Source organism: Schistocerca gregaria, chromosome 2, assembly GCF_023897955.1.
Source record: "Schistocerca gregaria isolate iqSchGreg1 chromosome 2, iqSchGreg1.2, whole genome shotgun sequence".
In the NCBI taxonomy this organism is placed as follows: Eukaryota; Metazoa; Arthropoda; class Insecta; order Orthoptera; family Acrididae; genus Schistocerca; species Schistocerca gregaria.
Genome location: NC_064921.1, coordinates 941,315,036 through 941,891,751, shown reverse-complemented (window position 1 = coordinate 941,891,751; position 576,716 = coordinate 941,315,036). Strand labels below are relative to the sequence as shown.

Here is a 576,716-nt window from a genome sequence, read left to right as displayed (position 1 = left end):
ACTTAACAAATGGTGAAAAGAGTGAGCTTTAAAAACAATAACGGCGGCTTGGCACCGTAAAGTCAAAGAACCTCTTACAATAGTGCGTTTAGAGTTTACCCAAAAGACAAAATCCAATAACAAGTTAACTTGCCATTACAATTTAAAATGATTTCTATAAAAACCTTGGGAAAGATAATGGCGCTTGGCACCATAAAATGAAAGAAGCGCAACACACAACCAATAAATATAATAACAAAATAATTTGATACAACAGAAGGACGAGGGCAACTCCCAACGCGACCACAGACGAGCGAGCTCTCAACACTTCGGAGCCTTCCCACTAGAAACGGTTCAAATGGTTCAAATGACTCTGAGCACTATGGGACATAGACCTAAGGACATCACAGACATCCATGCCCAAAGCAGGATTCGAACCTGCGGCTGTAGCGGTCGCACGGTTCCAGACTGAAGCGCCTAGGACCGCTCGGCCACATTGGCCGGCCTAATTTTGGAAAATGCCTGATTCTTACGTGGACAACTGTATGTGGCTTGCTCACACGTCGGGAAACCGTTTGTCTTTTTCTTGCACGCACCAGACGGAAAAACCAAAAATACTGCCTACCGAGAAGCACTTCGATAAACAGATTATGAAACCAAACACCTTTTTCTTTCTGCGGTATTGCAACGCATCCCGGGTGCATCTAATAGTCTATAAAAACTGGGTTTATTGAAAATCATTACGGGGAACTAATTTCGTAGCTTTATATTGCAGTATTATTACGCAATGTCCTCGGCGTACATTTACGTCACCGAATATGCTCCTCTTTCAGAGCGGGCAAATACAGAATTTACCAAGTTAGTCGAAATCGTATGGCCAGAACTACCACCTATCCTGCAGCATCCTAGCACTTTGGTATTCCATAGCTAATTGGTGAGAAAATTGTAACTTTCTTTCGACCTGCATATGTATTAAAAACATTATGGGAAATTGGTTGTACATATAGAAATATAAAGTTAAGAATGTTCGTTGTGAAATGCAAACACAAAAAGATTTTTTTAAAAACGACTAAAGAGAATACACAACAGATCTCACCTGTAACACAAAGCTATTTAGCGAAGTAATAAACATAATGAGGGAAATAAAACGTCCCTCAGTTCGCAAAATAATTACTCTCTAAAACGAGTAAAAATTCGTTAAACGAAACGATTCCATCGAGCAATGGATTACTCGTGACACGCGGAAATGTTTAATTCAGCTTTGAACAATATATTTCTACCTGCGGAATTCAGGATTAAACACAATTAGATGAATCGCAGAGTAAGTCCGAGACCACAAACATTCACGATAGTCGCATTACTAAACAAAATTCCAAAATCCGAGACTTGGTTTCGAGATAGACAAGCACATAAAGCTACACGTAAGCGACGTACGTCTTGAAACGTCCCCTTTGAAAAATTCATACACGACTGTGCTTAAACTGACACACAATAGTTTTTAGCGCAACGCAATTTGACTTCCAACAATCCCTACGAAAGAATGGCCCTGACTAGCATTAACCTATACGTTTCACAAATCACTTACGTCACAAAAATCTTCGTTACTCAAGCTACTGCAATACAGCGAGCGCCACTACTGCCAGCTAAATAAAAGATTCAAACTACTGAAGGCACTAACTACTGATAGGCATAGTTAGCAAATGAAAGATTTTAATAGAGAACAAACAATGTATTTACCTCACTAGTCATAATATATATAGCAGTTCATGACACCAATTCTTACAAATTTCAAAACTCCGCCATCTCTCTCCACGTCTACCACTGCTGGCGGCTCACCTCCAACTGCGTAACGCTACGCGCTGTTAGCATCCAGCTGCCTCTGCTCAACACTACAATGGCAGACAACAATGCAAACTAAACACACACTGCGCACAGCACAGCCAGTGATTTTTCATACCGAGCGCTAAGCGGCGTTACCAATAAGAAAACCTAAACAGCCTACTTACAGTCTACTTGATTGCTCTGTAATTCATACTCGGGTTTCTGGCAGAGGGTCTATAGAACCACTTTCAAACTGTTTCTCGACCGATTCACTGTAGAACAGTATGTGGTAAAAGCGAACACCTAAATCTTTCCGTTCGATTTCCAACTTCTCTTATTTTACTGTAATCTTAATTTCTTCCTTTACTAGTGGGACTGCTTTGGCATTCGGAAGAGAAATGGAAATTACATGAAAAGACCTCGCAGCCAGTCGGCCGTAGTGGTCGAGCGGTTCTAGGCGCTACAGTCTGAAACCGCGCGACCGCTACGGTCGCAGGTTCGAGTCCTGCTTCGGGCATGGGTGTGTGTCATGTCCTTTGGTTAGTTAGGTTTAACTAGTTCTAGGTTCTAGGGGACTGATGACCTCAGATGTTAAGGTCCCATAGTGCTCAGAGCCATTCAGTCATTTGAGCTGGTCCATGTACGACGGTTGGTCGTGGCCTGTCTTCATTTGATATCCTTTTCGGCGTATCTGATAATAATGTGATAATCTGGTTACCTTTCTTTCCTTTTTTAATTAAACATTGGAAGGTGTGATTAATAATTAAATAAGTATATATGATGTATTGACAGTTATTTCCATAGCGATTCACAGTACAAAACTGCAGGTGGAAGGTATTATTGAGTAATCGTAACTGATCGTCTATTCATGATCGTTCTCGTAATCAGTGGTGCCAAAATTATGATAGACACAGGCAAATCATAAATATTTCTCGCACCTTGTGAACACACGAATGAAATATCGCCGCACTGACATGTTCTCCGGTACATTGTTCGTGGAAAACATGTCTGACTCACGTTGATAACAGATTAATCAGATGTCAGTTTGGGCGCGTACCGTAGATATGAAAGCATATCTTCAAATACAGACACGGGCAACTGGTTGTGGACCAACGGATGAATTTTTTTAGCATCCGCTCTATCTTGTGATTCTCTGCTCTGCTGTGATAACACATTATTTTGAAGTAGTGCGATGCATTCTTTACCTGTCAGGGGAAGTAAACGTCACACGGCTGACAAAGAGAGGTACGTATGGAGGTATCACTTTCACGGTGCAGATCGGCTGAGCGTCATCACCTAGGAAAATCGTAGCGCGTCATGTATCACGATAAAAATAACTGTCAGTACATTGCATATGCTTATTGGATTATTAATAACATCTTCTAATGGTTTACTTAAAAAAGGAAAGGGATCGCATTATCAGAATGTTATCAGATACATGAAGAAAATTTCAAATAAAAGAGAGCCACGAGCAAAGACCGAACATGGAGCAGCAGTTTGGTCGTCTAATGCCTTCACCGCTCGACTGCTGACCCTGAGCTACTGGACACACAGAATGGCGGATACCTAAGTTGCAGCAGAAAACATGAAAACTTTAATAACTAGAACGGTATTAAATTTGGACCCCACATTACGTTAACAAAAATGTTTGTTTTTAGACGATATTTGATGAATAGCATTGAAATTTCAATTTTCCGCGATTTATTTTTCAAAAACTGGGGAGTGGCTAGCAAAAAGCCGAAACACCCGTCTCTTTATTTTCAATATAGAACGTTCTTGCAAAACGTGCTCAAAATCGGTGACGCAGATGTCAGACTCTGGCCTTGCAAGATGACTCCTCAGATTGTCTCCTAAACCGTTTATATAGATTCAAGACAGCAGAGGGCCTATAATACTTCCTGCGGGAACCCCAGATATCACACACGTTTCACTAGATGACTTTCCGTCAGTTATTACGAACTGTGACCTCTCTGACAGGAAATCATGAATTCATCCGCACAATTTAGACGATACTCCTTAGGCTCGCACTTTCATTAGAAGACGGTTGTGAGCAATGGTGTCAAAGGCCGTCTGGAGGTTCAGGAATGTGCAGTCAACTTGAAACGTCCTGTCAATAGAACTCATTTCTTCACGTGAATAAAAAGCCTGTTGTGTTTCACAAGAACTATGTTCTATGAGTGTGTGTTAGTTGTGTGTCAATAGATGGCATTCTTCAACGTATTTCATAATGTTGGAGTAAAGTATATGCTCCAAAATCCTACTACGCATTTATCCTACTTTTCATGGAGTGAGCTGTTGTACTCGGGTGCTAAAAACGGAGTTGTTTCATCATCGTACTCCGAAACGAACGAAACTGGCCTTTAACAATCTGGGCCGTGGGCCGTGAATTGCAGCTCATTCGTCCTTGCTGCCGCTGGCGGTGCGTTTGAAAACTGATTTGGCGGCGGAACACACGAAACGTCATGAGGAGAGCGCGGCAGGTGGCGGTGGAGCCTCCACAAGTCTGCGACAGGCAGAAGCGGAGAAATGGACGGATGTGGGATTGGGAATCGGCCAGTGAACGGAGCACTACTCGAAGCATCGATGGTAGGACCTCTCCCTGGAGAGGCTAAGCAGGAAATGTGTGGTCGAACAGCGAGGCAGCCTGGCGGACGGCCGGCCGAGGTTGTTGGCCGTCGGCTGTCAACAGAGGGCATCGTTCCGGCAGTGGACGGTGATAGGCTTTCTAAACATTTATGGTGGTGTCTGTTCGTTCTAAACCGTGTCTCCCTACCACTTTCGCGCAACGACGCTCTGAGCATGTTTTTTAGGGAATTAACTAGTTTGAACCTGGGACCTGTTGCTGGTAAGGAGACGCCAGACCACACGTGACATGTAGAATTCAGAAGAGTTCAGTGAGACTAGCGACGATATAACCAAATACGAAATGATCTCAGCGTCAGCTCCACTGCACTCCCTGTAAAAGAATCTTAATACTAACTATATTTAGTGGAAAGGGTTCAAGGCTTTCCTATTTTTAGTTAGCTGGTAAAATAACGTCGAAAAAGCAGTTAAGTTTACCATTGGAAATTTTATTCTACTCACAAAACATCATTTATAAATTGCACTATTGATAAAAGGAAATGTTTTAATACAGGATGGTAAAAACCAACTGCGTTCAACAAAAATGTGAACGAATATTCCCTGAATGGGTTTCCAAGTTCTACAATCGATCGAAGGATGACCTATGCCATATCACATCTATAATCTAGGTTTAAATTAAGTTTCACAAAAGAGCAAACTATCAAAATGGTCTACAGTGACCCTCAATTATCTTCAATTACTTAACTAACTTGTCGTAAATTACAGTGGCTGATGTGGCTTCTCAATAACTATATAAAAGAAAAATTATCGCGTTTCAGATCTGTTCTTCAAGTGGCAAATGTGAACACCATGAGTTTTAATTAACGATCGACACTAGTATTACGCTAAAAAGGAGGTGTAACAGATGAGACTTCTGCAGTTCTGACTGAAGCCTTATGCGCTCAAGAATGCGGCATCGCGTGCGTTCATTACCTTGTCGGTGTTTAAGCAGCGTCAGGGCGGCAGCGGCCGGCGCAGCAGCCATCCAGCTCGCCGTCTCGGAACCCACTCTCCTCTAACTTCTCCTTACTACAATTTACCGAAGTTGGTTTAAAAAAACTATCTGGCTATGTTTTCATCTGACCAGTCAGGGTCTCAATGTTAACCTTAAGCTCCGCCTACAAAAATCCTGTCTATCCAATGAGAAACGTTATACTTTTCGTGGTGGGGCAATGTTTTTAAAGTTTGCAACGTAACAGAGACGCTAAAAAGTCTCACGCTAAAACCTGCAACTGTTGTGGTCCTTTTAGCGTTATCGTAAGATATATACTGTTCTTCTTGAGGGCTCTATCTTTTAACATGGGCTGGAGAGTGATCCTAATGTAACAGACACGCGAAAAGGCTCACGCTAAAACTTGCGGGTGGTAGTGGCCCTTTTTGTGTTATCGTAAGATCTATACTGCTTTTCTGGAGGGCTGTAGCTTTTAACATGGGCTGGGGGTTGTCCTTGACGTACCTGAGACGCGAAAAAGTCTCACGCTAAAATGTGCGGGTGGTAGAATTACAGGTAGGCTAGCGACGTGGGTGTCCACTCCGTCCGTTATCGTAGGGTCTTCTAGCTTAACATGGTTCTGCTCTCGGCTTCTGTCCTCGTTTCTCCCCTCGGAACTGCGTCTGCCTCACGGTGGGAAGGTACGACATGCATTTAGGCATTCTTGTGTTAGTCTGTGGTATTCCATTTGCTCACTCGTTACTCGTATTACTTTGGTTAATTTAATGTCACGATTTATTCCGAGCTATGTGACATACTACTGGATTTACTTATTATGTCAGGGTTTTCATGGAAGGTGTTGCCTGACACCTTACAGCTTCGCGAAACCAAGAAATGCACGACTGGCCTACTTGATTTTTCAAATGGCTCTGAGCACTATGGGACTTAACTTCTAAGGTCATCAGTCCCCTAGAACTAAGAACTACTTAAATCTAACTAACTTAAGGACATCACACACATCCATGTCCGAGGCAGGATTCGAACCTGCGACCGTAGCGGTCGCGCGGTTCCAGACTGTAGCGCCTAGAGCCTCTCGGCCACTCCGGCCGGCTGGCCTACTTGATGTGCCTATTGATCAAGTGGTGAAACACAAGGAAGACTAGTTTGTTCAAGAAAGAGTATTAAATGATGGAAGTGTGACTAGTGAAAACCAAATTGTCAATGCTGATGAATGTTATTGCCCTTGCTTTCTGATGTTCTGTGCAGCAGAGCATACGATAATTGGTTTTATTGTGAATTTTGTCTCTCTTGTTTCGTCTGTTTGGATTAAGTAAGATGTCGGCTTTCGTAGGGTATTTTTGAAGCTTCGTTCTTAAGTGAGCTCTGATATTGGGTGTCTCGTATGCTTTCACTGTGCGTTGTTATTTCAGTATCTGCATTCATAACCCAGTTGTAAGATTATTGTCATATTGCTGGCTTAGTTGTGGAGTATCTTTGCGGGCAGCCGCGTTTGTAGTGAGTCGAGCACGGGACACGGTACTGTGATGTTGTGTAGTGTTTAGCTCTGCATGTGAGAGGCTTTTTTTAGTGTTCAGGTTGAAGTGTTGCTACAAGTGCTGTTACAGTAAAGTGATGAAATATGCAAGTGATTCAGAGGAAAGTGCGTCAAGAAGTAATTAAAAATGAGCAGTGCCGTCGATAACGTATTTATGTTTACTCTCGTTGCGTGTCGCACAGCATCGATCATTCGCACCCTGTTCGGTCTTCCAGAATGAACCAATGCGAATCAGCAAAAATTAGTTACCATAAAAGAGTGCAGTGAAGTACCAGTGTCTTGTAGCGAGAGTGAGTACGTGCGTTCGATCATCGTTTCCGCATCATCAACAATTAGCCGCGGCGCGACGGTTACGCCCACGCTCGTACAAGTGAGAACTGAGAACGGAAAAATTGACTTTACGAAAAGTGTTATGTCATTACTAGTGACAAGGAGGATCGTTACCAGGTATAGTAGTAGTAGTAGTAGTAGTAGTAGTAGAGGGGTTTTGGGCGCACGACAGCAAGGTCTTCAGCGCCCGTTCAGTAACATAGTGAGACGGGTGTCAAGAAAAATCCCAGAACAGGAATATAAAACGAAACAGAAAACCTGGGTAACAATCTTTGAAAAACATGTGCTCACCCACACCAAAGCGTGGGATGAAGCAGAGCGTCAGCAGTAAAACATGGACAACACAGGAAGAAAATGATAGAGGAAGCTAAAACAATGTAGCAGATGGAAGTGGCTGGCTGACCGCAAGGAAAAAAGGGGAGGAGTCAGCCACTCTGAAATACACTAAAACCTACAGCCTAAAATTTTAGGTCAGAGTCCAGACACATCACAAAGCTTAAAAACCCTAGACACACACGTCTCATCATTAGCTAAAACAGAAGGCAGATCCCCAGCAACTTGTGCTTCTGCCCGTGCATCACGGTATAAAATGCAGTCTGTTAAAATGTGCCGGACAGAGATGTGCACACCACAAGCATCACAAAGCGGTGGATCCTCCCGCCGTAATAAAAAGCTATGTGTGAGAGGACAGTGCCCGATACGAAGACGTGTGAGGGCGACCTCCTCCCGCCTGAGCAACCGGCAGGAGGAACGCCACGGCCGAGTGATTGACTTCATCAACCGCAGTTTATTGGCCGTCACCGCCAGCCATTCGTCCTCCCACAACGCCATGTACTTCCTGTGGAGTGGAGCGATGACTGACTGCAAGGGAATAGGACACTGGACCACTTCCTGCTCTCTGCAGGCCTCCTTGGCAGCCTGATCGGCCTGTTCATTGCCCCATATGCCGACATGACCAGGCACCCAGCAGAAGGATACTTCTGTACCCGCCGTTGGAGCCTGTTCATTGCCCCATATGCCGACATGACCAGGCACCCAGCAGAAGGATACTTCTGTACCCCGCCGTTGGAGCAAGTACAGTTGGTTATGTATCAGCTGGACCATCGCCTCAGTCGGGTACAGGTTCTGCAGTGATTGTAAGGCACTAAGAGAATCGGAGCAGAGAAGAAATAGATCGCCCCGAACACGATTCATCTGCTCCAGTGCCTTCAGGATCGCGTGGAGCTCCGCTGCGAAAACGGTATATTCAGCAGGGAGGCGAATCCAGGTAACTTGATCAGGGAACACTACAGAACAGCCAAGGAAATTCTCCTGTTTGGAGCCATCAGTGTACACGACAATGAAACCGTGATGCACATCTAAAATATTAAAAAACAGAGATTGGAATGTAAAATCTGGTGTGCTATCTTTCTTAAAATTAGTCAAATCTAAAATAAGTTTGGGTCTTCGGAGGAGCCAAGGTGGAGATCTGCTCCAACAGCGACGCAAAACACGAAGACCAGCCATAGACATCTCAGCGAGGCAATCCTGTGCGCGAATCCCATAGGGCTGCGTCGCACGTTGCCGGTTATGAAATAACTGTGCCAGAGGAGGCTGAGCAACGGCATGGTATGCAGGGGTGTATGGTGTGGACAAAGTTTTATGCGCCTGGCGCACTGTAAGTAACCGTCGCCGCATATGAAGTGGCGGTTGACCAGCCTCTGCACAGAGGCTTGGTATGGGGCTAGTTCGGAATGCCTCAGTGGCCAACCGAAGCCCTTCATGGTGCACAACGTCCAACATCTTTAAGTAAGAAGGCGTCGCAGACCCATACACCGTGCACCCATAATCGAGCCGAGATCGCACACACGCCCTTTAAATTACCAGGTATCTGTATGAGTGACGAGCGTAAGAACTTTCGTTCGATCATTCGGCTTCCGCATCATCAACAATCGCCCGCGTCGTGTCGGTTACGCTTACGCTCGTCTGAATTATATTTTGGACTGTTAATCATCAAGATTGTTAACTGGGATAAACATTTACGATTTAGAGTGTAAACAGCGCAACCTGTGGTTTCCACATCGTCTCAGAATAGAGATGTCCATACCAGACATAGGACAGTGTTGTGTTTTAACGTTGAGTGGCTCCCCTAAACCCGCTTTCATATTTCGATAGATAATTTCAGGCAAGCCAACAGCAGTGTGGGGCAGAACAGTACGACCGCCGCGGGATTACCAGGTACGTGGTGTGTGGACAGAGCGCACGGTCACGAAACGACAACCAGTTAAAGGTCCCCTACCCCTATTTGTACTCTCGGGCGTGTTACACCGTGTGTAGCGTGAATTGACTCAGAGGATCTGGTTTATTTACATTCTATCTATTGTATTAGGTACCGTTGTGTTGTTAAATTGTGACTTCATCTGTGCTCTCTTATTGTAACATGGATTGATTTTATTTGAAAGTTAATTAAAAGTGTGTTATCTGTATTAGTTCATAAGCCATGTTTCGTTTTCCCGAAGGATGAGTTGTTTGATTGTGCTCTTACGCCTGCGTAAGAAAAACTTATTTTGTCATTCTGAGTGCTAAGTTCTTTGATCGTTGTTTATTCTGCATGCTCTGTGGATTATTTATACTTATTAATGAACTGAATTACATTTGCTTAAGAATTTATGCCAACACAGGGTCCAGCCACCTACCACCCACATTAGCTCCACCACCACAACCGCCAGACTTCCCTTAAGTGACTTAAGTTCCTTCAGTACACCGAGGGTAACAGTTTCCAAATTACTCTTGATGGCAGCTACTCGTGATACAAATTCCAGAATATTTGCTGCATCTTCTTTGTGGAAGGAATTTTGGAAAACTATATTAAGCAATTCCGCTTTAGTGGCGATGTAGTCTGTAACATTACCATTGCTGTCAGGCAACGAAAGTATTGATTGTGTTTTGCCGCCGGTGTGCTCTACAAACAATCAGATTTTTTTTGCATTTTATGCCAGTTTTCGAGATAAGGTGTCGCTGTGCAAATTATTAAAAGCTTATCGCATTGCAGTGCGCGCAAAGTTTAGAGCGTCTGAAAACAGTTGCCAATCTTGGATACTTTAATTTTTTTAAATCAGGCACGCTTTTTTAGTTGCTTCTGCAACAGTGTTAAGACTTGTTTTATGTACCATGGGGGATCTGTTCCATATCTCATTAATTTAGGAGGCCTAAAACTCTCAGTTGCCTTCAACACTCTTTCTCCTAATTTAACCACATCTGGTCGACGCTTAAATAGTTATTGGGAAGGAATTGAGACTTTTTCTTAGCAAGATGTCAAGTGAATTTTTATGTGCTTCTTTAAATGTACGTATTTTATTCTGATTTCTTATGGGTTCCATTGTATGATATTCAGTCCCGTCACAATGAAGAGCTCTCTATTTGTTCATGATTGTTATCGCTAAGAGGTCTAGTATGTTATCGCAACCACTTGCACTCCATGCTTCAAATACTCGATAACTGCTTCAGATAACTTTCGGAGAAAGCATTTTGTACAATTTCGGAATAAATTTTAAGTCTACTATCGATTTTAAACTTGTATTTTGGCCACCATATCGATGCTAGATTGAACACATCACCAACCATAATGATAATTAGTAAATGTGCCCCCCAATAACTATTTGAGTTGCTTATAATGAAGTGCGTTACATAAAACATAAGGGTTAAACTCTTGTATCTATGGAAAAGTTCATATTTTAATGTCTATTGATGGGATGGAGACTTGAAGAAAGATTTTCCCGCCATATGATAGTAAATGTTGCTGCGCCCCCAGGTTAGTAATGTGGTGTTGTTTCGGAACGTAGGATTAAACCATTTGCTACCCCTCTTCAGTGCACGTCTTAATGAAAAATTTGAAATATGTAGGCAGATACTTTTCCGCCGTGACCGAGTTCACTTGTAGTTTCTTTTGCTGAACTTGTTCTGCTTGACCTATAGTAATTAAATGTAATATCAATAGAAGGCATCGATTGGGTATATTTGTGTGCTCCCCTCTCCCTTTCCATAATTACGTGGCGACAGTGAATCCTGTTGACTAGAGAGACAAGTTGTGATGATTTATAATATGAGGACACGTGCTGTTACATAAGAAATGTTAGTAACTATTCAAATAGACACACGGCTAATTGTTCAAATGCTATAAGTAGTCAATAAATATCAATTAATCTAGATCCTCTACTGATTATTTCCTCCCTTTATCATCAACAACATAAAGGATAGGTAAAACCTAAAGTTTCCAAACCTCTGTAACAAAATGGAAAATAGGATTGAGAAAATATCCCTTAGAGGTGACAGGCAAACCCCCACAAATTAGTCCCTACCCCAGTTGCAGGCTGGGCCAACGTATAAAAATAAATAAAAGCTCTATGCTCACCTAGCTGTGCTGGTACTGCGACATTCTCTTGGATAAAATATTCTGGAGGTAAAATAGGCCCCCAATTGGATTCTGGGAGGGGACTAGTCAGGACAATGTTGTCAGGAAAAATAAGTCTGGCATTCGACGGGGCAGAGTGTGGAATGTTAGATCCCTTACTTGAGTAGTCAGCTTAGAAAATTTAAAAAGAGAATTGGTTAGGTTGAAGTTAGATATAGTGGAAATTAGTGGGCCGATATCACTGTCCGTCTTGATCGCTATTTACATCTTTTTTTCAAAAATTTAATAAAACTTAACGTGTTTCGGCAACCAGCAATCATCAGAATCACATTTGAATACTCGATACGCTGCATCGTGTCAGTTCACGTTTAAACTTCAACCATGAGTCATGGTACAAGTGTACACGTGAATTGACGAGATACACTATATCGCGATTTAAATGTGATTCTGATTATGGCTGTGGTGGAAAGTTGTAAATTAAAATAAAATGAAATATGAATAGCGATCACTTACACTGACTAGTGATAATGATCGCAGATTTGTACAATGACTTTATTTCATTTATGGATGGAATTACTGACGTCGGTGGCTGGATGAACAGGACTTTTGGTCAGGTGAATATGGTTATAACTGGAAAATCAGATAGGGGGATCGCAGGAGTAGGTCTAATAAAGAATAATAAAATAAGAATGCGAGTAAGCTGCTATGAACGACATAGCCGAGAGAGACACAAGCCAACAACCACCGCAGTAGCACAAGTTTATATGCCTACTAACTCCGCATATAATGAACAAATTGAAAGAATGTGTAATGAGATAAAAGAAATTATTCAGACAGACAAGGGAGAGGAATTGTGATGGGAGGAATGGAATTGATAGTAGGAGAAGGAAGACAACGAAAAATATTAGGAGAATATGGACTGGCGGAAAGGAATGAAAGAGGAAGCACCTGATAAAATTTTGCACAGGACATAAATTAATCATCGCTAACCCTTGGTTAAAGAATCATGAATGAAGATTGTGTACATAGAAGTTAAGGAGATGGGGTATAGATAGATCGAAAGAACTGGAGTTTGTTGATAGTTTCAAAGGGACCACCAGGCAACAATTGGCTGAAACAGGTGAAAGAAAAGCAGCAGAAGACGAATGGGTAGCTTTCAGGGACGAAATAATGAAGACATCAGAGCATGAAATAGGTAAAAAGGACAAGGTGTAACAGAAATGACAGGAGATACGCAGTTTAATTGATGAGAGGAGAAAATATGAAAATGCAGCAAGTGAAGCAGGCAAGAGGGAATACAGAATCTAAAAAATTAGATTGACAAAGAGTGCAAAGTGGCTACACGGGAATGATTAGAGGACAAGTCAATTCTGTAGAAGCATATATAACTAGGAAAATGATAGATACGGGCCACAGAAAAATTAAAGAGGCCTTTGGAGAAAACAGAGGCAGCTGTATTGAAACAGAACTTACTGTACCATTACATATTTTTCTCAACAAATTTCTGGTACAAGAGAATTAACAGCGAGAGTGTTTTTACTCATCAGAAATAAATCATTGAGTTACAGGCAGAAGAGAATGGACCAAACGGTGTTTATTTATTAATTTTATTTCGCGTGTGCCACGTTTCCCTGCATACTTCCCCTTGTGCGAGCTGGGCTGTATGAATGGGAAATTACGTGAAGTAGTAGAAAGCTTGAGTCAGAGATTGTAGCAGTGCATGAGTAGAGTGGTTCTGTGGGAGGGTAATACCAACCCCTAAACGTGAACAAGTTTGGCAAAGAAAGTGTGCAAGTCAGGTCAGAGAGGTCGCGAAAGTATGAGTATAGACTATGTCAGGATGGCGAAACCAACCCCTCCACCCCTGCTTTTGAACGTGAAACGGTTAGGCGATGTGGTCTGCAGGTCAGTGGTTCTTGGGTAGCGCGCTGCGCAAACGTTGAAGACTTAGCTCTCGATTTTTTAATAATATTATCAGAAGTATTAGAATGTTTCAAATCTGATAGTTACTAAGATCCAGATGTTGAAATCAAGTGTGAGACTACCACGAAACCCCCATAAGGGGTTTATATTCGCAATCTGACTAAATTTCAGTAAGAACATTGCCCTTATGCCTTGGCCAGGCACGCACCATGGGCCTTAAGGTCACGGTCGTATTATTGCTCTGAGCAATAATCATTTAATGTATTTTAATGTGGTGTTACTTTCACAGTGATATTGTGCGGGATTTTTTAATAATTTCTGATCTGTTTTCTGTGTGTACTTGGTTTCCCGCCTCGTGGTCGGTTGGAGCAACCACCACATTAGTAAAGTGCAGTTTCGTTTCAAAAAATGTATAGGTAGCTTCGCTACAGTTTCTTGTAGTCAATTCGGAAACAGTAAATTTGTGCGGAGAATAAGAACTCTGAATCATGAAATCTGCACGTATTCACTTTGGCGCGAAACTGTGTCAACGGCCGTTAATAGAAAAGTGGGCCACATCAATAGATACAAGGTACGAGTAAATAATTGTACGGTAATGCGTGAGTGTAAGATAGGAAAGAAATAATATTGTGTATCAGAATTTTTGCCTTTCTGTTGGCTGCCCAAACTTGGCCTTGTGTGTGAACTAGCATTAAGGTGATAATTAGTAAATGTGCCCCCCCAATAACTATTTGACTTTCTTATAATGAAGTGCGTTACGTAAAATATACGGGTTAAACTATTGTATCTATGGAAAAGTTCATATTTTAATGTCTATTGATGGGATGGAGAGTTGAAGAAAGATTTTCCCGCCATATGATAGTAAAAGTTGCTGCGCCCCTAGCTCAGTAACATGGTGTTGTTTCGGAACGTAGGATTAAACCACTTGTTACCCCTCTTCAGCGCACGTTTTAATGAAAAATTTGAAATATCTAGGCATATACTCTTCCGCCGTGACCGAGTTCACTTGTAGTTTCTTTTGCTGAACTTGTTCTGTATGACCTATAGTAATTAAATGTAATATCAATAGAAGGCATGGATTGGGTATAATTGTGTGCCTGTATAAAATTCCACTGAAGCCAGGTTTTCTCTCCCCTCTCCCTTCCATAATTACGTGACGAAAGTGAATCCTGTTGACTAGAGAGACAAGTTGTGATGATGTATAATATGAGGGCCCGTGCTGTTGCATAAGAATTGGCAGTAACTATTCAAATAGACACATGGCTAATTGTTCAAATGCTATAAGTAGTCAATAAATAACAATTAATGTAGATCCTCTACTGATTATTTCCTCCCTTTATCATCAACAACGTAAAGAATAGGTAAAATCTAAAGTGTCCAAACCTCCGTAACAAAATGGAATATAGGACTGATAAAATACCTCGTAGAGATGAAGGCAAACCCCTACAAATTAGTCCCTACCTCAGTCGCAGGCTGGGCCCACAAATAAAAATTAATAAAAGCTCTATGCTCCCTATTAAGCCCTGAGTAGGTGACGTCTGTAGTGGTTAAAAAGATTGTGTTATCCGTTGCCTTCAAAATTTTACCGGTAGATTAAACCCGCCCCCTAGAAATTATTAATGCCCCAGCAGTAACTCGCAGGGGTCTGTAATTCCGTGGAGCACACGAATTTGTTAAACCGGTACTACAGAGGGTAACTTTGCAGAAGCAATTGGATAAGACAAGGCAAGGGACTGTAAACATCCTGCCCGGTCGAATTATACCAGTACCATCGATAGGGTGCTTACGTAGCAGTACGGATATCTAGAAGCGAGACGGAAAACCAGTACTAAGAAAAAAAAGGGAGAGCTGAAAGGTGGACGAAATAGATAGAGGAGCTGTAGAAGGAAAATGAACTCCAAGACAATATTCGACAAAGGGAAGAAGAAGTAAATGAAGATGAGATGGGATGTATGTTAAGTGCGAGAAGAATTTTAAAAGGCAATGGAAGACTTAATTCGAAAAAAGACCCTTGGAGTTTACGACATTCCCTCGTAACTATTGATATCCATAGGAAAGCCAGCCAGTACAAAACTATTCCGCCTGATTACAAGATGTATGAGACGGGCGAAGTATCCTCAGGCTTCAAGAAGAATGCAGTAATTCCAATTACGAAGAAAGCAGGCGACGGCCGGTGTGAATATTACCGAACTATAAGATTGATAAGTTGTGGTTGCAAAATACTGACACGAATTACTAACAGGAGCATGGTAACATTGGTAGGAGCAGACCTTGGGAAAGATCAGTTTGTGTACCGGAGAAATTTGGAACACGCGAGGCGATTCTGACCCTACGACTTAACTTATAAGGTAGGTTGGATAGACATATGTTCATACCGGAGGGATGCACAGAACTCGGTCGGCTAGTCGCATATGACGTGGCATTGATCGGAAGGCGATCCGTCGCTCAGCCTTTGTTCTTATAAATTAAAAAAAAACAATTATTCGTCTTTTATTACCTTCTCGAAAGTATACGGCGTGCAGTTTTAGAGCTTAGTTCTTTCGAGCCACACCAAATTAGGTAGCTTGCGGGCTGGGGGATCGTAATTCGGAATAACAACTTGTCTCAAGGCACGTTACTTTTGAACTTGGGCACTTGCTCAACAATACAGTCGTGGCAACAAGAGCTGCACTTGCGTACGCGTGGAACGACGCTATTTAGTCAGTAGTTTATGTAATTCACGGCATATACCTTGCATCGGTGAGCTTCATTGACTTACGCATCAGTGCGTCGAACTTTTTTTTGCGACGAGGGTAAGCACCATTTTATGTACTTCTTTGAACGTACAAGCATTTACATCATAATGATCAATCAATTATAATATAAGAAAACTTGACACAGTAACTTTCTTGGCGTACTAACATCTTTGTTCTTATGTTGAAAATCATTGGTGTGAAGGTCTGAAATTAAACCTAGAATGGATACTCAGCACCACGTAGGGAGCGCAAATTACCGGATGGGGAGCAGTAGTTTCGGGATAGCTGGACTGAAAAACATTTTATGTGCAATTAGTGAATAATATCATTCGTCTTGTTTGCAAAAGTGTCGTGTCCATCCAAAAAGACTACAGAGAATGAGACACTATGAGAGTATGCACTCTGCATTTTCTGAATCGCCAGAAAAATTACGTATATAGAAAATTTATTCTGTGAAACGAGAATTGAAATGTCAGCAAGGAGTTGAAATGCCAGGAAGCGATATTCAGAAAACCTATTAAATACTCGGAAACTGCGACAGAAATAAGTTTTGAAATACCTCGCCTTGTAGTAAAAGGTTGCTAGCCATTTACGGATGAAGGTTTTGTCTGTTTCGAGGTAGCTACTAAGAAGATTTTCCCATAAATAGTTAAACATGTTGAGAAAATTCAGCTAAAGCGGATGACTGTGTGAAGGAGGATTACTGCGATGTTGGCAAATACAAAGAACCAGTTATAAAGGTGCTGAAAGAAATTTGGTACCTTTTCATTAGCTACTGACGCATCAGCTGACATTACCTCCACACCACCGAATTAGTATTTGAACGTGGGATAACGCACGAGTTCGAAGTATGTGAAGAATTGATTGGAATGACTTCATTGTCAGGGAAAGATAGTGGCAGTGATATGTTCAGTGGGCTCTTGGAACAGTGTTCGAACTAAATTAGTAGGTATTACAACAGATGAAGCGCCTTCCGTGGTTGGGATTAATTCTGAATTGGTTCCATTACTAAAACAGCATTTAGAAGTGCGCAGTGATGATTGATAGATTGCACTGTATAATCCACCGCGACACTATGTGCCCAAAGATAATAGGTTTTGAACATGTCATGAAAGTTTTGATTAAAACAGTTAATTTCATAAGACCTCATGGTCTCAGTCCAGTCGGTTTAAAACCTTTCTTGAAAACATTAACGGTGAATATGGTGATTTGATTTTCTACGCAGAAATAAAATGGCAAAGCTGCGATTAAACACTGGAGCGGTTTCTGAATTTAAGTGATGAACTGAAATTTTCATGATTGAAAAGGACAGAAATACTTCTTTGAATAAAGCAGGATTGTTATGTGACTTAGCATTTTTCAGTGGCATTAATAATTACTTAAGTACGTTAAATACGCGGCTTCAGTGGAAAAAGCAGTTTATTTCTCAACTTTGTGGTCATAGTACAACTTTTCATTGTAAGATAAATCTGTATCAGACCCAACTGAAGTTGGTCAACTACGTCCATTTTTCTAATTATAAGAAAGTTTCAGAGAAATCAGAAGCAAATTTTAGGAGCAGGTGCGTGAAAATCTGGTAACTAGATATCAGCACTAAAGGCTCCTTTCGCTGATTTGCACAAGGTAAAGCCAATGTTAGATTTATTTAGTTATCCTTTTGCCATTTTTCCTGGGAATGCACCAGAAGCAGTGCAGCTGGAACACAACATGCAAAACAATGAAACACTGTGAAGCAAATTCAATAAAGTAAATGTATGAAATTTCCTTAGATATGACGGTAGAAACAGTTAGTGTATAAGTCGATAAGCCGATCAACTTATATATGTGAGCAAACTTTTTCCAAAACTGATATTAACAAATTGAAACATAGGAACGACTAAGCTGGGATTCTGTGCCATGTCTTTCTTGATTTCCAGTAAGATCATATTTACGCTTTTCTTAACTGCATGTAAAACTTCACGTTCTACATAATATGAGCAGTTTTCCATTCAAAGAAGATCAGCAAAGGCTCAACCTTTCTTTCTTAAGCTCTAGCCTCTCTCATATTCAGCCAGCGTAACTGCCACTGTTCTGCCTGATTGATCACTAAATGGTTTTCTACCGTGTTTGCATTTAATTTTATATGCACCAACCTGTACCAAGTGTAGTAATTTGTCTTTACTATTATAAAATGCGGGTCTGGAGTAGCGAGACTTTTAAGTCTTTTGTGAGGTTATCTGAAATATTACAAATATATGGGATGATGAACCAATTTTGTAACAACTGACTGGTTCCGGTTGTCCAACGTAAAGCGCACACATTTTCTTTTTTTAGTATATTATCAATAACGGTCTACATGTTAGCATTTCTGTATCTTATGTGTGAATAATATCTGGGTACTCGAACAGTCCATAGGTGTACTACCGGTCCATAGTGTCCAACGGGCACAATATTTCGGCGATCAGACATGTCGCTATCTTCAGGTGCGCTGACGAACTGGGTTCCTGAGGGCGGGCGACCGTCCTAAATCCCCTCCTCTAGCGAGGCGTTCTCTTCGCGGTCCGCGCCCTCGCGTCTGAGCTCGCTGAGACGCTGACGTCAGCATCTGTGGTGGCGTCGGTGTAATTGCCTCGTCCACCCTAGTCGTCCGTTCGTGTCCTTTGCTGAGCGTCTTCTTAATTAGACTCAATGCTGGTTCCCATGCGCTGCTGAGGTTGTAGCCGCAGTCTCGGTTGATGAGTCCATCCCTGGTACGAATCTCGATAGCCTCTCTAACGACGCTGTCCCAGTATTTAGATGTCTGTGCCAAGACCCTGGTTTATTGATAGTCCATTTCGTGATTTTCGGACGAACAGCGCTCTGCAACCGCCGACTTGTTGCGATACCCAAGCCGAGTGTGCCTCTGACGTTCTCGGCAACGATCTTTGATAGTGCGCACTGTCACATTGACACATAATCTGGTATATGCCGGCCTTCCGCAAACCGAGATCGTCTTTAACACTTCCCAATAATGTTCGTGTTTTATTTGGGAGCAAAAGACAGTTCCTACTCGGTGTTTTCTCAATATTCGTCTTATTTCCCCGATAGTGCGCCAGTATACGGTATACAGGCAGTGGCTGTCTCTTTCTCCGTGATTTCTTTCGTCTCCACACGCAGCCTCTCTGCGTCAGAGACGGTGCGTGTTTAGCACCCCATTCCTCTGCGCAGGGTGGTGACAGCTATCCGCATGCAAAGGCAGGTCGGCGTGCGTTTTCTTCCTGTATACCCCGTGGTCCAGGGTACCATCCGCTCTTCTTTTGACCATGATCTCAAGGAATTGTAATCTTCCTTCTGCTTCGATCTCCGTAGTGAGTTTGATGTTCGGATGCATGGAGTTCAGGTGTGTAATGAAGTCTAGGAGCTTGTCCCTTCCATGGGGACAGATCACGAACGTGTCATCCACATAACGTAGAAAACATGTAGGTTTCCATTTGGATGGCGCCAAAGTTTCCTCCTCGAAGTACTCCATATATAAATTCGCAACCACAGGCGAGAGTGGGCTCCCCATTGCGACTCCTTCTGTTTGTTCATGGTATTCTCCATTAAAGAGAAAATACGTGGAGGTTAGAACGTGCTTGAAAACGTCGGTCGTCTTACCGTCAAATTTCTGTGCAATATGCTCAACTGACTCTCGAAGAGGCACCCTGTTGAATAATGAAACAACGTCAAAACTCACCAGAATATCTCAGTCTTCCAGCTTGAAGTCCCACATCTGCTCACTTAGCAACCCCCAGTTTTGTTTTGGTACTGAAAGCCAATTTCCCATTGGTATAGACACTACTGTGAAGACAAACTGATTGTAATCTTGTCATTTCAGACACATTAGAAATGTTTTAGAATTTAATTTAATTTACCAAAAGCATAAATGTTACCTATACTTTACGCCTAATTTCCACCCATCCATTCATTGTCTTCAGCTGCCCTAGGTACGCTAACTCATCAAGCGCCTCAGTGTCTTCTTTATTAATTTGTACCATTTATTCTATATGCCGCGTGGGGTAGCCTTGTCACGGTTCGCGCGGATACCCCCGTCGCAGGTTCGAGTCTTACCTCGGGCATGGGTGTGTGGGTTGTCCTTAGCGTAAGTTAGTTTAAGTTAGCTTAAGTAGTGTATAATCTTAGGGACCAATGACCTCAGCAGTTAGGTCCCATAGAACTTACCATAAGTTAATTAATTTATTCTATACTATGATTAGATGTTGTTTTGGTCCCAATACTCGCTTTCAAACTTAATATGTTACGTTATGACATTATTTGTATATCTAGGGTGTCACAAACACCTTGGGTCAAAACTATACAGAGCCGTACATCACCATGAACTGAGTGCTTCCAGATTAAGAATTAATGCTCGAAAACGAAAATTTCAGTTGCTACAAGGTCTTCAAGCGCAACTCATCCGAAGCACAGGTAACAGAAACTTGTTTTCTGTCACTCGTTTCAATGGATGGACACGATGCCTTATCCGCGATAACGGTGTAGAAGTTGTAGGCTGTACCACTTGTTACCAGAATGTAGCGGAGTATGCGCTGATTTGAAACTTCCTGCCAGATTAAAACTGTGTGATGGACCGAGAGCAAACTCGCTACCTTTGCCTTTTGAGGGCAAAAGCTCTACTGACTGAGCTATCCAGGTAGCTTACTACTCGCGACCTTTCCTACCTTCCAAACTTCACGGAAGTTCTCCAGCATGCCATGCCGGACTAGCACTGCTGGAAGTAAAGATATTGCGGGTAATAAGTTTATCAACAGCCTAGGATACTGTTTCCACAAGGAATCTTTCGCTCTGCGCCCGTGAGTGCAGTGATCTGAAAGTTCCTCGGTCGGTAGAGCATTTGCCCGCGAACGGTATATGTTCCCAGTTCGAGACTTGGTCCGGCATAGTTTTAAAGTGCCGGAAGTTTCGTACTACTTGTTGTGTATAGTCTGTCTGTAGTGTCAACACAGTCATGCACAATCCGACTTCGATATTAATACCAGTGAGCACATGAACAACTGATTCTCTGATTGCTGTATCGGGAGGTGAAGTACAGTCCTATGACCAGTGCGTTCGCTGGCACTCACTCCTATGGATTCTTTATTATGGGGTGGCATGAAATTTGTGATGTATGTCAACAGAGAAGTAACCGAAGGTTTATTTTATTCTAGTTGCCTGTCTCATTATACAACAGAAAACAGGGATGTTTGAGAGTGGGAGCTGAAGTTTTGTGTATCGGAGAGACTTCCGATTGCGATTTTGTACAGTTGCTCTTATATTACATTACTGTTCTAAGGCTTAATTTGTTTAGACTGATTATTCAATTCCGCAACACGTTCCTTACATCAGTGTTCTTAGTTCAAGTTCATATGTGACTCTGCGTTCATTTAACTCAAATATGACATTAAATTAGTGGGACTGACATGTCAGCACAGCCTTCCAGTTATTCTCCTTCCAGCTGTATTGAATGTTTAGTTCACCTGCATATCTCTTCGTAGGACAAAAATATGGTTCAAATGGCTCTAAGCACTACGGGACAACTGAGGTCAGAAATCTCCTAGGCCAGGTATTCCCAAAGTTGTCAATATCGACCCCTTGGGGTCGATATCGGTTTCTTAGAGGTCGACATAAACCAAAACTGATTTTGGCGGTCGACGAGGTCTAAAAATCGACCCCTATTAAATTAACACAAGTTCTTATTTAAAACTTTCAAGATAGGCAGGTACTGTGTTGTTTATGTTGTGTTACGTGTATTAAGAATAATCAATATTTTTGTTGGAAATAGCATTGTTGTGGTAATGTAAAGTCTCAAGTTCGTACAAGATGAAAAACTCGGCAAGTCTGTGTGGACAAGTTTGTGCAAGATAATGAATTCTAGCGTACGTGTTTCAGGTGCGCTTTGACTTGCTCTCTATTTGACGCTTACGCGATTTAACACGAACGAATTCATGATCAAGTCCAAACATGTTCCTGATATTTTACTATTTAACGAGCTTGCACTTAGGTTGAAAGTTAATTTGCGTTTTGAAATTCGTTGGAGCTTGAACGATAACAACTCATATAAGTACTCATTTATTTCAAGAGATTACAAAGTTATTACATAGCTAAATTAAGTGAAGTAAAGTGACTGAAAAAATGTGATAAACACAACATACAACATATTTTAAATAGGTAGGTATAAAAGTATTTGTAAAAAATACTTACACTTGAGTTGTTAAGTAGGTAGGTACCTAAACTTTGAAGTGTTCAGTTTGCTTTAGTTTTCGTTCTTATGCTGATACGTACCTACTTACCTAATACGAATTTTCTATACCTAATTACCTACTATAGTTACTTACCTAATATAGGTATCCAAGTTTATCAATGAGTAAGTCAGTAATACCTAACAAGAATCCATTACCTGGGTGTGATAAAAATAAGATAGTGTGCAAATTTAACAGTTTATTATTGTTTTTATTTAGGTAGTTTTTTATTTGCAGGATTACTGAGAGTTTTATGATGGCGGACACGAAAAAAAATGCAGACAATACAGTTTGGACTACTTGAAGTTCGGATTTATTGCATCTCCATCAAATCAACACTTGCCGATGTGTCTCATATGTGAAAAAGTATTCATTAACGATGCCATGAAGCCTTCAAAAATGGATGACCACTTATCAAGAGTACATGCTGACAAAAAAGTAAGCCCTTGTCATTTTTTCAAGCACTTAAAGAAAAACTAGACAAAAGGCCATCCATAAGATCGATGTTTGCGTCATCGTCTATTAAAGACGAGGATGGTTTACTAGCGTCCTATAACATATCTTTACTAATAGTGAAATCGGGGAAACCTCACACAATTAGAGACACCGTCTATGGTTGGTCGCCATTGTGGTTTTATAGATCACTTAAAGCGACAACTGCCAGATTTTCTGGTCATTCACTGCGTGATTCACAGGCAGCATTTAGTGGCAAAGAAGCTGAGTCCTAGATTGCATAAGTCTTTACAATATGTAATAAATGCTATCAACAAGATTCGAAGCAATTCTTTGAACTCTCGGTTATTTGCTCAGCTATGTGAGGAAAACGACGAAGTCTTTATTCGATTACTTCTGCGGACTGAAGTTCGCTGGCTAACAAGAGGCTCTTGGGTAGAACGATTTTCAGCCATTTTTGAATCTGTGTTGGAGTTTTTACAAGAAAAAGATCCGAATTTGAAAGAAAACCTGAACAATTGTAAAACAGATATTTATTACTTGACTGATATCTTTGGAATGTTCAGCAAAGTTAATTTGCAACTGCAGGGTGACGATCTTAACTTGATTAAAACAAAATCAATAATATCGGCCTTCGTGGGTAAACTAATCCTTTATAAACAAAATTTAGGCAGAAAAGAATATTTGCAGTTTCCGCATTTGTCAAAATTACCAGAAATGCTTCAAGAGGATGACATTTTGTTATATGTCACTCACTTGGACGCATTACACAAGAATTTTACAGAGAGGTTTGAGGATCTTTTAAATTTACAAATTCCTCAATGGATAATAAATCCGTACAGCGCCACAGCCATAGAAGAAGCCAATGTGATAATGCAAGAAGAGTTGATTACCATCAGCACAGACGAAGAGCTTAAGCAGAAGTTCAGCCAAGGCTATCAGAAATTCTGGTTGCAACACAACATTGAAACACAGTATCCTACATTGTGGAAGATTGCTAAAAAATACCTTATCGCTTTTCCATCATCATACCTAGTTGAAAAAAGCTTCATTGTGGTAACATACATTTTGACGAAACAAAGAAACCGTTTGAAAATCAACGAACGTGGAGATTTAAGGCTGCAGCTCACCAATATTGAACCGGATGTAGCTAGATTGGTAGATAGTCACCAGGTTCATCCATCACACTGAATGTTTTATTTTCTCTTTGCGAATTAATACTTTTTTAAATATAATTTCCTACCTACTTAAGATTCTTTAAGTAATTAGTTTGTAATAATCATTATAAATTAAACTTGATATTTACTTAATTGTATGTCTTTTTATTTTGTTAAATTTTGATGAGAAAATGATGTCAACTTTACTCACTTAACAAAGTGTAAAGTTTTCCAATTGGTACCTTAGTATCTAGGTATTTTGTATCAATAGGAAAAAAATTAATTTGGGCCCCCTTATTTATAATAGTCTGCTAAATTAAAGCATTGCTAATTCTCACTCTGTGTTCTTCTATTGACCTAAGTCACAATGAAAAATAACACTCTGTAGCAGCTGTTTTAAGTTAGCGAACCATTATGAGTAAGGGGGTTGATCTTAAAAGTAGGTAATTTGGTCATGGGGGTCTGAGGTAACAGTTCAGTTTGTCATAACTAGTTTGGGGATCCCTGCCCTAGACTTTCAACTACTTAAGCCTAACTAACCTAAGGACATCACACACATCCACGCCGAGGCAGGATTCGAACCTGCGATCGTTGCAGCAGCTTGGTTCCATACTGAAGCGCCTAGAACCGCTCGGCCACAGCGGCCGGCTTCGTAGGACATAGTCAAGATATTTAATCGATCTGGGAAAGAACAGAAGCTTAAGAATAATCCCGTAATATCAAGCCATTGCATTTATTCTCCTTTTCAGGTGCATTACATTCCGTTCAGACACAGGACCTACCCGAAAAAAGTGTCCCATCGTGCAGAAAATATTGAGTAAACCATGTAAGGCAAAACAAATTTCATAAGCAATTTTTTTCGGCTGAGCCTGAGATACAGTGTCGTGGATCTTAAAGTGCCAAACGAACAACACCCGCCTGGCTGACGACCTGTTCCGTTTGACGTTCCATGCCGAAATGGACCAAGGCCAGCAGCACCGCGCCAGAGTTATCTGGGAAACAGATTTCCCAGGAGATCCGCAAAGCCCGTGAGGAGAGCCGAATGAATGCGCGTGCTAAACCGGACGACAGAAAAACTGCGTGAAAAGACAGAGTTACTGCTCCCTCCTAAAACAAACAGCATCTACGTAAATCACAAGGCTTTTCTAATAATCTTGGAGAGTTGATGTCAATTGTTATCAAATCATATTCCTCGCTTTTCGAGGATAACTTCCCTTGTCTGAAAACTTCACATTTCTGAAGACGACTGCGTTGTCAGGCGCTCTGATATTCATACATTTGTGCTGAAAATGTAGCTAGATATTTTTTTCTGTATTTTGAGGAATTTTGGATGATCATAACATCTCGCATTATGTGATAAACAGCGACATACAAATAACATACATTGTCTCAAAAATAAAGCTCATCTGGATTTAAATGTGTTTTTAACAGAGGCAACATATAATACGTATTGTATTTTCTGTAATACGTAAAGCGTCACAAAATCAGGACATTTTTCGAGAGATACTGAAACATTTGCTATTATTTAAACCCCTCTATAAGGGAGGTGGTAGGAGACTTGTCAAATGCCGACCCGTTTCTCTGCTGACCTCCATTTCAAAAAATCTGAGAAGGTGATGTACTCCAGAATAGTATCCTAATAGAGCGACGATAATATCGATAGTAAATCAGAGTTTGGATTTCTAGAAGAGTTACTCAACTAAGAATGCCAATTACACGCCCACTGACCAAATGTTACAAGCATTACTAAACAAAATAACACCAGTTAGTATTTTCTGTTGCCTAGTTAAGACATTTGGCTATGTGAATCACAATATTCTCTTAGATAAACTGAAGTTTATGAAACTGATGGTATAGCAAACCAATGCATAACGTCATATCGAAGCAAAAAGAGTACAGAATTTTGTGCTTAATAATTGAAGCAGTGTACGCAGTAGTGATTCGTCTACTGGGGAAAAATAAGATACATGTTTCCACAATTTTTAATATTTCGTCCACTATTGCATCTCATATATGTAAATGACCTTCCATCTAATATACGACAAACACAATTAATTCTTTTTGTAAAGGATTCTAGCACTGTAATCAAACCAGACATATAAACAGCAACAGAAAAAATGATAAATAACGCTCTTTATAGTATTATTGAGTGGTTTCCAGCAAAATTTTTCACTGACAATTTCAGAAAAGACATAATTAATTCAGTTCCTCACAGCTAGATGTACTGCACAAATGATAGACGTAACACATGGCGAGGAAATAAGAACTAGGATGGACACTTAAAGGTTTTTAGGGACCCATATTAATAAGAATTTACGTATTTTCATTCAGTGATATACTATGCAATGTGCTGTGAGGATAATATGTGATGCTCACCCACAACTATCTTGTAGACGCATGTTTAAGAATTTACGTAATTTCAATATTGCTTCACGATACGTGCATTTACACATGCAGTTTGTTGTAAATAACTCACTAAAATTCAAAAGAAACGATGTGTAAAGAATTATAAGAATTTACTCTCATTCTGCTAACGGCCTTGTCAAAGAGGACAGAGGACCGGACAGGTTTTCGAGGCACTTTCTTGCCCTTGGGGTGCGAAACTGACCCTAAAGGCGGAAGAATCACCAACTATCAAGAGCAAGAGGATGCAGTAGGTAGTGGAAACCACTGCATCAATGATAGAGAATGAGTATCCACAGGACATGTGATCCGTAATTGAAAAAGTGTCATGATGATCTCTCCATTGGTAAAAGATTCCAGCCTAGTTTCCGCTTCGGAACGTTGGCAGTGGACTGCCAAGAGGGAGGTGGCCATGAGGAAAAGACTGAATAACCAACGAAAGGATACAGTTCTACGAATCGGGACTTGGAATGTCAGAAGCTTGAACGTGGTAGGGAAGCTAGAAAATCTGAAAAAAATTTCAAATGCTCAGTTTAGGTATAGTAGGGGTCACTGAAGTGAAACGGAAAGAAGACAAGGCTTTCTGGTCAGATGAATATAGGGCAATATCAACAGCAGCAGAATACGGTATTATGGGAGTAGCATTCATTATGAATAGGAAAGCTAGACACAGAATGCGTTGCTGTAATCAGTTTAATGACAGGGCTATTCTCACCGGAATAGACAGCAAACCGACACCGATAACTATATTTGAGGTATATATGCCGACGTCACAAGCTGAAGACGAACAGGTAGAGAGAGTATATGAGGATATTGAACGTGTAACGCGGTACGTTAAGCAAGATGAAAATCTACTAATCGTCAGGGGCTGGGATGCGGTTGTAGGGGAAGGAGCAGAAGAAAGGGTTAAGGGGGAGTACGGTCTTGGTACTAGGAATGAGAGAGGAGAAAGACTAATTGAGTTCTCCAATAAATGTCAGATAATGACGAATACGCTGTACAAAAATCACAAGAGGAGGAAGTATTGCTTTTTTTTTTAAATTACATGCTTTAGATGGCGTCCTCCTCTACGTATGCGTTCGTGAAATCTTCTGTTGAGATTCCTCATTGACAGCTGCAGCATCTCAGCTGGGATAGGATTCTTGGTAGAGTCGTGTAGACTTTTCCCTAGAGGCAGTCAAACAAGAAAAAAAATCACAAACGGATAAATCTGGCGATGTTGGGGACCAGGGAATGTTAACGAATCATGGGATCACACGGTTGCCAAACAGTTCTCGTACATATGCCATTGATTGCCGTGCAGTGTGTAATGTCGCTCCGTCCTGTTGAAACTAGGCTTCTTGAATGTTTGGAAAATTGCTCAGTGCAGGTGTAACATTGGCAGTTATTCTGTTTCCCTGTTCTTTTGCGAAAAAAAAAAAACGGTCCGATAATCCCATGTGAAGAAACACCACACCATACTGTCACTTTACTAGCGTGTAAAGGGTGCTCATGAACGTAATTTGGATTTGTGTTTGCCCAGTAACGGTTCTGTTTATTTACATAACCTGTGAGATAAAAACGTGCCTCATCTGACATACACAACTTACTTAGAAATTCATCGTCATTGTTTATTTTCGTTATCATTTGTTGTCAGAATCCTAATCGTAACCGGTAATCATTGTCCTTCAATTGTTGCACCATCTGTAGTTTGTACCGATGAAATTTTAAATCGAAATGAAGAATTCTGCTAACACTCTCCCGGGACAGTCCAACCACTGCTGCTTGCTTATGAACTAAACGCCGAGAGCACCGCATTACAGAATCGCGTTCAACATCAACGTTCGCTGGAGAACGCACTCTTCTCGGCCGTCCTGTTGGTTTCTTTTTGAGGGCACATCCAGTTTCTTCAGTTATTAATCCAACATTTTATCGCGTGTTTTGATGGAGCGGCACCATGACGTCCTAAATTATAAAAACGTCGAAACTCCCTCTGCGCCGCTGTCATTGCTTTTATAAAACATTTTTATGGCTAACGCACGCTGTTGCCCGTTCCACTGTTCCATGAGTACTGAAATGGCGTACTGTTTACTCGCTAACTGTCACGAACCCACAGTGCTGCCACCTGCCTATGGCTGCCCCTACTCATTTCAAACATTCCCGTTATTCTGTGTCACCCTGTACAAGTCACTTAGCAATGAGACAGGAAGTGCAGGGAAGCAGAAGAGAAATGACTCCATGAAAAATATAAAGAAATCGAAAAAGAAATGGTTGGCGGAACGACTGACTCAGCATATAAAATGGTTCAAATGGCTCTGAGCACTATGGGACTTAACTGCTGAGGTCATCAGCCCCCTAGAACTTAGAATTACTTAAACCTAACTAACCTAAGTACATCACGCACATCCATGCCCGAGGCAGGATTCGAAGCTGCGACCGTAGCGGTCGCGCGGTTCCCGACTGTAGCGCCCAGAACCGCTTGGCCACTCGGCCGGCTTACTCAGCATGTAGAAAAGTTCTGCGTTCAAGTTGCCGACAAGAATAATATACATAAGAATGGGAAATGAAATTGGGGGATGTTTTAGATGACGATCAGTTTGGCTTTAGGAAAGAAAAGGCACCAGAGGCATTTCTGACGCAGTTGGTAATGGAAGCAAGACTAAAGAAAAATCAGGACACGATCGTAGGATCTGTCGACTTGGAAAAACGTGTAATATACAGTACATACAAATGCTAAGGGGGAATAATAAGATTGGAAAACCAAGAGAGAAGTGCTCGGGTTTAAAGTGGTTGAAGACAAGGATGTAGTCTTTCACCCTAGTGTTTAATATGTACATCGCAGAAGCAATAACGGAAACAAAAGAAAGATTCAAGAGTGAAATTAAATTTCAGAGTGAAAGGACATCAATGATAAGATTCGCTGATGAGATTGACATCCTCACTGAAAATGAAGAACAATTACAGGATCTGCTGAATGTGACGAATAGTTCAATGAGTACAGAATGTGAATTGAGAGTAAATCGAAGAAAGACGATATAATGAGAAGCAATATAAATGAGAAAAGCGATAAATTTAACATCAGAATTGGTGTTCACGAAATAGACGAAGTTAAGGAATTCTGCTACCTAGCCAGCAAAATAACCCATGACAGATGGAGCAAGGAGGACATAAAAAGCAGATTATCATTGGCAAAAAGGGCATTCCTGGCCGAGTGAAGTTCGTTAGTAAGAAACATAGCGCTTAATTTGAGGTAGAAATTTCTGAGAATGTACGCTTGGAGCACAGCATTGTGTGGTAGTGAAACACGGACTTTGGTGGAAATCGGAAAAGACAAGAATCAATGCATTTGAGGTGTGGAGATACAGAAGAGTGTTGAAAATTAGGTGGACTGATAAGCTAAGGAATGAGGATGTTCTCTGGAGAATTAGCGAACGAAAGGAACATACGGAAAACTCTGACAAGAATGGACAGGATGGTAGCACATCCGTTAAGACGTCACGAAATAACTTCAATTGTACTAGAGGGAGATGCAGAGAGTAATAACTGTAGAGGAAAACAAATATTGGAACACATTCAGCAAATAACTGAGGACGTAGATTGCAAGTGCTATGCTGAGATGAAGAGAATGGCACAGGAGAGGAATTCGTGGTGGCCGCATCAAACCAGTCGTAAGACTGATGACTCAAAAATTGGGGTTGACTCTGGCACAAAAGAAGGAGATGCATGATGCTGCAACCGCAATTTTTGACAAATTACATCAGGATAAAAAAGTCAGAGATTTAGCGAAGTTAAATTTGAAAACGAATTGAAAATGTTTCTCCTTGAAAGCTCCTCCTACTCCGTCGTAGAATTTCTGTGTACGTAACATGTAAAATTTGAAGGATAGGAGTTAATAATTCACAGCATCAAAAGACATTTTGTCAGTTGGTTAGTTACTTTTCTGTTCTGTGGATAATTTTCAAGATTAATCGCAGTGATGTGGAACCTGTAAATTTTACATTCACGTTACACCCCATATGTAAATACAAACACTTTATAAACTCTTATAAATGGTTAGCATGTGTAATATGAATGTAAAATCCGATCGACAGACCATACTAACAGACAGTGGAAAAAGTTCTGAAATCCAATATAATCGTCCTTGAGAAAGGAAGGCGGTTCTCGGAAATTATTCTGTGGAGAGGGACTGTAACATATTAGTATTTTGCCTTATAGTAAAGGGAGGGAAGAAACAATAGATAATGTTCTTTCCCATTATTCTACACATCTCTTCTCATTCTCTCTCTCTCTCTCTCTCTCTCTCTCTCTCTCTCTCACACACACACACACTCACTCACTCACTCACTCTCTTGTCCAAAAGCGGTATGCGGTACGAACCGGTAAACTGAAAGTAACCGTCTCCCACAGGGTGTTCTATTGATAATAATGTTATTCTTAACTATATCCACTATAAGCAAATCTAACAGAAAACTATATGCCACTGCTTTTAAGTGACCTCTATGAGTAGCAGTTTCATTAAACATTGAACCATTCACACGCATAACTTTCTTATAATCGTTAGGTGAATCATCTCAAATTATCAAGACCAGCTCGTACAATCATTCACTGCGGTCATTCGCCAAGGATCCTGCTGACTCCTGCTGCCTCGGGACGAACTGTCAGAAAAAGGTAAGAAACTGAATCAAAATTCTCAAAAAATTTTTAAAAATCTAAATGAAATGGAAAAAATACTTTACCGTTTTATTTTTCGATTTTGTACTTCATGTGCGTGTGCGAGTGGATGAGTGCATGTGTAAATAGATAAGTTTTTAAGTTTCACCAACCTCTAGCTAACCACGTCATACTAGTTTTAAGCGTGAGTTCCACCCAGTTCATTTTAGTGCAGCTGTTTGGGATGAACACTTTAGAGCCATCCACTTCATTGTATTATTAAATTATTTCAGCTGCTTGACGTGCAAAATGTTTAGAGCCACCCAGTTCAAAGTATAAATTAAGTCTACTGTTAGGGTGGAATTTCACTAGTAATAGCATTAGTGTAAGAGAAACTATACCTCTGCAATAGCTGTAAACAATACTGCAATTTTTTCAATCAGTACTATCATTATTTTAAACTATGAAATGTATATAAAAAATTCAAACAGTAACAAGAACTGTGAATTTCAAAGCAAATATTACTTCGTGTATTGTAAAAACAACGAGATTTGTGGATGTAAGGCTGTATTACTGCTGTGAGTATTTATGTCTGAATAAAAAAATATTATTCTTTACCATAAGTCTTTGTTGTTATATCACAAATCCCTACCCTTACAAATGAATGTAAATTCTGTACAAGATGCACAAGACAGTATTTAAAAGCATGAGAGAAGTGACGGTTAAGACGAAAGAACATAAAATCCATGTAATGATTGAGTGGGATTCCGCCTGTCACGCTGCACGTATTGGTTTTTGGGAACATGCGGCGCGTGATCGTGTCCGATATACAGCAAACATGACTGAAATTATATCTCCTGTGCTTGAACGAAGCGACAGACATAGGATCTGGACAAAGCTACATGCTGTCTCAGCCGGAGCTAGGTAGGAAGAAAGAAAAACACAGAATGTGATGTAAAAAGCCATTTATTTTCATTAATCCAACATAAAGATACACTAATGGCCCTTAAAATTTGCTACACCAAGGGGAATTGCAGATGATAAACGGATATTCATTGGACAAATATATTATACTAGAACTGACAAGTGATTATATTTTCTCGCAGTTTGGGTGCATAGATCCTGAGAAATCAGTACCCAGAACAATCACCTCTGGCCGTAATAACGGCCTTGATGCGCCTGGGCATCGAGTCAGACAGAGCTTGGATGGCGTGTACAGGTACAGCTGCCCATGCAGCTTCAACACGATACCACAGTTCATCAAGAGTAGTGAATGGGGTATCGTGACGAGCCAGTTGCTAGGCCACCATCGACCAGTACATTTCAATTGGTGAGAGATTTGAAGAATGTGGTGGCCAAGGCAGCAGTCGAACATTTCCTGTATCCAGAAAGGCCCGTACAGGACCTGCAACATGCGGTCGTGCATTGTCCTGCTGAAATGTAGGGTTTCGCAGGGATCGAATAAAGGGTACAGCAACGGGTCGTAACACATCTGAAATGTAACGTCCACTGTTCAAAGTGCCGTCAGTGCGAACAAGAGGTGACCGAGACATGTAACCAATGGCACCGCATACCATCACGCCGGGTGATGCGCCAGTATGGCGATGACGAATACACGCTTTCAATGTGCGTTCACCGCGCTGTCGCCAAACACGGACGCGACTATCATGATGCTGTAAGCATAACCTGGTCATCCGAAAAAATGATGTTTGGCTATTCGTGCACCCAGGTTCGTCGTTGAGTACACCATCGCAGGCGCTCCTGTCTGTGATGCAACGTCAAGGGTAACCGCAGCCGTGGTCACTGAGCTGATAGTCCACGCTGCTGCAAGCGTCGGCGAACTGTTCGTGCAAATGGTTGTTTTCTTGCAAACGTCCCCATCTGTTGACTCAGGGGTAGAAACGTGGCTGCACATTCCGTTACAGCCATGCGGATAAGATGCCTTTCATCTCGACTGCTAGTCATACGAGGCCTTTGGGATCCAGCACAGCGTTCCGTATTACCCTCATGAACCCACCGATTCCATATGCTGCTAACAGTCATTGGATCTCGACCAACGCGAACAGCAATCTCGCGATACGATAAACCGCAATTGCGATAGGCTACAATCCGACCTTTATCAAAGTCGGAAACCTGATGGTACGCATTTCTCCTCCTTGCACAAGGCATTACAACAACGTTTCAACAGGCAACGCCGGTTAACTAACTGCTGTTTGTGTATGAGAAATCGGTTGGAAACTTACTTCATGTCAGCACGTTGTAGGTGTCGCCACCGGCGCCAAACGTGTGTGAATGCTCTGAAAAGCTAATCATTTGCATATCACAGCATGTTCTCCCTGTCGGTTAAATTTCACATCTGTAGCACGTCATTTGGGTGGTGTAGCAATTTTAATGGCCAGTAGTGTAATTTTACATTTTGAAAAGCAGACATAACACTACTTTCACACATCTTCGTCTTCTTAAGCTTATGGATAGCAGGGCACCCGTAGAATTCCAGGGCTTGAATAGATGCAAACTTGAAGATCCGCTGCATCCATGCGATCTTCTCCTCGCCTTTGACGTAGATGATGGTCTCAGGAGCCAGCCGCTGTGGCCGAGTGGTTCTAGGCGCTTCAGTCTGGTTCGAACCCTGCCTTTGGCATGGATGTGTGTGATGTCTTTGGTTAGTTAGGTTTAAGTAGTTCTAAGTCTAGGGGACTGATGACCTCAGATATTAAGTCCCATAGTGCTCAGAGCCATTTGAACCATGTGAACCTTGAATTTCGACAACGACGTTCACACTGCAAGTCGTCATTGTGAGATGCTCTGGGCTTGCTACAGCATTTGGTCATTTATACAGCACGCTGCACAGCACCAGTAAGTGAGCAACAGTTAATCACACGGTCATGTGCAACTAGAGCATTAGCTGCAGTGTGTTCTGGGAAATTAAATGAAGATTCAAATTCGATTCGCACACCTATCGGTCCTGATTTAACTATCTCGTTCTCCTTAGAACAGTCTATCCAATGAATGGTGACATCTCCTTCAATTTCTGTGGACCGAGTAGGCATCCTCCCACTTCAGCACCTTCATGGTAAAAGGCACGGAATCTTGCATACATGTCAAATGCTAGAATGTATACATTCCGATCCCACTGTAGCAGTAAACTGTCATACGGATAGAATTCTGAATTCAAGTAGACGCTGGCATTGGTTAAATTACAGTTGTAAAATACGCGGTGGAATCATTTGCTAAAATCCGCCTTCTATTGGTCTGGAATGCAAGTATGATGAATCTTAGTGTTGCCAGCTGTACACAGGTTTTGATAGCCCATGTTTGTCTGCTCGCTGTCGGTAGCACTTGTGGTGTCACAAGGCTTAGGCATTTCCCACCTCTCATTAAATCGACCAAGACTTATACTAATAATTGTAAGAAGAGTTATTATTATTATGTTCTTTAATTTTGTTTTTGGGTTTGCAGAAATACTGTGGGCAGAAAGTTTATTTATGTTGCAGATAACGTGGAAGTTCGACGTAGCGGCAAGTGCGCAAGGAATAAAACGAATGCTGCAAATTACCGCGAGCCATGGAAGAGCCTGGGCCGCGAGGGCGTCAAGCTTCCTAGGTCGTTATTGGACAACGTCAAAGGAAGAGATATTCTGCTTTCTCTTTGTAAACAGATCGATCGGGTCTTGAAAGGTTCATGTTAAACGTGTAGGCGGGTAACACATTAGGTGGGACCCGATGCCTGTAATACTTCCACAGTTATTAAAAAGGTGTTAAACGGCAAAACCAGCAGATCATCAATTATATAGATAAAAAGTAGTAAAGATATAGGAAAGGAAGAGTTGCGGCGCCAGAACTAAAAGTGATACATAGCTCAGCAACGAAGAAGGACGTAAACAGCGGGCGCTACGTGGTGAAAACAAATCAACTGATAATATAGTAAGTCTGTAATTTAGCATAAAGCCACGTAACACTGCACACTGGGTACTCACAAACCTCCCATGAGCTGACAGTTAATGGCAGATGTGGACCGGTATTTAGAACTTTTAAAAGCTTCAAACGCTCCTCGTCTATGGTACTATCCATTGTGTTGGAAAGAATGAACAAATGGCTGCCTTGTCTTAAAGCTGTGTATAGAGACTTGTGGAGTATTTAATTATCCATTCTCTCTGTCTGTGGCTGCTTCTATACCAATATGTAAATGTTTCAAACCACTAGTTGTTATATTGCACACTGAAGAGAAGTGTAGTGATGCTCAGGGCTTAGTTGGTATTTTATCATCCACTACATCCTCACTCTGTCTATGCAGTATGACGGGAATATTCTGCAATGGCGCGTATGATGGAGGCCAGTACAAACCTGCTGATTATGACCTCCGGTGCACTTCAGCGAGTCAGGGGCTGGCTGGGTGTCTTCAGCCGACAATAACAGCTAGTTGTCCTGCTCCATGAAGCTGACGTGCGAGACAGGATCCCAGGATTCTGTCACTTTTGCGGGTCCCGACAGGCTGGGACACGTCGCTGTTGGAGACCCTGACAGGCTGCAGGATTCCGCATCCGCTGATGAGCAAAGAAGAAAAACCGTTACAAGCGATGACAGAAGCACAGAGACCCTCACACGGGAGTAAACACAGACGATAAACAGGGGTACTTACCCTTCTGCTGCTTCTTCGTATTCCGTTGCTGCTGTGGCGGGACGCCACTGGACGATCTCGACTGACGCTTCATTTTGGGTGACTTACGCAACTGAGGCTGCAGAGCTGCCACGCCTGCCTTATATCCCCGCTGTGATCGGATGCTGCATTCCTATTGGCTACTACCAATTTCAAACGCCTCTAGTGGCTTAATTGTCTTGGGGGAGAGGGGGTTATACTTCAGCTTTCCGCCCAGGAGGACCAGGGTAGGAAGGATACCGCCAATTTTATTTTCCCACCAATTCCCGGGTGGGGTTGGATGTCAACACAGCCCTGCGACAAAGAAATTCCCATCAAAATTCGGAATTCCCCTACAAAATTCGAAATTCCCGCCATTGGATAGGGTGAAGCGGGGCGGTGGGAGGGGGGAAGAGGGTGGAGGGGGCTGGGGCACATGGGCAGCTGGAAAACACGTGGTGTAATTTGGGAGCGGGGATGGGCGTGGTCGGGGGCGGGGGTAGGGGTGATTAATTGATCAGGGTGGGCGTGGTCGGGGGCGGGAGTGCGGGGGGGTGAGTGTGATTAATTGATCAATTTAATTAATTTGCATATCAGTTTGATATTAAAAGTGGAGAGACGCCGTCAGTTCCCTACTACTGATATCGAAGCAGCTGAGAGGCCGGCTGCTAGATTTGTTACAAGTAGGTTCGAGCAACACGCCAGTATTACGGAGATGATTCGGGAATTCGAATGGGAATCAATGGAAGGAAGATGACGTTCTTTCCGAGGAGCGCTATGGAGAAAATTCTACTGCCGCCAACGTACATTTCTCTTAAGGACCATGAAGATAAGATGAGAGAGACTAGGACTTGTTCGGAGGCATATAGGCAGTCGTTTTTCCCTCGCTCTATTCGCGAGTAGAACAGGGAAGGAAATGACTAGTAGTGGTAAAGGTACCCTCCACCTCATACCATACGGCGGCTTGGAGAGTGTGAATGTAGATGTAGATCTTCCACAGGTCGCCGCCTACACTGCTTCACAGAGCGGGAGAGTCTATGACCTGCAGTTTCTGCGATAAGGCAAGGGTCCGAGACGTTGTTCGAACTTACTGAAGTCTCCTGACTCACACATTCTGCTGTCACTGCTTCTCTACTGATAAGGCGTTACTCCCTGTCTCCTTTTATACTGGTGTCACACCTAGTGGTCAATCGGCACTACATATCTGTGTCTGGATGTCTGCATACTTTTGATAAGAGAGTGTAAGCAACTCCAGCAGAAGGACTGATCGTTACAGGCTGGTGTCCGGGAAAGAGCAGCTCGGAAACAGAGAAACTTGTCAGCTATTTGCGAGCTACTGTCTCCCTTATTGCGCTTAAGAAAACGCGAAGTGCGGAAGGATGAACGCATTTCATAGCATTGTGTATTGCATATAATAGACGAATGTTGGAAGACGTTTCGGGATTGCAGCCGGTCGTCGTGAACTGAATGGTTTTTCCACTGGACGCATACCAGTTAACTTCAGGTGAGCCGTCAAAGACGTATTTTTTTTCTTTTTCTTTATCGTTATTTTGACACCTGATACAGGTAGGCCGGCAGCGGCATACTACGCCACTCTTCGGCCACAGAGATGACAAACGATACATAAGGAGACATCGAAAAACAGAAATGGTGGATAAACAACAGTAGACATACAAAATTAAAATACACAGAGCCGTTCATTGGCGCAGTGTCCAAAATAAAAAACGTTCAGAAACGTGTATATGCACAGAAATGACAGAAATGACACATGCGAATTATGGAGCACAAACGATGAAACACTGGAACACGAACACAAAGGCACACACACAAACACTAGGTGATGATCTCCGGGGCGCGAATGTTAACTGTTCGTGTACGAGTCTGGGGACCTGCCAAAGGGGAAAAGGTGGTGGAGGAGGGAGAGGCGGAGGGTGTAGAGTCGAGCGACAAAGGAGATGGGAGGGGGAGGAAAGAGCTTGAGGAGACAGAGTCGGGAGCATGCCTTGGCTTGGATAGTCCGGAGATGGGGGGTCCAGGAGAGGCAACTTGAGGGTGGGGGTGAGGGTGATACGAAGGGGTGGTTTTGCTTACAATGATCGCCTGGTCGAAGAAGGTCTCCGCTCCAAGTTATATAGCGCACTTGGGAGTACTGCCACGCATGCGTCATGGTCACGGTGACAGACGGACCACAGTGGCTGGCGACAGCGCCCTCACTGGTGGAACTGCAAAGCTGTCTTCGGTGTTGCTGGCCGCTGTGGTCATTGGAGTATTCTGGCGTCTTCGCCTGGAGCAAATCTCGGAGGTGACGGGATTCCACATATTATCCAGCTGGTAGCCGCTTTCACGGTTCATTAGATTTTCCATGGTGCGTATTTCAATGGACTTTTTTTTAAAAAATAATGGAGTCCCAAAAAGATGTTGCTGTGGCCAAAATTAATATTTTTTCATACTCCACTGAATGCCCGTTGAAGATACAATATTCCACAATTGCATACATACTGGGTTGCAGAAGGCGAGTGCATCGTTTATGTTCTGTGCAACGTTATTCTGCTGTCCTCGTTGTCTGTCCTAAATATATGAAACCACATTGGCAAGGTATTTTGTAAATTCCCGCCTTCCGCAATAACAAACAATCCTTTACTGATCCCAGCAGGTCCAAAATCTTAGATGGTGGGCGGAAAATCACTTAAACCTGAAAATTACTAAGTATTCTTGCTATTATGAAGGAAATCGTTCCAACGAAGGGAAAAAACTAGGGAGTTTGTTGGCGCGTTCTCCTCTTAAACCACTTTCCGGTTCTTGGTTTTAGCTGAGAATGTCTTGTTAATTTTCCAGATCGAGTATGCACTATCTCTGAACACTGTCTGCAAAGGTGCAAGCACTTTAGGCAAACTATCTGCATCCGACACTGTATGGGCCCTGTGTACAAGGATTTTAAGCACACTCATGGTTTGGGATGGGCTATGGAAACTTGGAAGAGTGCAAGTAGGTTTACGATGGGTTTACGATAAACAGAATGTCCCAGAGAGCCGTCACTCTTCCGTCTAACCAAAACAGCCAGGCATTGGAGACAACCATCTTTCTCCATTTCCGGAATAAATTCAATGTTCTCATGAATAGAGTTACGATTACGTAAAAACTCCATTAACTTATCTTCTCCGTGGGGCCATACTATGAAAGTTTACTGAAATGGGCTGGCCTGCCCAGAGGCCATATCTGAACTCAATGGAACACTTTTGAGATGATTATTGAGACGATTAGAACATCGACTTTGTACTAGACCCCAGCATCCAACATCACTACCTTCTTTGGCTTTGCTTCTTGAGAAGAACTAGTTACTGTTCGTCCACAGACATTCAAATGTTTCAATGAAAATGTTCCCAGTAGAGATGAGGCCGTTGTAAGTGGACACCCCATGTTAAAGTCCATTAACCTGTGCCCGAATGCTTTTAATCATAGTGTACCCCTACAGTTTTCCCCATTTGCGTCCCGTATCGTCGATAATGGAGTCTCTGTTAGTGCCCTATCCTCACCACATTTGGTGCTTGTAAGAATACACGCGGCTCTCAGCGTTCATAATGTTTTGATGCATCAGTGTAAGATTGAAATAGTGCCCCAATGGGAGGGGAGTGGCGAACGATGTTTTTTCACTCTTTTCATGAACACTAAAGAGAAAATATTTCAGAAAAACATGGATAAAGACAGTGATCAACTTCTTCAATTTGAACTGACATCACGAACGCAAGTGCTAGCTCCTTTTTCTGTAGTTACAAAAGAAACATACATACGAGGTGCGACAATAAAGTAATCAGACTGATTTTCTTTGCAATATGTGGCAACCTTGCAGGCTTGCGTAGGCACAATATCTTTCATCTTGGCCTATAAGCTGCTTCTAGTCTAAGTGGCACATCGATGCAACTGCTCAGTCATGAGTTTTGCTGCAATAAGTTAACATGTGTTTGTGTTTCTCTTCACGGAAATGGAACCGCATAATATTGTGCAATGGTATGCCATTTCTTTTTGCGTTAAATTGGGTGAAAACGCAACGACAACTTACGGTAAGCTTCAGTAGGCTTTTGGAGAGGAGGTTATGTCAAGAGCTCAAGTTTTTGTTGGCATAAAATGTTTAGTGAAGGCAGAACGAATGTTGAAGATGAAGACTGCAGTGGACGACTATCAATGTTACGGACGGATGTCAACTTGGCCATGGTATGTGAACTCGTACGCTCTGATCGAAGATTATCTGTGAAAATGATTGCAGAAGAACTGAACATCAATCGAGAACCGGTTCGTCTAGTAATAACTGAAGATCTTGGTATGAGAAAGATTTGTGCAAAAATGGTCCCCAAAAATCTCATACCACAACAGCGAGAAACACGAAAAAATGTGGCAGCCGATCTGTCAGAGCAAACGGAAATCAATCCAGAATTGTTGGGCCGTGTTAACACTGGTGATGAAAGTTGTTTTTTTCAGTACGAGCCAGAGACAAAACGCCAAAGTTCGCCATGGTGTTCAGAGGGATCACACAGACTAAAAAAAGCTCGCAAGTCAAAGTCAAAAGTGAAACACATACTTGTGTGCTTCTTTGATTCCAAGGGAATTTTTCATAAAAAGTGGGTGCCTCCTGGACAAACAGTTAACCAATATTACTACAAAGAAATGTTTGAAGGACTTCGTAAAGGAAGGGAACTACTTTGAAGGAGACAACACTAAACTTGACTAAAACGGTAAGCAACATTTTTTTTTTTTCACATCAGTCTCATTACTTTATTGTCGCACCTCATATAATTCAAAACACAATAAAACTTGAAGGTGACTAACATAAATTGGGTTGTGGAAACTGAGTGTCGCGCATAAGTCTATGACACTGCAGAATACAGATTTACTCCAATAGAAAGTTGTCTGTGTGTAGCAATTTCTTTTGCCCAAAAGAGTGTTCCGATTAACCCTTTTCTTGTACTTCTAAATCGTGTGCAATATTGTTGACTGCAAATTGTGGTATATGTGGCTGTCATCCTAACTTTAATCCGAAAAGGCACGGATTTAAATTAATTATGGAAAGAGAGCACTCTACTTGTAATGCTAGTTAATGTCACACGCCTCGTACCTTTATGTCACTTTGTGTTTAGATAGACCCCCAAAAAAATATAGCTCTGGTTTAAAAAGCTTATATGCTGTACACACACAAGCTAAAGTCAGCACGTATGTTAAAACAACGAAGTTCGTTAAATATGGAACATAATGGATTTGTGGATACAAGCTCAAATATTCGTAGCTGCTGCCCAAATGTCTTAATTAGTGCGACACCTCGTTCCGTATTTTATGAGCAGAACCAGGCAGTGAAGAGTCACATTTTAGGCCTCATGTTACATAGCAGTCTATAAGAACGAATGCACTTGAGGGTTCAAGTCCGTTTCGTATCTTTCGAACACACGTGAGAGAAATTGTGAGCTCTCTGAGAACACAAAATTGTCTAGTAATAGAGACAGCGATTCAAATTTTTCATTCTTATTTTTGCATGCCTTTTAATTTTTAACTCCATCACTTGCTCCACTGCTCTGCGAGGATAATGTTTAAAAATGCAGTGCTGTCGTAGGGAGTTTGTTGTGCTTTATCCTTCACACTCTAGCAACTTAACTATTTGCATGCAAATACCCTACTTGCAATCACAGTTTAATCTGTATCAGCTGAATGGAGTATTCTTCTTGCTGCCGGTTTCGTCGATTTATTCGGTGCTGTGTGAGCTCGCTTGCCTTCCTTCTCGCGTCCACTAGAGCTATACCGGATATAGATCAGGAGATTTATCTTCTGGATTCCGTCCTCTTCCGCACCCAGCTCACGTCAGCCCGTTAAAGGAACCTTAGGACCTAGAAATCCCTCGTAAAAAGTCCTCTAAAGTTTCCTCAAGGGGAAGATGCTTTAATGATCGTTTCATTCACATTCATGGGGGGCTATCGCTGCTGTTGGGTAGTTTACGGCCGTTTATATTCGTATAAGGGGCAGTCAAATGAAAACGAGACAGATGGAAAAAAGTAAGTTAACTGTCTATTATTTCAAAAGTAATTCCTATCGCTGTTAATTCATCTCACCCACTGTGAGACAACACTGCCAGTGCCTTCAGAAAAAAAAATTGCGGTTGCCTACGGAGGGGTGACTGCTAAGGGGGAGGTGAACATGAAAAAAGATTGACGAAAGGATAACGTTCTACGTGTTGAGGTGCGTAATGTCAGGAGTTTGAACGTCGTTAGGAAGCTAGAAAAATATGAAAAGGGAAATACTAAGGCTCTATATAAATATAGTTTTGTCAGTGTCGAAAAATGGGAAGAAGACCAGGATTTCTGGTCAAATCAGTATCGGGTAATACCAACAGCAGCAGAAAATAGTATAATGGGAGTAAGTTTCGTTATGAATACGAAGGGAGGACAGAGAGTAAGTGAACAGTTCATTGATTGGGTTGTTCTGATCATAATCGATAGCAAGCCAACACCGACAGCAATAGTTTATACACGCTAACGTCCCAAGCAGAAGATGAAGAACTAGAGACATTATATAGAGGTATTGAGTTGGTAATTGAGTACGTAAAAAGAGATGAAAATCTAAGTCATGGGAGGATTAGAATGCAGTTTTATGGGAAGGAGTAGAAAGAAAGTGTTACGGGAGTATATGGGCTTGGCAGTAGAAGTGAGAGAGGTGAAAGACTGATTGAATTATGCAGTAAATTTCAGCTAGTAATATCTAACACGCTGGTCAAGAATCACAAGAGTAGGAGGTGTACTACCTAAAGGCTAGGAGATACGGGAAAATTTCGGTTATATGACAACATGGTCAGGCAGAGATTCCGAAATCTGATATTGGGTTGTGAAAGGTACCAATATTTGATATGATAAGCATGACATGAAGTATTGACCTCAGGTATCAGGCTGGCACATTTATGGGATTATATAAATTTTTTTAACAACTTATTTCATTTGTCTGCTCGTTTAGAATACAATTCATTATCTACATCTACATCTACATCCATACTCCGCAAGCCACCTGACGGTTGTGGAGGAGGGTACCCTGAGTACCTCTATCGGTTCTCCCTTCTATTCCAATCTTGTATTGTACATGGAAAGAAGGACTGTCGGTATGCCTCTGTGCGGGCTCTAATCCCTCTGGTTTTATCCTCGTGGTCTCTTCGCGAGATATACATAGGAGGGAGCAATATACTGCTTGACTCCTCGCTGAAGGTATGTTCTCGAAACTTCAACAAAAGCCCGTACCGAGCTACTGAGCGTCTCTTCTGCAGAGTCTTCCACTGGAGTTTATCTATCATCTCCGCAACGCTTTCGCGATTACTAAATTATCCTGTAACGAAGCGCGCTGCTCTCCGTTGCATCTTCTCTATCTCTTCCATCAACCCTATCTGGTAAGCATCCCACACTGCTGAGCATTATTCAAGCAGTGGGCGAACAAGCGTACTGTAACCTACTTCCTTTGTTTTCGGATTGCATTTCCTTAGGATTCTTCCAATGGATCTCAGTCTGGCACCTGCTTTACCGACGATCAACTTTATATGATCATTCCTTTTTAAATCACTCCTAATGCGTACTCCCAGATAATTCACGGAATTAACTGCTTCCAGTTGCTGACCTGCTATACTGTAGCTAAATTATAAGGGATCTTTCTTTCTATGTATTCGCAGCACATTACACTTGTCTATATTGAGAATCAATTGCCATTCCCTGCACCATGCGTCAATTCGCTGCAGATCCTCCTGCATTTCAGTACAATTTTCCATTGTTGCAACCTCTCGATACACCACAGCATCATCTGCAAAAAGCCTCAGTGAATTTCCGATGTCATCCACCAGGTCATTTATGTATATTGTGAATAGCAACGGTCCTACGACACTCCCCTGCGGCACACCTGAAATCACTCTTACTTCGGAAGACTTCTCTCCATTGAGAATGACATGCTGCGTTGTGTTATCTAGGAACTCCTCAATCCAATCACACAATTGATCTGATAGTCCGTATGCTCTTACTCTGTTCATTAAACGACTGTGGGGAACTGTGTCAGACGCCTTGCGGAAGTCAAGAAACACGCCATCTACCTGTGAACCCGTGTCTAAGGCCCTCTGAGTCTCGTGGACGAATAGCGCGAGCTGGGTTTCACACGACCGTCTTTTTCGAAACCCATGCTGATTCCTACAGAGTAGATTTCTAGTCTCCAGAAAAGACATTATACTCGAACATAACATATTATACTGCTTTAGACAGTGCCATTGATGTCATTCCGACTTTAGCAAGTGTATATATACCTCTCTGCTGTGATTCGGCTGTTACTAATTGATACTTGATCATAAAACACGAACAGTTCTCATTTTGCAGTTGCGGGATGGGTTTTTTAAGGACCGAAAGCAGTATTCCGTTTGTATTTATGTCATAAACTCATAGAAATGGAACATTTCTTAGCTAATAATCTTAATTATAGAAGCAATTTTATAAAAAAGGCATTGTTAGCGAACGCACTTCACGAATTTCATTATTGAAAGTTGAAAGCCGTGTATAACTTTATGTTGAAACATGAGACGAACGATTCACGGCATAACTGAACGACGTCAGTCTGTGTACACTAGCATTAGTTTGACTGTATTCCATAAATTTACCGTTTCTAGTAATGGATGACGTAGACAGTAATTGTTACAAATATATGTAAGGAGTGGCGTATCAGCCATGAGCGTGCCAGTTTTGCGACAATTTTTGTGAGGCATTTCCGTTAAGTATTACGCAACAAACACGCGATTTTGAAAGAAGACATCGTGTCAACATGAATGTCTTTAAATTTTCTTTTTCACCAAATCAGTAACTACAGTATCTTCTGATAAACCTTCCGGGATGTAAGGTCGTGGTCCATGAAGCTCTTCAGCTCCTGACGTTTCGTCCAGAGCTGCGCTGGACATCTTCAGAGGGGTGTTTCTCCTTCGGTGAGTCTTGCCGACTGACGGGTCTCACCGGAGGAGAAACACCCCTCTGAAGATGTCCAGCGCAGCTCTGGACGAAACGTTAGGAGCTAAAGAGTTTCATGGACCACGACCTTACATCCCGGAAGTTTTGCCAGAAGATATGTCATTTGGTCGTGAAAGCCTTCATACAATAACAGCTACAGTGTCGAGAACTCATCTAGTTGCAGCCAATTTTGTTGGGGCTGATAACTCGCAAATTCTTTTACGACTACTGCAGCATCGGAGAGAAAACACAAAAATATTCCGGAAAATTCGGGAATGTAGAAATTCAAGTCATTTCGGAATGACAAAAGTAGTACGTGCACGTAAACTAAGGCGAAATTTCTGCACGAAAAATGTGAAGAAATGTAGAAAGGAATGATTGTCGAAGAAGCGATTCACATACTGAAAATTCGAAACAACCTTTGATGATATTAAAAGCAAGGGCGGTAACACTAGGAGTGCAATGGAAATGCCATTGTTAAATGCAAGGGAACAGAGCCGACAGATGGAAAGAATACACTTAAGACCTGTGTATTGGGGAGGACTTGTTTGAAGACTTGACAGAAGAAGAAAGAGTAGTAGTAGGGAAAAGATAAGGTATCCATCATTAGAATCAGAATTTACAAGAGCTTTGGAAGAGTTAATATTAGATACGGCAGAAGTAATAGACAACATTCATCGAAACTTCTAAATCATTTGGGGAAATGGCAAAAAACGACTATCAACGTTGCTGGGTAGAATATATGAGACTGGCGATTTACCATCAATTTTTAGAAAAACATCGACCACACAGTTTCAAAGATAGCAAGAGTCGACAAGTGCGAGAATTACCGCACAATCAGCTTAATAGCTCATGCATTTAATTTAATGACAATAATAACATACAGAAGAATGGAAAAGAAAATTGAGGGCCTGTTAGACGACGATCAGTTTACGTTTAGGAAAGATAAAGACACCGGAGAGACAATTCTGAGGTAGTGGTTGATAATGGAAGCCAGACTGAGGAAAAATCAGAACATGTTCATAGTATATTTCGATCTGGAAAAAGTGTTCGATAGTGTAAAATGGTACAAGGTGTTTGAAATTCTGAGAAAAATAGGGTAAGCTACAGGGAAAGACAGGTGATATAGAAGACATACAAGAACCAAGAGTGAATAATAATTAGAGTGGAAGACTAAGATCAAAGTGCTCTGATTAAAACGTGTGTAAGACAGGGGTGTAGTCTTTTACACCCACTTTTCAATCTGTAGATCTGTAGACGGAAATAAAAGAAAGATTCAAGAGTAGGGTTAAAATTCAAGTTGAAAGAATATCAATGATAAGGTTCGCTGATGACATAACTATCCTCAGTGAAAGTGAAGAAGAATTACATGATCTGCTGAATGGAATGAAGAGTCCAATGAATACAGAATATGGACTGGGAGGCAACGGAAGAAAGATGGAAGTAGTGAGAAGTAGAAGGAATGAGAAGAGTCAAAAACTTAACATCAGAATTGGAGATAATGAAACAGATGATGTTAAGTAATTCTCCTACCTAGGCAGCAAAATAACCCATGTCGGACGGAGCGAGGAGGACACAAAAAGCAGACTAGCGTTGGCAAGAAGGGCATTGCAAAAGAAGTCTGCTAGCATCAAACATAGGCTTTAATAGAGGAACAAACTTCTAAGAGTGTACGTTTGGAGCAGAGCATTCTGATGTAGTGGGACTGTGGGCAAACTGGAACAGAAGAGAATCGAAGCATTTTTGTGGTGCTACAGAAGAATGTTGAAAATTAGGTGGACTGATATGGTAAGGAATGAGTAGAGTCTTTGCAGAATCGGCGAGGAAAGGAATATATGGGGAACACTGATAAGAAGAAGGAACTAGATGATAGGACGAGTTTTAAGACACCAAGAATAACTTCCATGGTACTAGAGGAATCTGTAGAAGGTACAAGCTATAGAAGAGGACAGATATTGGAATACATCCTTCAAATAATCTTGGACGTAGGTATCAAGTGCTACTCTAAGATGAAAAGGTTGGCATAGGCGAGAAATTTGTCGTGAGACGCATCAAACCATTCAGAAGATTAAGGACTGAAAAGACCGGAGCCATGTTCGTTCTAAGGCGTGCACCTCTTCATCGGAGCACACTGGACTCGCATTCGGGAGGATGACGGTTCAATCTCGCGTCCGGCCATCCTGATTTGCGTTTTCCGTGATTTCCGTAAATCGCTCCAGGAAAATGTCGGGATGGTTCCTTTTAAAGGGCACGGCCGATTTCCTTCCCCTTTCTTCCCTAATCCGATGAGACCTATAATCTCGCTGTTTAGTCTCTTCCCTCAAACAGTCCAATCCAATCTTCGTCCGAAGCAAATCGACGGCCACGAATGTCTTTCTTCAGGCTTGCAAAATTACGGACATCGCTTGGGGAGAGATCGGGACTATATGGAGGGCGTGTAAGGGCTTTCCACGAAAACTATTTTTCCATCTGTCTCGTTTTCATTTGACTGCCCCTTATGTATATAAATGTTTATAAAGGCAGACAAGAAAACCACTAATGTGCATTAGCATTCTTCTTTGCGTAGCAGTCGATTATTAACGTTGGAGTAAGTCAGTGAACAAAATGGAATTCTAAACTGGACTCCTGTTCCAACTCTCACAACTCGACGTCAACGGTACTGCCGCATAAAACATAATATGGGAGGGAGGGAGGTAGAGAGCATTAAGGAAAATTTATACAACTGAAAACATGTAATGTTAAATAAAAACGACCGCAGTGTTTTGCGATGTGTATGTGGCGCTGTCAGAAAATGAAATGTAGGAAGAGTAATGCACTCTGTCGTTGCACTAGAACGGTAGGGGCAGGAGATATTAATGGTTCTGGTGTGTGCACCCGAAACGCGAAGTGGCCTGCAAACGACAACCCAAATTGCTTTTACTGCCACAGCCGAGTTTCATCGTTATTTCGCAGCGCTACTGGGTAATCTTATAGACCAGACAGCTTTTTCAAGCAGCAGCGCCCTTTATCTGTCACGGTCAGCAGCTAATGAGGTTCACAGAGCCGCTAATGGGTGTCGCTTTCGCGTTATGGAAAATAAAATCGGCCGCCATTAAGCGGCGGCCTTTGATGGCGGTCAGGCAGATCCGTCCTCACTGGCCCGTCACGGGGACGCCAATTAGGCCAGCGTGGGCGGCGATATATGGGCCGTCCGGGGCCGGCGCGAAGTGAGGCGGAAAGAGCCGAACCCAGCCGAGCGGTGTCGTTTCGTGAGGTACGTATCGGACACATCCTTACACTTGCTGACTGACAACCAACACACTCTTTGATCAATGACACGCTGACATCTAACTACAACTGCACCATCGGCCAGCACGATTTTTATGACTCGGTTGTCCATATTTCTAACTGGTCCCTTTGCCCTACAATGCAGTACGGTTGCTTTAGTTGTTTGCTCTGTATAACTATTACAATAACGTGAAATTCTAATCTCTTCCCCCCACTCCAGTCTCCGTCTAAGCAGGAAGAATTTGTGCAACATAAACGAAAGTTGTTAGGCCTATTTCTACATCTCAGAGATGTCTACCCCAGTTTCGCTCCAGTCGCATGAGAGTGGCGCACCACTACGATGATACAAATCAAGTTTCCTTTAAATACACGTTGCAGCGGCCGAGAGCTTTACTTACCTGTAAGATAGGACGTGGCGAGTTGATGTTAGCCAAGAATGCATTTAGGGCTGCAAAGACGGCACTTTCGACACCTCGCTAGGTGTGAATGAGGTCGTGTAATAGTGCAACGAGAAGCTGGATGTTCCTCCTGCGATATTACAGAAAGACTTCGCACTGTCGTCACTGTACACGACTACTAGCAGCTGTGTCCACGAGAATGTACGGTCGCAAGAAGACTGGGCTCCAGACGGCCACGTGGTGCCACCAAGAGGGAAGACCATCGTATCGGCATATGGACCTGGAGCATAGTACTGCATCTGCAGCAACAATGTCAGCAGTAGTTGGCGTCACAGTGACACAACGAACTGTTACAAATCGATTACGTCAATTACAGCTCCTGCCCAGACGCCCTGTAGCGTGCATTCCACTGACCCCAAATCACCACCATTTGCAACTTAAGTGGTGTCAATCGAGAGCTCATTGGAGGGAAGGATGGAGGTCTGTTGTGTTTTCTGATGACAGCTGTTTCTACCTCGATGCCAATGATGGCCGTGTGTTACAACCCGTCTGCATACTAGACACACTGTACCTACACCTGGGGTTATGGTCTGTGTTGCAATTTCGTATGACAGCAGGACCACTATCGTGCTTATCCCACACACCCTGGCTGGAAATCTGTTGCTCAGTCTGGTGATTCGACCTGTTGTGCTGTCATTCATGAATAATATTCCAGGGATGTTTTACAACAGGATAACGCTCGCCCATATACCGCTGTTGCAACCGAACATGCTCTACAAAGTGTCGGCATGTTGACTTGTAGTGCTTGATCACTGCATTTGTCTCCAATCGAGTACATTCATGAACAATATTCCAGGGGGTGTTTTCCAGCAGGATACCGCTCGCCCACATACCGCTGTTGTAACCGAACATGCTCTACAAAGTGTCGGCATGTTGACTTGTAGTGCTCGATCACTATATTTGTCTCCAATCGAGTACACATGGCACATCATAGGACCACAATTCCAGCCTCATAATTAACAAGCTTTAACCATCGTTGTATTGACCGACCAAGTACAAAAGGCGTAGAACTCTAGCGCATAAACCGACATCCTGCACCTGTACAACACAATGCATTCAACATCCCAGCGGTTTCACGAATTATTTATGTAACAGCGTTTCACGTTTGCAATGGCTTATCTCACATCTGTGATCTTGCAGTGTTAATCACACAAATATGTTAGTAGATAAATTTATTCCCGAAATTTCATTATTTTACATTAACTATTGTTTGATACTGCGATTCTTTTCATGTCAATGTATATACAAAGGGTGTTTCAGCTGCCCCTACGATTGGTTTAATGCAGCCCGCACTATGTCTGTATCAGGAACAATGCCGTGTCTGCTTGCCATATTTCCGGCAGACGGACGGCAGAATGTTTCTTTGTTTCGGGATTTGGTCTGTAAGATAACCTGTCAATTTGTGTCATGATCTTGGCATAAGTCGGAAATCTGAAGATATTCTAAGAATGAAACCAGCCGTAACGCAACAAATGTGTAATAATACAGCCAAGGTGCCTTCCATTAACCATTAATATTAGGTCTGCCATGAAATCGATACAAGTTCCCTCTCAGAACTTTGGGCGACTGTCAGTAAATGGAATCATACCGTAACAAATACGAGTGGGGATTGGCTGTGAGTTACACCGTATTTTTGGATCAAGATATACCTTACTTCAGCCATATTATGAGAAGGAAAGTTGCCATTCAGTATATAGTGGAGATGGTGAGTCGCAGGTAGGCACAACAAAAAGACTTTCACAGTTAAAGCTTCCGGCCATTTAGTGCCTTCGTCAACAACAGACGCACGCGCACACACACACACACACACACACACACACACACACACACACACACACGACTGCATTCTCATGCACCTGAAACCACAGTGTGTGTGTGTGTGTGTGTGTGTGTGTGTGTGTGTGTGTGTGTGTGTGTGTGTGTGCACGTATGTGTGTCTATTGTTGACGAAGGCCAATAGCCGAAAGCTTTAATTGTGACAGTTGTGCCTATCTGCGACTGAGCATCTTCGTTATATGGTGAGAGGCAAGTTTCCTTCTCATAATATTGTTGCATTCCATCCTGGATTTTCCATTGTTTGATTTACTTCAGCCATACTTATCGAAGTGTCTCAAATCTTTCTTTGTGTAATTAGTGGGGTAGTCATAGAGATTTTGGATGTCTCTGTAAATGAGTTCCGTTTATAGTACGTTATCTTTCGTAAATGATTCAGAAACGTTGTCTGATGAAGTGTATTTCACCATGAGAACCACCGAAATTACCAGGAGATATAAAAAAGGAATTGTGAAAGTAACAACTTTACGGTATACAACCTCTGAACAGTCTACCAAAGATTAACTACTATAAACGGAATAAACTTCCAGATAATTACAAAACGTGTATGTCTACACCACTAAATACGCAAAGAAAGATTGGAAACACTTGAAAAAGTATGGTAGAAGTACGATATATCTTGGTCGAAACATATTGTGTAACTTATGACCAATTTTGACTTGTGTATTTTGCAATATGATTCCGTTTGACAACATTCACCCAAAGCTCTGAGACGGAACTTGCACTACTGGCCATTAAAATTGCTACACCAAGAAGAAATGCAGATGATAAACGAGTATTCATTGGACAAATATATTATACTAGAACTGATATGTGACTACATTTTCACGTAATTTGGGTGTATAGATCTTGAGAAATATGTACCCAGAACAACCACCTCTGGCCTTAATAACGGACTTGATACGCCTGGGCATTGAGTCAAACAGAGCTAGGATGGCGTGTACAGGTACAGCTGCCCATGCAGCTTCGACACGATACCACAGTTCATCAAGAGTAGTGACTGGCGTATTGTGACGAGCCAGTTGCTCGACCACCATTGACCAGACATTTTGAATTGGTGGGAGATCTGGAGAATGTGCTGGCCAGGGCAGCAGTCGAACATTTTCTGTATCCAGATGATGGCCCGTACTGGACCTGCAACATGCAGTCGTGCATTATCCTACTGAAATGTAGGGTTTCGCAGGGATCGAATAAAGGGTAAAGCCACGGGTCGTAACACATCTGAAATGTAACGTCCACTGTGCAAAGTGCCGTCAATGCGAACAAGAGGTGACCGAGACGTGTAAGCAATAGCACCCCATACCATCACGCCGGGTGATACGCCAGTATGCAGATGACGAAAACACGCTTCCAATAAGCGTTCACCGTGATGTCACCAAACACGAATGCGACCATCATGATGCTGTAAACAGAACCTGGATTCATCCGAAAAAATGACGTATTACCATTAGTGCACGCAGTTTCGTCGTTGAGCACACCATCGCAGGCGCTCCTGTCTGTGATGCAGCGTCAAGGATAACCGCAGCCATGGTCTCCGAGCTGCAGCAAACGTGGTCGAACTGTTCGTGCAGATGGTTGTTGTCTTGCAAACGTCCCCATGTGTTGACTCAGGGATCGTGACGTGGCTGCACGATCCGTTACAGCCATGCGCATAAGACGCCTGTCATCTCGACGACGCCGTTGGGATCCAGCACAGCGTTCCGTATTACCTTCCTGAACCCACCGATTCCATATGCTGCTAACAGTCATTAGATCTCGACCAATGCGTGCAGCAATGTCGCGATACGATAACCCGCAATCACGATAGGCTACAATCCGACCTTTATCAAAGTCAGAAACGTGATGGTACACATTTCTCCTCCTTACACGAGGGATCACAACAACGTTTCACCAGGCAACTCCGGTCAACTGCTGTTTGTGTATGAGAAATCGGTTGGAAACATTCCTCATGTCAGCACGTTGTAGGTGTCGGCACCGGAGCCAACCTAGTGCGAATGCTCTGAAAAGCTAATCATTTGTACACTCCTGGAAATTGAAATAAGAACACCGTGAATTCATTGTCCCAGGAAGGGGAAACTTTATTGACACATTCCTGGGGTCAGATACACAGGCAACAGAGCGTGCACAATGTCGGCTCTAGTACAGTGTACATCCACCTTTCGCAACAATGCAGGCTGCTATTCTCCCGTGGAGACGATCGTAGAGATGCTGGATGAAAGGCTTGCCATGCCATTTCCACCTGGCGCCTCAGTTGGACCAGCGTTCGTGCTGGACGTGCAGACCGCGTGAGACAATGCTTCATCCGGTCCCAAAGTTGCTCAATGGGGGACAGATCCGGAGATCTTGGTGGCCAGGGTAGTTGACTTACACCTTCTAGAGCACATTGGGTGGCGCGGGATACATGCGGACGTGCATTGTCCTGTTGGAACAGCAAGTTCCCTTGCCGGTCTAGGAATGGTAGAACGATGGGTTCGATGACGGTTTGGATGTACCGTGCACTATTCAGTGTCCCCTCGACGATCACCAGAGGTGTACGGCCAGTGTAGGAGATCGCTCCCCACACCATGATGCCGGGTGTTGGCCCTGTGTGCCTCGGTCGTATGCAGTCCTGATTGTGGCGCTCACCTGCACGGCGCCAAACACGCATACGGCCATTATTGGCACCAAGGCAGAAGCGACTCTCATCGCTGAAGACGACACGTCTCCATTCGTCCCTCCATTCACGCCTGTCGCGACACCACTGGAGGCGGGCTGCACGATGTTGGGGCGTGAGCGGAAGACGGCCTAACGGTGTGCGGGACCGTAGCCCAGCTTCATGGAGACGGTTGCGAATGGTCCTCGCCGATACCCCAGGAGCAACAGTGTCCCTAAGTTGCTGGGAAGTGGCGGTGCGGTCCCCTACGGCACTGCGTAGGATCCTACGGTCTTGGCGTGCATCCGTGCGTCGCTACGGTCCGGTCCCAGGTCGACGGGCACGTGCACCTTCCGCCGACCACTGGCGACAACATCGATGTACTGTGGAGACCTCACGCCCCACGTGTTGAGCAATTCGGCGGTACGTCCACCCGGCCTCCCGCATGCCCACTATACGCCCTCGCTCAAAGTCCGTCAACTGCACATACGGTTCACGTCCACGCTGTCGCGGCATGCTACCAGTGTTAAAGACTGCGATGGAGCTCCGTATGCCACGGCAAACTGGCTGACACTGACGGCGGCGTTGCACAAATGCTGCGCAGCTAGCGCCATTCGACGGCCAACACCGCGGTTCCTGGTGTGTCCGCTGTGCCGTGCGTGTGATCATTCCTTGTACAGCCCTCTCGCAGTGTCCGGAGCAAGTATGGTGGGTCTGACACACCGGTGTCAATGTGTTCTTTTTCCATTTCCAGGAGTGTATATCACAGCATCTTCTTCCTGTCGGTTAAATTTCGCGTCTGTTGCACGTCATCTTCGTGGTGTAGCAATTTTAATGGCCAGTAGTGTATATTGATTACGGTCGCTGTCGCCTGTATGTATACCGATAGCAATGCAGACGTAGTGCAGGATGCGTAAAACGAAACTATAGGGGCAGCTGAATCATCCCGTAGATGTCAGGCGGAAAGCAAAAAGGGACCTCTTGTTGGCAAAGTTAGTTGTTCAGCATCGTCCGAAAACAGTGGTCTGTCGCAAACATACATACATGTATATTGCAGTTTAATACACTTTACTTTGTCCTCTACAATTTACAATTGATAACAAAACAATCTCGAATGAAGAAAATACTCACCTCCATACCACTAAATTAGTGAATGTTGAGCTGTTGAGCCTAGAATAAGGTACCTTTCGTCACTTAAGGAGAAATAACAAGGCCGACAGGGGGTCCCTTTTCATTAACTCACCTTGCCAATACGCATCATTTTGAAAACTGGTGTCTCTTGGCAATTGAAGCAGCTATTATTGGTTTCTGTCAACAGAAGAAAGTTCCCTATAAGAATATTGTTTGCCACGACTGCAGGCCCATTTCCTTTGTAGGTTTACAATCCAGTAACATTCGAAATTTGTACGATTTAGTTATTATGAATGGTTAATTATTTTAAACATATATCGTACATTACTCAGCTTCTGTAAGCAAATATTGATAACAGTGCAAACAACTGCGTATCGATTAGCGGAACAACACCTGTTTGCATTTCTATCTGACTTTTTTGTTGAGTGTCTAGATAAAATTAAAACTGATTATAAAGTTTTACGTGTCTACCTAGAAACGAGATAAGCTTAAGTTTTAGATGTATTAAATAAGATAGATTTCGATAATTACAGTAACACCAGTGTTGAAGATTACAATGAGTATTCAGGTTATTTTTTTGAAAGATTTTTTAAGCAGCGACGAATCAAATGAAAATGAAGGCCTGCCTGAACAAGAAATATCAGTTAATCTTGCAGAAACTTCTTTGTTAAAAACTTTACAAATGTGGATGAACTTTCAGTAAGTAATTTCGACTATCTTGTTAACACTGATGATGTTGTAGTTGAAACAGAAGGGAGTCATGATGTTAAGGAGGCAACTGAAGAGCATGCTGGCGAAAGAAACCTGGACACAACTGATAAATGTGATAATTTAGTTGACGGTTTTGAGGTTTTGATGTTGAAAAGTATCATAGCATTGTGGGGAATTTTCTAGAAACTGGTTACGGATATAAAGAAAATGATTGTCAGTTTGTTCTGCTAACGCCTTTTATGTGAAAACATGAAATGGATCATTACCACAATAATATTAATACAATAGATCAAGTGAATTTAGATCAGCTGTGTCGTCACCTCTGATTCTACGTTAACATGTAGCTTGAAGAAAAACCCACAGAAAGGAGAGGTACCCAAACCTATTATATATTAATCTATCTACATGTTTGGTCATCAGATCAAAATTAAAAGCCTGAAACGTCTTACTAAAGTGTATAATGCCACAGGATTGATTGAAAAGTGCAAGGAAATTCAGGGAAGCTTAAAAATGCCTTAACGTCTTTTTCGGACACTGAGTTTATGGTAAAATTTCTGAACAGTTAAGCAGAACAGCACGCTATTATATTGCCTGACAGGAGCACCACAGTTCCAAACACGTTTAGAACTACAACCTTCTAGTGATTCAAAAATTAAAATTGTAACACGCCCGGAAGTACAAATGGGTGGGGTACTTTAAATTGTTTGTCGTTTCGTGACCTTTGTTTTTCTTGACCGTGCGCTCTGTCCACACCACGTACCTGATAATCCAGCGGCGGTCGTGCTGTTCTGCTCCACACTGTTGTTGGCTTGCCTGAAATTGTTTATCGAAATATGCAAGGGAATAAGAGGAGCCACTCAACGTTAAAACACAACACTGTTCGACGTCTGGTATGAACAATTTTATTCTGAGACGATTAAAGGAAAATCGCAGATTGCACTGATTACATTCTAATTCAGAAGTGTTATCCCAGTTAATGGATGATTAACAATCCACAAAATATCATTTAGACGAGCGTACGCGTAACCGACACGACGCGGGTGATTGTTATTGATGCGGAAGCCGAATGATGGAACGAAAGTTCTTACGCTCGTCACACATACAGATACCTGGTAATGGTCCTCCTTGTCACTAGTAATGATATAACTCTGTTCGTAAAGTTAATTTTTCCGTTCTCAGTTCTCACTTGTACGAGCGTGCAGCGTAGCCGTCGCGGCGCGGCTGATTGTTGATAATGCGGAAACGCGATGATCGAACGCAAGTCCTCACGCTCGCTACAAGACACTGGCACTTGACTGCTCTCTTTTATGGTAACTAATTTTTACTGATTCACATTGGTTCATTCTGGGAGACCGAACACGGTGTGGATGATCGATTGATCGATGCTGTGCGACACGCAACGAGAGGAAACATAAATACGTTATCCACTGCACTGCTCATTTTTTCATTACTTCTTGACACACTTTCCTCCGAATCACTTCCATATTTCATCACTTTACTGTAACGGCACTTGTAGCAACACTTCAACCTGAATACTAAAAAAGCCTCTCACATGCAGAGCTACACACTACACAACATAACAGTACCGTGTCCCGCGCTCGACCCTCTACGGAAGCGGCTGCCCGCAAAGATACTCCACAACTAAGCCAGCGATATGACAATACGCTTACAAAATCTTTGAAAGTTACCAAGTGTCTTTTACGGATGACATGTATCAAAAGTCGGGACGTTCGATGATATTTTCCAACATTTGGAGGGAATTTTGCCCCGCTACAGCAGTTATGAAACCCAGAACAGACTTATGTTCTTTACGCGAAAAACATTTTACATTTGGTGCAGAAATGGTTTTCATTCCTAAAGAGACAAAACTGCAAATGATTGAGAAAATGAGATCCCACCTACAGATTGTTTCTTAGAAGACAACTTATTATTCCGATACCATAAATAAAGTAAGAGAAGACTTTGAAAATGGTGACAGGACTTCTTTTCATTACAGTCTGGATATGACACACCAAGTGCATAGTTCAAGCAGCCCTCTGCAGCTAGGCCCTATCTATTTTTTGTGCAATTTGAAGTTGGTATTCTGGGTGTTATGTGCGAAAGCACAGGTAAACATACGAACTATGTCATTTCTGAGAGTTCCAGTACAACTAAAGGTTCTAATCTTAACGTAGGCTTCAACATCTTTTAGAAAATATCAGCTCAGGAGAAGAAACGATGTTTATCCATGCCGACAATTGCATTGGCCAAAACAAAAACTTAATTTTGATGGGGTACTTGGCATGAAGAATTTGCCTATAGAAAAACAAGAAAATAGTTGTGTCACTTATGCCAAGAAGCCATACAAAATGTGCTTGTGGTTGAGTCTTTGACCCTTTAAAAATATGTTCAGAGTAACTTACGTCTCCTCTTTGTCGCATCTGGGTGACTACATTAAAAAATCGACCCCAGTAACTAATATTAGTTCCGTTGAGATGGTTTAGAAAGGTGAAGTTCTTGTAAAAATGCATGACTGCTCAAATTTTTTCCGCAAAACAGTGACAAGAAAGAGCAGCTTATAACTGAGTACAGCCAGTTGTGGAGAGCCAAGCTAAAGTGAAATGCAAACTCGAAATTACAGGGACTTTATTCGTGCGCCAGATATTTCCATTAGAAGATGGACATCACTGGCCCCAGAAGGAATGATAAGGAAACGCCATGAACGCCTCTTCAAAAACATCAGATCATACGCTAAAGACGAATTCAAAGACGTTTTATATGCTCAAATTGAACTTGAACCCGTTACTGAAACCAACACTAACGCAGCTGCCGACCCCGAGTTTGATGATCCACAAGCAGTTCCTGGACCCTCACAGAAGCTTCAAAAATTCTCAGTTTACGGTGCAAACTGAATAGTTGTTAAACACATTTTTATAATATTTAAAAGAGGACTTTTTAAAGCTGTGATTTGGCATTAATTTTTTTTCTTTATTGTAAAATATAAAGTTTCCGCGTTACTTTGAACTTTTGAATGGATTTTTCTCAAAATGTCCATTTTCATTTAATAAACAAGAAAGTCATGAGTGTTACACAAAATTATTCAGAATTTAAACCTTGATTTGAAAATATTGATAACTCAAAATCGAAAATTTCCGCCTAACATATGTAAAATTTCCGCCTCCCCATCCCGCATCACTCAATCTGTCTATCTCTCTCTCTCTCTCTCTCTCTCTCTCTCTCTCTCAGTAGCTATGTATCGCGTGACAAAAAAATGAAGCACCCAGAAGGACTGGTTGGAGGTTAATGTAATTTCATCGTACACACGTCGGCAGATATATAAATGTCTAGAATGGAACTCCGCAGTGGCACCACAGTGCTTTAGTATTGTTCGTGTTTAGTGTTCTGATCCAGCCTTGCAGCGCGTGTAAGGGACCTGAGTAGCGTCAGGTATTGAGTGACCGCTGTGAAGGATGGCCCTGGCAGAGTTTGAAAAGGGACTCAAAAAATGGTTCAAATGGCTCTGAGCACTATGGGACTTAACATCTAATATCATCAGTCCCCTAGAATTTAGAACCACTTAAACCTAACTAACCTAAGGACACCACACACATGCATGCCCGGGGCAGGATTCCAAACTGCGACCGTAGCGGTCGCGCGGCTCCAGACTGGAGCGCCTAGAACCGCCTGGCACCACCGGCCGGCGAAAAGGGCCTCATTTTGAGCCTCCATTTGAACAGTAGGTCGAAAAATGCCACATACAGATTTTTGGGGCATTTGATGTCACAGTGGGATCTTGAACTGCACTGGTACGTGAGGGCAGGCTTACTTGCCGTCATCGATCAGGTCGCCCATGTCTGAAGACAACATGGGAGGATTGTCTTGCTGTACAATAGCGTGCTGAAAAAAAACATCGATTGAGGTAATTACATATCATGCATATTAATCGATCGTCTTTCGTTTCGCTGACGCAAGTTGTTGTTGTTCGTGCTACGTTTCCAAATCTCATTGCTGAGCGCGGTCTCTCCGCTCTCAGCAGTGGTTGCCTCAGTGATGCGAACGGTTAAAATCGTGAGCAATTTATAGGGCTTGGTGCCTTGTCAGCATAGGATGACAACATTCTGTCCGAAAAGGTATGGCGGCTTGTGTGGAGTTACAAAGCCAAATTGCACCCAACGCACAGCACACCAACTGCAGAATTCTGTCTGGTAATTATCCAGGTCATTCACTTACTTTTTAATCATTTTCTCCTGTGTTCATGATGTTCCTTAAAATGTGCATCCCTTTGTCGTTGATGCACTGATCAGAAATTTTTTTCTGACGAAATATTTTCATGTGTTCCTTTTCCTTAGCATTAGCTTAGAGCTTTTGATATATTTTCAAAACAGTTATTTGTAGGTTTACATTTAGGAACAGAGAAATAAAAATAATATTGTAATTCTACATTTCTGTCTTACAGCCAACGACAAGTTTTCCCATCCAATGGTCGTACCTGTGCACCATTCAACATCCTGTATCCCACAGAAAAATTAACAGACTCATTTGCATCAATTGTATTTAATCATGGAGCACGCAGCTTTCTACAATGTTCAGTATGAGGCTATGTACTACAACGTTTAAAAAGAATAGAAAGAATTACTATTAATTAGAATTAGGATTAGAATTAATTAGAATTACTATTCACAAAGGAGGAGAAAAATATTTCAACATGATGTTACTTCGTATCATCAACCACGAGGGCTTACCTGATTGTCAACACTATGCTCATGCAGGCTATTTAGCATCTCGATGCACCCTTGTGGTGGTCCCTTTGTTATTATGTGCTCGTGTGTGTTGCGCTATAATATGTGACACAGATGTTTTCTCGCATTTTTCAGTGGTGTTCGTCAGTACAGGAGAGGTACTCGTATGCAAATGTATTTGCCTTGAACAACAAATTTTTTTTATGTACCAATTCGTCTAGCATAATATCAGAAGCACCACTGATTCATGTAATTCTTCAGTGCTTTTAGCAAGCGTAGCAAGGACAGATTGAGGCAACTATGTATACTCACTTCATTTTATAACTACTTGTCATATCATTGTATAAGATTCATATATATGGGCGTACTCGCATTTGTACATATGTGGAGGTATGCAGGGTTAGAGGACGTAAGTAAAGGGCACAATGTTTTGTGCTCCTTCAAGGCTAAGGTAAAATATCTTTTCTGCCTCTCCTATGTGTCGTATTTCCTTTTCCTCTGACAAGTGAAGATACCAATATGCCATGGACTATAATCATTATTATCCCATTCATAAAACTGTTTCACACTAAAAGCTACTTTCCAAGCAGGGCCACCATCGTTACCTATTCCTTAGCACTCCATCCACAGAAACTGGAACGTGTAAAGCATCGTTTCCATTATTTTTATTAAAAAAAACTTGATTAACTAGTTAGGTTCTTGTTTCGCACAGCTCATCCAGTTTGTTCATTCGTTCATATTCATTCGCACAGAGGGTTCCTAGATAAAGAATATCTGCCAACAAAATGACTTGTTTATACTAGCAAGTATTTCAACTAAGTTTATACTTCCCGACAGTTGTCAGTCAAATGTAACTTTCCATTCTGATGTTTTTAACGATTTATACAGTTTCTCCTCCACATAGTACCCTTTTTCTTGGAAGCAACTCGTTTTTAGTGTCATATGGTGCAGCATATTATGGTTGTAGGTGTAGTATTTTCCTTCCTTTTAATGTAATTATTAACTTAGTGCGCGATTGTATTCACCCATATATAATTAGTTTGTAAGTTGTTGCATTGTACTCAGCTGTATATATACATGTATACTTGTCTGTATCTTGTAGCTTAATGTAGTGTTATCTGCTGTATCATATCCTAAAAATATGCCACACAAATTATGTGCATCGATTGCCTCTCGTAGAATCTTCCTAACTCTCAATATGTCTCTACGTAGTATTCTCTATGTGCATGTCTTTTATTTAGCACTTTCCCCAGATAATGTAAGGTCATAGCAAAGTTATATACTACATACATACTTTTCAAATATTTTCCCTAATAGTGATACGAAATGGATCTTTATCCACGTGCCTTCCTTCAGAAAGTGTTCGAAATTTACTCTTATTAATAACTACATTTATACTTAGTACTAACTATTTACATATTTACACTGACCTCTATTTTATCTCACGCATCCTGTGTTCACATGTTCGCTGAATAAACTTCTTCATAATTTTGTGTACATACAGTTCTTTGGGCTTTTCCGTTTTGGGATATGCTAACAAATAACAAACCTGATTTGGAACGTCCGTTATCAGGAAAGGTCGTGAATATGGTATCCCCCACTTTTTCTGAATCTTTTTAACTCTATTAGTTTTTAGATGTTTTTGTAACAATACCTGGCCTCCTTTCTGGATCCCAACGGCCTCGTATCACTAGCAGTCGAGATGAAAAGCATCTTATCCGCATGGCTGTAACGGATCGTGCAGCCACGTCTCGATCCCTGTCTCAACATATGGGGGGACGTTTGCAGGACAACAACCATCTGCACGAACAGTTCGACGACGTTTGCAGCAGCATGGACTATCAGCTCGGAGACCAGGGCTGCGGTTACCCTTGACGCTGCATCACAGACAGGAGCGCCTGCGATGGTGTACTCAACGACGAACTAAGGTGCACTAATAGCAAAACGTCACTTTTCGGATGAATCTAGGTTCTGTTTACAGTATCATGATGTTCGCACCCGTGTTTGGCGACATTGCGGTGAACGCACATTGAAAGCTTGTATTCGTCATGGCTATACTGGCGTATCACCCGAAGTGATGGTATGGGGTGCCATTGGTTACACTCCTCGGTCACCTCTTATTCGTATTGACGGCACTTTGAACAGTGGACGTTACATTTCAGATGTGTTACGACCCGTGGCTCTACCCTTCATTCAATCCCTGCGAAACCCTACATTTCAGCATGTTGCAGGTCCTGTACGGGCTTTCTGGATACAGAAAATGTTCGACTGCTTCCCCGGCCAGCACATTCCCCAAATGTCTCGCCAATTGAAAACGTCTGGTCAATGGTGGTCGAGCAACTGGCTCGTCACAATACGCCAGTCACTACTCTTGATGAACTGTGGTATCGTGTTGAAGCTGCATGGTCAACTGTACCTGTGCTCGCCATCCAAGCTCTGTTTGACCCAATGACCAGGCGTATCAAGGCCGTTATTACGGTCAGAGGTGGTTGTTGTGGGTACTGAATTCTCAGGATCTATACACCCAAATTGCGTGAGAATGTAATCACATGTGAGTTCCAGTATAATATATTTGTCCAATGAATACCCGTTTATCATCTGCATTTCTTCCTGGTGTAGCAATTTTAATGGCCAGTAGTGTAGTTTCGTCTACTTCCTCCGATACAGAATCATCTATATTGCTTCCACGTACATTACTTTAATTGTTGCTGCTGTCTGGTGCCTCATTAGAATGAGTCATAACCGCGCGGAGTGGCCGAGCGGTTTGAGGCGCTATGTCACGGACTGCGCGGCCCCTCCCGCCGGAGGTCCGAGTTCTCCCTCGGGCATGAGTGTGTGTGTTGTTCTTAGCATAAGTTAGTTTAAGTAGTGTGTAAGTCTAGGGACCGATGACCTCAGCTGTTTGGTCCCTTAGGTTCAAATGGTTCAAATGGCTCTGAGCACTATGGGACTTAACTGCCGAGGTCATAAGTCCCCTAGAACTTAGAACTACTTAAACCTAACTAACCTAAGGATATCACACACATCCATGCCCGAGGCGGGATTCGAACCTGCGACCATAACGGTCGCGCGGTTCCAGACTGTAGCGCCTAGAACCGCTCGGCCACCCCGGACAGCAAGTCCCTTAGGAATTCACACATTTTTGAATGCGTCATACATTGCACCTCCAACGAATTCAGACCCACCTGTGCCTCTCTTTTGATCACAGAATCTTCCAACAACCAAACATTCGTTCCATCATTCACTTCCCTTCCAGAAAATAAAATTTTCAGTCCCATATCCTCATTATCGAATCTCTCAACACAGTTTCCCACATTTCTTGCGTCCTCTTGCACTAAACATTTTTCCTCATTTTATTTTTGTTTCTTACAACCTCCAACATCTATGTTTTTTTGGCCTTATATTCGACACCTACAGATGTTTTAAAGTAACACTTCCTTTTCAGCGCCGGTTTACTTCACCGTCTTCGGACCTGAGATGCAGCTATCTGTAATTTCCCGATCTTGTATTCGGGCGCTGCATTTCGTGAGGCTCGTGCCCTCAAATCTTCGTCCCCGTTATTGATTTCTGTTATGTATCGTCCCATTTTCGTTTCCCTTTTGAAAGTTATCATTACGGTGATAAGCATTTCTGTTACAGTCATTATAATTATTGTCGATATTACAATTAATTCACATCCTCGTACCCATTTCCCATTCTACTACTCCAATTACGTAGTTTGACTTTCAATGCCCGTTAAAGTTCCTCAATAAAATCTAAAAATTCGACGATGGAATTTGTTGGACTATGGACAACATCCCATTATAAAAATTCAGTTAAGCGTCTCTTGAGCGTCGTAATTTCTGTCAACACTCTCAATGGACAATTTATATGTATCAATCTAGCCAGTTCATGCACACAAAAACTCCACGTCCACCCAATTCCATGTCTGAAACTTGATCCGTTTAGGAACGCATTCTGAACTCATGTTTGCTTCACTTCACCTCAGAATTTGTTGAGGAGAATACCTTCAAATACTTCACAGGTAGTAAATGAAGCTCTCATTAAATTTGCTCATGACTGTACAATGCCATCAAGATGCCTTTTCGAGAATTCTTCCGACGTTCCTCGCACGAAACCGTCTCTGTATGCAAGAACAAAATTAACTGGATGATATTTTCCATCGTCTGGAAAAAACTTCATCATTCCTGAACTATTCTATGGAACATATATTACAGTAGTAGCCTGATTTGCTGCTGAGGTATTTAATCCTGGCCTCCTATCTTTAAACTGTTGTTCATGCTGCACAGTTTCTGCAATTAACACAACTTGAAAAGTTTCTCCGTTTGTTGCCAGCATCATATGTAAAGTAGTTTCAGGAGTAAGACAATGCTGCATCCTGCCTCCACTGTTGTTCATATTATTTATGGATCATATGTTGAAAACAATGGACTAGCTGGGTGAGATTAAGATATGTGAACACAAAATAAGCAGTCTCGCATATGCGGATTACTTAGTTGTGATGTCAGATTCGATTGAAAGTCTGCAAAGTAATATTTCAGAGCTAGATCAGAAATGTAAGGACTATGGTATGAAGATTAGCATCTCCAAAACGAAAGTAATGTCAGTGGGAAGGAGATATAAACGGATTGAGTGCCAAATAGGAGGAACAAAGTTAGAACAGGTGGACGGTTTCAAGTACTTAGGATGCAAATTCTCACAGGATGGCAACATAGTGAAAGAACTGGAAGCGAGGTGTAGCAAAGCTAATGGAGTGAGCGCTCAGCTACGATCTACTCTCTTCTGCAAGAAGGAAGTCAGTACCAAGACTAAGTTATCTGTACACCGTTCAATCTTCCGACCAACTTTGTTGTATGGGAGACAAAGCTGGGTGGATTCAGGTTACCTTATCAATAAGGTTGAGGTTACGGATATGAAAGTAGCTAGAACGATTGCAGTTACTAGTAGATGGGAACAATGGCAGGAGGTTGTCCACAATGAGGAAATCAAAGAAAAGCTGTGAATGAACTCAATAGATGTAGCAGTCAGGGCGAACAGGCTTAGATGGTGGGGGCATGTTACACGAATGGGAGAAGCAAGGTTACCCAAGAGACTCATGGTTTCAGCAGTAGAGGGTAGGAGGAGTCGGGGTAGACCAAGAAGAAGGTACCTGGATTCGGTTGAGAATGATTTTGAAGTGATAGGCTTAACATCAGAAGAGGCACCAATGTTAGCACTGAATAGGGGATCATGGAGGAATTTTATAAGGGGGACTGCTCCAGACTGAACGCTGAAAGGCATAATCAGTCTTGAATGATGATGATGATGATGAAAATACTCTCTATTCTTAAGCACTTCTTTCTCACATTCTATTAGACTATCTGACGAAGTATTAATTGACTTATTGAACACTTCCTCAAGCTTATTTAGTCTCAATATACAATTCTTAACATCGCTCATCGCTACCCATCTCGTCCTGTATCTTTTCCAACTTTTCCCCGACTCTTTTTGTACCGTATCGACTCTGGTGTTATCCAGGTCGATTTCTTCAGGAATTTTGTACATGTCAGCCCTTACACTCCTATCTTCTAATTTTGTATCAATAACCCTCTCAATATCTGATTTAATTTTTCCCACTTCAGCTTTTACACTTTCAGTACCTGATTTGGGATCAGAATTTCCCTGTTTCAGTTTTCTACTCAGTGCTCCTATACTAGCAAAATTGGCATTAATTGTGACAATGTACTGTCTGAGAGCTTCCTTCCCCTCTCAGATTTTGGCCTGTCTACCCTATCAGCAAGTTCAACAGTACGGCGTTGCGATTTAGAACTAGCGTTATGTGAACCACCCTGACTGGATGATTGCTCGTTCGTTGTTGGTTCCATTACTGACGATGATGTTGCGGATTCACACATATTAATACTATCGGCTCAAGTACTTCACTTATCGGTCATCCTCGTTGCTTCTGCTGCACTGCTGCTGCCAAGAGTGTACATGCTGCCGATGCTGACGAAGTCGCCACTGGTGGCCGGTGCTCCCGTTGTCACCATCACTACCCACTGCTGCCGGCCACTGCAGACACGAACTCAGTATGCTCTGCGCAGCCTTCGTCTTCTTTCTTGAAGTTCCGCGCCTGAGTTCCCCACATCTAAATTTTGTTACCAGTTCTTACGCATGCAACTGCTGCAAAATAGTTTGCTCGAAACCCCCACGCAAACTGCCTATAATGCAATAGATTTGGGACCTGGATCACATTGTAAAGTGTTAGAACTACCGATGCAATTCTGAAGAGATTAGATTCGTATCACAGTTGAGAAAACCCCAGTTGCAACAGTACCTAACAGTGACTATAAGCGTAGTTGTTCTTCCAAATTGCATCCCATATGAACAAACCAGCTGCGTTTTTACCTGAGTGTACTTGTACCTTAGGTATTTGGGCTATGCAAGGTTCTGTTTAAAAAAATAGCTCGGTGCGCTGCAGCTAATTCACTGCAAATAATATGTACCAGTGATCCTGCAGTCAAATAGTTTATGCTTTGATAGAACTGTGAGTTAATAAAATACACAGAAATACAAAATAAATGGTAAATGAATACTTTAATAACAAGGGTCCTATTTTAACATCTGTAATTGATGTAGACGACAAAGAATTAAGTTTAATAATATTTCTTCAAGAAAGCATTTCTCAAATAAATGGGAAGTGATCCTACAATATTCAGTGAAACTACAGACAGAACATAAGCTTATTAAATGAAGCAAGTTATGTTGAGAGTGTTACGAGAATGGTTGCAGAATCGCCAAACTAAATTGTAATCAAAGACATGCGATAACTAAGTCCACTTCGTAATCACAATACACGAAATATCCACCAGCTCAAATAAGTTCAGAATTCAACACAATGACTTACAAATTAACACATTGATACAAAGAATAGTAACTCATACTACACCTGTCCTAATTTCTATAATACAAGTAGAAAAAAGTTAGAGTACTACTCTGAAGCACATTCAAACCAATCGAAATATGTAGTCCTTTCAGAAGTTAGTATGGTAGCGGCCATTCGCCGCCCAGAATATATCACCCACTCCATCAGAAACCACACAATACCACAGGCAAATCTCCCTTCTTCCAGAACGAACATCAGACTGTCGAGAATCGCTCCCTTGAGCTCTTCACTCCAAAAGTCTCAGTCTCCACTTTACTCCCGCCGTGTTTCATCACTGCCTGCTTCGTCGTTGGCTGAAAGCCGTCCCCACCAAAAATATGTTGTTCTTGAATTCTACAGACATCATTTGACTCATCTTGACCACCTCCCAGATATATAATAATATATTACAATAATATTTAAATAAATAATGGTTATAAGTGTTCGGTCACACTCAGATCATTCACAATAGTTACAAATAAAGATTTTTTCATAAATAAATAAGCTAATACTTCTGTGCAGGTGCACTCACGATAAATGACAACAGATCGTCGTTAATATTATTCAAATAATTATTTAGGCCTTCTTGTCGGAAGGGTCGTTTGGTATTCTTTTACAAAGGTGGTGTTAGCTAATGAACGTGACTTACCTCTTCTCAAATTTCCGTGAGTCTTTGTTGCCAGTTGTAGTTAATATTTAAATAAAGTTACTGGCAAAACAGTGATCTGTTCATTAAATAAATACACAAATATGAGGATATATAATTAATTGATGTAGTATTCATTTTCTGCGTAATTGTAAAGAATACCATACATAATAGAAATAGAAATACCGTGTGGCTAGAGCCTGCAGTCGGGTAGGACGTTCGCCGGGTGCAAGTCTTTCGAGTTGACGCCGCTTTGGTGACTTGCGTGTCGATGGGGATGAAATAATGATGATAAGGACAACACAACACCCAGTTCGTGAGCGGAGAAAATCTCGGACCCAGCCGGGAATCGAACTCGGGCCGTTAGGTATGACATTCCGTCGCGCTGACCACTCAGCTACCAGGGGCAGACATTTGCATAATGAAAAGACACAAAAACGTAAAAAATCGACAAGTAAAATTGATACACTTCTCAAGACATGGGTTCACAGTCATGTAGAATTTTGTAAAGGACATCATATTCGCCACTGTCTGTAGATATTGTATGTTTCACTATTGCAATTTTGGTCTTTGGGTATTTTCAAGTGGTACTGTGTACGATTTTGCTTCAGCTTATGTCAGACTTGAAATTCTTCCGACATGTGCACACGTCATCGTCAAAAATAGGCCTTTCAATTGTAGAAATACAGCAACACCAGAGAGATTCCCATTCATCTGATGTTACCGTACTTCCACAACGAAAAGGTCTATTTCTGACAATGATAAATATTCATGTCGGAGTACTTTAAAGTCTGACATGTGCAGAAGCAAAATTTTTTGCACTACCCTTGAAAATGGCCCAAAAGCAGAAATTTCGGTAGTGAAATAAATAATTTCTACAATCTAGTGCGAACATGATGTCCTTTTAAAAAATAGATGCAGATATGTAGCTTTCAGATATACTGTTTGTTGAAGTTGCACAAAACACTTAAAAGTTGTTAATTTAGATGTTGATTGTGAAAATATTTAGTCACTGTATGTTATTTACAAAAAGAAGAGACCGGTTAGTAGGACATGTTCTGAGACATCAAGGGATCACATATTTAGCATTGGAGGGCAGCGTGGAGGGTAAAAATCGTAGAGGGAGACCAAGAGATGAATACACTAAGCAGATTCAGAAGGATGTGGGTTGCAGTAAGTACTGGGAGATGAAGAAGCTTGCACAGGATAGGGTAGCATGGAGAGCTGCATCAAACCTGTCTCAGGACTGAAGACCACAACAACAACAACAACATTTGAAGGTGTTGTAAGTTGAATAAAACCCATCAGTAGGGCAGGTGAACTACCCTTTATGCTCTGAAAACATTTAAAAATTTGCTGTAGAGTATGAACAAAGCTTAGGTGGGTCTCCTGTTCAAAGGCCGTGCTAACAACAGCCGTCCCAATTTCCCAGCTTTGCGATTGACGCATTTCCGGCGACGCTGCTCGTCTTTGCAGCTGGTCAAGTGCCGCAGCTCGTCCACAGCCCTCGGCTCACCAGCATTCACCCATACAACAATTTCATCTGATGGCATCTTCATTATACTTTTACAAAATTAGCTACAAATATTTTATTTCTTATTGTTTTTACATAAGTACACGACAGGCTTGTTTCGGGATTTGAGCTGTTTTCAGGTGTTTCTGTTGACATTATAATTATAAAGCATTTTGTTCCTTGCCTACGTAAAAGTTGCAAAAGTCCAATGAGATTTTTATATTATACTTACATGTAGATGGAGTGACGCCCATGCAACATCTTTTTATTTACTATGTTGTTAATATTGGTCACATATTTACCTTCTATATAAATTTCGAGTTACTTTTTGACAGTTATCAAATAACAGATCGTGCCATTGATAAAGTTCACAAATAAATTATATTTAAGTAGTCAGAGATTTTCTCCCAAAGATAAATTTTTCAATATGTAGATGTGTGATCTTAATGTTGTCATTTGTTTTTTGTTTATTGTGTTGTGTTCATCCCTTTCCTTTATCTGTTATGTTAATAAATTTATCTAGAATTTTTTTAGGTTTGAGTTCCATTTGGTCGTTTAGAATGTCATTAGGATATCTATTTGTGTGTGTATAAATTTCTAGTACTTCCAAAATGTTCCATGCTTGAACTTTTGGTATCCTATTTAGAATTTGCAAAGCGTTTTGGATTGTGTTCATTCTGTGGATTTTATTTCTTAAGTGTAACTAAAAACTTTATTGCTTTATTGGTAGCTTTTGAAATCTCTAATGTGTTCTTTAAACCTTATACTATACCTTCATCCTGTTTCTCCAATATAAAAACTGTTGCGGTCGCACAGGAAATTTCATATACACCTGATTAAATAAATGAGCCTCCGGTGTTCAGGCCTTTTATATAAAATCATGGGTGCAGATTTTAAAAGTACCTTTGATTTCTATTCAGTTACGTACCCAAACTGGTGGACAGGGCCAGGCTTACGTCTTCCCCATCCCCCCACCCCCACCCCCAACCCCACCCTCACCCAACCGCCTCTAATGCCGGCCGTGATTGAAGGATATCGTGATTCAAGAAGTAGATATTGACTGTAAGTAGGGATATTTCAACTGTGTATGCGTAACCCATAGAGGAACACTGAGCAAAATAACAATGTATATGTGCAAATAAATTGTACAAAGTGATGGTTGTCTCTAGCTTCCTCTAGTGCACATGATCATCGTGCAGCCGGCCGGAGTGGCCGAGCGGTTCTAGGCGCTACAGTCTGGAGCCGCGCGACCGCTACGGTCGCAGGTTCGAATCCTGCCTCGGCCATGGATATGTGTGATGTCCTTAGGTTAGTTAGGTTTAAGTAGTTCTAAGTTCTAGGAGACTGATGACTTCAGAAGTTAAGTCCCATAGTGCTCTGAGCCATTTGAACCATTTGAACCGTCATCGTACAAAAGGGCAATGTCAGAATACAGGTACCGAAATGAGATTCATAAGTTCTGTGTCTGGCGTCACAAAAAGAGAAGGAATGCAAAACGTTGACAAAGGGCAGCAGTAGAACAGCTGGAGCTTGGAGGAATGTGTTATAGGCTACAGATACGAACAGTGGGTCCACATGCAGAAAATATGCAGTAAAAGACAACCTGCAACACCCCTTCTTTTTCCTCGGGAGAATGAACCGTTATTGACAAACAGACATGTACTGTTCAACTGATGAGGAACTGATGCTGTTATGTCTCTTCACACAGGACGGAATGAAATGTCAAAAAATTACACAGTGCCTTTAGAATGGCGAGACTCTCACAGGCCGTCAACAGAATGGAACGGTATTGACATCGACGTCGGTGGGGAAGGGCTTCGTCATCTGCTAGCAAAGAAAGTTAGCCTAGTTTCTCCGCGCACACTCACGTTATAGTAATACTTTTTAGTTTTCTTAGTCTTTTTTATTATTATTTTGCTTTGTTTTCATGACAAAATGTAACTGTTCGACAAGGACTTGGCTATTTTTTTTTCGTTGTGCGTTCTTCTGCAAGAGTGGCCAGGTATCTAAAAAGCAAATAATAATAATAATAATTTAAGTATTTGCAGTAACTGGATAGAGTAAAATCCTATACAGTAAAAACATCAGAATTAAGGAACTAGGTAAGATAAACCTTACTGATGGCCAAAGCAAGTTACGGAAAAGTGGAACAACAGGGAAACTGTCGCCCTAAGATTTCGAAATATCGTTATTTACTTGTATCACGGATGATATCTCATAACCTCACTTTCACCGTTCCTTATTGGGTTAAGTGAAGTGACGTCGTGTCGACGCTCCCTTTAGCGTGAGCAATACGCCACTTGACGATGACGTCGCCTGCGGCTCTGTACCGTTGACGTCTGGTGTAAATCGGCCTTTCGTAAGGGCTACTGCTTGACAGGAGAAGAAAAAGAACAGCTTGTTCAAAGCCACAATTAGTTTAGAGTATTGCTCCACTCACCTTCACATTCCTGTAGGAGCGATAATTCTGTCGTCGAAATTATTTACCAGATCCTGATAATCAATGTCCCACATCCTTGTTCAGTAAAGGTGGGTGTGTAGCAAGGATTATGTTTCCACTTATTGTTTAAAACTGTGAGCAAAAGCAAACAAAAGTGTCAGAGGGCAATGAACACTATTTTATAACTCCAGATCGATTCAGGTAGAAAAACGCCAAAATTATTGCAACTTGACATCGTTTACCAAAAAAGGAATCAGTTGATAGAAATGCTGTTATAAAAACGTAAGAGAATCATTCGAACCAGTTATGATAAAAGATCATAAATCTAAACGCTCACTGTTTGCAGTCCTCTAAGCTAAAACCAGTTTGAGAGATTCTTTTAAGTACTGCATGAGTATTACTGACGTTGTGGGCAGCTGAGCAGAAATGACGATGGCCTTTATCCGACGTGAATCATCGTAATTGAGGTAACAGTTTGAAAGAAATGACGCCGTAACACACTGGTTCCTTCCTTTTACGCTCGTTTAACATATTTATTTACCTTTCGCAGTTAGCATAAACATATTTAGCGAGCGTAATTGATTCCTGTGTCCTTTCCCTGAAATGCCGAGCCAATTGTAAAACCGGAGCGTTCTCGGAAAAGTTCCAGCCTCCTGTTCTACTGTCAGGAAAGTAGATGTATGGCTCCGTGCATTTCCTCCCAAATTTCACACGCGAACTCCGTATAATACAGTTCCGAGGTTGCAGCTTTTCTTTTTTTTCGTGGAAGCAAATAAACGGTACGAACGACTGCTCGACTTTTTCAGGCTCTGAACTGAAATGTGGTCTTAAAACACGGCAAGCTACTGGGCCGGTTATTTTTCTTCCCAGAAGAACGACGTCATTGTGGACCCTGGCGTGCCTGCTGACAACTGCTCCGGAATCGTAAAATGGGGACAGAGATGAGGTAGAGTATTGTGAGTAGGTGAAAGCGAGCGTGCCAGATCTGTTGTACTGCTCGAAACTGCATTATTATATGGTAGTCTTGCAGTGATGTACCGTCATGGGAAAAATAAGGTCTTTGGAAAAGTCATTAATTGGTTTTCTGCAAATGGGATAGCTCTAAACTTTGAAAATACACAGTACATCCAATTTTCTGCTGCAAAAAGTACGGTTCCTTCAATAAATATGACACATCAACAGAAGTCAGTAGGAAGGGTAGAGCACACTAAGTTTTTGGGTGTACATATAGATGAGAATCTTAATTGGAAAATTCATATTTTGGATCTCCTAAAGCGACTAGGTTCGGCAATTTTTGCGATCAGAATAATTGCGAATTTTGAGGCTATGGAAATTAGTAAGCTAACATACTTTGCATACTTTCACTCTCTGATGTCATACGGAATAATATTTTGGACTAACTCAACATTTACACAAAAAGTATTCACTGCTCAAAAGAAAGTGGTTCGAATAATGTGTGTGGTTCATAGACGCACATCTTGTAGGCATCTTTTTAAAAGATTGGGAATTCTTATAACAGCCTCACAACACATCTACTCTCTAATGAAATTTGTTCTCAACAACATGGACCAGTTTAAAAACAACATTGACATTCATGATTATAATACCAGAAAAAAGAAAGACTTACACTATCCTTTGCTCAACTTATCTTTGGCACAGAAAGGGGTAAAATATGCTGCTATAAAAATTTTCGACAAATTACCAGATGAAATAAGGTGTCTGACAGGCTGCAGTAATAGATTCAAAAATAAATTGAAATCATATCTCCTTGACAAATCCTTCTAAACCATAGATGAATTCTTGAATAGGAATAACTAAATCTATAAATATCGTATATGCATTTTTTGCCATATAAGGGAATGGGGTAAACAATTGAAATATTAATCTTTAACTCCGTATTGTAAAAAAATGTTTCATACATGCATTTCTTGTGCACTTGACACGTTCCGCATCATAATGGCTACGGTACTGTGCTGTTGATCAATGGAACACACAACCAACTAACTAACTAACTAACAGAAACGTTCTGTCTCTTCATTACATTTTGCGGTTTATGCCAACCTGACGCAAGTTTTTGAACTCAAATATGCATAGCTCAGAGGCAAATGAGAGAACAAGTGCAACGTCAATAAGAAACTCAATCTCCTTTCCCTCCATTGTTGTTTCTGTGCTTTGATACATTTTATCATTACTTCTTAATTTCAAGGCCTACACACTTCTTACTTAATCCAAAATATTCCTTGCAAATGTTCTCTCTAACATCTCTAATTTGTCTAATTTTTAATTCAGTGCTTGGCATGCACTTGCATAAGTGAACTAATTCTAATTTATCTACGGTTTTGTAATGTGTTCATTTTCAGTTTTGCGATATGCATTTTTAGTGTAAATATTATTAGCTATTCCATATGTGCTTTCGACTTTGAGTAATCTTACATCTATGGAAAATTTCTGTGATCTATTTTCTTGAATTAGCTGTGCTATATAGTTCAATTTGTTAACATTCACTAAAAAGTTTGATGAATTTTTATGTTATTCAAAAGATTTAGTTTTCTCCGCCGAGTTTCTTAAACTTGGAACTATCTGTCCTAGGAGCCTAACTTCTCTTTGTAGTTATCCAAGATTGTAATATATTAATTAAGATCTTACGCAAATGTCAGGCAGTTTATTTCAGTACACAGTATTCTTTCTAGCCACACTACATTCTTTTAAACCTTCATTCCAAATTCTTAGTAGTTTTTTCTAATACACACTTGAAGTGACGGGAGTTAAGCCATGACTTTGTCTTACAGCTGTGTTTATTTTAAAGGGTTGAGAAATCTCTCCCATGAGCTTCTGTTCCAAGATGGTCTCTGTAGATGTTCAATACATTACATTTGCCAGTTTAGAGTTAAAACGAAATTCATGGATTACTTAGTCTCGGGTTTCTCTCAAATGCCTTTCTGAAATCCACAACTGTTAAAAAAACTGTTATCAATATTCAGTTTTCAACGATGTACCATATTCTTCAAACTGAAGATCAGTTCTGAGATGAATCTGCCTTGCTATTCATTTAACTGTTTGCAAAGAGAAGAACTATTTCATTTTTGTTCAGCATAATTTTCTAAATTTTTTACTGGAATTTCCTGGGAGATATAGTCAACTGCATTTATTCTTCTTTAAGGTCTTCTTGTTGTGGAAAATCTATATTAAGGACACTTTCCATGCTACTGAAATATTTTTCAGAACCTTTTTGTAATCCTTTTAAGGCCTTTGTCTGTACCCATTTCACATATTTAGCTGTTATGCAATCATCCTCCCCAGCTTTGCTATTTTTCAGATTTCCTTCATTAATTGTTTGTGTTTTATTCGTTGTCACAGAAGTCTGAGAATTCTAATTTATGACTCAGTTACGGGAAATATAGAAGTTTGACAAAATATTTTTTCTTTTTTCTTCAGTTTTATCAAAGCCAATTCTATATTTTTCTTCTTTAAAGCAAATATTTGGTGCTTGATAGCTGTGTCATTTATTCTTTTAGATTTGTTAGAAATATATGGAATTCTTTTTTGAAGTGTTTTTTCAGCAAGGTGTGATTTTCCTGATCTGTCCTTGAATTCTCTCTGTTGTGATAACTGTTTCTTATTTTATGTGAGTAAATTATTCGTAGTTTTCATTGTCGTCAAATCATTTCCTTTTTCAATTTTTCAGATCTTTCTGTTAACACTTCTCTTCACTTCATCCTTCCCTGTTTGATTTCCTTTTATTTTCAGCTAAGCCAAGTGTCTTGTTAGCTGTGATGCTTGTTTTCTTGGATAGATACTGCCCAGTACTGGGATCAGTTACTCGAACTTCATCTTGAAACTGCTCTATTACTTCTTGTGCTGTAGTAGTCTGCGTTGTATTACTTTAATTTAACCTTATTTATGCTCTTCTTGCACATGCATTTCTCTCAAGTTTTTTAGAGTGATATCTAATCTTTGTATCAAAGATTATAATTTTTCTGATTGCTCAATCTGGAGGAGCGGTGAATGCAGTTTTAACATTAGTAGTGCATGATAGAAAATAGTTTTATGACTGAAATAGAAAACAGTGATTAAAATCTACGTTCGCGTACAATGCAAAATAAATTAAAAACATATGCAATTCAGAGTCAGTTGAGCAATCCAGCACAACGTTAATAAGAAAGTTTCTGATTGATGTTGTTTATGAACAGCCACGTGACTTTGTGGCTCACGTCGCAGAGATTACATTAAAGGTTTTTTGACATTGTGTCGTATTGCTTCTTCCGATTCCAGATAACTTGAATAGTGCCTAATTCGGAATAAACCACCTTTTTAGATTGTTGTATTGCAGAACTGATATTTTACAACAAAGGTATGGCCTTCGCTATTCTAACAGACAAACAGCGAAACCTGCTTGTTCCGATTCTAGATATCTGCCATCTGGAACAAAGAATCCATTGTCTAACACACATGACACTTCTAGTATACCACAAAGCTCTGTCCAGATTTCGTCACCCTCCACACATAGGTATCCACGAAGTACTCAAGACATCTGCTTTAAATGCGGAGTCACATGTTAATAACATACTGCTATATGCTGCTGTTATAAGCTGTCTCATATTTCAACAGGAATTTTGACAAAAACTAGAACAAAAGTTCCTGTAGTTAGTTGTCCGCAAACCAATACTTGTTGAAAATTGGACTTTTACATAAGACACTATAGGCAGTACTGCTGAAACGGAACTTGTAGTCCCGTTCCATATTTTTCCAACAAATTCCGGTACAGGAGAACTATAGCTAGAGTGTTTTGACTCTGCAGAAGCAAATTCCGCGTATAACAAACAGAAGAGAATGGACCAAGTGGTGTTTATTTATTCATTTTATTTCATGTGTGGCACGTTTCCTTGTATCCTTTCCCTTATGCGACCTTGGATTGTATGAATGAGATAGTATATGATTTGGCAGAAAACTCTGGTCAGAGGTAGTAGCATTGCATGTGTAGAGTCGTTCTGTGTTAAGGTAGTACCAACCCCCTAAACGTGAACAATTTTAGCAAAGATGGTGGGCAAGTCAGGTCAGAGAGATCGCGAAGGCCCGAGCATTGGCTCTGTTAGGTTGGCTAACCATTCCCTCCACCACCTTTTGAACGAAGAACGGTTAGACGGAGTGTCTGGTCGAGCACTTGTTCCTGGGTCACGGCGCTGGACAGATATGCAGACGAAGTCTCGTTTTGGTAATGCTAACAAAGGTATTAGATTCCAGAATGAGATTTTCACTCTGCAGCGGGGTGTGCGCCGATATGAAACTTATTGGAAGATTAAAACTGTGTGCCGCACCGAGACTCGAACTCGGGACCTTTGCCTTTTGCGGGCAAGTGCTCTACCAACTGAGCTACCCAAGCACGACTCACGCCTACTCCTCACGGCTTTATTTCTGCCAGTACCTCGTCTCCTACCTTCGAAACTTTTCAAAACCTCTCCTGCAAACCTTGCAGAACTATCACTCCTGAAAGAAAGGATATTGTGGAGACATGGCTTAGCCACAGCCTGGGGGATGTTTCCAGAATGAGAGCACTTGCCCGCGAAAGGCAAAGTCCCGAGTTCGAGTCTCGGTCCGGCACACAGTTTTAATCTGCCAGGAAGTTTCAGGTATTCGATTGTTGAAATCTGCTCGGTAATGAGGTCCAGATGTTGAAATCAGGTGCGAGATTACCACTAAACCCCACAAGGGAATTTATTTTCATAATTTATTCAGATTTCAGTAGAATTTTGCGTTTGTGTCTTGGTGAAGCCACACGCAATGTGCCTTAAACTCACAGTCATATTATTGCTCTCTGCTTAAAGGAAATTCACTCATTCAATGTATTTTAATCTGCTCTTTCCTCTACAGTAGTAATTTGGAGGATTTTTATTTATTTTCCATATGTTTTCTTTGTGAACTTGCTTTCGCTCCACTTGGTCGGTTGGAGCAACAGCCACATTGATGAACTGGAGTTTCGGTCTGAAAATGTATTGTACACGATGAATAATCATACGATAGTGGGCGCGTGTAAAATAGGGAAGGAATAATCTTGTGTGTCCGTAATTTTCTGGATTTCTGTTGGTTACCGAAACTTGGCCACGTGTGTTGAGTAGCATTGAAGTGATGATGTTTCTTGTGCTCACCCATAACTATTTGATTTGTTGTCGATGTTGTGCGATAAGGAAAATGCACGGATTAAACTCGTGCCACTAGGAAAAGTATCAGATTTTAATGCCGATTGATTTGATAAAGACTTGCGAAATAGGTGGCTTGACATAATTTTGTTGGTAGTATCTTCGCTGAACTTGTTCTGAGTCACCTATAGCAACTGAAGATAATAAGCATGGGTTTAGGTATAACTGTGTGTTTGTGTAAAATTACATTGAAGCCAGGTGTGCGCTCCCCTAACCCATTCCATAATTACGTTGTGAAACTGATCCATGTTAACTAGAGAGACCAGTCATGATGGTGTACCTGGTGATCAAGAAGTCAGCATAAATTTGAAAACTTAACAAACCACGGAATAATGTAGATAGAGAGGTAAAAATTGACACACATGCTTGGAATGACATGTGGTTTTATTAGAAAAAAAACACAAATATTGCTAGACGCGTGAAAGACCTCTTGCGCGCGTCGTTTGGTGATGATGGTGTGCTCAGCCGCCACTTTCGTCATGCTTGGCCTCCCACGTCCCCAGACCTCAGTCCCTGCAATTATTGGCTTTGGGGTTACCTCAAGTCGCAAATGTATCGTGATCGACAGACATCTCTAGGGATCTTGAAAGACAACATCCGACGCCAATGCCTCACCATAACTCCGGACATGCTTTACAATGCTGTTCACAACATTATTCCTCGACTACAGCTATTGTTGAGGAATGATGGTGGACATATTGAGCATTTCCTGTAAAGAACATCATCTTTGCTTTCTCTTACTTTGTTATGCTAGTTCTTGCTATTCTGATCAGATGAAGCGCCATCTGTCTGACATTTTTTGAACTTTTGTATTTTTTTTTGTTCTCATAAAACCCCTGTCACTCCAAGCATGTGTCAATTTGTACCTCTCTATCTACATTATTCAGTGATTTATTCAGTTTTCAAATTTATAATGACTTCTTGACCACCCGGTATATTGCAAGAGAAATACGACTAGTTGTTGAAATACCACCGGTACTGAATAAATATCAATTAATCTCTCCCGTCGACTGATTACCTGCTACCTCCATAGTAAAGAATAGGTGAAAATCAGTACCAAAATGAATCCTGGGTCATGAAAGCAAATAAAAACTGTATACTGCCTACTAAGCCCTGTATAGGTGCCTTCTGTTATATTGCTTTATCTGTTGCGTTCAAATTTTTCCCGGTTGGTGAAAACCTTCTGCTATAAATTATTAATACCTGGCAATAATTCGCAGGGGCCAGTAATTTCGTAGACCATAAATTTAAGAAACCATTTACTACAGACGACAGCTTGCAGGAGCTGTAGGACATAATAAGGCGACGGTAATCTTCCTACTTACGTAGAGTTTTACCACCACCAGTACTGGAAGGTTACGTTGCACTGCATGTTGCTACCGTAGGTCCTGATCATCCAACAGGCCTTCATCGCAGTGTATCACACACCTTTTCTAATACACCTGGCTCCATTCGGATTGTGTCACGTGCACTGGACACACGCTCTTGTAACGACTGCACATTGTCCATTGGTTGGGCGTAGGCCAGTGCCCCGATGTCCCCATGGCCAGAAATCCAACGGATTCAGGGCAGGTGAACGGGCAGGCCACCACCCATGAAACGTTGCCATGAGGTACTGTCGCAAGAGCCGTAGAAAACTGGACGGTGCCCGGCTTGGGTAAACCACAGTCGTCTTCCTGCGCGGGTAACGTTCTCCAATAGTACTGATTATTATCGCCCAGACACAGGTGACACACGGCACCTGTCTGGTAAGGTACATAGCACTATAAGCCTGTCACCGACAATTTACCCCCCTCCTTTGCTACAGAAGCGACTCTGATGCCTCATTTCCATGACTGTTCGAAGATTTCCATCTTCCCACACGTAAGTATAATAGTAATTAACTATGCGATCTCTTCTGAATCCTGCCTCGTGTGTAAGTAAATACAGGGATGATCTGCGGATGTCTCAAATGTTAATGATTTCTGGATATATTATTATACGAGCTTTCCTTTAGTTTCGACCAGAACTACCTCCTGTAAGAATATGTGACACACTATTTAAACGTCATGCATACGCGAACTGTCGTAATAGATGACAGGATTACAAATTCCCGGCTGTTTTGAGGGCTGCAATCTACGAACACCACTTCCATACCATTCTGCTTCAGATGTAGCTTCAAGCAGAGTGCTTTTTTGGAATAGACCAAAGAAAGTCAGTGTCGATGACCACGACGTGCTGACGACTCTGCTGTGCTGTTATTATCCTCCATCATCTTCTTAGACCGGTATATCTGTAACAGTCTTAATTCAGTGACGCTGAGCGTGGTGACATCTGGAGCGCGCTAAATATTAAACCAGCAAAACGAGAAGTACGAGAGACAGAGAGAGGGGGAGAGATTACATGTAGCATCTTTTCAGTAGGTAGGGAAAGTAAAACCATGAGCAAATAATGCTAGTACAGATAGTTACGTATCATTTTTCATACAAACCATCGTGTACTGAGTTAGGCTGACCCATGTGACAGGCACCGCTGTATGTATCAGTATTATGGTTTGTGGGGGGCAGTGCACAAATGGTTTAATTCATACTTAACTGGAAGAATGCAGAAAGTTGAAATAAGTGGTTCACGTAATGTTAATACAACAGCTGATTCCACAAACTGGGGGGCTATCAAGTACGGAGTCCCACAGGGTTCGGTCTTAGGTCCTTTACTGTTCTTGATATACATTAATGACTTACCATTCCATATTGATGAAGATGCAAAGTTAGTTCCTTTTGCTGATGATACAAGTATAGTAATAACATCCAAAAACCAAGAACTGAGTGATGTAATTGTAAATGATGTGTTTCACAAAATTATTAAGTTGTTCTCAGCAAACGGAGTCTCTTTAAATTTTGATAAAACACAGTATATACAGTTCTGTACAGTAAATGGCACAACTCCAGTAATAAACATAGACTTTCAACAGAAGTCTGTAGGTAAGGTAGAATTTTCAAAATTTTTAGGGGTGTCCATTGATGAGAGGTTAAACTGGAAGCAACACATTGATGGTCTGCTGAAACGTCTGAGTTCGGCTACGTATGCTATTAGGGTTATTGCAAATTTTGGTGATAAGAATCTCAGTAAATTAGCTTACTATGCCTACTTTCATTCACTGCTTTCGTATGGTATCATATTCTGGGGTAATTCATCGTTGAATAGAAAAGTATTCATTGCTCAAAAACGTGTAATCAGAATAATTGTTGGAGTCCACCCACGGTCATCCTGCAGACATCTATTTAAGGATCTAGGGATCCTCACAGTAACCTCACAGTATATATACTCACTCATGAAATTTATTGTTAATAATCCAGCCCAGTTCAAGAGTAATAGCAGTGTTCATAGCTATAACACCAGGAGAAAGGATGATCTTCACTATGCAGGGTTAAATCTGACTTTGGCACAGAAGGGGGTAAATTATGCTGCCACAAATGTCTTTGGTCACCTGCCAAACAGCATCAGAAGCCTGACAGATAGTCAACCAAAATTTAAAAATAAATTAAAAGTATTTCTAGATGACACCTCCTTCTAATCATTGGCTGAATTTTTAGATATAAATTAAGGGAGGGAAAAAAACTAACTTAAGCATTAGTGTCATGCAATATTTGGTGTAATGTAATATCTTGTACAGACATCTTTCTTTAACCTGACACGTTCCATATCATTACGAGGTGTCGTATTCATGATCTATGGAACAAGTATTAATCTAATCTAATCTAATCTAAACATCTTTTCTTAACTGCCGAGATCGTGTTCACCTTTCTCGCCAACAGGTGGCAGCCGGCGCAGTGCCGACATAAGCGGATCGACCGTGTTCGCCGACTCACGAGGACATGGCAAGTGCTATCAACAGATTTCCAAGAACCTTCTCTCTGTGGAAAAGAGTTCAAAATAGGCGAACAAGTGTCTTGTCCTAGATACTCGACAGTTTCTGGAAAAACTAGTCAACGTTTCCTAGGTTTTTTTTTCGATGTACTTTATGTGCCTTTCACCGTGTGCTCTGCTTGGACGGGATGATGGCACAGTCGTTAGCGTCGTGGCTGTTTGATTTTGTGCCCTGTGTACGAAACCCGTTCATCACATTTATCTTTGTTTTTCAGTTATATTTTTCACTTATATACCCATTTCTACAGAAGATTACTAAACGAGTGTTTTCCATTCTACATTGATATTATGTTGCCCTTATTCGTCTACTGATTCTAGGTCAGATTAATAAATTAAAAAAAGACGAGAAAATTAATTTAAATTGCTTCCGGTGAAATTCCTGTATTGTATCTTGAATTACAATCAAGTGCAAGAGCCAGTTTTGGGAAAGCTATTCCGTTATGCATGGTTTTCCGTGAAATTATTGCCAACAAGCGAAATTTTCAGTAATGCTAACATCGTTTCTTTCCTGGATGAGATTCATGTGAAGAAATGTCACTAAGGCAAACCTGCCTTGTGGCGATGCTCGTGGTATTCGAAATATCTGTTTCGAATGCTCCTATAATCAGTAAATCCAAGGGTATATATCAAATCTTCCTAAAGGATAAACATATGAACAAAATATAAGAATTAACATAAGAGTTGATAAGAAAATGAGAGATAAAAAATTGAGAATTTAAAAAGATTGTAACCCCTCAACTTACCATACACATATGTATTATACGCATAATAAATGAATGACACTATGAAATTCATTTGTAATTTTACAATTAATATAACTCCCTTTATCCCATAACCCGATAAGAAACATTCGTCTAGTAACCTTCAAAAAAATATAAAATCAAACAAAACCAACAAAATAAAAAATGAAATAAAATAAAAACTATAAACGGGTTTCGAACACGGGGCGCAACATTAAGATGCCGCTATGCTTACCACTGAGCCACCATTTCATTTGCATATTCTGACCGGTAACAAGCAAATAAAGTACACCGAAAATACGTCTAAAACTAGGGCCGTTGTTTCTTCAGAAATGTCGAGTATCTACTCTTCCACTCGTCTTCCTCGTCAGTCGTGTGATGGAGTGAGTTGTGACATCATCACAGGTGAAGGGCTAGGTGTTGTACATTGCGATATTAATATAGGTCGTGACCGTATGAGGAAGTTCTTATTGGCGCCTTTCTTCTTCCTGCGCATTTCATGCAGTCGAGGCCTAGCTGTGGGCTTGGTAAAGCGCCATGAGAACGGAGTTCGCCTGATTAGAGTAAACATGGCACATAGCATCGAAGGCAATGAATCAGTTACTTGAGGACGATCGCAAAGCTAAAATTATTCGGTTGGAACTTGATGTTAAACTTGTCAGTGTCGTCGCTTCGGACTTTAATAACCAATTTTTTTTCATTAAGTTATTGTGATAGTTCTGGGAGCGCCAAAACAGAAATAACTTAAGTGGAACTTGAAAGGAGTATATTATGGCACACTTGTGCGTGGCATCAGATTAAGATAATAATATTAATAAATTAAAATGAAACTAGTTTACTATAAACGATTAATGTCTCTGTTAGGCTCAGTAACGTGGATCGCTGACTGTGCGCGATCACAGAGCCAAAGATACTGCTATGTTGGATAAGAGAGCGCTGGGCGCTCAGTTGTAGGTAGTGAAGGAAAGATGATGAAGTAGGCAGTTTCTTTGGTGTGCTGTGTGAAGCCACCAAGAGTTAGATTAATGTAGGTATGTCAATATTGTTGAACGTGGAAGCAGGTAAGGCAAATAAGGTAAACATTTAAATAATTTTGATTTTTGTTTTTGCCAGCGCGTTAGCATAGACGAGTTGTTTGATAATTTCTAATTGTTGAATAATCCCAGAACACACGTAAACTGCTGTGAGAAAAATGCTAGTTAGATATTTCATTTTTGTAATGAATTTAAGACTTGTTAACAGAGCTGTAAGTAATATGATGATTTACATTTATGTTGGATTAATGAAGTTAGATAATGCTTGGTGTTTAAATCTCGTTGTTTGTGAATCAATTGTGAATAACGTAGCTTTAATTGTCGGATGTTTTTGAAAAGATAAACGTAACTTGCAATATAACTTTGCTAAAAAAAGATAGTGTTAGTAATTCACCATTATCAGTACCGCCTCCCAGTCCACGTCATATTTTTTTTTTTTTTTAAAGAGGCTGAATTTTCTTAAATGTTCTCGTTTATCAGCCAAATGAATTTCATGTGCATTTCAAGTATTATGGCCAGTACTGCACACTGCTGAGCCTGTAATTATCATATTCATATTTTTTATGAGAGGCCAGAATATATCGTGTTACCCCGTTGCTGCTTTAGAGGTAAGACACTTAAATTTATTTGTTTTTTGAACGGGGCCAGATGATTCAGTGCTTAAGGGGCTGAATGTATTTTGCAATGACTGTATTTCTTTATTGGTATTGGGAGTTGCATTGGTCAATCGATTCGTAAAGTTTTGCTAACAGTAAGACAGAGAAAGCACATCACTTGCACTTGCGCTACACGATAATACGAGTTCAGCACTCATTCCACAGATCATACTTCATTCAACATAGTAGTAAAGTTATTACATCATAGATGAAAGAAAGTTACAACCTTAATCTTACCTAAGCTTTGTTCATATTCTACAGCAAATTTTTAAATGTTTTCAGAGCATAAAGGGTAGTTCACCTGCCCTACTGATGGGTTTTATTCAACTTACAACACCTTCAAATGTTGCTGCTGTTGTGGTCTTCAGTCCTGAGACTGGTTTGATGCAGCTCTCCGTGCTACTTTATCCTATGCAAGCTCCTTCATCTCCCAGTACCCACTGCAACCTACATCCTTCTGAATCTACTTAATGTATTCATCTCTTGGTCTCCCTCTACGATTTTTACCCTCCACGCAGCCCTCCATTGCTAAGCTGGTGATCCATTGATGCCTCAGAACATGTCCTACCAACCGATCGCTTCTTCTGGTCAAATTGTGCCACAAACTCCTCTTCTCCCCAGTCCTATTCAATACTTCCTCATTAGTTATGTGATCTACCCATCTAATCTTCAGCATTCTTCTGTAGCACCACATTTAGAAACCTTCTATTCTCTTCTTGTCCAAACTATTTATCGTCCATGTTTCAGTTCCATACATGGCTACACCCCATACAAATATTTTCAGAAATGACTTCCTGACACTTAAATCCATACTCGATGTTAACAAATTTCTCTTCTTCAGAAATGCTTTCCTTGCCATTGCCAGTCTACATTTTATATCCTCTCTACTTCGACCATCATCAGTTATTTTGCTCCCCAAATAACAAAACTCCTTTACTACTTTAAGTGTCTCATTTCCTAATCTAATTCCCTCAACATCGCCCGACTTAATTCGACTACAGTCGATTATCCTCATTTTGCTTTTGTTGATGTTTATCGTATATCCTCCTTTCAAGACACTGTCCATTCCATTCAATTGCTCTTCCAAGTCCTTTGCTGTCTCTGACAGAATTACATTGTCATCGGCGAACCTCAAAGTTTTTATTTCTTCTACATGGATTTTAATACCTATTCCGAATTTTTCTTTTGTTTCCTTTACTGCTTGCTCAATATACAGATTGAATAACATCGGGGAGAGGCTACAACCCTGTCTCACTCCCTTTCCAACCACTGCTTCCCTTTCATGTCCCTCGACTCTTATAACAGCCATCTGGTTTGTGTACAAATTGTAAATAGCCTTTCGCTCCCTGTATTTTACCTGTCTGTTTTCTGAAGTGTTAATGGAATTAAACTTCTTTAATTTTGCTGATGTAAGAGTTAGTTAATTAATTCAATTAATCATTCGAAAGTCTTCATTGTTTGTTACTTTCAGAAATATTTTCTGACAACTGAAATGAATAAATGTCGTTCGATTCTTTTAGTAAACGTTGAGATCTGTTTTCAAGGAAAACATTGTATTAAGAAATTCTATAATTCGACACTTTGTTAGTTTTTCAGGCCAAACTAATTTCGGCTGGTAACATCGTTTGTTGTTAAGAATTGTACTTATTCATCGTCTGGTTCTCTACCACTCTGAGCTGCCTCCCTGCACCCTACTATACGTAAGTTGTCATGTGAACTAGTCTGTTAAGGAATTAGCCTCGGTAGCTATACGTTTTCGCTGGATCACCGCCGGAAAACGCTGGTGTGGGAACTATTCTTAAAAAGAATAGCCAAAACCTTCTTCATAAGTCCAGAATAGGAATCAATATTTAACCACATTTGTAAGATATTACCTGTGATTACCAGGTTTCTTACAGTCTCTTATAAAGTTTAAACACAGGTAGTTATCACGAATATATGAGGATTTTAATAGTTGTTGTGTCATCACAAAGTAAAAGTTCATACACTAAAAAGAAGTGGATAAAGTATCAAAAGTCACAGAACGGTAATAAGTCACAAACGTTGTTCAACTGGTCCAACAAGTATGGTGATTGTCTAATGCTTATTATTATAAAAAGATTCTCTGAGCACGGTGTGCACAAACGATGATGCAACTCAAAGGTTTCCTGAAGCTGTTCTAGTGACTAGATATACTAGCCGAAGGCTATGAGCGAAATGAACAGAATTACCGAAGACTCGCTCCAGGATATTACTGAACTTTCATAATTTGTAACAGTATACGGATTCAAAAGGCCAGGAAGTTCGTCTTTTATTGGTCACTAATTTCGTCATTATATTTTGTTTTTATATTATTTCGCGTGAGGAGTATCTATTGAAGTATGCGGTACTAATTTATGCATATACAATGAGAATTCCGAATTTATGACCATGGGATCCATCTTGTATGTTAAAATTTAGTCACTGGAAATTAAGTAATTTTTAATTATGGTCTCTCATTAATATGCATGTCATTAGACTCACAAAAATCAATTGATGAGAAGTATTTCAACAGATCCCGAAAGTTTCACTAGTTCATCAATAATCGGCAGTGAACGTCTGGAGCAGGTGAAATATTTAATTAATAATATCTATTAAACTAATTATGTTTGGGTTAATATAAACACTTTGCCGTAAATAATAAAAATAGCTCTTTAATTAGGAAGTGGTCTTCCCATCTGAATTTACCTATTACATCATTACATCTTTCCTATGGATAGACGTAGAAAGTTTGCAATAACTTTTTATTGTCATCATTGCTGGCGAAACTAATTAGCTCATTGTAACCAGGACAACAAACTGAATGATCTTAATAATATAGTGTTGTGAGAGGAACTTGTTTCTATAATTTCGATAATATGCATGATGTTGTTGTTGTCGTTGTTGTTGTCTTCAGTCCTGAGACTGGTTTGATGCAGCTCTCCATGCTACTCTATCCTGTGCAAGCTTCTTCATCTCCCAGTACCTACTGCAACCTACATCTTTCTGAATCTGCTTAGTGTATTCATCTCTTGGTCTCCCTCTACGATTTTTACCCTCCATCTTCTCCTCAATTCTATTCAATACCTCCTCATTAGTTATGTGATCTACCCATCTAATCTTCAGGATTATTCAGTAGCACCACATTTCGAAAGCTTCTATTCTCTTCTTGTCCAAACTATTTATCGTCCACCTTTCAGTTCCATACATGGCTACACTCCATACAAACACTTTCAGAAACGACTTCCTGACACTTCAATCTATACTCCCTGTTAACAATTTTCTCTTCTTCAGAAACGCTTTCCTTGCCATTGTCAGTCTACATTTTATATCCTTTCTACTTCGACCATCATCAGTTACATTGCTCCCCAAATAGCAAAACTTATTTACTACTTTAAGTGTCTCATTTCCTAATCTAATTCCCTTAGCATCACCCGACTTAATTGAACTACATTCCATTATCCTCATTTTGCTTTTGTTGATGTTCATCTTATATCCTCCTTTCAAGACACTGTCCATTCCGTTCAACTGCTCTTCCAAGTCCTTTGCTGTCTCTGACAGAATTACAATGTCATCGGTGAACCTCAAAGTTTTTATTTCTTCTCCATGGAATTTAATTCCTACTCCCAAATTTTTCTTTTGTTTCCTTTACTGCTTGCTCAATATACAGATTGAATAACATCGGGGACAGGCTACAACCCTGTCTCACTCCCTTTCCAACGGGTGCTTCCCTTTCATGTCACTCGACTCTTATAACTGCCATCTGGTTTCTGTACAAATTGTAAATAGCCTTTCGCTCCCTGTATTTTACCCCTGCCACCTTCAGAATTTGAAAGAGAGTATTCCAATCAACATTGTCAAAAGCTTTCTCTTAGTCTACAAATGCTAGAAAAGTAGGTTTGCCTTTCCTTAATCTATTTTCTAAGATCAGTCGTAGGGTCAGTATTTCGTCAAATGTTCCAACATTTCTACGGAATCCAAACTGATCTTTCCCGAGGTCGGCTTTACCAGTTTTTCCATTCGCCTGTAAAGAATTCAGGTTAGTATTTTGCAGCTGTGACTTATTAAACTGATAGTTCGGTAATTTTCACATCTGTCAACACCTGCTTTCTTTGGGATTGGAATTATTATGTTCTTCTTGAAGTCTGAGGATATTTCCCCTGTCTCATACATCTTGCTCATGAGATGGTAGAGTTTTGTCAGGACTGGCTCTCCCAATGGAATGTTGTCTACTCCCAGGTCCTTGTTTCGACTCAGGTGTTTCAGTGCTCTGTCAAACTCTTCACGCAGTATCGTATCTCTCATTTCATCTTCATCTACATCCTTTTCCATACGATGTGCTTAATGTAAGAACTTTAACATGGAGATTTTGAAAATAAAGTCAGTAAAAATTTTATATAGACTTTAATACATGAAACATGATGGCATACAAAATAGGATGGTTGTGGTCAACCTGCTCTGTCATGAAGTCTGCAGGTTTCATGCCCGCTGTCATTGAAAGTAAAATTTACTTTCTAGTTTGTTAGGCCCCTTCATGGGCCTCTTCAGTTTATTCCACACGATCAAAGTTCCGACCCTCTGCTGAGATCTTCTTCAGGATCTCCTGGTGCTCGCCGTTAGCTAACTTGAAGTAACAACTGGGAGGGTGGGGACGGTAAGCTCAGAATTCTGGCAGTGTAACTACACTGTGGGATGGTATGAACGTCAGTTTTCCAGTGGTTTCACGTTTTGATGTCGTCGCCAGTAGGAAGGAGAGCAGCACTGCCAGCTGTTAGCTGCGTCAGCTGTCGTTACGCACATTTGCTGTGCGTACGGCCGGCCGCGGCTATCTTTAACCAGTCGCGACACATCCGCCTGCGTGGCAGCCGTCCCCGATAAACACAAGTAGCAGCGACACCTCCCGAGGGCAGCCACGGCTTCGAAGTCTAGCTACTGGTGATCACGCGAGGAAGACAATGAATATTCGTGACTTCATTACAGCAACCGAAGCAGCTATACTCATCTCTACGACAGGAAAATGGGCTGTATCTTGATGGCCAGCAAGTTGAAAAGATAATTGGGGATCGGTTGGCTGACGAGCAGTTGGACTTGAAGCAGGGTAAAAGCACCAGAGAGACCGTTCTGAAGTTGCACTTGATAATGAAGGCACGACAAGAAAAATCATGGCACTTTCATAGGGCTTGTAGATACAGAAAAAGCTCCCGACAACGTAAAATGGTATAACATGTTTTAAACTCTTATAAAATAGATGTACACCTTCGGGAGGGAGGGGTACTGTCCAACATGTATAAGAACCAAGACAGAACAGTTAGTATGGAACACATAGAAAAATTGTTCGGACTACAAAGGGTGTAAGAGACGCATGCAGGTGTGTGTCCTACTGTCTGTGGCTATACAGGCCTTTCTTACTGTCAGTTACTGCAACAACATCATCACCATCAGTGTTCTTCCAAAAGCCAGGTTTTCACATGGTAGTTCTCCAGGCAGTCCGGTCTTCTGCCATCCTCTTCAGACCTGCCTAATTTCTTCTTCCCTTTATGTCGTCTATCATCTTGTATCTCCTTCTTCTTCTCAGTCTTCTCGCAGAAACCAATCCTTCCAAAGCATCTGCTAGCAAGCACTCCCTTCTCAATGAATGTCCCAACCAGTTCTTTTTTCCTGTCTCTTACAATTTTCAGCAGACATCTTCTCTTTCCAACCATTTCCAGTACTCTTTCATTTCTCACTCTTTCCATCCAACTTATTCTCTCCATTCTCCTCCACATCCAAATCTCAAAAGCTTCTAACCTTTTTTCATCTTCTGGTCTCAGCGACCATGTTTCTGCCCCATTTGGTGCGACACATCAGACGAAGCATTTGCCAAGCCTTTTCCTTAGGCCTTTATCTAATCTGCCACCTAAGAGTCTCTTCTTTCTGTTGAATGGCTCCTTTTCCAGTTTTCACCTCGTGGTGACATCTCAAGTCTTCAATCATTGTGCTTCCAAGATATTTATAATGTATAGCATTTACTGATGACATCGTATTAGTGGCGAAAGTGAGCGAACAGTAAATAACATGCTGAAAGATGTGAATGAAGCTTGTGTGGAATATGGGATGCAAATAAACACAGCAAAAACAGAGAGTATGGTCATCAGTACAAGACGCAGACTGTCCAATATTAAAATAGGACACTGTACCATTAGCCAAGTAAGTGCATTTAAATATCTTGGAAATATATTGCAGCAACGACATATGGTAAGTGTTCATCTGAGTTTATTAATTTTAAGTATTATGTAACAAAGATAATGTTTATATGAACCATGTGTGTATTTGTTCGTTTCTTATGTTTCATGAGTCCTCTTTGAAAAAGGCTGTTTCTCCAGTCTTTTTCGAAGACGCTGAGTTACTGCTTAAAAATCTTATGACTGCCATTAATGGGCCATGACTGAGAAGGTACTGACAGCAGGTACTGAAACAGAAGGGGAATACTATCAGAATAATAAAAAGTTGTCGCGGATGTTTCATGGTAGTTGCTTGTGTCCCTAGCGAGTCTTGGCAGAATAGTTATTTCCTTGATGACCGGAAGCCACGACGACGGAAGTCAGTAGGCGGTGTCTCTGTAGAAACTGCTCTTATTGTTAGAGAATTTATCAAAGCGGTGGAGCGTTTCTTAATAGTGCACTGTCTCAGCAATGGATGGGCCTTACAAGACGTACGGATCTTACACTGCACCATTGGTCTACAAGATGCCTCATCTCACGGTATGTAATTTTTTTTCCTTTTATGAGGGGTGGGCAAAGACTCCGTCTACGTGCTTACCCTTCCAACAAATACGGATGAACTGTAACGCGGCGAAACAACAGTACTGAATGTAGGAACTATATACATGCTCACAGGAGTGTGAAACGAGTTTGATTATCGCCTACATGTTTGTCGTTGATTCTAAACGTAACTGTCAAAAGTATCCCAAGATTGTATGTGCTTGCATGCCAAAGATATGTCCTTGTGAAACAAAATGGTTCTATGGAAAATAATGTTGTCGAAAGGATAAAATATAAAAATGCAGCAAATGACGCAGGATAAAGGGAATACTGACATCTAAAACTGATACTGACAGAAAGTCAAAAGAGTCAAAGCAGAAATTGCTAGAGGAGAACTGAAAATCCGTAAAAACATGCATGAGTTTAGGAAAGTAAATTCTATGTGTATGAAAATCAAAGAAATCTTTGGAGAAAAGAGAAGCAGCCATATGAACATCAAGAGGTCAGATGCTAAGCTAGTATTGAGCAGGAAACGGAAGGGTGAATGAAGGACGTAATGTATAACACGTAACAGAAAAATGTCGTACGCCATTGTTGGCTGTGATATCCCTTGGCGTGGGTTCAGCTGCCTGTAGGATAGTGTTCTGCCTCCGCTCATACCGGTTCCTTTTCTTTCGGATATGTGAGATTTGTGTCTTATGTGCATTTGTGATGTGCAGGTGAGTGCAGTGGTTGCATGTATAGTTTAACGTTATGTCTGTGTTGTACGATGGTCATCAGATAACGGAGAGAGGTAAACCAGGTGCCTTCGGAGACCCTACTGCTCTCCAAAAGCACTATGGGGGCCGCCGAGCTTAATGCTTAGTCCAACCACCAACACACAGGCCCTCACACCATGAAACACTGCGGAGAACTTGGAATTTAATGTAGAATATTGGCGCGAAGGTTGGCGATCAAAAACTTTACGCCATTACCTCTCCTCTCCTTGCCTGCTAAACATAGTGAAAATTCCATCCACCAAGAGGATTCGAACCGGCTTACCTCCAAGTCGAGAGCCACTGCCCACTTGTGAGTTAGCGACCTCTGGTACGGAGGCAAGTATGTAGTACGTCTGTATAAAGGAAAGAGCCTTGAAAGCAATAGAATGGAAAAACATCACCGCATCGCCTGCTGCGCTTCTCCTGAGCGCCGGAGTACAGAATATGAATTGAGAGTAAATCGACGAAAAACGAAAATGATGAGAAGTAGCAGAAGCGAGAACAGCGAGAAACTTGACATCAGGATTGGTGATCATGAAGCAGATGAAGTTAAGGAATCCTACTACCTAGGCAGCAAAATAACCCATTATGGCCGATGCAAGGAGGACATAAAATGCAGCCGCGCGGGATTAGCCGAGCGGTCTAGGGCGCTGCAGTCATGGACTGTGCGGCTGTGAAACTGACACACAATATTTTTAGCGCAACGCAAACTGACTTTCAATAATCCCTACAAAAGAATGGCCCTGACTAACATTAACCTATACCTTTCACAAATCACTTACCTCACAAAAATCTTCGTTACTCAAGCTACTGCAATACAGCGAGCGCCACTACTGCCAGCTAAATAAAAGATTCGAACTACTGAAAGCACTAACTACTGATAGGCATAGTTAGCAAATGAAAGATTTTGATAGAGAACAAACAATGTATTTATCTTACTAGTGTTAAAAAGTTATAATGTATATAGCACTTCATGACATCCAGTCCTACAAATTTCAAAACTCCGCCATCTCTCTCCCCACATCCACCACTGCTGGCGGCTCACCTCCAACTGCTCAACGCTACGCGCTGTTAACATCCATCTGCCCAACACTACAATGGCAGACAACAATGCAAACTAGCCACAGACTGCGCACAATAAAGCCAGTGATTTTTCATACAGAGCGCTATGTGGCGTTACCAATAAGAAAACCTAAATAGCCTACTTGCAGCTGGTCCCGACGGAGGTTCGAGTTCTCCCTCGGGCATGGGTGAGTGTGTGTTTGTCCTTAGGATAATTTAGGTTAAGTAGTGTGTAAGCTTAGTGACTGATGACCCTAGCAGTTAAATCCCATAGGATTTCACACATTTTTTTCACATAGAAAACAGACTAGCAGTGTCAAAAAGATACATTCCTGGCCAAGAAAAGTCTACCAGTAGCGAAAATAGGCCTCGATTTGAGAAAGAAATTTCCGAGAATGCGTGTTTTGAGCACAGCATTTTATGGTAATAAAACATGCGCAGTGGGCAAACCGGGAAATAAGCTATAGAATAATGTTGAAAACTGTTTAGGCAAGATAAGGAATGAGGAGGTCCTGCGCAGAATCGGAGAGGAAAAGAGTATACGAAAAACACTGACAAGAAGATGGGGCAGGATGACAGACATTCATTAAGACATTAAGAATAACTTCAGTGGTACTAGAGGTAGCTGTAGAGGGTAAAAACTGTAGAGGAAGACAGAAATCGTAATACATCGAGCAAATAATTGAGGTTGTAGGTTTACATTCATACGCTGAGATGAAAAGGTTGGCCAGGCAGAGGAGTTCGTGGGTGTCCGCATTAGACCAGCCGGTAGACTGATTACAAAAAAAAAAAAAAAGAAAAAGAAAAAGAAGGGAGATACTGAATCGAGTCGGCGAGAAAAGATCTCTGTGGTACAACTTTAAAAGAATTGGTAGGTTGACGAGGCAGTCTCATATGTGTCCGATTGGAGACAGATCTGGTGATCGAGCAGGCCAAGGCAACATATCGACACATCGCACAGCATGTTGGGTTACAACAGCAGTATGAAGACGAGCATTCAACTGTTGCAAAACGCCCTTAGCAAAACTATTTATGAATGGCAGTGTAACAAGTCTAATCACAAGACTGACGTACATATTTGTAGTAAGGGTGCTTTGGATGACCCTGAGAGAGCTCCTGCTGTCATAGGAAATCGCACCCCAGACCATAACTCCATTTGTACGTCCGTTATGTCTAGCACCCTGACAAGTTGGCTACATTCTCGACAGGCTCTTTCTGACCAACACACGGCCATCACTGGCACCGAGGCCGAAACAGCTTTCATCAGAAAACACAACACACCTCCACCCAGTCCTCCAGTGAGCTCTCACTAAATACCACTAAAATCGTAAATGGCTGTGGTTTGGGGTCAGTGGAATTCACGCTACAGGGCATTTGGGTCGCAGCTTTCCTTCAAGTGACCGATTTGGAACAGTTTGTTGGGTCACTGTGGTATCAAGCGCTGCTCACATTGCTGTTGCAGATGCAGTACGATGCCCCAGAGCCATGGTTTCCCTCTCGGTAGTGGCACATAGCCATCCAGAGCCTGGTCGTCTTGCGATTGTACATTCTCGTGACCGCTGCTGCCAGTAATCATAGACAGTGGCTACGTTCCTGCCAAGTCTTCCTGCTACTCACAGCTGTATTACACGGCCTCGTTCAAACTCAGTGCGGTGCTGATAATGGCTTCTTTGTCCGCCCCCGGTAGCTGAATGGTCAGAGTGAGGGATAGTCAATCCTCTGGGCCCGGGTTCGATTCCCGGCTGGGTCGTGGAATTTACTCCGCCCAGGAACTGGGTGTTGTGTTGTCCTCATCATCATCCTATTATCCTCATCGACTGCAGGTTTCCGAAGTGGCGTCAAATTGAAAGACCAGCATCCGGCGAACGGCCTATCCGCCAGGGAGCCCTGGCCATACGATTAAATAAAATAAAAATGGCTTCTTTGTCGCTATAAAGCCATTCTTGAATAACATCAACTCGTCACGTCCAGTCTCAAAGTTATGTGACTGGATTCGTGATTTCCTGTCAGAGAGGTCACAGTTCGCAGTGATTGACGGAAAGTCATCGACTAAAACAAAAGTGATTTCTAGCGTTCCCCAAGGAAGTGTTACAGGCCCCTTCTTGTTCCTTATCTATATAAACGATGTGGGAGACAATCTGAGCAGCCGTCTTAGGTTGTTTGCAGATGACACTGTCGTTTATCGACTAATAAAGTTATCAGAAGATCAAAACAAATTGCAAAACGATTTAGAACATATATCTGAATGGTGCGAAAATTGACAGTTGACCCTAAATGACGAAAAGAGGGAGGTCATTCACATGAGTGCTGAAAGGGATTCGTTAAACTTCGGTTACACGATGAATCAGTCTAATCTAAAAGCTGCAAATTCAATTAAATATCTAGGTATTACAATTATGAACAACTTAATTTGGAAGGAACACATAGAAAATGTTGTGGGGAAGGCTAACCAAAGACTGCGTTTTATTGGCAGGACACTTGGAAAATGTAACAGATCTACTAAGGAGACTGCCTACACTACACTTGTGCTTCCTCTTTTAGAATACTGCTGCGCGGTGTGGGATTCTTACCAGATAGAACTGACGGAGTACATCGAAAAAGTTCAAAGAAAGGCAGCACGTTTTGTACTATTGCGAAATATGGGAGAGAGTGTCACAGAAATAATACAGGATTTGGGCTGGACATCATTAAAAGAAAGGCGTTTTTCTTTGAGACGGAATTTTCTCACGAAATTCCAATCGCCAACTTTCTCCTCCGAATGCGAAAATATTTTGTTGACACCGACCTACATAGGGAGGAGCGATCACCACGATAAAATAAGGGAAATCAGAGCTCGCACGGAAAGATAAAGGTGTTCTTTCTTTCCGCGCGCTGTACGAGATTGGAATTATAGAGAATTGTGGAGGTGGTTCGATGAACCCTCTGCCAGGCACTTGAATGTGATTTGCAGAGTATCCATGTAGATGTAGATGTAGGTAACTAACGCTCGTGACCCTTGCAACGTGCTTTTAAAGCAAACCTGATTGGCATCGCCATAGTGGTTCCACAAGCGCCACTCTTATGCGACTGGCACGAAATCTAAACAGACACCACCTTTCAGTGCAGAAACACGTCTACCAACTTTCGATTATCTCGCACAACTCCCTGGTGTTGCGGGTTTTTTCCGTCAGTGTGTCTTGTATTTGTGGTGTCTGATCTTTCGTACATGGACAAAGGACGGTGCATGTATGCTGTGTGACAGTTTGAAAATTTGGGCTAAACGAAAAGTGTGCTCAGATAGGCGAAGCGGTTAAAGCGACATTTCGCATGATGCGGGAAATCCGTATTCGGGTCCCGGTATGGCACAAATTTTCAATTGCCGCCACAGGATTTATTTCATTGTCTGATGGCGGCTGAGGTGAGAATTTCTCACACATCATCGTATTTTGATTATTTTATCAGTCTGCTGGTAAACCTCTGGTCCACGCAACACTTGGAACAGCACATACAGGGCGAAGTCTGCTTTCGGCAGTGTCGCTGCACGGACGTCTGTTTATTCCTTGCCGCGGAGTTTAGCGCGTGCGCCTGCAGTTGTTTGGCTCTTCAGCCGTCCTCGCGGGTTTTGTGTTAATAGATGTGGAATGACACATTCATGCAGTAAGTTGGCCATAAAGATGAGCTTACCGAACGAATAAGCTCGTCCTAAAGCCCATACAATCGAGAGATTCATACGAGAAGAGGTTGTAAACTCTGCCATTGCCGGTCCCAAGCCTGGGGCCCCTCCTCGCAAGTCATGGGGAAGGAGGAGGGGGAAGAGTAATAACCTCGTAAAAAGACCTGGGTCCGTCTGGCTCCGGATGGTAGCACCCAGTTACGCCCCTTCCTAGGGTTACAGGCGAAGCCCGGCCAATGGTCTCGAAGACAGAAGAGGGACGTCGCTTCCCAACGGCAGAGAGAGCGGACGAGCCACTGACACGTATCAGGTAGCGGCTGTACTCCATATTAGGGGCAGCTACCAAAGCCGTCTGAGTCCCCATGTCAGGGGCGGCCTGAACACATCTTCTGGGGCTAAAAACTTCAGTCGTATAACTGGACGGACATGAGTCGTCCCATCAAAAAATGTTTTTAGCTCATGGAAAGGATCGCACTATGGAATCGAGATTACCCCAGGAGGACAATACCCCGTTGAGCAAGGTCGACGCAAGCACGCATTCGGATTCTGGGGGACCTGCCAAAAAGTGCATAAGGGAAGAGTCGGAGCTCCCAAGAACTTCAAAGAAAATTAAAACTACAAAGACTTTCAGAATTGGAACCATAAATGTACAGACAATGATTAAGACTTGTAAACTTAAACAGGTAATAAATGAGATGAAAGAGAGAAGCATTGGAATATTAGTGATGCAAGAAACAAAATACACTGACGAAGATACAATGGAGTCACAAGGCTTCATAATACTGAAGAGGCAACCAGGAGTTAAAGTGGGAAAGGAAAGACATGCACCTAGATGCTTTGGTACAGGGTTCATAGCAGACAAGAGATACGAGGTTGGCACAACTGAAATGAAGAGCAGGTCAGAAAGGATATCAACACTGACATTTCAAGCAGGGAACAGAAAGTATACAATAATAAATGGACATGCACCTACAAATGACAAGAACAGGAAAGACAAGAAAGTTGCAGGTAGTTTTTGCGTAGAACTAGATGATACACTGAAAAACATACCATATAGACATGTAAAGATACTCGCAGGAGATTATAAGGCACAGACTGGAAGAGAGAAGCAACATAAAGGAGTAATGGGCGAGTACCCCGCACACCAGCGGACAAACAAAAATGGAGAAAGACTAATTGAACTGATTCGAGAACACAAAATGAGATTGATGACAACACACTTCAGGGCCAAGCAGTGTAAGAAAAATACATGGGCAAACCCATGCACCCGCTTTGGGGAATTCAAAATTGACCACATAGCAATCAGCTGGACAAATGCTAAAGAGATCATGAACCCAAAGGTCAGGAAGAACACAACAATAGAATCGGATCACTGTCTTACAGAAGTTAAGTGCCTTTGGATTCCGAACAGGGACAGACTGCCACAGACGAATAGAAGAACAGAAAACATAAAGGTAGACAGAGACAAATTAAGACACAATCGATCCAGATATGAGGAAGCAATTGAATCGTTCAATGAATGGGACGACGTGAAGCGAAATATGGCGAAACAGGCTGAACTATGGGAAAGGAAGAAAAGAAACGGAAGCACTGGTGGCGGAACAAGGAATGTGAGGAAGTGGTAGAGACTCGCAGGAAAGCCTGGAGAGACTGGAGCAGCAGAAGGACTCGGAAAAATGGGAAGTTTTCTTAGGAGCAAGAAGGAAGCAGCCCAAACAATAAGATGGACCAGAATACAGAAGATGTAGCAGGAACTGTACGAGATTGAGACCAACTTCAAGAAAAACAACAGCAAACACTTTTTCGGGAAATTAAAAAAGAGTCTGATTAGATACAAGGTTAGAGAACTGTTTATAAGAGATAAGAAAGGGGAGCTGGTTTTTTGCAGACCACTTTCACGACCTGCTCAACTGTGAACCACCTGAAGAAGAGCTGGAACTGGGGACTGACACAGAAGAGAGAGAGCCACGCCCTCCAACCAGGGATGGAGTCGCACATGCCACAAGTGATCTAAAGAATAATAAGGCAACTGGAGAAGATGGTATATAAAGTGGGGAGACAACAAAGCAATACACAACATGGCCAACATAATTCACCAGATCTGGAGACCAAAGAAGTTGCCAGAAGGATGGAAGAATGCAGATGTAGTACCAATACATAAGAAGGGGACAAGAGAGATGCAAACAACTGCAGAGGAATATCGCTACTAGAGGTCGGATACAAGGTACGGTCAAAACTATTGCTCAAGAAAGTAGAACAACAGGTAGAAAGTACAGCTGGCGACTACCAAACGGGATTCAGGAAGGGAAGAGGTTGTATAGAACAGATATTTATTCTGAAGCAACTGATGGAACATAGGGCCTTAAAAACAAATAGACAGTAATAACCTTCGTGGACTTCACAAAGGCATACGATTCCATCGACACACAGACTCTTGTTAGTATCCTGAAGAACAGAGGACTTGATGGAACTACACAACAACTTATAAAAGAAATTCTGACAGACACAAAAGCAAGGGTGTGATTCAGAGGAGCACTTTCAGAAGAATTTGAGATCAAGACTGGTCACCATTGTTGTTCAGTATAGCAATGGACGAAGTGATCAGTCAGTGGAGAGCAATAAACGAGGAAATGGGAATACCAAAGACCCATGCGGGGGACGAAAAGGACAACAGGGCTCAAGTGGACTGCCTAGCCTTTGCACATGACATAGCAATAGTAAGTGAGACGGAAGAAGACGCAAAGACATAACAAGACAACTTAAGTAAGGTAGCCAGAAAGGTGGGACTGGGGATCGCTTATAACAAGACAAAGACATTAAATACCACTGCAGACTGGGAAACACTGGAAGGCACTGTGCAAATGGTGGACAAATTTAAATACCTGGGAGAATTTATAACAGGAAGGAACAGGGGCAAGGAGGGAATAACAGAGAGGATAAAGAAGATGAGGTCAGTCTTCTGCGTGACGAGAGAGATATTCAATAAAAGGAATATATCCACAGAGGCAAAGATAAGCCGCTACAAGACAACGGTGAGGAATGCAGTATTATATGCTGCTGAGACGATGACTCTAGGAGAAATGGGGCAGAACAACTAGAGAAAAAAGAGAGAAAAATACTAGGTCCCAAAAGAGGTGGAGACAGGTGGTTGCAAGGACATAGGGAAGAATTGTACCGGAACATGACAACAATATCCGGGGAAATCAGACTCAAAAGGGCAAGGTTTGCTGGACATGTAGTTAGGGTGAGTATGGACAGAATGACGAAGCGAGTGTGGGAAACAACTGGGAGGACAAGAGGAAAGACAGGAGCCAAGTGGGTTGTTGAACTTCGGAAGGACTGGTTGGAATTGGGGATAAAGGTTGAAGGAAAGGAAATTTGGAGGAACAAATATACATCGACCAATATGCCGGAGATCAATGACAGAGAAGAATACAGGAAAAGATTAGAGTGTCACCAGTGGTGTCGACAGGAGTAACGTAAACTGAAGATCTCGGAAGAAGAGCGGGTGAGAAGAAGAGAAAGAATGAAGAGGTTCTGGGAGAAGAAGAGGAAAATGCAGTCCACGAAGGGGCTACACGTGGTCCTACAGAGGACGTAACGCAAGAAGAAGAAGAAGAGAAGAGGTTGAGAAGAAGAAGAAGAGAAGAGGTTGTAGTTGTCTTTTATGATCATACATGAGTCCACTTTTGCATCGTCAGTAGAGTTGTTTACGTAAAACTCATAAATTGTGCTGCGTGTGACAATCATTCGGGTTGCTTAGCATGGACTCATATTTAGACACTCCAATGGACATGTTGCTGATATAATTCAGGGTTCGGATGATGAACCATCCGCATTTTCCAACTCCCCTTTGAAGCTCCATCTGACCTAGTGACTGATGCACTGCATCCACACGGTAGATTGCTTAACCACATCGCTGAATAATGATAGAATTTCATGACATACCGCATCCTCAAGGGAGTGAGACAGATCCGGATAGAACTGACAAAACAAGTCCCGTCCTACTTGTTGATAGGTGGACGCAGAGCGACAGATATCTACGATGGTCAGCCGAAGACTTGCTCGGGTTGTGGAACAGAAGGTCACGTCTGTTCAGGATGCATGAAGCGGAGTATTGTGCAAGTCCCAACTGGAGTTCGACGTCAGTCCCATTTATGTATGTTGACGTGCTTCGGACGAACGCAGATTCGATAGAAGTCCAATTCCCCTGCTCGTGACAGTTTGCTGGAGACACCCGCATCGTTGGACATTGACACGGCGATGTCGTCGGAAATACCGCCCATGACTGCACCGCCCATGACTGAAGACGAGGAATCGGAAGGGGGATGGAAATGATACTACGGTCGTGTCAAAAGCTGCTTTCGTCCCTGAACGCCGGTTATTTCTTCCATATTCGGATACGACGGCGTACTCACACAAAGGTCGCCGATGCTTTGCAAGAAATGACCCCTGGCGCCTCATGTGCTCAAAGGGAGACAGCGATGTACACAGCAAGGACAATGAGCATATAGACGTCCATGAAGAGGCTCTTTCCACCTCACAGCAGCATGATGCGAATCATACTTTGCAAGTTCACAATGCAGAATCATCCAACGGATATCCTTCGGCAGTGCCATATACCCCCTCCACTGTAGGAACATTACCTCCCCTCTGCCCAGCGGAAAAGTCTCGGTGAGAGATGAAACATTGTCATGATAAAGTTACGCACTGTCGCCCGATAAACAGAGTAAGAGCCTACGGAATGTCAGACCAGCTGTGTGGCTGGATTGAAGAGTTTTTAGCAAACAGAACACAGCATGTTGTTCTCAAGGGAGAGACGTCTACAGACGTTAAAGTAACCTCTGACGTGCCACAGGGGAGTGTTATGGGACCATTGCTTTTCACAATATATATAAATGAGCTAGTAGATAGTGTCGGAAGTTAAATGTGGCTATTCGCGGAAGATGCTGTAGTATACAGAGAAGTTGCAGCATTAGAAAATTGTAGCGAAATGCAGGAAGATCTGCACCGGATAGGCACTTGGTGCAGGGAGTGGCAACTGACCCTTAACATAGACAAATGAAATGTATTGCGAATACATAGAAAGAAGGATCCTTCATTGTGTGATTATATGATAGTGGAACAAACACTAGTAGCAGTTACTTCTGTAAAATATCTGGGAGTATGCGTACGGAACGATTTGAAGTGGAATGATCATATAAACTTAACTGTTGGTAAGGCGCGTGCTAGGTTAAGACTCAGTGGGAGAGTCCTCAGAAAATGTAGTCCATCAACAAAGGAGGTGGCTTACAAAACACTCGTTCGACTTATTCTTGAGTGTTGCTCATCAGTGTGGGAACCGTACCAGGTCGGGTTGACGGAGGAGATAGAGAAGATCCAAAGAAGAGCGGCGCGTTTCGTCACAGGGTTATTTGGTAACCGTGATAGCGTTACGGGGATGTTTAGCAAAGCCAAGTGGCAGACTCTGCAAAAGAGGCGCTCAGCATCGCGGTGTAGCTTGCTCGCCAGATTTCGAGAAGTGGCGTTTCTGGATGGGGTATCGAATATATTGCTTCCCCTAAATATACCTCCCGAGGAGATCACGAATGTAAAATTAGAGAGATTCGAAAGCGCACGGAGGCTTTCCTGCAGTCTTTCTTCCCGCGAACCATACGCGACTGGAACAGGAAAGGGAGGTAACGACAGTTGCACGTTAAGTGCCCTCCACCACACACCGATGGGTGGCTTGCGGAGTATAAATGTAGATGGAGATGTAGATGTATAAATGGGCCGATCATCGCGGCGTAAAATCGCAGACTGCGTCCCGCCGGATGTTAGACACTCATAAGATGCAAAAGGTCATGACGATATCCTTTAGACGAACAACACCACAGCAAATAACTTGAACGTACATGAACACCTTACACCCTGTTGAGCAGTGGTAGGCATGTTAATCAGACAGGAAGTCTACGTCAAGAGCTTTACCGTCCTATATGCGTGTGATATATATATTACGCCAACTTATTACGGCGGCAGCGGAATGGCGGTACTTTTACAAGACGGTATAGAGCATGAGAATGTGGTGTAGCTGCCGTGAGCAAGGAACTAACGCTGACAGTGCTTAGAGTTCGGGTTATCAATATAAACGCTCCGTTTGGTACAGACAGGTGGCGGGACAGTTCCAGATTTTATGTGGGCAAGATTGCCCCAGTCTTTCTTTATCAACATGACCATTAATGACTGGTAGAGCACTTGCCTGCGAAAGGCAAAAGTCCTGAGTTGCAGTCTAGGTCCGGCACAGAGTTTTGATCTGCCAGTAAGTTTCATACCAGCGCACACTCCGCTGCAGAGTGAAAATCTCATTCTGGAATATGACCATTTCTTACTTGCAGGCGACTTCAATTGCGTGCTTGCACCAGAAGATCATTCATTATCCACGTTGTGCCCCACGCCAGGAGTTGCAGTTGTTAGTGCAGGATGTAATTTGATCGGTACTTGGGAACGCGAGCGTGGCGACTATCGGGGATATACATATGTTACAAGTCGCTCAGCAAGTTGCACCGATCTAATTTACGTCACACATAGTCTCACAAATGCTATTCTTGATGCGGAATTGTGGCCTGTGGTGCACGGTCTCACTCCAAAGGCTGAGGGTGTGGAGGAGAAGAGGCATTTGGAAGATGAATGTAGCACACCTCCGAGGCCCGGAGTGCAGCTGTTTAATTGAAGAAAACTGGATTTCATATGATCAACGTCCTCTGACGCATCTTTCGACGCTTCCACGGTGGCTGGAATGCGTCAAATCTGCTTTGCGTTGAGCACTGCTTTCATATGGACGGGAGTAGTCGGTGTGGAGGTGGAATACGATGGACTTTTATTTCACGGTGCTATGGGAACTCTCTGTGTAAGCGCCTTCACAAGCTCGGCACGCTGAAATTAAACGGCACAGTCTCACGTAATTTCCCTAATGTGTGACAAACTAGAGGGAGCAGTGGTCCGAGCGAGAGCTTTTGATAGGGGCCGGGGAGAACCGCCGACGATGAATCACAACAGCGAGAAACAATGAAGTCGGAGAGCTTTTTAATACTCGCCGTGGACATGCCGGATGGTAGACGTCTGAAATCGCAAGAAGACATCACCAACTCCTACTTGGAGCATTATAATCAGCTTCACGAATAACTGGAACACTACGTGGTAGCCTTCCACGAAGTTCCTCGGACACTAGCTGGGATCCTTCATGGGGAATGTTAATGGAGGAGTTTATGGATGACGACGTGGCGGAAGATCTATTTAATGGCACATCGAACACGTCGCCAGTACCCAGTGGATTTCCGTTAGAGTTTTATTGAACTTTCAGACATCTCATAGCTCCTCCATCAACTGCTACATAACGCAGAATTGATGTCCCCCAGTGTACCCTTACACCTGCCTTTGTGGAAGGTATGATTTTCCCCGTCCCCAGACCTTTTAGCGAGACAGGAATACGGGACTACCGACCGCTGACGCTTGTTAAGAATTAAACCAGGATACTTGCAACGCATCTAAAGCGTATTCTGCTTGACTATGCTACAAATATAGCACCATTCTAATCCATCATCTATCAGAGATCACTGGAACAGCGGAAAGTTCCACGGGGCTGGAGGAGGCCCAGTTCATAGCAAATCTATAAAAATGGGAGAAAATCGGATGCACATAATTACAGGCCAATTTCACTGACATCAATTTGTTGTAGAATCATGGAACATATTTTGTGTTCAGACATAATGACCTTTCTAGACTCTGAAAAGCTCATCTGCAGAAACTAGCACGGTTTTAGGAAACAGCGGTCATGCGAGGAACAGCTAACCCTCTTTGTGCATGATATACAAGAGACTCTAGATACCGGCCCCCAGGTTGATGCCACATTTCTCGACTTTCGAAAGGCGTTCCATACAGTTCCGCGCAGTCGCTTGCTCTAAAAAGTGCGCTCTTACGGTCTATCCGATGACATATACGGTTGGATAGAAAGTTTTTTAACAGAGCGAGAGCAGTATGTCGTCCTGAATGGGGTGCAACACGCGCAACTTCAGGTGTGCCCCCGGGCAGCGTAATAGGTCCGCTGCTTTTTACGATTTACATAAACGATCTTGTTGATGGTATTGACAGCGACATTAGACTGTTTGCCGATGATGCTGTAGTCTACAGGAAAGTAGTATCAAACGAAAGTTGTGAACAAATCAACGAGCATTTGCAGAAAATAAATGCGTGGTGTAATGACTGGCAGTTATCTCTCAATATTAGTAAATGTAACCTACTGCGTATAACAAGGCGAAAATCCCAATTAATGTACGAGTACAGAATAAATGCCCAGTCTTTGAAGGCGGTAACATCCGTCAAGTATCTGGGTGTGACTATTCGAAATGATCTCCAATGGAACGATCAGATTACACAAGTAACGGGTAAGGCGAACTCTAGATTGCTGTTTATTGGTAGAATTATGAATCTTTGTAGTCCTTCAACAAAGGAAATTGCTTACAATACTTCAGTTTGTCCAGTCTTAGAGTATTGTTCGTGTGTATGGGACCCTTGTCAGTTGAGTCTCATTCAGGGGATTGAAAAGACCCAAAGAAGAGCGGCAAGATTCTTGACTGGTACATTTAAACATGGCGAGAGCGTTACAAACCTCATAGAAAGTCTGAAGTGGGATACACTTGCAGATTTACGACGCGCTAAACGGAAGGGGCTGCTCATTAAATTCCGAACTCCGATCTTCGCCGAGGATGTAGAGCATATATTATTACCACCAACTTTCAAATCGCGCAATGATCACCATTCAAAGGTAAGGGAAATTAGAGCTCGTACTGAGGCCTTCAGACAGTCGTTTTTCCCTCGCGCGAGTGGTACAGAGGGGGGGGGGGGGGGGGGGGGGGGGAATATGACTTTGGCGCGAATTGTACCTTCCGCCACACACCGCTTGGTAGCTAGCGGAGTATATATGTAGAAGTGACCTCACTAGACCAAACCTCGCTCGTTGGGGACGGAAGTACACACAGGGCGTTCACTGGCCATCTCGATGTGGCAACAACATGCATTCTCCATGGTGTCCTGGCGACGGTATCGGTGAGCCATGTGTATCTCGCAGAACTGATGACAGACATGAAGATTCCACAGAATGCTGTTATCGTCGTGACGCAGTTATTCTGCGGTACCTCCTCCAGAGTATTCGTTAATAGTCGTATGGTCGGGCCAATCAGTAACTCGAGAGCGTGCAGACAGAGTAGCCGCTGCCAACGATACGTTATGCCATACCTCTCGAGCCGTTACTTTGTGGCCTTCGGAACGGACTGACAGGAATACGATGAGGGACCGCACATTTATACGAGGGTCGGTCAAAAAGTAATGCCTCCCATTTTTTTCTACTTAAAAAAATTAAGTTAAGTGAAAAATTTGAATTTGGCACCATTCCTCAAACCTTCTTCTGCAATCCACTGCAGTAGTAACTTTCTGTGTCAACAGGTGGCAGCACAGCAGAAGTTTGTAAGATGGCCGACATCGATGTTCGTTTGAGACAGCGTTGTGTGACTGAATTCTTGAATGCAGAAGGTGAAACGCCCATACGCATTCATGAAAGACTGAAGAAGGTGTATGGTGTTGTGACAGTGGATGTCAGCACTGTTAGACGATGGGTTCGTCGTTGTAAGGAAGCTGAAGGGCAAACACCGTTGACTGACGAAAAGCGGAGCGGCAGGCCGGTGAGTGCAGTGACTCCACACAACATTCAGCAAGTTGATGACATCATTCGTGGTGACCGTCGGGTGACTGCAGACGAAGTGTGTCGCATTATTTCTCTTAGTAAAGGCAGTGTGATCACGATTATTAAACAATTGTGGTACTCAAAAGTTTGTGCACGGTGGGGTCCAAGAATGTTAACCGATCAGAATAAAGAGGCAAGGAAAACAATAGCCTCCCAACACTTGCAGCGCTTCCGTTTGGAGGGAGATGAGTTTCTGAAAAAAATTGTGACTGGGGACGAAACATGGGTGCATTTTTTTGAACTCGAATCAAAGAGGCAGTCAATGGAGTGGCGTCACACAAGCTCGCCGAGGAAGAAAAAATTCAAAACTGTGCGATCGGCAGGGAAAGTTATGGCAACAGTTTTCTGGGATACAGAGGGTGTGATTCTGGTTGATTTTTTGGAGCAGGGATGCACAATAAATTCTGTTCAATACGTCACAACCCTCAAAAAACTTAAAGCACGTCTTCAGCGAGTTCGCCCAACAAAATCAATGGCAGATGTTCTTCTTTTGCATGACAATGCAAGACCACACACCAGTCGTCACACCTCTGACGAGATTGTCAAAATTGGATGGGAAGTTTTGCCTCATCCCCCATACAGCCCTGCCCTGGCACCATCAGACTTCCATCTGTTCGGGCCACTAAAAGAAGCTCATCGTGGGATTCATTTTGAAGATGAGGAGGCCGTCAAAACATCCGCGCGTCAATGGCTTAGGAAGCAGAGCTGTGATTTTTACTGTGCTGGGATACATGCCCTTGTTCAAAGATGGACCAAAACTGTAGAGATGGGCGGAAATTACATTGAAAAATGACAAAATGATCCTCAATGTTGTGGTTTTCAACCTATGTAATTGCATTTAAATTTCCTGACAATTAAACGTAGAAAAAAAAATAGGAGGCATTACTTTTTGACTGACCCTCGTATGTAGAATGTATGCCGATGACCTGGTATTCGTAGCACGGTCGGGAGACTGGCACTGAATTGGATCGGTCTGTACGGAATGGCTACAAAAGTTGGGTGAACGTGGTAAAGTCGGAAGCGATCAACATTGGCTGAGGGCTGCCAATTGACAGTGCGGCACGGTTAAGGATGATGGATGAGATGAAAGACTTGGGGGACTATATTCACGAACGAAGTTCGTCTCACGGCACCGCTCAGTTATAAACGTCTCCTACAAACAATTAGAACGTGTGTTCAAGGTAAAATGTCAAGAGCTTTAGAAATGATGCAACGAATCACCTCCGTCAAAACCTATCCGGCGCCACGTATCCCACACTCGGCCCATGTCCCCCCGCTGACGGCGGTTACAGCGGGCCGGCTCCTTGCACCGTTAGGATATTTTGTGAGCGTTAGACTGCCTTTTTAAAGTCAGCTATGGAAGAAACCTTACCCTCCCCATTAGACGAAGGGGCCTTGGCCTTGTTCACGTCTATGGATGTACAGTAGCGACCTATCTTAGCGACATGTCGTAATGAGTAAGATGTGGATTCGACACTAAACACATCTGACTGGCACCGTGAGCGAAGAATAGGCACCATCCTCTGCCCTAGCGAAAACAGCGGTGGCTCTCATCTCACTGTCGCTTACCCACGTTATAACTTGTTTTGTCAGATACATTTCTGTACAAACGGAGTTACCGACTATCAGGATTGCAAAGACACGCGATAAGCAGTCTGTTAAGCAAGAGCATCATTACACGCAGATGGTAAAAGATATCTGCTTAATTCTTCCACAGCGCAATAGAGGAAACCTTTGTCCTTCATGCAGTGTCCATAAAGCATCAGTTTAACTTGATTGCTTGACTGAGGTACACAGGAAGAGAAATGAGTACAGCTTCCCCTTCGCGTTTTGTGTCTGCGTTTCACTGTAACCATTTCAAAGGTCCGAAAATGAGTCATGCCACGTCATCAAAGACGTTTGTACAAGAGTGGGTAACCACCGTAAAGCCAAGGTCGCCCAAAATATTGCTTTTTTGTTCAAGACAACCGGTTTCAACAGTCGTCTTCAGGTCTAAAACATATTTTTTTGTAGTAAAATACGTTCGTTTTACGCTGACCTCCTACACAAGATGTCAAATGCGTAAAATCTTATTATAAATGTATGTAATCGCTAAAATATTTAAAAACATACAGCATCTTGTCCAAAAGTTCATGCTCACAATATGTATATGAACATGACCTTTTGGACAAGATACTCTGCCTTTTTAAATATTTTAGCGACGACAGCGCTAACAGGATTATTTGGTAACCGTGATAGCGTTACGGAGATGTTTAGCAAACTCAAGTGGCAGACTCTGCAAGAGAGGCGCTCTGCATCGCGGTGTAGCTTGCTCGCCAGGTTTCGAGAGGGTGCGTTTCTGGATGAGGTATCGAATATATTGCTTCCCGCTACTTATACCTCCCGAGGAGATCACGAATGTAAAATTAGAGAGATTCGAGCGCGTACGGAGGCTTTCAGACAGTCGTTCTTCCCGCGAACCATACGCGACTGGAACAGAAAAGGGAGGTAATGGCAGTGGCACGTAAAGTGCCCTCCGCCACACACCGTTGGGTGGCTTGCGGAGTATAAATGTAGATGTAGACAAACGTCTATAATACAGTAAGTTTTACCCACTTGACATCTTGTGCATGAGGTCAGCGTAAAATGAACATGTTCTACAACAAAGAAATGTTTTAGACCTGAAGATGACAGCTAAGACAGTTGAATAAAATATATTTTGTGCTATCGTGGCGGTTGAATGGTTTTTAACATTTTTTAGAAGCGTAGTTACTGACGGATTAGGGATATCCATGTACTTTCAAATCTCGCTTTCATGGTGGAGTTAGTGGTTACTGGAATTACCAGGTTTTCACAGACAGATGGAGTTACGAGGTTTTCATTGTCATTCAGTGCAGTGTTTTGAATACTAATAAACATCACCTGAATAGGAACCTTCTGCAGAAGTGTGGTGTTTGGTGGAAATAATGATAGCTTTTCTCACTTTGAGTAGTGCCGCTATCCCCGAGTGAAGACCAATGCAGCGATTGGGATACGGAATCTGACACTGTTTTATCTTTTCCTAGCTGACTAGAAGAAGGTACTTGATTTCTGGGTCTGTCGGCAAGAAAGTAATTTTTAATTTTGAAAAATCCAAGTTACTCTACTACGCTAACGTTTTAATAAGTGCCTTTCTATAGATCCCCGTGCTGTTGTGGTGTACCGAGCAGTATTATATATATATATATATATATATATATATATATATATATATATATATATATATATATATATATATACAGAGCAAGAACAGACCAGGACAATGGAACGGTCTCCACAATATCTCGCGAGAACGTGTCCGTTTCCAGCATGAGTAGCATCGGCGATCGGCGAGACATACTTCCAATATGGCGTCAGCAGTCAGTTATTGATTTGTAATGAAATAAGAGCACTTACATCTTTTATTAATTCAATTATGTACTTAGCACTTGTTTTCGATTCCTCTTCCTAGAATTTTAAAATACAGCGATTTAGACGATCGCTCGTGTAAAGTGGGAAATCCACGTTCGGTTCCCGGGCTGGCAGAAACTTTTCACTTGTCGCCATTGGATTTATTTCAGTACCCGATTACGTCTGAGATCTGAATTTCTCTTACATCATCATATTTTGATTATTTTATCAGTTTTCTACTAAACCTCTGCCCTGGAAAATACTAGGAATTTCATGTACTGGTCACACATTACGGATAGTTTAAGAGGAAAGGGATTTTGAGTCCCGAGTTGGCGCTCTTTCATATCGCAGACGTGTTCGGTGGGCTTGATGTCTCTCCTATCGAGAACGCCTTGTGAAATTCCCATTATCGCTTCCCTCTCCATTACGACAAGATACTATCCTGTGGCATGAATGGATTATCACCTGAAAATGCCCCGTTAAGTAAAAACTTTGAATCGTGCTATCATGATGGAAACAAGAGACCGGGACATTAAAGAGGTGGCGCAGATTTGTTATGGCGCCTTTTGCTACAGCCTCCCTGGGGGATCAGTAGTGTATCACCGCCACCACATGTCTGTGCACCTGCGTATGACGAGCAGACATTCGCTGGATCGACATGACCCCCTACGTGAGTTGTCAGGAACGGTGCTTAATCTCACCAGGTAACTCGTTTTCATTATTCCTGCGCAGTCACGAGGCTTACGTGCTCACTGCAATCGTAACTGATGACAATGGGAGGGTACCCGTGAATCGTCTGCTACGTCACTCCTTTTGCAACAAAGTACGATAGTACGGAGCAATGCCGTTGAAGGGGATACTAATCCGTTTCCAAGTAACAGGACTCTGCATGAATCTCGTCTGAATACTTTTCTTTAAGGTTAGCTTTTCGTCATAAAGGGTGACCTCTTGCTAATTTAGTGTAAGTTAGAGGAAGGATTCAAATGTTGCTTCGCAAAAGAAACTACGTACACCAACATTTACTGCAAAGCATTTGGAGAAATAAGAGAAAAATCTGAGCAACAGTGGACTGCAGTAATTCATACGAACCCATGAAATGTAAAACACTCGTGTACAAGAATGCAGGGACTGGAAATCAGTCGGTTTACTTCATATATCTGCGAGTATTAAGTTGTAGTATAACACTAAAAATCTTAGTGCAATTTTTCAAGCGTTTATCTCATTTTTAGGTAGGTCCACGAAGAAGATGAGAAACGGCCCATTCATGACTTGGCAGTCATTCTATGACCGCGTACCTTTCCTGTTGCCACAAACGTCACTTATACTGTGAAACATCCCCTTAAAAAAATTTAGAATGACTGTGCTGGTAAACCTCTTACGTTATTTGATTTTCAAGCAGCTGAGCAAAACTGAACGTACTCAGACATTTCTCTCTTTACTTATTCTGATCAACAGTAATCTGACAGAATTTATATTAGCGCAACGCAATCTGACTTTCAATAATTCCTACAAAAGAATGGCCCTGACTAACAATAACCTATACCTTTCATTAATCACTTACCTCACAAAAATCTTCCTTACTCGAACTACTGCAATACAGCGAGAGCCAGTACTGCCGACTAAATAAAAGATTCTAACTACTGAAGGCACTAACTACTGATAGGCATAGTAAGCAAATAAAAGATTTTGATAGAGAACAAACAATGTATTTACCTTAATAGTGTTCAAAAGTCATAATATATATAGCAGTTCATGATATCCAGTATTACAAATTTACTCTCTCTGATGGACACACGTCCAGATCATCCGCTCTCAAAACTCCGCCATCTCTCTCCCCATATCCACCACTGCTGGAGGTTCACCTCCAACTGCGCAACGTGTTACAAAAAGGTAGGGCCAAACATTCCTCACACACAAAGAAAGAAAATATGTTATGTGGACATGTGTCCGGAAACGCTTACTTTCCATGTTAGAGCTCATTTTATTACTTCTCTTCAAATCACATTAATTATGGAATGGAAACACACAGCAACAGAACGTACCAGCGTGACTTCATACACTTTGTTATATGAAATCTTCAAAATGTCCTCCGTTAGCGAGGATACATGCATCCACCCTTCGTCGCTTGGAATCCCTGATGCGCTGATGCAGCCCTGGAGAATGGCGTATTGTATCACAGCCGGCCACAATACGAGCACAAAGAGTCTCTACGTTTGGTACCGGGGTTGCGTAGACAAGAGCTTTCAAATGCCCCCATAAATGAAAGTCAAGAGGGTTGACGTCAGGAGAGCGTGGAGGCCATGGAATTGGTCCGCCTCTACCAATCCATCGGTCACCGAATCTGTTGTTGAGAGATGACTGGGTGTTGTGTGATGTCCTTAGGTTAGTTAGGTTTAAGTAGTTCTAAGTTCTAGGGGACTGATGACCATAGATGTTAAGTCCCATAGTGCTCAGAGCCATTTGAACCATTTTGTTGTTGCTGAGAAGCGTACGAACACTTCAACTGACGTGTGCAGGAGCTCTATCGCGCATGAACCACATGTTATGTCGTACTTGTAAAGGCACATGTTCTAGCAGCACAGGTAGAGTATCCCGTACGAAATCATGATAACGTGCTCCATTGAGCGTAGGTTGACGAAAGCTATTAAAACACAAAAAGCTATCCAAGGCTGACATATGTGAACTCATTGACTTGCTAGAACTAGTCCTATCAGACAATTATTTTACTTTTAATAACAAAATTTATAAACATGAAGATGGTCTTGCAATGGGCAGTAGTTTGACAGGAATACTTGCAGATAGTTACATTAACCACATAGAAAATAAATTTTTCAAATTAGATAGTTCACTTGAAAATAAAATAATATACTACAAAAGGTATGTTGATGATACTATTATCTTGTACAATGAGTACAACTGAGGAGATTGAGAAACTTGCTAAAGGCCTCAGCAGCATGCAAAACAACATCAAATTCATTGTAGAACATCAAATAGTTAAAGGCATCAATTTTCTTGACCTTACAATATCTAATGTAAACAACAAACATGCCTTCCAGATTTACAGAAAACCTACCAATAGTGTCGTCATTAACAACTTCTCATGTCATCCAGCACAACACAAAATGGCATTCTTCAGATTCACACCAAATCGTATACATAAAATCCCACTCAGCCTCCATGATGAACAAAAAGAAATTAACATTATAAAAGAAATTGCACGAAGAAATGGATACAACCCAGATGTAATTGATAAACTTAACAATAAAATTTAAAAGAAACAATGCACACCTACTAAATCAGATTCACAAGAAGGAGAAAACACATTCGCCTGCATACCATTTATAGGTAAAATTTCATACCAAATTGCCATCCTCTTCCGGAAAACTGGTATTCAAATTTCTTTCAGCACTAATAACAAGCTACAACAGCACATCATCCACAACAGTAAGACAAACAACAATGCCACCACAAATCAGGTATTTACAAACTTTTATGTAACAATTGCCCACAGTTCTACATAGGCCAAACTGGAAGGAGTTTCACTATAAGATACTGTGAGCATATGAATGCCTTCTGGCTAAATAATTTTGATAAATCCACCTTTGCAATGCACCTAAAAGACCATGGTCACTCAGATACAGCAATTACAGAAAATCTACAAATACTACACACTGTGAACAAAGCAAAGAAAATCAATCTGCTCGAAGAGCTAGAAATTTATATCCACAGCTCTAACTCTCCAGACCTTGTTCTGAACGAAGAAGTGGAACTTGCAAACAGATCCTATGTTCACATATTTCATGAAATATTTAAAAACAGAAAATAATTATCGTCTGATATAATAACAAAGTAATATTCTATGGAAATTCGATGTAGCACTCATACAACAGTCCAAGTGTCATTATCATAATTTGTAATAATCATATTGTAAACACAAGTTGTAACTAGCATTCTATAATGTGTAATATCTTTCAAAAATTTCATATTTGTAACATTATTGTACCTCCTAGATCTAAGTTCTCTGACAACAGTGTGGCTCAAAACAGTTCTAGCTGTCATTTTTTAATTTGTAATAGCTTTGAGTAATTTCATATATATAACAACATTGTACTTCCTAGATCTAAATTCTCCGTCAAAAACGTGAATCAAAAAATTTAATGTGCGTCAAGAAACGTCGCAGTCTATAACAGCTTTTTTAATTCCTATATATGCAGCACCTTTGCACTTCCTGTGGCTAAGTTCTTTGACCAGAACCTACAAGTTTCTGTGTGAGCAACATCTTTACATGTGCTACATCTAAGTTCTTTGTCCACAGCCCACATTTTTGTATGTAAACATAATGTATTTCACGAGTGCACATCATAATAGTGTAATATGAAGCTATACTTGGTAAAACTGATACTTGGACGTGAAACTGACCATAAGTGTATAAATAAGTGGCAAAACTATAACCACAGCATAACTGTAATAATGGTGCTTCATCTTTTTGTAAGTACAGATATATTTGCGTCAAATGCTGCCTTACCACTTACAATTGTCCCACTTGTATCTATGTAGTCACCAGCAAATAATTTTTTTTGTATTTATACAGTGATCTCCAACAGTACAAACATGTACATGAATGTATAGACACCTGAAGATGGGCGCAAGCCCGAAACCGGTCGTGTGACAAATAAACAACCTTTTATTGTGACTAGTAGCGCATATTTTTCTACAATCCCATAAAGGAACAGTCAAGGAGTTCAACAGCATCCACTATGGATAAAATTCATCTAAAAGTTAGATGGTTCAGCTTTTTCCCATAAATCGTATTCATTCTCATTTTGCTAGTTTAGGAGTACAAAGATTTCACATGGTACTGATGGTACTAGGTCCGGCTATACTGCGTTTTAAACACAAATAAAACTACTACTCCATGGTGAAAATTAATGGCTTCAAACTTTTTTAATAAAACGAATGTTAGTAATCTTCTACACCTTTATTCTTCATGTTTATATGATTATTTCTCAACATAATCACCCTGGTGACGAACACATTTCTCCCAACGAGAGACCAGTTTGTTGACATCGTCACTGTAGAATGTTTGTTGATGGAGCCACAACTTCACCTCCGCTTGCACCGCTTCATCACTATCAAAGTGAAATCTTTTTTTCCCCTGTATTGTTATTTCAATTCGCCGAGCTTCAGCCAAGAGACTACATAAAATATCACAGGAGAATGGTACATTCATAAAAGACAGGGATAAAAGACGAAGTTTACCCATGAGGAGAGGAAAATAATTGGAGCTAAAATATGCGAAACAAGAGGTAGTTTGACGAGACACGTTTACATAAAATCCACATGTAATTAAAGCGACACTCTACTAACGCTTATCACATAAACACTGGTGGCACGAAGGGCACAATTAAGAACGGCGCTCACAGTATGGGACGATGACAGAGCACACATTGCATTTATGTAACATAGACGGCTATCACCAAAACATGACAGAGTAACTAGATTAAAAGTTTAAAAGTGAAAGGACTTGCCAAGAGAGGGGAGGTCAGAGAGGAGGGTGAGAGGGGATAGGGGAGGGGGGCAGGAAGGGGCGGAAGGGGGGAGTCAATAGCACACCAAGGAGCAAGAGACGAGGAGTGTGGGGAAGGAAGCAACCCTGGAAGGAGCGCAAGGAATGGGAAAGGAGAAGTGAGAAGTATGGGGGGGGGGGGGGGGGGAGTGCAGTCGTCGAAGGTGCTTTTTAACTTTTGGAAACAAAACAGGTGAAAATCGGATGGGATCAAGTGGGGATCGCATGGACGAGAATCGATGAAAGTATTGTTGCACATGCCGTAACGCTCCTGTGTGGTAAGGAATTGACATGCTGAAGGAGAGAGCTCCATGTGTGGACTATCTCTTGGAATTCGAAATTCCATTACAGCACGTTGTTTCTCACGTATCGACATAGTTACGTTACACACCGCCATGTTACACGCTACAGTTCAGAGCACTCTAGCGGCAGAGTGTTGCAAATATGTAGACGTAAAGAATAAAGACGTAGAATGTTAATAACGTTTGATTTATTTACAAAGCTTAAAGAGTTTTCACATAGAGAATTCTGAGGCATTTCTTTTCAGCACACCAACGAATACTATTGTTATAGGACTCTTGTTATTAGGCCTTATTTTTCTCTGTTACGAGTTACATCGGATGACAGGAAGCTCAGTGCACACAGGAAATTTGCTGGACAGTGAAAGGCACTGAACGACCTACCGATTGGCGCTTTACAGCATCTCCCAAACCAGCCCTACCGTGACTACCTGAAGTCCATAGAAACCAGAGATCTGAGCACATTTCAAATAGTGACTTTTGATTACATTATTTCCAGTGTTTCAAGGATGTTTCTGAAATCATAAAAATCACAAGGTAGGATACGTTAAATGCACTTGTCAGAGTATCAGCTTCCTGTTTTTTGCTTACTCTGTAAATCTCTATCCATCGTTAAGTCGCAGGACAGATCAACCCACGGACCGATGCAGTTTCAGTCAACGCTCCATGCGATGCGGACCAGTTTCTATTTGTGTTTGCCAAGAGGTTTCTCAAATACGCCTATATGTTAGCAGCTATTCTTGAACCCAATTGGTTTGTCTCGAGTTGGTGTGGTGCCAAATTCACATTAAATACTGCAGACCATCTGCCTGCTCTTCGAGAGGCCCCTTTTACTGTTTGTAATGAGGTCGGAGGAAGACGGACTGTTAGCTTGACTCAAACTTAACGCTAGGGTCGCTAACAGGTTTGTAGATATAATAGGTTGTTGAAGCATTCATATTATTGGAAGAGTTTCAGACCGTTGAGGAAATGCGGCGTTGTTACCTTTACATCAAATTCCGAATATAGGCACAAACAATAAACGGAGAAGAGTGAATAAGTCGCAAGGGTTCAACGGCATAAAAACACCGCTCGTGAAAGCAGGTATGAATATATAAATCCTGACTCGGATGCATTTCTAGTTTGTCTGTAATTTTTACCATGTAAAACGATCTGTTGAGATTCGAGCTACAGAGTTTTTTTTTGTACATAAGTGTGTTTCTAAAAGATACGCTACCTGGAAACAGAACTGATATGTTTGTCGCTGTGGATGGGAATCTCAAATATATTGAGGAATAAATTCAGTATGGGTGCAGAATTGTTACAAGGCAGAACTAGATTTGTAATTTCTTACTTCGAACAGACATCGAATTCGTCTGCTGAAATTACTAAGTCATCAAAGACAATCCCAAGAACATATATTATCCAAACTGCAGTGGATGGAGGAGGTAAGGCATTCAGTTTCAGAGTGGATTGTTGAACACAAATACAATATTATGAAAACTGGAAATCACTGGCAGGAACGTTTCCACCGAATAAGATGGTGTGGTGGAGAGATGAACGGCGTTACCATCTCTTCAGGACGGTAAATAACAAGAATGCACTTGTTACAAAAATTTTATTGACATATATCGGGCATACTCCATCAGACTATCGGAAATAAACTACACTACTGGCCATAAAAATTGCTACAACAAGAAGAAATGCAGATGATAAACGGGTATTCATTGGACAAATATATTATACTAGAACAGACACGTGATTACATTTTCACGAAATTTGGGTGCATAGACCGTGAGAAAACAGTACCCCGAACAACGACCTCTGGCCGTAATAACGGCCTTGATACCCCTGGGCATTGAGTCAAACAGAGCTTGGATGGCGTGTACAGGTACAGCTGCCCATGCAGCTTCAACACAATACCACAGTTTATCAAGAGTAGTGACTGGCGTATTGTGACGAGCCAGTTTCTCGGCCACCATAGACCAGGTGTTTTGAGCTGGTGAGACATCTGGAGAATGTGCTGGCCAGGGCAGCAGTCGAACATTTTCTGTATCCAGAAAGGCTCGTACAGGACCTGCAATATGCGGTCGTGCATCATCATGCTGAAATGTAGGGTTTCGCAGGGATCGCATGAAGGGTAGAGCCACGGGTCGTAACACATCTGAAATGTAACGTCCACGGTTCAAAGTGCCGTCAATGCGAACAAGAGGTGACCGAGGAGTGTAACCAATGGCACCCCATACCATCACTCTGGGTGATACGCCAGTATGGCGATCACGAATACACGCTTCCAATGTGCGTTCACCGCGATGTCGCCAAACACGGATGCGACCATCATGATGCTGTAAACAGAACCTGGATTCATCCGAAAAAATGACGTTTTGCCATTCGTGCACCCAGTTTCGTCGTTGAGTACACCATCGCAGGCGCTCCTGTCTGTTCGTGCAGATGGTTGTTGTCTTGCTAACGTCTCCATCTGTTGACTCTGGGATAGAGACGTGGCTGCACGATCGGTTACAGCCATGCGGATGAGATGCCAGTCATCTCGACTGCTAGTGATACGAGGCCGTTGGGATCCAGCACGGCATTCCGTATTACCCTCCTGAACCCACCGATTCCATATTTTGCTAACAGTCATTGGATCTCGACCAACGCGAGCAGCAATGTCGCGATACGACAAAACGCAATCGCGATAGGCTACAATCCGATCTTTATCAAAGTCGGAAACGTGATGGTACGCATTTCTCCTACTTATACGAGACATCACAACAACGTTTCACCAGGCATCGCCGGTCAACTGCGGTTTGCGTATGAGAAATCGGTTGGAAACTTTCCTCGTGTCAGCACTTTGTAGGTGTGACCACCGGCGCCAGCCTTGTGTGAATGCTCTGAAAATCTAATAATTTGCATACCACGGTATCTTCTTCCTGTCGGTTAAATTTCGCGTCTGTAGCACGCCATCTTCCTGATGTAGCAGTTTTAATGGTCAGCAGAGTAGATATAAAGTATACTATCAGGTGATAGAGAAACTCACATCGATGTTCACTAAGTCACCAACTGATATGATACAAAAGTACTAAGTATGTTTCTGATATTCTGATGATGAGCTATTCCCGAAATTCGTCAATGAAGTTTTAGCGAGGTGAGTTCTTAAAAATACAGTTGTAAAATAATATTAAAAATAAAAGCAATATAATAACGATATTTTTGCATGAATACCAAAAGTGCTTCTTTAAGCCAAAGAACAAATGATAGTCACTTAGTGCTAGGTCGGAGCTCTTGGTGACTAGATTCTTTCCAACCATACGACGCGATGAGATCTTCAGTGTGATGAGCTAACTGCAGACCGACATGGTCGTGCAGCAAACGAACTCTCTAGTGAGCACACCTTTTGTTTTGTGTTCCATGGCGTAGTTCGTTTAAGATCTCACAACTTTCAGCGTTGACTGTGCTACCTAGAGATAAAAGACAAGCAAAACACTCTGACTATTCGCAATGACGGTACAGGTAACTTTTCAAGCTGAAGTTTGTAATGGTTCTTTATTTACGTGACCATTACGGCACTCCAACCCCAGTTCTCGATACCAGTAATATCGTATTACTTTTCTGCGAAGTAACAAACAAATGTTTGTGACAATATTCACATTTGGTTTTATTAATGTGTAGGTACTCCGATGTATCGATATATTACAGTGATATCGTTCTTGTGTGTATTCATTTCTGCGAGACTCTCATAATCTTTGACTTACTTGTAATCGTTTTGGCGTGAATGCGCACAGAGCAGTCTTTGTTTTACTTTTCAGAAGTTATGAAGTTATTTCGCTTTGTGAAAGAACAATTAAGCCTTGTGTTTGGTTCAAGTGGAAATTAAGTATGTGAAGTCTGATACAAAACTGTTTTATTGATTAAGTTTATGTGAATTTACAAGAAGTTTATTAAAAATGTGGATCGTGAACACCAAGGCAAAAATTATTTCTTCCATGCCATTGTTCTGATCGGGGATTATTTGATAATTAAGAATTTCCTGGAAAACGCATTTGTTAGGTCTTCAAATATTGCTAAAATACAGACCCTGACCTTCTAGCAGCCAAAGTGGAATCACCCTAGAATCAACAAGATGAGCCATAACGACATCGACCAAATCTAAGTGGGAACCCATTCAAGATAAGTACCAAATTAATGACTTTTTACACTGACCTTATTATTTTCTATTCTGACGATACCATCCATAAACAATAACTTAGTTGTTGCCCGAAAAAGTGAACACATGATTCGTGAGCAACATTATTAATCTGATTTCTGATCTACTTTGCAACTGGTGGTGTTGTTAGAAGTTGTTTACTGGAACTTCAGTCTCTTAGGGGATGTTGAAAGTCTGCATTCCAAGCACTGTTGTTTTGATGTTGGTGTAACTTGAGAAACACAAGTTTCATCACATGAAAAGCCTTATTCCCATCGACACAGTGCCTCTTTAGGAAAGTTATTGAAATGGATGAAAGAATTTATTTTGCGCAGGTCGTGAGATAAAGATGAAATCGTCAAGCTGCTGTCTTCTCGAATTTAACATCGAGTTCCTCCACAAGGTCGTCACTGATGTCGATCGGTGGCCTGCTTCGTTTCTCATCGTGAACAGACACTGAGATGACGGTTGTCATGGGATAGCGGTATGCACATGTACAGATTAGATTAGATTTGTACTTGTTCCATAGATCATGAATACGACACTTCGTAATGATGTGGGACGTGTCAGGTTAATAAAAGGTGTCTATACAAGATATTACATTACACAAAATATCACATGACACTCAATATTTTTAATTTTTTTGTGGAGGTTGGGAAATTACCCACTTACTATACTCAAAAATTCATCTAATGAGTAGAAGAAGTTGCCATTAAGAATTTTTTTTAATTTCCTTTTAAATGCTATATGGATATCTGTCAGACTTTTGATGCTATTACGTAGGCCACCAAAGAATTTAGTGGCAGCATAATTTACCCCCTTCTGAGCCAAAGTTAGATTTAACCTTGTGTAGTGAAGATCATCCTTTCTCCTAGTGTTGTAGCCATGTACACTGCTATTACTTTTGAATTCGTTCGGATTGTTAATAACAAATTTCATAACCGAATATATATATATATATATATATATATATATATATATATATATATATATATATATATATTGTGAGGCTACAGTGAAGATCTCTAGCTCTTTAAATAAGTGTCTGCAGGATGATCTTGGATGAGCTCCAGCAATTATTCTGATTACACGCTTTTGTGCAATGAACACTCTTTTACTCAATGATGAGTTACCCCAGAATATGATGCCATACGAAAGCAAGGAATAAAAACAGGCGTGGTAAGCTAATTTACTGAGATGTATATCGCCAAAATTTGCAATGACCCTAATAGCATAAGTAGCTGAACTCAAACGTTTCAGCAGATCCTCAGTGTGTTTTTTCCAGTTCAACCCCTCATCAATGCACATACCTAGAAATTTTGAATATTCTGCCCTAGCTATTGATTTCTGTTCAAAGTCGATATTTATTAATGGGGTCATTCCATTTAGTGTGTGGAACTGTATATACTGTGTTTTGTCAAAGTTTAATGGGAGCCCATTTGCAGAGAACCACGTAATGATTTTCTGAAAAACATCATTTACAATTTCACCAGTTAATTCTTGTCTGTCGGGCTGTTGCCGGTCATGGTGGCCAAACGGTTCTAGGCGCTACAGTCTGGAACCGTGCGACTGCTACGGTCGCAGGTTCGAATCCTGCCTCGGGCATGGATGTGTGTGATGTCCTTAGGTTAGTTAGGTTTAAGTAGTTGTACGTTCTAGGGGACTGATGACCTCAGATTTTGAGTCCCATAGTGCTTAGAGCCATTTGAACCATTTGAACTTGCGGAGTATGGGTGTAGATGTGGAGGTAGAATTACACTTTCACGCAAGCGAAAGATACAGTAGTGGTGTTTGTGGATAGGCAAAAGTTGAAAAGTTAGAAACGTGTCTCGTATAAAACGGAAACTTTTGATATTCAGCATCTGAAACAGAGTTATGAGAGTGCTCAGTTAATTATAGACTGCAGTGGTAGCAGGCGTCTTACGCATCCTAGTGTAGCAAATCAAAAGCAGGGACCAGGCGCATGCTCTGGAGGACGGCGTTTCGGATCACCGTGAATCCATCCAAAATAAGTTATTCTCTGGTTTTCATAAACTGCTTCAGACAAATGCCGAAAATGTTCCTTTAAAAAAGCAAACAGCCTTTCACAATAAAAGCTGGCGCTCCATCACCAATGACTTCCCCGTTGGCGGTAAATTAAACACTAATCCCTTACTCGACACTTCGACGGTTGTGCATCTGTTTGTGTCGACTGGTTTTAGTTGTCAAGCCTGTAGCGGACCGGACCCCAGTAGATTTTTTTCCCTACGTTTAACTGTCGTGTGTTGTTCCGTGGCATAGATTAGGACCAACCTGGGGTTTATCTAGAAGAGTCTGGAAAGCTCCCAAAACAATACAAAAAAAATCCAGTTGTTTGGACTATTACACCAGTAGCACAGGTTCAGTCTAGTTCTGAAATTCCATTCTGTGCGTTAGCATGTTTAGTGGTTTGCTGTACTGGCAGACAGCCTAGATGGAAAGTATAACGGATTTTCCTGCAATTACAGATAGAGCTGCACTCCTAAATTCGTACTGTAGGGATCATCACAGACAGACTACTCAAATAATAATGGCAACCATAATATCTATCAAGAACTGTTTATAGCCTTCTGCGCATGAAACAATACAGAAATGAATAACTTGAGAAACATCGCGTGACATTCTACAACAGCCTCTGACAGAAGTTTTTTTTAATAATGCGGGGCCACAGTCATAATATATTTCTTTAAAGTCAGTACCCGCCATTAGACTGTTGTCTATTTACAGTGTTACCCTTACACAATCATGATTTCAGCTTCAAAGCGCCATTATCAAGTGTTTTTAAGTGTTATACAGCACCTAAGATGGTATACTGTCGTATTTAAAATACACAATGTTTTCATAGTGAATTTTAAATATGGCAGTATGCTATCTTAAGCACTGCATAACACTTAAAACACTTGATAGTGGCACTTTGAAGCCGAAATCATGATTGTGTAAGTGTGAATGTAACACTGTAAATAAGCAACAGTCTAATGGCGGAACTGACTTTAAAGAAATATGACAGATGAGTTTGCAAATTTCGAAAACTGTATGTTTCCTTTTCAACATACAACGAGTGGCCAGAAGTTGTAAGAAGCTCTTATGTTGTTACGGCGTAAACTCAAGCTCTGGCACGCCAGTCGGGAACGACAGAGAAGAGTAGAGACGGCTGTGAGAAGAAGTCAGCCAATCGCACGCTGACCGGACCTTCCTCCAAGACGACAACGCGACAGCAGTGGTCCCTATGTGAAGAGAACTTAAGCGCCGCGACCGACTGGTGATTGCCCAATTCAATATCAGCTTCAAGATTAGGCACATGTGTAGCAGCGTCAACTCTATTCACTTCGCTTGTACCTCTATGTAGCACAGACTTGGAGTTGAAGAAGCTTGATTATTTTGTATGTTGCCCTTTGCTTGCGACACATCTGTGTAGTTGCAAAAGTTAAGTATTGTCATTTTCATTTCGTAATAAAACTCATTAATACGATTTTTTTGAATGTTTGTCCAACAAACTGAATATGCAAGCTGCCTGGAAACGACAGATGTGATGTCGGTCTTCGTTTGCTGAAACATAGATGTGGAGCATTTGTCTCTTCAGTACCGGAAGATACGGTTTCCTGACATCCCACATTCAAATCGGCTCTTCGGAGATGTTGTGTACATAGTTCCGTGTAGTCAGCACATACACAACTTTTCCACTAGAGCGCGCCCCGCTAAGCACAACAGCGCAGGCGCAGCGCTCGTCTGTCTCCGAACTACGAGATGGCGCTGCCTTAGAGATGGACCAAAATCTGCTTCCGCCGATCCGCGTATTAATATGTAACGCAGCCAATGAGATTGCTGCTAACGTAGAACCTTTTCTCCTCGTGGATCACACTTGCGCAGTGATACCTGAACGCGAGAGGTATTATAACGAGTGTACAGACCTCCGATTAGTCAGTCTGCATTTGTCTGCACCAGTCTACATTAGTCTGTACCATTCTATAGTCATGTTTCAGTCTGCGCCTAATAAGATTACCATATTCCTGCACATAGCCATGAATATAAATGAATAGACACTTAGTCAAGTATCAGAGATATGTGAGAATAAGATTAACGTACCAAGACCAAAGGAACTTCACATTGTCAATTGTAAACAGCACCCAGAACCAAGTTACGTAATGTTTATGCTTTTTATTATTTTCATAAATGTGTGTGAAAATGAATCAAGTTCTGTTTAAAGTTGGTCACCGTCAATCTCCTACTCTAAGCGTGAAAGTGGCATTTCTATCGTCTGACATAACGGCAGAAGATAAACACACCACGATAAGACCACGAGACCTATTGCTGACACTCGCCTAATTCGTTAGAGCGACAAGTCAAATAATCTGGTGGTGTGTGTACTGAAGGTCTTACAGTACGCACACCACAGGAGACTACGTGACGTTCCTTCGACAATCACTTTGCGGTTGTCCAGTATGACAGCTGACGCTGTATTGGCGATATTGAAGATTCACCCTAGAGAGTGCTGACCTAAGAAAATCTGAATTTCTTCAGTAATCCCCTAAACGAATATGTTATTTCGTTGCGCCTGGCGCCGCTTAACATCTCACGTTCAAAATCGGTTAACTGGCCGCCTGTTGTCACGTTCGCTCCACACCTGTGTGTGACAGACTACACAGATACTGCATCATAGTACTTATCCAGACGGGCGTCATACGTACCACATCCTCACCCTTCCTGTACTTTTGGCTACTCACAAGGGGCCTTCTGGGAGGTGCATCGCGTTATCAGCTCCCACTTCGCCAGCTTATAGTGTGGGTAGGCACCTATCACACCCTAGAACTGTAGGTGCCGATGCGGCCTCGTTTTTGAAATATTGCCTGTCAACGTTTGGGCAGCTCGTTATAGACAGAAAAGTTTCACTCTCGTAGCAAGTGAGCGAGTAGCCGAGTGACGCCGGCACGGTAACTCAGCGTGTTCGGTCAGAGGGTTAGCGGCCCTCTGTAATAAAAAATAAAAAAAATAAAAAAACTGAGTTAATAGATCAACAACGAACTGAAACGGGTGTTGCGACGTCAACCCCGAGCAGATACAACGATCCAAAACTAACAAAATTATATAAAAAAAAGAAAAGTGACAAGGGAGCGAGACTCCCGTCCAGGCGGCCCTGGTTCGAGACCCGTCTATACTACTTTTGTTCCCCTTTTTTTAATGCCTTTTTTAATTTATAACTAATCATCAAAATTCGGCAAGGAATTGATTAAAAAGAATTACAAGCCTCTACAAATCAACATTACACATTGAGTGTAAAATTTTATCAAAATTTGTTAACTCCTGCCGTTCTTCAAAATGGTTCAAATGGCTCTGAGCACTATGGGACTTAACATCTATGGTCATCAATCCCCTAGAACTTAGAACTACTTGACCCTAACTAAGATAAGGACATCACACAACACCCAGTCATCACGAGGCAGAGAAAATGCCTGACCCCGCCGGGAAGCGAACCCGGGAACACGCGTGCAGGAAGCGAGAACGCTAACGCACGACCACGAGCTGCGGACTGCCGTGCTTCATTATTAGGTGGAGCCCAAATGTTCAGTATTGTCAAAATTGCACTGAGTGACAACTCGTGAACAACTTTCACTTTTTGATCTATTTTAAAGGATAAACGTCTACATACTTCAGAGCCAAGCTTTCAACTGACGAGAAACGTTTATTCGGTAGTTACAGCCGTCGCTACTCACGTACACACACAGTTGAGTCCCTTTATTCGTGGAACGGCATATACAAATAGGGGAAGGTCAATGGTCACAGACCATAAACAGGACTAGGCGCGACGACGCGAGAACGATCTGACAGGTATAAAAGTTTCTAGTAACCTGTCCCAAAATTTGTATGACGGGTTTATGACTACTTTCGAAGAAATATTTTAACAAATTCTCTCAATTTTCAGGTAAATAGGCAAACTTATGTATGCCAACGCTTTAATTACGGTTAATTTCCTGTTAAAATGAAAATAACGCAAAACACTGAGACAAAATGTGACATTCAATTTGTAATTTTGATTTATAGAGGCTTGTAATTCTGTTTAATCAATTCCTTGCAAAAATTTTATGCGTAATTATAAATTAAAACAAGCATTAAAAAAAAAAGAAAACAAAAGTAGGATAGACAGGTCTCGAACCAGGGTCGCCTAGACGGGGGTCTCGCTCACTTGCCACAATACTGAAAGTGTTCTGTATATAAAGAGCTGCCCAAACTTTAACAGTCAATATTTCAAGAAACGAGGCCGCATTGGCACCTACAATCTAAGGGTGTGACAGATGCCTACGCACACTATAAGCAGCCGAAGTGGGAGCTCATAACGCAATGCACCTCCCAGAAGGCCCCCTGGTCAGTCTATTGCCACAGTCCATCAAGCACGGTCGGAATTCCACTTCTTCCTTTTTCACTACTAATCAACAAATGCCGTGGTAGTATTTAGGCCGTATTGCGGGACAATACGGTTTGAACCAGGCGAATTATCCATAATATTATACTACATTCAAATTCCTTCAAGATAATAGACCAGAGCACACATCTCAAACAAACACTGTCCCAACACGCCTTAAAGGCCCAAAGATACCCACCGGCCGCCGTGTCAGCCTCAGCCCTTACGCGTCACCGGATGCGAATACGGAAGGGCATGTAGTCAGCACACCGCTCTCTTAGACATTGTCAGTTTTCGTGACCGGTGCAGCTACTTCTTATTCAAGCAGCTCCTCAATTGGGCTCATAAGAGCTGCGTGCACCCCGCTTGAAAACGACAGCTGGCAGACAAGGACGGTAACTCCCATCCAAGCGCTTTACTCAACTTTGGCTATCTGACGGGAATCAGTGCTACAACTGCGGCAATGCCGTTGGCGAAGCATACATTATACCTTGTAGAAAAGTTTATAACTGACCCAAAGTTTTTCAGACACCACCTCATACATAATTCATGTGATGAACTCGATACTAGGATCAGGGGAAATACGAACAAATAGAAAGACAACCTGAAAAAATTTGAGGGGAAAAATGGGAACAAATTGTGCCCGAGTAAATCGCAAAAGTCGTTGTAACACGCAACTGCGTTTGTAAGCAGTTATAAAGCAGGATAGAAATCTCTCGAGATACTGAGAAGCGATGTTACTCCTATATTCAAGAACAGTTACGTTATGACCGAATATTGGAGACACTAATTTTTTTACAGTGACAAGGTGTGAAATAATATTGCCTCATTATTTCACCTAACTACACTACTGGCTATGAAAATTGCTACACCAAGAAGAAATGCAGATGATAAACGGGTATTCATTGGACAGATATATTATACTAGAACTGACATGTGATTACATTTTCACGCATTAAGTTTGGGTGCATAGATCCTGAGAAATCAGTGCCCAGAACAACCACCTCTGGTTGCAATAACGGCCTAGATGCGCATGGGCATTCAATCAGACCTTGGATGGCGTGTACAGGTACAGCTGCCCATGGAACTTCAACACAATACCACAGTTCATCAAGAGTAGTGACTGGCGTATTATGACGAGCCGGTTGCTCGGCCACCATTGAAGAGAAGTTTTCAATTGGTGAGAGATCTGGAGAATGTGCTGGCCAGGGCAGTAGTTGAACATTTTCTGTATCCAGAAAGGCCCGTACAGGGCCTGAAACATGCGGTCATGCGCGGTCATGACTAAATGCAGCGTTTCGCAGGGATCGAATGAATGGTCTTGCCACGGGTCGTAACACGTCTGAAATGTAACGTTCACTGTTCAAAGTGCCGTCAATGCGAACAAGAGCTGACCGAGGAGTGGAACCAATGGCAGTATGGAGATGACGAATACACGCTTCCAATGTGCGTTCACCGCGATGTCGCCAAACACGGATGCGACCATCATGATGCTGTAAACAGAACCTGGATTCATCCGAAAAAAATGACGTTTTGCCAATCGTACACCCAGGTTCGTCGCTGAGTACACCATCGGAGGCGCTCCTGTCTGTGATGCAGCGTCAAGGGTAACCGCAACCAAGGTCTCATAGTGCATGCTGCTGCAAACGTCGTCGAACTGTTCGTGCAGATGGTTGTTCTCTTGCAAACGTCCCCATCCGTTGACTCAGGGATCGAGACGTGGCTGCACGATCCGTTACAACCATATGCATAAGATGACTGTCATCTCGAATGGTAATGATACGAGGCCGTTTGGATCCAGCACGGCGTTCCGTGTTACCCTCCTGAACCCATCGATTCCATATTGTGCTCACAGTCATTGGATCTCGACCAACACGAGCAGCAATGTCGCGATACGATGAACCGCAATCGCGATAGGCTACAATCCGATCTTTATCAAAGTCGGAAACGTGATGGTACGCATTTCTCCTACTTATACGAGACATCACAACAACGTTTCAGCAGGCAACGCCGGTCAACTGCTGTTTGTGTATGAGAAATAGGTTGGAAACTTTCCTCGTGTCAGCACGTTGTAGGTGTGGCCACCGGCGCCAGCCTTGTGTGAATGCTCTGAAAAGCTAATAATTTGCATATCACAGCATCTTCTTCCTGTCGGTTAAATTTCGCGTCTGTAGCACGTCATTTTCGTGGTGTAGCAATTTTAATGGCCAGTAGTATATTTTTCACAATTTACATTTATGATGAGAATGTGTTTTTCATTTACTGAAACTTCATTTATTAATTAAATGTGTATTTCAAAATAAAACACGTACTACTGGAAATACTGAAAATGCTGAAGATTAACGGCTGCCTCTGCTGGTGTTACATCCTTAGGTTCACAAACATATCTGATGATGAGTAGTGCAACACTACTTTCTACTTCTCGTGTCAGTTGCAGAAACGGGACCACCAGGGAACTAATACATGTTCCTGACTCCCAATGCCAACTTTAACAGTGCTACGGCGCTCCGGTTCTGCTTGGTCTTAAGATTTATCCCACCAGAAATACAAATTTTGTGTAACGAGAAAAGTTACACTGCGAAGCTGCTATTTGCAGTTGTTCTGCTAACGTATAGCAGCTGCGCGCAGGAGTTTATTCTCGTTACCCAAATGAAGATGACAGCTGCGAACGCAGCACATTTCACCACAATGATGGAAAAGTCTCGAGAAAAGGACGTCTGCTCTTTCGACTAGATGTTTAGAAGCAGCAGCGTTTTGAAATCTCTGCTATCAAATGGAAGCTTCTGAAGTACCCAGTTCTGTTGAGTTTCTAACTATAGAGCCAGAGGCTCTAGATATAACGAGAGTGCCAAATTCGTGAGAAATCAATTAGTCTCAGCGGGAAGAGGGAGCGCTTCTGTAAACACGGGGAGTGACTCAGAGGCACGCTGTGTTTGAACAGTTTTAAATGTCTTTCGCGGGATCTGCACTCAGCGAAATGGAAGGACAAAAACACAACCAATTAATTAATTACGCAAACGTTATAAAACCTGTTTTTTTTTCAAATCTACTTGCGATCAAAAATTGCTGTTATCGTGTAAATGATTTTTTCGAGAACACATACTACTGTTGATCAACAGTTTTTTACTTCACATGCGTGAGGTGACTTCTAAAAGTAAGTTACACATATCTCGCGCTAAGACCACTGCACAACAAGAGTGGCGCATTGTCAGAAGAAAGTATATGTTCTGGTCTTACTGTAGACACAGCTCAGCTGCGGTGCGGATAACAGGTGAATCGCAGTGTGGGAGTGAAATGATGCGGAAAACGTACTCCAAAGTTGAAGAGAGCGCGACGGTACGGTTTTTGCGGACAAAGCGTCTAAATAGCAGACAGATTCACCGTGAAATTCTAGTGGTAGGTGGTCCATATGTAATGCCCTCTCCAGTCATATCGTAACGGCGCCATAAATGTGATGAAGGTCGCAGCAGGAACGTGGATGATAGTGATCTGATGGTGATCGGGAAGGAAGACGCTTGACATCGACCATAGGTGACGCTGTCTGGGGAACCGAGGAACTGAGTCTGAGAAGTCGGTGAGTTTCCGAAGATAAGTACGTTCACACAGCGGCTCTCGAATGGCTCCGTGACCAAAGAACGAATTTCTGTTGTCGAGGAACTCAACGATTGGCAGAATGTTCCTACCGTTGTGTCGGAGACTTGGTGATTTCCCGATTGCATTGACAAACAGCGTCATGTATGTGTGTCGCGTTGAAGTGTAGTACAGCATTCAATACGACTTATCTGTTCATCTTTTGGATTTGCAGCTCTTATATTTATTCTGTGTTTACAGTTAAAGTTATTGATTATAGTGTCCTCCTTATATGCAAAACACTGTTTTTTCTTGTTATGCAAATATGTTTCAACATCTGTGTGCCATCATCATTGGGTTTTGATTGTTGGACAAGTGTAAAAGTGAATATATTTTACGTTGTAACTGATCAAATAAAATGAGGCCGTTCGTTTTTGTTCTTACCTTGATTTCACATCATATGGTTTTGCAGGACCATATGTATGGTGTACTGCAAACCAAACGATGTAAATGTGAATTTTATAGCGAGTTCATCTATCCCTTGAGTTTCGCTACGGTCGCAGGTTCGAATCCTGCCTTGGGCATGGATGTGTGTGATGTCCTTAGGTTAGTTAGGTTTAAGTACTTCAAAGTTCTAGGGGACTGATGACCTCAGCAGTTAAGTCCCATAGTGCTCAGAACCATTTTGAGCCTTGAGTTTTTAAAAACTTCGTTTTGGGGTGGCTGTTTTAAAACAGAATCCATGCAAACACTGAAAGGAGTCCGCCAGGGCTGTATACTATCCCCGTTACTGTTCAGTTTCTATCTGGACAGGATTTTTCGATCCAGTCAAGTCTCAGAATTATTTGGTATAAATGTACAGGGTGTTTCAAAAATGACCGGTATATTTGAAACGGCAATACAAACTAAACGAGCAGCGATAGAAATACACCGTTTGTTGCAATATGCTTGGGACAACAGTACATTTTCAGGCAGACAAACTTTCGAAATTACAGTAGTTACAATTGTCAACAACAGATGGCGCTGCGGTCTGGGAAACTCTATAGTACGATATTTTCCACATATCCACCATGCGTAGCAATAATATGACGTAGTCTCTGAATGATATTACCCGAAACCTTTGACAACGTGTCTGGCGGAATGGCTTCACATGCAGATGAGATGTACTGCTTCAGCTGTTCAGTTGTTTCTGGGTTCTGGCGGTACACCTGGTCTTGCAAGTGTCCCCAGAGAAAGAAGTCACAGGGGTTCATGTCTGGCGAATAGGGAGGCCAATCCACGCCGCCTCCTGTATGTTTCGGATAGCCCAAAGCAATCACACGATCATCGAAATATTCATTCAGGAAATTAAAGACGTTGTCCGTGCGATGTGGCCGGGCACCATCTTGTATAAACTACGAGGTGTTCGCAGGGTCGTCTAAGACAGTTTGTACCGCCACAAATTCACGAAGAATGCCCAGATAGCGTGATGCAGTAATCGTTTCGGATCTGAAAAATGGGCCAATGATTCCTTTGGAAGAAATGGCGGCCCAGACCAGTACTTTTTGAGGATGCAGGGACGATGGGACTGCAACACGGGGCTTTTCGGTTCCTCATATGCGCCAGTTCTGTTTATTGACGAAGCCGTCCAGGTAAAAATAAGTTTCGTCAGTAAACCAAATGCTGCCCACGTGCATATCGCCGTCATCAATCCTGTGCACTATATCGTTAGCGAATGTCTCTCGTGCAGCAATGGTAGCGGCGCTGAGGGGTTGCCGCGTTTGAATTTTGTATGGATAGAGGTGTAAACTCTGGCGCATGAGACGGTACGTGGACGTTGGCGTCATTTGTACTGCAACACGGCGAACGGAAACCCAAGGCCGCTGTTGGATCACCTGCTGCACTAGCTGTACGTTGCCCTCTGTGGTTGCCATACGCGGTCGGCCTACCTTTCCAGCACGTTCATCCGTCACGTTCCCAGTCAGATGAAATTTTTCAAACAGATCCTTTATTGTATCGCTTTTCGGTCCTTTGGTTACATTAAACCTCCGTTGAAAACTTCGTCTTGTTGCAACAACACTGTGTTCTAGGCGGTGGAATTCCAACACCAGAACAATCCTCTGTTCTAAGGAATAAACCATGTTGTCCACAGCACATTTGCACGTTGTGAACAGCACACGCTTACAGCAGAAAGACGACGTACAGAATGGCCCACCCACAGACTGCGTTGTCTTCTATATCTTTCACATCACTTGCAGCGGCATCTGTTGTTGAAAATTGTAACTACTGTAATTTCGAAAGTTTGTCCACCTGAAAATGTACTGTTGTCCCAAGCATATTGCAACAAACGGTGTATTTCTATCGCTGCTCGTTTAGTTTTTATTGCCGTTTCAAATATACCGGTCATTTTTGAAACACCCTGTAAATGGACTGAAGATCTGGAATTTACGGTATGCCGACTACACAGCTTTGTTTGCGCCATCCGTAGCCGAGCTACAGAAAATACTTGCAGAAATAGATAAAGCTGGTCAGCATAAATGCCAAGAAAACTAAATTGATGTCAATTGAAAGAAGCCCTGGTCAAAACGAGTCCCTAGTCATTAACGGTAGTAAAATCGAGAAAGTAACCAAATTTATATATCTAGGATCTGCGAGAAACTCGAAACCTGATTGTGGTGAGGAAATTAAGATTCGCTGTGTGATTGCCAAAGAAACGTTCCGAAAGCTACGAAAGGTGCTGATATACACAGACATGCCGCTCCATCTGAGAATAAGGTTGGTACAATGCTATGTTATCCCCGTCCTACTCTGTGGAACGGAAACTTGATCAATTAAAACAGCCTCTGTAAAGAGATTAGAAGCAACAGAAATGTGGTTCTTGCACCGATTACCAAAAATACCATGGATTGACAAAGTGAGCAATGCTGTAGTGCTGCGTGGATAGAGAACTAATGGGGACAATTAAAAGAAGAAAGACATTATGAGGGGAAAGAAATATGAACTTCTGCAATTAATTCTAGAAGGTAGAATAGAAGGAAAGCGCCCACCAGGTAGAAGGAAGTAATCATGGTCACAGTATATCAAGACATGGACTCACATCAACAACTTTGAGGACCTGATTCAAGAAGCCAGAGAACGCCGCCTCTGAGCAGCTGACGCCCTACAAATGTACGGCTCCCAGAAGAACAAGAAGAAAAAGGTGTGGCAACATGTTTTGTGTACATATTTGTTATTACTCACGTTTTGTTGTGATTGATCCTCCTTTCTTTGCACTGTGCACACATTTTAAATATACTTTGCACTTTTTCGGTTTTGCTTTTGTCAAATCGGAAGAATCTTTTTGATGCGCTTGTGTTACAAAGTGGCCGCAATAATGTCACTGTTTCGCTACTAAATGAGCCACACGAAAACTAGCACGAGATGCTGCATGTTGTTCAGAATTTACTTTCTTAAACAGCGACTGCTGGGTTTTTAGCTGGTGTCCGCATCTCGTGGTCGTGCGGTAGCGTTCTCGCTTTCTGCGCCCGGGGTCCCGGGTTCGATTCCCGGTGGGGTCAGGGATTTTCTCTGCCTCGTGATGGCTGGGTGTTGTGTGTCGTCCTTAGGTTGGTTAGGTTTAAGTAGTTCTAAGTTCTAGGGGACTGATGACCATAGATGTTAAGTCCCATAGAGCTCAGAGCCATTTTAGCTGGCGTTTCAGAGATTCTTACATTTCTAATCGTTCGCATCCTGTAAACTTTGAGTGATTCTGAGAGTGCTTAGTCTCATAGTGACGTTTTATATTGTATTCTTTGAAGACTGATATTGCTTCATTGCAAATAATACACATTGGTTTGTTGCTTGACTCCACCACGAAATTTTGACATCCCCACTGCTCTTTGAAAATTCTACATTCACTGTCAACCTTCCGTTTCATTTCCATATTTGTACAGAACTTCACAAAAGATTCATCAGCATCATCATCATTTAAGATTGATTATGCCTTTCAGCGTTCAGTCTGGAGCATAGCCCCCTTGTAAAATTCCTCCATTATCCCCTATTCAGTGCTAACATTGGTGCCTCTTCTGAAGTTAAACCTATTACTTCAAAATCATTCTTAACCGAATCCAGGTACCTTCTCCTGGTCTGCCCCGACTCCTCCTGCCCTCTACTGCTGAATCCATGAGTCTCTTGGGTAACCTTGCTTCTCCCATGCGTGTAACATGATCCCACCATGTAAGCCTGTTCGCCCTGACTGCTACATCTATAGAGTTGATTCCCAGTTTTTCTTTGATTTCCTCATTGTGGACACCCTCCTGCCATTGTTCCCATCTACTAGTACCTGCAACCATCCTAGCTACTTTCATTCCGTACCCTCAACCTTGTTGATAAGGTAACCTGAATCCACCCAGCTTTTGCTCCCGTACAACAAAGTTGGTCAAAGGATTGAAAGATGTACAGATAACTTAGTCTTGGTACTGACTTCCTTCTTGCAGAAGAGAGTAGATCGTAGCTGAGCGCTCACTGCATTAGCTTTGCTACATATCGCTTCCAGTTCTTTCACTATGTTGCCATCCTGTGAGAATACGCATCCTAAGTACTTGAAACCGTCCACCTGTTCTAACTTTGTTCCTCCTATTTGGCACTCAATCGGTTTATATCTCTTTCCCACTGACATTACTTTCGTTTTGGAGATGTTAATCTTCATACCATAGTCCTTACATTTCTGATCTAGCTCTGAAGTATTACTTTGCAAACTTTCAATCGAACCTGCCATCACAACTAAGTCATCCGCATATGCAAGGCTGCTTATTTTGTGTTCACATATCTTAATCTCACCCAGCCAGTCCATTGTTTTCAACATATGATCCATAAATAATACGAACAACAGTAGAGACAGGTTGTAGCCTTGTCTTACCCCTGAAACTACTCTGAACCATGAACTCAATTTACTGTCAACTCTAACTGCTGCCTGACTATCCATGTAAAGACCTTTAATTGCTTCCAAAAATTTCCTCCTATTCCATAATCTCGTAGAACAGACAATAACTTCCTCCTAGGAACCCGGTCATATGCCTTTTCTAGATCTATAAAGCATAAATACTATTCCCTGTTCCACTCATAACACTTCTCCATTATTTGCCGTAAGCTAAAGATCTGGTCCTGACAACCTCTAAGAGGCCTGAACCCACACTGATTTTCATCCAATTGGTCTTCAACTAATACTCGCACTTTCATTTCAACAATACCTGAGAAGATTTTACCCACAACGCTGATTAAAGAGAGCAGTCTGCCTAAACAAAATGCAATGAATTAATTTTTAAAGTACTTTAATTACTAAATTAAATACTCACAATTACACTGTAGTTCCACTAAAAAATACAGTGAAAAAATGCTCAAGTTGTGCTATACGTATTTCGATTTTCAGATTTTCCTTGTCTCTTCGAATTAAAACTTTTAATTGTCTCACACTTCGTCGTCTCACCTACTAGTACAGCGCTTAAAACACTAAAAAAAGTCGTGAGACACTCGAAACATAGACACAGTCACGTAACAGAACTATCAAATATATGCTCTGGCTCTGCTACTCGCTACAAGGCTACATAACTGAACTTATTGTTGGGCCGCTTGAAATAACAATACGTTGGCATACTCGACCTCTGTTACGTCTTGCAATAGTAGTGTTGTTAACAATGATTTTGAGATTTCGTTAACTTTGCAGGACGCTTTCGTGAAGAATGTGCAGTGGCATGCTTTTTTGTAGGTGTAATTCGCCAGAATAATATACGCCAGAATTTCGGTCAGGTACGTCCACCAATCAAAATTATGTAATTAAATAAAAATCGTAGTTCGATTCAGTGCTAGCTATCCCCACAACCTTAGATTTGTGCGATTTTGTCTTTCCTTTAGCCTTACATTACGGTGATCATGGAGTGCTAGGGTGCTTTAATCCCACTAGGTAGATCTTGGCCCTTATGACTTCGTGGACGAGTCAATGTGGGCCACAGACTAAAACGTTTGGAGACCCCTGGTCTACAGCCTTACCAACGTGTATGTGCCGTCGGGCACGGCAGTTTTTTAATCTGCAGTTTTGTAGACTCACAGAGAACTGTTGCTAGAAATGCATTAATGTTTTATAACGAATAAAAAGTGTATCCTTTCAGATACCAGGTGGAAGAAAGTGGTTCAGTTGCCTTCACTTCGCCGACGCTCAGCGTCCATTGAGTAATTCCTCCAACGTTCGAGAAACACACCTTGTGCTCAAGTAAGCGGAGAAAGTCGCTTAGTGCACACCAGTACTGCAATCACAGAGAGCAACTGATAATGGCGTCAAGTGCTATACGGAAATTCTTGCTTACTCGCGGACGCTGCGTTATATGCAGTGGTAGTGAACAAATTGAAAAGAAGGAAACGGTTACTATGAATGAAAACAGGATGAGCAGACGCGAGGAGAGGTCAATCTTAACATTTCTTTAAAAATAACTTCTTTCAGAGGATGAATATTCATTTTCAAATGAAGTACAGATGAGCGAGGACTACCGGACCTTGTCCGACAGAAATCAATAAAGCAGTTAGTCACCTCTTCCGAGAAATTTTCGGCTACCCTAATATTTCATGCCACTGGTGAATCGAAGTCAGTCAAAAACTGCATACCTTTGTATACATCGGTTCACAGCAGCTTAGAATTTTTCGAGGGAAATCATTTTCCTGCATAGGGTGGTTTTATTTTTGAAACAAACATTTTATTTCATGCTTTCGCTGTTAGGTAATTTCGCCCTCTTGGACATATTTAAGTTATCCGGCACTGAAAATGTATGAAAAGTTACTGCACCTTTAATAACAGAAAGAATACACAGATATTTTTTACATAAAATCTGTTAATTGTAACACAGTGAAGGACTACTCATTTAATATACTTTCTTCCACACATATGTTTGGAGGGATCGTCACGTGATGGTGTCCTCAGTAAAACTGTATTACGATGATGGTTGTAAGGGCACAATTTGCATATACGTCACTATTTAACATAATTCACATTAAAAAAACAAAAATATGAATTTCAATACCGTCAAATGACGTTACAATTTACTACCAAAGATGCGATTTAAGCATACAAAATGAGAAAAATGCAACCCTTATGCTGTTTTACCAGCGTACATAACATTAAAATACGTTAGTTTCCGGTTTTAAAAATTACTGCAGATGACGTGGTCAGCGTCTTAAAATCATATCATATGGCAAACATGTCAGCGAATTTAACTACACGATTGTCTCGTTAGAGATTCAAAAAAAAAATTGCTTATGCAAAAATTAATAAACACTTGGTGAAAGACACTAATACATATTCGTAATTATCTAAAAGTTTTGCAGAAAAAGCTCGTAAGTGAAACATTGTTATATTGGAGACATGTGAAGTTTTAAAAAATGACGGACGTTCGGGGAAGTCTTTTATTATGTTTGAGGGGAGTATACTCCAGCCTCTCTCGCATTTTAAAATTGGACATGATATATCGGGATGAGGACATCAAAGAGCGTAAAGCACGCAGCAATCAAACGATACAGTGTACCTTAACTAGACTTTTGTGGCGCAATATTGGGAAAAAGACAAATCAAAAAAGAAATATCTTGCACCACTACAACCGTGCCTTTATTACTTCATACAGATTCGGTACTGTTTCAATTACAAAAGATACATTTCATCTTTACGAAGAGCAAGCAGAAGCCTTAACTTGAATAAAATTCCGAATAATTACTGTATTCATGCCTAGGCGTCCCTTTACAATTTTTACGACCCCCAGACCCCCCAACCCACTTACGTCCTATCAGTCGATCCCTTTCATTTAGTGGTGCCATAAATGTATTTTCTCCCTAACTCGATTCAATACCTCCTCATGTAGTCGAATACAGTCTGGTGATACTGAAGGAATTACATTTAAAAAATCAAACTCTAAAAGTAATAGATGAGTTTTCCTATACGAGCAGTAAAATAACGGATGACGTCCAAAACAGTGAGAATACAAAATGCACAGTGTTAACAGTAAGAAAAGTATTTTTGAAAAGAAGAATTTGTTAACATGTAATATGAATTTAATTATTAATGAGTCTTTTTGAAGGCATTTGTCTGGAGTGTACAGAACTGAAATTTGGACAGTTAGCAGGTCAAACAAGATCAGAATAGCTTTTGGAATGTGATACTATGGAAGAAGGCTGAAGATTAGATAGGTCGAGTAAATAACTAATGGGGAAGCACAAAATCGAATCGAGGGAAAAAGAAAAGTGTGACACGACTTGGCTAAAAGAAGTGGTCAGGTCATAGGATACTTGTAAGGCATGAAGGAATCGTCAATTTCGTAATGGAAGAAAGTGTGTGATGTAAAAACTATAGAAGGAGACCAACGCGGTAAGTACAGTAAGCAGATGCAGGTGGATACCACAACAACAATAACAACATCATTGGTTATTCGATCTGGAAAATGTAAGATATGAAGACTGTAGAAGGAGACCAAAGAGGTAAGTACAGTAAGCAGATGCAGATGGATACCACATCAACAACAACAGCAACAACAACAACCTTGTTAGTTATTCGATCTGTTCTACAGTCCTCGGCATTATTCTATAGCATCACGCTGGGAAGATTTCTATTATCTTTTTGTCTGAACTACATAGCATTCACGTTTTCCTTATGCAAACACTGCACTCCAGACAAGTATCTTCTGAAAATATTTCGTAACTTTTAAAGTGTCATTATATGTTAACGAATTTCTCTTTCTCAAAACTGATTTTCTTGCATTTGTCACTCTGCACTTTAGAAGTTGTGTGCTTTGTCTATCATCAGTTATTATGCTACCCAACTGCTACATTTTATGTCTCATTACATAATCTAATCTCCCGAGTGTAGTTAAATTTGACTCGTTTGCATTCCATTACCGCTGTGTTACTTTTGTTGATGTTCATCTTATAATCTCTTTTCAAGGCGCTATCCATTCCATTCAACAGCCTTCAAAGTTCTTTACTGTCTCTGAGAGAATTTCAGTGTCACAGGCACACCTCAAAGTTTTGATTTATTTTCAAATTTCTCCTTGTTTTCGTTTATTGCTGGTTCAATGTACAAGTCGAAAAACTTCGGGTGTAGGCTACAACCTGCTTCATTCCCTTCTCAACTACGGCTTCCCTTTTATGTCCTTTGACTCCTATAATTGCAATCTAGTTTTTGTAAAAGCTGTAAATAAACTTTCGCTCCCTGTTTTTCTTTGCTCTCAACCCCTTCAGAATTTCAAAGAATGTACCCCAGTCAACATTGTCAAAAGCTTTCTCTAAATATACAAATGCTATAGATTCGGTCTGCCTTTCTGCCAGCTATATCCTAAGATAAGGCAAAGGCTCAGTATTACCTTTCCCTATATTTCTCCAGATCCCAAAATGATGCCCAAGGTCAGTTTCTCTAAGTTTTCCCATTCTTCTGTAAATAAGTCAAGTCATGACCATGATTTATTAAAATGGTGGTTCGATAGTATTCACATTTATCAGCATCTGAAATTATTACTTTCTTCTTGAAGTCTGAGATAATTTCCCATTTGTCAAATAGCTAGAACACTAGGTGGAAGTATCGTCTTGGATGGTTCTCCAAAGGATCTCAATAATTCCGAGAGAATTTCGTCCCTGCATTTCGGCACTCCATTCTTTGCTTAGCACTGGCTTGCCACATTAGATCCTGTTATTCATTAAGTTGCTTCACACTTCTCCAAGCGTCTGACGTGATGACCGATGCTATTCACATTTGTGAAAGGACTTGTAAATGCATTATGACGTCACAAGCCACAGCCCCCATATATGACTTCATAATTATGAGGTTTGCAAGCCACACCCTCATTTCCATGACGCCATGGTGGCATATACTATAACTGAATGAATGTCGTGTGACTAGGGCCTCCTGTCGGGTAGACCGTTCGCCATGTGCAAATCTTTTGATTTGACGCGTCGATGGGGATGACATAATGATGATTAGGACAACACAACATCCAGTCCCTGAGCGGAGAAAATCTCCGACCCAGCCGGGCATCGAACCTGGGCCCCGTAGGATTGACATTCTGTCGCCCTGGCTACTCAGCTACTGGGGACGGACGTACTATAACTAATGCCACGTCGAGACTTTCGACAACGAAAACGAGCACATAACTGTCCTGTAACTTGATATTGGGTATAAAGATGAATATTACTGCATGCAGTAAGCTTTCCAGGTATAATATTGTCATGTGCTCGCTTTCAAATCGCATTTTTCGCCGTTTATTAACAGGATACTAATGGTACAACACATCGACACCTACTGCACTTGGAAATGGTCTGCATGGCCGGAAATGACCAATCGTGCAAGTTATGATAAATGGAATACTTGAGAAAGAGGAGCAGAGATGGAATACTTCAAAATGTCCTTTAATAAATATACCCCCCTGGTGCCCCACATGAAGAAAATGATGAGAGTGTCAATTGCTCATATAGCGTGTTGTTTTCAGCCAAATATGTTTTGTGTTTATGAAACAGTTTAGACATGGAAATATGATGGGCCACTGGACAGAAACGAACATGTGTGTGTGCGATTGTATGCATGTGTGTGTGTGCGTGTTTGTGTGTGTGTGTGTGTGTGTGTGTGTGTGTGTGTGTGTGTGTGTTTGTGCACTTGTATGTGCGTGTGTATGTGTGCGGGTGTGTGTGTCTGTGTGCGTGCGTGTGTGTGCGTGTGTGTATGTGCGTGTGTGTGCGGACGAGTGTGTGTCCTTACATATTTTTGATAAATGGATGTCGAAATACGCATCTAATTTGGAGACTATTGTATCTTACGTGTGGTACAGAGACCAAGCTGTGCGCCACGTGCCGGCCAGTGTGGCAGAGCGGTTCAAGGCGCTACAGTCTGGAACCGCCCCACCACTACGATCGCAGGTTCGAATCCTGCCTCGGGCATGGATGTGTGTGATGTCCTTCAGTTAGTTAGGTTTAAGTACTTCTAAGTTCTAGGGGACTGATGGCCTCAGAATTTAAGTCCCATAGCGCTCAGAGCCATTTGAACCATTTTGTGTGCTATGTTAAGTGTTGTTTAATGTGCAAGTACGTAGTTAACCGGTATTGTCAATTTATACTCATTTTTCATAAATAACTGAAAATTTTTGAACATAACACGAAATTCAGTTCGGTTTGATACTTATGAACACAGCCAAGATGGTAGCTACACACTGAGTGGCCTGTTTCTTTTTAATTTCTCTTAAAGCAGTAGGTTGTGACTGGATGTTCACTTTTAATAGTCAGTAAAATATTGTGCTGTGCTTGGTTGTATGCCATGGCGTCCTGTAAAGGAGGGTGTAGCTCGTGACATTCTTGATGAAGAAGTCATAGATTGGAGGCTTGGCTTGTGACAGCACTGGAAGGGCATTGCCCTTTTCTAGTGACATAACAAATCAAAACAATGTGGTTCAGGTTACATGTAGCTTTAATAGTTCTGTAGATAGCATCTAATCCTCCTCTAGTCACACATATTTCTACAGCTTTTCACTTGTCCTCTGACCACTGCTACCTGGCCATTTTGCATTTCCACTCAATATTATCTTATAGAAATTGGTATTTCCTTTCACCTGCTTTATTTGCCACCTTTTTATATTTTCTCCTTCTAACAGTTAATTTCAATATCTCCTGTGTTATTCTAGGATTTCTAGTGGCCTTGGGTTTTTACCTATGTGATCCTCTGCAGCTTTCATTATTTCATCTTTCAAAACGATCCAATCGTCTTCTTTTATATTCTTTTCTTCTGATTCAGTTCACTGTCGTCTAATGCTCCCCCTAAACTATTAACAACTTCTGTTTCTTTAGAATTTATCTGAGTCCCATCTCCTTAATATCGTATCCTTTTAAACCTTCTTCAGTTTTAAAATGTAGTTCTTAACAATAAATTATGGTCACTGTCCACATATGGTCCCTGGAATTAACTTATAGTTTAAAATCTGGTTTCGAAGTCTCTCTTCTTGCTATTACATTATCACTCTGAATCTTCCAGTGTCCCTATGTGTGTACCGCGTATAGCAGCCTTCTTTTATGATTACTAAATGATGTGTTGGCAATGTTTAAACTACACTCTATGCAAAATTCTAGCAGATAGCTTCCTCTTGCATCTCTTTCCGCCAGTCCATGTTCTCCTAGTATTTTCCCTTCTATTCGTTTTCCTAGTAACTAATTCCAGTCACCGATCATAATTGAATTTTTGTCTCCCTTAACTATCTGAATAATTTCATTGACCTCACCATATATTCCTTCAATCTCTTATTCATCTGCAAGAGCTAGGTAGCCCAAAAACATGTACTACTGTGGTTGATGTTGGGTTCATGCCCATCTTTTCTACGATAATGCGTTCACTAAGGCGTTCACTAAGCAGTCCATAGTAGCTTTCCCATTTTCTTATTCATTATTAGGCCTGCCCCTCATTACCCCTACTTGAATCAGTGTTGACAGGCCTGTACTCATCACAGCAGATGGCCTGTTCTTTCTGTCACTGCACTGCATTAATTTGTGTTATATCTAACTTCAAAATATTGATTTTCCATTTAAAATTCTCAAACCAACCTGTCAGATTAAGTGACCTAACATTTTGATCTGTATTAAACAGTTATTTCTCATTAATATTTGGCCAGAATTTTCTTCTATTGGATAGGTACCTTCCTCTATTTGTAAAAGATTTTGGAAAATTCTTGCACTCTTCTGTCTCCTGTAATATGCATTCTCATATTTTATGTTAACTTTTATTTTTACAAGCTACCTATGAATCACTTTATTAAGCAGGAAATTATTTCATTTGCTGGAGGTGATTTTGGAATGACAGGCAGCATTTGATAAAAATCGTGTGACATTATTAGTCCTTGAGTGTTCTATTCAGTGCTTCCAAAGACTTTCATCAGGCCTTTGTGCTTTTGTCCCATATGACAAACTTGCGCTGTTTCAATATTTGTCAACATGATGATGATGATGGTTTCGTTATATCAGATATCGGATGTTCATGTTCAACTACTTTTTAGGTAATTTTAACACAAAATGTGCTTTTCGGCTGCCATCCACAAGAGTATCTGCTATTCCTGATGAGAAGTGAAGCAAAGGGGGATTCTGATGCACTTTTGATATCAAATTGATCAATTTAATTAATTAGTGTATGAATTTGATTTCAAAAGTGCACCAGAAACCCATTGTCCCACTACTCTGATGATGCCAGGCTGAGCCCTATTTCTTTGTTAGTGCAAATGTCATCTGGGATTAAGTTACCTAAAAATGTTTGACCAGTACTGCCAGGTGCATCCAGAAATTTTATGTCACCGTGTTGTTTTTTTATAATAACTCATTATTATGTCATATGCCTTCTTTTGATTCTGAATTAATAAGGGTTTGTTGTGTTGGTTGTAGCACTGCAAATCGCCAGTGTTGTAAAACTTATATTGACAATCGAAATTTGATATATTCGATAAAGCCTTATACATATCCAAGAATGGAAATGTAAAATGTTTTGAATATTGTAGAATTTTCGGTGAGAATAAACAAAGAGCTATCTACCACCAGAAACCAACCATGTTATATATAAAAAAACTATTGAATTCCAAGTTGATTACCAAAACAGTTTGTTTTTCAATGAATTTTTACAAAAATTCGTATTGTAATTCAGCTGCATATTTCTGCAGTTTTCTCCATATTTAACTCGTAAGAAGTATGCAAAAATTATATAAAAATTCTGAAATTAGCGTTCGGTATGGATCTGAATACTGTCTTTGAGTACGTCAGAAATCTTTTCTTAAGTTTAATTAGCGTCTGACTTACATATTTCCTTGTAACAGGCGACGTTTTCGCATCATGGAAGGTAGACTAGTTGAGAACTTGTAGGAACAACGCTCTGCTCAACGGACGTGGCAACACGGTGGGAACTGATAACGCCAGCCTTCGTTGGTGTATTGGTGGTGGGGTTGTTGAGCCTGCTAGTATAGAGTGGCAGCTGATTTAAATAGGACTATAAGAGGAGAACAAACAAATGGCCCAGAGAACAGACTTGAGACGAATCTAAACTATGAACACAACGAAATTTAATGAAGATGTTTGGCACATGAACTCGTGGCTCAGAGAATGGTTAACAGGTAGGGCGAGGAAGTTCTTTGATGGGTTCCAAGAGATGAGGTGTGACAAATAAAGTAACTTAATGGAAAGTCAGGAGATGACTTCGTGGAACACACTGGAGCAACATGAATGTGTATTGAGAAGGTCTCCAAAGCCAGCTTTTGTCTATTAATTCAAATAAATTAGTCGTATTTTAAATCTGCATGAAGCCGTTTTCCTGTCAGGTTCAGATAACTTCCCGTCTGCTAGTATTACGTGGTGACAATAGTTATCCTTCGCTATGTACGTAAACGGAAACAAATTAGCAAGCATCAACGAAAATTTTTAATTAATAATTATTCAGCCCTAGAAATATATTCTAGAGTGATCAGTAAGGAACTTTCAGCATAAATGGACGTTCCGATGCAGGAACAGTCATTGCCATGCATGTGTGACTGCCGGTTTTGTAGTTCGTAACATCTATGAGCATGTCTTAAACACGCCGTAACCGTCTCCCTGGGTACTAAGAAAGAACGTTTATGTGAACTTCTGTTAAGGCACGATCCATAGAAAGTGATGCTTGTGCTGTTGCAGTTACTAACAGACTCCTGTTCGACAACTGATCTTTATCTACTAAAAAAAATACAGGAACGATGTCAGCTGTGTTGGTGGCTGTGCAAAATATTTGTGAACACTGGCGCTATTAAACAGGTAGGTCTGCTAAAGGGCGTGATCTCACTTAAACAAGTGTTGGGGAAAAGAGCACGGGGAAATTTCAGAAGGCCAGTTAAAGGGAACAAGAAACTTATAAAAAATTAGCTCTAATATAAAAAGTATTATTTCTTAGGGTGCTTATCAACATTATACCAACATTATACCAAACCATCAAGTGAAATACCAAGTAGTATAAAACAGGCTATAATACGGGAACAGTTTTCAAGAAATGTTTCTGCAAGTCTACCTGACTTACTGTCGACAGATAGGAGCCGTTATACAGGATAATTTTACTAAATTGTGACCAACTGTAGAAGAAAAAATGGTCATGTGGACATGTGAGCACAAATGATTTCCAAGGAAAGTACACATAATTGAAGATGGAGACAAAATATGTTATTGTAGGTTTCAATGATTGAAAGGAAGCACATATGAGAACACAAGAGGAAAGTGAGAACATTCCCAATCTATTATTGTTTTAGCTCCACACACAAGAGGGGTGATGTTTATAGTAGTGGGTCACAGTGTAAGCAAGTCCACAGGTAGAATGGTCTGTACATGTTGTAAGTGATATGGATGGTGGCAGTTTTTGTGGACATTTTTGCCCTCTTGAGTGTAGAGCTAAACCGCTAGCACAGGCACGAAATTCCCTTTTGCCTGATGAGTAGTATAACTTATGTACGATCCATAGCACATTATTTACATTTGTGACGATGCTACGCCCTCTTTATTTGTGAAGTCATCAGGTGAAAAGACGCACCTCCTGTCCCATCATCCTTCCTCCCTTCCTCCCCCCCGCCCCCCCCCGCCTTTCCAACACTCCACCACCCCTCTCTGGCCCGTCACAGCGTGTTAGTGAAATGCGACAGCCAATCTGAGCTTAGTATTAGAATGAATCGGCGAATCAAAATGCAAGATGGTGGAATTAGCCCAGTTGCGGTTGTAATGTGTACACACCTCACACCTATCTATGTTGTTCTCAAAAATATCCAAATGGCCTGAATTATTTACCAAATACCTATGTTTGCAGTATTTCCACATCCTAAATGTCTCATCAAAACACACTTACAAAATACGTAACTTCTCCCTGAAACGCCTAAAATAACTCCAAGTTAAAAGAGTATAGTCCACTTTGTTTTCACTGCTGAGTACAAAAAATTGTGCGTGGACTTCCCTAGTAGTTGCATCTGTAAATTTCTTTTGAAACTATATAGCATTATCTATGTGGTGAGTGTAAAACATACTCCCCATAATTGGTTAAAAACAATATTTGGTTGTGCAATATAATTAACTACTTAGAAACATTAGTTGACAAAGATACGTTTTGCTTTAAATACAATTCTTTGCTTTACTTTAAAACGCGAAATAAAATCAACTGCTGCTTTATGCTTCTGATCTTTTCTGCGCCAACAAATGACAGCGCTTCTAAACGTCCAGAGTTCGGTAAGTGTACTACGCTTGACATAGAGCTCCATATTAAATATTTTCCTCATCTATGCCGATTGTCAAGTGTCAAAAAGTTGTTTCCAACCGAAAATGTCAACAAAAAAATACGTCAGCAACGTAAAAAAGTGGAGTGTATATGTGGTGCATCACAGTGTTATTTTTCCATATATTCGTCAACTGGTGCTTAAAACGTGATTGTGCACTCTAAAGTAAATACCCCCATTGCTATTTCCATGCCCAAATAGTTACAAACAACATGCAAAACGGACAGCCGACATTAAAACATAATCTTAATGATGATATCCTAAAACTAACCTGACAAGCTTTATAACTATACAAAATACGTTAGCTGATATATATATATATATATATATATATATATATATATATATATATATATATATATATGATGAGATAAAAGAAATTATTCAGGTAGTGAAGGGAGACGAAAATTTAATAGTCATAGGTGACTGGAATTCGACAGTAGGAAAAGGGAGAGAAGGAAACATATTAGGTGAATATGGATTGGGACTACGAAATGAAAGAGGAAGCCGTCTGGTAGAATTTTGCACAGAGCATAACTTAATCATAGCTAACACTTGTTCAAGAATCATAAAATAAGGTGGTATACTTGGAAGAATCCTGGAGGTACTAAAAGGTATCAGATAGATTATATAATGGTAAGACAGAGATTCAGGAACCAGGTTTTAAATTGTAAAACATTTCCAGGGGCAGACGTGGACTCTGACCACAATCTATTGGTTATGAACTGTAGATTAAAACTGAAGAAATTGCAAAAAGGTGGGAATTTAAGGAGATGGGACCTGGATAAACTGACCAAACTAGAGGTTGTACAGAGTTTCAGGGAGAGCATAAAGGAACAATTGACAGGAATAGGGGAAAGAAATACAGTAGAAGACGAATGGGTGGCTCTGAGGGATGAAGTAGTGAAGGCAACAGAGGATCAAGTAGGTAAAAAGACGAGGGCTAGTAAAATCCTTGGGTAACAAAAGAAATACTGAATTTAATTGATGAAAGGACAAAATATAAAAATGCAGTAGTAGAAGCAGGCAAAAAGGAATACAAACGCCTAAAAAATGAGATCGACAGGAAGTGCAAAATGGCTAAGCAGGGATGGCTGGAGGACAAATGTAAGAATGTAGAGGCTTATCCCACTAGGGGTACGATAGATACAGCCTACAGGAAAATTAAAGAGACCTTTGGAGAAAAGAGAGCCACTTGTATGAATATCAAGAGCTCAGATGGAAACCCAGTTCTAAACAAAGAGGGAAAAGCAGAAAGGTTGAAGGAGTATATAGATGGTCTATACAAGGGCGATGTACTTGAGGACAATATTATGGAAATGGAAGAGGACGAGAAGAAGATGAAATGGGAGATACGATACTGCGTGAAGAGTTTGACAGAGCACTGAAAGACCTGAGTCGAAACAAGGCCCCGGGAGTAGACAACATTCCATTAGAACTAGTGACGGCCTTGGGATAGCCAGTCCTGACAAAACTCTACCATCTGGTGAGCAAGATGTACGAGACAGGCGAAATACCCTCATACTTCAAGAAGAATATAATAATTCCAATCCCAAAGAAAGCAGGTGTTGACAGATGTGAAAATTACCGAACTATCAGTTTAATAAGTCACAGCTGCAAAATATTAACGCGAATTATTTACAGACGAATGGAAAGACAGGTTGAAGCCGACCTCGAGGAAGATCAGTTTGGATTCCGTAGAAATGTTGGAACATGTGAAGCCCTACGACTTATCTTAGAAGAAAGATTAAGGAAAGGCAAACCTACGTTTCTAGCATTTGTAGACTTAGAGAAAGCTTTTGACAACGTTGACTGGAATACTGTCTTTCAAAAACTAAAGGTAGCATGGGTAAAATACAGGGAGCGAAAGGGTATTTACAATTTGTACTTAAACCAGATGGCAGCTACACTCCTGGAAATGGAAAAAAGAACACATTGACACCGGTGTGTCAGACCCACCATACTTACTCTGGACACTGCGAGAGGGCTGTACAAGCAATGATCACACGCACGGCACAGCGGACACACCAGGAACCGCGGTGTTGGCAGTCGAGTGGCGATAGCTGCGCAGCATTTGTGCACCGCCGCCGTCAGTGTCAGCCAGTTTGCCGTGGCATACGGAGCTCCATCGCAGTCTTTAACACTGGTAGCATGCCGCGACAGCGTGGACGTGAACCGTATGTGCAGTTGACGGACTTTTAGCGAGGGCGTATAGTGGGCATGCGGGAGGCCGGGTGGACGTACCGCCGAATTGCTCAACACGTGGGGCGTGAGGTCTCCACAGTACATCGATGTTGTCGCCAGTGGTCGGCGGAAGGTGCACGTGCCCGTCGACCTGGGACCGGACCGCAGCGACACACGGATGCACGCCAGGACCGTAGGAGCCTACGCAGTGCCATAGGGGACCGCACCGCCACTTCCCAGCAAATTAGGGACACTGTTGCTCCTGGGGTATCGGCGAGGATCATTCGCAACCGTCTCCATGAAGCTGGGCTACGGTCCCGCACACCGCTAGGCCGTCTTCCGCTCACGCCCCAACATCGTGCAGCCCGCCTCCAGTGGTGTCGCGACAGAGGTGAATGGAGGGACGAAAGGAGACGTGTCGTCTTCAGCGATGAGAGTCACTTCAGCCTTGGTGCCAATGATGGTCGTATGCGTGTTTGGCGCCGTGCAGGTGAGCGCCACAATCAGGACTGCATACGACCGAGGCACACAGGGCCAACACCGGGCATCATGGTGTGGGGAGCGATCTCCTACACTGGCCGTACACCTCTGGTGATCGTCGAGGGGACACTGAATAGTGCACGGTACATCCAAACCGTCATCGAACCCATCGTTCTACCATTCCTAGACCGGCAAGGGAACTTGCTGTTCCAACAGGACAATGCACGTCCGCATGTATCCCGTGCCACCCAACGTGCTCTAGTAGGTGTAAGTCAAGTACCCTGGCCAGCAAGATCTCCGGATCTGTCCCCCATTGAGCATGTTTGTGACTGGATGAAGCGTCGTCTCACGCGGTCTGCACGTCCAGCACGAACGCTGGTCCAACTGAGGCGCCAGGTGGAAATGGCATGGCAAGCCGTTCCACAGGACTACATCCAGCATCTCTACGATCGTCTCCATGGGAGAATAGCAGCCTGCATTGCTGCGAAAGGTGGATATACACTGTACTAGTGCCGACATTGTGCATGCTCTGTTGTCTGTGTCTATGTGCCTGTGGTTCTGTCAGTGTGATCATGTGATGTATCTGACCCCAGGAATGTGTCAATAAAGTTTCCCCTTCCTGGGACAATGAATTCACGGTGTTCTTATTTCAATTTCCAGGAGTGTATAAGAGTCCAGGAGCATGAAAGGGAAGCAGTGGTTGGGAAGCGAGTTAGACAGGGTTGTAACCTCTCCCCGATGTTATTCAATCTGTGTATTGAGCAAGCAGTAAAGGAAACATAAGAAAAATTCGGAGAGGGAATTAAAATCCATGGAGAAGAAATAAAAACTCTGAGGTTCGCCGATGACATTGTAATTCTGTCAGAGACAGCAAAGGACTTGGAAGAGCAGTTGAACGGAATGGACAGTTTCTTGAAAGGAGGATATAAGATGAACATCAACAAAAGCAAAACGACGATAATGGAATGTAGTCGAATTAAGTCGGGTGATGCTGAGAGAATTAGATTATGAAATGAGACTCTTAAAGTAGTAAAGCAGTTTTGCTATTTGGGGAGCAAAATAACTGATGATGGTCGAAATAGAGAGGAAATAAAATGTAGACTGGCAATGGCAAGGAAATCGTTTTTGAATAAGAGAAATTTGTTAACATCGAGTATAGATTGAAGTGTCAGGAAGTCGTTTCTGAAAGTGTTTGTATGGAGTGTAGACCTGTATGGAAGTGAAACATGGACAATAAATAGTTTGGACAAGAAGAGAATAGAAGCTTTCGAAATGTGGTGCTACAGAAGAATGTTGAAGACTAGGTGGGTAGATGAGGAGGTATTAAATAGGATTCGGGAGAAGAGAAGTTTGTGGCACAACTTGACTAGAAGAAGGGATCGGTTGGTAGCACATGTCTTGAAGCATCAAGGGATCTCAAATTTAGCATTGGAGGGCAGCATGGAGGGTAAAAATCGTAGAGGGAGACCAAGAGATGAATACACTAAGCAGATGCAGAAGCATGTAGGTTGCAGTAGGAATGGGAGATGAAGGAGCTTGCACAGGATAGAGTAGCATGGAGAGCTGCATCAAACCAGTCTCAGGACTGAAGACCACAACAACAACAATATATTACGCTAAGCGGGTAAGTACACAAACAAATATTCAGGCTTAATTACTGTCAGCTACTGGAAGAATGTGATTAAGTCGCTTATTAAGCCCTACAGTTGGTGGTTGCCTCAAATAAAATTTTTCCACAGCTGAAGTGTACCATCATTCTTGTCGAATGCTACGAGAGCAGTGGTATCTGCACGTCTGTAATACGCAAAGAGCGCTGACTTTTCAATCTGAGGAAATTTTATTTGTGATTTGTGGAACATACTGTCCTCACACAGAGCCTTTATAAGTTCTTCAGTCATTGTAAATGATTGGGCATAGTCTAGGTTAAGTACAAAATGAATTTCGATGAAGGCTGGAATATTCAGCAGTCATAAAACGGTGCCAAGGCTCTGTAAAACGTTTACAAACTCTGTTTCCTATAATCAACTACTAAATAACGACAACACATAATAAAGCCATGAGTTGTAAAAATACCACACTCACACCCACGATGTATGACATAAGCTGGATAACTTCACCAGGCTTTACACACTATACGATCAAAGATGATGACACAGTAAAATCATGCCAGCGAACTAAAATCATTTATCAAAAGTCATGCAGGTTGACGGCAACTATAATTCCAGATCGCGGAAAGTCGAACAATGCCAAAAAACAGATTGTAAGTTTTCGAGCACAAAACACACTTTTCAGGTAAAATGAACCGTCAAAATTATAATATCTCCACGTCTCTTTTACTTACTAAAATACACTACCTGAATAAATTATAGATTAGAAACAATAGTTTGAACTTTCTACCATGTATGAGATTCGACTAAATGCATTAAAACTGGTTGCAAAACACACACACAAGCAGCACTGCCATCTAGCTTACAGCTTAAAGTGCACCTGCTAATGACAATTACCAAAGTAAGCCATATTCCCGCGTCTATAAAACTGGAACTTCGATATCCCTAGCCCGCTTTGTAAAATCAATGGACCTTAAAATTAAATATAAGATGGGAGTGTTGAACGGCAACAATATATAACTATGGAATCCCTTTTGTGAAAGCAAGACACCAAAACGTCTGTACATATTGTGAGAGTGTGGGTTTTATTTTGTCAAGTTGCGCAATGGATTGATCCAACAAATACCCTTTGGCTCCTGCAAGAAACAATTTGCACCTCACACTACTACAGAAGTCAGACAGACGCTCCTACTGTACCAACAAGAACTGCTTGAAAAACATTCAACAGCAAATATCTTCTGGAGTCGTCCGCTGTAAGGAAAAGACACAAAAATATTCTATATTCTTACGTAACTAGCGGAATACTTGGGTACTGGAGTATTGTTAGTTAGTATAAGAAAAACATTAAACGAACGAAAAATATTATTTATTGCAAAAAATTTCTGAGAAATCATGTGAAACTTTTTCTTAGAAATTAATAAATTTCCAGGTTCTCTTTGGAACAGTAGATTGGCTCTTATGGATAGTAATGCTATTATTTTACAAAGTATGGAAAGGTTATTTTTTCCCTTTTCTCTAAGAATGTTATTTGCTCAGCAGAATGGTTGAGAGCCGCGCCTACACAACTTGAATAACTTCTCTAGGTACAGTCAAAGCTGTCGCGTGAGAAATGTAATGGAGTGTACTGTTAGGGAGGAAAGATGGGGCTCGCATACACTGTAGCGCAAAATATCGCGAGCTGCGACGATTATTGCCTGTGTCGCTCACTGCTGACAAATAACACAACTATCTCTTTCTATCTGGATTGACCTTTGCCAATCAAACTCTCCCTACGCCTTGATGTAGTCAAGGACTCCTATCTGCCTCTATTCTAAGTATTGCCGTGGTAAGCCGGTCAGATAATCAGTCCACCGCAATGCCACTCAATATTCACTCGCAGGCATTTAACTAGTACTCTGTACGTGTTCACACCGCACATTAAGTGTGGTGGCCAACACAGTGAACAACGTTTAATTACGAGCGACTGAATATAGAGTATCACTCCGATTCGCTAACGACAGAGGTGCTCTCCCAGTGAATTACTTAGGACAGACTTTGTTACTCGCTCTTTGCGTACATGTACGAGCGCACACACTCTCGTTACGTGTTTCCGCTCCAAGAGCGACAATGGAATGGCCCATTTTTCTGGAAAAAATGCAAGGGTATATCATGAGCTGTGTTCCCTCACTCCTCTGGCTCTTTGCGTCAGGAATATTCTGCCAATCAGCATTGCTCTTTTAAACGGGAGAATAACGTTTCGTGTAAGTTGACCAGTGCGGAAATATGTAGCATCTCTATTAGGAGTATACTCTCCTTCTGTGATAACTCCGTAACTACGCATTCAGTCCGTCAAAAAATACGTCTTCTTGGCGCTCCCACACAATGTAGCTGAATTTGCTTTTAACTCGAACACGGGGGTCGTTATCCTTCCGCTCTGGCGAAAGCTGTCCTCTCTCTGGGCGGTCGCTCCGGCTGAAGTAGGTGTGTGTTGACTCACCCTCTGAAGGGACGGGCCTGTCAGTGGGCTGGTTGCCTCTTTAGAACGAAAATTCCTGTGGCCGTCATGTTGTGTACGACAGCCTTGACTTTTTCAACCTCGGTGTGCACTTGCGATTTACTTATTAGATTTGCATGTCGCTTACATGAATTCATACAAAATTGACTCTACCTTATCGTGTTTGGGTTCGAATAAAGCCTCTTGATGTGAAGAATACGATTGTGAGGACAGAATTTGTAAGAAATGTAGGTCAGGAGACCACACCACCTTGCAATATCAGGGATCTGGCTATGCCTCCCTTAGTTATAATTATGTGATGCAATACAGGTATCCATATGTGATGTAACACAGATAAGTTTTTGTGATGAAATATTCTTATTATTTATGCCAAGGCATGTTATGAGATCCAAGTGACCTCCCTTGATACTACTCATTAATCTTTCCAAAAACCGAGAGTCATAGGCGTATGATGAGGTTTATCTTCGCTGTATATTATCTGTGAGACTATGAGGCTTTGTGTTACCCCAAAGCGAACTGGGAATGTTTGCCATGAGCAACGTTGTGGGTGGCCATCGATGTCACAAGAAACTGTGGACACCATAAAACAGGCTTTTGAGCAGAGACCAAAATCGTCGTCACGGCATCTCAGATGGGATACCAAAGCATCCCAAAGTCCACCGTGTGGCAGACCTTGCACTTCGTACTGAAGAAAATGCGTATCACATCCAGGTGCTGAATCATCTTGAACCTAAGGACTATCCGGCGCTCATGGCCAGCGCCATGATTTTATTGAGACAGTACAAAAGTGAAGTTTAAATGTAAATGAGGACAGCAGTCAGCTGAAGAAGCCGTAATTTATTGCATATCTACAATTCATTTACAATATAGTCATCATCGGTGCCTCCCCCCATGAACCATGGACCTTGCCGTTGGTGGGGAGGCTTGCGTGCCTCAGCGACACAGATAGCCGTACCGTAGGTACAACCACAACGGAGGTGTATCTGTTGAGAGGCCAGACAAACGTGTGGTCCCTGAAAAGGGGCAGCAGGCACTTCAGTAGTTGCAGGGGCGACAGTCTGGATGATTGACTGATCTGGCCTTGTAACACTAACCAAAACGGCCTTACTGTGCTGGTACTGCGAACGGCTGAAAGCAAGGGGAAACTACGGCGGTAATCTTTCCCGAGGGCATGCAGCTTTACTGTATGATTAAATGATGATGGCGTCCTCTTGGGTAAAATATTCCGGAGGAAAAAAGTCCCCCATTCGGATCTCCGGGCGGGGACTACTCAAGAGGATGTCGTTATCAGGAGAAAGAAAACTGGCGTTCTACGGATCGGAGCGTGGAATGTCAGATCCCTTAATCGGGCAGGTAGGTTAGAAAATTTAAAAAGGGAAATGGTTAGGTTAAAGTTAGATATAGTGGGAATTAGTAAAGTTCGGTGGCAGGAGGAACAAAACTTCTGGTCAGGTGACAACAGGGTTATAAACACAAAATCAAATAGGGGTAATGCAGCAGTAGCTATAATAATGAATAGGAAAATAGGAATGCGGGTAAGCTACTACAAACAGCATAGTGAACGCATTATTGTGGCCAAGATAGACACGAAGCCCACGCCTACTACAGTAGTACAATTTTATATGCCAACTAGCTCTGCAAATAACGAAGAAATTGAAGAAATGTATGATCAAATAAAAGAAATTATTCAGATAGTGAAGGGAGATGAAAATTTAATAGTCATGGGTGACTGGAATTCGGTAGTAGGGAAAGGGAGAGAAGGAAACGTAGTAGGTGAATATGGATTGGGGCAAAGAAATGAAAGAGGAAGCCGCCTGGTAGAATTTTGCACAGAGCACAACTTAATCATAGGTAACACTTGGTTCAAAAATCACAAAAGAAGGTTGTATACATGGAAGAACCCTGGCGATACTAAAAGGTATCAGATAGATTATATAATGGTAAGAGAGAGATTTAGGAACCAGGTTTTAAATTGTAAGACATTTCCAGGGGCAGATGTGGACTCTAACCACAATGTATTGGTTATGATCTGTAGATTAAAACTGAAGAAACTTCAAAAAGGTGGGAATTTAAGGAGATGGGACCTGGATAAACTGAAAGAACCAGAGGTTGTACAGAGTTTCAGGGAGAGCATAAGGGAGCAGTTGACAGGAATGGGGGAAAGAAATACAGTAGAAGAAGAATGGGTAGCTTTGAGGGATGAAGTAGTGAAGGCAGCAGAGGATCAAGTAGGTAAAAAGACGAGCGCTAGTAGAAATCCTTGGGTGACAGAAGAAATATTGAATTTAATTGATGAAAGGAGAAAATATAAAAATGCAGTAAATGAAGCAGGCAAAAAGGAATACAGACGTCTCAAAAATGAGATCGACAGGAAGTGCAAAATGGCTAAGCAGGGATGGCTAGAGGACAAATGTAAGGATGTAGAGGCTTATCTCACTAGGGGTAAGATAGATACTGCCTACAGGAAAATTAAAGAGACCTTTGGAGATAAGAGAACCACTTGTATGAATATCAAGAGCTCAGATGGAAACCCAGTTCTAAGCAAAGAAGGGAAAGCAGAAAGGTGGATGGAGTATATAGAGGGTCTATACAAGGGCGATATACTTGAGGACAATATTATGGAATTGGAAGAGGGTATAGATGAAGATGAGATGGGAGATACGATACTGCGTGAAGAGTTTGACAGAGCACTGAAAGACCTGAGTCGAAACAAGGCCCCGGGAGTAGACAACATTCCATTGGAACTACTGACGGCCTCGGGAGAGCCAGTCCTCACAAAACTCTACCATCTGGTGAGCAAGATGTATGAGACAGGCGAAATACCGTCAGACTTCAAGAAGAATATAATAATTCCAATCCCAAAGAAAGCAGGTGTTGACAGATGTGAAAACTACCGAACTATCAGTTTAATAAGTCATAGCTGCAAAATACTAACACGAATTCTTTACAGACGAATGGAAAAACTAGTAGAAGCCGACCTCGGGGAAGATCAGTTTGGCTTCCGTAGCAATGTTGGAACACGTGAGGCAATACTGACCTTACGAGTTATCTTAGAAGAAAGATTAAGGAAAGACAAACCTACATTTGTAGCATTTGTAGACTTAGAGAAAGCTTTTGACAATGTTGACTGGAATACTCTCCTTCAAATTCTGAAGGTGGCAGGGGTAAAATACAGGGAGCGAAAGGCTATTTACAATTTGTACAGAAACCAGATGGCAGTTATAAGAGTCGAGGGGCATGAAAGGGAAGCAGTGGTTGGGAAGCGAGTGAGACAGGGTTGTAACCTCTCCCCGATGTTATTCAATCTGTATATTGAGCAAGCAGTAAAGGAAACAAAAGAAAAATTTGGAGTAGGTTTAAAAATCCATGGAGAAGAAATAAAGACTTTGAGGCTCGCCGATGACATCGTAATTCTGTCAGAGACAGCAAAGGACTTGGAAGAGCAGTTGAACGGAATGGATAGTGTCTTGAAAGGAGGAAATAAAATGAACATCAACAAAAGCAAAACGAGGATAATGGAATGCAGTCGAATTAAGTCGGGTGATGTTGAGGGTATTAGATTAGGAAATGAGACACTTAAAGTAGTAAAGGAGTTTTGCTATTTGGGGAGCAAAATAACTCATGATGGTCGAAGTAGGGAGGATATAAAATGTATACTGACAATGGCAAGGAAAGCGTTTCTGAAAAAGAGAAATGTGTTAACATCGAGTATAGATTTAAGTGCCAGGAAGTCATTTCTCAAAGTATTTGTATGGAGTGTAGCCATGTATGGAAGTGAAACATGGACGATAAATAGTTTGGACAAAAAGAGAATAGAAGCTTTCGAAATGTGGTGCTACAGAAGAATGCTGAAGATTAAATGGGTAGATCACATAACTAATGAGGAAGTATTGAATAGGATTGGGGAGAAGAGAAGTTTGTGGCACAACTTTACCAAAAGAAGGGATCAGTTGGTAGGACATGTTCTGAGGCATCAAGGGATCACCAATTTAGTATTGGAGGGCAGCGTAGAGGGTAAAAATCATAGAGGGAGACCAAGAGATGAGTAAAGTAAGCAGATTCAGAAGGACGTAGGTTGCAGTAGGTACTGGGAGATGAAGAAGCTTGCACAGGATAGAGTAGCATGGAGAGCTGCATCAAACCAGTCTCAGGACTGAAAACCACAACAACAACAACATCATCGGTGCAAAGCGTCACATAAACATAATGATGTCGGGAATAAATATGTGACAATTCGTGCTATCATTTACATGCCAGAAGAAAAACTCAATTGTGCCTAATCGACCTCAACGAGAAGTTCCAAGGCAATGATTTTATCTTGGAACTCTTCCATTTGGTCCGTGTTTGCATAGAAAACAGTAATATCAGAAAATTGAGTCCGCCTTGAAGCAAAACACCTTGATATTCGTTTATTTCTTTATTCTCTCAACTAGTTTCGGTGGCAAATATCACCATCATCAGTGGTTTTTTATTAATCTAAAACATGCAGAAAATAGCATGGTTATACAAACACAGTAGGGAGTTATTACATTTTTACTATTCGTTTTTTAAAATATAGTTTTTATGTGGACACGTTTATACTACCTTATTTACTGTATGTTGCAGCATGTTTTAAGCAGTTATTGTCACTGTCTGCAACACATTTTCTGTGCTCTTTATGTTTCTGTTGCTGTTTTTTACTTAGCGAACATCATGTGATCTGCAAACACGTGCGCAGCTGTTAGTAAACAAAATACTAAAAGGTGAACTTCGTATGTCAGCAATATATGCTTGGGGTTGTGGTAGTGTTGTGGAAAAACCAGCTATTTGGTGTACTGAGCTGTTACTTGGCCTATTCGTCCACTCACGTTCGTCGGATGGTATGTGGCTGCTTTTTTACACAGAAAAACAAAACTTCCGTACTCTGTTTCTGATCCAGAGAGATGGTACACACTAACATGCAATAACAAGATATCATATAGAATAGGAACATCTTGAAAAAAGCAAGGGATCCCAATAACATTCAGAACAAACAATACAGTTCAGAAAAGACTAAGACCAGTCAGAAAAACCCCAGACAAATTCAGCAATGCTGGAATATATCAACTCACTTGCAACTCCTGTCAGGCCCAATACATAGGACAAACAAGCAGAAATTTCCGAACGAGGTACACAGAGCACATGAGAGCTCTAAAGAGTGACAGCTCACAATCAGCTTTTGCAGAACATCTAATGTACAAAAACAATAACTCCACTAACATCTATAATATCTATACCAACAACTAACAATAGAAGGAAATTACTACATACAAAAGGCTATAGCCGAAGGAAAAAATGTAATAAACGAAAACACAACACTTTGTAACAACACACTCCTTAACGCTCTGAGAGAACTGACCAACGACACAGAACAGAAAGCACACACACGCAAAATAACCACTTCCCCATCACACACAGAGACATAAACAATGAACGTAAGTCGTCGTAATTCGCGCTACAGTTTTTCATAGCCTTTCTCGCCACATGCGACACACCTCTCGCGACACACGCGAAAATCAAGTTGGCGTAATGTTCTGTATCAGAAACAGAATGCGAAAGTTTTGTTTATCTGTGTAAAAAAGGAGCCACATACCATCCAACGACCGTGAGTACACAAATAGCCAAGTGAGACCTCAGTACACACCAAATAACTGGTTTTTCTACATCACTACCACAACCTAGGGTATATATTGACATACGAATTTCACCTTTTAGTATTTTGTTTACTAACAGCTGCGTACATGTTTGCAGATGACATGATGTTCGCTAAGTAAAAAACGGCAACAGAAACAAAAAGCGCACAGAAAATATGTCGCAGATAGCGACAATAATTGCTTAAAACATGCTGTAACTTACAACAAATAAGGTAGTATAAAAGTGTTCATAGAAAAACTATATTTTGAAAAACTAATAGTAAAAATTTAATAACGTGCTACTTTGTTTGTATAACCATGCTATTTTCTGCATGTTTGAGATAAAAAAAAATACTGATGATGATGATATTTGTCGCCGCAACTAGTTTGAGAGAATAAATAAATAAACGAATAACAAAGTGTTTTGCATCAAGGCGGACTCAATTTTGTGATATTTCTGAAGTTCCAAGGCGCTGGATTGGACGAGTTCACCGCGGTACTGAGCAGCACGCTGGCTTGATCCAACGCCCTTGGACTTCTTTGAATGGGGACACGTGAACAGTCAGGTGTACAAGGTGAAGATTAGGAATTTTCGGCAGCGTTGCGCGTAGTTACCCCAGCAATGTTGCAGAGTTTGTTCAGGTGCTGAGAGGGAAGACAACAATTTGGATGTGGAGGGCAATCATTTAGAACGGGAATGAATTTATTGAATTACGGTGTCTCCTTCCACCTTATATTCGTATTCTTTGAAACTGTGAACATTTCATTTGAATTAAACTGCTCCTTCCCAGAAATGGTTAGGGAGTTCTCGGAAATATAACGCATAATGAGGAGATGATGACCTCAGGAAGAGGATAAATTGCTAGTTCTATAAACTGCTTAACTCCGGGTTTTCTATCAAAGAAAGGAAAGGAAAATAAGAAAAGAAAAAGAAATGTGTGAAAGTTCGCCAGTGCTTGGAACAGATCCTTGCAAAGAGCTCAAATATTATTTTTGTTATTATTCTTGCGACGCTGCAGTTGGAAAACTGTGTTCATATTTTGTGAGTTTGTTCTCTAGAAAATAATCCCATAGCTAAGCACTGAAAGTACGTATTACCAGTATAAGGGGCGATGAAAAAGTTTCCATTTGAGTGCGTAGCCGCTGGGTATATACAACGTAATGCGACTCCAGTGAGGGTATATAAGCACCGAAGAGCACCAACATGCGTTCAGGGGATTAGTGTGGCTTTCGTGTCTTTCCGACATGCGACTGATAAATGCGGAAACGTGAACTTCGGCTACACTATTACCATATGGGTCCAGACAGGGCGAACGTGCTGTTGTTCTTTTCTTGGCTGCCGAATGATAAACGCCGGTAGACGTCCACCGAAGAATTAAAAATGTGTATGGGCAGCAAGTCCAAAGAATATCACGGTTGTGGAATGAAAACTGCGACAAGGTGATAACGCACGTCCTAATTATCCCAAATGTCGTGACGCAGAAGATACCCCAACTTAAGTGGAAGACACACGAGTACACGCCCTAAAGTCCAGATCCCTTAAAAAAGTCCTTGAAAGGTCGACGATCCTGTCGGATGAGGATGTGCAGCAGGCAGTTCTGGAGTTCTTCAAGCAGCGGGGAACGGTGTTTAACAAACGCGGATCTTCAACTTGGAGCGCAGGTGGGATGATTGCCTGAGTGCTGAAGGCAATTTTGCCTGACTGGCATACCGATTGTGGGCTGTACGTTTTCGAACGGAAACTTTTTGACAGCCCCTGACATGTAAGTAAAAGACACTAGATGTTACACGCAAATGGCAAGACTATAAGGTCGTACATAATATGCTGTTTGCGAGGATTTATGTGTTCACAGCACTTCAGCTGGGAATCAGTATTAATTCCTCGAAATTTTGTGGTTGTTACGCAGTCTACAGCGGCGCCATTTACGTTTAATTTGTCAGTGTAATTTTATTTTTCACTGAAATTCGGGGCATATATTTTCTTTACATTCAATGGCACTTTATTGCATAGTGACCATCTGTAAAGTTTGTTAAGGGTTTCGTTTGCTTTCCGTGCAAGGAGTTCCCTCGTTCTCTCAGTGACTATAAGATTGCTGTCATCAACAAAGAGTACTTTTTCTCAGTGGCTAACACTAATTTGCTACCCTGAGGAACTTATGTACAAGGATGAGTCAAATGAAAACATTAAATATTTTTTTAAATATTATTTATTGTGCAGAAATGGTACAAAGCTGTATCAGTTTTCAACATAATCTCCCCAATGCTCAATACAAGTCCTCCAGCGCTTATAAAGTGCATAAATTCCTTCAGCAAAAAATTCTTTTGGTACTCCGCGCAACCACTCATGAACCGCGTGGCGTACCTCTTCATCAGAAGTGAACTTCTTTCTTCTAATTGCGTCTTTGTGTGGTATAAACATATGGAAATCACTTGGGGCAAGGTCTGGTGAGTATGATGGATGAGGAAGACACTTAAAATGCAGGTCTGTGATTGTTGCAACTGTTGTACGGGCAGTGTGGGGCCTTGCAATGTTGCAAAAGGGCACCTGCTGACAGCACACCACGTCGCTTTGATATGATTGCAGGCCGCAAGTGACTTTTAGGAGATCTGTGTATGATTCACTGGTGACAGTGGTTCCTCTAGGCATGTAATGCTCCAAAAATGACAGCTTTTTCGTCCCAAAAGAGAGTCAGCATAACCTTCCCTTCTGATGGTTCTGTTCGAAACTTCTTTGGTTTTGGTGATGAGGAATGACACCATTCCTTGCTCTCTCTCTTCGTCTCCGGTTGGTGGAAGTGAACCCAGGTTTCATCCCCAGTAACGATTCTTGCAAGGAAGCCATCACCTTCTCGTTCAAAACGCCGAAGAATTTCTTCAAAAGTATCAACATTTCGTTCTCTCATTTCAGGAGTCAGCTGCCGTGGCACCCATCTTGCAGACACTTTGTGAAATTGAAGCACATTATGCACAATGTGGTGTGCTGACCCATGACTAACCTGTAAACATGCCGCAACGTCATTCAGTGTCACTCAGCGGTTTTCCTTCACTATGGCTCCAACTGCTGCAATGTTCTGTGGAGTCACAACTCGTTGTGCCTGACCTGGACGAGGAGCATCTTCCACTGAAGTCACACCCTTTGCGATCATCCTACTCCATTCATAGACTTGCTGCTGTGACAAACATGCATCGCTGTTCTTCCCTGGTGCAAGTCGCAAGTGGGGCGGCCATCTTTATACTGATACTGCGACGGCATGTGTGCATCTGCCCTATACTGTCACCTACAAGCCATTCTGCACGCTATTTGTAGCACGCTTACCAACGTACAGGACAACAGCGCGAAATTTCGATTTGTTATTACTAACTTAAGGTTTTCATTTGACTCACCCTTATATTAATGAATTTTGGTACTGATATGTTTTCCACTAAAGGTTTAGTTTCATTTGAGGTATGTATCATCTCTACTCTTTGATAATTGCATTCCCATTTTGTTGCTGAACCAGTCATAAGCTACACCTCTTATTCCTAATGATCCTAGCTTATTTAATAGAATCTTATCGTCAAGAGCATTAAAAGCCTTAGAAGCATCTAAAAATATGCCTGTGACACTTGTCTTTGTCACGAGCATCATATATTTTTTAAATTCCACTATTGCTGATTGCACTTCGAAAATCTATCTGTGTTTCACTTAGAAGGCTGTATGTACTCGCGTAACCAATTAATCTGTCTGTCATAATACGATTTATTATTTTTGAGAATGATTAAAGCGACAAAATGGACCGGTAATATTTCTATATCTTCCGCTTTACATTACTTTCACAGAGTCACAACTATCCTCTGTTTGAAATACTCTGGAAATTTCCCTGGAGTGAATGACTCATTTATTAAGAGATCTGATATTCCATGCTTCCACCTGCACAACGCTAGCTTTGTATTTCGTCATACAGTATCCTCATGGTGACTATTTTACCTCCGGAATATTTTACCCAGAGGATGCCATTGTTTCCCCTGCTTTGAGCCGTTCGGAGTACCAATATAGCAAGGCCATGTTGCCTAATGGCATAAAGCCAGAAAAGGCTGCTGCCAATCTTCAGGAACCACAGGTTGTTCTGGCCTCTCCACAAATACCCCTCCGTTGTGGTTGTTTGGTGTTGTGGTTGTTGTGGTGTTTCATTGAGGCATTCAAACCCCACCCCACCTCGGGAAGGTCCGTGGTTCAAGAGGTACTTTTTACATTATACTCTACCAAGACGTCACGCGTCTGCATGACGCTCACGACACTCAAATTTTCTTAGCAGGACAGCCATAAATGCTTCCCCCATTTTCTGCTTGTTTGTGAGGCGCATTGCCGACTGTATAAGTAGGGAGTGTAGTTCCATTTGCCCTGCACCGCCAGTGTCCTCCAGGCCTCAGAAAAAATGAACTGTGGACTACAATGAAGTAGCCAGGTAGACGATACTCCAAATATATACAGAAAGGCTCTTCGTTTTGATTTGAAGATTAAGTGCTGGAGCCGGCCGCGGTGGTCTCGCGGTTCTAGGCGCGCAGTCCGGAACCGTGCGACTGCTACGGTCGCAGGTTCGAATCCTGCCTCGGGCATGGATGTGTGTGATGTCCTTAGGTTAGTTAGGTTTAAGTAGTTCTAAGTTCTAGGGGACTAATGACCACAGCAGTTGAGTCCCATAGTGCTCAGAGCCATTTTTAAGTGCTGGACTTGTTTAGACTAACAGTAGATGTACAACACTATTTTTAGGCAATAGTTGTGTAGGTCTGTTCAGAATATGGTTCAGAATATGGTATCAACTCCATTCATCGCATGACCTATGATACCATGTTGTTACGGTGTTAGTTGAGCCATCTGATCTACTGAAATATCGTTCGCTTGCGTAGCGCAGCGGTAGCGTTACCGTCTACCACGCAAGGGGGCCCGGGTTCGGTTCCCAGCAGAGGACTGGGTGCCGGGTGTCCTTCACCATCATTGCTACTATCACTGACACTCAGGTCGCCGAAGTGGCGTCAACTAAACAGACTTGCAATACGGCGGCCGAACCCCGAAAGGGCTAACCCGGCCAATAAATGCCATACGATCATTTTATTTTCACTGTATGTATTCACTGTGTATCTTTATAATATTATTCATTGGCTTCTCCTGCGCGTAACAACACACAGCCCTCTACAGTTTCATGAGCCAATAAGAAAAATATTTGTGTCATTACTGCGCGCAATGAAAATTACAGTAAGGATAGAAATACGATAAATATGTGTATGAAATGTGATTTGAGTGGATATATCGCGTCATTTGTCGTAAGACATTATTTTTTCCTTGAAAGAGTCTGTGATGCTAGCAAAATCTTTTTGTTGTTGTTTTTGTTTTTACCAACCGCCGCAAAAATTCCTAGGTCAAACAGGGCACATGGCAGTGACACAGCGATAAACCATCTTTTTACTCCAGTTTCAACGTCACATGATACGTAACATAAAGATCCCAACACGGTAACCACACACGTGTTTCGAGTTATTCGCCGTTTCATAAGAGAAGTCCTGAGGATGTAAAATGGACGGATCCATACTTGCAGGTACCTTTAATACAGGATTTGCTTCGTATTCGGATTCTCTGTCTGTAAAGTGCAGTAGTTTTAACGGATGTTCTTTCATTCCACTTAGTTTTCTGTTAAGTTTCCTTTTACAGGTATTACACCTGTTGCTCTCCTCACAAAATTCTTTGTTTTATTTGCATTATTGAAAGAGAAAAAGAGGAAATACAGCTCAGATGTAAACGTTTGCTTAATTTATTTTTTCCTTCTGGCCTGTTACTACAGTAGGCCGTCAATTCGTAGACTTTCATTTCGGTCTGTTTTGTTGCTTTTCATTTAAGAGCTGTCACAATCGCCGCAGTTCGTCTGGCAAATGTTACTCATTCAATCTCGTGGTAAAAAATAACAGTCCCAGACACCTCAAATGCGCCATCTGGTCCAATGCTATTCCAGTTTACGATTTTTTACTGAACTCGAGCCATTCTCAAGAATTCAGTTACTTTAGTTTTAGTGTTGTACTTTGCGAATAGTATTTGTAGGTTAGCTGACTCAGCCTGTTTACTGATATTGTAAGTTCATAATTTTATATGGGCTATGAATGGATCATCAGCACCGAGGTGGCGCAATATTCAAGGTATTGAGCTCGTTAGCCGGGAAGAGCGAGATTTAAATCCCTGCCCGGCCATCGAGTTCGGATTCTCTGTCTGTAAAGTGCAGCAGCCGCGATTTGAACAGTAATCTTTCCGTTTAGATTCGAGAGCAAATGCGTCAAGAGGTTCCGGTAAATGATGCTCTCTTTGAGCATATACAACGCCACTGCCTGCGTTTCCTTTACTTGTCACCTCAGAGACGAATTACGTGGAGTGGAAAGTGACTGCATTACATTCGCTAGTTAAGAGGAGACGTATTAGAAAATTGTACTGACGTTGTAGTATTGCGGCAGGTTTTCAAATTTCTTTCGTGCCACAAATAAATTAGGAATGATTTATATTTACACTGATGAACCAAAACGTTACGACCGCCTGCGTACTAGCGTGCTGGTACACCTTTGGAGCGTAACAAAGCGGCATTTTTGCGTGATACGTGTTCGACAGGTCCTTGGTACAAGAATAAAATTATCACTCTCTAGTGGAGTGTATGTTGATGTGAATCTTCATTGCAGATTCAGAGTGTCTGCCGGACTGAGAGTCGAACTTAGGACCTTTGTATTTCAAGGACAAGTGCTCTACAGACTGAGCTACGCAAGAAAAGCTCATTATCTCTCCTTAAACTTTAATTCCGCCAGTACCTCGTCTTCTAGCTTCCAAACTTTACAGAAGCTCTCCTGCGAACGACGCAAGACTAGCACTCTTGGAAGAAAGGATAACGCAGACACAGCCTGGGAGATGTTTTGAGAATGGAATTTTTGCTCTGCAGCGAAGTGTGCGCTGATGTGAAACTTTCTGTCAGATTAAAACTGTGTGCCCGACCGAGAATCAAACTCAGGACCTTCGTCTTTCGTGAGAAAGTGCTCCCGAGTTAGAGTATCGATATGGCGCATATTTAATCTGCCAGGAAGTTTCAAGTCCTTGTTAGGTTTACGGGTGCATGTGACACCAGATGCATACACACATTTCGAATTCCGTAGATTATTAACATGTGAATGGTATGTGCGGAGCTGGTGGCCGACAGCAAAGGATGGGGCCCCTCCCCGCCCACACCAACGTGGTCACCAAACCAAAAGTTCTACTGTCACCTCCGTAAACATGTTATTTTTTTTTTAATCAGGCGTCACAGGATGCGGGCTGTGATGTTGTCCATGCGTCTGGGTAAGATTACTCATTAACATGGTCCATCGGGAGATAGAAGTGGTCGAAAACGATTGAAGGGTAGCGGTTGTAAGGGCAGAGGAAAAAAAGTGCCTAGGCAAGAGCCAAGGGAAAAAAACCTCTGCGACAGTAGGACGGGTAGTAAGGGCAGTAGCGGCTTGCTATCTGCGACAGTGCATGCAAGGTGTGGTTGTGTTAGTTCGAGGTACCGTGCATCGTTACCTTTGTCGTTGTTGGAGCTTGTTGCGGCGCTTACTGCGGTTGCTGCGTCCCTTTGCCGTTGTAGGGTGGCCGACAGCATCCCATATGTGTTCCAGTAGGTTTAGATCAGACGAATTTGGTGGGCAAGACATAAACGTAAGTTCACTTCCACGCTCAAACCACTGTGGCACAAATAGTTCTCCTGTGGGAAGATACCATCACATTAAGCATGAAGGGATGCAAGTGGTCCGAAATAATAGTCACATATCCCACAGCTGTCATTCTTGATTCCTACAACAGATCACGAGGAAGTCAAAGTGAACATCTTTCATTCAAAATACCTCCCCCATCAGCCTCAGTCCGTGGTGTTGTGAATGTATCGAGCAGGCGTTCGTTTCCACGACGGTATATTCGGACACGACGATCAACCTATCACAGTACGAAACGGAACTCATCTGACCACGCGACACGTTTCCATTGACCCACAGTCCAATCTGGATGATCCCATGCTCACTGCGATAGTAACTGACGATGTCCTTTGGTCAGCATGGGAACATGTAGAGTGTCTGTTGCGGACGGCCACATTCAACAATGTGTGTGTGGTGCACTGTGTGTTCTGAAACACCTGTGCCCAAGCCAGCGTTGTACTTTGTCGTCAATCTGTCACAGATCTACAACTACCCTGCTCTACAGAGTGGCGAAGACACCAACTCCACGTTCTGTGAGGAGGAGTGGACGTAAACAACTTGTCACCCACTATCAGTTTCGCTGTCTTTCGACCACTGTCCATACATGCTCAGTGTGTATCACAATGTGTTGTGAGGCTCATTTCACTTATTAAAAATTGCAATTCGTTGTTATAGTATTCATTATCCAAGACACATTGTAGAAGAAACTCCTCCCGCACAGGCCATGAAGGGTCAAAGGTACCCACTGGCCGCCGTGTCATCCTCAGCCCACAGGCGTCACTGGATGCGGATAAGGAGGGGCATGTGGTCAGTACACCCCTCTCCCGGCCGTATGTCAGTTTCCGAGACCGAAGCCGCTACTTCTCAATCAAGTAGCTCCTCAGTTTGCCTCACAAGGGCAGAATGTACCCCGTTTGCCAACAGCGCTCGGCAGACCGGATGGTCACGCATCCAAGTGATAGCCCAGCCTTCGGTGTTCTGTGGGACCCAGTGTTACCACTGCGGCAAGGCCGTTGGCGCATTGTAGGAGAAGGTTAAATAAATTTGGAAAAAAGTGTCATGTGGTTATAATTAAAGTGCAGCTACTCACAGATTGACAGTGTGGACTGTAATAATCGTGTGGCATTGAAACCTGGTAGATGTTCTTACGCGAATCGATTTATGGTGGAAATAAAGTAGTTCCAATTTTGGTCATCAGGTGCAAATCTGGCCCTGTACAACATTTCGTCCACGTCTCCAGTGCTTATATTGAACACACTATGTAAACGGAGATTAACAACAACATCAACATTATGCCCCTCTCACTTTTTTTACCTTTTCTGTCCACATTCTGTCTCTAACCCATTACATATGGAAACATTTATATACGTCTTTAATGCATGCCTCAGATATGCATGTGGATGCCAAAATTGGAACTATTTTCTTTTTAGCGTAAATCGGTTCTGTATTAACGCATTAAAATACGTACCATGTTTCCTGCCATAAAATAATTAGTGGCCATACAGGACCTCTGTGGGTAGCTGCTCTTTAATTATAACTACCCAGTATTAGCACAGCGAAAAGGAGATTGTATATAACAGGTCCCCAAACTTTTTTGGCTCATACACCACAGGACAGCGTTTTGGTTAGATCTTTGCCGTTCATATATTGAATTTTGATGCAAATGAAGATGGCTTACATTGTCCTCGGAGGGCAAAAAGCTTGATTTGTTGGAAGACTTGCAAATCCTTAAACATACGCGTGTGGCTGACGAACAATTGCTGAACGATCAGCACACTAGTAGGAATCAAAGTTATTACGACTCAATGATGTCATTTTTAAAATTTCTACGTAATTTCAGTTGTTCTCCAGTTTTATTAATTTCCTATTCCTCTCCCAATTAATTCATTCTGAGACGTTATACTTTACAAATAGAAGGGGTTGGCTGTTTTAAAAATTTATTTTATCCCCGGTTGTAGGAGTGACGCCCATCTTTGGTGTTATCTTAACGGTTTCTATTTAGTTTGGCTGATGTTACTATTTTATCTATTTGGAGTAATTTAAAGTTTCTGTTTATGTGTGATTACGTTTTGATTAGCGTTTCTGAAGAAGAAACATTTCTTAACATCGAGTATAGATTTAAATGCCAGGAAGTCGTTTCTGAAAGTATTTGTATGGAGTGTATCCATGTATGGAAGTGAAACATGGACGATAAATAGTCTGGACAAGAAGAGAATAGAAGCTTTCGAAATGTGGTGCTACAGAAGAATGCTGAAGATTAGATGGGTAGATCAAATAACTAATGAGGAGGTATTTAATAGAATTGGGGAGAAGAGGAGCTTGTGGCACAACTTGACTAGAAGAAAGGATCGGTTGGTAGGACATGTTCTGAGACTTCGAGGGATCACCAATTTAGTATTGGAGGGCAGCTTAGAGGGTAAAAATCGTAGAGGGAGACCAAGAGATGAATACACTAAGCAGATCCAGAAGGATGTAGGTTGCAGTAGGTACTGGGAGATGAAGAAGCTTGCACAAGATAGAGTAGCATGGAGAGCTGCATCAAACCAGTCTCAGGACTGAAGACCACAACAACAACATGTTTTGATTAATTTTAACCTCTTAATTTCATCACAGCAATTCATTTTAGAAGTTTTGTAATCATTAAAAATGTTGACTGCCATATAACTGCTCTGAGCGCCACCTATGTGTCGCCTGCACTTGTATACAAGCATTGCTCGCCTGTGTGCCCACTTGACGCTCCGGCCGGGAAGCTACTGCCGCATCTCTGTGAATTATGTCTAAACATTGTGAGTGTGGTCCTACCATTGCACTATTATGCCTTGTATTATTAAGGTGTGTTTTGTTCAGTTTGATTATTTATTTAATATTGTATTATTTATTTAATATTATATTAGTTGTTGTTGACTAGGCCTCTGCAGGCATACCTGACGCGAAGCTTGCTTCAGTCTAGTACAGAGCCGTTTCATTGTTTTTAAAATGTTGTAAAAGGAAAATTTTATGTTAGCAACAATTTATTATTTACATTTAGAGTGTGCATACTAGGACCATACCCTAATTTTTGCATGTTGGTTATCCCTGTAGATAATCTGAAGAAGTCCTACAAAGGCGAAACGTATTGTTACTAAAAGAATAAATTACAATCAAGACAGTTTTTAGTTCAAACTTGCTGTACTATACGACCTAATCGAGTACAAGTTATTTTACGGGAAAAAAGTAGCTTTCTCTCCAGGTGCTGCTACAAAATCTGCTTCCATATGTCTTGTAGCTGTTTCCTCCGACTGTCATTCCTCTAACATGGATTCTGACGATTCCATAGAAAAGCTCATTTCTGTTGCGGTTACCAAGTCGCTTACATTTATTTGAGGTTATTTAGCTTCCGCAGTGAGGGTGTTTTGACAGTTTTTGCCACACTGACGAAGTAATTTCTTAGGTAATCTTTTTTTTTCTTTTGGACAGAAAGGAGAAGTGCACCCGTCATACACATGGAAACTACCCAGATGCAGGAGAAGAAGGTTAGGTTAGTATACTTTATTTATTTTTGTTGGGATACTGAAGTACAGATCGGTCCTAATGACGTAATTAATCACAAAGATCTTCTGTAGTTACACAAGTATGTGCATAGCGCTACACAAGGACTGCCTAAACTCGCAATACAGTTCAAAAATTGACGATGCCATACAATTGGTGTTATCCTGCTGGGAAAAAATTTCTCAGTACCACTCGAAACTATTGGCAAAAGCACTTTCTACCCTTCACCTACAAGCTGGCGGGAAAAAACGGTGGAGTGCAGGGTACTATATTTTTGGTGCGAAATATATTCAACTGACGAGATACTGGTATTGGGCACAGAGAAGTTTAATAAGTGAATTACCTGTAAGCATACAGCTCAGGATTGTATCCATCGCTGTTTCACGTTAGAGTTCGCTACAGACGCCTGCTCGACAATCACCCTGCAACCCAGATTATCTGAACCGTCACACGCTACCACAACTGATGGAAAACACTTCACTGCTATAATTACATATCGAAATTGTTGTGAAAAAACAGCACTCGTAACGAATAGATCATAACGCAACACAAGTACTAGGGAACGTCATCGTCCTGAAACGTTTCAGAAGGGGCGGTAGTGGAATGTGCGCTTTCCTCAATGTACAATAACAAACAGCTGAAGTTAGAGGCCCTCTTACCTCCCCTCCCTCCCTCCCTGCCTCCCTTCACCTACGGTGGTGAAACAGGTTTCTTCAAACGGTCAATTTGTACTGAGCGCTTCGCGGCTTTTCTGCGGCAGACCACCCTTTCACAGGCATAAGAGTGGTACCCAGCCCGCCGTAAGGTGACGGTCCACCGTTCGCCCTTCGCCAACACAAAAGGATGTACAGTCAGCTGAACAATAGGAGATAAATGGACGGCCATCCCAAGTACAACTTGACTGTTCGTCTAAAATTTAGCAGCACGGCCCCACCTCACACGCCACGACTTGGCTGGGGCACAGCTGCCTAGGGCAACCACACACTGCCCCCACAAGTGCCAGCCGTTCTGAGGGGGAAAAGACTGCACTGTAATAATTGTACTTAATGTCAACGCTTCTCTTATAATCAAGCATCTATTAAAAAGGAAAACACAATCGCAATGATAATAAATTTGCTCTTTCACAAAAATAGGCTCAGTCCATTTTCTTTTAGTTTTATCAGCAAAGTCGGTATAGTTTTTATGTTTGGCTGCAGAATACAAACAGCATCTTATTATTTTGCGACATCCAACGATGTGCACCACCGCTGATTACAAATGATCAGATTGCAGAGGCTTATACATGTCCACTCTGCATAAAATTTGGGAAAAAACTTCTACTATTTAGCTGCAAAAACTACCAATCACCACAGAATATCCTCGTTATTTTGAAAGCATCATAAAAGTAAAGAAATAGCGAGAATTTAAACTCCGAAGATAAAACGTCTATTTTAAGTAATTTATTTAAGCTTGATGGACATATTACATGACCTGAGAGCGTCTCTTGCGTTCAAATCAGTGTCTGTGAATAGATTGTCATGGATGTGTGTATTTCAAACATTTCAGACACGTAAAATAACATTACAGAATACAGTCATTCCCGCCATTGTGTCACATGTCGGAAGAGACACAATTATTTTATGTCTGGTATCAACATTGCTGTTTTGTACACTATGGCAGGTTCATTTTATCATTGTGATGCTATATCACACTGGGGTTTACGAAATAGATCGTGAGAGCCTGTCTTATATTAGAACCTCCTACAAGATTTTACCTTGTTTCTCTCTTCCGATACAAGGAAGTAAAAGACTGTCAGCTTGGCTACGTTTGACATGTTTTATCTATAACTCACCTCTACAACATGTCTGTTAAGTTGCTATGATACAGCAGATCCTTGTGTTCTAGTTTTGTAAGGAATTTGATCATCACAGTATGTTTCAAGCAATCTACTCACATGTTCCTACATAGGTAGGAATGACCATCAAAATAAAATACGAGAAATCAGAGCTCGAACAGAAAGGTTTAGGTGTTCGTTTTTCCCGCTCGCTGTTCGGGAGTGGAATAGTAGAGAGATAGTATGATTGTGGTTCGATGAACCCTCTGCCAAGCACTTAAAAGTGAATTGCAGAGTAGTCATGTAGATGTAGATGTCGGGAGAAAACACTATCATTTCTAGGTTCCACAATGAGCTACTTTATAATTGGAGGCTAAGAAGCATGAAGCAGGACTTGCTATAATCAACTGTGTACCAGTGGGCGGATGAGATGGGAAAGACACTGAAGATACAGGTTGATATACTGTAATACGCACCGCAGGTGATAGTGTGAACAGTTTTAGCAATTTTACCAGTTGTTCCTTAATTTCAAAACCAGCCATTGACACAAAGATTGCTTCCCTATTTCTGTATCATCGTTAAATCACCCCTACACTACTTTACAAGTACCGTATACTAGACTGTGAATGCAGTTAGATGACTGTGCAGTGTATCCAGTCGACCATATACACCAAAGTATACCACACGGCGTTCTATACAGATGCAGTTAGGTTATCTACATATTTCCAGCGCATCGATCATAGTGCAGAAATAACGATTACAACTGGCCAGGGGAATTTCAGAGTATTTCGTATTTTCAGGATAAAGTGGGAGATTGACAGATCCCTCCCACATTGTCCTTGACCAATCCTCCCTGCACACCACTCTTATCCACAGCATCCATCCAGATGCACAAGATCCCTCCAGATGCATGTGTGTCGAGAAGGGCAGCGCCTCTTATCGGTGTACGGTAGACATGAGAATGTTGGGATGATGTAACAGACGGTTAAGGAGAAACGTACGGTTTACACATGATAGAGCTCCAGACGGAAGGAGTTTGAAACATTTCGAAAAATTCAACAGTGCTATCAATTCTGAAGCATTGTTCCACTGTCTGGAGTCAATACCGGGAAGGTATCGGCATGAGAGAAATGATGATAGAGCATTAACACACACTCCTATGGTACACGCTTCTGCACCTAAAATGACTGTTTAAGCCCCACAGTTTCCGAAGTATTAGTCATGCGGAATGCTTCAAATAGCTCTGAGCACTATGGGACTTAAAATCTGTGGTCACCAATCCCCTAGAACTTAGAACTACTGAAACCTAACTAACCTAAGGACATCACACACATCCATGCCCGAGGCAGGATTCGAACCTGCGACATTAGCTCATGCGGAATGCAACGCTCTTAATACTCTAATGCAGGATATATTTCTCCAACATCAGACATACTCCGTATGTTCTCTACCTCAATCACTACAGCGACAAACTTTAAAATGTTAAAACTACTTCCTTCTACACTATTCTAGCGTCGTAGGAAGGCATCGGAAATGTATATCCGCCTCTCGAGGTCCTTATAAACCAACTAGAGTGAATTCAGTAGACTGCTGTTCTCTCTCTTAAGAAATTAATGGATTTTACACATCTTTTTAAGTAGGAAATGTATGTGCCCTCAATCATATTTCCCGCGTCAGCCGTGCAAATCATTAGCAATAGTAATAGTATCATTTTTGACGGATGCGGCTATGTCTCACTAGGAAATATAGCGAAGAAAAATCGATCTGAATATTTTCTATAGCTGATACATTGAGGTATCACACACACGCTGCTGCAGGAAAATGTACATTAAGAAGCAGCAACTTCTTGCGAGGGATAAGCACCACGATCGGTAGCCAAAGGAGATGTGGCAGTCCTACTGCTGTTTACAGTAACATCACCACGTATCTGGTAGCATTCCTCTTTCACAAAGAAATCCTGGTCTGATGTTACGCAGTTTTGCTCATACATAGGATAATACAGCAATTTCGTCGTGACACCACGTCTCTCGAATACACTCCCCTCTCACTATTAAAGGTGATATATGTGACATCGATCCCCTCTCCTACGGAACACTCTCTAGGGAATAGCTTAAGTCTGATAAACGCATAGATTCTTCTCCTTAATGCTTAAGGAATATCTATATTCGGCTGCATGTGTGAGAACAAAGTTATAGACTGGGAGACATATGTTTTTCCCGCTTTAATATGGCGTCTGGAGCATAATTTTTAAGCTATTCTCGGTCGTGAGTGTCCAGTTACCCCTAAACCACGTCAAAGCCCTGAATTTCGTGGTACTTCGTCTCTAATTTTATGTATTCTCAGTCATCTTAAATAATTTTCTACGTTTTTTTCACGATTTTACATACTCCGTCGAATTTCCCTCAATTGTACACTTTTCCCATAAATTTGTCGTAATTATATCAGTTTTTCCTCAGTTTAATCGATTTTGTGCCATTCTTTCATATTTTTTTGAAATTTTTCCGTATGTATAAGGTTATATTTTAGGCATACCCATACGTTGTTTGATTTCATACGAGTATATTTGTGAGTCCTATATACCAGCCTACTAAAAATCCTAAGAACCACCCTCTTCCCGATGATCTACATGCATGCATTTTGAATAGGAAGATCATTAAAAGTATAGTAATACTCGCCACGTACCTAGGTGACGCTCAACAAGTGGTGCAGATTGGAAATTCACAGCCTTGAAACAAATCCGTGTACTGCTATGACACATCAGAGAGCTTGTCTGCAGACTCATATAATGAAGCACCTGAGGGAAACTCAAAGTCTGGCGCAACTCTACACTTTCATTTGATTTCTACTCTACCTTGTAGGGATCTGTAAGAGGGAGATGATATGTGTACAGAGCTGATTTCTGCAGCTGACCTGAAAATTTTTTCCCATAAGTATATGTCTTATTGCTGACAAGATGAGCTTCGGTACTATTGTTTACACCTTCCAACTTCGATACGTCCACACAACCACGTCAGGACATTTGCGAACTGTATATTTTGCTATTTTGTCATTCTAGTAATAAGTTATTCGTTAGTTGACACTGTGTTGACTGCACTTAGAGGCCTGGAACGTGACAGTTTCCCTTCTCTGGTGCAGCAGGTTGCCTTGGTATAATGTTATTACTGGGGAATCTAGACAACATTGCTACGAAATATCGGTAATATAACTTGCATCGAAGATATTATGCTCTTTAGCAGTATGAATCAAAATTTGCTCACATCCTCTACAGAATGGTTTTGCGAAGAATTTTTCGCTATTTGTGGGGCTGCACCACTATTGAACATAACGTACAAGCGGTTAAAATCGAGACTTCGCTATTGGTACTTTGCATGCATAATCTCTATATGTATGTGTATAGAGCTGTCAGTGGGAGACGGTTGGGGTTCAAGTGCATAAATTGCTAACTGTTTGTCTATAAATTATGTTGCTGGGAGTGCACACGGTGTCGGTACGGAGAGGGGTAACTCTCACGTTCCACGATAACAACTGCAGTCGACACACTCAACTAACGAATAACTTATTACTAGGATAAAAAATACCCGAAATCTACAGTTTGTAAAAGTCTAGACAAGGTTGTGGGAACGTATCAGAAGTGGACGATGTAAACAAAAGTAGCGAAGCACATCTGGTAAACAATAACAGTATATACGTAAGTATATACTTACGTAGAAAAATATCAGAACGGCAACAGAAATCAACTCTTTACGCACGTCCACCCCCTGTTGAAGGAAGAATCAGCAATGATCAACGGTATGAGGATGCAGAAGGCAATGGAAACCACTTCATCAAACCCACGTAACGTGTATCCACAGTACATGTGTCCTGTAATTGAAAAAGCTGAAACGTCTCCTTAGAAAAATTATAAATGACTGTGCTTAAACTGACACACAATATTTTAGAGCAACGCAGTCTGACTTTCAAAAATCCCTACAAAGGAATGGCCCTGACTAACAATAGACTATACCTTTCATGAATCACTTACCTCACAAAAATCTTCGTTACTCGAACTACTGCAATACAGCGAGCGCCACTACTGCCAGCTAAATAAAAGATTCTAACTACTGAAGGCACTAACTACTGATAGGCATAGTTAGCAAATAAAAGATTTTGATAGAGAAGAAACAATGTATTTACCCTAATAGTGTTCAAAAGTCAAAATATATATAGTAGTTCATGATATCCAGTACTACAAATTTACTCTCTCTGATGGACACACGTCCAGATCATCCGCTCTCAAAACTCCGCCATCTCTCTCCCCATATCCACCACTGCTGGAGGCTCACCTCCAACTGCGCAACGCTACGCGCTGTTAACAGCCAACTGCCCAACACTACAATAGCATAAATTAAACAACGACAATCAGCCACAGACTGCACACAGCACAGTCAGTGATTTTCATACAGAGCGCTACGTGGCGTTACCAACATAAAAACCTAAACAGTCTACTGGAAAACACATGACGTCACTTGGGGGTGGTAGTGGGTTCGTGGTGGGGTGGGCCAATTAACTGATAAATTTAATGTATTTGCATATCAATTTGATATCGAAATTGCACTCATGCCGCCATCGGCCTGCTGCTCACCCCTCCATGCTCCTATAAACTGAGGGACAAAAGTCATGGAATTGTGATGTGCACTTATACGGTTGCCCGTAAGATAGCGTACACAAGGTATAGAAGAGCAGTGCATGGGCGGAGCTGTTATTTGTAGTCAGGCGATTCACCTGACAAGGTTTCCGACTTGATTATGTCCGCGCAACAGGAATTAACAGATTATGAACGCGGAATAGTAACTAGAGCTAGACGCATCTTACATTCCGTTTCGGAAATCGTCAGGGAATTCAGTATTCTGAGATCCACAGTGCAAAGATGTGCCGAGAATACCAGATTTCAGGCATGAGGTCTCACCACTGACAAGGCAGTGGGTGACGTCCTTCACTTGACTACCGAGGGCAGCGTCGTTACCGTAGCGTTGTCAGTACTAACAGACAAGCAACATTGCATGAAATAACTGCAGAAATCAATGTGGGACGTACGATCGCATTCGTTTGCACATACGGCGAAATCTGGCATTAATGGGCTATGGCAGCAAATGGATCTTAGACGAGTTAACCGTGATGTGGTCAGAAGAGTCCTGATTTTAGCTGGTAAGAAATGTGTGTGAAATCTGAAAGGACTTAACTGCTAAGATCATCAGTCCCCAAGCTTACACACTACTTAACCTAAATTATCCTAAGGACAAACACATACACCCATGCCCGAGGGAGGACTCGAACCTTATCTGGTAAGAGCTGATGGTAGGATTTGAGTGTGGCACAGCACGAATCCACGGATCCAAGTTGTCAACAACGCACTGTGCAAGCTGGTGGTGGCCCCATAATGGTGGGGATTTGTTCACATGGAATGGACTGGGTCCTCTGATCCAACATAAAGAACTGAAACCATTTTCGGACATTTATGGGCTTAATATTCCCAAACAATGATGCCATTTATATAGATGACAATGTGCTATGTCACCAGACAACATACTTTCGCTATAGGTTTGAAGAACATTCTGGACAATTAAAAAAAATGGTTCAAATGGCTCCAAGCGCTATGGGACTTAACATCTGAGGTCATCAGCCCCTAGAACTTTGAACTACTTAAACCTAACTAACCTAAGGACAATCACACACATCCATGCCCGAGGCAGTATTCGAAACTGCGACAGTAGCAGCATCGCGGTTCCTGACTGAAGCGTCTCGAGCCGCTCGGCCACAGCAGCCGGCGGAAAATTTAAGCGAAGCATTTGGCCACCCAGATCGTGCGTCATGAATCCGGTTGAGCATTTATGGGAGCTAATCTAGAGGTCAGTTCGTCCACAAAATCCTGCACTAGCAACAATTTCGAAATTACGGGCTAAGGACATGGAAGAGCAGTTGAATGGAATGGACAGGGTCTTGAAAGGAGGATATAAGATGAACCTCAACAAAAGAAAAACGAGGATAATAGACTGTAGTCGAATTAAGTCGGGTGATGCTGAGGGAATTAGATTAGGAAATGAGACACTTAAAGAAGTAAATGAGTTTTACTATTTGGGGAGCAGAATAACTGATGATGGTCGAAGTAGAGAGGATATTAAGTGTAGACTGGCAATGGCAAGGAAACCGTTTCTGAAAAAGAGAAATTTGTTAACATTGAGTATAGATTTAAGTGTCAGGAAGTCGTTTGTGAAAGTATTTGTATGGAGTGTAGCCATGTATGTAATTGAAACATGGACGACAAATGGTTTGGACAAAAAGAGAATAGAAGCTTTCGAAATATGGTGCTACAGAAGAATGCTGAAGATTAGATGGGTAGATCACATAACTAATGAGGAGGTATTGAACAGAATTGGGGAGAAGAGGAGTTTGTGGCACAACTTGACAAGAAGAAGGGACTGGTTGGTAGGGCATGTTCTGAGGCATCAAGGGATCACAAATTTAGCATTGGTGGGCAGCGTGGAGGGTAAAAACCGTAGAGGGGAGACCAAGGGATGAATACACTAAGCAGATTCAGAAGGATGTAGGTTGCAGTAAGTACTTGGAGATGAAGAAACTTGCACAGGATAGAGTAGCATGGAGAGCTGCTTCAAACCAGTCTCTGGACTGAAGACCACAGCAATAGAGGCAACAAGGCTCAATGTTTCTGCAGCGGTCTTGAAACGGCTTGAGTCCATGCTAGTCGAATTGCTGCACTACTCCAGGTAAAAGGAGATGCGACACGGTGTTAGGAAGTATCACATGACTTCCGTCAAGTCAGTGTACTCGACTCTTGGTGTGTCGTTTGCTACGCATAATTCGCCTGTGACGTCACCCGAACCAGTCCCACGCGACAAATGCAAGGCATACCCGGCGTTCTCTGTTGGTGAGTCGTGAAGTGCGTCTTTGTTTCCGCATTCGCACAGTGGACGCTTAAGCGAATGTTGCGTTGCCTTTCATGCGGCTGTTGCGTCGCTACAGCGAACGCTCACGTTTAGGGGCATCGGCAAAGCCTTTAGACTCGATGGGCGACGCGTTCTAAACGTCCATTAGGGAGAAGTGGAGGCTAGTGTGTCGTCCCGTGTGAGCTACAGTTGCCACGTTGGGGTTACGTGTGTCTGGCGCCACTGGCAAAGTGCCCGCCCCCCGTCCCAGTGCTAAATGACTTCCATCCCCCGCGCAGCCCCTCGCATTGGCACGCTCGCAGCGCCGCGCGGGCTAACTTTAGCATTGTTTACGTTCTGTTCTGAGACATAAAGGTTTTCGAGTCGGAAATACTGCATCTCGCTGCGCGGCCTGATTCCAGCAAAGAGCGAACGGAGAGTGGAAGTCCAGACAGGCTATCTGTTTTCGTTTCTTGTCAAAGGGATCGCCACTGGCCTTCCAGCTTTTGCCGCGGTCGGCTTGCGTAAAAAAAAAAAAAGTTTTATGGGTTCCGACCGAGTGGCACAATGACGCAGCGCCTTAGCCGGGGTTTGTCAACGTCCACGGCTCGGCCTTGGCCCAGTAATTGCTCCGCAAGGACGCGAAGGCTGAACTGATTTGGGAGCGCGACCGAAAATATCTGTGCGGCGGGAGATATTTTAATATTTGTGACAGAGCACAGCGAAGTTCATCCGCGTAGTGGCTGGAGAAGCAAATACGCGGCAGGCGGCAAAGGATTTGGGCGAGTGGAGAGAGCGTTGTTTGTGCGCCGCGGTGACGCACGGGCTGTGTGTGGCGTGTGTGTGCTGCCTCGCCCATCAGTTATTTATATTGCTCCAGATGAGGATGTTCGTGTTTATCAATAAGCTCGGCTAGCTCGTGTCCTTCTTGACTTCTCTTGAAAGCTAAACAAAAGTGTTGAAAATGTACACAGAAAGTAATGAATACATTCAGCATTTCCAAATCGCCTGTATCAGACTTGAATATAGATGGTTGCTGAATCCTACATCTATGTATAAGCTCACCGGCCAAAACTATTCGCCCCACTGAAGAGCGCACTGGTCACTTTGGTGAGCTGTAGATGATACAGATACAGAACTAATACCAGGTGAACATGTCATCTTCAGCTGCTGATGGAAACGATGGCAGTTGTGTGGTGTATCTACTAGTATGGTGTACAGCATAAGCATAGTAAGGTAGGTCGAAGCCGAGACAGGACACAATGGCAGTAAGAAAACCGTTTTTGTAGGCACTCATGGTCACACCGCTAAAGAAGTTACGCGATTTATTAGTATTCCGACAGATGGCGCTTCATCTGATCACAGTAGCAATAATTAACAAAGTAAGACAAAGCAAAGATATAAAGGAGGATATAAGATGAACATCAACAAAAGCAAAACGAGGATAATGGAATGTAGTCAAATTAAATCGGGTGATGCTGAGGGAATTAGATTAGGAAATGAGACGCTTAAAGTAGTAAAGGAGTTTTGCTATTTGGGGAGCAAAATAACTGATGATGGTCGAAGTAGAGAGGATATTAAATGTAGACTGGCAATGGCAAGGAAAGCGTTTCTGAAGAAGAGAAATTTGTTAACATCGAATATAGATTTATGTATCAGGAAGTCGTTTCTGAAAGTATTTGTTTGGAGTGTAGCCATGTATGGAAGTGAAACATGGACGATAACTAGTTTGGACAAGAACAGAATAGAAGCTTTCGAAATGTGGTGCTACGGAAGAATACTGAAGATAAGGTGGATAGATCACGTAACTAATGAGGAGGTATTGAATAGGATTGGGGAGAAGAGAAGTTTGTGGCACAACTTGACTAGAAGAAGGGATCGGTTGGTAGGACATGTTTTGAGGCATCAAGGGATCACCAATTTAGCATTGGAGGGCAGCGTGGAGGGTAAAAATCGTAGAGGGAGACCGAGAGATGAGTACACTAAGCAGATTCAGAAGGATTTAGGTTGCAGTAGGTACTGGGAGATGAAGCAGCTTGCACAGGATAGAGTAGCATGGAGAGCTGCATCAAACCAGTCTCAGAACTGAAGACAACAACAACAACAAGTCTATTGGCGGACTGTCCAATAAGTTCATAGTTATTTCCTGTTATATACTTAAACTTTATTATTCTTCCGTATAATAAGCTTATTTCGGCGTTATTGCCGTTTCTAGTTTGCCATCATTATACCAGATGATCAAAAAGTCAGTATAAATTTGCAAACTTAGTAAACCACATAATAATGTAGATAGAGAGGTAAAAATTGACACACATCCTTGGAATGACATGGGGTTTTATTAGAATAAAAAAAACGTTATCTGACCTTTTTTCTTCGAGGAAATGCGTGATTCTGATTTTGTAACTGCTACCGTGACGGGTGAGAGATACGCCGATATGTTACAGAATCGCATCATCCCCAGCCTGGCTGATAAACACTTGCTGGAACGTACGATGTTTATGCAGGATGGCTCTCCACCCAATATTGCTAGAAGCGTGAAAGAACTCTTGCGCGCGTCGTTTGGTGATGATCGTGTGCTCAGCCGCCACTTTCATCATGCTTGGCCTTCCATATCCAGAGTCCCTGCGATTATTGGCTTTGGGGTTACCTGAAGTCACAAGTGTATCGTGATCGACCGACATCTCTAGGGATGCTGAAAGACAACATCCGACGCCAATGCCTCACCATAACTCCGGGCATGCTTTACAGTGCTGTTCACAACATTATTCCTCGACTACAGCTCTTGTTGTGGAATGATGGTGGAACTATTGAGCATTTCCTGTAAAGAACATCATCTTTGCTTTGTCTTACTTTGTTAATTATTGCTACTGTGATCAGATGAAGCGCCATCTGTCGGACATTTTTTGAACGTTTGTATTTTTTTGGTTTTAATAGAACCCCATGTCATTCCAAGCATGTGTGTCAATTTGTACCTCTCTATCTACATTATTCCGTGATTTATTCAGTTTTCAAATTTTTCCCGACTTTTTGATCACCCAGTACATAGTACAGGTGTCATCAGTTATGTTATATACTACATAGTACACGTACAAAGGTGTACTTACGTTAAGCTGTTCATAGCGGTATGTACATACTGCATCTGTATATGGTCGCTATTTTCTTGCCGTCATATCACGAACAAGTAGGTGTTTTGTATAAGACTTTACACTTGGTTCTATTTTGACAGGTCGTTAACCTGATCGAGTTTTACTTGCGTTAAGTTGTCATAACGTATTTATATACTCGATTTGTATACAGTAATAATTATATTGCTCTTTTATACTGCGAATAATTACGTATTTTTCGTAATATTAGACAGATTTGTAGCTTGATCCAGAGAAGCTGTATGTTTACATTTATTTATCTATAACTTAGATACTGCGGTTTGTGTTATTGGTTGTGCAATCTTTGATGTATGCTGGAATCTGGTGTATAGCTTCTAAATGCTAATAAAGTTTTCTAAAAAGTGCTTATGTTTTTGGTCTGTTTCTTTGTTTAGAATATATTCTGGGTTGTTTTCATGTGTAAGTGCATTTCAGTTTTTTCTAGAATATTCATGCTTATTCCCTTTGGAATTTTGTGTATCTGGATTGCTGTTTTGATGTTTTCTGTTTTATGGTTGCCAGTTTTTAGGTATAGAAAGAAGGTATCGGAATCTCATGCGTGCTCTTCATATGTGATGTAGAAGTTACGTCCCGTTTAATTTCGGGAACTTCGAAAAATATTACACTGGATAAAATGGACGTAACTTCTACATTAGATATAGAACGCACACAGCAGATTCAGACAACGACCATCCACGTTCTTTCTATATCTAAGAACCCACACTCCCAGAAAACATCGAAACATCTATCCAGAGGCTATACAGAATTTCAAAATGGATCGGCATGAATAATCGAGAGGAAATTTAAATTTACGTACATATGAAAAAAACCTACAAGTTATTCTATGCGAACAAGCATACTTAAAACAACAGCACTTTTTAGGAAAATTTATTGACATTTTGAAATTATAAACCAGATTACAGCATACACCAAAGATTGCACAACCAAGAACTCAAACTGCCGTATCTGTGTTACAGATAAGTAAATGTAAAAATACAGCATCTCTGGATCAAGCTATAAATCTGTCTAATCTTACGAAAAACACGTAATTATTCGCAGAATAAGAGAGCAAGAAGATTACTACCGTAACCAAATCCGGTATATAAATACGTTATAACAACTTGACGCAAGTAAACTTCGACTAAGTTAATGAACTCTCAAAATAGAATAGAATCTTACGGAAAATACGTAATTGTTCATGATATGACAGCAAGAAAATAGTGACCTCCTACAGATGCACTACGTACACATGTTATGAACAACTTAAAATAAGTATACCTGTGTTCATATTCTCTATAAAAAACCATCTAAATGATGATATGTGTACTATGCATAATGATTGCAGGTTGTACTAGATAACGCCGAAATCACCTATAGTACGAGAGAATAATAAAGTTTAAGCAGTTAACATGAAATAACCATTCATTAATATGTCATACTGTGACATTTATGACGCTGCGGGCCCTGTAATACTGAAATGTTTACAAGGAAAGGTGTACAACTTGCAGCTAAGTAACACAGCCAACAACGGTATTCGTAAAGAATATCCTCGCCAATAGGGGCTTGAGACGAGTATAGAGCCTTGTCGATGACAATCTGTTTCAAACATGACAGGAACTTCTTCTGTCAGTGGAAAAAGACCCATCTCAATCGGTTTTCGAGTGGACATTGCGGAGGGAACTGCACGCAAGGGACAGATGGAGTCGGGCATCCCGTAAAAGGCCAACTCTCTCTAACCCAGTCGCATCAAATGACGAGCTGTAGTACACGGAAATTGCTGTGGCATTTAAACCGTATGAGGAACTCGAATCGCATATGCACGCTTCATTATGTCAATGCATCGAGGTCAGTTTTCAACTAATAGATCGTTCATAAATGTATTCTAAAGCGAAGCACAGGCTGAGTGTCACAGGGTAGCCAATTGTAGTGAATATCCAACATGACAAAACGTGGTAGAGATAAAGAGGATTTACAGAAACTTCTTAATGTTGTTTCCAAAAGTGATACTGAATTTAGTGATTTGTCTTTCAGTGATTTAGATTCTAAAGAGCCGTAAGCAGTAGTCCAAAGTGAATATAGTTCGGCAAGTAGTGATGAACGTGAAGATAATGATGCGTGTACACCAGCCTATACAAAACGTGTTTGTACTACGTCGCAGATTGAGTAACATGAATGGGTCTGGAAAAAAATTATGACCTTGTTTTCTCAGCCTTCAATGGTAACAGTCGGGCTTTTGAAGATTTGTTGAATAAATACAAATCACAGTAAGCATCTCAACTACATATTTTTTGGAGTGTAAGTGGTCACTGTTAGGTCTGATTTGTGACAGAACAACACGAGAAAAAAATTTATCAATAAAGACGGAAAAAAATAAAAATAACGATAATCGATTTATATGTAAAACACTCATATGTGATACGTGTTAAATCTGAAACATAAAATTTTGCTGATGGTACATCCAAAACTTTTATGTGGTATGTTCATAATTAAAACACCCGCAACAGCTGTATAGTCATGTACTGAATGAAGTCTTTGCATTACCAGGTTTCATGGAGTCAGCCCCGTTTCCACTTCTCTATAAACAGTGGGACGTAACGTCCATGACCAAGCTAACTTCCAAGTTTTGAGCCGTGTGCAGCGGATGTATGGCCTTGGAAGTTAATTTGGACATGGACGCTGCGTTCTACTATTTATCCAGGGTACCTCAAACCTTTTGGGTCAAATTGAAACAGATGGTACTGGGTTCAGTATCGATTACACTCAGACAGGGAACCAATGGTCGGAAATACATATTTATTGTGTTATGGGCATACACAGCGAATACTGCATAACAAAACATAGCTCGTAGCAATTGTTCAAAGTGCCGACCACCAGTGTCAATGCATGCACAGCAACGATGCATGAAGTTCTGTCGCAGTCTCTTAATGATCCCTTGTGCCTGTTGTACCAGCAGGCAGACATCTTAAACCCTGACAGGCAGTCTTCATACGTTTCTAAGGGGATTTCATGCAACAAAGTTTTGGCGTAACCACAGAGGAAAAAGTACAGATCAGGCGATCGCGCTAGTCATGGTACAGACCTTCTCTTCCAGTCCAATGAGGGTACGTGTGGTTCAGGTTAATATCGAAGTGGACTGATGTACCATCGTGTTGAAACAAATTCCTTCCACGGACAACAAGGGTAGAGTCTCCAAGAACTGTGGCAGCACATCTCGCAGGAACATCTGGTAACGTGGACCAGTCAACTATGGGGCAGCAAATAAGGTCCTATGAGGTGATATTGGGAAATACCTGTCCATACGTTGACAGAGAACTGTTGCTGGTGGCCATCGATTTGGGGGATTGTCCTCACTCCAGACATGGCTGCTGCGGATTTTAAGAACATTACCACAGATAAATGGGGCCTCATCCGTGAACAATATATGTTGTTGTTGTTGTGGTCTTCAGTCCTGAGACTGGTTTGATGCACCTCTCCATGCTACTCTATCCTGTGCAAGCTTCTTCAACTCCCAGTACCTACTGCAACCTACATCCTTCTGAATCTGCTTAGTGTATTCATCTCTTGGTCTCCCTCTACGATTTTTACCCTCCAAGCTGCCTTCCAATGCTAAATTGGTGATCCCTTGACGCCTCAGAATATGTCCTACCAATCGATCCCTTCTTCTACTCAAGTTGTGACACAAACTTCTCTTCTCCCCAATCCTATTCAATATTTCCTCATTAGTTATGTGCTCTACCCATCTGATCTTCAGCATTCTTCTGTACCACCACATTTCGAAAGCTTCTATTCTCTTCTTGTCCAAACAATGTATATAGTACGAAATTCGGCACTATAGCAATGCGGTGGATAATCCTTGGACAGAAGTGAGCCAGGGGCTCAAAATCCGTTGGTTTCACACGTTCTTTAAAACAGGGGTGTAATACCTGTTCCATGGTACTCTCCCCTCAGTATCGTTCGAAGAGTGTGTTTCACGGGCAAGATGACATCGCCGGCCGCTGTGGCAGAGCGGTTCTAGGCACTTCAGTCTGGAACCGCACGACCGCTACTGTCACAGTTTCGAATCCTGCCTTGGGCATGGATGTGTGTGATGTCCTTAGGTTAGTTAGGTTTATGTAGATCTAAGTTCTAGGCGACTGATGACCTTAGATGTTAATTCCCATAGTGCTCAGAGCCATCTGAACTAACACATCATAAGCTATCAGGTGCAATGGACAACTGACACCAGGGATAGTTGTTTACGTGCGGTACGAGTTAATGCGCTGGTGCGATTCATTTGGTTGTCACATGACACTCATGCTATGAGCTAAGGTGTGTACAGTACGTCTATTTGGTGATCAGGGATGTACACTGTATATCACCTGCTGCCTGTTCCAGTGTACAACACGTGGCAGGATCTTTGCGAGAGTGTGGCAGAACTGCGCGCATCATTGAAATACTGGCATTGAGAGTGGAGGTCATCCCTTTGAACAACTGCTACGAGCTTCATTGTTATTATGCTGTGTACGATGTGTATATCCACAATACAATAAATCTTCATTTCCGACCGTTGGTTCCCTATCTCAATACAATGAGTCGTGGACCCTCAATCACCTGTTTCAATTAACCCAAAAGGTTTGAGACACCCTGCAGGTACATCTGAAAATGGGGCTGAGTCCATGAAACCCGGTAGTGTAGAAACTTCAGTCTATACATAGCTATATAACTGTAGCGGATGCTTTAATTACGAACATATTAAACCTGATTTCACAGCAACCAGTTGAGAATTTAAGTACGATCTTACTGAACACAGAGACTTGACAGTAGCTGACGAGACGCACCTAGAGCGGTCCGACGAGTAGCTGTTTCACTTCTTTTCAGTTAGTGCAAAGCGTCGTGTCGAGGGGTGATCCGGTGAGACATGCAGGTTTTGTTGTATGTAGGGTACAGCTCAGACCAGAGTTGGGTCTGTGATGTTATGGGGGTGTATTTCGTTCCATGACGTGAGCCCACTCATTCAGGTTATCTTGAATCTGAACCAGGATTTTTGTTTCAATATTCTCCATGACCAAATGGTGCCCCTTTCTACTACATCTTCATGATGAATGTTGTGGACACTCACGCCTTTAGGTATGGCAACAGACATGTTCACAGGTTAGGCGAACATTTAGGCACTCTACTGAAACTCGAATGGCCCGCTAAATCACCCGATCTTAATTCCATTGAAATTATCTGCGACTACGCTATCTGATCAAACCATCTGGACACCTTTAGTGGACATTAGTATGGGGTGTATTCACCCTTCACCTTTATGACAGCTTGCACTCTACCGTGGACACTTTCAGTGATACCTCTGGATGTCTGTGTGGGAATGGAAGCCCATTTTTCTCAAGAACCGAAACCAGAGAAGTAGTGATGTTGGACGCTGGGGTCTGGATCGAAGTCAATGTTCTGACATATCCCAAAGGGGGTCCATTGGGTTAACATCGAAACTATGGGCAGGCTAGCCCATTTCAGCAATGTTATTGTCCCCAAACGACCGCCTTACAGATTCTGCTTTACAGTAGTCTGCATTTTGATGCTTATACAATGAATAATCGTCTCCGAAATGTTACTACACTGTACATAGTACACAATGATGTAAAACATTTTCACATCCCTCCACATTTAGTATTTTCTTAAGAGCAGTAAGGCGACCACAGCCTAACCACGAAAGACACCCTCACTTCATAACACCACTTTAATCCGATGTCAGCACTACACGTGATGGCAGACAACGTTCTCGAGATATTCCTTGGACTCCAGCCCTTCCCTCGGGTTGTCACAGATCAGAGCCTGGTTACTCACTCTGAATCACTAATTTCCAGTCATCTTGTCCAATTTCTTCGCTCTTTGCACCAAGTTAGCGTCTCTTAGCAATGACAACACAAATGTGTATCTTATGAAGAGCTGACCATCAAGACCTCTTCTTTTAATTCCCGACACACAGCTATTTTACTAGGACTGCTGGTTGCAATTCGGAACTCATGAGTGATCGCTTCCGCCAAGTTAATACTATTTTTTACAACCATATTCCACAACACTGGACAGTCCCTGCCGCTCAGTACACGAGGTCTGTCTGCCGGACGATGGTTCAGCTGTGGTTGTTCGTTCACATTTCCACTTCACAGTCACATCACCAACAATCGATTCTGGGAGCTTCGGAATGGTTGGCATGTCACTGATGAATTTGTTACTCAGGTGACATCCCCGTTATGTCACAGAGCTCATCGGGCAGACCCATTCTGCTGTTAGTGCGTCTCTATTGACAACACAGTACCCCCTGCCTCATTTTATACTGTCTGATCCGACTCTTGCTGACATTAGCGACCACTTCCGCGCTGTATAGGGGTGTCTTGACACTTTTAATAAGGTAATGTGTCTGGAACAGGTGCTGAAAAGTAGCGAACCACATACCGGTATTTTGACAGCTCTACGAGAGCTTATCATCAGGGAGTAGCTTCAGGTGCATTTCACATACTTGGTGAAACTTTAGGGCTCTCTTCCTAGCCGAAGTGAAGTATTTATGAAGGATACAGGCAGTGTTAACCTATATTAGTGTAACTAATCACATATTACACTGATCAGCTAGAACATTATGACCACCTACGTAATAGCATGTACGTCCACCTTTGGCAAGGATAACAGCGGCGACGCGTTGTGGCATGGAAACAATGGGACCTTGGTAGGTCGCTGCAGGGAGTTGCCACCACGCCTGCACACACAAATCATCTAATTCCCGTAAATTCTTGGGAGGGGGTGATGAGCTCTCACGTCATGTTCACCCATTCCCAAATGTGGTTCATAGGTTTCAGATCTCGTGAAATTGCGGGTCAGCACATCAATTAGAACTCGACATTGTGTCCCTAGAACCACTCCATGACACTACTGGCCTTGTGACATGGCGCATTATCTTGCTGAAAAATGCCACTGCCATCAGGAAAAATGATCGTCATGAAGGGGTGTACATGGTCTGCAAACAGTGTACGATACACCTTGGCTGTCATGGTACCTTGCACGAGCTCCACTGGACCGATGGATGCCCTTGTGAATATTCCCCAAAGCATAATGGAGCCACCGCCAGCTTGTCTTTGTCCCACAGTACAGGTGTCAAGGAGCTGTTCTCTTGGAAGACGACGAATTTGCGCCCTCCTACCAGCATGATGAAAATACCGGGATTCATTAATCCATGCCACTTTCTGCCACTGCGTCAACGTCCAGTGGCGATGGCCAAGTGCCCTTTTCAGTCAGAGCTGCTGATGTCGTGGAGTTAACATTGGCACATGCACGAGCCATTGGCTACGCAGGCCCATGGTTAGGAATGTTCGGTGCACTGTGTTTTTAGACGAACTTGTACTCTGCCCAGCATTAAAGTCTGATGTTAGTTCCGCCACAATTCGCCGCCTGTCCTGTTTTACCAGGAGGCCCAGCCTACGACGTCCGACATCTGTAATAATGGGTGGCCGCCCAACCCTACGATGCCTGGCCATGGTTTCACCTTGGTTTCGTCACGTGTTGAAGACACTCACCACAGCACTCCTCGAGCACCCTACAAGCCATGGAGTTTCCAAAATGCTCATGTGTGCCTCTGGGCCGCCCTCGCTCAAACTCAGACCGATCGCTCGTCTTCCACATTCTACACACGCACAGCACGCTCACTAATACTATATGCACGGTGCGTGTGTCTGACTACCGATCATTCCTCGCCAGCTGAAGTTGCTATCGCGTGGACGAGTCTATATCGATAGTAGGTCGGTGGTCATAATATTCATCCTGATCATTGTACGCTAATAAGTTTTATAGCCAAACAATGTTGTAGAGGAAACGTCATTCTCCAATGTCCAAACAAAATGTATGCTTGCTATTTACTTCAGCCACCATTACGTCTATTAGATCGTTCGCGTTCATATCTCTATACATTGGAACTCAACACTGTTCATATGGCATTAATTAATCCAATTGTGCTTCAATCGCGTAAGTAGGAACTGCTACAATTGTATTACTTGAAGATTGCAACTTCATACACGGAAAAAATTATTAGTGTGGAGTAACGAAATTTCTCGAATACATTTGTCTAGGTAACATTTTTAAGTGCTTAACTTCACAAGATCACAGGTTAATATAAGCGCGAGATAAGCCATTGCAAATGTGAAATGCTAGTACATTAATAACCTGTGTAACCACCAGAATGTTGAATGCAAACGTGGATGCATATTGTTGTTCGGGTGCCAGATGTCAGTTTGTGCGTTGGAGTTCCATGGCTATTGTACTTGATCAGGCAATATAGGGACGGTTAATGCTGTTTGTAGGTGGCGCTGATGCCCGATATCTGATCGATTGGAGACAGATTTGGTGATGCAGAACATGTTGGGTTACAACATCGGTATGTAAACGAGCGCTATCCTGTTGGAGAACACCCTCTGGAATACTCTTCATGAATGGCAGCACAACAGGTCGAATTACCAGAATGACGTACAACTTGGCAGTCAGGGTGCGAGGGATAATCAAATGAGTGCTGTTGGTGTCATACGAAATCGCACGCCACACTATATCACCAGGCACTTGGAAGCACTGCAACAACTGTAGCTCGGAATATTGTTGATCAGGCCTTTAAACTGGGATGATTCTTTTGTATATTACATTATTAACGAGAGTATACTGTGGTCTGGGTAATAGAGGCCCATCTAATGTGACACAGGTGGAGAGCCCCATTTTGCCTTTACCAGTGAGTGTACAAAATAAAGTACTGTAATACTGTAAGAACACTTTGTCAAGTGTTTCGTTCCCTAGGTTAGAAATAATAGACTTGCCCATAACGAACGCTTAATTATGCACCTCACAAGTGCCACTATACATTATTACTTACTATGTATTAGCATTTTATACAGTGGTGAAATTCGATTACAAAGCTTTCTTAATTGTACTTTTTATTTATTTATTTAAACATGCCATATTGTGGCCATGAGGCCCTTCTAAACATTTATGGTGGTGTCTGTTTGTTCTATATCGTGTCTCCTTACCATTTTCGCGCAACGACGCTCTGAGCGTGTTTTTTAGGGAATTAACTAGTTTGAACCTGGGACCTGTTGCTGGTAAGGAGACGCCAGACCACACATGACATGTAGAATTCAGAAGAGTTCAGTGAGACTAGCGATGATATAACCAAATACTTAATGATCTCAGCGTCAGCTCCACTGCACTCCCTGTAAAAGAATCTTAATACTTAGTGGAAAGGGTTCAAGGCTTTCCTATTTTTAGTTAGCTGGTAAAATAACGTCGAAACAGCAGTTAAGTTTACCATTGGAAATTTTATTCTATACACAAAACATCGTTTATAAATTGCACTATTGATAAAAGGAAATGTTTTAATACAGGATGGTAAAAACCAACTACGTTCAACAAAAATGTGAACGAATATTCCCGGAATGGGTTTACAAGTTCTACAATCGATCGAAGGATGACCTATGCCATATCACATCTATAATCTAGGTGTAATTTAAGTTTCACAAAAGAGAAAACTATCAAAATGGTCTACAGTGACCCTCAATTATCTTTAATTACTTATTTAACTTGTCGTAAATTACAGTGGCTGATGTGGCTTCTCAATAACTATATAAAAGAAAAATCATCGCGTTTCAGATCTGTTCTTCAAGTGGCAAATGTGAACACCATGAGTTTTAATTAACGATCGACACTAGTATTACGCAAAAAGGGGGTGTAACAGATGAGACTTCTGCAGTTCTGAGTGAAGCTTTATGCGCTGCTATGCGGCATCGCGTGCGTTCATTACCTTGTCGGTGTTCGTCAGGGGGGCGGCGGCCGGCGCAGCAGCCATCCAGCTCGCCGTCTCGGAACTAACTCTCCTCTAACTTCTCCTTACTACAATTTACCGAAGTTAGTTTAAAAAAACTATCTGGCAGTGTTTTCATCTGACCAATTAGGATCTCAATGTTAACCGTTTCTTAGAAATATTGTTTTTATAAATGTAGTAATTAAGTAAAATCTATTCCTAACACATTTTCTAAATATCATGTCCAGGTAAAATGTTTTTGTTTCTAGACACGCATTTCAACATTGTTACACTAACAAATAAGAATTATTTCCAAGAATTTGACAAGAAATATACATAACAAGTATTGAGATATTATCCTAACGAATTTTACAAATGCTAAAAAAATTGCTTTGACAAAGAAATATACATACACACGTACTGAGGTATTATCCTAATAAATTGTACAAATGTTTAAAAAAAGGGAAAACATCCAACAAGATAATTTTTATTCTTTGTTTTTATAAGGAGAAAATAAGTAAAATATAGTTATTCTTTTATTTTTATGAGGAGAAAATAAGTGGCATATTGTTCCTTTATATACTGTCCATTTCAGAACTAATGACTTTTTTTATCGATAGTCTATTTTTCCTCCCCCCCCTGAACCATGGACCTTGCCGTTGGTGGGGAGGCTTGCGTGCCTCAGCGATACAGATGGCCGTACCGTAGGTGCAACCACAACGGAGGGGTATCTGTTGAGAGGCCAGACAAACGTGTGGTTCCTGAAGAGGGGCAGCAGCCTTTTCAGTAGTTGCAGGGGCAACAGTCTGGATGATTGACTGATCTGGCCTTGCAACATTAACCAAAACGGCCTTGCTGTGCTGGTGCTCCGAACGGCTGAAAGCAAGGGGAAACTACAGCCGTAATTTTTCCCAGGACATGCAGCTTTACTGTATGATGAAATGATGATGGCATCCTCTTGGGTAAAATATTCCGGAGGTAAAATAGTCCCCCATTCGGATCTCCGGGCGGGGACTACTCAGGAGGATGTCGCTATCAGGAGAAAGAAAACTGGCATTCTACGGATCGGAGCGTGGAATGTCAGATCCCTTAATCGGGCAGGTAGGTTAGAAAATTTAAAAAGGGAAATGGATAGGTTAAAGTTAGATATAGTGGGAATTAGTGAAGTTCGGTGGCAGGAGGAACAAGACTTCTGGTCAGATGACTACAGGGTTATAAACACAAAATCAAATAGGGGTAATGCAGGAGTAGGTTTAATAATGAATAGGAAAATAGGATGCGGATAAGCTACTACAAACAGCATAGTGAACGCATTATTGTGGCCAAGATAGATACGAAGCCCACACCTACTACAGTAGTACAAGTTTATATGCCAACTAGCTCTGCAGATGATGAACAAATTGAAGAAATGTACGATGAAATAAAAGAAATTATTCAGATAGTGAAGGGAGACGAAAATTTAATAGTAATGGGTGACTGGAATTCGAGTGTAGGAAAAGGGAGAGAAGGAAACATAGTAGGTGAATATGGATTGGGGCTAAGAAATGAAAGAGGAAGCCGCCTAGTAGAATTTTGCACAGAGCACAACTTAATCATAGCTAACACTTGGTTTAAGAATCATGAAAGAAGGTTGTATACGTGGAAGAACCCTGGAGATACTAAAAGGTATCAGATAGATTATGTAATGGTAAGACAGAGATTTAGGAACCAGGTTTTAAGTTGTAAGACATTTCCAGGGGCAGATGTGGACTCTGACCACAATCTATTGGTTATGACCTGTAGATTAAAACTGAAGAAACTGCAAAAATGTGGGAAATTAAGGAGATGGGACCTGGATAAACTGAAAGAACAAGAGGTTGTACAGAGTTTCAGGGAGAGCATAAGGGAACAATTGACAGGAATAGGGGAAAGAAATACAGTAGAAGAAGAATGGGTAGCTCTGAGGGATGTAGTAGTGAAGGCAGCAGAGGATAAAGTAGGTACAAAGACGAGGGCTGCTAGAAATCCTTGGGTAACAGAAGAAATATTGAAATTAATTGATGAAAGGAGAAAATATAAAAATGCAGTAAATGAAGCAGGCAAAAAGGAATACAAACGTCTCAAAAATGAGATCGACAGGAAGTGCAAAATGGCTAAACAGGGATGGCTAGAGGACAAATGTAAGGATGTAGAAGCTTATCTCACTAGGGGTAAGATAGATACTGCCTACAGGAAAATTAAAGAGACCTTTGGAGAGAGGAGAACCACGTGCATGAATATCAAGAGCTCAGATGGCAGCCCAGTTCTAAGCAAAGAAGGGAAGGCAGAAAGGTGGAAGGAGTATATAGAAGGTTTATACAAGGGCGATGTACTTGAGGACAATATTATGGAAATGGAAGAGGATGTAGATGAAGACGAAATGGGAGATACGATACTGCGTGAAGAGTTTGACAGAGCACTGAAAGACCTGAGTCGTAACAAGGCCCCCGGAGTAGACAACATTCCGTTAGAACTACTGACGGCCTTGGGACAACCAGTCCTGACAAAACTCTACCAGCTGGTGAGCAAGATGTATGAGACAGGCGAAATACCCTCAGACTTCAAGAAGAATATAATAATTCCAATCCCAAAGAAAGCAGGTGCTGACAGATGTGATAATTACCGAACTATCAGTTTAATAAGCCATGGCTGCAAAATACTAACGCGAATTCTTTACAGACGAATGGAAAAACTGGTAGATGCAGACCTCGGGGAGGATCAGTTTGGATTCCGTCGAAATGTTGGAACACGTGAGGCAATACTGACCTTATGACTTATCTTAGAAGAAAGATTAAGAAAAGGCAAACCTACGTTTCTAGCATTTGTAGACTTAGAGAAAGCTTTTGACAATGTTGACTGGAATACTCTTTTTCAAATTCTAAAGGTGGCAGGGGTAAAATACAGGGAGCGAAAGGCTATTTATAATTTGTACAGAAACCAGATGGCAGTCATAAGAGTCGAGGGGCATGAAAGGGAAGCATTGGTTGGGAAAGGAGAGAGACAGGGTTGTAGCCTCTCCCCGATGTTATTCAATCTGTATATTGAGCAAGCAGTAAAGGAAACAAAAGAAAAATTTGGAGTAGGTATTAAAATTCATGGAGACGAAGTAAAAACTTTGAGGTTCGCCGATGACATTGTAATTCTGTCAGAGACGGCAAAGGACTTGGAAGAGCAGTTGAACGGAATGGACAGTGTCTTGAAAGGAGGATATAAGATGAACATTAACAAAAGCAAAACGAGGATAATGGAATGTAGTCAAATTAAATCGGGTGATGCTGAGGGAATTAGATTAGGAAATGAGACACTTCAAGTAGTAAAGGAGTTTTGCTATTTAGGAAGTAAAATAACTGATGATGGTCGAAGTAGAGAGGATATAAAATGTAGACTGGCAATGGCAAGGAAAGCGTTTCTGAAGAAGAGAAATTTGTTAACATCGAATATAGATTTATGTATTAGGAAGTCGTTTCTGAAAGTATTTGTTTGGAGTGTAGCCATGTATGGAAGTCAAACATGGATGATAACTAGTGTGGACAAGAAGAGAATAGAAGCTTTCGAAATGTGGTGCTACAGAAGAATACTGATGATAAGGTGGATAGAGCACATAACTAATGAGGAGGTATTGAATAGGATTGGGGAGAAGAGAAGTTTGTGGCACAACTTGACTAGAAGAAGGGATCGGTTGGTAGGACATGTTTTGAGGCATCAAGGGATCACAAATTTAGCATTGGAGGGCAGCGTGGAGGGTAAAAATCGTAGAGGGAGACCGAGAGATGAGTACACTAAGCAGATTCAGAAGGATGTAGGTTGCAGTAGGTACTGGGAGATGAAGCAGCTTGCACAGGATAGAGTAGCATGGAGAGCTGCATCAAACCAGTCTCAGGACTGAAGACAACAACAACAACAACAGTCTATTTTTTACTTAAGTCCATAGTCAATGACTGTTATTTTGTAGTTTATTAGCTGTCTGGTGTGCTTAACTTATTTAGTTTTTCACATGTTTCTTTTGCACAATTCCTACATCACATAATTTGATTTCACACATTCACACAATCCTATGACCGTTCAAGCATGAGGTTGGCGAATGTTTTTGTACGAACGTGATAGACTTGAGCGAGTTTGATGTGGGCAAGTATTTGATGTACAGCCTCGTTCGTCGTTCCTTGTTGGCTTTGAAAGTGTGTGTTGCTGTTGTGGAGGTCCGGCCGTTTATTTCTCGCTCCGTTCATTAGGGGCTCAGAGACCCTTCCGGCGTTCGCCGTCCCAACGCCGTCCCGCCGCGTCTCAGCAGGGGTCTGTCACCGTGCGGCTCGGTGTTCCATGCCTACAAGGTTCCACCTAGCGGGCAAATTTATTGCCCACTTTTGCTACAAGGGCCTTCTGTTAGTTTCGCTGTCTTTTCCCTTCTCTCGACGCTCCTGCTATGTAGGAATCGTCTCTTGCTAATTACATCCTTTTCTTTCTTGATACATCTCGCATTGCAACTTGTGGGTCGTTGCATCTCTTCGTTGCTGGAGTTTTTACAATTGTTCTTACAAAAAGTTTTACTTATAATCATCTAACATATATCTAGTACCTACTTGTTATAAGCCTTCTTAAAAAGCTTTACAAATTTCGGCGCCCTTTCCATGTTACAATTCTAAGATATTTGGAGTCTTAAAGTCTACTCAAGAATCCTCAAATTCGTTTTTTATTTTTGTGTAGTGTCGTGGTGTATAGCATTTTAGTATTTCATGCTGTTAGACTATCTACGCTTTATCCCTTCACCTTAATCTATCGTAATATTGCTGTTATTATTGAAACTACTTTCTTTGTCCCACCTTCCTCTCTCTTCGTTCTTCTTTCTCCTGACGATCTTAACTGCAACATAATCTTGAAATATCATGCTGATTATTTACCAGTAATAAAATTAATCTTCAAACTTGTACTGAAAGTGTGTAATACTGCCAGTCTTAGGTAAAAATACCTCTGCTTTATCTCTTAGAATACCCTGTAATTCTCTTTTACTGTGTTCTGAAATACCTTGAACTTCTTGCAATTTTTCGTCGATTTCTTTATGGACTTCTAACATGAATTGAGGCGATTCCTTCTTTTGTGCATACCATTCTAATTCTTCATCCTCTTTATCTCGCATCATTCTTAATTGTTTGTTTATAACTGGTATTTCTTCTAATTTTAGCTTTTTCTCAAAGAGAAGTGTGACATTCCCAAATGTTACCCTACCTTTCCCCATATCTATTATCGCTCGTCTCTCATTTAAAAAATCTGCACCTATAATCAAATCTACAGTTAGTTTAGGTATAATCATGAAGTTGGCTTCGATCTTTTCATCTTGGCACGAAAGAGTTAACCTTGTTTGTCTCGTAACTTCCGCAGCATTGTTTCTAATAGGACCTCTTACTTTAATCTTACGTGTTTTCAGAACTGGCAATTCCTCATTGGCATTACACTGTATGAATAAATTTTCTGAGATCACAGTTAGTTTACTTCCGCTATCAATTACAATTTTGACTGGGATATGCTTTACCATAGCCTTCACAATTGGTCGAATTTGAAAGGGTTGGTTCTGTTCTTCTTACTCTTGCATCAACGAATCCTCCACTGAATCATACATGAGTCTTTTTAGGAATTTCCCTTGTGAGTTCGAACTTTCTGTAGGATAACCTTCGACTGCTACTTCTCTCTCTTTTATTTCCTCTTCTCTATTTCTTCCTTCATTTACGCTTTCTTCTGCATCCTCTACTTTTTCCTCATCCTCGTCTATCTTCTCCTTCTTCGTCGTTACTTCCACGTAATCGCATCTAAATGCTCTAATTATCGCTTCATAACTTCCTTCATTATATACATTGGGTTGTGTGCCCACTTGTAACTTATTTTCACTTCTGTCGACTGCGCATTATCCTCATTGAAATCGCTTTCCCTGGTTTCCATCTCAAATAGCTCTGCAATATTCATTACTTCGTCCTTTCCTCCTACATTCGTTGTGCATGCCTCTGGTAATTCATCTTCCTCGTCAGTATTCTCCCAATTAATTTCGTCCCAACGCGATATTGTTATTTTCTCTTCTTCGTTTTCGTCTGGTCCCTACTGATTTGTTTCTTCCTTCTTCTCTTCTCGTGATAAGATTCTTACTTCTCTGTTCAAGGTGCTGCAATTGTCCTGGGTCGGTGCGTCATTCTCTTTGGCATGGGCGCTTAGTTGTCCATTAGAACGTTTATCGTGTTTTGGTGGTCTTACCTCAACCTCTTCTATCTGTATTCGCTTTTCTTGTTCAGCTTGTTGATAGTGGTTTCTTTGTTGATAATTTGTCGGTCTATTGGTTCTCCAGTACCCGTTCCCGTTGTCGTTATTCCCTCTGTAATAGTTGTTGCCGTTCCTGGGTGAATTATAGTTATTGCCATATTCTAAATCCATAACCGGTTCTTTGTTGAAATCTATTGTCGTTTCTTGGTGCGAAGTTATCACATGGTTCGTAATTGTTTCTTCGTACTGTATCTTGTGGATTCCACTGCTTTTTGCTTTCGTTTTCACGTGCGCTTCGTCTTTTTCTTGCGTCATCTTCCGAAAATATGAACTCTAATTCCCTTAGAATACCTTTAAATGCTTCGACGTCATTGCCTCCGCGACCTACTAATGATTGCTGGTATTTCAATGGTAGCTTCATCGCACATAATTTAATCAACTCTCCATCACTGTATGGTACATCTAAGCATTGATTTTTGTTTGCCATTACTTCGAAAAATTTCACGGGACTCTTCTCTCCTGAATTTTCAAAATATGGGTTCTGTAATAATTCGTACTTCACTCTGTTCTGTGCTTCGCTGGACCAATATCGTGAGAGAAACTTCTCTCTGAAATCTTCGTACGATCGGCATGTCGCTGCAACATTCTGCATGGTTTCTGCGACTGTTCCTGACATGTGTGCACATATAAAGTCTAATTTGTGTGCTAGCGTCCAGTGTTCTGGTAATCCTACTCGGAATTGATCAATAAAAGTTCGTGGATGTAATGAGTTTCCTTCTCGAATGTGTTGAAATTTTCTGACTGTGAGGAAATGATCATTGTCGTACTTCATCATAGTTCCATATGAAATTCGCGATTCTTCGCCACTTTTGTTTCTGATCATTTCTCCCGTGGTTCTTTCCGGTTGTGGTAGATCCATTGGATACTGTCCACTGTAACTTTCGCGTACCCGCGGTGCAGGCTGTTTGATTTCACGTATGTTACTTTCCGCCTGTGATTGGAATCGCAAATGCGTAATATCTTCGTTAATTGCTTGTTTTTCCGGTGCTGTTGCAGATACGGATGTGGTTGTAGACTCTGTGCTTGTTCGATCCTGTTCACTACGCTCTCCAATGGTTTGCAACAACTCTGTTCGCAATTTCTGAAATTGTCGCTTCGTTTGCGCTTCTATTTTGACTATGCGGTGATCATATCTTTTCAGCGCTGCTTTCGTGATACGTTTGTGTAACACACTGTTTTCAACAATTTCACGCGCTGTACCTGCTGCTTGTCTAGTAATTACGTTTGTCTGTTTCTTTAGTTTCTTGACTTCTGCCTGGGTGTTGTTACGTAACGTTTTGATCTCGTCCTGAGTGTCATTACCCGATGCTTGTACGTCCGCTTGTACCTTGTCAATGTCTGTTCTCAATTGATTGTGACCTGTTATTAAGTGCCCTATCACTTCTCGAGATTCTTTTGCTTCGTCTTCAATATGACTTAGGTGTAACAGAATTTTTTTTGTTTTGTTCTTTAATCTCACGCATTTGTCTCGTGGTTTCTGCATTCTGAATTTGAATTTGGTTCACTATGTCTTTATTTTGCCTTGTCATGGTATCCGTAATTTGTTGTAATAATTCTGCCAGCTTGGTGGGTCATATTGCGTTTTCTTCCGACGTCCTACGTTCTGTGCTTTCGCCCAAGTGTTGGTTCGCAACCGATTGCATTGGCCTCTGCTGTGACGCGTTTTTGCTCGCATTCCTTGTACTCTGTGGTGAGGGAGCTCTGATTACTTGTACTATGGGTTCTATGTATTCAAGACGCAAGTTAGAATCCTCATCGACTGTCACTACTTTCCTGCTCCTCTGTCGTATGCTGACCTAGGTTTTCTGTGCCTTGGCGTACATTATCCTCGTTATGGTTCTTTATCTGTCCTACTTCTCGCGATACTGCATCGTCTGTCGTACTGTCCTCTATTGTCTGTCCATTTTCATGCTGGGTCTCTACCTCAATTCGGTAAAGGTCACGATCTGCCATTGCTAATCTTTCCGAATCCCTTATTTTCTGTTTTAAAAGCAATTCACGCGCCCTACTTCGCGTCAACATGCGCTCATACTATCTCACGCGTTTCATTAACTTTTTGTTCACACGACTTGACACTACCAAGACTGACAATCCATTCACTTACTTGTTGGGTCAGAACCAAGATGTCAACGATGTATCCGCCACCTGTGCGCTTGCATTGGAGAGAAAACTTAATTCTAACAATTTTAAAAATTCATAAATTAATTATGCTATTGCCACTGTTACAATGTTTCACTAATTGTTGAATACTTTATTACTATCTATCGCTGCAGCTACTGTTTTCGACTATGTATAACTTCAGAAAAAAAAATTTCTACGAAAATTTTTCAGCAGGTATTCTTTTTTACCTAGTTAGGCATGTGGTCGACCTTCAATTATGGTATTTTACCATCCTGGCAGGGTCGCTATTTTTCTAAACATTCATGGTGGTGTCTGTTTGTTCTATATCGTGTCTCCCTACCACTTTCGCGCAACGACGCTCTGAGCGTGTTTTTTAGGGAATTAACTAGTTTGAACCTGGGACCTGTTGCTGGTAAGGAGACGCCAGACCACACATGACATGTAGAATTCAGAAGAGTTCAGTGAGACTAGCGATGATATAACCAAATACTTAATGATCTCAGCGTCAGCTCCACTGCACTCCCTGTAAAAGAATCTTAATACTTAGTGGAAAGGGTTCAAGGCTTTCCTATTTTTAGTTAGCTGGTAAAATAACGTCGAAACAGCAGTTAAGTTTACCATTGGAAATTTTATTCTATACACAAAACATCGTTTATAAATTGCACTATTGATAAAAGGAAATGTTTTAATACAGGATGGTAAAAACCAACTGCGTTCAACAAAAATGTGAACGAATATTCCCGGAATGGGTTTACAAGTTCTACAATCGATCGAAGGATGACCTATGCCATATCACATCTATAATCTAGGTGTAATTTAAGTTTCACAAAAGAGAAAACTATCAAAATGGTCTACAGTGACCCTCAATTATCTTTAATTACTTATTTAACTTGTCATAAATTACAGTGGCTGATGTGGCTTCTCAATAACTGTATAAAAGAAAAATCATCGCGTTTCAGATCTGTTCTTCAAGTGGCAAATGTGAACACCATGAGTTTTAATTAACGATCGACACTAGTATTACGCAAAAAGGGGGTGTAACAGATGAGACTTCTGCAGTTCTGAGTGAAGCTTTATGCGCTGCTATGCGGCATCGCGTGCGTTCATTACCTTGTCGGTGTTCGTCAGGGGGGCGGCGGCCGGCGCAGCAGCCATCCAGCTCGCCGTCTCGGAACTAACTCTCCTCTAACTTCTCCTTACTACAATTTACCGAAGTTAGTTTAAAAAAACTATCTGGCAGTGTTTTCATCTGACCAATTAGGATCTCAATGTTAACCGTTTCTTAGAAATATTGTTTTTATAAATGTAGTAATTAAGTAAAATCTATTCCTAACACATTTTCTCAATATCATGTCCAGGTAAAATGTTTTTGTTTCTAGACACGCATTTCAACATTGTTACACTAACAAATAAGAATTATTTCCAAGAATTTGACAAGAAATATACATAACAAGTATTGAGATATTATCCTAACGAATTTTACAAATGCTAAAAAAATTGCTTTGACAAAGAAATATACATACACACGTACTGAGGTATTATCCTAATAAATTGTACAAATGTTTAAAAAAAGGGAAAACATCCAACAAGATAATTTTTATTCTTTGTTTTTATAAGGAGAAAATAAGTAAAATATAGTTATTCTTTTATTTTTATGAGGAGAAAATAAGTGGCATATTGTTCCTTTATATACTGTCCATTTCAGAACTAATGACTTTTTTTATCGATAGTCTATTTTTTACTTAAGTCCATAGTCAATGACTGTTATTTTGTAGTTTATTAGCTGTCTGGTGTGCTTAACTTATTTAGTTTTTCACATGTTTCTCTCGGCTTCTGTCCTCGTTTCTCCCCTCGGAACTGTGTCTGCCTCACGTTGGGAAGGTACGACATGCATTTAGGCATTCTTGTGTTACTCTGTGGCATTCCATTTGCTCACTCATTACTCGTATTACTTTGGTTTATTTAATGTCACGATTTATTCGGAGCTATGTGACATACTACTGGATTTGCTTATCATGTCAGGGTTTTCATAGAAGGTGTTGGATTTGCCTGACACCTTACATAGGAAATGTGTGAAAAACTAAGTAAGTTAAACACACCAGACAGCTAATAAACTACAAAATAACAGTCATTGACTATGGACTTAAGTAAAAAATAGACTGTCGACTAAAATAAGTCATTAGTTCTGAAATGGAAAGTATATTATTTTCTCCTCATAAAAATAAAAGAATAACTATATTTTACTTATTTCCTCCTTATAAAAACAAAGAATAAAAAATATATTGTTGGATGTTTTCCCTTTCTTTAACATTTGTACCATTACTTAGTATAATATCTCAATACCTGTGTATGTATATTTCTTTGTCAAAGCAATTCTTGGAAATGATTCTGATTTGTTAGTGTAACAATGTTGAAATGAGTGTCTAGAAACAAAAACATTTTACTTGCACATGATATTTAGAAAAGAACACTTTGTCAAGTGTTTCGTTCCCAAGGTTAGAAATAATAGACTTGCCCATAACGAACGCTTAACTATGCAACTCACAAGTGCCACTATACATTATTACTTACTATGTATTAGCATTTTATACAGTGGTGAAATTCGATTACAAAGTTTTCTTAACTGTACTTTTATTTTATTTATTTAAACATGCCTTATTGTGGCCATGAGGCCCTCTTTTACACTGTACCAATGTTTCACACATTCAGTACTTTTATTCATCATAGTTACCTAAGAATAACAATTGTAGTATGACGAACAGTACTAAAATCATCCTAGTGTGTATACTGACGATGTGAGTCAGCAATATTGACTATAAACTAATAAAGTTAATACTGGCAGTAGTTGTACTACTACTGCCACTACTGCTGCTGCTGCCACTTACAGAGATAACAACAATAATAATAATACAATGTTGATGATGATAATAATGATAGTGGCAGATATAAGAAGAATTTATGGGCTTGCAAAATACATGTTTTCTGACGAAGTGAGTTCTAGTAAAAGGTAATTTAATGAGACTGCGCCAGCTAATAATACTGGAAAATGAGGAGATCTGGTTGGAAAGAAGGATGTACAAGGGCAACGAGTGCTTACAAGGACAGTGGTACTCGTTATTGCTGCTTAAGTGGGTTATCATAAACTGTCTTCAGAAGATGCAGATGTTATTCAGTTCTCTAATATACTGCGATATACTGCAGGCGGTTATTCTAGAGTCAAGTTCCCGCTACTCAGGTGGACTTCGAGAAAGTGGTTGAACGATGGAGTGGAACAGAAGGGACTCTGCTCTGATGGGAACGGGTGTTTCTGCCATGTTGTTCAGAGAATAGGGTTAATGTCGAAGAGAGATGTAGGAAGGCAATGTGCATTGACAAGACGGTAGAGAAGACAGAGAATATGGAAACCTCTGCACTTGTCGGCACGCAGCCAGGATAGCTGTGCATATGATAGTGAAAAATGTTCAGTGAGTCGAACGTCACAGATACAACGAACACAGGGATTCATAACCAGTTCAGAGCCGTGAACTTTCTTGAGAAAGGCCAGCCGGCCGGAGTGGCCGAGCGGTTCTAGGCGCTACAGTTTGGAACCGCGCGACCGCTACGGTCGCATGTTCGAATCCTGCCTCGGGCATGGATGTGTGTGATGTTCTTAGGTTAGCTAGGTTTAAATAGTTCTAAGTGCTAGGGAACTGATGACCTCAGCAGTTAAATCCCATAGTGCTCAGAGCCATTTGAACCATTTGAGAAAGGCCATGCACGATAACGTCACTTTAATCAATAACTGGAAATATAAGTGTTTGTACAAGGTTCTTTTTCAGATCAAAAGGGAAAAGTCTTTTATGCTTTTGTAGGGCGTGGAGAGATACTGATGCCTTCTTCCGCACTGCAGTTACGTGCTCAGTCGAGTACCATATTTCATCTACTATCACTCCTACACTCATTGATGAAGTAGAGAAGTTAATATTTGTATAGTGTAGGGTTGAAGTGGTAGGGATTTCCAATAATTCGTGCTAACGAGCCTACAACGCCCAACCAGTACTGCTTAGGTTTTGGATGGGTTAAGCTTTAACCTGATATCCTATGCCCATTTTGATAGCGTGCGCAGGTCTGTGTTGAGATTCTCTGTAGCTGTATTCAGGTTTTTGAGTTTACAGGTAGATACAACTGGAGGTCGCCAGAGTACATGTGGTATTTGCAGTAGGACAAAACAGATGACACATCGGTGATATACAACGAAACGACTATAGCACCTAATACCAAACATTGGGGGACGCCATATACCAACTCCCTCTATTGTGACTTTATGGTGCCGGACACGGCCACTGCTGGCGACACGTCAGGTATGAATGAAACTGTTCCATTGCAGTTGGTGGGAAATGTAGGCCGCTAAGTTTGAAACGTACCCTTTGAAAAATTGTACAAGACTGTGCTTAAACTGAAACACAATATTTTTGGCGCAACGCAATCTGACTTCCAAAAATCCCTACGAAAGAATGGCCCTGACTAACATTAACCTATACGTTTCACAAATCACTTACCTCACAAAAATCTTCGTTACTCAAGCTACTGCAATACAGCGAGCGCCACTACTGCCAGCTAAATAAAAGATTCAGACTACTGAAGGCACTAACTACTGATAGGCATAGTTAGCAAATGAAAGATTTTAATAGAGAACAAACAATGTATTTACCTCACTAGTCATAATTTATATAGCAGTTCATGACACCAATTCTTACAAATTTCAAAAATCTGCCATCTCTCTCCCCACATCGACCACTGCTGGCGTCTCACCTCCAACTGCCCAACGCTACGTGCTGTTAGCATCCAGCTGCCGCTGCCCAACACTACAATGGCAGACAACAATGCAAACCAGCCACAGACTGCACACGGCACAGCCAGTGATTTTTATACAGAGCGCTACGTGGCGTTACCAATAAGAAAACGTAAACAGCCTACTTACATAGCCCCCATGCTCCCCACAAAAAAATTTACAAATTGTTTTGGGCAGTGGCCAATAAAGATTTGAAATTTTTTTTTCATAATTATGATTACAATAGCAAAGAAATCAAATGCACACACTTGTTGATACAATGTTGGTCAAAAGCTAAAATTTTCTCACAGTCCATATAGACAGTCCTGATCATTCATCATAGTAAAATAGTAGTGTTTTTCTCAAAGACTGAGCAATATAAGAAAATGCACACAGAAGTAGTGGATTTCCATGCAGTCTTCAAGAAGTAGTGTTGTCCTTTCAACGGAAAGACAGTGCTGACTCTTGACATGCAGACAGGTAATGGGCCACAACAGAGCAAACCCACAGCAGAGTCAGTCGAAGTTTTGAAGCATATTGGTAGGTAGGTCATCACAGAGTAGACCCCTTGTAGTCCTGGTAGAGATTACGGTATTGATGGGCCACCAGAGATGCAGACCCACTGTCGACCTTGTAGAAATAATGGTATTGGTGGGTCATCAAAGGTGTAGACCCACTGTAGTCCTTGTAGAGATGGCCAGCAGCCATCTGTTTGACTGGGCAGGCGCACAATCACCACTGAAGGGTCTTGCGGATAATATAGCAAGTCCATAACCACCACTTGTGCACTGACAAAAATTGTTTTTGAAATGTCCTTAGAACCAGCAATGCTGTTATCGAGTCCCTTACTGAATTATTAACACACGTGAAAACACTATCAGTCTCTACTTCTCACATATTGTCAATATACTATGACCAACAGAAGCGTGTGCAGTGAAATGTAATTTACAAGTTACTTAATTTGATGAACTGGTGTCAATTACAATTTTATTACATAAGAATACAATAACAAAGGTACAAAATATATCAATGAAGAACATAACAATACAGATAACATTTGTAGTAGTACAGGCCTTACAAAAAAAATCGAAATAGCAAATACATCAGTGTTACAAAAATTACGACATAAGTACATACATAAAAGATCAGAATAAATTTCGAAACATCAACTTCACACATGAGCATTAAAACAGAACAGAATAAATAATTTCTAAACATATTTACAAAGAAAACGACATATTATTAATGCAAATTATATTAAAGGATAACAGTATTCATCATCATAGTGAATGTACCTGAATATCAGAAAATTCTACAACATAAGTCTTATCAGGTGAACATATAAAGACAGGAAGAACATAAATACACAAGGGTACACAAACACATAGTGGGATAACACAAGGAAAGGGCAGGGTTTGTTTTACTGCAGTATTTTGCAAACATAACTTTCTTTACTTCTCGGAGATCTCCCTTCGTTCTTCATTATTTCCAAAAAGTCCTATCTATACCTGCTTTCTGTACTTTTCTCATATAACCTCTCAGTGCATTTCTTCAAATACATCGCTACTCATTCTCTTATATAGGTTACCCTCTCTTAAGCTAACTTAAATCTACTGAGCTCAGATGCTTAAGTAAGGGACGAGGCAATGCAGCAGCACAAAACAATTTACACAAACAGCAATGATAAAAAAATGGAAATTGGCAAAAAAAGGCAGCAATATTACAACTAATATAAGGCAATGCGCAGCAAACAAGAAAAATAAATCAGTAATAAAATTGGCTTAACCTAGTAATACAAAGTGACATTCAGTAGCACTATGAATGACAAACAGCCGCAGCAAATGCTATAAGTTATACCTAAACATGACAAAGCTCAAGCAGAAAAAATGTTACACTAAAGACAACAATGCAGATAAGGACAATGTCGATTCACATCTTAATGTCTATGCAATTAATGTGGTGCACCACAAAAACTAATGCTACAACAAATTACCAAGTACTTGAAAAGAAAATTATATATACAGTTACTGTTATTAGTCGCATCTTATTGCTCTTTCCATTCCAAGAGCTCTTTTTTCGAAGAATGTGGATCATAAAATAATTATTTAATAGATCTGTTGATAGAAAGTTTTCACATTAGCAAATGCATTTAATTTTAATTTATAAAACCAATGCTGCAACACAGCTGGAAAACAGATATCAAATGAAATAAGCAACTATGTACAAAGCATAAAAACATCATTCAATAGTCATGCGACATTTCATAAGTTAGTACAAATTCTCTCAACTCTTGTAGAAAGGCACTTGTCATAATCAGGTGTGCAGATGTAAGAATGTTTCCAAGAAATAAGCGTATCGTAGTTGCGGTGCTTTCTACAAAGGACTGTCAATAGCGAGGATAATGACCTCCCTTTTTTTTTCGCCTGTGCCACTGAAAGGCACACAGTAATGGCTTGTTTCCCGGTGGCTGTCGCCCAGCTGGGTGGCCACGACGCATTACGTGCAGGTGGTCACTTAACTGTCTTACCGAAATATTTACGACACCAGTTTCCGCTACAGTGGCATTCTCATATAAAAAAATTCACAGGTCAAGAATTTGCGTTATAAGTCTGTAGAAACAAAATCCTATTGACATAACAGTGTCCAAAAAAGTTCCATCGGCATTGTAATACATTCACGCATTTACATACATTTCATAACTCTTAAAGTACGATTCTCGGTTTACGACATCCTTTTTCACAAACCAGAGTCCCTAACCACTACTCTTTATTCCTTACCTTATTCGTCGACACTTCTTCAATATTTCATCATAACAGATACATTTCATAATCAAATAACTCATATAGCATCAGCTTATTGACCATAAACATACCACAACAACATAATACACATAGTTATCGTAATAATAACATCATAACACCTCAGTCAAATCTCAAAATCGTCGTAGCTTCCTCCAATAATTTCAAAACCTAAGAAAAATTCTCTGCTCATGTCAAAAGTGTCACCTGCCTCAAACGTACTTTAAAAATCCAGATCCCATACCAAATACATCATTCAAAGCTCTCATAGCATCACAATGGTTCCGAAAAATATGAAGGGTTCACACAGTACAGACAAAATACAATTTCATAAGTGTGAAGTTATCCAACTGTTTAATTACGTAAACATCTGTCACTGATGTAGTAAAAAAAAGTTTGTCTCTCAGTTAAATTATCAGATAGCTGTGTAATTTATGTGTTAGAGAAATATGGTATCGATGTGTAAAGTTGTATAAGCAAATACCATATTAGCTAGGGCTCCTTGTGCTTGCCAAACACATGGTACACAAAGTAAGCCTGTACCCCCCTGAGGATTAATGTAATTATACCCTCAGGTGTTACAGATTACAGCAATGGAATGAAATGTATCACAAAAAACTTTCTTTTTAATTCAACAATATTGATAAATAAATGGTTTAAGTACCAAATTAATCACTCAAATGCGTGCCCTGTAGTGCTAAATGTGCGTTTTGCTGTAAGATAATTCTGTGGAACTGTCGTAGTTATCGTCCTCTGTAAGCAAAGTTCTGCTGAAGTCAATGTACTTACTTCATCAAACGAAGGTGAAATGCTTTCCGTATAGATATCGTAGTTATTACGTACCTTACCGTGATCAAGAAAGTACTATAATGTAACGTATTGTTGTGCTACGATAAAGGCTGTCTCATTGTAGCTATACCACAAAAGTTACTACTAAAACATGTTTTACTTTCCAGAAGAATACGGAAAAACTGTGCAGATATAAAACAGATACACCGCAAAAGCAACAATGTAAATCGTGTCACATATTAGTAGCGTCGTGATATAATCGTGTAGCTATTAGAGAAACCAAATGCTAAGTCATCTTTAATCTCACCGAATGAACTTCAAATAAAGAATGTCTTTTCAACTGAACCAAAATGTTGCATTAAAACCTCATTAACAGTATATGTTCATAGTATGTACGCCTTATAGTCGTTACGTAATCGTGCAACTAACAAGCAAGAATGTACAAATAACAACACTGTGTCGTCTGTTCACTATATCAATGCATTCGTAATTTCTGTTTAAAAATGTTCCCTAGGTTCTAGACTGGATAGTTAACTTCAAAATATTGTTGCATGTTAACAGTTTCTCAGTGTGACAAAGCATACTAGAAATGTAAAGTGAAATGTTTTATGGCAAAGACAAAGTTAAAAAGCAGATTATATTTCAATAAACGGTTTTGCATGTGAAATGTAGTACAATCCTTTACTCTTCCTAGTACGCAGACTGTCAACTGAAAAGCAATTATCATGTTTTATACGTCGGTAAGGAATGCTAAATCTTTTCTCAAGGTTAACGTCTATGTAATTTTTCCCAGAGCCAGCCGGCGCACGTGGCTGCCTGCGGTGCGAGTCATTGTCTGTCTCTTTGTTGGCGCGCGCCGTTATTGGGATTAGGAGACCTAACTTCTACAAATTCACCTTGCCGAGAGGGCCCAGCTTTGTTTGAATCCCGCCAGTTCTGATGAAATTCCGGTCTGTCGTTACGATCATATCGTCTGTCGTCATGTCGGTAGTTCCTGTAGTTTCTTTCTTGTCGGTTAAGTGGTGGAGAATTTCTCCCTGAATTATCACTGCAGGGTGGACCCTTGCGTTTGAAATTATTCTGCCTCCCCTGATAATAATAGTTCTGGTTGCCATATTGTCTGTTTCTATGATTCTCTCTGTTATATTCATTACTACGGAAATGCGATCTTTCTCTGTAACTATTATTCTGCCAGTGGTTGTCATATGGGTGGTGTCTGTTTTGTTCACGGTTTGCGTTGTAAGAATAGCCTTGTCGTGTCCAGTTATTATTTCTGTCATCGCGGAATTGTGACGGATGTGACCTGTAATTGTAGTGTCCCTGTTTTCGCGTTCCGCGATTTTCAGTGACAATTTCCAATTCTTGTAACAATCCCTGAAAAGCTTCAATGTCATCTTTGCAGCGTCCTGCCAAAATAACATTCCTTAAATGTTCAGGCAATTTCATTATGCAAATGCGGATGAGTTCTGAAGGGCTATATGGGTTTGAAAGATATTGATTCTTATGCAACATGTCTTCAAAATATTTGACGAGACTGGAAAATTCAGATTGTTCAAAGTGTTTCATCATCATGATGCTATATTTTACTCGGTCTTGTGTAGCTTGAGACCAATATGCTGAGAGGAAGGCATGATAAAATTCTCCTTCATTGTGACAGTTGTAAATAACCGATGGCATTCTTACATCTGGTTCATTCTCTAAGTAGCCACACATAAATTCTAATCTGTGCTCTAATGATCAGTTGGGAGGAAAACAATGAGAGAATTGATGGAGCCACGCTTGTGGATGAATGTCGTTGACAGAATTCTTAAATGTTTTGAATTTACGTGTAGTAATGAACAGCTTATAGTCAAAATCATCGTGTCGGCGGGTAGTATATCGGTCATTGTTACGTCGTGTCGGCAGTTCCATCTCAAAATTCGGTGCACCTTGCCAATTTCTTTCACAATTTCCGAAATGCACTGTGTTATTATTTTGTGGCTTTTCCGTATTTCTAAGACCCTCTTCCCGTGTTGGAGCGCGACTGTCCTCTGAAATACGTAATTCTTGTATTACCTGGGTCAGCTGATCTTGCACTTCCCGGATTTCTCTTTGGTGTTGTGTATTAATTTGATTCTGATTTTGTTTGAATTTCCTAATTTGTTCGCACTCTTCTGTATCATTCAGATCATCATCTACCTTTGTAGATAAGTTAGTGAACTGATCTGAAAGTTCGGCTACTTTCTCCGATAGTGAACACATTTCCTCAGTGTGTTTTTCTGAACCAAGTTTCAGAGTGTCCATTTGTGTTGAAATCGAATCTACAGTGACCTTTAAGTTTTCCTGAGTTCTTGCAAGTTGCGTAACCGAATCGGTGGATGTAACTGAGTCCATTTTAGCTTGCAAGGTGTCGTGATTTTCACGAACAATAGTTTGCAGTTCTTTTATGGCTGCTTCATGATTCTGTAATGCATTTTCATGCCGCGAAAAAATAGGTTGAAAATGCTCACAAATTTGTGTTTTTACGTCATTACAGATTTTTTTGGCATTTCGATTCAATGTTATGTAAGTCAGTAGTTAAATCGTCACGTGTTTGTTCAAGTGTGCTGTCTAACTTCCGAAGATTTTGTTCCATTGTGTCTAACTGTTGCTGTGTTTGTTTCTGGTGTTGTTCCATTGTGTCTAACTGTTGCTGTGTTTGTCTCTGGTGTTGTTCCATTGTGTCCAACTTTTGAAGATTTTGTTCCATTGTGTCTAACTTTTGAAGATTTTATTCCATTGTGTCTAACTTTTGAAGATTTTGTCCCATTTGTTTCTGATTTTGTTCAAGCGTTGTGTCTAACTTTTGTAGCCTTTGTCCCATTTGTTGCATTAACTGTAATAACAGTGCACTGGTGTCTGAAACATGTTCCTCAGTGCTTTTCGGCAGTGCATTTGAACCGGCAATATTCGCATTTTGAAAAGCAGAAAATGTGTCTTGATTTATTTGAGAAAACGGTGAGGACACAAAATCTGAATTTACAGTATTTGCAAGATTGTGTCCTGTCATTTCGGAATCCTGAGGCGAGCTGTAGCCGACCGATCGATCGATAATGCTTCCCTGTTCACTAATTGTTTCACTGCCTACACCATTATTTGCAGCCCGCTCCATTTCCCTATGCACTATTACCAAATTACTACTTTGAACGTTAGTGAATTCATTACATGGTGACGCTAACACACTGCTTTCGTCTTCACTGTCATTTCTCAGTTTACTTTGGAGCCTAGTGTTACGTTTTTCACACGCCATTATTGTCACAATTTTTCACACGACAACACAGAAAAACACAATTTGAAGAACAAAAATAAGAGAACACATTAACATAGCATTGAAAATAATATCTAGTTAATTGCAAGCGCAGCTGCGAAATACTTCGTGCAAAACTACATGCATGCCACAACTATTTTACTGTACAACAATGAAAGATTGCAACTACAAAGGAAATTCTCTCTATGATTTCGCGCTAGCAATAAACAAAAGCTACACTAATTACACAAACTACAAGGAAAAATCAGAAGATTCCAGTGAGGTATCCTTGGCTAAGGGTCGACATATGAAACGTCCCCTTAGAAAAATTATACAAGACTGTGCTTAAACTGAAACACAATATTTTTGGCGCAACGCAATCTGACTTCCAAAAATCCCTACGAAAGAATGGCCCTGACTAACATTAACCTATATGTTTCACAAATCACTTACCTCACAAAAATCTTACTCAAGCTACTGCAATACAGCTAGCGCCACTACTGCCAGCTAAATAAAAGATTCAAACTACTGAAGGCACTAACTACTGATAGGCATAGTTAGCAAAAGAAAGATTTTAATAGAGAACAAACAATGTATTTACCTCACTAGTCATAATATATATAGCAGTTCATGACACCAATTCTTACAAATTTCAAAACTCCGCCATCTCTCTCCCCACGTCCACCACTGCTGGCGGCTCACCTCCAACTGCCCAACGCTACGCGCTGTTAGCATCCAGCTGCCGCTGCCCAACACTACGATGGCAGACAACAATGCAAACCAGCCACAGACTGCACACGGCACAGCCAGTGATTTTTATACAGAGCGCTACGTGGCGTTACCAATAAGAAAACGTAAACAGCCTACTTACAAGTTTGGCAAGTAAATTTTTGAAACCGACACTGTCAGAGGCGTTGTTGCAGTCTAAGAAGCATATGATTGTCGCCTCTGGCAAGTTTCAAGTCATCTGTCACCTTTATTAATGCAGAAATTGTGCTGCAATGTTTACAGAAACGTAACTCGGATTCGACTTGCCTGTTTGTGGTTAGGTAGCTTATTAGTTGGTCCTGGACTATATATTATATGGCCCTGGACGGTTCAGGAAGAATGCAAATAGGTCGATAATCAGAGGGTCCTGTGGCAACGTCCTCTACATCTACATCACACTCAGCAAACCACCTAATGGTGTGTGGCGGAGGGTACTTTCGGTGCCACTATCTTGATCCCTCCAACCATGTTCCACTCGCGAATAGTGGGAAGAATGATTGTCGGTAAGCTTCTGTATTGGCTCTAATTTCTCGAATTTTCTTTTCGTGGTCAATATGCGAGATGTATGTGAGGGGAAGTAATACACTTCTGGCAATTAAAATTGTTACCCCAAGAAGAAATGCAGTTGATAAACGGGTATTCCTTGGACAAATATATTATACTAGAAGTGACAGGTGATTACATTTTCACGCAGTTTGGGTGCATAGATCCTGAGAAATCAATACCCAGAACAACCACCTCTGGCAGTAATAACGGCCTTGATACACCTGGGCATTGAATCAAACAGAGCTTGGATGGCTTGTACAGGTACAGCTGCCCATGCAGCTTCAACACTATTCCACAGTTCACCAAGAGTAGTTACTGGAGTATTGTGACGAGCCAGTTGCACGGTCACCATTGATCAGGTGTTTCCAATTGGTAAGAGATCTGGAGAATGTGCTGGATATGGCAGCAGTCGAACATTTTATGTATCCAGAAAAGTCCGTACAGGACTTGCAACATGCGGTCGTGCATTATCCTGCTGGAATGTAGGGTTTCACAGGGATCGAATGAAGGGTAACGTCCACTGTTCAAAGTGCCGTCAGTGCGAACAAGAGGTGACCGAGATGTGTAACCGATGGCACCCCATACCATCACGTCAGGTGATACGTCAGTATGGCGATGACGAATACACGCTTCCAATGTGCGTTCACCGGGATGTCGCCAAACACGGATGCGACCATCATGATGCTGTAAACAGAACCTGGATTTATCCCAAAAAAATGACGTTTTGCCATTCGTGCACCCAGGTTCGTCGTTGAGTACACCATCGCAGGCGCCCCTGTCTGTGATGCAGCGTCGAGGATAACCCCAGTCCAAGCTGCTACAAACGTCGTGGAACTGTTCGTGCAGATGGTTGTTGTCTTGCAAACGTCCCCATCTGTTGACTCAGGGATCGAGACGTGGCTGCACGATCCGTTACATCCATGCGGATACGTTGCCTGTCATCTCGACTGCTAGTGATACGAGGCCGTTGGGATCCAGCACGGCGTTCCGTATTGCCCTCCTGAACCCACCGATTCCACATTCTGCCAACAATCATTGGATCTCGACCAATGCGAGCAGCAATGTCGTGATACGATAAACCGCAATCGCGATAGGCTACAATCCGACCTTTATCAAAGTCGGAAACGTGGTGGTACGCATTTCTCCTCCTTACACGAGGCATCACAACAACGTTTCACCAGGTAACGCCGTCCAACTGTTGGTTGTGTAAGAGAAATCGGTTGGAAACGTTCCTCATGTCAGCACGTTGTAGGTGTCGCCACCGGCGCCAACCTTGAGTGAATGCTATGAAAGGCTAATCATTTGCATATCACAGCATCTTCCTGTGAATGCTATGAAAGGCTGATCATTTGCATATCACAGCATCTTCTTCCTGTCGGTTAAATTTCTCGTCTATAGCACGTCATCTTCGTGGTGTAGCAATTTTGTGTAGTGTATGTTGTATCCTCCTAAAAAGTGCTGTCCCGAAATTTCAATAGTAAATCTCTCCGTGATGCACAACATCTCTATTGTATCGTCTGCTAGTGAAGTTTTTAGCATCTCCGTAACGCTCTCTCGCCAGCTAAAGGATCCCGTGACGAAACGCACCGCTCTTCGTTGAATCTTCTCTATCTCCTCTATCAAACCTACCTGATAGGGACCCCAGACATATGAACAATACTCAAGAATCGGGCGAACAAACGCCTTGTAAGCCACTTTCTTCGTGGGTGAGTTACATTTCTTCCGATGAATATGAGCCTTGTGTCTGCTTTACATGGTCATTCCACTTAAGGTCGTTTTGGATAGTTACGCCTAGACATTTTACGGCAGACGCTGTCTCCAGCTGTTTGTCATCAATAGTGTAGCTGTACAGTAGTGGATTTCTTCTCCTATGTATGAGCAATATGTTACATTTACTTACGTTCAGGATCAACTGCCAGAGCCTCCACCATTCATCAATTCTCTGCAGGTCGTTCTGCAAATTCTTATTATCTTCTGGCGTTGCTACTTTGGTATAAACAACTGCATCACCTGCGAATAGCCTTAAAGAGTATCCGACGCTTTCTAGTAGATCATATATATATATATATATATATATATATATATATATATATATATATATATGAACAGCAACGGTCCTATCACACTTCCCTGTGGTACTCCGGATATTACCTTTACATCTGTCGATTTACTTCCTTCAAAAACAGCGTGTTGAGTTGTGTCTGCAAGAAAGTCTTGAATTCACTCGCAGGCCTGCTCCGATACTCCGTAAGCTCGTATTTTTGCCATTATGCGGCAATGCGGGACGGTGTCATATGCCTTACTGAAGTCAAAGAACACAGCATCAACTTGAGCGCCGTTGTCCAGTGCGCAGTGGATCTCGTAGAGGAACAGAGCGAGCTGAGTTTCGCAGGATCTCTGTTTGCGGAATCCACGTTGATTTTTAAAAAGGAGCTGTTCATATTCCAAGAACTTCATAATTCTTGAGCATAAAACGTGTTCCATAATTCTATTTAGGTAGTTGGTTAACTACTCCTTGTTTTCAGGCCTATGGGGGAAACATTTGTGGTTGAGAAATGGTTGAAGATATCTCTTATAATGGGCAGTAGTGGGTCAATAGTAAGCTTCATCATTTGGACTGTGATGCCATCGTGTCCGGTAGTTGCTGATCAGATAAACAGAAGGCTTTTTTGTCAGTATTCAAAAAGGTTCAAATGGCTCTGAGCACTATGGGACTTATCATCTGAGAACTTAACATCTTAGAACTACTTAAACCTAACAAACCTAAGGACATCACACACATCCATGCCCGATGCAGGATTCGAACCTGCGACCTTAGCGGTCACGCGGTTCCAGACTGAAGCGCCTAGAACCGCACGGCCACACCGGCCGGCTTGTCAGTATTGCAAGTAACATGCTTTAGATAGAATTTTTCGTTGTTCCTGTTGGTTTCCCCCATGAAGTAATCAATGAGTCTATGTTTGGCTTATGGTTCAACTGCCGTTGTAGGTAATGTGATATACCAGTTCAGTTGTTCGGCTGGGACAGTTTTATATGCTGCAGTTTTTGCTTTGTCTATAGCAAGATGAAGCAGGTCTATACGTAGGAGACCTGGTCTATTCCTGTTGTCGGTTAACATACAGGCATGCCTGAATTTTGTATTTCTTAGAGCTTTACTGACTGTTCGACGTCTGCTTGTAAGCAACATGATTTTCCAGCACGGGGCGCAGTATATGTGGTATGAACGTTCGGTACCACACTGGTTAGGGGTTGCAGTTATCGAGCGCGGTCCGTTCTAGTACCGCTGGACCCGCAACTCGAGACTTGCGCTGCTAGCGCAGCTCCGCGGCCTGCAACAAGTCTAGCGTGCGCCCGGCCAGTGTTGCTCGGGACGTCAAGTGGGAAAGTAATACAGCCTTCAGCTGATACGAAGCAACCTCTAACAAGGCGCTTAGCTAAATTATGGCCTATGTGATGCCTCTATAGCTCTCTGTTTGTAATTATGTTCCTCCTGGCTATGAAGACTCCTGTACCAACAGTTAAGTACAATGTATTATTTTTTCCCAAAGACTTCTATTTATTTTAGTCGTCGTAGACCCAAACCATGCATCCATCTCCTTATCGACTTCACTGACAAACCTGCTGTATATGCAAAGAAGAGATTTGCATGTTTCTGTTTAGTATTGGCCACCAGTCATTCACAAGGGCGACGATTCGTTCGTCATCATGATAACAGTTTATGTGACCAATATGCAATGAATCAGATATTCATGGGCTGTTTTAGGTTTTCAGTTAGACGAGGTGCAGGTTTCCTTCTTATATTTCAGGTCTTCACGGGAGCATTTTTATCATATTGTTGAGTATGTTTGTTAGTAAGTCCATGAAATCTTTCTTTTATGTCCGAGCAGGAAATAGGAGACGTCTCCTAAACTATTTTTTGCGGTTCAGTTGGTGTTCAGATAAATTAATGCACTTAAAATCCCGGTATTTAGTCATTTATGGTTTCTTCCTGGTACATTCTAGCGAGTACGTCATGAAAAATATATGATGGACAGACATTCCACGCGCAGAGATTTGAGAGGTATGAAATACTCTGGAGATTTCGTTGTAAATATATTTAGAAAGCATCTTTAATTTCATACTGGATGGAGTATTGTATGGAACATTTTAATGCCACGAGTTATAATTATATGCTTGTATGTCGATTCGGAACTTGAAAGAGCAGTTTCAAACCAGGCAAACCCGACTTCTTTTGGAGGTCTTCATAAAGGACGCATGTCCGGCACTTTCTATTAAGGAATTTGATCTTCATGAACACATATTCCACATTTTATCTTCATAATTATTGGATGTGTGTAGTGCAGTAGGTGATAGGTCAGTGTATGTGTGTACACCCCTATTCCTCCTCCTTGCCTGTTACATCTATCGTGTCTTAGGAAGATTTGAAGCCCGCATCTCGTGGTCGTGCGGTAGCGTTCTCGCTTCCCACGCCCGGGTTCCCGGGTTCGATTCCCGGCGGGGTCAGGGATTTCCTCTGCCTCGTGATGGCTGGGTGTTGTGTGTTGTCTTTAGATTAGTTAAGTTTAAGTAGTTCTAAGTTCTAGGGGACTGATGACCATAGATGTTAAGTCCCATAGTGCTCAGAGGCAATTGAACCAATTGAAGATGTGACCTTCTAGATTACCTAACTTGTGGGTATACTTGGTTTGAGCCAGGTCTCTGACAAATCTTCAAATGTGTGCGAAACCTTTTGAACTCAACTGCTAAGGTCATCAGTCCCTAAGCTTACACACTACTTACCCTAAATTATTCTAAGGACAAACACGCACACACACACACACACACACACACACACACACACACACACACGCATGCCCGAGGGTGGACTCGAATCTCCTCCGGGACCAGCCCCGCGGTCCATGACTGCAGCGCCTCAGACCGCTCGGCTAAACCCTCACAGCAGGTCTCTGACAAGTATTACATGGATGTCTATGTCTTGAAATATGTGACGGAACTCGTCGAGATGAGGTGGCAGAGACTGGCCGTTTGTGTGTGTCATGACAGAGCTTGGTACATTCAGGTGCAGTGCTCGCAAGGATGCCAGCACCGCTGGGCATTAGCGAGCCTAGATCAGCACTGGCGAGGGACCAAAGCGTAGTTACGTGCGCTGAGGTTGGGGCGAGGGTTACCGGAAGTGAAAGCGGTAGATATCTCCAGGGAGGAGGTAGATTTTGTGGAGAACGCCATCGGGCTTCGCGGCAGTCGCTAAACAACCGACTGGTGACACGAAAAGAAACTCGCTAAACAGAGCTAGAATAATCTGTGCACAACTGTACTGGAAGGAAGATAAACGGAATAAAAATAGGGTGTACTAGTCAAATTCTTGTCGGGTTTCCAGTCGGATCAGACTGTCATCTGAACACAATATTTCAGCGGTCCACCTGGCCACCATCATCAGATGAGAAAAGCTACACTGCTCACGCCGATAACTGATTCCACTCTCAAACGACTGCACCTTTATATACATCAGAAGTACAAAAGCGCATGCTCTAGGTACAGTGCGCTCACGCTCAATCATTCCTGCTGCCCCCTGGCGCAAAAACAGTTGCAGCGCCTCCGTTGGTGAACGCTGTTAAAAACGATATATCGTTACAAATGATTATTCATAGCCGGCCGATTCAGATGCCGTTGTTTCTTCATATCTGATAAAACAGCATTCCATGTTCTACTTAATGGGTATCCATTATCACGATTAATTATATTATCTGTTAGTCTGATTTCGACAGATTCTTTTAAATCGCAATCCTAGTACCGCGAAGCATTTTCAACTACTTGCGTCTCATTGTATAGCATCCTGTGTCCCTCTGTAAGGCAATGCAGATTTATCTGGTTGTAATAGTCGCTTATGGCGATGATGTTCAATACACCTGTCGTTGACGATACGAATAGTTTGGCCAATGTAAATTTTTCCGCAGTCACACGGTATTTTGTAAACGCCAGACTTCTTCAAACCTAAATCATCTTTAACTGAGCCAAGAAGTTCTCGAATCTTAGCTGGTGGACAGAAACATCTGATCTCATATTTCTTCAAAAGTCTACCTGTCTTGGCGGACACATTCCCAGCATACGTAAGAAAAGCCACAGATCTAAAGGTGTGTAAGATTCGAGCACTTCTTGGCTCTATCACTAGTTCCTTTATTTTTTTGTTTCTTATTTACTTTGTCAATTACTATACCAACACAGTCGCTCTCCAAATTTTATTTAGCAGTTTATTATATTATTGTAGATACTCATCATTAGCGCCTTTACTAGTACACCCTGATGTGACAATATAGACTTTCCCGACATATTAGTATATCACATTCTTGTCTGGTTTGCAACTGGATCAAACAGAAAACGGTTAACAAAATAATTAAATTATCATTAAGTATAACTGAATCATTCAGACTTGAGATCGAGAGTCTCTTCTTTGGTCTGTAGATATCAGATCTTTCCCTAAAAGACATGCAATTCAGTATTATTGGTCTAGTTTTTGAAGAGCTTGGCGTCCTACGTCCCACTCTATGACTTCTGTCGATGTAACTGAGAGTCAGCTGCAGGCCTAGCTTCTCGCAGAAGAGTTTCGTCACTAACTCGTCTGTATTCTCAGTGCTGTTCTCTGGATTCCCAAACAATCTGAGATTATTGCATCTCTAATGTTATTCAAGTTCATCAGTCTTTTCAAACAGTTTCTGTTCGAGCAATCGTGCCCTATTCTTGGTTTCGTTTAATGATTTGTTCAGAGCACGGACCTCGCTGGCATTCACCTCTAAAGTTTGCTGTATTTTGTCCGTCACTGCTGAAGTGAAAGCATCAGTGATGGTCTGACAACAGGCCCAAGCGTGTTCTGTGCTTCTAGAGTGGCCCAAACCTCGGTCTTGAATCGTGCTGCTGTGTAACCCGTGCCGGGCGATGCACCCGGCACTCTCGATAACTGCTCGAATACTGCATTCTCGGCGGCGTGGCCTTTGGTGGTGCTGCGGCGTTGCTGGGCGTTTTTCCTTCTTGAGAGCAGATTCACGTAACATATACTCAGAATGAAATGCTACTGTGACACCAGGCATTCGTCATACGAATCTTGAATATACAGTATACCATAACTGCTTAACAAAACCTTCGAAATTCAGGTAAACTTGTGAGTCGAACTAGCGCACATCACTCAGGTTCACATTTTCCTTTATTCAACACATTCTCATCAACAAATTTGCAGAACGTTTTGTAGACATCATATATTCCAGCTATCCAAACATCTTCACGTTGTAAGTAGGCTGTTTAGGTATTTATGTTGGTAACGTCACATAGCGCTCTGTATGGAAATCACTGGCTAAGCTGTGTGCAGTCTGTGGCTGGGTGGCATTGTTGGGATTTGCTATTGTAGTGTTGGGCAGTTGGAGGTGAGCCGCCAGCAGTGGTGAATGTGGGGAGTGAGATGGCGGAGATTTGAGAGCGGATGATTTGGACGTGTGTCCATCAGAGACAGTAAATTTGTAAGACTGGATGTCATGAACTGGTGTATATATTATGACTTTTGAACACTATTAAGGTAAATACATTGTTTGTTCTCTGTCAAAATCTTTCATTTGCTAACTATGCCTATCAGTAGTTAGTGCCTGCAGTAGTTAGCATCTTTTATTTAGCTGACAGTAATGGCGCTCGCTGTATTGTAGTAATTAGAGTAACGAAGATTTTTGTGAGGTAAGTGATTTGTGAAAGGTATTGGTTAATGTTCGTCAGGGCCATTCTTAAGTAGGGATTATTTAAAGTCATATTGCGTTGCGCTAAAAATATTGTGTGTCAGTTTAGTGTTGATGAGAATAAGTAAAGAGAGTAATGTCTGAGTACGTTCAGTTTTGATCAGCTATTTGAAAAGCAAATAATGGAAAAGGTTTAATGTTTCTAAGAACTGCGTTTTGAAGGTGATGGTGCAGCACTAGTTTCGTTACTGCCTTCCTCACTACCACAATCAGGCGGGACAGGAATAGGTAGACAGTCTGCGTGAGACGCTGGTCGCATGGCCGACGGTGGATTAAGACATGTCAAGGAAGACTTTTTCTTCTTGGAAATACCAAGTGTTAATTGAGTTGTCTTACAAAAGTAACAATCATTCACAGGGTTTGATGGTCCTCGCTAGATCATGGATTTAGCAAAGCCCATGGAAGATCTTTCACGATTAAACCACGAATGAAGATTCGATACACAAGATGTGCAACGCACATGAGGAGCACAGTGCTTTTCCCCGATTTCACAGCCAAAGTAATGTCTGTACGCCTTCCTAATACCTAATGTTACTGGCCTCCATAGCGAATTCAGTGTAATCTGTCAGCAAATGTAGCAACAATTATCAGCACTGTTTACGCAGCTGCGAGACATAATAAATCACAGGAATTATAATTACCACACGCACTAACCACTGTTCCGTAACTTCCCAGCACATGAGCACAACACAGCTTGCAACAGAATGAAACAACGTGTAAATGAAACATGCTCCGCTCCTCCCTTCCCTTCTCCTTCCCTTGTTGCCACGAGGCCGGGCTGAAAATAGCAACCAAATAATTACAGCTATTGTCACTTGAAACTTAATCACTCTACCATCAGCGGGATTTAAAAGCCTATATGGAAAGGGATTGACAATGAATGCTAACAAAATATAATTGCGATTAAATGCACCTTCCCTTCAAGTTGATAACGAGAGCTAATTCGAGTTTTCTTTATCAAACATTATTTCATCTCAGTTTCATTATCGCTATTGGCAAGTGTAATTAGTGGTTATGTGTTGAGAAGCTACCTTCTGAGAAAGTTGTTAACCCATAAATTGTTTGCCAACAATTAATACTTTGCAATATGAATGTGGTATACTAAACTTTCTTCTACCTTGTAACTTACACAAAAGTGCAAAGATATTTGAAATGCTTGGGCTAGTAGGACAGAGCGGATTAGGTTGTGGAAAGGGGCCAAAACGAGTTCCGGTCGGTTGCACATACCATACAAACTTTATTTATCAACACACAATATTACAATAAGGGTGCAAAACACTCAAAACTTTAATCGACCTCCTTTGATTAGCTTTAGATCGGCTGAAGGCCACATTCAAAATCCAAGACACAAGGCTTAAGCAAAATTGAAATACAAGGTTCTTCTGGAGGTTTCACCCAAGAATATTTTCTAAATCTTCAATCTAATCGGCTGAAGGTCTTAGCAATTTAATTTTAATGACACTAGGCTGGAGGTCGCATATTAAGCAATAAGAGGAGTTTCAATCAAAAGGCAGAAGGCCTTATCTTAAAACATTTCATGCAAATTGGGCTGAAAGCCCCATTCAAAAGTATAACAATCTTATGCCTTTACCGCAAGAGAAGAAGATTAACTTAAGAGAGATAAAACTCGGCTGAAGGCCACTCACCAACAAATAACTTGACGGCTTAAGCCCTAGAAGAAGAGTTTCAGTTTTAGAGGGCAGAAGGCCATATCTTAAAACATTTCATATAAAATGAAGAATAACAATCTCATACCTTAAGGGCAAAACAAGGACATTAATTTAAGAGACATTAACACTCGGCTGAAGGCCACATATCAACAAAATATTTTTAATGGCTTAAGGCCTAGGAAGAGCTTCAATCTAAAAGGCAAAAGGTTTTATCTTAAAACCTGTCCAGTAAAATTCCGCTGAAGGCCCCATATAAAAATGTAACACTCTCATGCCTTAAGGGCAAGACAAGAACATTAATCTAAGAGATACTGATACTCGGCTGAAAGCCACACAACCAAATAACTACAATCCAGGCAGGGAAATTACTACATAACACACAAGAAATGGCGCTCAGAAGTTTCCACAGCTCAGCCTGGGATTGTAACACTAACGCCCGTTTAGGTCGCCGGCATGGTATCTCAGCGTGTTCGGTTAGAGGGTTAACTGCCCTCTCTAATAAAAAAAAAAAACTGAGTGAACGGATCAACGAACAACCTGAACGGGTGTCATCGGACGTCCGCGACGAACACATTAAACGAACGATATGGAACAAAATGAGATTAAAAAAAAAAAAAAGGTGAGACAGACAGCCTGTCCAATGACTTCTTAACCTGGAGGTAAACCAACCGACAGTCAGCCGAACGACCAATCAACAAAATCAGTTCCACTCCACGCAACCAGCAAAACGACGACAAGATTTCAATACACGACACACAGAATATTGGCACCCACAACGACCAACAAAGCCTCAGCTGTCGAACTATATGCCACGCTGCACAGCAAGAACACGATGAGGAAAATACACTGCCTAAAATTACGTCAGCGACCAGGGCAGGTAGCCGGAACGTCAACTGCCACAAGGCAGAAGATAAGCTGGTGAACTACAATAACAGAAAATAATGAGAATACATTAAGTTTCACAGGAAGATGGCTGGAATCTAAGCCAACTTAAATACACACACGTTGTTGCTCGTGGGAATGTCCCAAAAGCGACAACCAGGATAAACGAAGAAATGTAAACAGTTGAGGCTCGATAGTAAGTTACGTCAGGACTCAACTTTCATGTCCAAGATCGGTGGGCGATGAACTTTGTAGCACTCGCAAGCAGCACCTCACACTCCAACCGTGTGTGCACGCCGCCAGCGGCTCCAGCCCGCCTCCGCGCGACGGGGGCTTGCTTGCTGTTCCACGCCAACCGACCGACTGGACTGCTGCTCCGTCTCGACTGCACTGCTCGTGCGTCTCCCACTCACTGACTACCCGACAAACGACGACCCGGAAGTGCTATCGGTCGCTCCAGAGATCGTACGACAGTGCGCTTATCGATACGGGCAAGTAAGGCAGGAAGTTAGTGACGCCAGTAAATATAATAAGAAAACAAGGCAGCACTACCGTAATAGAAGATGACAAACAATTAATAGGATGAACACGAGCCGTGCACGGCTCATTATCCTTTGACCCTTAAACACACAGAAGAACTTTTTATCATGGCCCTGAAACGAAACATTAACTGTGCATCAGAAGATCTGCCCTGCAACAGCGCCTGAAACATCCTTGTCTGCTGCCAGTGGACCTGAATAAGTGTGACCATGGTGTGCCGTGCAATGGCATATACTTGTGAAAAACGACTTTCGCAAGTCAAAAGGAAGTATGAAGGCGTGGGGTATAGTGAATCGAAAACATATCTCAGTTTAATGCCTGTAGTACAACTAAGAAAAGGTACAAACTTAAAGAGATCAATTTATATCTGTACGCAAGTGCATTACTCTTAAACGGCATTGTGAGTAACAATCAAAGGAAAACAAGCATAGAGCAAATCAATTCATAAAAAAAATCTCTGTGTACAATGTATTTAAATTCTAAGAGAGAAACCGCTATTTCAATGTAGCACTTACAATGCAACTATCAAGTGTATGCTTTTCCTATACCGCATAGTCGGTTACAATAACGAGGGCGCAAGCATAGAACACAATACCATACTGATACAGCAAATGAATTCGTCAAAAAATCTCAACATCGGATCATTTAAATTCTCAGAAAGTAAGGACTGACGTAACGACTTCCTGATCACAATCGTGAATCAGCTACCCAGGCAAATATTTTCTAATTCTGAATATAACAACATGAATAATCTGCCCAAAGCATACTACGCAAATATCGGCGATCGCAGCAGATGCAAAAGCGTTGATGCGTATTACCCCGTTCAAGATAGACAGACAAGTTGCGGCAACGTGCAGCAAACCCATCTCCACAATACATCTATCTGTCGCTAACTTGGCCGGAGGACTAGTGATCAACTTAAACTCTGACTGCTAAAGCGAACCACCCCACGAGTGTGTTCAAATACAAAGATCTTTGGTAGTGCTAGCCTACGCTAGCTAGCACATAACATAGCTCTGATAGTTGTGCTGTGACCGCCAGATGATCGATCCATCGTCGATATGGGACAATGGCCAGTCAGATATTTACCAAAGAAAAATCATCAGAATTTGTTATTTTATGTACACGACAAGTCTTAGCGTCTCGCTAATGCTATCTTCAGGACTCTACAAGTTAAAAACATGTGTACGTGAAGGTGTATCACTGATTGTCATTACAGAAAACAAAGCGTAATAATAATAGCTCTTAAAACCTACCAAGTGCAACTTGCCGCGTCAAGAAGAGTACCTGAGTACAAAAAGCACAACAAAGCAGAATATGTACACATACTGGTTAGCATCGAAACTACACTCCTGGAAATGGAAAAAAGAACACATTGACACCGGTGTGTCAGACCCACCATACTTGCTCCGGACACTGCGAGAGGGCTGTACAAGCAATGATCACACGCACGGCACAGCGGACACACCAGGAACCGCGTTGTTGGCCGTCGAATGGCGCTAGCTACGCAGTATTTGTGTACCGCCGCCGTCAGTATCAGCCAGTTTGCCGTGGCATACAGAGCTCCAGCGCAGTCTTTAACACTGGTATCATGCCGCGACAGCGTGGACGTGAACCGTATGTGCAGTTGACGGACTTTGAGCGAGGGCGTATAGTGGGCATGCGGGAGGCCGGGTGGACGTACCGCCGAATTGCTCAACACGTGGGGCGTGAGGTCTCCACAGTACATCGATGTTGTCGCCAGTGGTCGGCGGAAGGTGCACGTGCCCGTCGACCTGGCACCGGACCGCAGCGACGCACGGATGCACGCCAAGACCGTAGGATCCTACGCAGTGCCGTAGGGGACCGCACCGCCACTTCCCAGCAAATTAGGGACACTGTTGCTCCTGGGGTATCGGCGAGGGCCATTTGCAACCGTCTCCATGAAGCTGGGCTACGGTCCCGCACACCGTTAGGCCGTCTTCCGCTCACGCCCCAACATCGTGCGGCCCGCCTCTAGTGGTGTCGCTACAGGAGTGAATGGAGGGACGAATGGAGACGTGTCGTCTTCAGCGATGAGAGTCGCTTCTGCCTTGGTGCCAATGATGGTCGTATGCGTGTTTGGCGCCGTGCAGGTGAGCGCCACACGGTACATCCAAACCGTCATCGAACCCATCGTTCTACCATTCCTAAACCGGCAAGGGAACTTGCTGTTCCAACAGGACAATGCACGTCCGCATGTATCCCGTGCCACCCAACGTGCTCTAGAAGGTGTACCTCAACTACCCTGGCCAGCAAGATCTCCGGATCTGTTCCCCATTGAGCATGTTTAGGGCTGGATGAAGCGTCGTCTCACGCGGTCTGCACGTCCAGCACGAACGCTGGTCCAACTGAGGCGCCAGGTGGAAATGGCATGGCAAGCCGTTCCACAGGACTACATCCAGCATCTCTACGATCGTCTCCATGGGAGAATAGCAGCCTGCATTGCTGCGAAAGGTGGATATACACTGTACTAGTGCCGACATTGTGCATGCTCTGTTGCCTGTGTCTATGTGCCTGTGGTTCTGTCAGTGTGATCATGTGCTGTATCTGACCCCAGGAATGTGTCAATAAAGTTTCCCCTTCCTGGGGCAATGAATTCACGATGTTCTTATTTCAATTTCCAGAAGTGTATTTCGATCCAAAGGGCTATAATAGAACATTCCAAGGATTACCAAAAAAGACTAGCCAAGCTTTTTTCTTCAGGCGAAGATGATGGAGACGCATTCCATCGAAACGTGGCTACGAGACGACGACGCTACTCGGCTGACAACCTAGAAAGCCTGCACTCACAATAGCCAAGCTTTGTATATTGCCTATTTGTTTGTAATGTTTGGCATGTTCTGTTATAACCGTATTATGTCGAAACAGCTTCGATGGTAACAAGTATGTACACATATTCTGCTTTGTTGTTTTTTGCGCACACCTCTCAACGCTGCATGTTGCGTCTTGCAGGTTTTAAGAGCTATTATTATTACGCTTCATTTTCTGTGATGTCAACTAGTGCCATACCATATACTACGTATATACTCGTTGGTTATAACATGTAGGGGCCTGAAGACGACATTAATATGATGCAAAAACTTGTCGAGTGCGTAACATAACAACTTCTCAAAACATACGGCTGTCTGGTTATTTTTCTTTGCTGAATGTTGAAGTATGGTATACAGTATATGGTTGACGTTACGTCAGTCGTTGTGGGCGAGCTGAAGGTTGTATTATTCTTGAAGAATCAAGAATTCCAAGATCGCTAGTAATTCTTTTTATTGCTATTACTGGTTTCGACACATCTACACTGTCATCATCGGATCTTGTAACATCATTAGATGTGCGTGCTTTTTACAACACCGAAAATCATATTGCAAGGTTGCATCAAATTACAACAAAAACTGGGAAGGAAAACCAGCACGTCACAGGTAAAGTACCACACCGATAAAAAAAGACAACTTATTATGCTGATGTTCCAGGATGCACTAATTAGTTGTATGTTTTAATTGTGTAGTATTTTATTTGTAACATACTGGTGTTCCCTGCCACATTTTATTACAATTCGATGCAACATCACTATGTGATTTTCATTGTCGTAAAAAGCATGTGCTGCCACGTGGTTTGAGACGCCATGACACGGATTGCGTGACCTCTCCCGCCGGAGGTTCGAGTTCTCCTTCGGGCGTAGTGTGTGTGTTGTTCTTAGTATAAGTTAGTTTAAAGGGAGTTAGAACGGATTTTTTTCACATTTTCGGATTTTTTTCTCATTATAAAATTTGCAATTCTCCGAATAAAATGATATACATTTATATCACTTATAAACTCACCTGGGAAGTATTTTACTGTATTTTTTAAACTATGATCTACACCGGTTAAAAATGTTAACATTTTTACGTGCATTACTTCAAGATCTTATAAAACCGGTATTTTTTATATATAAAAGGCTGTGGATTGCTGTGTTAGAAAGGTCATGTCCAGAAGAGGATGGGCACCAGGTTGAGAAAGTTGAAACAAATTTTATGAGACAAGAAACTTTCTGGTGGTAAAATCATAAGAGGCAGACTGACAGACGAAATAATACTGAGGATTTGTTGAAAATGAATCAGGCAGTATGGGCTACCTTCTTCCACAGACTGTCAACTAATGAAAATCCAGTACACCACCTTTGCCCTTCTGGACCTGATTCATGGTGCAATTACTGCAATGCCCAGTACTCAAACAGTTCATACAGTCGTAAACATTCCATGCCAGCATCAGTCATGGATATCATAAAACCTGTATACAGAGGCCTGGCAAATTCTGAATTACTGAAGAAGTGTTTGCATGGTCAGACTCAAAATCCCAATGAGTCATTCAGTAATCTTATATGGACTCGCTTACCAAAAAAATGTTTTTGTTGGAATGAAGACACTAAAATGGGGTGTCAGTGATGCTGTTATTGCTTTTAACCTGATGGCAACATAGGTAGGGTGAAAGTACTGCAGCATGTGGGAATTACTCCTGGATCAAACTGCATCAGAGAACTTCAACGGATGGAAAAGGTTCGCATTCATAAATCAGACTATTCAGCACAGTTCGCCACTGAGGAGTGCAGAAAGAAGAAAAGAAGAAAGAACTTGGAAAAAGATCAAGAGGGTGATACACAGTATGGTGCAGAGTGCTTATGAGTGACTAAAAATAAAAAACAACATACATTGTGTTGCAGTCCTTTGAAACTTTAGAAGCCATTCCTGAAAATTTACATTTCTGTTGCGGCCGCGGTGGCCGAGCGGTTCTAGGCGCTTCAGTCTGGAACCGCGCGACTGCTACGGTCGCAGGTTCGAATCCTGCCTCGAGCATGGATGTGTGTGATGTCCTTAGGTTAGTTAGGTTTAAGTAGTTCTAAGTTCTAGGGGACTGATGACCTCAGATGTTAAGTTCCATAGTGCTCAGAGCCATTTTTTTGTCGCATTTTTCCATAGGTCTCAGAAACCACTTCGGGTAGAGTATTTAAATTTTCAGAGACAAATAACATACATATCTTGAGTCTACTGAACTAAAAGAACAACATAATGTTATGTATAATTAAAATTATTTAGGAAACGCACAAAAAGTACACAAAATGTTAACCGTGTACTTAAGAAATTGTATTTCCGAAAACAGTGGCTGAAATGCAACTATTGTAGTTCAGTAGGCTTAGAAGATACAGTTTAATTTCCTGTAAAAGTTTCATGTTAATGGCTACAGTGGTTCCTGAAATACAGGAAAGCCAAGTCACTAAATTTAACACTGTCGGGATAGGGCATTCCAACTCCCCTTAAGTAGTCCAGGGACCGATGATCTCAGCAGTTTGGTCCCTTAGGAATTCATACACATTTGAACAAAAGCACGTACATCTAATAAGGTTACAAGGTCAGATGATGACAGCGTAGGTCTGTCAAAACCAGTAATAGTGATAAAAGGAGCTACTGGCGAGCTTGGCAAGCCTGTTTCTTCAAGAATAAAATGTCAGATGATGAGTTCAGCTCTTTGGAAATGTCACCGTATGAACTTCCAGGCGTGTGAGCGCTTCGTGGTGTTTGCCCAGCGTCTTGTCAGGGCACCGGCGCCGTCGGCATTCCGCACACGTTTGGGTGTACGTCACGGCGCCCCCTGGCGAGCCCGGCCCCGCCTCCTACGCTCTCAGTGGTCTGCAGCTGCCACAGTCACGTAACGCCAGAAGGTGACACGTGTGCGCCAACAGACGACTGCGACTCAAACTGGAAAGGCACGGGTTTGAGTAGGCTGCATTCTGAAAACCGCACCACTCTTCCATAGATACCAGTTAAATATAAAACTTCAGTGACAAAATTATACGGACGATGTAGTCTAAACTGATTACTCAGAAGGTGCGATATAGTCTAAACTGATTACTCAGAACTGAATACTTAACTTTGACTCAAATCATATTCCAGGATTCTACATGTACGTCGTACCCTGGAAACCACCTAATGACGTGTGGCGGATGATACTTCTGGTACTGTTAACTCATCCTCCCCCCCCCCCCCCACCCATCCCCTTCCCTGACACACTCGCACGTTGGGACGTGGGAAGAATGATTGCCGGCAAGCTTCTGTATTGGCCCTAATTTCCCGAACTTTCTCGTCGCGGTTCGCAAATTGTATGTGGATGGAAGTAATATGCTGTCTGAATCTTTCCGGAAAGTGCTCTCTCGAAACTTCGATAATAAACCTCTCAGTGATACACAACGGCTGTCTTGGAACATCTGTCACTAGAGTTTGCCGACTAAACGATCCTGCAAAGAAACGCCCCGCCCTTCGCCGGATCTTCTCTCCCTCTCTCTCACTCTGTCTGTCTGTCTGTCTACGAACACTCCTACCTGATAAGGATCCCAGATCGATGAACAACACTCAAGAATCAGTCGAACAAACGCCTCATAAGTCACTTTCTTCGTCGATGAGTTACATTTCCTTAAGAATCCTACGAATCTCAGTCTGGCATCTGCTTTTCGCACTACTTCTTTTACATGGTCATTCCACTTAAGACCACTCTGGATAGTTGTTATTGTTGTTGTGGTCTTCAGTTCTGACACTGGTTTGATGGAGCTCTCCATGCTACTCTATCCTGTGCAAGCTTCTTCATCTCCGAGTATCTACTGCAGCCTACATCCTTCTGAATCTGCTTAGTGTATTCATCTCTTGGTCTCCCTCTACGATTTTTACTCTCCACGCTGCCCTCCAATACTAAATTGGTGATCCCTTGATGCCTCAGAACATGTCCTATCAACCGATCCCTTCTTTTAGTCAAATTGTGCGACAAGCTACTCTTCTCCCCAATTCTATTCAATACCTCCTCATTAGTTATGTGGTCTACTCCTCTAATCTTCAGCATTCTTCTGTAGCACCACATTTCGAAAGCTTCTATTCTCTTCTTGTCCAAACTATTTATCGTCCATGTTTCACTTCCATACATGGCTACACTCCATACAAATACTTTGAGAAATGACTTCCTGACATTTAAATCTATACTCGATGTTAACAAATTTTTCTTCTTCAGAAACGTTTTCCTTGCCATTGCCTGTCTACTTTTTATATCCTCTATACTTCGACCATCATCAGTTATTTAGGTCCCCAAATAGCAGAACTCCTTTACTACTTTAAGTGTCTCATTTCCTAATCTAATTTCCTCAGCATCACCCTACTTAATTCGACTACATTCCATTATCCTACGGTAGGTATTTGCCTAATAGTTGTTTGGACAAAGACACGACGTCGTACGACTGGCAGGTAGCCCACTTTTTAATAATTTTGTCTGATTTTTCAGTTTATAAATGTTAATATAGAATTTTTTTACATTTCTTAATTTTTAAGTGGAGTAGGTTACGACCGTTGTTGTACTTCATATTTCAGATATATCTGATGACAGAGCTAAGACCTCCAAACCACGGTAGCGTCTTCACTGGCCATCGAGGCTCAGCGTGAAGCGGGGCTCTTCACTGAAAACGGTTCTACTCCAGTCCAGGAAAGTGGTGGGGTACCAACCCGACTGTCGCCCGCCTTACGTTCCAACAATCAGGAGTGGTGGTTTGGAGTGCCGTTTCGTTTAATAGCAGGACACTTTAGTTGCTATCCGCGACACACTTAGAGCGCGGCGGTACGTCGACGATATTCCATTCCTCGTTTTGTTGACCTTCATGGCAAGTCATCCTGGGCTCACATTGCAGCAAGATACTGCCTGTCTGCACACGGCGAGAGCTTCTACTGCTCTTCTTCGTGCATGAAAATCCCACCTTGGACAGCAAGGATGTCGGGTCTATCCTCTGTTGAGAACGTTCTGAATATTGTGGACAGAGTCCTCCATTCAGCTTGGACATAATTTGGCAAGATATCCCTCAGGAGGACATCTAACAACTCTATCAATTAATGCCAAATCGAATAACCGCTTGCATAAGGGCCAGAGAGGGACCAGGGATAATTCCTTCGTAGTGCGTCGTTCTGTTTTTATCTTGGCATTGGTAGGATGCAATTAGGGCTTTTCTGAAAAACGGTCATTTTCGCCATTGGGAAAGACTTACAGCAGCAGTGTTTTAAAAAGGTAAGAACATTACAGATTTTTTACGTTCGTCGTTAGCACAAAATACGTTTAAAAAGAAAAAGTATTCCTGTCCCCTTAGCTGGATATTAAATATTTTACAGTATACACAAACGACTAAGCGGTGGTGTGAGAGACCAGTCAGTGAAGAGCAAAGAAGGTCTAAAATGGGAAATAACCGCAAATTTTTGTACAGTAGTAGAGGGGGAGGGGGGCGGCGGGGTCATGAAAATCGCGACCGATGTCGACGCAATGGGCGGTTGGGGGTACATTTGAAAGTGACTTTTGTTCGATTATCTTGAATAACTCGAAAACCTTCACCTCTAGCGAACACATATGCAAGTACAAAACTAAACTGCAGGAAACGTCTCTAGGACTAATATTTTGCGCAAAGAGATCGGTGTGCATCCGCTTTAGAGCAGTTGGTTTTTGTAGACTAGGAGTAGATTAAGGAAAGGCAATCCTACGTTTCTAGCATTTGCAGACTTAGAGAAAGCTTCTGACAATGTTGATTGGAATACTCTCTTTCATATTCTGAAGGTGGCAGGGGTAAAATACAGGGAGCGATAGGCTATTTACAATTTCTACAGAAACCAGAAAGCAGTTACAAGAGTCGAGGGGCACGAAAGGGAAGCAGTGGTTGGGAAGGAAGTGAGACAGGGTTGTAGTCTATCCCCGATGTCTTAGGACTGAAGACCACAACAACAACAGGTGGAACGTAGCCTGAGAAAATACTTTTTGTTCCTGCTGCGAAAAAAATAAACAAAGACGGTAAAAAGTAATACCATCTCTAATCACAAAAAGCCACTGTACATAACGTTGTAATATTACAGAATGATGTTTTAAAAATTTGGGGTCGGTTTCTTCACACCAAAAGAAGAATTAAATGTCCAGTAAACATGGGTTCTAAAATGCATACCTTAAGAGCCATGACCACTTGTTCATCTTCATGAACAATGTTTCCTATACTGCAGACTCTTTGCTTTCCACATATTAGAAGGAGGTTGCATGGAGGAAAACAAGAACAACATCCAGTACACATGGCCTGTAGCGAAGATGAGCAAGTGCTGGTAACTGTTAAGTATGAATTTTAGAGTCCATGTTTATTCGACATTTTTCTTCTTGTAATGAACCTGTCCCCAAATCATTAAAAAGTAATTCTGAAATACCTTGAAACTGTATTATAATTACATCTGCAATATTAGTTCTGTTCCTGCACAGCTAAACGTGTCTCAAACCATTTCGTAAATCGAACCAAACACTTAGTATGATTTTAATACTTTCTACCATTAACTCAGACGCTGTAAATTTTTTTAATGATAACACGAACAAATATTTAGAAGCACACCGGAGAAGGCAGTAGAAATGTTACTCACTAGCACTGTTTATTTTTTTAAAACGATAGTGACAGAAGCAGAAATAATTTGTTCGAATAAAGTTGACGTCGAGAAACAGTGCCTCTAATATTATAGAGCGAAGGTCAAATATTTATTGTAAATTGCTGGTGCACGAAGTACGTAACGTCAGTTAATGGGTACACCATTCTTGTCAGCTTGTTTATACAGTAAGTACCCCAAGCACTCAGTGTCGCAGAATGATTCAGACCCGTAAGTGTTTTGTCTACTGTGACACATCCGCTGTGGTAAAACAGAGTTAAGAACATAGGTTTGCGCAGAAATTTACCTAGGAGAGTATGAAATTTTAAAATTGCCATTTTCTACATAACAGACGTCGTTAGCTTAAGAATACATCGGGCTCAAATATCTAAATTTAACATGAATTACACAAAACTTACTGTATCTCAAACGACTGATTGGTATCTATTAAATGTTTCTGAGCTAAAGATCTTTGATATCTGAATGGTTAGCCTATTTCATTAATGTTGGCGAAGTACGTCTTTTAAATTATTAATAAACGACACATGTAAAAATACATCGTCCTTAAGGTTAACTCTATGATATACAACGAGCTAATCACAACACAATATTTTTGTTCATATATCTAAAACGTCCGACTAGCACTGAAAGCGATATTTCTGAAATTGCAAAAATGAGTGACTGATGAAATACGATTGCGACACAAACTAACCAACAAAAAATGCTACATCGATGCTTCTGAAAGTGCGAGACACAGGAAATAAACTTTAAAAAACGCTTCTTCAATTTTCGATGCTATTTATAACACTTTTTTTTACAAAACTGTAAATTTAATTATGTTCACGAATGTACATCGAGGTGACAAAAGTCATGTGGTAGCAAGATGCGGGTGGTGGTAGTATCACGTACACAAGATGTAAAATGGCAGTGCATTAGGTTTCCGAGGCGATTATGGCCGCACGACGGCAATTATCAGACGCTGACTGCGGAATGGTAGTTGGAGCTAGACGCATGGGAAGCTCAGTTTCGGAAATTGTTAGGGAATTCAGTATTCCGCAGTCCACGGTGTCAAGAGTGTGCCGAGAATACCATATTCCAGCCTTGGCGCAGACCGCTCACTTCTGAATACTGAACTCGTGAACATCAGTAGTTGATTCTGTAATAATTGTCAATTAAGTTAAAATTACCCCACAAGAAAGTTAATTAGACTTGGCTCATCTTATTTATTGAAGGTTTGACTTCTTTCGACGTATTTCTCGAAAAAAAATAAAGAAAAAACATATCCTAAGGGCTGATTTGCGCATACTTTAGAAGTAATGTTTTCATACAAATTTAAGACTTTGCATAAGTATTAAGGGAATAATTTTGGTTCTTTTCGTTACACATATGTTTAGTAGTGTGATATCTACTCAGAGAATCAGGGTTTTAAGTTCTTACGTTTATTTCTTTTCAACTCGCGTGAAGTCCATACAGCGCATACGCGTTCGTATGCCTAATTTTTTCGGGTAACAAGTTCTGAGTTCTAACGTTATTTTAAGCGCATTGCGTTACTATATTAAAAGTATACACGTATGTTAGTGTTCCATATAACTTTTAGAATATTATTGTTGTTGTCTAGATAAATTTTGTAAAAAAATTGTAAACAACCGTGAAGGAGAAATGTTTGAGGTGCCATAGCAAAGTTATTTCTGGGGTTCTATGCAGCTGTTTTGCCAAGTGGTTGCACTGGGGGGAGAATGTAGTGGAAAGGGAATTGGGGAAGTAATTAGGTCTCTTCCATGGTATTGCAATGAATGTTCAAGAAACAGGAAAATAACTGAACAGAAAGAAACGATTACAGCCCATAAAGCTGAACTGAATAGTGCTCCTAGCTCCTAGCAGGACTGATAAGACAAAGGGGGAGAAGAGTGAAGGCAGGTGGGAAGTAGTAGTAAGGATCAGGGGCCACAGAAAGAGAACAGCACGTGACAGTTTCATCATTGGCACAAACATGGGTTTGTCTTGCTAAGAAGGGCAGCAACCATCTCATTAGTTGCAGGGGTAACAGTCTAGATGACTGACTGATATGGCCTTGTACTATCAAGAGAAACGGTCTTGCTCTACTGGTACTGCGAATGGCTGAAAGCAAGAGGAAACTACAGCCGTAATTTTTCCGGAGAGCATGTAGCTCTACTGTATAGCAAAATGATGATGACGTCTTCTAGGGTAAAACATTTCGGACATCGGGGACTACTCGAGACGGTGTCATCAGGTGGAACAAAACTGGCGTTCTGCGGATCGGAGCGTAGAATGTTAGATCCCTTAATCGGAGAAGAAATTAGAAAACTTAAAAAGGTAAATTGACAGGCTGAAGTTAGATATACTGGGAATCAGTGAAGTTCTGTGGTAGGAAGAAAAGAGCTTCTGGTCAGGTGAATATGGGGATATAAATACAAATCAAATAGGGAGATTGCAGGAGTTGGTTTAATAATGGATAAGAAAATAGAAATGCGTGTAAGCTACCATGGACAACGTAGCGAATGCATTAGCGTAGCTAAGATAGACACAAAGCCCTCACCTACTACAGTAGTACAAGTTTATTTGCCTGTTAGCTCCGCAGATTATGAAAAAAATTGAAGAGATGCATGATAAGATAAAGAAATTACTCGGACAGTTACGAGAGATGAAAATTTAGTTGTAATAGGGATCTGGAATTCGGTAGTAGGGAAAGGAAGAGAAGGAAAAATAGTTGCCTAAGAACTGGGAAAAACGAATAAAAGAGGAAGCCACCTGATAGAATTTCGCACAGAGCATAATTTAATCATCGCTAACATTTGGTTTAAGAAACATAAGTGAAGGTTGCATAGATAGAAGAGACCTGGAGAATCTGGAAGCTTTCAGATTGATTGTATAATGGTAAGACAAAGATTTCGGAACCATATTTTAAATTGTAAGACATTTTCAGGGGCAGAAGTGGATGCTGACCATAATTTATTGGTTATGAACTGTAGATTTAATATGAAAAAACTGCAAAAAGTATGAATTTAAGGAGATGCAAATTGGGTAATTTGAGAGCGTCAGAGGGAGCATTAGGCAACGGTTGACTAGAACAGGGGAAATGGATAGAATAGAAGATGAGTGGGTAGCTTCAAGAGATGAAATACTGAAAGCAGCAGAGGATCAAACAGGTAAAAAGACAAGGCCTAGCAGAAACCCTTGGATAACACAGGAGACACTGAATGTAAGTGATGAAAGGAGATCTTGCAGCAATAATTAAAAACATTAGGTGGCAGGTATCAGGCACAAGTTTTTTCAAGTCCAGTGCATGTCTTAGCCAAGTAATAGAGGATGTAGGATCACTGTGCAAGGGTTTTACAAAGCAGGATCATATTATGATAGTGAACGGAGCAGGATACAGTGTTGACAGGAACCAGGGCTACAAACTGAGTGTGCCCTGGTAAAAATAGTATCTGGAACAACCCATACAAAAGTTGGCTTGGTTTCTGCTTTCGTGCAGGGTGATCGGTCCCAACTGAATGGCTCACTCAGGGAGATCAGTATGGAGTTCGATCAGCTGCTTTGGGTGACTGCTTTGTTGGGCATGGGTTTGTTTCCTGTTGATATTATTTGTAAGTGGGACTTCACAAAGCACAGTCTGTATCTCAGTAGGAGATGAAAGGGTGAATTGGCCTGAATGATAGCGAGATCTTTATAGGGGGGGGGGGCACTGAAAGTCATGGGAGTATCTCTATTTTAGGCTAAGATCAGTGTCCACTGATTCAACATAGAATGAAATTAAGCTGAATGAGAAGCTCAGACAGGCAGGTACTAGAGATGTTAAAATATCACAAGATTCTCATAAAGTACAGTGAAAAATAATGTTAGTATATCACAAGACCCTCATAGAAGTACAGTCAAAAATATTGTTAGCTTATTGCAACAGAATATTAGGATATTAAAAAACTAAGTAGATGAGCTTCTTGTTTGTTTAGAAGATTTAGAAACTGAGGGTGGAATAGATATACTATGCTTGTTTGAACATCACATAGTCACGGATATGGAAAAGGTAAATGTAAGTAGACATAAGCTTTCAGCAGATGTAACTAGAGACACTGTAGAGAGAGGAGGAGTTGCTATATATATTACAATTTATCACAGTATTAAAAATTTAGAAACTAAAAAAAATTGTGTAGAGCAACATGTAGAAGCATGTGCCTGATGGCTTAAACTAAATAAAGGTACTTCTATAAATGTAGCTGTTTATAGGTTCCCGTTGGGAAATTTTCAAGTATTTCTGAAAAATATGGATTATTTGTTGTGCTATTCATCACACAAAAAGAAGCAATCCGTTGTTTATGGGGATTTCAGTGCAGATTTTTTCCAAGAGTCGGATAGAAAGACTGACCTCGAGCTATTACTTGGTTCTTTCGATTTGACATCAGTTATTGTTTTTCCTATCGGAGTAGTATAGGAATACAGCACACTGATAAATAATTTTTTTTAGTCCAAGATAAATTTAATCAAATAAAAACTTTCCCAACTAAGAATGGTCTTTCTAATCATGATGCACAGCTAGTTACAGTATATAACATAGCTCTATACAATAATGCAAAACTATCCTCCAAAACAGTGTGTCCAGTTAACAATTTAACAAATGCAAATTTTAGGGAAAGCTTGCAACAGTTAGACTTGAATGAGACGTACAGGGAACCTGGTGCAAATTTAAAATTTGCCCTATTTCATGATATCATTGAAAGTATACTTGATATCAGTTTATTACATTCTTGCAAGAAACCATCGAAATAGCTATGGCTTACTAAAGGGACAAAAATATCTTGTAAACAGAAAAGGCAAATGTATCTTATACCTAGGAGTAATGATCCAGAATCAGTCAAGCATTACAAAAACTACTGCACTATATTAAGAAAAGTTATTAAAAAAAGTCCAGAAGTATGGGTATTAAGTCTGATATTAACACCTCTGATAATAAAATAAAAACAATTTGGAATATTGTTAAAAGAGAAACATGGCAGCCAAGAGCAAAGGAAGATGGTATTTCTATCAACTCATTAAAATATTTGTTAACAAATAGTCAGAAATACAAAATATCTTTGATAATCATGTTTCAGTGTTGTAGAGAACATTGAATCCATCTGTTCATTAGAAAATACAAGGCTGCATATGGAAGGTGCAACACTTGTACAATTTGATAAAACTGAAACTCAAGCCACATCTCCTATTGAAATAATGAAAATAATAAGTTCACTCAAAAGCAAATCCTCACATGAAATTGATGGCATTTCCAACAGAGTAATAAAAGCTTTTTCGTAACAGATAAGGATTCTCATCCACATTTTTAGTAGCTCATTGAAACAGGGCATTTTCCTGGACTGACTGAAATACACTACTATTAAATCAATGCATAAAAAGGGCGTAGATCTGATGTTAACAACTACCGCACAACCTCACTTTGGACAGCTTTATCTAAAATTCTTTAAAAAACTGTATTTAAGAGTAGCTTCCATATTTGTAAGAATGAAGTACCAACAAAATGTCAGTTTGGTTTTCAGAAAGGCTTCTCAACAGAAAATGTTGTATATGCTTTCACTGATCAAACATTAAATGCTTCGAACAAGTTAACGTCATTTTTACTATAAAAATATATATTGTAAAAATATATATTCTAGTAAAATATCATTATCCACGCCCACGGAGCTCAAAAGGCCAAATAAAATGGACAAATTGTTATCACCTTAATGTCACCCATTGGGAGTTTTTGTGATCTCTCAAAGGTTTTTGACTACGCAAATCATGAAAATATTTTAGACAAGCTTAAGTACTGAGGTATGAGTGGGACAGTGCACAAATGGTTTAATTCATATTTAACTGGAAGAATGCAGAAGGTTGAAATTAACAGCACAGGTAGTCTGCAAAAACCAGCAGAGTTCTCTAACTGAGGAGGTGTCAAGAACAGTGTCCCACAGGGTTCAGTGTTGGGTCCTCATTATTCTTAATATATAAATATATATATATATATATATATATATATATATATATATATATATATATATATATATATATATATGACTTGCCACTCCATATTCATGAAGATGCTAAGCTAGTTCTATTTCCTGATGGTACAAGTATAGTAATCACACCCAACAGAGAAGAATTAGCTGAGGTAAATATAAATAATGTTTTTCAGAAAATTATTAAGCGGTTCTCTGCAAATGGATTCTTATTAAATTTTGAGAAAACACAGTACATAAATTCTGAGAAATGAAGAAAATGGAAGACAGTTGCTTAATCCACAATCTTTAGTGTGTACCCACGACCTATTTCGGAACAGTTAAAGTACCATCATCTAGGGTAAACTGTAATAATACAAATATTGTTACAAGCGAATGGGAGGGGGCTTAGTGCAACAACTCGACGTGGCATGGACTCAACAAGTATTTGGAAGTCCGCTGAAGAAATACTGAGGCATACAGCCTCTATAGGTGCCTGTAACTGTGAAAGTGTTGCCGATGTAACATTTTGTGCACGTCCCATAAATGTTCGAGGGGATTCATGTCGGGAGATCGGTGACCAAATCATTCGCTAGCAATGTCCAGAATGTTCTTCAATCCAATCGCAAACAACTGTGGCGTAGCGCGTTGTCTTCCACAAAAATGTCATCTTCGTTTGTAAACATGAAGTCTATGAACGGCTGCAAATGTTCCCCAAGTAGCCGAATGATGCGTTCATTTGGCCCAGTCCATTCTACGTAAACACAGCCAACGCCATTATGGATTCACCACCAGCTTCCTCGGTGCCTTGTTGACAGCTTGGATCCATGACTTCGTGGAGTCTGCATCACTATCTAACCCAGCCGTCATGTCTTACCATTTGGAATCCTGACTCATCTGATCAGGCCTAGGTTTTGCAGTCGTTTAGGGTCCAACCGATTGGTCACAAGCATAGCAGAGGCGCTGCAGGCAATGCCGTGCTGTTAGAAAAGACGCTCACGGCTGTCGTCGGCCATTGACGTCAGATTTCGCACCACTGTCGTAACGGATACGTTCGTAGTGCGTCCCTCATTCATTTCTGCGGTTATTTCACGCTGTGTTGCTTGTCTATTAACACTAATGATTCTACACAAACGCCGCTGCTTTCGGTCGTAGATTGAAGACCGTCGGGCACTGCGTTGTCCGTGGTGGCAAGTAATACCTGGAATTTAGTATTCTCGGCACACTCTTGACACTGTGGCTCTCCGAATATAGAATTCCCTAACGATTTCCTAAATGGAACATCCCATGCGTCTACCTCCAACTACAACTCCGCATTCAAAATCTGTTAATTCCCGTCGTGCGGTCGCAGTCCACCGTGAACCTTATCACAGGAATCACCTGAGTACAAATGAGAGCTCCACCAATGCACTGCCCTTTTACGCCTTGTGTACGCGATGCTAGAGCCACCTGTATATCGATGTCCCAAGGCTTCTGTCAACTCAGCGTATAAACACAGCAGACTCATAAAAAAATTGATTTTCGGATGAGAAGAACACATATTACCCAAGGAGCTACGAGTACAAACTTGGGGATTCACGAAATTATTCGGAAAGTTGTGGCTGAATAAAAAAAATGTCGTAGATTGTACAGGAAAGAAGTAAGATTAGGTTTTACCTTTCTGACGACGGCAATTTCGTTAGAGAATCATCAGCTTCGTTGAGCAAAGCAATTTCGAAAAATCACAAGTAATCCAAATCTGGACGGCTGAACGGGTACTCGAACCCCGCCCCTTCCAAATGTATGTCCAGTGCGTTTCGCTCGGTGACGCGGCAGTGATGTTCATGGTACGCGCTAGTGGGTTTGTTAGTTAATGTTTCCAGGGACAGACACGTAATTTGAGTCGCAGAGGGTAGTACATTCAAAGAGTGACATCTTGTATCATTTTACCACAGAAAAAATGAATAGTTAAATAAGGAATAGTTATGAACATGCTAAACTGTTAGCAGAAATTAAACTCCAAGACTGTGCCAAGTCAGTATCTCTTGATATCGGCAGCTTATAAACAAATATCCCAATAAGAGAATATGTACAGAATATAAAGCAAATTTACTCTCGCTTATAGCTCTTTCACGTTCAACTGAAAGAGATAGCACGGACAAGACTGGCTCACTAGGGACAATAGTCTAGCAAGTACCTTCGCTGAAATATTTATGGATTACGTGAAGCACAAGTTCTTTAAAACAATAGTCCGCTAAGGCACAGGCCTATAAGAAATTGTTCTTGAGTCTATGACTCCAGTCTCCTGCAGTTACCTTTACGGCACGACGAAATCAACTGCGAGATAGAAATGTTTAAAAAGATCGCAAGAGCTAATGGGTACAAAACTTCCGATGTCATTAATACTTAAAACAAACTTAAAATATGAACCTCTCACAAAATGCTGATGGCACTCCCACTATGGACAACAAAGGATAGCTGAAAACAAAATGTACTATGACATACAACAGCCAAATATCATGAAAAGTTGAACAATGCTTCCGAAAAACAAACGTAGAGGTAGGATTCCAAACTACAAACACTTTCAAATCAAGTATTCGGCATAAAATTGATCCAAAGACGACACATTTCTTAGTACAAGTGTACAAAGTTTACTGCAGTGACTGTGACCAGTATTAGGCTGGCCATACATTTGAAAGACATTTTAGACGCCGCACATATTCACAGAATAACCAACTTTCGGTGTGCATATTAGTACGGAAAAGCATTCCATGCAAAATATTAACCATTACATGGAAGTGTTGCACACCGCACCCAATACTAGTTTGCTAGATATACTGGAAGAAGTCAAAACTAATAGTAAACAGAAAAATTCTCCTGTACTAATACTCGATGATCAACGAGAGTTCATTTAGCACTATTATTTCAATATTTTGGCAAAATGGTTCAAATGGCTCTGAGCACTATAGGACTTAACTTCTGAGGTCATCAGTCCCCTAGGACTTAGAACTACTTAAACCTAACCAGCCTAAGAACATCACACACATCCATGCCCGAGGCCGGATTCGAACCTGCGACCGTAGTGGTCGCGCGGTTCCAGACTGTAGCGCCTAGAACCGCTCGGCCACCCTGGCCTGCTTCAGTATTTTCGTTGATCTTTAAATAGTACACATTTACTGTCTTAAAATCATTAATACCTCAATAGACAGAAAAATCTAAATCTTGAATGTGTTCTACACGGAAAACTCGCGGTCTTCTCGATGGCCTACTGTGCTCGAGCTGCGACACCGGCTCTGCTATGTATGCACGAAGAATAGTGGACCTCAGCTGCCGTGGATGAACATCGACTGTTAACAACAATTTTAATATTAGGTTAGAGCACTATCCTTGTCAGTTTCAATTTATTCAGAATATAGAAATTAAGTTTCTTGATTTACCTTTGTTTTAATGGCTCCCATCCAATAGCTAATTTGTGTTCTTATGCAGTCTTTTTTGTTTTATGAAATCCTGTCTGATGACGTGATAGAAGAAGAAACAGGAGTCGACAGGGAACAGATAGGGGAGTCAGTATTAGGGTCATAATTTAAAAGAGCTTTGGACGATTTATGATCGAATAAGGCAGAAGGGTCAGATAACATTTCATTGAAATTTCTAAAATCATTGGGGGAAGTGACAACAAAACGACTACTAACGTTGGTATGTAGACTGTATGAGACTGGGACATACCATCGTATTTTCGGAAAAACATCATCTGCACAATTTCGAAGACAGCAAGAGCCGACAAGTGCAAGAATTATCGCACAATCAGCCTCACACATCCAAGTTTCTGACAAGAATAATATACAGAAGACTGGGAAAGAAAATTGAAGATCTGTTAGATGGCGGTCAACTTGGCTTTAGGGAAGGTAAAGGCACCTCTGAGGCAATTATGACGTTACGGTTGATAATGTAAGCAATACTGAAGAAAAAATCAAGAGACATTGATGGGATTTCTCGATCTGGAAAAGCGTTCGACAATGTAAAATGGTGCGAGATGTTCGAAATTGTGAGAAAAATAAGAGTAAACAGTAGGGAAAGTCAGATAATATACAACATATCAAGAACCAATAGGGAACAATGAGACTGAAAGACCAACAACGAAATGCTTAGATGAAAAAGGATATAATATGAGAATGTAGTTTTTCAGCCCTACTTTTCAATCTCTACATCGAAGAAGAAATGACGGAAATTAACGAAAGGTTCAAAAGTGGAATTAAAATTCAAGGTGAAAGGGTATAATCATAAGATTCGCTGATGATATTGATGAAGACGAATTACAGGATTTGTTGAATGGAATCAACTGTCTGATGAGTACAGAATACGGGCTCAGGTAATCCAAGAGGGACGAAAGCAACGAGAAGTAGCATAAATGAGAACACCGGAATTGGAGATCATGAGGTAGACGAAGTTAAGGAATTCTGCTACCTAGACAGCGAAATAACCCATCATGGACGGAGCAAGAACATAAGAAGCAGACTAGCACAAGGGAGAAAGGCATTCGGGTCCAAGAGATGTCTGCTACTATCAAGCATCGCCCTTAATTTGAGAAAAAAATTTCTGAGAATGTACGTTTGCACCACAGCATGGTGTAGTAGTGGAACACGGACTGTGAGAATACTGGAACAGAAGAGAAACAAAGCGTTTAAGATGTGGAGCTAAAGGAGAATGTTGAAAACTAGGTGGGAGGAGAATCGGCAAAGAAAGGAACGTGTGGAAAACACTGACAAAAATAAGAGACAGGACGGCAGGACATCCGCTAAGACGTCAGGAATTAACTTCCGTGGTACTAGAGGGATCTGTAGAGGAACTGTAGGCGAAGACAGAGATTGGAGTACATCCTACAAATAATTGAGAAAGTAGGTTGCAAGTGTTTCATTGAGACGAAAAGGTTGACACAAGTGAGGAATTTGTGGCGGATCACTTCAAACCAGTCTGAAGACAGGTTATATTGAAGAAAAAAAGCGCACTTGACACAATTTTTGTGAATTTTATATTTATTTTTGGACTACCAGTTTCACTCGCTGTTAAATACACTCCTGGAAATTGAAATAAGAACACCGTGAATTCATTGTCCCAGGAAGGGGAAACTTTATTGACACATTCCTGGGGTCAGATACATCACATGATCACACTGACAGAACCACAGGCACATAGACACAGGCAACAGAGCATGCACAATGTCGCCACTAGTACAGTGTATATCCACCTTTCGCAGCAATGCAGGCTGCTATTCTCCCATAGAGACGATCGTAGAGATGCTGGATGTAGTCCTGTGGAACGGCTTGCCATGCCATTTCCACCTGGCGCCTCAGTTGGACCAGCGTTCGTGCTGGACGTGCAGACCGCGTGAGACGACGCTTCATCCAGTCCCAAACATACTCAATGGGGGACAGATCCGGAGATCTTGCTGGCCAGGGTAGTTGACTTACACCTTCTAGAGCACGTTGGGTGGCACGGGATGCATGCGGACGTGCATTGTCCTACTGGAACAGCAAGTTCCCTTGCCGGTCTAGGAATGGTAGAACGATGGGTTCGATGACGGTTTGGATGTTCCGTGCACTATTCAGTGTCCCCTCGACGATCACCAGAGGTGTACGGCCAGTGTAGGAGATCGCTCCCCACACCATGATGCCGGGTGTTGGCCCTGTGTGCCTCGGTCGTATGCAGTCCTGGTTGTGGCGCTCACCTGCACGGCGCCAAACACGCATACGACCATCATTGGCACCAAGGCAGTAGCGACTCTCATCGCTGAAGACGACACGTCTCCATTCGTCCCACCATTCACGCCTGTCGCGACACCACTGGAGGCGGGCTGCACGATGTTGGGGCGTGAGCGGAAGACGGCCTAACGGTGTGCGGGACCGTAGTCCAGCTTCATGGAGACGGTTGCGAATGGTCCTCGCCGATACCCCAGGAGCAACAGTGTCCCTAATTTGCTGGGAAGTGGCGGTGCGGGCCCCTACGGCACTGCGTAGGATCCTACGGTCTTGGCGTGCATCCGTGCGTCGCTGCGGTCCGGTCCCAGGTCGACGGGAACGTGCACCTTTCGCCGACCACTGGCGACAACATCGATGTACTGTGGAGACCTCACGCCCCACGTGTTGAGCAATTCGGCGGTACGTCCACCCGGCCTCCCGCATGCCCACTATACGCCCTCGCTCAAAGTCCGTCTACTGCACGTACGGTTCACGTCCACGCTGTCGCGGCATGCTACCAGTGTTAAAGACTGCGATGGAGCTCCGTATGCCACGGCAAACTGGCTGACACTGACGGCGGCGGTGCACAAATGCTGCGCAGCTAGCGCCATTCGACGGCCAACACCGCGGTTCCTGGTGTGTCCGCTGTGCCGTGCGTGTGATCATTGCTTGTACAGCCCTCTCGCAGTGTCCGGAGCAAGTATGGTGGGTCTGACACACCGGTGTCAATGTGTTCTTTTTTCCATTTCCAGGAGTGTATGTCCGCCTTATAGCACCCCTAGTACACCGCTGTCCATCATGCTCGTGTTTTACAATCAACCACACCTGTTCCTGCATATTTCATCCCACTGCTCCATGTTGTCTCACTGGACACACTGCAGACATTCCCCAAACGACCACCCCTCACCTACGTTTTGGAATATGCTGACTACATCGCGTACCTACCTAGTCAGCACGCTCACCAACGTGCCCATACCTCCCTCCTAATCCACTATCATCTCCTGGTCGAGTGGTATAATACGTAGGAACTACAGGTACACGCACAGAAAAGCTAAACCACCATGTTATGTCGTGTTTGCATTGTCCAGGTTTCTTCCTCTCCATCTACACCTAAGTCATCCTTCTGACTAACACTGTAATTTATTTAGGATTAACTCTCGGCTTATGAACTGCAGAACTCTTTAACATCCACCACAAAGTCAGAACCCGACTAGAACTACTAAAACCACTAACAGGCCACACCTAGGATCAACATCCTTCTATCATTATCCTCACCAACAAATCCCTCAGCCGCTCCAACCTCACTTAACGCCAACGTGGCCTGACTCCACTGAATTCTTGAATTCTACATCTACGTGGTTACTATGAAATTCACACTTAAGTGCCTGGCAGAGGGTTCATCGAACCATTTTAATACTACTTCTCTACCATTCCACTATCGAATGTCGCGTGGGAAAAAGGAACACCTAAATCTTTCCGTTCGAGCTCTGATTTCTCTAATTTTATTGTCATGATTATTGCTCCCTACGTAAGTGGGTGTCAACAAAATATTTTCGCATTCGGAAGAGAAAGTTGGTGATTGAAATTTCGTAACTAGATCTCGCCGCAAAGAAAACTGCCTTTGTTCCAGTGACTGCCACCCCAACTCGCGTATCATATCTGTGACACTCTCACCCCTATTGCGCGAAAACAAGAAACGAGCTGCCCTTCTTTGCACTTTTTCGATGTCCTCCGTCAATCCTACTTGGTAAAGATCTCATACCGCGCAGTAATATTCCAGCAGAGGACGGATAAATGTAATGCAGGCCGTCTCTTTAGTGGGTTTGTCGCATTTTCTGTGTTCTGCCAACAAAGCGCAGTCTTATTCGCCTTCCCCATAATATTATCTATGTGGTCTTTCATGTGGATGACCTCGCACTTTTCTTTGTTTAATGCCAATTCCCACTTTTCGCACCATACAGAAATTCTCTCTTGATCATTTTTTAATTGGAATTGATCGTCTGATGATTTTACTAGATGGTAAATTACAGAGTCATCTGCAAACAATCTATGGGGGCTCTCAGATTATCACGTAGATCATTTATATAAATCAGGAACAGCAGAGGGCCTATGACACTACATTGCGGAACGTCAGATATCACTTTTGTTCTACTCGATGATTTACCGTCTATCACTACGAACTGTGACCTCTCTGAGAGGAAATCACGAATCCAGTAACACAACTGAGACGATACTCATATGCACGCAATTCGATTAATAGTCGCTTGTGAGGAACGGTATCAAAAGCCTTCTGGAAATCTAGGAATATGGAATCGATCTGAGATCCCTTGCCGACAGCACTCATTATTTCATGAGAGTAAAGAGATAACTGTGTTGCACAAGGACGATATTTTCTGAATCCATAAGTCTTTTTTTTTAATATAAGTTGATTCATAATGGTCGGGTACAGTATATGCTCCAAAATCCTACTGCAAATTGAGGTCGGTGATATGGGTCTGTAATTCAATGGGTTACTCCTATTTCCTTTCTTGAATATTGCTATAACCTGTGCTACTTTCCAATCTGTAGGAACGGACCTTTCGTCAAGTGAACGGTTGAATATAATTTCTAAGAAAGGCGCTGTTGTGTCTGCATGCGAGTAAAGGACCCTGGTTGGTATACCATCTGGACCGGGAAAACTTGTCTTTCTTAAGTGATTTGAGTTGTTCAGCAACACCTAAGATATCTACTTTTGTGTCACTCATGCTAACATCTGTTCTGGTTTCGAATTCTGGAATATTTACTTCGTCTTCTTTCGTGAAGGAATTACAGAAAACTGTATTTAGTAACTCCGCTTTAGTGGCACCATCATCGGAAACATTTCCATCGCAGTGACGGTATTGACTGTTTTTTGCCACTGGTGTACTTTACATACGACCAGAATCTCTTTAGGTTTTCTACCGTATTTTGAGACAATGTTTCATTTTGGAAACTATTAAAAGCATCTCGCATTGACGCCCGCACTATATTTCGACCTTCTGTGAAGCTTAACCATTATTGGGGATTTTACATTCTTCGGTATTTGGAACGGTTTTTTCGTTGCTTCTGCAACAGTCTTCTGACGTATTTTGTGAACCATGGTGGATCAGTCCCGTCTCTTATCAGCTTATGCGGTATGAATCTATCTACTGCTGTCGATACTGTATCTTTGACTTTGAGCCGTATGTGGTCTACACATACATAATTAGCTGGGAAGGAATGGAGACTCTCTCTTAGGAACGCATCGAGCGAATTTTTATCTGCTGTTTTAAATAGATATATTTTGCGTTTATTTTTAGTGGTTTTGGTTGATATGGTTTCGAGCCTCGCTACAATGACCTTGTGTTCACTAATCCCTGTATCCGTCCTGACTCTCTCTATTAGATCAGGATTATTTGTGGCTGAGAGGTCAAGTGTGTTTGCGCAACCATTTACAATTTGTGTGGGCTCATGAACTAATTGTTCAAAGTAATTCTCAGAGAAAGCATTTAGTACCATTTCGGAAGATATTTCCTGCCTTCCACCGGCTTTGAACATGTATTTTTGCCAACAAATCGAGGGTAGATTGAAGTATTCACCAATTATAACTGTATGAGTGGGGTATTTATTTGTAATGAGGTTCAAGTTTTCTTTGATCTGTTGAGCTATTATATCATTTCAGTCGGGGAGTCGTTGTAAGGAGCCAATTATTATTTTGGTTCGGCTCTCGAGTATAACCCCTTCCCATAGTAATTCGCAGGAACGATCTAGCCGGCCGTGGTGGCCGAGCGGTTCTAGGCGCTACAGTCTGGAACCGCGCGACCGCTACGGTAGCAGGTTCGAATCCTGCCTCGGGCATGGATGAGTGTGATGTCCTTAGGTTAGTTAGTTTTAAGCAGTTCTAAGTTTAGGAGACTGATGACCTCAGATGTTAAGTCCCATAGTGCTCAGAGCCATTTGAACCATTTTTTAACTGTCTATTTCAACCTCACTAGAAGATAAACTACTACCAACAGACACAAACACACCACCACCCGCCGCGCGGGATTAGCCGAGCGGTCTTGGGCGCTGCAGTCATGGACTGTGCGGCTGGTCCCGGCGGAGGTCCGAGTCTTCGCTCGGGCATGAGTGTGTGTGTGTTTGTCCTTAGGATAATTTAGGTTAAGTAGTGTGTAAGCTTAGGGACTGATGACCTTAGCAGCTAAGTCCCATACGATTTCACACACATTTGAACTTTTTTTTTTTTTTTTTTTTTTTTTCACTGCCACCTTCCGTATTTAATCTATCCTTTCTGAACAGTGTTTGTGCCTCTGTAAAAATTTCAGCAGAATTTATCTCCGGCTTTATCCAGCTTTCTGTTCCTATAACGATTTCAGCTTCAGTGTTTTCTATCAGCACTTGAAGCTCGAGTGCTTTTCCTATACAGCTACGACAATTTACAACTACAGTACCGACTGTTGTTTGGGATTCTCGTCGTTTCTTTGCCCTGTACCCTTTGAGACTGGAGCAATCTTTGATCTTTCCCGAGACTGTCTAACTTAAAAAACCGCCCAGTTCCTGGAAAGGCATGCATTCCGCCATGTCTTCTGCATCTGCCTACCTCTCCCAGCTCACATCCCATATTCACTCATCCGCTTCTCACATCTTCGTCTCTTCCTAGAGCACATGCGGATCCCATACATCAATTACAAAACCCAATCCCAGCAACCAGTATCCAATCTACTAAGCACCAATCCAGGTATCCAGCTCCACCATTACATCCATATTCCACCATCCATGCACCTCCACGGTCTCTCTGGTCGAATTACATCCAAATGTCATTTCCCAACGATTAAATTCCCTCTTTTCAACAATACTCACAAAGCCCCACATCAAATAATCCTTCCATTTTTCTCCCTCCTCTTGCCTCCACCACAAAGACATTCACTCGTTACCTGCGGTTTTACTGGGCCCTTTGTACTGACCATTCCTCCTCCATCAAGATCATGATCATTTTCATAAACCACCAACATCCTCATTGCACCACAGAATCGCTCACATTGTTATCAGTGATTATACATGAGTAATAGGATGATAGGAATGGAAAGGAAATGGGATGGGAGAGAGACTTCCAGTCGCATAGGACATTGCGGCAATGCAAAGGCGAGAGCTGAAAATTCGCGCTGGTCAGGGACTCGAACAGTGATGGTCTACTTCACTAGAACGGTTGCCTTAACCGCCTCGGCCGTCTGAACACGCTTTCCATCAGACCCAAATTCCCAACTTCTTGCTGGCACCATCTCATCGGCCCTCGCTCACTAATCCCCTACAAGCAAATTTCTGATTGTCGTAGGAGTGCGAGCATAGGTTGTGCATCAGAAGTGAAATTTTTCATTAAACAGCTTTCATGAGCATAGAACTGAAGACTTCAAATAAAAAAGGCTCCAAGAACTTGTAACGCTGGAAATGCATATCCTCCTGTTTCCATCTATTGTACTATGATTTTTTTCCTTACTTTGTTACCTGAAGATATAACATTTCTGTGTCTTTATATATTGTAATTGTTTTAGAATATATATGTCGATGTATAATTGATCTGTATTGTAAATATTGTTTGTATTTTTACGCTGGGTCTGGTCTAGGGAAAACTATGCTATCGAACGAGTACATCGATAGGTCGTGTGGAGAACCAAAGTGTTTACGATCTTTGGTAGTGTTAACTCTACCGCGTGGAGCGCGGGCAGAGCAGAGTCTGGCTGGAGTAGGGCGGTGGAGCAGGTGTGTTGTGTGACGCTCCCGCGAGTTGCCGCGCTTTCGGGGTTTGGCTGCATGTAATTGCGCTCGACTTGCTATGTTAGTTTCTGACACGGTGTCGCGGACGGGAAGCGTTAGCTGGCGCACATCAAGAGCCCGTTTCGCCTGGTGACTGTGTCGAGAAGAAGACGCCCCAACATCCAGCTTTTGCAACAGCGACGGCCAACAATGAGTGAATGTCGCCACATCCTCGATCGACGACTTCAAAACTTTAATCAACCAACTAGGAAGACTAAAAGCACGTAAAGTTTTAGAACTGTATGGCAGACCTCAGCTTTTGAATCTGTTCAATTTGCCTCACAAAATTACAGCAATGTAGCATGAACTTTTGTTGCTCATTATCCCAATTGCATTACCAAGCAGGGTCCCTTCCTTTTCCAGAATGATCCCGAGTGTCGTTGAACTTCAAACGCCAGCATTAAAGTAATATCATTCCATTTCACTGCTTTAAATTCAAAGTTCAGTTAAAGTATTCATAGCTGGCTACAAATATTTAGGTTACACAAGCACAAGAGTGCGAGTTTTGTTACCATATTTTAGCTCACCTGTGACTGGAGCTCAGCTTGGTGCCTACTAAATTTTACTATTGTTAATTGTTCAGAATCATTTAATTCAAGTTCAAAGTTAAATCTCTTATTTCTAAATTGCTTAGATTCAAGTAATTTTTGAAATGATTGTTGAGGTAGCCCAAGACTAACCTTATTTTACTGAATTTCGTAGTGCTTTAGAACCACAGTTCACTATTAATTTCAGCCACTACATTAACTTTCAATTTTCCGGTTTTATTAATTCTTTTGCTAAATGAAGTCAGAGTGTAGCGAAATTTATTACTTCTGACAAACATTCAGTTTTCACACAACAGGTGTCAACCTTCAGTTGCCACGCTTTTAGTGCTAATTATATGTGCATTAACCCTTTCTTTTTCAGTTATTATAGTGGTTGTCTATAGGACTGGCGACCATAATTTTTTCCAAATCTCAAATATCTAATTAACGCCAATTAATTGTTAACGTAACAACTGCATATTTACTTTCTTTATTAATTTTACCCTATTCTCAAAATTAATTTCCACCAGTTTCATTTGCATTTTTCCTTTCATTGAGATGTAACCCTTTCCTCCCTCTTTACCGAAAAATTAACTTCGGTGACGATTGCTTTTCCCAAATTTTTACTGTCATTAAGGTCGATAAGTGAGGGAGAGGTTACAAACTATAACAAGGAATTTCGAGGTTTTGGTTCAAATGGGATCTACAAGAGGAGCCCAGTAACGTATAAAGGCTCAAACTGCCACTAATGAAAAGGTGCTACCAAATGAAATACAATTAGAAAATGGTATGCGGTTTAACAACCACTGTTGTTATCATATGAAAGGCTCTATGTTGCCCTCGCTTACTCCTTACTGTTAGATAAAATGGCGGAGGCAGCAGATATTTGTAACTTTCTCGGTGAGAAAGAAACGACAAATTAAAGGAGAAGGTATAGTAGCAGCAGTGAGGAAAAAGCTGAAAATGGTTAAGTAATTTAAAGTAGTAAATGTATTCCTGGAAACGCTCGTCCAGAACAGGAGGTAAGTCTCATTAGTGATCGCTAACCTACACCATAGCTCGACAGAATGTTTATTCTTGAGTTACGAAATGAAATATTTCAGAGGATGTAAACCACATGATACAGCAATCAAGACAAATAAAGCCATTTATCGTCAGTAACATGAATGCATCTGACAGATTTCGAGAAAGCTGCAGGTTGTAAAATAAACATAGCAAACCTAAACATATCCAAAGTACAGTGGTTCTAGTTGGACAAACATAAGCCACATATAGTTAAGACCAGGAGAAGCTTAAATGAAACTGAGGCCTGATAAGGTATCCCTATTTTGAGAAAAGGTGTACGAGCACAGGACACGGAGAAAATACAACTACCTACCTTGGATAGTACAAGCCGCATCTGTGAAGAAAAGAAGAAATATTTAATTGAAATAATGCAGTATCTGAAAAATAATGACCACAAATGAAGTTTGACTGTCTTTTTGCCGACTATTGAACTATGGCACTTACAGTGCTTCATTGCATTTCCACTTCCAGTACGTTTCTCATATTAGTAAAGTACTATGTAAACTAGATCCATAGTATGCTTAAATTTTCATTGAAAGTCATTAATATTGTAATTACGACCATTAAGTAGTTAGTATACTTAAAATTCAGTTTCCTTACATTCATGATTTTGACATTCAGATCGTTTCTGTTTCAAGTCTTCAGTTATAGGTACGAGTTGCGTTACCATTCATAGCGATAACCAGAGATTATAGTTTGACTATAATATAATATCACCCAAAAATTTTAAAAACCATTAATACTTTCTACCGAGGTGTTTTTTTAATCATTTATTGTCTCCTGTTTATTTTATTTTAAAACGTCTTCTAAATGTGTGTAAAGTTTGGATGAAGAGCTGTTTATGCATTACTGGCCCATCTCTTTATGGCGGAACTGAAGTAATATTTTAAAAATCAAGTATGGTTTTTATACTTGTGTCTAGATCTGTAACTGTGTGTCCTAGCGTGACAGCTGGTAAAACACAGTGGCCACGGGGAAGCACGGAAGATGTCAGCCTCCAACTGGTTTTACATGCCAACACGCATGATTTGGTCAGTCTTACAGTGTTTGAAAGATACTCTTAGTAATGGTGACCTTGTGGTTAATACTGTACTTACGTATCATTCACGGTATAGAAATTGTAACTTTTTACTACTTTTACCATTTTTATACTTTTATAAAAATGTGTTTTTTAAATATTGTTAAGTTTTCGCATTAATTGAAAGGCAGTTTTTCTGTTTATTTTCATAGATCTGAGGATGGTTACTAGTCATCCGAAACAGTTTATCATCTAGTAATTACATTATACTGCGATGAAGACCATTAAAAATTATAATAAAAAAAGAAAATGCCACAGGCACGAAAAAATATAATTTAAGATGAGCTTGGGTACTACTCCTAACACGAAAGGTTTCATATGCCGGGTGATCAAAAGTCAGTATAAATTTGAAAACTGAATAAATCACGGAATAATGTAGACAGAGAGGTACAAATTGACACACTTGCTTGGAATGACATGGGGTTTTATTAGAACCAAAAAATACAAAAGTTCAAAAAACGTCTGACAGATGGCGCTTCATCTCATCAGAATAGCAATAATTAGCATAACAAAGTAAGACAAAGCAAAGATGATGTTCTTTACAGGAAATGCTCAATATGTCCACCATCATTCCACAACAATTGCTGTAGTCGAGGAATAAAGTTGTGAACAGCACTGTAAATCACGTCCAGAGTTATGGTGAGGCATTGGCTTCGGATGTTGTATTTCAGCATCCCTAGAGATGTCGGTCGATCACCATACACTTTCGACTTCAGGTAACACCAAAGCCAATAGTCGCACGGACTGAGGTCTGTGGACCTGGGAAACCAAGCATGAAAAAAGTGGCGGCTGAGCACACGATCATCACCAAACGACGCGCGCAAGAGATCTTTCACCTTTCACGCGTCTAGCAATATGGGGTGGAGCGCCATCCCGCATAAACATCGCACGTTCCAGCTGCTGTATATCAGCCAGGCTGAGGATGATGCGATTCTGTAACATATCGGCGTACCTCTCAGCCGTCACGGTAGCAGTTACCTGGTGTCCAGCACCATCTGTCGGACATTTTGTGAACCTTTTTTTTCTCATGTCATTCCAAGCATGTGCGTCAATTTTTACGTCTCTATCAACATTATGCCGTGGTTTATTAAGTTTTCAAATTTATAGTGTTTTTTTGATCGCCCGGTATTTGTTACCCCCGAGAAGACTGGCGGCGTGTGGAGAATCCCAAGGTCAGAGCGCCAAGGATCGCGTTAGCAGTGGGATTCGGGGCTGTGCCAGAATGCCAACCGTGAAACTTTTCGGATGGCAACGGAAAAGAGAGTTTATTCGTCAAGTGGCGAAAAGCTGAAGTTAAGGAAATGAAGAGTATTAGGAAGATTAACGCTTAAGGTCCCATCGGCGACAGGGTCATTAGAGACGGAGATACTAAATTGTATCTCAAGAGGAAGCAACCGTTGTCAAATGGGCTGATGCAGGGATGAAGGAACCGTGCTGCATTTCGACAACTGGGGCTTGAAACTTTGTGCTTGTCCATGGTACATGAATTGATGGAAGGTGTATGAAAGTTGATTAAAACACTACAGATTTCACACATCTCTAGATTTTATTGAGATAACATCTGCTTACCGTTGTGGTAAAGAAACTAATTCTTCAGGCAGTACTCGAACCGGCCTTTCCGCAGTGATTACACCAGTTCCCGTGAGATCACCGAAGTTAAGCGCTGTCAGGCATGGTCGGCACTTGGATGGGTGGCCATCCTGGCCGCCATGTGCTGTTGCCATTTTTCGGGCTTCACTCAGCCTCGTGATGCCAGTTGAGGAGCTACTCGACCGAACAGTAACGGCTTCGGTCAAGAATACCATCATAACAATCGGGAGTGCGGTGTGCTGACCACACGCCCCTCCTATCTGCATCCTCAATGAGGATGACACGGCGGTCGGATGGTCCCGATGGGCCACTTGAGGCATGTAGACGGAGTACTCGGAGCGAGCACGTCTGGCATGACCTAGAGAAAGTAGTACGAGGTATGTCCACGAAGTAAGTTCCGTTTGGTTATATGAAACAAACGTGTACAGATACAGAAAAAATATTTAATGTGTAAAAATCTATAACTGTTAAACTACTTTTCTACATAGCTTCCGAAATTTAGTAGACACTTGTCATAGAGTGGCACAAGCTTTTGTAAGCCTTCTTCATAGAAGGTGTATTCAACCATGTGATAACATGTTCTTTCAGCTCGTCATCATCGTTAATGTGTTGACCACCAAGGACAGATTTTAGGTGTAAGAAGAGATGAAAGTCGCTAGGAGCGAGGGCCGGGCTGTACGGAGGATGGTCAAACGCATTCCAGTGAAATTCCCGTAAGAGTTGTTTGGTCACATTCGCCGTGTACGGTCGGTCATTATCGTGGAAGAAAACAACGCCTTTTGACTGTAATCCTCGGCGCTTGTTCTGTATTGCGCGGCGCAACTTCTTAATAGTCTCGCAGCAACCATGTGTATTGATTGTTTTGCCTCGTGGTAAAAAATCAGTCAGCAAAACGCTTTTTCTGTCCCAAAAACGGTGCACATTACTTTTCGAGGAGTCAGGATTTGCTTAAACTTGCCATTTTCTGTCAGGGATGTCGTACGATACCCAAGTTTCATCCCCCGTTTACAATCCGAGAAAGAAAACCATAGCCTTCTTCATTGTAGCCTGCCAAAAACTTAAGTGCACCGCCGATCCGTTGTTTTTTGTGTTGTTCTGTAAGAATATTGGGCACCCAACGTCAGCAAACATTTCGAAATGTCAGTGTTTCAGTAACAGTTCCATGAATTAATGATCGTGAGATTTGCGGAACTTCCATAGCAAGAGCACTAAGTGTAAACTTACGGCTATGCTTAATCTTCTCTTCAATTGTGGGAACCAGTTCATCAGTAACCACAGAGGGGCGTCCACTTCGTTCTTCATCATGCACTTGATCACGTCCTTCACTGAGCAGTCTGACCCATCACTCATAGCATTACCGAGCGAGGTGGCGCAGTGGTTAGCACACTGGACTCGCATGCGGGTTCCGACGGTTTAATCCCGCGTCCGGCCATCCTAATATAGGTTTTCCGTGATTTCCCTAAATCTCTCCAGGCAAATCCCGAGATGGTTCCTCTGAAAAGGCACTGCCGATTTCCTTCCCCGTCCTTCCCTAATCCGATGAGACCGATGACATCACTGCTTGCTCTCCTTCCCCAAACAACCCTACTCATAGAATTTTGTCTGTTAACCTCGCAGATTTGCCAATGACTTTCCTTTGGTTTAACTTTCTTTGCGTTTAGAAAATGAATCACAGATCTGATTTCACACGCGGCGGCATTTTCAATTACGGCTGACAGTATAAGGAAGCACTAGAAGGCACACGACGGCAGCAGCGATCTGATAATGGCGTACATGTCTTCTCCTTGAGTCAGACTAACTGCCGTGAATGCTCGGAATTGCGATCGCAACGCTGCCGCGGATAGAAACAGAAACGGAACTTACACTACTGGCCATTAAAAGTGCTACACCAAGAAGAAATGCAGATGATAAACGGGTATTCATTCGACAAATATATTATATTAGAACTGACATGTGATTACCTTTTCACGGAATTTGGGTGCATAGATCCTGAGAAATCAGTACCCAGAACAACTACCTCCGGCTGTAATAACGGCCTTGATACGACTGGGCATTGAGTCAAACAGAGCTTGGATGACGTGTACAGGTACAGCTGCCCATGCAGCTTCAACACGATACCACAGTTCATCAAGAGTAGTGACTGGCGTATTGTGACGAGCCGGTTGCTCGGCCACCATTGACCAGACGTTTTCAATTGGTGAGAGATCTGGAGAATGTCCTGGCCAGGGCAGCGTTCGAACATTTTCTATATCCAGAAAGGCCCGTAGAGGACTTACAACATGCGGTCGTGCATTATTCTGCTGAAATGCAAGGTTTCGGAGGGATCGAATAAGGGTAGAGCCACGGGTCGTAACACATCTGAAATGTAACGTCTACTGTTCAGAGTGCCCTCAATGCGAACAAGAGGCGACCGAGACGTGTAACCAATGGCACCCCATACCACCAAGCCGGGTGATACGCCATTATGATGATGACGAATACACGCTTCCAATGTACCTTCACCGCGATGTCGCCAAACACTGATACGACCATGATGATGCAGTAAACAGAACCGGGATTCATCCAAAAAAATTACGTTTTGCCATTCGTGCACCCAGGTTCTTCGTTGAGTACACCATCGCAGGCGCTCCTGCCTGTGATGCAGCGTCAAGGGTAACCGCAGCCATGGTCTCCGAGCTGATAGTCCATGCTGCTGCAAACGTCGTCGAACTGTTCGTGAAGGTGGCTGTTGTCTTGCAAACGTCCCTATCTATTGACTCAGGGATCGAGACGTGGCTGCACGATCCCTTACAGCCACGCGTATAAGATGCCTGTCATCTCGACTGCTAGTGATAAGAGGCCGTTGGGATCCAGCACGACGTTCCGTATTACCCTCCTGAACCCACCGATTTCATATTCTGCGAACAGTCATTGGATCTCGACCAACGGGAGCAGCAGTGTCGCGATACGATAAACCGCCATCGCGATAGGCTACAATCCGAGCTTTATCAAAGTCGGATTCGTGATGGTACGCATCTCGCCTCCTTACACGAGGCATCACAACAACGTTTCACCAGGTAACAGCGGTCAACTGCTGTTTGCGTATGAGATATCGATTGGAAACTTTCCTCATGCCAGCACGTTATAGGTGTCGCCACCGGTGCCAGCCTTGTGTGAATCCTCTGAAAAGCTAATCATTTGCATATCACAGCATCTTCTTCCTGTCGGTTAAATTTCGCGTCTGGAGCTCGTCATCTTCGTGTGTAGGAGTTTTAATGGCTAGTTGTGTACTTTGTGGACGACCATCGTACGTACAACGTCATTTTGCGAGGAAGAACGCTCACTAAATAACCACGACCATGAACGGGAAAAACTGTCAACTACTGAAATTGGAAACTTGTACAACTGTTCTGTCTGCGATTAGAAAAGACTCATATGAAGGGCCGACCCAGAAATGCAATCTGGGTAACAGGGAACAATGGAAAAGTATGGTCAATATTCTACATTGTTCTTCATTTGTCATTTTTTTTATCTACATGTGTGTCTTGTGTGGCTGAAGTTTAGCTTGTGCTCTTCGGGTTCCTGCCTTCTGCACTCCCAAAAACGTTCCATGTTCAGACTTGAAGCCAGAGGCGGCACGCGATGTCGGGGTGTGAGCTCTACTTTGGCGCCTATGCTGGATTTTGAAATTAGGTCGATTGACTAATCAGTTCGTAGAATTCAAAATTTTTTAGGGGTATTATGAGAATTTAAACGTATGTTCATTTATAAACATCCACACAACACTAAAATATATAATTAGTCATTTAGTTTTTAAAATAGCAAAAATATTTACAGAATATCCACTTTCTAAGTCTTAATGTTCACCGAAACGTTAACAATGTGCACTAATTTCAGTTTAAAGGAGGGTCCAATTAAAAATTAGAATCACAAGTGATTAGTAGCCTGTCACTCACATAAAATGGATATTGTTACGAGTGAAGTATTGACAAAAGCTTATACACAGGAAACACAATGTGATACGCATCTTTCGAAAGATCCGTTACCCAGTCACGTATTTTAGTAATAAGCTGTATCGGGAGAACGACGGTTCAAGTTACCTTCCGGCCATCTAGAGTTACGTTTCCCGTGATTTGCCTGCATCTCTGCAGGCGAATGCAGGGATGGGTTCCTTCGAAAAGGGTACGGTGGTTTTCCTTCCACATCTTTGAACTCGTCCGAGTTCGTGCTCCGTCCCTAATATCCGCTCTGTCGACGGGACGTTAAACTCCTTCCTTCTTTGCAAAGCTGTTTCCTACCTGGAAAAACTTTAAGTCACTCCTGTCCCTATTAAAATTTGGGATAAACTTTTCCTGTGCTTGGAGACACAGTAGAGGTCTATGCGATACATGAATTTCAGATTTCGCGTGCCTTTTCGAGGAGTCAGAATTTTTAACGGGGTAGACCACGATGGCGCTCAAGTATGGAACCGATTTTCATGATTCAGTAAAATGAGAAACAATTTACAAAAATGGCTTTAGACCTTTATTCTACACCCTTAAGATTGCATTGCGTATTTTCTTAAGTAAAAACTTGCACCCAGAAGCTACTGCATGACATCGACGAAAGGTCTTAGCGGGGTGCGAGGGCAGCTGGTGGGAGTTCTGAATGTCTCAATACTCAACCTGCAACAAAATTACAAAAACTGCTTTGAAACTGATGATATTATCTAAGGTAATATATAGGTATATTTTAACGGCACTCCGAAATAAGTGAATGTTTTCGACAACTCGTTACAAAAACATCTACCAGAAATCGCAGTTAAAATATATTCCAAAATCCTACGTACTACAGTAGAAACAACGCCGACTCACTAGTTACAGAAACGTATAACGTCAATGTATGTATATTTAATGAGTTGCAGCTCCTGTCTACCTGAAAAATATTGTTTTGAAGAAATATGCGTTGAAGTTTCCACTTGTGTTTTGTAATATTGAAACTAAACAAATCTTTAATCAGTAATCGCAGCACCGTACAACTGGACTCTTTTTCTTGCCGATGTCGAAACAATCTCATTTTGACGAAATTATGTCGATTAACTGGCTTCTGCTTAGCAATCGGAGCGTTTTTGCACGACTGGGATTACTTTTTTTAAACTTTTCTATCCGTATAAAAGCGCTGGTTTGTAATTTTCACGTTTTACTTCGTATAAAAAACAAGCGAAATATCAGGTTAAGCAGATGCGACACAAGAACTTGCTTCCAGACCGTTAACCGTAAAGAGTCATGTTACGAAGAAAAATCTTGTTCAAATATAGTATTTTCGTTGATACTAATGCTGTCTGTGACACTACCCGAAACTAAAAGAGCCCTCACGCCGTCGGTAACTACTATAGTATTACATCTACGTCTACATGTACAGTGGTGGACAAAACGAGCGAGACCCCTCGCCTTTTCGTTATGCTGATCCGCACAGCTTTAAAGTCTGCTACACAGCATAGCAAGCAAGGCGACGAAGTGCTACCAACATACTATGCACAGGCTTGAAATTGAAAAACTATCCGAACTTTGTCAGACTATTTTCAATCATGTGTGAAACTATATTAATGCTGCTTAGTATGTTAAACTCAACACGTAAATATAAGTGAAAGAAGAAACGCTAAATAGTATGAACTGTACTAATAAACCAGTATTTCAGCTTACCGAGATAACGTAACGGTTTTAGTAAGACAAAGTACCCCAGATCGCTGCAAATTAGCAAAATATTATGCGCATTCGGCCACGAAACGGTCTGTGTCAACGTTCAGACCAGTCGTACTGGATTACCGTTGCTAATCTGCCATGAAAGGGCGCGAATTTAGCAATGCGTGAAGGTTCATAACTAAATTCGGTTAAAAATTATTCAGTGCTACACTTAGTGTCAATCCAGTTATTGACAGAAGCGGAAAAAGTAGGCAGTAACAAGTATGAAATTCTATAAGAGCGTCATATTGACACCCACAGGGCGCCGATACAGAATAAAGATAGCAATAAAACCTATTGGAGGCACGAGAATTTCTTAATATTGCTTTACTGACAGTCTATCTGCCTCCATCGAAATTAGAACCGAAAACAAACCAGACCTCCCTTGCAGTAGCAAACACCTTTCACTACACTAGCAGACAACCCAGGCAAACAGCCCTCTATTATTACCCCAGACATGAATAAGCCGGTAATTTCGCAAAGAAAATAACAAAATGATCTGCAGTTCCTGTTGCATAGAGCTTTTTGCACTGAAAAATATGAATTTTCTACCTTTATGTCACCGCTTATGGGACAATCATTCGGGATGTTTATCGAAATAACAAAATACTGTTATTAGCGAGTCCAGTGCAATACCATAACAAGTAGTTAAGAATTTATTGTTATTGGTCCATACATGATACTTAATTTCACTATCAATTTAGCGCATCTAGGTGTTTGTCTATGGCTGAAAATAATGTACAAAAAATAAATAAATAGCAAAAAACTTCGATGTTCAAATCAAATGTAAGTCAGATGTCGCAATTACAACATAATTTCGTTGTTACATCAACATGACTAGATCTACAGGATTTCTTTGCAATCCAGACTTACGTGCCTGGCAGTTTGTCAATTTCGTGCCTGTGCATAGTATGTTCGTAGCATTTCGTCGCCTTGGCTGTTATGCTGTGTAGTAGACTTTAAATCTTTGCGTATCAGCATAACGAAAAGGCGAGGGGTCTCGCTTGTTTTGTCCACGACTGTACATGGATACTCTGCAAATCACACGGAAGTTCCTGGTAGAGGGTTCATCGAACCACCTTCACAATTATTCTGTATTATTCCATTCTTAACAGCGCGCGAAAAAAACGAACACCTAACTGTTTTTCCTTATTTTATTATGATGATCATTTCTCCCTATGTAGGTCAGAGTCAACAAAATATTTTCACATTCAGAGGAGAAAGTTTGTGTCTGTCCCAAGGAGAAGCGCCTTTGTTTTAATAATGTCCACCACAAAGCCTGTATCATGTCCGTGACACTCTCTCCCCTGTATCTCGACAATACAAAACGTGCTGCCCATCTCTGAACTTTCTCGATGTACTCCTTTAATCCTATCTGAGGAGGATCCCACAACGCACACAAGTACTCCAAAGGAGGACGAACAGGTGTAGTGTAGGCAGTTTCCTTATTTAGTAGATCTGCCAATAGAACGAAGTCTTTGGTTCGCCTTCTCCACAAGGTTTTCTTTATGTTTTTTCGAATATGAGTTGTAATTGTAATTACTAGGTATTTAGTTGAATTTACGGCCTTTAGATCTGGTTGATAAACCAAAGTTTAACAGATTCCTTTAAGCACTCATGTGGATGACCTCACTCTGGTTGTTGCCGGCGGGAGTGGCCGTGCGGTTCTAGGCGCTGCAGTCTGGAACCACGAGACCGCTCCGGTCGCAGGTTCGAATCCTGCCTCGGGTATGGATATGTGTGATGTCCGTAGGTTAGTTAGGTTTAAGTAGTTATAAGTCCTAGGGGACTGATGACCTTAGAATTTGAGTCCCATAGTGCTCAGAACCATTTTCACTCTGGTTGAATTTAAGCGCTCCGAAACTGTACACCTCCATGTAACAGATAATGGTTTTAACACTTTTTGATTATTTATGGCACATTTTATATTACTGAATATTACAAACAGACTATCTAAGTAAAATTTAAACACATAAAAATTAGGTAAAAAACAATTTTACGCTGGTCAACCCCCTTGAAGCGATTTCTATTGCCGTGAAGATTGGAACGCTTCGGCGTTTCCTTGCAGATAGTACTTGTCGCAACAAGGCCGCAACTTTCGACCTTAAATCTCAGTTGCCAACTAATTTAAATCAGACTATAAGTTAAATAACACCAGCGAGAATCAGTCGAATTCTTGAATTATTTAGAGTATGAGATGGCTTTAAGAACTTTTTGCTGTGTCTCGAGACATCAAAGACCGGCGCTGTAGTGCGCTGCTTTGCGCACGGCTGCCCGAGCTCGCCGTGGTCAAGGTGCCAGCCGAGATGTAAACAAACAACGAGCGTCGCTAGTTTTCGAGAACGCCACTGGCCGCGCTGGCGGCGCAGCGCGCGCGAGCTGCGGCAGCGGTGGGTGGCGGGCTTTCAGTGCTTGGCCGGTGTGCGGCGAGTGAGGTTTGTAGTCGGTTCGTTGGGGATGGTAGTTCGCGGACCGCTGCACTGATGGCCTCGTCCAAAGTGGCGCGTCTGCGCCAGCAGCAGGCGTCGGGCACCGCGTGCATCACCGGAAAGGAGCCTCTCATCTCTGCCGATGCCGGAGACTCCGACAGCGAAAAGGACCGCGGTCTTAAGGACTTTGACATCATCAAAACTATAGGTAGGTTTGACAGCAGCCACACTAATCACAGCGAGATCACCCATTATCTCTCACATTATGATCATTCAGCAACAATTTTCATACTTACATTGTGTCATGTCATGTACTTACATTTTCCCTTGCGAGTTATTTGGTTTTCGCAGGGTGTCATTGCCCTGTGCAGAATGAAATGTTGCGCAACATAACAGGGTTTGTCATTTGAAATGCCGTCAGAATGATTATTTTTTCTCTCTTACGTACCTAATTCAAAAACTGGTAGTGAATTAAGCACAGAAATTAAGCAGTCAGTTCTGTTTGTTGGCATTAAACGACATAGAAGTGGATTTGTCGTCGTTGGTGGTTTCTACATAAAGAATTAATAATTTTTGAGGAATTATTATTGTTACAGAGAGCATTGTTACGGCGTGTTCGTGGGCTTAATACCGCAAATGTTTTTCTCGAGAGTGGAAACTTTCCGGATAAAAATTAACAGAAGACTGTGGTGTTGTGATTGCCTCCTTTATCCCGATGTGTCAAATCAGTTTGAAATGTTCCTTTTGAGATATTGTCTTCATATGAAGTTGTATGTACTTCAGTCTCGCAGACAGGATTTAGTAATTAGTTGACAACAGTTTTCACCTGTTCTCTTTCAATATGCGTTTTCATTTGCATTAGCTTACATGAAAGTAAATTTGCATTTAAGCATCATAATTAATTATAATCGCAATTCACGACGTATTTGTTTACGTAGCTGGTAATACATAACTTACACCTGAGCGGCTACAGAACAACGTTCGTATTCTACTCAATAAAGAAGAGTTTTTCTAAACTTTTATATTTTCTCTCAAATTCACCTGGCTACAACACTGACCAGCAGCTAAAGTAGCGTTGAAGAAACTATAACATCGGCATTAGCGGGCAACGACCCATGTCTCTTTTAATAGGTAAACGTGGAATAACCTAAAAAGTGAAGCTCGGGCATCAACAACCTCTCGATGACTAGGAACGTATGATGTAAAAATAGGCGGTGTTGAAGTATTTGATTAAGGCACATATTCATTTTTGTCTATCTCCTTGCCTTGAATACTACTGGGAGACAGGTACCGAAGGCGGAGTCAGCGTTTCCGCCGTTTCTCAAATTTCTTTCCTGTCGTCTGTTTTTTTGGCGGGTGTTGCAGCGCTACGGCGACGTGCGGAAGTGGAAATGCGTAGCTGTCATCGGCGGAAGTTTGATAAGTTATGCTCGACCAAACAATGATACGCGCTCGGTCTGCCTTTGCATATCCCCTTGCAACAAGATGATTTATTTAAGGGGGTCATTCCGTCAGAAAGGTGACTCACAGAGGTCGCACGTTGTTAAAGCGAAAAGCTATTTTATAGCACTGACATCTTTCGTTTTTTCGAAGAGTGTATTACCGGTGTTCTGTAAGCTTGCAAGTAAATAAACTGAGAAACAAAAGAATATCAATCCGTGGAGTGTCACCAAAGGCGCAGCTATAACCCAGCTGGAGAAATATGAGAGCTTTTCTTGAAAGAACCATCAAGACATTACTTGAAATGAGTTACGGATACTATCTACGCAACTATCTAAATACAAAATTACATTGTAAATAAATGTGTACATCCGTAATCACAATATTTATTAAAAATAAGTGTGTTAAGTATAATTTATTCTGCCTGCTTCTTCCGCCCTCTATATCAAATAACTCTTGCAATCGTGTTCAGTAATTGTAGTAGTTTCCAGCTTCCCCATTTTTAATCGATGTTACTGGGAACTGAGCCATTATTACCCAAAACATACTTTTTTCCTACACCATAATTTCCGTCACCAGTGCTGTGCCATTGCCAGTGTGTTTAAACTATTCACTATGGGAGCTGTGGCACTAATGTTTATATGATTTGCACCTTTCCCTAGCTGCTCATGTATGTTGTGGCAGGCACGTTACATGTACGTAACATAGGTAAGTTAAATCAAATCACTAGAAACACGAGCTACAGTATAAAAAGGATGTTCAAGAATTATTGAAACCTTGTCACATGTATATGTTATAAAAATCGTATTTCTAGTCGTACTAGCAAGCAGGTACACCACATGTCCCACTAGCAGGCAAAGAATATTAAGTTAGAAGCGTAAACAATAGTTACTCCCTCGTGGCCTAACTAAAAATAATAATATTGAGTTTATAATGAAAATATACAAAAGTGTTTTTAGTATCCATGGTAAAACATGTACTTGTTTTGCAGTTGAGATTAGGGAATCATGCAAGTAATATCGATTTTTGAATCACTTTATGCAACAGGATGCAACATCTAGAAAAATCTAATAAAATATATGCTTCAATAATTTTGACTAGTTCAACACTAATGGCTGACTAAACTGCTGAAAATCCAAGCAGCGACTAATGTCTGGTGAAGAAGCGAACAAAAGTGTTTGGCAGCAGGTTGACCCATTCTCCTAAACCATTAAAAACCCACGAAAAAGAAACATGTAGTAAGAGTCTCATATCCGCTACAGATTATTATTCGTATGTTTCTTCGAGAATAAATGGCAAGGCCAATGCGATTTGCTGCTCGTGTTATTGCAGAAGATCGTGTCTTGGCCATGGAAACAAAAGAATTTTGGTTTATTCTAGCATTGGGTATCTGTAACAAGTTGTTAACAGTGGGACATTGCCGTTGCTATACTGAATATATACAGAAATAACTGTTGTAAATCATCTTGAACAAAACGCGTGTTCAGTTTTGGAGTTCCCAGTCACATGCGACGCGACCCGTCGGCGCTGCCAGTGCATAATATCCAAATGTAGGCATTACATTCAGCCCACTGTATTCCGAATGTAGTTAATGATGTACTGGACTAGCATCTGGATAGGAAATTGCATACCTGTCAACCTGAGTCTGGCAGTTCAGATCAAGTGTGAGTTAGCACGATAATTCGAGCTTGATGCACTGAACTAAAGATAAATTATTTTAGATGACTTTTCCTTTATTACCTCCTTGATATCGGTAAGTGACGTCGTACACCTTTCCCGAGAAATCGATTTCAGCATTTTAATTCTACAAGACTTAATATAGTAGGATTCGAAATTAAGACTCAATATTTTGGTAGGTTCCCGTTACATTTTAGTTGAAGTTGATCCTATTAACTAAAGTAGTACAAGGATATGTGAGATGAAAGATGACATTACCGTATCAGCGACTGTGCTTATCATCCACTGTTTTATTAATTAACAAGTTACGATCAGCAAAGTAAATAAATTCGGACCTGGCAATTTATACCTCCAAAGATACTACAATCAGGACTGCTGTGGTATATCGTTGTAGTTCTTCGGTTGACACTGCGGTCGCAGATGCGACCGTTATCGGTGTAGATTCCGTGTTGCATATAGTTCGTGTACCGAGTTGAGCTGTTTGCTTCTATTACGCCGTTAATTTACCGAGCTACAGAAAGAGGTAAATTCATATTACACAACATGAAAACTTTCTAGTTTTTCTTTATTATGCTCGAAACTCGGAACCGTAGACATTTCGCGCGTTTTAAATATTGTATTACGTAACATTTTTTATTGTAGTCAATAAGTTTTATGTTCCTTCTAGTTTGTTTAGTCAGCGGGGCTAAAAAGTTTAACATTTGCTTAATTGGGTAGGCAGTCCATGAGTAGGATGCTGCTGCTTTGTGATGTACAAACAGAAGTGTCCTTTTTGCATTAACAATTCAATTTCCTCCATTACTCGCAAAATCAAGACCAAGCATTTGGAGAATTGTATTTTAGTTGAATTAAATTATTTCACATTCGAGATTCGTAGCAAATATATTGAGAGTGCAGTTCAGCCACGAAATTCGCAGTCGAGGAAGCAAATGATGGAGACCATACTCAGTTAACAAGAAAATGAGTAGATACGATATTTACCCTAAAATGCAGTCTGTTTTTCAATATTCATACGTTAGAGGCTGGAGGTATGTATGACGTTGAGGCCTATGTATAATGCATATAAAACATGGGGACGCTGTAGAGAAGAACGCATGATTGATGAGATATTACCAGTAGCAATTAAAAATTAAGCGACGTACCAGCAAGTTGGAAACCATTGGGGGAAAAAGCGTTAACTGTAGGAAAGAGAGGAGGAAGAAATTTAATACTGTCCATCGACAACGAGGTCATAGACAGAGAATAAGCTGGCAATTATTCACAAGGTTACAGCACGAAGTTTCCAGATAGCATTTCCAAGAAATGAGGTTCGCATACACTATAAGCTACTTTGGAACACCATCGATAACGAGAGAGTCGTACGAGGGTACGATCCACGCTCCTTCCGAATGAGTTAGGCGAAGATCTGTTATATTATTAGCGGAACTAACTGACCTCTTCGTAATGCCCAAAATCTTCTTTCGTATTAATGTCTGAAGAATAACCAGTCTGCAGCAGCCGAAAACTTTTACTGACGTAAGTTGTGGCAGTGGACAAGATCATTCAGGTGACTGGATGCCTCCTAAGCCTACCAGGATGCATTTCACAGTTCGATACTTTGCTCACTATTAGTCACGATGAAAAAGTGGTAATTTCCAAAAATGATCGCCTCTTGAAGTCGCGGGGTCCAAACGATACATATCGAATGTGCGATCCTAAATCGGTGACGCGACTCTGGTGGCGGGCGTTGTATGTTAACGGTGGTCACTGCAGCAATGACAAAAGAAGACCGTTACAAAAATACTCGTAATTGCAAAGGAGATGACTTACCTTACTCGTCGTCGGTGTTGTCGTCACGTGAAAGGCCATGTGATGTGTACGCTACGGGAAGAATTCCCTTTTTGCCATAAATTTGCTCTGGTATGTAACTTAGAGCAGCTAAGGGAACGACGGAAAACATGCAAATGACGATCACAAATAATTGAACATAACGCCCGCCACCAGAGTCGCATGTTCGATATGTATCGTTCGGATCCCGCGCGACTTCTATAGGCAATAATTTTTGAAAATTACCGAAAACTTTCTCAATAGGTTGAATGGAAACCTCAGTTTTCGTGTTACATGTAAAGCACGAAACTGTTTCAACCGCTGACAAGACAGGCGTATTTTAAAATAAGGAATTAGTTGTGAGTCATCGTGAAGTTGGCCATTTCAACCGTATGTGTCTTATTTATCACAGTTATCCGCTCATTTTTCGTTTTCGGTGTTTGCGTGGAATGGAAAAAAAAGTTTGTCATTGATTCAATTGGCCTGCCTCCGTAACTCAGAAGTGAGAATGTCTGGCTGCTATGCAGAGGATCCGGGTTCGTTTTCTGGTACTGCCAAGACTTTTTCCTTGGTGGATAGACTGGAACGGGGTGCACTCAAATGGATGTGGCCAGTTGAGAAGCTACTTGGATATGAAGTAGCAGCGGAAGGGCCTAGAACACCAACAATGGCTGGGAGAACAGCGTGATGAGCCTTTGCAACTATACACCACGTCCAAATGACGTCATTGGCAGAGGGTGATACGGTGGTCAATCGGTCCAGATTTGCACGTCTGAGCTAGAACGTGAGGCACTGCCTTGCTTATGATACGTCTGCAGGGGGATAGATACCGCATAGTGATATAAACAAATCAGGGAAGTAGGAAACGACAATTATGATGTGCGATTTAAAGCAGTAAAATTAATAATTGTAGTGGTATGAATAGGTCTTTTCCTAGCGCTGCCACTTCATAGAGAATCTTACAAATTTTCAGGAACTTCTAAAGCTAGCTTGTGTATGATACGCATCAGAGAACATAGCAGAATACAAGGTTCAAAATGGTTCAAATGGCTCTGAGCACTATGGGACTTAACATCTATGGTCATCAGCCCTTAGACTTGGAACTACTTAAACCTAACTAACCTAACGACAACACACAACACCCAGCCATCACGAGGCAGAGAAAATCCCTGGCCTCGCGGGGAATCGAACCCGGGCGCGGGAAGCGAGAACGCTACCGCACGCCCACGAGATGCGGGCGAATACAAAGTTTGGTGGTGGTGGTTATATGGATGGGAGCGGAACATGTAGCCAGGTGAATGGGTACAACGTGAACTAAGTAGGTTCTTTGTTGTATTCTAAGAAACAGGAAAAGACGAGACGTAATGCAGGGTGGATTACGTCATTAGGAAAGATGCAGGTACAACTTGAACATGATAGCTTGAAACCGTAATGCATGAAAAAGTTCAGGTGAGTGTATTACGTAGCAGCAGATGTAAAATTGCTGATGACGGCGGCGGTAGTGGTGGATGCTCTTAAGGCGGAATTCCTCTATTCTTGGAGGAATAAGAGATGCCTTGCTTTAAATATCTTCATTGGATCGGGAATCGAATCGTAACACTTGACCGTCTCGAATGCTTAAAGGTTTAAAATTTGCTTCTGGTTGACGTCCATCCTTAACAAACCCACCGGAAGCCATCTCAGGACGGCAAGGGACTAGGAAGATTTTGGCTTCAGGCCTGCGATGTGACTTCAAGGAAGTTATTGTACGGTAGGTAGAGTTGAAGGTTTGGACCAGAGCGTGTACTCTGGTGGAACAATTTGGTTAGCATTGCCCGTGAAAGGCTACGATTGGATTTAAGTCCTGCCGCGATAAGGGTTCTAAGATGTCGCAATCGAGAGTACAATTTTCTCATCAAACTGTTTCTTGTCATAAAGGTTAGAAATGACAAGAAGCTAACACAGTGTTTTTTAGTCGTACCTAGTCCTCAGTTTTGGCAGGTTCTTTAGATTGTCGAAATTTTGTGTCAATCGTGTAAAGTTCAGCAACGTTGCGGGCGAGGAATCCGTATAAGGATGTTTTTTTTGTTATTGGTTTTCATTTAGATGGCTTTTGATGCAATCCTTTGCCGCCAGTGCCGCCAGAAATTTTGTGTTTATCGAGAAAAAGAGTGATGTAATGGTTCAAATGCCTCTCAGCACTATGGGACTTAACTTCTGAGGTCATCAGTCCCCTAGAACTTAGAACTACTTAAACCTAACTAACCTAAGGACATCACACACATCCATGCCCGAGGCAGGATTCGAATCTGCGAGCGTAGCGGTCGCGTGGTTCCAGGCTGTGGCACCTAGAACCGCTCGGCCACTCCGGCCGGCAATGAGTGATGTAATCATTAGAAATTTTATACAACACTTAGCTAGTCATCGTTAAGTCTACTTGAAACAACATTTTCTAACAAACCAAGTAAGACTGAGCCACAGAAAAATTCTGGAGAACTGACTTCAACATTTCTTCCTGCCACCCAGATACATATTTTTCTCACATTTGTTAAATCTTTCAGTCAGGTGTCAGGATCCTTCTCCAGCTTCGTTCTATCCGAACCTGATTTACCTCTCTAATGCTCTGCGGTTTTACCTTACGATGCTACACATGTACCTGGACGCCTGACAAGCATGCCTGATAAGTCGTTTTGTACGAGTGTGTTGAAAACTCCTTCGCCTCCGCACGGTGCATGCATCAGTTTGTTCTTGATGTATGTGGAGCTCAGGCGACAAGGACTGGCTCATTTTAGCCGGCTTAGGCGTGGTGATTTTAGAAAAGAGGAAACTTTCTATGTGGGATAAAAATATTAACTGAACTGAACACATATTCTCATAGTAAATTACTCTGAACTTAAGAAATATCCACACGAATTGTACACTTACGTTTAGAAGAATAGGGGACAATATGCGAAGCTCCAATTATTCGCAACACCTATCAAAAATCAGGAACTAATCACTATAGAAACTGTAGTGTTAGAACAATATTTTGATTTCCCAACTGCTGGAGAGAGTAAAGACTGCATAATGTGCACCTCCACTCACCTGTAACTTGTGTGTGTTATCTTACATACTTTATCTCATCGGACATATATATATATATATTTTTTTTTCATTCTGCGAACAGTTTTCAGCGAATATATCTTTTTAACGACATGTTCGGTTGTCAAAGGACCAGCTGTTTTGTATTTTGGTATATGTATAGCGAATGCGAAACCCGTTTTTGCCTTAGTGTGATGGGCTTTGGATTTAACGCTCTGGAAACACGGGTAACTGTGGTATAATAGAACCAATTTTTCCAGCAATTTGCTATAGATTTGCTTTATGTTGCAGAGCCGTTACGAAGACTGCCTTACCACTGGCGTTTGTTTGTACAAGCCTGCACGTCGAGGATACACAGTCTCCGCTAAATCAAGTTTGATATGCTTATACGAGAGTAAATGAAGCAATATGGATGAAATATCAAACTACTGGAACAGTCCGAATGCTTCAGTAAAATTGCCATACTAACAGTTGAGCTTACGTGCAAAAAGTGCTTTGTCACATTTGCTTGTCAGTTTTGCAGTTAACTCGTTTGTCTTTGTAGCTGTGTCGCTCAGGTGCCGATGGCAAACATCTTTCTCTGACAGCAATCATGTGTCACACTTACTCGGCAAGAATCCCGTTTGGTCTGTTAATGGCGTGTAATCATTCTACGAGTCTACCATCATTGTCACTGGCTAACGCAGTTTTCCTTCCTGGTCGCTTTTTATTTTAGGTATTTTGTATTTATACAGCTTAACGAAAAGTAAAACGAGGATACTGGAATGTAGTCGAATTAAATCGGGTGATGCTGAGGGAATTAGATTAGGAAATGAGGCACTTAGAGTAGTAAATGAGTTTCACTATTTGGGGAGCAAAATAACTGACGATGGCCGAAGTAGAGAGGATATAAAATGCACTGGTAATGCCAAGGAAAGCGTTTCTGAAGAAGAGAAATTTGTTGTCATTGAGTATAGATTTAAGTGTCAGGAAGACGTTTCTGAAATTATTTGCATGGAGTGTAGCCATGTATGGAAGGGAAACATGGACAAGAAATAGTTTGGACAAGAAGAGAACAGAAGCTTTCGAGATGTGGTGCTACAGAAGAATGCTGGAGATTAGACAGGTAGTTCACATAACTAGTGAAGAGGTATTGAATAGAATTAGGGAGAAGAGGAGTTTGTGGCACAACGTGACTAGAAGAAGGGATCGGTTGGTAGGACATGTTCTGAGGCATCAAGGGATAACCAATTTAGTATTGGAGGGCAGCGTGGAGGGTAAAAATCGGAAGGGAGACCAAGAGATGAATACACTAAGCAGATTCAGAAGGATGTAGGTTGCAGTAGGTACTGGGAGATGAAGAAGCTTGCACAGGACAGAGTAGTATAGTCTCTGGACTGAAGACGACATCGACGACGACGACAATAACACATCTTAACGCGTTTGCGATTGCCATCAGACTGGCCAGTCCTACTAGGGCAATTCCGATTTTGATTTTCTGTAGTTTGCTAATTGGTTGCAGATGTATGCCACTTTACCTCTTCCGACTAGGCCACTGCCGTTTATCTCCCCTCTCCTTGCCTGACTGAGTTACGCTCCATGTCAGTGTCGATGAGACGTTAAACTAACTTCTTTCCTTTCTGTGTAGCCAAGCACCAAGAGGACACGTATCGCTCTCAGCCTCCGAGACTGTATCCTGCGCATAAACGTTTCACTCTCTTCCTTCTCTGGAATCTTAGTGCGCGCCCGTATCATTCGCTTTAACACTGTTTACTGTCAAAGGCCCGACTGAAGGTACTTCCCGCAGGCTTTTCATTATTCCAGCCCGTTTCCATTCGCTGTATTTCTCCGCTGAATCGACTGCTTTAACGCGTCGACACGGGCCCGCATTGCAGCGTGTCTTTACGGCAGTACTTGAGCTGATAATGAAAGGGAACAAACGCCTCACATAGAAGCGCGCCCGAGTGAAACCGCGCTCGTTGCTTTCGCCAGTGTCCCGATGACCTCGTTACCCCACCGACGGTGCAGGCTGTAGCGGCTAACGATGACTATTCAGAGGAAGAGGAGAGGCGCCGGCTATTTGGACCCGCTTCGCGCCGGCTGGAAGGCGAGGTTTGGCTTCCGAAGCGCCAGGTGGCAGGTTGCGGAGGACACGAGGCACGGGTTTCTCCGGTGTTAATTGTGGGCCGGTCCATAAAAAAGTGAGAGCGCCTGCGGTCTGGCTGCTGCTTCGTTTCCTGCCTCTCGAGCTCCTACCTGCTGTCCCGGGAGGCCTCGCACAAACCACACGCCCATATTTAGAACGAGGCGTATCCGAAAAAGTAATGGCCATTCCATCACCAAAACTACTATATTCGTTAGATACAGCCTTTGGTGGTGCTATTAGTTTCCTACAAACACGAAGAACTGTGAGGAAAATAATCTGTCAATAAACTGCTCTGTATAATACATGTACACAACTGGCCCTTAAAATTGCTACACCACGAAGATGACCTGCTACAGACGCGAAATTTAGTCGACAGGAAGAAGATGCTTTGATATGCTAATGATTGGCTTTTCAGAGCATTTCACAAGGTTGGCGCCGGTGGCGACACCTACAACGTGCTGACATGAGGAAAGTTTCCAACCGATTTCTCATACACTAAACAGCAGTTCACCAGCGTTTCCTGGTGAAACGGTGTTGTGATGCCTCGTGTAAGGAGGAGAAATGCGTACCATCACGTTTCCGACTTTGATAAAGGTCGGATTGTAGCCTATCGCGATTGCGGTTTATCGTATCACGACATTGCTGCTCGCATTGGTCGAGATCCAATGATTGTTGGCAGAATGTGGAATCGGTGGGTTCAGGAGGGTAATACGGAACGCCGTGCTGGATCCCAACGGCCTCGTACCACTAGCAGTTGAGATGACAGGCATCTTATCCGCATGGATGTAACGGATCGTGCAGCCACGTCTCGATCCCTGAGTCAACAGATGGGGACGTTTGCAACAACCATCTGCACGAACAGTTCGACAAAGTTTGCAGCAGCATGGACCAGCAGCTCGGAGACCGTGGCTGCAGTTACTCTTGACGCAGCATCACAGACAGGAGCGCCTGCGATGGTGTACTCAACGGCGAACCTGGGTGCACGAATACCAAACCGACATTTTTTCGGATGAATCCAGGTTCTGTTCACAGTATCGTGATGTCGCATCCGCGATTGGCGACATCGCGGTGAAGGCACATTGGAAGCGTGTATTCGTCATCGCCATACTGGCGTATCACCCGGCGTGATGGTATAGGGTGCCACTGGTTACAGGTCTCGGCCACCTCTTGTTCGCATTGACGGCACTTTGAACAGTGGACGTTACATTTCAGATGTGTTACGACCCGTGGCTATCCTTCATTCGGTTCCTGCGAAACCCTACATTTCCACAGGATAATGCACGACCGCATGTTGCCGGTCCTGTACGGGCCTTTCTGGATACAGAGAATGTGCGGCTGCTGCCCTATCCAGCACATTCTCCAGATGTCTGGCAAATTGAAAACGTCTGGTCAATGGTGGCCGAGAAACTGGCTCGACACAATACGCCAGTCACTACTCTTGATGAACTGTGGTATCGTGTTGAAGCTGCTTGATCAGCTGTACCTGTACACGCCATCCAAGATCTGTTTGACTCAAAGCCCAGGCGTATCAAGGCCGTTATTACGGCCAGAGGTGGTTGTTCTGGGTACTGATTTCTCAGGATCTATGTACCCAAAGCGCGTGAAAATGTAATCACATGTCAGTTCTAGTATGATATATTTGCCCGTTGATACCTGTTTATCATCTGCATTTCTTCTTGGTGTAGCAATTTTAATGGCCAGTAGTGTAGTATTCGGATGTTTGCTTTTTAAGTCCTCTCATATATTTACGAGGGTAATCCCAAAAGTAAGGACTATTTTTATAAGTACATAGACCTGTTTATTTCTACAATGGTTTACATCACCTTCCAACTTGAACATTTAGCTATTTTTCGTTATAATCACCGTTTCTGTCGACGCATTTTTGTAGACGCTGGGGCGGTTTTTGTATGCCCAGTTATACCAGCTCGCCGCCATGCTGTTCAGAAAGTTATGAACCTCTTCTTTCACCTCGTCATCGGAGCTGAATAGCTTTCCGGCCAAATGTTCTTTTAACATAGGGAACAGGTGATAGTCACTGGACGCCAAGTCAGGACTATAGGGTGGGTGGGTGACTGATCCACTGAAACTGTTGTAGGAGAGCAACAGTTTGCCGAGCGATGTGTGGGCGAGCGTTGTCATGGAGACTGTGTACGCCCTTGCTCAACATTCCTCTTTTCCGGTTCTGAATTGCCCGTTTGAGTTTTTTCAGAGTCTCGCAGTACCTGTCAGCGTTAATTGTGGTCCCAGCGATCCAGCTCCGATGACGAGGTGAAAGAAGAGGGTTATAACTTTCTGAACAGCATGGCGGCGAGCTGGTGTGACATAGGCATACAAAAACCGCTACAGCGTCTACAAAAATGCATCGACAGAAATGATGATTATGTCGAAAAATAGCTAAATGTCCAAGTTTTAAACTGATGTAAACCATCGTAGATTTGGGATTACCCTCGTATACTCATGGCATACATTACACATTTTAAGTAATGACTAGTCACTATCGTGACCTTTCATCCGTGAAGGTGGTCAAAGTCCGAAACAGGTAGAATTTGGGTTTAAAATGAAACCAGCTGATGGTTCAAATATGTATTTTATACATTACTGTTGGCAGTCATCTTCCAAAAATGGAATTTTTATGGATCACAGTGCGCTATCTCAATGGGTCACAAATTTTCCTATAGGCTTGGAGAACATTCTAGGTATTTCGAGCGAATGATTTGGCCGCCCACATCGCCCGTATGGATGCCATTGGACATTTATGGGACATAATTAGGAGGTTAGTTCGTGCACAAAATTTTGCACCAACAACACTTCCGCATGTATGGGCGGCTATTGTGGAAGTGTGGCTCAGTATCTTTGCAGGGGTTGCTGAGTCCATGCCATGTGGAGTTGCTGCAGTACTCCGAGAAAACGGAGATCCGATAAGATATTAAGAGACGTCCCATGACTTCTGTTACAATAATTGTGAATGGTGTCAGTAGCTGCTGTACAAATAGCTTACTGACACATTCGACCAAAAGTATCCGAACACCTATTTGTGGACAATAGTATGGGGTGTGTCCACCCTTCACATCTATGATGGCTTGTATGCTGTTGGACACTTTCAATGGAAGGTCTGGAAGTATGTGGAGGAACAGGGTCTCGTTCGTCTGCAAGAGCCGAAATTAGAGAAGGTAGTAGCTTAGGACACTGGCGTCCTGAACGTAGTCGACTGTCTCTTTCCAAAGGTATTCCACTGAGTTCGGGTCAGGACTTAGGGGTTTCTATTCGATTTCAAGAATGTTATTGTTGACAACCCATTGCCTCAAAATTGCCGCTTTACTACAGGTTGCACTGCCATGCTGATAAATTCCGTCACCCTCTCCGTATTGGTCCTCTACTGTAAGCAGTTGTCATGCTCTAAAATGTCTTAATATCCTTCCACATTTAGCGATTTTTTGCGCAAAGAGGGAGCACGCCCTAACCCCGGAAAAAAAAACCCTTGGGAAACGCCACCTTCTCTGTACTGTACTACAGTCGACTTATTTTCGTGTCGAACGATCACTTCAGACACCGTTCGAATAGTAAAAAGTCAGCATTAAGTTTTTGAACAAGATCCTGAACGTGGGCTTCCCACGACAGTTTAGTATGTATCTGAACACCTAGAAATTTGATCTGTGCAGTTTCACTGATCATTTGCCCATTCTGTGAAATTAAAACTTAGGGTTTTGTTGAATTGTCCGTTAGAAACTGCTCTATCGACATTTCCGATGTATTGTGCACATTTTACAGCAACTTTTGAGGTCTACACATCATTGTCTAGTCTTTCCTAACCTTACTGCTGTAGTCCTCATGATCGGTTTGAGCAACTGTTGATGCCTTCGCCCATAAAAATTTAATTACTGCGTGTACTTCACAGCTGGTGGGAGCATGTGTTGTCAAGCCATCGTTTGTTTTCACCCATAGCCAAACGACCACTGAATCTAAATTATGACTTAACGTGGATTTAGATATCTCTGTATAGAAGTAAATGTATTTTTACTGAGCTGTTGGCAGTATGGTTCCATAAATTCAAGCGAAATAAAAAATCGGTGATTGGCGATGCATTCGTGCAAGTCTGCTGTTAGCTGCCAACATGTGAATATAAGCAAATAGCCATTACTCCTGAAAACACCATACAGACTAATATATAAGATTTCTTTCTTTCATAGTTGTCGTGGTCAGCAGTGGTTGTGAAATACTCGATTGCATTTAATTTACTATTTTCCCGTCGCTGGTGGCTACGTTTGCTTTCGATACGTCAGTTCAAGGCGGGGGCTGTGTTTTTGGGTGAATGTCGCCCTCTCTTAAAGTTGGGCTGCGAGTTCATATCTTGCGTTCTTGGGAACATACGTTGTAAAATTTACTGTAGAGCGCATTGCTCTAGACGAAGATGAAGTGGCTTTTCACAAGATTTTCCAGACACATGTTGATATCTGTTTTCCAAATTTTTGTTTGTTTTTGAAACTCAAATTATCTCCTTCCGTTGAAAAACACACGTTAACAAGCACTCTGATTATCACAGAAACTGCGCATCGACTAATTGAAGGAGAGATTAACGTAAGGTACTTTGAACTACAGTGGGAAGGAGTGCTTGGCACAGACACCATGCTCCATCCAGTAATGAAAGTTTTAAACATTTTCTCCACTATTCGGCACTTGGAACAAGTTCAAGGACATCTAACACAATACCGAGAACATAATAGCACTGAAAGCGGGTTTTGTGAAAAAATAGCATTTAGAACGTTTGACGTTTTTACTCTTACTATGTAGATATAGGTCAGACCCATTGCCACACAGTACACGGTGAATTTCAGCCTCATTATTTTCTTCTGCATTGGGAAACGGAATCACTGCCGTTGATTCGTCGTCGACGAGTTATATTTTCTAGTGGTTCGTGTCGCTGCCTCTTGGTCGCAGGGTCCCGGGTTCGCTTCCTGGCTTTTTCGCTCTGGACCTGGATGTTTGTGATGTCCTTATCGTTTCGTCTCGTCCACATCACAAAGAACTGCAAGTCACCTAGTGACTTCATATAGAAAGACTTCTACCATGAGGTTGAACAACCACCATTCATCATCATTAGCACTAAATTGATGAACTTAAGCTATTCGCACACTCAGAATCCGTGCGTACTTCTACTCTAAGACAAGTTATCGCTTGCGTATTTCCCAGCCAGTCGATTCTTATAGTTACGCGCCTCGTAATTCCATAGCGATCGAAGTCATGATATGGACTTCGAAAAGAGAAATAAAAGGTGAAAGGTGTTTGATCGCAGTATAATGGTAATGTCAGACGTAGAATCCGCTAAGGCGGCATCCGAGCGCGCACCTAACCGGCTGCAAACGACAGTCTGTCCCACGGCGGCTTTAACTTCCTAGGTAACCAGAACCTGCGTCCAACTTCTAACTCCAGCGAACTTGAGAGACCCTGATTACCGCCTGGCAGTCATAAAGGCCAGTAACTGAAGTGCTGAACTTAATGAAGCCACTATGATTAGGTCTGAATGGAAACTGTGTTCGAATATCTAAATCGCCTGATGCAGACAGTTACTTGGCTTAAATTATCCGGAGGGATCAGTTTGCGAATACCATCTTGTCAGTTCTTACAGTCAACAGTTTCTGTAAACCAGTGACTATAAATTTAAGGAAAACAAATTTTGCTTGTTTCCCCCCCCCCCCCCCCCCCCCCATTGTTGATAGGTATGAGGATGACTGTAGATCACAGTCGAAAACTTTACTTGTACCAATAAACCATTTATGGTCGTCCGGTAAATAAAAGAATGAAAACTGATTATTTTTTTACCGTTCTCAGATACGATAGTTACGTTGCATTTCACGACGATCTCGGTAAGCTATTCAAATTTCTTATAGTAATTAGAGGGAAAGCGGATCCTTGTTATCAGATAATAACCAGAAAAAAAAGACAGAGGGGAAACAAGATATCTCCACAATCTGCTCCACCGTAATAATTAAGTGTGTAAGATGTGACTGGTTGCTGAATTTCTGAGGACCTAGCAGCTTCGTAGAATTTAGCGATGATAAAGGACTGCGATACAAGTTCTTGTAATCTCTAGGTGGTTAAACAGAAGAATTATTAAAGTTTCTGGTGTAAGTTAAACATATTTCGAAGAAAAATTCGTGATACATCATCTCTTATCAAGTATAAAGTTGATTTGAACGCAGGAGGGCTTTGCTACGGTTGATATTGTCACAAGTGGTGGTCTGCCTTCATCTAGCCTATGAAATAGCTCATGACGTCAGGAATTGAGGGACGCTGTTTAACATGGAATAGGGAGCTTTCCTATGCGCATAATTTTTTTTATTTTTTGCCAGAAGAGAAAGTGGTTTTAAAGTGCTGACAATCCTTTGAACCACCAGTGACTGAAGAGAAAACAATATTCGTTCAAATGGCTCTGAGCACTATGGGACTTAACAGCGGAGGTCAGCAGTCCCCTAGAACTTAGAACTACTTAAACGTAAGTAACCTAAGGTCATCACACACATCCATGTCCGAGGCAGGATTCGAACCTGCGACAGTAGCGGTCTCGCGGTTCCAGACTGAAGCGCCTAGAACCGCTTGGCCACTCCGGCCGGCCAATATTCGTGATTTATGCACTAAACACGGAGAAATTTCGTTTATCCGAGTGAAAATATAAATTTCTTCACGGTGAAAACATGTTCAAATGAAAGATATGATATTAAAGTGACGATTACAAAGTTGAACCTGGCTGTGAACAGACAGAAGTATGTTGATACAAAAACCGAAGGCCATTAAAGTCCTGGGGCACAGAAGACGATCGTCATGTACAGCACAGCACAGGCGAGAATGGTGTGTTGAGCGCACGACTGTCACACGAGCGCCTCAGTCGAGAGGTACTACGTAGTTCTCTGGGTGTGGTCAGGAAGTGTGGCTTCGCTGAAGCGTTCAAAGCAATGGCTGGTGGAAGGCCACAAGCATTTCCTTCTCGATCGTGGCCCATTAGAGGTTGTGGAGTATCCCGCATCGACCTTAAGTCCTGATCTTACATCTTTTCCTTTCTGGTCGCGGAGTTGGGTAAGATAACAGCTGCCTCACCCTTTACAATGGCATAGGGAGCAAATGTGTACGTGGTGGAATGCTGATCGAGGTGTAATTGAAGAGCTTTACAGGAAGTACTCAAATATCGTATAATGTTACGCAAGTTAGTATTCTAGGTTGCTACTCAGACCTATCGTAACTGGCAACAGTGAGAATGTAGTACACATTATAAAATTTTCGATATGCTGGAGAGTGGATGTGAGTCAGCTCTGAAGGGATTGCTCACCCCCCCCCCCCCCTCCTGCTCTCTTCAACAAGCTGTCAGATGATTCAGATGAGTCTTGTTCCATCAAGTATCATCTCAAGCCAGGGGCAGTATAGTTTTCTTTAATTACGAAGATACCGGTAGGAGTGGAGACCCTAATTAACCATGCACGGTAAAAACAGTGAGCTGAACGTTCTAAGTGTCACTTTTTTGCGATTTCATGTCAGGTAACACATCAATTGATTGTATCAGTGACGAGCCGTGAGCACGACATTTTGAAGAAAAGTAGTAAGTAGTAATATTTGTTGCAAGCTAATTGTCAGAGCGATTTCGCTTGTGATAACAGACATTGTTCAAACCACGAAATGTGAACTTCGATATATACTAGTAAGGGTACTAATGTCCACCCTGTGGAACACCCCAGATATATCATCATAGAACAGAACGCTGTCCGCATCATATCTGTTTTTGCGTGGATCCAAATTACAGTTGACAGTTGGGCACACTTACCGCTCCTTCGTTACTCACACACCATCAAGGCTGCAGGAGCAACAGTTATCCGATTGCGTACTGAAGCCGTTCATACGTTTCCCTTCAACTTCGTTGTTGTTGTGGTGGTCTTCAGTCCTGAGACTGGTTTGATGCAGCTCTCCATGCTACTCTATCCTGTGCAAAGCCTCTTCATCTCCCAGTACCCACTGCAACCTACATCCTTCTGAATCTCCTTGCTGTATTCATCTCTTGGTCTCCCTCTATGCTTTTTACCCTACACGCTGCCCTCCAGTACTAAATTGGTGATCCCTCAATGTCTCAGAACATGTCCTACCAACCGATCTCTTCTTCTAGTCAAGTTGTGCCACAAGCTCCTCTTCTCTCCAATTCTATTAAAAACCTCCTCATTATTATGTGATCTATACATCTAATCTTCAGCATTCTTCTGTAGCACCACATTTCGAAGGCTTCTAATCTCTTCCTGTCTAAACTACGTTACTGAATTAGCTTTGCAGGATTGTAAAGGCCTGGTCACTTCTCTGTTCTCAACAGCTGATAATTTCGAACGTTCCGTTGGAAAGAAAATAAATAAATAAATAAACATCTAAACGGATCGTAACGGTGAAGTTATCGGCATCAGTTGTCTGCAGCTGACGGCGGTAGACGGGATCTGTTCTCGGAGAGCGATATATCGGTGAACAGAATAGCAGGCGCGTCTAAGCTCTTTCTTTAGTTGATTGTTGCTGTGGTAGTACTCTTATACGTTGACTAGCTGTCAACGACTTCGTTATTCGGATCAAATTGTAGAGACTGTGTTTCACAGTAGAGCTTCCATGAAGAGATGAGGTAGTAAGGGACGCAAAGCTTGAGGACGAGTCCTGCTTGGGTAGCTCAGTCAGTAGATCACTTGCCAGCGGGATGCGAAGATCCCGAGTTAGTGTCGGTCCGGCACACAGTTTTAATCTCCCAGGAAGTTTTATTCTGTACTATTGCTGGCTCTGCACTTTCCGTGTGCAGTATCGCAGTTTCTCTAGAGCTGAGGCAGTGAAAGGGCACTGGATTTATCGTAAGTTTTAGCTCGAGCTGTTGAAAACGCCAATCCCTCAACCGACGTGCATGACCGAAAGTTCCCTCATAATGACCCGCACTATATGACGAGGAGGGCATAAAGGCTCAAAACGGCCTCTTCCCATTGTTCCCGGCGCAGTTAGCGCCGGGTATCGCATAATAAACGAGACTCTTAGCATACGTAACGAGCGCGTTAAACGGCGAACGCGCCGGTCCAAGCGCGGTGAGCCCTGCTAATCCGAACGGCGACGGGACGTCGCTAATACGGCTCGGCGCCACACGTAGTCACGTGACACACCGCCTCACTGCGGCGCTGGACCCCAAGCAGCCTTGGGAGCGAATTAGTATTTGCATCCAGGTGGCGCGGCAGCGCGTCGCTCTGATGCGGCAGTCTTGATACAGTGCCCATCCAAAGAAACAGTCCACAGCGCTGCAGTCATACTTGGGTCAATTTGCTACCGTTTTCAGCCCTTCCGACTTGACAGCAGTCTGTCCGCATCTCGTGGTAGTGCGGTAGCGTTCTCGCTTCCCGCGCCCGGGTTCCCGGGTTCGATTCCCGGCGGGGTCAAGGTTTTTCTCTGCCTCGTGATGACTGGGTGTTGTGTGATGTCCTTAGGTTAGTTAGGTTTTAGTAGTTCCAAGTTCTAGGGAAGTGATGACCATAGCTGTTAAGTCCCATAGTGCTCAGAGCCATTTGAACCTTGACAGCAACGTCTGACCGATGGAGCATCCGTAGTAATCCACTACGCAATTTATGTAAAGGTGACTTCAGAATGAATATACGTACTACGGTGTCGTCCAGAGATGGCGGTGTCACACCGAAGTCGGAAACATACGTCGATAGCACAGACATTACCTATGTCGCGCCACAATCAGCAAGGAAGAAAAGGAGAGGCTGAAGCGGGCATATCCTCTCTCTCAGCACAGCAGCGCCCTCGCTCGGAGGTCAGTATAGAGCCAAGCAGAGCAGCAATCTGGCCCAGTTTGTGACCTCCACTGAAGGAGTCAGTATCATCGAGTAGGATTAGAGAGTAAAGTCCCAGACGAAAATGTACTTTTGTGAATTTTGAAAAGAGAAGAGCTGTAATTGAATACATCAAGTGATGCTTTAACAGTCAGTGACAGCTGTGAATAATCAAGCGCTCCCTTGGAGGACCGTGTTAAGTTTAGTAAATTTTTGAATCATTCAAGTAATAAAATGAACTAATTACACACGTAGCCCGCCCGGTTGGCCGTGCGGTCTCACGCACGGCTTTCCGGGCGGGAAGGAGCGTCTGGTCCCCGGCACGAATACGCCCGGTGAACCGGCCAGTCTGTGAATGGTTTTTAGGCGGTTTTCCATCTGCCTCAGCGAATGCGGGCTGGTTCCCCTTATTCCGCCTCACTTACACCATGTCGGTGATTGCTACGCAAACAAGTTCTCCATGTACGTGTACACCACCATTACTCTACCACGCAAACATAGGGGTTACACTCGTCTGGTGTGAGACGCTTCCTGGGGGGTCCACCGGGGGCCGAACCGCACAGTAACCCTGGCTTCGATGTGGGGCGGCGGAAAGGTTAAGTGGACTGCGGTAGTCGTCGTGGGTTGTGGACCACTGCGGCGGGGACGGAGCACTATGGGAGTTAACTTCTGAGGTCATCAGTCCCCTATAACTTAGAGCTACTTAAACCTAACTAACCTAAGGACATCACACACATCCATGCCCGAGGTAGGATTCGAACATACGACCGTAGCGGTCGCTCGGCTCCAGACTGTAGCGCCTAGAACCGCTAGGCCACCCCGGCCGGCTTTTCCGTTCACAGATCAAAAAGTTCTTTCAGTCTTTCTTCGTGGTGCTTAAGGTTACCGTTTTCTACAACGGTGGTGCATTGCATTATAGGCTTCAAATATAAATCAATGTAGCGGTTACAAATAGCTATAATTAATGTATAGCGATACATAAAGAAGAATTACTGACAGTAAAAGAAAGTTCAGTTTTTACATACTTCACAGGTGTTGTTCACGAGTTCCCTCGGTCACACGGTCAATATCTAAATGATGATCCATTTCACGTACTGATGCGAGTGCAGCAGAAATGTGGTACTGGTTTCGGCAAAGGAGACATGTGTACAACGTCGTTCACGTAACTCCATGATAAGAACTTCGTGGGCACCAGTTCCGGAGCCCTAGGTTGCCAAGTCCAGAGTGCAGCGTCGTTTCATCCAACAGTCTGGGAGCTTTTGCGGTATTTACTCATGTAGTAGTAAAGTGTATGCCTGGAATTCGAAAAGTCAAGAAATTGAATCGCGGTCAGAGTTTGAAATTCTTCAATCTGCCTTTACCCCAGCCTACACCTCTGAGACGTGAAGATGTACCAGGAACGACACATGGTTCGACTTCCACTTTGCAGTGTAAGTCTCCTTTCCTAGATACAATTAGTGGGGTAGTTCAGGGGCATACAAACAGCTGAGTTCGCCAATTCCAAGACGCGCATCATGTGGCCGAATATCCCTCTTACCTCAGGCCAATCAAGCCAAAACAACTTTTTTTTTTTTTCTTTTTTTTTGGGAGTGTGTAGTGTTTTTAATGCGCGAACATCGATACGCCTGTTCCATCGTGCTGAAACAGGTCATCCATCTAATCTTTTTCAGTCTGTGACATTAACCATTCCTCAAGCATGTACACGTAAATATTTGTTGAAACACGAAGAAAAGTGGTCCATACAATTTTTGTGCTAGCATCGCACAGAGCACATTAACTATCAGGGAGTCACGCTTATGTTCAGTTACACACGGAGGCTTTTTTGTACTCGATATTCGAATGTTGTCCCAGTTAAGTTTGCCACTTACGTGAAAGGCTGTCTCATCGCTAAAAACGAAATGTCCAGCAAATGCTTCATGACTTCCAGTATTGCTTCGCCGCTCATGTACGAGCTTCAGATTCACTATGCTTGCACAACGATCGAAATTTTGAACTTTCTTTCACTTTCTCTATAATTTTTATTGATGTGTCGCTATGCGTTAAATAGTTAGATCTGTATGTAACCTCTGTACTCATTTTGGGCTGTCTTGTATACTGTGAACTGTAATGGTCCCATATCGCTACTCCCTTGTGGATCGCACAATAATATTCTTAAGCCAGATTTCATTCCGGTAACCGTGACATGTTATATTACCAGTAACTCTTCTTTTCAGCCACTAAACTGTATAATATTCTGGACCCTTGTTTTTAATTCAATAGTTGACATTGCTAATTGTGGCGAGTGCCTTTCGGAAGTTGAGGAACATGGCTTCAACCTGGTTACCGGTAACCATTACCTTCTGTTCTCACGGGCTAACAGAATGACCTGGTTTCGCACGATCGTTGTATCCAGGATCAATTTTGGTTCATAGGAGAGATTTTCGTTCATGATTCAAGTAAGTTAAATAGGACTACAGTTGTGTGCCATGCTTCGTTAACTTAAATTCATAGATTCTGTGACAGCGATAACGCGCCTAGCAAAACCATGTCATGTGAGATTAAGATAAAAACAAACAGCTTTTAGAGACTTAACATTCGTTAGGTCGTCGTAGATGGCTCTACATTGTTAATGTATATGCAGGAACCAGTATAACAGTTAATGCCGGAACACTCGCAGTAAATTGTTGATGTGGATATTCCATGGTTGATAAGTCAGCTCTTCACCTCAACATTTTTCTAAGGTGCCATTCAATTATTAGGGCCGGCCAGTGTGGCCGGGCGGTTCTAGGTGCTTCAGTCTGGAACAGCGCGACCGCCACCGCCTCGGACATGGATGTGTATGATGTCCTTCCGTTAGTTAGGTTTAAGTAGATCTAAGTTCTCGGGGACTGGTGACCTCAGATGTTAAGTCCCACAGTGTTCAGAGCCATTTGAACCATTTTTGAATAATTGGGTTTAGATGTCTGCAGATATCTCCTGCCAGTCTTCCTGCAACGGACCGGTGTTGTGCAACTACTGTGGGAAGGATTGATTTCGGCGTCTTACTTCAACGATTTTGTCATTCACACCGAGAGATGTACAGTTAGTGTGAATTTGGGCTCCGTGGGTACAGCGGGTTTGGTTCACTAGCTTTTCCGTAAAATAACACTGTTGTTATGAAAAAGAAAACTGAGAAATTCCTATCACAACGTGAATCACAGAGAAGTTAACTTTGTTACGTTTGGCAGGTTTCCGCTTTCAGTTTTCAAGAGCACTAGGTTTACGGAACCACAATCAAACCAGTAAATGCGGGTTTGCGCCAGACCACCACTTTTCTTTTAGGAGTGGTGTCTGTTAGCTAATGATAGGCCAGTCTGACGCAAATTTACTCTCTTCCTAAGCTATCTCATGAACAAACACTCATGACGGCTTGTGTGTTCCGGACTGGCAACAATATTCACTGGACAGCGCCCTGGGTCTGTATTCGGGCTGAATGAGTTTCCTACAGGTATCTAGCCGTCTTGTTTTCCTTCATGCGTCGCCAATACTGGGATGGATTATGTCAGGTAAACTCTGTGGTGATTTGTTAAACAAGACGACACCGATTTCCCTATCACCTCCTTTAATCTCCTCGCCGCCGAACAATGATAAAAGCCAGCTTTTCCAATTTCCGAACTGGGACAGGAATGCAGAAAAACGTACAGTTTTAGCAGTATTCTTCTAGTTGCACCGTCGAGTTAGCATTTACTGTAAGTACGGAAAGAGATCTGTCGTTATATTTCGTTCTGTTATAAAATCACCTCTTTTTACAAACTCCTCCTTCGTTAGTTGGGGGCTAGAGAAAAATAACCACAGTATAGTTTCATGTGTTTGTTTCCAGTGTGATATCACATACGAGCTCGCGACCCGGAGGTAGTGTATCCACATCCAAGTGGGAGAAGAAATTGTCTGTCTCTGAATTAAGTCCATAAGAGGAGAAGAGCAGCATATGAAAAGTTCATAATGGTAACACTTTCGCTAATGTCTTGGGCACGATTCACCTCGGTTACGGAGAGCGTCGGATAGAGTGAGACCATTAAATGCTGCACATGTTCCACGTGCCAGGAAGTACGTCAAGCTTTGAGATACCATTAGCACTTTCAGAGAATAGCAGTCGGTCTTTCCTTGACTCCACATTTATTGCATTTCAAACAGGACAGACCAGTACCCAGTATATTGCACCGCACTGAAGTTATGTATGAAACACGCCGTTCATAAGTCACAGGAAGACTGGTAAAGGGAATAATTCATCCCGCTGTACACCTGTCTCTGGTGGTTCATTGGTAAAATTTTACCAAAGGATGTAGGATTCCTGTGTAATCTGTTAATCTTAAAAATTTTGTGCACTATTGAGGATACTAAAATGCAGTAGGTACTGGGAGATGAAGGAGCTTGCACAGAAGAGAGTAGCATGGAGAGCTGCATCAAACCAGTCTCGGGACTGAAGACCACAACAACAACAACAATGTTCGAAAGAGGATACGCTCATTCCACTTTTCTGTTCGGTACGAATGTTAGAACTCGTTCACCACGTTCACTTCACCTTTCTTTTTCACCCGCTCTGTTTATGGGATTTGCAATCAGAAATATAGGTCTTATCCTGGAGATTGCATCAATAGTAGCAACGTACATGGGGCAGTGGGCAAAACTGGTTGAACAGTTGTGACTCTGAGATGCTAATAACATGTCTCGTCTCTATATTTCGTTACAGATGGAGGTGATGTAGTGACTAACATTCAGGTCTCTTCAGTAAGAGAGATACAAGATTCCGGCCGATTTTAGGGATTTCTGTCTTCTGTGGACTTCTTCCGCTAACCTGAATCTGTGCTGTGACTTTAATGATCTACTTGTTGACGGAGGGTTAAAAATTCATATTTTCTTTTTATATCCTTACCTGCGTTTTCCTGTCGTTTCTATAATGCAGCCACTTATCTAAGCGTTTTTTTCGGAATCCATTCACTTTACAACTAGTTTACGAACTTGTACTGAAATCCACTTCTGCTTTGACTTCATTATTCATTCATCTTCGTAACACTAGAAACAAATTTAAACTTTTGCAGTGCTGAAAAGCTTTTCCTTTGTAAATCGCAATTTACTTACTACTGCGGCAAATTTTTGTACTTTCATGCTCATGTGGTACTCACGTAACGTCACGATTACGAAGAAAACGTAAGTGGGTCCTTTAGTGAGAACGCTGTGTGGAGTGTTGGCAGTTTCATCTTTACGAAGTTTTCCGAGGGATATAGCTTGGGCGATAGCATCAACCGTTGGTTCCACTTTTAGATCCCGGAAGGACAAGAGTAATTTAGTGGAACAGCGCAGCTTATCTGATGGGCCGTGAAGGGCTTGTTCCACTTCCATCGTTGCGCAAGCGAAAGGGGTAGGGTCCTTTTTTTCTCCTCGGTTTCATTTTCACAAATGACAAATAGTGTGATCTTTCTAGAGTCTCATCTAAGACGGTAAGAAAAGAACGAATTGAAGCACAGTACATTTGTGTACATCTCTTCTTCACGGTGTTCGTTACATGATTTATATTTGTACATCGCACTTGTTTTGACTTTGTCGGATCGAAAATCCACTGCTTGAGAGATAAATGTCTGTTCGTGGACTGCAGTATGGTATGTGAACGTACAACGTATTAGTAGGAAGGTATGTAAGCACCTTCTCTCGAATCAGTGCAAGAACATTTCTTTAGATTGCAAGACGTGTAATACAGATTTATATTAATGACAAATACTGTCACGTCTAGACAAAATGTGCTCACTGTTTCACGCCTGCTTATATCATATTGCACTTTTTCGTTAGCCGGAGTTTCACTTGAAACGTCACATTGATGAGAGATTTGAACTGCGGATTGAGTGCTGTAAGCCTTAAAAAGAACATCTTAGTAGAGAATGTTTCTCTGCAAAAGATCAACTGTGCGGATAACAAGTGCCGAGATACTTACGCATTCGCGTCTGTTAATTCAAAGAGGCTAAGGCATGCCCCATGCTTGTGGTGTACACGTTAATATTTTGAGTGCGCTCATAATAGTGCACACGCCAGTGTATTCGACATGGCGAATTCACGCTTGCGCAGTGGCAAACTTTACGAAGGCAGTTAGATGGTATTCTGAAGCTGAAATCATTTTCATGAGCAGAATTTACGCAAAAACTGATAATCAGGAAGTTTACGCCACCACCTCTCCACGCTTTGCCGCCCAAAAGCTGGCAGTGGAAATTTCCCGCCACCAATGTTCGGTTTACCTCCGCTTCGAGCGCAAGCGCACAGTCATGCATTAGAAACCTTGGCTACGGAGGCGGAACAATTACATTTAAGATGCATTAAATGCAAGTTGTGACTGTGAGAGAGTTCACTTCAGATTATCACACTGGCATAGAAGCTACCATCATCCTCGACATTACAATGCAAAAGCTCGTAACTACGAGAGGCGTCCAGTAAGTAATGCAACACATTTTTTTTTCTGAAATCAGGTTAGTTCTGTTCGGGATTTCAGTACACCATGTTATTCCCCACTCGTTTGGCTTGAGACCACTGTTTTTCAACATAATCTCCGTTCAGTGCGACGGCTTTGCGTCACCTTACTAGGAGGGCCTGTGTGCCCCATGGTACCACTCGACTGGTTGGCGTCAGAGCCAATGTCTTTCAGCATCAATAACCGAATGCCGGACATTTGCCACGCCGGACATTTGCCACACTTGCCCCTTCGCCAGGTAGCTTGCGTAGCGACCCATCAGGTAAGGGACGCCCTTCCTCGTACTGCTTCTGTCCGCTTTCAAACCGCCGCCTCCACATCTTACTCGATACAACAAGTATGTAAGGGACCTTCTTCGACATCTTGGCGAAATACACAGTTTCTTTTCCGAAATCTAAATATTTATAACTTTTGGGAAACTAAAGCAGTTCTGACGATTATGTCAGTATGTAATCAGTTTTTGTAAGTATAAATATAGATACCTCTGTCTGTGCGGTAGCTTCCTTTCACGGTTAATGATTGCGATAGAAACAGTCCATCACCAATGGAGCAACAAGAAAGGAACGATGTAAAGAGAATGCGAATGTACGCTAATCATTTCTTTTTGATCACTGCATTTGTGCCTACTTTAATTACTACAACTGCATGCCGAAAAGACAACAAGGAAAGAAGAAATGGGTATGCGAATGTTTGAAAAGAAGAACGACATACTCCATATTAATTTTCTCTCTAAAATCCGATATCCCTTGCGGCGAAACATTAGTTAATAAAAGTGTAGCGGGACAATGTTAGAAACATGACTAAAAGTATGTTCATAAACGGAGATAAGAACATCTATGATTGACATGTCATCGAAATTCGACGTACAATTTTAAAATGTTAGAAACAAGAAAATGAAGTAATACAAAATGCTTTGCCTGCAACGTACGTTGTTGTTCTACATTGTCTATCTCTGGTATTTACGGGGTCACAGAGAAAGCATCATAGGTTTTGGAGGGAAAAGCCGTAATTGTAATGATCTCCACAACAACAGAAACAAGAACCACAACGTAAGGAACCTCTCCCTGAGCACGCATTGCGTTCTACGTATTGCAGCCTTCATTGGGCCAAGCAACGGAAGTCGGATGGTGCGAGATCCCGGCTGTAGGACGGATGAGGGAGAACAGTCCAGTGAAGTCTAGTGTGCCCCCTTCGGGTACGCATATTTGTCTGAGGCACGTTTCAATGTAGCAAAAGTCACAGCTGTTTGTGGCTGGTACGCGGGAGATTGGACACGTTCGCGAGACAGACCCTCGCCCAACGACTAACCGTGCTTTTGTACTCTGACAGGTCTCCCTAGACATTCTGCAAGCGCCTGTGAATATCTGCGACGCTCTGGTTTTCCGCCAAAAGAAACTCTTTGACAGCCCTCTGCTTGGAACGCATCTCCGTTACAGACGCCACTTTCAGGGCCACGTGTAGCACTGTCACCTTACGTAACGTCACGAAAGTATAGGAGCTGTCGTGTGACTCCAGTCGGTTAGACCGGGTGCAAGTCTTTCGATTTGTCGCCACTTCGGCGACTTGCGCGTCGATGGGAATGAAATGATGATGGTTAGGACAACACAACATCCAATCCCTGAGCGGACAAAATCTCCGACCCAGCCGGGAATCGAACCCAAGCCCTTAGGATTGACATCCTGTCGAGCTGACCACTCAGCTGCCGGAGGCGGACACTATAGGAGCTGAAGCGGGAATATTCCACGATGCCCCTCAAGTAATTCCGCATTTTTTCAACCGAAGTTTACCGAGGAACAAAATGTTTCATTACTTTTAGAACACCTTTGATACAACACCTTTGATACAACACCTTTGATACAACACCTTTGATACAACACCTTTGATACAACACCTTTGATACAACACCTTTGATACAACACCTTTGATACAACACCTTTGATACAACACAACACTTTCCTTACACAGCCATTAGTAGCGGTAGCAGCGAAGGCGATTCTACACGAAGTTTAAATTGGGTAGGGGTGGCATTTCGTAGACTGAATGCAAGCTGTGGCGCGTTTTCTAGCAGATTTTCAGTCAGTCACTCAATTTTACATTTGAAAAAAATTGCAGCGTATGTTATGAAATACATGTATTACTCTGAGGTACTAATTTTACATCACTTTTATTGGAGTATTCACTTGCTGTCTCAAAGTCTGCTGTTTAACTGTTCAACGGGAATAATTGATTATCCTTGGACTCGCAGTGTTCCGGAAATGGATTTTAGCTGGTAGATTGGATTTCAGGTGTTCCGCTTACGTCGTACATTTTTCTGTGCACTGTTTTCAGTGTGCCGCGAGTCGTTCCCCTCTCACAGTACCACCGTCCGAAACTGTTGTTTAAGAACTGCTGAAGCGTCTTGATATTTTTTTAAAGGAACCAAGGCAGGGTTCGCCTGAAGATTGTAAAAAAAAAAGCCGCGAACATGTCTGACTCTTTATATATAAGTGTTCTATGTTAGACGGCTCTAATTACCAGTTTCGGCCTACTGGCATCACCAGGTCGTGCAGTTTTACAGGAACTGTGAGTTAGTAAAGGAGGTGCGAAATTACATTATTTTTGATTTCTTCACTTACGATCATGACTAACAATTGAATTCAGATGATAAATATAGTCATTTCATTCAAGCTTTACATTTCTGTATGAAACGTCAGAGAGCTCTTCCACATAAAATTTTGCATACAAAGCTACTCTGCACTTGTCGTATCATTCATCACATTACATCATCTTTCAGTGTACGTTTCTGCACGATTGACTGTTAAGTACATCACATGTAGCTGTCTTATCCGGAAGTGTCACTCTTCCTGGTGTCTCAAATGGGGAGATTTAAGGAAGTACACCGAAAGATGAAGTGAAGCTTTGAATGATACGTAAGACAACTGTAGAGTAGCTTCGTGCGTCGCAGTTTGTGGAAGATCCCTCTGAATTTTCATATAGAAATGGAAAGTTGAGTAAAGTAGCTAAATTTATTTTCTGATTTCACTCATTGGTCATACTCGTAAGTGAAGAGGAGTCAAAAATAACGTGAGTAATTTCACAGCTCCTGTACTGGTTCACAGTTGACGTAAAACTGTTCGATCTGATAATGACAGTAAGCCGAAACCGGTAATGTGAGTTGTAAGACTAACGTGATAAAGACGGACATCTGCAAATAAATAGGTATCTTAAGCGAGAATTGCTGGATACATGTTTGAACTCACGATAGGCGAACAGCCGCAAATACTGGGAGAAGAAACGAAGACTAAGAAAAATACCTGTTTCTCGAGGCCATTCGACTGTTACAAATTACATTTTGTCTTTCGTAACTGCAGCAGTTTGGAGGCTGCAGGGTAGCTCGTGGCTAGGATGTTTATCTCGCTAGAGCAAATTAAAGCTATCGTTTCCGGCTAGTGCTTTTTAGGTTTGTCTCCGTAAGTCACCTTGAAGTCTTAACGGGCAATAAGCAGGAATCAGAGCGTGTCGTCCTTAAATTGATGACAATCGAAGTGCAAGCCATTGATTCAAAACTTTTCTGCCATCACATCTACAATCTACAGACCACTGCAAAATTCTTAGCAATTTTTCAACAGCTATACTTTAAGTTCCACTTTCGTTAGAAACATGGCTCGGACTGCTTTCCCTGTCTACAAATAAAAGTAACCCGGTCTCTCTGATAATACTTGCACGATTATCGGTATCGGTTGCATGATATGGTTCAAATGGCTCTGAACACTATGGGACTTAACAGCTGTGGTCATCAGTCCCCTAGAACTTAGAACTACTTAAACCTAACTAACCTAAGGACATCACACACATCCATGCCCGAGGCAGGATTCGAACCTGCGACCGTAGCTGTCTTCGAAAATTAGAATCCATTCGTTAGCCCATCCCAACGAGTTGACGCATTGGTTACATTTTTGGAAGGAGCAGGATTCAGATCCACATCCGAGAATATGAGACCAGTTAAAGATATTGACTAAATTATTCCTTCAAAAAGTCACGATCGTATATGTTCCCCTTCCGCCCCACAATTCTTGCCTAGAAGAAGTCGAGCCCCCACCTTTTAATGTCTTCAGTGTGACGGACCATTAACTGTGCCTTTTCCTTTGCCTGCGTTCACAGCCTATTATGCCTTTCTATGACGATATCAATGGAAATTCTTGTTATGATATTTTGTCGACCAGTTCGACGCAAAGATATACAGGCAGCTGACGCAAGGACGTATTGAAACTCTGGCGTGGTTAAAGCCCTTTGCAAGAAAGCAGCGCTTGATCATAAGGTGGTGGAGGCGGCTCAGACATCACGTACATGGTGGTTGGGTCGGCAGTGACCTCCCACCCTGCACTTTCTGACGCTGGTAACTGATGTCAGCGGCCGCACGCTCTCACCTGGCCACGGACATTGTACAGTGTTGTCACCAGGAAGTGCAGACCGAGCTCACGAGGAAATGTCAAAACGCACATCTGACGTAAGAGCTTTGGCGTTTCCTTGAAACAAGTATTGCGACACATGTCACTGAGGAGATCAAAAGGCAGAAAAAAATATAAAACGGGTTGCTCTCTTTTGTTAGCTTTCACGTACTTTGGGATTATTATTATTATTATTATTATTATTATTATTATTATTATTATTTGGAGGGATTTAATAGTAAAAATATCATCCAGTTCGTTTGCAAGACACACACAAGATAAAATTCAGATTGGACCAGTTTAGAGTTAACCAATATCATTCTGAATGAATTTCTGCATGCTACTTGCTGTTACCACACTACTTCAGTCTTTTATTTTTGGAGTTAGTCCTAAATCTGACTCTGGTTCTGCATTTACCTTCTCTACACCTTTTAACTGGCTGTACATAAAATCAATTAAAGCACTTAATTTGTCAGTTGCAGAAGTCCACTGAGGATGGACGACGTATCTAGGCAAAACAGGGATGGGTAGAAAAGGAAAACAGTGTTTCAAAAGGCAATTTTAAACAGAACCTCGCGAGGGGTGAACAAACGCAGAAAAGAATGTGAGTAGTCATTCTTTTTTATCTTTATGGACGACAGTCGCCGTTGCAACGTCAGTTTTGTATGACATATAAACCCTCTTATTGTATGAGCGTTTGTCACTCCTTGTCTTCATAATTTCTGAAAGTAACAGCTTACTGAACTATCGCTTCTGGTTTTCAGATACTTTTTTCCCGCACGTATCTTGATAGCCTTCAGTGCTCAGCCCTGAAATCAGACAGTTCGAAGAATATGTAGGTTACTAGTCACTCTACACATATCTTTAATAGATATTTTACGAATAACTTGTGAACCCGAGTTGTTCTATCCATTTCATACACAGTATTTACACTACCGATCCAGTAGTCTTATTCAGTGCTTAAACTGGAAGCAACTCAGCTGACCACCTGGAGGCAAACCATTAGTTGAACATGCAGAGGAAACCTCGCAGATCACTACTTGTAGACCATTTCGAGTAGATACCTACCTGTGGAACAGCCACGTTATTATCAGATCCCTGCTCCCTCCCTATCACGTACAGAAGCAACATAGTAACACCCATGTAAGAACATATTTACACAATCGCTACCAGATGTGCATTATTCCCTCCTCTTCGAGTAAACTGTATTGTCTATTACTCAAGTAGACATTGCCTAAGCGTCATCGGCGCTCACGATTCTGTCGCTTGTTCCACTACGAAAGAGTAATTTGTTGTTAATGATCTTACAAGCAGAAGACCTGATCTGGAGAACGTAAACATGTGGAAAAATACTGCTTACGTCAAATCTGTTAACTGAGTTCAAGCTTGCAACTCGTTTGATGAAAGCCTACATTTAGAATCTGGTGCAATATGTTTTAGCTCACCATTTTTCTTGAATTGTTTGAGACTACCTAAACCATTTCTATTTTGATGCAAAAGCATTAAGAGGGGATCAGTTTCAGAAAATTCAAAGCGTCAATATGTAAATAAATCCGTGAGAATAAAATATATCATCAAATATGGCACTTCGTTCAGGGAAGACGGTTGAGGTCGGTGAATGGATTGTGCGCTTGAAATGCCGTATGTCATTCGTGTCACGGAGACCTAATAATGCGTTTGCGTGCTGCATCGCGGCCCCCATATCTGTGTTGCGACACGGGCATTAAATTTACTGATACTGCACACCGCCCGGAGGCTAGAAATAGCCTTAAAAGCAGGTGGCGCTGCCCTGTTCTAGCACAGTTTCGTGTCACATTTTTGATTTGTGGCAGATAGCGAGCATTACTTGCAACAGAAAGCCAACAGAGGACACTTGGTAGGTGTGCCGTATAACCCAGTTAATTCGCTCTGTAGTCAGTTATATTATAACAAGGCACCTGTCGAACATTCCGGTAAAGGACTTTTAATGTCCTCCTATGACCGAATATTCGTAACGTATCTAATTTGAAATTTTTCGTCGCCTCCTTAACCTGAAAAACACGGATAAGGTAACAAACAACTTCTCAGATTACTTTGCAAGTACTACGTGGACCTCTGTGAGTGTTCCAAAGCATATTCAGGAGGCTCGCAGAGAAGACCATATGGTGCCAGTACAGTAGCTAGTCACTGGTGCTACAAAACTTAATAGCGAATGAGTCTGACGAATACAGCTACCCTGTCCTCTCCTACATTTCGATTCGAAAAACTACAGGCGAGGCATCCCTTCCATGTTATTTCATAATATCACGACTTACATGATCTGTGAAGGTACAATTTCATGCTCAGTTCAGAATCACGACATTCTAGAAGACTGGCAGATTCGTTACACATGGTTCCAGAAAAAGAGATAACATGCGAAAGAATTAGATTTTATAGGTTTGAGACATTTACATGCAATAGTTCTGTGTGTGTGTGTGTGTGTGTGTGTGTGTGTGTGTGTGTGTTTTGTAAGAGCAGCAATGACGATCTGTACCCTTGTAGGAAGGACAGAAATCGCGTTCATACTAAGAACAGGGGGAAACTGTTCACAAGAAAAGAAAACGTACGTGCAATGCTGCACGAACTTTACCAACATAAAACTTGCCTCTCGAGAAACGTATGTCGCAACTAGCTAAAACCTTGCAACACCACCGCCTCTGCCTGTCCCACGCACGTGACTTCTTGAATTCGTCAGTTCCTCGCACGTCACCTCTGTTAATTACCGTCTTTCTGCGAAACTTGCATGTGCAACACGGACGCTTTCTTTAGAAGCGTCATCCACTAATAGTCGTCCATACGACGGCCGTTGTTAACGAACATCGCCATCGGCAACTTTATTCTAATTGTAAAATGTAAACTTTCACGGCCGGAACTGTCATGATTAATAAAATTCTTCCGCCATGGGATGATAGCAACAGCGGACGGCGGCAACCGACAACGGCCAATTGCGCTCGCGTATTCAAAACATGTGACGTCACGCCTATGCGCGGGAGCACGCGAAAACAAAAATTTGCTGCAGTCAGTAGTGAGACAGTGTGTGTTTCGGAAGTTAACAGAAGCCACGAACCCCCTTGAAGATGTCCTCCGCAGATGGGGACGAAACGTTGGGTTACAATGCGAAATCCATCAGACCACGGCATAATAGCCCGGAAAAGAATTTTATTAATCAACTTTATTCTAATCCTTAACGTTCGTTAAAGCTACTAGCGTGGTATTCCCATCTCTAATTTCGCTGTTTGGACTGTTTTTTTATGACAGTGTCCAAAGGTAGTTAGCATAATATGCGAGCCATTGACACCTTCGGCATTCTGTGAGTAAACTGCACAAGTAGTAAATTTGAATGTCTTAACGGGAAAACGGATACGCAGTACCGTGAGGAAGTACCGGTCTTCATTTCAAAGTGGCGATTTTTATGTTGGCGGAGAGAGGATCTTTGTTATTGGTTTGCAAGGAAAATATTATCCAAGTTTTAACTTCCATCTCTGTTGCATTGCTATTTTCTTCATGTTTCGGTACAACTATTTCACAATAAACAAGCGACTGACATTTGTATTTTCTCTCTCCTCAACTATGGCGTTTGTATTGTATATTACGTGTGTGTGTGTGTGTGTGTGTGTGTGTGTGTGTGTGTGTGTGTGTGTGTGTGTGTGTGTGCGCGCGCTAAATGTTTCTCTCTAGTTATTGTCCCATAACAAAATTAGAAAGTAAACTCTACAGTTACACGTACTTTGGGAATACCATTAATTATAAACGCAGCTTTGGAGGTTTCCCTGTTACTACAATAAAATTGTAGGTGTCTTAAATGTCATATGTGCTAGCCTTGAACATCAGTGTAATAGAAATTTCAGAAATAATATTAGTGTCCTCTCCATAGGAGAATCTCATCTTCGTGCACCCATTACATCCAGCGTCCGATGTAATGCTTTTGCGAGTGAGGTGGCGCGTTTGTCACGCATTAGGGAAAACAGCGATTAAAATGCCATATGGTCATCCAGATCCAGCATGTGCCAAGTATCGGATGGTGGGCAATGTTACTACACCTGAGCAACGCACCTGCTCGCATGTAAGCATGAGACCACCGTGGCCCTTTCGCAGTGTGCACACTTGCCGTCAGCAAGCTATACACTCGGCGACTTTCTCACGTAGCAGACATTGCAGTCGTCTCTCCAGGCACAGATGATAAAGAATAACAGCGCATAGGCGTGTTTACTGTTGCGGTACTGCCTGTGTGAGTCATTCAGCTGTGACAGTAATGTTAGTCATCCAGAGTGATGCGAACCAGGACTTTGCACAGGGTACAAAGGCTTCACTTGAAACCTTACAGTGAACGTGGCCTAACCTACGCTTACGAGCAATAAAGCTGTGTGTTACGAAGAAAGACAATGCCATTTGGAGAAAACCGTAACCATTCTTGTTTCAATAATGAATATTCTGTCCAATATTGGGTGTTACATCCGTAGAGTTAGAAATGGAAACAAAAAGTTGATCATCGTGTCTGCAAGCCCCGTAACAGTCAAAATACTGGGAACAACAGAAACCAGTCACGTACGCACATCAACAAAAAATTTCCATCACCTCTTTATTTCGAATTTCATGACTACAAAAGTGTATGTATTCGATTGAAATGTGTCCAGAGCACCAAATAATAAAAAAAAATCTGTAGCGGCAGAATCGTTCGTTTCCCACGAGGGTTTTCCACAACACGCCCGAGTATCGTCAATACGTTGTGGTACGTCCCCTTTTCAAATGCAGGCTTGAATCCGTCGTGGCATACCACTGATGAGGTCATAAAGCCATTCCTGGTGCAAATTGTCCCACTGCCTTGCTTAGTGGCAGTCGTCCAAAAAAAAAGCTCGTTTTAATCGATGCCATACATGACGGATTGGGTTCGTGTCCGGGTAACAAAGGCATTTCCATTCTGGTGATCCAAGCATGTCGAAGGAACGTGCTCAAGAGCACATCACGATAAGCATGCTAGTTATCGTCCATCTAGATGAAATTTTTCTTTAAAATGTTGACAATACAGTCCAACTATTGGTTGCAGAATCTGTTCCCTGTACCGTAGGGCATTGAGAGTGCCGTCAACAACCACGAGAGGTTTACGTTAGCCCCATGTAACGCTATCCCGGAACATCACTCCATTACATTGTTGCACATGTGTGGGGCAAAGTGCTGGGGGCGTTGATATTACTGGATTGCCTTCAAAAATGTTGTGTGCTATTATCACAGTACAAACCGATCAGAGTTTCGCCTGTAAACAATACTCGTTGCCAGTCCTGGGACGTCCGTTCTGCATGATTTCTTGCCCATCTGTAACGGAGTCGATGGTGTTGTGAGGTACTATGTGGTTCTCGCCATTGTCATCCGGAAAGGGGATTCGCATCATGCAAACGTCTCGTTAACAGAGTGGTACGGTGCATGACGTCCTCTGGCCTGTTAGAACACCAGAATTCAGTTCTGGAGCACTCAGCCCAAGTTCCTTTGACTCAAAAGTCGTTGGTATCGACCAATTTTTGCACAGGTCGAACGTGGACGGCCTTGTGGTGTGTTCTCAATACTACTTGTCCATGTCCACACCACGTCAGTTTCACCCAGTTGCACTTCCCTGGTTAACCAGCCTTCTACACGTATCCTGATGGCAGAGACCCTATCATTGGTCTCTATTATCCATCGTGGCATGATGGACGTTCACTCTACAGCTCCAAAGGCGTCTCTAATGGGTCCCTTCTGCTGCTTTACTTTCAGTTGAAATTTTGCAATGTATTAGAGTGCGACGTTCTACCCGTCCTCACGGTAAGTGTATGTATATTTACAAGCAGCGTCAAGGGTGTCCTTCCGACCAGGAAGGGAAAGTCACAATAACACAATACCTGCGCTACGTATCACAGTGATGACACTTCTATTGATGTGTGTATATGGTCAAGAAGTATTTTTTAAAAGTGTGACAGGTCCTTGAAGACAACGGTTATGGCAGTTGTAAGAATATTTCTGGAAATGTAGCGCTGGTGCCACAACCTGACCATTGAAAATTTTTGTCTTCAACCCTTTATTTGGCAATGTTGCTCTTAAGTAACATCAAAACTGACGAGGTGATTTCTGTAACCTGTTCAAAGTTCCATCCTGGGTTGGACAACAGTGCTTGCAAGCAACATTTAATATTTCATGAACAGTGGTATTTTGTTGCCTCTGGTGAAATGTTTCTGAAAAGTGTGCATCCTTAGCAGACACGGTGTGATATTAGATGAACATCAGTTACCGGTGCACAAGTCTTTAGATTTTGCTGTGCTCTTTTTTCATTTGCTGTAAACACTGTTTATAAACGGTAAGAGGCAGTGTTGTAGATTAATTATTATACAAATTGGATGGACAAGAAGCCAAGAAGAAGAAAACTGTAGCTCCAGTGGCAATGAATGAATGATACACAAGTGATAGTTTCCCGCACTGGCCAGACTTTCAGCCAAAAAGGAAGAGATAGGAATGACCTTCGGAGGTATTGGACTGTAAATGGGAGAAAATGTGGCATTTTTCGGTATTTTGTACCAAAAGGGAATTGTTTTAAACCATTTCACATGAAATAGTGCAAAGTGGAACAAGTTTCTCAGCCAGGGAACAACACTAGTATTTATATTATTGAACACGTGCGCTTTTTGTGGGCAAGGATACTTCAAATCATTTATGGGAACCATGGAAACTCAGTGACCTGAAAGATTTTTAACAGAAAGAAACGGGATTAAAATATAACGTGGATATCGTGGTAATCAAAGACAAGGACGGGATAGAACATAAATAGAATTACATATTAATAACTTCATCTGCGACGGGCGTTGATACACTCCTGGAAATGGAAAAAAGAACACATTGACACCGGTGTGTCAGACCCACCATACTTGCTCCGGACACTGCGAGAGGGCAGTACAAGCAATGATCACACGCACGGCACAGCGGACACACCAGGAACCGCGGTGTTGGCCGTCGAATGGCGCTAGCTGCGCAGCATTTGTGCACCGCCGCCGTCAGTGTCAGCCAGTTTGCCGTGGCATACGGAGCTCCATCGCAGTCTTTTACACTGGTAGCATGCCGCGACAGCGTGGACGTGAACCGTATGTGCAGTTGACGGACTTCGAGCGAGGGCGTATAGTGGGCATGCGGGAGGCCGGGTGGACGTACCGCCGAATTGCTCAACACGTGGGGCGTGAGGTCTCCACAGTACATCGATGTTGTCGCCAGTGGTCGGCGGAAGGTGCACGTGCCCGTCGACTTGGGACCGGACCGCAGCGACGCACCGATGCACGCCAAGACCGTAGGATCCTACGCAGTGCCGTAGGGGACCGCACCGCCACTTCCCGGCAAATTAGGGACACTGTTGCTCCTGGGGTATCGGCGAGGACCATTCGCAACCGTCTCCATGAAGCTGGGCTACGGTCCCGCACACCGTTAGGCCGTTTTCCGCTCACGCCCCAACATCGTGCAGCCCGCCTCCAGTGGTGTCGCGACAGGCGTGAATGGAGGGACGAATGGAGACGTGTCGTCTTCAGCGATGAGAGTCGCTTCTGCCTTGGTGCCAATGATGGTCGTATGCGTGTTTGGCGCCGTGCAGGTGAGCGCCACAATCAGGACTGCATACGACCGAGGCACACAGGGCCAACACCCGGCATCATGGTGTGGGGAGCGATCTCCTACACTGGCCGTACACCTCTGGTGATCGTCGAGGGGACACTGAATAGTGCAAGGTACATCCAAACAGTCATCGAACCCATCGTTCTACCATTCCTAGACCGGCAAGGGAACTTGCTGTTCCAGTAGGACAATGCACGTCCGCATGTATCCCGTGCCACCCAACGTGCTCTAGAAGGTGTAAGTCAACTACCCTGGCCAGCAAGATCTCCGGATCTGTCCCCCATTGAGCATGTTTGGGACTGGATGAAGTGTCGTCTCACGCGGTCTGCACGTCCAGCACGAACGCTGGTCCAACTGAGGCGCCAGGTGGAAATGGCATGGCAAGCCGTTCCACAGGACTACATCCAGCATCTCTACGATCGTCTCCATGGGAGAATAGCAGCCTGCATTGCTGCGAAAGGTGGATATACACTGTACTAGTGCCGACATTGTGCATGCTCTGTTGCCTGTGTCTATGTGCCTGTGGTTCTGTCAGTGTGATCATGTGATGTATCTGACGCCAGGAATGTGTCAATAAAGTTTCCCCTTCCTGGGACAATGAATTCACGGTGTTCTTATTTCAATTTCCAGGCGTGTATTTATCATCGGTGACAGGTGAAAATGTGTGCCTCGACCGGGACTCGAAACGGGGTCTCCCGCTTACATGGCTGACACTCTGTTCATCTGAGCCACCGAGGGCACGGAGGATAGTGTGACTGCAGGGAATATCTCCCTGCGAGACCCACATTCTCTTACTATATGCCCATACACTACATTCGTAGTGTCTGTACCCAACACACTCATTACTCGTGGAAGACATTCTTACCAAAGTCCCGTAAGAGTTCGGGTAATGTGTGCATCCGCACAGGAGGAGGAGGTCATGGCCGGTATTGCCATAACCTATACTTATATAGATATGGTGTCTGTTCTTTCAGACATGTCCGAAAGAACAGACACCATATCCATATAAGGACAGAACATCTGTCGTGGTATTTTTGAAGGAACCATCCCACCACTTAATGGTAATCACTGCGGGAAATGGGCGGCCCCACCCGGTGGAGGTTCGAGCCCTCCCTCGGGCGTGTGTGTGTGCGTGCGTGTGTGTGTGTGTGTGTTGTTCTTAACATAAGTTAGTTTAAGTAGTGTGTAAGTCTACGGACCGATGACCTCAGCAATTTGGTCCCTTAGGAATTAAAAAAGAACTGGGGGAAATTGCGGAAAACCAAACTCGGGATGGCCAGACGGGAATTTGAACCCATATCTTCTAGAAAAACAAGCGCACAGTTTTCGCTGTTGTTCCACCTCGTTAAGTATTCATATTTTTCAGTATTCGTACGATTAAAGTAAAAAGTTCTTCTCTTCCTGCTAATGTGAATCATGGCGACCAATTACGAAATGACACTGCATGAATGTATGTAGTTGCACGGACAGTTAATCTAAATTTAGCGAGCTTTAAATGTTTTACGAATCTCTCTTGAAACAATTGGTGATTTTTGTTTTACTCGCAACAGGCCGTGTTCCGAGGGCCATTTTTCTGCCTACGGCTTCGTCTTCTAATGCTGGAGACATAAAGGCTATAGCATCTCAGTAGTGACAATTTCAAACAAGTTCAACAAACTTGCATTGTATGGTTCGAAAGTTTAGCACAGGTACTAAAACTGTTGCAAGTTACTTTTCAGGGTTGTTCCAGTCTTTAAAAAATGCGTGGTGTATGCAGTTTGCATTACTGAAAGATGATGTTACGGGATCGTCGTACTTGTTGGTGTCATAGTAAGAGAGGAATGCTTTCCATGAGGCTACAGCAGTTACTAGGAAGTAAAAGCAATGCTGATGGAAACCAGAAATTACATGAAATGTTAAAGTATTGTTTGTTACAAAGATTTCACAATGAACGGCCAATAAAATTCTCTATATTGGCATTATGCTCCTCTCACCATTCCAGCAGGCCGCGTCCGTGATGTGATTGTTATCGCCCCGCGCTACCAACGTGTGTGTCTCTGGCTCGGTTCCCAGGGATCATCTGAGACTTTCATGTGGTGGAAGGGTCTGGAACGGGGTCCCTGAGCCTGTTAACGCCAAATGACGGGTTACTCGATTAAAAAAAGGAGCGAAATTGACACGCAAGGCGTTGATGTAGCGTTATCGATATGAGTCTGCTTGGCTGGGAGCGACTCTACATTATTTACGTAATTTCAGTTTATCCATATTTTGAAGCTGTGGGCGTGACAGTATTCAGTACACAGGAAGTATGAATAAAAACTACTTCAGCCACTTTTTTTTTCTTATTCTTTCTCTCTTTAGCTGGCCCAATGGCCGAGCGGTTCTAGGCGCTTCAGTCCGGAACCACGCGCGCGCGACTGCTGCTTTCGCAGGTTCGAATCCTGCCTCGGGCATGGATGTGTGTGATGTCCTTAGGTTAGTTAGGTTTACGTAGTTCTAAGTCGAGGGGACTGACGATCTCAGATGTTAAGTCCCATAGTGCTCAGAGCCATTTGAACCATTTTTTTCGTTTATTATTAAATTACACGATGTATTTCGGACCCTGTGGGTCAATCGTCAGGCGTAAATCGTCAAATACATAGTTGACATTTGCTTTTAAGTCAGGTTAAACGCATGTTCCTGATGATAAGGTTCGATATTATGCGGACAATATATGGTGGCAGTCGGCCGCGACCGTAAACAAACGAGAATTTAGACTGCCTGGGGGGAGAGGAGCGTGTGCGGGGGATTTAAGCCCCGTTTCCCTCTCGAAGGGCTGCCATCCTGCTTCCGCGTTCTGTGCTTTCACGAAAGCGCAGCTGACTTAAAGTTCATCGGTATCGTTTATTCCTTTTGATATTGTGAGAGCTGCATTCGAATCCTTTCATACCCCAGGATTAATGTCTTCACTCAATTCAAAATAATAAAAACAAGGAATCCACAACACAAAACAAACTGGAGTACACATAGCATTTGGTAGTGGCTACAGCGCAATTGTTTACTGCTGTTGGCAGTGGTTTTAGGCCAGATGTCTACCGGTGTCAGCGTAATAGTAGGTTTTGTATTTCGTGAATCAGATGCGGAAAACATGTGAGGAACACTGTGTTACTTCCTACTTCAATTTTTATTATTTTTACTTATTTATTGTTTGTTTGATAATTTTTCACTTAATCCTCTGTTCATCACTTGATTTTCGAAATACAAAACCTAAAATCGTAACAGGATCGTGCATTTCACCTCACTCAAGAGCGACTGTAAATTACGCGTTAAGCTGTTCGTACCCTACGATTGACCCACAGGGTCGAAAATACATCGTGTAATTTAATGAAACATAAAAAAATTGAGTGAAGGCGTTTTATTCATTATTCTGGTTATTTATTCATTGCCCCCTAACGCCTTCCAACTGGGAGCAGGCACCAAACTTTCAGAGAATCATCTGCGTCCCTGAACCTATGACGCTGTTTCTAATGACTGCACACGTGAGGTTACTGGACCAGTGTAACGCCACTGTACACAAATACGTAATTAAGTAAACAAAATCAGTGACTGGTTACCAAGTAGTAAATAGTAAAATGTACTGTATTGAAATTTTTATCCGTAATGCTCCTACCTCTGAACTCTACACGTCCAAAATACAATTCTTTTCGAAGGAAACTGCCCTTTTTGAAAGAATTGGTTAAAATTTGGAAACAGAAAGGCTTTAGAGCTGTCCGCGAACGATCTGTGACGCACTGTATTGTTGCGGGTATCTGGTGCCGGCCTGGCTGCGATAAACGCGCGGAGAACCGTAAAAATAAAACTAAACGACCTTCAACCGGCGGTGTAAGACAATGCGCGCCCGTTAGCGGAGGCCATTGTGTATGCTAGAGACGAGCTTGGTGTGTGGTGCGTGCTCAGTCACTCAAAAGGTCCTTTACCGCCTCTCTCTCTCTCTCTCTCTCTCTCTCTCTCTCTCTCCGGTTATAGTTCTCTTCTTTCTTCGCCTTTAGAGTCGCTGCCCTAGTAAAACGTTGACCTTGTAATGTAAAAGGACTCATTTCCTAACCGGAGCCACTTGTCCTAAAGCGCTGGTTGAATAAGCTCGGTTTTTTCTAAGCACTACGCCTTATTAAGTGCTCATCTGCAGGGCTCCACCTTTTTCGTTTCCTTTATATGTAGAGCTAAACAGAGCGTAGTTCACCGCCTTGAATAAAATATATAGTGTGTTTCGAAAAGATTAATCAGTTTTCACAAGACTATACCTTCTACGCTAGAGAAAACGGAAATCTGGGGTTAAGTTATAACTTGCGCATCGAAATTAAAAGTTTGACTTCGCGACCGTTGTAAGCTGCTGGTACATGTGGTTGCTGGTATGGTCTCCTTGGCGCAAGTTGCTGGGTCGGTCTTTGATTATCCAATGTATATTGCATCGAGTCAGTTATATCACAGCTAAACAAGGCTTTCTGCCTTCACCGAGCGAGGTAATGCAGTGTTTAGCACACGACTCGCATTCGAAAGGATGACAGTTCAAACCCGCGTCCGTCCATCCTCGCTTAATCCAATGGGACCGATGACTTCGCTTTTTCGTCCCCTCCACCAAACCAGTGTAATAGATATACGTCAGTTAAACACTGTGTAGCGTGATTTTCGTCAAACCGCAAGGGACTTACGTATCTCTTGCATTGCATCATCCAAGTTCTCTTGGTGTTTATGAAAGACTGTGTGTCTCCCCTTCCAACAACTTTGTGTGAATTACGACGCTACATAGCAGCAGCAGCAGCAGCAGCAGCAGCAGCAGGGAATGCAGTAATTCCAGATATGCTCGCACAAATACGCTACGAATTAGACTATCGTTCTGATGTTTGTTGTACGTACAGTGGAGGGCACTTTAAATATTTGTGAAAGATAAATTAAAACTTTTCTTCTAAACGTAGTTGTAAAATATACCCAAAGGTTGTGTGTGCATGCATGTGAGGGATATACTCGAATAAAATCGGACGGTTCTTTTGCGGGGAAAAAACTTTTGTACTCCAACGCGTAAGTTAAAATTCGCCTAAGTTTCTATCTTTGTATTGTAAGTAGGTTGTTAAGTTTTTTTTTTTTTTTTTTTGGTAACGCCACATAGCGCTCTGTATGAAAAATCACTGGCTGTGCTGTGTGCAGTCAGTGGCTGGTTGGCATTGTTGTAATACTCGCCATTGTAGTGTTGGGCAGCTGGATGTTAACAGCGCGTGGCGTTGCGCAGTTGGAGGTAAGCCGCCAGCAGTGGTGGACGTGGGGAGAGAGATGGCAGAGTTTTGATATTTGTAAGAATTGGTGTCATGAACTGATAAATATATTATGACTATAAAGGTAAATACATTGTTTGTTCTCTCTTAAAATCTTTCCTTTGCTAACTATGTCTATCAGTAGTTAGTGCCTTCCGTAGTTCGAATCTTTTATTTAGCTGGCAGTAGTGGCGCTCGCTGTATTGCAATAGTTCGAATAACCAAGATTTTTGTGAGGTAAGTGATTTGTGAAACGTATAGGTTAATGTTAGTCAGTGCCATTCTCTTGTAGGGATTATTGAAAGTCAGATTGCGTTGCGCTAAAAATATTGTGTCAGTTTAAGCACAGTCATCCACAATTTTTCGAAGAGGATGTTTCAGTACTTGCAGAAGATACCGGATGTATCTTTTCTAACATTGTACGTTAGTTTGACAGATTTATGCCACTATGAAGGAAATGTCAAAGTATAGGAAAGTTAAGGGACGTTCAGACCAGAGAACATGTGAGCGAATGGGAATACCGGGCGGAAGCGCATGGGTGGAGGCAAAACTCGCTGCCTGAACGCCTGTATCAGGTATGTGAGGTGTCCCAGGAGCTAAAGCCAGTATTCGGGGAGACGGCACATTTGATTATTGGGAGTAGAAAAGATGGTATATATCTGATCCGTTTCAAACGGTTTCCGAGTAAACACTTCTAAATCTTTGTCATTATTTTTAATTGATCAAATTACAAAATCATAACTTTCCGTAAAGTTCAAACATTAATGTAAAACAGCTTACGATTAATTATCAAAGCCATTATCCATAAACTTAAGTATGTTTCAGCAAACTTAGAACATGCTGTGTCGGTTGTCTCGCAACGAAGTTTGTTTTATAAGGGCAGCAGGGACCTAGCAATTCACTTCGGATACCGGTTTCTGGCTTTCTTCTGTCTTCATCCAGCCATCTAAGACAAACTCTAGGAGTGTTAGTTACGGTGATCTTTGGAGCCAGATGACGCGCAGCCGTCTCATCGATTATCAAAAGTGCAGTTGAAATTTTCCTTCAAATGTATGACAAAGTGGAGCAGTTGTATCACGATGGAAATTCTTAGTATTACGTGTGATTAGCTGTTTAAAATATTTTTCAAAACATTCATTTAATTACGTACATCCCTTTAAAATGACATGACCTATCATGCTCACAGCCACTTTGGTACAGCAGTATTTCCACTGTTCGACGTGGATTGGCCTGCCACTACCAATCTTTGTTTGTTGTGCTACTGATTTCTCTACATCTAAACCAGACTTCACCAGTGAATAACATTAACGGAAGCAGGTCAAAATCAGTGTTCAACTGGTAACACCTCTTGCTACCTAGCACTGTCTACAGTATGACAATGTTGCACACAATGTAGATCTACCAGCACCTAACGTTCATCTTACACATGTCACGATAAAGCAGCAAAAGAAAGAAAAATTTATGTAAGATTTGTTCTCTCTCGGAAATCATCTGTTATGAAGAATGATGTATGTTTTCTTCGAATTATTTACCGTTGCTGTCACCTTTGGATTATTATCCCTTCCCCCTAGAATACGTTATATAAGTTTTGTGGCATGGGTCGTAGGCTTCGTACTGAAAACTGACTCAGCCATTTAACACACAAAAAGTAATCTGTAAATTGCGAATACGGTTAGACTTGGGTTGCACAATTTATTAGTCACATATGAAAATCTGTGCCGGGCTGGGACTCTAACCCGGGTTTTTTTCTTTACACGAGTGGCCCTCTTAACCACTTCTGCTATCCGAGAACGCCTCCCGGACCGAACCACTGCTTAACGTGTCCACGTCCTGCACCCGCAGAGTTGCTGTAGCTCCCACACAGGGAGAGATTTATTTTCGCGGTCTATTCAGTCATGCGTATTCTGAAGGACATCGCATAGTACATCGTAAAACACAGACGCTCAAAAATAGTGTAAAACTTCTATGTGACGACAGTCAAGATAGATCTCAGAACGCACACGTACCAAGAAGATGAAAAGGAAGGAAAGATAACACCACGAAATAATGTGTTAAAGTCGGTTGTCCTGTCTTCATAGAAAGAAAATTAGAAAAGTCAGACGCCCTTGATCGTGAATGGAGGAGAGTCCCAAGGAAGTTCCTTAGTAAACTGAACATTATACATGCTGTCTGCCGATACAAAGTAATTCAGGCAAGGTGATAACGCCTCGTCGGTACAATGACGGATGCAGGAGAAATTCTGAGTCACTTGAGATGTGGATTTGGAGAACATGAATTATAAAGCAAATGCCGCAGACAGATAAGGAAAATAAATTGGAAAGGACACTGGGTAAAAAGAGACTAAATCATAAATGATGCAATAGAAGGAATGGTATCTGGGAAACACCAGAGGAAGAGAAAGGTGAAGGCGAATTTGCGACCGGCCTGCTCAAGTGGTGACGGAGAACAGGAAATCGAGGGTGGGAGGGGAGGAGAGGACTGTAGAATGCTGATCCTGCAGTAATAGATCTCCATTCTCGGCGGAACACATAATCTACAATGCCACACGGCGCCATGTTACCACGTTCGGTTGCGCTGCCTGATACGCTCCCTGCCCTTTTAACTGATGACCCAGCTATGGCTGGCTTAGTTTTACGTTTTATTCGGGCAGGGTTTTTTTGTCATTTAATCTGAGTGTTTCTGTTTTCTTTTATTGTTTTGTGTTGATTCTGGCCTTTGGCCTACGATTTTAAGCTGAGTTTTTAATGTGTTCTCGGTGGTTGGCTTTTCCTTTTTATATCTATGGTCGGCCAACCATCGCCACACTCTGTGTGATTTTAATTTGTTTTGTCTCACCTCTGTCTGAGTATTTCTGGTCCTGTGTCGTCTGCCGTCTTTCCTGTTGTTAGTTTTTTTTCACCTCTTTGGGTGGTTTTATTTTTTGGAAACAGGGACCGATGACCATAGCTGTCTGGTCCCTTTAATCCCCCAAACCAACCAACTTCGGAAGAACGTTCGGCCTCGGTGAATATCACTGGTTGTGCCGTAACACTTCAGCCGTTGCGCTTAAGGCTGTGTGGCGTTAGTGAAAAAACGGACGAGGAGAGAACCCGGATGTAGGCCACGAATTGTGACATCAGCGCTGTGTAATAGACCCTCACTCACATGACAGCGCCGGCCTGTAAACCTTCTCCTCAAGTGCTGACTTCACCTTGGACCATGGCTGCAGGTGAGCCGTTGGCCGTCTCCTGCGCCGTCGTTTTATGCTCGTCTTCCTTTGCGAGATATGCCTCTGCTTCGCAACAGCTTAGAATGGATACAGACGTAAAATGGACTGGCAACGTTTACGAGCGTTTCTTGAATTCATGTACCTATTACAGAAGCAAACGTAGTTTTTGAGAGAGATTTAAGTAGTGACATGTCAAACTAAAGCTCAGCATAATGATTGGTGTCGTGACTACATACTGCCAGCCATACGCACTGCAGTGAATTCCTTGTATTCTAGAACTGGCGCAGTGAGACTGACGTACAGACTAATGACGTTAAGAAAGCTTGCTCGAACACCAATATGTTCGGCTATCGGTGGTGTTAAAGACTCCGTTTCTGTAGAAATGAAATAGGACATCCAAAATTACTTGCCATCTAACTGGATAATAAAGCTAAATGGAATCTACACGGAGGGTGCACTAGTCAACAAACAGTTCAGCATGTTTCGCACTTCTGGAACTCTTGTTTTACATGCTTACAGCCTAGTGTGTTAGGTTACGTTGCATGCGTTAATATTTTGTAAAATGACCTAGGGAAAGGTAAGTATTCAACAAAAACGACCAGCGAGAATGCTAGGCAGTGTATAGCTGTAACACAACATTTTACACAGATCTTTTGAAAGGTTTTGAAAAACTTACTTCGTAATGCATATCAAGACATTAGACTTGCCTACGTCTTAAACAGGCTGTCAGCAGATGCTAGGTGAGAATTCTGGGAATACTGTCAAACTTAAAATAACTTGTAAACCGTTTACTAGGCACACATACAGATTATAGAAGTAGCTAGATTCAAGGATTGTGAAAATATGATGGTAGCGTGGGTAACCACAAATACTGGATTCTGCTTCCATTTTTAAATTACCAGTGTAGTAATTTTCAGACTAGCCACGTAAATGTTAAACAGTAGTTGATAAACAGCAGCTACTTATTTTAACTAAGAAAACAGCAGATTTGTTCAGAGTAGCGGCCTTCCTGTTGGGTTTCATTGTGCTCACTTACAGCGCGTCAACAGAAGTGGCGTGCAACAGTGACTTCATAGTCAATCGTTAATGTAATGTCCAAAAATACATTATAATCACGCTGGTAATGTTTGCGTTGCCCCTTTTAATGGCTTCCGAAGTCCGCAACTCGTGGTCGTGCGGTAGCCTTCTGGGTTCCCGGGTTCGATTCCCGGCGGGATCAGGGATTTTCTCTGCCTCGTGATGACTGGGTGTTGTGTGCAGTCCTTAGGTTAGTTAGGTTTAGGTAGTTCTAAGTTTTAGGGGACTGATGATTATACACTCCTGGAAATTGAAATAAGAACACCGTGAATTCATTGTCCCAGGAAGGGGAAACTTTATTGACACATTCCTGGGGTCAGATACATCACATGATCACACTGACACAACCACAGGCACATAGACACAGGCAACAGAGCATGCACAATGTCGGCACTAGTACAGTGTATATCCACCTTTCGCAGCAATGCAGGCTGCTATTCTCCCATGGAGACGATCGTAGAGATGCTGGATGTAGTCCTGTGGAACGGCTTGCCATGCCATTTCCACCTGGCGCCTCAGTTGGACCAGCGTTCGTGCTGGACGTGCAGACCGCGTGAGACGACGCTTCATCCAGTCCCAAACATGCTCAATGGGGGACAGATCTGGAGATCTTGCTGGCCAGGGTAGTTGACTTACACCTTCTAGAGCACGTTGGGTGGCACGGGATACATGCGGACGTGCATTGTCCTGTTGGAACAGCAAGTTCCCTTGCCGGTCTAGGAATGGTAGAACGATGGGTTCGATGACGGTTTGGATGTACCGTGCACTATTCAGTGTCCCCTCGACGATCACCAGAGGTGTATGGCCAGTGTAGGAGATCGCTCCCCACACCATGATGCCGGGTGTTGGCCCTGTGTGCCTCGGTCGTGTGCAGTCCTGATTGTGGCGCTCACCTGCACGGCACCAAACACGCATACGACCATCATTGGCACCAAGGCAGAAGCGACTCTCATGGCTGAAGACGACACGTCTCCATTCGTCCCTCCATTCACGCCTGTCGCGACACCACTGGAGGCGGGCTGCACGATGTTGGGGCGTGAGCGGAAGACGGCCTAACGGTGTGCGGGACGGTAGCCCAGCTTCATGGAGACGGTTGCGAATGGTCCTCGCCGATACCCCAGGAGCAACAGTGTCCCTAATTTGCTGGGAAGTGGCGGTGCGGTCCCCTACGGCACTGCGTAGGATCCTACGGTCTTGGCGTGCATCCGTGCGTCGCTGCGGTCCGGTCCCAGGTTGACGGGCACGTGCACCTACTGGCGACAACATCGATGTACTGTGGAGACCTCACGCCCCACGTGTTGAGCAATTCGGCAGTACGTCCACCCGGCGTCCCGCATGCCCACTATGCGCCCTCGCTCAAAGTCCGTCAACTGCACATACGGTTCACGTCCACGCTGTCGCGGCATGCTACCAGTGTTAAAGACTGCGATGGAGCTCCGTATGCCACGGCAAACTGGCTGACACTGACGGCGGCGGTGCACAAATGCTGCGCAGCTAGCGCCATTCGACGGCCAACACCGCGGTTCCTGGTGTGTCCGCTGTGCCGTGCGTGTGATCATTGCTTGTACAGCCCTCTCGCAGTGTCCGGAGCAAGTATGTTGGGTCTGACACACCGGTGTCAATGTGTTCTTTTTTCCATTTCCAGGAGTGTAGATGTTTAGTCCCATAGTGCTCAGAGCCATTTGAACCATTTCTTTGCTTCCGAAGTTTTTTCTGACTGAGCCCACGAAACGTGGTGAATAAACAAGTATCTAAACGTCACTATTGGACGTCTGTGCTTTCTCTCCTGCCGGTAAACAAAACGGCAAACAGTTCCACCGTCCAGGTAAATGGATCTGCAGAGCATAAATTTCAATTTGTAACACAAAGAAAAGGTTGAAGTTCACGTGAAATTCGTAGTTGTCGATTTGAGCCAGCAACTTCCGTAGCCGAGGAAACAGTTGAAGGTATCAGTTAATGATGCAGAGGCTTTTGTACATTAGATTTAAAGGTGACATCTCCTTAATTTTAATGATTGACTTGTCCACCGTAATGTAACTAAATTAGTAGTTCCTAATTCACAAATAAAAGTAGAAATTGGCACCTTCAGCTTCTCTATTAACAAGAATCTTTAGAAATTATAGTTCGTACAACAGAATACTTGACTGTAGAATCGGCTTATTTTTTTGAGAGAATTAAATTCTCATGGAAAAAACATCGGACCAAAATCCGATGTTTAAGATCCTTGTGAACATTTTTAAACACGATAGTGGAGTTGTCTTGAGGCTGTAGAGCAAAACAGTTTACTCTGATCTCTTTTGGCCACGTTGTAGCAAAGCTTTGCAGTTATTGCAATAATCAGTTTGTAATTACTATTCTGCTGCGTCTTTTTTCACATATAGCCACCGTCCTGCTAACTGTACACGTAGTAATTTCATGCCATCTTCTTTGTTTGATTGCACTGTATAAAAAAAAAATGAAACAGCGGGAGACTGCGCGGTGCTAGCGGTGCAGGGAATGATGGAGCGGCAGGAAGTTCGAACCCCGTCACGAGGCATTTCGCGGAAGGCGGGACCGGTTTGGCTGTTGTCCGACAGAGCTTGCAAGCCCTTCGGGTCAGTGACTGGCGACGCGCTTGCTTTGTTTTAGGGGCCGCTGCAACGGACACTGGACAGGATCTGCCGGATACGGAGCCACGGATAAGGCTGGGGGCTTGATAGCGGGTGCGTCTTGTACGTCAGTCTTGCCCTCGTTCATTTCTATAGAACATATTGTCACGATTCCTGGTCTGGTGGTAAGCGTCGCTACCTGTAGATCACGGGTCTTGAGCTCGATTCCCAACAGGGTTGGTGATTTGCTTCGCTCGTTGACAGTGCAGCGTAACCTTATTCACCTGTGCAATTATTCCGTCGGTAGCTGCGACTCCGTCGAATCTGGTTGTCTAAAGTAGACTATTTTAAATAATATGGAAACAAACGATGTGCACAATAAGCATAACTCTAAAATAACACTGTTGAGTCCAACACTTTTGCCGGCCGCGGTGGTCTCGCGGTTCTAGGCGCGCAGTCCGGAACCGCGCGACTGCTAGGGTCGCAGGTTCGAATCCTGCCTCGGGCATGGATGTGTGTGATGTCCTTAGGTTAGTTAGGTTTAAGTAGTTCTAAGTTCTAGGGGACTAATGACCACAGCTGTTAAGTCCGATAGTGCTCAGAGCCATTTGAACCATTCCAACACTTTTGTCACAGTTTGCAGAATGCATTATTAGAAGATTAACACATTTCATGAAGTCGGTCATGGCAAAAGGGCACTGAATAGACTCTGGATAAGGATTTTAGATCAAACTCTTCTCCGGTTCATTGTGCTATTATTTCGGACACAGATCTTGCTCACGTTATACACTTCCGCAGACTGATCAAAACAGCACCCAAAACGTTCCTTTTATAATTTAAGCGTAGGCTTCCGCGGCCGTTGTTCCTGTCAATAAAATTCTTCTGGGCTGTTCACCACATTATCAATGTATAAAATTGTCCGACGATTCGGACACTGTTGGAAGTGGCCTTCAGGGCTTTGTGCTGAGCTGACTGCTGAAAGAGACTTTTGATGTTATACAGGGTGTTACAAAAAGGTACGGCCAAACTTTCAGGAAATATTCCACACACACAAAGAAAGAAAATATGTTATGTGGACATGTGTCCGGAAACACTTACTTTCCATGTTAGAGCTCATTTTATTACTTCGCTTCAAATCACATTAATCATGGAATGGAAACACACAGCAACAGAAAGTACCAGCGTGACTTCAAACACTTTGTTACAAGAAATGTTCAAAATGTCCTCCGTTAGCGAGGATACATGCATCCACCCTCCGTCGCATGGAATCCCTGATGCGCTGATTCAGCCCTGGAGAATGGCGTATTGTATCACACCCGTCCACAATGCGAGCACGAAGAGTCTCTACATTTGGTACCGGGGTTGCGTAGAGAAGAGCTTTCAAATGTTCCCATAAATGAAAGTCAAGAGGGTTGATGTCAGGAGAGCGTGGAGGCCATCGAATTGGTCCGCCTCTACCAATCCATCGGTCACCGAATCTTGTTGTTGAGAAGCGTACGAACACTTTGAAATGTGCAGGAGCTCTATCGTGCAAACCACATGTTGTGTCGTACTTGTAAAGGCACACGTTCTAGCAGCACAGGTAGAGTATCCCGTATGAACTCATGGCTGTGAATCGAGGAAGTACAGTACATACTGACGAAACTAAAATGAGCTCTAACATGGAAATTAAGCGTTTCCGGACACGTGTCCACGTAACATCTTTTCTTTATTTGTGTGTGAGGAATGTTTCCTGTAACTTTGGCCATACCTTTTTCTAACACCCCGTATAGTAAGGAGGAAGCTGTTTACGCAATTTGAAAGGGTACTTGAGGATAGGAGGAGCGGTGTTTGGCGTTTGATGACTGGGTGTTGTGTGATGTCCTTACGTTACTTAGGTTTAAGTAGTTCTAAGTTCTAGGGGACTGATGACCATAGATGTCAAGTCCCATAGTGCTCAGAGCCATTTGAACCATTTTTGTTTGGCGTTGTTTATTCCGTATCATTTGTGGATAAACACACGCTTGATTAGTGTTGACATCATTTCTTTCCATTGGTGGGAACAGGCGAATTAGGCATGGGCGTTAGCTGTGACGTAGCGCTGTTTACTTGTGGCTGGGTGCGGCATGCGACTTGCCAACTGCCTGTACGTAGGACCACCGCGGTCTCTGGCGCGCCTGTGTGGGTTGCTTGGCGCGCACTGTTCTCCCGTAACGTTGCCACTGCTGGCGGCCAGGACGCTGGAACGAGCTTGTATTCATTCTCTCTTCTCACGTTGACGGATCATTTGGCTATTTATATCGCCTAATTTTCGTCCTCGGTGTAAATGGCTGTTTCGCCAGTACGCGGACTTCACTGAATATCACTTCTTTATCGCACTTATCGTAGTGTTCCGCCACTGCTGACCTGGTGCGTTGTCCCAGACATATGCATTTGATGCTTCGCACACAGCCGATCAGCACACGAAAGCAGAAGATGAAAGATAGATGTATGGGACAACGCACCAGATCAGCAGAGTCGGAACGCCAGGATCAGAGCTATAAAGAAATAATATCCCGTGAAGTCCGCATACTGGGGAAACAGCCATTTACATAGAGGAGGAAGATTGGGCGATAGAAATGGGCAAACGATCCGCCAACATGAATAGAGAGGACGGGTACACGCTTGCAGCGTCCTGGCAGCGAGTGGTGGCAACGCTACGGGAGAACAGCGCGCAAAGCAGACGCACGGGTGACCGCGGTGGTCCTACGTACACAGAGCGCTGGCAAGCCGCATCCCGCACCTGGCCACAAGTAAACAGCGCTGCGTCACAGCTAAAGCCCATTCCTAATTCGCCTGTTCCCACCAAAGGAAAGAAATAATGTAAACACCAATCAAGTGTGTGTTTATCCACCAATGATATGGAATAATATAAAGTACACCAAACACCCCTCTTCCCATCCTCAAGTATCCTTTCAAATTACGTAAACGGCTTCCTCCGCTACTATAAAAGACCAAAAGTCTCTCTCGTGCAGCAGTCAGCTCAGCACAGAGGCCTGAGGAAGGTCAACTGTACGAGGCTATTTTTGATTTTTTAAGTACCGTTTCGAAATTAAAAAAAGACGCCCTAAGATATCTCGATAATTTTATTTCCTGCACTTCAAGAAACACCTGGGTGGTCAGCGTCTTCATGACGAAGTCAAAACAGTGGTGATGCAGTGGTTAAAAAGTCAGGCGGCAGACTTCTATGAGGAGGGTATTCAAAACTTGGTACAAAGTTATGACAAGTGCCTCAATATTGACTGAAATTATATAGAAAAGTAGGTTAAGGTACGGGCTTTCATGTAAAAATAAAATTGAGATATCTTAACACGTCTTTTTTTTTAAATTTCAAAACGGTACTTAAAGAACACGCCTCGTAACAGTGTGACAGTGCGGTCAACAGCGAAGAAGAATTTTGTCGGCAGTTCCTTTTATAAGTTCACAGTAATTAAGTCTACTCTTATTGTTGTACATTTGGCTTTTTAGAAGTTGCAATTAAACATCTAAGTTCCTTCTTAACTGAATAGCGTTAAGAGATTCTTCTGTAAGTGAAATTTTAGATACAACAGTACTGCTATTAAATTTTGTTGCGTAATTTGCTAAAATATGGGAATATATTTTAGTAATAATGTTTTTTACGAACAGTCTTAATTATCCTGGAACTAAATGAGTGCGAAAGTTACTAACATGTTTCCAGAATTAGCCGTATGGGTGTTTCACTTATTTATGTATTTTCAGTCTACTTCAGTTGAAATTTAGCAAATGGGCATACGTTTACACAGGTACAATGATAACGAACTTTTATATTACTGGTATATCTAATCAGCAGAGTTCTTAGGTAAACTAGTCACACTTACTAATTTCATTTACTTTGTTACACTAGATATTTGCGTTCTAATCATTTCATCTCTCATTCATCGACGCACAAGTCGTCGAAGTAGGTTTAAAAAGAAAGACTCGCATCATGCGGCCAGATAACCGTAAACAATCTCCCGGCCTGTAACACCGTACGATCATTTCATGTTTTACGGTACTTACATCTAAAACAGGACAGCACACACTACTGCGGTAAGTGGTTGGATGAGAAAACTACAGCAGCCATGTGTTTCCTTATTTACCTTGAAGATCCACTATATCTCTTGGCCGAAAGTGAGCTGCTCGAATTTAGATGGTTATTAAGCTTGCAGATGTAAGTACTGCATCCACATCTACACTTACTTTAATTTGTACAGCGAGTTTTTGAAACTTCCTGCTAGATAATAACAGTATGCCGGACAGTGTTTTGAATTCGGAATCTTGCGTTTCGCGGGCAATGCTCGTACTAGCCCAGCTGCACTGGCGCAGCTCACTACCCGCACACACAGCTCCAATTGCAGGGCAAATGCAAGGGCCAGAGTTCGACTCCTGAATCCGCACCCAGTTTTAACCTGATTGGAAGTTTCATTTTGATGTTCACTATCCTTCTCGCTGCGACGACTGAACGTTTTATGTTCGAAACCCTAGAAATTTTACCGTTGTGCCTACGATACGCTCCGTCTCATTTGACCGCACTGCCAACGGGGCCAGAAAATCTAACCTTCCTTCTTTTTTTCCATGATACCGACCTCATTTCTACCGAGACTGCAGTCCGCTTGTGGTATCTTAGTTAGATATTAACGGATTTAATCTCCCGTCTTCAGTCCAAGCAGTTTGGCCCAGGGCAGTGATAGGCGCGGTGTCTGTTTTTGATCAGGTAGTTTGCTTGAAATTGGTTTCTCCTACTGTACATGACGCGGATGCTCAGGCTTAGGCAGTCTGTTAAGTAACTTATTAGAAATTCAGCAAAGGTACACTGAATGTGATCTATAATCCGTACGGAAAATGAGACAAATACACTACGTGATCAGAAGTACCCGGGCACCTGGCCGAAAATGTTTTAAAAGTTCGTGGCACCCTCCATCGGTAATACTGGAATTCAATACGGTGTTTGCCCTCCCTTAGCCTTGATGACAGCTTCCACTCTCGCAGGCATTCGTTCAATCAGGTGCTGGAAGATTTCTTGGGGAATGGCAGCCCATTCTTCACGGAGTGTTGCATTGAGGAGAGGTATCGATGTCAGTCGGTGAGGCCTGGCACGAAGTCGGCGTTCCAAAACATCCCAAAGGTGTTCTATAGTATTCAGGTCAGGACTCTGTGCAGGCCAGTTCATTACAGGCATAGTGTCGTGTAACCACTCCGCCACAGGCCGTACATTATGAACAGGTGCTGGATGGTGTTCAAAGATGCAATCGCTATCGCCGAATTGATCTTAAACAGTGGGAAGCAATAATGTTCTTCAAACAACAATGTAGGCCTGTGCTGTGACAGTACCACGTAAAACAAGGAGTGCAAGCCCCCTCCGTCAAAAACACGACCACACTGTAACACCACCGTCTCCGAATTTTAGTATTAGCACTACACACGCTGGCAGACGTCGTTCACCGGCATTCGCCATACCCACACCCTGCCACGGGATCGCTACATTGTGTACTGTGATTCGTCACCCCCACACACAGTTTTTTTCACTGTTCAATCGTCCAATGTTTACGCTCCTTACAGCAAGCGAGGCGTCGTTTGTCATTTGCCGGCGTGATGTGTGGCTTATGTGCAGCCGCTCGACCATGAAATCCAAGTTGACTCACCTCCCGCCTAACTGTCATAGTACTTGCAGTGTATCCCAATGCAGTTTTGAATTCCTGTGTGATGGTGTTGATAGATGTCTGCCTATTACACAGCACGACCCTCTTCAATTGTGGGCGGTCTGTGTCAGTCAGCAGACGAGATCGGCCTGCACGTTTTTGTGCTGTACGTGTCCCATCGCGTTTCCACTTCACTATCACATCGGAAATAGTGGACCGAGGGATGTTTAGGAGTGGGGAAATCTCGCGTACAGACGTATGACACAAGTGACAACCAATCACCTGAACACGTACGAAGTCCGTGAGTTAGCGGAGCGCCCTATTCTGCTCTTTCACGATGCCTAATGACGACTGAGGTCGCAGATATGGAGTACCTGGCAGTATGAGGCAGCACAATGCACCTAATACGAAAAACGTATGTTTTTGGGGGTGTCCAGGTAATTGTGATCACATAGTGTGTTAAAAGAATACTTCCCATGCGCAGTTTATCACTAATTCACTTTCTTGATGAGTAAGACAAGTTGTATGCCATTGTTGGCTGGGAGGCCCCAAAGGGAAGGTTTAGCCCCCTAATCGGAAAATGCTTTTGTTGCGGTGCACACATTATTCCTTTTCCATGCAAATAGGCTAGGGTTGTCACGTGAGTTTCCTGAGTATAAATGGTTCAAATGGCACTGAGCACTATGGGAATTAAAATCTGAGGTCATCAGTCGCCTAGAACTTAGAAGTACTTAAACCTAACTAACCTAAGGACATCACACACATCCATGCCCGAGGGAGGATTCGAATCTGCGAGCGTAGCGGTCGCGCGGTTCCAAGCTGTGGCACCTAGAACCGCTCGGCCACTCCGGCCGGCAATGAGTGATGTAACCATTAGAAATTTTATACAACACTTAGCTAGTCATCGTTAAGTCTACTTGAAACAACATTTTCTAACAAACCACACAGCTGACACACAGCCAACTCCTCGCAAATAACACAGAGACCACAAGGCTCAGCGTTCCCATCCCACGGACGGATCAACGTAAACAGTGTCACATGGCCTCATTTCGTGGGATACTGAGGTACGGAATGTAATCCAGGGCACTTGATCAGGAACTTCAGGCCAACATCGTTTCTCGCCCTGTCGGCCAAATGATGGCAGTGAGAACCTCATCCACCACCAGGCTTGGAACCCGCCTCGAAGTCGAGCGGCATCGCACCGTTGCGCGTTAGTGACCTCGGATACGGAGGCAGGTAGTAGTAATGAGTAATTAGTCTGCATTGCTCACAGGCGCGCGCCGACACGTAACCTCAGTGCTGCCGCGAGGCCGCGCAACCGCTGACGCAGATCACTTCCTGGGGCGTTGTTCCCGACCACTTGGCAACTCACCAAGTGATTAGTGGTGTCTTACTTAATAAATGCTACAGGCAGATTGTTTTAATAAGTATGTCCTAAAATGTTCACCGAAGCATGGCTTTTTACCTTTTTTGACATTTAATTAATACATAGTAGTGAAATTATAGGTTTCTGCACGCAAGTCGTACTCAGTAGCCAAAAGGGACGTAGCAATCTCAGCTCGTTCCACATCAGCTAAAAATAGCTCGCCGAACTGTGGTGCCGCTTGCAAACCTACGGGTGGTAGTTTTCCTTGGTTACAAACACCTACCAAGTCTTTATTGTGATGTTATGTACTCGCTATAGCATGTAAGTTGCTCTGAATGACAAAGCGATCGTTACTAATAGCCAAAGATGTTGTAACTCCCCCCCCCCTCCCCCACATACACACACACCATATTGTTACTACACTACTGGCCATTAAAATTGGTACACCAAGAGGAAATGCAGATGATAAACACGTATTCATTGGACATGTGATTACATTTTCACGTAATTTGGGTGTATAGATCCTGAGAAATCAGTACCTAGAACAACCACCTCTGGCCATAATAACTGCCTTGATACACCTGGGCATTGAGTCAAGCAGAGCTTGGATGGCGTGTACAGGTACAGCTGCCCATGCAGCTTAACACGATAACGCAGTTCATCAAGAGCAGTGACTGGCGTATTGTGACGGGCCAGTTGCTCGGCCACCATTGACCAGGCGTTTTCAATTGGTGAGAGATCTTAGGAATGTGCTGGCCAGGGCAGCAGTCGAACATTTTCTATATCTAGAAATGCCCATAGAGGACTTGCAACATAAAGTTGTGCATTATCCTGCTGAAATGGAGAGTTTCGCAGGGATCGAATAAGGGTAGAGAAACGGGTCGTAACACATCTGAAATCTAATGTCCACTGTTCAAAGTTCCGTCAATGCGAACAAGAGGTGACCGAGACGTGTAACCAATGGCACCTCATACCATCACGCCGGGTGATAAGCCAGTATGGCGATGATGCATGCACGCTTGCAATGTGCGTTCACCGCTATGTCGCCAAACACGGATGCGGCCATCATGATGCCGTAAACAGAACCTGGATTCATGCGAAAAAAATGACGTTTTGCCATTCGTTCACCCAGGTTCGTCGTTGAGCACACCATCGCAGGCGCTCCCGCCTGTGACGTAGCGTCAAGGGTAACCGCAGCCATGGTCTCCGAGCTGATAGTCCATGCTGCTGCGAACGTCGTCGAACTGTTCGCGCATATGGTTGTTGTTTTGCAAACGTCCCCATCTGTTCACTCAGGGATTGAGACGTGGCTGTACGATCCCTTACAGCCACGCGTATAAGATGTCTGTCATCTCAACTGCTAGTGGTACGAGGCCGTTGGGATCCAGCACGGCGTTCCGTATTACCCTCCTGAAGCCACCGATTCCATATTCTGCTAACAGTCATTGGATTCCGACCAATGCGTGCAGCAATGTCGCGATACGATAAACCGCAATCGTGATAGGCTACAATCCGACCTTTATCAAAGTCGGAAACGTGATGGTATGCGTTTATCCTCCTTACACGAGGCATCACAACAGCGTTTCACCTGGCAACGCTGGTGTGTTCGTAATCGATTGGAAACTTTCCTCATGTCAGCATGTTGTAGGTGTTGCCATCGGCGCCAACCTTGTGTGAAAGCTCTGAAAAGCTAATAATTTGCATATCACAGCATCTTCTTCCTGTCGGTTAAATTTCGCGTCTGTAGCACATCTTCGTGGTGTAGCAATTTTAATGGCCAGTAGTGTATGCCAAAGTGAACACTCATTGTGTACACGCATTTCAAGTAAAACATTGTTTGTCTAGGAAGGTTTTCATATTTAATATTTGCCGTTTCACGTTTTCTGCACGTTGGCTCTGTTTCACAACACACAACACATTCTGACCTATCTATCTAGTGTCACACAATCCAGTGTGTGACTAAATCTTCAGCTGAATGGTCTCATGTACGAAGAAAACAAGACACAATTTCATTTTTTTTTCGCCCTCCAAGTAATGTCTGCTGCGTACGCAAAACATTGTCACTGGCTGCCCCATATCTGCCCTTTCTAATCAAGAATTATAAAAGCTGTCCCTCCGACTTAGTGTGTTAACTTACCAGCGAAATCGTTTGTACTGCTTGAGCGCGTGCGGTGGTTTAAAGCCCGTCCAGCGATCCATATTTTCTGCTAATCTCTCTCCATTATTCCTGTATTTATGTAGTTTATATAATGTGCTGTTGGGTTTTGGAGCTGTATAAATTTTATTAACGCATTGTGGAGTGTAACGATAATAGTAACTGTGTAACACACCATGCAGTTGGTTCTACGGTGCAACCATATATAAAAACAGCATCTAATATATAAATATCCAGATTGACATTTTCTGTGGTTTTACTGTATGTCATTAGAAGAGGCACGGCCAGTAACCTTTCTTGGCCCCATTTCTAATGACCTCATCGTCGACGGATCGTTAAACTATAATATTACCTCGTTTTATCCCAGTACACGTCTGGGAACTTCACTTCTGTCGCAATTTGTTACGAAATGTGAGTCTTCCGCGTGGCACGATTATTAAAATTCGCTACGTAACTTCGGCCACAATTCATAAAGGTGTCTCAGCACACACTGAAGTGACAAAACTCATGGTATAGCGATATGTACATAATTATTTACACTCCTGGAAATGGAAAAAAGAACACATTGACACTGGTGTGTCACACCCACCATACTTGCTTCGGACACTGCGAGAGGGCCGTACAAGCAATGATCACACGCACGGCACAGCGGACACACCAGGAACCGCGGTGTTGGCCGTCAAATGGCGCTAGCTGCGCAGCATTTGTGCACCGTCGCCGTCAGTGTCACCCAGTTTGCCGTGGCATAAGGAGCTCCATCGCAGTCTTTAACACTGGTAGCATGCCGCGACAGCGTGGACGTGAACCGTATGTGCAGTTGACGGATTTTGAGCGAGGGCGTATAGTGGGCATGCGGGAGGCCGGGTGGACGTACCGCCCAATTGCTCAACACGTGGGGCGTGAGGTCTCCACAGTACATCGATGTTGTCGCCAGTGGTCGGTGGAAGGTGCACGTGCCCGTCGACCTGGGACCGGACCGCAGCGACGCACCGATGCACGCCAAGACCGTAGGAACCTACGCAGTGCCGTAGGGAACGGCACCGCCACTTCCCAGCAAATTAGGGACACTGTTGCTCCTGGGGTATCGGCGAGGATCATTCGCAACCGTCTCCATGAAGCTGGGCTACGGCCCCGCACACCGTTAGGCCGTCTTCCGCTCACGCCCCAACATCGTGCAGCCCGCCTCCAGTGGTGTCGCGACAGGCGTGAATGGAGGGACGAATGGAGACGTGTCGTCTTCAGCGATGAGAGTCGCTTCTGCCTTGGTGCCAATGATGGTCGTATGCGTGTTTGGCGCCGTGCAGGTGAGCGCCACAACCAGGACTGCATACGACCGAGGCACACAGGGCCAACACCCGGCATCATGGTGTGGGGAGCGATCTCCTACACTGGCCGTACACCTCTGGTGATCGTCGAGGGGACACTGCATAGTGCACGGTACATCCAAACCGTCATCGAACCCATCGTTCTACCATTCCTAGACCGGCAAGGGAACTTGTTGTTCCAACAGGACAATGCACGTCCGCATGTATCCCGTGATACCCAACGTGCTCTAGGAGGTGTAAGTAAACTACCCTTGCCAGCAAGATCTCCGGATCTGTCCCCCATTGAGCATGTTTGGGACTGGATGAAGCGTCGTCTCACGCGGTCTGCACGTCCAGCACGAACGCTGGTGCAACTGAGGCGCCAGGTGGAAATGGCATGGCAAGCCGTTCCACAGGACTACATCCAGCATCGCTACGATCGTCTCCATGGGAGAATAGCAGCCTGCATTGCTGCGAAAGGTGGATATACACTGTACTAGTGCCGACATTGTGCATGCTCTGTTTCCTGTGTCTATGTGCCTGTGGTTCTGTCAGTGTGATCATGTGATGTATCTGACCCCAGGAATGTGTCAATAAAGTTTCCCCTTCCTGGGACAATGAATTCAAGGTGTTCTTATTTAAATCTACAGGAGTGTATATAGATGTCGGTAGTATTGTGTACACAAGGGCAGAACATTGATGGACTTGTCATTTGTACCAAGGTGATTCACGTGAAAAAGTGTCACACGTGATAATGGCTGCATGACGAGAATCAAGACCAAACACGGAATGGTAGTTGGCACGAGACGAACGGAACATTCAGTTTCGGAAATCGATAGAGAATTCAATATTCAGAGATCCAATGAGTCATGAATGTGCCGAGAATATCAAATTTCAGCATCACCTCTCAAAGAGGACAATGCAATGTCCAACGACTATCACTTAACGACGGAGTTGTAGCGTTTGCGTAGAGTTGTCAGTGCTGACAGACAAGCAACACTGCGTGAAGTAAGCGCAGAAATAAATGGGGGCCTACGACTGTTGTAGCCGTTGGGACTGTGTGGCGATGAGCTGTGGCAGCAAACGGCCGATGCGAGTGCCTTTGCTAAAAAAAAAGCACGAAATCGCTTGTAGCGTCTCTCGTGGACTCTTCACCATATCGGTTGGACCAAAACGACTGGAAAACAGTGGCCTAGTCGGATGAGTTCAGATTTCAGTTGGTAAGAGGTGGTGATAGGATATCAATGTGGCGCAGACCCGCGAAACCTTGGGCCCAAGTTGCCAACAAGGCACTGGGAAAGTTGTTGGTGGCCCGATAATGGTGTAGGTTGTGATCGCATGGAATGAACTGGGTACTCTGGTCCAGCTGAACCGATCACTGACTGCAAATGGCTACGTTTGGCTACTTGGAGACCATCTGGAACCGTTCATGGATTATGTGTTTCCGAACAGCGATGGAATTTCTATTGCTGATAATGCGCCATGTCACCGCGCCACAGTTAGCGATTGGCTGGAATAACATTCTGGACAGTCCGAGCAAATGATTTGGCCATCCATGTTGCCCAACATGAATTCCACGAAACATTTATTTCACATAATCGAGAGGTCAGTTCCTGCACAAAATCCATAGAAGTATCATCATCATCAATATTATTTAAGACTGATGATGCCTTGCAGCGTTCAGTCTGGAGCATAGTCCTCCTTATAAAATTCCTCCATGATCCCGTATTCAGTGCTAACAAACATTGGTGCCTCTTCTGATTTTAAGCATATTGCTTCAAAATCATTCTTAACCGAAACCAGTTACCTTCTCCTTGGTCTACCCCGACTCCTCCTACTTCTTAGTGCTGAACCCACGAGTCTATTGGGTAACCTTGCTTCTCCCATGCGTTTAACATGATCCCACCGTCTAAGCCTGTTCGCCCTGACTGCTACATCTATAGAGTTCATTCCCAGTTTTTCTTTGATTTCCTCATTGTGGAAACCCTCCTGCCATTGTTCCCATCTACTAGTACCTGCAATCATCCTAGCTACTATCATATCCGTAACCTCATGGTAGCATGGTTCAATATTTTTCAGGGGTCTTCCAGCTAAAAGTTGACTCCATGCCACGACGAGTTGCTGAAATACGCCTCTTAAAAGGAGGTCCGACATGTTGTTGTTGTCTTCAGTCCTGAGACTGGTTTGATGCACCTCTCCACGCTACTCTATCCTATTCACGCTTATTCATCTCCCAGTACTTACTGCAACCTACATCCTTCTGAATATGTTGAGTGTATTCATCTCTTGGTCTCCCTCTACGATTTGTACCCTCCACGCTGCCCTCAAATGCTAAATTTGTGATCCCTTGATGCCTCAGAACATGACCTTCCAACCAGTCCCTTCTTCTTGTCAAGTTGTGCCATAAACTCCTCTTCTCTCCAATTCTATTCAATACCTCCTCATTAGTTATGTGATCTACCCATCTAATCTTCAGCATTCTTCTGTAGCACCACATTTCGAAAGCTTCTATTCTCTTCTTGTCCAAACTATTTATCGTCCATATTTCACTTCCATACATTACATGGCTATACTCCATACAAATACTTTCAGAAACGACTTCCTGACAAATCTACACTCGATGTTAACAAAGTTCACTTCTTCAGAAACGCTTTCCTTGCCATTGTCAGTCTACATTTTATATCCTCTGTACTTCGACCATCATGAGTTATTTTGCTCCCCAAATAGCAACACTCCTTTACTACTTCAAGTGTCATTTCCTAATCTAATTTTCTCAGCATCGTGTGTCTTAATTCGACTACATTCCGTTCTCCTCGTTTTGCTTTTGTTGATGTTCATCTTATATCCTCCTTTCAAGACACTGTACATTCCGTTCAACTTCTCTTCCAAGTCCTTTGCTGTCTCTGAAAGAACTACAATATCATCGGCGAACCTCAAAGTTTTTATTTCTTCTCCATGGATTTTAATACCTACTCGGAATTTTTCTTTTGTTCCCTTTACTGCTTGCTCAGTATACAGATTAAATAACATCGGGGACAGGCTACAACCCTATCTCACTCCCTTCCAACTGCTGCTTCCCTTTCATGTCCCTCGACTCTGCCATCTGGTTTCTATACAAATTGTAAATAGCCTTTCGCTCCATGTATTTTACCCCTGCCACCTTCAGAATTTGAAAGAGAGTATTCCAGTCAACATTGTCAAAAGCTTTCTCCAAGTCTACAAATGCTAGAAACTTAGGTTTTCCTTTTCTTAATCTTTCTTCTAAGATAAGTCGTAGGGTCAGTACTGCCTCACGTGTTCCAACATTTCTGCGGAATCCGAACTGATCTTCGCCGAAGTCGGTTTCTACCAGTTTTTGCATTCGTCTGTAAAGAATTCGTGTTAGTATTTTGCAGCTGTGACTTATTAAACTATAGTTCGATAATTTTCACATCTGTCAACACCTGCTTTCTTTGGGACTGGAATTATTATATTCTTCTTGAAGTCTGAGGGTATTTCGCCTGTCTCATACATCTTGCTCACCAGATGGTAGAGTTTTGTCAAGACTGGCTCTGTCAAGGCCGTCAGTAGTTCCAATGTAATGTTGGCTCTGTCAAACTCTTGACGCAGTATCGTATCACCCATTTCATCTTTATCTACATTCTCTTCCATTCCCATAATATTGTCCTCAAGAACATCGGCCCTGTATAGACCCTCTGTATACTCCTTCCACCTTTCTGCTTTCCCTTCTTTGCTTAGAACTGGGTTTCCATCTGAGCTCTTGATATTCCTGCAAGTGGTTTTCTTTTCTCCAAAGCTCTCTTTAATTTTCTTGTAGACAGTATCTATCTTACCTCTAGTGAGATAAGCCTCTACATCCTTACATTTGTTCTTCTAGCCATCCCTGCTCAGCCATGCCACGACGAGTTGCTGAACTACGCCTCTTAGGAGGTCCGACATATTAGGAAATATTCCGTGAGTTTTGACACCTTAGTGCAATGGGTTCGGCGATAAGTAACGCATTTGACTCTTTCTCCCTCCAGCCCCCTCTCTTTTTCACGTTTTCTCCCTCGCCGTCTCTCAACGCACATTCGTGCGAATTTAATGGACGATGCATCATGAGGCAGAACTGTGCTCTCCGGCGTTGAAACTCCGAGACTGGATGGGCGATGGTGGTCGGGCGGCGTGTACGCCAGGTTGCCTCGCCGCGCGGGCTCTGTCCAATAAAACGACGGCGAGGCGGACAGGTTCCACGGCTCGCGGCTGCCGCCCCTGCCTTGTACGTCGTTTTGCGAGCTCCGCGCTGCACGACGCAGCCACAATCGCTGCGCTGCGCTGCGCTGCGCTGCGGTACGTCCCGAGACTCCCCGGCGCTCAGGCAGCACGAAGCGTTCTACAAATAAGTGCTTCCAACTTCTTTTGTGTGTTGGACCGGATTTCAGTGCCTGGGTAATGCTGGCCAAGCGTTTGAGATTCATGTTCGGGTATATGTGGTGTACATTTATGAGTTGTCAGGAGCGTTTTACCTAGTTTTAGGCAGTCATGTGCGATTTCGTTTTTTCAGTGTGTTCTTGGAATCAATCCAGACAAATTCCACACGTCCATGTGTAGCGGGACTTTGAATTTCGCCACGCTACACTATTTCCCTCAGATATAAATTATACCATCGCAGCTGTATGACCGCTCGACGGCAGAGAAAATATACAGGGTGTTACAAAAAGGTACGGCCAAATTTTCAGGAAACATTCCTCACACACAAATGAAGAAAAGATGTTATGTTGACATGTGTCTGGAAACGCTTAATTTCCATATTAGAGCTAATTTTAGTTTCGTCAGTATGTACTGTACTTCCTCGATTCACCGCCAGTTGGCCCAATTGAAGGAAGGTAATGTTGACTTCGGTGCTTGTGTTGACATGCGACTCATTGCTCTACAGTACTAAAATCAAGAACATGAGTGCGTAGCATCAACAGATTAGTGTTCATCACGAACGTGGTTTCGCAGTCAGCGCAATGATTACAAATGCGGAGTTGGTCACAATTTTACGCCTTTCAATTTCTGTTGGCTGTAGGAAGCACGAATGCGTCTCCATGGCATCGTTGTCTGGTTGCTCGCATACTCCACGCGTTAGCACCCCACTTAGCCTTCTGGTAGTAAGCATTCCAAACGAAAGGATAGACGCAGATGACGCTCTGATAGCTGCGCAGTCTGTTGCCGGACGACATTGAAACCAGTTTTTGTACATCCACTATCCCCCAGCTGGAATATGCTGTCATAAGATTAAAGTCGACGATGTCTTTCCAGCTGTACTAATTTTTTTCCAGCAGTGTATGCGCAGGGGCCTTGTTACAGTGAAGCAGCAAATATCTCTAAATGTTGCATGGTAGACAGCAGAATAGACTGGATGGTATTCTCGATATAAGCGGCCCTGTTAATTGTACATTCAACACGTAAAAGACGTAGACAATGGCTCCCGGTACCATAAATCCACGAATTCGTCCTGTAAAATGCTGTCAGCTTTCTCGTATAATAAAGTTGTCGGAAGTACTCTGATCGATACCGCATCGAATACCATACCGCATCGAATACTCTCATCACGAATAAAACTTTGCGCTGTACATCTCTCCAATTGTCTTGCGCCACACCATAGGTGGTGGGGGACACGATGATGTGCAAATAGCCTATGATCGGAACCACACCACCTAGTCCACCTGAGGGCGAACCGTTCCTGGTGTGGCTACAGCGTTGTTCCTAAGTTGCTCTGCTGTTGTGCAGTAATCGTGATGAGGCAATACTGGTGTGAAACTGCGTCCCGCTGCCTTCGAAAACACAAGCACGTCCATGTTTGAGTTACAGTGTCAACACTGGTGTTACATGCCGTCTGTAACTTGGCACTCTACACGGTGGCTTCCTAGAGTAGAGGGAGTAGGCACAATCCCATTCAGTTTCCCTGTGTCCCCACGCGGAGTCCCAAGTAACAATGCATGAAATGGCTGAAAAGCGAGCCGAAATCGTCATGTACTGCGTAGGGAGGAAACGTACAGGAATACTGGCTGCAGACCTTTGACTCCCTGAAACTAGTAATTGGATAGAATTGGAGGAAAGAATGGCAGCAGTCAATCAAATGAAAAGGCAAAAAATAGATTGAAATGGACCAAGGAGTAGGTACTAAGTTTGGATCGAAATGCCCCGGGAGATTAAAGGTCACGACACACATTCAACTACGGCTGCTCCAGGAAACATAACATTACGTTAGGTGGGTGGCATCCCATTATGCGACTACAGTGAAGTTGTTCCATCGAATTCCCGGTTAGTTACCTACTAAGTTTCATGTTCCATGGAACATTTTGTACGATAAATCATAATGATGTGAAACGACTCATTTTACGTTCCATCGTAAATTTGTGAATATTGCTGTATGCTGAACATTTCTAAGAATTTTTTGAAGATATACAAATGCGGCTTAGCATTACCTGCTCTCCACCCTTGACACATTACTGTACTAGACATTTTTCTGGGGAACAGCAGGTGTCAAGGAGAAACTTGAAATGTTCGTTTTAAAATTTTGCTTTGACGTCTCCCCAGCCATTTTATATTACTGAATAAGTGGTCAGAATTTTTTGTTGCAGTATTGTGCTCCTCTTTTTGTGCTAAGACAACCTTAATGTGCAGTAATGAATTTCATTTTCATTCTGGTGTTGAAATTACGTACATCAGTGTTCCTTTTGAACTGTAGTGGATTATTTACAACATTCTCTGGGGAGTAAATATACTGTGAAGCAGTAGTCAGAATGCCCAACTCCTTAAACAGATTTCTAAAGGATGATAGTGTCTGAGCACCAAACATTATTCGTGCAGCACATTTTCGAGCAATGAAGTCTTTCTTTCTTAAAGATGAGTTACTCTAGAACATTATTCCATTTGACATTTTTCTTTGCTGTCTGTCACACTTCAAACAAGTAGGTAACATATGTCAGCTTACTGGTGGAGTCTCTCCCAGAGTTTTGCCATGATTCTAAGTGCAAGTGTGGCTGAACCAAGTTGTTTCGAGAGTTCCAAAACGTGATTTTTCCAGTTTAAACTCTCTTCAATATGTACACTTAAGAATTATGAAGTTTCCACACTATTTGTTTCCTCACCTTGTGTTACATTGTCATTGGTGCAGGAACCCTAGATGTGCAGAATTGAATGTCGTCTTTCAAAAATTGAGATAGACGATTTGCAGAAAACCAGTCAATGATACTTTTAGGAGCACTACTTACCTTTTCTTCTGTTTCTGCATGTATGCTTGGATTACTTAGAATACCAGTTTCATCTGCAAAAAGAACCAATTCTACTTGTTTTAAATTAGATGGAACATGGTTTGCATATGTGAGGAACAACAGTGGAGCTAAGATTGACTGGTGGGAACCCCCATACCTGTTTTCCCCCCAGTCAGAATTACATCCCCGGACTGTATTGGTTTGATTACAAAGTACAACTTTCTGCATCCTTATGGTTAGGTATGACATTACACCTTGGTCGACTGTTCCATTATTACTATGAAACTTCAATTTATATCAGAGAATACTGTGCTTCACACGGTCAAATGCTTTGGATAGGTCGCACTAAATGCCAACTGGTACTATTTTATTATTTAATGGTTTTAAAATTTTGTAAGTGAACATTTAAATTGCATTCTCAATAGAAAAGTCTTCTGAAACCCAAACTGTAATTCGGTGAGGAGATTATTGTTGCTATGGTGAATTACTATTCCAGAACACATCACCTTCTAAGAAATGTTTAAAAATGTTAGCAGCGTAGCAGGTCGTTAGTCACTGACATCTCCATAATATGGTATTTGTCCATCATGTGAGGATGTGGTGGACCCTTTTTATTCGACACTAACAGCTCAGTACCAAGTCACAAAGTAACTTAAACGTACACTCTTCTTGCTTGTTGATACATAGTTGGTTAGCTCTGGGGGTTTCGGTGACATAATATACATCTTCTGTAATGAATGATAGCTTATCCCAAATGATAAATATAGAATAGTGCACATTAATGGTGAAATATGTAGTAGGTATTGCATTAATGATATGCCTTAGACTCTGTCACATGACTGAAACATCTGAGCGAAACGATGCGTTACGATGCAAGACTACTGAAACACCAATCGCTGAAGATACTGTAAAGTTTAACAGTCATGGCCAGCAGATTTAGAAGAGTCTTTAGCGAGATATTATTTGGAAAAGGTTAAAAGTTTTCTCCAAACGGTCTGTGTTACACCTACACACTACTTAGTCATATTTCCCATGTGCTTCTCCTTTATTCCTCAACGACTTCCAGATGTGAGCTTCAATGAATTTCTTGAAACACAGCGGGCTGGAACAGCATGTAAAACAGCTTGACGAGAACAGCATGTGAACATTATTTTCGCTGCATCGGTACTGCAGTAACCTAGTATCAAAAGCCACATTATCGAACGATGCACCAGGAGTATCAACCTCTTAATCAGATCTTTGCCTCACGTAAGTTAAAATAATACGGTATCTCCATGCAGAAAAATGGATCAAAGATAAACAAGTAAACACTGGTGATGAAGTATCGAACATGTAGCGTTACATGCTGCCTTTCATTTTCCAAGCATCGAAAGTCAACAAGACGTCCTATATAGAGTTCATACTGCCATAAAAAATTACATCCAAAGGTTCGTAGTATTTGGTTGTTGATGGTGCGGTCTCATTAACATAGTATCCTTGTCTGGGAGACTGAAACATCACGAAGATGAGATTTTCGGGCAAGATTCTTTCTTCTCCTGCCGACGTCCTGTTCCGTGCTGCAGCATCCTTGGGAGTCACCTTGACCGAACAGACGAGCTGTACCACCAGATCGTCAGAATTCGTTTACCCTTGACATTAAGGCAGTTAAGGAAGGTCGCAGTTCACTCAAGGCCAGGAACAATGGACACTCCATACCGGTCTCGTAAGAAACGGTGTATCAGTGCGATGCTAGATGCATACGGCAGGTAACGGAGGAGGAGACAATGTGATGCCCATGACACTTGCTCACAAGTAAACAGGGTGCCTAACATTTTTTTTTTTGGGCGGTAGAAGATACACAGTGGCTGTTGGCATTTCCATTTAATTAACAAAAGTCCGAAGAAAAGCATCTCCAGGAATGTCACTGTTCCGCCGGTTACTATTATACGAGATTGATAACATTGAATTTCTCATAAGCAACACCTTAAATACTACGTCAATATCGAGAACTTGACGGAAGTAATAATATTATCGCTAGGTCGGGATCACAACAGTGGGTTCCACGGTAAAAACTTAGAGAGATGCATACTGAATGAAGTGACTTTCCAGGCGTGTTGATAAGACACATCAGTCAGATTTTTGGTTCTGTCTATATTGTAAGATAGTTCAGCGTGTTCCGCAGTCTTCTCACTTTATGTATTACGAAATAAATTACCGATCTGCGCTTCTGAGACTTGCAAGATCTGAAGACTACATCTGTATTCCGTCTTAGAAATATTGCATGAAAAATACAAACAAAAATTCTGTTACACTGTTTGTACAATAAGCGTCTGTTGGACATTAAACATTCTGTCTGTGGAGATGCATTTGAGCATTTTGCGTGTTTCTCCTGTCGGGAACATATGGATTCCCGCCTACAGGGTCTTAATTAGCGGGAAACAACCGTAGAAAGTATACAGCGTTAAAGAATCAACCAACGTACTGCTAAAGATAATTCCATGTAGTTAGCCTGGAGTAATTTTGGAAAATCATGAAACATGTTAGTAATAGCCGAAATAGGAAACATGTTACTGTGCCTCGGAATAATGTACAGCTCTTACGATTTTTCGTGTCTATACACAATTTTTTTATAATTAGTAACTTCGACATTTGTGACTGCTCGAACACTGTTCTTTACTTTGAATTACATCAGACGGGCTCATTATAGATAAGGTGTCTCACAACTATGACAACCGTAACTGGTGGTGACACAGTCTGTTTGGAGTGATGAGGGTATAACAGGGAAACTGTCCTCTTGCGCAGCGAACTTACTGTGCCGAGGACCTGAGGTAAGAGGTTGGGTGTGAGGATGGCGGGATAATTTCGCGATGAATGGCGAAATTGTTTGGCAATTTCACGACTAATGGCTCTAGGTACATTTGCTGCTGGTCAATATGCTGTACACATACACTATGTGATCAAAGGGAGTGGCAGCTTCTTCTTCACGGAGTTGGGACACTGAGGAGAGGTATCGATGTCGGTCGGTGAGGCCTGGCACGAAGTCGGCGTACCACAACATCTCAAAGGTGTGCTATAGGATACAGGTCAGGACTCTGTGCAGGCCAGTCCATTACAGGGATGTTAATGTCGTGTAACCACTCCGCCACAGGCCGTGCATTTTGAGCAGGTGCTCGATCGTGTTGAAAGACGCAATCGCCATCCGGGAAATGCTCTTAAACAGTGGGAAGCAAGAAGGTGCTTAAAACATCAATGTCGGCCTATGTTGTGATAGTTCCACGCAAAACAACGAGTGCAAGCCCCCTCCATTAAAAACACGACCATACGATAACACCACCGCCTCCGAATTTTACTGTTGGCACTACACACGCTGGCAGATGACGTTCACCGGGCATTCGCCATACCCACACCCTACCACACCGTGATTAGTCACTCCACACAATGTTTTCCACTGTTCAATCGTCCAATGTTTACGCTCCTTACACCAAGCGAAGCGTCGTTTGGCATTTACCGGCGTGACGTGGGGCTTATGAAGAGCCGCTCGACCAAGAAATCTACATCTACATCCATACTCCGCAAGCCACCTGACGGTGTGTGGCGGAGGGTACCCTGAGTACCTCTATCGGTTCTCCCTTCTATTCCAGTCTCGTATTGTACGTGGAAAGAAGTATTGTCGGTATGCTTCTGTGTGGGCTCTAATCTCTCTGATTTTATTCTCATGGTCTCTTCGCGAGATATACGTAGGAGGGAGCAATATACTGCTTGACTCTTCGGTGAAGGTAGGTTCTCGAAACTTTAACAAAAGCCCGTACCGAGCTACTGAGCGTCTCTCCTGCAGAGTCTTCCACTGGAGTTTATCTATCATCTCCGTAACGTTTTCGCGATTACTAAATGATCCTGTAACGAAGCGCGCTGCTCTCCGTTGGATCTTATCTATCTCTTCTATCAACCCTACCTGGTGCGGATCCCACACTTCTGAGCAGTATTCAAGCATTGGGCGAACAAGCGTACTGTAACCTACTTCCTTTGTTGTCGGAACTATAACATGGTGGGGAAATCTACTCGAAATATTTTCCAAATTATTCTTCAGGTGCTGAGCCACAACAGCTGCTGAACCCGGGGGCCTATAGAGACATCCAATTACCATGTCTGAGCCTGCTTTAACCGTGACTTTCACCCAAATCATTTCACAATTCGGATCTCCGTCAATTTCCTCAGATACTATTGCACTTCTTATCGCTATAAACATGCCGCCTCCTTCACTATCCAGCCTGTCTCTGCGGTATACATTAGGTTTCGTTACTGTTTACATGTGGTTTCAGCCAACTTTCTGTCCCTAGTACTATATGGGCGTTGTGACCATTTATTAATGAGAGCAGTTCTGGAACCTTACTATAGACGCTCCTGCAGTTTACTATTAGCACATTAATATTGTTATTCCCTGTTGCATTTTGTCTATTCCTACCTTGCTGCGTCTCAGGAAGCGTCTTGTCGGGCCTGGAGAGGGAATTCTCTAACCTAAAAAAAAAAAAAAACCATGTGCACTCCACACGTACTCCGCTACCCTTGTAGCCGCTTTCGGCGTGTAGTGCACGCCTGACCTATTCAGGGGGACCCTACATTTCTCCACCCGATAGCGGAGGTCGAGAAATTTGCACCCCAGCTCTCCGCAGAATCGTCTGAGCCTCTGGTTTAAGCCTTCCACTCGGCTCCAAACCAGAGGACCGCGATCGGTTTCTAACTTCCCGCCTAACTGTCAAAGTACTTGCAGTGGATCCTGGTGCAGTTTGAAATTCCTGTGTGATGGTCTGGCTAGATGGCCTGGCTAGATGGCTGCCTATTACACATTACGACCCTCTTCAACTGTCGACGGTCTCTGTCAGTCAACAGACGAGGTCGGCCTCTACGCTTTTGTGCTGTACGTGTCCCTTCACGTTTCCACTTCACTATCACGTCGGAAACAGTGGACCTAGGGATGTTTAGGAGTGTGGAAATCTCGCGTACAGACATAAGACACAACTGACACCCAATCACCTGAACACGTACGAAGTCCGTGAGTTACGCTCTTTCACGATGCCTAATGACTACTGAGGTCGCAGATATGGAGTACTAGGCAGTAGGTGGCAGCACAATGCACCTAATATGAAAAACGTAAGTTTTGGTGAGTGTCCGGATACTTCTGGTCACTTAGTGTGTATGTTCTGGCTTCCTACAATCGGACACGATACCGGAGAGGGGGCGAGAAACTACACCTCGCCGCCCTTCGTACACAGAACGTTGACAAATTGAACCAACGTAAGTTGCGACCATCGTAGAAACTCATTAAGATAACGCAAGTTTCTACGTCTGGCAGAAATTCGTTAATCGTTCCAACAGAAGGTAACTGCTTATCTAATTCAACATCGTTCACACTAACCTAAAACATAAGAAAATTTGAATCACAATACAAATACGTCTAAACCCGGAAAATCATTTAATGGATAACAGATAAATATAGTGTGTTCCCAAATTCCCCTTATAAACTTCCAGGACTAGAAGGCGGTAGTGCGTACATAATATTTTCAATAGGAACCCATGTCCGAAATTCGTAGACGACGGGGCCTGTAAAAACTTTAGAGGATGATCGAGAATGATAAATGTATCAATTTAAGGTAAGTGTCGGTATACCGGAATCGAACGAGTCATAAGTTGTAAGCGAAAACCATTCTGATACCTCTGACAGTGGAAGACATGTACCGATAAAGTTGTTGCTAAGATTGTAAGGTAGGCAACTTTTAGTTGTGGTAGTTTGTACCAAAACAAAACAAAAATTTAGTAAACATGGGCGCTAAAATGCATGCCTTAAGAGCTATGGGCACTTGTTCATCTTCGCCACTGTGAAACACATCTCCTCTACTGAAAAAAAGCTCGTAGCTTTTAGGGTATCCATTTCAGAGCCCATGTTTACTAGACATTTTTTCTTGTTTTTGTCCATACTACCATTTCTGATAGTTGCACACACTACAATCTTAGTAACAACAGTACTAGCAATGCATTCTACTGTCACAGACATCGGAAAGGTTTTCGCTCCTACTTTCTCATTCATTTCTGATACAGGGACCCTTACTTCGAATTGATACATCATCCTGGAAAGTGCGGAACATCACGAAATCACAATGTATATATATATACAATTTAGAGGCGCCGGAACATATAATTTTACAATGAAATGAACACCCTTGGCTGCTTACAAGCGTTGACATACGTCAACCGGGACAGATGAAAATTTGTGCCTCGACCGGGACTCGAACCCGGGCTCTCCTGCTTACATGTCAGACGCTCTATCCATTTGAGATACAGAGGGTAGCGCGACTGCAGGGATTTATCTCTGGCACGCCTCCTGTGTAACCCACATTCTCAACGTATTGTCCCGTACTACGTTCTTAGTGCCCCCGCCTATTATACTCATTACACGCGATTCCCGTAAGAGTTCGGGCGCTGTTTGTGCATTCGCACAGAAGAAGAAGAAGATTGTTAAGTGGCCGGTGAGCCTTAACTGTATTTGTACTAAGATGGTATCTGTTCTTTCGGGCTTGTCCGAATATATATACACACCTGGAAATTGAAATAAGAACACCGTGAATTCATTGTCCCAGGAAGGGGAAACTTTACTGACACATTCCTGGGGTCAGATACATCACATGATCACACTGACAGAACCACAGGCACATAGACACAGGCAACAGAGCATGTACAATGTCGGCACTAGTAGAGTGTATATCCACCTTTCGCGGCAATGTAGGCTGCTATTCTCCCATGGAGACGATCGTAGAGATGCTGGATGTAGTCCTGTGGAACGGCTTGCCATGCCATTTCTACCTGGCGCCTCAGTTGGACCAGCGTTCGTGCTGGACGTGCAGACCGCGTGAGACGACGCTTCATCCAGTCCCAAACATGCTCAATGGGGGACAGATACGAAGATCTTGCTGGCCAGGGTAGTTGACTTACACCTTCTAGAGCACGTTGGGTGGGACGGGATACATACGGACGTGCATTGTCCTGTTGGAACAACAAGTTCCCTTGCCGGTCTAGGAATGGTAGAACGATAGGTTCGATGACGGTTTGGATGTACCGTGCACTATTCAGTGTCCCCTCGACGATCACCAGAGGTGTACGGCCAGTGTAGGAGATCGCTCCCCACACCATGATGCCGGGTGGTGGCCATGTGTGCCTCGGTCGTATGCAGTCCTGATTGTGGCGCTCACCTGCACGGCGCCAAAAACGCATACGACCATCATTGGCACCAAGGCAGAAGCGACTCTCATCGCTGAAGACGACACGTCTCCATTCGTCCCTCCATTCACGCCTGTCGCGACACCACTGGAGGGGGGCTGCACGATGTTGGGGCGTGAGCGGAAGACGGCCAAACGGTGTGCGGGACCGTAGCCCAGCTTCATGGAGACGGTTGCGAATGGTCCTCGCCGATACCCCAGGAGCAACAGTGTCCCTAATTTGCTGGGAAGTGGCGGTGCGGTCCCCTACGGCACTGCGTAGGATCCTACGGTCTTGGCGTGCATCCGTGCGTCGCTGCGGTCCGGTCCCAGGTCGACGGGCACGTGCACCTTCCGTCGACCACTGGCGACAACATCGATCTACTGTGGAGACCTCACGCTCCACGTGTTGAGCAATTCGGCGGTACGTCCACCTGGCCTCCCGCATGCCCACTATACGCCCTCGCTCAAAGTCCGTCAACTGCACATACGGTTCACGTTCACGCTGTCGCGGCATGCTACCTACCAGTGTTAAAGACTGCGATGGAGCTCCGTATGCCACGGCAAACTGGCTGACACTGACGGCGGCGGTGCACAAATGCTGCGCAGCTAGCGCCATTCGACGGCCAACACCGCGGTTCCTGGTGAGTCCGCTGTGCCGTGCGTGTGATCATTGCTTGTACAGCCCTCTCGCAGTATCCGGAGCAAGTATGGTGGGTCTGACACACCGGTGTCAATGTGTTCTTTTTTCCATTTCCAGTAGTGTAGTTAAGGCTCACCGGCCACTTGACCATTTTCTTCTGTGCGAATGCACAAACAGTGCCATAATTCTTAAGGGAATCGGCAACGCGTCGCGAGTAAAGAGTATAATGGGCGGGGGCACTACGAATGTAGTGTGGGACAATACGTTGAGAATGTGGGTTATGCCGGCACGGTAACTCAGCGTGTTCCGTCAGAGGGTTAGCTGCCCTCTGTAATAAAAATGGATCAATGGCGAACTGAACCGGGTGTCTTGCTACGTCCGCCCCGAGCAGATACAACGAACGAAAACGAACAAAGTGGGATTTAAAAAAATGGATAAAGCGTCTGCCATGTAAGCAGGAGAGCCCGCGTTCGAGTCTCGGTCGGGGCACACATTTTCATCTGTCCCCGTTGACGTATGTCAACGCCTGTAAGCAGCTAAGGGTGTTCATTTCATTGTAATTTCATTCTAACGAGCTGCATGGCCACCGATGGTATCTTAGTATACCTATAATTTTGACGCTCTGTAGCCTCGTTGGATGACGTTTCTGGACAAGGGTTCGCATTCAAAATATTATGTATCCCTTCCCCTCTGCAAGTCCTAGAATTTGTAATGGTAATTTCCGAACACCCAATTTGTTTAGAAGGAGTAAACCTCTCCTCTGTAAAGGGCGCTTCGTACAGAAACTGCCACGAAAGTTAATATTACTATTCCTGAATTAACCGTTACTTGTAGAACTCGGAAGATAAGATTTCCTGTTTCCTGCGCATCTTTTGAGAGGTCATTGCTGTTGTTTCGTGGAATGGAAGGCACCGCAACAACGGTTGACAGGAGCGGTGAAGAATTAATCTGAACTGGCTGACGGCAGAGCACCGTAATCGTTACGGTAACCGTGCATCATGTTCACACGGACGCAGCAGACCGTTCTCTCGTGCGCGGCGGTTCCGCCAGACAGAGACGAGGTTTCCTGGAAGCAGAGTGGAGCGGCTTTGTGGCGGCACCGTTTCATACCATCCGGCGGCAGCTCCTCGTTTCTTTTTCTTCCTGTCATTTCCTCCAGCCGCATATTGCTTCGCCAACGGCTTCCGCACAGCTGCCTTGTTTAGAAGGCCAGGCCACGCATGCTAAGCGCCGCGTTTTCCAAAAAGCAGTGCTCACTTACTAGTAGAAAAACTCCGTCGGGTTCGATATTAGTCTTGCTCTTCCGAGATTGGTTTATCGCAGTTCTTGTGATTATTGCAGGAATAATTTCGTCTATAATGATCACCCTTGTTAAAACCATGCAAGTGACCAGTCTTCACGAAGATGTTGTCAAAGACGACAAAGGAATTGCTAGTGAGTGCTGTAATTGGATTCTGCGGCATTACTGGCAGTTAATGGAATTAAATGTTAATTCTGCACTAGAAGCTAACGGTAACCTTGTAGTGGTTGCGCTACGAAGAAGGAAGTGCAGAAATGAACATTAATTTAGCAGACTCCTGTTGAATACTAACAGTTTGCAAGCAAGTTGTACAGGCGACAGTGGGAGCAAGTTGTAAGTAAAAGAGACAAATTAGTCCAGTAACGTAATTACTGCGTAACCTAGTTCGGCTCCCTGCCAAGAGCTTTAATTATTCCAGTTTACTGTACAAATGCTTCCACACTACACCTCCGAAAATTTGATGACGCGGTGAGTCTGGTTTCTCTGTAGACGAAAACTTGTTTTGGAGGAGTTAGAACGTTAATAGGGAAATGTCTAGGGCATGTTACAGTGTTAAATTGCATTTAAGCATCGTCTGACGACTCGGAACTGACGACTCGGAAATAAGTAGACACTGGTAATGATAGCATTTGTGAGACGTGATGCTGAAATATAAATCATTTCAAGACGGTTACTGTGTTTTTCTATAGCATTGTCCCTAATCCATATGGTCAAACAAGTTTTTAATTTCCTGTGTTGAACTTTGGCCTAGGACGTAAGACATCCAGTCAGAAAGAAAGGAAGAAAGATTAAATTTCCGTCGATGACGAAGTCATTAGTGATGGAGCTTGGTCTTCGGGAGGGAATCTACCGTATTCTTTGAAGAAAGTAGCCCCGTGTTTGCCTTTGTCTTTCACTACAAATTCATTAATGTATCAGAAGCTAACAGTGACATTGTGCTGGTTGCGCTACCCTGAAGGAAGTGCAGAAATGAACATTATTTTAGCAGACTCCTGTTGAATATTTTTAGTTGCAAGGAAGTACCTCGGAGGTACCTCTCCATCACAGCTTCGAATTTTACCTTTCTATTTCTCTTCCTCTAACCTATCTACCTCTTATATATCTCTTTCACCCCATTCTATCGTCTTATGTCTGTGCTCGATGAGAATAACTCACAAGCTGCAAGAACATAACGAGAAAATTCTCAACTAACAATGGGACTGACATTCACAAAAGAAAAGTATGTTTACTTTCATATACATAGTCACTATTATTATTATTCTTGATTGTTATAATTATCATTGTACTACTGTTATAATCTCTATTTTTTTCTTTAACATCAATACTGCATAATACGTTATATGTCCTTAATGTTATGTAGAAACTTTAACTCGTTCAATCTGAGTGTGCCTGGTTAGGTGTAAGAGAGGGCTTGAAGGCCCTAATCTTGCCAGGTAAAATAAATGCATAAATAAATTAAATAAATATATCCTAACCGAGCGAGGTGGCGGAATGGTTATCACACTGGACTTGCATTCGGGAGGACGACGGTTCAAAACCGCGTCGCGCCATCCTGATCTAGGTTTTCAGTGATTTCCCTGAACGCCCCATCCGTCCCTAATCCGATGGGGACGATGACCTCAGTCTTTGGTCCCCTCCCCCAAATCAACCTTTCTAGACTGTTCACTGCTTCCGCTTTCCAGATGAATCTAGTAAGACATTAATCACATACGTAAAGAAAGCGATCGTTGTGGGCTAACGCCTGATGTGTACAGCACAATTAACATTCAAGTAACGCGGCAACGACCTTAACTGGTAAAGCGACTAGATAGCTACCGCAGTGTACTCGCGCTTACGGTAGTCTGCGCTACTATCACTAATCGACACGAATCGTCCGGAAAGGCGCAACAGAAACCCGCTTCGCAAATCTGTTCATTGGGTTGCCTGTCTGCAGGCGGAAACTTATTCGATGCGACAACACTGCGCGGAGCAGAGGGTTGACAGTTGAACTTTTCAACAGCACAACCATCAGGTGCAACCTGAATCAAATGAATTCTGCAAACCATTAGCAGGCTTCGCTTAACTAATGGAATATTGACACATAGCAATAACATGCATTTCTTAGTGGTTCCCTGTAATTCAGTAAGCCTTTGAAAGGGTCAATATATTTAGTAATGTTTCAGTAAACCTATATTTGGATGGGCGAATGGAGATTTGAACCTTCACTCTCTCGATTCCGAGTCAAGTATCTTACAAGTGCGCCACCTCTCCAGATACAGTCAAAAGTACTGAAACGTAATGAAGGGCATTGGGTAGTATCTCCATGGTGTTCCTGGCTCGCAGGGATTCCGATGGTAGTGTAGGCTTAAATATACCTGCGGGTATGGTGGAGGTGTCGAAACATATTGTTCTGTGTTTGCGTCTAAGCCACTTCTTGAGACTCTCTTTACTGTTCTGATTTTGCATCTTTGTGAGAAAAGAAACATGTGATAATTATCAGCGTTTGTAAACTAGAATTGACACTAATACGCATAAAAACTATAAAATACCATCATAAGTGCCGTCAGCAACATCTCCTATACTGCCATATAAATGAACCACACCAGTAAACAAATGTTTGTCTAAAATGAAATTTAAAAAAATGCAGAAAAGGTATATTCTTAGCTTTCGTGAAGGACACGTGAATTGGGTAAGCTCTGCGTATAGACTGAAGAAAGCTGTCGGTTTCAAATAAACCTGAAAGTGATGGTCGAGGGGCCGGGGAACGGAAATGGCGTGGTTTATCTGGTGTTAACGAACTTTCTTCATGATACTGTTGCAGAAATTACGACTACGGAGCCACTACAGGGCCAATGTGCTCGTGCAGGGCTAGCCTGTTGTGTACACTAAAATAAATAAATAAATAAAAACAGCGTTTAACGTCTCGTTGACATCGAAGAGACGGGCCACTGTCTCATGTAGCCCTACGGGGGAAGGAAGTCGCTCTGACGCATTTAAGCAATCACCCTGGCATTCGTCTTAAATGCGTTAGAGGTAAACACGAAAAAAACATCCAGACCTATTTCTGCTCTAAGAAATCATGAGAGAATCGATTAAAGAAGGATATTGACATGTCTTCAGATGGTATCTCTTAAAAGAAATGAGTTTCTGCTGAAGATGGGCTTTCGTTGGTTGAGCGTTATCAGGGAGATTCATCAATATCCTACCAAGCTGTGTGTTCAGTATTTACTCTTTCCGAATACAAGTTCATTTAACAACAAAACAGTCTTACTTCAACAAATTGAAATAGGCTGCAGTATGTTGCACAGTTGACTACGGATCACAATAGCGGAACTTCATGGCGGATTGTTTGCGGAAACAGCAGTCGAACCCGAAACCTTGGACTTAACGGGCTGTACTCTAACCAGCTGAGGTATCCAGACAGCACTCATGACGAGCGCTCTAAGTCTCATTTCTGCCATTATTACCTTTCCCTGCTTTCCAAACTTTACGGAAGCTTTCTTATTTACTTTTTGGCTGTAGCAAAGAACTCGACTCTGAGCGGGAGAAAAAAAGGACGCACAATGAGCCGGCCGCGGTGGCCGAGCGGTTTTAGGCGCTTCAGTCCGGAACCGCGTGACTGCTGCAGTCGCAGGGTCGAATCCTGCCTCGGGCATGGATGTGTACGATATCCTTAGGTTACTTTGTTTTAAGAAGTTCTTAGTTCTAGGGGACTGAGGACCTCAGATGTTTAGCCCCATAGTGCTCAGAGCCATTCTTGAATGCACCGTGAAGGAATTACCCGAATAGGACGCAAAGAGGTAGGTTGTGATGTGCATGTACAGACACATAAGATAATCATTTCAGAAAAAACTGGGTGATTTATTCAAAAGAAAGAGCTTCACAAGTTGAGGGAGACAATAATGAATTGGTCCACCTCTGGCCCTCATACTTGTTGGATATCTTCCTGAGGGATATCGCGGCAAATTCTGTCCAATTGGAGTATTAGATCGTTAGAATCTCGACGTGGTTGGAGAGCCCTGCCCACGATGTACCAAACGTTCTCAATTTGCAGAAATCTGGGAGATCTTGCTGGCCAATATAGGATTTGGCAAGCACGATGATACGCAGCAGAAATTCTCCCACTGTGCGGGCGGGCGTTAATCAAAGCTCAGATTGGCTTGCCGCGAAAGGCAACAAAACTGAGTCCCGAATATCGTTGACGTACCGCTGTGTTGTAAAGACGGCATGGATGACAATCAAAGGGATCCTGCTATGAGATGAAATGGCGCCTTGGAGTATCACTCCTTGTAGTGGGGCCGTATGGCGGGCGACAGTCAGATTGGTATCCCACCGCTGGTAGGGATGTCTACAGGCACGTCTTCGTCCTGGAATCCCATTTTGGTGAAGTTGAATGGTCGTCAGTGGTGAATTCATCTTCGGTGATTAGGTAAGACGCGTCTAGAGACGCCCCAGACAGTGGTGGGATATCAGTCTGACTGTTGCCGCCATAAGGCTCGACAACCGGGATTTATCGTCTGTGGTACCATTTATTTTCATAGCAGGACACCCCTGGTTGTCATTCGCGGCACCATTATGGCACAACGATATTCAGCGATCCGTTTTGTTGCCGTTCATGGCTGACCATCATGAGCTTACATTTCAGCAAGATAATGCCTGCCCGCACACGGCGAGAGTTTTCTACTGTTTGTCTTCGTGATCGACTAACCCTACCTTGGCCAGCAAGGACGCCGGATCTCTCTCCAGTTGAGAACGTTCAGAGGATTATGGGACGGTCCCTCGAAACATCTCTGTGTTTCGCCTATGTAACGAGCCAGTGGGACAGAATTTGGCACGGTATCCGCCAGAACTGTTTCAAAAAGTGCCAAACAGATTAAGTGCTTACATAGGTGCCAGAGGTGGACCAGTGCGTTACTGACTTGCGCAGTTTGTGAAGATCTTTTTTCCTTTTAAAAAAATTATCCAATTTTTCTGAGACTGTAATTATTTGTCTGGCTGTATGTGTACATGGCATCTGCCTATTTGCGTCCCATTCGGATAATTTCTTTGTGGTATTTACTTTTTTTGTCTCGTTTGAAGTTTTGAGGACTCAGATGGCGAGAGTATTGCTCGCAAAAGACCAGGTTCTGACGTTGAGCCCTGGTACGGCACATATGTCAGGAAGTTTTGTTGGTTGGTTGATTTGGGGGAGGGGACCAAACAGAGAGGTCATCGGCCCATCTGATTAAGGAAGGATGGTGAAGGAAATCGGCCGTGCCGTTTGAAAGGGACCATCTCTGAACTTTCCTGAAGCGATTTAGGGAAATCACGGAAAACCTAAATCAGGATAGCCGTACGCGGGTTTGAACCGTCTGCCTCCCGAATGCGAGTCCACTGTGCTAACCACTGCACCACCTCGCTCGGTCTAGGGAGTTTCATAACGGCATAGACTCCGCCGGAAATAAAAATCCATTCTGCATTCGGACTGCAATGCTGGTGTCCCAGAGCATTCAGTTCCTTGCACGTTGTTGTCAATGGGTGCCCGCACGAGCTACCTGTAAATGTGACCTCGTTGAGCTAGTAACATATCATCCAAGGTTGCCGGTAGGTAGAATAACGGTCATAAGATCGTTACACTGCTTAGGTATTGCTTTGTTTTCTCTTTGGAACCATTGTTTGGATTTACATACGGTCCCTACCTACTAATGTAAGAACGCTGCTGTAGTATGAGAGCGCACAGGCAACATTTCTGAACTCCAGACGCTGGCGAAGGAGCTAAGAAAGGCGGGGGATGTGGCGCACGTGGCTTTAACGACTGCTTCTCGTGACGTAATTCGCGAGCTGCGGACTGCAGAGCCTCCACGCGGCTCCAAACTGATCGCCCGACAGCTGCGATCGCTTGTGTGCTGCAACTTGGCGCCAGTCTGCCCACTGCTCACTGCCAGAGGAAATATTTTTAACTAAAGAAGGAATAATTTTGTATGCTGATATATCACAGAACGGTCTGACAGTGAGTTATTGGCTGGCTAGATTGTAACAGCAAATTGCGGTTATTGTCACTAAAGCATTGCGGCATTAGCATTTTGCCTCTTAGGCTGTTGTTTATTTCTATTTTTGTTTCACAATCATTTTTAGCTCTTTAACCCAATATCCAGTGTTGAAGTAGAAAAAGGTACGGTGCATATAAAAACGGCAACGTATTCACAATGGTTTCGCCCGTTTTAGTTCAGTAATTAACTGTTCTTCAGCTTTCGGGAATTAGTTGCAGCACAACACATGTGGACTGCGTGTCAGTGTAATTTTACGTTATTGCAGGAGAGCTAATTTAGGGTGAAAGAAGCAGGGATGTACCAAGAATGTGAGGGGACGTGGTGTTTTGCATAAGACTTGCTGTAATTATTGTATAACGATTAAGAAACCAAATGCTGTATCACGCAGCCTGAAATAAAATCAAAAAAATTACATCCAAACCCGTAATAGAACTCCAGGATTCCAAAGATAAATTGTACCTACTTCACTAACTGGGCAGCACAGTTATACAGCACTGAAGCATGGGACTTGTACTGTGATTCCAGTGTTACTAAATCCCCATCGATTTGACTTCCTTGCTCTATTGAAAATATACACGGAACGAAGTATTGTTGGATATTTTTGAAGCGTATATATGCAAGAAATTGCACTGTGGTGTTAGGGTGCTAAATTTTTGCTCATTTGCGAGATGTAGTTATAAAGTACTAATTAACACCGTGAAAAAATAAAGCTATGTAGTTATTTGCTTGTTAGGAAAGTGTACCAGGAATGTAAATGCAAACCAACAATCAGATAATTACATAATTCAATTTTTTTTCGAGGTGATACAACTTAGAATAGCATTTGTAGTGGTTACAAATTGACCCAAGTTGACACCAGTAAACGACGCAGGACAACCTTCTTTTAAGCAGCCACATTATTTGGTGGAAGGGAACTCTAAACAGCATTTTATGATTCCAAAGATGAGAATTGTGCTGGCAAGCTATTGCCACTGCCCACGAGAGAATTCCATTAACATCGCTTTTTCTTTTCTTTGGTCTCCGTTAGAGGTTGCTATTACAAATTGCAGTACTTTAACCCTTTACTGGCAGGGCCGAAACAATTACTTAATATAGGAAGTTGGATGTTTAATTTTTTAAATTTTATATTACCACACACGACCCTTCCTTTTTTTCACTGTCTTCTCCGCTGTAACACTGGCGCAAACCTTCGACCTAATACTTGTACAACCAGACGATTTCATTTTTGTAGCTAATTCCTTAGCGGCAGAATTATTTTCGCGTTACTAGTGACTTTCACTGTTAATTTATCACTAAAGATATCTTAAAGGTCAATGTCTTATCGAGATGGCGGTCATTACAAACGGAACACTATCTGAATTGTTTAATAGTGGCTTAGAAAATCAGACGTGACGTTTGTGAAGCAATATTTACTGTAATCACGTGAAGTAATTTAGTGAACAGAAGGATGCGCTAATCAGGATGGCTTTACAGCAGTGTGGGAATCCTGCTGCTTGTGTAGGAGAGTCCAGTGTCGTAACTGCTGTGCCCACCTCACTGTGTGAACTGTTCGTTAAACTGTGAAGAAATGTTACATGATGTTACGGATGGTATCTTACTTTTCTCTTTCGTTCGTTCTCGCTGGCAACATCCGGCGCGCTTTATTCTGTTTAGCAGGTATTTTTTTTCTCATTGACTTCTTATTACCTTACTCGATCAGTCTAGCAGGGGCGATAAAAAGTTTCCGTTTGAGGACTTTGCTGCAGCGTATATGCAATGTAGCTCGGCTCTGTGGGTATGTAAGCACTCACCTTACATGACGGCAAGGGATTAGTGTGACTTCGTATCTTCACGACGTGTGTGCGGTAAATGTGGAAAGGTGAACTATGGCGACATTATTAAAAAATACTTTCAAACAGTGCCAAAGTGCTGTTATTCTTTTCTTCGGTGCCGGAAATCTATCGGGGAATGAAAAATGTGTATGGAGCGGCATGTCCGTCGAAAACAACCGTTGGGCAATGGTGCGCAAGTACCATGCTGGTCGCAATTCGGCACCAGAGGCCAACCTCAACTGGAAGGTTGAGGAGGGACACACTCGGGCAACCGCCCAGTAGTCACGATCTCTCTCCCTCCGAATATCACGACTTCGGTCCCTTAAAAAGGATCTCGAAAGGTCGACGATTCCTGTCGGACGAAGATGTGCAGCAGGTAGTTAAGGGACTTCTTCACGCGGCAGGACTGTTTTGCGATAGGGTTGTCTTTAACTTGGTGCGTCGGTAGTCCCCAGTAACATTATATTCCATACGTATATAGTAGTTTTATTTGTGTTTCCCCATTCTCCAAGTCTCATTTCAATATAGACCACTGCTCATAATATAGATTTTCATGATAATTTTTCTGGTAATTGTAGCTGAGCGTTTACTTTTAAATCAGAGCTGCTGTGTTTTAGTCGCTCCATGGTTAAGATTACATTAATTTTCCTCTGCTGCTTGGTTGTATTTCTCTACGAAGCATATAGATTCGTTGGTACTGTGACTACCCACCAGAATAAAAGTACTTCATTCACGATGAGCAAGGAATCATAAAGTCCAAATACTGCAATGAGAATAAGATTACTGTGCTCACCAACATACTCATTTTCAGAAAAAACAGAACACCTTTATCGACTACAGTTAGGACGTTCATATTTACAGGGGTTGCACATTAGTATGTTGTGTAGAAATGGCTAGCATTTGACCCATGTCGGCCAGCGGGTTCAAGGTAAACACCAATATCGCTGCGCAACACCATCACCTTTAAATGTGCCTGGGGCTCTCGTTGTCCCCATAAACCGAAGGTGATGGATTAATGTGACTTGGGCAAACGTGCAGGATGCCTCGCAGACGTATGCTCGAACCATACCGTCAGATCAGAGTGTCTGAAAGAGGGTGCATTATTGGCACCAGTGATTGTGATTCATCCATCCGGGAGAGTGCTGCTCGTGTAGAACGAAGTGTTTAGGCAGTGCAAGGGGTGTGTGCTAAACAGGTCACGGAAGACTGCAGACCATGACGAGACGTATCGGGTCGCACCACCCAGACCATCCCCGTCCCCCAGGAAAATAGACACCTCATCAGGCTAGGATTACAGGACATATCTGCGTCCTACTCGGCTCTGGTGCAACAGTGGGACAGAGTGGTGAGGGGTGACAGTCCGTCGACGTTTTTTACGTTTTGGGTTATGTGCGCATTGTCCACTTCTCCGCCTACCATTGACGAATGTGCAGAAACATGCCGAACGGCAATGGTGTGTGTAACGACGTCACTGGGAACAGGAACTACATCAGATAGTGCTTTCGGAGGAAGCCAAGTTCTGTTTGTTTGAAAATCGCGGCTGCATTTTGGTTCACCGCAAGCCAGAGGGAGCGACATCACAGTGACTACATTCGCACAAGACATACAGCGCTAACTCAGGGCCTTACGATGTGAGGTGCTATTAGGTGCAAACACAAATCACAGTCGGTGCGTGCCCTAGGTACTCTGACCAGTGTAACCTACGAAATGACATTCTGTGACCCGTAGCTATACCCCTTCTGATCAAAATCCCAGATGCCATTTTGTAACAAGACAGTGCCTTCTTGGTGTCACAGGATATCAGCCTTTTGCCCTGACTCGCCAGATCAACCAGACGTTTCGCCAGTCGAAAATGTGTGGAATATGGTGAAATGACTTGTGCAGGGCTGTGACTCAATGCCGACCACCACAGATGAACTTTGGAACCAGGTGAGTGCAGCATGGATGGCTATACCACAGGACGCCATTCGCACACTATACGCGTCGAAGCCATCACGCATGGAACAAGTTATCGGGACCGATGGCGGACCCTGTGCCTACTAGGCAACTGGACACATGCTGAACCAAGGTGACTGAAATGTCAATAATTTCTGCGTAACACAATGTGTACGTCCTGTGAATATGAACGTCCTATCCGTAGTCGTTCTGTTTTCTTTGTTTTTTCCGTTTTGTTTTTTTAACATGAGTGTACAGTTACATTTTTACGTCAATGTAGCTGGACATTCAGCTATATGTTTTCTTTATTTCAAGTATTAGGCGTGTACCTAGTATAGTACACTTTCTTTCCTCGGTTTCCCTACGTTCTTCTCCATTCAAATTTCCATCTTGTAAAGTCTAATTCATTCCTAGTATCATTCCTAAATTTCTCAGTAATTGATTATTCTACCATTCAGGAAACTCTCATTTGTCATAGAAGAATGAGATTTTCACCCTGCAGCGGAGTGAGCGCTGATATGAAACTTCCTGGCAGATTAAAACTGTGTGCCGGACCGAGAGTCGAACTCCGGACCTTTGCCTTTTGCGGGCAAGTGCTCTAGCAACTGAGCTACCCAAGTACGACTCACGCCCCGTCCTCACTGCTTTACTTCTACCAGTACCTCGTCTCCTACCTTCCAAATTTTACAGAAGCTCTCCTGCGAACCTTGCAGAATTAGCACTCCTGTCTGGATACCTCGGCCGTTAATCTGCCAGGAAGCTTCATATCAGCGCACACGCCGCTGCAGAGTGAAAATTTCATTCTGGAAACATCCCGTAGGCTGTGGCTAAGCCATGTCTCCGCAGTATCCTTTCTTTCAAGAGTGCTATTGCTGCAAGGTTCGCAGGAGAGCTTCTGTAAACTTTGGAAGGTAGGAGACGAGGTACTGGTAGAAGTACAGCTGTTAGGACGGGGCGTGAACCGTGCTTGGGGTATCTCAGTTGGTAGAGCACTTGCCCGCGACTGGCAAAGGTCCCGAGTTCGAGTCTCGGTCCGGTACACAGTTTTAATCTGCCAGGAAGTTTCTCATTTGTCATGTTTAAAATCTATTTTGTAGTTGTATTGAGATCCAGATCTCAGTCCGGTACAGTGATATAGAAACAATCATGTTCTTACAAAATTTATAGTGTGTGTGTGTGTGTGTGTGTGTGTGTGTGTGTGTGTGTGTGTGTGAGTGAGAATTTTGCTGGTTTATTCTGTCATCAGATCGATACGGAATGTCAAAACCTAGATAGCTGAAATGTTTAGTAAAATCAGGAAAATACTGAAACTGTACCATTTAAGCTGTAAGGGTTCCGAACATACTGATATAGACTTTGTTGTGTGAACGTTTGTGGCTAGGCATCCACCAAAACAATTACTCGGTGATTGAGCTCGGGCTGCTGGCTGTTTACGGGCGCTATCTAGCGGCGCTCGGCGTTGCACACGCGGCGGGGATGTGGGTTACGGGCTGCGCTTTTATCCGTGGTAATGTCATTAAACTGGGGGCGGACCTTCACGGTGAGCGCGCGCGGAAGACCGCAGCATTGTGCTGGCGGACAATGGCGGGTTGTCTGTTCCCGGAAAGCGACTAGTTGCCCGCTGGCCTCCTTCACACTCTGTGGCTAGCCCTCGCCCCGGATTAAAAGCCGCGCTGTTGCTTTGTTGCACGGCGCGGCGCCTGTGGTTCTCTGGGCAGCGCGCGACGGGACTGCACCGCGACGCGATACAGTTCACCACTGGTTGGGCTGCAACGACACTGCGAGAGGCTGTGACACTAATAATACCATAGCGCTACTACCTGCACCCACTACGCTCTATTATGCAAATATGTTTTTCAACACTCTTACCGTAGTTCCGCGAAAGCTTCATCTCGACATTGCCCACTACAGTATTGTAGACTAACTGAGCCGTCTCTAATTTCTCGTCACTGTTGCATATTAATCTCCGATCGCCCTCATTTTTATACTTGCTCACCAATTGAGAACAGAATAGGACATCTGCAGCTGGAGAAGAGGATTAGGTTGCTGCAGAAATATTACGTATAAAAATGGTATAGCCAGTTCAACTAAACACGGGAAAGTTAATGTTCCCATCGGAAAGCAGATTTTTCATTCACTAGACACCCATGTCGGATTGTTTTCTGAAATAGGAAGTATGGAGCAAGGTTCACTCTGCCTAGTAAAACCACCTGAGAAATCTTTCCGAATAGTAATCAGTGATACTGACCCACAAACCCCCGATGTAGCGTCTAATAAAGATCTTAAAACAGGTTGAGTATGACAGAGCTTATCATGTGTGTCTGTTATTTACAGAGAATTAATACGACCAGACAACAGGCACATGTTAAATGAAGTCTTAACTTTATTCCTCTAAAGACATAGATGCGAGGTTTCTGTTAAAAGAAACAGCAGCAAGCACTCAAAAACCTGAACCTTATGACGATAAAATTGAGCCAGAATGAGATTTTCACTCTGCAGCGGAGTGTGCGCTGATATGAAACTTCCTGGCAGATTAAAACTGTGTGCCCGATCGAGACTCGAACTCGGGACCATTGCCCTTCGCGGGAAAGTGCTCTACCATCTGAGCTACCGAAGCACGACTCACGCTCGGTCCTCACAGCTTTTTCAGCCAGTATCTCGTCTCCTACGTTCCAAACTTTACAGAAGCTATCCTGCGAAACCTGCATCTCATGGAAGTGTGAACCTTGAAATTAGGTCTCCTGAATTTCCTGGGAATGCTGCTGTTGAACCTTGTGAACAGTTCCGCAAGGTTCGCAGGAGAGCTTCTGTAATGTTTGGAAGGTAGGACACTAGATACTGGCTGAAGTAAAGCTATGAGGACCTGTCGTGAGTCGTGCTTCGGTAGCTCAGATGGTAGAGTACTTGCCCGCGAAAGGCAAAGGTCGCGAGTTCGAGTCTCGATCGGGCACACAGTTTTAATCTGCCAGGAAGCTTAACAAAATTGAGAATCAAACTAATCAATCCAACTATAGGAGAGAAGGTGCGATTCGCTGCGTGTCCCACAGTCTCACTTCGGAGCACGCTATGAACTATACCAAGAAATTTTTCGTTTAATCGGTAGAATCTAGCGTCATCTTGACAACGACGCAATATGAATCTAGGCGGACGGAAAAAGGATAACAATTATGAATTTAGGTAAACTTTGACCCCTTTGTCATCTCTATTCTTGTCTAACCGCAATAGTCGTCTCAAAATAATCTCGTAAAATGGCTGTGTATTTTAGATAGTATATTCTATCAGCATCTCAATTAGTGTGGTACTTCAAATGTTCAAATGTGTGTGAAATCGTACGGGACTTAAATGCTAAGGTCATCAGTCCCTAAGCTTACACACTACTTAACCTAAATTATCCTAAGGACAAACACACACACACCCATGCCCGAGAGAGGGCTCGAACATCCTCCGGGACCAGCCGCACAGTCAAAGTGTGGTACTCTCAGATCTCCCGCGTAACTGCTCGCCTTCAGTTACCATCCTGGCACTAACAATCAGTTCTCCAGGAGCATCTCAGCTAGGTTTGAGTGGCGACGGAGATGACGTGTCTGAAAAACTTCAGGGCATTCTGATTAAGGGAATCTGAGGCAATCTAGGTGGAACTGAACTGCTCATTCAAGGAAAGAAATGTTATAAATAACCTCTAGAGATTAGGTTTCGGAAACAGTTGGTTGTGGGGTTGTGTTAATGAAAGGTGAAGAAAGGTATTAAACTGTAACGCTTGTTGCTGCCTCGACCTCGGGAATCTTCGTATTATTTCGTGGGTTCTCGGGCTCCAGGTTCGTTCCTGAATTTGAATTTCTCGCAGTGTCATGCTTAGTCAACTATGATCATAGTATGGAGAGCGTCCGGTTTCAAACATGAAGCGTTGTTGCTACTAAAGTCTATTAACAACGCGTTTCAGTGATAAGTTTGAAGCGTTTTCCTGGGACGATTTCTCATGTACTTGAGGTTATCCCATTACGACATGTAATGGTGACAGTCAGCGGTAAGGTGCGGCCGGCAAGAGCTTGTAACTTTCAGAATTACTGATAAAGCTTTAAATCCTAGCGGCATTTGAAGTGATCACTAATAAGTAACCTTGTAGCTCAACAAATATCATTTGTGCTCATGAAAACTACTAAAGTAAAATTTGCTCTTGCACAGAACAAAACTTACGTCGAGGAAATATGGAACGTCAACAGAGTAAAACGTAGAAATCTCAGAGAAATCATTGTATGAAACAGTGGAGTGGAATTGTGGGGCATATTCATGGAAACATCCCAGCAACATGGGAAACAAAGCACTTGGGGAAATTAAAGGGAAACCAGAAATACAGTTTTCGAGTTGAAGTGTGAAATATGAGTCTGAGATGTTCTGGCTACATTAGATTACACGTTGTGGTGTATGGGAGGAGAGCTGACTGCATCGTCTGTCCTAACGGTGCAGCGTGCGGGAGCGTGGGCGGCAGTCTGTCTTTCTCCCCTCTCGCTCACCTACTTCCATCCAGCTGCCCCCGTTCTCTGCAGCCAGCCCGCCTCCCGTGTCCTTGCTAGGGAAGACAGCGGTTACTTCACAGCAGAGGTACAGCACAAGCTTCGTATGTTTCCCACTGCGCAGGGACTCAAGCGACCGCGAAAATACGGCGAGTTACACGGACCGCCTAAACAGTTTGCATCGTACATTGTAGAGGTGGAATGTAAACTAGTGTTCGTGGAAGTAGTAGTTCAAAAGGTAGACTCCTGTGTGGAGTTGAACAAGTGTTTCTTTACGCAGTCAGACCTTCAATTAAGATGAGTCCAGAAGACTCTTTATGCGGACCAGTCTCTTAAACACAACTGCCGATTCAGTACTACAGATGCTCCGGGAAGTTAGACTGATGGTAGGAATGGTCTCATTTACATTCGATATTTTAATAGTTACGTCTCTCGGAAAGAAATTGATACATGGGATCTTAGCTTATTATTAGTGTTGCAACTAACAGAACAGTACACTGACGTGTCATGGGATACCTCCTACAATCTTGTCGAACCTCGTCCCGCTCGGTTTAGTGAAGCAAATAGACGTTGACATAGAAGTGCCTGCAGAATTGTTGAGCCCCGGTGCCTCTATAGCCTACCATATACACTCCTGGAAATGAAAAAAGGACACATTGACACCGGTGTGTCAGACCCACCATACTTGCTCCGGACACTGCGAGAGGGCTGTACAAGCAATGATCAGACGCACGGCACAGCGGACAAACCACGAACCGCGGTGTTGGCCGTCGAATGGCGCTAGCTGCGCAGCATTTGTGCACCGCCGCCGTCAGTGTCAGCCAGTTTGCCGTGGCATACGGAGCTCCATCGCAGTCTTTAACACTGGTAGCATGCCGCGACAGCGTGGACGTGAACCGTATGTGCAGTTGACGGACTTTGAGCGAGGGCGTATAGTGGGCATGCGGGAGGCCGGGTGGACGTACCGCCGAATTGCTCAACACGTGGGGCGTGAGATCTCCACAGTACATCGATGTTGTCGCCAGTGGTCGGCGGAAGGTGCACGTGCCCGTCGACCTGGGACCGGACCGCAGCGACGCACGGATGCACGCCAAGACCGTAGGATCCTACGCAGTGCTGTAGGGGACCGCACCGCCACTTCCCAGCAAATTAGGGACACTGTTGCTCCTGGGGTATCGGCGAGGACCATTCGCAACCGTCTCCATGAAGCTGGGCTACGGTCCCGCACACCGTTAGGCCGTATTCCGCTCACGCCCCAACATCGTGCAGCCCGCCTCCAGTGGTGTCGCGACAGGCGTGAATGGAGGGACGAATGGAGACGTGTCGTCTTCAGCGATGAGAGTCGCTTCTGCCTTGGTGCCAATGATGGTCGTATGCGTTTTTGGCGCCGTGCAGGTGAGCGCCACAATCAGGACTGCATACGACCGAGGCACACAGGGCCAACACCCGGCATCATGGTGTGGGGAGCGATCTCCTACACTGGCCGTCCACCTCTGGTGATCGTCGAGGGGACACTGAATAGTGCACGGTACATCCAACCCATCGTTCTACCATTCCTAGACCGGCAAGGGAACTTGCTGTTCCAACAGGACAATGCACGTCCGCATGTATCCCGTGCCACCCAACGTGCTCTAGAAGGTGTAAGTCAACTACCCTGGCCAGCAAGATCTCCGGATCTGTCGCCCATTGAGCATGTTTGGGACTGGATGAAGCGTCGTCTCACGCGGTCTGCATGTCCAGCACGAACGCTGGTCCAACTGAGGCGCCAGGTGGAAATGGCATGGCAAGCCGTTCCACAGGACTACATCCAGCATCTCTACGATCGTCTCCATGGGAGAATAGCAGCCTGCATTGCTGCGAAAGATGGATATACACTGTACTAGTGCCGACATTGTGAATGCTCTGTTGCCTGTGTCTATGTGCCTGTGGTTCTGTCAGTGTGATCATGTGATGTATCTGACCCCAGGAATGTGTCAATAAAGTTTCCCCTTCCTGGGACAATGAATTCACGGTGTTCTTATTTCAATTTCCAGGAGTGTATTTCAAACGTTTTGCCGGTGCAGGATTTTGTGCACGAACTGAGTTCTCGATTATGTGTCATAAATATTCGATGGGTTTCTTGTCGAGTGATCTGGATGGCCAGATCACACGCTCGAATTGTTCAAAATGTCTTTTTCACTACTTAGGTCCATGGCTTCGTGGGATCTGCGTTATAATCGAACCCTACCGTCAGCTCTTACCAACTGAAATCCTAATTCATCTGACGAGGCCACGGTTTTGTAGCTTTCTAGGATCCAACCAATATGGACACGAGTCCTGGAGACGCGCTAAACGCGGTGTCTTGGTGTTAGCAAAGGCACTCGCAACGGTCGCTGCCATAGTCAATTAACGACACATTTCGCCGTACTGTCCTAACGGATCGTTCGTAGTACGTGCCACATTGATTTCTGCGGTTACTTCACGACGTGTTGCGTGTCTGTTAACACTAACAACTCTGCGCAAACGCCACTCCTTTCGGTCGTTAAGTGAAGGCCCTCGACCACAGCGTTGGCCGTGTTGAGAGGTAATGTCTGGAATTTGGTATCCTCGACACACGCATGACAACGAGGATTCGGAATACAGAATCCCCTATCGATTTCCGAAATGGGATGTCGTATGCATCTAGCTCCAATTACCATTTCGCATTCAGTCTCTTAATTTGCGTTGTAAACAGTTATATATGATTCACCTGAGTACACGTGACAGCTCCACCAATGCACTGCCCTTTTTTATACCTTGCGTACGCGATTCTATCGCTATCCCATAACTTTTGTCACCTTAGTGTATACTGAATGAAGTGATATGTTAAAAACTTCCTTTCTTCATCCGGGCGATGCACGACTGTGTGAATGTGTGTATGATTGGGAAAAGGTGAATACCATTTCCACTGAGATTTCACGATACCTTTGTAGGGAAAAGAAAAATTTAGAAAGAGACCAGCGCAGGAGACTTCTGATTGCAGAGACTAAGAGTTAGTTACTCTAACAAGTGAATCCAAAGGAAAGAGTCGTTTCTGGGTAACGACGAAAGGATTGTGCTTAAACCAAGTTACGGATGCTATTGAAGCAGTCAATTTGTTGTATCGAATAATAAATTTTATCCGTTAGATTGTAGATCACCTGGAAGAGGCGTACCACAATGATAAACCGGAGAGAGGCTAAATTTGAGTGGATGATTAAAATGTATTGTGCACCATTATTTAAGCAAAAAAATTTAGTTGGCAGCGGAGGAAAAGGCGTGCACTAGTTGATCATTTGTCTACAAAGACAAAAGTTACTACAAAAAGGGTACCACATTAATCCGTGTCACACCAGAACTATTTTTTACCCAAAATCATTCCATCTTTCCATATTTCTATATATTCAGTGTAGTCTTTAGAGCATAGCATGTTTTAACATTTTAACAAAATAAAATGGATTTTAATTTTGTTAAATCACATTTTTCCTTTGCAGTTTTTTATTGCTGGTGGTAAATGAGGGGACAAATAATGAGGAATTGACTTAAACGCATTTTAGAGTGAAACGTATTAACATAGTTGATAACGAATGATTTGAATGTGTTGCTTACTGTGAAAATTAAATTTAACGTTCCTTAGTTACTAACTTCAGTATTTTTTTAACTGTTTCTCCTTACGCTATTTTTCGTACATGATAATGCTTTTGACGATTAGGATGGTGGGCAATACTACATTTTTCACATTTAAACAGTCTTCTGCGTTCACAGTACTTAGATCTTGAGTTTGGCTGCTCACTTTGGCAAACCAATGCTCCTTGCCATCTTGTCTCATAGCAGTGTGAACCTTGAAATTAGGGCTTCTGAATTCTGTGGGAATGCTGCTGCTGAGAAGTGTTTACGGACAAAGATACCTTGTAAAGTTCAGAAGAGTGTATTAGGCTGACAGAGCATTCTGTACAGGTGACATGCATTTACAACTGATCCATTGAGTTCCCAGTTTAAGAACGGTCACCACTTCTTTGACCCTATCTTCTCACGATATGTATCAGTATACTGGTCATGTTCATCTACACTTCCCATGTGTGTATTATAAGCAGTAAAGCATAAATGTTAAGGAACTACAATTTTGCTTTTTTTCTGACTGCTCCGACGGACTACATTACTTACATATCTATAGACGTAGTTAGTTGCAGTTATTACGGTTTTGTTGTTGTTCCAGCTGACAAGTGTTACACCTTCTGTTCTCATTTCCTCAGATTTATGACATAGGAGTTTCAACGTAAGCAGAGGAAACAATAACGTCCAGTGTTTTTATCTTCCTTGCCATCACTTGCTGGCCTGGGCGCCCCTAGAAGAATAACCATTGCTCAGTTACTATAATCAAACTTCATAATGAAACTTTTTTATGCAAATGGCAGGAAAACTTGCCAGACATAATCAGCAATAAAGTAAAGAATAACAATGAACAGGACTCCTTATAAATAAACAGTTATAAACTATAAATTGTCATAAATTTCAGTGTATATTAAAATATAGTGTTTAAATTTTACATTAAGCGTCGCGTGAATACACTACATGGAAGTTGCTTGACTTAAAAAACTCACCTTACATTTGGCGTGCCTTTTGCAGATAACAGAAGTAAACTGCAACAAAGGTTACAGTAGAAATGACATGTTGTTTGTTTAGAGGTCATGCCTTCGTACCACCTCTCAGTTTGTATTAAAGTGCTATTTATTGGGATAAACGTGAACCAGCTGTACGTGGCAGGAAATCGTGCCACTGGTATAAAATGGTTCTGGTAGTTAGAATAATGGCACTGCTGGGTTACCACAAAGAGAGCGAGAGAGTGAGCGCAAGCAACGAGAAGTGATAGGGGAACACAAGGGCGTGTTAACGGGGTTTTATGCAGATGCATGAGGACATGTAGCTGCAGGTTGCAGGTATGCACCTAATCTTGTGATAAAGTAAATTACGAACCATAATTTGTACCTCGCGAACAGCAAGTCGTAAGATTGATATTAATCTCCTGTTAAGTATGCCGGCTCACAGTGGAAGAGTCCTACCGCAATGTACACCTTAGCACGATTTCTGTTATTGGGGACGTAGATACCCGATGCGGACTTCACATGTTTGTCACTTCGGAAAAACGAAAAAAGTTAGGATGGGTTATCCTGCTGGGTCGCATTTAAAAACTGTACCAGAACGAAACTACACTGTCGTGGATAGTAAATTTCCTCTTGCCATCCTTAATGGAAATTAGTAAAAAAAAAAAAGTGAGCTCTGAAAGAATTCCACAAAACTGTCCCTGTTGCCACTACCTGGTTCGTCCTAACCGCCAACCAACTCACAGTAGAAGTGTCACTAAGCTCGTTGTGTTCTCGTCCGTAGAAAGGAACGTCTATAATGGTGTCTACCTTCTTGGCGAAAGTCAAAAATTGAGAATGTGGTGTCGTAAAGAGACTGTGTTGCCACGTCAGAGTTGGCAACGCGAATCGATACCACAGACAATAGCGAGGACTCGCTGCAATCGGCAGCGACGTATGGGAGACGATCCTGAAGACCACCCGTTCCCATTCAGCATAGCAGCGTCCTCATGCTGAGGTCAAATGGCTCTGACCACTATGGAACTTACCATCTGTGGTCACCAGTCCCCTAGAACGTAGAACTACTTAAACCTAACTAACCTAAGGACATCACACACATCCATGCCCGAGGCAGGATTCGAACCTGCGACCGTAACGGTCGCGCGGTTCCAGACTGAAGAGCCTAGAACCGCTCGGCCACAATGGCAGGCTCATGCTGAGATCAATATAATGTTGAGCATGCAGGAGCTCTCCCCAGTTCAAGATCTCAACTACAGCAGTCAGCATGAGCAAACAGCAAAGCGACCGTTCAAATTTATATTGAAATGTACTCCGTAAAAGTCGTAGTTTGTCCTGCAAAAGAACAGTTTTTTAGTGCATCAGGTGATGTGTTGCCTGTCAATGACAGTTGTAAATTATTCAGTACTCCTGTGACGAAGAAATGTGACAAAGTTAAATAAATCTTCTATTGATTTGTGCACGAGAGTGAAGTAATATTTTTTGCATCATAACATGATGAGCCTTCTCCCAGAGCAATCAAAGAACCCACAGTTAGAGCCGGAAGTAAGTAGTTTCCTCTGGTCATAACAGAGAAATGAAAGAAGTACAATTAAAATTATCCACACACACTTCCACATTTAATGAATAATATAGAATTTTCGTGTCTCTCGTGTAGCGATCGTGCAGAAGATCCGGATGATAATTAACATGTATGTTAATTAAAAATTTGTTAGTTAAACAAAAAAATTGTTTCTCCATATGTGGAGCCCACATCTTCTACGTGATTTCTGAATACTGTTAGTTTCTCTGCCAGCCGTAGGCAGTCAGAATTATTTTATACAGGTGGACATAATTTCATAATTTATCACCCTATTGGCCACAGGCCTAAACTGACTAGTAATGTAAGACGAGATATAACAACGTTCATGTGTATGTAAAAAGAATCCTGACAATCTATGGCGGACATAAAAACCCTTTCAGCATTCAGACCCAAACAAAAATCCCACTGCAGTTATTACGTTGGTGAATAAGTTCGTAGCTCTTTCGTTCTGCATGTTGGTATTTCCGATACTATAGATCTATTTATCGATTATAATTTTTTGTTTGTTGTTGCTATTTGAGTTTACGTATTGCCTGTTTGCCATTTGGAGATAGTGAAGCCGCGGAGGCTAGCAAATGGAGTGCCAAATGGAGAAATCGGAATATTTCCGACATATTCTTCTGTTTGTGTACAGTAGAGTGGTGACAGCAGCGGATGCAGCTAGAAACATTTGCGTCGTGTATGGGCACAACGCCATTGGACAGACGACGGCAGGGAAATGGTTTTCTCGTTTTACGGAGGATCGTTTCGACATCAGTGACTCTCTACGTTGAGTAAGACCTCCGGGATTTGACGAAGATCGTTTTAACGCATTGAAAATGAAATGAGTGTTTGGCGTTATTGGCCGGGAGGCCTCTTACGGGGCAGGTCCGGCTGCCTTGGTGCAGGTCTCATTACATTCGACGCCACGTTGGGCGACCTGCGCGCCGGGTGTGGATGAAATGTTGATAAAGACAACACCCAGTCCCTGAGCGGAGAAAATCCCCAACCCAGCCAGGAATCGAACCCGGGGCCATAGGACGGCAATCCGTCACGCTGACCACTCAGCTATAGGGGTGGGCTTATTACTGCACTAAGATGCATGTCAGTGTACTTGAGAACTGGCAAATATGATGAACTGCAATCAGTTCACCATCGTGCGATAGTTACATACAATGCGGAAGGTTCAAATCGGGTGTATAGGTACCGCATGCTCTAAGCCAAAACTGCAAAAGACAACAGGTGGCCAAAAGTGCATCTCCGCTAGCTCGTCAGTAATAGGCTGGTGAACAGCACGGACCATTCCTATACTCTATCGTTACTGGTGATTAGAAATGGTGCCTTTATGCTAAAGTGAGGAAAAGAAAGGAATTGGCTCACCCAAAGCAGCAACTCCGCATACAAATATCTGCACGCATCCACAAAAGGTAATGTCACACATCTATGTGAAAAGGAACGGTCTTGTGTACTAAGAGTTGTTTCCATGAGGTGAGGTGTACTAGCCGCTGCTGACGTTTGTCAACAACCGAGGCGTGTTGCAGACGCAATCAAAGAACGACGACCCGGAAGACTGTATGAAGTGACCCTACTTCCACGATAACGGCCGTCTGCATTCTGCTAGACCGACAAAAAACTGTATACAGGTGTTAGCTTGGGAATTCATTCCGCACTCATTTTATTCATCTGATCTTGTGCCCTCAGATTCATCTTCTTCTCTCTCTCTTTCTCTCTCTCTCTCTTTCTCTCTCTCTCTCTTTCTCTCTCTCTCTCTCTCTCTCTCTCTCTCTCTCTCTCTCTCTCTCTCTCTCTCTCTCTCTCTCTCTCTCTATCTATCTATCGAACTATCTTCAAGGAACTTCCTTTCCGCGTGAAAATACGCTACGAACATGGCTCAACGAGTTCTTCGCCCCATAACCATGTGATTTCTACAGTTGCGGAATCGAAAAGTTACCCAGCTTGGCAGACTGTTCTAAATACCGAAGGGGAATATACACTGAAGTACCAAAGAAACTGATATAGGCATGCGTATTCAGATACAGAGATACATAAAGATACAGAATCCTGCGCTGCGGTAGGAAATGCCTATATAAGGCAACAAGTGTCTGGTGCAGCTCTTAGCTCGGTTACTGCTGTTACAAAGGCAGGTTATCAAGATTTAAGTGAGTTTGAAGGTGGTGTTACAGTCGGCGCACGAGCGAAGGGACATCGCATCTCCGAGGATGCGATGAAGCGGAGATTGTCCCGTGCGACCATTTCATGAGTGTACATTGAATATCAGGAATCCGGTGAAACATCAAATCTCTGACATCGCTGCAGCCGGGAAAGGATCCTGCAAGAGCGGGACCAACGATGACGTAAAAGAATCGTTCAACGTGACAGAAGTGCAACCCTTCCGAAAATTGGTGCAGATTTCAGTGCTGGGCCTTCCACAAGTGTCAGCGTGCGAACCATTCAACGGAACATCATCGATATGGGCTTTCGGAGCCGAAGGCCCATTCGTGTACCCCATGATCACTGACGACACAAGGCTTTACACCTCGTCTGGGTTCGTAAACATTGACGTTGGGCTTCTGATGACTGGAAACGTGTTGTCTGGTCGGACGAGTCTCGTTTCAAACTGTATCGAGCGGATGGACGTGTACGGCTATGGAGACAACGTTATGAATCCATGGGCCCTGCACGTTAGCAGGGGACTGTTCGAGCGGGTGGAGGCTCTGTAATGATATGGGGCACGTGCAGTTGGAGTGATACGGGACCCTTGATACTAGTAGATACAACTGACAGGTGACACGTAGGTAAGCATCACCTACGTTCATTTAAGTCTGTTGGGCATTCCGACGGACTGGGCAATTGGAGAAGAAGAATACGACACCACACACGTCCAGAATTGCTACAGAGTGGCTCCACCAACACTCTTAAGAGTTTAAACACTTACGGTGACCACCAAACTCACCAGACATGAACATTATTAAGCATGTCTGGAATGCTTTGCAGCGTGCTGTTCAGAAGAGATCTCCACTCCCTTATGTACTTATGGATTTATGGACAGGCTTGCAGGATTCATGGTGTCAGTTCCCTCCAACACTACTTCAGACATTACTCGATTCCATGCGATGTCGTATTGCGGCACTTCAGGGCGCTCGCGGGTGTCCTACACGATTTTAGGCAGGAGTACCAGTTTGTTTGGCTCTTAAGGGTTTTATTGATGTGTTAATGAAACTTATGGAATAACTCTGAGCTTAAGAACCAGCCCAGTAATTGTCACTTTTGGGCATGCTGGTACATTAAAAATCTTTGACCATTTTGGTGTGATATTACGAGGTAAGAGTGCGATTTGCTTCATTTTTGGACTCGCAACAGACCCGCTGAAACCGCGCGCACGTATCTGCTGTAGCTGCGGCACGAGCTTAGTTGGGCGTCGCCGGGCGCCAGCTGTCGCATGTAGCGGCGTGGGTCCCCAAGGTTGCCGCCCGTGTCCCGCCTGGTTGCACTCATAATCGGATCGGCGACGTCGAAGGCGCCGCCCCGTTAGGCATTCTGCCCACAGCGGCTGCGGGGCGTGGCCCTGCGTGCAAAATCTGATGTAAACCACTGCGGCCGGGGTTGCAGTGGAGGTTAGCCTCGAATTGTGCTGCGCGTGTGTGCAGGCTCGTACACACTGAAACTGTAGTGCAGCGACTGCATTACAAATGGACTTGGAGCGATACTAACCACCCAGCACTCACGAGTTTTTCTGTTCCGTACTATAGTCTGATGAAAATTACGGCCACAACAATAATTTAACTTCAAATTCCATGTCCGGTGTCCTTCCTTGGTGTGTTCCAGAATCCTGCGTCAGGCCCTTCCATTTCTACATCTATGTACATCTACATCCATACTCCGCAAGCCACCTGGCGGTGTGTGGCGGAGGTTACCTTGAGTACCTCTATCGGTTCTCCCTTCTATTCCAGTCTCATATTGTTCGTGGAAAGAAAGATTGTGGGTGTGCCTCTGTGTGGGCTCTAATCTCTCTGATTTTATCCTCATGGTCTCTTCGCAAGATACACGTAGGAGGAAGCAATATACTGCTTGACTCCTCGGTGAAGGTATGCTCTCGAAACTTCAACAAAAGCCCATACCGAGCTACTGAGCGTCTCTCTTGCAGAGTCTTCCACTGGAGTTTATCCATCATCTCCATAACGCTTTCATGATTACTAAATGATCCTGTAACGAAGCGCGCTGCTCTCCTTCGGATCTTCTCTCTCTCTCTCTCTCTCTCTCTCTCTCTCTCTCTCTCTCTCTCTCTCTCTCTCTCTCTCTCTCTCTCTCCCCCCCCCTATCAACCCCACCTGGTACGGAGCCCACACCGGTGAGCAGTATTCAAGCAGTGGGCGAACAAGTGTACTGTAACCTACTTGCTTTGTTTTCGGATTGCATTTCCTTAGGATTCTTCCAATGAATCTGTCTGGCATCTGGTTTACCGACGATTGAGTCTATATGGTCACTCCATTTTAAATCACTCCTAATGCCTACTCCCAGATAATTTATGGAATTATCTGCTTCCATTTGCTGACCTGCTACATTGTAGCTAAATGACAAAGGATATTTCTTTGTATGTATTCGCAGCACATTACACTTGTCTACATTGAGATTAAATTGCCAATCCCTGCACCATGCGTCGATTCTTTGCAGATCTTCTGCATTTCAGTACAATTTTCCATTGTTACGTCTCGATATACTGCAGCATCATCCGCAAAAAGCGTCAGTAAAGTTCCCATGTTATCCGCAAGCCGTCCTACGACACTCCCCTGCGGCACACCCGAAATCACTCTTACTTCGGAAGACTTCTCTCCATTGAGAATGCATCTCACATATTAACAACACCAAAAGCAGCACAGAAACAACGATGCTAATGAAATACACACTTCTCGTGCACAACGCTAACCCAACGTGTATCCTATCGCACGCGACGCGATTAAGCGTCACATACACAGTTACCGCAGTAAGAGATCGATTATATTGGATAAGCGTCGCACGACATTGCGCGAAGTCGAGTTTTTGAAGACTGTCAATTAATCGTTACGAATATGACACGAAGGCTATAAATACAGGAGCCTTTTGCTGTGTAATGATATGAACCTGACGTGTAGAGGATCGAAAGCTCGAATCTCGTTAAATGCAGCGAAATCTTTTATTTTTCTAAATTTAATCCAAGTCATTTGCTTATCATTTTTATTCAGTTAATTGGTTTAAATGTACTTTTTTTATATCTAACACTTCTCTGCGTCTTTATCATCGTATTGACTTTATTTGCTCTAATTTTTCTTCCTATAATTCTTTCTTCGTTTGGAATCTGCTTCTGTCGTCTACAATCAGCAAAAAAGTGCCAACTAGGACTGCTCATCGATTGGTAATGCGGCATTCCGTGTAGACAGTGTCAGGAAGCTAGTGACAACAAGAATTTAGTTTGCTTTGACCGCTAAAACAAATTTTCCTGATGACGATGGTTTTGCAAACATATTATGAAATTCCTAACTGAAATTTTCACTCTGCAGCGGAGATTATTTCATATTATGAAATTTCTCTCTCTCGAGTTGGCTCGTAGAGGTTAGTCTTAAACACAGTGAATATAACGATCGTGATTTTAGTCCTGCCGCAGATTGTTGACGCCGTTTCCTCGAATAAAACGCACATCACGAGGTTGTGGTTAGGTTAGGGTATGGCTTTAAATTCAGGGCTACAAAACACGTCATTGGTCCTTTAAAATATGCTGTAAACAGAGAATCTCTTATTCCCGTCGTATCTCGCGGCAGGCGCTTCCAACATTGCTCCTCGTTACAGATTAACGGCATTTGTGAAGTGATCCGCCTCCTTTGCGTATCGCTTATAAAAGAGCGGTAGCCGGCAGCAAATGGTGCAACACTGTAGCGGAAAGTGAGAAGCGTCAGCTATCAAGTAATTTTAATCAGACTATAGTTGTAAATTGTGACATATGAATGTGTGTGGCAGAATCGTAATTGACTCACCAATGTTAAGACACGCAAACCCCAAGTTTCGCAGTTAGGATTAGATATTTAGTGTTCCACGAAAATAACCTGCGTCTTGGCGTATGAGTGGAAACAGAGTTCACATACGTACACAAGTAACAAAGGAAGCGTATATCCGACAGGTTACCGATTTTGCTAATATTTCGCATGATCGTAGTACATAATGAGATGTAACGAATGCTCTTCTATTACGACGCGCTTCTCAAGCATTTTTGAAAAACCTTTTCATATTATAATGAGCCGGTTGAATGCCATACAAGATCGCCATCCATCGAGTAGCGACGTTTGCGCAACCGCCTAAGGCAGCAAAATACAATCGATCAATACCCTTGATGAAACGATCATATGTTTGTCTATAATTCATACTTGTATCGCCAACACAGTGTATATTGTCCTAAACAAGTATAGTTTCTAACACGATCTTTCTCGTGTGTCTATTTTGATCGTCTTGCTGATGGTTTACTTAGGCAAACGGACCAATAATTGTTAACTCATCTCTGAAACACACCGTAATCAGAATAAGAAATATGCAAATTCTGAATTATTTTACTTAGGTCTTATAAAACATTTTTAAGTAGTTGTTGAAAGGTGATTCGGCGGTCACCAGTCCAAATAGGACGTAAATTTTAATATACAAGGCGTTTGCAATGTTTAAATTCAAAATTTCAATAAGTAAATTATATTAATTCTTCACTAACAGTTTCATGATTTTATCTTAAGTATCTAATACTAATTAACAAGAAAACCTCTTCCTCACATTAACTGTTGCACAAATAGTCTTCACGGTTCTTAACAAGTTGACATATGAAGTTACATGGAAGCTATCTTGAAGATCTACTTCCCTTACATAACCGTTCTACTAGCACAAGTATGCATGGATAAATATGCTCTAGTCGCGCATAAAAAATTAAGTACGCTGAACAGTTTAAGCATTTACCTTATTTCTGTTGAATAGCTCTGTGACCTTAGTTATTTCCAAATTAATGTCTATTTTGTTTTCGTAATGCTGTAACTTACTTCTTGGAAATCGACCAATATTTTTCTATTTTCTGACAGCTTTGTTAGAATAAAGTTCATTGGTTCATGTTATGGTCATAAAACTAAGGCGGATTTTATTATTCCGACAAAGATCCTACCACAAGTAACATGACTTGGAATATTGACAGTCTGGATACATACGCTGGTTAAATTCTGACGATATATTTACACGAAAAAGAATGGTCCACGTATTTTGACACTCTTATTCTTTTCCTAGTTATCAGTTGACGTAAAACATATTAAAATTCCAGATCTTTAAATGCAGACCCAACATTCATCGGAGGCACTAGTTTTTTGAAACTGAAGACATTTCAGACTCGCACCCATACTGGTAGTTGATGGGTTGACACGTTGTTTGCATGTCTCCCTTTTAAGGTAGGAATGAATGAATGAAGATTGGCGTTTGATGGCCGTCGACAAAGAGTTCATTAGAGGCGTAGCACAGGCGTCTGACTGGGGAGGGATGCACAAGGAAACCCTCACAGCTATTTCGATGGAACCATCCTGGCATTCGCCTTAAGCGGCTTAGGAAATCTATGGAAGGTCTATACGTACTTGTTCGAACGGGTATCAGAACTGTCGTCCTTCGGAATACGAGAGTAGTGCGGTACTGCTGCGCCACCCCTCTATCTAAAGCGCGGACAAGCTCCCAGCTTTGCTAGACGGGTCTTAATGCCGTACCCGTTCTAAGCACTTGTAGACTGACCTACGTAGATGAGGTCGCTATTGCTGGGTCGGTTCGAATCCTGATAGCGATACCGGAACTATTTAGTGTTTGGGTGGCTAGAGGAGAAAAAGCGGTTGAGTGCAATGCCTGATAAACAGACTAATGACCAGTTTGCTATAGTGAATTGCAAACGTCACCTTATTACCCCCGATTTCCTCCGTAGTCCATGTCCAGGATGATGATGATGATGATGTTGATGATGACATGGATTGAACATTAAATTCTTACGTTAATTCCTCTTTCCTATTTTAATTATACTCTGCCGAAAAATTTCTCCCACTTAAAAAAAAGCGAAAGACTACAATTGGAGGAAAATATAATGGCAGTAAAGGAATTCACTTGCATGAGATGAGTGAAGCGAAGTATCAAACGACAGATTGTCAGAGGCAAATTAAGATTTTTTTTTTCCAAAATAAATAGGCAGCCGGTCATATGTCGAGCTAGTCTAGAAGAATGAACTTACAAAACCGTGCTTATAAAGCTTAACACTTTGTGTGGTAAACGTTTGTAATAGGGAGTAAGAAACATGGATAAGAAATAGTAAGGGCATGAAATTTACCTTAACTGAATGCTGCTGCAATGAACGTATCAAACACGGAATGAAAATGTACTTAGCAGAACAGACAAAGTAACAAATTTTTGTAAGATTAATCGGTAAGGAAAGACGGTTAATCAGTTGGCGAAATTGATACAGAAAATGGAGAAGAGCCAAAAAAACAGCAGCGTTCGTTGCATGTTCATTTAATAAGGGCGAAAAGGGTCAAGGATGTGGTGAGCCAAGGGGAGCTTCAGAAGCAAGAAAGGTGGCCTTCAGCATCACTGTGTGTTTTACTTCTAAAATTTCGGTACTGTACCTTCTTCGGAGAGTCAACTAATACAATACTTACTTCTACGTACGTCTCACGAAAAGACCATGAAGAAAGAATTTGAGATACTGACTCGTACGGAGGCTAATGAGAATCGCTCTTCTCGCGAGACAACAGTGGTGCACAAAGTACCTTCCGCTACGTACCTTAAGACTGGTTACGATATGCGGATGTAGATGGAAAAACTTTAGTGCACGATCAGGTTAAAAATACGTAGTGTAGGTGATAGGTTGCTGTGGGTGTGAAGAGATGAGATGAATACAGTAGCGAAAGGAATGCGTGAACAGAACGGGCTGCTAGCCACCTCTACGGTGTTCCTCGCAAGGACAGAGTCATTAGAGAGACCGTTGCCATGAAACCTTAATGAATATGTTCTCTATATTTAATTTTATTGGTAAACTGCCCCACGAAATAATCAAGATGTACTTGTCAGCTGTAAAACTGAATGTGTATGTATGTCAGGGACTGTGAGTCTTTAAGATCGCCTACATTGATATTCTTCTACAGTTTTTCCCGTCGTTTGTCTCGCTGGATGATTGATGACCCTTGATGTTGTATACGAACGTTTATTTGTATGTCCGTCAACCAGTAGTGGAAGCCGGTACAGCGTAAACTTTGCGTGAAGGGCAGTGTGTTGCGGTCATCCGGCCAGGTGGCGAGTGGCGTGCTTTATCTCGCTATCCCGCCTCCGGCAACAACGCAGAGACCGAAACTGGGACAAAGTCAGGCCAGGCAAGGAGCAAGAGCACGCCTCTTTCGGCAGAAGTCTACCTGCCGCGAGAAAGCGAAAGCAGCCACTCAGAGGTCTCTTCTTTCCAGTTACGTATTCTTTAAGTGTTACACAGCGTCTAGTCACATTGCAGCGTTAATAACGCAAATAATATACTGAAGTGGTGTAGTTAATGTAAACTAACGTACTAAGTGTGTAAGAGGAGTGACATGTTGTCTGTGAGCACCTTGGTCTGTGCTTTCGTTCAGAATGATATTCAATCCAATTACAGAAAGCCAGAGTATTCGATTTTATGGCCCAGTGTCACAATTTTTATGAGAAGATAAGTTAAGAACGGTTTGTGAGTGGACTAATGACAGTATTGCAGATAACCTTCGCGGATATAGCAGAGTTCCACGTGCCGTTGATTTCAGAAGTGAACGTAGACTGTCACGATACGTGATACCAACCGAGACGTAATGGAGGAAGACGGCGTTGATTTCTGAGGTGAACATGGACTGTCACGGAACATCATACATACAGATAAGGTAAACATCTTACCGTTCAAATAAAGCAGAGAGCAATCAAACTCGGAGCAATCAAACTCGTTACACTGAGGGGAAAGCTGCACTGCTTAGCCATGGAAATGACTTGGTCTCACAGGCTCGAAACTAAACTGCTCCTGATTGAGAAGTAGCTCTTTCAAGTGATGAGTATGCACAGGGTGACAAAAAAAAAAGTCGCCGGCCGCGGTGGTCTAGCGGTTCTAGGCGCTCAGTCAGGCACCGCGCGACTGCTACGGTCGCAGGTTCGAATCCTGCCTCGGGCATGGATATGTGTGATGTCCTTAGGTTAGTTAGGTTTAAGTAGTTCTAAGTTCTAGGGGCTGATGACCACAGATGATGAGTCCCATAGTGCTCAGAGGCATTTGAACCATTTTAAAAAAAAGTCGAAGTAACTGTACTTCACAAACATTGCTAAAATGACACAATATCTTTGAAATGGAGGAGGGAGAGGAGGAGGCAGAGCTCCTAACTAACTGGTCGCTGTTGTGCCCCCAAGGAGAAATACACTATGCATCGCTTCAGAAGCATCAGACGAAAGAACCGTAGTCTTTCTACAACTCGAGTTTCTTCTGCCTCGATGACGATATTCCATGCCATTGACGATCTGTCTGTGGGTCGAACTGTCTGTTCGTTCGAACAGATCATGATCTTCACCAGCCGCGGCGATGAAACTTAGGCAACATAGAGTTCGGTGTTCTCTCTGCTCTTCCATCAATGAATATGTCACAAACAGGAACAAACTTTTCTCTTGTGCAAACACTTCTCTGAAACTGACGTGGCAGATACCTCACTGACACACAGCCTCACTGGTAGCTTTCTGGCGGTAGTTTGTCACTGGCAATAATTTCCTTTCCATTTCCGTATTTTCATTCGCTAGGACAGAGACAGGACGTCCGAGGCGTAGTTAATCTTCTAATGATTCTCAACCAGTCTCAGATGCTGAGTCCCAGTTGAATACTTGTGCACGACTAAGACAGACGCTTTGTAGGCTAATGATGTCTTTTCTGCATTTTGCCGTAAAATTTTATCGCGTGGAACTAAGTTTGTCCGCCGCTATTTGCGGCTGCTCGGCATGCACTGCAGGAGTCATTGACACCATTAAAGCAGCTACGTGTTCATCACAATCTAGCGGGTGAAATAACCACATTTGGCCCGTTTCTTGAGTGTTCGTGGAAAAAGTCTAATTATTGGGTTGGTGCATAAGTTCGTATTGTTTTTCCGTAGCGGAATAAACACAACAGATACACAAAACAGAGACTTCAGTCACCAATAATATTCTCCCTCACTATTTGCAACAATGTGCCAACGCTCACGGAACTTTTCGATTCCGTGACTATAGAGATCACGTTGTTTCTCAATAAAGAACTCATATAGCCATGTTCGGAGCGCATTTTCACCTGGAAAGGAAGTTCCTTGAAGACTGTTCCATAGAGAGCGAAAAAGCTGAAAATCTGAGGGAGGAAGATTAGGTGAACAAGATAGGTGCGGAATGTGTTTCCAACGCAGCTCCTGTAGTGCTTTTTGTCAGTCCAGCAGAACGCGGGCGGGCGTTATCGTGCGGTAGCATCGCATCACGCAGTCTTCCTGGTCGTTGTTCTTGGGCTGCGCCTGAAACACGTCTCAGTTGTTGACAGCAGTGATGGTTACACCTTGGGGAAGCAATTAGTTGTACACCGCAGCGTCACTGTTTCACCAGATGCATAACAAAATTAGAATTCCACTAATACCTTCAGCTGCTAACCTGCGTTGATATACCGGGTGATCAAAAAGTCAGTATAAATTTGAAAACTGAATAAATCACGGAATAATGTAGATAGAGGTACAAATTGACACACATGATTGGAATGAGATGGGGTTTTATTGGAACCAAAACAATACAAAAGTTCAAAAAATGTCCGACAGATGGCGCTTCATCTCATCAGAATAGCAATAATTAGCATAAAAAAGAAAGACAAAGCAAAGATAATGTTCTTTACAGGAAATGCTCAATATGTCCACCTTGATTCCACAAAAATAGCTGTAGTCGAGGAATAATGTTGTAAACAGCACTGTAAAGTATGTCCGGAGTTATGGTGAGGCATTGGCGTCGGATGTTGTCTTTTTGCAACCCTAGAGATGTCGGTCGATCACGATACACTTGCGACTTCAGGTAACCCAAAAGCCAATAATCGCACGGTCTGAGGCCTGGGCACCTGGGAGGCCAAGCATGACGAAAGTGGCGGCTGAGTACACGATCACCACCAAACGACGGGCGCAAGAGATATTTCACGCGTCTAGCAATATGGGGTGGAGTGACATCCTTCATAGACATCGTACGTTCCAGCAGGTGTTTACCAGCCAGGCTGGGGATGACGCGATTCTGTAACATCTCGGCATACCTCTCACGTGTCACGGTAGCAGTTTTTCTGTCCAGCGCCATCTGTCGGACATTTTGTGAACTTTTTTTTTTGTTCTAATAAAACCCCATGTCATTCCAAGAATGTGTGTCAATTTTTACCTCTCTCTACATTATTCCGTGTTTTATTAAGTTTTCAAATTTATACTGACTTTTTGATCACCCGGTATATCAAAGAGGACGGGTGAAAATGTGTGGCCTGACCGGGACTCGAGCCCGGGATCTCCTGCTTACATGGCAGACGCTCTATCCCTTTGAGCCACCGAGGGCACAGAGGATAGCGCGACTGCAGGGACTACCTCATACTCACCTTGTATGTCCACACACTACATTCGTAGTGTCCTACCCCAACACACGCATTACTCGTGGAAGACATTCTTCCAAGTCCCGTAAGAGTTCGGGGAATATGTGTGCATCCGGACAGGAGGAAGTCATGACCGGTGTTGCCAGAACTTCTCGTATATACTTACATGGATATGTGTTTTTTTTTCCGGACATGTCCGAAAGAACAGACACCATATCCATATAAATATAAATATGCATAACATTCTTTTCTGGATGCGCGTAGGACTGTACGGGCTTTGTTTGGACTCAACCACTCCCTCCATTTCGTTACGCTAACATAAAGACATTTAAACCCATGTCCGGCTGTCCTGATTTAGGTTGTCCGTGATTTCCCTAAATCGCCTCAGGGAAATGTCGGAATGGTTCCGTCCTTTCCCGTGCTTCCCTAATCCAATGAGACTGATGGCATCGCCGTTTAACTATCATTACTCTTCCCCAGTAACGATACAGGATAGGACAGATTAAAGTTGTTCACGAGCCAATTGATGATGAGCAAGTAGACCGAGCCAGTTGATGAGGATCAAGTAGACATGCACATACGGCCACCCGCTGATTTTTATGATTTTGGCTTACAGCATGTGGTATCCACACAACCAGTTTTTGAACTTTTCGCCGTGGCATGCAAATGTCGCACGATGGTGGAATAATGGCACTTCATCACGTTTACCAGTTCTCGAGTGCACTGACGTGGATCTTTGCGGTTTAGTGATCATCATAACCCTAAGGTCTTCCTGAACGTTGGAGAGTCACATTTGTCAGAATGGTCTTCATTAAAACTAAAAAAACTATTACGTTTACGTGTTCTGTCAAACTTCATTATCCCCATACAAGGCGCAAATGTTTCTTGACTGCCTTCGCTGCTGCCTCCCCTGTTTCAAACTCAACCAAAACAATATCTCGGTAATGTCGGATTTCTCCACTTGGCGCTCCATTTTATGGTGTCCGCAACTCCATATTTTTATTTATTTATTGTTCCGTGGGACCAAATTAACGAGAAGTCTCCATGGTCATGGAACGAGTCAATACATGAAATTATAACACGAAAGTAGAAACAGAAGAAATAAAATATAAGAAACGTGTTCAGGCGACAAGTCGTAAGTTTAAATAAAGAAAATCAACAATGTAACATTGGAATTTGCTTAATTTTTTATCTCTTCCAGGAGCTCCTCGACAGAATAGGAGTAGTGAGCCTTGAGGAAACCCTTCATTTTAGACTTAAAAAGTGTTTGGGCTACTGCTAAAACTTGTGAGTTCTTGCGGTAGCTTATTGAAAATAGATGCAGCAGAATACTGCACTCCTTTCTGTACAAGAGTCAAGGAAGTGCATTCCACATGCAGATTTCATTTCTGTAACTGAGTGAAAGATGCTAACTCTTGGGAATAAGCTAATATTGCTGACAACAAACGGTATTAAAGAAAATACACACTATGAGGGCAATGTCAGAATTCCCAGACTATTGAATAGGGGTCGACAAGAGGTTCTCGAACTTACACCACATATAGCTCGAACAGCCCGTTTTTGAGCCAAAAATACCCTTTTTGAATGAGAAGAAATACCCCAAAAAGTAATACCATACGACATAAGCGTATGAAAATATGAAAAGTAGACTACTTTTCGTGTCGAACTGTCACTTATTTCAGATACTGTTTCAATGGTAAATAAAGCAGCATTTAGTTTCTGAAAAAGATCCTAAACATGGGCTTTCCACAACAGCTTTCTATCTATCGGAACGCCTAGGAACTTGAACTGTTCCGTCTCGCTTTTAATATGCCCATTCTGTCTGATCAAAATATCGGTTCTTGTTGAATTTTGAGTTAGAAACTCTAAAAACTGACTCTTAGTGTGATTTAGGATCAAATTATTCTCCACAAGCCACGAACTTATTTCATGAACTGCTGCTTCAATATTACACTCAAAATCCTTCACTACAAAGCTGGTGACAATACGTAACATTTGCCACACTGTATATGTCTGCAGTTTAGGTGTTCGGTAGCAACAACACAAAGATGTAACTTCTCCGAAGGCAGTGGTGTTTGCCATTTGCACTGCCGCTCCTCTTACGCGCCGGGTATGTTATCCGTCCTTCACATGCCACGGCATTCCTCTGAGAGCTCACACGGTAGTTGCGTGGAGTACGTGGCGTGTGAATGCCGCTGCAGCCGTAAGCGCTTATGGTCATAGGGCGGCGGAACTTCAGCAGCCGCGAGGCCGGGCCGTGACCGCGCCGCGCCGCGCGCAACTTTCTCCCGGCTCGCGCTTGTGCAACCTCGCAGGCGACTCTGCGGGAGGAACGCACGCAGCTGCCAGCCCACAGCCGCGCCTTACGGCAGCCTTAGCGGCGCTGACTTCAGCACCACATTCTGTCCACGCCTCTTCAACAAGGAAAGTTACTTCCGTCTCACTTGCATACCACTCTCAGGAGCCAAAACGTGACAACTGCCAAACACTAACCAGAATGCGACCTGCTGCCTTAGCGGACACGTGACGCAGTGCGGAAATTATGTAAGCGGAACGGAGACGAGTGAGTACTTCCAGCTGCGATACCGGCCGAAAATGGGTAAATGGCTCTGAGCACTATGGGACTTAACTTCTGAGGTCATCAGTCCCCTAGAACTTAAAACTACTTAGACCTAACTAACCTAAGGACGTCACATACATCCATGCTCGAGGCAGGATTTCAACCTGCGACCGTAGCTGTCGCGCGGTTCCAGACCGTAGCGCCTAGAACCGCTCGGCGAAACCGGCCGGCGAAATGGGTAAATCCTGAGACATAAGATGTTTTGACCAAGGACAGATTATTGTGGTTCTGCGCCTGGGTCAGAGCATCTCTGAAATGGCGAAGCTGGTCGGCTGTTTAGGTGGTACAGTCGTCAGAATCTGTGGGAGGTTAGGCTACAAGATATTGGACGTCACGCCTCATAACAGAACGTGGACGTCGGAAACTCACCCGTTCTGCAAAGCAGGACAGGCGACTGTCTGAGAAGCCAGCGATGTAGTGCACACACAGCTGTTCCGGAGCACGTAGTTAATTAGATGCATCGTTATTGGAACATCGGACTCCACAGAAAACGACGCCTACTTTGTTCCCGTGTTAACCAGACGACATCAATAACGATTGCGTCTAAATTTGAATTTGGATTAATGGAAACCTGTCGCCTGGCCCGATGAATCACATATCTTGATAACAGCAGGTCAATGGTCGCCTCCGGATCCAGGCGAACGTTCGCTCAAAATATACTGTATGAGAAGCGGAAGGGGGGGGGGGGGTCGAAAAGTTTCTACCCTAACAAATAATGACAGAAGTTTCATAATACCAATTTATTTCTCAATATAACATCCGTGTACACTAACACACTCAGGTAACTCCTGCAAAGCATTCAAATAAAAGGGCTTCGATTTAGAATCCAACCAAGCGTTCACAGCATCAACCAATGCATCATCATTGTCATATCGTCCGCCCCCGGTAGCTGAGTGATCTGCCGGCACGGTAGCTCAACGTGTTCGTTCAGAGGGTTAGCTCCCTCTGTAATAACAAGACTGAGTTAATCGTTAAACAACGAACTTAAACGGATGTCTTACGACGTCCGCCCCTAGCAGATGGAACGAACAAAATCGAACAAAATAAGTAAAAAAAAAAGTGGTCAGCGCGACAGACTGTCAATCCTAAGGTCCGGGGTTCGATTCCCGGCTGTGTCGGAGATTTTCTCCTCTCAGGGACTGGGTGTTGTGTTGTCCTAATCATCATCATTTCATCCCCCATCGACGCGCAAGTCGCCGAAGTGGCGTCAAATCGAAAGACTTGCACCAGGCGAGTGGTCTACCCGACGGGAGGCCCTCGTCACACGCCTTATTTTTATTGTCATATCGTCGTCGTATGAGGTCTTTTTTTAGGTCTGAGAAGATAAAATGCAAAATCTGGAGGATACGGCGTATTATGTAACAATTTGAACCCGCTGTCACGCAGAGGTTCCACTGTTTCGAGGGCTTTGAGCTCCGGTGCGTCGTCATGATGCGAAAGAACTCCGCGCACTCAATTCCTACGCCTTTCTTCCTCTTCTCTCAAAGGACGCCGGAGGGTACAATAGTATGATGCATTGATAGTTACTCCCTATTGCAAGTAATCCACGACAGTTGCCCCTTCTGCATCCCAGAAGACCAATGCTTACTGGCTGATTTTTATACCCGGAATGTTTTTCCGGTAGGGATTGAAGGATATTTGTGTCGTTGTGACTGTTGTTTCGTGTCATGATCAAGTGGTGAACACACGTTTCGCCTGTTGTCACGTACCTTGCAAGGAAGCCGTCTTCATCTGCTTCAGATTGGCGGACGATTTCTTCCCAACACTGCACACGCTCCCGTCTCCGATCTGCATTCAAGTCTTTGGAGACCCACCGAGAGGAAACTTTCTGCAGCCCCAAAATATCCACATTGTCATAAAAACGCCAATGGGAGATTCCAAATTTGGTTTCGATGTGCTGCAACGTTGTTACACGATCCTGCAAAAATCGTGTCTTGAAATGAAATGATCGTTTCATTGGCCGGGATATCCCCTTCGGCGTTCGACCGCCATATTGCAAGTCGTTTCAGTTGACGCCACTTCGGCAACTTGCATGTCAGTGGTGATGAAAGACACACGACACCCAGTCCTCTGCCGGGAATCGAACCCGGGCGCCCTTGCGTGGTAAGCAGTAACGCTACCGCAGCACTACGGAGGCGGACGTCTTGTGACTTGCGGACACTGTTTCATCAGTGACGACGATGACAGGCCTCCCACTCCTTGGCGCATCTTCCACACTCGTTCTTCTACGTTTGAAGTCGGATACCCAGTTTTTCACTGCTGCGTATTCCGCATGTCGTGCGCAATTTCCTTGGCTGCATTCCCTTCAAATGAAGATACTCAACCACAGCATGGTTCTTGATTCTCTCGATATTCGCCATTTTACTTACACTACGGAATATAACGCATCTTAGCGACAAAACTAATGAAGCTGGAGCCGCGAAATTTGACTTGCTTATCCATTAAGGGTCACCATAGAAATAGGTTATGTTGCTCGTGCGAGACATTACGGTAACTATCTCGGGCTAGAAACTTTTAGATCGCCCCTCGTTCACTGCGCCTCCGCCACAAGTCGCTGGAGGCAGTGGTATGCTATGTGGAACATTCGCCAGGACTGCGAGGAGACCTGTATTAGTAATCGTGCCACCATGACAGTTGCAGTCTTCGTGAATGCTGTTGCGAACATCATGCATCTGTTGATGCTTGATGCCTAAATGGACGGCGATACCATATACCAGCAGTGTAACTATCCGTGCCACAATATCGTAATCGTGGTTTGAGTTGCATGATGACGAATTTCAACTTATGATTTGGCCACCAAATTCCCCTGATCTGGAATCGATGGAACTCAAATGGTACGCTATCAGACGCCGGCTCCACACCTAAAAATCACTAGCCCGTAATTTGCAGTAATTTCATGACCTATCTGTAGACACATAATCTACCAAGGACTTGTTGATGCTATGCCACGAGGAATGGCTGCTGTTATACGTTCCGTAGGTGGACCAACACGCTATTAAGCAGTTGGCTCCCCAGCGTACGTCTGGAAACTTGGTGCCTGTAAAATTTTGTTTGGCTCATTTTTATGGTAACTGCACCCAGTTACTTCATTGCGTTCTTAAAAACTTTTACCTGCCAATTACCCAACTTTCTAGGAACTGCAGGCTCATCAGCAGTTGCTTGGTATTCACACTTCAGCAGTAACGTCACTAGGGAATTGCAGTCGCGGCGCTTGTCGTGGATGCAATTTTGTGGCGGGGCACAGCTGTGACGGGCGACAACTTGAGGAAGGGAACGGAAGATGAATTGGGGCCGCGAAATAGGAGGGGTATGGAGAGAAAGGAGAAATGGATAAACTGTAAGCCATTAAAATGGGAATAGGGTGAAGATCTATGAAAGGGAATCGCGAGGATATTCAGACTAGACTATCTTGAGAAACCTTTCCGTATTATCTACCTTTCCATGGTACAGGGACGCTTGGTTCATCCTTTCAGCTGTAGGCGAAGCCATTCTAATTACTTCAAGTGAGACAACGAAACGAAAGTGTGAAGAGTATATTTTGAGTTCGTTGTGTTTGTCCTTCGCGGATTTACACTGAAAGGCAATGAAAGTGAACAAAGTAACCGCTTTATTGTAGCAAGCAGTGCGACTCTCGACTAATTGGTGTTCCACGTTTTGAATTGGCAGCATAAAGTAATAATTATTGGAGGGTGTATTTTTGGTTTATAATGTCATGTTGATCTCAGTGGACGAATAAAGAGGCTAAGGAGCGATGGGGATTCAACAAAATATTTGAAGTGTCTACAGGGGCAAGGGGGAGGATGCCAAGTCGAAGTGTACCCTGAGCGCCAATTATCTGCTATGCTGCCATACTGTATGTTATGCCAGATGTAGCTAGGTGCTACTGTGTAATGAATATTTTAAAAAGTACCATTCTCAAACTGCTTAACATGATATGTATGTGATTCCAGTAACCATCTGTTGTTAGTACAAAACATGAAATCTAAATATCTAACGTCAGCTGATAAGCCTACAGCGGCTTTTCGCGTTACTTACATCTTTGTGTGTCAGCATCATTTCGTTAGTGGTCATAGTTATTGTGATATTTGCGTTTAAGTTGGCAATTCAAAATAGGGGTCGCTATGGTTTTTCGTTTGGGGCGTATTGCATAGTATGTTACTGCATATGAAATTTAACATACGGAATTTTTCTTCAGACTTGGGTGGAGTTCTCTGTCACCAGTCTCGAGAGAATGAATTTGATGTAGTTCACTCATTTGCGATCTTGCGCGCCAGCGATAAAGTCAGAATAAAATAACTACAACATTCCTCATATTTCATAAACGGTTTGAGATATCGAAATGAGATTTTGAGAAATGATAGCACGCAAAGAGATCACGGGAGGTTCCGATTAATTGGCAGGATACTGGAATTCGCCCATACTGGAATACCGTTAAAGTGCATGGGATCCATATCAAGTCGGACAAACATGTGGCACAGAGTGAAGGCAGTGTTTTTTTTTGGGGGGGGGGGGGGAGGGGGGTGCGAAGAGTCAGTCTCCTTTCATTCCACCGTAAAGGAAAAACAGATACAGGGCGGTCGGAAACAGTTTGAAAAGCTTGTAAGGATCTTGCAGTGTAGGTAGTGCTGAGAAATCATTGTTAAGAAAAAAAAGTTAGTTACCTTGCGCTGTATCCGAGTTAATTAGCTTTGAAGTTAGCCAATCAGGCCATTGCGCGCGCATCTTCAAGTAGCCAAACGTGTTTTATCGCTCGGTTTCCTAAATCCGAACAACAGATCGATACAAAAATTGGACATTGAACAGTAGTAAGGATCTAACCTGAGCCAAAGACTGAGCGGTCTCGTGAACTGTCATCTAGGCTATGAGAACAAAAGACAATAATTATCTTATCTGGTGGACCGCTTGAATTTGCGCTTGCAACGGCCTGGTTCTCTGACTTCAATGCTAATTAATTCGGGAACGGCGCAACGTATCGAACTTGTTCTAAAGTTATTTCTCAGCACAACGCACACTGCAACACCCTTCCAAGCTTTTCAGACTATTTCTGAGCGACCTGTATAGACAATCTGATGATACAGTGGTGATTTTCGTTCATCGAACCGTAGGGGTCAAAAGGCAGCATCCTTTGATATTCTAAACCTTGTCGGCATTGAATTGAACTGATAGGTGATAAGTTGTGTGGCACAGTTTCATTTCGGCTTGATCCGTTCTGTTTTGCGTGGTGGAGGTAGAAGTATTCGTTTTTCGTCCTTTACTTACATCTTTGTATCATATGTCAATACCTGTTACATTTGGTACCTATAAATCTTCAGAAAAGGATCGCAAACTGTGTTGCAAAGACAAAATCTGCTTTTAATTTAGCTTATTTTTCGGAGTTTTTTTATGCTCTGTTTCTCTTAAACCTGAACCATCTTTGATATTTGAAAAAGGGCTCGATTTGCAGTTGATCTGTGTGAATCATTCTTAGATTTCCTTTACACACGTAAACCAAATATATTTCAGCGTTTTGACCTATAGAGGAAAAGAGTTAAAAGAGACTCAAAAATCAGATGGGTAATTTTGTGCAGTGAAATCACGGTATTTGACTACTTAGACGGTAACTATGGCGCGCACACACTACGCAGTTGCTCAGCTTTTTAAGTCACCAAGCCAGTGCCAATGTTGTGAAGGGCTTTGATGTTAAATTGAACAGGTCCTTCCACCATTTCGTAAGTTTGTACGAGTGTCTTTTGAAAACCGCAATGATGTCTGTGAAGTAGATCTAAATTCTACTGTCCGACTAAAAATAAAACTCTTTGAAGTCAAATCTGCTACTGCTGTGATGGCGTGTAACGTGTGAAACAGAGCCACAGATTCAATGCTGCAGCGGAAAATTGTCTGATGTAGCAATTCCCTCAAAAACCGTATAATTCAGAATCCCGCAGACAATAGTGACAGATCACCATTCTCTCCTTAGGATATCTCTTAACAGAAATGAAATCTTAACACACAATAGGAAAGGGACCAGTTTCCGTGTATGCAGCGTGAGAATCTGTAAAACCGACAAACTCCAGGGACGGATTCCTGACTGCAAATTGAAGAAAAAGGTCCTATGAAAATGCATCCGGAGTTGCCACGGTAGATGGCACTGACAAATGAAAGTTCCTCTGACCACATTCCGTGTGTTCCTTGTGTCTTGGAGGGTGTGAGATTGATGCAGTGTACTGTAAGCAGCAGAATGGTCTGGTTTTCATGTTGAGAACAAGCCGAGATGGTGTTTGCGTACAGCCAAGCATATGGAAACGATTCAGAGGCAGCACGGTTATACCAAAATAAGTACCCCCGCAGACAAATCTTTCGGGCGTGAGTCTGTCTTGTTTGATAGCCATTAAGCTAGTGTCTCATGATATTTAGGGCTTGAACTGTGGTGTGGTGTGGCTGGTGTCTGTGAAGATACTAATTTTTGTATACCCGTGCTGTCTCTCGACCGTTTCCATTTGCCTGGTCACACATGAACACCATCTCGACTTGTTTCCCGACATGAATACCGTATTGTTCTGCTGCTTACCGTACGCTCCGTCGATCAACCAGGCTGCAACACACAAGGACTACACGGCACGTGACAGAGGGACGATGCAATCCCGGACACATGTTCATACGAACTTTTATTCTCCATTTCCTGTCAGGAATGCGTTCCCGCAGCTTGTCAGTTTATTAATGTTGACCTTGTGGACGTGGCAGTGGAATTTAGAGCTTTGGGAAACTTATAATCTTAGGTAAGTATTTACAGGGTGTTTCAAAAATGACCGGTATATTTGAAACAGCAATAAAAACTAAACTACCAGCGATAGAAATACACCGTTTGTTGCAATATGCTTGGGACAACAGTACATTTTCAGGCGGACAAACTTTCGAAATTACAGTAGTTACAATTTTCAACAACAGATGCCGCTGCAAGTGATGTGAAAGATATAGAAGACAACGCAGTCTGTGGGTGCGCCATTCTGTACGTCGTCTTCATGCTGTAAGCATGTGCTGTTCACAACGTGCAAGTGTGCTGTGGACAACATGGTTTATTCCATAGAACGGAGGATTTTTCTGGTGTTGGAATTCCACCGCCTAGAACACAGTGTTGTTGCAACAAGACGAAGTTTTCAACGGAGGTTTAATGTAACCAAAGGACCGAAAAGCGATACAATAAAGGATCTGTTTGAAAAATTTCAACGGACTGGGAACGTGCCGGATGAACGTGCTGGAAAGGTAGGGCGACCATGTGCGGCAACCACAGAGGGCAACGCGCAGCTAGTGCAGCAGGTGATCCAACAGCGGCCTCGGGTTTCCGTTCGCCGTGTTGCGGTCCAAATGACGCCAACGTCCACGTATCGTCTCATGCGCCAGAGTTTACACCTCTTACATACAAAATTCAAACGCGGCAACCCCTTAGCGCCGCTACCATTGCTGCACGAGAGACATTCGCTAACGGTATAGTGCACAGGATTGATGACGGCGATATGCATGTGGGCAGCATTTGGTTTACTGACGAAGCTTATTTTTACCTGGACAGCTTTGTCAATAAACAGAACTGGCGCTTATGGGGAACGGAAAAGCCCCATGTTGCAGTCCCATTGTCCCTGCATCCTCAAAAAGTACTGGTCTGGGCCGCCATTCCTTCGAAAGAAATCATTGGCCCATTTTTCAGATCGGAAACGATTACTGCATCACGCTATCTGGACATTCTTTGTGAATTTGTGGCGATACAAACGGCCTTAGACGACACTGCGAACACCTCGTGGTTTATGCAAGATGGTGCCCGGTCACATCGCTTGACCGACGTCTTTAATTTCCTGAATGAATATTTCGATGATCGTGTGATTGCTTTGGGCTATCCGAAACATACAGGAGGCGGCATGGATTGGCCTCCCTATTCGCCAGACATGAACGCCTGTGACTTCTTTCTGTGGGGACACTTGAAAGACCAGGTGTACCGCCAGAATCCAGAAACAATAGAACAGCTGAAGCAGTACATCTCATTTGCATGTGAAGCCATTCCGCCAGACACGTTGTCAAAGGTTTCGGGTAATTTCATTCAGAGACTACGCCATATTATTGCTACGCATGGTGGATATGTGGAAAATATCGTACTATAGAGTTTCCCAGACTGCAGCGCCATCTGTTGTTGACAGTTGTAACTACTGTGATTTCGAAAGTTTGTCTGCCTGAAAATGTACTATTGTCCCAAGCATATTGCAAAAAACGGTGTATTTCTATCGCTGCTCGTTTAGTTTGTATTGCTGTTTCAAATCACCGGTCATTTTTGAAACACCCTGTAGTAGTTAGTAGTAAAGGAGTTTCGCTATTTGGGGAGAAAAAAACTGATGATGGTCGAAGTAAAGAGGATATAAAATATAGACTTGCAATGGGAAGGAAAGCGTTTCTGAAGAAGAGAAATTTGTTAACATCGAATATTGATTTAAGTGTTAGGGAGTCGTTTCTGAAAGTATTTGTATGGAGTGTAGCCATGTATGGGAGCAAAACATGGACGATAAATAGTTCAGACAAGAAGAGAATAGAAGCTTTCTAAATGTGGTGGTACAGAAGAATGCTGAAGATTAGATGGGTAGATCACATAACTAATGAGGTGTTGAATAGGATTGGGGAGAAGAGAAGTTTGTGGCACAACTTGACTTGAAGGGATCGGTTGGTAGGACATGTTCTGAGGCATCAAGGGATCACCAATTTAGTATTGAAGGGCAGCGTGGAGGGTAAAAAGCGTAGGGGGAGACCAAGAGATGAATACACCAAGCAGATTCAGGATGATGAAGGTTGCAGTAGGTACTGGGAGATGAAGAAGCTTGCACAGGATAGAGTAGCATGGAGAGCTGCATCAAACCAGTCTCAGGACTGAAAACAACAACAACAACAACAACAAAAAGTATTTAGTGCAAAAAGCTTCTAAAATCAATATGGACCTTGCTGGAGGAGAGGATGATAATAACAAAAATTCACAAACTATGCGTAATATTTCAGCTGTCTCGTATTACAAGCGCATGCAGCGAAGTAACGTGAAACCATATTTTGAGCAAGCGCGCAGTATATACACTTAGGGTCGGTAACGAAATTTTCACTGGTGGAACAGTTCATAGATATCTATAATAAGGGGCGTGTTTCTACGCAGATGATGAATTCTGAGACCAAGTGTATTTACGAATGCGCAGAGACCTTGCTTGATAGCCATTAAGCTAGAGTCTCATGATGTTGACAATGCTCTTAAAGTCTTGTCAAGAGACTGACTTTCGCGTGAGTCATGCAGGCTCTAAAGGCGCTAGAAAGCCTTCTGCTGCCGCTGCTGGAAGAAGAAATACACGAAATGAAATGCTGGTTGTTTTCGACGTCTACAGTCCGAAAGCTGCTTTTATGCAACTGTTCACGCAACTCTATCCCGTGCAAGCATCCTCATCTCCGAATAACTACTGCGACCTACATTCTTCTGAACCTGCTTACTGTATTCATCTGTTGGTCCCCTCTACCATTATTACCCCCACAGTTACTTCCAATACTAAACTAGTGATCCCTCGATGTCTGAAGATGTGTCGTATGAAACGATGCCTTCTTTCTGACACGTTATTCCATATATTTCTTTACTCCCCAGTTCTATTCAGTACCTTCTATAGGATGTACCGTCCATCCATCTAACCTTCAGCTTTCCTCTGTAGCAACACATTCCAAAATTTTATGTTCTCTTCTTTTCTGAACTGTTTATCGTCCACATTTCACTTTCATACACGGCTTCTCTCCAGACACCTGAAAAACTTCCTAAGATTTAAATTTATGTTCGATGTTAACATGTTTACCTTCTTAAGAAAAGCTTTTCTTGTCGTTGCCGGTCTAAATTATATAGCCTCTCTACTTCGGCCAGCATTTGTTATTTTACTGCCCAAATACCAAAACCCATAAACTACTTCCAGTATTCCTTTTCCTAATCTAATTCTCTCAGCATCCCCTGCTTTAATTCTACTACATTTCATTACCCTTGTTTTGCTTTTACTATTGTTCATCTTACATCTTCAAGATTCTGCCCATTCCGTTGAACTACTCTCTCAAGTCTTTTTACGAGGGTCAGTCAAAAAGTAATGCCTCCTATTTTTTTTCTACGTTTAATTGTCAGGAAATTTAAATGCAATTACATAGGTTGAAAACCACAACATTGAGGATCATTTTGTCATTTTTCAATGTAATCTCCGCCCATCTCTACAGTTTTGGTCCATCTTTGAACAAGGGCATGTATCCCAGCACGGTAAAAATCACAGCTCTGCTTCCTAAGCCATTGACGCACGGATGTTTTGACGGCCTCCTCATCTTCAAAATGAATCCCACGATGAGCTGCTTTTAGTGGCCCGAACAGATGGAAGTCTGATGGTGCCAGGTCAGGGCTGTATGGGGGATGAGGCAAAACTTCCCATCCAATTTTGACAATCTCGTCAGAGGTGTGACGACTGGTGTGTGGTCTTGCATTGTCATGCAAAAGAAGAACATCTGCCATTGATTTTGTTGGGCGAACTCGCTGAAGACGTGCTTTAAGTTTTTTGAGGGTTGTGACGTATTGAACAGAATTTATTGTGCATCCCTGCTCCAAAAAATCAACCAGAATCACACCCTCTGTATCCCAGAAAACTGTTGCCATAACTTTCCCTGCCGATCGCACAGTTTTGAATTTTTTTCTTCCTCGGCGAGCTTGTGTGACGCCACTCCATTGACTGCCTCTTTGATTCGGGTTCAAAAAAATGCACCCATGTTTCGTCCCCGGTCACAATTTTTTTCAGAAACTCATCTCCCTCCAAACGGAAGCGCTGCAAGTGTTGGGAGGCTATTGTTTTCCTTGCCTCTTTATTCTGATCGGTTAACATTCTTGGAACCCACCGTGCACAAACTTTTGAGTACCCCAATTGTTTAATAATCGTGATCACACTGCCTTTACTAAGAGAAATAATGCGACTCACTTCATCTGCAGTCACCCGACGGTCACCACGAATGATGTCATCAACTTGCTGAATGTTGTGGGGAGTCACTGCACTCACCGGCCTGCCGCTCCGCTTTTCGTCAGTCAACGGTGTTTGCCCTTCAGCTTCCTTACAACGACGAACCCATCGTCTAACAGTGCTGACATCCACTGTCACAACACCATCCACCTTCTTCAGTCTTTCATGAATGCGTATGGGCGTTTCACCTTCTGCATTCAAGAATTCAATCACACAACGCTGTCTCAAACGAACATCGATGTCGGCCATCTTACAAACTTCTGCTGTGCTGCCACCTGTTGACACAGAAAGTTACTACTGCAGTGGATTGCAGAAGAAGGTTTGAGGAATGGCGCCAAATTCAAATTTTTCACTTAACTTAATTTTTTTAAGTAGAAAAAAATAGGAGGCATTACTTTTTGACCGACCCTCGTATGTTTCTGACGGAATTACAATGTCATCGGCAAACGTCAATTTTTGCTTACTCTCTTTGAACTTATGTACCTTCTAGAAATTTTCTTCGATTTTCTTCACTGCTCAGTCAATGTACAGACTGAATGATGTCGGAGGTAGGCTATAACCCTTTTAGCTCCTTCTCAACCACTACTTCCCTTTCATCCCTCCCAACTCTGAATTGTAACTCCGTCTAGTTTCTGTACAAGCTGTAAATAGCCTTTCGCTTCCTGTATTTCACCTTGATACATTCAGAATTCCGAAGTGTGTATTCCAGCCAACATTGTCAAGAGCTTCCTCGAAATCTACAAATCCTGCAAACGCAAGTTTACCTTCCTCATATCTGACCTCTAAGAGAATTCATAGCGTCAGTATTGCCACACGCGTTTGTACCTTTCTCCGGAATCGAAATTGATCTTCACCGAGGTCGGCTTCTATTGGTTTTTTTTTCTTCTGTAAAAAAAAGGTTTATGTTCGTATTTTGCAACCATGAATTAATAAAGTAATTACTGAGGTATTATTCACGTCTGTCAGCAGCTGCCTCCCTGATTTCTTTGGAACTGGAATTATTAAAAGATTTTCAGTATCTCCGACGGAGTATCTTTCTACTCCACTATCCTTATTTCGACCTAAGCATTTCAATGATCTGTCAGAGTCTCCTCCCAGTATCATATCTCCTATGCAATCGTAGCTTACTTAATCTTTCCGTTCTGTGATATTGACTTAAATTTATTTTTCCCTGTTTAGCTCTTCTATATTCTCAAACGGAAGTTCAGTTATTTGAAATTTTGGTATGTTAGAAAGGACTCTTTGTAACAGAAGCAGAATATAATATAGAGCCATATTATGCTTTGTAGATGAACTATTTACACTCGAATAATTTATTTTGGTAAGACGATTATACTTACGTTTAATACCGACCAGTACAATTTCGAGTGAACAAAGTGTTGGCGCGGAACTCATTCAAGTTCGGCTATAAAGGGTGAACCAGAACGCAATCTACAAACTCAGAGATTGTAGTATGGGCGAAAACAAGGAAAAAAAAGTCCAATAAACATAACCTCTAAAATGCACTTGCTCATCTTCGCTGCTGTGAAACACATCTCTTCTAATGAAAAAGTTTTTACAGATCTTACGGTATGCGTTAAGCGCCCCCCTGTTTACTAGATACTTTTTCTTGTTTTGGTCTGTATTACCACATCTGATAGTTTGTTTATGGAGTTTTGTAGCCTCTTGTTAACATAGAACAAGATAGCACAGTCGTAAAGGCACTGGACTTGGTTTCTTCAGGATCAAGATCATTATATCCAGGTCGCCATATAGTTTTCCATGGTTTCGCGAATTCTTATTGTGCCAAAACGGAATTCGTATTATGCGAACTAAGATGGATATGAGTTTGTTTCTGTGAATCCCGTAGGATAAATGTTACTCTTGCTTGCTTTAGTACTTGTAGTTATTTCCGGTCTGGCCCACCTTAGCTGTCTAAGTCTCAAGTAGTTGAGGCACCTTTCTGTGCTCCATGTGCTCCAGAGCAGCGGTTCCCAACCTTTGAGACAATTCTAACTGGACAAGCCTGCTTTACGAAGAAAGAAAGTTTTCGTTTCTAAAGCAACGAAATATAATCACATAGTAAACGTTAAAAAATAAGACACTAATTCGCCAGTCTTTTATGAAACGAGGAAATAAGATTTGTTGTGATGATGATTGGTACTGCTCATTCCAAACTAACATTTTTTGTATCTTCGGTTTGGCGTTGGCGAATAACTATTGAAGCTCATATTGAACGTTCAGTAAGTTCCTCGTTTTTGTTTCCATTATATCCGTAGCCGAAAATGTGCTTTCTCCTTCAACTTGCGTAATCTGTATCCACAGTTTACTTTATCAGAATCTATTTTGCGTGTGCTGTCTTCACGAAGTCGTAGAACGCAAACTTTCGCTGGAAATGATCCTTGAAATCATTTACTCGTAGATTTTCCAAGACAGGAAAATAGTGTTTAATAGATGCTTTGCTGATGACAAAAAATGGTTCAAATGGCTCTGAGCACTATGGGACTCAAAATCTGAGGTCATCAGTCCCCTAGAACTTAGAACAACTTAAACGTAACTAACCTAAGGACATCACACACATCCATGCCCGAGGCAGGATTCGAACCTGCGACCGTAGCGGTCACGCGGTTCCAAACTGAAGCGCCTAGAACCGCTCGGCCACACCGGCCGGCTGCTAATGACAGGAACTGTACTAAGACGAGACGGGTAAGAAAAAAAATAAACAGACCAGTAAAAATGGCGTAACAGTTCTGAATTACGGCTACGAGACGTGGACTTCAAATGTGAAAATCATTCAAAAAACTGAAAATGGCACAGCGAACAGTGGACATACGCGGGTTGGGAATTGCTAAGAAAGGAAAATAAAGAAATTTATTACGGAAGGGACTGGAGTGGAAGATATAATTGAAAATGAGGGGCAACTGACAAGGGAACCTCCCCATCGCATCCGCCTCATATTTGGATATAAATTGGCACAGCGGATAGGCCTTGAAAAACAGAACACGGATCAATCGAGAAAACAGGAAGAATTTGTGTGGAACTATGAGAAAAAGAAGCAAAATATACAAACTGAGTAGTCCATCTGCAAGATAGGCAACATCAAGGATACTGTAAGCTCAGGAGCGCCGTGGTCCCATGGTTAGCGTGAGCAGCTGCCGAACGAGAGGTCCTTGGTTCAAGTCGCCCTCAGGTGTAAAGTTTAATTTTTTATTTTCAGACAATTATCAAAGTTCAGGTACTCACACATTATCAACTTCGCTTTCCAAAATTCTAGGACATGTTCAGATTTGCTTGGACATGTGCAGGATTTGACAGTCTACACACGGAAAAATTTGAAAACGTTAAAACATATGTTTTTAAGCACAGGGAAAACTGTGCGACTGTGAAACTCTTGCATTCATTTGTTGCAGTTTACGTGACAAATTCTTATGTTTTCATCATTTAGTTTGGGAGTGATTGTCACATCCACAAGAAAACCTAAATCGGGCAGGTAGAAGAGTCTTTTTACCCATTCGCCAAGTGTACAAGTTAGGTTGATCGACAACATATTCCTGTCATGTGACGCACAAGCCGTCATTAGTGTCGTATAGCCTATATCAGACGTGTTTTCCTGTGGAGGAATCGGTTGGCATATGATCTTGCGATCAAATGTTTTCGGTTCCCATTGGAGAGGGACGTCCTTTAGTCTACTAATCGCACGGTTTTGCGGTGCGATCGCAAAACACAGACACTGAACTTATTACAGTGAACAGAGACGTCAGTGAACGAACGGACAGATCATAACCTTGCGAAAATAAAGAAAGTAAACATTTTCACTCGAGGGAAGATTTGAACCAAGGACCTCTCGTTCGGCAGCTGCTCACGCTAACCACGGGACCACCGCGCCTCTGAGTTCATACTATCCTTTATGTTGCCTATTTACGCACGGACTACTCAGTTTGTGCATTTTGTTTATTTTTTTCGTAGTTCCACACAACTTCTTCCTGTTTTCTCGATTGATCTGTGTTCAGTTTTTCAAGGCCTATCCACTGTGCCAACTTATAACTAAATCTGAGGGGGTTGCGATGGGGAGGTTCCCTTGTGAGACATGAATCCAGGCGAATGAATGCTAGATGGACAAAGTTCTTTGTTAGCTTCAGAGAGATAAGAAAACTCCGAGAAAAACATCGTAATATTGGGTGGATAGATCGTATTAGTAAACATTCAGGAGTAAAATGGTTGTGTATCACCGAAGTCTGCAGTTCACGGAGAAGTCTAGACTAGAGCTTTAACCAGCAGTGGATGTCAACTCTCTGATGTAATTAAATATTAACGTCTAACGAAAATGGTAAAATAGATTAATTTTAAAATATAATTTAGAGGTATGACTGAATCCTCCTTGTTTTTACTTTTAAAAAATGTTCAAATATGTGTGAAATATTATGGGACTTAACTGCTAAGGTCATCAGTCCCTAAGCTTACACACTAATTAACCTAAATTATCCTAAGGACAAACACGCACACCCTTGTCCGAGGGAGGACTCGAACCTCCGCCGGGACCAGCCGCACAGTCCATGACTGCAGCGCCTCAGACCGGCCGGCTAATACCGCGCGGCTTACTTTAAAAAAAATTCGTTTTACCCCCAGGGATACTGATCCTAGGTTCAGATCCACTATTCTAGAACGGAGGTTATTCGTCGTGAGTCACATGACGTAAACGGAGTGTTTAGTGACGAGCAGTGTCATCATTCGCCTTCTGCCATTAGCACCTTTTAGGTTTCATGGCGCAGCCTTTGTTTACTGTACGGTAAAGTCAAATACGGACAATTATACAACGCTCGGTACGTCATCCGCTGCCAGTCCTGCAGTCGTGTCAGCACATTGAGAACGAGGTCCGACGCTGACACGTATCTCACTGGGACATTCTGTATAACGAATACGAATCACTGGTGTTCCGTACTACACTGTATCGTTCAGACACTGCGCAGAGACATATCGGCAAGAAAAGCTTATTACTAATCACACTGTATCCGTGTATGAGGAAGAATGTGCATGCCGATGATACCTCTGTCGCACTTCCTGTCTCTCCGCAGTGGTAAGACACTGGACTCGCAGTGGGGGGACAGAGCTTCAAATATCCATGGAGCCATTCAGATTTAAGTTTTCGTAAATCTCCTAAGATTAATGGCATGATAGTTCTTTTGATATGGTCAGTGACGATTTCGCTCTCCTCCCATCGCCCAGTATGTAATGAAAGAAAATTAAACGTTCGTTCGTTCGCAAGCTACAACAGATCCTCCCGGTTTTTCCATTATTTCTAAGTAAGGACAGTGTAAAGGGTTCAGTACGACATATCCTTAAAACTGAGGCAAGCTTCTCCTTCATAACATTTTTCATTTTTAAAACTTGCTTCCGGAGGATGGCTCGCAGCGGCGAGGCCGGTAGCTAAGCTTTCGCTGCCCTTTGACCTTTGAGGTAAGCCTTCTTTGTGGCAACCTTTTGGTTTTAAAACTGTCTTTTGGGCAACGAGAAACTCCTGCCTTGTACTGGCAGATTTTCAAAGCACGTATCAGTCTTAAGTATGGTTTATTGCCTGTACGCAGTGTTACTAGCCTGCAAGCCATACTTACTTGAAACCCCTGCATATGACGGCCGAGTACATGTTGCCCGACATGCCACTGCATGCTTAACCCAGTTGAAATATGGGGAAATTCTTTTAGTTATTATATGTTGTCATAGCTAATAATATTTTTAATAACTACTGAAAAAACTGATTAGTACTAGCGTTTTTAATTTAATCAAACCACAGCTGAATTAAATGTATTGAGGGAAATCATTTTCCTGTTATGCTGTTCCTTTGTTCAGATTATACTGGGTTATTGCAATTAAAACATAAAAAGGCGTCTCCTGTAGACATGCAGCATAACTACCTTAGCAAGCGTGACCGCAACAATCACAGATGAGAAAAAGAAAAAAGTGCAACCCACATTCGTGTCCAGCAACCGCACCAACATACAGAGCTTATTATCACAGCCTCTCTCTTGAAGTAAAACCTTATATGGCGTGATATGTTTCCAAAGAGCCTGTAGACAATTAGCGTAATAAGCCTCAGCTCGCACAGGATTTGAGTACGACAAAGACTTGCAGAATCTTAAATTAACTTTAGGTCAGTTTTTATGTCTTCGTCTGTGATAATTGTGCCCAACACCTACAATGGTTTTGCTGCGTCGTTACTAAGAACGCCATTACTCTCCACGACTGTGCTGATCATGCATGCTATAGGCATGTAATTCAATTTTTTGTAATGCCGATTGTTAAATGTAAAGTGTAAAATCAGCTAATTGCAAATGAAATGAAGTAATGTTTACTTTAAATAAGAAAACAGCCCATCACAAGAAAATGATTTCTCTCAAGCTAAGGAGAAAGTTGTTACTTTGTTCATGTGATTCCGTACCAGAAGTCTCTACTCAACGTGTTGTCACACTGATGTTTTCTGTTTTTCTCAATGGAAAAGTTAACAGGTGATAAACACTGAACAACAGTGCAACATCCTTCGACACGATAACTATTGAATCCCAGAAAGTCCAGTATGGTGGTGATCTGGTGTTAATGGCAGAACAAAGATATAATAAGCACAGAGAGTACACAGTCAAGTGACCTGACCATACTGAATCAGTACTCTTGTTAATGGAGATCCCAGTCAAACACAAAACAGAGGGCACGGTGTTCCATCTCCACGATAGAGAGAATCAGGAAAATTTACACTTGATACTTGATTGGATCGAAGTTTCCCGTAACTTAAGTTCTTGAATATGTAGGTGTCACCCTCGATCGGATACCCCTATGTAAGAGCTGCACTGAAAGAAACTTGACTCACCAGTAAATCTACTCCACACAATAGCCGTCAACACTTGTAGAGCAAATTCAGAAATGCTACGCTATTCCACAATCCTCCCCCCCCCCCCCCCCCCCCCCATGAACCATGGACCTTGCCGTTGGTGGGGAGGCTTGCGTGCCTCAGCGATACAGATAGCCGTACCGTAGGTTCAACCACAACGGAGGGGTATCTGTTGAGAGGCCAGACAAATGTGTGGTTCCTGAAGAGGGGCAGCAGCCTTTTCAGTAGTTGCAGGGGCAACAGTCTGGATGATTGACTGATCTGGCCTTGTAACAATAACCAAAACGGCCTTGGTATGCTGGCACTGCGAACGGCTCTAAGCAAGGGGAAACTACGGCCGTAATTTTTCCCGAGGGCATGCAGCTTTACTGTATGATTAAATGATAATGCCGTCCTCTTGGATACAATATTCTGGAGGTAAAATAGTTCCCCATTCGGATCTCCGGGCGGGGACTACTCAGGAGGACGTCGTTATCAGGAGAAAGAAAACTGGCATTCTACGGATCGGAGCGTGGAATGTCAGATCCCTTAATCGGGCAGGTAGGTTAGAAAATTTAAAAAGGGAAATGGATAGGTTAAAGTTAGATATAGTGGGAATTAGTGAAGTTCGGAGGCAGGAGGAACAAGACTTTTGGTAAAGTGACTACAGGGTTATAAACACAAAATCAAATAGGGGTAATGCAGGAATAGGCTTAATAATGAATAGGAAAATAGGAATGCGGGTAAGCTACTAAAAACAGCATAGTGAACGCATTATTGTGGCCAAGATAGATACGAAGCCCACACCTACTACAGTAGTACAAGTTTATATGCCAACTAGCTCTGCAGATGACGAAGAAATTGAAGAAATGTATGATGAAATAAAAGAAATTATTCAGATAGTGAAGGGAGACGAAAATTCAATAGTCATGGGTGACTGGAATTCGAGTGTAGCAAAAGGGAGAGAAGGAAACGTAGTAGGTGAATATGGACTGGGGCAAAGAAATGAAAGAGGAAGCTGTCTGGTAGAATTTTGCACAGAGCACAACTTAATCATAGGTAACACTTGGTTCAAGAATCATAAAAGAAGGCTGTATACATGGAAGAACCCTGGAGATACTAAAAGGTATCAGATTATATAATGGTAAGACAGAGATTTAAGAACCAGGTTTTAAATTGTAAGACATTTCCAGGGGCAGATGTAGACTCTGACCACAATCAATTGGTTATGACCTGCAGATTAAAACTGAAGACACTGCAAAAAGGTGGGAATTTAAGGAGATGGGACCTGGATAAACTGAAAGAACCAGAGGTTGTACAGAGTTTCAGGGAGAGCATAAAGGAACAATTGACAGAAATGGGGGAAAGAAATACAGTAGAAGAAGAAAGGGTAGCTTTGAGGGAGGAAGTAGTGAAGGCAGCAGAAGATCAAGTAGGTAAAAAGACGAGGGCTAGTAGAAATCCTTGGGTAACAGAAGAAATATTGAATTTAATTGATGAAAGGAGAAAATATAAAAATGCAGTAAATGAAACAGGCAAAAAGAAATAGACGTCTCAAAAATGAGATTGACAGGAAGTGCAAAATCGCTAAGCAGGGATGGCTAGATGACAAATGTAAGGATGTAGAGGCTTAACTCACTAGGGGTAAGATAGATACTGCCTACAGGAAAATTAAAGAGACCTTTGGAGATAAGAGAACCACTTGTATGAACATAAAGAGCTCAGATGGAAACCCAGTTCTAAGCAAAGAAGGGAAAGCAGAAAGGTGGAAGGAGTATACAGAGGGTCTATACAAGGGCGATGTACATGAGGACAATATTATGGATATGGAAGAGGATGTAGATGAAGATGAAATGGGAGATATGATACTGTGTGAAGAGTTTGACAGAGCACTGAAAGACCTGAGTCGCAACAGAGCTACGGGTGTAGACAACATTCCATTGGAACTACTGGCGGCCTTGGGAGAGCCAGTCATGACAAAACTCTACCATCTGGTGAGCAAGATGTATGAGACAGGCGAAATTCCCTCAGACTTCAAGAAGAATATAATAATTCCAATCCCAAAGAAAGCAGGTGTTGACAGATGCGAAAATTACCGAACTATCATTTTAATAAGCCACAGCTGCAAAATACTAACTCGAATTCCTTACAGACGAATGGAAAAACTGGTAGAAGCCGACCTCGGGGAAGATCAGTTTTGATTTCGTAGAAATGTTGGAACACGTGAGGCAATACTGACCCTACGACTTATCTTAGAAGCTAGATTAAGGAAGGGCAAACCTACGTTTCTAGCATTTGTAGACTTAGAGAAAGCTTTTGACAATGTTGACTGGAATACTCTCTTTCAAATTCTAAAGGTGGCAGGGGTAAAATACAGGGAGCGAAAGGCTATTTACAATTTGTACAGAAACCAGATGGCAGTTATTAGAGTCGAGGGGCATGAAAGGGAAGCAGTGGTTGGGAAAGGAGTGAGACAGGGTTGTAGGCTCTCCCCGGTGTTATTCAATCTGTATATTGAGCAAGCAGTAAAGGAAACAAAAGAAAAATTTGGAGTAGGTATTAAAATTCATGGAGAAGAAGTAAAAACTTTGAGGTTCGCCGATGACATTGTAGTTCTTTCAAGTCAAAGGACTTGGAAGAGCAGTTGAACGGAATGGACAGTGTCTTAAAAGGAGGATATAAGATGAACATCAACAAAAACAAAACTAGGATAATGGAATGTAGTCAAATTAAATCGGGTGATTCTGAGGGAATTAGATTAGGAAATTAGACACTTAAAGTAGTAAAGGAGTTTTGCTGTTTGGGGTGCAAAATAACTGATGGTCGAAGTAGAGAGGATATAAAATGTAGACTGGCAATGGCAAGGAAAGCGTTTCTGGAGAAGAGAAATTTGTTAACATCGAGTATAGAATTAAGTGTCAGGAAGACATTTCTGAAAGTATTTGTATGGAGTGTAGCCATGTATGGAAGTGAAACATGGACGATAAATAGTTTGGACAAGAAGAGAATAGAAGCTTTCGAAATGTGGTGCTACTTAAGAATGTTGAAGATTAGATGGGTAGATCATATAACTAATGAGGAGGTATTGAATAGGATTGGGGAGAAGAGAAGTTTGTGACACAACTTGACTAGAAGAAGGGATCGGTTGGCAGGACATGTGTTGCAGCATCAAGGGATCACCAATTTAGCATTGGAGGGCAGCGTGGAGGGTAAAAATCGTAGAGAGAGACCAAGAGATGAATACACCAAGGAGATTCAGAAGGATGTAGGTTGCAGTGGGTACTGGGAGATGAAGAGGCTTTGCACAGGATAGAGTAGCATGGAGAGCTGCATCAAACCAGTCTCAGGACTGAAGACCACAACAACAACATTCCGCAATTTCACGTGTATATTCAGCTGCTTCATATTCTGCCCTTGCTTGGGAAACCGCACATGTACAACAAAGGTAGGTGTATATTTCAATGGCTGTCTGTTCTGTTTAATACTGCTCCTCCAAATTTGAAAACCGCCAACGAGGAAATTCTTAATAACATACGGTCTCTTAAGAACTCAGTTCTAAACAGTGCTTTCAAAATACACCAACTGTACTCCTGGAGTTACCTTAGGTCGCTCTTTGTGTCACAGACTTCTTTCATTTCACCGATAGGTGGAAGGAAAGCCCACCTAATTCAAAACCTAACGACGAAGGTTTGCTGGGTTCGATCTACCACGTCACGATGATAGACTAAGCCGCATCCGAACGGGCTAAGTGAATTTCGACCACATCTTGAAGTGGAGTTACGTGATGGGGCTGCGTGTGAGTGTGGTGACGAGGTAGAGACAATAACATCAGCTGCGATCGCTGCCCACTCGAAGATTTTACAGGAAGTCTGGAAGATTTACACGAAGTGACAGTGTGTTGCGATATGGTTGTCAGATTTAAACATTAACCTGTAAATATGGTATATTGTGTATATTTCGTAAATCATACGAGTAATTATCCTTTGAGCTTACTGGAAAGCTCAGGTTATTAATTTTTAACCTGCGGGAGATTGTTGAAAACATATCATACCCTGTCAGCGTAATTAATATTTAGTTTGTACTGTAATCTAGACTAAACGTAACGACTGCGCTGCACTTGCTCGTATTCCACGTCCTTATCATCGACACTGTCCAGACTGGTCCATAGTGTCTCGTGCGACGGGACACGTGTGGTCTCTGAGCAGCAATTTTTTCGTTAGGCGAACACGTGAGCCGCTGCTGATGAGGCCGCGTCCTTCGCCCCGGCTCTCAGCCACTGTGCGACGTGACGCGGACGGCGACCGCCGGTCCTAAGCGTAAACAGCCGCAGCTGCCGGCCATTTCGTCAACTCTGGGCACAAAGCCCCCCCCCCCCCCCACCCCCAGCCATTGGACAAGTTACGTACTATGAGCGTCTCCTCAGGCAAACTGTGCTACCGTGAAGTGCACATGAATAGGTCAGAAACGTACACTTCATTTTCTACGTCTTTGTTGCTTCGCTAGCAGCTACACAGCTTGCGACAGAGGGTGCGTGGAGAGTCAATAGCGAGCGTGGTAGCGCTTTGGTTAGCATTCGCGGCCGCGCGGGATTAGCCGAGCGGTCTCAGGCGCTGCAGTCATGGACTGAGAGGCTGGTCCCGGCGGAGGTTAGAGACCTCCCTCGGGCATGGGTGTGTTGTTTTGTCCTTCGGATAATTTAGGTCAAGTATTGTGTAAGATTAGGGACTGATGACCGTAGCAGTTAAGTCCCATAAGATTTCACACACATTTGAACATTTGTTAGCATTCGGGCGGTCGACGGTTCCTGGCTTCGGTTCTCCACGATTTCCCCAAATCGCTTCAGGCAAATGCCGTGATGGTTCCTTTGAAATGGCACGCCCGACTTCCTTCCCTAATCCGATAACACCGATGACCTCGCTGTTTGGTCTCGTCCACCAAATCAACCCCCACATACAGACTCCACTCCAGAGGAGAACCAATGCCTTTAATAATAAAGTTGCAATTCGCATGCAAATGATGTGAGACGACGCAGCCATTTATTTGGCTATACTTTTGATGACTTTTCTTATGTCATGACTACATTTTCATTTATCCATCAACCCTTCGCGTTTAGATTTTTTAATTTTCAAAGCAAAGTAATAACCGTACTCCCAAATAATTCATGCTGTGACCATGAAACTTGATGGTGTAGGTCCTTCTCTTCAATGTGACACTTTTCCCAACTGTCTGACTTCACCGGGACCTGAGGGGGGCGTAGAATTCTGCATTTTGGATGTTAAGAAAATTTTCCGCCTCTAAATCACCTCGTCGTCATTCTGGAAAAGTCTGCCGTTCAGTTTAGCCATCCGAGAAAGTAGGAAGTAGTCACTGGATGCTATATGAAGAGATTGTGTGGGACAGGCAAAATTTGATAGCCCAAAGGAGGAGCATGTGTTTTGCAGAAAGACATGGACGTACCGAGAAGCAAAAAAACCCTCGTCGAATTGGTTCCCGCGATGTTTCATCTTGGTAGCCTCCGTTCTTCACTAGTATAATAGTGTGACGACTGGCGCCTTACGAGCATAATCTGTTGGTACCACACACTGTTAGTACCAAATAACTGGATCACCGTGCCCAATGACGGTTGGCTCTCCGCCTTCTTCGCAGCTTCTGACTAATCGTTTCTACTGCTGGCTTCGCTCCTTCGTCTCGGGGTCCTATTCATAGGTCCAGCACTTGCCCACAAAGGACAGGTGGCTAAGTAAATCATCTAGATAAGCCTGATGGTTCAAATGGATCTGAGCACTATGGGACTTAACATCTATGGTCATCAGTCCCCTAGAACTTAGAACTACTTAAACCTAACTAACTTAAATACAGCACACAACACCCAGTCATCACGAGGCAGAGAAAATCCGTGACCCCGCCGGGAATCGAACCCGGGCGCGGGAAGCGAGAACGCTACCGCACGACCACGAGCTGCGGACCAGAGATTAGCCTGACACAGCTGCAAAACTTCCATGTTGATTTTTTGACTACCATATTTTACGGACCATATGACGCAATTGTCTTTGAAAATTTGCCTCCAAAATTCACGTACGTCTTACACTCAAAATTAAAATAAAAATGTCCTATGTTAGAGTTAAAATTCACGCTAGTTTTAAAAATGGCCACATGTTCGATGCTGCGGGAACTCTTTCTGGCAATATTGGGTTCAACGGCAGCAGCAGTTCATCGATGGGACGAACATGAGTGGCGGGGATCACAAGATTCCTAACACTATCTCCCTGCCGGCTGGAGTGGCCGTGCGGTTCTAGGCGCTACAATCTGGAACCGCGAGACCGCTACGGTCGCAGGTTCGAATCCTGCCTCGGGCATGGATGTGTGTGATGTCCTTAGGTTAGTTAGGTTTAAGTAGTTCTAAGTCCAGGGGACTGATGACCTCAGATGCTAAGTCCCATAGTGCTTAGAGCCATTTCGTATTTTTTTTGTAAACTAAGAATGAATTGTTAAGATTTTATTTTGTTACTATTGCCATAAATTCCATTCTCTTTCACTATTTCATAGAAATGGCATACAAAGAAGTTTTTTGTAGAATTTTTGGGCTCCTTTTCTTAGTTTATTAGTCAAATGTATCATTTCTTTTTAGTGGGAATTTCAGTATAACTGACTTTTTTGGCAAAACCAAAAACGCTCTTTCAAAAAATAAACACGAACAATTTTGTTTATAGACAAAATATTACGTTGGTGCTTAAGTTCGTAGCGTTGTTATTTTGAATATTGGTATGGGTTTATTGCCCGCCCGGTTGGCCGTGCGGTCTAACGCGCGGCTTTCCGGGCTGGAACGAGCGCTGGTCCCCGGCACGAATCCGCCCGGCGGATTTGTGTCGAGGTCCGGTGAACTGGCTAGTCTGTGGATGGTTTTTAGGCGGTTTTCCATCTGCCTCGGCGAATGCGGTCTGGTTCCCCTTATTCCGCCTCAGTTACACTACGTCGGCGATTGCTGCACAATCAATTTCTCCACGTACACGCGAACACCACCATTACTCTACCACACAAACACAGGAGTTACACTCGTCTGGTGTGAGACGTTCCCTTGAAGGGGGGGGGGGGGGGAGGGGCGAACCGCACAATAACCCTGGGTTCGGTGTGGGGCGGCGGAGGGATGAAGTGGACTGCGGTAGTAATTTATTTGTAATACACTGTTGCTATTTGAGTGTAGTAATTGTCATTTTGAGATAGTGACTGCAGCTGCCTAGGTTAGAAAATGGAGTGACAAGTGGAGAAATCGGAACATTTACTAGATATTCGTCTGTTTGATGTCAGTAGAGGGGTTGGCAGCAGCGGAGGCAGCCAGAAAAATATGCGCCCTTGTTGGCCACAACACCATTGGACAGAGGACGCCAAGAAAATGGTTTTCTTGTTTTAAGGAGGATCTTCTGGGCGTTTAGTGACCCTCCACGTTCAGAAATGTCCTACGGAGTTTGAAGAAGAACGGTTGAACCCATTAATCTACAGTGATCGACGTCAGTGTACTCGAGAACGGGCAAATGGAATCATTCCACCATCCCCCAACATTTACATACAATGCGACAGGTTCAAAAATCGGGTGTGTATGTAACGCATACTCTAAGTCAAAATCACAAAAATTAGCTTGTTGCTATATGTGCAGATACTTGAATCCAAACTAAGCAGCAATTCCCCGTACAAAGACTTCCGTGCATCCACAAAAGATAATGTTATGCAAATGGTGGAACAGCGACGGTGCTGTGTACTACGAATTGCTTCTCCGAGGTGTAACAATCACCGCTGTCAACAACTTCGTTTTGCAGACAGAATCCAAGAACAGCATCCAGGAAGACTGCGTAAAGTGATGCTACTCCACGATAACGCCGTGTCGTATTTTGCTAGTCTGACAAACACTATATAGGAGTTGGGTTGGGAGGTCATTCCGCACCCATCTTATCCACGTGATCTTGAATCCACAGATTTTCACCTTTTCCTCTCTTTGTCGACAGCCTTAAAGAAATTTCCTTACCGGATTAAAATGCACTCCAGACATTGGTCGAAGAGTACTTCGCCTCAAAACCACGTGAGTTCTACAATCGCGGGATCGGAATGTTACCCCAGCGTTGGTAGACAGTTGTACGTTTTGAAGGACAGTATATTATTCATGACCAAAGTCTCTGTTAGGTGTGCATGTCTTGTTTATTAAACTTCAGAGAAACGCAAAGTACTTCTACACCAACTTAATACATAATTTACCAGGAACAATTACATGACACTAATTACGGTTTCAGTAATGAATTAATCCATTCCCCGATATTAATGTCCAATCTGCTCATAAATATTCTTCGTACGATGTGCTGATCTGTAAGTTTACTCGTTTCATCATCATACAAAGACGATACGAATCTTCCAGAAGCCGAACAATTTCGTACCAAACTCGTTTAAAAAAAGTTTTGTTTAAGAATTGAAACTTTGCTGCGGCAAATAGATACATGGGTTTCATACCCGATTATTAATAACCAAAACAGAAAAACAGCTCTTAATCCACGAACTAAAACACCCGTATCGGGTCTAACAGTTCGGGTTTTACCATCCCTATTTCTTGAGTAAGAACTTCTGTAGGATTACGTTCATTTAGGGCCTAAACATAGATGTAGGCTGAATTTTTCAAAATATATTTGAGAACTCTCTCGGTTTCATAAGAGAATCGAAGTGTAGTAGTAGTAGTAGTAGTAGTAGTAGTAGTAGTATAGGTAAGCATGAGGAGGAGAACACATTGCAGTAAGAAAAATTAAAAATTAAGGTTTTATAGATTTTCTGTTGCGAAGTCTACTACTATGAGAATTTCAATCAGCGTGTGGTTCGACATACTGACTTAATGAAATGGCGCAGTGGTAAAGGCAGAATAATGTACTTGAGAGAAGCAACTTTCAGTTGCCTGTTACGAAACTTTAATTAGGTTTCCTGCTGCTTCCTTATGTTAACGAAGCTGAATAATACAGGTACGAGTCAATAAAATTGCGGCCTGTTTCGTGCCCAGCTTTGAACAAGTAAAATTTATGCTCCATCTCTAACGATATTACTGTCGACCGAATGTTAAATCTGACGTTTCTTCCTTCATTGGTAGTGCTGGGGACATCTAATCCACAAAATGAAATGCATCTTCTTCTAGATCATTTCTCAGACATGCAGTCTTGTACAGTGACTAAACAGTTCTCTAGAGACTGCAAATTAACGTTAATTTCTTGTTCCAGGTACGTGATTACAAAATGCTGATTCAGACGGCGCCAGTGAGTGAGTAAATACTATAAAATTATTCAATTAATGATATGTTGTAAGAGGAACACCCTATGCAGAACATAAATTTAATTCGGTTTTATTGATGACTTCAAGGCATTTTCTTTAATTTAAAAATCCTCGATCTTTCACCTCTTCACAAAATAATTTGTCACCCCCTACGTAATCTTAGTTATGCAATGTTTTCTCCCACTGCCACATCCTATGGTAAAGCTTGTGTGTATATCAGTAGTTATTTCAGTGTGATGCTAAACACACATTCCTACATTCCAGTAACGATACTAACAACACGATCATGGAAGTATGCAACGTAAGTCATCTGCACAGTCGTCGGCATAATACAACCTGAAGGAGCAGTACTAGGTTAGGATTTGTCGTCGCCGTCGCTTCTCGTAGTAGAGGCGGAGCGCATGTTCAAAACATTGAAGGATGGGTACAAAAATCAGCTACGGTATCTAAGAACTATCCCGACCACATGTCGGAATTATTTTGGAAAAACAGGAAATGTAAATAAAGATATCTGCTGTTCGAAGACGAGTCGTTGAGCTAGCGCGCAATGGTTGAGCCACTGTTGCAAGAATGGAGTAAGTCTCCGTCCAGCCTCGCAGATTTGTGTTGTTCAATCGGTATGACTTTCTCGTGTCAGAAGTTAAATGTACGATATTCTGTTAGCTTCATGTACACTGTTAGCTTCATGTACAAGAAACACGCCGTATTAGTTTCGTTGTTGGCACTCCAGGTTCCAGCCTGAGAGACACGGGCAAGCTGGGACATGTTAAGTATCGTCTATCGCTACAGTGGAGGTGACGCACGATGAACAATATACGCCTTGAAATTCTGCTCTCGTCTCAACAAATCTTCAGCTAAGGCCTATGCAGTGTTTCAGGAGGCCAATAGAGAGCCTATTCTTTCTATTACCAAAGCTCCAAAATGATATGTTTAAAGAGGAAACAGTCAATTTCAAAGGAAGGCGGATCCGGCGCACCAGTTACTGCTCTTACTGAAGAAAACATTTCTACTGCTGCTGCCACAATGAGAGACGATCGACTAATAATCTTAAAAACACTTTCTGAAATATTTAAAATTTCGTTGGGTGTCACTCACTGTTTGGTGACATAAAATTTACACGAGACGTTTTTGTATACGATGGGTTTCAAGACTTCTGATTCCAAAACAAACGGACTTTCGTGTACAGGTGTGCAAGAAGTTGAAGTGGATATTAGAGGAAGGTCCGGAGTTTCTTTCAAAGGTGATGACTCGGCTATATTTTCTTGATCCCGAGCGCAAGATCGAAGCTCAGGGTGAAATTCCTTTGATCATCAGTCTCTAAAAAAAGCGATCATGGTTGCTTCCGATATGAAAGTTATGGTCATCTGGCTTTTTGTAGAATGATTTATCAATATGTTGTATATACACACAAGTCAATAATTGGACAATAATACGGGGAAGTCTGTATCTGGTGCTAAAGACCACATGTCCATGAAACAGGCTGGATCCCGCACCACGATAATGCACGGCACATACTACAAATGTTATTAAAATCTAGCAAAAATTAACGTGAAGTGCACCCCAGACCATCCCTATAGTCCGGAATTAGCCCCGTGTGATTTTTTTTTTTCTATTCCATAAGCTGAAGAAATACCTTTGTGCATTATCAAAAGCAGAAGTGAAGACTGTGGAGGCGATTCTGAAAGACGTTCCAAAAAATTTGTTATTGTAGTACCTGTGTTATTACGATGGACGATGTAAAGTTTCTCCGAATTTGCTCGCATGCACTGGGACTCGAACGTCGTGATAAGCGGGAAATCCGGATTAGTGTCCTGGTCTGGCACAAATTTTCATTGCCGTTCCATTATACAGCTAATACATTTCATGTATGTCAAAAAATGGTACCCAGAATGTCCTTGAAGACTGGACTAATGCGTCGCATCCAAAGGAGACTACCTTGAGGCGGACTATCGGATTGAGGGTGAGTAGAGATATGTTGTCAGAAAGAATTATGATCATTTTTTATTGAACGGCTCTCGTAGGGAAACCGCGAGAAACCTACAAAGATTAAGGCGGAAGCGGGAGGGTTCCATTAAAGAAGAGGAGTCAGTTTTCTTCTTGTCGTAGTCCTATCCGATCTTAGGTTTCTCTGACGGCTTCGTCAAAGATTTTACCTTATACGTTATATTTTGGAAGTGGAAATAAAATATCTTGAACAAATTATTGACCTCCGACGATTAGGTTTCAATATGTAACCTGCCACTCTGTTCCAAGATTACATTCATATTTCCCCTATTTTATCAGATAGGGTTGATAGAAGAGATAGAGAACATCCAACGGAGAGCAGCGCGCTTCGTTACAGGATCATTTAGTAATCGCGAAAGCGTTACGGAGATGACAGATAAACTCCAGTGGAAGACTCTGCAGGAGAGACGCTCAGTAGCTCGGTACGGGCTTTTGTTAAAGTTTCGAGAACATACCTTCATCGAAGAATCAAGGAGTATATTGCTCCCTCTTACGTATATCTCGCGAAGGGACCATGAGGATAAAATCAGAGAGATTAGAGCCCACACAGAAGAATACCGACAATCCTTCTTTCCACGAACAATACAAGACTGGAATAGAAGGGAGAACCGATAGAGGTACTCAGGGTACCCTCTGCTACACACCGTCAGGTGGCTTGCGGAGTATGGATGTAGATGTAGATGTGAAGAGGATTTGCTTTTTGAACATGTACACGTTTGTGGGTCGCTATTTTCGAGGCGATATGTGAGTTTATCGAATTTGCATCCCACGTATCTGCTAAAAAAAAGACAGCTTCACGCGTCCGCTCCGAAAATAAGTTACATAATGTACCCACATGTATTATGGAAGAGTTGACAAGTACAGAATCACGCTGAGGATGCTGTTTACCCTCAGCTGACAGTACTGGAAATCTACTGCAGGCGGATGGATAACGTGATAGAAATACTGCAGTCTGCTAACACAGTGATAATGTTTGAGTTTGTTCCTTCTGCATATAATGTCCGAAATTTAGGCGTGTAATATTTATGTCCATACTTGTTATCATGGTTAGCCTTTGAGGAGATGCGAGCATTTCTGTACGTTAACATATCCATCAAGGTGGAACCGTGCCTTCTCAGACCAAAACCAGTCAGTTTTTTTCTGTCTGGCGTTACAGATAACATGAACCTCTAGCACTCAGTTCTACATTTTCCATTGACTTCACTCAAAAATTCGCTAGTAGAACGAATTGTGCAAAGATGCTCCTTTAAAAAGGTACGTAACGCCATATGGTCGCAACCAGCGAGTAGATCAGACTGATTGTATGGGCGTCACAGTCTTCGTAGATCTCTGGGAATATTGCAGCTTGCATATCGATCAACTTCTTGGTTTGGAACTGTTGTCTGATACCCGTGGCACAGATGGTGCGATATGACCTGTTGCCATCCTCAGGCGTTCCTGGTGATTCTTGTCACTCCTGCCACCTGGAAATCGTACAGCTGCGTCGTGGACTTGTTCTAGTGCATCCTTAAAGGCATTCCTAGCGTCGAAATAAGTGGCCAATATAATTTGGGACCCCTTTCTCTATAAGGTTGCGGTACTATTGTAACATTTGATTCTTTTCCTGTTTATGAATTACATACTTACAAAGCTATGACTTAGCACTCTTAAAAAGGTGGTTCATTTTAGTTTTGTTCTATAATTACGTAAGTTATTCCGAGTTCCAAATTTAAGTAGTATTTAGTAGTGATATTTTTATACATATTACGAAAAGGAACAGAACTAGTGATGAACAACCAAGACAATTCCGCAAGTTATAAATCGTAAATTAGTTAAATAAAGATGGAAGGTATAAATAGCAAATAATTGAAGAGGGTAAAATAGAAAAGACAGTATGACAAAACATGGATAATCTTCCCAGCAATTCCAAGTGGAGATGGAGACCTTGGAACATCCATCTCTAGTATTGTCGATTAGCAAACCTATATTGTAATTTAGCGACTCTCCACAACGATGGCGATTCTCCGGGTGGCTAGGATTCTCCCTCCACTCACAGATGGCGTGCAAGGGTAGTAATTTATGTGGCCTTCCTGTATTACAGTTAATTGCTGTTAGTCCTCTTATTTGTGCTTATTCTAAGTTAGCATTAGTGTATATTACTCACATGGATGAATATTTTTCTGATTTATTGCCGCGTGAGCTTTAAACGACTTCCTCTGTCGTCGTTGTCAGGACTTACATCGTACTAACAGACCTTGTGCTACGTTTGTATTTAGCTGGCCGAATTCTCACGGACATGTCACGAAGACAGGAAACTTCTTCATGATGCTACAGCTTGTCGATGCCTATGGTGGAAGATCACTAGTAGCGATGTTGATCTGCAGATAGTGGCCGGCCGCTGTGGCAGAAGAGTTCTAGGCGCTTCAGTCCGGAACCACGGTGCTGCTACGGTCGCAGGTTCGAGTCCTGCCTCGGGCATGGATGTGTGAGATGTCCTTAGGTTAGTTAGGTTTAAGTAGTTCTAAGTCTAGGGGAGTGATGACCTCAGATATTAAGTCCCATAGTTCTCAGAACCATTCCCTCCCTTTCACCATTCTGTATTTCATATAAACGTCTGTAAACGCCGCGTCATCATGAGTGGTGTCTCTGCTTGGGGACTGTGTGTTTGCTTTGTCCTCATCATTTAATCATAATCATCATCCGTGACAATGACTAGATAGGACTGTGTAAAAACTGGGGCACTAATGACCGCGCAGTTGAGCGCCCCACAAAGCAAACATCATCGAGTGGTATATGTTCTGTCGGATGTGTACCACAGAACAGCCGCGTCTCAAATGTATAGTGTTCTCATATATTATTAAAAATTTATACGTGGATATGTGAGTACAATAGCCAGTCATGATGTGTACTTACATTATATACTTTTAACGTAACCTAGTGGCAGCAGGACAGTCGAGATCTATTATGTGTAAAACATACGTGTGATAAGTGAGAGACCTGTGATAGTACGTATTATCGTGTTTTCATGTGTTCTCACGGTGCCAGTGTCTGCATTTGTGCCATTCGAATTTCTCATAAGAGTTATTTTATAGTACCGTATTTGTCTGCACTCTTAGTGTGCTGCTGTCGATAATTTGCCAGCAGGTTCCTTGAATTCAATCCATTTGGTTTGCTTTTAATACACTACTGGCCATTAAAATTGCTGCACCACGAAGATCATGTGCTATAGACGCGATATTTAACCGACAGGAAGAAGATGCTGTGATATGCAAATGATTAGCTTTACAGAGGATTCACACAAGGTTGGCGCCGGTGTTGACACCTGCAACTTGCTGACATGAAGATAGTTTCCAACCGATTTCTCATACACAAGCAGCAGTTGACTGGCGTTGCCTGGTGAAACGTTGTTGTGATGCCTCGTGTAAGGAGAAATGCGTATCATCACGTTTCCGAATTAGATAAATGCGCAGTGGTTAGCACACTGGACTCGCATTCGGGAGGACGACGGTTCAATCCCGCGTCCAGCTATCCTGATTTGGGTTTTTCCGTGACTTCCCTAAATCGCTCCAGGTAAATGCCGGGATGGTTCCTGTGAAAGGGCACGGCCGACTTCCTTCCCTGTCCTTCCCTAGTCCGATGAGACCGATGACCTCACTGTTTGGTCTCTTCCCCCAAAAACCAACCAACCAATTACGTAAATGTCTGATTGCTGTTTATCGTATCGCGACATTGCTGCTCGCGTTGGTCGGGATCCAATGACTCTTAGCAGAATATGGAATCGGTGGGTTCAGGAGGGTAATACGGAACGCCGTGCTGGATCGCAACGGCGTCGTATCACTAGCAGTCGAGATGACAAGCATCTTATCCGCATGGCTGTAACGGATCGTGCAGCCACGTCTCGATCCCTGAGACAACAGATGGGGACGTTTGCAAGACAACCATCTGCACAAACAGTTCGACGACGTTTGCAGCAGCATGGACTATCAGCTCGGAGACCATGGCTGCGGTTACCCTTGACGCTGCATCACAGACAGGAAGGCCTGCGATGGTGTACTCAACGACGAACCTGGGTGCACGAATGGCAAAAAGTCATTTTTTTTTTCGGATGAAACCAGGTTCTGTTTACAGCATCATGATGGTCGCATCCGTGTTTGGCGACATCGCGGTGAACGCACATTGGAAGCGTGTATTCGTCATCGCCATACTGGCGTATCTCCCATCGTGATGATATGGGATGCCGTTGGTTACACGTCTCGCTCTTCTCTTGTTCGCATTGACGGCACTTTGAACAGTGGACGTTACATTGCAGATGTGTTACGACCCGTGGCTCTACCCTTCATTGGATCCCTGCGACACCCTACATTTCAGCAGGATATTGCACGACCGCATGTTGCAGGTCCTGTACGGGCCTTTCTGGATACAGAAAATGTTCGACTGCTGCCCTGGCCAGCACATTCTCCAGATCTCTCACCAATTGAAAACGTCTGGTCAATGGTGGCCGAGCAACTGGCTCGTCACAATACGCCAGTCACTACTCTTGATGAACTGTGGTATCGTGTTGAAGCTGCCTGGGCAGCTGTACCTGTAGACGCCATCCAAGCTCTGTTTGCCAGGCGTATGAAGGCCGTTATTACGGCGAGAGGTGGTTGTTCTGGGTACTGATTTCTCAGGATCTATGCACCCAAATTGAGTGAAAGTGTAATCACATGTTAGTTCAAGTATAATACATCTGTCCAATGAATACCCGTTTATCATCTGCATTTCTTCTTGGTGTAGCAATTTTAATGGCCAGTAGTGTATTGTTTGAACGTCTACGTACAGAGACCGCTCTCCGTCTAGGTTTGTGTGGCAGACGGCGGGAAGTGGTCTCACAGCGATCTGCCGGCTGTGTGTTCTTCCAGTCCGTTCCGTTTCCGCGCAACCCAGGGCGCACATGTGCCCGGCAGCAGCCCCGGCGTGAAAGCTGCTAGAAAGCGGCAGCTATCGGCAGTCGGCGCTTACACACACACGCGCGCGCTTCCGAGCCCAGCCCAGCGGCGGCCGCCGCAAACAAGTCCCGTCCAGGCAGAGGACTGACACGCACGTGCCTGGGAACACCGCTATCTCGTCACTATCGCCGTCTCTCCAACAGCCGGTAGCCGCCTGCAGGCAGTTAACGTGGTAGGCCACTGTCGGAGCAACACGTTGGTGGGGAACAAATAAGCTGAAGGTATCGGAGGCCAGGGGGTTGTTTTACACAACTAAGTACGCTTGAAAAAGGAGTAACGCACAGGAGACATGCCGCTAATGACGTGCAACACCGCCTTGATAAAGACCTCACTCGGGGAGTATCAGATACTGAAAGTTTCTTAAGGCATGCTATACACTTAAGTGCCCAAATTCGTGTGACTGCGGTATGCACACACACAGGTGGCGGTAGTACCACGCGTACAAGATACAAAAGACCAGTGCGTTGTCAGACGCGTCATTTATGCTCGTTTGATTCATCTGAAAAGGTTTCCAACCTAATTACAGCCGCACGATGGGAAATAAGACTTTGAACGAGGAATGGTAGGTGGAACTAGACGCATGAGACATCCCATTTCGGAAATCATTAGATAATTCAATATTCGGAGAAGCAAATGCCAAGAGCGAGCCGAGAACATCAAATTTCAGGCATTATCTTTCGTCATCCAGTGGCCGACGGCCTTCAATCAACGGCAGAGAGCAGCGGCGTTTGCGAAGCGTTGCCAGTACTAACAGACAAGACTTACTTCGTGAAGTAACAGCAGAGATCAGTATGGGACGTACGACGAAGTCTCCATTCGGACAGTGCGGCGAAATTTGTCGGTAGTGGGCTATGGTAGCGGACGACCGACGCGAATGACTGCTATTTGCAAGTCGTCGCCTGCAGCTCTTCTCCTGGGCTCACGACAATATCGATTGGATCCTAGACGACTGGAAAACCGTGGCGTGGTCCAATGATCTATGATTTCAGTTGCAAAGAGCTGATGACAGAGTAGTGCGGCGGAGATCCCACGAAGGCATGGACCCAAGCACTATGCAAGCTGGTTATCGCCCCGTATGGGTGTGTGCTCTGTTTTCATGGAATGGAGTGGGTCCTCTGATCCAATTGAACCGATCATCGACTTTAAATGGTTATGTTCGGTTACTTGGAGGCCATCTGCAGCCATTCATTGACTTCATGTTCCCAGACACCGAAGGAATTTTTGTTGTTAACAATGCTGTTTGTCACCAGGCCACAGTTGTTCGCAATTGGTTTGAAGAACATTCTGGGCAACTGCAGTGAATGATTCGGTCATCCTTCAGACATTTATGGGATATTATCGAGAAGTTAGTTCGTGCACAAAATCCTACACTGGCAACACTTCAGCAAATATGGATGGCTATACAGGCAGTATGACTCTGTAGTTCTGCAGGGACTTCCAACGACTTGAGTCCATGTCAACGTTGGTTTGCTGCACTGCGCCGGGCGAACGCGATCGAACACCATAATAGGATGTATCAAAAATGGTTCAAATGGCTCTCAGCACTAAGGGACTTAACAACGGAGGTCATAAGTTCCGTACAACTTAGAACTACTTAAACCTAACTAACCTAAGGACGTCACACACATTCATGCCCGAGGCAGGATTCGAACCTGCGACCGTAGCGGTCGCGCGCTTCCTGACTGTAGGGCCTAGAACCGCTTGGCCACTCCGGCCGGCTAGGATGTATCCCTGACTTTTTCACCGTCAGCGTGTGTATAGTTGAACTCATTCACCGATCTTTAGATGCAGTAGAGCTGCCAAATTGCAGACGTTTCATTATCTATGTTTCACCTGCTGTTCCAAGTAGCTCCAGACATTTCCTGTTGGATTAAGCGCTAGTGATTAGTGAGGTAGTCGAGCTGCAATAAGATGCCTGGGTATTCGTCAAACCAGGAACTTACTGCGTGCAGCCCATCGAAATGGCCTATCGTCATCTAGCAAAACGGGAGTATCCACAGCATACACGTTATGGAGATTTAAAAGGTAAGGCAACATATGGTCAGTAATAATGTTGGAATAAACGTCATGTCTCATGTTCACGATAACCTAAATCAGTTGGCCCGAGTTATGGGATGAGAAACGACAACAAAACATCGCAGAACCAACCCCGTCCGTGCACTCGACGCTTTGTAGCATTCTAAGAGAGACAGAATCGTAACTTGTCGAACCGTATCACACTCGTCCCAATCGGCTCCTGGTCATTTTATCTGTTGTTTGGGTCATTGATGACGGGAGATTCATGCACAGCTGGTCTACCAGACTTTAAAGAAATACTCCAAATGTCCATTGCGTACAGTTCCTTGTGCTTGTAAACTAGCATGATACGGACATGCATTCACTGGCGGCAGCAATCTTTGATGGTTTGAGATCACTGAAAAAGCGCGACACCAGTACGCAATACGTGTCGCGTAGGATCTCTTTCTACAACCACTGCTCTTAACGCCATGTTGCGTTGGTGAACTGTTCCTTCTTAACACATTTGACGCCCACATAGCCACACCAACAAATTTAGCAATTTCATTTGCGCCATCCGGTGAGGTATCCACGTCGACCCAACTTACGGACTGCATACCGCCGACTGACATGCACACACATCCACACACATGCACACACATGCACTCACTCACTCACTCACTATCATTACATACTTCTGCTGTGGTGGTTCGCATTGTGGTATCTTTCAGATATCGCTATACCACACCAAAGTCAACAACAGGAATCGATACCACAGACACTAGCGAGAGCTCGCTGCAATCCCTCCGCTGCGCCCTCAAGCTGAAGTCATTATAGTGCATGAAAGAACTCGGCCTAGTCTAGATCTCAGCTACAACTGTCAACATCATCGTGTATGACAGTGACAGTTAAAGTTTCTGAAGAAGTGTGCTTTAGTAAATGTTGCATTTTGCACTGAAAGAGAACAGTTTGTCAATCTGTGCATCAAGTGGTGGTTTTGTGGCCAATGACACTTGTAACTTGTGAAGCACTCCTGTAGCAAAGAACTTCGTCAGAATTAAGTAAATTATTTCTTCATTTGTATAATAAAGTCAACTGATATTTCGTGTGTTCCAGTTTAATGAGCCTTCTCCCAGAGCAATCGAAGAACCCACAGTTAAGGCTGGGCGAAAGTAGTTTCATCTGGTCACAATACACGTGAGCACCTAGTGTCAGTTCCATAACACCTCAGTGCTCAAAAGCGAGTTACGTGCTCTTTTAAAGGGCTACTAATGTTTTGTGCAGTGACCTTATTACACTGAAAAGGAAACATTATGACTGCTTGCTTAATAGCTTGTTTGTCCGTTTTTGGAACGAAATACGTCGCTGATTCTGCGCATCAGTGATCGGATATTTTGTTGGTGGGTTTGTGGAGATATGTGAATTTAGGTGTCTGCGTACAGGTCATGTAATTCGCGTAAATAGCGGGCCGCTGATAGCGTACCGGTGATAGCGCCCGATAGCGGCCTAGGAGGGTTTCATACGATTTACATCAGGTGAATTTGATGAAACTTCCTGACAGATTAAAACTGTGTGCCGGACCGAGACTCGAACTCGGGACCTTTGCCTTTTGCGGGCAAGTGATCTACCATGTGAGCTACCCAAACACGACTCACGCCCCGTCCTCACAGCCTTAATTCTGCCAGTACCTCGTCTCCTACCTTCTAAACCTTACAGAAGCTGTAGAGCACTTGCCCGCGAAGGGAAAAGGTCCCGAGTTCGAGTCTCGGCCCGGCACACAGTTTTAATCTGCCAGGAAGTTTCATATCAGCGCATACTCGGCTGCAGAGTGAAAATCTCATTCTAGAAACAACCCCCAGGCTGTGGCTAAGCCATGTCTCCGCAATATCCTTTCTTTCAAGAGTGCTATTCCTGCAAGGTTAGCAGGAGAGCTTCTGTAAAGTTTGGAAGGTAGGAGACGAGGTACTGGCAAAAGCAAGGCTGTGAGGACGGGGCGTGAGTCGTGCTTGGGTAGCTCAGTTGGTAGAGCGCTTGCCCGCGAAAGGCAAAGTCCCGAGTTCCAGTCTCGGTCCGGCACACAGTTTTAATCTGTGAGGAAGTTTCATATCAGCGCACACTCCGCTGCAGAGTGAAAATCTCATTCAGGTAAATTTGGTCGTCGAGGTATCAACGTGAATTCACTGTAATGGCCCTGAAACCACTGTAGCAAGGTTTTGGCTCAGAGACGCGAACAATTATATTGCTGAAAGATGAAATCACCTTCGGAGAAATCAAGCATGAAGGGATGCAGGTGGTTCGCAGTTTTCAGCGTGTCTTCGATTAACACAACAGGTCCCGTGCAAGCGCAGGATGATGTCTCCCATAGCGTAATACTGCTCCCAGCAGCCTGCGTCCGTGTGGAGCCGCATGTTTCGAGCCGCCGTTCACCTCGAGGTGGTCTGCTCCCGACCACCATGTTCAACACTGTACGATGAACTGTGTACCCAGAAACACTGCGTGCACCAGCATTCTGCTCTTTTTAGGCATAGATGCCGCAGATCACAATCTATTCTACTTCGCAGAGCAGACAAGCCTCCCAATCCCACGTTATGTGAAGAGTCGTGGACGTCCAACCATTTAGCGCCTTTTGGTAGTTTCACTGTCCTACCTCTTTCCGTAGATGTTCACGAGAGTAGCACTTGGACATTCCACCAGCTTCGCCGTTTTCCAGACACTCATTTATAGGCTCTACATAATAATAATCTATCCTTTGACAAAGTCGCTTGTTTCAGTGGCTTTCTCCATTTGCAGCTCGTATGTCCGCTATGGTGATTCCCGTCCGTATCTGCCCCGCTTTCATATTTCTGTTACCGCAAAGCCAACAGGCGGCATCCAACGTCGCGGTGCGCAGTGCTTGTAATGTTTTGGCTTATGAGTGTATGTTCAGGAGGTTCTTTATTAGTTAACGCATCCTTTTGGTGGCGATGTTCAGAGCACAACTCACAGCTCCAGCAGGAATCGTTATCGAGGCACCGGCTACGGTAGTGTCGATGACCTACCATACTGCGTATCCTAGCTGACTGTATAAGATAACTTAGCTGTACGGTTGTTCCTCTTCTCGCAGATGTATTCAGAGTACCTCTAGGTGTACCGCGCAAGTTGACTTTGGGGGACACTGCACTCCAAGTTTGGTACGTTTGGAACCCGTATCCCAGTCCAGCGATCTGGTTTTTGATTTAGCGTGGTGTACCTAAATAGGCGACGCGCGGGGTAGCCACACGGTCTTGGACGCCTTGCCACGGTTCGCACAGCTCCCCCCATCGGAGGTTGGAGTCCTCCCTCGTGTGTGTGTGTGTGTGTGTGTGTGTGTGTGTGTGTGTGTGTGTGTGTGTGTGTGTGTGTAGCGTAAGTTAAAGTTAGATTAAGTAGTGTGTAATCCTAGGGGCCTACGACCTCAGTAGTTTGGTCCCATAGCAACTTACCACCAGCACCCAAATCGGCAGAGGCCGGAAGGACTGGTTACTGCGTAAAAGCTGCGACCGATTTCCTCCGCCATTCTTGTCCAACAGAGGAACTCTTTCGTCTCTAATGTGATTGACGGTTTGTGTTGATGTGTTTTCTACTGTGTATTACTGCGCACTTAAACAGCTACTTTCAGAAGTAAATATAATACTGGTTAGAACATGTTTATAAGGAGATGTCACGTGCATCTGATAAATGAAACTACGCGCATGCGTACACACACACACACACACACACACACACACACACACACACACACACACACACACACGACTGCTCAGTTGCCAAAGACTGAAACATTGTCGACCAACTTTTAGCGTAGCGTACAGTTTAGACTGGCTGTAATGGTGAGGCATTCACAGGATTATCGTATTCCAGAATTCCATTCGTTCATTCCACTGTGGTTTATAGTGTGGCAAAAGATCAGATTTCACATCAGCCTGCCATATTTGTCAGGGACAAGTCGTTGTCCCACAAGATGGCAAACTCTTGCTTGTTTTTTTTTTTTTATGCTGGTGGTGAGGTCTTGCGAAGTGTTAAAATAGCGTAAGAGACAATTTCGCTGTACACCGAATTATGATAACTAGTGAAACGTGCGCGCTTAACATAGGAAAAGAGGTCACTACCAAGAAAGCGTGGTTATCCATGTGGGTCGAAACTGTATTTCAAAGTTGGCAAAGTGAAATGTTGTTGTTGTTGTTGTTGTTGTTGTTGTTATGGTCTTCAGTCTAGAGACTGCTTTAATGCAGCTGTCCATGCTGCCCTATCATGTGCAAGGTTCTTCATCTCTGAGTAACTACTGCAACCTACATCCTTCTGAATCTGCTTAGTGTATTCATCTCTTGGTTTCCCTCTACGACTTTTACCCTCCACGCTGCCCTCCAATACTAAATTGGTGATGCCCTGATGCCTCAGAATGTGTCCTACCATCCGATCCTTTCTTCTAGGTGTGCCACAAATTCCTCTTCTCCCCAGTTCTATTCAGTACCTCCTCACTAGTTATGTGATCTACTCAGCTACCCATGAAATATGTAGCCTGCTGAAGTGCTTGGGATGTAACCATATTATGAAGAGATTAAAATTAGAGGAGAAACAACACTCGCAGAATTTAAAAAAACTCAACCGTAAGACATAAAATCGCATTCGTCAGCCCAGTACACATTGGCGATTTGACAGTGACGTGGTTGAAACTGCTGTGTGGAGTGGAATCTTGGAAAAGTAAAACGTCATAGCTAGGCTGAGTGTGTACGAAATTTGATTGTATCGTTGCACGGTAAAAAAAAAAAAAAAATTGTATAAACTCATCGTATTACCGACGATGAGGTATTTCATCGTGATAACGTTCTTGAGGTAATAATGTCTTGCAAATTCTGAAAATTAGGGTATTCTGTGCACATCTTCTGAAACGAGCTAGAATAAATTATTGCATCTCGTCGTTGGAAAAAGAAGGAAAATAAGTACCATTTCGGAGAAATGTTACACTTGCAGAATATAAGCATTGAGTTGACTTACCAGTTGCTGTCACAATGATTAGGGCAGCTGAGAATGGTGAAGTGTGGTCACAGACTTTCTGTAAAGAAATAAACTGGCATAACGTTAACAGAATTAGGACATCTGAAATCTTAAATTGCGTGTTACATTTGCTCACAGGAATACTGTTTTGATATTGAACGAAATGTGTAACTGTTTACTGTTTTGTAAGGGTTGACTGAAATAAACTAGAACCTGTTTGGAGATCGAACAGTTACACTGCTGATCATTTCAGTGGTGAGGACCACTTTGGTAATAGTAGTAGTAGTAGTAGTAGTAGTAGTAGTAGATGCCTATTCGTGATCCGGCATACCTTGTTAGTAGGTAATAGAGAAAAAGTGTTCCATGTAGCAAAAGTGACAGTACCTTCCAATCTAGTGAGAGGGCGTCAAGGTCAGGACACTGAACAGGTGTTCATTGCGTGGAGGTTCTTTCAGTTTTCCGTCCAGTCATACCTAAAACATATGGAGCCAGTCATGTGGGACTTCTGATGCTCTTCCTCATCCGTACTAGAATGAGGCTATAGTGATGTCTGTTTTAATGAAGAAAAAATGTGATGTTGGCGTTGTTTTATCTCTGACAACATCGTTCCATATGGGACGTTACATTGTAATGTTTGGTTTCTTTCCGTCCTTATGGTCGTGGGTTCCTGTGCCGCTCGGCAAGATTGGAAAACTGCCGCGGTGTACGCCGGTTGGCGTTGTTTTAAATGTATCGAAGCCCTTATTGTTCTTCCCAATTTCTGTTTTTAATCGTTACACACTAATGTTAATAATTCTGTCACGAAAACACAAGGTGTGTGCCAATAGCTGACGCCACAGTCAATTTATTTCCGTGAAATAAATTAAACCAATAAAAGTTGTTCCGAAACGAGCAATGAACATAATAAACAGTACAGCGAGTGAGATGGTTATAGGCGTAACAAACGACACTTTTCACTCGGTGTTTTAGTCTGGTTCATTATCCCATATTTAGTGCATCTAATAGTCCACACCAGGACAAATGTGCCACACCTGATTTATTCTTGTCAGTTTACTGTCTATTGATTGTTGGAAACATTAATTCACAGTTGATGTTTAAACAAATTCTGCGCCTCATTTGGCACATCTTCGAACGACGCGTCTATATCTGGTCGCTACGCCTTCAAGGCGGTGTTTCGGAGCGGCAAGTTCTACGTTATCTCAGGCGGAGACCGTCGTACAGAAGAACGTGTAAGTGAACAGGATCACAAAATGAGCTGCCGAAGCAACCAGCACGGTCACTTTGATTTAGTTGGTTATGAAACGTTAGCAGAAACTAGTTCTGTTTGTCGCGACTGCTTGGCGGCGCACGAGGAAGGCGGGAAACCCGTGGTTTCGCGTATCTTATCAAGTGCCTGCAGCTTATCGCGGAGTTGCGGAGCACTTGTGGCTGGCTGCGTCGTTTTCCCTGCCTCCGCCCCCCCCCCTTTCTCTCTCTCTCTCTCTCTCTCTCTCTCTCTCTCTCTCTCTCTTTCTCTCTCTCAGCAGTTGCTAGCGCGCGCTACTTCATGTTTACAGATTCGTTTATCGTAATGCCCTTAACGTGAAAAGTAAATAACCCTTGCTAGAACTCTCACTGCCTCAAACGAGTTTAAAGATACTTTTAACCGAACTGACGAAGTAGAAAAGTTCCCATTGACGAAAAGGTGCAGAAAACATTTCTTGTTTTGTGAAGACGGCAATGGTTAATGAATAGATGGCGCAAAGAAATGCACCGGGTGCTTATAACTAAGGTGCAGCAACTCATAGGAGTGCAGTATGGTGTGCAGTTATCGTATTTGAGCGAAATTTGGTAGATAATCTAATGCGCTGATACGGAACCAATTTAGGCTGAAAAAATAGTTCCGGTTTTGGCTGCCAGGTGTAAGTCTGGCGCTATCAATGCAGGAAAGACGTGTAGAAATATTCCCATGTATAACGGAATAGGAATAGTATTGGGACATGGGCTGAAAAGGTCAAACAAGTGAAAAAGGCACAACGTTGATTTTATTATTAACTGCCGCTTACGCAGTTTGTTCAATATGAGCACTGGAGACGTCGACCAGATGCTGTACAGCACCAGATATGCACCACTTCGAACAATTTTTTTTTCCAGTATAAATACGTTCCGCATTAACGCATATCGCTGCCATACGATAAGTACACCCCACGCTGGAACACCGTGAGTAGCTGCAGTTTAATTACGAACAGTTGGTATAAACTTTGCATCGTGACATGCTGTGTCAGCGTGAGAGTAAAAATTCGAAAGGAATTAGATGCATATGAAAAACTGAGACTTGTCATCTGAGGCTTCCACTTGCACGTTACTACAGTTGCTCCAAAAGATCATTACTAGCATTCGGACCTTTCGATCAGTTTTTTATCATGGAAAACTTAATTTGGTTGTAACACTCGATTTCATTAGTTTGATTCAAGTAGCTAACACAAAGAAACAAAGTAACGTGTATTCAAGATGTCGCAGGTGCGGATCCAGCACGCAGTGTAGAAAATTAAACACCTCGGACTATGGCAAACTTGAATTTGAGCAAGATTCCGAAAAGAATAGTGTCTCTGCTGGTATATAGTTATAATTTCTTCCCGAGACTCGGCTGGATCAGTTGTTTTGTCGTTGTATATATTATACACTGAAGAGCCAACACCTGATACACCTGCTTAATATCGCGTAGGGGCCCGCAAGCACGCAGAAATGGCGCGACACGACGTGGCCAGCGGATGTGTTTAAACTCAGAAGTGTGTTCCTGGAGCCACTCTGTAGCAACTCTGGACGTACTGGAATTTCTCAAGTCTGTCGGAATGCATAATGCATAATGGGCATGAATGGATGCTGATGATCGGATGGGATGCTTACGTATGTGTTACCTGTCAGAGTCGTATCTAGATGTATCAGGGGTCCCATATCACTCCAGCTGCACGCGCCCACACTATTACAGAGCCTCCAACAGCGTGAACAATCCTCTGCTGACATATAGGGTCCACGGATTCATACCCGTACAGGTGTGTCCGCTCGATACAATTTGAAACGACTCGTTTGACCAGGAAACATGTTTCCAGTCATCAACAGTCGGTATTGACGGGCGCAGGCGAGGTGTAATGCTTTGCGTCGTGCAGTCATCAAGGGTACAAGAGTGGGCCTTCGGCTCCGAAAGCCCAAATCGATGATGTTGCGTTCAATGTTTCGCATGCTGACACTTGTTGATGATCCAGCAATGAAATCTGAAGGAATTTGCGGGATGGTCACAGTACTGTCACGTTGAACGATTCTCTTCAGCCGTCGTTGGTCCCGTTCGCGAAGGATCTTTTTCCTGGCGCAGCGATGTCGATGATATGATGTTTTACTGGATTCCTGATATTCACGTATACTCATGAAATGCTAGTACGGGAAAATCTCCACTTCATCTCTACCTCGGAGATGCTGTGTCCCATCACTAGTGCGTCGACTATAACACCACGTTCAAACTCACTTGAATCTTTATAATCTGCCATTTTAGCAGCAGAAACCGATCTAACAATTGCGCCATACGTTTTTTTGTTTTATATCGGCTTTGCCGACCGCAGTGCCGCATTCTGCCAGTTTACAAAAAATGGCTCAAATGGCTCTGAGCACTATGGGACTTAACATCTGAGGTCATCAGTCCCCTAGAACAACGGCCGGCTGCCAGTTTACACCTCTCTGTATTTGATTGCGCATGCTTCAATGTAGTTTACCGCACTACGTATGTGAAAGTCTTGCGAGATCACACTCCGAGAAAATTTGTGCGCCCCAGTTGCATCTCTTTGTCCTCTTCAGTGTAGTGAAGGAAAGTCTAGGTAAGCTCATACACCTCGGTTGCATTTAGTAGCACGTCGTCCTCTTTAATTCAAAATTACTCGCCACCCCACCATAGGTAGTGTGTGTGTTTGGGCACATGCTGAAAATGATGTGATAACTCTTAAAGCTTTTTAAATAAAACAGACGTCATTAACACCCTACATTTTTTAGTCTTGATGTCTACATATTTGCAGCCTTCTGCCGCCAGAGTGTTCCGAATTGTAGCTTGTAACTTGGCTGTGTGTAACGTAACTACATCGGTGCGTGAAAAAACAGCGTGCTGTAATTGAGTTTCGAACTCTGAGTTCGTCCTCATATGGGGCACCCTATCGTTTGACATGAAAATGCCAGGTCACACATAAGCGCTGCGTAACCTGCAACAATCCAATGCAAGGTGTTCACTGTCATCGATCATTCTCCATATTGTCTTGACTTGGCCCCATCCGATTTTGAACTGTTTCCAGAATTTCCACCACCTTCCAGGACTTCACTTAGATAGTGATGAAGCAATCGGAGGTGGGGTTGTGGCTCCATGAACAAAGTTAAACGTTCTTCAGTGACGGTATAAACAAAATGGTCTCTCGTTGGGAGAAATGTGTTCGTCGCCAGGGTAACAATGTTGAGAAATAAATATGTACAGACATGAAGAATAAATATGTAGAATGTTAATAACATTTGTTTCACTTGAAAATGTTTAACGGCCTATACATTAAAAAAAAATTGGAGGCATTACGTTCCAGCACGTCCTCGTATAATGAGTAACACTGACGTGCGTAGTATCTTACATTACACTTATGCACCCAGCGGTACCCCAAAAATTAGGATTTATTTACAATCCTAGAATGTTATTACTGGTAAATTTACTACAATCTGGCGAAATATCGCTATTTTCTATACACCAGTTGATATAATCATGACAGTGTACTACTCATTTTAAGTGGTCTAATTGCTCTGGCCGATTTTCCCGTAATGTAGTCATTTTACTATACTTCTAAAATAACTCACAGTACTACATTTTACATACAAGACTTTTATCATTTGGTGGATAGGATACAATTTTTTTTGAATTCTCAGTTTTAAGTTTGCGGTGTATGCTGATCATGTTAAATCAACGCTAATGTGCATATAGTCCGCTACTACTATTGTAACTAGCGAGAAAAAGTCGTACCATACACCCGTGAAGGTTCCTTTTACAATAGTAATGAATATACTCGAGGTCGCTTTCCTAGAAAATGGCTGTTTTTCCATGTTTTGAAGAGAAGGAAGTGGTCGTATCGTATTTGAAACTGCCCCGATTCCACGGCGCTATAATTCAGTGACGGTACGAAATGATACTACACCATACGTAGTTGCCAATACGTATTCACTTTGTGTTGATGCCGGTCAGAAGTTTATTTTCCACAAGCTCTACTACTCGCTTCCTTTCCGAAAATTTCTTTAACGTGTTAATCTAAGAGAGTTGCCCAGAAAGTAATGCACCACACTTTTCTCTTCAACAGTTATTTATTGAACACAATGGGAATTACACGCACAAAATAATGGTATTTTATCTACATACCTTATTTTTCCACGTTATCTCCATCCCATTCGGTCTCCTTCCTCAGGCGCGAAACAAGGGCGTGTATACCCTGTCGGTACCAATCCTTGCCCCGATGGCGGAGCCAGTGCTTCACTGTGTGAACTTCCTTTGCTGATTCACAGATTTAGTGTCAATTGCCGAGTCGTAATGCGTCTGTCCTCGCGAATGACATCAGCAGCTCGCTGGAATATTTAGGTGCGACAGCCGTGGATGGTCTTCCCGACCGCTGCAAATCGTGGGGCTCCGCCGAACCGCCTTCTGATGACCTCACCCTCCGTGCCTAGCGACTAACTGTACTTCGGTCGACGGCAGGTGCTCCATAGACTTTGCACAAGCGATTATGAATATTCCCCACAGTTTCTTTCCCTGCAATGAGAAATTCAGTGACGGCACGTTGCTTGTAACGTATATCACCGGCAGACGCCACTTTGAAACTGTCCTGCAGCTGCGCTATCTGCCGGAAGTGACGGAAACTTGGCGCGCTCACTCAGGAGACTTCAAATAATACATGGGTGACGTTCCGCTTTCGTAGTATTGTTTTCGGGTGAGAAATGAATGCGGTGTATTACTATGTGGGCAACCCACTGTTTGGTCTGAAGCCGCGGGTAGCTTTGATTTTCTGTGGTCGTGTTATCCGCTGTTCTCACTCGGCTCAAGATTATCTTCCATAGGAGCCGAGGGGAAAAAGGTTGATCGCCGAAGCTGTAACTGACAAACCTCGTGGGTTCAGCACTTTTTCAATCAGTAGTCCGCGTGATCCTTAACGGGATTCTGAAGTTTTATTAGCTTCCGTAAATACAGTAATATTGTTGCACTTTATTAAGATTGGTGGCGATACTCGTCTAAAAGTCGTTAATGTAGGTCATTTAAGCCTACACATTATTTTTTCCGGCTCTATTTCCAATTTCTTTCTGTTGTCTGAGTGGTTTCGGTCGGAAGGCATGACCCACTTAGAAACCGACGAATCCGTTTATCCTACCCGACGGTTGATAGGGCTGCGGCCGATAACGAAGACTAGTCTTTTCTCTAATGACCCAGTTTGTCTCCGCTTACGTATTGTCTTTGTGTCTTAGCAATTAGGCTAGGACGTCGTTTCTAGTATCTTCTCAAGAAATCGTCACTTGTTTCTTCCCTTTCCTATTAGGATTCTGTAGGGATACGTGTCCCTGCGTGTAATTGTGGTAATTGAAGATTTACACTAAGACTACGATGCTACGAGAGACATTTTCTTCATAATGTAAACCTGATAGTTCAGGATCTCTCGTGGCAGATACACTACTTCAATGGCTGATTAGCTCTGTTTTCACAAACTAACTGAAAATTGTCCATAGCTGCCACAAAATATTTTGTTTTGTTCTTTTTGAGAGGATTAGCAACTACGAAGAATTACCATAGTAACAGTGAGCGCAAAAGAAAATGGAGTCGTTACGAAGACGAAAACGTCTTGCCTCAGATACTGTTTCATATTCTGCAACAATGAATTTGGCTTGCATTGCAGGCACGAGGTTGTCGTAAGTATTGATAGCTGTCAACAGCAGCTCCTTAAATAGTTCTGCTCCGTTCTAGAAAGCTGCCAGCTGAAGATATGTAGAATTTCAGAACCCTGCAGTGCAAGTGATGCATCACGCGAAGAAGTGGAGGTAACGACTTTCCTCGTCAATCAATTGCTGCTACTCGTAAAATACCCGCTGCTTCAACGCGATAGACAAACGTTAAAAAGACTATATAATAAGCTGATATTGCTGTCACTGCTCTTTACACAGTTATCTCTAGGCAAACAAATTGAAGTAGCCCGTTGGTAATAGAATACATGCTTGTCTGTTTTAAAATGTCTTTTAACTACCTAAGAGCGCGCGGTGTTGATTTGACGAGGCAACGATATCTTTGCTCGTAGCGGGTGCCGTCCAGAGAACCTGCCATCATCTGACAATGTAGGGATTTCGTGCTGCTTATGGCAGCCGCTCGCTGGTTCTTTGCGTGTTATACAAAGAATTAAAATGGACTTGAGAGCCCGCCTGTTGACCATCACTTCTGCCTACTTCATCCCAACATCCTCACTAATTCTTGCCGACTTCACTCCTTAACTGGCTATTGCTACTTGTTAAGGTATGATATTCTGAAGAGACAGTAAAGTGTTCTTTAGTAATAGTGTGGCGGAACTAACATAAGACTTCAATGCTGGGCAGAGAACAAGTGTGTGTGAATACACAGTGCTCCGAACACTCCTAACTGCGCCACCGCTACGATCGCAGGTTCGAATCCTGCCTTGGGCGTGTGTGTGTGTGTGTGTGTGTGTGTGTGTGTGTGTGTGTGTGTGTGTGTGTGTGTGTGTGTGTGTGTGTGTGTGTGTGTGTGATGTCCTTAGGTTGGTTAGGTTTAAGTAGTTCTAAGTCTAGGGGACTGATGACCTCAGTTGTTAAGTCCCATAGTGCTCAGTGCCATTCGAACTATTTTGAAACGTCAGCTCGGAGGGATGTATAAATATGTTATCATGCTGAAGTAGCCAGTTTGACTACATCTGTAAAGCGTGTTAACAGCAATTTATGGCTAATCCTAGGCTACTCACATTGATAAATACGATAAATGCATGTAGATAGGAGGGAAATAGCTAGTTTAAAGAAAAAAATCTACTAGATTTTTGTTCTTCTACTGCTCTGCTGCTGTTATTTAATACTTCTCCCAGAACATATATGTAGCTTTACGCGGACCGCAGTCAGCTGTCTACATACTGGCAAAGTGGAGGTACATGTAGTATGTTAGTTACACGGAACTGACATTCGTAAGTTTTATACATTCTGTTAAGGGGGTAGGACGTCAAGCGGGCCGACTTGGAGCAGGAGAGGCACCACAGGACATTTTAATTTCCGCTGTCTATACTTTTACAAATAAATTCATAAAACTTTGTCCAAATGGACAGAAAGGATTCAGAATTTACACTCATAGCACTGGAAGTTCAAAAGTATAAGATTTTTTTTACATTTGAAATTTGACCTTTCTTCACTTACCATTTGCTGCATTTGTTACTATAGGTACATTTTTCTTCATAAGTAAGGGTGATTCTTCTATAAATTTTGCACAGAATACAAACCACCCTTACAGGTGTATGAAACTCTAGAATTTTTCAAATCTATTGAAAACTGTACTAAAAATTAAGATAATAAACTATAAAATTTGAGTTTTTTCTAAACATGAAGATTAAAATGTAACAGCACATTCATTTTCTCATAAATTAAATAATTTGTAGAGTTTCATACACCTTTAAGTATGGTTTGTATGCTGTGCAAAATTCATCGAAGAATCTCTCTTACTTATGAAGAAACGCGTACCTACGGCAACAAACGCAGCCAATAGTAAGTGAAAAAATGAAGTTTCACATGTAAAACAAAATTAATTTTGTTATGTTTTTGAACTTCCACTGCTATGAGTGTGAATCCTGAGTCCTTCCTGGTCATACTGGCAAAGTTTTATGAATTTATTCGTAAAAGTATAGTCAGTGGGAATTAAAATGTCCTAACCCCTCCCCCGCCCCTTAAACTATAGTATAGAAAGACTGGATGGTGGTATATTTTTTCACTTTCACTTTCACTTTGATTATTTCGGGATTTTCAGTTTGCTCTCTGTGGGCAGGTCCCAGTCTGTTACATAGACTTCGGCACTGTAATATAAACCTTAATTATCTACCTTTAACAGAGATACATAGCCTGCGGTAAAATATTATTTAGTGTTAATTTTGTGGTTAGGCATTGCAAAGTTCTTCTTAAATTGCGAGATGTTCGGTTATCAACTTAAGACAGTATTCTGAATACACACTTCTGTGGAATAATTATTTTATTCGTCTTAGCTGGACTGCCGGCATCGCCTAACACTGGTGAGTATTGGCGATGAAGGTTTCCGGGGATAGCAAACAATCGACTAGCTACTTCCGGGTCTAGCGCCAAGCTGCAGCTTGGCAGCGCTAGCCGCAGCCACGTACGCAGGTGTGGAAAATCCGCTGCCCCGTTTTCTTGCTCCTGGGCAGCTGCGAGACGTGGCGCGTCCCCTGGAAGAGTCGCCTCCTTTCTTTTACTCGGCGAGCGTCAGGCAACGAAGTAGTCCGCGCCGTTTTTCTGCGGGAAAGAGAGAAAGGCTGCGCCTGCAGCCCATTACCTTAATACCCCTCCGCGGGATGCACTGTGCCAGCTCTGAGGCGGAGTCGCGGCTTTTTCTGAACGTCTGTCCTACTTCCAGAAGCTCTGCTTTCAACGTATCTGCATTTGGGTGATACGGTGTGCAAGAATATCCCCTTGCAACTTTAATTCACGATGGACCTACCGAATGGAAGATTTCGTGACTTAGTTGTCAGTGAGAATCGCTGTGCTTGGATCACAAGTTTTCTTCAAAAGAAAACTTTCAAAACTTCCAAGCTCAGGTTGGAAATAACATAGAAATAGTACGAATTGAGCTTTATATCGGAGCAGTAGAAATAAATGTGCTGTACTTACGAATGAAAATGAAAACTTACAATTTAACAATAAGGGAAAAAGGAAAGGTAGTGAGGATAATACCAAAAAGAAAAAAAAATCTTTGAAGTTTAGGGAAGAGTAAAGAGTATCCAGGTGTAGAAAACTTGAGTGAACACGATTTTAAGAGGTGCTTAAGTAACATTACAATTATTGAAGGTTCAAAATATTCACGCTAGCCGGCTTGAGTGTCCGAGCGGTTCTAGGCGCTACAGTCCGCGACTACTACGGTCGCAAGTTCGAATCCTGCTTCGGGCATGGGTGTGTGTGATGTCCTTAGGTTAGTTAGGTTTAAGTAGTTCTAAGTTCCAGGGGACTTACGACCTAAGATGTTGAGTCCCATAGTGCTCGGAACCATTTGAACCATATTTTATGTACGCGATACTGCCCTCATCTGTATATGCGCGTATCGCTATCACATGACCTCAGTGTACATTCGAGTATGTTAAATTTACTCAAGCCTTGGTCTCCCATTACCATTTCTTACTGAATTAGGATTCTTTGATGCTCCAGGATGTGCACTATCAACAGAATTCGCTTTTAGTCAAGGTGTGCTATAAATGATTTTTTTCTGTAATTCGATTCGATACCTCTCCGTTAGTAATTCGATCTACCTATCTAATCATAGCGTTCTTCTGTAGATCCGCATTTCTAAACTTCTGTTCTCTACGTGCTACATTGTTTATCGCCCACGTTTCACCTCTGTGCAAGGCTAAACTCGAGATGAGTATCTCCAGAAAAAGTTTTCCTAACATTTCAACTTACATTTGGCGTTAACAGATTCGTTATTTTCAGAAATGCTTTTCTTACTTTTGGCAGTTTGAATTTTATATCCCCTCTACCTAGGCTTTCATCAGTTATTTTCCTGCCGAAATAGCAAAAATCTCCTAGTACTTCGTTGTCTGACTTCCTAACTTAATTCCTTCAGCATCGTCCTATTTTATTCGACCACATTCCATTACTGATATTCTATATCTGTTAGTATTCACCTTATAGCCTGTCATTAGGGCTCTATCCATTCTGTTCAGTTCACGTTCAAAGTCCTTTCCCGTCTCTGTCATCGGCAGAAATCAAAATTTTTCTTTTTCTTTTATCGCCGAACTTTAATTCCCTTCCCAGATTTTTGCTTCGTCTCCTTTACTCCTTTTTCGATGTACATGTTAAAACTCTGTCATGTTGCCTTCTCAACTACTGCTTCCCTTTCATGAACTTTGACTATAACTACAGTCTTGTTTCTATACAAGTCGTAAATAACCGTTTCTTCCTGTGTGTCATACCTGCTATTCAGATTTTCAAAGGGTGTAGTCCAGTCATTCTCAAAAACTTTCTCTAATGCTACAAATACTGTGGACGTTGGATTGGCTTTCTAAAATCCTTCTTTGGAAATAAGTCGTGGGATCAGTATCGCTTCGTGTATTCCTGCCTTTCTCCGAAGCTAAAACTGATCTTCTCCGCGATCGTGTTCTACGTCTCCCAGTGTTCTGTAAATAATTCGTAACAGTAGTTTTCAGCCATGACGCAAAACTGATAGTTACTGAAAATTGACACCTGCAACATCGTTCTTCAAGTCCGAGGGTATTTCGGCTGTTTGACATATCTTGCGTACCAGGCGGAGTAGTTTTGTCGTGCTTGGTTCCCCCAAGGATGTCATTAATTCTAAAGGAGTGGTGTCAAATCCAGAGGTCTTTTAAAAGGAAAAACGCTGACTTTTTTCGGTTTAAATGTTGTAAGATCATGTCCAGGTTCCAAAGATTCTGAAATACCTCAACATTTATTTTCCTCTTGTAGATTTGATGACAGCTGTAAAGCCGAAACTAGTTGTACATACAAGTCAAATAAGAGATGACGAAGACTTATTTCTACGATCTGAATTTGTAGCAGATTCTAGTAGGCATTTGATGAAGCTCCGGTAATGGTAGTATTCAGCAGTATAACTGATGAAAGAAGATTAACAATATAATTTCTCTTCACTGCTTATATCTTTGATACAGATGAGTTAACAATATTCATCAACAACAAAAAACTGAAAATGTTTATAGCAGGATTATTGCGAATCGATGTTCTGGCCAAATACTTGGCTAATAAATCATTGATATTTCTTTGGTCTACTTTGAGGTTACTTCGACAGATTGATAAAATTACCGTAGGCTACAAAAAGTAAGTAGAATAAGTAGTGGTTTTTCTGGTAGTATGGTCAGTTATGGTCGTAACCGCATTATCTGTACGTTAGGATGTTGCTTACCTATCGACCGTTAACTCTTAAAACGATCTGTATCTACGTATATTATCAGTGTCTTACTAGTGTCCCCTAAAAACCGATAGTGATTAATCGTCTAGAACATGAGTGAGGATGTACACGATCATCCAGAAAATTATGATTATAGACCAACTATCGATATAGGCTTGTCCAGGCGATAGCATCATCACCTGACGAGGAGTGATTGCTTGTCAGACACACGCACGGTGCATGTAGTATGAGTGAGTGTTCTGTCCGCGTGTAGAATGGAGAAGGCCCGCGATCTATCTGAGTTTGACCGAGGGCATATTTGATGGTCCCGAGCTCGGCACGAACATTTCAAAACAGCACGACTGTCGAGAGTTCGAGGAATGCTGTGGTGAGTCATCAACACGCGGCGAACCACGTCCAGACGCCATATAGCGTCAGACCCCTCATTACAGATGTCTGTCGTCGTTGGCTGGGCAGACTGGTAAAAGAGGACAGGCGGGCGAAGTGTGGCGGAACTAACATCAGACTTTAATGCTGGGCAGAGAACAAGTGTGTGTGTGTGAATACACAGTGCTCCGAACACTCCTAACTGCGCCACCGCTACGATCGCAGGTTCGAATCCTGCCTTGGGCATGTGTGTGTGTGTGTGTGTGTGTGTGTGTGTGTGGTGATGTCCTTAGGTTGGTTAGGTTTAAGTAGTTCTAAGTCGTAGGGGACTTGTGACCTAAGATGTTGAGTCCTATAATGCTCAGAGCCATTTGAACCAAAACCAAAATATATCATGCATCGCTTCAGTACTTCGTCGAACTTGTTTAAGACATGTTACTATTCTTCATATATAACTTGGCCACTTATAAGTAATAACAGGGACTCTTGGCGATGATGATGATGATGATGATGATGATGATGATGATGATGATGATGATGATGATGATGATGATGATGTAAGACTACCCCAAAATAATCACTATTTTCGGAAGGACATCGGTTCAATCCCGCGTCCGGCCATCCTGATTTAGGTTTTCCGTGATTTCCCTAAATCGCTCCAGGCAAATGCCGGGATGGTTCCTTTGAAAGGGCACCGCCGGCTTCCTTCCCCGCCCTTCCCTAATCCAATGAGACCGATGACCTCGCAGTTTGGTCTCTTCCCCCAAACAACTCAACCCAATGACTATACTCATGTATATATTTTTTACGTTTGTGCATGGAAATAGTACCTGCATCACAAGTAATTTCTTTAGTTACATAAAAGGGCAGAAGTTAAGCGATAAACTTGTGATAAAATAATTTTTATTACTTATAAAACGCAAATTTATATTCTGTAAGGATATGAAAAACGGTGGACTAGCAATAAACGATTTGCGGTTCACGGTATGTGCAAGAGAAACAACCGAACAAACAAAAACAAGTAGTAGTCTTCTGCTTCCATTTTCTCACACACATTCATTTGTTTTTCTTTCCCTATCAGTGCTGCCAGTATTGCTACCATTTACTGCGTCATTTACATAGAGCACCAAAACTACCGAACTGTAGCTTTGACAGAGCGATCTCTACCTCCTGAGTAAGGCACTAAATATTTAAAAAACTTGCGGCAGAATCTCAAGTGAGCCGTACAGACAGGGAATTACTTGCAGGCAACTGTCGAGGAATGTCGTGAAAGACAAAGTCCCGACTAAGCCAGAAAGAACGCTTCTTTGGGTGGCGGCGTCCGCCTCCAGAACCTGTCCTGCTAGTCGCCATGTGCAGCTTATGCGGCCGCGCCTTTTGAAGTCGCGTGACCTGGCGGCGAGTCTGCACGTAACAGGAGCGCCGGCCGCGTAAGGCGAGCGCTGGCGGCTGGCAGGGCACCGCGTGACGTCACGCGCAGCTGCCTCTGGCTCTGCCCGCCGCTGCGGTCAGCACTCCTGCGCGCCGGAAGCGCGGGGGCGGCGGAAGTCCCACGCACCGCTGCGCATGGGCCGCCGCGTGTGGCGTGCCGCCCGCTCGCCTGCTGGCGCTGCTACATGTTTACGAAACGTGACTGCCGTGCCAAACTTCTCAGAGCTGTGAAAAGTCTTGTGAATGGCCGGAGACCGGCCTCCATAGTATGTGAACAGAATCATACATGTGCGAATACACAGCAGAGGTGAAGACACACACATACTCATTTTATTTTTGAGGATGAACTTTTTCACGACGACACGCCGGTAGAAAATGTCCTCTGACTTCTCGCCGCATCAAGTTTGGGTAAAATCTCGAGCTTTGGATAATTGGCACAATCTTCATGTCCGGAGCAACTTGACTGTTTTGGCTTCTGCGTCAGCGGCTTGTGATTGGGCGGCAATTACGTCATGCTTCCATAGGTGGTGCCAACGTTTGCGCACGTGGCGCCACCCCTCCTGTAGGAGGGCGAATTTGACTGTTTCTTGAAACTCTCTAGCAGGTTAAAACGGACCTCTAGTCTTAACTCGAAATAGTTGCCTTTCAAGGCAACTGCTCTGCCAGCTGAGTTAAGGAACCACGACTCTCGATCCGTCCTCACTGCTTCAATTCCGCCAGTACCTCATCTCCTACCATCGAAACTTTAAAGAAGTTCTCTTGCGAAATTTCAGAGACTAGCACTTCTCTGAAGTTTGGACGGTAGGAGATGAGGTACTGGTGGATGTGAAGCTGTGAGAACCGGTCGTCAGTCGTGCTTGGGTATCTCACCTGGCAGATCATTCGCACACGTGAGGCAGTTGTCCCGAGATCGAGTCTCTGTCAGGCATATAGTTTTAATCTACCAGGAAGTTTCACTTCAGCGCACATCCCGCTACAGAGTGAAAATTTCGTTCTTGTTTATCAATGTAGAGAGCTCGCTATCTGGCACCACTAAGATTATATCCACTCTCCCGGTTGAAGTTTCTCTCGCACATTATTTCTACTGCCTCTGTAATAACAGAATCCGTCTATGCAGAGGCTAGGAACAATAATTTCGTTTCGTAAAACAGTATATTATGTTATATATGTATATATATTTGTGGAGCTGTGCTCAGCAGCTGCTGATTTATCAAATTCTCTATTTTTAATGTGCCCTCGATTCTCTGCACAGCAAATGTAGTTGCTTCCACACTCAAAGGATATGTTACAAAGCCCAGGGATGCTGAAGTTGAGACTTGTAAACTGGGTGCAGTATCTTCATCTTCCTCGATGCTGTGAATGTAGGTCTTATTCCTCTTCTCCTCAGGACTCTGACTGTTTTGATAGATGCAGAACCGTGAAAAGGTAGCAGAGTCGATTGCTCACTATTTGATTGTTCAGTATTTCCACGTTTGCGTTTCTTTTTTGTCTGAATTAATGGTTAACGTAGACACAGATATAATTTACAAATAGTTCAAATTCCACTATATTCTGACCAAGAGTTTCAGAAGATTTACTTGGTGAACAGGAGAATGCCACAACTGGAAATACTCTTCTAAATGTTCCCAATTTGGAACCTCTGTGCCCCACTCCCATATTACTGGGATATTTGTCTTAAAAGAAGAAAAGTTCCGCAACGCCTCGTCGTGGTCTCATCAGTAGGAAATGGGGAAAAAAAATAAACGTACGTACTTAGATAAAACGGTTACAGATTCCAATGGTTACTCGTGCCTACGGGGAACTTTTAGCTGCCACATACTTGCCGTAAACAAAAAGACTCACTGGAGCGTCTTTTCTCAACACAAGCGTGTTTCTTAAATATATTCTTAACAATACACGTGTTATTAAGAGATTGAAATTGACCAGATATCGTAGTCAGAATCGCGTTTGACATAGTCACTCCAGAGTCAACTAAAATATCTTTAACGTTCTCCTCTTTCTCTCCCATACGAACAACTTAGAAAAAGAGTTTCCTGAATGCAACATTTTGAAGGCGAATGTACTGAAACACAATAAAATATTTGTATAAAAGGTTTATTTCTTTTATTGTGTTTGTCAAACATATTAGTGGCCGTCGGAAAATGTATGTGATGGAAGATACTTCCTATTCTACTACACATTAAGGCTACTTCCAGTCCCTTACACGAATGATGGCTGGGGAAAACGATTCTTATACACCTAGGTGTGAGGTGTTACATCCTAATTTCATACTGAGTGAGGTTGCAAGTGGAAAGACACTGGAATCGCCCCCAGTGGTCTCACAAGTCTTTCATGAAAGACCACGGGGCCCCAGTCTTAAGAGAATTACTTCCTTTTCGAGCTGTTGCAGACTTATACTTCCACTATCCGTTTCCCTGTCTGTCACCCCATCGGTTGGTTTTGTTGATGCAGACCCTTCTTGGATATGGTTTATGACTGGGACTAGAGTTTCCACTTCTCAACTTTTCCTCAAATAAATACATGGTTCCCATTGTTGGGTTTGATCTGCCACAAATTTTCAAAGTACTCCAGAAGTGCGGGTCGTACAAGGAAGGTCACCAAACGCGGTATCTGCCCTACCTTTGTGATTTTCCATCTTCGCACACTTCCCTTTAATAAGGTAGTACACCCAAAACCCAGCACGGTAGCCATTCTGCTGTGGATGGGCAGTCAGGTACCTGAACGGTTGTACCCTCTGACCACACAGGGATCACACTGCTCGTGCCTGAGCTGAGAGGAGTATGTGTCAGTCGTGACTGGGCATGGGGATTCCAAGCAGCAGATTACTGGCCAGGCAGCCGTTGCTGAGGCAGGATGGCGCCCATGGAGCGAGCCTCCTTTCGTAGTGGGTGGCACTGTGACGGACGAACTGTAGATGAAGTTATCTCCTGTTGGTGGTCATACGATCCCAGCAGTCGCTGTGGAAGGAAAGCCCTCTTTTAGTGCAGAGAGATAAAACACTAAAATGAGCTCTTCGCTTCTTACATCGTGAGATGAATGTAGGGATACGTGGCAAGCAGAAAAATACTCACTCCCAATACTTAGTTGGGAAATCCTTCTCGAACACAAAGCCGGTACTCTTTGGGGAGAACGTGGAAGACAAATTTGGGGAACGTCACATGGGCTTCACTTATAGTAACTCGGCACATACTGAGCTCTGCTTCTTGCCAGGTGGCTGTAATGCTTTCACTGTGGAGTGGTAGCCTCTTCTCGTGCTCTTGAGCCTATCCATTCCTGCACAGGTGGTTTCTTATTTTCAGCGACTCCTTGAGCAGTTAGCAAGCTATAGACGAGTGTTACTATCGCCGTACCTTGGTCATTGCTATCCAGGATTCCCTATATGCCCTTCAATAAATGAGGACGCTCAGTGTCCTTTGTCTGGACCCTGGGCCATGTCGTAATATTGCGTAATTAGCTCGCTGATAACCTGGCCAAAGCGGCTACCAGTACACCGACTCTTGAGATCGGTATTCCGTAAAAAAACAGACCTCCCATCGGTATTATTCCGTCAAGTTTGAGGAATCCCGAATGTGGGAATGGCCCACTCTGACTACTAATGATAAAGGAATCTGTGGAGGTCCTCCATGCAGGCCTCTCACCAGGACTATAAGGTATTTTGCCAGCTCCGCATCGGCTATGCCTGGCTGAGTCATGGTCATCTCCTCGGTTGCGAGGGCCCGCACCACTGTCTTTATAGTTCCCATTTGACAGTGGTCAACAGTCGCAAACAGTCCGCCCTGCAGCGGACTCATCTCTCTGACTCACAACCCCTGGTGTCAGAAGACGCTGCCTCAGCGGCGGACGTAGTTTTACGTTTTATTTATGAAAGGGGCTTTTACCACTCTCTTTAAGGAAGTGCCGCTTAACCTAATTGATCCATGGGGGGGGGGGGGGGGGGTTGGCAGAACACAACAAAGACCGGGCTGTGGTTGTTTGGCCTTGGTGGTCCAGTCTGACCCTCGACCTGCCTGTTCTATTATTCTTCTTCCCCCCTCTCGCGTGCTCTGTTACACCCTTAGCTTGTGTGGCATGCTTGGAACTAGAGTACCATAAGGCTCTTTAGCCAACAGTCCCGTAGTCTCCGAAATACTCCATGTCTTCCAAGTCAGAATGTTGGCATCAGGTGTGTTAACGTGCCACAGCAATGCCTCTGCGACGTGCATGGCGTCGTCGCTGGCGGCGCAGTGTTCCTGTCTATCGCAGTTTGAAAGCCATTGATATTGACCTTGCTGGTCAATTTAATAAACAGCAATTGATTGGAGGTCCCAATGTTTTTCGTGCACTGCATCTCAACTTTACCTGTGATGTACAGGCAGTGTTTGGAGGTTGTACTTGGCTAACACTTGCTGTTGTGTGGGGCAATCAAGCAGATTATGGTGGCCTTGAAGCTTTTCCTGATGCTAACATTCTGACTTGAAGACAATTCCTGAGCGGGGTACCTCTGGTAATGGCGGGGGCTGGGAGATGTAGGTCCCTTCGTTGCACTCTGCTTTCAGGGGCTTCGGGCCACTCCCTAGATGGGGCACATCGCCTCCCTTTCTTTCTCTGTTTCCCTTTCTCCTATCTGTCTCTTATCTCGCCTTCGATGACCATTTGCAGACCGTGAGATTTTGTTCCCCTGGATTTTCTTCGGTAGGCTCTCTGTGATCTACAGTCATGTAGACCTCTCTGTTCGAGAAAAAAGGCACTGATGTTCCAGTAGTTTTGTCCTTTTAATCCACCAACCAACACTTGTTTCGCATTCAGGAGGACAGCGATTCAATTCCTCAGAACTTGTAGTGATGTATGTTTAGCCTCTTTATTCACTGTCTTGTATTCTCATTATACCAGTGCTGTGATGATAACGGCAAGGTTAACTTTTCTGGTATGCCAGTGTCTGTAGGTTCTGATTCTTCATGAAGCCATCAACGCTTCTGACAAATGCTGCATTTTCCTGATTGTTTCGGCTATCTCTAAAGCACCACGATTTTTGATTTTTATCTTTCGGTTAGAAATTTATTCAGACATTAAAGGGTTAATCGAATCTCATAGATTAAGTCATAACTTACTTATTAAAATTATGACACGGAAATACACAATCTCAAGCTAACTCATGCTCCAATTACATGAAGCTGAAATAATATATTGCAGCGAAATATTTCGAATTAATACTCAAATCATTCGGCCCCTTCCTTTCTGTACAACACGTTCTTGCGAGATATCAGGATGGCTTTAGGCTAGTATAGCATGGTTCTGTTGGTTGGTTTGGGGAAGGAGACCAGACAGCGAGGTCATCGGTCTCACCGGATTAGGGGAGGACGGGAAAGAAGTTGGCCGTGCCTTTTGAAAGGAACCATCCCGGCATTTGCCTGGAGCGATTTAGGGAAATCACGGAAAACCTAAATCAGGATGGCCGGACGCGGGATTGAACCGTCGTCCTCCCGAATGCGAGTCCAGTGTCTAACCACTGCGCCACCTCGCTCGGTCAGCATGGTTCTGTGAAGCAATGTGGAAACTACTGTTATTAACTTAGTGACATACAGATTAAGTAAAGCAAATAGACGAGTCAATGGTAACTAATAACCAAGACCCCATTAACATTAACTGTTACCGAACACGGGGCAGTTTTACCTTTACTTTATCTATCGCGCTCATAAACTTGCGAATTAAATTCTTGTTAAAGTGAAGTAATAAAGCCATCTCTCTGATTAGCACGAACAAAAATGCCGGCGAAAGCAAACCAGCAGAGTGAGTTTTGCTAAAGTATCTTAGGCGCCTCTGTCAACTGTGAAGGAAGAGGATGGTAGCACAGAGCAGTGGGAGCGCGCGAGACGCTACCACCGCCCGCGGCGTAAACACCGCGCAAACAAAATAAACTCCACCTACCGCCGCTGAGACACCTGTTGAGTGCAACGGCGCGCCGAAAACCCGCGCCGTAAAGTTGCGGAAAGTAGCCATACCGTCAGACTGCACACAGACTGTTAGGGAGGCGCAGCAAGATATTACACTAACACCAGTTCCCACGCACCAATAAACGTTCCCAAAGCTCTTGCTTTACGGGAATGACTGCAAGGTCCATCTCATTTTCGAACTTCAGAGTCCGTACAGTAGGACGAGCATGATCTAACACTCCATTGTGGAGCTGTATTGCTGTCCTCAAAACGAAGCAAGTTTACACAGTGATGTAACTTAACAGAACTTAACAAACATAGGAAATAATGAAAATGAACAATCTTGTGAACTAATATCAGTTGCCTTTAACCAACTATACACCATGCAACGGTATCTGTGGATTAATGTGTGATTAACTATGCAATTTCAAACAGCTATGATTTACATTTGAGCCAGTAAAATATTTGCTTCAAAATATTGACACATGTCGTGAAAGTTAGGAACTGGAACGAAGAAATTTGAAGTGCTTACATAGACTCCTGTAGGTAGTAAGAGATTTCATGTAGAACTTTTACTAAACAACTATTTCTTGGACATCAATAAGAGCTGAAAATTGTGTTTCCTTGTCTATAGTTCTTGTAAATTGAAGATGCGTACGACTAACACAAAAAGATCTGGAAGCACATCGTTTCACTGAGTGCGTTTTATGGTTTTGTTGGAGATTGTTAAAATGCCCGACAAGAGAACTGTTGTTTCGAAAGACATCTCTTAAATCGAAAAGTGACTCTATGAAACTGACGCGACAGAGATAATTCCTGTTAACTCTGCAACGTAACTAAATTTCCTCATGTCCTAAGCAGTCAGATATTTTTATATTTCAGCTTCCTACGTTTATTACCCGCCAATCTTTTCTGATCATTAGTACACACACACACACACACACACACACACACACACACACACACACACACACACACACACACACACAAACTCTTGCATGATCCTACTGTACTGAAGTGACACACATGGGTAAGGTAGAAAACTTGTTACACGCTCAGATACCAGTTCCTATGATCCAACAGCACTTTGGGAGATAAGTTTTCTTCCACCTCACTATTGGTATTGAGATTTTTTAGCATCAATGTAAAATTCTCTTACTGATCAATTCGAAGTGTTAAAAGTATGCCAGAATACAGACAGCACACCATTGAATTTTAAATTACTTGCATTTTTTATTTTTTATTTTATTTTTTATTGGCGACCCCAAACAATCGGGCAGAAGTTAAGAACAGGACTCATGAGTCCAATATGCGCGCTCCTTGGCGCTTGGGCAACACTTTTACAAAATTTTCATAAAGAATGGAAATATTTAATTCGTCTATCCTAGTTTGTGTTGTCTACGTTACATTTGGTCTAGTGAATTTACGAGTTATCTGCAATCGAATGCCATTTGAGAATTTTCTTAGATTTATTAACATTTACATTGCAACTCACTAAATCAGTTCAAAATTTATTCTAGTTGTTTCAGAATTTCCTTACAGTTAGTTGTTGTAAATGGAGGACATTTTGAATGGCCGCGGATTGTTGAATTGGTGAGAGAGAGAGAGAGAGAGAGAGAGAGAGAGAGAGAGAGAGAGTGAAAGTTACGCCGGAAAAGACGCACAATATTAGGAGATTTAAGGTACTCATTTTTGGGTCGGAATATACAAATATATTGCAAACGTTCCCAAAGTATTTCGCTCGTGAAGATAAAAGTTCAAGGGAAAGTAAATTATTACTTAAGCCCTGTCGATAAAGAAGTCATTAGAAGGAAAGAAGGTTAGGATTCAACGCTTCGTCGCCAACGATGTAATTAGAGATGGAGCGCGAGTACGGATTGTTTTAAGGATGGGGAAAGAAATCGGACGTGGGCTTTCAATGTCTGGAGAGACAGGATAAACACGGAAATCCTAGATCTGGATAGCTGGACGCGGATTTCAATCGTCGTCCTCCCCAGTGCGAATCTGGTGTACTAACAACTGCGCCACCAGTCTAGGTGAAGTCTTCAGAAAAAAATGGTTCAAATGGCTCTGAGCACTATGGGACTTAACATCTATGGGCATCAGTCCCCTAGAACTTAGAACTACTTAAACCTAACTAACCTAAGGACATCACACAACACCCAGCCATCACGAGGCAGAGAAAATCCCTGACCCCGCCGGGAATTGAACCCGGGAACCCGGGCGTGTGAAGCGAGAACGCTATCGCAGAAGTCATTAGAAAGAGAACATAATCTCGGAATGGGAAGGATGGTGAGTGAAATAGGCTGTGTCCATGTTATGGATGACAGATCATGCCTCTGCAGAAGACGTGAGAACTTATTTTAATCGGGTGGGAGTAACCATAATCCGATGCATAATCGAAAACCATTCCAAATGGTCGTCGGTAATGGGTACTGACTTTGCTGGATTGTGAACCTCCGTATTACCTGTTCTAGATTGACTGTACTACCTTACTGGACTAGTACCCTATCTGACGAAAAGTATCTCGACAGGCATACGCAATGCGTAATTGACCACTAGGTGTCACTAGAGGTGGGCCTGACAGTGTAAAAGGAGGTAGGAAGTACAGTGTTGTTAGTGGAGACTCAGTAACAACAGAACGAATCGGCCCGGAGAGATCAGTGAACTCGAACGCGGACTAGTGGTTGAACATCACCCGAGTAACACTTCCATCAGGGAAGTTTCACATATCCTTCGACAACCCTATGGAAGGATTTGCCTTGAACTTTACCCGTCAGCATGTATAGTGCCAACAATTATGTAATGGGTGGTGTGACGGTACGGGAGTTTCTTGTGATTAAAGAGTGTGGTCAGTTATTACGCTGAAGAATACAACCATATTTTGCAGTGTTATATCCTGCGTACAGAACAACAGTTCAAAGGCGATGACTGTTTGTACTAGCATGACTGTGCACGCTGTCATTAATCAGTATCTGTGAGGCAATGATTTGTAGACTATAACATTCCTGAAATGGACTGCCCTCCGCATAGGCGCGACGTGAACCCAATGGAACAACTTTGGGACGAGCTACAATGTCGACTTCGCTCCAGACACCAGGATCTAACCTTGTCTGGTTTAGGGTTCAAAAATGGTTCAAATGGCTCTGAGCACTATGGGACTTAACATCTGAGGTCATCAGTCCCCTAGGTTTTAGAACTACTTATACCTAACTAACCTAAGGACATCACACACATCCATGCCCGAGGCAGGATTCGAACCTGCGACCGTAGCAGTCGGGCGGTTCCAGACTGTAGCGCCTAGAACCGCACGGCCACTTGGCCGGCCCTCTGGTTTAGGGTCTTGAGAAAGAATAGGCCGCCATTCCTCCAGAGATAGTCTCATACGTCACTAAAAGTATTCCTTGCAGGGTGAAGGCGTCATAGCCGGCCGCGGTGGTCTCGCGGTTCTAGGCGCGCAGTCCGGAACCGTGCGGCTGCTACGGTCGCAGGTTAGAATCCTGCCTCGGGCATGGATGTGTGTGATGTCCTTAGGTTAGTTAGGTTTAAGTACTTCTAAGTTCTAGGGGACTAATGATCACAGCAGTTGACTCCCATAGTGCTCAGAGCCATTTGAACCATTTTTTTTTTTTAAGGCGTCATAAATGCGGAAGACGGACACATCGCTCTTTATGTCCACTAACTAGTGTCCGGATACTTTGATCAGATAGGGTACACGGGAAGAGGGGTCTCATTTTGTAGCTGGGGTTATTCTTCTGGAAGGGGACTGGCGATTTATGACAACATTCCTCCCCAATCCGGGCTTGTGCCCAGTGTCAAATGACCTCGCCATCGTCTGACGTTCAGCCATGTTCCTGCCTTTCTTTATGGTGGGTTATAAGAGTTGTGTTTGTAGCTGACGCCAAAGATGCTGTCGACGCAACAGCTGAGAGGTTCCACCGTCAGATGTTGTTGCGGCAGGCGTTGCTGGTGTTGGCGTGTCGGCCGCGTGTTCATCGCCCTCCAGGTCAAGGGGCGGCGCGGCTCCATGTCACCAGTTCAGCCGCTTATCTTTGCCAGCCGGTCAACAGCACAGCGCGTGCGCTCGCGAAAACACGCTGCCGTCTAGACGCTGCGGTACCTTCTCTGACGTACGCGGTACTTTAGCTAACTGGGTCAGGTTCTTTTGTGTGCAGTGTACTGTAAGGTGAAATGCTTTTAATAATGAAATCTAAGGGATACTCCTTTAATGTGTGTCTATGCAGCATAAATGTATTTACGTCCTACGAAGTAAGTTAAATCTAAGATACTGGCGAAATTAAATTTTGAACACACTACTTTTCTCAAATATAAATTCTGCGGTAAGGTCTCGAATTTTGGCCATCATCTGTATTTAAAAACTTGACACCCTCAAAGAAATAACTGGCTAACTCTCTAGAAGATTCCTCCCCTATTATCAATGATTGTCGCAGCAACAAAACATTCTGCAAGCATCTCTTCGTGAGGGTCAACTTCCTCACATACGGCATGACAGATGTCTTATTCGGTCGAGGCTCCACAACGGAGCATGTACATTATAAGGCGATCTACCCCTACCGATATATCACCTAATCAGTATTTTTTCTGCACCTTAAGTAATTTCCACTTGTTGGGTAATATCAGCCATTTTCCATGCGTTTTCTCCAGTAGCTATTTCCTTCTTTTGTTGATCGGTTTCTTAAAGTTTCAAAAGAATTTTTTTGTTCTTATATTCCTTTTAAGATCAAAATATCAATGTATTCATAGATGACAAGACTAAAAAGTACCGTAGATAGTTGACAGCATCATAATTAACCTTGAAACCAGTCCTGTAACAGCCTCGTCTTCCATTCGGGCTTTAATAATCCTGTGGATTGCATCCGACGAGTTATAGCGTACAGCAGAACTTCAAAGGACACCGAAATTAATCGTTCGTGGGTACCATGATTTCCATATCCGTCATCTTTGCGCGACTGACAGCATTGCGACATCAAAGAAGTGTCACATGCCGGCAAGATGAGTTTTTTGTCGAGATGCGCTTGCGGCGATTTCGTCATCTGAAATTATTTTTGGCCCAAGGGGAGAAGTGTGAGAGAGCCTTCGTTAGAACTGACAAGGAGACGGCACGAGCGTGGGGTCGGGGATTTGCCTGAAATTTTGTGTGGTGAAATGGGACCCCCTAACACCTCACGTGGTTAAAATATTAGGACGCACTACCCGGAAAATCCCGGGAAAAATCGATCAAAGGTTCCTTAGGTGCCTCATGAGTATAAAATGTTAGTCCATTGCCGAACCGCCGTGAGGCCTAGATGCTTAGGGCTCGGGCTCTTACGCAAGAGGTATCGGGTTCTATTCCTCCACTGGCACATTTTTTTCTTCTGTTTGATTTTCTATTGTTATTCCACCAATTATTTAGAAAGTTTCCCAAACCTACATTGTCTTTAAGAAATTAGTTACATTATTGAATAAAAATTATTTTTTTTTGTCCAACAACACAATTCATGGCGGTGGGTTATCCATTTTTCATTGTAAAGTATATAAGGAGATTCATTGGGTTTTTAATCAGAATGATAAATTTGATTGGGAAACATTCAATTTTTATACATATAATAATTATAAATAAGAACCGCAGTGGTAATTATCGTGAAAACAAAGATAGCAATAAATTTTGCGACATCTTGCTCAACATGTAAAAGCGGATTTTTTACAGTCACAGGCCGTTTGCAATAAATCTGTTCAAAAATATGCCCCATTAACATTTACGAAAATGTTTTGAGTTTCTGATAATTTTGGGGCAAACCAGGCATGTTGAATCATGTCTTAGAATATTGGTGACGATAACTGACGGTTAATTATAGAATGATTTTTTATACAGTCTTCCCGGGAATTAATTTCACGATTCTCCTGTAACAATGCGCTGCAATTTTGCAAGCAACAGAAGAAAAAAGAAAATGCCAGAGGAGGAACCGAACCTGAGACCTCTGGCGTAAGTGTCCGACCGCTAAACATAAAGGGCAGACGGCGGCTCGGCAATGGACTAACATTTTATACTCATAAGAAACTTTGGATCGATTTTTCTCGGGATTTTCCGAGTAGTGCGTCCTAAGATTTTAACCACGTGAGGTGTTAGGGGTCCTCTTTCTCCACACAAAATTTCGGACAAATCCCGGACCCCACGGTCGTACCGTCTCCTTGTGAGACGACGTACACAAAGAGTGCTGCAAATGTCCATGCATAAAAGAGGAATTAATTCGATCACAGTACAGACCGATATTTACCGGTAAATACTTCGTTAGTGTAATGAGCGCCGACTGTTCTAGTTAGAAGGCAAACTAGAGAAGCAGAGATGAAAATGTATGCCGGACAAGAAAATTCCACGGAAAGATAAGTTTTCTGAGTAAGACAGCTAATTAAAAATTCTCATTTATATACAGAGATGCTATTTCCCCACGCCTCTCCTTAAACCATTACGTACCAGGATGTCCCCTTATCGATTTACATCGTAGCTGCGGCGCTTCTCGCGGACTTGCTCATATTTTGACACTGGCTGGAATAGCAAAGAAGCGGCACAAGGGGAGCGCACACACAAAGCTTGGATCGTAGTAAGTGGTTTCTAACGTTAAAAAAAAGTAAATCAATCATTCATGTAATGTCAGTCAGAACTGCGAGTCGGAAAATTTTTGTCTTTGATTTGTGCTCACAACACACACAGTTTGAGTCTGTTTTAGTGGTTAACATTGCAACATCCGATGTGGAGGTGACCCTTGCGTGAATTGAAATTTAATAAAACGTAGCTGGTACAGATTGAGTTAAAGTGTGGCATGAATTCTTAAACAAGAATGCCCTAACTATTCGCTCAAGAAATTTGTGGGTGCATATTGCAAGTATATCTGGAAATGTAGAAGGAAGGAAGACTGATTGCGTTTAACGTCCCGTCGACATCGAGGTCATTAGAGACGGAGCACATGCTAGGATTGTGTCAAGGGCGGGGAAGGAAATCGGCAGTGCGCTTTCAAAGGAACCATCCCGGCGATTAAGAGAAACTACACAAAAACTACTTCGGGATGGCTGGACGCGGATTTGAACCGTCGTCCTCCCGAATGCGAATCCAGTGTGCTAACCCTTCCATCCCCCTCGCTCTGTTGGAAATGTTGAATTCTCGTGTTGGTGTCAGTGCCGAAAGAAAGTTCTAAATACCGTCGACATCCAGACTGAGAGTCCAGAGTTTGGGGAAGGGAACCATGTGAGGGTTTACTGAAGTGGCCGTCCCGCGTACGTCTCACGTGTTGCAAAGACCACGAAAAAACTAAACCGGTAGGCCGGACGGTGGTCTGATTGAGAGAGGTGTGGCCTAATATCTTCGAGGAACAACTGAGGTGTTGGTATCAAAAGAAAAACGTGTCACTCAACAGTAGTTTTCAGATATATTGGAAAACTGGATAATCATAACAAGTATTATTCCCAAACGTTAGTTTCTCCCACATCATCAGGAAGAATACAATCTTACACCGAAATCTGTAATATTAGAATAAAGGCAAATAATAGAAAATGGTAATAGAAAATTAGTGACATCCCCCATTTTGATTTAAACAACACTCATTTATCATAAATACCCTATAACTAAAAAAATAGTAAATTTTCAAGCAGAATATTCTTGTTAATCATTTCAGCGTGTTCGTACACATTTCTATTCGTTGTATAAACATTCATAATCAAACAATACATATTAAAACAGAGAATACACTGGAAGTCAATATCGTTTTTAATGCCTAGACTTGTAACACGGCTGGCCGCGGTGGTCTCGCGGTTCTAGGCGCGCAGTCCGGAACCGTGCGACTACTACGGTCGCAGGTTCGAATCCTGCCTCGGACATGGATGTGTGTGATGTCTTTAGATTAGTTAGGTTTAAGAATTTCTAAGTTCTAGGGGACTAATGACCACAGCAGTTGAGTCCCATAGTGCTCAGAGCCATTTGAACCATTTGAACTTGTAACACGGTTGAGTTAAAATGTCAAATTAAAACTCCTTCAGCCGTCTAATTTTCCAGTTTTTTTAATTTTTGCTATCAGTTTCACCGTACATTAGGCCTTTTTTAAGCCCCCCCCCCCCCCCCTGACCTACGTTTACGATGTATCCCACCTGAAACATAATCCAAGCAGGGACCAGTATACAGTCACTGGTGTCCGTAGACTTCTTTTTAACACAGCGACGCCTTCGATCATCACTTGCACACTCGCCATTTTGAACATTCTGGCGGTTACGCCGGTTACTAATGTACCAGCGTTTCAAGTTTGTAACGGCTTATGTGGCGCTTATATTAACCTGTGACCGTGCAGTGTTTACCATGTAAACATGTCACCTAGACAAATCTATTCCCGCAATTTCATTACTATATATTATTTTTCGTATCGGATTTTTTCCGTCAGTGTATTATGTACAGAGGATACGAACAGTGAACACTGCATGATTGTTTACCTGCAGTCTGCGCCTGTTTCCCTTTCAGGAACAATAGTTCATTTCCGGTAGGTATGCTACCTACCCAGGACTTCTTTTGTTTTATCAAATTTCTCTTCCACAATTCAGGCGCCGTTTCTTCCTTCTACATCCATGCAAATCGTGTCCGAACATGACTGATGGCTCCATAACCGAAGCAATTTTGAAATCTCAAAGCTGTCCACTGCATCTCGCTGAAATGCTACCATCAGGCCTGTAGTTCTTACACGCGGTACAGCGACTTGTCGCTTTGAAAACTCATCTTTCTGAACGAAAGGAAACTTCAGCACTGGTTTACACAGGGACAGAATAACTCAACAAGTCCCATTGTAGAAGCAGCAGAGGCGGAATCTCGTGAAAAAATCTATTTCAGTGACAACTCATATCAAAAATAAGCACTGTTTTTTCTAAGCGTCTCAGTTGGTGCTTTAGCTTTGTTAGATGGTAAAGTTAGAGACAGGAACCGATTGTTTGTAGTATCTGCGTAGTATAGGTTCGAAGTAAAAGGCATAGAAAACTAACCGGTTAAGTGTAAAACAGAGCTGGAGACGCTTAGTAAACCAAATACTACTTCCCTAAGTTGGAAAACGTGGTCGCAGTGAAAGCGCGGCGCAGTAATGGCCGCCTCGTTTCCACTGGCACCGCGCAGTTGGCGGATCTTTCTATTTACCCGCTGACCGCAAATATTTGTCTCATATCAGTGACGCTTTCACAATAAGTGATAGTCGCTGGCACTTCATAAACTGACTGATCAACACTGCCAGCTGCTTCGCTTCCATTTTGGTCATCAACGTTCGGAAATAATCATACTGTTTGCGTCAGACTGTACCCTGCAGTGAAATGGCATAATGTGTCACTGGTAATTTCGCTCTGCTCCTTGCGCACAGGGGTCAGTTAATAAAACAAATTCAAGGTGTTTCAAAATTATTAACCTTTTTCACAAGTCTCTATTTTCTACATGAATTAAGAAGGAAACATGTACACACAGGTGACAAACGTCATGCGATAGCGATATGCACTTACACAGATGGCGACAGTATCGCGTACGCAAGTTATAGAGTGGTAGTGCATAAACGGAGCTGTTATTTGTAATCAGGTGATTCATGTGAAAAATTTTCCCGACGTGGTTATGGCCGCACGACGGGAATTAAGACTTTGAAGTTGGAGCTAGACGCACGGTAATTCCATTTCGGAAATCGTTACAGAATTCGATATTTCGAGATCGACAGTGTCAAGAGTGTACCGAGAATGCCAAATGTCATTACCTTCCCTCCCACTATCGACAACGTAGGGCCGACGGCCTACACTTAACAACCGAGAGCAGCGGCATTTGCGTAGAGTTGTCAGTGCTAACGGACAAGCAACACTGCGTGAAATAACCACAGAAATCAACGTGGGATGTAGGACGAATGTATGCGTTAGGATTGTATTGTTTATTAACTGGGGATCTAGAAACGACGGAGAGGCTGCGTCCCAGCTTCAGCCGCAATGGTCCACAACCACAAGATGACTACCACAGTCCATTTCATCCCTCCGCCGCCCCACACCGAACCAGTCTTTCAGGATTATTGTGCGGTTTGGCCCCGGGTGGACACCCCCCCCCCCCCCCCCCCCCCCGAATGGTGGTGGTGTACGCGTACGTGGAGAACTTTGCGGAGCAATCGCCGACAGTGTAGCTGAGGCGGAATAAGGGGAACCAGCCCGCATTCGCCAATGCAGATGGAAAACCACCTAAAATCCATCCACAAACTGGTCGGCACACCGGAGCTCGACACAAGTCCGCCGGGCGGATTGGTGCCGGGGATCAGGCGCTCCTTCCTACGCCGGAAAGCCATTCGCTACGATAGTGCGCCGTAATTTGGCGTTAATGGGCTAGAGCAGTAGACGACGTAAGTGTGTGTCTTTACTAACAGCACGACATTGGCTGGAGCGCCTGTCCTGGGCTCGTGACCATATGGGTTGGACAACAGACGACTGCAAAACTGTGACCTGGTCACGAGAATCCCGATTTCAGTTATTAGGAGCTGATGGTAGGGTTACAGTGTGGCATACAGCCCGCGAAGCCATGGACCTTAGTTGTCAACAAAGTACTGAGCGAGCTGACGGCGTCTCCATAATCGTGCGGACTCTGCTTACATTGGATTGGGTGCTCTGGTTCAAATGAACCGTTCATCGATTTGAAATGATTACTTGCAGCGATTCATGGACTCCATGTCCAAGAACAACGATGGAACTATTATGGATGACAATGCGCCATGTCACCAGGTCAAAAGCGTTAGAGATTGATTTGAAGAACGTTGTGGACAATTTGAGCGAATGATTCGGCCACCCAGACCGCCTGACATGAATCCCATCGAACATTTACGGGACGTAACCGAGATGTCAGTTCGTGCCCAAACCTGCACCGGCAACGCTTTCGCAGTTACGGACGGTCATAGAGGCAGCATGGTTCAGTATTTCTGCAAGGAACTTCCGAAGACTTGTTGAGTTCCTGCCGCGTGGAGTTCTTGCACTATGCCGGGCAAAGGGAATTGCGACACGATATTAGGACCTTCGTCACCTCAGTGTAAGTTGGTCGTTGACGTGGTCTCCCTGGTGCAACTAGCTTGTTCATTACCCAATGTGTATTGAATCGAGACATCGGCAACACGGCAACAAAATACGATTTGTGTTCCTCGTTTCCACAGGTGGACTTCAGATGGAAATATCGATTTTTGTGGAGCTCACAGTAAGATTTTGCCAACCGAAGTAAAGCGCTTCCGAGCGTGGTCGGCACTTGGATGAGTGACCATCCAGGCCGCCATGCGCTGTTGCCATTTTTCAGGATGCACTCAGCCACGTGATGCCAATTAAGGAGCTACTCGACCGAATAGTAGCGGCTTCGGCAAGAATACCATCGTAACGACTGGGAGAGCGCTGTGCTGACCCCACTCCCCTCCTATCCGCATCCTCCACTGAGGATGACACGGCGGTCGGATGGTCCCGGTAGGTCACTCGTGGCCTGAAGATGGAGTGCTGTCACATACACACTATGAAATATGTAGTAGGCTCACAAACTTGAACTTTTATTCCGATTGTAATAACTGTGTTCCTGTGAAAATATGGTGATGTTCATTACTTTCGAGTTACTCTAACACGGAACAACAACAGCGCAAGTTATCAAGAGGATCGAGCTTTTCCTCAAAATTCTCTCCGTTGGAATATACGGTGCGTGGCGGAGGGCACCTCTTGCACGGCTATCTTTCCCCATTTTTTGTTCTAGTTAAGAGTGGTACGTGGGAAGAAAGGAGGTCGGTAAATCTCCGTATGACATTTAATTTCTGATTTTTATCATAGTGGTTATTTCAAGAGATGGGTTAGGAGGAAATACGTTGCCAGACTCTTCTTGGAACGTGCTCTCAAATTTCCACAATAATTCTCTCCATGGTGCGCAACGCTTTGTTGCACCGCCTGCCGCTGGAGTTTGTTGTGCATCTCCATAATGATTTCGCGCAGGGGTAAACGATCCCTTGTTGAAATGTTCCGCTCTTCGTTGGATAATCTCCTTCTCTTCAATTAATTGTACCGATTGAGGATTCCAGACTGATGGATACTCGAAAATCGACCGAACTTGTGTTTTCTAAGGCAATTTGTTCATGAATGATTTCCTCAAGGTTCTCTCTGTGAATATCAGTAACGTTTCTGCTTTTCCTGCCGTTCGTTTTCAGTAATCTTTATACTCAAAGCCGCTCAGATAGTACCTCCTAGATCTTACTTCCGTTACTGGCTCAGTGGTCTGTCGCCAAAAGCGTAATGGAATTGGAGCTCTTCGTCTGTCTGTGCCCAATACGTTACATTTATTTGTGTTCGGGGTAACTACCAGTCCCTGCTCCCGTCGCCGATCCTCTAGGTTTCCTTGCATTTGGCTGGTCTCCAGACGTTGCAGCTTCGTACAGACGATAGCAGCGTTCGCGAATAGCCTCACGGAGACTCAGCACTATCCACCAGACCAGTAATATAAACAGTAATGGCCCTGTAACACACCCTTGTGGTACTCGCGAAGTGTGTCGATTTTATTGTTCTAATAAAGGTATGTCGAGTTCATCCGTCTGAAGGGGCTTCACGCTTTCGCTACCAGTCTTTCGCAGAATGTTAATGTTTTAGTCAGGAGTAACAGAAAGAAAAAAAAATGTTGTCCGCCATTTCGTTTCCCAAGGTGGGAACGGGTAGGACATTCGTGTGCTGCGAGTAATTTGATTTGGAACCTATATATCCCAGTGTTGTTGTAATGTACTCATACTATATTTTCAGTTATGATTCATATTTTCAGAAAAGCACTAGTACCGTGTGTTATTGCAAACATTTGACTTATCCGTAGATTATTCCAAATGACAAGCTTTTTATCATTACATGAAAGTTCGTGTGACCCACGTAACAGTCCATTAATCTTCTTCCTTTTGATGTGGCATGAAACAGTTTTTTTTCAAGAAACAATTTCACTCATATTATTTAAGGTGTTTGTTCTAATTTACTTCTTTCTCAACTGCTTCGTGATTGATCTTAACTTCGTAGACGATCCCCAACACGTATCTCTCTTGTGAGTATATATGACTTGGGCAGAAATGAGAGTTTCAACGAAATCAAATAATACGAGCACTATAAAGAAAAAGGCCTCTAACAAGCAGGGAGTTAAAATCGAAGACAACACAAGCTTCAGGTGCAAGCTGTAAGTAAAGGAATCGTACACACTGTTGTTGTTGTTGTTGTTGTTGTGGTCTTCAGTCCTGGGACTGGTTTGATGCCGCTCTCCATGCTACTCTATCTTGTGCAAGCTACATCTCCCAGTACCTACTGCAACCTACATCCTTTTGAATCTGCTTAGTGTATTCATCTCTTGGTCTCCCTCTACTATTTTTACCCTCCACGCTGCCCTCCAGTATTAAATTGGTGATCCGTTGATGCCGCAACACATGTCCTACCAACCGATCCCTTCTTCTAGTCAAGTTGTGCCTCAAACTTCTCTTCTCCCCAATCCCATTCAAGACCTCCTCATTAGTTATGTGATCTACCTGTCTAATCTTCAGCATTCTTCTGTAGCACCACATTTCGATAGCTTCTATTCTCTTCTTGTCCAAACTATTAATCGTCCATGTTTCACTTCCATACATGGCTACACTCCATACAAATACTTTCAGAAAAGACTTCCTGACACTTAAATCTATACTCGATGTTAACAAATTTCTCTTCCTCAGAAACGCTTCCCTTGCCATTGCCAGTTTACATTTTATATCTTCTCTACTTCGACCATCATCGGTTATTTTGGTCCCCAAGTACCAAAACTCCTTGACTACTTTAGGTGTCTCAATTCCTAATCTAATGACCTCAGCATCACCCGACTTAATTCGACTACGTTCCATTATCCTCGTTTTGCTTTTCTCGCTGTTCATCTTATATTCTCCTTTCAAGACACTGTCCACTTCGTTCACCTGCTCTTCCAAGTCCTTCGCTGTCTCTGACAGAATGACAATGTCTTCGGTGAACCTCAAAGTTTTAATTTCCTCTCCATGGATTTTAATACCTACTCCGAATTTTTCTTTTGTTTCTTTCACTGCTTGCTCCATATAAAGATTGAATAACATCAAGGAAAGGCTACAATCCTGTCTCACTCCCTTCCTAACCACTGCTTCCCTTTCATGTCCCTCGACTCTTATAACTGCCATCTGGTTTCTGTACGAATTGTAAATAGCCTTTCGCTCTCTGTATTTTACTCCTGCCACCTTCAGTATTTGAAAGAGAGTATTCCAGTCAACATTGTCAAACTCTTTCTCTAAGTCTACAAAAGCAAGAAACGTAGGTTTGCCTTTCCTTAATCTAGCTTCTAAGATGAGTCGTAGGATCAGTATTGCCTCAAGCGTTCCAATATTTCTACGGAATCCAGCGTACACACCATTGGAAGATTGTTCGGCCATCGGCATGTTTTTCTTTACCAGTGGGACGTCGATACACAGCAAGACCATGCGGTATATTCCGACTGGTTCTCCGCTGGTCTATCGTGTGACACGTAAGTCGCAATGGAGGTGAAAGGTTTAGGGAAATCACGGCAAAGGTAAATCACAGCGGGCGGATGAGGCTTTCAACCCTTCTCCACCCACACAGCAGATAGCATCGTAACTAGCGCGCCAGCTCTACCTGCCAACTGAAGCCGAGCTCGAAGGAAGAGCAATTGCGATCTGTCACGTGGTGGGCGGTGTGCACAGCAGATAGCAGTGGCGAAAGTGGCGTCTTGCGGCTGGTAGTGGCTAGTGGATAGCGGGTAGCGGCGCAGGCGTGTGGCCGCCCTTGACGCCCGCGAGGGGTCACGGACGCCGCCGGGCACAACACAACACAACACAACGGAGCGTGACCGCCGCGTGTCTGCTCTGCCTGCTGACCGTCAAGAAATGGGACGTCAGCTTTCTATATGACTGCTCATTGGCGGTATGCTGATTCTTTATATATTTTTAATTTATATTGAACCTGTGTGCTCATCTCCTCGCGTTACCTTAGAGAATTATACTCGACTTTGCGACCTGACTGGTAATATACCAGGCCCATAAGAAATGGTGTCTATATTGTGACCCTTATTTGAATAACGTGGTAAACAAATTAATTATTTTAGAAATGTGCGCAACGGAAACTGGTGCGAGTTTCTCTAAGATAACATGTTATGGGGGTGGTTAAACTCAAAGCCGTCACTATAGCAGCTGGTAACCTATCTAAATTCAAATTGGAGATTATTTCTATCTTTCATTAACTTTAGAAGATTAAACTGAAATGGATTGCCAGGTTTAATTGAACTGAATAAGATACATCCTATCCATTTCATGTATCAGGTGACTGGGGGGAATATATCTTAATTGAAATGCTCACTCTCAGTTAATACATTTATTTTCTATTTTAGAAGACGACACATTAGATTTTTTCTTTAGTTACAAAACTAGTGTCTGAATGAACGTTAAACCTCTCGTGGGTAGGACAATAACAAAACGAAAACACTACACGAATAATTTCATCATTGTCTCATTACACAAAAAATACGTGAGTGGGCCACACCGTGTTTAGCGGGATAATCATCATTCGTTCCTTAAAACTCAGGTTTCATCATTAATGAATTACACAATAGAAATTTAAGGTGAGCCATTGCTGAAGGTAGGAAACCTCAACCAAAGAAAAGATTCTGGGTAAAATGTTACTAATAATTTTGTAGATTTTACAATAATTTATACGCCACTGTCTGTTTCAATTGAAAGCACTATGCAATGAGCACAGGTAACTTCGGTTTTAGCATATGCTACACTGAGGACGCAAACACGTGGTCGATCATATGAGATCGAAGAAACTACATCAAATTCTTAAAATATTTAGGCAAAAGCACAGTAATAACGGCTAAATATGTCACTGAAAACAACTGTAAGCATACTGAAACTCGAGAATTGACCACATTATATGACTTTGTACTATTGGCGCCAAAATGAAGTACGAACTAAACTCGCAAAGAAAGCACCAAAAGTAATTAAATTTGACGACAGAAATCTCTCGATGTACCATCAGATACGCAATCTGCACTCATTGAGCTAAAAGTGAAGCTTATAACTCGGGAAATAGCTACATGAACTGATGGTTCCTTTTGCATGCTCACTATCACAAAGCAAAATTTTACAAACAAATTTCAGAGACAACTATTGGAAATAAATTAAAATCGTAACATGTACCGATGAATATATGTTGAATGTCGTGAATTTTGAGCCACATTAGGTCACGTTTATCTCACCAAAGCTGCGAGCTGCTGTGCTCCCGCGTCCGGTCAATCTCATGGCTAGCCCCACAGTGCGCTCCACGCGCCAAAATCTGCCCAACGTTCCTATTCAAACGCGGTGGTGGGGAGACTCACCTCACCCCCGGATCAACTTTGTAAGCTACCCTCGTGCCTGTTTTCATCTTTGCTTGCTACTCTGGCCTACCTGCCGTTATTCTTGTAATGTTGGCAGTGACTGCTATTCCCTTAAATTGTTCCCTTTGGTCCATGCTCCCGCTACATTTAACTTCCATTCACACTCATGCACACTCATACAGGATGGAGCAAGGAGTAAACATATAAACGGCGTGTAACCCCTTTGTGAAATGATGAAAATAAATAAACAAATGCGTCAAATATTCCTTTCACCCAGCGAAATATTGAAGCTACTAGCAATCAAAGAAAAACTTGTATCTCGCTATAGAAAACATAATTACTTCCTACTGTAATCTGAGGCAAGCTGTTCATTTCATTAGTGACACACGAAAACTTGTGCCGGACCGAGACTAGGACGCGGATTTCACGCTTTTCTTGAGCGGTCGTCTGAACCACTTCGACGGTCCGTCCACGCCTCCCAGACCGATCTGAACTTGGATTTGTTTATACCCTGAAAAGCCAAAGAAACTGGTACACCTGCCGAATATTGTGCAAGGCCCCCGCGAGCACGCACAAGTGCGGCAACAGGGCGTGGCAAGGACACGACTGATGTTTGAATTGGTGCTGGAGGGAACTGAAACCATGAATCCTTCAGGGCTCTCCATAAATCCGTTAAGAGTACGAGGGGCTGGAGATCTCTTGTAAACAGCACTTCAAAGGCATTCCAGATATGCTCAATAATGTTATTGTCTGGAGAGTTTGGTGTCCAGCGGAAGTGTTTAAAATCTGAAGTGTGTTGCTGGAGCCACTCAGTAGCACTTATTGACCTGTGGGGTATCGCATTGTTCTGCTGGAATTGTCCAAGTCCATTGGAATGCACAATGGGCATGAATGGATGCAGGCAATCAGACAGGATGCTGACATACGTGTCACCTGTCAGAGTCGTATCTAGACTTGTCAGACGTCCTGTATCACTCAAGCTCCACAGGTCCCACACAATTATAGAGCCACCAACAGCTTGAACAGTCCCCTGCTGTCATGTAGGGTCCATGGTTTCATGAGGTAGTCTCCACACTTGCACACATCCATCCGCTTGAAACAAGAGTCGTCTGTCGAGGCAACATGTTTACAGTCATCAACAGTGGAGCCGGCCATGGTGGCCGAGCGGTTCTAGGCGCTACAGCCGGAACCGCGCTACTGCTACTGTCACAGGTTCGAATCATGCCTCGGGTATGGATGTGTGTGATATCCTTAGGTTAGTTAAGTTTAAGTAGTTCTGAGTTCTAGGGGACTGATGACCTCAGAAGTTAAGTTCCGTAGTGCTCAGAGCCGTTTTAACCATCAAAAGTGCAATGTCGGTATTGACCTGGCGAGACGTTCAAATTCAAATGGCTCTGAGCACTATGGGACTTAACATCTGAGGTCATCAGTCCCCTAGGACTTAGAACTACTTAAACCTAACTAACCTAAGGACATCACACACATCCATGCCCGAGGCAGGATTCGAACCTGCGACCGTAGCGGTCGCGCGGTTCGACTGTAGCACCTAGAACCGCCCGGCCGGCTGAAGAGACGAGGTATAAAGCTTTATGTCCTGCAGTCATCATTGGTACACGAGTCGGCCATCGGCTCGAAAAGCTCATATCGATGATATTTCGTTGAGTGGTTCACACGCTGACACTTGTTGATGGCCCACCATTGAAATCTGCAGCAATTTGCCGAAGGGTTGCATTTCTGTCACGTTGAACGATTCTCTTCACTCGTCGTTGGTCCCATTCTCGCAGTATCTTTTTCCGGCCGCTGCGATGTCGGAGATATGTTTTGCCGGATTCCTGATATTCACGGTACACTCCTGAAACGGTCCTACTGGAAAATCCCCACTCCATTGCTGCCCCGGAGATGCTACGTCCCGTCACTCGTCGGGTATAGCACCACATTCAGACTCAACTAAATCTTGGTAACCTGCCATTGTAGCAGCAGTAACCGATCTAAAAACTGCGCCAGACACTTGTCTTATTTAGGCATTGCCGACTGCAGCACTGCATTCTCTCTGTTAGCATATTATTTTGGTGCTTCAGTGTATGTCCGTATACGGACATGACATACGGATGTCTGGGTCGGTCTCGGAGACGTGCACAGATAGCCGAAGTGATTAAAAGCCACTACTCGCGACAACCGAGAAATTCTGGTTCTAATCCCGGTCCAGCATAGATTTTTATGGGTCAGTAATAAAATATAAAGCTGACGTCAAACCGTATTCGCAGTTTTCGACTCCATTTCGTAATGCTTCCAAGAGCTGTGAAACGTCAGTGTCTTTTCCTTCAGGCATCCTTGAATGTCTAAATGACATTGTAATGTAACAGACACACTGTGGCCGGCCGGGGTGGTGGAGCCGTTCTAGGCGCTACAGTCTGGAACCGCGCGATTGCTACTGTCGCAGGTTCGCATCCTCCCGCGGGCATGGATGTGTGTGATGTCCTTAGGTTAGCTCGGTTTAAGTAGTTTAAAGTTCTATGGGACTGATGACCTCAGATGTTAAGTCCCATAGTTCTCAAAGCCATTTGAACCAGACAGAGACACTGTAAACATAGACATTGTGTAAATCATGAATTGCTGTACTTCGCAAAAGTCTTCGTACTCTTCGTAGCATGGAAAACCTTCGCCATTCTCAATGGAGGGCGTTCTGAATCAGATCAAAATGGCTAGAATATTATTTTTCGACCATCTAGTTTTTGCATCGAGTTTTCACTCAAGTTAAACGTGAGCACAGAACGTATAAATTCGATGACGGATGCGATAATTTTATCTTAATACCCGCCTACTAACATCCTGTGGACGATATAAACGAACTTACGAAGTTCAATAAAATAATGTCTGAAAACGCCCCGATGTACAGCTCACACTCGCAACTACTGAAATGCGTCGCAACAGCTTCTAGCCTGCCGAATATGCACCACAGTCCTGGATCCGCGGATGAATCACGAAAATCCGCCGGTTCACGGCACAGGCCTAAGGAAAAGGCCTCCGACACAACTGAGACTAGATCCAACGGGCACAGTCTTCATTTTAGTAGAAGAATGTGGGCCTGAGACTGGCAGGCTAGAATAGTCAAAAATATCCGCTGCACTGCCTCGTTCCAGAAACCTGCACGTCTGTGGCAATCTATTGCTCTTGTAATGAGAGTGGTAGTTCGGAGTGTAAATCTTGACCACTCCTGATGTAAAACATATGGGCTTGTGAAAGCCGATGAAATGTTTAGTAAAAAATACACTACTGGCCATTAAAATTTCTACACCACGAAGATGACGTGCTACAGACGCGAAACTAAACCGACAGGAAGAAGATGCTTTGAAATGCAAATGATTAGCTTTACAGAGCATTCACACAAGCTTGGCGCCGGTGGCGACACCTACAACGTGCTGACCTGAGGAAAGTTTCCAAGCGATTTCTCATACACAAACAGCAGTTGACCGGCGTTGCCTGGTGAAACGTTGTGATGCCTCGTGCAATGAGGAGATATGCGTACCATCACGTTTCCGACTTTGATAAAGGTCGGACTGTAGCCTATTGCGATTGCGGTTTATCGTATCGCGACATTGCTGCTCGCGTTGGTGGAGATCCAAGGACTGCTACCAGAATATGGAATCGGTGGGTTCAGGAGGGTAATACGGAACGCCGTGCTGGATCCCAGCGGCTTCGTATCACTGTCACTCGAGATGACAGGCATCTTATCCCCATGGCTGTCACGGATCGTGCAGCCACGTCTCGATCCCTGAGTCAGCAGATGGGGACGTTTGCAAGCAACAACCATCTGCACGAACAGTTCGACGACGTTTGCAGCAGCATGGACTATTAGCTCGCAGACCATGGCTGCGGTTACCCTTGACGCTGCATCACAGACAGGAGCGCCTGCGGTGGTGTACTCAACGACGAACCTGGGTGCACGAATGGCAAAACGTCATTTTTTCGGATGGGTCCAGGTTCTGTTTACAGCATCATGATGGTCGCATCCGTGTTCGGCGACATCGCGGTGAACTCACATTGGAAGCGTGTATTCGTGATCGCCATACTGGCGTATCACGCTGCGTGACGGTGTGGGGTGCCACTGGTTACACGTCTTGGTCACCTCTTGTTCGCAGTGACGGCACTTAGAACAGTGGATGTTACATTTCAGATGTGTTACGACCCGTGGCTCTAACCATTATTCGATCCCTGCGAAACCCTACACTTCAGCAGGATAATGCACGACCGCATGTTGCATGTCCTTTACAGGCCTTTCTGGATGCAGAAAATGTTCGACTGCTGCCCTGGCCAGCACATCCTCCAGATCTCTCACCAACTGAAAACGTCTGGTCAATGGTGTCGTCACAATACGCCAGTCACAACTCTTGATGAACTGTGGTATCGTGTTGAAGCCGGATGGGCAGCTGTACCTGTACACACCATCCAAGCTCTGTCTGACTCAATGCCCAGGCGTATGAAGGCCGTTATTACGGCCAGAGGTGGTTGTCCTGGGTACTGATTTCTCAGGATCTATGCACCCAAATTGCGTGAAGATGTAATCACATGTCAGTTCTAGTATAATATATTTGTCAAACGAATACCCGTTTATCATCTCCATTCCTTTTTGGTTTAACAATTTTAATGGCCAGTAGTGTACTGTGTACTTCGAAAATGGATGACTGTTATGTCGCTGAAAGGAGACCAGAGAAGTAAACTGGCCCAGAAAATTGCAGAGTGAGCACGCTTAACGCTTGGGAAGCAGTGCGAGCCCCGCGATCGTGCCGCGTGTAACGGCTCGGCGCGCAGGCCGTGGCATTCGGGCCGCCGCCGTTTGCCATTGCCGTCGGCGCCACTTCGTGACCCGTCGGCCTGCCAGCCATTCTAATTGCGCGAACTACTTACAGCGGCGCGGGCGCGCTTAACTTTCCAGCCGCAACGCTTCATTACTAACTAGTCGCTGCCGCGCAGCCGCTGACGACGGCCCGTATCCCGGCAGCGGCTGCGGGCACCCAGCTGCCATGGCCAAGCTCCGTGCAGACTGTCAGTTTGTGTGGAGCCAACGCCGGTCTGCAGTGGCGCGTAACTTGTAGTGCAGCATCGCAGACAGTCTTACAGTTAACAATTTCATTACGGTATGAACTGGATAACAAAAGACATAACGAATTTAACTGATGAGAGGAGAAAATATAAAAATGTAGCAAACGAAGCAGGCGAAAGTGAATACAAACGTTAAAAAATGAGTCTGACAGCAAGTGCAAAATGGTTAAGCAGGGATGGCTAGACGACAAATATAAAGGTTTAGAAACGTATTTCTGTAGGAGAAAGACATACCGCCTACAGAAAAATTAAGTGGGCTGAGGCGAATATGAATATTAAGAGCTTAGCTGGATAACTGGTTCTTACCAAAGAGGGAAAGATAAAATCTGGAAGCAATGTATAGAGAGTCTGTACAATGGAGATGGACCAATATTACATTAACGGTAGATGATGAGATGGGAGATATGATACTGGGAGAAGAATTTGACAGAGCACTGAAAGACCTAAGACGAAACAAGGCCCCTGGAATTGACGGTATTCCGTCAGAACTACAGATCCCCTTGGTGAAGAGTGAATATTACCGAACTGTTAGTTTAATAAGTAGTGGTAGCAAAATACTAATTCTTTACAGAAGAATAGAAAAACTGGTAGAATCAGACCTCAGGAAAGGTCTGTTCGGGTTCCAAAGAAACATAGGAACACAGGAGGCAATAACGGCTGTACGAGTTGTCTTAGAAGATAGGTTAAGGAAAGGCAAACCTACGTTTATTGCATTTGTAGGCTTAGAAAAAGCTTTTGACATTGTTGAGTGGAAGAGTCTCTTCGAAATTCTGAAGGTAGCGTGAGTAAAATACAGGGAGCGAAAGGCTATTTACAACTTGCCTAGAAACCAGACGGCACTCATAAGAGTCGAGGGACGTGAAAGGGAAGCTATGGTTGAGAAGAGTGAGACAGGGTTGTAGCCTAGCCCTGATGTTGTTCAATATGTACATTGAACAAGGAAACCAAATAAAAATTTGGAATGAGAATAAAGTTCAGGGAAAATAAATAATAACTTTGAGGATTGCCGATGATGTAATTGTGTCAGAGACAGCAAAGGGCTTGGAAGAGCAGTTGAACGTACTCGACAATGTTTTGAAAGGAGGATATGAGATGAATATCAACGAAATCAAAGCAAAGATAATGGAATGTAGTCTGATCAGGTGATGCTAAGAGCATCAGACTAAGATCGAAGCACTTTAAAGTAGAGATGCGTTTTTCCGGCCTTAGTGACCGAGCGGTTCTAGGCGCTACAGTCTGGAATAGCGCGATCGCTACAATCGCAGGTTCGAATCCTGCCTCGGGCATGGATGTCTGTGATGTCCTTAGGTTAGTTAGGTTTAAGTAGTTCTAAGTTCTAGGGGACTGATGACCTCAGATGTTAAATCCCATAATACTCAAAGCCATTTGAACCGTTTGGAGATGCTTTTTGTTATTTGGGCAGCAAAATAGCTGATGATGGATGAAATAGAGGACATAAAATGTAGGCTGGCTACAGCAAGGAAAGTATTTCTGATAAAGAGGAATTTATTAACATTGAATGTAGATTTAAGTGTTAGGAAATGTTTTTGAAGGTATTTGTCTGGAGTTAAGCCTTCTATGAAAGTTAAACATGGACGATAACTACTTTAGACAAAAAGAGAGAGAGAGAGAGAGAGAATAGTGCCTTTCGAAATTTGGTGCTAACAAAGAACGTTGAAGATTAAATGGGCAGATCACGTAACTAATGAGGAGGTACTGCATAGAATTAGAGAGACAAATTTGCGGCACAACTTGACCAAAAGGGGGCCTCAGTTGATACGACACATTGTGAGACATCAAGGGATTACCAATTTAGTACTGGAGAGAACGCTGTGGAGTAGAAATCGTAGAGGGAGACCAAGAGATGAATACAGTTGGCAGATTCATAAGTATGTGCGTTCCAGCATTCTGTCTGAGATGAAGAGGATAGCACAGGATAGAATATCACGAAGAGCTGCATCATAGCGGTCTTCCGACTGAAGAGCTCAACAGCAGTATGGATTAAAGGAGGACTGGAAGAAGCCTGTCTCGGGGATCATCACTTCGAGTTCTGGGAAATCTCCGAACACGCGAGGCAATGACATCAAAGCGAATAAATAGGAAATACTGCGCACTGTATGACACGTAGCACAGTGTTTCGTACGAGAGCGCCTTGTAGTGGATATCACATCAGTGGAATGTAATCTGTAGTTAGATTGCATCATGTCAAGTCAGAAAATGTCAGGTAATGTTGTTTGAATTTGAAGCACTGTTTCGTAGTAAAGCACTTGAGTGCATCTGTAATTTGATTAGCATGTCTAGTTCGTAAATTACCTCAGATAATGATGTTCGGATCTCCGGGCGGGGACTACTCAAGAGGATGTCGTTATCAGGAGAAAGAAAACTGGCGTTCTACGGATCGGAGCGTGGAATGTCAGATCCCTTAATTGGGCAGGTAGGTTAGAAAATTTAAAAAGGGAAATGGATAGGTTAAAGTTAGATGTAGTGGGAATTAGTGAAGTTCGGTGGCAGGAGGAACAAAACTTCTGGTCAGGTGATTACAGGGTTATAAACACAAAATCAAATATGGGTAATGCAGGAGTAGGTTTAATAATGAATAGGAAAATAGGAATGCGGGTAAGCTACTACAAACAACATAGTGAACGCATTATTGTGTCCAAGATAGATACGAAGCCCACACCTACTACAGTAGTACAAGTTTATATGCTAAGTAGCTCTGCAGATAACGAAGAAATTGAAGAAATGTACGATCAAATAAAAGAAATTATTCAGATAGTGAAGGGTGACGAAAATTTAATAGTCATGGGTGACTGGAATTTGGTATTAGGAAAAGGCAGAGAAGGAAACGTAGTAGGTGAATATGGACTGGGGCTAAGAAATGAAAGAGGAAGCCGCCTGGTAGAATTTTGCACAGAGCACAACTTAATCATAGCTAACACTTGGTTCAAGAATCATAAAAGAAGGCTGTATACATGGAAGAAGCCTGGAGATACTGACAGGTTTCAGATAGAATATATAATGGTACGACAGAGATTTAGGAACCAGGTTTTAAATTGTAAGACATTTCCAGGGGCAGGTGTGGACTCTGACCACAATCTATTGGTTATGACCAGTAGATTAAAACTGAAGAAACTGCAAAAAGTTGGGAATTTAAGGAGTTGGGACCTGGATAAACTAAAAGAACCAGAGGTTGTACGGAGTTTCAAGGAGAGCATAAGGGAGCAATTGAGAGGAATGGGGGAAAGAAATACAATAGAAGAAGAATGGGTAGCTTTAAGGGATGAAGTAGTGAAGGCAGCAGAGGATTAAGTAGGTAAAAAGACAAGGGCTAGTAGAAATCCTTGGGTAACAGAAGAAATATTGAATTTAATTGATGAAAGGAGAAAATATAAAAATGCAGTAAATGAAGCAGACAAAAAGGAATACAGACGTCTCAAAAATGAGATCGACAGGAAGTGCAAAATGGCTAAGCAGGGATGGCTAGAGGACAAATGTAAGGATGTAAAGACTTACCTCACTAGGGGTAAGATAGATACTGCCTACAGGAAAATTAGAGAGACCTTTGGAGAAAAGAGAATCACTTGTATGAACATCAAGAGCTCAGATGGAAACCCAGTTCTAAGCAAAGAAGGGAAAGCAGAAAGGTGGAAGGAGTATATAGTGGGTCTATACAAGGGCGATGTACTTGAGGACAATATTATGGAAATGGAAGAGGACGTAGATGAAGATAATTGGGAGATATGATACCGTGTGAAGAGTTTGACAGAGCACTGAAAGACCTGAGTCGCAACAAAGCTACGGGTGTAGACAACATTCCATTAGAACTACTGACGGCCTTGGGAGAGCCAGTCATGACAAAACTCTACCAGCTGGTGAGCAAGACGTATGAGACAGGCAAAATAACCTCAGACTTCAAGAAGAATATAATAATTACAATCCCAAAGAAAGCAGGTTTAGACAGATGTGAAAATTACCGAACAATCAGTTTAATAAGCTATAGCTGCAAAATACTAACACGAATTCTTTACAGACGACTGGAAAAACTAGTAGAAGCCGACCTCGGGGAAGATCAGTTTGGATTCCGTAGGAATATTGGAACACGACAGGCAATACTGACCCTACGACTTATCTTAGAAGCTAGATTAAGGAAGGGCAAACCTACGTTTCTAGCATTTGTAGACTTGGAGAAAGCTTTTGACAATGTTGACTGGAATACTCTCTTTCAAATTCTAAAGGTGGCAGGGGTAAAATACAGGGAGCGAAAGGCTATTTACAATTTGTACAGAAACCAAATGGCAGTTATAAGAGTCGAGGGACATGAAAGGGAAGCAGTTGTTGGGAAGGGAGTAAGACAGGGTTGCAGCCTCTCCCCGATGTTATTAGATCTGTATATTGAGCAAACAGTAAAGGAAACAAAAGAAAAATTCGGAGTAGGTATTAAAATCCATGGAGAAGAAATAAAAATGTTGAGGTTCGCCGATGACATCGTAATACTGTCAGAGACAGCGAAGGACTTGGAAGAGCAGTTGAACGGAATGGATAGTGTCTTGAAAGGAGAATATAAGATGAACATCGACAAAAGCAAAACGAGGATAATGGAACGTAATCGAATTAAGTCGGGTGATGCTGAGGGAATTAGATTAGGACCTGAGACACTTAAAGTAGTCAAGGAGTTTATCTACTTGGGGACCAAAATAACCGATGATGGTCGAAGTAGAGAGGATATAAAATGTAGACTGGCAATGGCAAGGGAAGCGTTTCTGAGGAAGAGAAATTTGTTAACGTCGAGTATAAATTTAAGTGTCAGGACGTCATTTCTCAAAGTATTTGTATGGTGTGTAGCCATGTATGGAAGTGAAACATGGACGATTAATAGTTTGGACAAGAAGAGAATAGAAGCTTTCGAAATGTGGTGCTACAGAAGAATGCTGAAGATTAGATGGGTAGATCACATAACTAATGAGGAAGTATTGAATAGGATTGGGGAGAAGAGAAGTTTGTGGCACAACTTGACCAGAAGAAGGGATCGGTTGGTAGAACATGTGTTGCGGCATCAACGGATCACCAATTTAGTACTGGAGGACAGCGTGGAGGGTAAAAATCTCAGAGGGAAACCAAGAGATGAATAAACTAAGCAGATTTAGAAGGATGTAGGTTGCAGTAGGTGCTGGAAGATGAAGAAGTTTGCACAGGATAGAGTAGCATGGACAGCTGCATCAAAGTAGTCTCAGGACTGAAGACAACAACAACAACAACAACAACAACATGATGTTTCTAGCTTTCGGGTGCAATAATTAGTACGGGTCGTATTAAAATGATTGTTTAAGTGGCTTGTATGACCAGTAACGCAAAATTGTTTAAAATTATGTAAAATGCTTGAATATTCGCATTTTGGTATTTGGCTTCTGTAATGTAAAACAATAAGACTCGCGCAAATGCATTCGCATTATGAGTATAGGACAAGGCGATTTCAATGTGTGGGCATATAACGAGATGCCATAATGATTATGTGCAGTGAGACGCTGTTTTAATAGGACTGTAACTGTTTTTTACGAAACTTATTGGCCAAACAAATAATATTTATTGCTCTTTAAATGTTTTATGCGTGTAAACTATGTATGTACTGCTGGTCTCTGTACAATTTTTAGATGGGTTTCGTTCCCTCATTTTATCTGCTGGAAAACAACCACATGTATGCATGACGCAAAAGTTGTAATGGAGCAAAAAATTTGAATTATTATTTATTTGTATTGTACTTTCTATTAATTTTGAGTGGTTAATGAAGGCACTGCGACGCTATTTTAATCAGATGCACCCATTGGCTGTGGACGCACACCTCAAAAAGAAACCGTTGTCTCATGTTCAGATATGTTACATGCACGCGCGGCGCTAGTATTTATGGTTGTGCAATATTTCTACATACGTTATGGTCATTGGCTGTAATGATGCCAATGTTACAGAAGATGCTGAAACACATCTACATTTAATACGCGACACGTCCATTGGCTTCGGGCGTGCGCTTGTTTGTACGTAAAGTTTGACACTAGCGCCATCAAAGTGTTCCTGGTGCTGTTGGCTATGTTGAGCTCTAGTTTCATTTTGACTTGATTAGAGGCACATTTGGATTGTCAGTCATACTGCGAACACTTTGTAAAGCCTGTTCCCATTCTGATATTTATTATTACGATCTGGGATTTCCAGTGCAGGTATCTTCGAATTCAAGTAATTTCTGTTACATTTGAACTATTTATTGAAATTCTATCTTTGTATTCAGTGTTCACTGACAGATGTGTACTGCTTTCAATTTTCATTTATATTTTTTATTTATTTATTTTTCATGTGAATTGCAGCTGTTGACAGATGAGTTAATAAACGCTTGATGAAGTACCGACTCTGTAACTTACCTTAAGACAGTGAAGAAACGCAGTCACACGTTGATAGCATTGGTAGATTTAAGGGAAGCGTTGAACGATGTTTATGTCTTTGAGATTCTGAATTTCGCAGAGATAAAATGAGGGAACGAAACCCATCTAAAAATTGTACAGAGACCAGATTATAGCAAAAATAGTTGAGAAGAGAATGAAACAAGATTGTAGCCTACCACCGATGTTATTCAATCTTTGTACTGAGTAAGTAGTAAAGGAAAAACCAAAGAGTGGAGAAGAAAAAGTTAGAGTTTCAGCACTGATAGTGTAATTTCTGTCTGGGACAGCAAAGGACTTCGAAGATCGGTCGAAAGGAATGGAGAGCGTTTTGAGACGATGTTGTAAAACGGATATAAACAAAAACAAAAGCAAGGATAATGGAATGTGGTCGAATCCAATCAGACAATGCTGAGGATTTAAATTATGAAATGAGCAAATAAAAGTAGATTGGCTGTTTAGGAAGCAAAATAACTGCACTAATAACAAAACTTCAGTTCCTTGTTCCGCAATCTAATACCCACAGCATAGCCTGATTTAATTACGTTACGTTCCATTAACTTTGTTTTGCTTTATACGGTACGTCTTTATTAAGCAAGCTGAAATACTTAGAACAAGAATGAACTTCCAAATTCTCACACGTAGTAGTAACAGAGCGGAACCAACTGTGTGTTTCATTTTATTCGAGTTTCACTATTTGGTTTCTTAAATAAGATTGTTTAAGATTTTACTCACATTCTTATGCAGAATCTGCTGGGAGGCGGCCTGTAAAATTAAAGTGCTGTCGCTGGAAAGAGAGATCCAAACGAAGTGAATAAAAGGAATCGTACACGTTGTGTGACGTTTGCAACAGCATACGTGCTTGGAAAAGCCATTAATATATTGCGCGCGTAGTCCACCCACATACGGAGTCCTGCCCCGACTATGGAGGCGTTGGTCATATTTTATTCGTGTTTTTCCGTTGGCAACACAGACTCGTGAGGCATACAAATTACATATCCAAAAGAAGGGACATTTTCAAACGATTTTCATTTTTCCCTTGCCCTTACCGATGAAAGCAACTTACATACCAGATGCGTCTCGTGGGCGGTGTTTTGCGATAAGCTCGACATGCCCGGAATAAACGCAAGAGGCCGCTTTAGTTTTCAACACACGCAACATCACGAAGTCGAACATCAGAGGAAACAGGACGTTTTTGATTTGCGCAGCCATATTAACTCATATAATCATCAGAGGAAAAAACAAGGTGTACAACCAACGTTGCTTTACAGTTTAAACAGTCTGCTGTGAAGCAACAGCAGCTGCCCCCCCCCCCCCCCCCCACACCACTCTCTCTATTGGCTACCAGTGAAAAATTATCTCCCATCTATCCCTTAACAGTTAAATGGTACGAAATCAAAAAATATGTTTTAGTGAAATGAGTTCCGCTTTCGCTTTAGGAACGTATAATCAAGATGAAAATACTAAGATACTCGGATGAAAAAAAAAAAGAATTATTAACTTAGAGTAGCAGACAAAGTACAGGAGACACAAAATTGGAATCCCTGTCCTCGTCTGCGAAGAAAAACAAAAATAATCGTCATTCTGCCCCTGTTTTACATCACTTGGCATTGTTGCAGTAAATTAGTAACACTGATACACGTAAAGAAGGGAAACTCCATTCCCATGATATAACAATGTTGCACGACGAGCCATTATTAGTCGGTCCAAGCAATGTCGCGCGTTCTAAAATTTTTTTCCGTTTTAATTTAAGTTCTCATCTTATGCATTTTACATCTCGCATGTTAACGCTATCTTACTGAATAGTGCCCATAATTTAATTAGAGGAAGCCTTCCGCAAGACCGCGTAATGGAATATAGTACCGCTGAAGTCAGGTGGCGTTGCGTCGCTACTTCATTATCGACACTGTCTCACACTACAAGGAATGATAAAAAATAATAGAAAGAGTAGTTAAAACTTACTGGGCAACAGCTTTGTTAACCGGTTTTGCCCTCCTCCTCCCCTGTTCCCGTACCCCATGGCACCACCCGTCCAACCTCCCTGCAGGCTCTTCAGGTAAATAGCATCGATTTCTTATCTCGTCGGTGCCCACCTTATTTATTACCCTATCTAAAACGTCTTCGTGTTTGAACAGAAACGTAAACATGTATAGTATGGATTTCAATCCACTTTATAGTCATAAAGCGTAATCGCTGCAAGTAATTGCTGTAAGTACGGAAGGTCGTCTTTCAGTATATCTAGCGCTTCGAGTTGACGCAGACGGTAGTTAGACTGCCGGAAGAACCACGTATTGTGTATTATGATGTTGCCTACATTTTCGCTAGCCAAATTTCTTCACTTGTTCACTCAAGTTACCCTATAATTTCAAAGTTTCGCAGTAAAAAAAATCTAAGTTGAAGGGATTTGTTCATTTAAGTGATGAAATTTAGCTGAAAATGAGTATTCAGTAGTTGAATAACCGTGTTCACATTACGCGAACTTAATTTCAATTTGTGAAGCACTTTGTTTCCATCTCGCACTCCACGAGATGTTTTACAGATTTATAACATTATAGCTTGAGGACTGGTGCAGATTCAGTAGGACATGTTCTCCAATCTGGACCATGACTACCATGCGATAATAGACTGGTGCGTAAGTTCGTAATGTTTTTCCGTAAGTTTAATATGCAATTATACATAAGAGACTTAAGTCATTAATATTATATTCTTCTTTACTATTCACAACAGTCTGCCAACACTCGAATAATTTTTCGATTCTGTGAGTGTAGGAATCTTGTGTTTTTGAGGCGAACAACTCGTCTAGCCATGTTCAGAGCGCATTTTCATACGGAAAGGAAGTTCCTTGAAGGCTGTTCGATAGAGCGGCACAAGTGAGAATCTGAGGGCACAGAATCAGGCGAGAAAGGTGGACGTGGAATGACTTACTCACTCCTTACCGTATAGTGTTTTTTTTGTCAGTCTAGCAAAATGCTGGAATCGTGGAGTAGCATTACTTCACGGGGTCCCTTTTCTAGGACTGCTTCTCCAGGACATCTCAGTTGTCAACAGCAAATACTAACAATGATGATTACACCTCAGGGAACCAATTCGTAGTACACTACACCGTCGGTGTTCTACCAGATGCATAACATAATCTTGTGTGGATGCGCGCAGGTCTTTCCACGGAGAGTTGCTTGTTTGTTTGGGCCCAGCCATTTTTTTCTTTTCCTGATGTTAGCACAAAGACACTATTTCTCGTCGCAAGTAACGGTACAGGATAGGAATAGTCGGTGCTGTTCACGAGCCAATTAATGACGAATAAGCAGAGATGCACATATGATAACCCGTTGATTTTTGTGATTTATGCTTAAAGCATGCGGTACCCATACACTCAATTTTTGGACCTTACCCTTTGCATGTAAATGCTGCACGATGTTGGAATGATCACAGTTCATCACACCTGCCAGTTCTCGAGTACACCGACTTGGATCATTGTGGATTAATGCGTGTAAACTATCATCAAACCCTGAATGTTTTCCTGAACTTGAGGGGTCACTAATTTCAAAATGATCCTCCTTAAAACGAGAAAACAAATTTTTGCCGTGCTCTGTCCAATGGCATTATCCCCGTACACAGCGCAGTTGTTGCTGGTGGGCTCCGCTACTGTCACCCTGTATTAAACTCGAACAGATGTCGGAAAAGCTCCGATTTCTGCACTTGGCACTCAATTATATAGTGTCCACAACGCCACTATCTCGAAATCACAGTGTGACTAGACGTATACTCAAATAGCAACAGTGAACAACAAATGAAAAATCTATCAATAGGACCGTAGCAACCGGAATACAAACATGCAAAACAAAAACACTTCGAAGTTAAGCAACAACCTAATAGGTACTCACACGCTACGGTATCTTTTTTTCTTGTCTTTTTTGGAAGACAACAGAAAAGTAGTCTAACGACGGTGAGTTTCGCTTGTTTCAAAGTGAGCATGAGAGGCCGCAGTCAGCGAATCGCCAGATACACTACTGGCCATTACAATTGCTACACCACGAAGATGACGTGCTACAGACGCGAAACTAAACCGACAGGAAGAAGATGCTTTGAAATGCAAATGATTAGCTTTACAGAGCATTCACACAAGCTTGGCGCCGGTGGCGACACCTACAACGTGCTGACCTGAGGAAAGTTTCCAAGCGATTTCTCATACACAAACAGCAGTTGACCGGCGTTGCCTGGTGAAACGTTGTGATGCCTCGTGCAATGAGGAGAAATGCGGACCATCACGTTTCCGACTTTGATAATGATCGGATTGTAGCCTATCGCGATTGAGGTTTATCGTATCGCGACATTGCTGCTCGCGTTGGTCGAGATCCTGTGACTTAGAAGAATATGGAATCGGTGCGTTCAGGAGGGTAACACAGAACGCCGTGCAAGATCCCAACGGCCTCGTATCACTATTAGTCGAGATGACTTGACACCTTATCCGCATGGCTGTAACGGATCGTGCAGCCACGTCTCGATCCCTGAGTCAACAGATGGGGACGTTTGCAAGACAACAACCAACAGTTCGACGACGTTTCCAGCAGCATGGACTATCAGCTCGGAGACCACGGCTGCGGTTACTCTTGACGCTACATCACAGGCAGGAGCGCCTGCGATGGTGTACTCGACGACGAACCTGGGTGCACGAATGGCAAAACGTAATTTTTTCGGACGAATCCAGGTTCTGTTTACAGCATCGTAATGGTCACATCCGTGTTTGGCGACATCGCGGTGAACGCACATTGGAAGCGTGTATTCGTCATCGCCATATTGGCGTATCACCCGGCGTGATGGTATGGGGTGCCATTGGTTACACGTCTCGGTCACCTCCTGTTGGCATTGACGGCAGTTTGAACAGTGCACGTTACATTTCAGATGTGTTACGACCCGTGGCTCTACCCTTCATTCGATCCTTGCGAAACACTACATTTCAACAGGATAATGCACGACCGCATGATGAATGTCCTGTACGGGCCTCTCTGCACACAGAAAATGTTCGACTGCTGCCCTGGCCAGCACATTCTCCAGATCTCTCACCAATTGTGGCCGAGCAACTGGCTCGTCACAATACGCCAGTCACTACTCTTGATGAACTGTGGCATCGTGTTGAAGCTGCATGGGCAGCTGTACCTGTACACGCCATCCAAGCTCTGTCTGACTCAATGCCCGGGCGTATCAAGGCCGTTATTACGGCCAGAAGTGGTTGTTCTGGGTACTGATTCCTCAGGATCTATGCACACAAATTGCGTGAGAATGTAATCACATGTCAGTTCTAGTGGAATACATTTGTCCAATGAATACCCGTTTATCATCTGCATTTCTTCTTGGTGTAGCAGTTTTAATGGCCAGTAGTGTATAATACGCGCCGTACCGGAACTCTGGCTGTGACGCAGTGGGCAGTCGCCGTGGGCGGCGGTCACCGCCCCTGGCCATGTCGCGGCCGCATTCTCCACAAGGACGGTACGCGTGTGGGCGATCCCAACTGCCCCACGCGTCTCCGTCCCACACTGGGCATTCTTTTGCAAGCGAAGCACTTACCTTCACGCGTGTACCGCGCGCTAGTAGTTTTCTCGGGACTAGTGTGCTCACGCTGTTCATCCATTCAGGTGTTAGGGGCCGAGTAATTGCGAGGCTACAAATTTGCTTCCATTGTTGTGCAATTGTTTATGTAACCGTATACCAGTAATCAGCTGGGGTTTCTGGATTCATCAGTAACTTCAAACATTTAGTCGTACAGTTACTAACTTTCCTTTACTTTTGCTTCACTTCAGACTTATTATAAGACCACCTAAGTGAAACATAGCCCAGTTTTAGATACAGTGACGGTAACTTCAAAAATCACACACTATTTCCGAACAAATTGTTTTTCTTGTGGACATACGCTTGCGCATCAATGTCGACGACGCGCATCGGTGCCACAGACCTTAGCGAGGGCTCACACTTAGGTCAGTATAGTATTGAGCTTGCGAGAGCTCAGCCCAGTTCGAGACTTCAGCCACAGCAGTCAACATCATCGTCTAGGACCAATGAGTAGTTAGTTTCATCTGAACTTCCAGTGTTGTTAATGCTGAATGTTGTACCTCAAGAGAACAGTTTGTTACTTGGCGCATAAAGTGATGCTTTGCCAATCCAAGACAGTTGTAAAATATTAAAGAATCTTCTGGTAAAGGTGAGCGTCAAAGTAAAGCTAATCTTTCATTCATTTATGTAAAAAGTGAACTAATATTTCATGTGCTCTAGTATGATGACCTCCCAGAGTAGGTTCGCATGGTCGCAACATATATTACAACTGTTAATGAACTGTTAACATAAGAAATAGTTCTTTAGTGTACTATTCAAGGTGCATGTTTATCGTACTTCCTGTTGCAGTAAGCGTGGCATTATTTTCATACGATATTCGAGGCGAGAGAAGCTGTATTAGTCTAAATCTTTCCGACGTTTATCGCCGAAATGAACACGTGGACGTCCATTCTGATACAGTCCTAAATTTCATGTGTAAAGCATCTGTAGAAAGTAGCAAATAATTAGTAATCAACCAATAATCTCATCTCCGATTCTCTATAAAGTCTAGAACTCCCATGTATAAAACAGCTCCGTTTTAATAAGAGTTAGTTCATGTTCATGATGTCGTATCTTGTGAACTATATTTCGTACAATGATACGATTATTTTGCAGGTAATTTGTTTGGTACGTGTGGGTACCGTCTGCAGAATGTTTTCGAATGGAGTTAATAGTGATGAAATAATAAATTAAAAAATCGTGCCTGATGCTGAAGTCTTACCTCTTGCACAGCGTAAATGTAGTATGCGATAAACTGTCTTCTTTTCATTGTTTTGAGGCGGGTGTCACCCAGAAAAAGTTCGAAAAGGTTTGTAACTATATTTAAAGTTTGTTGGAAGCCTCTGTGTGGTGTCATTTCCAAATACTGGATGAATATAATCATAGCAATCTGCGAGCCTGATCTAACTTTAATATATACGTTATTGTATTTATTGCATAAACGTAAAAATGGCAGTGAACTAACGTTCGTGATAGTTTATAACTTTTAGCACATACGCTACTATTCGTGATTGTTTACACTCGTTTATTGATAAATTTATGATTGCGATACCCTCTGCGATGAAGATTTGATGATATTTTAAACATTTACATTAGAAAGCTACGACGTGTGCCCTAATAACTGTTTAATGAAGTATGTGGACATTAAGTCGTCAATAGAGTATTTGTTATTTCTATGATTTTATGGGTCGCTGAAACAGAAGCGATGAAGCAAGCATCAGTCGGCGACGTGACGTCACACGGTAGGAATCGTTGCAAACGTTCACGGAGAGCTACCGGATGTTGCGGCGTATTAAAATATGGGCAAGGCAGCGGATCTCGTAGCCATCCCAAATAAACGAGTATTCTGCAACTTGCACGAAAGAGAGGACATGACACATTTAATACGTGTACTGGATAACACTGTTGGTTACTTTAATGGAAAAAAAATGCGCGAGAATATTGCTACACAAAACCTGTCAATGTTCGGAGAGAGTCTGCACAAATTACAGACTGTTGACAAACCTTGGTTCCATCATGACACTGTACATACAAAGAAACAGTGAAGGAATCTTGAGAGAAATCACTGAAGAAGAGCTTCATGACATTTGGAAATGTAATGTTAGCAGTTTTTTGAGGTTCTGATACACTGACCCTGAAAAAGAAAATTAGAAATTGCGAGTAGTCGCACTCGTTCACAGTATAAAACTATTGTGATTGCGTCAGATAAAATACTAGAGTACAAATGGCCATGTTGTTTAAAAATTTTTAAGTTTTTTATACAGAAACATTACCTGGAATTTGAAGATTAATTTTATGTGCAATTTACTAAATTTTGTTGACTGGAAGTGTATTTAATGGAATTATCTGCATAGAACATTTTTAGGATTTCACTAACCACTGCTCAGTTAAAAATTAATACCTCCAAAACCACAAGGTCTAGAAGGCTGTGCCGGCCGGGGTGGCCGAGTGGTTCTAGGCGCTACAGTCTGGAACCATGCGACCGCTACGGTCGCAGGTTCGAATCCTGCATCGGGCATGTGTGTTTAAGATGTCCTCAGGTTAGTTAGGCTTAAGTAGTTCTAAGTTCTAGGGGGCTGATGGCCTCAGAATTTAAGTCCCATAGTGCTCAGAGCCATTTTTTTCTAGAAGGCTGTGATATGATGCAAGCTCTGGTAGAAACGTTGCTGCATAACTTGGTCGGACTAGCATAACAGTTGTGGTTCTTGTTTACCTAGAGCATGCGATTTTCTTGGTATAACGGCGAAAGCACGGCTGTTGATGACACCACTGGTTGATAGCAAGACCATTAGTCGTCTACTGGACAAGACCATCAGTCAACTGTCAGAATACTATGCTCAAACCCAAACAGCAAACGAAAATAACCTAGATGGTATGAAACAGACTGTGTCGGCAAACGTTTTCCATAAAATATCAACAGGTGAACAGATGACAAGCGGATTCACAACCTTCGTTCAGGGGAGTGGTATAAATACAAAAAAAGCAGAATCAGCTGTAACTTTAGATCAGCTTACTCGCAATAACCATGTTGATGATGGAGACCGCAGTGCTACTACAGTTTCACGTTTCTGTTGAAACGTGAGTCTTAATTTGAATTTATTTGTTTTGTGTTAGCAGAAGAGCCAACACCGTGTTACAAGTGGAGGCCGAAATGCACGCGTTTTAGCTCAAGCAGGCTAGCGTGAGGAGGGAAGAACTATACTGACGTGAGGTCTGGAACCTGACAAGGAATGAGAATTCAGAAAGCGGGCGTAATTAGTTTTATACTTAACTTTTAATCCATTAATGATGAACGTCGCTCTTGACGGTACATGATTCACAATATTGTCTGTTCAGAATACATTCTAGAAGATGGTACTTATAGTAACTGAATATGGCGCCTTGCTAGATCGTAGCAAATGGCGTAGCTGAAGGCTATGCTAAACTGTCGTCTCTGCAAATGAGAGCGTATGTAGACAGTGAACCATCGCTAGCAAAGTCGGCTGTACAACTGGGGCGAGTGCTAGGAAGTCTCTCTAGACCTGCCGTGTGGCGGCGCTCGGTCTGCAATCACTGATAGTGGCGAAACGCGGGTCCGACGTATACTAACGGACCGCGGCCGATTTAAAGGCTACCACCTAGCAAGTGTGGTGTCTGGCGGTGACACGACAATTTGTAACTAATTTCTGAAAAACAAACTTTTCTCAGACAATTGACCCTTTTCCTCAAGAACAGCAGCGTTCGAGGGACCCAGGATTACAATCTCGTCACTTGATATAGATGTAGATGTAGAACTATAGAAACTACTGTTTTTTTTACAGTTGCTTTAGAATATCTTGTGATACTAAACCTGTAGAATGGTAGAGACCACCTTATTCTTCCAGTAAAATGCACAATAATTTAAAGAAAAATGTAACAAAAAAATATCCAACAAATTTTGCCATAGCTTCTGGAACACATACTTCAATCAGACCGGAGGACGAAGTAAACGAATCACATACTTGTAGAAGTAACATGCGAAAGCTTCATTAAGTTACAGTAAGTAGTTCTTGAGAAAATGGGTCGTGTCTTCCAAGGTGCATCTCCACATAGTCGTCAAAGTATAAAAAAACTCTCAAATGTTGTCGCCTAAAGACACTGCTGCAACAAGGAACGTAGCCACGATGTTTTAATTTCGTTATCAATTTTATTGTGCCTGGTGCATGTTCCATTTCAGCGAGTTTAAACAGGTTTTTTTAACTTTTTATAATTCTGATGATTGAAGCTTGACTTCCGAAAGGCGTCAATCTTAGTGTTTTACACTATAAACAAGTGGTTGAGCCAATATATTTTTTAACATTGACAATCACAACCACGACCTCTCATCCAGTATGGATAAAATCATAGCTATTTTACGATTGCAGGATACGCCGTCCATACTACCCTACCCTACCCTACCCTAACTGTACGGTATGCACTCTTCGTTGAAATGTTATGGCAGCCGGTAGAAACAGCCCCCCCCCCCCCCCCATTCGCTACACTGCGCGGTCGCAGCGAAAGCCGCGACAAGAAGACTCTGCGTCGGCCCGTTGTGCGCTGACCAGCAGGAAGCGACGGTCGGTGACGTCACAAAGGCTGCGCCCAGCGGCTGTTGGCTCGCCACGCCTGCCTCTTCCAGGGCTTCCAGCAGTTGTGTCCCGGCTGCCGGCAACACGGCCATCAGCGGGGGCGGTTCCCACAATGAGTAGGGAAGCGGCACAGCAGCGTCCCAGGGACCCAGGACGACAGTCTCGCCACTTAATTCTTCTTTTATTTCTCCACATACTAAGAAAGTCATACGAAGAAAATAACTCTAAGAGAATTAGATGTTTACAGTTATGGTCTTTGACTTTGTAATATTAAAGAGTAAAGGCTTTCACGGCAGGTGTTCAATCTCTCCTGAACTTCCTAAATGTGATTGTAATCAAACAAGAGGACGGTTCATAGGGTCATAAGGTTTTCAGAAAAGACACTCACACTGATGGTTACCTGCAGAAAGAGTCTAACCACCACCCAAGACATAAAAGAGCGCTGATTAAAACATTAATAGACAAGGCGCACAAAATATGTGAACCAGCTCACTTAGATGAGACTCAACACCTTAGAGCGACCTTCAAGAAGAATGGGTATTCCAACACAGAGACAGATCGTGCAGTACGCCCTAGACTGACAACCAGGACGGACAAGGATCGACACCAACCCAAGGGGAAAGTGTTCTTACCATTCATCAGTAAAGTCACTGACCGCATTGGAAAAAATTTAAGCAAGTACGACGTGGAAACGGTTTTCAGACCCACCACGAATATAAGACTGTTTAAGATCAACAAAAGATAAACGACTTCCCCTAGCTACACCAGGTGTCTATAAAATTCCGTGCAGTTGTGGAAAGGTCTATATAGGCACAACAAAAAAAGCTCCACACCCGTTTGGGTGAACATAAAAGGAACTGACGCCTCGGACATATTGATAAATCGGCTGTAGCGGAACCTGTGTTTCAGGGAGGCGATCATGAAATAAAGTTTAGCGAGACGACCGTCATAGCAAAGACGTCGCATTATTATGCGCGAATGTACAGAGAGGCCAAGGAAATTGCCAAACACTACAATAATTTTAATAGAAAAGATGAAGGCATTAAGCTGGATAAGATACGGATGTCAACATTGCAGCAACAGCGTGACAATCGATTAGTTTCAGTTGAGAAAGTTGGCAATATCAGAGTTCATAGCACAGCTGACGTCACGTGATCGACTGCGGCGCCCTCTGGATGGCTTATATATACGGCGCTCACTCGTGCTCTCGTTGCAGTTCGCTGATTGTCCTCAGAGGATGCCTTCCGCAGTCGAAGGAGAAATGTCAGTTGGAGAGTCTTATGTATGGACCACGGCATCACAGCCCGGAAATGTTAAGTGATGTAATATCAAAGTTGGGTGTATTTGTATATCTGGAGACCAAACAAATAAATTAAGGGAACCCCAAGATGAACAAAAATCCACCCCATCGTGCCGGCTATGTTAACTAAAATGTGGCTGTAACGTATGAGACGAATCTAATTTTGTGGCCCACAGACTGCATAGCTCTAAGGAGTAACGCTCAAATAACAGTGGTGCAGCATTCCCGCAGGTTTGTTCAACCGCCCTAGGTGAATGCTGCATGGTTTCTTCACAAAAACTTCTGCCCTCACGGGCAGTACAAGGGTTCCTTATAATTGTGGTCGACGCCATTCTTGTTTGACAGTGTCTGCCTACTGTAAATTAGTTGGCATCTGAAGTTTAACGTCCAATGTTACGACATCGTTGCGATAAGTACTGTGCTCAGGCAGACGCCACAATGCTCCGTTCTCCTCGGCGATAGAACATAAAGATCTCTCGAAGTAGGTCAAAAATCTTTCCTCGGTTTCCTCAGTGTAACGACTGTTACGTTAATTTTGTTTTGCATAAGATCAAACTGCAAACTCACCATATCTCGAAAACCTACATTCAAGCTCATCAATTAAGAATAATTGCAGAGTGTGGTGCCACACAACGTCGCACTACACAAAACTGGCGCTGATAGCATAGGCACATAGGGAACACACACGACACAAATCTGTAAGTCCACGGTATTGGTGATAAGTTGAGAAACCGTCCCGAAACACATGTGCTACAAGTCTCCACTGTTTCCTGCGCATGTACCCCGACATCAATATGGAATATGATCACCATGCACACGTACACAGGCCTCAGAGGGGGTTGGCATACTCAGAAATCAGGTGGTCGAGCAACTGCTGGGATGTGGCCTCCCTTTCTTGCACCAGTGCCTGTCGGAGCTCCTGAAGGGTCATAGTGGTTTGAAGACGTGAAGCAATGCGTCGACCGAGAGCATCCCAGACGTGCTCGATGGGGTTTAGGTCTGGAGAAGAGGCAGGCCACTCCATTCGCCTGATATCTTCTGTTTCAAGGTACTCCTCCACGATGGCAGCTCGGTTGTGCCGTGCGTTATCATCCATCAGGAGGAAGGTGTGACCCACTGCACCCCTGAAAAGGCGGACATACTGGTGCAAAAATGACGTCGCGATACACCTGACCTGTTACAGTTACTCTGTCAAAGACATGCAGGGGTGTACGTGGCACCAATCATAATCCCACCCCACACCATCAAACCACAACCTCCATACAGGTCAATTTCAAGAACATTAAGTGGTTGGTATTTGGTTCTTGGTTCACGCCAGATGAAAACCTGGCGAGAATCACTGTTAGAATGTACCTGATAGAACCTGGGACCACTGTTGCAGTGACCATGTACTGTGTTCTTGACACCAGGCTTTACGGGTTTTCCTGTGACCAGGAGTCAGTGGAATGCACCTTGCAGGTCTCCGGGCGAATAAACCATGTCTGGTCAGTCGTGTGTAGACTGTGTGTCTGGAGAAAACTGTTCCAGTGGCTACGGTAAGATCCCGAGCAAGGCTACCCGCAGTACTTCGTGGCCGTCTGCGGGCACTGATGGTGAGGTATCGGTCTTCTTGTGGTGTTGTACACTGTAGACGTCGCGTACTGTAGCGCCTGGATACGTTTCCTGTCTGCTGGAATCGTTGCCATAATTTTGAGATCAGACTTTGTGGCGCAAGGAGGGTCCGTGCTACGACTTGCTGTTGTAGACCAGCGTCCAGTCGCCCTTGTATTCTACCCCTCATAACGTCATCAATGTGTTCTTTGAGCCATTTTCAACAGTCACCATTAGCACATCTGGAAACGTTTGCACACTCACTCGCTGCACCGCAGTCTAACATGCACCAACACAGCTGTGCGTATGTGGACTGCTGCCAGCGCCACCGTGCGACGACCGCAAGTCAGATGCACCGCATCACCCTGAGGTGATTTAAACGCACAAACCGCCCACCACAGCGTTGTTTCACCATGCATCAGCATTATCCTTAATTTATGAGCATGAGTGGCGGTGGTTCTCTTTTTTCCGCGAATGTAAACCGCTGGACATTGCATTTTAAATGCATAGCCTCGGAACAACGGTGTTTATTTCTAGTGTTAATATTTAACTTGTAATGAGTATGAAGTTCAAAGTCGGTATCTTCTACGAAAGTCACACAAAAATTCTGAACTTTGTGTGTTATTGTTCTTTATCATGTCTCTAAGAATATCAGAAATAGTATCAGAAAGGATTATGACTATAGAACTGGCAACCACAGTTCTCACGGAGAGGGTAGCAACACAGGGGAGCTGAGAGTGCCAGGCTCCCATTGATGTATTGCTGGTGGGGGCAGTCGTGCCCGGTCAGTCCATAATCAAGATCTCATGGTTTTGAATGCTTCAGTTATATACATCACACGTATTTAAGTTAAGTTATTGTTTAACGGTAGTAATCAGAGTACATGAATCCGCATTTGAAGTATGTATGTAATTTGGCCAAACAGTACTCATATAATCCTCTGGATTAATTGAGCATTGATATCAATTCTACAAGTTCGATGTGCGGAATTTTTGATTGGTTTTTAGTAATTTTGGGTGAAAACTCAAACTTGTAGAGGAAACCATTAACGACAGGACCATATTCCTCGAGAGAACTCAGGACAAGAAATTGAGCCTGGGGATATTACTCAAAAACAAGGAAAAAGGAGAAGCACACATACGAAATTCGTTAATTTGTTCATTTTTGGTAAGAGAGGGTACATCAAGCGTAGAACGCAAATAAATTCACCCGAACTGTACACCTGACGCCCGCAAGGCGAACCCGTGCTGCATTCATATCCTCTAATCACTTGAACCAAACGAACTCAGCTGTTACTGCCCAGTTAACTGGTTTTATAGCCATGTAGTTCACTCATTTCCGAGTCTCGTGAGGAGAGGGCAATAAAGATGTGTAATGGCCTCGTTGCCTACGAGATACGAAACCTTAACGACAACAATAACAACGAAATACTGCGGCGCCCCGAGGCACAATGGCTGCTAGAAGTAGAGCGGTGCGCCTGGGAGGTAGACCTCGCTGCAAAGCAGAGTTTGCGCAGGCCAGATGAATGGCAGCGCAGAGAGCGACGGGTTCCTGGCATTTCCCACATCCTAAATCTCCCTCACTTACTGGGCACGCAGAACTATAACCGGTTTCGGAGGGAGGCGATCGTGACCGCCAGAGTGCATATTGCTGCTTGCTGGTGCCGTACTGTAAGTCAGAATCCTAAATTACTGCCGCTAATGTTATACCGAATTTTGTTTTGTGTAACAGGCAGAAATGATTAAAGGTTTTCTATGCAATGTAGTATTTCTTTCTTAGACATACGACAGAACTAGATTCATTTCAAAGCTTTCTTACATTATCCTTTATTACCGATACATGAATATGTTTCGACTACAGCTAATATTCCAAAATGGTATCCAAACCAATATGTAACGAACTATGCCTCAGCATTGGGTCGACTTGCTGATATTCAGCTACACAGAGAACCTTAAGGACATTGAAACGTGCAGCTGTAGCGCAGTACTTAAGAAACTGGACTTGTATTCAGGAGGATCCTTGTTCAAATCATCGTCGGGTTATCTAGTTGGATTTTCCGTAGTTTCTCTAAGTCATTTGTGGTGAATGCTCAGATAGTTGTTTCGAAATAAACACAGTACATTTGCTTCTGTGTCCTAGCCCTGTCTAAGATTCTCTCTAATGATCCAACAGTCTGCGGGGTGTTGAACTGTTACTACATTTCTTGCTTCCTTTCCTCTATACTTTGACGAGTTGTAACGTGAGAGAAGAGGCAAACTGCAAACATTGCCATTAGTACTCCTCCCGCAAAAAATTATTCTTTGATTAAATTTGTATAATTACTGTAACCTGTGTAATTAAGGTAGGACTTCAAGTCGCTGTTCCGTCACTCAATACACTTCAAAACTTACTTTTGCATAATATTTGTAGAATGGGATTATATAAGAGGTGAACCAGAACTCCGCCAGAAAACTTTGAGGTTGTTGAGGACACCACCTCAGTATTTTGGCGTAAGGGAACGACGTATTCCTGCTGCTCGATCCAAATTATAATGTAATTTCGAAATATTCGATTTTTACCGTAACCATCCTTGTTTCTGTGAAAATACGTTCACAACAGTGAAGAAGCGTGTAACGTGCAGTGACCAAACCGTACGACTCACAACACAGTGTAATAAAACAACCGTCAGACGAAACACGTACTCTCTAACGCAATGTGTTGAATCTATTGTCAGTGTTCACTAAAGCACCCAACAAATTTAGAGTTGATCCTAACAGGTATTGTTCAAAATTTCGACCAGAAGACGACGTACATTTGTGTGATGTCCGACGACAGAGATGGCAGTGGAACACCCGCGCGGGATTAGCGGAGCGTTTTAAGGCGCTGCAGTCATGGACTGTGCGGCTTGTCCCGGCGGAGGTTCGAGTCCTCCCTCGGGCATGGGTGTGTGTGTGTGTGTGTGTTTGTCCTCAGGATAATTTAGGTTAAGTAGTGTGTAAGCTTAGGGACTGGTGACCTTAGCAGTTAAGTCCCATACGATGTGACACACATTTGAACAGTTTTGAAGTGGAACAGGACTACCGCGGCCATTGCATCGTCGTCAGACGAAATGTAATAACGATGTAACGAGCCTTAGGCGACCGTGTGTCTCTTAAACCAAAATATTGGGAAGGTATCGCGGATTTCTAATGTTGGCACTTGCCACTACGCGCTCCCATTGGCCGTGGTATTGCCCTGTTGTTCGTCGGTTGACGGGCAGCGCTGTGTTTGCCGGTTCACACATACAGACGTCCCTGGCACAGCACACGTGTCGAATAGGTGTTGTTGTTTGTCTCCACCTCACGTCAGAGGCATTCACACGTAAGCTTCACTTCGGAGCGCACACACGTCACCTGCGATTTAGTCATAGAGTAAGCACGGCGGCACAGTATTCGTTCGAAGAACGGGATGTGGTTTTTGTTTATGGATTAGCCGACGGTAATGCACATGAAGCTCGACGGTTGTGTGAGGAACGGTACGCAGCAAGACGCCACCCACACCCGCAAACGTTTATAGCAATTCACCGACGACTTGGCGAAACAGACTCGTTAGCGGGATATCGTGGTGACGCTGTAAGACGTCGAATACGACGGGATGCTGCATTTAAAGAAACTGCTCTAGAGCGCTTCGAGGAAACATCTACGACAAGTACTCCAGCGGTTGGACACGACATGGGGTCACTCATCGGTTAGTATGGGAGGTTTTGAGGGATGGCGGCCATCATCCATTTAGTTTCCACCCTGACCGAGACCTAAATCCCGTGGAGGACTATGAACACAGGCTGCGATTTTTCCGGTGGTTGCTGTAACGTGTTGCAGAGATCCATACTGGAAACGTTCATTATTGGGCAAGGGGAAATTCTCTCGTCACGGACACCAGAAACTATTTTCGCTCAACATCCTGGCAGGCATTGTGGGTGACCATCTTATTGGGCCGGTCCGTCTAGCTCCTCGACTTACTGGGGCAAATTACCTTCACTTTTTACAAGAAACTCAACCCGGCCTGCTGGAAGATGTTCCCCTGGACATAACGGGTATGCATGTGGTTGCAGCATTATGGGGCACCCGCACATAAGTCGTGCTGTCCGCGGATATTTGAATGAACTCTTCGACGGCTGGGTAATTGGTAGAGGTGCTCCCGCGATCGCGACAGGACAAAGTCCGGTGACGTTTCTTCAAGGTACTAGTTCACCCACCCGGACGCGAATCACCTGCAAAAGAAGAGGAATAAGCGATCGCATTCAGCATGCCCCAATCACATCAGGGCAGTCCCAGGAATCTTTGAAAGAGTTCGGCAAAACACCGTTCTAAGTTACCAAGTTTGTCGTGTCAGAGGGTCGCCAGTTCGAGAACCTGCTTTAAGTAAACAACGTCCTAGCTACAAAAAAAGGCCCTTTTCAGGGCCGACACAATTTGTAAAAGTATGTCTGTACGCTGACAAACAGCTGTCGACGGGTTTGTTCCTGGTACGTCTGATCATGAAACTACAATGGATGCGTCGGGACCGCGTCGGATTCGCCCACAGGCCCCCAGAGTATGCGATCGTCTAAGGGGCTGTGTAAAAATTAAGCATATCACTGTTCCTAACTTATCTAAAAAACAATTGTAAAGCATATTGGAAAAACCTCGGTTACTCATTCGTAAACAGTAGTTCATGCCCCCCCCCCCCCCCCAAAAAAAAATAAAGTATAAAACTATTTTGAGGCTTAGCACGAAACTGACAAACTTAAACAAGTCTGAGTAGCGTGTGGTACCTAAACAGCTTAATCGGCAGAAAGTAACTCGGATGACAAGAGCTGCTTATACCATCGCAAGCGCGCATTGGTTGTGTACTAACAGGCGGCGTGTCAAGACGGAACTGCGGGACAGCCATATAGCGACATGGAGAGGAGGTTAATGTGGACCACGCACGTGCATCCGCTGATAACTTGTCATATAAAGCAATGACTGGGCTGAGGGGATAGCTGGGTTACTGAAAAAAGAGAAAGATATAGGAACGAGTGAGCTTAAAAATCTTTAAAACGATGGTTAAAGGAAGAGTACAGTTAAAATCTGTGCACTGAAATTTAGGTAATATCTCGGTCGCAAATTTTTTTTATGGGGGAGGACGTCAAACGGACCGACTTGGAGCAGGAGATGCACCACAGGACATTTTAATTTCCACTGTCTATACTTTTACAAATAAATTCATAAAACTTTGTCAGCATGACCAGGAAGGACTCAGGATTCATACTCGTAGCAGCGGAAGTGCAGGAACATAACAAAATAATTTTTTTACATGTGAAATTTCATCATTTTTCACTTACTATCGGCTGCAATTGTTGCTATATGTACACTTCTCTTCATAAGTAAGAGAGACTGTTCGATGAATTTTGCACAGCATACAAACCATACTTACAGGTGTCTGAAACTCTAGAATCTATTTAATTTATGATAAAATGAATGAGCTATTACGTTTTAAACTTGATGTTTAGAAAAAATCAAATTTTATAGTTAATTATCTCAATTTTTACCACAGATTTTAATAGATTTGGAAAATTCTAGAGTTTCATACACCTGCAAGTATGGTTTGTATGCTGTGCAAAATTCATCAAAGAATCTCTCTTACTTGTAGAGAAAAATGTACCTATAGCAACAAATGCAGCAAACAGTAAGTGAAAAAATGATGAAATTTCATATCTAAAAAAAAAATTGTTACGTTTTTGCACTTCCTCCGCTATGAGTGTGAATCCTGAATCCTTTCTGGCCATGCTGACAAAGTGTTATGAAATTATTTGTAAAAGTATAGACAGTAGAAAATAAAATGTCCTGTGGTGCCTCTCCTGCTCCAAGTCGGCTCGTTTGACGTCCTACTCCCCCTAAATCCATTTACACTCGTACAGTCATCATGTAAAACAGGAATTAAGCGTACAGTTAACTGCAGGGATGGCCTCGCATCAGTAAATAAAATACAATCACCTGAAATGTGGGGTACTGTCAGTGGTACGCCACAGGCACTGCAGACTGGTGGATTCCCTCTGAGGAAGAGACAGTGTCACATGCCCTTATTTTCGCTGTACCCTGTGGGGAGTTTCTGTGTTTAACCCAGGAAAGTAGTGCAGCAGTGCGTGTCCAGGAGCCGGACAGCCATTCCTAGAACTCGCGCTTCAGTTGCCGCGTCCGCCTTACGTAGCAAGAAGCAACATACGGGTAACGGAAGCTCGTCCACCTACCACAGTTACCGGGTCTGTGTTATGTCTGGCCAAGTGCCACTCTTGACAGGGAAGCTGGCGCTGTCAGAAATAGCAGAGTGGCGGGCGAGACAGGAAAGTTGCGGCACGGTCGGCGGAGGCTTTGGCCAGCAATTAGCGGCGGCGCTGTCTGTCGTTTCGCGGGCTTGGCGCCGTCTCCCGTGCTGTTGCACTTCGCCGGGAACATTTGTAAATGTCCGCCGCTTAATTAGGCCCGCACTCGCACTACAATGCGGCCTCCCTGAGGCGGACGGGAGGTTTATTTACGCCAGCGACACAGCCCACAGTTGCTTTCAGCCATTTAAAGAGTGGCCGACGTTAAATTGTGAGGCCTTCCACCAGCATATAAATCACAAATTGTCACTTAATAACGTGTAAGGTCAGTCTACAGGGTGAAAAGTATTTAAACCGACAAACTCTGGGAGGTTGTAGGAGACATCAAAACAAATATTTTTCCCTAAAGTCATTTTTTCCTATGAGGAGTATTTAAACCGGTAGAGGAATATTTCTCTGGCGGCAAATTAATTAAACCAACAAACACTTTTCCATTTTTTTTTATGACCAAGAGACAACTAGGTAGCAGAGACGGCCCAGTTAAACAGTCCCCAACAACACCGACCCACACATTAACGAAGAACCGCACTTGATGAGCGCTAGTAACTGCGGAATGTGATTATCCTCACTCCAAACATGCGAATTGTGCATGTTGAAGACTCCATCACCCGCGAACGTTGCTTCATCGGTAAACAACACAGAGGATGGAAATGTAGGATGCATTTCACACTGTTCCAGATAAAACTGCGAAGACTCTGCTCTGGGTGGATAATCAACTGGTTTCAGGTTCTGGACACGCTGTAAGTGAAACGGACGTAACAATTGCTCTCGAAGGACTGTTCTTACATTCGTCTGATTCGTCCCAATGTTACGTGCAATTGCACGAGTGCTGATTGAAGGATCCCACTCCACATGCTGCAAGACAGCTTCCTCAAATCGCATTGTTGTTACCGTGCGACAGCGTCCCTGTCCAGGTAATCTGCAAAATGACCCGGTCTCATGCAGAAGTTGGTACACAGCAGCAAAGGTCGTATGATGCGGGATACGGCGATTAGTCCGTTGTGCTGCGTTACGTAGTACGCACCAACCATATCAGTGTACTCACTCCAGGTGTATCGCTACATTATTAAACAGAGACAATGCAATACTACGCTGGTGGACAGCAGCTGTCTACAATTGAAGAGCGTAATACGCCCTCTAACAACCGAAGATCGTAATACGTCCCCTAACTACAGAAGCGCGTAATAAGGCCTCCACCGGTTTAAATAATCTTCATAAGAAAACATGACATTAGGGAAAAATATTTGTTTTGATGTCCCCTACAGCCTCCCAGAGTTTGTCGATTTAAATACTGTCCACTCTGTATACGTAGGTCGATCGAAATAATGGGAGCAACTAAATAATATAACTAATACGCCGGTACAATACATCTTAGAGCTACTATTACACGCTAAATGAATTTGGATACTCCTTTACACGTATGCTCCTCTAGCCAATTTTGTGTGTGTCGGAGGGTATCTGTTCCATTCACGAATGGTACGTGGGAGGAATGACTGTTGATAAACCTCGGAATGAGCTGTTTTTTTTTTCTTATTTTACATTTCATGGGGCCTATGTGAGAAGAATTAGTATGTTACTCCAGTTTTCTTACTGTGTTAAACTTCTAACATTATAGTTCTTGTGTTGCCTGAGGCTTTCCCGACGGACTGGTTGCAAATATGGTTGTCGGGCGAGGCATCGGATGTCGTTGCGAAATTTCCACAATATTTCGTCGGTGCAACTGACAGATATCTTCAGGTGCAGCGAACACACTACTGAGGCTGAGACCGAAGCCACCTGTTTATGCAATCTAAGAAGAAACTGCGCAGTTGAGGACGCCTTATTTGGTGAACAATAGCGCAGATATTCTAATCGGTAGCGAGAGACAGCTACGCCAATGGTCGGACGATGTACCACCTACTTCATCGCACGCGCAGAGACTGTCATACTCTGCGCTGGAAGATTTCGAAGAGATAACACACCTAAGAAGGGAGTTGAAACCTACGTGCTTTAGGCGATATGTGGCTGACACCTTTATCTGACCCCCATGGCATCGTATCGCTGGATTAATTTTTACAACACCTAAATTTTACATGAAATAGAGGATGGGGAAAGAAAGGGAAGGGATGCGTGGCAATTCGTTGCTCGCACCTGCTCAAGGCACTGTGATAATGTAATGGCGAAAGTTGGAAATTTATGTCGGGCCGAGACTCGAATCAGGATTTACCGCTTCTTATAAGTTATGAGGCGTTGCCTTTACATTTTCGGCCATCCGGACACTGTCCCCGACTTACTAAAATTTCCGTCGCCCATTGACGCCTACTTGCAAATTACTGATTCCCGAAGAAGTTCGGACGATATTGTGCATCCGCACTGAAATAAACGTCAAAGAGCCATCGCACTGTTACAAAAATGCATTTCTTTGAGTGATGTCAATTCTGTCGGACACGTTCTACAGAACAGATACCACTCAAATATATGCTTTTAAATTCTCTTCATTTTAACTTCAAGTTTACGATGGAGAAGGAGAAAAACAGCACACTAACTTTCCTGGACGTGTTGGTGCGGAGAAAAAGAACCGGCAGCTTGGGTCACGCTGGGCACCGTAAACATACACGCACGGACTTACATTTACAGGCCACCAGCTGTCACCATCCTGTACAACCAAGTGGCGTTTTTAGGAAGTTGGTCCAGAGAACACGAGCCATATCAGATTCAGGCAGCTCGTCGACGAGCTACGCCACCTCCGTACCGTGTTTTTAGAGACTGTTGCCTGTTGGACAAAGTGAGGACCTGGAAGAAAGTGAAGGACAAAGAATAATGGTCGGCGGTGTTTCTTCGACTATAGGAAGGTTATTGGAGAAACAAAGTTAAATACGTCTTTCGTCCACAAAGGCACAGTGAAAGATGATCTTTAAGAAGGCCTGATTTGTAAAAGATGTCCTGTAACTGTGGAAGGTCATACATTGGACACACCGTGGAGGACAGATGCATCGAACATTGCCGACACAGGTCTGGATCAGCCAGAGAAATCAGCAGTGGGTGAGCGTTGTGACAGTACACAACACAAAAGCACAAAAATTCACTCGTCAATGTCTTCGTATAGAGACAGCCTTATTAAAAAAGCAGTGGAAGTTCGCAACTCGGCCAATCTGGTGAATAGGAAGACAGGGTAACAACTTAGGGCAGCAAGGGATCCAGCAATGGCCATGTTAAAATTACATCGACCACAAAGAGGAACTTTCGGTCGTACAAACGAGGACGCTGCGGTGGCGACAAAGATACTATGTAATAAAATGGAACACCTACAGCCGTCCTTTCGATGTTAGATATTATATGGCTACCGGTTTCGGTGATCCATTACACAATCTTCAGGCTTTAACTGATGCAGAGGTGGTTATCTCCAGTTGTGTACAGTGTTCCATCAGTGGTAAACATTCACGTGCCGCATCTGCTTAAGAAAGGCGTTTAAAGGCGAAAATAAATTACTCTTCATCAACAATGTATATTTTCAGAATCATAGAATTTTATTAAATAAAAATCCATTTTGGACCCTCATGACGTCCAGGTCTCCAAAATAGACGTGTCTTTATTGTTGAGTACGGTATAAGACTGCATCAAACGCAGGTATCGCCAACAAGGGACACAGCGAACGTTGTAGTTAATGTGCAGGAAAACAGTCATTAGAGCGATACCTAGTAAATTTTAGGATTACCTGTTGTACTGGTAGGGAGAGAAACATAAATAAATGTGTCAAAAAAACTGGGAACGGAAAACTTATCTTTGTTTTTGTTTGTTTTTTTTTGCTTTGCACATAATCAGAATGGCACTCGTTCAGTATTAGTCCACTGTGTATTTCACGTCCTTTCGAAATATAAATTGCATTTTACACATGATTAAAATTAGTGGATCGCATAACTTTCATAACCAAAGCAATTAATCTTCATGCAAGTACAGTTTACACACACACACACACACACACACACACACACACACACACACACACACACACACAACAAATATCACTGTAATTGTCGTGGTTATTTTTTTACTCAATAGAACACCCTTCATTAGCTATTTCAAGTTTCCTGTTATTATTGATATTTGATAAGGATGTTTATGAATAACAGTAACTTGGTTTATATAAGCTCGAGGAAGTATTGAGGTGCTGTTTGATAGTTTTTGTTTTGCAGAATTTTGCTTCTGACATTCTTGAGAAAATAGCGTTTTCTAACGCTATAATATATATATTATTTTGACCACTACATCCCTCTCTTTTATATTACAAATCGACAATTTTCAAAAACTACTTGAATTAACATCGAAAAATTTCAGTTTTGCTATACATAGTTACTTTTTTTTCGTAACAGACAGAGGGATTACAATGTAAGGCACGAATGTTCCTTTCGTACCGCAGCTTATGTATCGTCACTCAGTTTCTAGAAAGATCACCACTTCCAGTTTCTAGGGGAATCTAGTCAGTCACTTATCGCATATGCAAACAAAGTGATCGAAATGAATCCCTGGTATATATGCCACACACCTAACATACAGGTAACCCTGGGACAACCTTAACTGTCAAAAATGTTCAAATGTGTGTGAAATCTTATGGGACTTAACTGCTAAGGTCATCAGTCCCTAAGCTTACACACTACTTAACGTAAATTATCCTAAGGACAAACACACACACACACACACACATCTCGGCGGGACCATCCGCACAGTCCATGACTGCAGCGGCTAGACCGCTCGGCTAATCCCGCGCGGCCCTTAAATGTCAAAAGGTGTTCGAAAATTTCCGTAGCCTACAGTTACGTATGGTATTCTACGGTAGGTACGGTAGTTTAACAACTCTAGTTATAGCTAATTGCAGTTTATTTGCGTTTCAACCGGACTGAGATGACATATCCTCGCCGACGCTCGTAGCGTACAGATATTTTGTGAGCTTCGTTTCCCATTAGGCGCGTTGGCTGCAGGCTGGTCCCTGCGCGGGAAGCTAGGCCACGCGGCGCGAGAACAACGGCAGGCGTCCGCTTCTCGGAAGGATCGAGGTTCCAGTCACGTGTGGTGGCCGGCGATTTACAAACAAGAGGCGCCTCTCTTCCGTAGCCGGCGTGGCGGTGTGGTCGGCCGCTCCTTTGCAGCAGTCCGCAGCGGCGGCGGTACCGCTCTGTCATGCATGCGGGACAGCACGTGCCCACACACGCCGACCCGGCCTCAGAGTAACGGCAGCGGACTCGGCACAGGTTTGTGGGGCGGTTGGAGGGGGAGGGGTGTGTGTGTGAGGTATTTGTGCGCCTCACCTAGCGTCATGATGGACACACATTTCGAACTCGACGGTATCTTCTGGAGCACAACATAAGAAATAAAATCTGTAGGAAGAAAACGACGAGGCCGGCCGTTGTGGTCGAGAGGTTCTAGGCGCTTCAGTCCGGAACCGCGCGACTCCTACGGTCGCGGGTTCGAATCCTGCCTCGGGCATGCATGTGTGTGATGTCCTTAGGTTAGTTAGGTTTAAGTAGTTCTAAGTTCCAGGGGACTGATGACCTGAGCTGTTAAGTCCCATAGTGCTCAGAGCCATTTGAACCATTTAAAGAAACCGATGATAACGCACTGATTATAACGCAAGAGAGAACATTTGCTGATTCCTCCTAAAGCAGCGCGTTGTTATATTGGGTATTAAAAAAATAGTGTACCGTATTCTTAAAATGGATAATTCAGTGATAGTCTCCTGGTGATACACCGGGTGATCAAAAAGCCAGTATAAATTTGAAAACTGAATAAATCACGTAATAATCTAGATAGAGAGGTACAAATTGACACACATGCTTGGAATGACATGGGCGTTTATTAGAACAAAAAAAAATGCATACAAAAATTCAAAAAAATGTCCGACAGATGGCGCTTCATGTGATCAGAATAGCAATAATTAGCATGACAAAGTAAAGATGATTTTCTTTACAGGAAATGCTCAATATGTCCACCGTCGTTCCTCAACAATAGCTGTGGTCGAGGAATAAAGTTGTGAACAGCACTGTAAAGCATGTCTGGAGTTATGGTGAGGCACTGACGTCGGGTGTTGTCTTTCAGCGTCGCTAGAGATGTCGGTCGATCACGATACGATTGCGACTTCAGGTAACCCCAAAGCCAATAATCACACGGTCTGAGGTCTGAGGACCTGGGAGGCCAAGCATGATGAATGTGGCGGCTGAGCACACGATCATCACCAAACGACGCGCGCAAGAGATCTTTCACGCGTCTAGCAATATTATTATTATTTTTTTATTCTATTACAACCCGATGTCACTCCAAGCATGTGTGTCAATATTTACCTCTGTCTATATTATTCCGTGGTTTATTAAGTTTTAAAATTTATACAGACTTTTAGATCAGCCGGTATATTGTTACTAATATTTTTTCGTTTATTGTGTAATTAAAACCAGTTACACACTGTATAAAAAAAGTTCGTACCTTTCCCAATTTTCATCGAATAATAGCTTGTACGTTTCCATGTTATTAGGTTGTTGCACGAGTTCGTAGCGTTTTTCCTTACATGTCGGTGTTCCGGTTGCTATAGGTTTATTTTTGGACCGTCATTTTTTATTTGTAGTTCACTGTTGCTGTTTGGGTAATTTCCGAGAATGATTTCCTATCGAAGTCACGGGATCCAAACGATACATATGTCGGCCCCCGGTAGCTGAATGGTCAGCGTGACGGATTGTCAATCCTCTGGGCCCGGGTTCGATTCCCGGCTGGGTCGGGGAATGTTCTCTGTCCAGGGACTGGGTGTTGTGCTGTCCTAATCATCCTTTTATCCTCATCGACTGCAGGTCGCCGAAGTGGCGTCAAATTAGAAGACCGGCACCCGACGAACGGTCTGCCGGGCGGAGCGCCCTAGCCATACGATAAAATAAAATAAACTATACCTATCGAACGTGCGATCGTAAATCGATAATGCGACTTTGTTGGCCGGCGTCATAGGTAGGTTAACGGTGGTCGCTAACGCAACGACAAAAGAAGAGCTTTACAAAAATACTCGTAATCGCAAAGGAAACGACTTGCCTTACCTTATCCGTCCTCGGTGTTTTTATAATGTGAAAGTTCATTACGGTGGTCTAGATGGATAATTTGGAAGAGTTGAACCATGTATTCTTGCTGATACTCGTCGTTTTCCGCTCTGCCCGCAATGAAATTGTAAACGCTATTTCAGCATCGAAACTGTTCTTAAGAAGTTTTACACACTTCGCACCACCACATTCTACACGGTCCTTTCTTTCCTCGTCCGGTAAAACGCCATATTTGCGACAAAAAGTCGAACAATTTTCAACGCTGGATAAACATGGAATGAGATTTTTCCATGTGTGAGAGTCCGCCGAAGAAACGTAAAGAAAACCAGACATCCCACTCACTAACGACATAAACCGTCTGGGATTCCCTAGCAACTCGCAAATAGTTCGCGGAGGTATGTAATTTAGAGCAACTACGGGAACAACGGGAAACAGATAAAAATGACGATCACAAATAACTGATCACAACGCCCACTACCAGAGTCGTACGATCCATTTACGATCGCACGTTCGATATGTATCGTTTCGACCCCGCGCCTTAGATAGGCAATCATTCTTGGAAATTACCGCTCTTTGTTTACATATTGTCATTTTGTCATGTGGAGATAGTGAGTGTAGTTGTGGACGCTAGAAAATGGAGCGTTAAGTGGAGAAATCGGAACATTTCAGACATAAGTCCGCTGTTAAATACATACAACGTTATAACACGAACAGTCACAACCGTTGAAATTCACGGTAGATCGAACCTCAGTAAACCGCAAACAGCTGTTAAGTGATGACTCATTAACGACCGGTTTCGCTGCGTTAAAACAGTATGTTCAGGTTGTTCGTTGGGACGATTGTGAGGGGGTGAGGGGGGGGGGCGGGGGGTGTCAACGCCTCCATGTGCCCAACTACGTGACACTACTAACAAACTGAAGAAACTGTTTTATCGCAGCAGAACGGGTCGTTAATAATTCATCACTTACAAGTTGTGTGCGTTTTATTAAAGTTAAGTTTACCATCTTGTGTTTCAGTTCAGTGCAGGGGTGAAAGCGGTGGAGGTAGCCAGAAGCATTTGTCTGGGGATAATGCCGTTGGACAGAGCACAAAATCGTTCTGATAACAGTGACTGTCCAACGTCCAGGAAGACCTTCACGGTTCGATGAAGATCGTTTAAACGCATTACTCGACAGCGACCCACGTCATTGTATTAGAGAACTGGCAGATGTGATGGACTGTGATCATTCCACCATCGTGTGACATTTGTATCCAAGGGGACGCTTCAAAAATCGGAGTATGGTTACCGCCTGTCCTAAGCCAAAATCACGAAAAATCGGTGGGTGAACGTGTGTGCATCTCTGCTTGTTCTGAGAAACGGTGTCTTCATGCTAACATCAGGAAAAGGAGGGAATGGTTGAGCCCAAACAAAGCAGCAACTCCTCGTACAAATACACGCGGACATCCACGAAAGATGTTACGCACCTGGTGGAACAGCGACAATGTGGTGTACGAAGAAGAATTGCTTCCCCGAGGGTGTAGACATCACTGCTGACATTCCCTGTTAACTGAGACGTCTTGCAGACGCAGTCCAAGAACAACGACGAGAAAGACTGCGAGAAGTGATGCTACTACACGATAACGCCTGTCCGCATTCTGTTAGACTGACAAAGAGCACTAAACAGAAATTGGGTGGGGAAGTCATTCCGCAGCCGCCTCTCGTAGCTGATATTACGCCTCACATTTTCGCGTTTTGCGCTTTCTGTCGAACAACCTTCAAGGAACTTCCTTTACGAATGAAAATGCGCTCCGAACACGGCTCGACGAGTCGAAAAGTTACCTTAGTGTTGACAGACTGTAGTAAATAGGGAAGGCGAATATATTAGCGATGACTCAAGTGTCTGTTATGTGTATCTCTTGCGTGTACTAAACTTACCGAAAAGGGGTAAGAACGTATGCACCGTCCTGATACAATCCAATAGTACCGGGTGATCAAAAAGTCAGTATAAATTTGAAAACTGAATAAATCACGGAATAATGTAGATAGAGAGGTACAAATTGACACATATGCTTGGAATGACATGGGGTTTTATTAGAACCAACAAAATACAAAAGTTCAAAAAATGTCCGACAGATGGCGCTTCATCTGATCAGAACAGCAATAATTAGCATAACAAAGTAAGACAAAGCAAAGATGATGTTTTTTACAGGAAATGCTCAATATATCCACCATCATTCCATCGCAAGAGATCTTTCACGCGTCTAGCAATACTTTCTTTTTTTCTGATAAAACCCCAAGTCATTCCAAGCATGTGTGTCAATTTTTACCTCTCTATATACATTATTCCGTGGTTTATTCAGTTTTCAAATTTATACAGACTTTTTGATCAGCCGGTATTTTAAGCATAGAAAATTGAAGTAAAAGTAATAGGTACAACCTAACACTAAACTGTAAGCTCCAAATTAGTTTCAGGAATAAAAAAGTGATAGAGAACATTGCTCCCGCACCATCTATGATCGGAGCCCAAAGCCATGGAATTGCATCGAGCAATTTACTTTGTTTGACATTTCATGTTTAATATGTAATTGGAGTGAATATTACGGATATTATTTGCTATTATAGGTGCTGAGTTGTGTTGGTTGACTGTACTGTTAGGTTCCTAAATCAAAATTTTTAAGTGACTCTTCGGCAACAACAGCGATTCACTTTCTGCAAGTTATACACAAGGTGTGATGAATGTTGCTAAATAATTAAGATTCAATGTGATCTTCAGGCAACAATATCCGATTACTGTTTACAGTGTATTACGAAAAATATTTCAGAAACAGTTATTCTACTAGTTGCTGCCTTTAATTCTTTATGGTGCTCGTCATGAAAGCAGACCTCTGAATGTGGTCACTAAGTTAGGCATTTCTGGCCAGCATTTCGTTACCTTTATTCGTCATTACTTTTGTATGTATTTCTGTCTTTAATATTGCTACTACTATGGTCATACGCGTTCCAGCTTCCTATTTTGATCGTGAATAAGGCATCAGCTTCCCCTCGTATTTGCGGGCTACATAATCCTTGGCCTATCTGTGATTGTGATCATGCTAAAAGTAGCTATTTGAGACAGGAGAGGAGATGACTGCGTTGCACAAATAAGCGTCGTAGACAGGCTGAAATAACCAGATGTATTGAATAAAACGCTCAGTTACAGATACAAGAAGCTGCTTTAAACTTTTAATGTGATAGCAATGAAAAACTTAGGAAAGCGTGTCTCAACTTTCCAACTTGTACAGGGTATTGGACAGGGCGTGCCTGATTAGTCAACAGCAAAAATCTGTACACAAGGAAATGAGATATTTTGCCATATGATGATATGGCGATAGCAGAACATTTAGGATTAAGTGAGCGGCAGTATGGACGACTTAGAGGTTCAGTTGCCGTGGTACTTTCGATTTATCATAAAGATGTCGAAAAAAGACTAGCAAACAAAATGGCGCCTATGTGCTTTGCTTGTCGAAAGTCGGCAGGCTTCGCGAAACATCTGAGGTGTCAGCAGTCAGTCAGGAACCCCGTTACAACATGGCGCCAAAACTGCAGGTCTGTGTTGTCCGGAGGCTGACTGTACCTATCGCAGCGGTTCATGGTGACCTACCCTAGGCGATCCAAAAATTGTGAGTGAATCATGGGTGCTACTTGAAACCTATGCACCTGAAAAAAAAAGTTGAAAGTTCAATGATATTATGGCCAACCTGTCTTTTTGCAGCGTTACTGGAAAAGCCACTCTGGATCTTAAACGTATTGGAGTCTTCCAAGGGCCATCTTACCCGTGTATGTGTATCCCTACGCTTAAAAGCGGAAATGTTCATTATTTGGTGATAATTAGTAACTTTTAATACGTCTGTGCAACGATTTACTAAAACAATCTCTATACCTATGTATCATCATCTGTTTATCACACAGAATCAATACTCAAATTTGCAGGCCCATTAATTACCACAGATTCTTAATTAATTATAGTCCCAATAGACTTTTTCTTCAAGTAATTGTTAAATTTTTGTCGTTTGACGCCATCTCTCGCGAATGTGACATCACAAGACTAGTGGACGAAACTATAACAAATTCCTATAAACGAATGTCCGGAAAAATATTTAAGACATCGATCATTGTCTCCTAAGATAACAATATATTTGACACTGTACGCGCCGACCGGTGTGGCCGAGCGGTTCTAGGCGCTTCACCTTGGAACCGCGCGACGACTACTGTCGCAGCTTCGAATCCTGCGTCGGGAATGGATGTGTGTGATGTCCTTAGGTTAGTTACGTTTAAGTAGTTCTAAGTTCTGGGGGACTGATCATCTCAGATGTTGAGTCTCATAGTGCTCAGAGCCATTTGAACCATTTTTGAACTCCATTATTGAAGAATGCGTAGAAATACTCCTGACGGAAAATCTGTTGAACCGTAGCAGCGGCTACCAGCTGGACAGTGCACGGAATCCCATCATCTCAACGATTTGCTCAAATCGAAGACGACAGAGTGCGCCGACGTCCGCTGCAAACAGCAACGCAGAGGGCGACTGAGTTCCGAGGGCGCTACTGGCGGGCAGTGTGGTCCATCTATCAACTTTTCTACGCATGCGCAGAATAGTTACAGCGCGCTATATATTACGGAACGGATGACGTTTTCACCAGTATGCGACGGCTCACCTGAAGATGATCGGCAGGTGCCCAGTTGAAATATCGTGCGAGGTATTGAACTACGACCGGCTGCAAGGCCGAAATTTGTTTGAACAGTCAATTCGCCGGGAAAAATTTAAAATTCACATAGAAAAGTACTGTGTCTAACACCTGCTGCGGGAAGCAGTAAGAGGACTCTCTGTTACTGTTTACGATGTTCAAACTACACGAAATCAAAGCGGTACATACGAAATGGCTGACGCAAGAGACAGTGCTATGTCTGACAAAAATGTCGCAGTCTGAGGACTAAGTAGGGAGACAAAGCGCTATCTATTACAAATGAACGAAGAACGTCAATAAGAAGATAGCACACGCCACTTAGTTCTGATCATTTTCGACAAAAGTAAAATGACTCAACACGAATTTTTGTTTAAACGACGTTTTCCTGCTTTTAGTCAGTACTATCGCTTGTGCCAACTTTTTAACATTTTATAGCCGAGCTCATTTACACGTTCCTGAAAGCGTGTGATAAATCTAAAGGGCGAAATTTCGCGCCAGTCGCATAAGACTGGTGCTTGCAGCGCTACTATGATAATGCAAATCAAGTTTGCATTACACACATGCTGTAAATGTCGCGTGCGTTCGTTGGCCTTAAGATTTGACGTGCTGTGTTGGTTAGTCAAGAAAGACTTTAAGGCGACAAAAAACACCATTATAAACACATCACTGAGTTCGAATGGGGTCATGTACTCGCATGAAGACCGGACTCTGGCGCGTCATACGGCATCTGCAGCAGCAATTGGCACCATAGTCACACAACGAACTGTCACAAATCGGTTGCCGCCAATTGCGGAATCAGTGGTGTCAAGCGAGATCTCACTGGAGGCCAGGGTGGAGATACGTTGTGTTTTCTGACGAAAGCTGATTCTGCCTCTTTGCCATTGATGGCCGTGTGTTGATTAGGAGGCGGCCAGTTGAGAGCCTGGAACCAGCCTGTCTGCGTGCTACACACACTGGACCTACTTCTGGAGTTGGGGTTTGGGGCGCGATTTCGTATGACCGCAGAAGTTCTCCCGTGGTTACTCCCACGCTCCTAGTCAGCAAATTTGTACGTCAGTCTGGTGATTCGACCTGCTGTGCTGACATTCACAAACAGCACTCCAGGGGGTGTTTTCCAAGAGGATAACGCTCACCCACATACTGCTGTCTTAACACAACAAACTATACTGAGTGTCGACATGTTGCCTTGGCCTGCTCGATCACCAGATTCGTCTGCAATCGAGCACATATATCAGCGGTTGAGAACTCCAGTGTCATCCAGAAGCAGCATTAACTGTCCCTGTACTGACCGGACCAAATTTAGCTCTAAGGGTCTGCAGTCATGGACTGTGCGCTTGGTCCCGGCGGAGGTTCGAGTCCTCCCTCGGGCATGGGTGTGTGTGTGTGTTTGTGCTGAAGATAATTTAGATTAAGTAGTGTGTAAGCTTAGGAACTGATGACATTAGCAGTTACGTCCCATAAGATTTCACACTCACCAAATTTAGCACCACGTATGGAATCTGACCCCACAAACTTACATCAGACACCTGTGCAACACAACATAATGCGTGCACGTTTGGATGCTTGCATTCAACATGCTTGTGGTTACAGCGGTTATTAATGTATCTGCATTTCACATCCGCAATGGCTTGTCTCGTGCTTACATTAACCTGTGATCTCGCCGTGTTAAATATGTAGCATAGACAACTGTATTCTGGAAATTTCATTACTCTACACTGGTTTTTGGTGTTGCGATTTTTTTGCATCAATGAATTTAGCAACTGAAAAGCATTGCAGCCGCGTTCGTTAGTTGATTGAGCGGAGTGGATTTGAAGTGACGGGTATTCAGATGGAAATTGTCGGGAGGCGGTTATTGCTGGTCTTTCATTGCCCTTTGGCACAGCATTGAGTGTCTTATCTCGTAAGTGACATAAGCAGACACACTTGTATCCACCCATTAGCTGCTGGCACCGGCAGAAAGACTGCGAGGCGAGTGTAGCACCAGCAGAAACGCGCACGTCAGTTTGCCAGCTTGCGTGTCGTGCCGAGTTCTCGCGTTTCCTCGGCTCGCACGTGCTGTCCGCCTTCCGCACCGCGCCTCGCAGCTTGGCAACAACTCTGCGCAGACCGGTCCAGTATTTATAGGAATTGCGCGCTGGCGCGGGAACAGTGGAAGCTCTGTGCGGCTGGCCACCTACTAATGACCCTGCTCCATACGCTGCTTTTATTCCGATCCACTTACCGAGCCAGCAACACCGTAAGGTCCGTCTGTTGCCTTAATGTTAATGTGACGTTGTAGTGACGGGATCTGTTGAATGACGTAGTTGGTGGATGAGCAGCGGAGTACGGACATGGTCCAAGAGTTCCTTGTTTTAAAGTCATGAACTATGGTAAAGAGTGGAAGGATAGTTGCGTGGACCGCTGTCAGTCACAAGGGGATTGAGTACCTGGCCGCTGATGGCGTATAACCAACGACCGGTCGAGGAAGCTAGTAACGCCAAAGAGACATTATTGACGGCCACCTTCGAAAATGAATACAAAATATAAAATAGAAAGTTAGTCCTGTTACATCATTATTCCTGTATTGATCTAACAGAACCGTGGCATTTCCTTTGGCTGAACTTTGATTGTGGGTGATGATTTTGAGTAGCCCGGGTCGGGTTGAGTGGCCGAGCGGTTCTAGGCGCCACAGTCTGGAACTGAGCGGGCGCTACGGTCGCAGGCTCGAATCCTGCCTCGGGCATGGATGTGTGTGCCGTCCTTAGGTTAGTTACGTTTTAGTATTTCAAAGTTCTAGGGGACTGATGACCTCAACATTTAAGTCCCATAGTGCTTAGAGCCATTTGAACCATTTGCTCAGACGTTGCTGACTGGACTAGCTGAGTCGCGCGTTTTTTCAGGTGAGGCTTTTTCAGTGAGATTGTGATAAAATCATTTATGAGAAAAGAATTAGTCATTGCAAGTTACATGTGATGTATTCCGAGTAAATTAATTATTCCTCGACTCTTGCCAAATTTTCTTTCTCTCGTATGGTCAAAATAGTAAGGTCTCTGATTTGACTTTTCTGATTAGTTCTACTTAGTCAGGGGGTGCTCAGGGTTAATATTTTTGCAGTTAGGCTCTGATTTGTGTGGATTCAGTGTGACGAGGTAATTTAAAGCTAGAAGCCCTCAGATGTCAAATAGATCGGATAAAACTAGAAGCCCTCAGATTTAAAGTAGATCGGAAGGTGCATAGGACAATTACTACCGAAGCAAATAAGAGACCGACAACTCGTGCACTACTCAAGCGTCAGAAGCTCCCGGGTTTTTTATAGAAAGTAATGAGCCCTATTTGTTTGTGAGGTGACGGTATGTCGCAGCAAACTCGTTCCATACAGGTTCGATGGAGGCGTAAAGTCGCTTTCAAAACGCGTCTGACGTCAATTGCCTACGAGATTACGTGCTATCCGTATCCTGGTTTGTGACTCTTGCCAACAGGCTCGGTAGAAAATTAACATACAGCAGTCTGTCGAACAGAACTACGGTGTGTGTGTGTGGGACGAGGAATATCGGCTCTGCAGAGGTTGGCTGTGATCCAGAAACCGTTCGGAAGAGAACGCGTATCACAGGCTGCCGTCTTGAGTTGGTACAAGTGCTTCAAAGACGGAAGAGAGCGTCCAGAAGACGAACCATTAGCAGGGGTCCCTTCAACGTCCAGAAAGGAGGCATGTGAACGTGTACGTGACGTTTGAGCAACAACGGCGGTTAAGTGTTCAAATGGCCGCAGACCACGTGGGAATCGATAAAGTGACTGTGCAAAAGGTCAGCCTAGTGGGGACAGGCATTGCCACCTGCTGGAAGCTGCGTAACGACAACCCACCAATCCACACGTACTTTGTGGCCAACGACAGCTTGGCATCGCAAAACTTCTCCCGCCCCATGCAGTCTTGATTTAGCCTTGGCTGGCGTCATTCTGAAGACAGCACTCGATGGACGTCATGAGACCGTAGAGGTCATTGTCGTTTCGATGAGTCGCTTGAAAGACGTTCCGAAAATGAACTTCCAGGGCATGTTCCAAGCTTGGAGAACTCTTAGGCAGAAGTGTATTCAACATAAAACCAGTTGACCCTTGGGCATTGATACAGTTCTTGTCGAATTTATACTAATTATTTTATGTACAAAACCATGTAACTATTGGTTAAACATCGTATCTCAGAACGGAATACAGGTGCATTAAAATATTCAACAGTAGCTGCCTCGCAGTCGTGATTCTTTAAAGAATCGAAGCCCCATGTGTAAAACTGCGTCAAAAGTCTGATTACTTTTTTAAGTCTGTTGGAAGTAATTAAGTGCTCTCTTTCTCAAATATTGGATGAATATAATGTCGGTAAATTGCGCATCATGAGCTATGCTGTCTAAAGACATACACAAAGTTTATGGGTTAAATACGTGGCTTGTTGTGTTAAATCTTTAACGTAAGCTTATACCTTTCAATGAGTAGGTTCAGAGCATTTTAAATTGGGTCGGTAATTAATGAAATACTGAAAATTCTTTCTTGCCCCTGGAAGCCGTTAGCTAGGTACCCTGCAACTGGTCTCGGGTGACTGATTTAGCCATGTAGTTGTATGGGTTGACAGGTGTCTGATACCACTTCTATCATTGGTCGGCAGCCCACGAGCCGTCAAACCATTTCGTGCGGCCCACATAGGCATCAGTGTTTGGCTTACAATGTCTGCCAAAGAGAACCGGTGAGGACGACAACACAGTCCCGTTTACGCCTGAGAAACTGCAACATTATTGTAAGTGGTCCGCTGCCGCACACGCCTGCGTAGTATCAACCTGGCTACTCCCAAAAGTATAGAAGTAATTTTTTAATAATTAGTGATTAAATACTCACTTAAATAAAGTATCCCCTGTTAGGCCTGTTTGCCACGGGTACCACACACTTGAACAACATTCTAAGATGGATCGCACGACCGCTTTGTAAGCAAAGTTTCTCTAGTATTCTACCAGTGAACCCAAAATTTTCCATCTGCTTTACCTACGACTGACCCTATGTGATTGTTCCAGTTCACATCCCTACAAATTTTTGGACACTGATATTTGTGTGAATTGGCCGATTTCAACTGAGAGTTTAACAATATTCGGCCCGCGAATACTGAAAGGTTGCCGACCTCAGGACTACACAGGACGTCTCCCCTAAGAGTCGTCAGCCGCATTTTCTGTGGTGTTTCAGCAAATGCTTGCCCTTTCGTTTTTGCACTGTGTAGCTGGAGTCACCCCAGACCAATAGTGCTGATCATGTTCTTCATGCGACGTCCAGTGTCGACGAAAATCGTCGGTATAATTCCCGTTACAGACAAAATGGCTTTCAAAGCGGAATTTTACTTGCCCATTCGATAAAGCTGTCCCAGATTTGTGTAGTCCGATACTCACTTTGTCGAAACGAATATCGGACTAGGATAATTTGGGAGTGCTTTATCGAATAGCTACGTAAAATGCCGGTTTAAAAATAATTTGGTTTGTAACTGGAAAGAAATCGGCGGTTTCTGTTGACACAGGCCGTTGCGTGACAGACGTGACGAGCAGTAATTGTTTCTGCTGGCCCCAGCTACACAATGCAGAAACGAAACTGCAGATATCTGCCGAAATACCACATACCAGGTGTAGGCTCTCGAAATACACATCATAAAATGCGGCTACATACTGGCTAAATAAGGAAAGTCTAGAAATTTTTCCAGAAGGTAACTGCATTCACGATCACCAAGAAATTTCAGTTAAAAATATGGAAGTAAGATACCCAGTACCGTCAGTGGGACAGCATTGATACGTGCCGAAGTGTTGATTCCGGAGAAGGTTGAAAATGCATCGTTCTAGATTCGATTGGAGTATGGTGCTTATTTTGACAGGACACGATCCCACACTCAGGTCTCAAGAAGTAGTGCAGTTCCCACTTGAGGTACAGGCTAAACACCGAAACTTAGACTATTACTAGCATTAGATTAGTGTTATACTATTACTTTTGAGATTTATTCAGTGTGAAACGTAACTTCCTTCAGTTTGCTTGACGCCCTTTTGTCAGTACTAATAACGGTCGATCTAAGTACAGCACTGGCTGTTACATTATCAGGGCCTGAGCCACACCTAGAGCCGCATAAAATTTGAAATATTCGTAGCATACAGATAAGGAGTTAAGGGACACAATACTCGTGGTTTCCAAGTGTACGAACCTCGACAACGACAGCGGACACTCAATCCACTTATCCTCCCTCTATCTCATCTCTCTTGTTTTGATTATCTTTCAGTTAAATTTTAGTGTTATTAACAAAGTGACTAACTTTACTATACCATGCAGAAGTAACATCAAGGTCCCATTACACCAAAAATACTTCTAAATTTTTGTATGTATATTAGATTCGGTGGCAATAGGCTGCTTAGTAAACAAGTGAAGTTGTTACTAGAATACTTTATTGTACACTTAAAACTAGGTTGTGTAATCGAATTGTAGTTCTATGCTATGCTTGTATTAAATATTATGGACTCAGATTGTACATTTGACTCTCATTAACGGAGCAACATTCCATTGTAGCCTATGGGAAGAAGATTTTTTTTGGCAGGAAATAAAGAAATTTAAAAATCGCCAGTCTTGAACAGTTAGGCGTCAAACATTACCAGTTTAACAGCACCTGCGGAAAGTCATCATCACAAAAATATTCTTTGTCTTGTAAAGACAGACAACGGTCGTACTTGTTCTCAGCGTTGTCACGGGTTCATTTTTCTATTCCACGATTTGGCAGTTATCTCATTGTAGCTTTTGTGTCGGAAATTTTTAGGCCGCAACAGCTGTCAGTTCGCTTCAGAGAGAAACTCGCGTGCTCCATCAGTTTGACTCTTGTTAATTTTGTTCGGGTTTTATATTGTTTTCGCTAACCGTGTGTCGTGCTTTCTGAGGAGGCGGCGCCGGCTAAGAAACAGCTCGACATTTGCTTAAACGAGCTTGAAAGCCGCCTGTAGAAAGGGACTGAGCCGACCGATATACTAAACGAGTGGCTGTTAATTCGAGGCACGAAGTCGATCTGGATCTGCGCTTTAAGCTTCACCAGGAAGTGTAAACTGGTGTCCTCCATATATACAGTAATCTACACTGCAATCTATGTAAAATACAGCTCATATATATTACTTGTTTAACGCTTGTCACCATGAACGCGTAAACGAAACAGCTGCAGTAGCTATTCACTTGAAGGGTAAGCTACTGTAACTCATCTCACCACTTCCTAAAAATGTACGTCTACTCTGTACATTGATTAGCACGCTGCTAAATAGGAGCATAGGTCTTACTTCATTACAGGAAGTTCGCACAGTTTTCCTTTATATGTACTTTTTTCTTTCGTAACATCAAAATCCTTAATTGAAAATTGATTGGTAGTTACTTTCACAGCAAGTCACAAGTTTGTTACCGTGTAACTGCTTTCTGTGGAAGTTTCTAGCGTTGACTACATCGCACCTATGATTTCTTTGTATCTCGAATCGTTATTACGAGCAAGGATGCGACTTCAGAAGCGTATTTTATCGTTGTCGTATGTGAAAAGATCACACGGATGTTGAAGCTTTTGTTTATTTCACTTGAGACATAAAGTAAAGTCCATTTTGCCAATTATCCTCGAAGTGCCCCCCCCCCCCCCGCCCCTCACTTTTTTTAGGCTTATGGGATTTAACTGCTAAAGTCATCAGTCCCTAAGCTTACACGCTACATAACCTAAATTATCCTAAGCAAAACACACACACACACACACACACACACACACACACACACACACACACACACACACACACACACACACACACACCCGAGGGAGGTCTCGAACCTCCGCCGGGACCAGCCGCACAGTCCATGACTGCAGCGCCTGAGACCACTCGGCTACTCCCGCGTGGCTGTGCCATTTCGATCCCATTCAGTGTCTACTTAATTTCCTCATTACTATGGAGAATGCGGTATGGAGCGAGCTGAACGCCTTATTAATATTATTTCAAGTACTATTTGCAGAACTACGCCGCTATTAACTTACGAACTAATTACGACATTGGTTGTCTGTGTGTGTGTGCAGGCACTGGTACGTTCGGGCGCGTCTGCCTGTGTCGTGAGAAGTCGACCGGCAAGTACGGCGCCATGAAGATCCTCGCCATCGGCGACGTCATTCGGCTGAAGCAGGTGGAGCACGTCAAGAACGAGAAGAACATCCTGCAGGAGGTCCGCCACCCCTTCATCATCAGCCTGTGAGTAACACAGCGTGCATTTTCCGTATACATACGATATGATCCTTCAGTCAACATTTAGAATCTCTATAAACTCACCTCTGGGGTTGATTCTGATTTTTGTTGCCAGTATCATTATGTTTATGTGTGAACCGTAGATTTACTTTCAAAATCTTTTCTTAAAGAATTTACTTTATTTACTTTTATTCATCAAGAACATTAACACATTTAATCACACTGTGAGCGTGGAAGTAGTTGCCAGGGGGTAACTGATGAAAACATTTTTCTTTCAACAAATAAAAATTTTATTCCTAAAAACACTTTTTTTTTAAACAAAAGATTTAAAAATTATCAGAAAGCACCCTCTAAATATAAGTTAAAATTTATGTAGAGGCAGAAACAACTTTTTTTTTTTTTCCAGTATGAGCTGTCGGGCTGAGAACCTTGCCACTCCCTTTCAACACGGCCGTAGTAACGACCGCTCACAACCACCTCTTGCAGACTACACTCGTGCAAATCTGCAACACACCAGATTACTTTAAGCTAAAAATTTTTAACAACTTGTACTAAGACACAAACTATGCACCCCGTGGGAAGGACGGAAATCGTACAAAACACTCACATTAAAAAACATTACTTGCCACCGAAAATGCAACTTGTTTTTAAGAGAAAAACTCTTACGGTGGAAGGGTGGTAACTTTACATACTAAAATGACCATTTAAATAAAAACCGATGAAATGCAGTCTTACATAAAATGTACAAACATGCTCTACATGACACATATACCACCTCTCAAGATGATAGGCAAGATAAAAATATATTTCAGGAATTCTGCCTTTACACCTTAAGCAATAAATTCGTTAAGACCGAATCCGACAAACATGACAGAGGCAGCTATTAACGCATGGCAGATTGACAGGGCGATTACTGAACAACCCGAACCGCAGATTGCTCTAACCCGCCCCCTACTCCACAAGGGAAAAACGGACCACCCAATTCATAAATAAGCACCTTCCCGCGGGTGGGCAAACGGGGAAGAATGGTGGGACGACCGTAAAACAAAGCGTCTTGTGGCCTCACCAACAAAACAAGTAGAATTTAACAAGTTCAAATGGCTCTGAGCACTATGCGACTTAACTTCTGAGGTCATCAGTGGCCTAGAACTTAGAACTACTTAAACCTAACTAACCTAAGGACATCACACACATCCATGCCCGAGCAGGATTCGAACCTGGGACCGTAGCCGTCGATCGGTCCCAGACTGTAGCGCCTAGAACCGCACGGCCACTCCGGCCGGCGAATTTAAGAAGTAAATGAAACAACATCACTTCTAATAAACTGCGATTTCTGGCGAAGACATGGCGCAGCACCCCCAACGCTCTCCCGAACCGTCCGCTACCAGCCGCTTCAACGGACGCAGGAAGGCGCGCCGATCTCCCGTCTCACGGCGTCGCAGCTCGCAACGGCCAGCCCGATGTCTTGGTTTGATTCCTGTTGGTCTCGTGTTGATCGCGATGCCACTACCACTTTCTATGCGGCACGGCCCACTGGACTCACGTGGGGACCTAAAGTGCGCCGACGCTCAAGGCGGACAAGTCATCTTGTGTCTCAGTGCGCGACCGACCAACGGATCAATCCAACCGTCAATGACCGTTGCCCGACCAACTCGAGCAGACTGGCGGCCTAACGCGCAGACTCAGATGCAGGAACTCAGCCTCGATCGGGCGACCACTAGCTGAGTTCTGTTAGTGGTGGAGTGGCAACACTCTCATTTTCTTGCTTTAAAGTTTGATCCAAAAGACAGACATACTAGCACTCTGACGACAGGCAGACACTAACTGCCGCACAAATGCGAACGAGAGACTGGCCCCCCTCAGTCCGACTGACCAACTGCCACTGGCGAGCTCATAGCGCCCCTTAAATGCACGTGAACAGGCAACCTTTCCCCGTTCCCACCAGAGGGAGACACCAAAGCTGCGATTGCTAGAGGCACCACCGCCAGAAACGGAGGGCGAATGCTTCACACTACGTGCTGCGACGCGCTCTTCAAAACAGCAAATTTTACCACGGCTCAACGTGGTGAATAATGCTGCCCCAATTGATGTTTCATTCCCCCTTTTTTCCTGCGTTATTCACGTATTCAATTGATTGTCGCCAGTAGTTAGTGTTGTAGAAGTATCTGAAAAGATCATATTTTTGTTTTGTTATGCTGAAGTTGCTGTTTCGAGTTTTACGTTTGTATTTCATTGGTAATTGTACTCACATGATGTAGTCAAAATGTTCAGCTTCTTGAAGAGATCTCTACAGTGAGGTCGTTTACTCTGTCTTCCTTATTATTTATGCGGCCCTAATCTGTAGTTTGGCAACGCCCTTGCCGCAGTGGATACGCCGGTTCCCGTCAGATCACCGAAGTTAAGCTCTGTCGGGCGTGGCCGGCATTTGGATGGGTGACCATCCAGTCCCCTTGCGCTGTTGCCATTTTTCGGGTGGCACTCAGCCTCATGATGCCAGTTGAGGAGCTACTCGACCGAATAGTATATCCTCCTGTCAAAGAAAACCGTCATAACGACCGGGAGTGCGGTGTGCTGCCCACACGCCCCACCTCTCCGCATCCTCACCTGAGGATGATACGGCGGTCGGATGGTCACAATGGGCCTCTTGTGGCCTGAAGACGGAATGCTTTTTATCTGTAGTTTGAAAACTCCGTTCATGTTCTGTAAATTTATTACACACAAAAGAATTCCATTGCTAATAACGGGCCTACGTACAGGTTTTCTGGTGGCTACATATTAAGTTTTTATATAAAATGAAACAGTAAGATTCCCCTACCAATCGTCATATTGTTTCTCAAAATATTCACCTTTAAACTTTATTCAGTTTTGCATGCTGTTGTGGAAACATTTTTCCACACGATGTTCGTGCCTCAGAAGCATGTTTTCAAAGGATTGAACAGGTGCTTGAAGTGATGCGCACTATCTGACTGGAAGTATCGGGACACCAGTTGGTGCACATTAACATAGGGCGTTCTCATCTTTCTCCGTCGTGACGCCTTGGAAACGGCTTTGGGCACTTTCAATGCGGTCTCTTCATGGCTACGGAGGAGCGGCACCCCATTCGTGATAAAGAGCCGAAGGTAGTGAAGTTGGTCGCTGAGATCAGGAGGGAAGTCGACTCTCCGACTCTGCCCAAAAGTGTGCCATTGGGGTCAAGTTGGGACTCTATGGAGAACAACATTCCTGGAATGGACTGGCGTCTCCAGACTGTATACTCACAGGTGCTGCTTCATGAGAAGATATGTTGTCATGCTGATACAATCATCGACTCCAAACAGTTCTTCTGCTGTATGCAATGCGCTGTACTGCGGAATGTGTTCATATCCTTTCCCCTTTACCTTTCTTCAACGCAACAAGAGGACCACACCCTAACTTCGAAAAATACTCCCATACCGCGACACCATCTCCTCTGTACTTCACTATTACCAAGGCAGCAGACGGCGTACTCGTTTGCCGTGATGGCAGATGACATTCTTCAGGCATTCGCCGAACCAGAACCCTGCTCGACTGATGTACCCATTCTTTTTGACTCACTATGGACATTCATTGTGCTAACTGGACTGCTATTAGTACTTCGGGACTCGAGTGATTCCTTCCGCTGATTGCATGCGAGTTTCTACGACAGCTCCCGTGATGCTGGAGGTCCCTGTCCGTCATTACATGAGGTCTGTCTGGCGTGGGATTAGCTGTGATTGTTCCTTCGTGTTCTCATTTCACTATCACATACCGACAGTCGACTTGGGAAGATTTGTAAGGGCTGAATTATCCTTGATGGATGTGTTACTCGGGTGGTATAAAATCACTCGTCCATGTTCGAAGTTACTGAGCTCTCCTGTCGGACTCGTTCTGCGGTTATTGCTTCTCTAACGACAGCACAGTACTCCCTACGTTCTTTTATACTGCCGGGTCCGCCTCTCGTGGCTTCTAGCGGCCTGTTCCGCATTACATAGGGGTGCCCAGATACATCTGGTCGCATAGTCTCTCTCTCTCTCTCTCTCTCTCTCTCTCTCTCTCTCTCTCTCCCTCCCTCCCTCTCCGCCCCCTTCTCCAACCCTCCCCTCCCCTCCCCCTTCCCTTCCCTTCGATCTTCCCTCAGTGCATTTGTTACTTGACATTACGGAAAAAACCTCTCAGTGGCCGCAAGACATTATTCATGTGTTTTTTCTTCGTCAAATAATGAATTTCGTGACGCGCCATGTGAGAGCTGGCATTGTCATTATGAAGGATGCAACGCTTTAGGTTTTTTTTGCCGGATTTCAACGGAGATTTGCAACAAAGAAGTGGTTCTAAGCCATTCAGAATTAACTGTTATTCGAACCTCTAAGTGAAGGCGTCCACCGAGGTGACGATGGCAAAAAATCTGACACGTGGCGTGACAAAAGGTGCGCATCTAACTGTCGCTTCAGATGCAACAAATTCAGTCGATCCTGAGTTAAATACTCATTTTTTTGGTCTTATGGAGAAATGTCCATCTATTTACCATCACAGCTTTGATGAATACAGCGAAACTAGAAATATATAGGGTGGTTTTCTCTAAAACAAGTTTACTAATGTTTTTACTGATTTGCTGCATTTAATGAAATACCACATTTCGGAATGCAGCAACATAAACACTTAGTTTTGCCAAGACAGTGTTTTACTTGGACTAAGAAAGAAGGTACAGAACAGATTTCTGAAATCCATAGTATGTCGCTTTTTGTTTTTCTGGGTTCTGATGTGAGTTCTCTACAGCGTGAACCATATTGTGCTGCACAGATGACTTTGAGCATTCACCATTATGAAACACACAAAGAGCTTGACGTATCACATAGATTTCATTCCTATCACAATTAACTGAACTATCCAAGGTCCGGAACTTCGACACCAATATACCAAAATAAAATTAGTGAGACCTACCTCTACATGATTCGTAATTAAATCTGCACCTTTCAAGAGCTAATTGTCTGCAAGTATATGGTGTTCATTCGCAGCAAAATGATGAGATTTCGCCAGAAACGTTGTTACGGTATGGGGCGAGCTCATTCAAATTACCAAAAGAACTTACTTGCAACACTCTTCCAGCGTTCTTGCGGCCATTCTCTGTACGGAAGGAAAACCACTATAATTACAAAATGTTGAACCAGATTCATCAGGAGCTTTAACTCTGATGTGCTTTCCATCTAAGCTATGGATCATTTCGGTAGATTCCATAGTTCCTAGTAACGATCAGCTATTTTCTTCCAGATTACTTGAGTTGTGGTTGGTAAATTTACAGGCTGCAAATATTCTCAAATTAACTTTGACGGTTGAGCCACAGTCACCTCCAACAGCAGTGTATCCTCAGAAAAAAGCTAGGAAAACGGGATACACATTCAACTCTTGTAAAAACTTACGGACACAGCGTTCGTACACATTAGTATGCCAGTAAGGGTATTCCCAACAACTACTTTCAGGCTTTTCTTGATTAACATTAATTACGTGTACTGAAGCTAGAACCCATTCATCGTTCGAAGGAGGGAGGGTGCTGCGTTGCTAACAACTGATCACTTCTGTTGATGTCGAGCCACACGCATTCGGCGCCACTGCCTTTTACCTGCCATGCCATGCATCACATCACTTCACACGTCACGTCGGAGTCGCTACAAGTCTGGAGTAACCTACCGAACAATCCATCCTTCTCCTGGAAACGCTTGGGTTCACGTTTTAACCACCAGACTGTTGACAGCTTCTTAGAATTCAGCTTGTACCAATACACTGCCTCATAAAACAGTGAAGTCCCCAGAAGAAATGATAAGTAGAGCAGTCACCAGACTGCATTAATGTCGTCCGTGTTCGGTGTCGTCCGTGCTAGGTGTTGTTAGCAGACCTGGTGTGGTATATAAGGGGAGTGAACGGCGTCAGATGTTGAGTGATCACTTAGGACATGGAGATGTTGCATACTCAATGAGACATTATTGTCAGCATGTGACAGTGTTTCTAAGTTGACCCATTGTAGGTCTCCATTTTTCTGGCTGGTCGTATCACGCAATATCAAGACTTGAGGCATTTGGCCAGATATTGGGATGCATGGGAACATCAGGAAGGGCATACTCATCCTCAAGGGTTCAGTCGATCACAGGAGTAACAGCAGTACTGTGCACTAAGCACCTTCATTATCCCTCCACATCTGCGCCGTCATCTGAGAACAAGTAATCGACTCCACAATATGTGAAATCCTGCACCATTAGACGGAGACTTGAAGCAACCGGACTAGGGAATTAACGCCCAATGCTTACGCTGCCGTTAACACCACAACACACTCGGTTGCGTTTGGAATGGTGCATTACTGGGAAACATAGACTACTGATGAATGTCGTCGCATTGTATTCAGTAAAGAACCGCGGTTCTACATTCCCCCCAGATGTCTACCATCAGAGAGTATGGCGGCGACCTGGGGAGAGGTCCCATCTTTCCAACATTATGGGGAGGCACAGCAGCGTTACTCCATGCGTAATGGTGTGGGTATAACTTCAGATCAAAGATTATCATAATTGACGAAATTATGAGGGCACTACTGTACGTTAGGCACATCCTTAGGCATATCTACTGGTAAACCTTCCGGGATGTAAGGTCGTGGTCCATGAAACTCTTCAGTTCCTAACGTTTCGTCCAGAGCTGCGCTGGACATCTTCAGAGGGGTGTTGCTCCTCCGGTGATTCTTGCCGACTGACGGGTCGGACGTCTGAGAGCGACTTACATATCGTAGAAAGTGGGCGTGGCCAGAGTTACACGTGATATGCAGAGATAATCTTTGTCAGAGATAAAACTTAACTATCGATCGTAATCTCGTCACAGATAAAACTGTCTAGCAATTCCGTAGTGCTACTGTCCAAATATCACAAGTTTCATGGTCTCTTCTTTCCGGTTAAATGTATCCCTATGTTTATATATTTCAATTGCTTCTCTACAAAGCCGTGGGTAATAGTTAATGATAATAAATTCCGTGTGCATGTGGTAAAGTGTATATTGGAACAACGAAGAGAAGCGTAAATACACGGTTAAAAGAACACCGAAGTCTTTGCCGATTAGGAAAAACAGACAAATCGGCTGTAGCAGAACACGCTTTTCAGTCAGGAAATCATCAAGCGAAGTTTCTCGAAACAAAATTTTTATCTACGACGACGAACTATTGCCCACGGCTTTGTAGAGAAGCAATTGAAATATATAAACATAGGGATAGTTTTAATCGGAAAGAGACCATGAAACTTAGTGATATTTGGACAGTAGCACTACAGAATTGCTAGACAGTTTTATCTGTGACGAGATTACGATCTATAGTTAAGTTTTATCTCTGACAAAGATTATTTCTGCATATGACGTGTTACTCTGGCCACGCCCACTTTCTACGATATATAAGTCGCTCTCAGACGTCCGACCCGTCAGTCGGCAAGACTCACCCCTTTATCCATCTCCTCTTACACCCTCAGTCAGTCCATCTTCACTTCCTCTTTTCTCCTTCTGTCCATCTCCTACTCTTATCTTCATCTGTCCATTTCCTACTACGCCCCTCCCTGTCCGTCTCCTCCTCTTCATGTTTATCTCCTCCTCCTCCTCCTCCTCCTCCTCCTCCTCCTCCTCCTCCTCCTCTCTTCACAGTACCACCCCCAACCCCAATAGGTGGTCACTGCTTCTTGCCCCCACAGTATTTCTTTCCACATAGTAAGTAGTATGTATACCAAGTTTGGTCGAAATCGAAAAAACTGTTCAAATGTGTGTGAAATCTTATGGGACTTAACTACTAAGGTCATTAGTCCCTAAGCTTAGACACTACTTAACCTAAATCATCCTAACGACAAACACATACACCCATGCCCGAGAGAGGACTCGAACCTCCGCCGGGACCAGCCGCACAGTCCATGACTGCAGCGCCCAAGACAGTTCGGCTAATCCCGCGCGGCGGTCGAAATCGATTCAGGGATGTAGTAGTAGTAGTAGTAGTAGTACTAGTAGTCTACCGTTGCTTTGACCGCACATACACATCTCACATATACACTGAATAACAACACTCACGGGATACCTCCTAATATTGTGTCTGACCTCCTTTTGCCCTGCGTAGTGCAACAACTCGACGTGAGATTGGCTCAACAAGTCATTGGAATTCCCCTGCAGAAATATTGAGCTATCCGTAATTGCGTAAGTGTTGCTGTGCGATGTGCATTGACCGAGCTCTCCATTACTCCCATAAATTTTCGATGGGACTTACGTCGGGCGATCTAGGCGATTATTTGCTAGAATGGTCAAGAATGTCCTTCAAACCAGTTGCGAACAATTGTGGCCCAGTGACATGGCGCATTGTCATTCATAAAAATTCCATCGTTGTTTGGGATCATGGAGTCCATGAGTCGCTGCAAAAAAAAAAAAAATAAATAAATAAATAAATAAATAAATAAATAAATAAATAAATAAAATAAAAATAAAATAAAAATAAATGGCTCTGAGCAGTATGGGACTTAACATCTGAGGTCGTCAGTCCCCTAAACTTAGAACTACTTAAACATAACTAACCTAAGGATATCACACACATCCATGCCAGAGGCAGGATTCGAGCCTGCGATCGTAGCAGCAGCGCGGTTCCGGACTGAAGCGCCTAGAACGGCTCGGCCGGTGCCTGCAAATGGTCTCCCAGTAGCCGGACATAGCCATTTGCAGTCGGTGATCGGTTCAGTTGGACCAGAGGATGCACTTCATTACATGTAAACACATCCGACACCATTCTGGAGCCACCACCAGATTTCTCAGTGCCTTGTTGACAACGTAGGTCCGTGACTTAGTGGGATCTGCACCACACTCGAACACTACCATCAGCTCTCACCAACTAGAATCTGGACTCGTCTGATTAGGCCAAGGTATTCCAGTCGTGTATGGTCCAACCGATATACTCACGAACCTAGGAGAGGTGCTGCAGGCGATCTTGTGCCGCTAGCAAAGGCATTCGCGTCCGTCGTCTGCTGACATACTATAGCCCATTAATGGCAAGTTACGCGGCACTGTCCTAACGGATACGTTCGTTTTACGGCCAACATTGCTTTCTGCGACTGGTTTGTGCATAGTTGTTTGTCTGCTGGCACTGACAACTCTACGCAAACAGTGCTGCTCTTAATCGTTAAGTGAAGGCCGTCGGCCCCTTAATTCTCCGTGGTGAGAGGTAACGCCCGAAATCTAATATTCTCGACGCACTCTTGACGCTGTGGGTCACAGAATATTGAGTTCTTACAGACTTCCGATACTGAATGTCCCGTGTCTGTTTCAGACTACCGTTCCGTGTCAGTCTGTTAATTCCCGCCGTGGGTCCATAATCACGTTGGGTACCTTTTCACATGAGTACTAATAACAGCTCCACCAATACCACTGCCATCTGTAAATTTATGTGGATATCGCTATCCTATGACTTCTGGCACCTCAGTTTGTTTCGTATACTGTATGTTTAATGTACTAGCTGACAAACTCGCATGGTCCAGATAGTCATTTTCCCGAGTTTCTATTAGAAACGAAAACAAAAAATGAACTGTGTATGTAGTGTAATATCAAAATAATTTCATTTGTATGGATTCGTGAAAACACCTTCGAAATTACGAAACAATCGTACAAGGAAATATATTTCTGCATATGATGCCTAAGTATAGTACGCAAAACAAGAAACAGTTTGCAAAATACAAATTCTCTGCAACGTTCATTTAACTAAGAACTTAATTACAAGCAGTATTTCTAAAACGATGCGTGCAGCTGCTTCGCCTATCTACAATGCGATTTTGTTAAGGTCTCAGTAGCAACATATGTTCATAGCTCTATACACAGCTGTTATTTGCGCTACGCCGTTGAAAACTGCCAGGTGTCAGGGATTTCCTCCAGTTCACTAGAGTTGCAGGAGTATCTTAGAAGTGTGGTAACACGATATAATTTTGAAGGTGCGTTTAGCTACATATGTGGATGTTTACTCTGAAATTTATTACGAATAGTTAGTAGCAGAGAAGTAATAAATTAAGTCATTACTGAAGCGGCACTTTCACTGCATGAGCAGCGAAAATGTAGTAAGCGTTAAACTTTTTACATTTTATAATATTGTGGGGGTTGCCAGCGAGAAAAACTTTGGTTTGAAATTAGATATAAAGTTAGTTCCATGTTAAGTTCTCTCATTCTCAAATACTGGATGAATAAATTGTGAGAATTCGCGCATTGTTGACTACGCTTCTGCCCCTTTGATAGGTAGATGGATTTTACTTCCATGGCGATTTTTCTAGGCAGTAAGTGATGTATAGCAAGTTTGGTTGAAATAGGTCCAGTGGTTGAGGAATAGGTGCAGAACATGTATACATAAATGTTTAAAATATGTGTAGATTACGATGTATACAGATTTTGCGTCTCCTCAGTCGAATTTTTTAAGCACTTTCTTACACTTAAGTAAAGTGAACATATTTTTTATCCGGGGTCAGACTATACATTATCAATCAAGAACAGATGCTTTCCACAGCTGTATGTTCATGGAAAATCGAATGTAATGTAATCTTCGATCAGCCTAACTATGCCTTTTGTCTTACGATGGGTCGAAAGTCCGTCCTCTTCGATCATGTTGCTCATAAAATCGATGTTTTTTAGGACATAATTCTGGTCGACCTTCCCGAAATTCACCGTTGGCGGAAGCACGATCAGAGTGCAGTCTTGTAAACCAATTGTAGACAGTCTTTCGTGATTAGTAAAAGAATAACGAAGCTATTTGAGGCTTTATTGTAGAATTAAGTTTATATGAAAATAGTAAAAAATCATCTAGTAAAAACCTTTACTTGAAGTTTCAACATTTTAACTTACACGCTATTTTTAAACGCACGCAACAAACAAAATACTCACTACATTTATGAGACGGCCTTATTTTAACAGTAACAAACGTCAAATTTTAGAACGATGGCAATGTCACATTGCAATAGCGCCGTGTCGTTGTCATTCGTGAAAACTTAGAAGGTACGCTTCCTAATTAATTAAAAAGGGGTTTGCCGTTAAACATTGATGCATAGCTCGTAAGGGCATAAAATCGTGATACGAGGGTAATCCCGAAAGAAAGGTCTCTTTTTTTTTTTATAAGTACATAGACCAGTTTATTTCTACAATGGTTTACATCAATTTACAGCTTGAACATTTAGCTATTTTTCGAAATATTCACCATTTCTGTCGATGCATTTTTGTAGATGCTGTTTCAGTTTTTGTATGCACATGTCATACCAGCTCGCCGCCACGCTGTTCAGAATGTTATGAACTGACGTGATTGTTGCTCGGTCTCAGGTGTAAAGAGGTCTGCCCAGGTTTCGTCACCCGTGACAATTGAGTCCAGAAAGTTGTCCTGTTCGGCTGCAAGGCGGTGAAGAAATGCGCTGAAAGCATCAACTCGTTGCCGCATGTGGTCCTCAGTCAGCATGCGTGGCACCCATCTCGCGCTCACCTTCCGGTAGTTCAATGTTTCCGTTAAAATTATGTGAACGGTGCTTCGGGAAACCTCAGGAACCAACGTGCAGATATCATCCAGGGTGATCCGCCGATCTTCACTCATGATTTGCTCAACGTTCAACACTGTCTACTCACAAACCGACGGTCTCCCGCTCCTTTGTTCGTCGTGAATTTGGATCCGACATGCTGCAAACTCTCTACACCACTTACGAACATTTTTGACATCCATCCACGACTCACCATATACTTCCGTCAATTGCAGATGGATTTAAAACGGCGCAGTACCCTTTGTGCTCAAAAACCGAATAAGTGCGCGCAATTCGCACTTGGGGGTAACATCCAACGGGAGCTCCATTCTCAACGGCTGCCAAGCCAAGACTGAGCGCCTCAGCGCGGCGTGCGCATGTCTACACACAGCGCGTGAAGCACTCTTCATAACAGTGTGACCAACTACCACACAGAGTTCTGTACTTATAAAAAAAATAGGAGACCTTACTTTTGGGATTATCCTCTTAGTTGATCTGTCTCGTTCAGTAAACTTGACATTTTTTTTATTTTTATCCAATTAACCCCACTTGTCATACAACAAGAAAGAAAAGAAAAAAGTCTCTTTGATTGTTACACTAGAATTTAAATTTAAAAAATGACAAATGATGCATTCGTAGAACGAGGAGTATTACACAATTTGCATTAGAAGTTTTTCAACTCCTGTTTGAGATGATCATCGCTCTCTCTGTAAGAGATGACATTTCTATGTCTCCTTTCTCTTTCTGAGCGCCCAAACCCTATTTCACCATTCTGTATTAGCTGCGTTTCTCTGTGATTGTGGTCGGGAAACAGTGTGAACAGAAAAAGTCTCAAACTGCAATTATCAGACGTTTCCTGATTAAATGCTTCAGCCTTCAGAGTCATCTAGTACGTATCGGATTTCCTACTTTATCTTTGATAGCACACATGAGACAGTTGCCCGTGATCTGACGTGCTCGCGTTGCTGTTGCAGGAGGTGGCACTACCGGGACGACACGTGCCTGTACATGCTGTTCGACTACGTGTGCGGCGGGGAGCTGTTCTCCTACTTGAGGAACGCGGGCCGCTTCAGCAACAGCACAGGTTGGTACTGGTACAGTACGAGCCCAGCGGATGTGGCCGTGTTGACAAGGTGTCCCGGCCACCTGCCGTTGGACGTATTGTCACCCGGGATGGTATTTCAGTGGTGGCGTTGTGCAGGGCAGCTGCATACATAATTCTGTGTCGTCCCATGTGACAGGTGGACGAATCAAGTCCTTTTCTCAGTTCCCTTATTTTCGCCAACATCTGCACCCGATGTCGCTAAAAGTTGCTCCACTGGAAGGTAGCCCTTTAGAATACTGCCAGCAGAAGAAATCTTCACCACCAATAGTTAGCTGGCTGGGGGTGGGAACGGGGGGGGGGGGGGGGGGGGGGTGGACGTTGGCGGCCTACTGTTGCTTATCACCAGACTTTGCGTCAGTCTTGTATTAAATTCCAAACCTCCCGACAGGATTTCATCAAATAAGGACTTTACACACCCTTGATAGGGATCCATTCGTCATACTGGGAGGTTAAGGCCGGCAATGTCCTCGATGCTATTAGAGTGGAACCAGCACTGGGTTTGACTCTCTCCCTTCCCTCACCACCGTACAACATAATATCACAGTTTAATCTCATCCAGTGCATACCGAGGCGTGAAGCAATTGTGAATTTGGTAATAGAAAGAAGTGTGGGGAGTAGACACAGCTTAAAGTTCAAATGGTGCAAATGGCTCTGAGAACTATGGGACTTAACATCTGAGGTCATCAGTCCCGTAGACATAGAACTACTTAAACCTAACTAACCTAAGGACACCACACACTTCAATACCCGAGGCAGGATTCGAACCTGCTACTGTCGTAGCAGCGCGATTCGTGACTGAAGCGCCTAGAACCGCTCGGCCACATGGTCCGGCACAGCTTAAGGCTAGAGGGTCGTCCAGCAAATAAGGCAATACGTTTCTCTTCTCGACCAAATTCGGTTGATAAAATGCGGAATTTCTTGCGGGACATCGCGTAATAGACTCCACAGTTATATGTAGATCCGATGGATGGCAGCGCTATACCTAGCCTTCAAACTGGCATCTGTAACCTAGGAGCTTTTCAAGCAGAGAGCAGTCGTTGAGTTTATATTGGCGGAAAACCAGAACGTCGCAGATTCCCATAAGCGCTTGCAGATTGTCTATGGCGGCCTGGCAGTGGACAAAGGCACAGTGCGTTATTAGCTAAGAACTCTGCCTTAATCGCAACAAGATCGCTCATAGCGGTCAGCTGGAGTGGCCGAGCGGTTCTAGGTGCTACAGTCTAGAACCGCGCGACCACTCCGGTCGCAGGCTCGAATCCTGCCTCGGGCATGGATGTGTGTGATGTCCTTAGGTTAGTTAGGTTTAAGTAGTTCTAGGGGACTGACGACCTTAGAAGTTACGTCCCTTGGTGCTAAGAGCCATTTGAACCATACCTGTCAGCTCTCACGCGTACTGGCCAGCCACACAAAGCTGCGACTCCTGCGATATTGGAACAAGCGGACAGTCTCATTCGAGGTGATGGCCGGAGCACAAACACACACATTATGTGCAACTTGATGTCTGTGTTACTACTGATGACACACGCGTCCACCAGTTGAGGTACTCAAAGGTATGTGCTCGATGGGTTCCTCGTTGTGCAACAAAAAAGCATGAAAAACAACGCAGAATGCTTGCGCGTTAGTAGGCAGATAGTGAAAGTTTGATGTCTAACATCGTCACAGGCGATGAAACATTGGTTCGTCGCCTCGAACCGGAACCCAAACGGCAATCTATAGAGTGGCGCCACGCCACATCTCCTCCGAAGAAAAAGTTGAATGTCGTACCTTCAGCCGGTAAAGTCACGTCGATGGTCTCCTGGGACTCTGAAGGGGTACTCCGTTTGATGTCCTCCATCATGGTGCAATGATCGACTCTGAAGTGTACTGTGCTACCCTCAAGATATTGAAGAAACTACTTGAGCGTGTTCGTCGCCGTGACAACACAAGGCTTCACGTAAGTCTGCACACCCGAGAGGAGCTCACAGGACTTCATTGGACTGTTCTTCCTCATCCATCCTACACCGCCGATCTCGCACTTTCCGATTTTCATCTCAATGAAGGATGAACTCGGCGGGAAGCCGTACGTAGGTGATGGGAAAATCATTGATGCAGCGACACGTTGGCTCCAACGAGTAGAGTGGTACCGTGAGTGCTTACAGGCTCTCCCAGTAAGGTTTCCTAAGTCTGTCGCATTGAACGGAGATTACGCTGAAAAACATGGGTGTATAGCCAAAAGAGTGGGGAAGAATATGGTGTATTGTAATCATGAATAAAACAAACCCGCTTTCAGAAAAAAAAGAAATGTGTTGTTTTACGTACTATGCGAGCTGCAGTAACTATGCCGAGAGGAAGAAACATGGTACAGGATACAATATTGTGGAGAGTTGCATCAGACCAGACTGACGGCGGCGGCAGCTACTATTCCTGCTGCCGCTACTGCTACTAAAACCACTTGGAAAGGGATCTTTTGTGCTCCGACAGCACCGTAGCCAACTGAACAATCCCTAGGGATCTCCTAACCACCAGTGCCATAAGCTCTTTCTTTTTCATGTGCGCTGTCTCATTTTAGTCTCTCAGTACGCAGTTCTTCACAACATTGAAACAGCGTGTCATCTTTTGTTTCTGGCAATCACCAAGTAGACAAATTGAATTCTGATGCCTTGCAAGCAGAATTACGCAAGGAGGGTACAAAAAAAAAAAATTACACGGGCAAAGAAGAGCTTTCTGGCCAAGAGAAGCTACTGGTATAGAACAGTAGCCCTTAATCTGAGAAGAAAATTTCTGAGAATGTACATTTGGACCACAGCATCATATGGAAGTAAATAATAGACTATGGGAAAAATGGAAAAGAAGAGGACCGAAGCGTTTTGTATGTGTTGTTACAGAAAGATGTTGAAAATTTGATGGACTGCAAAGAGAGAGATGAAGAGGTTCTCTGCAGAATCTAATGTGGCAAGCAGTCGTTTACGGTCCTTCCTTTATTGCCGAACCAACTGTACTTGGCATATCGTATCTGTTCACACTTGAGCATGATGTACTGCCTCAATTGCAACGGGATACGCACCACTACATTATCGTCAGTTTGTGACGTGTAGGCTACCACGACCACTATATTCAAGCCCAGGGGATTTGTGTGTGTCGGATTACATTGAGGACAGTGTGTTGGTTCCTCCTCGTCCGGTAAGCGTTGACTAGCGGCGACAATAGATAACACAGGCATTTCCACTGTCCGTCGAGACTTGTATTATAGGATTTCGTGAAAAATTGATGACAGATGGAACGTTTGTCGTGTTGCAAAAACTAGCCACACTGAAAAACATTAGTAATAGAAATTGAAGAGATACTTCATTCAGTGCTGTATCAGACATTCCTGTAAGCTTTTTATCTTTTTCATATTTAATGGTTACTTTTATACAAATAATTTGTAAACAACTTGTATTTTGACTGAACGCATCTCACCCTTCAGCGAGCTTCAATGCTTCTAATAGTATCTGCTTCACTGCTTTCTGCGAGTGATTCGAGCTCTTCTACTTTATTTCCACAACACACCTACTACAATTTTCCGCTGTAAAACAATATTTCGTAAATCTACCACCACACTGTTTTTTTTCTGCCGGCCGGTGTGGCCGAGCGGTTCTAGGCGCTTCAGTCTGCTACCGCGCGACCGCTACGGTCGCAGGTTCGAATCCTGCCTCGGGCATGGATGTGTGTGTGATGTCCTAAGGTTGGTTAGGTTTAAGTAGTTCTAAGTTCTAGGGGACTGATGACCTCACAAGTCCCATAGTGCTCAGAGCCATTTGAACCATTTTTGTGTTTTTCCTGCTCACTTAGAGACTATGTCCCTGTTGATACTGTACAGAGACCCTCTAACCCAATGAGCCATTCTGTCTACTACACACAGTCCCCATCAGCCATCTAGCCACCTGCTTAGACTAATGTGCCTTTATACTGCTAACGTTCCCGAGACTGGAGTATGAAACGCATCGCTTTTCCGTCTGTTTTGGCAGCCAACTTCTACACGGCGGAGATCGTGCTGGCGCTGGAGTACCTGCACAGCCAGTCGGTGGTGTACAGGGACCTCAAGCCGGAGAACCTGCTGCTTGACAGGGACGGTCACCTCAAGATCACAGACTTTGGTTTCGCGAAGAAACTCACCGACAGGTAAGCTGGCAACTCGCAGAATTTAGTGACCACAGTACGAAGACAGGAAATACAGTGCGTCGACAAAAGTGCCGCTATCATTCCAAATAATCTTTCGAAACTATTAGCGATGGAGGATCGTGGTTTGTTGTAAATCGTTTAGCATCTGTTTTCTCCTGTTTTAATGATTGTTCCCTTGTTACTTGTAGAACATAAAAGCAATAATAGTTGTTCCCATCTGGGGGGGGGGGGGCGGCAGCATCAATGGTTCTCATTGGTCCATTCATCCGTGCACGGAAGATTGGTTCATTCATCCGTACTCGGAGGGTAGTAGTGTCGTTAATTGGCATTATGTACATGCGATCCTTGACATAGCCAGACAGAAGGAAGGTTAATGGCGTGACATCGATAGTGCATGGTCCATGTAGGTGGGATCATGGCAACCCATCCACCTCTCCATTCTGGCGTAGATAATTCCCCAGTACCGTTATCACAGATTTATATCCTACTTACCAGATTGCATCCTGCTCTGTCACCATTTTGATACACGCTAATTGAAATCTAGAGGAAGAAGAAGGAAAACGGAAAAAAGACATAGAAAGCTGCTTCTGCTTTATGTTTTACAACAAATCAAGATTGTCAGTAATAGTTTCCAAGTTACGATGTTTTGAAACGATTGTGGGACATTATGGACACCCTGGCTGCTTCAATGTGTAAGGTCGGACTGGTTGTCTAAACAGAATTTCTTCGTTGGCCACTGATCTCCGTTATGCCATCTAGGGGTTTTATTATTTCTGATCATACTTTCCCCATTGTACTGTTTGTTTGATAGTATCGTGATACACTGAGTGGCCAAACGTCTTTTTTACTCTGTAAACGTTATACTATCACCATCTGCATATGTGCGTAGCGCTAACCCTTGCCACCTCAGCGTATGAGCAACACAGTTTTCAGTAAACGTTATGGCAGTGTACAACAATTAGAGTAAATCATCGTGTAATTTTTGGCAAACACTCAAGTTCTCTGTAGTTGTTGAATGTTACTATTTTGTTTTGGTCGACGAAGACTGGCATGATCTTTGTCGTTGCGGTTTGTGTTCTGAACGGAAGTAATGTAATACTGAAGTACAGCACCTAACGATTTCCGAAAATAGGAAAAAGCGTCATCACATGTCGCCAAAGAAAGAGTAAAAGCTCATACCAAAGAAAGAGTAAAAGCTCATATTATTCAATACATCAAAAAACACAAATGCGGACTAAGGAAAGGCAAAGGATGGAAAGAATTTTTAGTAACACTATGTATTTCGGAATCCAGTGAAATAAATGTAAAAGATACATTGTTTCAAAAATTATACTCGTATTACTAAGTATTACTTTGTCAAAACTATCGATCGCTGCGCCAATGCTCGGTTATTGAGGGAACGAATGCATTGTCTCGTTTTTATTCATTGCTGCTTGATGTCGGCTGTCTTGTGTTTTATTACCGTCACTTGTTGGAACATGGCGTACTCAGCAGAGAAATCGTTGTGTGTTCTCGAGTTTGCGAAGTTTAATTCCACTATTAGAGTGAAAATACGTTTCAGGTTGAGGTGCCAAACTGATCCACCGAGTGGATGGAACATTTGCAAGCGGTATCGACAGTTTGTAGACACAGGGTGTGTATGTAAAGGAAAGAGTCCTTGCCGCTCTCGTGTTTCCGACGAAAATGTCTCACGAATTCAAATCGCTTTCCAAGGTAGTCTTACAAAATTATCTCGTTATACCAGTCGGGAGTCTGTCTACAACAGCAATTTGATGTGTTCCGAGACGTCGGTTGGTTATGAAGTCGTACGAGCTGTTAAAAGATCTGCGTCTTTACGATAAGCCCATACGTGTGGCATTTTCTGCTGAGCTTCAGAATAATATTGGCAGAGATAACACTTCCGCACAACTCGTCGTTTTCGGTTATGAAGCGGCTTTCCACCTTAGTGGGAAAGCAAAGAAAAACAACGTTCGAATTTACAGCGTACAGAATCCACATGCACACACTGAACATGTAAGAGATTCACCCCCAATCCGTGTTTTGTGCAATATCTCACTGACCTATTAACAGTCGACTCTTCTTTGATGGAAATACTGTTAATGGGCAACAGTATCTTGCTATGTTACGAAACTGTTGTTTCCGAGGTTGAACGGGGACAACTTCATTTTTTAGAAAAACCGGGGTCCCCGCTCACTAGAATGCGCGAATACCTGAATGAAACTCTACCTAGCCGTTGCATTGGTCGTCAAACAGACGGCGACTTAGCATGTCTCAGATGGCCTCTGCGGTACGGGATTTGACGCCCTGTTACTTCTTCCTATGGGGTTTCATTAAGGTAAACGTTTGTGCAACAGCAATACCACAGAACCTAGAAGAGTTGTAGAATCTAATCCGTACTGCCATAAGATCAATGACGAATATTACCCGAGTATGGGAGGAATTTGAGTATCGATGTGATATTTTTCGTGTCGCTGGTGCACACATTAAGCCGGCGGGTGCGGCCGAGCGGTTCTAGGCGCTTCAGTCTAGAGCCGCGCGACCGCTACTGTCGCAGGTTCGAATCCTGCCTCGGGCATGGATGTTTGTGATGTCATTAGGTTGGTTAGGTTTAAGTAGTTATAAATTCTAGCGGATTGATGACCTCAGATGTTAAGACCCATAGTGCTCAGCCATTTGAACTGTAATTCGGTAATTTAGTCTGTCATTTTATTCTTCTTGAAGGTGAACAACCCCATCTACATAAATACGTAGGTCAGGTTGAGAGCGTACCACAGCAGAATGCATGGGTTAGACGATAATACGGAAACACCGCAATAAATACATGCTTCAGTATACATGTAAATGTTAGCCAAGACTGTAGATTGCACTGTTGTTACCTGACTAGGAACACATTTGTGTAGGGTTCTCAATGCATTGCGAATGTCAGTCCTGGTCACACTGTACTTTGTAGCTGTGGGTTCATTATGTCTGAGCTAAGTGAACGCGAACGTGAACAAATTGTTGGTGCTGGTACGGTGGGAGCTTCCGTAACGAAGGGAGACGAAGTGTTCAATGTTTCAAGAAGCACCATTTTGGGGATTCATCCCGCAAACAAGGAAAGCGACAAACATCATCCGCTAAGTCACAAAGCGGACGAAAATGTGCATAAGTTGCCGTAATGGACGGTGATTCAAGAGGATTGAGACGAAATATAAGCGGACGACAGTTGCATAAGTCAATGCAGAACTGATCGTCGCACTTGCGAACCCTATCAGTATCAAACCTACGCCTACGCTCCACAAGCAGCGAATTGAAAAGAGAGCTGGAATTCCAAAACCTGCTTATCAGTGATGCCAATGTCCGTAACTGGAAAACGTGGTGCCAAAGCCGTAAAACCTGGACTGTTGATCAATGGGAGAAAATCATTTGGTCGGACGAGTCTTCTTTGAAAGTTTCCAATTTCTCTCAAAATTCACGCGCTCGGTGATTGCTGTGCAAGGTCGAATTACTGCCAAGGCTTATGCGATTATTTTGACAGATCAAGTCTATGCCATGGTACAGTATTTGTTCCCCAGTGGTGAGGCCGTGTTCCAATACAACAGCTGGCATCTTCCACAACTGATTTTGTGAGCACTACGGTGAGTTGTCGCTTCTCCCCTGGTCACTACACTCACTAGATCTCAGTATTAATGAGCCTTTGTGGTCTACTTCGGAGAGAAAGGTCCATCATCTCTCTCCCCTCCATCGCCGATACGATTTTGCAGGAGGAATGGCATAAGCTTCCTTCTAAAGCCAAACAGGACCCGCATTTATCAGTTGCATGACGACTGGAAGCTATTCTGAATACCAACGGATTTCTTACATCGTATTAGACATCTTGGTAATGTTTGGTGTTGTTTTTGGTGTTCCCATATTTTTGTCCAACCTCTATAGAGTTTACTAGTTGAATGGTGAGGACTGACTGTTCATTAACAACGTGATTTTTGTTGATTCTGTTTAAGAAGAAAGCACCTTTCCTACAATGTTTACAAGGTTACAGAGTGATTTTTATACTAAACCAAGAGCGTGTCAGGCTAAGATAATAGCCCAGACGAGGTACATCCAACGCAAGTGATGCTGGTAGGCAGTGCTAGTTGCCACCAGTGCACTCCTACATTGCTAACACACAAGTTACTTCTTACAGTGTCGATACAAATGAAAATGCTCTCCTGTGCTACAATACTATCATTGAGATGAAGCTACAAATATTACAAAGCCTAAGGGAATTTCGTCAGTCACATATGTCCTATAAATTAGATGAGATAATTTTGTTTTTGCTGACTCTGCGTAGGATGTCAGTAATTTTGAGAAAAATGTCACCTCCTCCACTAGCCTTATTTCCATTATTTCAGCGCTCTGTCAAATTATTGTCACAGAGTCGTATCTCCCATCTCATCTTCAGCTTCTTCTATTATTATAAAATTATTCTCAAGTTTATTTCCCTTATATGGATACACCGTATATTCCTTCCACCTTTCAGCTTCCATTTCTTAGCTTAGTACTGGTTTTCCATCTGAGCTCTTGATATTCACACAATTGCTTCTCTTTTCCCCGAAGGTAACTTTAATTTTCCTATAGGTTGCAACTATCATTCCCATAGCTGCGCATGCATCTACTGCCTGAAATTTGTTTTCTAGCCATTTCTCGTAAGCCATTTTGCACTTTGTCAATTTCATTTTCTACATGGGTGTATTCACATTATTTGTAAGTAAAATTGCCTTGATAGTAAATTATGTAACCTAGCATGGCGTTGCTTACGAGGAGAAAACGGCAAGTGCTATCACTCGAGTTCCCAAGAACTGCGCTCAGTAAAGAGGGGTCAAAATAAGCGAACACGTGTCTCGGCGTATCCTTAGATACTCGACCGTTTCAGAAAAAATGTCGGTCAAAGTTTGCGATGTATTCTCGAGGTACTTTATATGCCTTTTAACGCGTGATATCCGCAGATGAAATGGTGCCTCATTGGCTAGAGTCGCGATTTCTTAATTCTATTTAATTTGAAATCCTATGATTTTTATTGTTTTCATTAATTACCTATGTCCGTAGAAGGTTATGACACGAATCTTTATCAACTTAGAGGACACAAGAGCTTTATATTAGTTGGAAAAATTACAACTGGATTTCACACACACACACACACACACACACACACACACACACACACACACACAATGTGTTTGTGTATGGTATGTTAAGGGGTATAATCTTTTAAAATCTCATATTCTGATGTTTCATTCGCATATCAATTTTTACATTAATTTTATATTTTATTCATTTTTTATTCTTCAAGAAGATTTGATGCATTTTACTGGATGATTTCGAAGCACAGATATTCTCAACAGCATGAAGTCGGATTTGCCAGAGTTAAGTTTCTGCTTATGGATCGTTAACGTTGGTGAAGAGTTCCAGCGTTGACAATTTCGCGGCAAACCATGCATAACTGACCACTTTTCCGAAAAATGGCGCTTGCAATTGATTAGGAATGAATCAAGATACACTACGGAATTTCACGTAAATCAGTTTCGAATAAAATTCTCTCTTATAGTTCATTCATCTGAAATGCAGTTAGTAGACGAATAACGACACCGTCGTATCAATAAACACTGGAAAACCTTCTACAGACATGGGTATACAAATGAAAAACAAAAATAAAAATAATAATCGGATTTCGGACACGGAGCGCAAAATTAAGTAGCCGCGACGCTACCACTGTGCCACCATTTCGACTGAGGATGTAGCGCCGTGAAGGCACATGAAGCACCTCGAAAACTTTGACAGTCGTTTTTTTCAGAAACGGTTGCGTATCTACGAATAAACACAGACGCATGCCTTCAGTTAAAACTTCTGGGCTGAGAGGCCGTGGCCGATGTATAAAATTTCCACCTATCGTTTCGTCTCCATCTGCGTCATGAAAACCTTGAATGACAGAGCCAACAAAATCTGCGAGCCGGCTTACTTGCGAGATGAATTAAACCACTTACGGTCATCCGCCATGAAAAACGGATATACCGGCAAGGAAATTGATCGAGCCCTCCATCAAAGAAGAAAAGAAGCCAGAAGTCAGGAGCAACAACGGTCACCTACTGTAAATGTTTTCCTGCCATTCATTAATAAAGTTACGGACCGTATCGGGAAAGTTCTGCCCAAGTATGGGATCGTTACAGGCTTCAGACTCACCAAGAAGTTTAAGTAATATTTAAGAACTGCAAAAGACGCCCACCACCCCCTAGCAACACCTGGGGTATATAAAATTCCATGCATTTGTGGACAAGTATATATTGCAACAACGAAAAGAAGTGTAAACACCCGCTTAGCCGAACATACAAGAAACTGTCGCTTAGGACACATCGAAAAATCGGCCGTAGCTGAGCATTTTTTTCGAGATGGGAACCACGAAATTAAATTTAATGAGACAAGGGTTCTAGCACGAACATCCCATTATCATGCGCCTATGTATAGAGAAGCGATAGAAATTCACAAACACCATAATAATTTTAATAGGAAAGAGGAAGTTTTAAAGTTGGACAAAATACGGATGTCTACGTTGCACCAGCAGAATGACAGATCACTCTTAATCGAGAATAATGACGCCTTCCAAAGATAGGCATGCCGTCGGCATCACGTGACGAATGGTGGTGCCCTCTATGGGCTCTAGAAATGAGAGAGTACCTGCAGCCTCAGTGGCGGTTGCCGGACGAACTCGGAAGATGTCTGCCGCAGATGGAGACGAAACGTTAGGTGGAAATTTTATACATCGACCACGGCCTCTCAGCCCGGAAGTTTTAACTGAAGACAACGCCGGCCGTGAAAGCCTACATTGTGTTATTAGAGACGCATGTCGCTTATTTTCAACCCTCTTCCATTTCTGGGCAACTTGCCGTATTCCCCGCCTTAGATTGGAACGAGAGAAGTGGGGAATGTGACCGAGAAGTGGCTTTGGGTAGCGACGTGGTCTGATTGTTTCTGTCGCAGGACGTGGACGCTGTGCGGCACGCCGGAATACCTCGCCCCAGAGATCATCCAGTCCAAGGGCCACAACAAAGCAGTCGACTGGTGGGCTCTAGGTAAGGTCATCGCTGGCTGTTTGTTACATGGGTGACGGGATGAGTGTCCGGAGGCACGAGGCTGACTGGTCTGATTTTTCTTTCTCAGGAGTGCTCATCTACGAGATGCTGGCAGGCTATCCACCGTTTTTCGACGACAACCCTTTTGGAATATATGAAAAAATTCTTGCTGGTAAAATAGAATGGCCTCGTCACCTAGACCCAGTAGCCAAAGATCTCATTAAGAAGCTGCTAGTCCAAGACAGAACTAAAAGACTGGGAAACATGAAGGTTAGTACCTTACTGTTCTACGTGCAACTACGCAGTACTTCTTACTCGTGTTAGAGCTTTTCATCGTGATACGATCAACCGGGAAATTAAAGATAAAAGGTTCAGATAGTATATTTTACACTTTCTTCCTGACATAACGTCTGTTTATATTATAACGCTAGTTACCTTTTCATATGATCATAAATAATTTAAAAAATTACGTTTGGGTTTCGATACTGCCTTTTTTATGTCAGCGTCTAACATTTATTCGGTATAGACTCTCGGCTACATCATCTCCCCAAGAACTTGGTCTGGGTTTGGAAAGGTCTTTTTTCCCGCTTACGCCTTCAAAGTTGTAAACCATGCAAAGTAACTTACTGTCAGGTATGAACTTAAACGATAGATGCGCCAGGAATTCTAAACTTAAGAACTGCATCAGCTGTTCGCGCTCTCGCAGTTTTTGATCGAGCGCTGTTGAGCAGAGTTAGTTTCCGTGCTTAGCGCTCCTCGAATATTAGTTAGAATCGCATTCAAGTAGGACTCTAGATTAATAAGTATTTTTGAGGTGGAAAACTGGTGTGACGTAGCCTTTCTCACCCGAAAAAAGTTTACCGTAATTCATCTTCGAGAAATTGAAATTTTATCTTTTTTTGTGATGAGCATATGTCGCTCCATTTCATTGACTAGAGTATTCTATCAATTTAAGAAATAGCAGTGACATCAACTAAAATCGTTAGGATTGACTTTACTTTCAAAATAACCGACCTATAGAAAAACGAGCGTAAACATGTGAGTAAAGATTAAATAGTTGCCTTGTGAAGTTTGTGTGTTACTGTCGTACGATTTTAGTGCCCGTCAATAAAGACATACCAATAATATATTCAATTTTACAAAAAAAGAAATCTACAATTTGTTACAGAATGGAGCAGATGATGTAAAGAGGCACAGATGGTTCAAAGGAATTGAGTGGCAAGATGTTTTCTATAGGAAATTGAAGGTAAGTGCGTCTTGCAACATTAGTTGAATTACACATTCTGTCATGGCTATAGGTTTGTACGATGAGCGACAGCAATAGTGCCATGTGGTAGTCTAAGAGTAAGGTTAGTTATGCTTTATTAATTTAATGAATGTGGAATAAATCTAAAAAACGAATTTTCAGTCGCCTTTGAGAGGGTAAAAGTAGATACCTGTGAATAAGACAACTAAGCACCTTGCGAAAATGGGCGTAACAGAATACATCATTCATACAAAATTTTTAGTGTTTCCACAAGGAGGATTGAAAGAGCGTTCTGGGTAGAAAAACAAAACTGATATGTTTTTATCTATGGTAGCTTAATTTAAAGTCAAAATATACAGTACTCCAGTCACGTTCTTAAACTGTACCAGGAGTTCATCATTCTTGTTATTACTTAAAATAAATATGTGTTGCAATTAGATTATATGAAGGGGATGTTAGAGGTGGAGCTGTACTGCTTTGAGAAAGAAGTTTCCATATTATTAAAGGAGCAATATCACTGTGACGCTTGCTAGACTACATGAAAGAAACGCTGATTTGAACATAAAATAGACTTATTAGTCGACCATTTGTGATTGTGTTATCTTTTGTTCTGGTAGTATGTAACGCTATGTGATCAGGTGTAACTTGAGGAGCGCCTTGATCGAACATGGAACACAAATTAAATTTTTAATATGATAACACTAGTTGAAAGTCGCATAATGTACCACAAAAAAAATAAACGTAGCCCTGATCAGCAGTAGAAATCTTTATATTGTTACTCTAGACCCTAGTTGGCGTTGTTTGACCTGTAGTTACGATACATCAGGGAGAATTGTTACGTGATAGGAGTACGTTAATTGGTAATCTACAACAGTAGGGATGAGGTAAACAAGATAACAGAGTGAATGGAGGTTTGTGACTGATAAATGTGTATAGAAGAGGCTAGTTATAAAATTTACTGAGACAAATATTTTTAGAATAATAAGAAAACTATCACATACCACCAAGGCTGTTGTTTATTTGGGTTATTAATGCTGGCGAGTTTTGCATCTCTCAATTTACAAAACTTTACCCAAATATAACGTGAAGGAAAAGGAATTTAATGGTAAGGCCTCAATTAACAATTAAGAGATACTAATTACTGTGAATTGAGTGTTGTTCTAGAAGTTGTGTCTGAGCTACTGTTCTTAGAAGTCATAAATCATTAGTGTATTGCAGTGCAGACACTGTATTGCGGCAGTCAGCTGTGCGCATAAACAAACACGAATTCAGACCACCCAAGGGGGGAGGGGGGAGGTACAGGAGGAATGAGCTCCACCTTCCTCTCATAGGGCTGGCAAGCTACATCCATGAATTGTGCTCCTGTAAAAAGAGCTGACACATGATTACAGGGATCATAGATATATACTAGTGCTTGAAGAGATGTACTTGAACCATATGATGAACCAGGATAAGTCTCCTAACTCATTTCAAATTAGGAAAGTAGAACTAGCAACACACAATTAGAAGTAAAGCAGAGTGCACACAGACACAGATCCAGGTAGGAATTTTGGGGAAGGGGGGGAATTATGTCTTCTCCCCCCCCCCCAAATATAACATACTGTCACACCAATATTTAACATGGTGCAGGTTCCTAGAATTTAATAATAATCATATAATGTAATAAAATATATTCATAAAAATTTGCTTACATCAATAATTAGTACAGGTGCTTATGCTTTTTGGGGATGGTATGAGACTTAGGATTCACTTTAGATCCTCACCTGAGTACACAAAGCATTTGGTAACATCCATTACTTGCTTAAGCTGGCAGCATCATAGTTTACCCCCTGGTGTCTAGCAGTATGTCGTGCAACCATACCTCAAATCACCTTCCACATAAAACTATCATGTTAAAGTGTCCACACAATACAGGGCGTACATTAAGTCTGGGAACACTTTCAATTATTTGTTGCACAAGAACTAAACATTATACAGATATCATACATATTGCAGTTTGGAGAGAAATTCTGAAAGTTTTATAAGCATTTTTATATGCAAGCCATGAGTGATCTGGCAGACGTCAATAGGGTAATCGAATTCTTGCCATACCCGTCCCAGCACGGCATCATCGACTGTGGCAGTTGCTTTGCGTACTCTCTCCTGGAGCAGCAGTACATACACCAGATCTTTAATGTATCCCCACAGAAAAATGTCGCATGCAATGAGATCTGGTGATCGGGGAAGCCATTTCATGAAACAGCTGTCCCCTTCTATAACATGGCCAATCCATTGATGCAGCAGCTCTGTTTCAGGTACCCACAAACTTCATGATGAAAGATGAACAGTGTGTCTGATTGAATTTGAGGCGTCAGCCATTTGCAGCAACGTGTCCAAGTAGGAATATCCAATGACAGTGCTCTGAGCGAAGAAGAACAGCCCTGCAGTTTTCAACCTGTCAAGGCACAAGAAACATTTATGTTTGGGGTATCACGCTCACGCTCAAATTCAGTGCATTCGTGTGGATGTTTTGTACCCCAGTTCGAGAATTATGGCTGATCACGTTCCCAATAGAGTGAAAAGTGGCTTCATTGCTAAAAATTAAGCAATCAGTAATGGCTTCCTCATCCTCATCCAGTTGTTGGAGCTGCAAACAAAACTCAAAATACATCTCCTTGTCGTCATCATTGGGCTTCTGCACAAGCTGCAATTTGAATGGTTTCATAGACAGCTTCTGTCGCAGGACTTTCCACACAGTCGTTGGAGCCATTTCAAGTTCACGGGATGCATGGCACACTAATTTCTTTGGATTCCTTATGAATGTCTCTTGTATGCACTCCAGATTCACTTTACTCACACTGGAATATCCGCTTCTCTTTGTCGGGCACAAGCAACCCCTCATAATGAATTTGTTGTGCCAGTGGTAAATGGCCTTCCTTGTTGGTGGCTTCTTAGCGTACTTGGTTTTAAACATCTGTTGAACAGCTGTAGCACACTTTCTTTTTTGTCAAACTTGCAACACACAGAAAGCTTGCCCGACACCTGAACTCACCATGTCTGCAACTAGCGCTGACTGTCAGCAAACTATGCTGAGGCAGTGTACATGAAAAACCGTTTCAGGGTTTCTCTTCAAAATGTCCTATTTATGATACTTGTACAATGTTTGGTGCTTGTGCAATAAATAATTGAAAGTGTTCCCGCACTTTATGTATGCCGTGTATTGCGATTCCTCTAGTCATCTGACACAGGGGTACTTGGTTTAAGTGTGTGTTTTTGAGAAAGACCCAAATTTGTTTTCAAATCTAGTGATTGATTATCTCATCAGTGGTGATGGAGGGAGTATAGACACCATTTTGATCTCTTCTGTTCCCATCAGATAATAAACATTAATAACAAAAAATGTGTAGTTACGTGTTTAACAATGTTAACTAACTTGTTGCCATATCCTTTCACAGCCACCTATCGTGCCTCGCATCAGCTATGACGGAGACACACGGAATTTTGATGAGTACCCTGAGGCTGACTGGAAAGCAGCGCCCAGTGTAGCCGAGGCTGATCAGAAGCTCTTCGATGACTTCTGAAACTCTGCAGCTACATGCTCGTGTGTGTGTGTGACAATGTGTGTGTAAATTATCTTCAGAACACCAAGACTACTGTGGCACACAAATGTGTGCCTTCAGCTGCTTAAATTATAGGGACGCTGTTATCGCCCCTGAGTCTCTGTTCGTCTCTTTCCTCAAGTGCATCAGTTGTGATAGAGGTGGAGGTGGCTACCACGATGCTGTACCTAATATGTTATATACGTGGCACCTTCCAACTTTAGCTTAGTGGGTATTCCTAGCCAAGATGCAGGAATCAATGAGTTGTTTGTGTTCAGAATTTTATTTATAGAACATATATATATAATTAAAGGGGAGCTATATGCAGCTTCTGCTTGAACCATTGCTTTGCTTGTTCAGAGGTTACTAGCTATTCTCTGAAGTGGTTTTGTGTGCTTTAATGGAGGTATGATACCTGTCATCACAATGGCTGTCTTGATCCAGTATCACATGTCGTGTGATTCATCAGATATTTTTTTCAGCAAAGATAAGAATACTGACAACCAGACCTACTGGCACATTTAGGACACTGACTGCTAGTAAATACTGTTAAAATTCTGTGGTTGCTTTTTTCTGCTAAGGAAATGGGATTAATATGTTTAATGTTTTGTAACATGTTTTGCTGGCTGATTTCAGAATTACAGCTGGTATTCATGCCTGTGACACTAGTTTATATTTTCATCTGCTATGTGTCTTTGAGGATGAAAATGTGTTGCAGTGTTGAAATGGGTTTCATATCAAGCTGAGTACTTACTGTGTTTTTTGACAGGGTTCTAATTAGTTTTTCTACAGATTTGGTGTACTCTTGATGACACTATTAAAGTTCAAGTAGTAAGTATGTGACAAAGATGATTTCTGTAACAGCCAGTTTTACAATACTTTGCTTGACATTCCCAACCCCATTACCCATCTTCTAAGACTTTCACATGGTACTGAAAGAAAATAAGGGAAACAATATCCCATACTTGGTTAGCAGCAATTTCCTGGCAAGAAAGAAAGTTTACCAATCAGTCTGGTTCTCTTAGTCTTCCCTTTTATATGTTCGGTTTCTTTTTCCACTGTAACAATAATTAATTGAGGTACACTTTATTATGAGAACTGTCAGTATCTTGAACATTTTATTGTTTAGTGTATGTTTGGGACAATAACTGCAGAATAATTTTTGGAGGGTTTTGCTTGTAAAATGACAAATTAAGCACTAATTACTGCATATGACAAGAAAATAATTCTAGTCTTTTAAAGTTTAGAGGATATGTCTGACACATTAATGAGAAGAAACAATTCTGTGACTGGACAAACTAGGGAAAAGCAGTTGAAGCCAGAAAAAATTAGAATGCTGTTGTGTTTCCATTATGCAGTGCATAAATCAGTATGTTAGATAATTAATGTTTATAAATTCTAAAGAACAGAAACTAATTTTTTGAAAAAGTACAAAGTTGAGAAAGTAAATTAATTTGAGAGGACATTTATGTAAAAATTATGTAAATAAATGTTGTTTATATATAGAGTTTATTTTATTGTTGCTGCTTTTATGAATGCAATACCTGTGGTTTCACTTTTCCTTAAAACAAAATTGCCAAATCTATATATGTCAATAAAGTACTACATAAAACTTAGCTAATCACTATTCTAAGAGGAGCTGTGAAAATATGAAGTCACTGGAGATTCCCTGTCCATGTATTAATGAAAATAACAGTCTTTTTAATTTTTTTTACAATCTTCGCAATACCTATGAAGAATTTCCTATTTCTGGACCTTACTTTTTTAAATTAATAAAACAAAGTATAGAGATGACAAAAATCAGCTCGCCTAAAATTATCATCACAATATGTTAGAACACTACAGCACTGTTTAATTTCATGGAAATGAAATGAGTTTGGTATCTACAAATGGTACTACAAAATATGAATACAGTGAATTTATCTGTGCCACTTTGTTTGTCAAAAGCAGTTCAGTGACATGCAGTTGTGAAGTTAGGCATCATCTTCAATAAGAACTATAGTGAAAAGTAGGCAAACATATTAACTAGTGATTTTGAATGGTGAAACTAGGGTTCTTTTAGTACAAATACAAATTGGGTTCCATTCTCATCACTTTTTGATCCATAACACTGGCTATGAGAGATACAACTGAGCAAGAGGTGTTTGCAAAGATTGAAGTTGTATAAACTCAAAAAGCACCATTGTAGAGAAGTTGCATTGTAGTTTCATTGAAAGGCAACACCAGATATCAACATTCATAATTTTATGGATTTCACGAACTACACTCCTGGAAATTGAAATAAGAACACCGTGAATTCATTGTCCCAGGAAGGGGAAACTTTGACACATTCCTGGGGTCAGATACATCACATGATCACACTGACAGAACCACAGGCACATAGACACAGGCAACAGAGCATGCACAATGTCGGCACTAGTACAGTGTATATCTACCTTTCGCAGCAATGCAGGCTGCTATTCTCCCATGGAGACGATCGTAGAGATGCTGGATGTAGTCCTGTGGAACAGCTTGCCATGCCATTTCCACCTGGCGCCTCAGTTGGACCAGCGTTCGTGCTGGACGTGCAGACCGCGTGAGACGATGCTTCATCCAGTCCCAAACATGCTCAATGGGGGACAGATCCGGAGATCTTGCTGGCCAGGGTAGTTGACTTAAACCTTCTAGAGCACGTTGGGTGGCACGGGATACATGCGGACGTGCATTGTCCTGTTGGAACAGCAAGTTCCCTTGCCGGTCTAGGAATGGTACAACGATGGGTTCGATGACTGTTTGGATGTACCGTGCACTATTCAGTGTCCCCTCGACGATCACCAGAGGTGTACGGCCAGTGTAGGAGATCTCTCCCCACACCATGAAGCCAGGTGTTGGCCCTGTGTGCCTCAGTCGTATGCAGTCCTGATGGTGGTGCTCACCTGCACGGCGCCAAACACGCATACGACCATCATTGGCACCAAGGCAGAAGCGACTCATCGCTGAAGACGACACGTCTCCATTCGTCCCTCCATTCACGCCTGTCGCGACACCACTGGAGGCGGGCTGCACGATGTTGGGGCGTGAGCGGAAGACGGCCTAACGGTGTGTGGGACCGTAGCCCAGCTTCATGGAGACGGTTGCGAATGGTCCTCGCCGATACCCCCGGAGCAACAGTGTCCCTAATTTGCTGGGAAGTGGCAGTTCAGTCCCCTACGGCACTGCGTAGGATCCTACGGTCTTGGCGTGCATCCGTGCGTCGCTGTGGTCCGGTCCCAGGTCGACGGACACGTGCACCTTCCGCCGACCACTGGCGACAACATCGATGTACTGTGGAGACCTCACGCCCCACATGTTGAGCAATTCGGCGGTACGTCCACCCGGCCTCCCGCTTGCCCACTATACGCCCTCGCTCAAAGTCCGTCAACTACGCATACGGTTCACGTCCACGCTGTTGCGGCATGCTACCAGTGTTGAAGACTGCGATGGAGCTCCGTATGCTACGGCAAACTGGCTGACACTGACGGCGGCGGTGCACAAATGCTGCGCAGCTAGCGCCATTCGACGGCCAACACCGCGGTTCCTGGTGTGTCGGCTGTGCCGTGTGTTTGATCATTGCTTGTACAGCCCTCTCGCAGTGTCTGGAGCAAGTATGGTGGGTCTGACCCACCGGTGTCAATGTGTTCTTTTTTCCATTTCCAGGAGTGTATATTATACTTCGATAATTTTATATCTCACGAAAGTAGTTTTTGTTTCATTAGTTGAATATACACCAAAAGCCACTTTCTGTAAACTGTCAACAGATATTTTTAAATAATAATGTTATTAATCATTGATAATCTGAATTATAATGAAAAAAAATGAGTATTTGGCACAGGTAAATATCTGAAGCTTCATTTTAAACAAAAATGGGGCTTGACACACACTTCATGTACTGCCTTACGGGTATGCCACACAAACTTTTAAAAAGCCTGATCTTCAGATATATGTAAACACCTTTAATGGTGTTTCTGAGCTTACAGTGAGGACACAGCTTCTCAGAAACATGCTCGGAAGAGAAGTTAATACTACAGTCCATAACTGATTACATCATAAATATGTATCCACTAATTTAGTGTTTTACTAGTTGGCAAGAGATGTGTAAGGGATTTCCCACTTAACATGGCTTTAAGTCACCACTGAAGTTTCCAGACAAGGTAAAACAATGCTTTTTTTTTTCAAATCAGAAATTTGCATAATAATGTAATAGAGATTTCTAAGCAACTAAAGTTACAAGTTACATATAAAAAATCGTGATTCAAACTCTTCAAAAAGAACCCATATCAGAGTAACATTTGGTAATAACAGAATTCAGTTTGCGTGTATAGTACTGCAATTCAAGATTTCCAGGGTAATTTATCTAATTTATGTATTACGTAATTATGTATAACCACACATGAAACAATCTTCATACAAGTGTTAAATGTAATTCTAGTTCGCTACTTCAAAAACATAGCTGCTCATGAAACAAAATCGTCATACAGAAGTTAAAAGTAATTGCAGTTTACTTCCCTCAAAAACGTGACCATACATGAAACAAAATCGTCATATGGAATACAACCAATCGTACTCTGGACTACCCTCACATGCATTGTTTTCAAGTTAAAACCAAGAACTTCTGATTTGTTCTTCTCTGCTTTCAGTTGTCCCATCGCACTATCAAACTCTCAATAATTACATGCGAATTGTTTTATTTAGTGTGTCACCTGGTGCTGTAGCAACAAAACTGTGTGTCACTGATGCACAAATGTCTGTTTAAAACTCTACCAATACATACGAGATACAGCTTCTGCTACAATTGCCAGAGTCAATATAACTTTTCTGGTATTGGGTGTCATCACCATTTTGTTGCATACAGGAATGTTTTTCCACTGTTGAAAGTGGCCTATGTGAGGGCAGCATTTTCGCTACTTTCTTAGCATTACTCCAGATTTTATCCACTGTTTTATTATGCCCCTGTCATCAGCAGTTAATAACATTATAGATCTCTCTGTTTGTGTGACTGGAATTCACATCCTTTATTTAGGTCACTGTTATTTAAATTATCCACCCACCCATGAACCATGGACCTTGCTGTTGGTGTGGAGGCTTGCGTGCCTCAGCGATACAGACAGCCATCCCGTAGGTGCAACCACAATGGAGGGGTATCTGTTGAGAGGCCAGACAAACGTGTGGTTCCTGAAGAGGAGCAGCAGCCTTTTCAGTAGTTGCAGGAGCAACAGTCTGGATGATCGACTGATATGGCCTTGTAACAATAACCAAAACAGCCTTGCTGTGGTGGTACTGCGAATGGCTGAAAGCAAGGGGAAACAACGGCCGTAATTTTTCCCGATGGCATGCAGCTTTACTGTATGATTAAATGATGATGGCGTCCTCTTGGGTAAAATATTCTGGTGGTAAAATACTCCCCCATTCGGATCTCTGGCCGGGGACTACTCAAGAGGATGTCGTTATCAGGAGAAAGAAAACTGGCGTTCTACGGATTGGAGCGTGGAATGTCAGATCCCTTAATCGGGCAGGTAGGTTAGAAAATTTAAAAAGGGAAATGGATAGGTTAAAGTTAGATGTAGTGGGAATTAGTGAAGTTCGGTGGCAGGAGGAACAAAACTTCTGGTCAGGTGACTACAGGGTTATAAACACAAAACCAAATAGGGGTAATGCACGAGTAGGTTTAATAATGAATAGGAAAATAGGAATGCGGGTAAGCTACTACAAACAACATAGTGAACGCATTATTGTGTCCAAGATAGATACGAAGCCCTCACCTACTACAGTAGTAAAAGTTTATATGCCAACTAGCTCTGCAGATGACGAAGAAATGTATGATCAAATAAAAGAAATTGTTCAGATAGTGAAGGATGACGAAAATTTAATATTCATGGTTGACTGGAATTCGGTATTAGGAAAAGGGAGAGAAGGAAATGTAGTAGGTGAATATGGACTGGGGCAAAGAAATGAAAGAGGAAGCCGCCTGGTAGAATTTTTGCACAAAGCACAACTTAATCATAGCTAACACTTGGTTCAAGAATCATAAAAGAAGATTGTATACATGGAAGAATCCTGGAGATACTGACAGGTTTCAGGTAGATTATATAATGGTATGACAGATTTAGGAACCAGGTTTTAAATTGTAAGACATTTCCAGGGGCAGATGTGGACTCTGACCACAATCTATTGGTTATGACCTGTAGATTAAAACTGAAGAAACTGCAGAAAGGTGGGAATTTAAGGAGATGGGACCTGGATAAACTAAAAGAACCAGAGGTTGTGCGGAGTTTCAAGGAGAGCATAAGGGAGCAATTGACAGGAATGGGGGAAAGAAAGACAATAGAAGAAGAATGGGTAGCTTCGAGGGATGAAGTAGTGAAGGCAGCAGAGGATCAAGTAGGTTAAAAGACGAGGACTAAAAGAAATCCTTGGGTAACAGAAGAAATATTGAATTTAATTGATGAAAGGAGAAAATATAAAAATGCAGTAAATGAAGCAGGCAAAAAGGAATACAAACGTCTCAAAAATGAGATCGACAGGAAGTGCAAAATGGCTAAGCAGGGATGGCTAGAGGACAAATGTAAGGATGTAGAGGCTTATCTCACTAAGGGTAATATAGATACTGCCTACAGGAAAATTAAAGAGACCTTTGGAGAAAAGAGGACCACTTGTATGAATATTAAGAGCTCAGATGGAAACCCAGTTCTAAGCAAAGAAGGGAAAGCAGAAAGGTGGAAGGAGTATATAGAGGGTCTATGCAAGGGCAATGTACTTGAGGACGATATTATGGAAATGGAAGAGGATGTAGATGAAGATGGAATGGGAGATACGATACTGCGTGAAGAGTTTGACAGAGCACTCAAAGACCAGAGTCGAAACAAGGCCCCCGGAGTAGACAACATTCCATTGGAACTACTGACGGCTTTGGGAGAGCCAGTCCTGACAAAACTCTACCATCTGGTGAGCAAGATGTATGAGACATGCGAAATTCCCTCAGACTTCAAGAAGAATATAATAATACCAATCCCAAAGAACGCAGGTGTTGACAGATGTGAAAATTACCGAACTATCATTTTAATAAGCCACAGCTGCAAAATACTAATGTGCATTCTTTACAGACGAATGGAAAAACTAGTAGAAGCCGACCTCTGGGAAGATCAATTTGGATTCCGTAGAAATATTGGAACACGTGAGGCAATACTGACCTTACGACTTGTCTTAGAAACTAGATTAAGGAAGGGCAAACCTACGTTTCTAGCATTTGTAGACTTAGGAAAAGTTTTTGACAATGTTGACTAGAATATTCTCTTTCAAATTCTAAAGGTGACAGGGGTAAAATGCAGGGAGCGAAAGGCTATTCACAATTTGTACAGAAATCAGATGGCAGTTATAAGAGCCGAGGGACATGAAACGGAATCAGTGGTTGGGAAGGGAGTGAGACAGGTTTGTAGCCTATACCCGATGTTTTTCAATCTGTATATTGAGCAAGCAGTGAAGGAAACAAAAGAAAAGTTCGGAGTAGGTATTAAAATTCATGGAGAAGAAGTAAAAACTTTGAGGTTCGCCGATGACATTGTCATTATGTTAGAGACAGCAAAGGATCTGGAAGAGCATTTGAACGGAATGGACAGTGTCTTGAAAGGAGGATATAAGATGAACATCAACAAAAGCAAAACGAGGATAATGGAATGTAGTCAAATAAAGTTGGGTGATGCTGAGGGAATTACATTAGGAAATGAGACACTTAAAGTAGTAAAGGAGGTATGCTATTTGGGGAGCAAAATAACTGATGATGGTCGAAGTAGAGAGGATATAAAATGTAGACTGGCAATGGCAAGGAAAGCGTTTGTGAAGAAGAGAAATTTGTTAACATCGAGTATAGATTTAAGTGTCAGGAAGTCATTTCTGAAAGTATTTGTATGGAGTGTAGCCATGTATGGAAGTGAATTATGGACGATAAATAGTTTGGACAAGAAGACAATAGAAGCTTTCGAAATGTGGTGCTACAGAAGAATTTTAACCAAATCATATTGATTGATAGCTTACCACTTGAACATTTTGAATCCAAATATTATAAGGTATCGTCATAAGGAATCATACCTAATATATTTTATTGGAAAAAGAAAATATGTTGGAACTACATGTATTTCCATACTGAGCAGGGTAATATGGCCAGTGCCATGACAGCAGGGTTCCATATTGCACAAGTCTCCGGACATATTTTCTAGGCACCTTCACACAGAATCGTGTGTAAGTGTAGCAAGCAGCTGCAGCAGACTATTTTTAGGTTGGATGTTTGTGTTAGGTTATATACAAGAGAAAATTTGTGCCTTTAAATAATACAGTCTAATAATTTCAAAACTGTTATAAACAGGTAGAATGGCCGATGATAGCTTTGTATGTAAATGGGTTTATAAATCAGTTTTATGGATTTTTTTAGAGTGGTTCTTGGAAGTAAGTAACTCTTATTGGGGTAAAAACCTTGTCCATTTTTCTGACGACTAAAATGGCCACTTTTCCCGATCGGACGCCATGTTGGCATTAGTAATCCAAAGAAAAGACCATAGAACTGAAATAAATGACAGGGAACTACAGTTGTAGGTCAAATTATGATGTTTAGACTTTTATATTGTAACAATTATTATTTTCCAAATAAGTGACGTAACCAGAAAATATAAATAACTCATTTTACATCAGACGACTAAAAAATAAAAAGGTTTTCACTAAGAAATAACGTAACAATGTTGCTCCGTCAGACTCACTAACGACAATGGCGAAGTCTGACCACTTGTCGGCAGGCAGCAGCATTGTTCAGGTACAAAAATTGTGAAGTGGCCACTTCCACTGTCATGATAAATTTACCACACCTTCCCTTATCGATGTAACTATTACTTGGTAACTCTCACAAATTAGTACGTTACATTAATTAATTAATTAAAGTAATTGCAGTAAGAGATATGATCTCAAACGTTTACCAAACTTTTTGAATTCTGTTACTCATTTACAGCCTTAATTAGATTCCATATTACTTGCTACAAACTTGTACTACATTTGAAGCATTCACGAATCCGTGTTACCTGCATTTGACATTTATACCAAAGCAGATGTCTTGGTTGCGCTCTTCCGTAAATTTTCGGCACTGGGAGACAAATAACAAAACATTTCCCCTCTCTCTTCTAGTCATCAAGCAGTGATCGCGCTACATACCACTGTGCCCCTGACGTAAGCGCCAAACTTTACTTAGCTCACGGCCGAATTCAACGACGTCAATGAAAATTAGGCACATATTATTTTTGTTTGTTACTGAAGAAAAACAAACTTCCAAGAAGTTTGGTTTGGATGCTGCTGCTGCTGTTAGTCGCTAGAAGCATATTATTATAAAATAAGTCAAGAACCACTTGCCACACGAACACTAGTCGGGCCACTTGCCACAGTTTGACGACCACATTATTTCAGACTGTTACATTTATGTTTTGTGACCGTTCACTCCACGTGTTGGTTCCACTTGCGGGAAGGTAAGTGCAATGAACAGTGACGTCCCTACTTGTTTACGCTGAGAGCGACCAGAAATCAGACAATAACAATGGACATGATTCGATATTGTCGAATCAGCTGCACCCATCAGTCATATCGGCGAGAATATGAATGAAATTACAAGGAAATGAACACCCTCAGCTGCTTACAGGCGTTGAGATACGTCAACGGGGACAGATGAAAATGTGTGCCCAGACTGGGACTCGAACCCGGGATCTCCTGCTTACATGGCAGATGCTCTATCTATTTTTTTCTTTTTAATTATATGGCGAGCAGCCCTCTGACCGAACACTTTTTTTTGCATTTTGTTCGTTATTGATCGTTGTTTGGTCGTTGCGGACGTCACAAGACATCCTGTTCAAGTTCTGTGGTTGATCCTTCCACTCAGTTTTTTATTACAGAGGTCAATCGGCGCTCTGACCGAACACGCTGAGCTACCATGCCGGCTCTATCTAAGCCACCGCCTCCCGCGAAACTCACATTCTCAACGTATTGTCCCGCATTATATTCGTAGTGCCCCCACCCATTATACTCATTACTCGCTACGCGTTGCCAATTCCCGTAAGAGTTCGGGCTCTGCTTGTGCATTCGCACAGAAGAAGATGGTCAAGTGGCCGATGAGCCTTGACTATACAGGGTGAGTCACCTAACATTACCGCTGGATATATTTCGTAAACCACATCAAATACTGAAGAATCGATTCCACAGACCCAACGTGAGGAGAGGGGCTAGTGTAATTGGTTAATGCAAACCATAAAAAAATGCACGGAAGTATGTTTTTTTAACATAAACCTACGTTTCTTCTAGAATGGAACGCCGTTAGTTTTGTTAGCACATCTGAACATAAAAACAAATACGTAATCAGTGCCGTTTGTTGCATTGTAAAATGTTAATTACATCCGGAGATACTGTAACCTAAAGTTGATGCTTGAGTACCACTCCTTCGCTGTTCGATCGTGTGTATCGGAGAGCACCGAATTACGTAGGGATCCAAAGGGAACGGTGATAGACCTTAGGTACAGAAGAGACTGGAACAGCACATTGCGTCCACATGATAACACCTTTTTATTGGTCTTTTTCACTGACGCACATGTACATTACCATGAGGGGCGAGGTACAGGTACACACGTGGTCTCCGTTTTCAATTACGGAGTGGAATAGAGTGTGCCACAACATGTCAGGCTAAGAGATGTTCAATGTGGTGGCCATCATTTGCTGCACACAATTGCAATCTCTGGCGTAATGAATGTCGTACACGCCGCAGTACACCTGGTGTAATGTTGCCGCAGGCTGCCACAATACGTTGTTTCATATCCTCTGGGGGCTGTAGGCACATCACGGTACACATTCTCCCTTAACGTACTCCCCAGAAAGAAGTCCAGAGGTGTAAGATCAGGAGAACGGGCTGGCCAATTTATGCGTCCTCCACGTCCTATGAAACGCCCGTCGAACATCCTGTCATGGGTCAGCCTAGTGTTAATTGCGGAATGTGCAGGTGCACCATCATGCTGATACCACATACGGCGACGCGTTTCCAGTGGGACATTTTCGAGCAACGTTGGCAGATCATTCTGTAGAAACGCGATGCATGTTGCAGCTGTTTGGGCCCCTGCAATGAAGTGAGGACCAATGAGGTGGTCGCCAATGATTCCGCACCATACATGTACAGTCCACGGTCGCTGTCGTTCTACCTGTCTGAGCCAGCGAGGATTGTCCACGGACCAGTAACGCATATTCCGTAGATTCACTGCCCCGTGGTTTGTGAAACCCGCTTCATCGGTAAACAGGTAGAGCTGCAACGCATTCTCTGTTAATGCCCATTGACAGAATTGCACTCGATGATTAAAGTCATCACTATGTAATTGCTGATGTAGCGACACATGAAACGGGTGAAAGCGGTGACGATGCAGTATGCGCATGACACTACTTTGACTCAGTCCACCGGCTCTCGCAATGTCCCGTGTACTCATGTGTGGGTTCATGGCAACAGCAGCTAAAACACCAACTGCACCCGCTTCTCCTGTGACGGGCCTGTTACGGACCCGTTTGCGTGCTACGACCATACCTGTTGCATACAGTTGGCGATAGATGTTTTGCAATGTGCGGCCCGTTGGATGCTCTCTGTCCGGGTACCGTTCTGCATACACCCTGCAGGCTTCAGCTGCATTTCGTCGACACTCGCCATAGAAGAGCATCATCTCTGCCTTTTCAGAGTTCGAATACACCATGGTCACAGTTCTTACAACACTACACTATCACAGACGTCTGGCAACACGGTGTACTACAGTTGGTCTGCGTGCGGAGACGAATGCAGAATAACAATAGCAGCAAGCACTACATGCGGACACTGCGACAGCTAGACCAAACCACAACAGTGCACTACAGCCACACTCGTAAACACGGTCGTCATCGTAAACATGTCCCTGCAGATGATGCTAGCCGACCGTGGCCCGTGTTTGTTACAACACGCAACTGAACGTCGGAGGTTTCAAGCGTCAACTTTAGGTTACAATATCTCCGGATGTAATTAACATTTTACAATGCAACAAACGGCACTGATTACTTATTTGTTTATATGTTCAGATGTACTAACAAAAGTAAGTTGGTTCCATTTTAAAAGACGTAGGTTTGTGTTATCAAACATACTTCCGTGCATTTTTGTTTGGTTTGTATTAGACAATTACACTAGCCCCTCTCCTCACGTTCGGTCTGTGGAATCGGTTCGTCAGTATTTGATGTGGTTTACGAAATATATTCAGCGGTAACGTTAGGTGACTCTGTATACAGGGTGTTACAAAAAGATACAGCCAAACTTTACTCACACACAAAGAAAGAAAATATGTTATGTGGACATGAAACGCTTAATTTCCATGTTAGAGCTCATTTTAGTTTCGTCAGTATGTACTGTACTTCCTCGATTCACCGCCAGTTGGCCCAATTGAAGAAAGGTAATGTTGACTTCGGTGCTTGTGTTTACATGCGACTCATTGCTCTACAGTACTAGTATCAAGCATATCAGTACGTAGCATCAACAGGTTAATGTTCATCACGAACGTGGTTTCGCAGTCAGTACAATGTTTACAAATGCGGAGTTGGCAGATGCCCATTTGATGTATGGATTAGCACGGGGCAATAGCCGTGACACGGTACGTTTGTATCGAGACAGATTTCCAGAACGAGGGTGTCCCGTCAGGAAGACGTTCGAAGCCATTGATCAGCGTCTTAGGGAGCACGGAACATTCCAGTCTATGACTCGCGACTGGGGAAGACCTAGAACGACGAGGACACCTGCAATGGACGAGGCAATTCTTCGCGCGGTTGACGATAACCCTAATGTCAGCGTCAGAGAATTTGCTGCTGTACAAGGTAACGTTGACCACGTCACTCTATTGAGAGTGCTACGGGAGAATCAGTTGTTTCCGTACCATGTACAGCGTGTGCAGGCACTGTCAGCAGCTGATTGGCCTCCACGGGTCCACTTCTGCGAATGGTTCGTCCAACAATGTGTCAATCCTCATTTCAGTGCAAATGTTCTCTTTACGGACGAGGCTTCATTCCAACGTGATCAAATTGTAAACTTTCACAATCAACATGTGTGGGCTGATGAGAAGCAGCACGCAATTGTGCAGTGACGTCATCAGCACAGATTTTCTGTCAACGTTTGGGCAGGCATTGTTGGTGATGTCTTGATTGGGCCCCATGTTCTTCCACCTGCGGTCAATGGAGCACGTTATCATGATTTCTTGCGGGATACTCTACCTGTGCTGCTAGAACATGTGCCTTTACAAGTACGACACAACATGTGGTTCATGCACTGCACATTTCAGTCGAAGTGTTCGTACGCTTCTCAACAACAGGTTCGGTGACCGATGGATTGGTAGAGGCCGACCAATTCCATGGCCTCCACGCTCTCCTGACCTCAACCCTCTTGACTTTCATTCATGCGGGCATTTGAAAGCTCTTCTCTACGCAACCCCGGTACCAAATGTAGAGACTCTTCGTGCTCGCATTGTGGACGGGTGTGATACAATACGCCATTCTCCAGGGCTGAATCAGCGCATCAGGGATTCCATGCGACGGAGGGTGGATGCATGTATCCTCGCTAACGGAGGACATTTTGAACATTTCTTGTAACAAAGTGTTTGAAGTCACGCTGGTACTTTCTGTTGCTGTGTGTTTCCATTCCTTTACAAGTACGACACAACATGTGGTTCATGCACGATGGAGCTCCTGCACATTTCAGTCGAAGTGTTCGTACGCTTCTCAACAACAGGTTCGGTGACCGATGGATTGGCAGAGGCCGACCAATTCCATGGCCTCCATGATTTGAAGAGAAGTAATAAAATGAGCTCTAACATGGAAAGTAAGCGTTTCCGGACACATGTCCACGTAACATATTTTCTTTCTTTGTGTGTGAGGAATGTTTCCTGAAAGTTTGGCCGTACCTTTTTGTAACACCCTGTATATAATCCTAGAATGCGCGTGTGGTATGTGCCTTCGAACGCCTTGTTTACAGTCGCGCGAAATGGAGCAGGCTTGCGACTGCTGTTGGTCCGTAGGGCGCCCAGTGCTAGCAAACTTGACAGCGGTAGCCTGTGATATATGTTGACAAGATACTTATGACCAAAATTGCTTCCCGTACGGAAAGTAAGTGCCATAGCTGTGCAGAAGACGGTTAATCCGTGTTTGACGGAGTTAATTTTTCGAGTGACGGATTAAATTTTACGCTAATTTTAACAACCGATAACGGACACTCTAACTTCAGTTACCTTCCTTTGAGTTCGTAAATCGTTAACTATGTACCTGCTGGTTATGACAAATACACTCCTGGAAATTGAAATAAGAACACCGTGAATTCATTGTCGCAGGAAGGGGAACTTTATTGACACATTCCTGGGATCAGATACATCACATGATCACACTGACAGAACCACAGGCACATAGACACAGCCAACAGAGCATGCACAATGTCGGCACTAGTACAGTGTATATCTACCTTTCGCAGCAATGCAGGCTGCTATTCTCCCATGGAGACGATCGTAGAGATGCTGGATGTAGTCCTGTGGAACGGCTTGCCATGCCATTTCCACCTGGCGCCTCAGTTGGACCAGCGTTCGTGCTGGACGTGCAGACCGCGTGAGACGACGCTTCATCCAGTCCCAAACATGCTCAATGGGGGACAGATCTGGAGATCTTGCTGGCCAGGGTAGTTGACTTACACCTTCTAGAGTACGTTGGGTGGAACGGGATACATGCGGACGTGCATTGTCCTGTTGGAACAGCAAGTTCCCTTGCCGGTCTAGGAATGGTAGAACGATGGGTTCGATGACGGTTTGGATGTACCGTGCACTATTCAGTGTCCCCTCGACGATCACCAGAGGTGTACGGCCAGTGTAGGAGATCGCTCCCCACACCATGATGCCGGGTGTTGGCCCTATGTGCCTCGGTCGTATGCAGTCCTGATTGTGGCGCTCACCTGCACAGCGCCAAACACGCATACGACCATCATTGGCACCAAGGCAGAAGCGACTCTCATCGCTGAAGACGACACGTCTCCGTTCGTCCCTCCATTCACGCCTGTCGCGACACCACTGGAGGCGGGCTGCACGATGTTGGGGCGTGAGCGGAAGACGGCCTAACGGTGTGCGGGACCGTAGCCCAGCTTCATGAAGACGGTTGCGAATGGTCCTCGCCGATACCCCAGGAGCAACAGTGTCCCTAATTTGCTGGGAAGTGGCGGTGCGGTCCCCTACGGCACTGCGTAGGATCCTACAGTCTTGGCGTGCGTGCATCCGTGCGTCGCTGCGGTCCGGTCCCAGGTCGACGGGCACGTGCACCTTCCGCCGACCACTGGCGACAACATCGATGTACTGTGGAGACCTCACGCCCCACGTGTTGAGCAATTCGGCGGTACGTCCACCCGGCCTCCCGCATGCCCATTATACGCCCTCGCTCAAAGTCCGTCAACTGCACATACGGTTCACGTCCACGCTGTCGCGGCAAGCTACCAGTGTTAAAGACTACGATGGAGCTCCGTATGCCACGCCAAACTGGCTGACATTGACGGCGGCGGTGCACAAATGCTGCGCAGCTAGCGCCATTCGACGGCCAACACCGCGGTTCCTGCATGGTGTGTCCGCTGTGCCGTGCGTGTGATCATTGCTTGTACAGCCCTCTCGCAGTGTCCGGAGCAAGTATGGTGGGACTGACACACCGGTGTCAATGTGTTCTTTTTTCCATTTCCAGTAGTGTATGAGGCCGCGCCTCCCTTGGGCGTCATGTTCTGAGATGTTCGGTCATGTAGGCGTGTGGCTACACTGAGGGTGCACTCGATTGATATAAACAAACTAGTACGAACGAGAATAACTAGGCGTTGGCTATTTATTGTTGTTTGTTTACCGAGGTCGTCTAATGTTAAGAGAAGCGTAGCAGTAACACATCTGTAAAAAGTGAAGCCCAGAGTCTAGTCAAAATGAGGCTGGACATGAAATCAAAGTACTCATTCAATGTTGCGTTATTTCTTGGGGAACAGGTTTCAATAAACTTCTTTATTAAATGTAATACCTCTATCCCTCGACTGTTGCGTCGAACGATTCTTTAATGTAGGCGAACACATTTTGCCTCCCAAACAAACCTCGCCCTCGGATGAAAATTTTAACATGTCGGATGTTCAGAAAGGGGCATATGCACCCTTATGTCAGGTACTATGATTCTCCTGTTATTTTAAATAACTAAATAATTGTAAAAATAAATGATTAAACTGATTTTTTTTCTAATTTCTCATCGATGTTCTACCTAAACTTCCCAACCAAAGCATTTCTATTCAAGCAAACGTAATACGTTGATTCACTTGCTCAATTCACTACACCCACAACATACGGTTTATTATTAGGCCTACGAGTTAACCGTTAATTTTTAACTTCTGATAAATCTCCTGTGAAGTAATGCTTTAACGTTTAACGAAGTAAACATTTTTAGTGACGGATTAACGATTAGCGAGGTTAACTTTTTGGGTTGTATTGTCTAGCTGTGGTAAGTGCCTACCCGTTTAGCACTCTAGGGACCAGTAACTTTATTGTCATGGAGTACTCTCTGTGATTTTTCTTGCAGTGCTATCTGTGACCAATACACTGATGAGCCAAAACATTATGACCTCTTCCATAACAGCGAGTCGGTTCACATTTGGAACGCAATACAGGAGCTGTTCTACATGGCATGCATTCGACATGTCGTTCGTAGGTGCCCTGAGGTGCTTGACACCTGATGCGTAAGCACAGGTCACGCAATTCCCGTAAATTACAGGCCGATGGTTTGTGGGCGCAGAACTGGCGTCTGATTGCGCCCAGATCTCTCCCATAAAGTTGAGGTCAGACAGTTCTGATGGCCAAGTTATCGACGTAAGGCCACTATCATGCTCCTGAAACTACTGCTGCTCGATTCTGAGTCTGTGACACGAGTAGTTATCCTGCTGGAACATGCCATTACCATAGCGGAAGACATTAATCACGAAGGGATGCAGGTGACTGACGTAGTCAAAAGGTGTCATTGTTCCTTAGATTACTTCGACAGGTCCCATGGAAGCACATGTGAATACCCCCATAGCACAACACTGGTTGCCCCCATAACGCGGTGTATATTCTAGCAGCCGATTACCTTGATGACGGTGTTTTCGGACACGAACACCGACATGATATAAAAAAAAAAAACCTTTAGAATCAAGTGATGTTTGTATAGATCCACGAGCCAACGTCGATAATCCTACGCCTACTTCAATAGTAAATGATGGTATTTGGTCAACATGGGAACACGTAGGGATCGTTCGCTGCAGAGGTCCATGATTAACATGAGCTGAACGGTAAGCTCCGAAATACTTGTGCCTGCACGAGCACTCTCCCTTCAAATCCCCCACAGATCGCATTGTCTATCGCACTTAAAACAGCGGGCAAACCGCCTACCTCCATGTTTGATGATAAGGCGAAGATGTTCTGCACTTTCCCACCTACTCGTAATTTCAGCGTCCTGGTAAGCTACCCTTTTATGAAAGCCACTCATGTCGTTCATTCTCCACATGTCGCTGGAATTATTTCCATTCGTCTCTGCTCTGTCTCCTTACTGTGTTATGCACCCGCAGCGATACCAAGCTGCATTCAGTCTTTTGATGGGCAGAGTTAAAAGTGTTCCTGTTTATCATCGTATGTGACTGTGTGTTATATTAGGCGTGCATTAAGAGACCGCCTTATCACATCGGTATGTTACTTAGTACTCACTATTGAGTTCATAGTCTCCCAAGCATATGTACCTTTGCAGACCAGAGGGTAGCGGCAGATTTGTCGACAGATCTGCTCTCTGTTTTAAGTAACTTTCCAACGAATGTGCCTAGAGTTTTAAAGCTTCGTGAATTGTCCAATAGAGTACAGAGAACAGGTGCTCCTAGTTGATACTTGTAACAGACTCGTTTTGTTTTGCGCACAGGTGCTCCTAGTTGATACTTGTAACAGACTCGTTTTGTTTTGCATGCATTAGATCGAAAATTCTCCGTGTGATAGACATCCACACACCAGCATATTTAGCTGAATAGCCGGCACGGTAGCTCAGCGTGTTCGGTCAGAGGGTTAGCAGCCCTCTGTAATAAAAAAACTAAGTTAATCGATCAACAACGAACTTAAACGGATGTCTTACGACGTCCGCCCCGAGCAGATACAACCAACGAAAGCGGTCAAAATGAGATTTAACTAAAAAAAAAGTCGCTAACGAATGTCTGTGCGGTGGTGCTTGACTCGGAGGTAAGCTGGTTCGAATCCTGGTGGTGAAATATTTTCACTGCCTGCATTTGGCCAGTAACGGGAGGAATGTGGTGACAAAGTTCCTGATCACCAATATTTGTACCAATGTCTTGGATTACATTTCAAATCCAGCGCCTCATAAAGTGAGGACATGTTGATGGTGATCCATCCGTCCGTCGGATGGGGACGCTTAGTTCGGCTGTGTTCTTGGTGCTATTCGTGAGGAGCAGCCGACGTTCTGCCGCAAGGTTCCACAACCTCTCTTCACTTTATTCAGAACAACAGGAACCCAACTCTCCAGTGTATAAGCACTTATATAGTCATCCACACGACACATACACTCTCGATAATTCATAACAGATTTAAGAAACGCTGTTGAAAACCACTTTCATTAAGACTTTGCCATGAGCTTCGAGGCAGGATTCCTGTATCTGTTCTACATTCATGTCCCGAATGTCGGCCTACTTTGACTTTTGATATACCCACGCAATCCATGCACCCCGCGTCAGTATACCGCCAGACACTCTGACTCCTCAATCCATAACCTTCTGGTGTTTTTTGTATCAGTTTGAGCAGCAAAGCTCATTGGTTCGTACGATCATTGACTTCTGTGTAGAACCGTAACTGTTCCAAGGTATAGCTTATGGGTTCTCCGCTTGTTACGTGATTACCGCGTTATTCAGCCGTGTATCATCATTGGCTCCTCGTCATTTAGCTTCTGAATATCATCAGTCATTGATAACCAAAATCATGTCGTGTATCTGACAGAATAGTGTTGACGCCATCTTTTTCGAATCGCTTCACAGGAATGTAATGATATCTGCTGACATTTTCTACCATCGACACTACGGCTTCAACAGAAATTAAAGAAAATGGACGGAGAAGAAGATGTCAAACACTGCAGGTACACGAAAATGCACACGGGAACCCAACATCACGCAGGCAGCTTCCCGGAACGTAGCTGTCCTCTAGCCAACAATATCTTTCGATATCATATAAGCTTTTAAAAGTCGATTTGACGGGAGCTGTGAGTCGGTAATATTGAGAAACTGCGCCAGCAGCGTAAATATTCATGGAGTATTTATCACTGAATTATTAAATCATGCTGTTGATGTCGAATAAAGCCTTCAGTAAAGGTAAGAGACGTTACAAACTTGTACACCAAAGAGTATGTAGGAGGAACGTATGGACCACTAAAGGATGAACACTGACACATCTTGTAACGCCCACCTCTCTTTCTTTGGCCTGCATCCAGTCTTCCAGTTGGAGGCCGCTACAGCTGATTGGGCTAATGGTGCCTGACAGTCATTTGAGCTGTTTTCAATTGCCAGTCCATTGTACAAGCCACATGTCGGAAGTGTCACGTAACAGGCAAACTCAGCACTCTGAACAGAAGAGTACCTTTTTGACATACGGCAGACAGGAAATGTTATTTTCTGCTGTTGTCCATATCAACATGCAGTTTCTCAAATCCTTTTCGGTGTGCGTTAGACTTCCTTCCTGTGGTATTTTTTACGGCGACAGGAATTCTATTTTTGACCGCGAGGGTAAAATGCATTCATACATTACTTGATTTAGTTCCCATACCAGAGCAGTTTCTGAATTTAATCCAGGTAAGGAGAAAATATTAACTATTCAGCAAGTTAAGTCTTTTGAGGAAAGAGAAGTAGCGAATGTCAAGAGCTCAGGTAATAAGCCACAGCTAAGCAAAGTAGTGAAGGTTGAAAGGTGGAAGAAATTTATAGGAGAGCTTTCAGAAGGAAATAAATTTGGAGGCAGTATTATGGAAAAGGCAGTGGTAGCTCGTGAAGCTGAGATGGCAGATGTCGTACTGCAACAAGAATTTGATGGAGCAGTGGAAGATCTAAATAGATAAAATGCCCCTGAAGCAGACAGCACTCCATTACCGTAGAATTATTGAGGGCCTTACGAGTCATAACCGTGGCCAAAGCAATTCAGTTGGTATGCAAGAAATATAACACAGGGGGGATACTAGTAGACTTTAAGAAGAATTTATGATCCCAGTACCAAAAGAAGGCAGTTGCTGACAGGAGTGAATATTACTGAACTGCCTGTTTAATAAGTTGTGGTTGCGAAATATGGCACGATTTATTTACAGAGGAATGGAAAGGATGGTAGGAAACGACCTTGGGGAAGATCAATAATCTCTTACCTTAGAAGGTTGACTGAAAGAAAGGGAAATGTTTTTTTTTCATTCTTTACATCATTTATAGAAATCGAGAAAGTCTTTTGGAATTCTGTAGGTACTAGGGACAAAATACAGGGAGATAAAGGTTATCTACCGCTGGTACAGGAACCAGACTACAATTACAAGAGCCGAAGGACATAAAAGGGTACCAATAGTGGCGAAAGAAATGAGACTGGGTTGCAGCCTATCCTTGATGTTATACTGAACAAGCGATAACGGAAAGCAAGTTGAAATACAGAAGGAGAATTAAAGATCAGGGCGAAGAAGCAAAAACTTCGAGATTTGTCGATGACATTATAATCCTCTGATGGCAAACGACTATAAAGAGTAATTGAACGGAATGAATGGTGTCTTGAAGACAGGTTATAAGATGAATATCACTGAAAATAAAGAAAGCAAGGGTGACTGAAAGTCGTCGAACTGCACACATCAACATTGTCTAAGGAATAATTTAAAAAATAGAAATATATTTAAAAATTGACCTAGTTACAAAACTGAATGGAAGTGAATATTAAAGCATTAGTCATTTGTCATTGTACCAGGTTACCGCAGTAACAAATGTTTTTATTTTGTACTTTTACACTGGAAACAATTACGTGTGTTTTTAACTGGGTACGTACGTAACTAATAACTCTGTAAAATCGTGATGAGACAGTTTAAAAATGGATTTAATGACGGAAGAACGCCACCCTTTAAACCGTGATGAAAAGTTAAAGGCGACTGGCGTAATTGAAAATGGTGGAACACATGCTGATGCTGCAAGAGCTCTAAACACGGAAGAGATGTAATTTCAAGAGTGTGGAGTCGGTATCAACAATTTGGCAGCCCAGAGGCAAAGGCACTAAGGGACACCAAGCGTTACCACTTTTAAGATAATACATATTTTTATGCCTTAGGGTCCTCAGAGTAAGCACTTCAACTGCCAGAAAGTTAAGAAGTGCCATTCAAAACGTAGGTAACGTAATTGTTTCAACCCAAACTATTAGAAACAGACTACATGAAAGAGGCTTTTCTACCTGTCGACCGTAAAGGTTGCCAGCTATTTGTTATGGAAATCGTACGCCTAATGTTTTGCGGTTCCAACAACATAAAAATTTGATAGAGGATCAATGTGGCAAGTCTTCGACACAGATGCATCACACTTCGGTTTGCATCCATATCCAAGAAGGGTGCCCGCATGGGGGCGACGAGGTGATGCAGGGAGGCTTAGAACCGCCAAAGGAGCTTCTGTCATCGTCTGGGGAGAAATAATGAACAACAGAAAAACCGATATCGTTTTTGTAAGAGGAACACAGTGAGCAAATCCCTATGTTCAAAACATTTTGCAACCTTTTGTGCTTACGATCGCTGAAGACTATTGGCCTGAATTCCTCCACGTGCAATGATAATACCAGACTATATGTTGCCGGACCAGTGTCTGATTCCTCCATGTGCACTGATAATGCCAGACTGTCTGTTGCCGGACCAATGTCTGAATGGTTTGAAAGACACAGTACTGAAGTGTTACTACACTGGCCTGCTCAGTCTCCTTATTTAAACCCCATACAGCACCACCAGGTAACCTTCACGGAAAAGTTTCGCAGGTAGACACATCCAGTGTCTGGATAAGCTGTACGTTCGGTTTAGGCATATCTCTAGATTCCTCAAGACGAGACATCTTATTTCGTCAGTGTCAAGGCGGTGCCTCCACTTACTGATGCCAAAAAAGTACTGACAATTAAGTGATAGTTGAGCTTCACAATTCTCTAAGCGTTTCTTTATAATATTCACGCCGCGTTATTTATTTTGAAAAAAGTGGTTGAATATCGTTAAAAAGTTATGTAACAGTGTGTGCATACGATTAGTTACAAGTACGAGGGCTGTTTTGTTTTATGACCTCCGATCAGACGTGAAATTAAAACCACAGTAGAAATCCGTCGAAGGTTTGTGCATAAGTGATCTGCAGTGTATGTAGTATGCCCGTCGATCGCGTCACGTCGCAGTTTCACTTCTTAGCGCGCAGTGAACAAGTGAAGGTGCTTGGAACAAGAGTGACGTGCTTGCTGAGGAGCTCAGTGTGATTTCACGCAGCCTGTATAAAGTAACTGTGATGCGTGTCCTTCCTAATGACAGTGCTCGGCCGCACACTGCAGGTACAACAACGACGCTTCTGCACCCTTTTTCGTTGGGAAAGAATTGATCATCCGCCGTACAACCCGGACTGGCTCCCTCTGATTTTCATCTCTTCACTCACATGAAATGGGAGAGAGCCCAGGTGGGTGTTCTCTATGACGACGGTATTGGAACCTTGGTACCACAACTTGGGAACTGCGGGCGGACCTATCTTTATTATGTGAACAGTGGACAGATGTAAACTGGGGACATGTGAAGTATGGACAAGAGATTGGTTAGCCAGTTGGCGTTACCTAGGGGACACCAAGAGGAGGTTGGCTGATTGTCCCCCGTATTCGCCACCGAAATTACAGCTGAAACATCAATCAACAAAAACACATCATTGACAAACATCAAATCGTAAAAAATAAGTCGTCCTGTTCCTTCATCTTCGTTTCACGTGTGTGTCTGGCTGGACATCGAGCAGAATCTCCTCAAAAGGGTGGACAGAAGGATGGGCAAAACAAAAGGAACAGCTCAGTTTATAATGGAAAGATTCGCCACTGTTGGTGGAAGCGTTGCGGGTGAGCGTGTGTTCGGCCTAGATAAATGGCGGGAAAAAGGCTTAGGGGGTCAGGATGAAGCGGGAATGTGAAACTCCTACGTGAGTAGTCACTAAAAAAAGTGAATAAGACTGAGGTGTCTGAGGCGTCTTGTCTCGGTCCGTGCAGCTCCCTCCGTCGGAGGTTCGAGTCCTCCCTCGGATATCGGTATGTGTGTTGTCCATAGCGTAAGTTAAAGTTAGATTAAGTAGTGTGTAGTCTTAGGGACCGATGACCTCAGCAGTTTCGACCCATAAGGCCTTACCATAAGTTTCCAAATAAAACTGAGTGGATGAGCAGAACGACGTGCTTCTCGCGTGTGAGTAATGACTTTCCGCAGTTCACAAGCTTCGGCAGCGGCAGTCGAGGAGCGATTTTGGGATTAGCCGCTAAGCCGGTTCGGTCCACTGTTCACATGACAACATCACGAGGTCGGCGAACGCAATTCACAAGCAACCCTTGATACCACTGTACGAAAAATGTCTAACTCGGATACGCCACTATGTAGGTAAATAGCTGGAAAGTGTAACTAAATGAGACAAATAAAACATTTAAAATTGTCACAATGGTTTCCATTTCGCGATCGGTCGGAGGGTGAGGCGCAAAATAACTCTCATATACAGGGTGTTACAAAAAGGTACGGCCAAACTCTTAGGAAACATTCCTCACACACAAAGAAGGAAAATATGTTATGTGGACATGTGTCCGGAAACGCTTACTTTCCATATTAGAGCTCATTTTATAACTGCTCTTCAAATCACATCAATCATGGAATGGAAACACACAGCAACAGAACCTACCAGCGTGACTTCAAACACTTTGTTACAGGAAATGTTCAAAATGTCCTCCGTTAGCGAGGATACATGCATCCACCCTCCGTCGCATGGAATCCCTGATGCGCTGATGTAGCCCTGGAGAATGTATCACAGCCGTCCACAATACGAGCACCAAGAGTCTCTACATTTGGTACCGGGGTTGCGTAGAGAAGAGCTTTCAAATGCCCCCATAAATGAAAGTCAAGAGTGTTGAGGTCAGGAGAGCGTCGAGGCCACGGAATTGGTCCGCCTCTACCAATCCATCGGTCACCGAATCTGTTGTTGAGAAGCGTACGAACACTTCGACTGAAATGTGCAGAAGCTCCATCGTGCATGAACCACATGTTGTGTCGCACTTGTAAAGGCACATGTTCTAGCAGCACAGGTAGAGTATCCCGCATAAAATCATGATACCGTGCTCCATTGAGCGTAGGTGGAAGAACAAACAAAAATGAACTCTAACATGGAAATTAAGCGTTTCCGGACACATGTCCACAGAACATCTTTTCTTTATTTGTGTCTGAGGGGTGTTTCCTGAAAGTTTGGCCGTACCTTTTTCTAACACCGTGTATATGCCGGTACATGCCATACCAAAGAGACTTCCTATGATTTTTCATTAAAAGAAAACTAGTTTGTCCCTTAGACAGTTTTAATGAGTGTAAGTCAGACAATGCCGAGGGAAATAAATTAAGAAATGAGACACTAAAAGTGAATACGAGGGATGTCCAGAAAGTAATTTCAGATCGTTCGCGAAATGGAACAGTGAAAACCAGAAGCGTTTTATTTGCAACAGCTACGTACACCTTTCACCTACTTCTCTACATAGTCGCCACTCCAACTACGAGTTTTGTCGTAGTGTTTCTATCAACTTTCCAACATGCTCGTCATAGAAAGCAGCCCCTGTGCTTTCGGCCAGTTATCTGCACTGGTCTGGAGCTCGTTGTCTGTGGAAAAATCTTGTCTTCATAGACAGCGGTTCATGTGATCAGATATGAGCCTCAGGGGGAGCCAGTTACGGACTATATTGTGGGTGATCAAACACTTCTCATCGGAAAAGCTACAGGAGCGTCTTCATTGTCCCTCCAGTGTGCGGTCCAGAATTGGCATATAGAAGGACCTGCTCGACAGTTGTGTTAAGTGGGCTGCATGACACAGGCGAAATCTCTAACCAGGCGGGAGACGCTATTCCCTACGCATCTTTATGTGCTCACTGTTCACCCAAAGTGAATAGAGCGACGCCACACTATCGATGGTCATACTAAAGACACTGGCCAACACATCTGTGCAAAGCTTTACCGGATTTTTCTATGCGAGCAGCAAAATAACAGACGATAGCTGAGGATAGAGGATCTAAAATGATGACTGCCAACAAATAGGAAAGCGTTTGTAAGAAACAGAAATTTATTAATATCGAATATAAATTTAAGTGTGAGTATGTCTTTAATGAAAGCGTTTAAAATCCATTCTTGAAAAGAAGTGAACGTGGACGATAATGAATCCAGACAAGAAGAGAACAGAAGCTTTTGAAATGTGGTGTTGCAAACGAATAGCAGAGAATTAGATACTTAGATTGGATATCTAGTGAAGTGATCGTGAACTGAATAGGGTACAGAAGGAATTTATGGCTGAACGTGACTAAAAGAAGGGAACAGTTGACAGGACAAACCCCGACGCATCAGAGGATTGTCATTTTGGTAATGGAGGGAAGTGTAGGAGGTAAAACGTTTAGGAGACCGAGGGTTGACTGCAGTAGGCAGTTTCAAAAGGATGTAGTTTGCAACAGTTATAGAGAGCGGAATAAGGATGCACAGATTAGCCTAGCGTGGGGGCAACAGTTATGGAGAGATGAAGAAGGTTTCGCAGATTAGCCTAGCGTGGAGAACTACATCAGACAACTGTTCAGACTCAATGTGGTATCACATCAGGATCAACCCACTGGCGTCCCACAATTGGTAATTGAGTTGCAAGTTTCCATTAGATGCCGACAGTGGCAGACCCAGTGATGTGCAGCCGTTGAGCCACGCCTCCAGCGGCTCTGGACTACGAGCGTCCTCTGCTACTGCAATGGACACTACTGGCCACTAAAATTTCTGCACCAAGAGGAAATGCAGATGATAAACGGGTATTCATTGGACAAATATACTATACTAGAACTGACATGTGATTACATTTTCACGCAGTTTGGGTGCATAGATCCTGAGAAATCAGTACCCAGAACAACCACCTCTGGCCGTAATAACGACCTTGATACGCCTGGGCATTGAGTCGAACAGAGTTTGGATGGCGTGTACAAGTACAGCTGCCCATACAGCTTCGACACGATACCACAGTTCATCAAGAGTAGTGCCTGGCGTATTGTGACGAGCCAGTTGCTCGGCCATCACTGACCAGACGTTTTCAGTTGGTGAGAGATCTGGAGAATGTGCTGGCCAGAGCAGCAGTCGGAAATTTTCTGTATCCAGAAACGCCCATTCAGGACCTGCAGAATGTGGTTGTGGATTATCTTGCTGAAATGTAGGGTTTCGTAGGGATCGAATGAAGGGTACTGTCACGGGTCGTAACATATCTGAAATGTAACGTCCACTGTTCAAAGTGCCGTCAATGCGAACAAGAGTTGACCGAGAAATGTAACCAATGGCACCCCATGCCATCAAGCCGGGTGATATGCCAGTATGGCGATGACGAATACACGCTTCCAATGTGCGTTCACCGCGATGTCGCCTAACACGGATGTAAACAGAACCTGGATTCATCCGAAAAACTGACGTTTTGCCATTCTTGCACCCAGGTTCTTCGTTGAGTACACCATCGCAAGCGTTCCTGTCTGTGACGCAGCGTCAAGGGTAACCGCAGCCATAGTCTCCGAGCTGATCGTCCATGCTGGTTCAAACGTCGTCGAACTGTTCGTGCAGATGGTTGTTGTCTTGCAAACGTCCCCATCTGTTGTCTCAGGCATCGAGACGTGGCTGCACGATCCGTTACAGCCATGCGTATAAGATGCCTGTCATCTCGACTGCTAGTGATACGAGGCCGTTGGGATCCAGTACGGCGTTCCGTATTACCCTCTTGAACCCACCGATTCCATATTCTGCTAACTGCGACCAACGCGAGCAGCAATGTCGCGATACGATAAACCGCAATCGCGATAGGCTACAATCCGACCTTTATCAAAGTCGGAAACGTGATGGTACGCATTTCTCCTCCTTACACGAGGCATCACAACAACGTTTCACCAGGCAACACCGATCAGCTACTGTTTGTGTACGAGAAATCGGTTGGAAACTTTCCTCATGTCAGCACATTGTAGGTGTCACCACCGGCGCCAACCTTGTGTGAATGCTCTGAAAAGCTAGGCATTTGCATATCACAGCATCTTCTTCCTGTCGGTTAAATTGCGCGTCTGTATCACGTCATCTTCATGGTGTAGCAATTTTAATGGCCAGTAATGTAGGATGGTCGGCAGCAACGATTCAACCCACTTACACTTGGAGACACTTTACTTCAAAAATATCGTTCGTGATTAGTACAGCGAGCCTTTTTTTATTTGATATTGTGAGTGCTGGCTTCTATTTCTTGCTATAATATTTGTAATGAGTGTTTGTACATCTTCTGTTGGTTGTGTTAATTTGTTCGATCTTATTTCGCTCCTTACCAGCTTTCCTATGACGACAGTTGCTTCACCACTCTGAAACCCATCTCTCCTGACCGTTGCATACGAAGTCATACACAACACTCAAAACCACATCAACAATAACAGTACCAGCAGCAGTTTACGACAAAGTTCAGTAATGGTGCAATAATTGTATGTTGCATCACCTACCACTTCCGACTTAGTAACTTTTCCATTGCCACATCTAACTGTTGTACTCCATGCAAAACATTGTCCAATGACATTTATCTAAATGGGGTCTCTCGTATTACTAATTAGACTTCAGAAAGCACTCAGCAGACAAACTGTGTATGAATCGATAATGATGTTCACATCCCTCCACTGTTTTCGTATTTTTCGTCGCCAGTTCCCAAAGGCTTGCTAATGATGGACAATTTATCATCTATCCAGCTTTTCTTAATCTTGTGAGTTATTCGAAGGGAAGAATCGTATATTCGTGTGTTGTGTTCGTGAGATGGAGATGGGTAACAGTATGTCATTTGCCTAGACAAGTTTGAGATATCACACTTAGAGAAGCTAATGCAAGAACTTATTTTTCATTTATTAGGCGCATGCTGAATGGATCTGGCGTCCCGTGTTTTGCAAGACAACAAGCAAGTGCATTAGGAAATACTAACACGTATCCTACAGCCCCGCCCCCTCGGCCCCCTTTCCCATGAACCATGGTCTTTGCCGAGGTGGTGTGGCTTGTGTGCCCCAACGATACAGATAATCGTATCGCATGTGCAACCACTACCGAATGGCGTCAGACTAACCCGTGGTTCCTGAAGAGCGGCAGCAGCCTCTTCAGTAGGAGCAAGGGGAACAGTCTGGATGAATGACTGATGTGGTCTAGTAACACTAGCCAGGATGGTATTGCTGGCCTGGTACTGCGAAAGGCTAAAAGCAAGAGGAAAGTAAAACCACTGTTTCTTCCACGAGGGCATGCAGCTCTGTTGCGTGAGGGAATGCTCCTGGGTAAAATGTTGTGGATATAAAATAGTCCACCATTCCGATCTCTCGGCGCAGTGACTGATTAGAAGAATTTCCACGTCATTAAAAACCTAAGCTTGCGCTCTACAGGTTGTAAACTGGATGTTAGGTCCCTCAATGTAGTGAGTAGGCTAGAAAATTTAAAATGAGAAATCGATAGGTTGAAGTGAGATGTAGTGGGAATTAGTGAAGTGCGGTGGCAGAAGGAAGAGGATGTTTAGGTCAGATCAGTATAGGGTTATCAGCACAAAATAAAATAATGGTAATCCAGCAGTAGGCCCAAAAAGGAATAGGAAAATAGGGATGCAGGTAAGCTGCCATGAATATAGTGAATAAATTATCGTAGCCAAGATCGACACAAAGCCAACAACCACTACAGTAATACAAGATTATGTGCAAACTAGTTCCGTGAATGATAAAGGAAACAAAAGAATGTATGTTAAGAGTATAATTCAGATAGTTGAGAGAGACGACAATTTAATTGTAATGGTCGACTGGAATTATGTAATAGGATAATAAGAGAAGGAAAAATATTAGAAGGCGATGTCGAGGAAAATCTCAGTTTGGGTTTTGGATGAATGTAGGAACTCGCAGAGCAGCACTCATCCTACACTCCCGTTATGATTAGTTTGAAGAAAGATTAACTTACGGTTATTGCATTTTTGGATTTAGAGAAAGCTTTTGGTGACGTTGACTGAACCACATACTTTCAAATTCTGAAAGCAACAACAACAAGACACAAGGAGCGAAAAGTTACTTACAACTCCTACAGAAAACCAGGATGTGAGACAGGGTTGTTGACTATTCCAGTGTTATTCAGAATCTACATAGAGTAAACTATGAAGGAAACCCAGGAGAAATTTGGACATGGAATTAAATTTGAGAAAGAAGAAACAAAAACTTCGCATTTGGCCAATTGCGTTGTAATTCTGTCAGAGACGGGCAAGGTCTTGTAGGCGCAATCGAACGGAATGAACAGTGTCTTGAAAAGAGATTATAATATGAACACCAATAAAAGTAAAACAAGAGTAATGGAATGTCGAATTAAGTCAGGGGATGCTGAAGGAAAAGAGACACTGAAAGTAGTATATGGGTTCTGGTATTTGAACAACTGACGATGGCTGAAGTAGAGAGGATATGAAGACAGATTGGCAACAGCACAGAAAGCATTTCTGAAAAATAGGAATTTGTTGACATCTGATACCAATAATTTAAATGTTAGGGAGTCTTTTCCGTAGGTGATTATCTGGTGTGTATCCTTGTATCGAAGCGAAACATGGACCATAAGCAGTACAGACAAGAATAAAATAAAGCTTTCGAAATGTGGTGCTGTAGAAGAATACTGAGGACTGGGTAAATTAAACAACAAACGAGGATGTACTGAACCGACGTCGGAAAAAAAAACATTTGCGGCACAATTTGACTAAAAGATGCGATTCACTGATAGGACACATACTGAGGCGTCAAGGAATTGTCAATTTGGTTGTGGAAGGAAGTGTGGTGGGTAAAAATTGTTGAACGAGGCTCAGGCTTGAATACAGTAAGCGAATTGAAATAGATGTACGTTGTGATGGATTGGCAGAGATTTAAAGGATTGCAAAGGATAGAATATCACGGAGAGCTGCATCAAGCAGTTTCCGTCAGAAGACCACAGCCACAACCACAACAGCCCCCCCCCCCCACACTATCATTTATGCATGTAAGAACATTAACTTGATCTTGCTGTGCGTTTTACAACTCACACCAGTTTCGAAAACCTCAAAAATTATTGAATCCGTCCAAAGTTTTGAACGCTGACTCCACTTCACTTTCCACACACCCTTCACCTCATCAACACGAATCCTTGCACCAACTTATCCCTTTGCCTCCTCGCTTCACCAACCGTTAGAAACCTACGCATGTATAAGACTTCTGTATCACGCCGTTGTTGTCTACTAGTTTCCATTTCCTGTATCCTACAACTGTAACAACATGTCCGTCCAACCCTACAAAATGTAATAAGCCTTCGCTTCTTTCATAAACATTGGGCTGTGACAGGTACATACAATATCTCCGATCCTCTGCACCATATACTTCATAAGTCTCATACCAAAACAAACTACTACTCCACTTACTATACTACATTAATGGTTAGTATACACTTAGTACGTAAACTGTTAATATTTATTTTAATTCAAAACTACGGATTACTTTAAATTTTCCTCTCATATTTTTAAACGATTTAAATCACTTGAGTGAAGATTAGATGTCACAGATCTTCAGACAGCCTCTCTCTTCATACATGTCAAGGGAGTATTTTGGATGCAAAGAGGAGAAATAGTTTATGACCCAACATCAGCACTTGTCTCTCATTATGTTATCCTATAACAGACGTATTTCTTGTCTTCAGTAGCTCGTTTTCACATTCAAGTTTGGTGCTATCGGTATCCTGATCACTCAGTTACCAGAATTTACTTCTTGAATACGAACAAATAATAATAATAATAATAATCTATCTAGAACAAGTACACTGAGGTGACAAAAGCTGGATAGCTACATGCGTATACAGGGAATCCCATTTTAATCTATATCGGTCGATATCTCTGGAGCAGCACAATTCTGCGAAAAAAGTCTGTAGTAAAAGCTGTAAGGATTGAAGGGGGTCATGCAGTGGTTACCTCGAAATGACATTGGACGTTGTTTTCAAGGTCAAACCAAGGTCATGTTCATTTTTGCAAATAGAAACCCCTATTCTTTATTCCATATTCGTATTCTACGTGAAAACAATACGCATTTTTGGTATAGAATATTTTTTTTCAAAAAACCAATGGTTTGCTCCAGGGGGCACTTTGTTTTAAGTTCCCCAGGTCACCAGTATCTCGAGAACGAAGCGAGATTGGGAAAAAAATTCAATGTAAATCTTGTATGGTTGTTGGTAAGTCAATCGAGAGAACTGTGCAGCCGAGCAGCAACGAGAGTGACATACTTCAACTTTTGATTCGACTTGGGATAATTTTGTGAGACGAATTACGTTCTTTTACTTTTCATTAGTGTGCGTCTTCAGGGGCGGTTTTCCGCGACTTCATAATGAATTGTAACGTTGTTTACGTGATTCGAAGCGGCTGAACATTGTATTTGTTCGCTGTAATTGACATTTACATTCGTACGTGATAATGTGCGTGTTTTTGCAACGTTTAGCCAGGAAAATAAACTTCAGTTTACTTTGTAATTGGTAGTAGGAAACTGTTCTTTCGGATTTGTGCCTCCCGTTGACTTCCGCGAATTCTTTTTTTAATATATTGCCTTTCGGGCCGTGCTCACGCAACCATCTCAGTAGTGGAATGTCAATTATGACCATACCAGTGCGACGGCAATACAAAGCCCAGTCTCCGGGCGGGGAAAACCCCGACTCGGCCGTCTCCGGTTAGCAGTTCGTGAATTAATGTCCAGTTAAATGAACTTCACTGGCCAGTGTTCTTCCGTTCGATACTCTGCTGCCACTACATTTATTGTTATTGTTATTATTATTACGTTGTAGCCATCTAGGACCTCGGTAAGTCTTGTTACATTTGACACTGAACTTTGTTTCCTCCGAACCCAGATTTCGTTCATTCTTTGTCAGTGGTCTGGCTTACGGTCCTTCTCCAACGGACACCACGTTTTCTTTTTGATTGATCATCTCGATGCAGCCAGTTCGTCTCTTACATTTTTATTATGTATCGTTCAGTTGCACTACTAAGAATTTTAACTAGTGTACCATATTTTCCAAGTTTGTGATGGAGGAAAACTTTAAAAAGCCAACGACCTCTGAAAAGACATAGCATTTCATCAACTTTATTTTGAAGTCCACTTCTGAAGTACCTTGGGAATATTCCATTCAATTCTTCAAATAATTCACGCGGTGGCGCAAATTTGTCACACATGTGTGTGTCCTGGTGCCTTTATCACCAAAGCGAACAATTTTCAGTAGCTAATGTGCTCCTGTCTTTATCATAGTCATCTATATACGGTTCTTCCCAATAAATTTGACCACAAATCAGATAACGAAATATTGGTGCCCTGGTAAATTCCCATTAGAATTAAAATTCCCAATGGAATTAAAATTCCATTCAAAGCATGTATTTCATAAACGCTAGTAGGAGATACGTTTTTTCTTTGAGCTTCTTAATCTGTATTGTCAACAATTTTCTGTATATTTCCGGAGTGAAAAATTTCTTGAATGATTCACCTGTGCTTGTTACTTTTCCAGCAGTAGTTATTTCCTGATGGTCGCGGACAATGTTGGCAAAATCTCTATTACAATGCCTTGGAGTTTCTGCAAGATATACTCTACCATAACTTGTAACATATTTGTTTGGAGCGTTACCTGGATGGTTTGCTTCTTCATTTTATTCCGCTTCTTCATTTGAATTTTCTTCTACTTCTGTGTGGTCCGACTCAAAACCATTGAAATCCGATAATTCGTCATTACCAAAGTTGAGCAAGAATTTCTTCGTCGTTCAAGCCTTTATAACTCATTTTAGAAAATCTACTTTACAAGAAAGGCGTTTTCTCTACTGTGACAAACTGATAATAATGATATGTAATAAACAATGAAAACAAAACTCAACAATTTAACACCCAACAAAGTACTGTAAAACTCACATTCGAGGAAAAGAAAACTGTACGGGCAGATTTTGTCCCTCCTAATTGGTTTGTTGTTGTTGTGGTCTTCAGTCCTGAGACTGGTTTGATGCAGCTCTCCATGCTACTCTATCCTGTGCAAGCTCCTTCGTCTCCCAGTACCTACTGCAGCCTACATCCTTCTGAATCTACTTAGTGTATTCAGCTCTTGCTCTCCCTCTACGATTTTTACCCTCCACGGTGCCCTCCAATACTAAATTTGTGATCCCTTGATGCCTCAGGACATGTCCTACCAACCGATTCCTTCTTCTAGTCAAGTTGTGCCACAAACTTCTCTTCTTCCCAATCCTATTTAATACCTCCTCATTAGTTACGTGACCTAACCACCTAATCTTCAACATTCTTCTGTAGCACCACATTTCGAAAGCTTCTATTCTCTTCTTGTCCAAACTATTTATCGTCCATGTTTCACTTCCATACATGGCTACACTCCATAAAAATACTTTCAGAAATGTCTTCCTGACACTGAAATCTATACTCGATGTTAACAAATTTCTCTTCTTCAGAAACGCTTTCCTTGCCATTGCCAGTCTACATTTTATATCCTCTCTACTTCGACCATCATCAGTTATTTTGCTCCCCAAATAGCAGAACCCCTTTACTATTTTAAGTGTCTCATTTCCTAATCTAATTCCCTCAGCATCACCCGACTTAAGTCAACTACATTCCATTATCCTCGTTTTGCGTTTGTCGATGTTCATCTTATATCCTCCTTTCAAGACACTGTCTATTCCGTTCAACTGCTCTTCCAAGTCCTTTGCCGTCTCTGACAGAATCACAATGTCATCGGCGAACCTCAAAGTTTTTATTTCTTCTCCCTGGACTTTAATACCTACTCCGAACTTTTCTTTGGTTTCCTTTACTGCTTGCTCAATATACATATTGAATAACATCGGGGATAGGCTACAACCCTGTCTCACTCCCTTCCCAACCACTGCTTCCCTTTCATGCCCCTCGACTCTTATAACTGCCATCTGGTTTCTGTACAAATTGTAAATACCCTTTCGCTCCCTGTATTTTACCCCTGCCACCTTTAAAATATGAAACAGAGTATTCCAGTCAACATTGTCGAATGCTTTCTCTAAATCTACAAATGCTAGAAACGTATGTTTGCCTTTCCTTAATTTTTCTTCTAAGATAAGTCGTAGGGTCAGTATTGCCTCACGTGTTCAAATATTTCTACGGAATCCAAACTGATCTTCACCGAGGTCGGCTTCTACTAGTTTTTCCATTCGTCTGTAAAGAATTCGCGTTAGTATTTTGCAGCCGTGACTTATTAAACAGATAGTTCGGTAATTTTCACATCTGTCAACACCTGCTTTCTTTGGTATTGGAATTATTATATTCTTCTTGAAGTCTGAGGGTATTTTGCCTGTCTCATACATCTTGCTCACCAGATGTAGAGTTTTGTCAGGACTGGCTCTCCCAAGGCCGTCAATAGTTCCAATGGAATGTTGTCCACTCCGGGGGCCTTGTTTCGACTCAGGTCTTTCAGTGCAGTGTCAAACTCTTCACGCAGTATCGTATCTCCCATTTCATCTTCATCTACATCCTCTTCCATTTCCATAATATTGTCCTCGAGTACATCGCCCCTGTATAGACCCTCTATATACTCCTTCCACCTTTCAGCTTTCCCTTCTTTGCTTAGAACTGGGTTTCCATCTGAGCTCTTGATATTCATACAAGTGGCTCTCTTTTCTCCAAAGGTCTCTTTAATTTTCCTGTAGGCAGTATCTATCTTACCCCTAGTGAGATAAGCCTCTACATCCTTACATTTGTCCTCTAGCCATCCCTGCTTAGCCATTTTGCACTTCCTGTCGATCTCATTTTTGAGACGTTTGTATTCCTTTTTGTCTCCTTCATTTACTGCATTTTTATATTTTCTCCTTTCATCAATTAAATTCAATATTTCTTCTGTTACCCAAGGATTTCTAGGAGCCCTCGTCTTTTTACCTACTTGATCCTCTGCTGCCTTCACTACTTCATCCCTCAAAGCTACCCATTCCTCTTCTATTGTATTTCTTTCCCCCATTCCTGTCAATTGCTCCCTTATGCTCTCCTTGAAACTCCGTACAACCTCTGGTTCTTTTAGTTTATCCAGGTCCCAACTCCTTAAATTCCCACCTTTTTGCAGTTTCTTCAGTTTTAATCTACAGGTCATAACCAATAGATTGTGGTCAGAGTCCACATCTGCCCCTGGAAATGTCTTACTATTTAAAATCTGGTTCCTAAATCTCTGTCTTACCATTATATAATCTATCTGATACCTTTTAGTATCTCCAGGATTCTTCCATGTATACAACCTTCTTTTATGATTCTTGAACCAAGTGTTAGCTATGATTAAATTATGCTCTGTGCAAAATTCTACCAGGCGGCTTCCTCTTTCATTTCTTACCCCCAATCCATGGTTGTAGGGGAGATAATAAAAGTCGGCCGGTGTGACCGAGCTGTTCTGGGCGCTTCAGTCTGGAACCGCGCAGTTTCGAATCCTGCCCCGGGCATGGATGTGTGTGATGTCCTTAGGGTTAGTTAGGTTTAAGTAGTTCTAAGTTTTAGGGGACTCATGACCTCAGATGTTAAGTCCCATAGTGCTCAGAGCCATTTTTTTTTAGATAAAGAATAATGGTCGCATGTAGTACCAACCCAGGGGAAAATATGCCCTTGGCCATAAAATATATATTTTTTACTTGCAATTTTTAAAATTTTACCAATATAAATGTACAGTGTAGTACTTTATAAGGTGAAAGGCAAATAGATATAGGCCTATAAACACAGAAGGACATTTGTTATGATTTTTTAATGAAAGAAAAATGTACGGGCAATTTTTGCCCGTGCTTGGTGGTTGTAGGATTGAGATGGACTACTATATACAAAATGCAGTCTGTGTCATCTTTTTATTTTGATTACCGGTTTCACGCTAATAGGTCATTTTTCGACCTAAAATAGAGGAGCACGATAAAGTGTTACATCTTTGTAGTAAAATACGAACAATACTCTCATTAAAGACGGCGGCCTGGAGCTAAGCACAGCTTGGAACCCAGCCATCGGAAAGTTGGAGGGGGTGCTGCAAGTGCGCAATAAAAATATTACCATATAAGGCACTGGAGCGAGCACCAGTGACGTCACTGAAGACAGCACGGCTATATAAGGACGGCAGCAGCGATCATTCGATAGTCACCACTTGACAATCTCCGAGGAGAACTCGGCCGAAAGCTCGTGGATTTCAAACCACTGGACGCGGCTGGAAGCCCGAGAAACTGTTATCAGTTTACCTTTATAGTAGTATGTCCGACGTAATTGATATATGGAAGCTAAACTGGAAAAATGTGTATTGCATCAATATGTTGAATGCACAGAGGTATGAGCCTTTAGCTAGATATTAACTACACAAAAACATTCTTCTTGAAGAGTCTTCCACAATTAATCTGTTACCACCATTGAGATTAAGAAGATTCAGAATATATGCTGTGGCAAGAAGAGCTATTCTTTAAGTCAGTAGTCTACAACACAGTCTTACAAAATGTCAATGATTGGAAAAGAAATAATCAAGTCCCTCGCCGGACGGTGTATCTGACAGGACAAAAATTAAGTTCCAACAAGCTACTGTGAAGCACACTCATCTTGAACGCTAAGTCCGTGCTGAGCATGAGTGATGAAAAAATTAAGGTTCCTAGCTAAAATCGCTGAAACGATGACAAAGTCCAGACGCGCCGAGCTGGCAGGATCTGGTCTCTGGGGGGCACGACGTTCCAGTTTTTGGCGCTGGACCCGTTATTTACATACATGCCACAATTCATGATTATTAAATTATTAAGTTATTGAAGAAGAAAAAAAGAGGTGGCATTGCTTTCTGTTGGGCACTTGTATGTCCAGCAACTCGCGTTACACGATATTCTGGGACGAACATGTGACTGCGTCAGTTGTATGCGAACGTTGTCTGCAGGCATCGCCCGCGTGGTACGATCCGAGAAGACGAGCCCGCGAAGTGAGCTGTGCTCACTGTGCACGGCCGGCCGCGGCCCGCGCGCCCAGCCGCGGCTAATCCATCATGGCCGCTATCAGCCGCCCGTCGGCTCTCCATCCATCACGCTCCCTGGCCTCGGACGCCCGGGCAGGACGCGTCGGCGTTTGGGGCACCCGCCCTCTTCCCCTGTCTGCGGGCCCACGCAACTCAACACGTGGAAACCTCACGTAATGTTGCAATCGAGGAAACAAAACGGATATAAGATCCTTAGAAACAGGCGGTATCGGACAGACTCCTTAAATCTCTTATCACAAAGGCAGAGTGAATGGTTGTAATTAATGTCAGTCGAAACCCAAGATACACCACATAGCCACACGTCCACAAACATAACAGTAACGAGAAGTACCTCAATATACACTCCTGGAAATTGAAATAAGAACACCGTGAATTCATTGTACCAGGAAGGGGAAACTTTATTGACACATTCCTGGGGTCAGATACATCACATGATCACACTGACAGAACCACAGGTACATAGACACAGGTAACAGAGCATGCACAATGTCGGCACTAGTACAGTGTATATCCACCTTTCGCAGCAATGCAGGCTGCTATTCTCCCATGGAGACGATCGTAGAGATGCTGGATGTAGTCCTGTGGAACGGCTTGCCATGCCATTTCCACCTGGCGCCTCAGTTGGACCAGCGTTCGTGCTGGACGTGCAGACCGCGTGAGACGACGATCCATCCAGTCCCAAACATGCTCAATGGGGGACAGATCCGGAGATCTTGCTGGCCAAGGTAGTTGGCTTACACCTTCTAGAGCACGTTGGGTGGCAGAAGCGACTCTCATCGCTGAAGACGACACGTCTCCATTCGTCCCTCCATTCACGCCTGTCGCGACACCACTGGAGGCGGGCTGCACGATGTTGGGCTGTGAGCGGAAGACGGCCTAACAGTGTGCGGGACCGTAGCCCAGCTTCATGGAGACGGTTGCGAATGATCCTCGCCGATACCCCAAGAGCAACAGTGTCCCTAATTTGCTGGGAAGTGGCGGTGCGGTCCCCTACGGCACTGCGTAGGATCCTACGGTCTTGGCGTGCATCCGTGCGTCGCTGCGGTCGGGTCCCAGGCCGACGGGCACGTGCACCTTCCGCCGACCACTGGCGACAACATCGATGTACTGTGGAGACCTCACGCCCCACGTGTTGAGCAATTCGGCGGTACGTCCACCCGGCCTCCCGCATGCCCACTATACGCCCTCGCTCAAAGTCCGTCAGCTGCACATACGGTTCACGTCCACGCTGTCGCGGCATGCTACCAGTGTTAAAGAGTGCGATGGAGCTCCGTATGCCACGGCAAACTGGCTGACACTGACGGCGGCGGTGCAAAAATGCTGCGCAGCTAGCGCCATTCGACGGCGAACACCGCGGTTCCTGGTGTGTCCGCTGTGCCGTGCGTGTGATAATTGCTTGTACAGCCCTCTCGCAGTGTCCGGAGCAAGTATGGTGGGTCTGACACACCGGTGTCAATGTGTTCTTTTTTCCATTTCCAGGAGTGTAGTTGAGCGCTTGCTCTGTGTATGCTGTACTGTTAATGAGTGTTTATGGCAGTGTGAAATATACCGCACTAAAATTTAGCGTATCTTTCGTGCCGGGGACAGAAGTCAGTCACAAGTCCAAACCCATGAAACACCGCAACACACCTTACAGTGCAGCCGTCATCCACCGATCATCCTGTAGAACTACCTTCTTACCGTAACGTAGGGACACTACGACTCACAATATAGACTAACCGTTTCGCCGTCAATATCTGGCACGCTGCCCAAAGGAAAATAATAGCTTGCTATTGCCACATAAAACGTACTATTCGTAATAGCTATAGTTATTCGTATGTAAATGAAGTAAATACTGTCCTCAATTGCCAATAAAAAATATCTGCTCTTATACCCCTGAGACACTGTACATAAAAGTATAACCCGAGGACGAAGATTTCATCTCATGATTTGACCATTGATTTAGGGATATTTCCGTATTATCCGAGGTTTTTGTAATTGGAGGTAGCCCCAGCCCCAATTCGCTCGAATTGCCAGGACTTTGCTGAACTTATACTCTACGAAGAAAGACTAAAGAAAGACAAACACTAGTTCATAGCATCTGCGGACCTAGAGAAAGCTCTCACCAAGATTGAAAATTGGTCCATGGCTTGGATACATTAATGTGATGCATATTTTATAATACAGATATGCTCCTTTGTTGTTGATACTGTGTCAGAATTAAAGTTGTACTCATACCATTGACGTTCTAAGAAATGTTACATATAGTATACTTTAGAACGTAAGATTTAACTATCACTAATTACCCGCCATGTTAGCTGAGAGCGCTAACGCGCTGTCTCCTGGACTCGGGTAGGCGCGCCGGCCCCGGATCGAATCCGCCCGCCGGATTAACGACGAGGACCTGTGTGCCGGCCAGCCTGGATGTGGTTTTGGGCAGTTTTCCACATCCTCTAGGTGAATACTGGGCTGGTCCCCACATCCCGCCTCAGTTACACGACTCACAGACATTTGACAGACATGCGCTCCTTTCCCTGATTTACATTAGACACAGACAAATGGGGCACTCTGATTCCGTCCTGGGGGGGGACGGGGTGTGAAAGTGTGTGTAGTGATATAATAACTGGACATCAAAATGGAGACGGACAGATGGGCACTAACGGAAAAGAGCCGCCCATACTGTCCAGACAGATGGAGACTAACAGAAAAAAGCCACCTGTACTGTACCAGTAAGTAAAAGCTAAATTTACATCCACATCGACAGATAAGCAGTAGTCATGGCGAGACATTAAAGCGTGTTCCATCTTTTCGTCATAGAGCCAGCACTCAGTATTATACTATAAGTAATAATGTAACTTCCAGAAACCATCTGAAGATGAACCTGAAAAGGTTCGAAAACCGAAAACTTATTTACATAAGTTATACTTCAGAGAAATTGTCCACAGTCCATTCTTAAATAAAATAGATACTAATTTTTTTAGCAGCAATGCCCTCCATCTTCTAAGAGGCATGGCGTCAGTTGCAGTAGCTTCCGCTTACTGTTCGATATAGCGCTGGCAAACCTTGGTGAGAGTGATCGATCATTGGTACAAATTCTGCAGACGATTCCTCATCGTCAGTGTCTTCAGCGGGTTCACTAACAATTTCAACAAGTGCAAGATTTCTCACTTCAGACTATCCATCAATTCTGAAACATCGCTCGCATTCGCATTTTCACATCCAGCAATCTTTATCATCAGGTCTGCCAACGGCAGGTCATCTTCGTCCGTACTGTAGGTATCTGTTTCATTCCTGAAATCTGGTTCCAAGACTTTTTTAGTGTCTCCACCTTTATTGCAGACCATGAATCGGCTGTCACACTTGTGACTAGTTTGATGTGGCCCACCACTATTTCCTCTCCTGCGCCAACCTCTTCATCTCAGAGTAACACTTGCAACCTACGTCCTTAATTATTTGCTGCATGTATTCCAATCTCCGTCTTCTTCCACAATCTTTGTCCTCTACAGGTCCACCTATTACCATGGAAGTCATTTTCTGATTGCTTAACGGGTCCTGTCATCTTGTCCCTTCTCCATGTCAGTGTTTTGCACATATTCCCTTTCTCTCCCATTATACGCAGAATGCCCTCGTGCCTCACCTTATCAGTTCACCTTATTTTCTACATTCGTCTGAAGCATACATACATACATACAACACTTTAAAATTGTGACACAGGTGCAATCGCTACAGTACATACAACAATGGTCAGCCAATGTTGTAAAATATGTACAGCAATGTTACTTAGGCGTACTGTATTTTAATGACCACAACAATAGCAACAATAAGGGTACCAATAAAGATGGTATGCACTGTACAACTGATTGTCAGGCGATCACAGTTAGTGAAGCGTCGACAAAAGACAAAGCAAACGTACTTCTCGAAACTTAATGGTACCTGTCTGTCTGGAATAGAAATCCATTAGCAGTCTGAGGCCAAGGTTATTTCAGTGTATTACTAACGAAAAACCTAAGTGGAGCAGTTTTTCCCGTACTGTACATGGAAAATTGAAAGAAAGTTCAAAATGTGACACATTCGAAAGAGCGTAAAACATACTTGTGGGCAACGTATGAAAACAGGTTTTTCCTCTAGTTTTATGAGAAATTAAAATTTTTTTAAAGACCAGCTCGAATTCCAGGGAACCTCGAAATATTTGGGCTCGAATTACCGGGCTCTGCTGTATACAGGGTGGTTCAGGAGGAATGTCACACAATTTTTAAGGTGATTCGACATATGAAAATAAACCAAAAAAAAGTCCTGTGAACATGTGTCCGATTTTCAATCGTTGCAGAACAGGAACAAGTTGAAGACTAGGCACGTCTATGAATGATTATGTAGACAAGTGTGAATATAACTTATCAAAATGCTATGTAGGTGCTCTGGTGAACGGAATAATGGTGGGACAGATGACTGATTCATTTTGCAAGAAGTGTTCAAAGAGTCCCCTCTCCTCGAGGGCGTGTTGTGTTGCACATCGGACATAATCTGGCAGTGTTTAATGCGGGCACCAGCGTTGATGATGCGTGCGACAAGTTCTTCACGTGTATCAAACTTCGTAGCGTACACATCCCCCTTCAAACAGCAGCATGAGGAGTAGTCTGATGGGGTTAGGTCAGGTGATATGGCAGGCCGGTTAATGGGTCTACCATGGCCAATCCACCGTTGAGGAAATATGTTATTCAGATAATAGAATATTTTGCTGCTACAGTTAATCGGTGATCCATCATGTTGCAGGTACATTTGCCGTCGTTGGTCTAACACCACATCTCTCAAACGTGCAGGTAGGTCCTCTATCAGGAAATGTGTGTATGCGGTGGTTATCAGGCAATTTGGCAGGAACGCAGGCCCTGTCACCATGTTATCAGTCATACCACACTTGGAATCTTGTTTCCCTAGTGTCATGGGTGTTCTCCATTTCCCATGTATAAAACTTGTGGATGCTCATGATACCATTGAGTGTAAGTGTAGCCTCACCTGTAAATAAAATGTATTGCATGACACCTATGTGTATAGCCGACCATTCCAAAAATTTTTGTCTCTTTGCTGAGTCACCTGGAACCTGGACGCAGATGTTGCAAGGGTTGCACATGGAATGTGTGCAAGCTCTCGAAATGTAATGTTGGCACACTCGTGTTTGTGGAATATTGTGCTGACAGTTAATGCACCGTGTACTGGTGGTGGGACTTTTCCTCAACTGACTGGGCGGCCTCATCCTCTCATGTTACGTGTACAATGGGCAGTGTTCCGGATACACATAATATTTAAAAAACAACGTGGGAAATAGCCTGGCACAGGGGGTTCTGTGACAGCCGGACTGCTATTACCGTACCCATACACAAACAACATGTCTGCGTATTCTGCATGGGTGAAAGTGTGCGGCATATTGGTATTCACCAACGCAATGGACTTGTTCAATTAAACAACACACAGGCACGACACGAATACAGCGCCACCGACTGGTCACTGATGCAGCTGTAGATTGCACATTGGGTACACTTGTAGCTGTTGCCTTGGTGCGACGTCACAGAGCTACCATCTGCTGAAGAAAGGATGAATCATTCATCTTCTCCAGCATTGTTCTGTACAACACAGCGTCTACACAGCAATTCAGTAAGTAATATTCACACTTGTCTCCGTATTCATTCATGGATATGTGTAATCTTCAACCCACTCCAGTTCTGTAAAGATCAAAAATCGGAGGCTCGTTCACAGTACTTTTTCGGTTTATTTTCACATACAGAATCACCTCACAGATTATGTGACTTTCCTCCTGAATCAACCTGTAGAATTCAAAGCATATCTTTGTTAGAAACTGATTAGATCCTTCGCCTCTAACAACAACCTGTCGTTTGGAGTTAAAACTGTAGCGCCGGCCGGTGTGGCCGTGCGATTCTAGGCGCTTCAGTCTGGAACCGCGTGACCGCTACGGTCGCAGGTTCGAATCTTGCCTCGGGCATGGATGTGTGTGGTGTTCTTAGGTTAGTTAGGTTTAAGTAGTTCTAAGTTCTAGGGGACTGATGACCAAAGATGTTAAGTCCCATAGTGCTTAGAGCCATTTGAACCATTTTTTTTAAACTGTGGCATTAGGGCACAAAAATACACAATAAAAGAAGAACAAAGCACATCGAAATTACTCTACTGATTCAAAACGAAAACTCATCAGTCAAAATTGTGGAGATATTCAAAGCGCCATCAAGGACTGAGTTGATCATCAAGTAAAGATGAGATAAGCCAGTATAACTGTGTCTAGTTAACATAGTTTTATAACAAGACTAATTTCCGCACTTCGCAAACGAGGAAGAATACTGGATTCTTTTTGTTGTGAAGAGTGGTGGAGGAAAGTGACCGCGAGACACTGAGGGACAGCTGACAGCTGTACAGTACGTGTGGGTGCAACTGGCAGTTCTTGGGAGGGCGTGTTGCGAGGACAGGGCGTGGCGTGGTACGTACGTCGGAGGCGAAGTATCGCTTTTCCAGGTCAGGGAGCCTCATTTATAAACATGGGCTCCGGTGGCTCATTTTAATGTCGTGCCTCAAGTGCCTGCGCTGCACTCCAGATGAGCCCAGCAGCAGAGCTTGCCCTAAGGGGAAGGGGGGGGGGGGGGTGGAGGACGTGGTTCGGCGTTTCACTTGTCACACCGCTCCGCAGACCGAGAGCAGAGGCGCCATGCGAAAAGTAACAGCTAGAGAAGTTTACATTCTGTGTCACGTATAGAGCATTTTAATAAGAAATTGTTGAAATGCACTGGTATGCAAAACTTACGAAAGTAACTTTCTCATGATGAGTCACTAGCCGGGCGATGTGACCGAGTGGTTCTAGGCGCTTCAGTCTGGAACCGCTCGACCGCTACGGTCGCAGGTTCGAATTTTGCCTCGGGCATGGATGTGTATGATGTCCTTAGGTTAGTTAGGTTTAAATAGTTCTAAGTTCTAGGGGCCTGATGACCTCAGATG

The 576,716-nt window shown here is 42.8% G+C and overlaps 1 protein-coding gene across 1 annotated transcript; it reads left to right on the top strand.

Annotated features, from left to right (window-relative positions):
- The first annotated feature begins 262,143 nt into the window (after positions 1-262,143).
- On the top strand, positions 262,144-533,882 carry LOC126335384 (cAMP-dependent protein kinase catalytic subunit 3-like). Its single transcript, XM_049998606.1, has 8 exons — positions 262,144-262,430; positions 503,541-503,709; positions 516,194-516,303; positions 520,311-520,464; positions 527,455-527,546; positions 527,635-527,816; positions 528,715-528,792; positions 532,227-533,882. Exons 1-8 carry the CDS (start codon positions 262,277-262,279, stop codon positions 532,350-532,352), a joined length of 1,065 nt encoding a protein of 354 aa, XP_049854563.1. The 5' UTR covers positions 262,144-262,276; the 3' UTR covers positions 532,353-533,882.
- Positions 533,883-576,716: the final 42,834 nt, after the last annotated feature.

Excerpts from the sequence above, each read along its gene's own strand:
- LOC126335384 (XM_049998606.1), top strand. The coding sequence starts at position 262,277 with ATGGCCTCGTCCAAAGTGGCGCGTCTGCGCCAGCAGCAGGCGTCGGGC. Across the intron at positions 262,431-503,540 it reads TGACATCATCAAAACTATAG|GCACTGGTACGTTCGGGCGC; the intron begins GTAGGTTTGACA and ends GTGTGTGTGCAG. Across the intron at positions 527,817-528,714 it reads AAAGACTGGGAAACATGAAG|AATGGAGCAGATGATGTAAA; the intron begins GTTAGTACCTTA and ends AATTTGTTACAG.